The sequence below is a fragment of the Hypanus sabinus genome, chromosome 23 (genome assembly GCF_030144855.1).
Source record: "Hypanus sabinus isolate sHypSab1 chromosome 23, sHypSab1.hap1, whole genome shotgun sequence".
In the NCBI taxonomy this organism is placed as follows: Eukaryota; Metazoa; Chordata; class Chondrichthyes; order Myliobatiformes; family Dasyatidae; genus Hypanus; species Hypanus sabinus.
Window position 1 is genome coordinate 16,955,052 of NC_082728.1, and position 576,716 is coordinate 17,531,767.

Genomic DNA, 576,716 nt, shown 5'->3' on the forward strand with positions numbered 1-576,716 from the left:
GGACAAAATGCCAAAGAAATGGCAAGGTTACCTTGCAGAAAAGCATGGCAACTCAGCAAGTAAAAATAAGATAAAGGTGGAAAGTTGTGGCAACTATCCATTAGCAATGATAATTTTATGTAGATATGGCCATGCTGAACAGTTACTTGTACATTGTGTTTTTTGGGGTTGCTTTTATATTTATGTTTATCGTATTTATTGTATTTTTATGCTTATTGTGCTTTGTAATGCTGCACTGGATCTGGAGAACAATCACTTTGTTCTCCTTTACACGTGTAAACTGAAGATTGGCAACAAACAATCTTGAATCCTGAATATTGTTATTCAATAGACAGACCAGACAGAACTGGGGTTGGTGACTTCTCAACGGTGTGATCAGAGTTGTTCCGAGCTATTTCTCCAATCTTGACAACAAAATGTTTCGGATACTATATATACATTTCAATTAATGTTAAAAATTTGTTTTAAATAAGTGAGTATTAAAACATTTAACTTCCCGTCCCATTTTAACTTGATGTGATTTATGTCTGCTTTATATATCCGGGTTTAGACTCTGCCAAGAATCAATGTGTTTCAATGAACTTAATAGGATGAACAGCCTCAGCTGGGACTTCCTCCTTGGTGCATCTGACAGGTTGCCTTCAAAGTGAGCTGCCCTGGATCAGATTCCATTCCTGAAGGTGGCAACCCCTGCTCAGAATCCCAGAGGAAAAGCCATGGAAAACAGTCAATGTGCTCAATCTGAGAGTCTGCCTTGGAAGACTGATGTAGAAAATGCAGCTCAAATCACAGCATCCTTTCAGAAAAGTAAATAAGATGTCAATATTGGTCGGTCGTCCAGCTGTGTTGTCCATGGAGAGAAATGGACATTCGAAGTCTCAGGTTGTGATCTTTCATCAGTTCACTTTTCTCCATAGATGCTGCCTGATCTGTTGAGTTCTCTGGTGATTTCCTTGTTGCTTCAGTTTCCAGCATTTCTAGTCTCTTGTGTCTCTAGTGGCATTCTGATGGCTTGTGGGGAGGGCGTGGTTGTTCCTTTGAGCCTGAGGCCTAGGTGTCACAAACTTCGGCGTGGACTATGTTGCTAATGGCGAGATGGTTACCTCTATCAGCTAGCAATGGACATCACTCTAATTAGCCATCTCAGAAGCAATTCATCCTCATTTCCAAGAGGCAGCCTAAGAAGATCAATTCAACCTAGTCCAAACTGATGCCTTGCCCACTGTGATTGTCTCCAAAACAGAGAGGAAACCTTGACATTTCTCACCGACCAGCACTGAGCTTGGTTTCATTGCCAGAAGCGAAGTATGAGAAGGCGCTGAGATGGATGAGGACAGATGAGATGGAGGGCAACCCTAGTTTCAAAATTAAAATGAAACAATGGTTTGATTCTGAGTACAAAATCTGGACCAAGAACTTTTGTATCACCTGGCAGGATGCATTACTAATGGTTTGGTGAAAAAAAATACTCAGTGACGTATATAGCGGGTATAAGATGCTATCATTACTCAACATCCCCAATGTTAATTGTTCAAGTAATTAATGTTGTGGATTTCAGAAATAATCATATTTCCACAGCTCTGTCCACACTTTACTCTACCTTCCCAACACTCTTCAACTTTTTAAAGATACCTCAACGTAATTTGCCAAGCTATTGGGTATCTAACCTAAAATCTCTTTGTCAGGCCAGTGCCAACTTATACTTGATAAAATTTTTATAAAGCACAGTGTAATTATGTATGCTATATAAGAATGGCTTTTGGGTGGCTGGGTGGAGATACGTCTCTATCAAAGGAGGTGCAAGGCACTTCTTCCCTTCGCTAGCCTGCAGGTCACCCTTGGGCAAGGTCTAGCACTTGCTTAGCCCTTCAATCAGGGTCACGTGAAGCTATGGAAGCAGGTGGCAGAAGGTCATATGAGCAGCTGCTGCATATCACAAGTCCTAGTTATTCGACTACTGACAATCTCTGAACAGTATTAATAATGGCTGGGGTTACCCTTCTTGTAAAGACACTACCCAGAAGAAAGCAATGACAAACCACTTCAGTAGAAAAACATGCCAAGAAAAATCATGGCCATAGAAAGACCACAATCGTCCATGTCTTACGATGATGATGTAAGAACATTTTACTGATGCTGATGCTCACCGGCCAGAGGTTGATGCATAACCTGCAATGTAACTTGAGCTTGTTCTTAGTAAGCTTCTGTGTCTATTGCACAGTGTAAATGTTGGCAAATTTCAAGTAGGACTACAAAATAAAAACAGGTGTAAGATGAGGTCATTTGGCCTGTTTCTTCATTCAGTGTGATCGTAGTTGATTTGCCCCAGGCCTCAACTCTCATCTGTGACAGATCACCATAGCTCTCAATCTTCTAATCTTGCAAAAATATATCCCTCTCCTCTTTAACTACCCCTAATGAGCCGACCACCACAGCTCTCCGAGGCAGGCACTTCCAAAGTTTCACCACTCTCTTCGAGAGAAAGTACCATCTCCATATCATGGTTTTAAATTAAGACTTGTTTATCTTGAACCCTGCCTCGATATTCATTATCTATTGCACTGTGTTCCAACATATGCCATACACATGACTTACTCCAATCCCTTTTGAATGGTGCAAATTTTATAGAGGCTGTGTGTAAAGCTGGTAATTAATCAAGATCTAAGAAGCAAGTGTAATGTGTTCTCTCTACTTTGAGAACAGCTAGTTCTATCGTAAAGTTAAAAGCAGATGTACATCTTCCGAGCACAAATATTACTCTATCACTTTGTATTTTCTATAAAAGAGGCTTCCAATGATTCTAACCTGGATATTAAGCTAGTTAAGTTATACACACTGAGTGGCCATTTAATTTTTACCTCCTGTTTCTAATGAAGTGGCCACTGGGTGTATATTTGTAACCCTCTGCGGCTGTAGCCCATCCACTTCATGGTTCAATGTGTAGTGCATTCAGAGATGTTTTTCTGCACACCACTGTCGTAACATGTGGTTATTTGAATTACTGTTGCGTTCTTGAACCAGCCTGACCTCTCTCATTAACAAGGTGTTTTTTCCCACTTTACTGACATTAACTGTTTGTTATTTTGTTTTTTGCACCATTCTCTGTAAACTCTAGAGACTGTTGTGCATGAAAATCCCAGGAGATGAGCACTTTCTGGGATACTCAAACCTCCCCATCTGGCACCAACAATTATTCCATGGCCAAAGTCATATAGATCAAATTTTTCCCCACTCTGATGTTTGGTCTGATCAACAGCTGAACTTTTTGAAAGTGCCTGCATGCTTTTATGCTTTGAGTTGCTGCCACATAATTGGTTGACTAGGCATCTGCATTAAGAAAAGGGTGTACTTAATAAAGTGGCCACTGAGTGTAGGTGACCAAGTTTCTTTGAACAATATACTTACCAGAATTTCTATTCTTTGGCCTTTGTCTATTGATAAACCTTCGATGAATACTGATGAATCAACGCGCCTTTGGGTATCTTGCAAAGCCATACTTAGAGCTGAACATTGTAGGTAATATGAATCGTGCCAGAGAGATGGACTGTAGAGGCATTTCTCTTGGTCACAGGATGCAAGTATCTCAGGCGATCCAATTCTTTAGCTCTAAGAGGGAGACATGCATGGTGCAGTAGATTTGATCTAATATTAATCTGCCAATTATCCAAGAGAAATAGGTCACCAATCAGGGGATTCTGGGTTTGATAAACACCCTCAGTCACATAGATGCACTGTGAAAATATTTGTATTTTGTACTCCACCTTGGAAAGTTGTTGCCTTTAGCTTTCGTGGCCACAGATCTCATCAGAAAGAAACAGAAGGAGTAGGCCAACAATGTTCAATGAGATCACGGCTGATGTTTAAAGTTCAAAGTAATTTTATTATCAAAGTGCATATATGTCACTATATACAACCACGATTTTCATTTTCTTGTGGGCATTCTCAGTAAACACAATAGAATCAACGAAAGACCACACCCAATAGGACTGACAAACAAGTATGTGAAAGGCAACATACTGTGCAAATACTATATAAATAAACAAAGAATAATAAACTCATAAAATAAATCATACCTTACTATAAATATAGGTCTGATCAAGCTTTAGAGTTGAATACCACAAATTATATTATGACCTATCAGTTATTACAGATAGGACAATCCAAAATAACTGTGCAGATATAATAATACAGGATAAACAAGCAAGAACAACTTATTTAATACATATAGCCATTCTAAACACACATAATTTACAGAAACCAGTAATTGAAAAACACCAGATATGCTGAATTCAAAGAGGAAATTGAAAGACTATGGAACATGAACAGGGTGTACATCGTCCTGACAGTAATATCTATAACTGTTATCATCCCAAAGACACTACACAATAGCATTAAACAATTAGGCCGGCAAAGCAATATTTATGTAAATCTTCAGAAAGCTACATTACTAAACACCGCCAAAATAGTTTGAAATTTCCTAGCAATTGAGAAATAAGCATGCTTGCAATGCCCATACCTCAGGTTTTACCGGCTTGAGCTGAGAAAAAATAAATAAAAATAATTATTCATAAGCAAAAAGTAGTGAGAACACAAGATGAAGAGTCCTTGAAAGTGAATCCATAGGTTGTGGAAACAGTTGAGTGATGGGGCAAGTGAAGTTGATAAAAGATACCCTCTGGTTACAGAGCCTGATGGTTGAGGGGTAATAACTGTTGCTGAACCTGGTCATGCGAGTCCTGAGGCTCCTGCGCCTCCTTCCCAATGGCAGGAGTGAGAAGAGAGCACGACCTGGGTGGTGAGTATCCCTGATGATGGATACTGCTTTCCTGCAACAATGCTTCATGTAGATGTGCTCAAAGGTGTGGAGGGCTTTACACATGATGGACTGGGCTGTACCCACTATTTTTTGTAGGATTTTACATGCAAGGACGTTAGTGTTTCCATAGCAGGCTATGGTGCAGTCGATCAATATACTCTCCACCTCACATCCATAGAAGTTTGTCAAAGTTTTAGTTGTCATACTGAATCTTCACAAATTTTTAAGAAAGCAGATAGAAACAGGTTTTAAGAAACAGGTAGAAGACAGGCAGCCAGACAGACAAATAGTTGGACACACACACACACACACACACACACTGTACTGAAAGTACTATAATTTGCAAATCAGTAAACAGGAACAGAAACAGGTACTCCATGCTTTCTTCATAATGACGTTTTTCTGACCCAGGACAGACCTTCTGAGATGGTAACACCGAGGAATTTAAAGTTGCTGACCCTCTCCACCTCTCATCTCCTGATGAGGACTTGCTCATAGACTTTTGGTTTCGTCCTCTTGAAGACAATAATTAGCTCGTTAAGTGAGAAGTTGTTGTTGTGGCACCTCTCAGGCAGAATTTCAATCTCCCTCCTATATGTTGATTTGTCATCACTTTTGATTTGGCCGACAGCAGTGTCGTGAGCAAACCTAAATATGGTATTGGGGCTGTGCATAACCTCGCAGATCTAAGTGTTGAAGCACCCTGGCTTCCTTGGCTGCGTAAGTCTAGGGGAGACAACCTTCGGCCTCACCAAACTCATGAGATGGAGGCGTGAGCCCACCCCAAATCCCGGTTTGTGTGGACGCTGTGTCATTTGCTACCCTTTAATGCCGTGAAATAAGAGACAGTACACTGCATACGATTAAAGGAGTTACATGAATCTTAACTGAAGGGTTAGTAAAGCATAACAAAAAGAAAAGGGCCCATTCTAATGAAACAGTCAAATGTGCACAAGTTGGAGCTCATCTTGAATTTCTCTGTCACTCACACTCTGGGCCCTCGGTCCATGTAACAAAAGGAATTGAGTATAGGAGTAAAGAGGTCCTTCTGCAGCTGCACAGGGCCCTGGTGAGACCCCACCTGGAGTATTGTCTGCAGTTTTGGTCTCCAAATTTGAGGAAGGACATTCTTGCTATTGAGGGAGTGCACCGTAGGTTCACAAGGTTAATTCCCGGAATGGCGGGATTGTCATATGTTAAAAGATTGGAGTGACTGGGCTTGTATACACTGGAATTTAGAAGGATGAGAGGGGATCTGATTGAAACATATAAGATTATTAAGGGATTGGACACGCTGGAGGCAGGAAGCATGTTCCCGCTGATGGGTGAGTCCAGAACTAGAGGCCACAGTTTAAGAATAAGGGGTAGGCCATTTAGAACTGAGATGCGGAAAAACTTCTTCACCCAGAGAGCGGTGGATATGTGGAATGCTCTGCCCCAGAAGGCAGTGGAGGCCAAGTCTCTGGATGCATTCAAGAGAGAGTTAGATAGAGCTCTTATAGATAGCGGGGTCAAGGGAGAGGGCAGGAACGGGGTACTGATTGTGTATGATCAGCCATGATCACAGTGAATGGCGGTGCTGGCTAAAAGGGCCGAATGGCCTACTCCTGCACCTACTGTCTATTGTCTATTAAAGGCACACACCAACTTCCGAACGTCGCTCGCAATCCATCTCGAACAATGATATGCTAAAACCTGTTCTCTCCAGCGCCTCCTCTCTTCATCTCCTCTCGAACAAAAGCTGCTAAATGAAATACTTACAGCGTAACAGTAAAGACGTGAACCAGGGCATTACAGTATAAAGCAAGTAGGACAGGGGGCTAAGTACACAGCCTTGAGGTGCACCTGTGCTGATGGTGATTGTAGAGGTGATGAGTTGCCAATCTGAACTGACTGGCGTCTGCAAGTGAGGAAATTGAGGATTCAATTGTACAGAAGATGTAATGAGATCAAGATCATTAAGCTTCCTGATTAATTTTGAATGGATGATAGTATTGAGTGCTGATCTGTAGTCAATGAAGAGCATCCTGACTGTCCATATATTCCAGGGTTGAGTGACGGCCAATGAAATCGTATTTGCTGTTAACCTGCTGTGATGGGAGGCAAATTGGACGTGATCTCAGTCACCGCTCAAGCAGATGTTGATATGTTTCATCACCAACCCCCCAAAAACACTTTATCAAACTAGGTGTAAGAGCTACTGAATTATAGATATTCCGACAGGTAACCACATTTTTCTTCGGCAATGGTAAAATTGAAGCAATTAGGCACTTCAGACTGCCAAAGTGAAAGGTTAAAAGATTTGGTGAACACTCCAGCCAGCTGATCGGCACAGGTCTTTACTGTTCATATTTCTGAGCCTAATACAGAGGCTGAGCATGGGTTCACCCTCTGAAATCACAGTCTCATCACTTGCTGTAGGAGTCCGTGAAGGTGCCTCTATACTTTGATGGTCAAAGTGTGTACGAGAGGCATTGAGCTCACGTGGGGGTGAAACCTTGCTGTCACTTGGTTTCACTCCGTCGGAGTGATAGCATTTAAACTCTGCCATAGCTGTTGAGCACTTTCCAAGTTTGCTCCGGAATTGCCAGTTTGCTTGTGTGATGACCTTCCAGAGATCAGACCCGGACCTCTTTTACTTGGCTGCCAGGCATGAACAGCACTGATCTGGCCCTGACCAGAGTGGAGATTACACGGTTCATCCATGGCTTCTGGTGAGGTTAGACTGAATGATTTTATGGGGACACACTCGTCTAGGACGGTTTTTATAAATCGGTGACAACTCGCTTTTATTTATTCAGATCCTCTGAGTCCCTGGGCACGGCCCAGTCCACTGACTTGAAGCAATCCCATAGCTTCTCCTCGGCCTCCTGTGACCACCTCTTTGTTGTCCTTACTTCAGGGGCCTTGCACTTTAGCTTCTGCCCATATGCAGGTAGAGGAACATCAGATCCCTCATCATATTTTTCCCTTATCCAGAAATCTAGTAATCTTTGTTATAAATGAGTACAATATCTGAGTCTTTTAAAGCAAAGAGTTATAGAGAATCACTACCCTGAGTGAAGACATTTCTTCTCATCTCAGTCCTAAGGAATTCTTTATTCTGCAGCACAAGATGTTGGAATCTGGAGAGGAAACACAGTCTGGATGAAGAGTCTCCACACAATATGTTCAGTTCTCTCCACAGATGCTAGCTGAACCATTAAGTTCATCCAACTGTTGTTTTTGTTTGCTCTTTGTTCTGTGTCAATGACCCCAACTTCTCAGTTCCTCAGTGGGAGAATGCTCCACTCTACAGAATCAGAATCCAGTTTAGCATCACCAGCATAATGTATGTCATGAAATTTGTTGTTATGGGGCAGCAGTACTTTGCAATACATAATAATAAAAACTGTAACTTACAGTAAGAAGTATATATATATTTAAAGTTAAGTAAAATAATTAGTGCAAAAAGAGATAAAAAGAAAAGGTACTGAGGTGGTGTTCGTGAATTCAACGTCCTTTCCTAAATCTGAAGGCAGAGGGGAAGAATCTATTCCTGAATCATTGAGTGTGTGCCTTCATGCTCCCGTACCTCTTCCCTGATGAGAAGAAGACAAGTCCTGGGTAAAAGGGGTCCTTACTGATAGATGTCGCCTTTCTGCGGCATCGCTCCCTAAAGCCAGTGCCAATGATCGAGCCGACTGAGTTCACAATGTTTTGCGGCTTGTTCCGACCCCGCGCGGTGCCCTCCCCCCACACCAGATGGTGATGCAGCCAGTTATAGCCTGTACCCAACCTGTTCGGCCCAGAAAGAAATTTTAAGTTCCAATACATTGCCATTTTTCTTCTTTAATGTCTGTGATCCACGACAAATTTCTAATCCATGATTATAAATATGCTGCCGCATTTTGTGACTTTAACGTTAAACATGTTTAGTAGCATGTCTCAGTTGAGATAGCTATGTCAGATTGTCTTAGCTACTCAACCTGAACACCAGTGATGTGGACGGGTGATGGAGGATATCCCTAAGTGTCAGTCTGTCTCACATCAATGTGCCACAGGAATGAATGTCTGTGTGAGCAGGAGGCATGAGAGCTGATAAGTTGGCAACTCTGGAGTTCAATCCTGGAGATTGGAGTCCCGTCATCGGCTAGACCAAGGGTCAATACTGAAGATCGATTGGAAGTTGGGACATTGAAGCCTGGAGACTGGAGACTCAAGAGCTGTCCTGGAGTTGGAGGTCTGTCCCTGTGTGTGAGTGGGTGGGAGTGAAGAAAGGGGCTGGTTTTGCTTTTGTTGTGTTCTGTTTCCTTGTTCTGTGTTGTTCTACTGAGCGTCGAGGGCACACAGTGCTGGCACCGGAATGTGTGATGGCACTCACAAAATGCCATTAGAACACAGCAGGCAAGGCAGCATCTATAGGAAGAAGTATAGTCAACGTTTTGGGCCGAGACCCTTCGTCAGGTCTCGGCCCGAAACGCCGACTGTACTTCTTCCTACAGATGCTGCCTGGCCTGCTGCGTTCCACCAGCGTTTTGTGTGTGTGGCTTGAATTTCCAGCATCTGCAGGGATGTGTGTGTGTGTGTGTGTGTGTGTGTGTGTGTGTGTGTGTGTGTGTGTGTGTGTGTGTGTGTGTGTGTGTGTGTGTGTGTGTGTGTGTGTGTGTGTGTGTTGGCACTAGCGGGCAGACCCCAGTTTATCCTCAGCTGTTAACACAAATGACACATTTCACTGTGTATTTCCCAGTACATACGATAAATAAATCTGAATCAATCAGTTCATTATGATGCTTAGGCGAGAAATGTGTCATCCTTACTCTTCCTGCCCCATACATGACTCCATCCCCAAAGCCGATAAAAACATATGAATCTTAATTTGCAACTTAGCTGTCAGACTGATTTGGGACTGAATGATATTGCTGAGTATACAACCAACTTACATTAAGCACATAATATTTCTGAAAGTAGAACGTTCCCCATTTACTCTATACCAAGTCTATTCCTCTGAGTGTCTGATAAATCTGCTTTCTTTCCTGCTCTGTGTATCAATTTCCATTCTGTGCACCCTCTCTCACCCAACACTAATCTGGAAAGTGTTTGTTTTGCCAGTGTAAACATTAAATTTATGCTCTTTAAGCACTTCTAAACTCTCCAGCATGGTAAATATAAAGATGCATTGTTCCAAATAAACTCCAGTGAGCAATTCATTAAAGACCCTTAAAGCTACAGCGCTCCATATTTTTAAACATTCCACTCACAAGCAAAGTGAGGATTAAAAATTTCTAAAATTAAAATAACTTTTAATATTGTTTTTAAATTTGAAGCTGAATATTACAATCCAACGCAAAGCTCCATCTCTGACCACTATGCTTAAGGGTACCTTCTGTGATTCAGGCAGGAATCTGTGGGGTGGGTCTCAGGGTAGAGATTGGTGAAATTAGTATGCATACAGCATCCTTTCTGACGGTCATGTCTGTCGAGAACAAATTAACATTCTGGATTGGGATTAAACTTCAGACGCTGTTTGTTCACCAACCAGCTCCTCCAGCCTGCAGTTATGTGAGTATGTGTTGAAGGATATTTAAAGGCAGGCTGGGGATTCCCCGTCTACAAATACACAGTACACGGAGAAAGCCATTACTGCAACTATTTCATTCTTTGTAGTAACGGCTCAGACATCGGCCACTTTCAATACAAATTACGTCAAGCCTCCGGTGATGCTGAATGAGCACTACTTTTGTCCAAGGACATCTCGACTTGAAGAGCCGATTGTCCAATTCCCTCCGCAGATGCTGTCAGATTCACTGAATTCCTCCAGTACTTTGCACTTACTTTTGATATTACTTGGAAATGAGGGCCTTGTTGCAGGAAAATGGGGGGGAAGGGGTGTAGGGAGAAGAAGGGGCAGTAGGGGCAGTTATAGCTGTCTCCTAGCGTCGGGAAAATGGTGAAGGAGTGAATTGTAGGATAGGGAGGGCAGACCTGAGGGGTTTGAGAACCCCAGGCTGGGAACCCCTGGGCAAGAGTTTGTATCCATGGCAATGGAGAAACAAAGTAAACCTGTTCAGTTACATTCATGACAGTGTAAATTAATAAACTGATGAATTGATAAGTAGGTTTATTATTGTCACACGTACTGAGATACCATGAGGAATTTTGATTTGTAAACCATCAAACCATGGAGATCATTTCATCACAACAGCACGCTGCAGTAGCATAAGGGAAAACCAGAATGAAGTGTAGTGGAGGTGGACAATGAGGAGCAAGATCATAACGAGGTAGATTATGAGATCAAGAGTCCATTTTATAGTAATGGGGGGAGCATTCAGTAGTCCTATGTACAATTCCATTACAAAAGTAGCCAATTATCAAATTTCAAGCATGTTGAAAATTTTAACAGTATATTTTAACATGTGTGGATTGCTTATAGCTTGGACAAGTTTGTTACTTCTCATAAAAGAGCTAAAAGGTGAAGGTCACTTTAAAAAAGCATGTATAACATAAGTGACAAAAATGAACTTTGATAATAAATTTATTTTGATGTTTGAACTTTGTTATGCAATAGGTCCTCCTTCTCTATCTGTCCTTGGCCATACCATCTCTCACAGAAGTAGAAACAGACTGCTGTTTCCATAGCAGCTCTGTTTGACAAGTCATTGACAAGCCCTGAGCAGAACCACTGAATCTGGTGGACTGATGTGCCACTCTTAGTCTGACCTCTACCCTTTGACCTGTTTGGCATGGGTGAGTCCAGCAAGAGCCAAAGCATAAATCCTGACTCCAGCCTGCATAACTCTCCAGGTCATTGAGGCCCACAAGCCTCCACACCACAACAAAGTTACGGTCCTTTTGGAGGCAGAGTCAGGTATTGACCAAAATAATTAATCCTTGGGCAAATGTCAGGTTCAAATTTGCCATAGCCAGGTAGGAAAATGGTCAGGTTTTAATCTTAAAAGTTAGATGAATATATCTTGAAGAGGGACGATGTTATTGTATTCAGCAAAGAGATTAAACATTGGAGGGTCGTGTGGGGATGGTGTGGAAATGCTGCAGATTCAAGATAACGTCATTTCCAGTACACACGCGTAAAGGAGAATGAAATCATTGTTACTCTGGATCCGATACAGCACAAAAATCTCAGAAAGATAAAGAACACAATAATTAAAACACAATAAATATAAATACATCTATGGAAAAAAGTACAGTCGACGTTTTGGGCTGCAATCCTTTGCCAGGACACATTGCCAGTCCTGCTGAAGGGTTTTGACCTGAAATGTCAACTGTACTTTTCCCATAGTTGCTGCTTTCCCTGCTGAGCTCTGTACATTGCACAGATTTCCGGCATCTTCAGATTTTATCTTGTCTGTAGCTTATATATATATATATATATATATTGATTGCATATCCATAAAGAGACACTAGGCACAGGCGTGTCTGTACACGAGATGACTCTCTCAGGAGATGATAGCGATGGTTGGGGATGTGGAGGAGTTGATCAGATTTACTCCAAAGGAAGAGTAACTGTTTTGAGTCTGGTGGTCCTGGCATGAAGGCGGCATAGCCTGACGGGAGTGGGACAAACAGTCCATGAGCAGGGTGGGTGGGATCCTTTATGATATTGCCATCCTTTTTCCGGTATTTTGCAGTATATATGTCCTTGATAGTGGCTAGGCTGGACCTCAGTAAAAAAAGTGACATGAACTGCTGGAGGGACACACACAGAGTGCTGGTAGAATTCAGCAAGTCAGGTAGCTTCTATGGAAAGGAATGAAACAGTCAATGTTCCAGGTCGAGACCCTTCATCAGGACTGGGAAGGAAAGGGGCAGAAGGCAGAATAAGAAACTGAGGGCGGGGAGGGGTGGAGTAGAAGTTGGTAGGTATTGGGTGAGACAAGATGAGGGAGAAGGTTGGTGGGTGGGGGAAGGGGAAAGAAATAAGCAGCGGGGTGGGGCTAGGTGGAAGAGATAAAGGTGGGGGGGGGCAAAGAATTAATCTAATAAAAGAAGACAGTGTCCGTGGGAAAAAGGGAAGGAGGAAGAAGAAGAGAACAGGTGAAGAGAAGGGATGAGCGGGTAGCCAGAATGGGGAATGGGAAAAAAAAGAGAGCCTGAAAACATACTCTCAGTATTATAGGAACAGCTTCTTCCTCTCAGCTATCACATTTCTGAACGGTCTCTTTAGCACTACTTACTTCATATGTAATTTATATCAATTTTTAACGTATTTATATGGTACCGCAAAACGATGAACTTCACAAAATATATCAGTGATAACAAAAGCCGATTCTGAGAACACGTTCGCATGTTTTCGGAGCCAATCAGCCAATCGTGTGGGTCCGTCGTTGTTAATAGCGTCTTGCTGCCAGTAGATGGCGCTGTTCGCCAAGAAATGGCAAAGAGACCGCGAATCTGACTGTTCCAGTGTTATTTCCAAACTTGTGGTAATGTTGTTGGCTGGTGGTAACGCAGTTGAATGGAGCCAGCTTTGCAAATCTGTGCCAGCAGCTATGAGGACGAGGAAGCTTTCTCCTCTAAATGCTGCTGATTACTTTTTCTCTGGATTGTAGTAAGCAAGCTCTTTCACTCTCGTTGTGCACTACCAGCAAGTACTGGAATCAGACAGCAAAAGCGCGGGTTACAGCAGAGCCCGAGCCCACTCTGACAGCTTGCTTAAAACCCAGCATGTCAATTATTCTCTCTCCCTCCCAGCAAAACTGATTGCAATGTTATATTGGCCTTCATACATACGTCAGGGCATTGAGACAGAATTTGGAGCACTGTGTTTGATTCTGGTACCCTACCTGCAGGAACTATATCAATAAACCTGAAGGAGTACAGAGAAAATTTACAAGGATGTTGCCTGGACTTGAAGACATGAATTGTAGGGAAAGGTTGAACTGGTTAGGATTTTATTAACTGGAGTGAGGGAGAATGAGGGGAGACCTAATGGCGGAATACAAAATGATCAATGGTGAATGCTTGCACCTCTGGCTGAGACTAGAACTAGAGGTTATAGGTTAAGGGTGAAAGGTGAAATAATCAAGGGGAAACTTCTTAACTGAGTGGGTGGTGCGAACGTGGAACCGACTGCCAGTGGAAGTGGCAAATGCGGGTTTACTTGTAACGTTTAAGAGAAGTTCGGATGGGTACACAGATGAGAAGGGTTTGGAGGGCTATGGTCTGGATACAGGTAGATGGGATGAGGCAGAAGACCAGGTTGGCATTGACTGGATGGGCTGAACAGCCTATTTTTGTGTCATAATGCTCTATGGCTCGATAACTGGAGTCATGGTCAAATTATCATTATAGTTAAGTTAAATTAAGAGACCATTCCCCAGATGAAAACTAGCTTTAGGAAAGACTTCACTTGCAGGAGCTAGTAGCTAGGCCTCCTTAGTGACATTGGTAATAAATATATAGTATACATTAAATGTTACTGGCAACAAGACAACATTAACAATGTATATACAATATACATTGGTTTGAAAATATTACAAATGCAAAGAAAACCATACTGATTTTGCTATATTTCTGTGTGTATTTATATAAACAAAACATTATTTTTGCAATAAAAGGAAGCTAGGGCTAAAAGGGTCGAGCAGCAATTCCACATGAGAATTAACACGATATGAGGCCACTCACTCCATCATGCCTATGCTAGCTCATTAAAAGAACTACTCAGTTGGCCCTTCTCTGCGATCCCTTCCTCATAACCTTCTAATTTTGTTTTTCCTCCAATTATTTAAATAGTTCCCTTTTTAAAAAGTTACTACTGGATTACTTTCGACCTTTAAGTAGCTTTATTTTCCTTCACAAGAACCCATTGTAGATCAATACTCATTGCATTAAAATCGTTCCCTTGCAGATCCAAAGTGACCTGACATACTTGGACTAAAGACAGTTGGGGGCACAAAAGAGCTTTCGATAAAAGAGCCAGAGATAATCCCAGATTCTCTGGACTGAAAGCGTCATGAACCCTGTTGCTTGCCATACAGCATTGGGCTTCTAGGTGTTTCGCGCACTAGTATTTACTAACTTTTGTCTTAACGAAAGTGGTTAAACCCTTGTGCTTTCTGATCAATCCAGTCAAGTTAGTTGTGACTGGCACAAGTTTCTGACATTCTATCATTATTTAAAGGGGACTCTTGTTGAGCACTTGAGCAGAGTATGTTTGTGCGTACATATGTAAATGTAGAATGATCTGTTGGTATTCCTGTGTGTCACCTTTTGCTTCTGCCTCTGCATGGAGTCTGCCGTTCCCCCGCACTTAGGTCCAGTCCTGCCAGAAGGAGCAAAGAATCAGGACTTGGGAGTATTGGTCACCACAAGCCATAGGAGCAGAATTAGGCCATTTGGCACATCATGGCTGAATCATTACCCCTCTCAAATCCATTCTGCTGCCTTCTCCCCATATCTAATCAAGAACCTATCAACCTCTGCTTTAAATGCACTCAGTGAATTGGCCTCCACAGCCGCCTGTGGGCTGACTCATCATCCTCTGCCTAAAGAAATTCCTCCACATCTCTCTTCTAAAGGGAGGTCTTTGTATTGTGAGGTTGTGTAAGCCTCATGCAAGCACTGACTCTTGGATTTCAGAGACGGTCTGTAACAAGTGTCAGTGACTGGGGGACAGCTGGGGAGTCTTGCTGGGCCGCTCTGAAACAGTTGTATAACATTTTCCAAAGCCTCTTTAACTTTTCTGACTCCCATCCAAATTCTATAAATAAACACAGCAGCTATTGGGAACTGCGCAAAGCTATGGGAATAATTTTTAATGGAGCACTTGAGTTATCGATTGTGTATGCACACCACCGTGAACATAACTCGACAGTCTGAAGTGTGTTACTCATGCCACTAACACTTAGAGTGTCTTTAGCACTTTCCATAACTGTGCTGCTGGGCTGAGGAAATCGACCTTTAAAGACTGGTTGGTTTACTTTTCTCTTGCCGACTTCTGACAAGTGTTCACTGGAGCTGAAGGGCTGGGTGAAAGGTCAGTGACCGGCCTGTCTTTAAGGGCGGCCACTCTCCCGCCCACTGGGCTCCTGAGACCTGCCCGCAAGACCACCCCCTCGCTCCGACGTGCTTCTTTTCTGTTCTGCACTTCATCCTCCCTCCCGGATACGATTCCACCTATCACCTTTGCAGCCTCTAACTCAGAACTCCTCACTCTCGTCCCTTCCCTACCTCACTCCATCTACCCTTCAATCCCCCCTTATCTGGGTCCACTTATCACCTTCACAGCCTCTAACTCAAAACTCCTCACTCTCGTCCCTTCCCTACCTCACTCCATCTACCCTTCAATCCCCCCTTATCTGGGTCCACTTATCACCTTCACAGCCTCTAACTCAAAACTCCTCACTCTCATCCCTTCCCTACCTCACTCCATCTACCCTTCAATCCCCCCTTATCTGGGTCCAACTATCACCTTCCAGCCTCCATCACCCTCCTCTCTCTCACTTCTACACCTTCCCTCTAAAGTCTCAGTCCAGAGGCAGGGACTCGATCCAAAATGACACCCAGCACTTTACCTCCACAGATGCTGCCTGACCTGCTGAGTCCTTCCAGCAATTTACTTTTCGCTGCAGATTCAGTATCTGCAGCCTCTTGTGTCGCCGGCCTGACGTGATCAGTGTCTCCAGTGTTTATCGTCTTTATTACAGGCTTCCAGCGTCTGTAGTTTTGATTCTGATTTTCCTTTCTGCTGGGCTGTGAAGTCGCTTGGCTGTGAGGGACATACTCACAGATACATATTTTAATATTAGAGACCCTGCGATGCTTCCTTCCCCGTCTAGAACTAGGGGTATATTCCTCAGACTTAGCCTTCCCTCAAAGGAACGTGAAGTGCAGGAATCCTCTATCTTTGAGAGCTGTGGAGTGTCAGTCATTGAACGTGTTTGAGGCGAAGGTCAATGGATTTTTAGGTTCAATGGAATCAAGGGTTACTTTACTTCAGCAGTCTTATCACAGTTGGAAAGAGCTGTCCCCAAATCTGGCTGTATGATTCTTCAAGCTCCTGAGCCTTCTCCCAGAGGGAAGAGGGACAAAAAGTGTGTTGGCTGGGTGGGTCGTGTCCTTGATTATCCTGGCAGCACTGCTCCGACAGCGTGCGGTGTAAAGTGAGTCCAAGGATGGAAGATTGGTTTGTGTGGTGTGCTGGGCTATGTTCACTATCTTCTGCAGCTTCTTCTGGTCTTGGACAGGACCACTTTGAGGTGAGGTGACTTACAGACACCGCTGTAATTATATTGAGCAGTGGATTCCACATGATTCCATCATGATCACAACACTTGCTACCATCAAGGACACTTTTCCCAACACAATGCCTCAAGAGGGCAGCATCTACCATTAAGGACCCTCACCATCTGGAATGTGGCCTCTTCTCATTACTACTATCAGGGAGAAGGTACAGGAGCCTGACAACCAACACTCAGTATTTTAGGTACAACTGCTTTCTGAATGGCTCATGAGCTCAAGAATACTATCTCCCATTTCCTTTTATTTACTTTATTGCAACTGTTAGTAAAGTTTTCTGTCTTGCATTGTACGGCTACTACAAAACAACAAATTTTTGCGATATGTGTTAATGGAAATAAACCTGGTTCTGATTCCTGATAGAATTCCTCATACACCAATGGTTCACTCACAAAGAAAATCCACTGCTAACCTATTTCTTGCTTTATGCTCTCATGGAGATGTAGGTGTTAAACAGTGGGTGATGTATAATAATGTATATCTTTTATCAAAAATGTAGAAAGTGGCATCTCTCCACCGATGTAAGAGTTCTGTGTAATACAATTAAGGTAGAACAACAGAATAAGAGATGACAGATAGTCAATGTGAAGTAAATGGTGAAGATTCCACTGGCATCCCTTTGACATCCATAAGGAAAAGAGTGCAGGGTGGGTCCTATAATGTTACCGGGTTATAACTGAAAGGATACTTGATTAAGCCACAGCTGGTGTTTGCCTTTGTGCCCGAGTGTAGAGAAATACAGGTCCAATACTGTGCAAAAGAATTCTGTAAAGTGAAGGTGCTTTTAAGATAATGAAATGAAAAGTTTCTAAATATCAAAAAAAAATACTATAAAGAGAAGTAAACAGTAAAAAACTAAGTCTAATCAATATTTGGTGTGATCACCCTTTGCCTTCAAAACAGCATCAGTTCTCTTAGGTACACTGTCATGCAGTTTTATAAGAAAACCATCTGGTAGGTTGTTTCAAGCATCTTGGAGAACTTGCCACAGTTCTTCTGCAGACTCTAGCTTCCATCTCTTCAGGTAATCCCAGACAGCCTCGATGATGTTGAGATCGGGGCTGTATGGTGGCCAAACCATTCTGAAACCATATAAAGGATCTAGGGTGCTGGAGACTTTTGCACAGTACTGCGTAGTGGAAAACTTGCTTACAGCAGCATTTCGGGCACATACGTCAACACAGGGAATATAACTTACATGTAAATTGTGCAAGATAGTGAAATGGGACAGGAACAAAAAAGGCAAAAGCAAGACCTCGGTGCAAAATAAGAGAAATGACTAGCGAGAAATCCGAGAGGTCCCTATGCTGAGGCTCGAGCTGCTTCTGTTAGATGTGTTAGCACAACCAGGCAATTGTATTTGGTTCCTTTTATTTACTGGGATTGAAATGGAGGACAGCAGGTAAATAATGCTTTAGAAATGCGGTGGGATTTCTTTCTCTGTACCTTCAGGATGGAATATGAACTGGCCTCTCTCACTCCTGATTTTTCACCCTCCAACATCCTGCCTCACCTCACAGTTCGCAGAGCCCCCACTGAGGCTGGGGTGCTGGTTTGCCTGGGGCTCTGCACTGTCCCCTGCTCTCTCTGGCATTTCTCTTCTTTGTGCGGGTCTGGAGCACGACCACCGGGCCGACGGTAATGAGCTTCGGCACAAGGTGGCGAAAGTGCTTCCCGTTCCTGGTTCCAGTTTAGAAAAGGTTGGGATTGGTTGACATCACTGTTTTGCTTAATGGATCACACGTGCTCACTCCTCACTCTTTCAGCAGGCCACTGTTTACAAAGTCACTCAACCTGTCAACCGCTACTATTTTGACAGTAGACCAGACTGTTGAAAACCAGCTTCCAACACTTTTCCTCAGATTGTTATTAACTCTTCTTTGACCTTTTCCTTCCCCTCTCTGCTGGTGGGGCCCCGTTCACTTAATGCAGTAATTTTGAAATCTCTATTTTCCCCCTTTTTCCCAGACTCATCTGTCCTTCGTGACAGATGTCAATTGTGATTGGAAAACACCTCTACTGCAGGATGAGTACTGGAGTTTTCCCTTTGGATTTTCCACATTATTCTTTATTTTGTCTGACAGTGATGGTATCTATCAGCGCTTTGACGATATTGACCACAGCGTAGATACTTGACCTTGGTCACCTGTGCTAAATGGCCAATTTTATATAGCATCTGTTTGTCATTACAGGTAAAGCCCTGCATTACAGGGAGTTGCGTTCCTAGAAAACAGGTGATTTTCGGTCGCATAAAGCTGCATCTTCTGTGAATGCATCAAGAAACGCAAGCTGAAAAAAAATATTTTTGCGTAGCTTTATTTACTTCTTCACTTAAATTCTGTGAGACTAAATTTTATTCCACTTCTCAAATTTTTGAGAATAGATTTATGAATTCCATAAAGGTGAATATTCATAATTCAAATGGTTGTAATGTGAGCACCATCTGTGCTTCTAAAGTTCAGTGATATTACAAAGTCCTACAGCACAAAAACAGAACCTTTGGTTCATTGAGTCTGCACTGACTGTCAAGCATTCATTTACACTTATCCTTTACTATTCCTGTTTTATTCGGCCCACATTCCCCACTGTGTTCCCCAGATTCTACACATGCAGGGCAATTTACAGTGCGCGGTGACCCTAGCAATGCACACCGATCTGACCTGTGGGAGGAAACCAGAGCACCCGGGAAACCCAAGAGAAGACAGACAGCGCCGGAGGGCAGGATTGAACCCAGGCCATTGGGGTTATGAGATGATTCTACCGGCCATTATAGTATCATCAGTAGAATGAAGTTGTGAAGGGGGAGTTCAAGGTGCATTAAGTCATCGGGATACAGGCAGCAGAAGATAAATTTCCAAAAGGCATGCCTTTATGCAATATATAATATGAATAATCTTTATCGAATTAATGACAAGGAAGTATGATATTGTAGTCTGCAGCAATTAAATATGATCCTTGATTTAAAACATAGTAAAAGCAGAAGCTAGTTTAATGACGTCTGCACCCTACTGTGCAATATCACACAACCAATACTGATGTGATCTTGTCAATAGCTACATTTCCATCTTTCCCCAGCTCCTGATTGCCCTACAGACCAAAGACCTGTCTGTCACTTACATTTTCAATGATTCTGCCAAGTGAATTTTGGAGGCTTATTGATCACCTGATAGAGAGAAATTCTTTCTCCTGCCATTCAAATGCCTGACCACACATATTAAGATTTTGTCAATATGAAATACTATTTTGTAACTTTCTCCACAGATGGTGACTGATCTGAGATTTCAGAACCGTAGAGTTATAAAGTCATAAAGGACATAGGCAGGACCCTTGTCCAAACTGGTCCTTGCTCACCAAGATTTCCAGCTTTATATGGAGTTCCACTTGCCTGTGCTTGTCCCTCTAAACCTTTCCTATCCGTGTACCTTATAAATGTTGTTAATGTACCTGCCCCAATCACTTCCTCTCATGCTTTGGGAGAAAAAGCTGCACCTCAGATTCCAATTTCCAGTATTTTCTGTTTAATTTTAGACTTTCAGCTTCTAAAGTACTTTTTCTTTGCATTAGCTTTTTGAAGTTGCTAGTTAGTGCCTTCAAACAGTATTCCAAGGCCAAGGTCGGTCATTGGTGTCTAGGCCCAAAATGATCCTTTGTGCCCACAGTTTTCCCAGTGCGTGGGGTTCTATGTCTGATATCAAATGAGCACTAAATAAAGATCCCAGCAAACAATAGGCAGAGTTGAGCTTCAATAGGTTGCACACCAATCTTCTTCGTCACCAAACTGTACAGCACTTTAAGGTAAACTGGTTGATGAAATAGATTCAAGATTCAAGTTCGCTTAATGTCATTTCCAGTAAACAAGTAATGGTTACTCTGGATTCGAGGCAGCACAGGAAAAAAACTAAATAAGATGCGGAATGCAATCGTAATAAAAATAAAAATAAGATAGAAATATGTAAGATGGGTTATATAGATAGATTGATTTACATCCATAAGAAAACGCTAGGCACAGGAGAGCCAGTACATAGGTGGTTGGGGGTGTGGAGGGGTGGGTTAGTGGGTGGGGATGTTGATCTGCCGAACTGCTTGGAGAAAATAACTGCTGAAGTGGATCTGAAGTGACTGCTATTAAGCCTCCTCCGTGAGGGGAATGGGACAAACAGTTCATGAGCAGGGTGGGTGGGATCCTTCCTGATGTTGCTGGCCCTTTCCCAGCAACTTTCTGTGTATATATCTATCTATCTCCTTGTTGGTGAGGAGGCTGGTGCCAGTGACGCACTGAGCAATGTTGACCTCCTGTTGCAGAGCTCCGCTGTCCTCCGTAGTTCAATTTCCATACTATGCAGTGATTCAGCTTATTAGAATGCTCTTTACTGCAGATCTGTAGAATGGCATGAGTTTGGATGTGCATAGTCCAGCTCTCTTCACCCTACTCAGAGAGCAGGGGTGTTGCTGACGCCATGAGGCTCCCGGTCCAGCTGCAATGCTGAACTGGCTCCCTGGCTGTGGATTCACTTTCGGGGACTTGACGGTTCACGTTCTCTGTGTCACTCGTTTAATTTTTTTATTGTTTGCACCATTTATTCTTTTCTTTTGGCACGTTGGGACTTGATGGTCTTTGTTGTGTGGGCCTTTTTAATAGCGTTTCTTTGTTTTGTGGCTGCCTGCAAGGAGACGGGACTCAAGGTTGTATATGGTAAGATTATTAGATAATAACTGTATTTTGAACTTTGATTGTGTAGGACGTGCTCTGGAACCATGCCAGCTTGTGTAAGATGTGCACTCCCAGGAGTTTCCACTGCTGTGCCACTGATATAAAAGGGGGTATATGGGTGGTGAGTGGTGGGCACTCCAGCACAGGAACAAGCCCTTTGGCCAATGTTGTTGAACCAAACTAATTAAGCTAATGACCCTAATCCCTTCTGCCTGCACGTGATCCATACCTCACCGTTCTCTGAATGTTCACGCGCCTACCTCAGATCCTTTTAGATGCCTCTGTCTGCCTTCACTACTACAGCTGACAGCGCACCCTGGGCACCTACAAATGTGCGTGGAAAAACAAACTTGCCTCGCACACTTGCTTTGAACTTTCACCCTCTCACCTTAAATCCCAGCCCTCTGGTGTTTTGACCCTAGGGAGAAGAGGCTAGCTGTCTACTCTGTCCATGACACTTACTGCTTTTAAGCTTCGATCAGGTCTCCTTCAGCCTCCACCGTGCAGTTTATTCAGCCTCTCCTCATGACACCTCCAGGCAGAATCCTTGTAAACCTTTTCTGCACCCTTTCCATAGCCCCCAAAATCTTCCTGTACTGAGGTGACATGAACTGAATGATGCCACCAGCTGCTTCTGGGAATTCTGAGACCTGGGCCCTAATGGCTTGGACTTCACAGTAAGAAAAACTCAGTTCTATATTCATGCCCAAGAGGCTTTCTGATGGGGAGAAGTCCTGTAAAATATGGGGAATGTTGGTTTGCCTATTAATATCCAGATGTGGTGACTCAAAGGATATGACTCTTTGCACCTCAGAGGCTGAACAGGGTCTAAGCAGCTATGAGGCTTTAGGTGGTGAGCCATGGTCCAGTCTTTCAATGGTATCCAGCTGTTTGCCATTGCCAAAGACTTCTGGGTTGCTTTTGATGCCTCTAACATCGAGAGGCACATTGAAAAGGCCTTCAACCTGATGTAAGTCATTAATATATAAAAAAAGAAAACACTATTGAAAATGTAGTAAGGTGCTAAAAGATAAAAAGGTTTACAATAAAGTAAGACAACTGTTACCTTTTTTCCGTGGGGTCAGAGATCCCAGAGTCAGTCACGTTATGGTAGCTATCCTTGTGTATAGCTTCATGTCTGGAGTGTCTGTCATGGCTGAGCACAGCAGGAGGCCAGATGTGCAACTCCAGCTAGTCTTGGATCTTCTTGTCCTTCTAAGCCAAAAGACTTTGGCCTTGGAAACTGATGGCTTATGGTTCCCACAGCTCCACGGCGGTTATACCTCTTTAATCTTAAAGATCGCTTAAAGAGCTTTCAATTACTATAGGTTTTAATTCTCATTATGAAATTTAACAAAAGCTAAAGTAGAAACAGAAAGTACCCAAGATGCACAGCAGGTCAGGATACGTCTGTGTGGAGAGGAAGAGGTAGATCAGATTGAAGGCTGAGTAAACTTGGCCTTTTCTCCTTGAAGTGACAGAGGGTGAGAGGTGACCCAATAGAGGTGTATAAGATGATGAGAGGCATTGATCGTGTGGATAGCCAGAGGCTTTTTCCCAGGGGTGAAAAGGCTAACATGAGGGGGCACAGTTTTAAGATGATTGGAAAGAGGGTATGAGGGGGATGTCAGAGGTAAGTTTTTCACACAGAGAGTGGTGAGTGTATGGAATGCACTGCCAGCAAAGGTGGTAGAGGCAGATACAATGGGGTCTTAGATAGGTAAATGGAGCTTAGAAAAATAGAGGGCTATGCAGTAGGAAAATTCTAGACTGTTTCTAGAGTAGCTTACATGGTCAACACAACATAGTGGGCCAAAGGGCCTGTAATGTACTGTAAATTTCTATGTTTCTATTCAGATTTATGTATCACATGTACATCAAAACATACAGTGAAATGTGTCATTTGCGTTAACAACCAACACAACCAAAGGATGTGCTGGGGGCAGCCCACAAGTGTCAATACACATTCCAGCACCAACATATCACACCCACAATGCATGGCAGAACAACACAGAACATAACATTCAACAAAACAACAACAGAAAAACAAGCCCCTCCCTTTCCTCTCTATCCCCACTTCTCCTCCCTCCCATCCACCCACTCAAGACAGTCCTCCAACTCCAGGGTAGGAATCCAGCCTCCTGGAGTTCCAGTCATCCAATTGACCTTTGGTATTGACCCCAGACTAGCCGATGATGGGACCTGAACTCTGGGCACACTGACTGACTGGCCCTATTGCCTCATGATTAATGTTTCATGTTGATGAACTTTCATCTGATGCTAACTCTCTTTCTCTCTCGGCAGATACTGCCTGACATCCTGGGTATTCCCATTTTCAGATTTTATTTCAGTACCTTCTGTTAGCTGATAGAATGGAGGGAAATATCTGCATCTGGAATCAGTTCGTCTGGGGTAGCTACCAAAACTTGGAGCATGAGGGTCAACTGGAAGTCCAGGAGGCTAGAGTACTGTTCATGCGTGTAAGTGGTTGGGGTGGAGGAAAAGGAATTGCTTTATCATTGCTTTTTTTTTGCTTGTTGGGTTCCGTGTTTGGCTAGTTGCAATACAGTCTGGCTGTTTGCAAAACAATTACCTCACGAAAGGCGATGGAATGCGTCTCCATCTCACGGTAGGATTTTCTTTCGCATTTGGTGTTAATTCATTCTGCTGAAGTAATTATTAATATTAAAAAGCAAAAAAAGAAACACCAGATGCTGAAATTGAAGCAGAAATGTTGGAAATACTCAGAACGTCAGCCAGCTTCTGTCCAGAGCGAACCAGGTAAAAGTTCATCGACGTGGAGCATTAGCTCTATTTCGCTCTGCACAGAAGCTTCCTGACCTACTGACTATCTTCAGTATTTTATGCTGTTATTCTACTTGTTATTAAAAATCATAATAGGAATTAAAATTTAGAATTATCATAGAATAAAGCTATTTCAGATAATCTTTAAGGTTTAGAGGTATAACCACCAAAGGGCTGATAATGCTGCAAAAATTCACTTGGACAAGTCCTATGAAGTGGAAGAAGGTGTCGGGAATAGACAGTGGCAGAAGGTTGACATCTACTGAGCTTGTTATTGATTCTCATGGTTAAGATGAGCCCTTTGTGGCCCTGTGGGATTGAGCTGCTTTGAAATGGAGACGGCTGGATTACATACCGCAGTGCCCTCTTTGGGTGCTGGTGTTATTCATTTATTATCTAATCAGCACAGTTTAATTAAAATTCTTTGAATATCTGTATATAACCCGGTCAGGCTAAATGAAGCAGGGTTCAGGAGTATGTCCCAAGGCTTAGGTCATAAACCTCTCACTGTGACATGAAAAACACAATTCAGGGTGTTATACTGCTTCTTATGGAACCAATCATAGGAGTTGTTTCTCTGTTAAACGCTCTCATAACACTGAAGCAGATGGAAGAGATTATGAGATACTCCAATGTTGTTACATTAAATAACAGAAGAAAAATACAATTACAGCTAAGCAAAAACATACCACAAAGGATTAATGAGGGATGTGCAATTCAGTTCAAACTGGTTAACACTTTCATATCCAAATGAAGACAACAGACAGACTTCTGCTAGGGAAGAAGTCTAAGAACAAGGCATTGACTTATTGAAGAAGTACTCAAATATCTTATGGCCGAATCTTTCCATTCTTGATAGTAAGATATCAAGATTCTTGATGTTTATTCCTCACATAATTTTCCACTCAAACCCCTTTGCCTAATCTCAGCACCAATGTTTTGAAATGAACAGTCACACCTCAAAATTGGACCACAGACTAAAGATTTAACAAGAAATTGAAAGACAATTCTTTTAATGCAAAGTGTACGATGGCACAATAGCGTAGTGATTAGCACAACACTTTACAGTACAGGTGAATCAGGTTCAATTCCCGACGCTGCCGTAAGGAGTTTGAATGCCCCCCCCGTGACCACATGGGTTTCCTCTGGGTTCACCAGTTTCCCCCCTCAGTCCAAAGATCTACCAGTTAGTACGTTAATTAGTCATGGTAAATTGTCCCATGATTAGGTTTGGATTAAAAATCGGGGGATTGCTGGGTGGCATTGCTCAAAGGGTCAGAATCAGGTTTATTATCACCAGCAAGGGTTATGAAATTTGTTAACTTATCAACAGCAGTTGAATGCAATACATAATATAGAAAGAAAAATAATTAAAAAGTAAATCAATCACAGTAAGTATAAATATATGTATATTGAATAGATTAAAAATAGTACAAAAATAGAAATAATATATATATTAAAAAAGGTAGTTGTGGTAGTGTTCATTGGTTCAACGTCCATTGAGGAATTGGATGGCAGAGGGGAAGAACCCTATGTACCGTCAAGCTTCTGTATTACCTCCCTGATGGTAACAATGAGAAAAGGGGAGGCTCTGGGTGATGGCGGTCTTTAATAATGGACGTCACCTCTCTGAGCTTATACCGCACTGTATCCCAATGAACAAAAATAAAATTGCAGAATGAACAGCCCCTCAAATTCCAACCCTACGTCCTCGTTGTGAGAGCTGGAAACGGGTAAAGCCGGCCAACAGGGCTCTGGTGAAATTGTACAAGCCAATCCTCTGTACAGTGGATACAATGGATTACAGAAACATTGATTAACTCCAACCATCCCATTGACATCAGAGGATGATGAGGATGGGAAGTCATCGAAGGCCTAGGCTCTATTGGGAGCTAAGGCCCCAATACATAATATGTGCAATGAGCTGCGAGAGGAACTGGCTGAGGCAGGTATAATGACAACTTTTAAAAGACAATTGGACAGGTACATTGATTGCAGAAGTTCAGAACGTTACAGGCCAAACATTGGCAAACGGGTCTTACATGCAATGAGACACCTTGGCTGGCATGGGTCAGTTAGGCCATAAGGCCTGTTTCCTTGCTGTACAACTCAATCACCCCATAAGCAAATGGAACTACATGATGCAATTTCAACTTTATCCAGCTTAAACTCCACTTGTGACTTTTCCTGGTTGAAATGCTTAGTTATTTTATTTAGGAGGTAAAGCAGGGTATTAGGCCCTTCCAGTCAAATGAGTCTGTGCTGCTCATGTGACCAATTAGCCCAACCATCTTTAAAATGTGGGAGGAAACATGAGCATAAAGAGGAAACCCACAGAGTCACGGAAAGAACATACAAGCTCCTTATACTGTTGTTGCTTTCTCTAAAACTCGACTAGACACCTCTGATTGCCACCTATGCAAGGAGACCTGAGAATTTTCCTGGTGATATCTGAACACTATATCTTTGGTATCCATGTTCACCTGTTAAGTTAAAGCTTGTCCTGAGCCTTTAGGCTCATCAGGCCAGTGCTTTTGTACCCAGGTATATTTGAATTCACAGCTCCACGCTACAAATATTGTGGATCAATCTCACTCGAACGATGGGAACATTGTGCCCGTTTGTTGCTCTCCTCATCACATAAATGTGCTGAAGTCAAGAGACATGACCGAACATCTGTAGACCTGACTGCAGGCTACTCAAACACCTCCCACAATGAAAGTACTTTGTGCTACACCCGTAGAAAGTGCTTTCTGCAGCGTTTAGCTACTGAGAGTTTCTCAGAATTACTCAGCACTCACAAAATGCTGCAGGAACTCAGCAGGTCACAGAAGAAAATGGACTCTTTGACCCTTTGGACTAAGACCCTTCACGAGGACACTGACTTTCTGAGTTCATCCGGGATTTTGTGTGTGTTGATCCAGAATAGTTTTTTTGCAGCGATTCATCACTGGTCCTATAAATATGGATGTACCTTTAGGTGATTTAGAGAAACAGGAAAAGAAGGCTGATTCCTTGCCTTCATAGAACATAGTAGGCCTCTGTTAGTTGGGAACTATGGATGTTGCATCACCACTGTCGACATTGTGAAAACACAAGCCAGGGCAGTAGGATATGGAGAGCAAGCTGTTGCCCATCCAATAGGCTTCCCCTCTCCGCGCAGCTGATGAATCAAAAGGAATGAGAGAGACCCATACATTTGGCCACCAATGGCATCACAAGAGTTAAAAGATAATAATAAACTCAACATAGGACTACCTTAGGGACTCCAGCTCCAGATTTTCCCTCACCGTTTACTCCAGAAGCTTTCACCACGAGTGGATAGAGGCGCAAAGCCGCGGAGATTTGTGATCGGAGTCTTCCTTCTCCTAGATGAGCTGCCAACCGAGGTAAACGAGCCCCATCTGCCTGGTGTGTTAGTAACCCACCTTTGCCCTTTCCCTTGTCAGTAGATATGACTCCACTAAGCTGTAAATAAAATTGAATGAGTACAGAGAAAATTTACAAGGATGTTGCTGGTTCTTGAGGACCTGAGGTATAGGGAAAGGTTGAATAGGTTAGGACTTTATTCCCTGGAGTGTAGGAAAATGAGAGGAGATTTGATAGAGCTATGAAAAATTATGATGGGTAAATGCAAGCAGGAATTTTTCCACTGATGTTTACTGAGACTAGAGCTGGAGGTCATAGCTTTTCTAATTCTTTTTCATTTACAGGATGTGGGTGTCACCAGCTAAATCAGAATATATTACCCATCCCTAGTTTGAGAAGGTGGTCATGAGCTGCTACTTGAACCACTGCAGTCCCTTAGGTCTGGGTACACCCACAGAGCTGTTAGGGAGGGAATTGCATGATATTTGACCTAGTGACAATGAAGGACCGGTGATATATTTCCATGTCAGGATGGTGAGATATGTGGAGGGGGATTTCCAATTGGTGGTGTTCCCAGGTATCTGCTCTTCTCGGCCTTCTAGGTGGTAGTGGTCGTGGGTCTGGAAGGTGCTGCCTTAGGAACTTTGGTGTGTTGTTGCAGTGCATCTTGCAGATAGTACACACTCTTGCAAATATTTGTGGATGGTTAAGAGTGAAAGGTCAAATATTTAAGGGGAACATTAGGGGGAATGTCTTCATGTGGTGGATGTGGGTTTGGTTTCAACATTTGAAAGATGTTTAGGGAAGTAGATTAATGGGGGAGTATGGAGAGCTATGGTCCAGGTGCACGTTGATGGAACGATGCAAAATAACAGTTCAGCATGGACTAGCTGGGCTGAGGAGCCGGTTTTTAAACTGTGGTGCTCTATTGTTCAGTGAGTCTAAATGCTCTATACCTGTCCATGACGTGTGAAGGCAGGTAAGCAAGCTGTGAAAGTGAAAGCAATAATACTGCATAATTCAGGAGAACAAAGTGGAAACTAACCACAGAAGTTCTAGAATGCCATTTGCCGGGCGATTATGGTTAACCTTCTCTCAGAAATGCACACCCTGGCAATCAATACTATAACATTCATTGATGAATGAAGTCCATGGTCTTTATACATCATAATCCCACTGTACGTTAACTGCTTCTCTCCCTTCAGGTGCTGACTGACCTGCTGAGAGTTTTCCACTTGCATTTGTAGTACTTTGCTTTGGCTCCTTCGATTCTTGCTACTGTGATCCCATTTCAAGAACAAAATCTTTCTGGTCACATCTGTTGAATCATCTAATCCACACCCAAGGCCCTTCAGCCATTGGCACAAAGTACAGAATGGCCGTAATGGTAGAAAGACTACATGCACAGCCACAAATGCAAACTTTACAGCTGAGATATTTTCAGCTCAGGTTTAGTTAATAAACTTGAGTACCACCACTGACTGTAGATTGTCAAACACAGGAAGAAATAGAAATATAACACAATCAATTCAAAAAGATGGCAGGCCATATTTAAAGCAGCTGTTTGTCAGAATTACCCCTGTTATGGTGACACTCGCTGTGCACAATCCTGTGGATGAGTTCTGATTAGATTCCAGCTGTTGTTGCCTCCACAGTTCCTGTTTGTGGACATATATTGGTTTTGTGGGCAGTTATATCCTAATTAATACCAGACTCATCATAGCCTATCTAGACAGTCAAGAGGCACATTTGATGCCAACCCCTTGACAAAGGTCAGAGTCATTTAGATTAGGAATGGCAGACATGACAAGAAGACTTCATTTGTTGTGTAAGAAATGCATGTGCAAGTTTCCTCCTTGTGCTTTATTTTATGACCTTACTTCCTGAACTTGCTGTAGTTTTATCTTTTTATATTGTAACAGCCTTCCGCAAACATACGTTTACGTGTTGTGTTCTCTTTTGAACATTGTGCTCACAAATGAAATCTCCGCTTTAACTTAATTAGAAGATCTACTTTTGTTGTATGGACGAGACAGACAGGATCCAATTTATGTGTCACCACAACCAACCACCTCAAATAAGACGCAACATGAGGATCCAGGACTATTAACATCGAATCTTACTACTATTTAATTTTACAGAAGGGCATGTTGCAAGGCTGTGGCTCCCCCTGATTCACCTTGCTAATAAATCAATTTGAATTAGGGCCTAAAACATAAACAGATTGTGTTGGAGATATTCAGAGGTCGAGCAACATCTGTGAACAAAGAAGACTGACATGGGCTCAAATTCTCAAATGTCACTCATCAGAAGTTTTGTAAATTCACTCTGACTTTGAGGCGGTGGAGGGTGAGAGTGGAGGAACTGAATTACTGAAGTGTGAGAATGTTGACATCCTTGCCAAGTAGGGTGGAGGGGAAACCATACTCGTGGGAAAAGGAAGACTATGTTGGACAGACTTGCAGCATAAGAACGGAAGAGAAGGAGACAGACAAATTGGGTGAATGGAATGGAATCCTTACAAGAACGAAGGAGGAAGGAAATGTGACCACAGAACAGTGGGAGTCTGTGGGCTTGCAAAAATATATGTTTTACATATTTGAGAAAGAGCAATATTTGCCTATCTGCAATGCCTTCTCACGGTATCCAGAGACACAACCTATTCATCCAGAAATGTGAGCGCGTGTTTTCCCAGATGTACCAAGACATGTCATTAGCAATGATTCAGATTCAGATTCATTTACTTATCACACGAACATGCAGTGAGATGCATCATCTGTGTTAACAACCATCAAAGAATGTGCTGGGGGAACCCTAAAGTGATGCCACATATTTCAGTGCCAGCAGAGCATGGACACAATGCCCAGCAGAACTACGCAAACAGCAACAGCAAAAACAAGTCCTTTTCCCATTCTCCCACCCACCCACTCACGCACACAGACAAGCCTCCAATCCCAGGAGGGGCTGCCTCTGATCTCCAATCCTTAACCCAGACTTGCAGAGACACAGACATCAGCCCTCCAGCTTTTGGACATGCTAACCCAGGAGCTTTGACTTTTGGCTTCTGACCTTTGAACTTGCGAGGACCTCCAACCCAGCACTCATCTACCTGGGGGGAAGGAAATCACTAGCCTTCATCTTCAGGGAATCACTGATTTTGTCACCCGTGCCTGGTGATCCAATTCCTGGGGTTTGCTGGCCTTTGACTGTGGAGAGCTCTAACCACCGGCTGCTTCTCCAACTCTTTATTTCCTAACCTGACCTCTAACTCCCCCTCATCCCTGTCCCCTACACCCCACACTCCAGAGAGAGAGCTTAATGGGGATATCTGGTTTCCCCTTATTAGGAACCTTTGTATTATTTGCAAACTTGGCAACAAAGCCATCTATTCCATTACCTATACAGCATAAAAAGAATCGGGCCTACACCACCCTCTGCAGAAAACCACTAGTCACTGGTAGACAACCAAGAAAAGGATCCACTCACTGCCTCCTACCAATCAGCCAATGCTCTAACTATGCCAGTACCTTTCCTGTAATACCATGGACTTTTAACTTGGTAAGCAGCCTTATGTGTGGCACCTTGTCAAATGTCTTCTGAAAGTTCAAATATACAACATCCTCTTTATCTGTCTACTTGCAATTTCTTCCAAGAATTCCAACAGGTTCAACAGGCAAGATTTTCCCTTAAGGAAAGCATGCTGACTTTGTCCTATCATGGCCTGCCTCACCAAGTAATCCATAACTTCATCATTAACCTCATCCCACTGAGGTCAGGCTAACTGGTCTTGCCTTACTAGTTTCTTAAAGAGTAGAATGGCATTTGCAATTTTCCAGTCCACTGGCAATATGCCAGAGTCCAATGATTTTTTTGAAAGATCATTACTAATGCCTCCACGATCTCTACCACAACCTCTTTCAGAACCCTAGGGTGCAGTTCTCCTGGCCCGGGTGACTTATGGACCCTTAGGTCTTTCAGCTTTTTGAGCACTCACTTCTCCTTCCTCACAGCCTTCAACATCTGGCACACTGCTTATATTTTCCACAGTGAAGACTGATGCAAAATACTCATTTAGTTCACCTGCCATCTCCTTGTCTCCTGTTTTTATTTTCCCGGCCCTGTTTTATAGCAGAGCTATATTCACTCTCATCTCACTTTTATTTTTTGCCTACTTGAAAAAGCTTTTACTATCCACTTCGATATAGTTTGCTAGCTTGCTTTCTTGTTTCATCTTTTCTCTCCTAAAGATTCCTTTACTTGCTCTCTGTAACTTTTTGAAAGCTTCTCAGTCCTCTGTCTTCACAATGATTTTTGCTTTGTTGTGTGCCATCTCTTTTGCCTGTACAGTCGCTTTGACTTCCCTTATCAGCCACAGTTGTACTATTGAAATTATCTACAAACTTTCTACATGAGGGGCTGCCTCAAGAAGACAACATCTAACATCAAAAAGCCCTGCTTTCCAGGCCATGTCTTCTCACAGCTACGATCTGGCAGGAGGAAGAGAAGTTCGAGAACAGTTATTTCACTTCAATCATCTGGCTTTTGAGCAAACCCAAATCACCACCTCAGTATAGCAAAACTATAACCACTGTGACCACGCTTTGCACAATAGATCTATTTTGGATCATTCAAGTTGTGATGTGGCTCAGATATATATCTCCCAATGAAAAAGAAGGCAGCATGAGTGATGATATTTCATGAGGAGTTTGAGGAGATTTGGCATGTCACCAAAGAGTCTTGCAAATTTATACAGTTGTGCCACGGAGAACAATCTAACTGGTTACATTGCCATCCAATATGGAGGGGCTACTGCACAGGATCGGAAAATGCTAAAGAGTCTTGAAAACTCTGTCAGATCCATCATGGGCACTAGTCTCCCTACTATCAAAGACACCTTAAATATCAATGCCTCAAAACGATGATATCCATATATCCATCTGTGTGTATAATATACTATCTATAGAAAATTATAGTATATTTTATGTATAACTCTGTACTGCTGTTGCAAAAAAAAAAACAAATTTCACAACATATGTTAATGATAATAAACCTGAATCTGATTCAATGATCCAGAATCTCACTGCTTAATCTTTAACTTGGACTCCTTGCTATTGTGCCTAGAAGTTTCTTAACTTCAACACAATTGTCAGGCACTATTGAAGTCAGCACCTTCTGTAGTTAAAATGTAGCTGCTCCTAATCCCAGTGACTGTTTTCTGTTATGAATATAGTTATTCAAATGGGTGATGTTGTTTAAAAGAAATCTACAACTAACAGAGCTGGAAGCAAGGTACTGGGGACTCTATCTCAGCTAACAGCATATTGAATCTGAGACAGTTGGATGCAACTGGAAAATGTCTCAAACTGTGGAGTCATAACACTCAATATAATGTTTTGAGCTACCTGTCAAAATAATGTAACAAAATTTAGTATGTATATTACATTGAAACCATGTAAAACTAATTAAAACCATATAAAATCATTTAACCTGAGGGCAAAAGTAATATTAGCCCATTGTATATACAGTATATATGTGTAATTTTCCTGACAATATGGGTAGAAATAAAGCAATGAGTTTTAAAATCAACAGTGAAAGTGCAATAGCATATGTCTTTAAGTAAGAGGTTTAAAGATTTGAAGCAATCACAAGGGCAATACCTCTCACAGAATGTGAACTTCACTCATCTCCCTCTACACAACACTGGGAAATCTTAGCTAGACTGGACCTTCATTTGGATCTAGGAATGAATTACAATGATAGAGGTGACATGTTCTGTCAATCAATAAATTTCAGATTTTCATCTTGAGCAGCAGATATATGGAAGTCCAGTAGTCGCTGAAACTATCAATGGCTTGAAACCAGTGGTTCTTTTGGAACTGCTGATTCTAGTCAACAAAATTTGCTCTATTGTCTTGTGTGGGTGGTATCAAATCCATGGGTCATACATAGAAACTAGGTGCAGGAGTAGGCCATCCGGCCCTTTGAGCCTGCACCGCCATTCAGTATGATCATGGCTGATCATCATCATCATCCAACACAAAACCCTGTACCTACATACAGTTAATCAGAACCCATTGGTCTATCCCAACCATAACCTAACATCAACTACCTATAACTTTCAAACTAGGCACTTAGTCAATAGCTTTCTTTGCCTTGGAGTTCCGGGTACTTCACTGTACACCCGCCAACATTGCTCAGTGTGTGGAAGGTCACGTCTAACCAAACTTACAGAGTTTTTTGAAAAATTTACCAAGAAGGTTAACGAAGGCAAGGCAGTGTATGTTGACGAGTGCCCACATAGGAGGTTGGTAGAGTAGGTTCAGGCACTTGCCATTCGAGATGATGTACTAAATTGGATTTGACTTTGGCTTTGTAGGAAAAGCCAGGAAGTGATATTGGATCGTTGTATCTTTGACTGATGGCCTGTGACTAGTGATGTGCCACAGGGATTGGTGCTGGGTCTGTTGTTGTTTGGCATCTACACTTAGTGGCCACAATATTAGTGTCCCTTGTTAATGCAAATAACTCACATGTGGCAGCAGCCCAATGCAGAAAATCATGCAGACATGGTCAAGAGGTTCTGTTGTTGTTCAGGGCAAACATCTGAATGGTGAAGAGATCTGATCTGATCTAAATGAATTTGACCGTGGAATGATTGTTGGTGCCAGAGGGGGTGGTTTGACCATCTCAGAAACTGCTGATCTCCTGGGATTTTACACACAAGTCTCTAGAGCTCTGTGAGCTGCAGTTCTGTGGGCAAAATCAGCTTGTTAATGAGAGAGATCAGGGAAGGGATAGTAACTCAAACAACCAGGAGTCATAACAGTGGTGTGTAGAGAAGTATCTCTGAACGCAGAAAATGTCAACCTTGAAGTGGATGAGCTACAGCTGCAGAAAAACACACACAAAATGCTGGTGGAACACAGCAGGCCAGGCAGCATCTGTAAGGAGAAGCATTGTCGATGTTTCGGGCTGAGACCCTTTGTCAGGACTAACTGAAAGGGAAAGATAGTAAGAGATTTGAAAGTAGTGGGGGGAGGGGGAAATGCAAAGTGATAGGAGAAGACCGGAGGGAGTGGGATGAAGCTCAGAGCTGGAAAGGTGATTGGGAAAAGTGATACAGAGCTGGAGAAGGGAAAGGATCATGGGACGGGAGGCCTCGGGAGAAAGGAAGGGGACGGGGGGGAAAACCGGAGGGAGATGGAGAACAGGTAGAGTGATGGGCAGAGAGAGAGAGAAAAAAAACAAACAACTAAATATGTCAGGGATGGGGTAAGAAGGGGAGGAGGGGCATTAATAGAAGTTAGAGAAGTCAATGTTCATGCCATCAGGTTGGAGGCTACCCAGCCGGTATATAAGGTGTTGTTCCTCCAACCTGAGTGTGGCTTCATCTTGACAGTAGAGGAGGCCATGGATAGACATAGCAGAATGGGAATGGGACATGGAATTAAAATGTTTGGCCACTGGGAGATCCTGCTTTCTCTGGCGGATCGAGCATAGGTGTTCAGCGAAACGGTCTCCCAGTCTGCGTCGGGAAGAGATTGAACAAGGGGGGACAAACCTGCCTTTCCAGGTAGACCTATTGTCTCAGCTTGCTCCTGCCCCACCCACCTCATTTCTGCATACCTTGACACTGTTTTATCCCCCCTTGTTCAATCTCTTCTCATCTATGTTCATGACACTTCTCACGCTTTGAATTTTTCAATGATTTTAAGTTCCCTGGCCCCCACTGCCTTATTTTCACCATGGACATCCAGTCCCTATATACCTATATCCCCCACCTGGACAGTCTCAAAGCTCTTCGCTTCTTTTTGGATTCTAGACCTAACCAATTCCCCTCTACTACCACTCTCCTCTGTCTAGCGGAATTAGTTCTTACTCTCAATAATTTCTCCTTTGTCTCCTCCCACTTCCTCCAAACCAAAGGTGTAGCCATGGACACCCACGTGGGTCCCAATTATGCCTGCCTTTATGTTGGCTTTGTGGAACAGTCCATGTTCCAAGTCTATATGGGTATCCATCCCCCTCTTTTCCTTCGCTACATTGACGACTGCACTGGCACTGCCTCCTGCGCACATGCTGAGCTCGTTAAATTTGCCTCCAATTTTCACCCTGCCCTCAAATTTACCTGGTCCATTTCCGACACCTCCCTTTCCTTTCTTGATCTTTCTGTCTCCATCTCTGGAGACGGCTTATCTACTGATATCTACTATAAGCCTACAGACTCTCACAGCTACCTGGACTATTCCTCTTCCCACCCTGTCTCTTGCAAAAATGCTATCCCCTTCTTACAATTCCTCCGTATCCACCGCATCTGTTCTCAGGATGAGGCTTTTCATTCCAGGACGAAGGAGATGTCTTCCTTTTTTAAACAAAGAGGCTTCCCTTCTTCTATCATCAACTCTGCTCTCAAACGCATCTCTCCCATTTTCCGCACATCTGCCCTCACCCCATCCGCCCGCCACCCTACTCGGGACAGGGTTCCCCTTGTTCTCACCTATCACCCCACCAGCCTCCAGGTCCAACGTATAATTCTCTGTAACTTCCGCCACTTTCAACGGGATCCCACTACCAAGCACATCTTTCCCTCCCCCCCTTTCTGCTTTCCACAGGGATCGCTCCCTACGCGACTCCCTTGTCCACTCGTCCTCCCCATCCCTTCCCACCGATCTCCCTCCTGACACTTATCCTTGTAAGCGGAACAAGTGCTACACCTGCCCTTACACTTCCTCCCTCAGCACCATTCAGGGCCCCAGACAGTCCTTCCAGGTGAGGCGACACTTCACCTGTGAGTCGGCTGGTATGATATACTGCGTCCGGTGCTCCCGGTGTGGCATTGTATGTATTGGTGAGACCCAACGCAGACTGGGAGACCATTTCGCTGAACACCTACGCTCAGTCTGCCAGAGAAAGCAGGATCTCCCAGTGGCCACACATTTTAATTCCATGTCCCATTGCCATTCTGATATGTCTATCCATGGCCTTCTCTACTGTCAAGAAGAATCCACACTCAGGTTGGAGGAACAACATCTTATATACCCGCTGGGTAGCCTCCAATCTGATGGCGTGAACATTGACTTCTCTAACTTCAGTTAATGCCCCTCCTCCCCTTCTTACCCCATCCCTGACATATTTAGCTGTTTGTTTTTTTTTCTCTCTCTGCCCATCACTCTGCTTGTTCTCCATCTCCCTCCGGTGCTCCCTCCCCCACCTTTCTTTCTCCCGAGGCCTCCCGTCCCATGATCCTTTCTCTTCTCCAGCTCCGTATCACTTTCGCCAATCAACTTTCCATCGCATAGCTTCATCCCACCCCCTCCGGTCTTCTCCTATCATTTTGCATTTCCCCTCCCCCCACTACTTTCAAATCTCTTAGTATCTTTCCTTTCAGTTAGTCCTGACAAAGGGTCTCAGCCGAAACATCGACAGTGCTTCTCCCTACAGATGCTGCCTGGCCTGCTGTGTTCTACCAGCGTTTTGTGTGTGTTGTTTGAATTTCCAGCATCTGAAAATTTCCTCACCGTAGCTGCAGAAGAACTCAATGTGCACTCAGTGGCCACTGGGTATATATCAACAATCTGGATAACATTGTAATAAACTGGACCTGCAATTTAGCGGATGACACCAAGGTTGGTGGCATACTGGACGGTGAGGAAGGCTGCAGTGGAATCTGGACTGTGCTAGAAAAATGTGCTGAAAAATAGAAGATAGAATTTAATGCAGACTATTATAAGGTGTGGCACTTTGGACAGGGACAAGCTGGGGTAGGACTTACATGGTGAGAGGTACTCCTCTGAAAAATGCAATAGAACAGAGGGATCTGGGAAACAGGTTCATAATCATTCAAAGCAACATCACAGGTAGATAGACTTTTAAAGAAAACTATTGGCATATTGGTCTTCATAATTGAAAGTTGGGAAGTTATGTTGAAGCTCTATAAGGGAGTTGGGAAGTTATGTTGAAGCTCTATAAGGTACAGGTGACACCGAATTTGGTGTGTTGTCTGCAGTTTTGCTCACCTACCCTGCAGAACAGGTGTCACTAAGATTGAAAGAGAGCAGTAAATGTACAATGATATTGCCAGGACTTGAGGACCTGAGTTATAGGGAAAGGTTGAATAAGTTAAGACTTTGTTTTTCCCCTAGAGTGTAGGAGAATGAAAAGAGATTTGACAGAGGTATTTCAAATCATGAGGCTCTTTCAATTAACATTGTGTGAGACTAGAAATGGGTGTCATGGATTAAGGGTGAAAGGTGGAATGTTTAAGGGGAACATGAGGAGGAACCTCTTCACTCAGTGTGTGAAGAGGAGCCTCTTCACTCAGAGGATGGTGCGAGTGTGGAATGATCTGCAAGCAGAAGTGATAGATGCGGGGTTGGACTTCAGCATTTCAAATAAATTTGTGTAGGTGCATGGATTTGTGGTCATACAGGGGTATGGTCCAGTGCAGTTCAATGGGACTAGGTAGATTAATAGGTTGGCATGGACTAGATGGGCCAAAGGATCTATTTTTGTATTGCTATGTTCTTTGACTCTATGACTTTGTAAATGTTAAACTCAAGTGACTTTTCAGATGCTAGAAATCCTGTGGAACAACTGCAAAATTCTGGAGGAACTCAGCAGGTCTGGAAGTATCTATGGGGAGAAATAAATAGTCAACTTTTTGGACCAAGAGAATCAACCTCCATCACCATCTCAGGCTATTGATTCCAGATCCCACTTGCATTTATTGTCCAACCCCGTCTGCCCTGGAACTGCAAAGGTAGTGGATAATTAATAAAGTCAGTGGGTCTAAGATCCCATATAAATTTTTACCAGTATTTTAAGCCACAATTAATGCTTAATAAATTAAGTGGCCCTGTCAACCTAGTTTTATATGGTTTATAATTGGTTTCAAATAATGAAATTTAAAAATAAGTATTTTTTGATTTATTCAAGATATTTCAACTTCAAACAGAATGAAATTTGCACAATCCAATTTTCATTTAATACTCTGCATAGAATTGTTGAAAATTTCATTAAAAATTATGTCCTTTTCTTCTTGGCTTATTTATTGTCCAGGGAATCCTTTAATGTGATTGTGTACTCCAGTTATAACATTAGTGCAGGGTACCTGAGATCCTCTTGATATAAAAGCTGATAATAATAGGTATTGAAAGAGGTTATGAACCTCAACAACTTGTGGTCAGTCTCTTTTTCAGAGTCAATGTAATTATTTCACTCCTGACAAAATACATTCTAGATCTCTGTCACACTAAAGTGCCATTTCCAGATAATTAGATGAGACATGGAAGGCAACTATTGCCTTTAAAATTTGAGCAAATAGGGTAGGAGTAAAGAAGGTGTTGACTTAGAGCAAGTTACACTGTAACCCATCTTGCACCCAACTGGAAGGTCTGGATGGAGTGGACATGGAGAGGGTGCTTCCATTAGTAGGAGAGTCTAAGATCTCAGGGGACAGCCGCAGAATAAAGGGATATTCCTTTAAAACTGAGATAAAGAGGAATTTCTTCCAGCAGACGGTGGTGAATCTGGAATTCATTATTATGGAAGGCTGTGAAGGCCAAGTCATTGGGTGTATTTAAGACAGAGATTGCTACTTTCTTAACTATGGAGAAGGCCAGAAGTTGGGGATGGGTATGAAAGTGATTGAAGAGTGAAGCAGACTTAAAGGGCTAAATGGCTTCATTTTGCTCTTATATCTTGTGTTCTTGTGGTCTTAGTGTGACATCTCAAAGGAATTCAGCATGTGAAGGGTTACTGATCACCTGTAGGTACAGCAGCAATTAGCCCATCAGGGGTCAAATTCCTGTTGTCAAGCAGTGATTGAATTGTGAATTGTGTTTTGACCACTTCCTTCAGTGAGCACTTCATGGTGTCAACAGACATATGTTGATATATAACAATGCAGTCGAACCCTGCGTCAGAGAGGCATATTAATTACTGAGGCCTGCATAAGATTTAAATTCATTATGAGGTGAAACAAATGTTTTCAGGAGTAACCAATTGGGTCTTTCCACCAGAGACTCATTACACAATGTATACCCCACTTGAATTTCAACTTTCACCAATGGGAGCATGTTCTGCCACTAAAAGATGCAGTTGCTCTGCCTGTAGCCTGTCAGAATGTCACAACAAACTACGAACCAGCATAACACACTATGTATAATCAAGGAGCAGGGTGTTGGCAGAATCTTCTCTGCTTATTGTCCAAGTCCGCAACGTCTGGTTGTTTTGAGGTATGGAGTGTAAATCTGAACTATAAACCTTCACCAGGGTCTCTGTTTTAAAAATGAGAATTTATGTTTTGTTTTTACATTAATACAAATTAAAAAATTAATGGAAGCTGTAGCTGAACAAGAAGGGTTAATGTGCATGGATTGGGTCATCTGGAGTATGGACAAAATTGCTTGGGTATGTCTTCAGGTACCAACTCAGCCAAAGCTTTGTTTGCCACATTAAGGCTGGGGCACCAGTGCAGTTTACAGGGAGTGCTGCCCCGTCTGAAGTGCTCTCTCTCAGATAAGAGCAGATGGTGCGATTGTCTTTCTTCTTTTCGGATGAACATTAAAGTCCCCATGGCCCAATTCAAAGAGCAGAGCTGGACAAGATTTAGCTGTGGAGCTTGCTGCAGGTGTTTCTACATCATAACAGCACACAAGCTCCCTAAGTATAGGCTGCCTCTGGGCATTGAATGGGTTCCATATTTCTGGACATTTTAACTTGACTTTGTCTATTAGTCAGAAAACATACAGATTTGTTCAGTATGATAACCATACCTCCACAAAATTGTAATGCATGGCATCAAAAACACAAACAACTAGGGAGGGGGAGGGGGAGGGGGAGGGGGAGGCAGAGGGAGAGGGAAAGGGAGAGGGAGAGGGAGCAAAGACAGATGATCAAAGTTAGCGATATCAGAATTAGCGCAGTAGGCAAAACAAGCGAAAGAAGTGTTGTGGAATTAATGATATAAGCAGTCAACTAAACATATCTAAACCATGCTAAGTCTCTGGATAACTAAAGCACAAAAGATGAATATGCGACTATACTGATTACTTCTACCACACCCCAACCCATGTGACAAATTACCATAACCTGTAATCAAACATGCAACACAATATACAGAAAATAGATACATGTCTCCTGCAAAATTTATGTATGTACTTTGAATTTTAAAGTTTAATAATTTAATTGTAGGTCATTTGGATGTTGAACTATTGAGGATGATGTGTGTGTGTGTGTGTGTGTGTGTGTGTGTGTGTGTGTGTGTGTGTGTGTGAGTTAGCAGTAATCACTGTAAAATACACTGATGACTTAAGTGGTGATTTATGAATTTTGTAAGGAAAAATTTCTGTTAACACAGGGAATACCTGTACATCATATAAAATGCTACAAATGTTAATGTGCACGATTGGATAGTCATCACAGGACATAATTTATCGCAGCACTGATTTGCATTTTGCAAAGTTTAAAGTACTGCATGGCCAAATCCACGTAGATCATCAAAGCCATTATTCTGGCATTTAACCGATGTATTTGCATGTAGAGCGGAGTCCAAATACAGTGTTGACACAAAAGTTCCACAGAACAGCTGGTACAAAAGTAAAATATAATCGTTCAGTGTGATATAAACCATCGCTTCCACCAGACTATCTGATTTAACTCTCACTTTCTGCTCTCACTAGCAAACAAACCTTGAGTTTATCTATAAACAATTACCTCAGATATGCTGAAAGACTGCTTGGTGCTACAAGCACTTGATAATTAAACAACTCCTACCTCAGACATAAACAATTACCTCATAAATTCAAAACACCCTCTCTTCTGCTAGCACCTGACACACCAATTATATCAAACCAGCAGAGTTGCCCTATCTTTACGTTCCTTCTCTGAAACACCTAAGAAAGATTTCAGCTGATGTTGGCAAGAGAAACAAAATTTGGCAAAATAAATGGATGTAGTTTTTCACCTTTAATGATTGAAGATGACATTGCCATCACCCTTTACTGGCACAGTGGATTGCACACCTCTTGCAGATTTTATTCCAGAATCATAGGAACTAATTGAATGGAAGGAGGCCATTATCTATAGTAGCGAATAAAGTGGAGGTCAAACTTCTGGTCAGGTTACTATGGCAACTGATGAAACATTATCTACTTACCCAGCAATGTTTTAAATATCATGTGGGTTTCTGTTTCCATTAACATTCAGGTAGCGAGTTGAAGATGCCCACCCATTGGTTCCATTTAACTTCTCATTAATGTTAAATCTATGCCCCCCAGTTACTAACTTCTCTAATCTTGGAAATAGGTCACTCTTCTAAGTCTCTTGGGATTTAAATCACCTCACATTCCCCCTCAGCATCCTCTACTCTGAAGAACACGATTTCAATCCTTTCATCATAATTTAACCAGTGGGTGACAAATCTGTGGAATTCATTGCCACAGACAGTTATGGAGGCCAAGTGATTGGATATACAAACGCATTTAAATCAGATGTTGATAGGTTCTTAACTAATAAGGGCATCAAAATTTACGGGGATAAAGCAGGAGAATGGAATTATAAGGGATAATAAATCAGCCATGATGGAATGGAGGAGAAGACTTGATGGGCTGAATGGCCTAATTCTGCTCCTAAGCATTATTGTCTTTTAGTTAAAAGCTCTATTCCATTAAGATCTATGCTATGAACCTTGGCTGCTCCCTTTGTTTAATGTAGTGAGACCTGCTGCCAGCATTGACCAGAGTATAGCCATCTATGTGGTTTGGATGTAGCCTTCCTATGTCTATTGCTCTTCCTCATGTACTGTATTTTTATTCACTTTTATTCCTCCATTTTCTCTCCACTGAATCCAATGGGAGGCAATTGAGACAAGCTCTGGCTGTATCTGTTCTTGTGCTAATTTCTCAATGGTCTGTACAGGACTCAGACCAACAACCTGAATCTTTCCTTCAGCAAACAGGGTCATTCTAAAAAACTATTGATTGAATATTGGTGCCCAGAAATCAAACCCATTTCTTTCTATGTTTCATGCAACAGTTGCACATGCAAAACAATATTCACCCATTTCAAAGTGTCTGCACCCATTTCCAGTGTTGTCCTTGCTCATTGGGAAATTGGAATGGAACTCGCTGGGGATCATCACCCTGACATTGTTGAAATTCCTGGATGATGTCATTAGCGACCATGGTTCTCTTCAAATATTTAACAATGGAATGTTCAGCAAAGTCATAAGCTTTCAAATTTTGTAAGGAGGGGAATTGCCAAGCTCATTCATCAGGACATGTCTCTCAGAGGTCTTTTAATATGCTCCTCTCTGCACATGTATTGAAAAGGCAGATCTCTATCACATAGATGCATACTCATAATAATAACTTTTTTTCTACTCCACTTCAGGCTAATAAGAATAATCAGAAAGAAAAAAAGAAAAAAGTGTTAGTTTTATTTGTCACATGCACATCAAAGCATCAAAACATACAGTGACGTGTCATTTCGGTCAAATCAAATCAGTGAGGATGTGCTGGCCAAGTGTTGCCATGCTTTTGGCTGACATAGCATATCCTATCATATCATTATGCAGTTGAATTGAAAGATTCTTATTGGAAGTCCATTTAAGACCCAAGTCTTTGATAATGATTAAATGTATTTGTTTAATAAAATGGTTCAGGATTGAAAACAAATCTTGAAAAGGATGGACCAGAGTTAAGGCCGAACGAAGGCAAAATGGAGTGGGCAGCAGGCAGGAGTCCAAGAGAGGATCATGGGAATAGCAAGTCATACGAATACTGATGATCTAAGAGGAACAATGTTGAACCACAACTCCAGAGGTGTACCCTGTATCTTGATGGGCTTCACTCCCATCTCCAGAACTAGACAAAGCAGGACTGGCACCTGCCCAGCACTCTGGGGAAGCCCGGGTTCTGAAAGCAGGCACTATGTGCTCTTGCTAATATGTGCAATAGACCTGACATCTGCTTGAAGCTGAATGAATTGCTTTCTACTTCCTGAGTGGTTGAATATTATAGGACCAAACAACAAAAGCGTCTGAAAACTATTTGATGATAAAGAATTCTAATTATTTAACAGATTTATGAAAAGACTTGGACAAATTCAAGCAATGGGTAGCTTGACATTCTGCAGTTTTTTTTCTTTGAAGTCATCATACATTCAGAGGTTCTGATGCTAGGTCTGAAAATATAAGCTAAATATTAGGGGTGTGTGACTGTCTGTGTAATCTTGTCATACTGCAGACAATGAATTGGTGCATAAATGATAGAACAGTAACACAATTTTGGCTCCCTTTTAAAGAAAATAAAAATCACCTCCTTGAATCTTTGATCCGGCCAGCAAGGGTTCCAGGCAAGATTAGAGCCACATGCCTAAAAATATAAACACCATGTTTAAGCAATGATTGATGACCGAGTGGATTTGGACTTGTCCACAGCACCACAGGGCTTGGGGCACTGCAATTTATCATTGTTCTGCGAAGAAAAACAAAATAACTGACACCATTGCAGACTGTTCGAATAAGATTTACTTTAACATAATCGGCATTGGAAACAAACGTCCAAAATGACACCATCTGCTGAAAGGGGAGAATCCGGTTGGGGGCAAAACTACCTTCCGGCTGACTATGATCGAAGTTACCAGGATTTGAGTGAGATCACTGCGAAATCATAATACAGCATTTAACCTCACATGATAGTTGACCCCACTCTTCACATCACCTGTAAAGCTAGGAATCATATGGACAATAATGTTGAATCCCAGACCATACTTCAGCATGGCTGGCCTCTGCATTTGCAGCTCCTTACTGGCCATCAAGAAAATGGAGGATCTATATTTACCTAGTCCCTTCACAACGTTCCAGATTTTTTTACATTGTAATCTCTGCAGGCACACAGCAAATCATTAGATCCTTGGCTTGTGACAAATTTGGATCAGAATCAGAATCAGAATCAGGTTTATTATCACCGGCTTGTGCCGTGAAATTTGTTAACTTAGCAGCAGCAGTTCAATTCAATACATAATATAGAAGAGAAAAAAAAATAAATTAATAATAATAATAATAAACAAGTAAATCAATTACATATATTGAATAGATTTTAAAAATTGCCGAAAACAGAAATACTGTATATTAAAAAAAAAGTGAGGTGGTGTCCAAGGATTCAAGGTCCATTTAGAAATTGGATCGCAGAGGGGAAGAAGCTGTTCCTGAATTGCTGAGTATGTGCCTTCAGGCTTCTGTACTTCCTACCTGATGGTAACAGTGAAAAAAGGGCATGCCCTGAGTGCTGGAGGTCCTTAATAATGGATGCTGCCTTTCTGAGACACCGCTCCCTGAAGATGTCCTGGGTACTTTGTAGGCTAGTACCTAAGATGGAGCTGACTAGATTTACAACCCTTTGTTGTTTCTTTCGGTCCTGTGCCAGACAGTGATACAGCCTGTCAGAATGCTCTCCACGGCACAACTATAGAAGTTTTTGAGTGTATTTGTTGACATGCCAAATTGCTTCAAACTCCTAATGAAGTATAGCCGCTCTCTTGCTTTCTTTATGCCTACATCTATGATATCTACAGCTATGACCATTCATCCATACATGAAGCAGGTAGCTTAATGGTTAGCACAATGCTTTACAATAACAGTGACTTGGGTTCAATTCCTACCACTGCCTGTAAGGAGTTTGTACATTATCCTTGTGACCACGTGGTTTTCCTTCGGGTTTCTCCCACAGTCCAGAGATGTACCAGTTGGTAGATTAATTGGTCATTGTAAGCTGTCCTCTGCTTAATCCTATTCACTTTATTTTTTGTGAGGAACTTCGTTAGGCTGGGATTAAATCAGGGCCAGAAGGATCTACCCTGTATCTAAATAAATAAATAAATAAGCTAACCTGTGGCTTGTTTGAAGACACACGTTTTATCAAAGAAAACCTTGAAAATCTGAAATCTGAATATTGTGTCATTGCTATTCTTTTTCCATAGCTCTGTAGTTCTGGGTCAATAGGATGTGAAAATATCCATTGCATTAACTATTCAATTAAATTTTTACTATTGTTTAAAGGCATGTTGGTGCATTGGATTTTTTGAAATGTGAAAATCAGACCGAGGAAGAGCTTATATTAATGCCCAAAGACATCATCATATATAGGACATTTAGAAAATGAGATATCTCCAAAGAAATATGGCTGACCATCTTACAAGAGGAGATCTGGACTTCAAATAGGGAACAAGATATGCACTGAAATAAGGGATTCTTCAGATACTGAGGTTGTTGTGAAGATTGGGCCCTCATGACGCAGGATTGCTTGTTGCATCTGCCCAGTGAAGGAGACGCTGGAGCCGGTATGGGAGAGGCTGGAGCCTGTGCTGGCTTGGGGTGGGGGGGTGGGGTCTGGCCCCTCCTATCGGTGCTACCTTCCAGCGTCTGCTCATTTGAAGACAAGTTAGATTGCATTTGTCTGTGGCTGCACTAGCACGTGATGAGGACTGCTGTGTGCTTGCTCCAGGACTACATCCCATGCACCATCAACCTACAGGCCATGACACTCAGGGACTAGGGCTATATATTTTTTTGTGACTATAGTTTTTTTTACTATACGTATACGTACTGTATTTATTGTGCGACTGTTGATACTATTTTTTGCAGAATTGCCCCAGAGGAGCACAGTTACATTTGGCTGCATTCATGTGTTTGGTTGAATGACAATAAAACTTGAACCTGATTGACTTGAATTTTTGAACAACACATACAAAATGCTGGAGGAAATAATGTCATGTAGCATCTATGGAGGGCAAGAAACAGTCGATGTTTTGGATTGAGACTCTGAATTAGGACATGAAGGACGTTGACAGTTTATTCCCCTCCATAGGTGCTGCCTAATTTGTTGAGTTCCTCCAGCATTTTGTGTACTTTGAGCATGTGATACCCAGTATATTCTAGGATTGGAAGTTCTTCAAAGTTAGATGAGCAAAGTTGGATTTTCTGCATCTTTATCACCTTGTGATCTTAAATAAATACAATAAAAATGACCTCTTTATCTTACGTTCTACCTCATCGTAACACGTTCGCTTTGTCTATCTGCACTCAACATTCTTTTAGTTATAACATTATATTTGGCACTGGTTTTTTTTCTCCTTTTGTACTGTCTCAGTATATTTCTGTATGGAATAATCTATCTGGATGCCACACAAACAAAAGCTTTTCACTGGGTGTTTGTACATCTGATAATAATAAACCAAATATCAATAGCATTAGGTGACTGAAAGATGCCACACATAGAAACTGGATCCATGCTCTCTTTGCCAGCATAAGTAGTATACAATACTAATGCTTTATTAAGTGATGCAGATCTTTTAATGATGCCATATTCGTTGCCATATTTTTCCAGTGAATGTGGAATGTGCTTGATTTAAAAAAGGAAAACTCTGTTGAGTAGAAAGGCACAAATAGCCAGTAAGATTTTGTTCATTTTGACATTTAAATTCTTCCCAAAGTTAGGTTTTCCTTTAAGTTTTATTTACATTGTCAATATGCACAGAACAAAGGTCTGAATGGCCAAAATATTAACTGTAGAAGCTCACCTTTAGTCTTTCAGCAGTTAGTTCTTAATTGTCTGAGGGCCAAAAGCAGTAAACAGTTAAAATATTTAACAGTGATTAGAGTTCTTTATTACTAAAATCTAGAGAAAATATACTCTAAAACAAAATGCAGATGTGTGGAAACTGGATCCGCTTGCATCTGTTATTTTTCATGTGTGACTTTTCATTAGTGGTTATCACAACGCTTGACAGAACCAACGGCGGGGTTTAATTCCTGCCGTAAGGAGTTGGCACACTCTCTCCGTGATGGCATGAGTTTCCTCTGGGTGCTCTGGTTTCCTCCCACCATCCAAAGGCATACCTGTTGGTAGGTTAATTGGTCATTGTAAATTGACTCATGATTAGGCTAGGATTAAATCGGGGATTTGTTGTGTGATGAGTCTTGAAGGTCCGGAAGGGCATATTCCACGCTGTATCTCAATAAATAAATATAAATAAATAAATATGCACATAAATGCAGCAAATAAAGGTCAGGATTGAACCTGTGTCACAGCAGCAGTGTTCGTCTGCCTGAGAGTGCACACAATATATCTATTGACACGATTTCAAAGGAGGAGCAGGAAATTATAAACACACAGAGTTCTGCAATGCTGAAAATCTTGAGCAATACACACAAAATGGCAGAGAAACTCAGGACGTTTGGCAGCATCTGTGGAGGGGAATAAACAGCTGACATTTCAACTCAAAACCCTTCATCAGGACTGAAAGGAAAAGAGCTGAAGCCAGAAGAAGGTATGGGGGAGGGGAAGGAGCACAAGTTGGCAGGTGATAGTTAAAACCAGGTGAGGAGAAAAGTAGTTTGTGGGGTGACAGAGGATGTAAGAAGATGGGAGGGGATAGGTGGAAGAGGTAATGTGGATGAAGGAAAGCTTTGGTAATAAATATACTTTGAACATTGAATTGAATATTTAATAGGAACTATGAAATCCAATAGGAAATTATCTTGGTGCTTTGATCAATATTTCTCAATCACCAGGACTGAAATAAATATTATTTACAATTTATGTGAACTTGTGTTATTGTATTTCTCCATTGAATTCTATAGATTCTGTGTTTTAAATTTTGTGTTTTTCACTCTTTTTTGTTGCCATTTCAGCTATTTGGGTTTTTTTGTGTGCGGGGGGCGATTTGTTTGATGTTTTTTCTTTGAACAAATTCCATGGTTTTCTTTGTTTCGTGTCTGTCTGTGGGGAAGACAAACTTCAGAGTTGTATATTGTGGACATATTTTGATAATAAATGTACTTTGAATCTTGGACCTATATCAGGAGGCACTTCATTGGCAAGAGAGAGCTCTGGAAACTCATGCATGGCTCCATATAATGAAAGGTTTTTTTCTTCGCTGTTGGTGTAAAAGTGGATGAAGATGAGAGACTCATAAGATGTAGAAGAGTACTTCACTGGAACAGGCCTTGAGGCCCACATAGTGTGTACTGACCATGATGCCAATCCAAGCGAATCTCATTAGCCTGTGTATGGTCTATATTGCTCCTTTCCCTGCTTGTCCTTGTCCATATCTAACTGCTTGATAGACATGGTCATTGTATCTGCTTCCACCACGTCCCCTAGCAATGCCTTCCACGCACCTACCATTGCCTTGTAAATCTCCTTTAAACTACCTCTCTCACCTTAAAGCTATGCTCTGTGATATGTGATATTTCCACCCAGGGGAAAAGACTCAACTACCTTCCCCATTGATATCACTGTTAAATTTAGAGATTTCTATCAGGTATTCCCTCCAACTCTGACTCAGCATGACAATAATTGGTGGGAAATGCATGTCCTGGCTAGGAGTCATAAAGCAGGCATTTAGCTTGTGTTAAATACACCCAATGTCCACTTTATTAGATACCTCCTGTACCTTCATCAGCTGTAGCCCATCCACTTCAAGGTTCAATGTGTTGTGTTTTCTGTAATGTTCTTCACACCATTGTTGCATCATGTGTTCATCTTCCTGTCAGCTTGAACAAATCTAGCCATTTTCCTCTGACCTTTCTTATTGACAAGGCATTTTCTTCTACAGAACTCCTACTCACAGGATTTTTTTTTTGTTTTTCACGCCATTCTCTATAAACTCTAGAAGTAGTTGTGTGTAAAAATCCCAGGAAACCTACAATTTCTGAGATACTCACACCACCCTATCTGGCACCAACAATCATTCCATGGTCAAAGTCACTTAGATCATCTTTCTTCCCCATTCTGATGTTTGGTCTGAACAACAGCTGAACCTCTTGACCTTGTCTGCATGCTTTAATGCATTAAGTTTCTGCCACATGAGTGGCTGATTGGATATTTGCATTAATGAACAGGTGTACAGGTGTACCTGATAAAGTGGCCACTGAGTGTTTCATATTGTGCATACAGTACCTATTTGAGGAGCTTTTTAGTAATTTGGCTCCTGACAAGATACCAGGTCTATGATACTTGACTTCCTTAAGTGGAGACCACAGATACAATCTGAAGGCAAACATTTGTGAATCCTTAAACATGGCAATGAGGTCTCTGGCCATGAGCATGGGATCAAAAATCAGTTTCTTGCTACGTTCATTTTATTCTCAAGATGCCACCAATAACTTGCAACTCCTTGCTTACAACTTTGATAGGAGTCATCAAATATTCACACTGAGGACTACTACAGTTGGTCCACAGTATCCTTGTCACAGACAAGGGTACATCAGTAAGCAACATTGTTTTAAGGTGTTTATAAAGATCTATTGATTCTCAAAGTAGATTGACTGCAGACCAGCCACAAGTGCAGTTCCCCTTTAAGAAAACAGAACATGGAAGGTGTGCTGATCCACAGGTAAGATTGAAATGCAGAGGCCTTAAATCACCACTCCCCACCACCACCACCATTCCCAACTATCCATTTGGCAAGCTCATAGTCTCTGGAAAATAAAACTGAAGACCTCAGAGCAAGACTGATGTACCAGAGGGACATCAGGGACTGTTGTGCACTTTGCTTCACAGAAACATTGCTCATGATCACTATTTCAGACACAGCCCTCCAGCACGAGGGCTTCATGGTTCTCCATGAAGACAGGTAGAGGAGGTTGAGTATGCTTTATGATTAATTCATCATGGTGCATAGACGTGCTGGTTCCATCTCAATCCTGCTCACCTGACTTGGAGCGAAGTATCATCGATTTTATCTGCAAAGGAAATTTTCAGCTATCATCCCAGTAGTGATGTTCATTCCAACTCAGGGCACATCAGGCAAGCTCTAGAGGCGCTGAGCCCCATGATCAGCAGTCTCAATACAGCTGCCTTCCCTATCATTGAGGGGGATTCCAATCAGGCCAGCTTGAAAGAGTGTCTGAACAACTACCACCCACACATCTCATCTGTGGAATCAAAAGGGCCTATACACTTGACCACTCTTATACCACTATCAAGAAGCTTACCATGCCATCCTATGCCCACTCTTTGGAAAGTCTGATCACTTGCCTGTACTTCAAAGTTTCAAAGGTTTATCTTATCATCAAAGTATGAATGTATAACTCAACTCTGATATTTATCTAATTGGAAAGGTTTGCTATCTGGAAGATGCCGCCCAAGGAATCGTTGTCGGCTGGTGCCATTTTGACCGGAATAGCACTTCTACTCCCCGTGAAGAAGCAGACACTAAAGATCACAGCACCGGTGGTGAAGACCAAGAAGGTATGATCAAAGGAGTGGAGGTGTGCGTACAGGACTGCTTTGAGTCAGAGGACTGGACAATGTGCAGGGATTTATGTTCAATCTGAAAGAAATGTGCCACAGTTGCTACCTATACGAGAAATCCAGGTATGACCTACCAAAGACTACTTTAAGTGAGTTAAAGCAAATCCAGTTGAAGCTAGGGATGAAGTCAGATGCACGTCACCTGGGCCAGGGTTCTCAGGCCGTTACTTCCAACAGATCAAAACAAAATCATAAATGGCCGTGATGCTTCACTCCCTGGTGAGTTTAATGTATTTTACGCAAGCTGTGAAAGGGAGAATTAAACTACATATGTACGAATCACTGCAACATTGGGCGACACTGTGAGTTATGTCTCAGAGACTGATGTCAGAACATTTTTTTCAAGAGGGTGAACCCTCACAAGGTGTCAGGTCCTGATGGTGTATCTGGTAGGGGACCGAAAACCTGTGCCAACCTACTAGCAGGCGTATTCAAGGAGATCTTCAATCTCTCACTGCTGCAGTTGAAGGTTCCTACCTGCTTCAAAAGAGTGGCAATCATACCAGTGCCCATGAAGAGCATGGTGAGCAGCCACAATAACTGTCGCCCAGTTGCACTCACATCTACCATGATGAAGTGTTTTGAAAGGTTCATTATGGCCACAACCAACTCCTGCCTAAGCAAATACCCACACCTGCTGCAATTTGCCTATCATCACAATAGGTCTACAGAAGATGCAATCTCACTGGCTCTCCCATCAGCCTTGGATCACCTGGACAATAGCAGTACCCATGTTAGGCTTTTGTTTATTGATTACATCTCAGTGTTCAAACCATCATACCCTCAGTACTAATGAGCAAGGTCCAAAACCTGGGCCGCTGTATCTTGCTCTGACTTCCTCATAGGGAGACCATAGTCTCTGCGGATGTGAAATAATATCTCCTCCTTACTGACAATCATCTCTGGCACACTTTAAGGATCTGTGCTTAACCTGCTGCTCTACTCTCCCTATACTCATGGCTGGGTGGGTAGGCATAGATCAAATGGCATCTATAAATTTGCCAAAGACTCACTGCTGTTGGCAAAGTTTCAGTTGGCGTTGAGATGGCATACAGGAGTGAGATAAATCAGCTAGTTAAGTGGTGCCACAGCAAAAACATTGCATTCAACGTCAGTAAGACCAAGTGAGTGTGGACTTCAGGAAGGAGAAGTCCATGGAACACATAATAGTCCTCATCAAGGGATTAGCATTGGAAAGGGCGAACATCTCTGAAGATTGATCCTGGGCTCAATTTATTGATGCACTTACAAAGAAGGCAGCTATATTTCATTAGGAGTTTGAGGAGATTTGGTATGTCACCAGGCTCCCATAAATTCCTACAGATGTACCATCGAGACATTTCTACCTGATTGGATCACGATCTGGTGTGAAAGGGCCACTGCACAGGATCGTAAAAAGCTGCAGAAAGTTGTGTACTCAGTCAGCTTTATCATGGGCACTAGTATCTCCAGCACTGAGGATACCTGGATACCTTCAAAAGGCGATGCCTTAAAAGGGCAGCATCCATCATTAAGGATTCCCATCACCCAAGACTTGCTCTCTTCTGATTGCTAGTGTCACGGAGGAGGTACATGAGCCTGAAGACACACACTCAATTTTTCAGGAACAGCTTCTTCCCATCCACCATCACATTTTTGAATGGACAAAGAACATATGAACACTACCTCACCATATTTTCTCTCTTTTTGCACTACTTATTTAATTTGATTATTTAATGTACATTTTATTGTAATTTATAGTTTTTATGTTACTATATTGCCAGTGATATTAAACCTGACTCATTGAAGAGGAAGCCTGCAGCTGTACAGGTGACCCGTAACCTGCATTTTTTACTTGAGGTCAGATCTGGCACGGCCAGGTCAGTTTAACACGGCTGAAAGTTTTGAGGAATTGCTGAAACAGCAGCGTAAGAGTGATTTACAGCTGTCCAGAAATTGGTCACAGCTTAAACAATAGTGGCACAGTTAGGTATTTCCGAAGGGGGCCGCAATTATTGAGTACTTTCTCGTTAAGAGAAGTCTGGAGATACACTCCTCAGCAACCAGTGCCTTCCAAAAAAAGTAAACGATTTTTGGCAAGCTGCAATATTTTGCAAGGTGAGGAAATTATACTTTCCCATGAGCCAGTCTGAAATATTGCCTTCCAACTCTAAGCAAAATCTCTAGCAAAATATAACAAATAGGGGATCAGCTGCCCCTTTAAACACTTCTGGACAGGTTTCCTTTACAAAGCTTACTGCAACAGTCGTGGGACTCATTAATTCAGTCCATCATTTTTCCTCATGACTTATCCTATTGATTGAATTTGTTTTGACAACTTCTTGCTGTAGACAGAGTTCACACCCATAGCTCAAAGCTCCAGATCCTGATGTCTTACAAACAAATGTAATATATTCAGTTGAAGCTTTATTACATTTAAATTAGAAAGTTGGCTTGACTTCACATTTGCCCTTGATTCTTCTTTATGTTAGTTGTTTATTCAGATCAAACGTGCCAGACGCATAATAATACAACCTTGTTGTTAGTTGATATCTTTATAAAAGTAAAACATATCTCTTTTTCTTTATAAAGCTGACACTGTGCAGAGCAAGAGAGGTAAAGTTTGTTTGGAGGTAACTTTTAACAAAGGTATTGAGGGATAAAATAGAGGCAGTGACAGACTTAGAGAGGCTATTCTAGAACATGAGGAGAAAACCGGCTATCATTGGATACAGAAAACTCTTATACACAAAGAGAAATTTGAGGAGAAATGAAGCAATCTCAGATATTAACCTTCAAATTCCATTTGATTGAGTCCAGATTCTTGAAACGTTTTATCAAACAGTATTTTTAGACTGCCTTCGCCATGTGGACTGCAGTAGTTCAAGATGATAACTCACATTTCAAAAGCAGTGGATGTTAGCTCTGACAGTGGTGTCCACATCTTGTTAGTGAATAAAAGTAAATACACACTCAATAGGCACTTTAGTACATCTGTACACCTGCTTATTAGTGCAAATATCTAATCAGCCAATCTTATGCCAGCAACTCAATACATAAAAGCACGCAGACATTGTCAAGAGCTTCAGTTGCTGTTCAGACCAAACATCAGGATGTGGATCTAAGTGCCTTTGATTGTGGAATAAGTTGTTGGTGCCAGGCGAGGTGGTTCTCAGAAAATGCTGATCTCCTAAAATTTTCACACACAACAGTCTCTAGAGCAATGGTTCCCAACCTTTTTAGTCCGTGGACCCCTACCATTAATCAAGGGGTCCATGGAACCACTGCTAGAGTTTACAGACAATGGAGTGTTAAACAACAAAAAAAGAATAATCCTATGAGTGGCAGTTCGGTGAGCAAAAATGCTTTGAAAATGAGAAAGATCAAAGGAAAATGGCCAGACTGGTTCAGTCTGACAGGAAGGTGACAGTATCTCAAATAAACATGTGTTAGAACAATATTTTACAGAAGAACATCTCTGTACACACATCACATCAAACCGTGAAGTGGATGGATTACAGAAGGAGAAGACCACAAACTTACATTCAGTGGCGACGGTATTTGGTACAGGATGTATCTAATTTAAAATCTAACCTGCTTAGCAAGAGCCATGCTTATGACTTCAATCTTAGACGTTGAGTTCAGGTATGTCATCAGTTATCTTAAATCAACAGGGAAGATTTAGGATACAAGGTTCACAAAAAGGATTAGGCCAAGTTAATGCTCTTGGAATGCAAAAGTACTATGAATGAATTTATATTGCAATAAAGTTTGAGCTTGTTGGCTTTTGATTTCAAGCACTGCCATAGATAGATAGATAGATACTATATTGATCCCAAAGTGTCACAGTAGCATTACAAGTGCACAGATATAAATATTAGAAAAGAAGTAGAAAGAATGAAATAAAGTTAACACAAACAGTCTAACAGGGGGGGTGTCATCAGTTCCACAGCTATGGGTTGACTCATTATAAAGCCTAATGGCCAAGGGTAAGAATGACCTCATATAGCACTCTTTGGAGCAGTGCAGTTGTCTTAGTCTATTACTATAAGTGCTCCTCTGTGCAGCCAAGGTGGCCTGCAGAGGGTGAGAAACATTGTCCAGTATTGCCAGGATTTTCCATCCGGTTCTTTGTTCTACTCCTGTATGTCCAGTTTGGTTCCTATAACAGAGCTAGCCTTCCTGATCAGTTGGCATCACCCACATCGATGACATTGTCCCAGCACAGCCACCACATAGAAGATTAATGGATGTATTACGTCACAAACAATTGAAAATCTGCTGATGCTAGTGTTACGTCTGTGCCCCCCCCTCCTTTTTGAGAATCGCAAGATCGCTATTAAGTCAGGTCAGGAGACCCAGGAGATGAGAGAGAAACGTTTGGAATGTCCTGGCCCCCAGCGATACAAAGCCACGGAAAAGGTCATTGTCTCTTGGAGACGGAATTGTGTATTGAGTACTATGCTTCGTGGAAGCCCTCAGGCAACGTGGGCTGGTTGGGGGATGGCATCATTCCACCCTGAGTGACATCTGAGACCCCGTGAGTGGGGATAAAAGAGGGTCTGGGGAACAACCCCTTTAGACGCACCAGAAGAAATGCTAGAACTCCTGTAACAGCGTAATAGCGAAAGCCGGTGGAAAAGCCCACGTGCGTCCTTTTCCATTTGCCTCGGAATTGGTGGGTCTTGCCATGGAAGCACGGCTTAAGCTAACACAAAGGAGAAATCAGCCCCCACTGACTCTCGATGGATTGACATCATAAAAGGAGTGGGCAAGTTTAAACTCTCTCTCTTGACTCCAACCAAAGGCTGCATCCTGCAGTTTGAATGAACTTGAGTGACTTTTATATTTCCATCAGACAATACATTATCCCCTAGACAATGATAGAGCTATTTCTTATTGATTATTATTATACCTGCACTTTTAGATTTAGTATTGACGACGTATATTATCTGTATGTTTGCATTGATATTATTTTTGTGTATTTCATCAATAAATACTGTTAAAAATAGTACCATCGGACTTCAACGGACCTCTCTATCTTTGCTGGTAAGTGACCCAGTTACGGGGTACATAACACTAGAAATCCCCGTGACACACACACAGTGCTGGAGGAACTCAGCAGGCCAGGCAGCATCTATGGAAAAAAAAAGTAAACAGTCAACGTTTCAGGCTAAGACCCTTCATCAGGACTGGAGAAGAAAGGTGAGAAGGTAGAGGGAGGGGAGGAAGAAACACAAGGTAGTAGGTGATAGGTGAAATCACAAGGGGGAAGAGTGAAGTAAGCAGCTGGGAAGCCAATTGGGAAGAGATAAAGAGCTGGAGAAGGGAATCTGCTTGGAGAGGACAGAAGGCCATGGAAGAAAGGGAAGGGGGAGGAGAACCAGAGGGAGGTGATGGGCAGGAAAGGAGATAAGATGAAAGAGGGAAATGTGAATGGGGAATGGTGAAGGAATGGGGTGGGGGGCATGGCCGAAAGTTCGAGAAATCAATGCTCATGCCATCATTCCACTTTGCGCACTTCAGTTTCAGAATTATGGAGATATCTTCCTTCTTCATGGAAAGGAGCTTCCCTTCCTCCACCATCAACACTGCCTTCACCTGCAGCTCTTCCATTTCGTGTATGTCTGCCCTCACCTCATCTTTACAACGCCCTGTCAAGGATACGGTTCATGTCCACACCTACCACACCACCAGCCTCCATGTTCAGCACATAACCTTCCCCATCTCCAATGGGATCCGCTGCCAAGCACATCTTTCCCTTCCCCCCACTTCTCCTTTCTGCAGGGGTGACTCCCTACATGACTCCCTTGTCCATTTGTCCCTCCTCATTGATCTACCTCCTGGCAGTTATCTTTGCAAGCGGAACAAGTGCTATACCTGCCCCTACACCTCCTCCCTCGCTACCATTCAGGACCCCAAACTGTCTTTCCAGGTGAGGTGACACTTCACCTGTGAGTTTGCTGGGGTCATCTACTCCATCCGGTGCTTCCAAGGTGTCCTTCTGTATGTTGAAGAGACCCGATGTAGATTGTGAAACCGCTTTGCCGAGGCCCTACACTCATTGTTCTCCTAGTGGTCACCCATTTTAATTCCACTTCCCATTGTCATTCCAATATGTCTGTCCATGGCCTCCTCTATTGCTGTGATGAAGCCACTCTCAGGTTGGAGGAGCAACACTTTATATTCTGTCTAGGTAGCCTCCAACATAACGGCATTGACACTGATTTCTTGAACTTCAAGTCATGCCGCCCACCCCTTTTCCTTCACCATTCCCTATCCACTTTTCCCTCTCTCAACTTATCTCCTTACCTGCCCATCGCCTCCCTCTGGTTCTCCTCCCCCTTCCCTTCCTTCCATGGCCTTCTGTCCTCTCCTTTCAGCTTCCCATTTCTGTAGCCTTTTATCTCTTTCACCAATCAGCTTCCCAGCTCTTTACTTCACCTCTCCCCTCTTCCAGTTTCACCTATCACCTACCACCTTGTGTTTTTTCCTCCCTTCCCCACCACTTTCTTACTCTGACTTCTCGTCTTTTTTCTCCAACCGGAAACGAGACCCTTCATCAGGAGTGTAGAAGCCTGACTGTTTACTCCTTTCCAGAGATGCTGCCTGGCCTGTTGGGTATGTATTTTGTGATATTTTAGTAAATATTGTTTACAACATATGCCCTATAAATGGACACATTTTTCTGTGAAGATGCTCCAGCCTTATCTTTATCGTAAGTAAACCCAAATTTTCTAAATTTGTATGCAAAATGTTAAATAATGTTTATTAAACCTTTGGCAATGAAAGAGCTTAGATTATCCAGCTAGCACACCTACACAGATCTAGAGTCATGTTTCTCATCGAGCACCTGCCACTGCATGCGTGTGCATGTGCAGAAGCACACACACACACACACCACACACACACAACACATATGCACACACACACAACACACACACACGCAGACACACACACACACACACCACACACTCACATTCACACTCTAAGTAGTGGGAAAATAATGAACTCTGCAACAAAGAGCATGTGATCAGGACACATGTCAAATTCTTCTATACCTAAGTGAAGTCAACACTGATAACTAACAAGTACGTGGTGTTTGACGATTCAATTGGAGTTCATTGAGACTGTTACTGCTGGAGTAGATGAAGGGAAAACCATGGATGAATTGCTTTTATTTTTCAGAAGACTTTTAATAATGTCGTATAGAATACGTGGTGAACAAGGTCAGTGTTCTTGAATTAGAGATTATAGTTAAGAGTTGGTTAACAGGAAGGAAACAAAGAGTGGAAATAACCAGCATTTTGTGTGTGGTGTTGTTGGAAATAACCCGGTGTTTCTCAGGATGCCAGACTACGACTAGTGGGAAACACAGTTATTAGTGCTAATTGTCATGCTAACAGAGAGTTCATCCAACTCTCTTATACACTCACACACACACACACACACACACACACACACACACACAGAGCAAAGCAAAGTATTGGAAAAAGGGTGTGATGTCAGTTCACATGAGCACATGCACCACATATATATAACAGGCAAGTGAAAATATGCTTCAGTGCTAAGAATGTGAAAATATTTCAAGAGGAGGATATATGCAACCTCAACCTCAATAAGTCACTACAACATGGAAGATGAAGTTCAAATTGGGGAAATATGAGATTATCCTCTTTAGTAGAAAAAAAAAGAGATGTACAGTATTTCTTAAATGGTGAATGAGTGGGAAATGTTAACCTTCCAGGACCTTGAGGGTGTCACAGTTTCAAACGAGGGTTTGCTCATTTTGGGTTGAAATTAAAATAAAATCTTCTTACCAGTGAGTGGGATTTTCTGTTCCAGAGGGTTGCGCAGAATCGGTTTATGACTGTATTCAAAATTGCAATAGATGAATTTATAGATATTATGGGAATCAACAGACATGGGGATTTGGCACAAATTGCTAAGGTAGAAGACAAAGCCATGGTTTAGGTGCGTCACAGAGAGGCTCAATAAGCCAAATGGCTGACTTCTGCTGCAGATTTTTATGTGCTTATGTTCTTTTGCACGCATCAAAGAAACCTCTTGCTCATCCCCCAAAGTCATTGGCTTTCTGGCGATCACTTCCTGTTATGCTTATCTATATCACCTTCAGGTTAATTAGCATTATCTCCATTTTTATTGCACAAGTAATTCAAAATTTCAAGCTCTATTTCTACAGAGGATTTCCTTACCCTTTCAGAGATATCAGCTACAGTATTATATATTCACTTCCATAGATACTGTCTGACCTGTTGAGTTCCTCCAGCATTTTGTGTGCATTGCTTTGGATTTCCAGCATCTGCAGACTTCCTCATGTTTATTATATTTTCATGGCGTTTTGACAAATAATTTTAGATTGGATTACTTGTGTGATTAAGGAGCAGTGAAAGAATAGCAAAATGTATCCCATAAACAGGCTGAGGAAATCCAGAGACCCAGAAAGACTGGGTGATTCCTGTTTGGAAAGGAGTAAATTAGGAATGGTAGTCATTTGAGCCACGTTGTAAACCAAATAATAGTGTTTCCATCAATTTCAGATACATTAATAACACATGGTCACTGAAGTGTATTCATTTCGAATTTGCTGAACTGTCATCAGCAGTGGCTGCACAGTTCTTTTATTTAGTTACTTTACTACCTAGCTCCTTACAGTTCTGTTCAATTTATTATTTACTCTAGAAATATAATTAATTAGATGTTATTTAAAAGCTTTCTTGACGTTTGTTAGTTGTGACAGGCCGTAATAAAATGTACGCTGCATGAGCAGTCTGGTTTACAATTGTGACAGATTTATTCTGAGCATATGCTGCTCGTGACTTCCACGTGAGAAGAAAACATACTTGAGGCATCTGCTTCCTCTGGATGGGGTATAGGTGGCATTTAAAGTCTCGGCTGCCATCTCCCTCTGCAGCTCATCAATAAGACATCGGAGCAGAATTATGCCATTCAGCCCATTGAGTCTAGACTGTCATTTCATCATGGCTGATTTAATTTCCCTCCCCCACCATTCCCCTGCTTTCTCCCTTTAACCTTTGCCACGCTGACTAATCAAGAAACTGTCAACCTCTGCTTTAAATATACTCAATGACCCGGCCTCCACAGTCATCTGTGGCAATGAATTCCACAGATTCATCACCCTTTGGCTAAAGAAATTCCTCCTCATCTCTGTTCTAAAGGAACATCCTTCTATTCTGAGGCTGTGCCCTTTGGTCCTAGACTCGCCCACTACAGGAAATATCCTCTCCACATCCACTCTAATATTCAATATTCAGTAGGTTTCAATGAGATCCTCCCCACCCCTTCATTCTTCTAAGCTCTAGCGGGTACAGGCCCAGAGCCATCAAATGCTCATCATGCACTAACCCTTTAATTCCTGTGATAATTCTCATGAACCATCTTTGGGCCCTCTCAAATACCAGCACATCCTTCCTTAGAAAAGGGGCCCAAAACTGCTCATAATGCTCCAATTGCAGTCTGACCAATGCCATATAAAACTTCAGTAAAACAGAAGTGAAATATTGCACAGGTTAGAAATCTATATTTTAACAACAAATGCTGGAAATACTCTGCACATCAGGTTGTTGAATGTTTCCTGGCTGAAGAGAACTTTGGATGTCTTGAAAGGATTAGACGTTGATGCCAGCCAAGAATTGGTCATGCCTTTTCCAGATATACCTGAGCAAGTGTTAAACCTCCGAAGAACTTTGAAGACTTCTCTCTAACCCTAGCCCTAACCCTAACCGTCTCTATAGGACATTCAAGAGACTGTGGAAGCTGGAATCTGGAGCCACTGCTAAGATGTTGGAAGAACTCAATGGTTCAGGCAGCATCTGTTGAAGAAAATGGACGATCAATGTTCCAGGTTGAGTCCCTATGGAAGCTGCCTAACTGTGGTGAACTACATATACCTGTCTGGACACACCCCCTGCTGACTGCTCCTATGGCTCCTCCCACTGACCCCCAGTATAAAGGCGATTGGAGCCACAGACCCTTCCTCAGTCTCCAGGATGTCGTGTGATGGTCACTTGTTGCTTGTGCTTTCTTCCAGCCAATAAAAGCCTACCTTAACCCACGTCTCAGAGTTATTGATGGTGCATCACTAACCCAAAGAGTTCTTGCAACAACTTATGTGCTGCTGCCTCCAATACTTATTCAAAATCATTTAAAATCAATTAACTAATTGCCTTAGAGTAACAAAAACTAAAAATTATAAAGTGTTTTATATTATTGAAATTATTTAAGAAAGCTCAATTAATTCAGAAAAGAATCACATAAATTACCTTCTCATATTATCATATTCAGAAGGAAGATACGACCAGAAAGTTCAGCAAGTTCACGTACAGGGAGCCTGGATACAGAGCCACTTACATAACAAATGCTAGAAGATCAGTATGGAATTCTGATATCCATATAGGAGAGAGTTAGATTCACTGGTTGACTGCTCTCATAACAACGTTGCACCCAGCATCAGTCTGACCAAGGAATTGATTGTGAACCTCAGCAAGGGGAAGTCAAGGGAACACACACCAGGAGTTCTCAGGAGTGGAAAGGGTGAATGGTTTCAAAATCCTGGTTTTCATCATCTCTGAGAATCTGTCTGGGCCTGACATATTGATGCAATTATGAGAAAGGCCCACCAGTGACTATATTTCACTAGGGGTTTTAGCAGATCTGTCGCGTCAACAAAGACTCTGGAAAATTTCTACAGATGTACTGTGGAGAGCATTCTAACCGGTTGCATCACTGTCTGGTATGGAGAGGCCATTGCACAACTTTGGGAAAAGCAGCAGAGGGTTGTAAACTCAGCCAGCTCCATCATGGCCACTAGTCTCCCCATCATCAGGGACATCTTCAAAAAGATGGTATCCATTATTAAAGACCCCCACCACCCAGGACATACCCTCTTTTCTTTACCACCATCAGGGAGGAGGTACAGAAGCTTGAAAGCATACGATCAATATTTTAGGAGTTGATTTTCCCCTCTGCCATCAGATTTCTGATCATTCCATGAACACTACCTCACTATTTTCTTTCCTTTTGCACTGCATATATTTTATATTTCCTATTGTAAATTATAGAATTTTAATGCATTGCACTACTGCCACAAAACAAATTTCACAATGTATGTCAGTGATGATAAGGCTGAGTCTGATTCTAATTCTATTTTCCGGCAGGATTCAGCCCAATGAAAAGATCTTAGATCAGAAGCCATTTTCATTGTTACTTTTTGTAACTTCAAAACATTAAATGAATTCAAACAAAAACAAACAAAAAAAATAGATATATACAAGATTACTCAAATGTTATTGAAATATTAAATACACAACAGTCAAACTGAAGAATACCAGTAGCGAGCTTTCCTACAAGCAGGTCCAATGACAATACAATTCAGTAATTGTAGGTTAACCCAATGAGAGGCTAAGTAGATAACATTTTTTTTCAGTGGAACCACTCTTTGACAAACCATCTGGAGAGGCACTAAGAGAAGTAGCTTAGAAGAATGAAAGCCATTCAGGACTTTGCATATTCTGCACCCTGCTATCTATCCACATTACAGCCTGTGATATACAACCACGTGTTTATGGTTATATATGTCTATTGCTTTAGAACTCTTTACAATATACAACTAGAAAAACAGTAAATTTTCCCTGGTTTCCTTCAGAATTGGAACAATGTTCTCTGCTAAGGGAGATAACATTTTGTTTTGATTTTCAGAGAAAATGTTCTCAAGTGAACTTTGTCTTTAATAAATTGTGGTAATGGTGCTCAACAATTTTTTTTTCCAGAATAACTGGATTTATAGTACATATCCCTTTTAAGGGCCGCTCTCAAGCAAATGTTTCATTTTGCACAAGCTATCCACAAGGATACATTTATGCACGTCTTTCCTTTAATTGTTGATTATATGGTGGCAGGAGTGTAGTTGCAGATGCACAGTTCTACCCATTTCATCAGCTATGCCCTGCCATATGTGTGGACTTCCTATACCTAATAAAGGGGCCACTGAGTTTATGCTCATGGCCTTCTGCTGCAGTAGCCCATCCACTTCAAAGTTTTTATATGTTGTGTGTTCAGAGAGGCTCTTCTGCACACCACTGCTCTAACATATGGTACTCAGTTACTGTCACCTTGAATCAGTCTGGCCATTCTCCTCTGACCTCTCTTATTAACAAGGTGTTTTCACACATAGAACTGCTGCTCATTGGATGATTTTGCTTTTTCATACAGTTCTCGATAAACTCCCGATCCCCAGCAGTAGGTTAACATTGTGTCCAACATCGAATGAGTCCTGGGAGCATGAGCAAACAAAGGGGAGTAGAGTCAAGAATGCAGCTCTTTCTACTGGTTGTGCCGAATGTTATGACAAGGTGTTTACCTCAGAGTTTGAGCAGTCCTAAGGATCCCCTAGAGCTGTTGACTCATCTATGGGTGGAGTGACAAGTACCTGTGAGCAGGCAACTGGAAAGGAAATGTCAGTCACAATGTTTCTGGAAAGGCAGGTGCTCAGGTGCCCCACTGACTCATCCCACAGACACCACGGCACCAAGAAGAAAGTGCCTCTGGCCTACTTAAATGCTACATTCTGCACATTTTAATTCTATTGGTAAGACTCATCCTTAAAGACACCTAGAACTAGAAGGTCTAGTACAAAGCAAATGTCTGTTGTCATCCTGCTGATGCCAACACAAGCAGGACCAATCTCCCCAATCTTGCCTGGCTGGTGGTGAGAGGGTACCTCCCAGTCAGATTCTTCTTGCATGCCTGGAGCACCGCTTTCTTTGCGCAAAGAGGCTGTAAGGAATGATGCAAGGGCTTGTGCTGAGCAGCTGTGTGACAGAGATCTCTCTGATCTAGGGACCGTTCCCAGGGAGCACACATGAAGGTGAACATCAAGTGCTGCTGGCAAGTTATCAACTTGGCGAAAGATGCCGTTGGGTCTGCCTGCACCTCAAGATGCCATGGAGGGATGCTGATGATTGGCACATTCCAGACTGCAGGAGTATTTGCTGATGGAAGCCTGAGCTCGGTGGGGAAGGACTACATTATGGCATTCTTCTGCCACTGGAGAGGGAGTGGCTGGTTTGAATGAGGAAGCCCCTTAAAGATTGTAGTAGTGTACTACCCCGGGGGGGGGGGGGCTGCCTGATTGGCAGCAGTGTGTAGGAATGTACTGGAGAACAGGGCTGGAAGCATTGACTATGAGTGTCAAGAATGAAAATTCACCGTGTGGTTTATTTCTGTGAATATCCATTTGTCTATCCATTTATCTATCTATATATCTATCTATCCATCTCTCTATTTATCTATCTATCTATCTATCTATCTATCTATCTATCTATCTATCTATCTATCTATCTATCTATCTATTTATTTATTTATTTATTTATTTGCTTGCTTGCTTGCTTGCTTGTTTGTTTGTTTATTTATTTATTTATCTATCTATCTATTTATCTATTTATCTATCTATCTATCTATCTATCTATCTATCTATCTATCTATTTATTTGTTTGTTTACATTATTATTTATTTAGAGATAGATCGTGGAACAGGCCCACCTGGCCCAATGAGCCACACCGCCCAGCGGCTGACCTCGCCGAATCACAGGACAATTTACCAATTAACCTCCTTAGTTGTACGCCTTTGGACTGTGGGAGGAAACTGGAACACCCGGAGGAAACCCACGTGGTTCACAGAAGGAACATACAAACCTCTTACAGAAGGAATGGAAACGGTCTCTGAACTGTAATAGTGTCACGCTAACTGCTAAGCCACATGGCATCATAAAAATAATCATTTTTTATTATGAACAAAGTTTGTTTTGGTATATATAAAATCTTGTCCATAACTGAGATGAATTTATCTGTAACTTATTTCAGCCAACTCATTTCACACATTGACCACACTGTTGACAGTCAATGATGCACATATTCTGACAGTGAACATGGATGTGTGAGTCATCAGAAAGTAAATATCTTGCCTCACAGTGACCGTGATGGAAATAAGTGGAAGTGTCCTATAAAAAAGTTCCTTTGTTTCAACCTTCAGAATGGGTAATAATTTAATTTCCTGTGTGGTTTTAGTTATAAAGCTATCATTAACGAATGTAAAGAAACAAACAACCATTTCAATTGAAATTGTTGCTTAATTTAGGAGCGCTAAAGGGTGTAGACATGGTCCAATCTATACTGTTTCTTACATTGTTCCTGATTTCGTTATTAATGAGTATGTAGATACTTGAACTCCTGTTTTCTATTGAAGACATTGCCTATTTCAATGTATTAAGACAAAATTAAATGTTTAGAAAATTACTTTTGTGAGTTGTACTCAATGGTGGGGAAATCCCTCTTCATCATTGAGCACATTAGCGAGGAGCGCTACCACAAGGAAGCTGCATCCATCACCAAGGACCCTCACTATCCGGGCCATGTTCTCTACTCAGTGCTGCCGTTGGGAAGGAGGTACAAAAGCCTTCAATCCCACACCACCAGGTTCATGAACAGATATTACATTTCAACCATCATGCTCCTGAACAAGCGTGGATAACTTCACTCACCTCAACATTGCATTATTCCACAACCTAAGGACTCACTTTCAAGGGCTGTGCAAGTCATATTGTCATTACTAATTTATTTACTTAGAGATACAGCACAGAATAGGCCCTTCTGGTCCTTTGAACTACATTACCCAGCAACCCCTGACAACTCCCTATTTAACCCTAACCTAATTATGGGACATTTTCAATGACTACCATGTATGGCCCTGTGGCTCAGAAGGGTAGGAAATGGAAAAGGAAGACAGCAGTGATAGGGGACTCCATAGTCAGGGGGTCAGACAGGCAATTCTGTGGATGCAGTAAAGAAACATGGATGGTGTTTGCCTCCCAGGTACCAGGGACTGGGATGTTTCTCATCGTGTCCACGATATCCTGAAGTGGGAAGGTGAATAGGCAGAGGTTGTGGTACATATTGGTACCAACGACTTAGGTAGGAAAAGGGAGGAGGTCCTGAAAACAGACTACACGGAGTTAGGAAGGAAGTTGAGAAGCAGGACCTCAAAGGCGGTAATCTTGGGATTACTGCCTGTGCCACGCAGCAGTGAGTAAAGGAATAGAGTGAGGTGGAGGATAAATGTGTGGCTGAGGGATTGGAGCAGGGGCAGGGATCATTGGGATCTCTTTTGGGGCAGGTGTGACCTGTACAAAAAGGACGAGTTGCACTTGAATCCAAGGAGAACCAATATCCTGGCAGGGAGGTTTGCTAAGGCCATTGGGGAGAGTTTAAACTAGAATTCCTGGGGGGTGGGAACCAAACTGAAGAGACGAGGAAGGGATGGTTGGCACACAAATAAGGAAAGCTTGTAGGTAGTGCAAAAGGGAGGACAGGCAGGTGATAGAGAAGGGTGGTGCTCAGACTGATGGTTTGTGATGCATCTATTTGTGATCTGTTTGTGATGCAAGGAGTATCATGAACAAAGTGGATGAGCTTAGAGTGTGAATCAGTACTTGGAGCTATGATGTTGTGGCCATTACAGAGACAGATGGCTCAGAGGCAAAAATAGTTACTTAGAGTGCCAGGCTTTAGATGTTTCACAAAGGACAGGGAGGGAGGCAAAAGAGGTGGTGGAGTGGCACTGCTGATCAGAGATAGTGTCATGGCTACAGAAAAGGTAGACACCATGGAGGGATTGTCTACCAAGTCTCTGTGGTGGAAGTTAAGAACAGGAAGGGGACAATAACTCTACTGGGTGTTTTTATAGAACACCCAATAGTAACAGGGACATCGAAGAGCAGATAGGGAGACAGATTCTGGAAAGATGTAATAAAACAGGTTTTGTGTGGTGAGGGATTTTAATTTCCTAAATATTGATTGGCATCTCCCTAGAGCAAGGGGTTCAGATGGGATAGAGTTTGTTAGGCGTGTTCAGGAAAGTTTCCTGACACAATATGTAGGTATGCCTACAAGAGGAGAGACTGTACTTGATCTGGTATTGGGAAATGGACCTATTCAGGTGTCAGATCTCTCAGCGGGAGAGTATTTTGGAGATAGTGATAACAATGCTATCTCCTTTACCATAGTATTGGAGGGGGTAGGGTCAGACAAGTTAGGAAAGTGCTAAATTGGCATAAGGGGAAATATGAAGGTACCAGGCAAGAACTTGGAAGCATAAATTGGGAGCAGATCGGAAATGTATGGTGGAAATTTGGCAAATGTTCAGGGGATATTTGCGTGGCATTCTATGTTGGTATGTTCCAATGAGACAGGGAAAGAATGGTAGGGCACAGGAACTGTGGTGTACGAAGGCTGTTGAAAAACTAGTGAAGAAGAAAAGAAGAGCTTATGAAAGGTTCAAAAAATTAGGTAATGATAGAGATCTAGAAGGTCATAAGGCTAGCAGGAAGGAGCTTAAGAATGAAATTAGGAGAGCCAGAGATGCCATGAGAAGACCTTGGTGAGCAGGATTAAGGAGAACCTCAAGGCGTTCTTGAACTATGTGAAGAGCAAGGCAATAAGACATGAGAGAATAGGACCAATCAAGTGTGACAGTGGAAAAGTGTGTATAGAACCGAAGGAGATAGCAGACGTACTTAATGAATGCTTTGCTTCAGTAGTCACTACAGAAAAGGATCTTGGCAATTGTAGGGATGAGTTGCAGCGGACTGAAAAGCTTGAGCATATAGACATTAAAAAAAGAATGTGCTTTTGGAAATCATCAAATTGGTAAGTCACTGGGACTAAGCAAGATGTACCCTAGGCTACTGTGGGAGGTGAGAGAGGAAATTGCTGAGCCTCTGGCGATGATCTTTGCATCATAAATGGGGATGGGAGAGGTTCCAGAGGATTGAAGGGTTGCAAATGTTGTTCCCTTATTCGAGAAAGGGAGTAGAGATAGCCCAGGAAATTATAGAGCAGTGAGTCTTTCTTCAGTGGTTGGTAAATTGATGGAGAAGATCCTGAGAGGCAGGATTTATTAATATTTGGAGAGGCATAATAGGATAGGAATAGTCAGCATGGATTTGCCAAATGCAGGTCGTGCCTTACGAGCCTGATTGAATTTTTTGAGGATGTGACTAAACACTATGATGAAGCTAGAGCAGTAGATATAGGGCATATGTATTTCAGCAAGGCATTTGATAATGTACCCCATGCAAGGCTTATTGAGACAGTAAGGAGGCATGGGATCCAAAGGGAAATTGCTTTGTGGATCCAGAACTGGCTTGCCCACAGAAGGCAAAGAGTGGTTGCAGACGGGTCATATTCTGCATGGAGGTCTGTGACCAGAGGTGTGCCTCAGGGGTCTGTTCTGGGACTCCTTCTCTTCATGATTTTTATAAATGACCCGGATGAGGAAGTAAAGAGATGGGTTAATAAATTTGCTGATGACACAAAGCATGGGGGTATCGTGGATAGTGTAGAGGGCTGTCAGGGCTTACAGTGGGACATCGATAGAATGCAAAATTGTGCTGAGAAGTGGCAGATGGAGTTCAACTGAGATAAGTGTGAGGTGGTTCATTTTGGTAGGTCAAATATGACAATGGTATTAATGGTAAGACTCTTGAAATGTGGAGGATCAGAGGGATTTTGGGGTCTGAGTCCATAGGGCGCTCAAGGCTGCTACGCAGGTTGACTCTGTGGTTAAGAAGGCACAGAGTGTATTGACCTTCGTCAATTGTGGGATTGAGTTTAAGAGCCGAGAGGTAATGTTACAGCTGTATAGAACCCTGATCAGACCCCACTTGGAGTACTGTGCTCATTTCTGGTCTCCTCACTACTGGAAGGATGGGGAAACTATAGAAAGGATCCACAGGAGATTTACAAGGATGTTGCCTGAATTAGAGAGTATACCTTATGAGAATAGGTTGAGTGAACTCGGCCTTTTCTCCTTGGAGTGACGGAGGATGAGAGCTGACCTGATAGACGTGTATAAGATGATGAGAGGCTTTTTCCCAGGGCTAAAATGGCTGACGCGAGAAGGCACAGTTTTGAGGTGCTTAGAAATTGGTACAGAGGAGATGTCAGGGGTAAGTTTTTTACGCAGAGTGTTGTGAGTGTGTGAAATGTACTGTCAGTGACAGTGGTGGAGGTTGATACAATAGGATCTTTTAAGAGTCTCCTTGTTAGGTACATGAAGCTTAGAAAAATAGAGGGCTATGGGTAACCCTAAGTAGTTTCTAAAGTAAGTACATATTCAGCAAAGCATTGTGGACTGAAGGGCTTGTATTGTGCTGTAGGTTTTCTTTGTTTCTATGTTTCTATGACTAAGTTAACATATTAATCAATGTTCCCTGTAATTTGTAATGACCTGTGTGTCAGAAGTCTTGCGCTGTGCAATTTTTTGCCCAGTGACAATAACATGTGTGCGCTGAATATTTCTTCAATAAAAATGGTATAAGTAAGGTAGTTCTAAAATATGCAGACAAATTATCACAAACTCCATGTTGTCAACACTATTCCCGTCAGAGGCTGGAAAAGGAAATGTGATTGTGTACGATTGTGAAATATGCTTAACATACCAATGACGTAGAGGCTGACAACCTTCTAGCAGTTTAAATTCCTTTGTGCACTAGTAGGAAAAGATGTGTACGTTTGCTCACCCTAGAGGGAACATTGCTAGAAATCACTGCGTCTTTTTACTGTGGGAGGAAACCAGAGCACCTGGAGTAAACCCACATATTCCACGGGAAAGACACACTGACTCATTACAGGGTATGCTGATATTAATCTTTAAACTCTGACACCCCAAGCATTAACGGCATCATGCTAACCACTTATTATGGTGGCACCCATAATAATTTATATAATTTATTATTACTATTATTACTTGTTTGTAATTGCAGTATGTCTTTTGCACCTTGATCGTTTGTTCATCTTTGTTTGTATGTATTGTTGGGAGGACTGGAAGATTGGATCAGCCTATGATTGAATGGTAAAGCAGGCTTGATGGGCTGAATGGCCTACTTCTACACCTATATCTTACGGTCTTATGTTTCTTTTTATCTACTGTGAATGCCTGCAATAACATGAATCTGAGGGTAGTACAGTTTATGGTGACATATACAAAGTTTGATTATAAACTTATTTTGAACTTTGAGTTTGAACTTTGTGTTGTCGATACTGATATACAATGCAACTATGATGTCAGTAATGGGGACTCATTGTAGGTGAAAGGTGGAACCTGTTGCCAAATTGCAGTAGCTTCATGAAGTATGACTGAGCTGGAATGGATTGACAGCAGGTGCTTAAAGCAAGCAGAACTGACATTGTTCTGTTTTACAGGAATTGCAAGGCTTTGAATAGTCCAATTGTCTTCAGCTTCCTAATTCAGATCAGAAGCAGATTGAAATAGAAGTTTATAAACTGTGGAAATGTGGCTTTCAAGGTGATGAATGTTTTAGCCTCAGATTGTGTTTGAAATTTTGAAATTTTGAGGGCCAAGCTAGCATTAGATGAATTAGTGCAGTCATAACAATTTGTAGATTGCTCCAGAAACTGTAACATGCCACCGACACAATCAGAATCAGGTTTATTATCACTGACATACATCGTCATAAAATTTGTTACTTTGCTGCAAAAACACAGTGTAAAACATAAAGGGGTTCATGGACTATTCAGAAATCTGATAGTGGAGCAGAGGAAGCTGTTCCATCAATGTTGAGTGTGTCTTCAGGATTTTGTACTTCCTTCTGGATGGTAGTAATGAGTCGTGGAGGTCCTTAATCATGAATAGATGATAACTATCCTTTCATACTGTAATGGTGTAGGAATGCTTCATTGTCAGAAAAGTTATGGGGTGGATATTAATGAATTGATATGAGCTTTCACTTATCCCAGATCCATACTCAATTTTATTAGTCAATATCCATTTACAGCTGCTTTGACACTGCAATAATCTGGGCTGGTATCTTTGCATTTGCCTGGAATATTAATAGGACAATAATTAAACAGCCTTGGTCAATATGGATTGTACTATAAATTATTTAAATACCTAACAAAAACAGGACAGAGTCCACCCCATCAAACCTATCACCAGTCACCTTTCCATCTTTCCCTGTTCTCCAAAGGAGCTCTATTAAGTTCTGTGTAGATTTAAAACAATGTATTTTGTCTACATTAAAGTTCTTCCCACTGCAGTCACTTCTATCAGCTTCTCATTAGTAGAGCTCCTCTTTTTCCGTTTAATTTACATGTCTCAACTGTTAAAAGCTTATTGCCTATTTAATAAGGTGGGCACCACCCATGTGAGACAAGGAGAACCTTTGTTACTCAGGACGCAGTCTTTGTCCCAGAGGAATAAAAAACTCATTACATCCTTCTGATCTTCCGAACTGCTTTTATAAATGTACCAATGACTTTCTACATGTTTTCATCTCAGCTTTGTATTCTTTGGTACCTTCTCAGCCTTGACTCAGAAGGTTAGGGCTTACTCTAGAGGCTGGTCCATAATATCTCTCCCAACAAATCCATTCTAATACTGTAGGGTTGCTGCCTCATAGAAGATATTGTATTATTTGATGTGGCGGTGTTTGCTGAATTTGGCAATTAGCTCGCAGACGTTTCAACACCAGTTAGGGCGAGAACCTCATTGCACAGTTGTTTGTGTCTCTCTCTGGGAGACCTCACATTTATACAGTTCCCCATTTGCTTGCCTTGGTGTTGATGGGCTACCCCTTCAGTTGACCTTTGAATTCTACTGGCTTCCATTTCTCTGGCTCTCAGGAGTTCATAGATAGCATTTATTTTGATACCTTCATCATCCTTTACTGTATTATGGTGGAAATATTTGTTCTGATGGGTGTGTATAAAAGGCCATTGGCATTGCACTGGGAAAAGCAAAAGAGTTATTCCCATTGCTTGACTAATAGTTAATCCTTCAGACAATATTATTATAATTGATTATCTCATCACCTTTATGTCAATGCTTACGGAAGCTTGCGTTTCTCAACTTGGTTGATGTATTTTGTACAGTTCAACATGTCTGTATACTTTCTTGGGTATTTTGAAGTAAAGGGTCAGAACTTGATGCCAGCTAAAGGTCAGTCACATTTTTTCCAGATCTGCCTTGTTAAACCTCCAAAGAAAAGTGAAACTATTCATTATTATCAACAATGTTAAAAATACAAACTCTTAAAATATCTTTTTATAAAAAGTGAGAAGATGCGTTTAAGTCATCTAAATTGATTCAGAAAAATCTAATTTGCTTTCTGTATTTAGAATATTTCTATTCAATGAACAAAGGAGAGACCATTGTGACTAAAACAGCCTTGTTGCACACTGGACTAATGAAAACATGGTTTTGTAAAAGTTGGTATGGCTTTCCTGTGTGTTTTAGGTGAGGTAGATACAAAGGAAAGCATTTAAATCTTGCCATACCAAGTGTACGGAGTAAAATTGTATATTGGAAATTCAGTATTCATATACTTTATAACATAGACCTTTAAAGGCCTACAAGGAGCACTACTACCAGAGAGCAGCATCTAACTCCAAGGACCCCCAACATCCAGGCCATGACCTTTTCTCACTGCCGTGTAAATGTGACTGAGCACGTTTCTCTGGGGACATATGTTCAGACACTGAACAGATCTGTGAGGTGCTTTTATACATCCTTCTTACGTGTGGCACAGATAACAGTTCTCTGCCAGTGCAAATGTCCTCCAGTATGCTACAAAAATGCAGGAGCCGATAAATAATTGATTGGTTGCCCTCCCAACAGTTATGGAAGACAGTGTTAATTCTCATCCTCTATGCTCTTGAAGTGTGGTGAATTGTATTGAGTTGTGTGACAGAATCAGTACTGAAGTAAAATAAACCATCAGCTAATAGCATGGATACAATGTTAGCTTTGGACTTGCTTTTCAAATGGACATAAAGAAAGGTACTGTGATGGAAAATATAAGATGTTTTCAGTAATAGATGCAGCTGTTACAATGAGGTTGTGCCAGACCACCTATTCTGCCTTAATAACTGGGAATTGAGGTGATTAGCAATTTATTAGTAATTTAACTAAATGATTGTGTTTAGACACTGAAAAATGGACCCTTGATTGCGCAGGTGTCTAAATCTTAAAAATGTTAATGAAACAATTTTGTAAGTATTCTGGTCAGTGCTTTGGCTGTGGGTTTCTATGATTTTTACTAGTCAGTTCATGCACTTTCTCCAAACTATCCAAAATATTTATCAGAAGCGCTGCATATGCAGGGCCCTTAGCATTGTCAATGATCCCTCCCATCTGGCCAACAATCTTTTGAACCTCCTACCATCAGGCTAAAGATACCGTGGCATTCGGACAGGGACTTAATACTTTTTCCCCAGGACACGAGACTACTGATCCCCCTGCCGCCATCCAGGTCTGATCACGTATGAAGTGCCTGTAGAGTATACTGTTTATTGTTGTTTGACGTGTCATAAGTGCATCTTATTATTTGTGGTAATACTATCTTTATGTTGAATGTGAGTTATACAGTACATACTCTGTTGTGCACCTTGGTCCAGAGGAATGTTGTTTCGTTTGATGGTATACATATTAACGGCTGAATGGCAATAAGCTTGAACTTGACTTGCCTTCAACTTGACAATGTAACATTTCTTTATTGAAAGGCAATCACAGGCATGAGATAGAATTGATTCTATGTAATTTCACCAGTAAAGGCTGGCAAAATACGGGTTAGATATAGTGGTCCACATGTCTCCCCCTACTCTGTCACAGTGATCCTTCACCGAGCACCTCTTCAAACATTGACACTAGTCCAGGTACACTTCTCTCCATGTTGAAGAACTCAATGAAGTCGAAGTCCCCCCACGATGGTTCAGGCTGGACTGCCTCCTGAGGAACTTCTTGGTCAGCTTCTGATGCAGGAACCGTAGGTTCTCTGCTTAGGCAGCAGAATCACATTCTACACCTTCTTTAAGGGTTTCGGATTGCTTCCTCCATGTATTTGCCTGTCTTGGGTTCTCCAATAGCACTTTATCATCAAAGCCTGTCAGCTTTAATTGTTTCTGGTTAACTAGTGAAAAATTCTGATTGACCAGCAGAAACTATTCTGGTTCCTCTTCAGTTTAGGAATCACATCACCTCCACTCACCAAAATCACATTTGCCATCTCTCCACTCTCTCCTAAAGCACTTTTCCTTACACAGTAGTCTCATTCTCTTTCTTCTCTAGTATCTCTGTCTTGTCTTTGTTACTCCCATCCCGATCAAAGATTCTTGTTGTTATTATACACCCACACCCATTCTCCACTGGCAACCCAGTCCATAATTATTTTCATTCTCTTTATTTTCCAATGGACTTCTGTGTTGTCAAGTATTGGAGATAGTGATCTCTTGACAGGCTCCACCAAAGCCTTGGCACAGAGGACAGGGTACAACATCCAGGTTTTCTTCCTTTCTCATGGATCTGCAGTTCTTTGCTTGAGAACTGTTTTCTCCAAATCTGAAGCATAGTTCTTTTTAATTCCATCCAGTGGCGAACTCTTGCTAGAAATGGGATAAAAGGATGTATGCCATTCTTCAGGGTCCCAGATACCTTTACTGTCATAGTTTTGTAAAATACATGACAAGTCTGTGCTTTGCATATGGGTGCTCTTTGATTTCTAGCAGGTTTTCCTTGAAATATCTATATGTTTCTTCATGCCACGCATTTTTATTGTATCGTTCAAGGATCTTGTTCTTCAATCCATTTTGTTTATCTATGCCACCACCTAGGATCAACAGCTGCCTCTGATGCTCTGCTAGGAACCCAAGCTTAACAGCCAGTTTAGCAGTGATTTCCTTCACACTGCCCAGTTCTCTGTTGAATACTTCTGAATGTTTCTTCAATCCATCTTGTGGACCAGTGCTCCCACCAATCAAATGCCCTTCATGCCAGTTGAGTTTGAGCTGCTCGAACTATGAGTGGCCCAGAAGCACTCGATGACTTCCTTTAGCAACGCACAGTGGAGGTTTCTTTCTCTGTTCGTTAAACTCCACTGGAACATGTTCTACACCCCTCACTTAAAAACCTCACCAGTGTAGGTCATTCAAGTCAACCTTTCCCCCTCTGGGGTGAGATTCTGCAATTTCTCCTCATTAGCAGTCTCTGATGCCAGCGATGCTACCACAAATGTGTCCACTTGCATCCTCATTATGGCCCCATCCAGCCACGGGGTCATCCAATAGCCATCTTTGAGTCCTGAAACAGATTAAACATGCAAACCTTCTTCAACCACAGAGTGAGAGTCACTCAGTCCATTCTCAATATACTCCATCTTGTTCACATGTTTCTTTTTGTTTTTCTGAAAGTCATTTTTCTTTATTACAGTGTTTTTGGTTGACAGTGCCCTTTTACAGGCACACTCAATATGTCCTTTTTTGCCACTAGGTCCTTATTCCAGTATACTTTTGCTGAATGGCCAGTTTTGCCAAAATGGTAACATTGATTGCAATTCCTAAAGTCAGCAGAAGCTTTATGAACTTGGGAAGATGCACTTAATATCTGTGCTTCTTTAGCTGCCATCTCCACAGATGTACTATTCTCAATTGTCTTCTGTAATGTTAGTCTGTCTTCTGTAAGCAAACACTTCTGAACATCCCCCCATGCAGACTACATACAAGTCTATCCTGCAATGTGTCATTCAATGACTGCCCAAAATCACAGATTTCAGATAATTGTTTCAGCGGCGCCACAAACTGTGAATTAGCTTCACCTTCCTCTTGATATCCTTTATGAAATATAAACTTCTCAGCAATAATCAATGATGTAGGTGAGTAGTCATCCTTTATGACTTGAACTATGCCCTCATAAGGCTTATTGCCAAGCTTAACAGGTTGCACCACACTGCATAATAAATTGAATATGTTTGCACCCATCACAGTCAGAAAAGTTGGAACATACATTTGACTTGCCATTGCAAACTATTCAAATATTTCAGTATATGAACTCCATTGTTCTGTTGTTTCATCATTTGTCCTCATACTTCCAAATGCCGCTATTTTCAAACACAATCGAATTCCAGAAGGGTGAACTAGTATTACCTGTCTCTCTCTCTCCCTCTCTCTTATTTGTTATGTTTAACCATCCTATTCTCATTCTCTCCCCTCCGATTCTTCACTCAGCAAACTTTCTGCAGCCACTTTCTTTTTGCTCCCCCACATAGCAGAGCAGTACACTGCCAGCATCGCACACAGAAGACCTTTTTTTTGCCATAGGGAACAAAACAGTAAATATCACGTGAGGACTTGTTGCCTTGTCACCAGTGGTAACGTTTGTGGTACGGGGTAGCCAGATAGCCATGAATAACACACAAGAGATGGAGAGGTGATGAACAAATGTGCTATTGTTTATTTTACTTGTAAGTCATCTACCCAGAATGCCCTCTCATATTATGTTCAGTACATAACACACAACGAAGCTCAACTGGAACCCATAAGGTAAACATATATATGAATACATATAAATTCTTGCGTTCAAATCTTTGATATAAGAAAAATTTAATTGTATTCTTTTGTTAACTACTTTTTTTTCCAAATTCCATCAGCATACTTCTCCAAGAATTCCAAAACAGCGAAAGGTGCACAAACAGTGGTGTGGAGAACCTGTCAATCAAATTTCATAAAAGATCTCCTGGCTACGTATCAAGTCTTTAGTACTTGTTGTGACATCTGTTGCTTTCACAAATGTATTATCCCTTGGGTATAATCTTTGTATTGTAGTGATTTTGTTTGAAGAGAGACATAGGACAGAATGCTCATGAAATAGTTCAAGAGAGACAGTTCATGGTCATGCATAAAATGCCTGGGAAATAGTTTAAATTTGGCATTTATCTTCTTTTCACTTTTGTTATTGAATGAGAAGCTTTGGGAATCACTTTAATATCCTGCCTGTGTCTGATGGATTACAATTCATTTTTATGAATTCTGCACTGCTGTGATGTAATGCATAGATCATTTATTAGTGACTGTATGACTGAAGTCCTCAGAATGAATGGGTTTAATTGGGTCTGAGTACAGAGGACATTTCTCCCAGCAGGGTTTTCTAAACTAGTGGTCATAATTAGGAGCTGGAAGAATGATTTTAAGAGAAAAAAAAATACGTGAGTGAAAAAAATCAGACAACATGTAGACAATACAAAGTTGTGGACGGAAACATTGCAGGAAGGGATGTGTACTGAAGTAGGTACGTTCACATGTCTGTAATTATGAAGTAAGTGCATGTGTGTGTGCTATGCACGTTTCTGTGTGCATGAATGTGTATACACATCTGCGCATGCACGTTAGTATTGTGTATTTAATATTTCAGTAATATTTGGGTAATATAGTAAATATATTGTTTGATTAAGCATTCTTTGTTTTTACATATTTCATTACACGTTATAAAGTAAAAGTACATGGATGGCATATGTTATTACGCCATCACATCATATGTGAGCTCCTCATTCAAAGTAGAATTAAAGTAGACATGTTTTTCTTTTGATTAGTTTACAAAACTTAACAGTGACGATGAGTAAGATCTAAAATGAACCCGAGACAACTACCTATCTGTTGAAGTGCAGTGAGACATTCGAGTTGAAAAAAAATGCAACACATACTTTTTTCCTTTGGCAGGGCGAGAGAAAAATGGTGGTGTTAAAAAAAAAGCAGCATGTTCTTTTCTTCAGAAGGGGAGAAGTGGTCAAGTTAAAAAAAGCAAAAAATGGATGAAATTCATGGGTTCATGAACAGTGAATACAATGCTCTGTATAAAAATCAGCAGAAATGGCTGGATACATTGAAAAGATAGATGTGTTCAATTGCACATCAGATAACTGGATCATGTACACTGAACAAATTGAGCAGTATTTTGAAGCAAACAAAACAGCCAATGAAAAGCGAGTGACAGTGCTATTGAGTGCAATAGGTGGAAAGGATAATTGTTTGCTTAGAAGTTTAATTACTCCAACCAACACAGCTGAAATGAGCCTTGTGGTTATCATGAACATTCAGAACTGAAACCTTTGTTGACTGCAGAGGTTTAGGCTTCCTAAGTGGAACCAAAAGAAAGGGGAGCTCATTTCAGCTCATGTGGCTGAATTGAAGAGGTTGTCAGTTCATTCATGGTCATAATGATGCACTGAGAAATTGTTTACTTTGTGGAATCTTACAAAAAAAGAATTCAAAATTTGCTCCTAACTGAAGCACAATTCACATTTAAAAGAGTTGTTGTAATCACTGTATCAATGGAAACAGCAGACAGAGATGCAATGGAGTTGCAGTCGGGAATGAAACTGAACGTGAACAAAATTGAAACATCTAAACAGAAAATGGCCTGGTTGAACAAATTGTGTTATCATTGTCGCAGGGGTTCACATATACCAGGTCAATGAACGTTTAAAGGTGAAACTAGCAGAAAATGCAACAAAATAGGACACCTTCAAAGAGTGTGTCAGACAGTCAAAAATAAATGGACTGCACAGGGAGAGAAAAAATAAAATGTCCAGTTGCAGTTTCAAAAGAGCACTAATCTGCATGTGCATGGTAGCATAGCATTAGCACAATGCATTACCGTACCTGTGACCCAGGTTCAATTCTCATCACTGCCTGTAAGGAGTTTGTATGTTCTTCCGGTGACCACATGGGTTTCCTCCAGGTGCTCCAGTTTCATCCCACAGTCCAAAGACATACCATTAGGTGGGTTAAATAGTCATTGTTAATTGCACTGCGATTAGGCAATGGTTAAATCAGGGGAATGCTGGATGGCATGGCTCAAAGGGCCAGAAGGGCCTATTCTGCACCGTATATCAATAAATAAATAAATAAACAAACAAAACATGAGAGTGACACAGGACTGAGTAGCTTTGAGATGCACAATGTGAAAACTAAAAATAGACAAGCAGAATGGCTTAAGCCAGAATGAATGGCAAATTAAATAAAATTGAAGGCATATGAATGTTTATGAGGGGTGATTGATAAGTTCATGGCCTAAGGTAGAAGGAGATGAGTTATTAACTTCAAACTTTCTGCATAATCACTCAGAGTTGACCTGTACGTGCATGTAACAAGAGCTGTATAACTCATCTCCTTCTTCCTTAGCCCACGAATTTATCAATCACTCCTGCTGTGGACACATTTTGGAAATCCAAGATCTGTACATTCCACAACCGCTGGACTAAGTGTGTAAATGTAGGAGGGGACTATGTTGAAAAATAAATGTGCTAGATTTTCTAAAATTGACTCCTTCTACCTTAGGCCACAAACTTATCAGTCACCCCTCATATTTCAGGAAAATAATAGATTCTTAATTAGTCAGGGCATGAAGGGATACGAGGAGAAGATGGGAGATTGGGACTGAGAGGAAAATTGGATCAGCCATGATGAAATGGTGGAGCAACCTTAATGGGACAAATGGCCTAATTCTGCTCCTATATCTTAAGGTCTTATGAGAAATAAGAAAATGGCTGTTTCAGCCATGTCACAAAATCAGTTTGAGTGGCATTTCAAAGATTCTGGTCTGAAGCCTACAAATAACCAACCAAAAAGTTATACTGGTGGAAAGATAAATCAGTGGGATTGACATTTATAATTGTGAAATACAACAATCAGTAAGTCACATTGGGCTTGTATGTGGTAAAAACAGGAGGGCCAGTATTGTAGAGCCATGATAGGCTGAGACAACTATAACTTGATTGGAGGTCCATCCACTATTTGCATGCCACGTTTTCTGCAATAGAATCAAGAAAATTAAGAAAGGTATTAAATGATTCCACAGCAGTGTTCAAGAATGGCATTAGAAAACTCAAATATATCAAGGGTTTGAAGAAAATGCCACATTCAAGTTTTACAAAACCCATCCAGCGCCCTATTCTATTTGTGATAACATAGCCAATGAGCTAAATTGCATGGAGGCTAATGAAATTCTTTCCAAGGTTGAGTGATGTCATGAGCAAGTCTAGTGGTCCCAGTAGCCAACCAGAATGTGTCTGTCAGGATGTGTAGTGATTTTCAGGTTACCATCAACCTAATACTGAAAATAGATCAATACCCTCTGCTTAGGATAGAGGATCTTTGCAAAACTTTCTGAAGGGAAACACTTCAGCAAAGTTGACTTAGCTGAGGCCTATCTATGGATGAAGATGGAAAAAGAGTCCTAAGTGTTTCTTACTATAAACACGCACAAAGGGCTTTATCGCTATAATATGTTTTCCTAGATGACATCAGCGTTACTAGTGAGGATGACAAGGAGCATCTCCAAAATCCCAAGATAGTGTAAAAGAGATTAAAAGATTATGGGCTCAGAACATGATGCAACAAATGTGAATTCTTTAATCCAAGCATCACCTACTATAGACAGACCATTGGTGCACAAGGATTACACAAATATGCTGAGAAAATTCAAGCAATGGTATTGGCCCCAAGGCCAAAGGATGTGTCACAATTGTGGTCATTTAAAGGATTTGTCAATTATGGTAACAGGTCCTTGCCAAACCTGGCTACTGTGCTCCATACCTTGAACTCATTACTACAGAGCAGGAAGAAATAACAATGAATAAAACAGTGTCAGGCTGCGTTACAAAAGACATGGGAAATGGTGAAATCAGACACTGTACTTACACATTCTGATCCACATCATCTAGCAAAGCCTGCTTGTGATGCCTTGCCTTATGGTACAGGTGCAGTCAAGACATATGTAACGAGTGATGGAAGTGAATGTCCCATAGCCTTTGCATCATGCTTCCTTACTGCTGCAAAGATTAACAGAGAGGCCTTGAGTCTCGTTTGGGATGTAAAACATTTTAACCATTACTTGTATGGGAGAGAGTTTACTTTTATAACTGTTCATTAACCACTAACCATTAAACATTTTCAATCCACAGAAAGCTGTTCCACTGACAGCAGCAGTATGAATGCAGAGATGGGCTCTTCTTGGAGGACACAATTACAAGATTCAAGAGGACATCTAATCATGAAAATGCTGATAAACTATCCCTTTTATCCTTGGAAAAGGAAATACCTGAAAACAATTACAAAAAAAACACTTCACTTGACATTTTCTTTATAATGGAAATTGAAAGTCTCCCTATTACAGCAAAGATGATCCAAGGAGAAGCCAGAGAAGACCCACACTATCTTCAATTTACATGGGAATCCAAAATGGCTTGAATGTGCAGCATAAAGTTCAGTTACCCCAATTTTACCAGTACCGGGATGAAGCTGGCCATGACGAGGGTTGCCTTCTCTGAGAATTGAGAATTGTACTATCCAAGCTGAGAGCTGAAGTGTTGGAGGAGCTACATGGCAGTTATCTAGGCATGGTCAAAATAAAAGCATTGGCTATAGGATTTATCTGGTGGCCTGGGATAGATCAGCAGATTGAGCAGCTGGCCATGCACTGTTTGGAATGTCAACACATCCAGAAGATGTCAAAAGCAGCACCTGTCCATCTCAGGGAACGTTCTGCATTAACCTGACAGCGATTTGCCAGACCGTTCATGCGCACAAATCTCTTGGTAGTGGTAGATGCAGGTGCAAAATGGCCAGAAATGATCCCAATAGCCTCCACTAGAGCCTCACACAACTACTGACGTGTTGACATGCCCCTTCTCAAGGACTGGTGTTCCAGAACATTCAGTCAGTTACAATGGACAACTGTTCACTGCAGAATAGTTTCAGTCGTTCCTGAAAATGAATGGAATAAGACATATTACAACTACACTGTACCACCCAGCTACAGATGGCTTGTTGAAGAGGCTTGTCCAAGGTCTAAAGAACATACTGCGAGCAAAGTTAGCAGAGCACACTACACTAACACTGAGTCAGAAGCTCACCAATTTCCTCATTGCATATTGTAATCTATCACACTCCACAACCAACAATTCAGCAGGTTCTTCGGTCATTCACTGCACTCAGCTTTGGATTTGCTCAGACCCAGTCTCAGAAGGATTGTGCAGGACAAACAGCTGAGACAAATGGAGGGCTCCTTAAACAAGGATGTTTCACTCCTGGACAAGCAGTCCCGGTGAGGAACTACAGAAGTGATCAAAAGCGGGTACTCGGAAAGATTAAGGACAAAACTCGACCACTCTCCTACACAGTGCTGAACGTATCTGATGTCATCTGGAGATGACACATTGATCATTTGAGGAGAGCAGTCAGTTGTTAGAGAAGTAATGTGGCCAAAGCTGTCCGAGCAACTTCCTACAGTCCCAGAGTCAACTCCTGCAACCACCATGGAGGAGGCCTGAGAACCTGAAATGGTTTCATAGCCACAAGTCTCTCCTGCCAAGTAAAGTGACCCTCCCTTGTCAGGGGTGCACACGTATGTACATCCACTATGTGTATGTATATGAATATCAGTGCATGTACATATACAGTATGTGCATTTGTCACTGTCCAAACATCACTAAAAGTAAACATTAGCAGGGGTGGTTGGATCCATGTTCCCTCAGGAACCCTTCTAACCCCTTCCGCAGACTTCTTGCACACTCTTGTCAATGAGTGGGAGATGAGTTACGTGCAGCACAGACATGATCGGAGAGCAGTTGTGTATATGTGCTATTTCTGTGCTGTAAAATATTACCTGGCAGCTTGACTACAGGTTCGACGTATAACAGTCTACATACTAGGCAGGCAGTCAGGGTAAGGGGTCCCAAATTTCCTTGTTGTGCTACAGTTACTTTGTTTCAAATTAGTTACCTTCTTACATGCCAAGTCCTCCTTGGAACAAAACTGTTCCGAGAATAACCCAGACAATATGGGTTTAACCTGAAATGTGCCAAAAGAAACACTAAATAGCAGGAAGGGTAAGGGGAGGGGGTGGGTGGGTGCACTACATCATGTTCACTATGCAAAATGAAAAGGATTTCAATCCAGACACGACTTCATACTGACTAGTTTAGTATCTTGCAAACAGTTTTAATATTGACATAAGGATCATTATTATTATTATTTTGCTTAGGGCATTTGTTTATTAATTGGAAAATTCTAGTTTTCTGCAACCTTCTGCACTTTGTCATTCACTGCAGATGTAAGAGAGAAAATAGATGCTGTTGGAACGCAGTCCTGTATCACTAGAGTGGTTCAAAATAGTCAAACTTTAATGAGTAATGAGAAAAAAAAGACTCAAGTTACAAAGAAAATGGTGGTGACGAAAATAAATTTGGTGAAACAGTCACACCTTTGTGCTATTTTTAGTACTTTCCCCTGCACATAAACTACAGTCGACCAGGCTTAAGTGTGATGGGAATATTGCATTAACTATGCTTTTGACTGGACCATTGTGTAACATAATTAACATGAAATAACCAAGTTAACCAAGTGAGCCAAGGAAGCAGAAGTGGATGAAAGGAAATATCAGGTCATTTTTCACTGATCTACAATCTCAGCAGTCATAGAATTTTTTTTAAATGTGGAAGGTTTTGGATAGAAAAAGAAACTTGAAATTCTTCTATGCATGAATGGCATGATAAATCGATGCTGTAGAGTAGACCAGAAACTGCACCCCATCCCCTAAAAACCCAGAGCTACAGAAGTGCCAACAAAAGCTCCAAGGACCTCATTGCTGGGAGAGGAAGGATCTTCGCCGAGAAGGTATATAAAGTTATGTGGCAAAAACTGCTGTGTATTTAATATTTCAGTAATATTTGAGTATTCTTGTGTGTGTGTGTGTATAGTTTCATTAAGAATTTTTGTTCGTTTAAATAATTAATTGCCAGTTATGTATAAAATATGTTAATTACATATGTCATCACGCTACCACATGTTCTGTGTGCACCTTGATTAAAGTAAACTCGAAATTTAGACCCACACTTCAGACCCCCGTGTCTTCCTTTGAATTAGTTTAATGTTTTGAAGTTGCAAAACTTAACAAAATTGGAGGCCACGGGGCCGATCAACCTTTGGCCCAGGACTGAAGGACTGAAGGCCCAAGACTCATGGCCTATGCCCCAGTAGGGGTAATGGGCTTAATAATAATAATAATAATAATAAGAAGAAGAAGAAGAAGAAGAAGAAGAAGAAAAAGAAGAAGAAGAGATGTATCACACACTGTGATATGGCGAACAATGGAGCAGGTCCAGGCAGAGATCTCCTCTCAGACAGGTTAGCTGGGACCACATCAAGGACACCAAACTGTGGTTCATCAGTTATAAATTAAAGGGAAAAATAAACTAAAGTGGGAAGGCCTCATGTGGAGCTCAGACACTGGCATTAATCTGGGTCAATCTGCTTTATGGTCAAGGACCCGAAGGTGGTTGGGGAGGGGAGGGTGTGGTCGGAAACATGGAGCAACTTTAACTTTGTCATTGTTATCATTTCACAGGACCTTTCCTGGGCCCATCATGTATATGCAATTATGAAGAAAACATGGCAGCTCCTATTTCCTTAGGAGTTCGTGAAGATTCAGCATGACATCTAAAACAGTGACTAACTCCTATAGGTGTGTGGTGGAGAGTATATTGACTGACTGCATCATGGCCTGGTATGGAAACACTAATGCCCTTGAATGGAAAATCCTCCAAAAAGTAATGAATTCGGCCCAGACCATCACAAATAAAGTTCTTCCCACCACTGAGCCCATCCACGTGGAGCACTGTGGCAGGAAAGCAACTTCCATCATCAGGGACCCCACCACTCACGTCACACTCTCTTTTCAGTGCTGCAATCAGGAAGAAAGTACAAGAGTCTCAGGGCCTGCACCATCAGGTTCAATAACAGTTATTATCCCTCAGCCATCAGGCTCCTGAACCAAAGAGGATAACTTCACTCAACTTCGCTCACCCCAACACTAAACGGTTCCCACAACTATGGACTTAATTTCAAGGATTCTTCGTCTCATGTTCTCAATATTTATTGCTTATTTATTTTTATTATTATTAATATTACTACTTTTTTCTCTTTCTTTTTGTCTTTGTACAGTTTGTTGTTTTTGTCTTATTGCAAGTTGGTTGTTTTCTGCCCTGTTGGGTGAAGTCTTTCATTGTGTCTCTTGTATTTACAGAGATTTCCCTCAAGAAAACAAATCTCAGGAGTGCATGTGGTGACATATATGTACTTTGATAATATATTTACTTTGAGCTTTCTGCCCAGTGAGAAAGGGGAGAGATGAAAATGGACATTGGAGGTTGACTTTGTTATTGATGGCCAGATTCTGGGAATAAGTTCCTGACCGAGAGAAAGGTGGGAATAGATTCACGAACAAATTCCCAAATTTATATGCTTGGGAAGGAAGAATCAACAGGGCAATTGTAAAAGAGAAATAATTGAAAAGTACTGCGGGACAGGGCAGGAAAATTGCGTTCAGTGACATGCTTTGCTGAGTGACTCAGTGAAATATGCTGAATGTAATCAGGTTAACCAGCTTTGTAATTTTAGAAGATAAAATTGTTGAATTAAGAGATTGATGTATAATTTATGTATGTAAACTTGGAAAAAAAATCAGGTTGCTTACCTTGACTGATTCAAAAGCATCTTTACAATAGAAGAACACAAGAAAACAGGAGCAGAATTAGGCCAGCAGATCCTCAAATCTACTCTATCAATGTGTAGCGGTGTGCTATATGCAGCGCTAAAATTACGACACGGAGTCGGTAACTGCAGTCGAAGGAAAAAACTTTATTCAAAATCCTCAGCCTCACTTTTAAGCCTCCCTCAACCTGCCCCCCGTGGTGCAGAGGCTCCAAAGCTCTGTGCTCGCAAACCTCCGTAGGCTATCTAATTGTGAGTCGGTTCGGATGTGCCAGGAAATGGGTCGCCACATAACCCCCACCCAGAACCGGCGATACACCCCCCAATGTCCACAGTCTGGGCCGGAACCTGCTTGGGAGGTCAGCCTCTGCGCCGAGGTGCCGGAAACTCGGCCGGTTGTGCCAGGTCCACATGGGCCGGTTTGAGTCGGTCCACCGTGAAAACCTCCTCTTTCCCCCCAACGTCCAGCACGAACGTGGACCCGTTGTTCCGGAGCACCATAAATGGCCCCTCGTAAGGCCGCTGTAGCGGTGGCCGATGCCCGCCCCTTCGTACAAACACAAACTTACAGTTCTGCAGGCCTTTGGGTACACATGTTGGGTTCTGCCCGTGCTGTGAAGTGGGTATGGGGGCCAGGTTACCGAGCTTCTCGCGTAGACTGCCCAGGACTGCTGCAGGATCTTCCTCTTGCCCCCGTGGGGCTGGTAGGAACTCCCCGGGGACGACCAGGGGCGCGCTGTATACCAACTCGGCCGACGAGGCGTGCAGGTCGTCCTTGGGCGCTGTGCGGATGCCAAGTAGGACCCAGGGAAGCTCGTCCGCCCAGTTGGCTCCTCGCAGGCGGGCCATGAGGGCCGACTTCAGGTGACGGTGGAAACGCTCCACTAGCCCGTTCGACTGCGGGTGGTAGGCAGTTGTGTGGTGCAGCTGAGTCCCCAAAAGGCTGGCCATAGCTGACCACAGGCTGGAGGTGAACTGAGCGCCTCTGTCGGAGGTAATGTGGGCCAGTACACCAAAGCGAGATATCCAGGTGGTAATCAGGGCTCGTGCGCAAGATTCGGAGGTGGTGTCGGTGAGCGGGACCGCCTCTGGCCATCTTGTGAACTGGTCCACGATAGTCAGGAGGTGCCGCGCTCTGCGCAACACTGGCAGGGGGCCCACGATATCCACATGAATGTGGTCGAAATGCCGGTGGGCGTGATGGAACTGCTGCGGTGGGGCTTTGGTGTGCCGCTGCACCTTGGCCGTCTGGCAGTGCATGCACGTTTTGGCCCATTCACTGACCTGTTTGCGGAGTCCGTGCCAAACGAACCTGCTGGAAACCATCCGGACAGTCGTCCAGATGGAGGGATGCGCCAAGTTATGAATGGAGTCGAAAACACGGCGCCGCCAGGCTGTCGGGACGACGGGACGGGGCTGGCCGGTGGCGACGTCGCAGAGTAGGGTCCTCACACCCGGGCCTACGGGGAGGTCCTGGAGCTGCAAACCGGAGACTGTGGTTCTGTAACTCAGAATCTCCTCATCTGCCTGCTGTGCCTCTGCCAGTGCCTCAAAGTCTACCCCTTGGGAAAGGGCATGAACGGTAGGGTGAGAGAGCGCATCCGCCACGACATTGTCCTTACCCGAGACGTGCCGGACATCCGTCGTGTATTCAGAGATGTAGGACAGGTGGCATTGCTGGCGGGACGACCAGGGGTCGGACGCTTTCGTAAACGCAAAGGTAAGCGGTTTGTGGTCTGTGAAAGCGGTGAAGGGCCGACCTTCTAGGAAGTACCTGAAATGCCGGATTGCCAGGTAGAGCGCCAACAGTTCCCGGTCGAAAGCACTGTACTTGAGCTCGGGTGGCCGCAGGTGTTTGCTGAAAAACGCCAGGGGTTGCCAGCGACCTGCGATGAGTTGCTCCAGCACCCCACCGACTGCCGTGATAGATGCGTCCACTGTGAGGGCGGTAGGGGCGTCCATTCTGGGATGTACTAGCATTGCGGCGTTCGCCAAAGCTTCCTTCGTTTGAACGAAAGCGGTGGCGGACTCCTCGGCCCAGGTAATGTCCTTGCTTGGACCCGACATCAGGGCGAACAGGGGGCGCATGATCCAGGCAGCTGAAGGGAGGAAGCGGTGGTAGAAATTGACCATACCTATGAATTCCTGAAGGCCTTTGATCGTGGTGAGTCGGGGGAAGTGGCGGACCGCATCTACCTTAGCAGGCAGAGGGGTTGCCCCGTCTTTAGTAATCCTGTGGCCCAGGAAGTCAATGGTATCGAGTCCGAACTGGCATTTGGCGGGGTTGATTGTAAGACCGTACTCACTCAGTCGGGCGCAGAGTTGATGGAGGTGGGACAGATGCTCCTGACGACTGCTGCTGGCTATGACGATGTCGTCCAAATAGATGAAAGCGAAGTCCAGGTCCCGTCCCACCGCGTCCATTAACCGCTGGACCATCTGTGCGGCATTCTTCAGGCCGAACGGCATGTGCAGGAACTCGAAAAGGCCAAACAGGGTGATGAGAGCCATTTTGGGGACGTCGTCAGGATGCATCGGGATTTGATGGTACCCTCAGACGAGGTCTACCTTGGAGAAGATCCGTGCGCCGTGCAGGTTTGCTGCAAAGTCCTGAATGTCTGGTCCGGTGTGGTAGCCTCGTTCAGCCTGTGGTAGTCGCCGCAAGGTCTCCAGCCCCCTGTCTCTTTGGGCACCATGTGCAGGGGGGAGGCCCATGGGCTGTCAGACCGCCGGATGATCCCCAATTCCTCCATCCTCTGGAACTCCTCCTTCGCCAGTCGGAGCTTGTCCGGGGGAAGCCGCCGAGCGCGGGCGTGGAGGGGTGGTCCCTGGGTTGGGATGTGGTGCTGTACACCGTGTCGGGGCATGGCCGCTGTGAACTGCGGTGCCAGAACCGATGGGAAATCCGCCAGGACCCTGGTGAAGTCGTTGTCGGACAGCGTGATGGAGCCGAGGTGAGGGGCTGGCAACTGGGCTGCACCCAGGGAGAACCTCTGAAAGGTCTCAGCGTGTACCAGTCCCTTCCTGAGCAGGTCAACCAGTAGGCTGTGAGCCCGCAAAAAATCCGCACCCAGAAGCGGTTGGGCTACGGTGGCCAGTGTAAAGTCCCACGTGAACTGGCTGGAGCCAAACTGTAGCTGCACCTGACGGGTGCCATAGGTCCTTACTGTGCTGCCATTCACGGCCCTCAGGGGGGGCCCCGGTGCCCTGCTGCTGGTGTCGTAACTCGTCGGAGGTAAAACGCTGATTTCGGCACCAGTATCGACCAAAAACCTGCGTCCCGACCTTCTGTCCCACACGTACAGGAGGCTATCCCGATGGCCAGCTGCCGTAGCCATCAGCGGCGGCTGGCCCTGGCATTTCCCGGGAACTTGCAGGGCGGGCGACAACGGCAGGCTTCTGCGCCCCACCGCTGGTGGTAGAAGCACCAGTGTTCATTGGGCCAGGGGTTGGCGGGCTCTGCGGCCGGGCCTGGACTGGTTTGCTGCTGGGAGCGTGGCTGGGAGATCTGTGCGATGGACGCCCCGCTCACCTTTTTGGCGTTCCACAGCAAGTCTGCCCGGGCTGCCACCTTCCGGGGGTCACTGAAATCCGCGTCGGACAGCAGCAGACGTGTGTCCTCGGGCAGCTGCTCCAGGAATGCCTGCTCAAACATGAGGCAGGGTGTGTGTCCGTCGGCCAGAGACAACACCTCATTCATTAAAGCCGAAGGAGGTCTGTCGCCCAAGCCATCCAGGTGCAGTAAACGGGCAGCCCGCTCGCGCCGTGAGAGTCCGAAAGTCCTCAGGAGCAGTGCTTTGAATTCCGTGTACTTGCCGTCTGCCGGGGGCGACTGTACGAACTCCGTGACCTGGGCCGCTGTGTCCTGGTCGAGGGAGCTCACCACGTAGTAGTACCGGGTGTCTTCTGAGGTAATCTAGCGAACGTGGAATTGGGCTTCGGCTTGCTGGAACCATAGGTTCGGTCGCTGTGTCCAGAAACCCAGCAGTTTCAACGAAACCGCATGAACAGAGGCGGCGTCGGTCATTTCTGGTCCAAAAATCGTTTGGACCGTCGGGGTCACCAATTGTAGCGGTGTGCTACAAGCAGTGCTAAAACTACGACACGGAGTCGGTAACTGCAGTCGAAGGAAAAAACTTTATTCGAAATCCTCGGCCACACTTTTAAGCCTCCCTCAACCTGCCCCCCATGGCACAGAGGCTCCAAAGCTCTGTGCTCGCAAACCCCTGTAGGCTATCTAATTGTGAGCCGGTTCGGATGTGCCAGGAAATGGGTGGCCACAATATAACATGGTCATGGCTGATATATGCTGGCCTCAATTCCTCCTCTGTAACAGTTCCTCCCGACCCTTCATTCCTCAGTCTTTCAAATATTTATCCATCTCACCTTGTGTGTCCTCCATCACTTTCAGGGCAAAGAATCCAGGACACTCAACCACCTCTGAGAGAGTAAATTTCTAGACACAAAAAAAGACTGCTGGAAACCTGGAGCAACATGCAAAATGATGGAGCAACTCAATAGGTCAAGCAGCATCTATGGAGGGAAGTGGACAAGTGACGCTTTAGATGAAGAGCCTTCATCATGACTCAATAAATTTCTGTGCAGCTCAGTTTTAAATAACCAGCTCCTTATTTTGCAGTTTTGCTTCCTTGTTCTTCTTGTAGTTTAATGGAAGTTGGCAGACCAACATAAGCTACATTATTGCCACCAACTGCAGAGAGCAGAGAGGCAGGAAGTATACCCATTAAATTCCCTCTTCCCGAAGCTTCAACAGATGTTGTCCAATCTCAGGATGAATGTCTGGTCTACAATTTGAAATACCTATTTCAATGGATGTCAAAACCTTGAATGAATCATTGCACTGAAGTTCACCATCAGGACATACTTTTTTGACCTATTCAAAAACTAAAATGATAGCAACTATAACTATATAACCATATACCTATTACAGCACGGAAACAGGCCATCTCGGCCCTTCTAGTCCATGCAGAATGCTTACTCACACCTAGTCCCACCAACCTGCACTCAGCCCATAACCCTCCATTCCTTTCCTGTCCATATACCTATCCAATTTTACTTTAAATGACAATAACGAACCTGCCTCTACCATTTCTACTGGAAGCTCGTTCCACACAGCTACCATTCTCTGAGTAAAGAAGTTCCCCCTCGTGCTACCCCTAAACTTTTGCCCCTTAACTCTCAACTCATATCCTCTTATTTGAATCTCCCCTACTCTCAATGGAAAAAGCCTATCCACGTCAACTCTACCTATCCCCCTCATAATTTTAAATACCTCTATCAAGTCCCCCCTCAACCTTTTACACTCTAAAGAATAAAGACCTAACTTGTTCAACCTTTGTAACGTAGGTGCTGAAATCCAGATAATATTCTAGTAAATCTCCTCTGTACTTTCTCTATTTTGTTGACATCTTTCCTGTAATTCGGTGACTAGAACTGTACACAATACTCCAAATTTGGCCTCACCAATGCCTTGTACAATTTTAACATTACATCCCAACTCCTATACTCAATGCTCTGGTTTATAAAGGCCAGCATACCAAAAGCTTTCTTCACCACCCTATCCACATGAGCTTCCGCCTTCAGGGAACTATGCACCATTGTTCCTAGATCCTTTCCAGATTCCTTTACCAAAACTATTAGAAAATGTCACGTTTTTGAAAAGCTGATATAACCATATAACCATATCTCAGAAGTGAATACTGATACTTTGTCTAATCGTCTTTACTTAATATTCACCTGAAACTTTGGAACATAAACCTGAATGACTTGTCACTGGACCTTTTGTACCATCTGTATAGATATGAAGAAGCCATAATATCTGTCCTGCACATATTGTTGAATTATCTGTGCCACTGATATGCATCATTCTTCATCTTGGTCTTTTCCTGAAGGCCCAGATCAACCACAGGTAAAGGCACACACCATGGAGGAGGAGTGACTGAAAGGGGAGAAACTGGGACCCTATTCCACATTAACCTTTCCAAGATGCTGTACTCAATCATTTTCCATCCACCCAAAAATGCAGACATTATGGATACAGTGTTCCCAACACTCTAGTGATGTTGCAAATATTGGATGACCAACTTTAATGTTAACTCAATAAACCAAAGCTAACTATAAGGAGTGTAGATGCAAAGGTACTTCACCTATTTCTACCAGTAATGCTGAAATTGGGGATGATTTAATAGCACCACAACATAATCTCAATGCTTGAGCTTGAACTTTATCTCTGGGCTTTAAGACCATTGGTGACCTGTAAGTAACAGCTGCATAATAAAAACAGATCTGTTAAAGAAATATACATTTGTTTAAGTGACCTCCTAACTTGCAGTTCAATCACACTCAACTGAGCACTTGGGCACAAGAAGAGTTTTTTTATGCTTCTCAAATTTTATTCACATGCACCTTCCATCCACATACCTAGGAACTTTACCACTGACTCCTGTTTAAGAGATTTACCATATAACCTGAGATCAATTGTAGGGGTGATTCCTTTTCTCTCTTTGCAACAGAAAATCTAAAACTACACTGATATCCCCATTCCTCTACTTCATAAATAGCTGCTTGCATTTACCTAACTATAATTTATATTCCTGCCTCTTCCATTCTTTATCTTGTCATCTTGTATGCCCTAGAGAATGTTGTTCCCTCCCTAACTTGTTTCTGCCTGTCACATGAAGAATCTTGAATCCACTTGAACATTCTACCACCTATTTCCATCGTTTCAAGTTTAAGCAGCCCCTCCTTCCCCCTCTTGCTTTCATCCTGCCACTCTGCACACATTGGCAATGCTCAGCAGGTAAGGTGGCATTTGTGGAATAAAAAACATCTTGAACATGTAATGTACCAGATGTCACATGACATTGGGATCAACGCATCTTTAAAGCATAATGCAAATCACAAATTACTGCACGTGCTCAAGTCAGGTACCATTTATAGCAAAAGAACGAATACTAATGTTTCAAAGTCAGTAGCCATTGCAAAGGCTGTGAAAAGAAGATTTTCTGATGTGGGGTGTGAATAGTGGTGTCTACTTTTGCAAGTAGTACTGACATCTCAATCTTATCAATACTGAATGTTGGTAATTTTATTCTCCACAATTTCCGACTGATTCGGCAAACAATTTCCAGTTATTTTTACTTACTGGTAACTTATTTGTGATTTTGTCACAACTGTAGTCCACCTTTAAATCTTGACTACATTGTACAATATAATTAACTGGATGAAATTTCTACATGACTTCATCAGCTTTTCAAAAACGTGACATTTTCTAATAGTTTTGGTAAAGGGCACTGGAAAGGCTGCCGAGGAGATTTACAGAGAAGCTGCCAGCATTGAAGATTATAGTTATAAGCAGAGACTAGTTAGGCTGGGGCTGTTTTCTTTGGAACAGAGGAGACTGAGGGAAGATTTAATTTTAAATTTATTAAAGGCCAAGCCAGGGTGAACAGGAAGTGCACTTGGCTTGGCAGTGCAGATCATTTGATTTCCATAAATTGGCCACATAAATTTAAGTTAATTGGCAGAAATTCTCTATTTGTTCGTTTAATTAGTTATTTATTGAGATATAGTGTGAAATAACCCTTCAATGCATACTGTCCAGCAATCCCTGATTTAACCCTACTCTAATCACGGGACAGTTCACAATGACTGATTAACCTACCAACCTGTACGCCTTTGGACTGTGGGAGGAAGCTGGAGCATGTGGAAGAAACTCACACCGTCATGGGTACTAACTCCTTATAGACAGCAGCAGGAATTGAACCTGGGTTTGCTGGTACTGTAAAGTGTTGTGCTTACCATTACATTTTGAGGAGATTTGAGAGAAAGTTACTTCACACAGTGAGTAGCAGTGGAAGTAAAGATAGTGTTTGAATGGTTTTCGGCAAAAGTAATGTATGCTATATTTAAGAAGTGAGGAAATGCAGCCTTAGATACCAAGAGTTGTGAAGTAGAACTAACTAAATTGCCATTTTTACAAGAATACACATGATGGGCTAATTGTCCTTGAAATGTGAAGCATTAGTTTACTTGTTAGTCACAAGCAGCTTTTGCGATGCCAATTATGATTTGGCCCATTTGAAGGATGAAGCAATTGTTTTCCATTGGTTGCCTTGTGTGCCAAGGCACCGGAATCCAGTTTCAAGCACCTCACGGGCTTTCCTTTGCCTACAGGCATGCATCTGCACACTGAAGTTGCAACTAGTGCTGAAGAACCATTGGGAAAGTATGCTGCAGTTATAGGAGGAACCACGTGCACATGTAGCTAAGTATCTTTTGATTGAATATTTAGTCTTGTAGTTGTATAACTTGGGGAGAATTAATGAGGTAACTGTTGAGCTTGAAGTATTACTGAATGTTTAGAATCTTAGCTTGTGTAACATAGTGTGGCTTAGATGCTTGGTTGAATGTTTGTCTGTAAATAAATGGCTAATGTGTTTATTCACAATCAGCGTCTTTTGTCTCACTTACTAAACCCATGAACCTGCTTCCTTATGACTATCCTCCTCTGTATATTTCAACAATCCTACAACAGTATAAAATTCTATTCATTTACAGTTTATGGTTAAGAAGGTGTGTAGTTTGTTGGCATTCATTAGTCAGAGGAGTGAGTTCAAGAGCTGCAAGGTAACCAGTTATAGGAAAAGGGAAGAAACCTAATGTTTCAAAGCCAATGCCCATTGCAAGTTTGCATAAAAGCGGATTTTCTGATGTGGGCTGGGGTGCGGTGGGGTGTGAATAGTGGTGCCTACATTTGCAAAGAAGAGCACTGGCACCAAAATGTGATCATTACTGAGCTTTGGTAATTTTATTCTCCACAATGGTCAGACCAGACTTGGAGTATTGAGTTCAGTTGTGGTACCTCATAGTTGAAAGAACGTAGAGACTTTAGACAGGGTGTAAAGGAGATTTATAAAGATAATGCCAGGATTAGAGAGCATGCCTTATGAGGAAAAGTTGGCACATACAACAAGCTGGAGGAACTCAACAGGTCAGACAGCATCCGTGGAAACGAGCAGTCAACGTTTCGGGCCGAGAGTCTTCGTCAGGAAGAAAAATGGAGGAAGCTATGGCTTTTCTTTACTGTGTGAAGGAGGATGAGATATGGCTTGATGGAAGTGTATAAGATGAAAATGGGCATAGACAGACTGGATAATCCATGTCTGTTTTATTTTCCCCAGTGGAGAAATGGTTAATATGAGAGGGTATAATCTGAAGGTGATTGGGGGAAGTATAGGGGGATGTCAGGGGTATATTTTTATTGGAAAATGGTGGGTGCATGAAACCATCTGCCAGGTTTGCTGGTAGAGGCAGATACAGTACAGTACATTAGGAACATTTAAGTGGCTCTTAGATAAGGACATGGATGATAGAAAAAGTGAAAGGCTCTGTGGAGGAAAGCATTAGATTGATCTTGGAGTGGGTTATAAAAGATTGGCACATTAGCCTGTGCTGTGCTGTAATGTTCTATTTTCTATATTTTATGTTCTAAATAGCCCTGTCAAATCTCTATAGAGTAATAGAAATAGTTCCTTTTTAACCATCTAATCCTTGCTGAACTGTTAATCAGGGGTTGGCAACCCATGGCTCCGGAGCCGCATGCGTCTCTTTCATCTCTGTGCTGCGGCTCCCTGTGGCTTTGGAAAATAAATGGTCAGTATTTAATTAAAATGTATTTTATGTTAGTTTGTTAGTTTTTGAAATGTAATTCTAAATTTGAAGATTATGGTGATCTTGTACAATCTAAATAAAACGTTGTGGCGACCCCATTTCCTGGCACATCCGAACCGGCTCACAATTAGCCACCGTTCCGGCTAAGGGAGATAGCCTATGGGGGTTTGTGAGTACGTGTCTTTTGGAGCATCCGCGCCCACGGGGGATGGGTTGAGGGAGGCTTTAAAGCAAGGCTGTTTAGTTCGAATAAAGTTATCTTTGACTGCAGTGTGGTTATTTTAGCGCTGCGTGTAGCACACCGCTACAACGTGTTTTTTATCGCTATTAATATATGTCACCACTGCCAATGCCTGACACCCGCCAGTGCGTGATTTCTTTTAATTTTTCGATCCAAGGTAGGCTAACTATGGAGTAACCTTCAACCCAACGTCTTTTTTTCGGAGTTCAAAATGTTTTTGTTGCATGCAGAAATGTAATTTTGTTTTCTCTGCAGGAGTTCATCAATTTCATAAATGCAACACATTATAGTTTGTTTATACATAGCATAAAAGCAAAAAAAAACGTTGTATGCAGTGTTATTTCATTTTAAATGTCAAACGGGTTTTGTGCCTCCCAGTGTTTTCTTTTCAGTGGGAAATGGGTCCATATGGCTCTTTCATTGGTAAAGGTTGCCGACCCCTGGCCTAGTCCATTGGGCTGCACCTGGACAATACCCTTCGCATCTAGGTACCTATCCAAATTTCTCTTAAGTGTAACAACTGAACCCACATGCATCACTTCTGCTGGCATCTTGTTCCACACTTGCATCAGCATCAGAATGAAGAAGTTCCCCTACAGATTTCTCTTAAATATTTCACCTTTTACTCTAAACTTGTGACCTTTAGTTCTAGTTTCACCCAACATGGGGGGGGGGGGGGGGAGCCTGCATTAATATTGATCTACACCTGTCGTAATTTTGTATACTTCTGTGACTTTGAGGCTAGGTATAGCTCAAAAGCCATATTTAAGTTTGCTGACAGCACTTTTGGCTGAAGCAGCATGTACTAGGCGGACTAAAAATCTAGCTTATTGGTGACACAACGACACACTCTTGCTCAATGTCAGTGGAACCAAAGAGCTGATTATTGACTACAGGAGGAGGAGACTGGAGGTTTACGATCCAGTCCTCAACAGAACTGGAGAGCATCAGTAACTAAATAATATTTTGGTCATTTCAGGTGTTCCCTCTTTGGTCCAGCATGTAAAAGCCATCACAAAGAGGACACAGCAGCATCTACATTTTCAGAATCAGGTTTATTATCACCGGCATGTGACATGAAATTTGTTAACTTAGCAGCAGCAGTTCAATGCAATACATAATCTATAAGAGAAAAAAATAAATAAAATTGAAATAATGATAAATAAGCAAGTAAATCAATTATAGTATAGGTATGTTGAATAGATTAAAAATGTGCAAAAAACAGAAATATGGTATATGAAGAAAAAGTGAGGTAGTGTCCAAGGGTTCAATGCCCATTTTGGAATCAGATGGCAAAGGTGAAGAAGCTGTTCCTGAATTGCTGAGTGTGTGCCTTTAGGTTTCTGAATCTCCTACCTGATGGTAACAGTGAGAAAAGGGCATGCCCTGGGTGCTGAAGGACCTTAATAATGGATGCTACCTCTCTGAGACACTTCTCCTTGAAGATGTTCTGGGTACTTTGTAGGCTAGTACCCAAGATGGAGCCGACAAAATTTACAACCCTCTACAACTTCTTTCGGTCCTGTGCAGTAACCCCCCCCCCCCACCCCTCACTAGACAGTGATGCACCCTGTCAGAATGTTCTCCACGGTACAATTATCGAAGTTTTTGAGTGCATTTGTTGACATGCCAAATTTCTTCAAACTCCTAACGAACTATTGCCACTGTCTTGCCTTTTTTATAACTACATTGATACGTTGGGACCAGCGTAGATCCTCAGAGATCTTGACACCCAGGAGCTTGAAGCTGCTCATTCTCTCCACTTCTGATCCCTCTATGAGGATTGGTACGTGTTCCTTTGTCTTACCCTTCCTGAAGTCCACAATCAGCTCTATCATCTTACGGACATTGAGTGCCAAGTTGTTGCTGTGGCACCACTCCACTAGTTGGCATATCTCATTCATGTACGCCCTCTCATCACCATCTGAGATTCTACCAACAATGATTGCATCATCAGCAAACTTATAGATGGTATTTGAGCTATGCCTTGCCACACAGTCATGTGTATATAGAGAATAGTGCACATATCCCTGAGGTGTGCCAGTGTTGATTGTCAGCGAGGAGAATACGTTATCACCAATCCGCACAGATTGTGGTCTTCTGGTTAGGAAGTCGAGGACCCAATTGCAGAGGGAGGTACAGAGGCCCAGGTTCTGCAACATCTCAGTCAGGATTGTGGGAACGATGGTATTAAATGTTGAGCTACAGTCAATGAACAGCATCCTGCCATAGGTGTTTTGTGTTGTCCAGGTGGTCTAAAGCCATTTGGAGAGCCTTTGAGATTGCATTTGCTGGTGACCTATTGTGGTGATAGGCAAATTTCAATGGGTCCAGGTCCTTGCTGAGGCAGGAGTTCAGTCTAGTCATGATCTACCTCTCAAAGCACTTCATCACTGTCGATGTGAGTGCTACCAGGCGATAGTCATTTAGGCAGCCCACATTATTCTTCTTATGCACTGCTATAATTATTGCCTTTTTGAAGCAAGTGGGAACTTCGACCCATAGCAGTGAGAGGTTGAAAATGTCCTTGAGTACTCCCGCTAGTTGGTTGGCATAGGTTTTCAAAGCCTTACCATGTACTCCATCAGGACCTTCCGCCTTGCGAGGGTTCACTCTCTTGAAAGATAGCTTAACAGCGGCCTCTGAGATAATGATCACAGGGTTGTCAGGTGCAGCAGGGATCTTCACAGCTGTAGTTGTGTTCTCCCTTTCAAAGCGGGCATAGAAGGCGTTGAGTTCACCTGGTGGTGAAGTATTGCTGCCATTTATGCTATTGAGTTTTGTTTCTTAGAATTGAGCACAGATTTGGCATGTCCACTAAAACCCTAACAAACTTCTATGGATACACAGTGGAGAATATCTTGACTGGTTGAAATATAACCTGGTGTGGAAGCATCAATATCCAAGAATGGAGAAGCCAACAAGAAGAGGTGGATACAGCCCAGTCCTTCACCAGCAGAGCCCTTCTCTCCATTGAGAATGCTTACTACAGTTGTTGCCACAAGAAAGCAGCATCCATCATCAAGGACCACTCCATCCTATCCATGGTCTCTTCTCACTGCTGTGATTGCGAAGGAGCTACAGGAGTACTAAGGTCCACACCACCAGATTCAGGAACAGTCACTGCACATTAACCATCAGGCTCCTGAACCAGTGTGGTTAACTTCACTCACCTCAACTCTGAACTGATTCCACAACCTAAAGACTCATTTTCAAGGACTCTTCAACTCATCTTCTCAGTATTATTTACTCCTTCATTTCAATATTTATTTGCACAATTTGTTTTCTTTTGCACATTGGTTGTTTGTTAGTCTTTGTGTGTAGTTTTTCATTGATTCTATGTATTCCTCTTTCATACTGTGAATGTCTGCAAGAAAATGAATCTCACCTTGGCATATATGTACCTTGATCACAAATTTACTTAAACATGAACTCCTTTGCTACAGAGTTCCAATAGGAGCCTTGCTGGACCTATAGCTCATAGCTCATCCTCCTGACTTGAATACAAGAGTGATACCTTGAGCACTATAGCCAAAATCTGTGATATTCTGGGATATGATGCACAGAAATCTATAGTGCAAACACCACTGTTTATTCCATCTGGCAGCCCCTTTCTAACATCAAACCTGAATGTTGGGAGGGGTTTTGCAGTGCTTGAACATGGAAAACTCAATCCTCAAACAAGTATGTGATGAGCTAAAGCCATTAAATCTCTTGTACTTGGAGAAAATAGAACACATTCTGTTCATTTTCCATAGCTAATTCTGATCTCACCTTGTCCTCCACTTCAAAATGAGTGTCTGGGTTTTCAATGAATCACGTTTCCTCTGGTTTATCATAGTGTTTATTTGTACAAGGGAAAAGACAAATTACCATTTCTGAAAAATCTGACTTGCAGTCAGTTAAAATAAGGAAGAGAATAAATGAAACTGAGTAGCAATTTCCTGCCCTACTTTAGCCATTACTCATTGTGTGTGTGTGTGTGTGTGTGTGTGGATTGGCTAAAGCAAACTGAAAACAAGACAGAAACAGTGTAATACTCACACACCCTGCTCAGATTAACCAAAAACATAGAGGAGTTCTCATTTACAAAATTTGTATCAATCACGGGTGCAAATGGTAAATTTTAGCAAGAAGAAATAATCAACTATTTGCTGCATTGACTCAGAAGATCTAGACAGTAGCTGAACTGAATGCACAATCACTGTATCAGTTCTTTAAATTAAAAAAATGGAATCTAATTGATTCTGACCTCTCTGGGAATACAATTTCAGTTTTCTACCAGGACTGAAGTTCCAAATAATCAGGTTTCTCTCTGAACTTAAATCGAGCAATTGTGAAAACAGCCCTTGGCAGACCAGTGAGTCTACAGATTGGTTGCTATGGGCGGAGCTGTTAGTCATCAATCACAGTAAAATAAGTGGATATGAAGGACTCACTTGCACCTCCTGGTGGCAAGACCACAACAACATGGTGGTAATGAAAGGGGCCCCAATAGGATTGTCTGGTGGACCTGGTTGAACATTGCTATTCATTAACCACCCATCCAACTCCTCCAAAGCCCAAAGCCTTTTAGCAAGGTTGGTTCCCTGAAGGGAATGAAGAGGCGAGGAAGTTACTCAAGGTTGAGGGAGAAAGTATAAATTTACAGCTCCCGAAGTTAAGTTTAAATCAAAAATATGGAATGTTTATGTTAGGTCATGAAATATAAATGTACTTATGACTTGTGCGTGTTGCAGCTAAATTTTAATCACTTCAGTGGTGACATGTCTGTAGCTGAGGGAATTTATTTCAACGTTATGGCTATAGAAACTGGTAACTCTTTCCCACAAATCAGTTGGCAGAGAGGAATACTAAAAGTATCCAAGTTGCAGAAGATCTTGAATGTTGAAAGAACTTCTCTTCGGCAGTGGATCCAAATATGAAGATTGATAGTTTGATTCCAATTCAAGAATGTGCTGTGGGTTCTTCTGAACTTGTTTCTGGTGGAGAATATCATCGATACGTATTCTCACACCAAGATGAGGAGCACAATATTAAATGGTGGCAGTTGGTTTTCAACTGAACTGCAATCTTGCAACAATAACATAAAGAGATAAAACAGCATGACAAGCTAGTTGTAATGCACAAGCATTTTCTCTGGAAGTTAATAGACAAACAACGTGTAGCAGTTAGTGTAACACTATTACAGGGCTAGCTGTAAGATCAAGGTTCAATTCCTGCCACTGTCTGCAAGGTGTCTGTGTATTCTCCCCATAACCAGATAGGTTTCCTCCAGGTGCTTCAGTTTCCTCCCACATTCCAAAATCATAGGGGTTAGGGTTAGTGAGTTCTGGGCACACTATTTTGGTGCTGGAGGCATGGCGACACTTGCTGGTTGCCTAGCAGAATCCTTGCTGATTTGATTTGTCACAAATGACACATCTCACTGTCTGTTTTGGTGTGTGCACGACAGATAAAGCTAACGTTTAATCTTTAATCACAATAATGACTATATTACATGGATCAAAGAGCCAAAGATGACCAAAGATGCTGAAGGGTCTTCCTTTCAAAAAAGGGATTGGGTGAATACTCTCTGGAGGTTAGAAGAATTTGTGGTGACATTATTGAAATACCTATAATTCTGAGGGGTCCTGTCAGGATAGATGCTGTGAGGAATCTAGAATTAGCATAATCTCATAATAAGGGATAGCTCACGAAAACAAAATGAGTAAAAGAAAATCATCTATTTGGAAACTGAATCTTTGTCTTTACTCCAGAGGGCCACTGATTGTAATTCATTTGGAGTATACAAATTTGAGATGGATTTTTCATATCAGTCTTGGAAGAGTTAAGGATTATTAAGGCAGGAAATAGAAACTGAAGTCAAAAAGGAAATCAACTATATTGTCATGGATAGGTAATGGGAGTCGGCAGTTTAAATGGTTTCAGCATGGACTAGATGGAATGAAGGACCTGTTTCTGTGCTGTACTTCTCTATGATTCTATGACTCTACTAGTAGAGTTGGCTTGAGAGGCATTCTCATTGACTTCTGCTTGTACTTCAGTTCTGCTAGCCTTGCAAAACTTCTACCTGAGACACTAAATGAGCAGGGCTGAGAATTGTCATAGCTGAGATGAAGTTTCAATGCCTTCAACATTATTAAGTTTTAGTGTTGTTTAATTTTCCATTCCACTTTGAATAATACAAGATAGCAAGACAAATTATGAAGTTAATAGGGCCACCTTTGGTATTGGATCAGCTACAGGCTATTGTATTCATTGGAATGATGAGAAACTACAGTGGACACATGCTGTTTGCTTGAAAGACCATTGTGTTGGAGAACTGTTGTAGGTTCTCTTCACTCCTTCCCCTTCTTACTGAGTTACTCTTTGATACAAACTAAAACATTTGGTTTTCCACTCCATGTCATTAGAGTCTTCACAATACCAAAAAATAATATTCTCAGTCTCTTCAAATTGTTGGGCCAAGTGGTCCAATTGGCTTCTAAAACCAAGTAGAGATGCTGCTCATGTTTACAACAGGAAATACAGGCAATAATAGGACAAATGACTCTTCAGGAACAGTTATTACTTGATGACCATCAGGCTCCTGAATCAGCAAGGGTAATTCTCAGCCGTGCCTATTAACTCACTTTTACAGACTTTTTTTTATTTAAGGTTATTTTTTGCACAAATTGTCTTCTTCTGCATATTGGTTGCCCGTAAGTCTTTGTTTTATATATTTTTATCCATTATATTTCTTTAATTTCCTGTAAATGCCTGCAAGAAAATGAATCTCAATGTCGTATATGGTGTCATGTCTGTACTTTGATAATAAATTTACTTTGACTTTGACTTTGAAGCCTGCTCCAGAATGCAACAAGATCAGGGCTGATGTGAATTTGGCCTCAACCCCAATTTCCTGCCCAATTCCCATAAACCTCAATTCACCAGAGGTCAAAATCCATCTATCTTAATGTGAAAACTTACAGTTTTGAAGTGAGAAATCAGAGCAGTGTTGGTATGGTTACAGTTTGGAGCTGACTACTAATTACAACTGATGTATATTACATTTACACCTCTAAGTTTGATCTTAGTTTCTACACCTTCTCACTTTTGAAGAGAACACGTTCAAAAATTTATTTTTTGGATGAAATGCTAAACCCCTTTCCTGTCAATTGCCTCTAAGATTTAAAGTTGGCCCTAAAGAACAAATTGCATTCATCGTTAAAGACAGAGCATCCAACAGACAAACACTTCATCAACCAGCACGACCAGAGTCAATGAGCTGATCTTTGCATTTTGCAAGTGATGCCATGGATGAAGTGACTGCTGATTTTGGCTGCATTATGTGTCCCTCCAAATGCAGCCAAGTTACAAAAAAAGCAAGTCACAGGAATAGTGTTGGATTACAGTAGGGGAACAGGATGTTAAACTCAGCTGGCCCTTTCTGCTACATATACTGAACTCCACCCTTGTCATACTCTTCTCTTACTCAAACCCTAATGCATCTTATCTCCAGTTTTTTGACTCTAATACACATAGAACGCCCTTCCTGGTTAGTAGCACTATATACACAATACAGCAATGAAAGCAAAATGTTCTCTGCCACTGAACATTTGTTCCATTGCAATAACTGCACAAAATACATTGAGCTGCTGATCAGGATGAATTGCTAAGAGGCAATAACTCAATACTTGCTTAAACATTTTAAAGATAGAATGACCAAAGGTTTGATGAATGAGCTGCATTTTAGGGAGGGTTTCATTGACTGGACAAGTTTTTGTATGACGTGTTTTAGTGTTAAGCTGCTCTCCACTTCCAGTAAGGGCCGTTGTGCTGAAAATGATTTTGTTGAGCTGTTCATTCAATGTAATTCCAATCTTGCCTTTTACTGACGAGTGCCTGATGATACAAGTGACTCCAAAGATCTGTATTCTCCCTAATTAGTGGGTTGGCCTAACCAACGTCTTTCCTGGAGGTTTTACCAGCTTTCTGACAAATTTTTAGGGGAAGACAACAGGAATCACCAGAAAGCTTTCAGAGTGAATGGAAAATTAGATAAGGATGAACACTGAGCATAGGTACACCTTGGCAAAGAGAACAAGGAGCAATTATATACATTTAAGAGCCATCGTTTTGTGGTGTGGAGAAAGAGTGGGCCTGGGTATAGGTGTTCACAAAACCTTATAAGTGGAAGAGTGTACTAAGAGAATGAAGGGTAAGCAATGCATATGATATTTTGAGATGTATACATGGGGAATGTATAGGAAAGCAGAGAGATAAACGTAAACCAATATAAAACACAAGGTAACACACAAAAATGCTGGGGGAGCTCAACAAGTCAGGCAGCATCTGGGGAAAGGAATAAACAGTCAACATTTTGAGCTGAGGCATTTCATCAGAATTGGAAAGATCCTGGCTTCTAGCCCCCCCCCCCCCCACCACCCCCGTCGCAAGGTGCAGCAAAATCATGATTACAAAATCCTTTGATAATTTTGCAACAACAGATTGAGGTAACTGTGGAAGAAGTGTCTGGAGTCTTGTTCAAGTTATTCGGCAAACCTCTCTTCACCATGTTAATCTAGAACTCAGTTTTACATTGAAAGGAGTGTTTGGGTTTATTAGCTGGTGGTCAGTAAAAAAAATGCTCTTTTTATATTCTTGTGAAAACTATATTTAAAAATTGTCATCACCCATTCATGCTCCACCCTCCCCAACCCCAAGGGTAAATGAAATGAAGAATTAATGGATTCAGGTTGATTATTATGTTTGGAAATAATAGGTCTTCAGAAAGGTTCATTAAAGTGTGGCTGGAAAAGCCAGTTTAAAAATAACGCTGTCTGGTTCCTATTTAAATAAAGCCATAAAAACACAGCAGGGTAATTTGGATGGGCGTGTAAAGAAAAATAAAAAAAATAGCTTGAGCAACTGTCTTCATAAAATACCTAAAAATACAAGTTACAATTTTATACATGCATGCTAACATTACAGGAATTTCTAACATATCTACCTCCTTTTGAAGTGTCTTTACATTAAGTACTTGCATCTATAAGCTTTGTGCTGTCTGGGGTATCATGAAGGTTAGGTGTACTGAGGAATGTATGTATTGTGAGGTTCATAGTAGGCTCCTAAATCATAATGGTTTTCTTATCATCGGACACTAGGATACTCTTAAATAAAATTTTAATCAGGTACAATTTCTTCAGGCTGCTTCTATCGTGAAGCTTTTTATAAATGTTGATGAGAGGAGGGCATCAGTGACCAAGGTAGGATTTGTTAAACTACCAGTAATAGCCCCTGAAATAAATGGCTTGCAAGGTCATTTCAGAGGCAGATAAGAGTCATTGCCTTAGGTCTCCAATCACAGAGAGACCAGAAAGAGCTGTAATATCAGATTTCTTCCTTAAGGTACTTAGAAGAGACATCTCTTTTTACAAAGATCAGTTTCAAGGTCACTATCACCAATTCCAGTTTATTTTCATCAAATTTATTTATTTCACAAATTTAAATGCCTCAGCTGGCATGATGGATTTGAACCACTGAATCATAAATCTAGTTCTACAGATTACTAAACTGGGATTAAATGCTTTGACTTTTATGAATGATGTGGCTCACAACCTTATTCAGCAGAACACATTAGAATTAATCACTAAAATGTGATTTCTGGATTATTGCAGTAATATTTAAAACTACATTTCACTGAAGGACACTTTTGGTCTTTTGACTAGTCAGGAATGAGGTGGCAATACAAAACAAGTTTTTTTTTGTCGAGAAACAAAGGCTTCTGGATCTCCTGTGCTTCATTGGGTGAACACAGCAAGAGTGCTGGTGCCTGGCTGTTCATACTGGGTGCCAAGTTTGATCCCTGCTCTGTGTGATTAGTTAATAAATCTCAGGATGTGGGTGGAGCATTGAAACCACTACAGTTGGCTTCAGTGTAGCCAGTCTAAAGAGGAGAAAAAATATAGGCAGCTTTCCCATTCCTGATTATTATTCCCTGACTCACGCTGCAAATCACTTGTGGATGAATGCCTGGGTCAGGTTCTGCTGGATGGATGAAGGGTGGAACCACATTACTTGCCTGGATGAGTTTGAACCACCCACACTCTCTGCCTCCACTCTTTCCACCCCTCACCCCAACCCACGCCCTCCTGTCCAACCTGTGAATCATAGAACATTACAGCACAGTACAGACCCTTCAGCCCACAATCTTGTGCCTACCTTTTAACCCACACTAAGACCAGTCTAGCCCCTCCCTCCTAATATCTCACTATTTTTCTATCATGCATGTGCCTATCTAAGAGTTTCTCAAATGTTCCTAATGTATTTGTCTCAGGCAGAACGTTCCATGCACCCACCTCTCTCTGTATAAAAAAATTATCTGACATCTTCTGACATCTTCTCCAATGGTGTGAATATTTCCCAGCTGTTGATTGAACACATGTAACAAAGAACTAACTGAGTCAAGACAGTGAAGATCATTCAAAGTTCAAAAGTCAAAATAAATTTATTATCAAAGTACATATAATCTTACTGTATACTATCATGGGATTCATTTTTGCAGGCATTTATGGGAAAAATAAAGATATACATTATAATATACAAAAATGCATATATAAACAAAGACTGACAAACAACCAATATGCAAAAGAATACTTTTTATACCTGTATTATATATTAATAATTGGAAGTAACCCCTATGTAATTCTGTTCACAGAACAAAGAGGAAGATTCTAGATGTTCTGCTGCTACTCTAGACCTGGGATTCAACAACTCCGTTTACAATTCAATCCTTGACTTCCTGACTGGCAAACCACAATCAGTAGGTACAGGCAGCAACACCATTGTTAAAATTGCCCTCAACACTGGGTGTGGTGAACTACATATACCTGTCTGGACACATCCCTGCTGACTGCTCCTGTGGCTCCTCCCACAGACCCCTGTATAAAGGCGATCGAGGCCTGAGCCCAGCCTCTCAGTCTCCAGGATGTAGTATGGTGGTCACTCACTGCTTGTTCCTTCTTCCAGTCAATAAAAGCCGATATCTCGCCTTACGTCTCAGAGTGAGTTATTGATGGTGCATCACTGGGTCCCCATAAAGTTGTGTCCTTAGCATTCTGCATGACGCCCTGTACACTCAACTGGGTGGCCAGGTTCTGCTCTAACTCCTTCTACAAGTTTGCAGATGACCCTATCAACACGGGCTAAATCTGAAACGACAATGATTCAGAGTACAGGGAGAAAAAGTCTTGGTGACATGGCAACAGTCTCTCCCTTACTGTCAGCAAAACAAAAGAGCAGGTCATTGGATTCAGGAGCGCTGCTATTGACATCACTGATAATGAGGTTGAGAGGTTTGAGAGTTTCAGTTTCCGAGGAGTGAACATCATTAGTAGCCTGTCCTGGTCTAACCATTGCCAAGAAAATGCACCAGCACCTCAACTTCCTCAGGTGGATAAAGAAATTTGGTGTGTCGCAATCAACCCTCACCAATGCACCATAGAAGGTATACTATCTGGATGAATTAAATCTTTGAATGGCAACTGTGACCACGTGTGGCCACATCTTGGGACATCACAGAAACCAACCACCCCTCCATAGACTTGGTCTACACTTACTTGCTGCCTCAGTGAAGCAGTCAATGTAATCAAAGACACCATCCACCATAGATATTCTCTCGTCTCCCCCCACCCATCAGGAAAAAGATACAAAACCTGAAAGAACATACTTCCAAGCTCAAGGGCAGTTTGCATCTACTGAACAATCTCCTTGAAAGGTAAGTTGGACACTTGGCCTCATAATCTACTACATTATAGCCTCACATTCTATGGTCTTTCTACACTTCACTGTCTCTGTAAATATAACAATTATTCTGCCTTATATTATCCCATGTGCTAAGTGCACAGTTGTATCAAAATAATCTGAATGGATGGTGTGCAGAACACAATTTTTCACTGTACACGTGGCAATAATAAAACAATTTACTGATTTATAGGTCAACTTTTATTCTGCGTTGGAGTGGGGCAGGAATCTGAAGGTATAGCATGGATTAACTCTTCATTTTGAGTTTCTTGATGGATATGACTACTGCAATGAAAAACAAAATTAGGAGTTGGGACAGAAAACATCTACAAAACCGTCCATTAATTCCACACGTTACGGATGAAGACATCTCCACTTCTGCATTGACCACTTGTACAGAAGGCAGGAGGAGTGTACACAGGTATGGAAGCTTAGAAAACCTTTCCTGCAGGAGTGAAGGTCAGACTTGCTGTGTAATAATAAATGTATGATGGATTGTGTGTATACAGTACCTTGCACTCATAAATATTTTGAAATATGGAACCTCCACATATGGAGCAGTGGTAGGAAAGAGGATAAGTCAGCCAGATTAGTTGTGAATTAACCCTAGTGACCAGAGGGGTGATAAGTCCCATAGCCAGGTAGCATATGGACCTGTGGAATGAAATAATGCACAGAATGTTATACTAAAGATCTTAAATGTAGCCATGTAAGCGGGGCATACCAAAAATCTAGATGGTGTCCTTATGCATTCTGGTAAAGGAAACTTACATTTGATGTCCACAGTTCAGGTTGGTATATCAAACATCTGATCATCATTGGAGACATAAGATACCGTAGATGCTGGAAAGTGGAGCAACACCAGTCTGCTGGAGGAACTCAGCTGACTGAGGGGGAAGAGGAATTGTCAACATTTCAGGTTGGAACCAAACGTCAAAGTTCAAACTAAATTCTTTTTGAAGTGTGTATATGTCCCCATACAGTAGCTTGAGGTTCATTTTCTTGCAAGCATTCATAGCAAAATAAAGAAATAGAATAGAATCAATGAAAAACTACACACAAACTAAGACAGACAAACAACCAATGTGCAAGAGAAGACAAACGGTGCAAATTAAAAATAAATAAATAAATTCTTAAGTTTAGTAACTTCAAAGGAAAACATGGGGATTTGAAACGTGAGTCTAACTTTGCGTTTCATTTTAAGCGAAGTGCGCATGTATCACATGGCAGCATCATGACTAATGTTCCCTTTAATTTGTAATGACCAGCCTGCAACAAAATCTTGAGCTGTGCAATTTTTTTTTTGTGCAGTGGCAACAGCATGTGTGCACTGAAACATTTCATCGTTAAAAACAGCATAAATAAGCCAGTACTAAAATCTGCAGACAAATCATCACAAACTCCCCGTCATCATCACTGTCCGCATCAGAAACCGGAAACAAAATGTCATTGTGTATGATTGTGAAATATACTTAACATGCCCGCGAGGTAGAGCGTGACAACCTTTAGTAGCAAAAACGTGTATGTGCGCATACGTACGCACCTTTGGAGGGAACATTGTTCATGACATAGGCAATTCACGCATTTATACTCATAATGAATTACTTAACCAAGCAAGAATGTTTAATCAACCTATAGATATATATACAAGATTATTCAAATATTACTTCAGTATAAAATACACAACACCAGTAAATAAATATTACTGAGAATATGAGTTACAGAATCCTTAAAAGTGAGTCAATAGGTTGTGGAATCAGTTTATAGTTGAGGTGAGTGAAGTTATCCAAGCTAGTTCAGGACCCCGATGGTTGAAGGGTAATATCTGTTCCTGAAACTGGTGTTGTAGGACTTAAGCCTCCTGTACCCCCTTGATTGGCAGTAGTGAGAAGAAAGCATGGCCTGGATGGTGGAAGTCCTTGAATATCAATTTCATGTTGAAACTCAGGATGCAGTGTTTCAATATGAAACTGCGACAATTCCTTTTCTTCCCCTTCAGGTGCTGTTTGACCCGTTGAGTTCCCCTAGCAGATTGTTGGATGATCTGAACAGAAGCCTTATAAAACACGATTTGCACAATTTCCGTATGCTGAATTTTTTAATGCTATGATTTGGGCTTCAGTTTAACAACAGTGGAACAACATCGTGATCGTATGCACATCTTTGAGGATTCTGGCAAAAAATAATTTGCCACCACCTTGCAACCGACAATGAGAGCAATAATATTAAAATTAGAGAGTGAGTGCATAATTAGAGTTTTAAAAACAACAGGACCCGTGCCTTTAAATATGAAGCAGACTAATTAGCTTTAATTGGTTTTATAAACTGATTGGCTGCTTTGAATTTAAAAGTTAGGAAAGCGGCCCCAAGATACTTGTCTACTGTGCTTAAGAGGCTGTGTTGTTGGTCATGCCTGAGATATGTTCTGGAATGACCAGCCAACTGTTCTAACCATGAAAATAAACATAGTTTGAGATAAAGCAGACTAGAAAAAACAGTTTAATGAAAAAAAGTTGGAACGAGTTGCAGGTTAAATGGCTTGTGCTAATATAAATCCCAATATGACATTAGGGGTGGGGGGAGGACGATGGGGTGAAGTATTTATTGTGTTTTCTGGAATATATTTCAGTCTAGTTTCAACCACAGAGCAGTTGTGCATTAAAATAACCTTTGCTTTGAATGATGGAATCCCCATTAAACTTCTGCTGCTTGATATGCACTAATTCACAATCATTTAAAATTCAGCACTGTAATGTCACATTGGGTTCTTACTAATCGTTTTGTAAAAGTCTTTTGCAGCTTGAAGATGGGTTGCTAAGAAGTAACAAACTTCCCAGCCCTACTTTGCTGGCTAGTTACCTCTTTATTTGGGTGTCTATCTCAATAATGCACTGATTCCACTTCAAGTACAATGGACCAAATCTTGTACCATTGACAAAACACTTTTTTCTATCACTCCAGGGATTCCCAACCTTTTTACGCCCTGGACCAACACTATTAAGCAAGGGGTTGGAAATCCAGATTGGAAATCCCTGTGTCACACAGTGGCCAAAAGGGACATAACGGGGAGTCACTTCCCTTGAAGGTAGTAAACTGTGGGGAAGTATTGATTCTCAAGTTTGTTTTTCTTTCCAGGTTTTAAGAATCAAAGCAACGTTTAAAGACATTTATATTCATTTGGCAAAATGCACCTCATGAAGGGTTATGAGTGGAAAGGGCAGGTAGAAAAATGAACTCTTTATTAAACGTTATATAATTTATAAACTTTAAAATTCGATCTATCAAAAATTATGGAAGTCCTGATGAAGGCTTTCAGTCCAAAAGGTCAGCAGTTTATTCCTTTCCATAGATGTTGCCTGACCTGCTGAATTCCTTACGCATTTTGTGTGTGTTATTCTAGATTGCCAGCATCTGCAGAATCTCTTGTGTTTGAGAATAATGAGCATTAGGAATTAAAATTGAGAGTATTTTTAAAGGAATTGGGTGTAACTGGAGTATACTTGAAACTGAATCCTTTGCTTCAGTACAGCTTTCACCTTCTGAGTTTACTCAACAATAGATTTACTTTGGAATGGTTTACATAGCCTTTTTCATCACCACCATAAGTGGTTGTACTCATGGGGATTTCTGAGCATGCTCAAAGCCATGTTTTTGTAAGAACACTAGGTGCCCTGTAGAGAAACAAGAGAACTGTGCTCAAGAGTGTAGCCCGTGAGCATCGGAGCATGCGTGAATCTTGTTCAGCAGCTGTCGGAGACTGAAAGGAATAAACAACTGGAACCTCCTTTATCATAGTTTGGAATCCACGATGAAAACTTTCCTTCTGCCAAGCACCTGTAGGCCTGGTTACATCATGACAAGAAAACGAGCCTCTGGTGTTACTCAGCTGCCCTGTGGGACACAGAGTCTTGAAGGCACTAATTAAAATACACGCAGCAACTGAGCAGCCACAGAGACATGTTGAGGGCTCAGCAGTCGCTTCCTCCCTCTCCTGCTGTCCACCATCGCTCCGACCTTATCGCCTACTGGCAGTAATTACTTGGGCAGCTGTGGGTCAAGCTTCTGATCTCACATTCATATGGGAAGAGAGCTGCTCATCTCCCTACTGGGGCTGGGCTAGTAGCTTGTTTGTACAGTACTGAAAGGCAAGCAAAATAATGAGAAAGTTATTAGCTGAACCATTGCAGGAAATGTCTCTAAAACAAGGTTTCCCAACCTGGGATCCACAGACCCTTGCTTAATGGTATTGGTCCTTGACAAATTAATTGCTTTGAAGGCTCTGACTGGTGCATTGACATTTTAGGATTATGGACATCTTTTCCTACATAAGTATGGAATTAGGAACAAAGATTTCAGCTGAACGGTTAAAACTCAGTATGAAAACAAAGGAGACTATAGATCCTGGAATCTGGAATAACTATCAGGATGCCAGAAGATCAGAATGCGTCAAACATCAGCTGTGGAGGCAAAAGGTGAAAGTCTATGTTTCAAGTTGAGACCCAGCACCAGGACTAAGCAAGTAGAGGGAAGGTTGCCAACATACAGCAGTATGAAAGGGATGGGCGAGAGGCTGGTTCGTGATATGTGGAGCCAGTTGGGCAAGGGTATAATTGGTAGCTAGAATCAGATTGGGGAGGGGAGGGGAGAAGAAAACTAGGTAGACAAGTAAGTATGTGTGGAAGGAAAGCACTAGAGGTGTGTGTTACCTGAAATTGGTAAATTCAGTGGTTATATCATTGGGTGTAAGCTCCTCAAACAGGGCATGAGTTTATATATATATAAAAAAGGCGTATGGTGTGTCAGAGAGGGGTAGCACCTCTGGCGGGGGAACATATCGCATCCTTCTCAGGTGGTTTGTCTACCTTTGGTCCCCACCTGGCACTCAGCTCTCACCTGTAGCTCCCTGTAGCTGTTTGCACGCGACAGCAACCACACCCCGGGCAATGGCCTCGACAGGCTGGCTAAACCAGATGAGGGTAGCCAACGGGTCTTAAACCCTTGGTGAGCTAGGGAGTTGTCTATCCCAGCATGTGGAGACTGATGCAGGCGGATTGAGCCGGATGAGACCAAGGGTCGAGAAGGTGGTCTCTGCAAGCGTCGTGGAATGCGTAGAACACGACAAGACACAGAAGATGTCCTGGTCATCCGTTGCACCTAGTCCCATCTCCAGCCATTTCGACTTTACTCTTGCCACTGGATCCAGATGGGGATTGGGAAGAGAAAGTGAGGCTGACGCTGCACAACTCTCCCTCACTTAAATCCAAATCAAGCATTAATCTTGACACCAATGGTGTTGAGGTCTTCATCGATGACAATGGACAAACCTTAACAGTATGCATATATGTTTAGCATTGTTGAAATGAGAAGGCCAAGAACTGATGAATAGGGATTAGGAAGGAGAGTTAAAATGACACACAACCACAAGCTCAAGAGAGATATTTGTGGACAGAGCACAGTTCCTCAACAAAACACCTGCTTAGTCTAGAGTTAGTTCACCAGTATAGACAATGACATCACATGTATCACATGGAGTGGACCAGGGATCGGAAGAGGTGGAGTTAAACCTTTGCCTCCCCCAGAAGGGCTGGTGAGGACTCTGGATGGTGATGAGGGACAAGGTGAAGACATAAGTGTTACACTTCCTTCAGCTATAGGGGAAAGTGCCAGGTAGTCAGAGGGATGAGGGAGGAGAACGATTCCTGAGGTCAAAAATGAGGGAGAGGCGAGAAAAAATGCAACTGGTGGTGAGAGCACATTGCAGAGGGCTGCGTGGCTGAGTCTAATATTTGTTATTTAAACTCCTATGCAGGAAACCAGAAGCAGTTTAATAATTTTAATTTATAACTAAAACAATAAGAAATCAGTCATCATTCGTAATTATCCACTAGCAGTGCCAGGTGAATGAATTCAAAAACGAGAGTTTACTTTGGATTATTTTATTGAGAGCAGCAATGATTTTAGCAAAACACCATTGTCCATTTGGCTGGGTCAAGAGGCAGTTATTTTTATTACCGAATGGAAATCGAGTCTACTCTGACATAACATTGATAAAGGATGTATCCTGGTTTCTAATGTATTCAGTCATCCTGTAAGGTCTATGTCTCTAAGTTTCACTCATGACCAGTGGTAATCTTTATACCTGATGGTAAATTAATGTCCCTGTAAACCAGGTATTGGTCCATGGCGTAAGAAAGGTTGGGAACTCCTGCTATAAATTGACACTCTACTATTTAAGTCTGTCCTTGAAGTGGTAAATCATTGTGAAAATTACTAATTGATTTATTACTGTCATCTGTACTGAGATACAGTGAAAAGCCTTTGTTAACTTTCCATCCAAACAGATGATTCTATACCAAAATACAACACAATGGAGCAAAATGAAAAGAGAATACAGAATGTACAGTAGTGTTATAGTTACAAAAAAGTGTAGTGCAGGTAAGCTATTAAACTTCAAGGGCTAGATCAATTGAGAAATCAAGAGTTCATCTTTATCATAGAAGAAGTCTGTTCAAGAGTTCTCTAACAGTGGGGTTGAAACTGTCCTTGAGTCCGGTGGTACATGTCCGCAAGCTTCTGTATCTTCTGCCTGATGGGACAGAGTAGAGAAAGTGACCAGGATATGAGATTATGTTGTCTGCTTTCCTGAGGCAGCAGTGAGTCAATAGAGGGGAGGCTGGTTTGCACAATAGACTGGCCTGTGTTCAAAGATAGATTATAATTAGAGTTCAGTTTTATTTGTCGCAGGCACATTGAAACACTGCACCATACAGTGAATTACGCTGTTTGCACCAATGACCTACACAGTCTGAGGATGTGCTGGGGGCACATAGCATCTCCACCCTATCCCGCAAATGTTCGGAATGTGAGGGGAAACCGAAGCATCCGGGGAAAACCGCAGAGTCATGGGGAGAACGTACGAACTCCTTACAGACAGCAGCAGCGGGAATTAATTTATTTAGAGATACCGTGTGGAATAGGCCCTTCCCGCTCTTTGAGCTGCACCACATAGCAGCCGCCGACAACCCCGATATAACCCTAACCTAATCGCGGGATAATTTACAGTGACCAATTAACCTACTAATTGATACATCTTTGGCCTGTAGGAGGAAACTGGAGAACCTGGGGACATCCCCTTACATTCCACAGGTAGGATATACAAACTCCTTACAGAGGACACAAGGATTGAACTCCAGACTCCAACACCCTGAGCTGGAATAGTGTTGTGTTAACTGCTATGCTACTGTGGCGCCCTCATTTCCTGATTGTTGGCAGTGTAATGCGTTACGATACCACTACGTGTCTCAGAATGATGTCCCACAACTCTCTCTCACGAATTTCTTACAGATTCAAATGCTATAAAATTGAAATGGAAGAATGCACTCTGTTACTCCCACTTCCCCAGTCCATGAGCTGGCTGAGTACTCTGTTACTGACCCTGTTCTGGGAGATGAACCACCATTCCCCAGACTATTAGTTAATGGAGGAGAGCAGTTCACACTCTGTCTGTTGCTATCTTGGACCTAACAGTGTGTTTTTTTTTCTCTTTGCTAAGCACTTACACATTCAAAGTCCACTGTTCTGAATCCTTAATCCCCACATGAAAATGTTTCTTTGGAAAACAGCCTTTACACATGTCCTTGGTTGTATCAGCCCTCTGGATAAATCTCTGTCGTTGTCTCTATAACTATTTTAAATTTCCAGTAGAAGCTTGGGTTGTATCTTCAAACATTTATGAATTTCCGCTGCATATCAGAAGCATAACCACAAATTATACTGTATACTTATCTGTTATTAAACATTGTCTAAGGCGAACCTTTGATATTTGAATAAGATTCCTCCAGGGCCCATTATCTGTTTTTGTGATCAGCAGTAACTCTCACCCACAGAAAATCAGATGCTAGCAAAATCCTGCCAGGGATGATTAAAAGTCTGGAGGACAGGAACAGAGGGGAGTGGGGATGGGAAGTCAGGGCTCAAGGGATGGGAAAGCATGGAAAAAAAAACTAAGATAAAAAGGAAAGGAGATCAGAGTGCCAGAGCTGCCAAGTTGAGCAAGACTGCAAGACAAGTGGGAGAGAGAGGAAGGTCAGCTGTAGAAAAATGCACGAAGGCAGAAATATTTAGTGGAGTCCATGGAAACAAGAAATTAGAAAGGCTCTGGGTAAACAGGAAGCAAAAGGAGACTTTCAATTTTGAGTCACAGGAGGACTTGAATGTGTGGAGAACTGCACAGAAAGATTGGTAACGGGACTTAAAGACTGGTAAAGCAAGAAATGAAAATCAGAACGATAAGCTATCCAGTACAAATTGAACAGAACTTGGTGCTGTGTGCAAGTGCAGGTCATGGCTCTGTCACATTGGCCAAATATTTGATTTATCTCAACCCTACCGAAAAGCTTCACAATATAGCTTGATTCTTCTTTTTGTCATCCTCCCCTCAATGCCTCCACTCCGGATTTTGCCACACTGTCGCCATTCACTTAGCAGCCCTGTATCTCATTCCATGGGGCGTGTAAGTAAACACTTATTCTATTTATTCATTTTGTATGGACACAGATTGTTTGGTAAAATTCTTTGGTAGGGCAGACAGAGTACCTGCTTCTATTAACAAATGAGTCAAGGACAAAGTGACTTGGGGAAAAAGTGAAGGAAAACAAATCTTCAAGAGAGATAAAGCACAAAGACATAAGACATAGGAGCAGAATTAGGCCATTCAGCCCATCAAGTCTCTCTGCTGTTCTACCATGGCTGACTAATTATACCTCTCAATCCCATTCTCCTGCCTTCTCCCCTTACTAATCAAGCACCTATGAATCCTTGCCTCAAATATACTGAGTGACCTGGCCTCCACAGCTGCCTGTGGCAATAAATTCCACAGACTCACCACCGTCTATGTAAGGAAATGCCTACTCATCACTGCTCTAAAGTGACATGCTTCTATTCTGAGGCTGTGCACTCTGGTCCTAGACTCTTCCACTGTAGGAAATATCTTCTCCCCATCTATTCTATCCAGTCCTTTCAATGTTCAATAGGCTTCAATGAGATCTCCATTTATTCTTCTGAACCCCAGGTCTGGACTATCAAACACTCCTGATATGATAATCCTTCTGTTTCTGGGATCATTCTTGTGAACCTCCTCTGGACCCTTTCCAAAGCCAAGTGATGCAAGGAAAAAGACTACTTTATGCAGAGACTGACAATGTTTTCCAACTCTTTTCCTGAAGGAGTCAGTGAAATCAACTTTCAAAAGGAATAAGATAAAGACAAATAAACTTTTCACAGGCTTCCCACCGGGTACAAGTATTGATTATAACTGAATTTTCGATGTCGAACTCTGCCAACTCCTTCATTCCTGGTCATGTCTGGTCGGATGGTATTTATACTCCAATAGTCCATCCCTCCTGAATGGTTAGTCCTCATCCAATCAGGATTCTGCTTTCCCACCTTGTTTACAATGGAGTTCCAGTTCTTACTTAGAGTGAGACCTTCATCTTTGTTAAAATTCTTTCCCTCCAGTTATATTTCAATGCCTTCCTTTACCAGGTGGTCCCAAAAGCCATTGGTGCGGCACAATAGTTTTGTGCCATCGAAGTCTATCCTATGGCTATTGTGAATGCAGTGTGTGGCTACCACCAATTTCTCCAGGTAACCCAAATCGATGCACTTCCTGTGCTCTTTAATGTGGGTTTTGGGACCACCTGGCAAAGGAAGTCTTTGAAATAAAACTGGAGGGAAAGAATTTTAACAAAGATGATGGTCTCGCTCTAATTAAGGACTGGAATTCCATTGTAAACACGTTGGGAAAGTGGAAACCTGATTGGATGAGGACTAACCAATCAGGAGAGTTGGACTATTGGGGGCATAAATACCACTGTACTAGACAAGTCCAGTCATCATTCCTGAAGAAGCTGCCAGAGTTTGCCATCGAAACATTGGTTATAGTTGATACCCAAACCCAGCTGGAGGTCTGAGGAAAGTTTATTCATCATATACAACAGGAAAGCACTAGATTCTGAATAAAGATTAGAGGGAAAATAATTTACAAGGCCACAAAAAAGCAAGATAAACATAGGATTGACTAGATTGCTCTTTTAGGTGTTTGTATAAAGACAATGGGCCAAATCCTCTTACTACCAGGCGGCAATGTTATGCTTCTTAGGAAGAACTTTGTTGGGAGTAGGTTTAGGATACATGACGTGAAAGCATGATTAAGGAAAATATTTTTATTGATAAAGGTACAGATGATCTTTCAGAGATGTCCATTAAATGTTTTAAATTTATAATCAGTTCCTCTTGAGTTTAGAGAACTCTACCCAAAATTATACTTTAATGTTAAATGCTATGTCCAATCATTATGCATAAAGTGGTTTCTGTATCCACGATGACTTGATTGAGGTTGCGAAAATTTAAGCAGTAGGGGATGAAGATAAGATCGGTTAGTATTACTCCACAATTAGGAGATGGTTCTTTAGGATAATGCCTTTGGTTAGGCACTATGCCTGAAGCTTTTACATTCTGCTGAAATTCATGAGCTTCAAGTGAGAGACAAGCAACTGTCTAGTTTTGGCGTATCAATCACTTCTCTAGAATACTGGAGTGATTGTTCTTCTGGAGTCATAGAGCACTACAGCACTGAATCAGGCCTTCTAGCCTAGTCCCATCAGTGTACACCCGGCCCCCAACCTCCTCCCATCCATGCACTTATCCAAATTTCTCTTAAATATTGAAATTGAACCAATATCAATGTGATGAACTACATATACCTGTCTGGACACGCCCCTCTGCTGACTGCTCCTCCCACAGACCCCACAGGTATAAAGGCGATTGGAGGGACTGCTCCTCTCTCAGTCTCCAGGATGTTGTGTGGTCATTTCTTGCAGCTAATAAAAGCCTATCTTTTGCCTCCCGTCTCCGAGAGTTATTGATGGTGCATCAATTTTATTAGCTGCAAGAAACAACCATGTCTGCTGGCAGCTTTTTCCACACTGAGTGAAGAAGTCCCCTTAAGTATTTCACACTTCACTCAACCTATGACCGCTCATTCCAGTCTCACCCAACCTCAAGGGAAAAAGTTTACTTGTGTTTACCCTATCTATACCCCTCACAATTTTATATACTTTTATAAAATCTCCCCTCATTCTTCGACACTACAGGGAATAAAGCCCTAACTTATTCAACCTTTCCCGTTATCTCAGGTCCTCAAGTCCCAACTTTGTCTTTGTAATTTTCATTTGGACGTTTTCAATCTTGTTGATAACTTTCCTGTAGGTAGGTGAACAGAACTGCATAAAATATTCAAAATTAGGCCACGTCAGTTAGGTCATACAAATTCAACATAACATCCCAACTCCTGTACTCAATACTTTGATGTATGAAGTTCAATGTGAAAATGGGCCCTTTCCCAGCCCTCTCTATCTGTAAACCCTCTTTCAAGGAATTATGAATAATTGTAAGGCAGCAAATTATATGAGAGGAAAGTACCATTCGCATTCCTTTACTGCCGCTGGGTCTACAATCCTGAATTCCCTACCCACTAGTATGTTCATTGGAAAGACTACAATACCTCATTAAGATGGCTTAACAAGGGCAATTAGGATAAGTGCCGAGCTCACCACCGACGGCCACATCGCACGAGTGAAAAACTGGAAGGAAGTGGTGGTGGTGAAGTGGAGGTAAAAATCTATTTCCTCAATGAGTGGTGAAGATTTTTTTACACAATGGATATAGATGCAATCGTAACCTTAGTAAGAAGATATGGTGAATACATGTAGGAGAAAAACTATTTCAGTGATTCAGGGAAGGATTGGCACGAACAATTGGTCATACTGTATACAACAAGTCAACACAGAAACAGACCATGATGTTGCACTGAACTAATTAAGATGGCACCTAATCCCTTCTGCCTACATGTGATCCATATCTTTCCATTCTCTGCATATCCACATACCCTTCTAAGAGCTTCTTGAAAGCATTTATATATTTTCAGATTACTATATTCTTGCAAAAATCTCTTCTATTCTGTAATATTCAATACTATTTAATGATATTTAAATTTCCATCTGCTTTAATTAGCACATAATAGCCAAGGGTAAAAAAGGATTTTGGAATCTCTCCCTTTTGATCCCTTGGCTCCCCACTCTTTTTCTGCTACTTGAACTTGTTTAATTTCCTGGTTCCTGTTATCCAAAAAGTTACTGTTGGTTCTCTCCACACAGATATTGCCTGACCTCAGTACCTGAGGTATCTCAGGACTTGCATCGTCCTGGGGAAGGGTCTCAGCCCAAAATGTTTACTCCTTATTCATTTCCATAGACAATGCCCGTCCTGCTGAGTTCCACCAGCATCTTCTGCATTGATTTCCAGCATCTGCAGAATCTCTCATGTTTGTGAGGTACTTTGTGTTTTGAGTTTTGGAGCCAGACTAAAGCCATCGAACATCTCCAGGGTTTTACTGCTTCGATCAGTCCATCACAGGAAAAGCCCTCCCCACCATTGAGCATGTCTATGTGGAGCACTGGCACATGAAATCAGCATTCACCACCAACCAGGCCTTGCTCTCTTCTCTCTGCTGCCATTAGGAAGGAGGTACGGGAGCTTTAGATCCCATACCTCCAGGTTCAGGAACAGTTATTACCCTGCAACCATCAGAGCTCTGAACCAGTATGGACTACTTTACTCACCTCAGCACCGAACTGATCCCACTTGGCCTCAATTTTAAGGACTCTACAACTCATGCTCTCAGTATTATTTATTTACTTATCTATTATTATTGTTAATATTATTTTTTTTTGTATTTGCACAGTCTGTCCTCTTTTCAGCATTGGTTGTTTGCCAGTCTTTGTGCGTAGTTTTCCGTTGATTCTATTGTATGCCATTGTTCTACTGTGAATGCCTAGAAGAAAATGAATCTCACAGTATGGTGGCACACACATACTTTGCTAATACGTTTACTTTGAACTTTGAACTTTGAAAGCTTATCTGTATCTCAACTGTTCATTCCAGGTTTGTACTGAAGACCCACCGACCCGGATCTTGAAAACTCCATTTCTCTTCACAAAGGGTTAGGCTACGTCCACACTACGCCGGATAAATCCGTAACCAAAGCTTTTTCTCTTCGTTTTTACCCTCCGTCCACACTAGAGCGGCATTTTCGCCCCCCAAAACCAGAGCTTTTCAGAAACGTTTTCTAGGGTATGTTTTTTTTAAAAACAGTGTGGACTGGGTAACCGGAGAAATCTGAAAACGCTGTCAGACGGCAGCGCGCCATTTCATTGTTTTCTTGAACGCAACCTAACAATTTCAGAACAGACGGCAATGAGACTGAAGCCAGAAGAGTTATAAATGTACTCACCAAATACTTTGACCCATAACTTACTGAATAAACAGGTATACGCACTTTGCCCTGTTTTCTGTCCTTGCATGCATGAAGGTGGTTTACCTATTTATGCAAGTACTTCTCTGACAATAGCTGTCTAACAGCCAAATGTAACATTGTATGGAAATACAAAATAACACTGATGCAGACATGTTTTATACATTTAACAAGGTGCTTTATTAATGCAACAGAGTTAGTCAGTTTTTCAATGTTCGTTGTCAGCCAGGTCATACTGCCCGTGAACTCCCTGTCGGTTGCCTCCATACGCTTCAGTGTTTGTTTTTTTTACTTTTAAATCCACCTGCGCGAGAGCCAACAGCCACCCGTCATTTAAGTTTTTCTAGTCTGTAACTGAACAAGCACGCACTGTCTTTCACAGCGAGATTCAACACCAAACATGTCGCTTGTTTTTGGTAGATGTGTCCTGCGCATGCGCGGTAGGAGGAGATTCGCCAAAATCTCCATTTCAATGTGGACAGAGATATTTTGAAAAATGCATAGTGTGGACGCCTATTGTTTTTACACGAAACCGGTGTTTTCAAAATTATCCGGTCTAGTGTGGATGTAGCCTTAATGTATAGGCTTTGAGTTAATATGTTAACAGCACCATCTAGGAGTGAAGATCTCATGTTACCAGTACTGGCAGCTGACAATCTGCCAATCCATCTACCTCATAGTCCAGTCATTGGTGATCTCCTTGGCTGGGAGCCTGATGTACCAGCTGTGGAGTTTCATGTGCCTGCGGGAGCGTGGCCCCTGAATATTAACCATCAGCATGGTACTGTCCATTTATTTATCTAAACCTTTAACAACCATAGAGGGTTTGGACAAATAACAGATTTTGGTGCATTAAATTCCCCAGAGTATGCACATGATTAGTGGACGTATCCAAAGACAGATACTCATTGGCTCTGTCATAAATCTGTCAGCTGGCAATGACTTCCTGAATTTATGGTGAGTGCTGATGTTGTCATCTACTACCTCACTGACACTCTACAGCCCATAACCGCTCATCAATTCACTCCCCGCATGAGCTGACATTAGGAGAGAATCTGACACATAATTGTTTTTAAATTGCTCCTCAGTGGGATATTGATTTGTGGATGGGAGAATATACAAAACAGTACCAAAGATATTTGCATCTTGCAATAGTAATTATACACCTTAGAGATCTGTTAATCTAATGTGTATGCAAATTAGAAAAAGTGGTGCTACAATTTATAAAAGATAGATCACCCAAAGTTTGGTGATTTTATCTAAAGGTTGCATTCTCATTCTAAAGAATGACAAAAAATCCCCTGGCACAGGTATGAAAATAGCCCCCACAATGGATTGTTACTTCTCTATTTCTTATGAATCTCCTACAACTCTGGGGTGCCTGCACTCCTCCAGTTCTGACACATTGTCAAAATAAACACTCTCGGCTTGCTGCTGTTCAGCACCGGGAAGCATTCCATCAGGAGTCCAGGAGGCAGGCTACAGAATTCCCTACTAGATCTATCTACCATTTGGTCATTGTTGAGAACTTACTGCTTAGATCAAGATCACCTTTCCTATTATCTAGCATACCATCTGTCTTTCAAGATGGCAGTGAGTCATTGCAAGCTGATATCCGCAAACCTATTCATTACTTCCATTGCTTTTATTATATTCTAGTCTTTTAAATCTAAATTCTAAAATGTTTTTTTTCTTGTACTATGTCAATGTACCAATACAAATCAAACCTTCTCGCCACACCACAGTTCACGTGACAAAAATAAATCAAAAACACAAGAGGTTCTGCGGATGCTCAAAATCCAGAGCAAGGCATACTCAACTTGCTGGAAAAACTCAATAGGTCAGGTAGCATCTATAGAAATGAATAAACAGTCAACATTTTGGGCTGACTCCGTGCCTCAAGACTGGAAAGAAAGGGGGAAACCTCAGAATAAAAAGGAGGGGGGAAGAAGAAGGAAGACGAACTGGAAAGTGACAGGTGAAGCCAGGTGGGTGGGAAAGATAGACAGATACTTCATTGATCTCAGAGGAAATTACAGTGTGACAGTAGCACTACAACTGCACAGATATACACATAAGCAAATATTAGATAAGTAAGAAGGAATAAAAAATAAATCACTTCAAACAGTCTAACAGGAGGATGTCATCACTTCCTCAGCTATAGGTTTATTCATTATAGGGCTTAATTGCCGAGAGTAAGAATGACCTCATATCATGCACTTTGAAGAGCGTTGTTGTCTTTGTCTATTACAAAAAGTGCTCCTCTGTGCAACTAACGCGGCCTGCACAGTGTGAGAAACGTCCAGAATTGCCAAAATTTTCTGTAGGGTACTTTGTTCTACCACAGCCAGTGTGTCCATTTTGACTCCTATAACAGAGCTAGCCTCTCTAATCAGTTTATTGAGCCTGTTGGCATCACCCGTGTTGATGACATTGACCCTAGCACACCACCACATAGAAGATTTTATGGCTAACGCAAGGGGACATAGTTTTAAGGTGCTTTGAAGTAGATACAAAGGGGTTGTCAGAGTGAAGTTTTTCACTCAGGGAGTGGGTGTTGTGTGGAATGCACTGCCAGCGAAGGTGGTAGAGGCAGATACAATAGGGTCTCTTAAGAGTCTCTTGGGTAGGTATATGGAGCTTAGAAAAATAGAGGGATATGTGGTAGGGAAATTCTAGGCAGCTTCTAGTGTAGGTTATATGGTTGGCACAACATTGTGGGCTGAAGGGCCTGTAATGTGCTATAGTTTTTCCATGTTCTATTTTCTATAAAGGGCTGGAGAAGAAGGAATTTGATAGGAAAGGAGAGTGGACCATAGGAGAAAGGGCAGAAGGTGGGGCACCAGGGGAGGTGACAAACAAATGAGAAGAAGAAGTAAGAGGTCAGGGAGAGGAATAGAAGGGAAAAAAATTGCAGGAATTAGTTGATGCCTTCAGTTTGGAGGCCACCTAGATGGAATTTGAAGTGTTGCTTCTCCACATTGAGAGCATCCTCATCATGGCAAAACAGGAAACCAAAGACCAACATATCGAAATGGGAATAGGGATAGGAATTAATATAGCTGGCCACTGGGAAATTCTGCTTTTGGCAGATAGAGCAAAGGCGTTCAACAAGGTAGTCCCCTAACTTACAATGGTTCTTGACTGATGTAGAGGAGGTTGCAAGAGGGGCACCGCATATAATAGACGATCAACCCCAACAGATTCTCAGGTGAAATGCTGCCTCACCTAGAAGGACCTTGGTGCCCTGAATGGAGGTAAGGGAGGAGGGGAATGGGCAGGTGTAGCATTTTTATGTGTAGAGAGATGAATGGACAGCGGTATCATGGAGCGAGTTATCGCTGCAGAAAGTGGAGAGTGGGAGTAGGTGGTAAAAATGTGTTTGGTGGGAGGATCCAATGAAGATGGCAGAAGTTGCAGAGGATGATGTATTGGATGCAGAGGCTCATGGGGCGCTGATAATAAACCAATTTACCAATTCAATGACAGTTTTTGCTCTTCTAGTACTTCTGTTACCTATTTTAAGTATTTTGCAGAGGAAAGATTTTTTTTTAATGCGTTAGTTGTCATACTGTCAAGCCTGGCTCTCACAGATGAAATTTCATCTTTCCTCTCATACCTTGAGTGTACTCTGTTCATCCTGAAGTAAGTATTCAACTTCCCACTGGACCACTAACAAATGCCTGAAACAGCATTATGGTACAAACGTTTGTAAAAAATTTGGCTTAAAATTTAATCAACCCAATGCAACTCCAAACTTATGTTTCTGACCTGCAGGTTTGTTGTTACTGCTTTAAAAAATAAATAAAGTTGCTGACAATTCTGCTTTGATTCTTTCTGCAGCCCAAGATACAAATAACCTGAAAAATAATGTGAAGATATATTGCAAACAAGATAGTTTGTCTTTTAATTCCATTAGTTTATTTGTTATTTAATATTTAAGGATTAAGGATTGGAGAGTCAGTAATATAATTCCTTGAGCCTGCTGCGCCACTCCACAAGATCAGGTCTGAGCTTGTGCCTCTGGTCAATTTTGTCTTACAATGGTCATATCCATTGATTCCCCATGTGTCCAAAAATCTTGCAATTTCAGCCTTAAGAATGCTGCACAATTGGCAGCTGAGATTGAAAGTAAGAATATTAAGCACATCGAAGGGGCATACCCCCATTAGAAACTTGATGGTAATTTTATATAGAGAATAACAGATTCCAAATAATTTCTCAGTCATTTTTCCCATTATGTGCTGCTGATGTGACATACTTCAAACAGACTCGACTCACTAAATCCTCCTTTACAGGAGTAAAGTTTCTTGACATATTTTTTATTATTTTATTTATTTATTGAGGTATAATATGGACCAGGTCCTTCTGACCCTTTAAGCCATGCCCAGCAATCCCCAATTTAACCCTAGCCTAATCACAGAACAATTTACAATGACTAATTAATTTACCAGCTAGTATGCCTTAGATCTGTGGGAGCAAACCCATGCAATCATAGGGAGAACTTACAAACTCCTTACAGGCAATGGCAGGATACATTTTGAATTATTTATTCATTTCTGCCATTTTGATATTATACCATTTCTTGAGAGGGATACTGTTAATATTGGTTGTCACAAACTAAATTTATTTGTGATTTCCAGATCCAGATACAAATTTCATATACAGATATGTTTATCACAAGCACATCAAACATACAGTGAAATGTATTAGCAACCCACAAACCAAAGGATGCCTGGGGGCAGCCCGGAAGTGTTGCCACACATTCTGCCGCCAACATAGCCTTCTCACAACGCTAGGTGGAACAACACAGAAAATAACAGAACATAACACAACAACAGCAGCAAAACAAGTCCCATACCTCCCTCCCACCCACCCATGCACCTGATAGTTACCTATGGAATAATGGAATTGATTTTTAGTGATTCAGAGAGAGCACAGTTCTTTCAAAATATACTTTTGCCAGTCGAATTTGACTCATGGAAAGGCTTCTCATTATGCTACAGAATTCACTAACTCAATGACTAAGGTGGATATATAGGTCGAATTATAGCAGAGTCCATGGCACACAGATGGTTCCAAGATGTTACGAGAATGCGTCACAATTTCCACTATGTTACTTTGATAGCAAGCAGTCCATAGACTGAAGAAGAAATTATTGGGGCATGTGGATGAGTCATTTGGGTAAAATAAGTCTAAGGAAAAACTTGAAAACCACTGACAGTGGAAAGTAAACATACTATTCCTAAAGATAGCCCCACTTGAGCACAAAGGGACGTTCTGAAATGTAACACGTTCCATTTCAACTTTGTACCTATATATTATGTGTGTGTGTGTGTGTGTGTGTGTGTGTGTATGTATATATATATATATTTATTTATTGTTAGCACAAAAGAAGATTGTTTGGCTCTTTGAGTGTGCTTCACATTTGAATAAGTATCTTAACATATTAAAGTTCTAAGTTGCACAAGAAATTGTATCTCACATGATGACAATCCTCCATGTTTGTACTCAAGTGACGTTTTCTTTCTGAATATGTTGAAAGAACTTCTAAAATACTAACTTGGATTTCTGCACTTAGAAGGATTCAGTGCTCGTCAAAGTTTTTGTAATCAAGAGACAACATGTTTTTCTTGTTATAAACTTTGAATGAATTTTTCAAAACAAATTTTGGATTTCTGCATGTTGAAGGTTTCAGTGTTCTTCAAAGTGTTCCGATGTTCCCTTTGCAAGTCTTCAGTGCGTTGTTCTGAAGATCAAATGCAAAGATCCAGCTCCAGTTTTTATCAGCAGACCCATCGGTCTCAGAGGGTCCCAGGCAGCATGAAGTTTGATTGAATAACCCAATAAAATAACAAACAGTACAGCTGATAAGAGCTGGAAGAATTTAAGGTCCAGTCCAAGCTGGGAGAGTATGAAGCTGTCACCATTTCAGCATAATTCAGACAGTTTAAATAAACAGCTCAAAGTACATTTAATGCAGCTTCATAGTAAGGTCAAGTATTTTGTTAGGTTTAACTGGTTGGCCTACACAAGTGGTGTTAGATCTTAAAAACTCCTGACTGACATCAGCATAATTCATGCCAGCACTATAGATAGGATTTTAAAACCAATAAACTTAGTAATATAAACACTGCCTGTTTCAAATCTTGAGGGCTGAAGTTCTGGTTTTAGTCTACTTGAGAATGCGATTGACACCCGATGATTAAACGAGTGTATATATTTAGGAAACATAAAAACCTTTGCGGCTAAAACACAAGTAAATTTTCTGAAGTTTAGAAACAAGCACAGGATCACTGTGCTTCTGCACAGGATTGAAATAAGCGGCAGAAAAATGTAAAGTCAGTCAGTTCCATCCCAGGCAATAGCCTTCCCCATACCCAGGACATCTTCAAGAAGCGATGCCTCAAAAAGGTGGAATCTGTCATTAAGGACCCTCATCACCCAGCTCATGCTTTGTTCTCATTGCTACCATCAGGGAGAAGGTAAAGGAGCTTGAAGACACACACTCAACAATATAAGAATTGCTTCTTCCCCTCTGCCATCAGATTTTTTCTGAATGGATATTGAAACTATGAACACAACCTCACTGCTTTTTCTCAGTTTTGCACGACTTATTTAATTTAACTTTTTAAATATATGTGTATATATATAAAACTAGAATTAGGGGGGAAATCACATTGAAACCTATTGAATGTTGATAGGCCTACAGAGAGTGGATGTGGAGCAGATGTTTCCTTTCATGGGGGAGTCTAGGACCAGACAGCACAGCCTCAGAATAGAAGGACATCCCTTTAGAACAGTTATGAGGAGGGATTTCATTAGCCAGAAGGTGGTCAACTTGTGGAATTCATTGCCACAGACGGATGTGGAGGCCAAGTCATTGGGTATAGTTAAAGAGGAGATTGATAAGTTCTTAATTAGTAGCATCAAAGGTTAAGGGGAGAAGGTAGGAGAATAGGGTTGGGATAGATAATAAAACAGCCATGATATAATGGTGGAGCAAACCAGTGGAATGACCTGGTTCTGTTCCTATCTCTTTTGGTCTTACAGAGGCTTACCTAAAAAATATGGCAATTGCATTTTCCAAGTCTTTTCCTGTGCTGCAACTCCCAGAGCATTTTCTGTGCAGTATAACTATTAGTATCTCCTGACACCTCCTCCCTACAGTGGACCTGTTGCATCTGCTGATACTTTCCATGTACACCATAGCCGCTTATGTTACTGAATGTAAGTGGATCACAAAATGAATTTAATGTGTTCCAAACTGAAATCCTCTTTTTAATCTGCATATAAATTACAATAACATATTTAGAGCCATAGAGAGATGCACCATGGTCAACAGGCCCTTTGGGCCAATGAGACTATGCTGATCAGCAACTACCCATTTTTACACTAATTGAATGCTAACCAATTCTTGCCACATTCCCATCAGCACCCCCCCAGGCTTCACCTCTCTTATGAGGGACAATTGGTGTGGCCATTTCCTGCAAGAAATTGAGGAGAAATTGAGTCACCTCCGACTGTGCACACTAGAATCATATAAAATTATGAAAGGGATAGATAAGGTAGAGGCAGAAAAGTTGCTTCCACTGGTAGGTAAGACTACAGCTAGGGGACATAGCCTCAAGATTCAGATTTAGGATGGAGATAAAGATGAAATGCTTTTCCCATAGAGTAGTGAATCTGTGAATTCTCTGCTGAACTAAACAGTGGAGGCTACCTCAGTAAATATATTTAAGACAAGGTTGGATAGATTTTTGCATAGTGTTGGAAATTAAGGGTTATGGGGAAAAGGCAGGTAGGTGGAGGTGAGTCCATGGCCAGATCAGCCATGATATTATTGAATGGCAGAGCAGTCTTGATGGGCCAGATGGCCTACAACTGCTCCTATTTCTTATTTTCTTGTGTTCTTATTTAAACAAAGAGCCCACATATGTTTTGAACGTGGGAGAAATCAGAGCACCAGGAGGAACCCAATGTGGTCACAAGAACACATTCAGACTTCACATGGGTAGCATTGCAGGTCATATTTGAACCTGGATCACTGGAGCTGTCAGGCAGCAGTTCTTCTAGCTGCACCATCCTGCCACTTTTACATTTTATTTTCCATTCACTGAAAAATAAAACACTGTTATGAAATTTTGCCATAGAAAAGTAGCATCCATCATCAGAGATCAGGTAGAAGGTACAAGAGCCTTAGGATTCGCACCACCAGGTTCAAGAACAATTACTACCCCTTCAACCGTCAGGCTCTTGAACAAAAGGGGATAACTACACTCACTTGCCCATCCATTCAAATGTTTCCACATCCAATTATCTCACTTTATCTTGTTATTTCATGTTCTTGCTATTTGATATTTATCTATAGTTGCATTTACAAAGTTTGTTGTCCTCTGCAGTCTACTTGATCTTTCATTGGTACTATTTACTGTTCTATAGATTTGCTGAGCATGCCTGCAGGAAAATGAATTTCAGGGTTATATATGGTGTCAGACAGTATATGTACTCTGATAATAAAATTTACTTGAACTTTTACTTTACTTGGAACTTTGAGCTATTTAGTTAAACAAGGAACGTTCTCGTTGTGCTAAAATTATTTCCCCTAAAAGCAATAATTTAATGTCCATGGGACATGAACCAGCCCATTGAGGAAGGAGTGGAGGCTGCCCACGAGTGGAAGAAGCTGAATGTCCTTCTATTCTGACTATGGAGGCAGGAATCCAAGGCATCGTCGGTACTTCAATGACACAGTCACTTCAGGACATGGCAGTGACTGGAGCAAGGCTCAGGAGGGCCACTAGAGAGTTGGCTGAAGAGGCAGAAAAGGGTAGCTTTTGGGTCAGGAAGGTCAGATATTGGGGGACTGACTAACCCCATTGAAAGCTGCAGGGGTTAGCAAGGAGTTGTCCCTACCACTACATTACAACCAGAAGATGTATCAGGGCTAAGGGACTGAATCGTCAGTGAGCGGAGGTCCCTGGATGATGATCCTGCAGATGGAGGTGCATCAGACAGCAATGTCAAGAAGGAAACCTCTTTCTGTAAGTCTCGCAGTTAAGCATATTTGCTTTCCAATCAAAAAAATGAAATAAAGGGAAGCTAATAATAGATTTGTTAGGTTGCTATGTTATTTAGACAGGTTAATTTCATTCTGCACTTAATAACTTTTGGCAACATACCCATAAGTTAAATTATCTCTAATATTATTACTCTTCTATTGTACAGAACTGCTTCAAGAAAATAAAACATTGTCTGATTGCTTTAGCTTTGATTACATTAAATGAAAGCATATAAAATGATTTATAGAACAGCAAACTCAATATTGCAATCATAGTAATGGTTATCAATATAACATAAAGTTACTTTATGACACTTTCAGTCTCTGCACATTGTGCGATTAAATGTCCAACCCAGAGACCATTGTCCAATTTTTTCCAACACAAGTTGTTCTACAACAATATCTTGGTAAAAAAAATTCAGTACTAACATCCATAAAAGCTTATGAAATTATGGACCTTTGCCAATAATTCCCCAATAAGTATGATAGGAAAAATTAGGTCTCGTCTATTCAGATACAAGCGATAAAAATCTTAATTGTTTTTGAGTAACCCGTCCAACCCAGAAAATATTAATTTACAGTGCAGATTTTGTAATTTCCAACTCCTTTGTAATTTTGTTATTTCTGGATATTTACAAAACACTGCTCTTTAACATTTACCTTTTTTTTTCTTTTTGCTTCCCTCTATCTTCCATTTTTCATTTTGCACATGGTTTCTACATTAAATTAAATATTCTGATTTATATTTCCAGGTTTAACCACCATGTGACACAACAAATAATCTTCAGTCTGATTGATAGAAGAGAAATTTTGCTCATGAATGTGGCAATGTGCTATGGAATGTACATGTTGCAGGCTCCTCAATGTGTTTTCTGGTTTTGCATGGAAGACTCGCATGTCAATTTGTATGATGGCAATGCACTGAGTTTACAATAATCTTTTATTTCAAAGCAATTTCTACTTTCCACCAGTAGAGTCCTTTAAAATAACACAGGACTTAATTTTGTTATGGTTGTTGCCTTTTATTGAAATAGAAGGATGTGAATTAACATGCAAAATCGGTGATTATTCCTGAGCTAGACTTTTTAGTTCCATTGAAACTAAAGCGGTTGAACAATTTTGTTGTGTTGATGTTAAAAAGATCAAATCATCTCTGCTTTGATCGTTATCTCAATTCCACATTCTTGCCTGAGACCTATAACCATACAACCAATTTTCTCCCCCCAGAACTGAGGAATCAAGAACTCAAGGGCACACGTTTAAGGCCCCTTTTCAAAGGACTGTGAGAGGTAGCTTTCACACAGAACATAGTCTGTATATGGAATGAACTGCCAGAGGAAGTAGTTGAGCCAGCTACATTAAGAATATTTTTTAAAACTCTAGGGAAGGTACATGGATATGGGTCATAAAGAGGCAAAAGGGACTAGCTCTGATGTGCATCTTGATTGACATGGGTAAGTTGGGCCAAAGGGCCTGTTTCCATGCTATACATCTCTATGACTTGATGCCTTGAGGTCCGACATTTAATATCCTTAATGACTCAGCAATAGGGAATTCTAAAGATTTCAGGTCAAAGAAACCCCTCTTCAGCCAAGTCTTAAATAACCTACCCTGACTTTGAATGAATAGTGTCAGAAATAGGTAAAACTCATACCACAACTAGGGAGTTAAGAAATTATCACTTCACCTGTGACTCTGCTAGGGCCATCTATTGTGTTCAATGCTCCTGATGCAGCATGATCTACATTAGTGAGACCTTTGGTAAATTGGGGTGTCCGCTTCATTGAGCTCTTCCTCTCCATCTGCCAAAAGCGGAACTCCCCAGTGACAAAACATTTTAATTCATATCCCCATTCCCATTATGACCTGTTGGCCCATGGCCTTCTCTTGTGCCATGATGAGGCCACCCTCAGGGTGGAGGAGCAATCCCTTATATTCCATCCAGGTAGCTTCCAACTTGATGGCATGAATATTGATTTCTCCTTCCAGTAAAAAAAAATACCTTCCCTCTCCCCTCTTCTTCTTTTCTGCACTCTGGCCTCCTGTCACCCTAGGTGATAGGACCATTTCTCCTTCCCTTCCTCCTGTTATCCACTCTCCTCTCCAGCCTTTTAACTTTCTCACCTACCTGGCTCCACCTATCACCTTCTAGATATCCTTCTTCCCCTCCTCCCAACTTTTTATTGGGGCATCTTCCCCCTTTCTTTCCAGTCTGGATGAAGAGTCACTGTCCAAAATGTCAACTGTTTATTAATATATTTATTAATTTATTTATATTTATTAGTATAATTTATTATAGATACTGCCTGACTTGATGAATTCCTCCAGCAAATTTCTATGGCTTTGGTTTTCCAACATCCTCAGAATTTCTCGTAACTATGATTGGTGTTGTGTAATCTGTATTTATATTCACCTCTGACACAGTCATGTCTTGAATGTTACTTGGTACTTATAGTCTCATGTCTTAGTATTATCTTGATTATCCTATCCAGAAGATTGCATGCACTATGCCACGTCAAAATTAGATTTCCAGAAGAAAAGTCTAAGTCCGAAATGTCTTTTCCATAGATGTTGTTTGGCCTGCTGAGTTCCTCCATTTTGTGTGTGTTGTAGTGGACTTAAAGAGCTAAAATAGTTCAAGTAAACATTTTCATCTCTCTGTAGCTTAAATTATTTTGTTCTTGTGTTCTAAACAAACAGAAATTAGTTAACATTTTAAGTTCATACAGTATTTCACAATATTAAATGCAATAATACTTATCCTCCTCTATTTCACATATCCTAATCCTTATTTCCTTTTCTTGCATTAACCAGTATTTTTTTTGCATAGAGTTGTCTCACAGATCATCCCTATATGGTAGCACTAAACATATTATTATTTCGACCTGTCAGTGTGGTCTGCCTCCCCTCTTGGCATTCAAAGTATAGGAGTGAACAGAAAGAATTTTGGAGGCAGAATTATCACACTGATGTCACTACATTGCATGTAAGGGATGAATTTCTATACAAGTATTTTAAATGTTAAACAGCTCATAAATGAAAGCTCCTGTAGCTAGCTATTCCGATATCTGTGTAGACTCTCTTCATCAATGTCTAAAAACAATGTTACTTTCCTGTTCAGTCAAAATAATTCATACTTACCTGACTTGTGGGCACCTAGTGAAACAGTTTATAAATTTAATCAGTCACATTTTGTCAGGTAATGTAACTTTAAAATTTACTACCTTTTATTACATCACAATTGGCAGCAAATGTTGCAAAAATGTCAGAGAAGGTGGTTTTTATAATGACATTAATTTGACCACAGGGGAATGAGCTTTTAAAACATTATTGGCTTATTAACAGGAAATGCGCAATCCATCAGTTTAACAACTGTGTTTGCAGTATGGTGCTATTTATGATGCATTGTCAATGTGGATGTGTGTGGGGGTGTTGGACTGGGGAACATAGCTTTAAAGAATTCCATAAAGTTGGCGGGACAACATAGTTCAGAATGCACGTTGAACAGGGCTGTCTGCTGCATGCATTCATTACTTTCTGATTTCACATGAACAATATTTCATTCCAGACATGGCATGAAGTCAACAATTAATAAAGTGTTGCCTTAAAGCAAAAACCACTGTTTAATGATGGGCCACACAGAAGGTGAAGTTACACTTTGACGACTAGCTCTGGCTAACTAGCTCAGAATTAGAATCACAATCAGAATGGGGTTTATTATCACTGATATTTGTTTCAATATAGGTTATAATTAGCAATTTATTAATAAATAAATAAGCAATGAAAAAAGAGAACAAAATGTTAAGATAGAGTTCATGGTTTATTGCCTGTTCAGATATCTGATGGTGGAAGGGAAGAAGCTGTTCCTAAAATATTGAGTGTGTGTCTTCAGGTTCCTGTATCTCCTCTCTGGTGGTAGTAATGAGAAGAGGGCATGTCCTGAGTGGTCGGGGTTCATTAATGATGGATGTCACCTTTTTGAGGCATTGCCTTTTGAAGATGTCCTGGATGGTGGGGAGGCTGGTGACAATGATCGAGCTGGCTGAGTTTACAACCTTCTGCAGCTTTTTCCAATCTGTGGCGACTCCATACCAGACAGTAATGCAACCAGTTAGAATGCTCTCCACAGTACACCTGTAGAAACATGCTAAAGTTGGTGACATACCAAGCCTCTTTAAACTCTGAATAAGATATTGCATATTTGGATTCAGGTGCCATGCATCATCTACAAAACTGGCCTGAGTCCAAGCAGCAACCAAACATGGTGATACATTAGCTTTGCTGATGTACTCGTTGTCCTGCAGCCCTAGAGATTCTTGAGCACTTTTGGAGTTAGTGTGAGCCTGAACTGCTAAAGATGTTGGCACAAATGCCTACTTAGCTGAAGAGTGTGAAAAAGCTATTGAAAACATTATGTCTAATTCTGCACCAGTGTTAACTCAAATTGTTCTTCCTCCTTTCTCATTATAAGGTTGTCCTGACCTGTGTCTCCAGGACACCTGTCTATCAGTACATGTTGAATATTGATTGGCATTGGAAACAATATGTTCAATATGGATTGATAGATAAGTGGTCTTAAAAAGAAAATATACTGATGTAGCAGAACAATAACATAACAAAACATCACCACATTATCTGGACTACAGAAGATCTGGAGCCACCATTATATTCCCTGCATTATGCCCTGTCTCTCACAACTAGGCCTGGCAATTCCAACCATTGATTTGACATGTCTCACAAAATGACGTCATAGTAGCATTGCTTAGTGCAAGGGATTGTGGGAGTTCAATTTGGTTTGAAGTGAATCACTTTTGGATTAAGGTGGCTGACCATGGGTCAAATAAAACTATTTTACATGGACTGAACAAGTTCTCTGTGCTAATCTGAACCATAATATTGATATAGAACAGGGAACATACATTTATCACAGCTTCAGCCCACAATGTTATGCCAACCTGTTAACCTACTCCACAATCAAGCTACTTCTTCCCTCTTACAAAGCTCAAGTCTTCATTTATCTCTCATCAATGTGCCTATCTAAGAGTCTCTTAAATGTCCTGAATGTATCAGCCTCTACCACAACCTCTGGAAAGACATTCCAGGCACTTAACACTATGTGTGAAAGAAAGTTCAAAGTTCAAAGTAAAATTTATTATCAGAGTACATACGCGCCTCCACGTACAGCCCTGATTTTCATTTTCCTGCGGGTATAATCAGCAAATCTACAGAATAGTAACTATAAACAGGATCAACGAAAGAGCAAGTGGAACATACCTTGTGGAAGACAACAAACTGTGCAAATGCAAATATTATTAAATAGCAACAAATAACAAGAGCGGGAAATAACAAAATAAAGAGTCCTTAAAGTGAGATCATTTGTTGTGGGAACATCTCAATAGATGAGTGTAGTTTTTGTTCAAGAGCCTGATGGTTGAGGGGTATTAATTGTTCTTGAACCTGGTTGTGTAAGTCCTGAAGCATGTGTACCTCCTACTTGATGGCAACAGTGAGAAAAGAGCATGGCCTGGGTGTTGAGGATCTTTGATGATGGATACTGCATTCCAATGACAGTGTTTCATGTAGATGTGCTCAATGGTTGGGAGGGATTTACCCATGATGGACTGGGCAGTACCTTAGGATTTTCCATTCATTGGTGTTCCTACCTCTGACAAGTCCCCTAACCTTCCTGCCACTCACCTTAAAAGAACACTGCTAGCACGCAGTAATTATTACTAAGAAGATGATAAAGAAGAAAGGCAGCATAGAGCATATTACTAAATGAGGTCTCCTTCAATTAAAAACCTGATCAGGTCATCACTTATAAAGGTTGGAATCCCCAATTTGTAGCCCTCTCACTGGCTGTTGTTAACTTTACTTATTATTAATGTTGTTGGAGTCTGAGAGGAGGTGAATTTATGGAATAGCAATGTTGCAGGTCCTTACGGTGGGATTTATTTGCTTGCCCTGTGGTATCCTTCAGCAGCTGCACTAAAATGCTTGCTGAGCCACTAATTGCTTCTATTCTTCATTCTGAGTCACATTTTTTTCTGCAGATAATGTAATTTATCTTTTATCCATCAGAGGCAGATTCAAGTATGAGTGAAAACAAATAATATTTTCAATTTATTTTGGAATTAATAGGGCAATTACTTTCAATGTTGAACCTGAGAAATTGAACATTGACCCACATTAAACTCCTGGGAAATGAGAGGCGAGGATTTTCCATGTGAACTTGCTTTCTTACAGGATGTCTGCAATGTTTTATTCCTTGCCAGACATACAGGCTTTCTTTTACTCAAGGTGTTTGTCTAATCTAGGGTTTGATGAATGCCTTTTTTTCTCTCTACTGGAGCCATCAACCTTCTCCTTAATTCTGCAAATAGACTTCAAATAATTTGAGGCCTGTGACAACAACCTGGCACCCCATTAATGAAGTACCCTTCAGCTAAGTAAGTAGTCCATCCTAGATCTAGCTTCAGACAAGCAGAATGTTATCTATTCTCTTGTCACCTCAAGGACTCTTGGACATGCCTCTCATTCCAAGAACACAATGGCCCTCACCACTTTCACACACTATTCAGGCACAGTGGGAGGACCAGTGGCTGCACCTTCCACCTGAAGTGCCTTAGTTATAGATTAAATTTAGTGGCCTCAGTGAAGAGAGAAAGAGAGAGAAATACAACATTGTGCTTGAAATCATTTAATATTTTACTTCTCTGGATAAAAGTCTTACCTGCAACTATTCCTCCAGCTGTAGCTAGACAGAACATTTGCTGGGACTGTGGTCTGTAACTGAGTTCACCAATTATTCTTGCTTGATGATATACAGTGTTACAAGGCCCAGTAGGCTGTGAAAATTTTTGAAGCACCTTTCTTTCACCCATAATTTCAGTATGTACTGCACTCATTTCAATGACCTGGAAATCAGCCCAAGTATATCTGTCTTTCAGATGAGATGTCAAATGGACTCCCAAGTGCTTTCTCAGGTGGAAACAAAAGATGTTCTGGTGCTACTTTAAAGATGAATTCCTTTCCATATCCTGATCAATATTTATCCCTCATGATGCACCATCAATAACTCTAGGAGACTCTAGTGAACGATGGGCTTTTATTAACAGCGAAAAAGGGACCACGACTATGTCGAGACTGAGGGAGGAGCAGTGCCCCCAATCACCTTTATACAGGGGTCTGTGGGAGGAACCACAGCAGCAGTCAGCAGAGGGGCATGTCCAGACAGGTATACATAGTTTACCACATTCACCCCTCCTTTGTTTTGAAAGAGAGTCCCCACGGGGTGAAGTTTCTGACAAATATATTTACCGACATTTCTGACAAGCATTTTCACAGGTCGAGTCTATCAGGCAGCCGAGTCCGTTGCTGCGATTTATGTAGCACCAGTGGTGATTGCATCGGTGACGGTGGTTGTGCTGGCCACGGCCTGACTGGAGGTGCCAGCCCGTTAGGCATCAGTAACCCCTCAAGTGTGTGCATGGCACCCGGTATGGGAGTGTCGGGAGGAGTGTAGGGCTGGGTTTGCACGGTGTCTCAGGGGTATATACATCGGTGGGTACGGGGTCCATAGTCACCATGGAGCGTTCAGGGTAGGGGTCTGGTGCTTTTGCGGGCGCCAGGTTGCGGATGGAGACCGTGTTCTCCCGCCCATCAGGTAAGATCATGTAGCCATACTGGGGGTTCGCATGTAGTAAGTGAACCCTCTCGACCATTGGGGAGTATTTATTGCTCCTCGCATATTTCCAGAGCAGCACTGGCCCTGGAGACATCAGCCAAACCGGTAGGGTGGTCCCAGTGGCAGACTTCCGGGGAAAAGAAAAGAGTCGCTCATGAGGGGTGGCATTGGTGGACGTACATAACAGGGAGTGGATGGAGTGGAGTGCCTTGGGGAGGACCTCCTGCCAGCGAGAGACCAGCAATCCCTTTGACTTGAGGGCTAAGAGTGCGGCCTTCCACACTGTGGCATTCTCCCTCTCCACCTGTCCATTTCCCCGGGGATTATAGCTCATGGTCCTACTAGTAGCAATACCTCTAACCAGCAGGTACTGGCGCAGCTCGTCACTCATAAACGAGGACCCTCTATCACCGTGGATATAGCAGGGATACCCGAACAGAGTGAAGAGCTGGCGCAGGGCTTTTATGATGGACGTGGCGGTGGTATCGGGGCAGGGGATGGCAAAGGGGACGCGCAGGAAGTGATAAAGCCTGTCGCCTGCCTCGAAGGAGGTGTAGGGGTGGCCCTCCGTGTGGATGGGGAGCTGATGGTAAGCGGATTTTAGGTCTATGGTCGTGTACACCTTGTACTGAGCTATCTGGTTGACCATATCCGCGATGTGGGGTAGGGGGTACGCGTCAAGCTGTGTGAACCAATTGATGGTCTGGCTATAGTCCACGACCATCCTATTTTTCTGTCCGTTCTGAACAACAAGCACCTGGGCCCTCCAAGGACTTGTGCTTGGCTCAATGATCCCTTCCCTGAGCAGCCACTGCACCTCTGACTGAATGAAGGCCCTGTCCCCCGCGCTGTACCTCCTGCATTTAGTTCCCACAGGTTTACAGTCGGGGGTCAGGTTAGCGAATAGTGGTGGGGGAGGGAGCTTGAGGGTGGAGAGGCTGCAAGTGGTGTCCGTGGCGTGGCTGTTGGCATTACGTTGGGTGGGATGTGCGGGTCAGTGTGTGTGTGGTCAGTAGCAGGGGATTTCTGACGGTGATTGGTGGCAGGGGCCCATCATACTCCACTGTCACGCTTTTCAGGTGGCTCTGGAAGTCGAGCCCCAATAGCACGGGGGCACACAGTTGAGGCATGACCAGTAGCACAAAGTCCCGATATTCTGTGCCCTGCACCATCAATGTTGCTACACAACCCACCCGGATGTCTGTGGAATGCGACCCAGAAGCCATGGTGACCCTCTGGCTTACCGGCTGTGTCACGAGTCCGCAGCGTTGCACTGTGTCCGGGTGAATAAAACTCTCAGTGCTGCCCGTGTCAAACAGGCAGCTAGTCCTGTGCCCCTCCACCAGAATATCCATCATTGACCTTGCAAGCTGGTGTGGGCGCTTTGGTCAAGGGTCACGGAGGCCAGAGTTGCATCGCCGTCTTGGTGCCCGGTAAGCACCCATGGGTCAGAGGCGGGACAAGGTGGCGCTGGCCAAGATGGCCGCCCCCATTCCTCGCACGCGACGGGCAGGCAAGATGGCGACCCCCATGCCCTGCATGCAACACTGTTCGACCCTGCTCGTGGTTTGGACTTACAGGCCTTGGCGAAGTGGCCCTTCTTTTCGCAGCTGGAGCAGGAAGTTTCTCGGGCCGGGCAGCGTTTTTGGGGGTGCTTTTCGAGTCTGCAGAAGTAACACTGTGCAGACTTGCGACTGGCAGCAGCCATGGTCGATTCGCCATCAGGTTGCGGGGACTTCACGGACTCGCGACTGGCAGCAGCCAAGGTCGATTCGCCAGCGGGTTGCGGGGTCTGCAGCGTCCACAGGGCTGGCGGGAGATTGCGCGCCTGGACAGCATCAGCGTTGTGCAGAGCGGCTTCCATCGTGTTGGCCAGCTCGATCGCCCAATGTAAGGTAAGATCGGTGTGTTCCAGCAGCTGCTGGCACACATACACTGACCTGAATCCCGTAACAAAAGTGTCTCTTACCAGCAGCTCCGCATGCTGTTCCGCTGTCAGCCCCCTGCAGTCACAGGCCCGCACGAGTGTCTGTAGGGCCCGGACAAACTTAGCGCTTGACTCTCCGGCCTACTGCCGCCGTGTTGCTAAGCGATGTCTTGCGTAGATGGTGTTTTACTGGCCACAAGTACTGTTTTTTGAGGGCGTCCAGTGCCCCTTGGTAGGTCGACAGGGCCCTGATCAGGGAGTACACCCGCGGACTGACCCTGGAGAGGAGTACTCTGTGCATCGTGGCAGCCTCGGTCACTCGAATCTCCTCCAAGTACGATTCGAAGCATGCAAGCCAGAGTTCAAAAGCAATGCTGGCTTCGGGAGATTGAGGGTCAATATCCTACCTGTCGGGTCGTAAAATTCGTTCCATGTTTTAAATTCACTGTTAATAAAATTGATGCACCATCAATAACTCTGGGAGACTCTAGTGAACGATGGGCTTTTATTAACAGCAAAAAAGGGACCACGACCATGTCGAGACTGAGGGAGGAGCAGTGCCCCCAATCGCCTTTATACAGGGGTCTGTGGGAGGAGCCACAGGAGCAGTCAGCAGGGGGCGTGTCCAGACAGGTATATGTAGTTCACCACACCTCAACGCCTATCATAAAAACTATACATAAACAAACACCGACAAAGAATCATTATGCAAAAGAAGACCGATTATGCAATTTAAAAAAAAGTAAATAAATAGCACCATGAATCAAGTTGACAGTGTTGTTAAGAAGGCGTATGGTGTGTTGGAATTCATCAACTGTGGGATTGCGTTCAAGAGCTGTGAGGTAATTTTACAGCTATATTAGACCTTGGTCAGACCCCACTTGGAGTACTGTGTTCAGTTCTGGTCAACTCACTACAGGAAGGATGTGGAAACTATAGAGAGACTGCAGAGGAGATTTACAAGGATGGTGCCTTAATTGGAGGGCGTACCTTATGAGAATTGATTGAGTGAACTCGGCCTTTTCTCCTTGGAGCGACGGAGGGTGAGAGGTGACCTGATAGAGGTGTATAAGATGATGAGGCGCATCAATCACGTGGATAGTCAGAGGTTTTCTCCCAGGGCTGAAATGGCTAACACGAAGGGGTATAGTCAAGTCAATTTCGACCATAAACTGCTGGTACAGTTCACTGTAAAAATGAAACAACATTCCTCTAGGACCCTGGTGCTATATGAAACAACACAAAACTACACTAGACTATGTGTAGCACAAGGCTACACTAGACTATGTAAAACAACATAAAAACTGCACTAGACTACAGACCTGCACAGGACTACATAAAGTGCACAAAACAGTGCAGAGCAGTACAATAATTAATAAACCCGACAATAGGCACAGTGGAGGACAAATTACAATATAATAATAAATGATATAGATGTCAGTCTAGGCTCTGAGTATTGAGGAGTCTGATGGCCTGTTGCACAGTCTGGTTGTGAGAGCCCAAATGCTTTGGTACCTTTGCCAGATGGCAGGAGGGAGAAGAGTTTGTGTGAGGGGTGCGTGGGGTCCTTCACAATACTTCAAATTCAGATTCAGATTCAGTTTATTATCATTTAGAAATCACAAATGCAATGCAGTTAAAAAATGAGACAACGTTCCTCCAGAATGATATTACAAAAGCATATGACAAAACAGACTACACCAGAAAATCCACGTAACATTTGGCAATCCCCAATCCAAAGTCCGGAGAGGCTGCTGTGTATTAATATCGCGCTACCGTCTTAGTGCGTTCCCCAGAAAGGAGCTCCAAATCCACCAGACAAAACAAGACCAAAAACTAAAGCTACAAGACCTGCACAAAACCACATAATTACAACAGTGCAAACAATAGCATAAATGATAAAAAACAGACTATGGGCACAGTAAAAATAGTCCAAGATGTTAAAGGACTGTGAGTTCAAAAGAAATCACCACAGTTTCCACAAGTCCCCAGGGTCCTGACAGACTTGCCATCCCACGCCGGCAGCAGAAGGGAGTACCCCCGCTATGGACTTCCAAGGTGCCGCCCGACTCAGCCTCGCAGATGCAGCACACACCGAAAGCGACCTGAGTCTGTTGAACCTCCGAGCCGACGACCATCCCCTCCGGCACAGCTTCTCTGAGCACCATCCTCTGCCGAGCGGATTAAGATGGCCCCGCCAATGGCCATCGGCAATGCAACCCCGAGGACTGGTAGCCTGTTCTTCCCAGCAGATACCCGGACCTCACAGCAGCAGCAGCAACAACGAAGGTCTTCTTGGAATTTCCCGATGTTTCTCCGTGCTTCCACATCCATTCTCAATCAATTATGATTGCGCACAGCACCCCACTTCACAAATAACAGATAATCAGTTCCGTAGTGACTGCTGCAAGCTGTGTCACGCCGCCATCTTGGATCTAGCTTTGCAGGTGCAACATGTGGTGTAAGTGTCTGTAATGGCAGGAAGAGAGACCCCGATGATCTTCTCAGCTGACCTCATTATCCACTGCAGGGGCTTGCGATCTGAGATGGTGCAATTCCTGAACCAGGCAGTGATGCAGCTGTTTAGGATGCTCTCGATACATCCTCTGCAGAATGTGGTGAGGATAGTTATAAGGTGCTTGGAAATAGGTACTGAGGGGATGTCAGGGGTAAGTTTTTCCACACAGAGAGTGGTGGGTGCTTAGAAAAAATAGAGGCCTATGTGCTAGGGAAATTCTAGGCAGTTTCTAGAGTAGGTTACATGGTCAGCAAAACGTTGTGGGCCGAAGGGCCTGTAATGTGCTGTGGATGTCTATGTTCTATGTTGATGACATGAATTGCAGAGTCCTTGAAAATGAGTCTGTAGGTTGTGTAGTCAGTTTCAGTGTTGTGGAGATTTGGTTTAGAAACCTGATGAATGAAGGGTAATAACTGTTCCTGAACCTGGTGGGATGAGACCTAAGGCTCTGTAACTCCTGCCCGATAGCAGTGGCAAGGATGCAGCATGGCCTGGATAGTGAGGGTCCTTGATGATGCATTCTGCTTTCTTCAGGCAGTATTTGATAAGGTCCCTCATGGTAGGTTAACACAGAAGATAAAGATGCATGGGATCAAATATTAAATGCAATTTTGGATTCAGAACTGGTTTGCCCATGGGAGACAGAGAATTGGGGTGGAATGCAAATTTTGTCTGGAGGTCTATGACCGGTGCTGTTCTGCAAGCATTGCCATACAGGTAATAATGTTTAGAACACTCAACTTAATGATAGACATAGAGTAGCACGTATACAATACTGGAGGAACTTAACAGGTCAGGCAGCGTCTCTGGAAAGGAATAAACAGCCGATGTTTAGGCCGACCGTCTATTCATTTCCATAGATGCTGCCTGACCTGCTGAGTTCGTCCAGCATTTTGTGTGTGTTACACAACACATTGAACCTTGAAAAGGATGGGCTACAGTAGCAGAAGACCATGAACATACACTCAGTGGCTTCTTTATTATGTACCTGAGTGTATAATACAGCATCCTAAAACAAACTGTAGACATTAGACATTCTACAAATATAGCTCTTTTGCCCCTGCTATTGCCACAGATGGCCTTGTCACCCTTGTTCTTTTAAATGACAACGATGTTTGCATTTCTCCATTGCCGTGGGATGTTCTCATCAGTCCAGGCCTTGGTGATGTACTAGTAAAAGGTGTGCATACACATGTACCCTCCGTTCTTCAGTATCTCAGCAGGGATATTGTCAGTGCTGGGGGACTTATTGTTCTTAAGGGAATGGACAGCTGATAGAACCTCCTGGAAGGTTGGTGGTAGACTGAGGTCGTGGATAGGAGGAAGTTCAGGCAGTTCGTCCAGGATGGTGGGGTCTGCGTCATAATCCTGATTAAGCAGGGTGTTAAAATGCTCAGCCCACCTCAGCAGAATGGCATTCTTATTCTTCAGAAATGTTTGACCATCTGCTGTTTTCAGGGGAGTAATGCATCGATTTATTGGGCCATAGATGATTTTGACAGCATTGTAAAAATTATGCATGTGGGTGTCAAGTACTCTGTGTCACCTCCCTCTTTTATAGCTGTGAAGCTTGGACTCGAAGGGGTTTTTAAGAGTCTCTTGGACAGGCAAATGGAGTGTTATGGGGTAGTGTGGGTTTAGTACTCTTTTTAAGGATTATATGGGTCAGCACAACATGGAAGGCTGAAGGGCCTGTACTGTGCTGTAGTGTTCTATGGTTCTATGGTTCTATGGTTAACCTACACTCGTCACATCAAGTCCTTGGAGCGCTTCCACATAAGCTGCCTTCAGCACATCCTGGGAATTACCTGGTGTGAGCGGGTGCCTCACACTGAAATACTTGTAAAGACCAACTGCAGAAGTATTGAGGCCATGATTACGCAGTATCAGTTGCAGTGGCTGGGGCATGTGATAAGGATGCCCCCATGCTGGCTACCCCGCAGAGTGTTATACAGCCAGCTACATCATGGTTGACTGAGGACTGGAGACTGGAGGACTGAAGAAGCACTTTTAGGATCAGATGAAGAATGCCTTAAGGAAGTGCAAGATCAGACCTGAGGACTTGAAGGATGCTGCTGCTGACCATAACACTTGGCGACAACTGTGTTCGGTTCGTATTCTGGAGGTGGAAAGTACAACCAGAAGACAGCAGAAGAGAGCCAGGAGAAATGCAGCCATGGTTGCCATCACTACCAGCACCTCTACCACATATACATGTACCACCGCAATAGAACTTGTGGGTCCAGAATAGGGCTGTATTGTCATCAAAGATCTCACCATTAAAGGAGCGGATGTCGTCATCGGATTCCGATGGACAACCGAAGAAGGAGATAGCTTTTTTTCCTTCAGTAGTTATATCTTAGATTCTCAGAATCTTCTAAAGGAATCCAATGAAGGAGAAATATCAGGGGAGTTGTACTAACTGAATTTCTCCTTGAAGGAACTATTACACACACACTGAAATGAGTTATCCACTGCAGCGCTGGGTTATTCTAGAATGCCATATTGGTTAAATATTTGAAGAAATCCTACTTAAATGTAAATTAAAATTTACGGCTAATATAGCTTTTCCTGTCCCAATGCCCATAAACTTTCTGTAATCTAATTCTCAATTTAGCATTAATTATTCATGATGTGCAGTCTTTATTTGAATGCATTCCAAAGGAATGATTTTGGCCTGATACTGCCACATTTCTAGTAAAAGGACCTCTTGTGCCTGAAACTCTGTCAAAAATGTGTATGGAGGTGGCAGAACATAACTGTCAAAACATCTCAGTATGTGAAAAGATCTAAAGTAGTGATTTGTTCATGCTAGTTCGATTCACACCGTCATTGAAGTGCAATCATAATATGCTTCTCAAAGTTTTAATGGTAAATGCTATCTTTTTGCCAAAATGCTCAACGATGTCACCAGAAAGCTTGTTCCTATGGAGATCTCCCCACTTGTTCGAGACTCCAGAGAGGTTTGCAAATGAAAGAGAAAACTTCTCACCTTCTGAGAGGAAGCTATCACTACACATGTACACGAAGGTGATCTGAGCTTGTGTCCCTATCACTGTGACTCCTTGCTCCTCATCCCAGAGTGACTGTTTCTTCAAACTTCATGCTTCAATGGCAAATTATCATTATTACTATAGGCAAGATCCTGGAACCCCATGGCACCTCTTAGTGTTTGGAGAATACAGAGAGAACATATTTTTTTATTTTCTGGAGAACATTTCTCTTGGTAAATGTGATACTACTTCTAAATAGGTTGTATAAGCAAGTTATAATGTCATATTTATGGGCGTATGGTGGGATGAGGCAGCTGGCGAAAGGAGTCTATGCAGTTAAACATGTGTTGACACTTACACCTTGGTGCTATAAAAATTGAAAAGTTAATTGTGGCTTTCAGGGAGGGGAAGTCAGGAGAAAACACACCAGTCCTCTTTGATGAGCCTGCAGTGTGCAGTTTTAAATTCCTGGGCGTCAGAATCTCTAAGGATCTCTGATCTCACCATAATGGATAAAGGCATGCCAGGGGCTATACTTTGTTAGGTGCTTGTGGATATTTGTAATGTCATCAAAGACCCTTTAAAATTTCTACAGATGCACCATGGAGGGCATTCTGACTGGTTGCATCAACGTCTGGTATTGAGGCACCAGAGCATAGGGTCGGAAAAGGCTTCACCAGGTTGTAAGCTCAGTCAGACCCATCGTGGGCACAAGCCTTCCCACTATTGAGGACATCTTTAAAAGGCAGTGTCTCAAGAAGGCAGCATCCATCGTTAAGGACCCTCACTACCTAGGGCATGAACTCTTCTCATTACTACCATCAGGGAGGAGGTACGGGAACCTGAAAGCACACACTCGGAGTTTTAGGAATATTTTGTCTCCTCTGCCATCAGATTTCTGAATGGTTCCTGAACACCGCCTTGATATTCCTCTTTTGCATTATTTATCCATCTGTCTATCTATCTATTTATCGACTTAGTATTGCAAATTACTGAACTGTAATTTGTTGCGTCAACACTGTACTGCTGCCACAAAACAACAAATTTCACAACTAATGTCCATGACAATAATCTGAACTCTGATTCTATTAGAATCAGAATCAAGTTCAATATCACTGGCATATGTTGTGAAATTTGTTGTTTTGTGGCAGCAGAACACTGCAATGCATGATAATAAAAACGTATAAATTAAAATAAGAAAAATATTTTAAATAGATTAAATAAGTACAAAGTACAAAAGATCAAAGTATATTGACTACTTATCTACAGATATGTCACCATATACAATCCTGAGATTCATTTTCTTGAGGAGATACTCAATAATTCCAATAACCGTAATAGAATCATTGAAAAACAGCACCAACAGGACGGACAACCAGTGATGAAAGACCACCAGCTCTGCAAATGCAAAAAAGAAAGAAAACAAAAAACAACAATAATATTAATAAATAAATAAGCTATAAATATTGAGAACGTGAGATGAAGAGTCCTTGAAATTAATCTAAGGTTTGTGAGAACTGTTCAGTGACGGGATAAGTGAAGTTGAGTGAAGTTGTAATAATAAGCACTGCAAAAAAAGAACAAAAATAAAGAAGCAATAATGAGATAGTGTACATGGGTTCACTGTCCATTCATAACTCTGATGGTGGATGGGATGAAGCTTTCCTGTACCAAGCCAGCCAGGCAAATGTGTTGGTTTCTCTGGTTCCACAGGTAATGTGTTGTTTGTAGTTGTTCAGAGACTTCTTCAAGCTGGCCTGGTTGGCATGGTCATTGTTATTGTCATAGAAACATTGTAAAACATTGCATTTGGAATGCAGCAAGCCAGGCAGCACCTACTGGAAGAAGTACAGTCGACGTTTCGGGCCGATAAATTTCAGGCGGATAAATAAGTGTCCTGATGAAGGGTCTCGGCCGGAAGCATCAACTGTATTTCTTCCTATAGATGCTGCCTGGCCTGTTGCGTTACACTGGCATTTTGTGCGTGTTGCTTGAATTTCCAGCATCTGCAGATTTCCTCCTGTTTGTGTTTTTAAAAACATTGCATTTCACTGCATGCTTCGATGTTTTGATGTAAATGTGACAAATAAAATTAATCTTTATACTATTCTGTTCAGTGAGGCTGTCATCTTTCTCATTGAATGATGTTATGACTGCTCTTTGACCAACCTTGAAATTTTCCTCAGTCCCTGTTTGCTGACTAAATAAGCAATTTTATTGTTAAACTTCATTTCAGTTAGCTTTTGCAAACCAGAATTCCAAATTTCTCCCACCTCTTGCATGTGTTTTCGAACTTGATTCCTGAAGGGCCTACTTGGAACTTGCTCATTAAAATCTTTAATTGTTTTTGTACAGAATTCTATGGTAAGAATTCTAGGGGTCCAGCTTTAAACATTCAGATGAAGATGGAGTGGGTGAATGCAAGGGTGTTGCATGGTGTTAAGATTGGGAAATCCAACTTGAATAGTTTCACTCAGCCACTTTTTAATCCAAACCTATTGCCCCCAGGTTCATCAACTTTGCCAATCTACTTCCCTGGCAGAAGCAGCATCTATTCTTCATCTGTGGTTTTTAACAACATATCCCTTCCCCCCTTCCCTGCTATAAGTCTCCAATGTTTTTTTTTCCTTTCCAGGCTGTAAAGTCCATGTTCAAGGTAGTTGAATGATGAAGACTTTTTTAACCCGTGAGTAACCTTTACTTAACGTTAGTGAGCTGGGGCACATGGTAACATAAATACTTGATTTGCTTTTCTTAGACATGAATGAACTAAGTGGCTACCTCTGATATCATATTCTGATGGTTTTAGCACAAGTCACATAAACAATTCCCAGTTACCCCAATTTTTCAAAAAAAAACAATAGCACAAATCCCACATCATTTAATCACATGAAAAATTACAATTCTAATTCCAAATTTGTCATAAAGCATCACTCTAAAATGCCAATTATTTCAAAAATATAAGCAAAGACTTCCTGATCATTTATAAATGCTCTCTCCCACCTCCTCATAGGGTGCTTTATGATCTTTGAGTTTCCTTGTGTCTCACTCTCTTTCTGTCCAATAAGACAGGGAAATACATGCTGTGTAAATCATGCTCTTTTGTACAGGAAATGCTTTTCAGAATCTATTGTTCTGCCTTTTTAAAGAAATGTGGCACTGCAAGTAAGTATTTACGTGGAATTTCAAATACAGCAATTACTGGTAAACTGTTCATTCATCAAATAATTCTTGGAGAGGGGAGTGATGTTTATTCACTGTGGGTGAAAAGTTACAATGATAGAACTGACCTGATTGTTCTTGGGAAGGATCTTGTTACTAATAACTTGGAGTGAGATTATTAATCAACAGCATGAAATACTTCTGGACCAGAATTGAAAGATACATTTTTCAAAGTTTAAAAGATGTGCATATTATGTATCTGGCAAATATTTTCAGGTAAATTCAGATCAGAATTAGGTTTATGTCTTAGGCACAAATATAGCAAGGGTGGCTAAGACTTTTTGCACAGTGCTGTAATAATTTCATATATTACATAATACAGCTGCTGCAAAAAATCATGACCATATGTGAGTGATGATAAACCTGATTCTGATATGGATCTCTATTATGGACTGAGGGTGAGAAGGGGGGCAGGGAGAGAGGAATCGTGGTTGGGGAAATGAAGGGAGAGGTGAGGGAGTGGGAAGAACCAGAGAGACATTCTGTAATGATCAATAAACCAATTGTTTGGACCCAAATGACCTTGATTGGTGTCTCAGGGCTGGGTGCGTCTGCATACGCACCACTCCCCTCCTCCCCTCCACCCTCCTGACTCTGGTACTCCTTCTCTGCCTGAGACTTTTGCACAGTACTGTTACCTTCTATATATGGAGGTGCAGATTCTAGGTGATTAACTATGATCCTTAGCTTTGCATCACACATGAACTGGCAAGGGATTTCAATCCTTACTGGTTTTCACGGGAGTCTGTTAAACACTTATGTGATATCTGCATGTTCGTAAAGGGATCAATAGCCAATGGGGATGGTTTGACCCAGGTGGTTGTCCCACCACACTCCTCTCCCTCCATTTGTGTACACCCCTGCTTTGCTTTTCATAGAGTTAGGAAGCCAAACAACATGGGAGGATATTACTCAACACTTGGCGCCATGCTTAGCTAATGAAAGAGCAAGACCTTCAACCCACTCCTCCCCAAAATCCTGCGAATGTCCCATTGCCAGTATTAATCCTGCTTCCCTTTAAAGATTACAGCTAATTTGTTTCCAACATTCTGTTAAGGTGTGCATTCAAAATTGCATCTTTAGACCATAGGATAAAGAAACCATTAATGACCCATCAACCTCACCTTAAATAATCCCAGTGATTTGGCCTCCAAAGCTGTATGTGACAATGAATTCCACAAATTCACCACCCTCTAGCTAAAGAACTTCCTCATAGCTTCTGATCTAAAGGGACATCCTTTTATTCTGAGGCTCTGCCCTCTGATCCTAAGCTCTTCCACTGTAAGAAACATCCTTTTGAAGTCCACTCTGTAGGTCTTTCAATATTCAATAGGATTCAATGAAAGTTCTATTCACCTTCAGTGAGTACAGACCCAAAGCCATCAAATGCTCCTCCTTTCTGGCATACAATGTTTACCTGTGCAAGTCTATCATGAATTGCAATTCACCGAGTGACCGTAATGAAGCTTACGTGCTATTGAGGTAGAACTAGGTGTAATCAGTCCAAGTATTCGCTACTGAACCAAGTCCAACCATCTGGAACTGTGTGCAACAGTAATTTAACTGAAGCATTTTAACATCTGACACTTTTATAGGAAGCCGGGGATGCATATAAAACCGCACTCTGCCTTTTAATCATCAACACATCTAAATCTAAACCTTCATATTTTGTCACAGAAAACTGCTCCATTGTGCTTTTCTCCTTCCGTTTTAAATATTCTATCTACATTTGATGATATTTCAATAAAATGATCAAAAAATATACTGTTTTACTGAGTTTTGTGGCTGATACTGAAATAAGAAGTAGAATTAGATGAAGTTGCCTTGATGACTTCCGTCCTTGCACTTCCTGTGTACAACAGTTTTAAGTAACTGCTTTGATGCTAGACAAATGAGACTGCAAATCTAATGTTTGTTATGTTTGACTCAAGGTCTGTGCAGTGCAAATGAAGACCATGATGTAAGTCAGGCTATATGAAGGAAAGCATCACAACTTTTATTTTTGCGTCGCTTTTAAGGCAGTAGTCATGCTTGAAGGCATTTCCGAAGAGTTTTTTAAGAGAAAATTTTTGCTGAGCTATGTAAGGAATTATTGATCTGAAGAGATTGTCAACGTGGCTTAAAGTTTAAAGAAAATATTAAAGGAAGAAAGAATAAGAGGCAGAGAAGTTTAGGAACTCCAAAATTTGGGGATCAGCAATTTCAAGATTCTAGATTCATGTTTATTTATTATGTGTACATGTTGGGGACAACCCACAAGTGTCACCACACATTCTGGCACCAGATAGGATACTCACAATGCACAGCAAAACAACACACATCACAACAAGCATCAGATGCAAAAACAGCAAAACAAGCCCCTATTCCTCCCTCCAACCACGCACGTATACAGTCCTCCAACCCCAAGATATTTCAGTGATATTTGAGTAATATTATAAATATATAGTTTGATTAAGCATTCTTTGTTGTTTACACAATTCATTATGGGTTATATGTAAAAGTACGTGAATGGCATACGTTATAACACCACCAAGTCACATGTGCATGCCTCGCTAAAAGTAAAAGTGAAGAGTATACATTTCTCTTTGTCTCCGCATGTCTTTCTTTCAATTAGATTTATATTTTGGAGTTACAAAACATAACTGTGATGATCTCGGCACGGACTAGAAGGGCCGAGATGGCCTGTTTCTGCGCTGTACTTGTTATATGGTTATATGATGAGGAAGTTTTAAATGAACCTGAGACAAATACCCAGCTGTTTAAGTGCAGCAAGATGGTCAGTTAAAGAAAGGGCAGATAACGGATGTATCCTGGAGTTCATGCATTGAGCCTTCATCTACATCAGTGAGTAACAGGGGTACACAGACCCATAGCTCCAGGCAACAAGTTTCAACTATTGGACTTCCAGTTCAACCCTTGGGCCTCAATCATTGGAGGGATAGATAGAATTTGCACATATTTGGGTGCTACAGAGTTGGGAAATACTTTGGAAATGAATGGAAGACTACCAAGTATGGAACTGAAAATGAAGATGAAAGTTGTAATATCTAGTTGTCGCTTAATCAGTATTTGGTGTCGGACAAGAAGCACAGTGAAGAATGAATCTAGACTGACACTGGATCTGATGGGGTTCAGTGGTGGGGGGGCTAAGCATTCTAGTTATACCCTCACCCCTTCTATCTATTACCTCTGTCACTGCATTGCATTGTAAGATCTTTAAACTGTTTTTTATAATGCTGTTTGCACTGTGAAATATATGCTGGTATTTATGTTGTTATGCATATTGTATTCCATATCTAATTGGTTAACTGGCTTCATTCTAACTGGCTGCATCACCATCAAGTATGGGTAAGGGGGGCTATTGAACAGGATAACAGTAAGCTGCAGAGATTTGAATATTTAGTCAGCTCCATCATGGGCACTACCATCTGGAGTATCCAGCACATCTTCAAAGAGGCGGCGTCCATCATCAAGGACCCCAATCACCCTGATCAGGAAGGAGGTACAGAAGCAGGAAGACAAACACACAATGATTCAGATACAGCTTCTTCCCCTCTGCCATCTGTTTTCTGAATGGACATTGAATCCATGAACACTACCGCACTATATTTTCATTTCTATTTTTTTGCACTACTTATTCAATTTAACTAATATATCCATCTATCTATCTATCTATCTATATATACTTATATATATATATATATATATATATATATATACATATTGTAATTCCAATTTTTGTTCTTCATTATCAAGTATTGCACTGTACTGTTGCCGCAAAGTCAACAAATTTCACAACATATGCTGGTGATATTAAACGTGATTCTGGTTCCATACTTCAACTTTATTGTTTATATAATTCTTTATTCTTTATGATTGTTGAATGTTGATTTTTTTTGCATGTCATAACCTGACCAACATAACATTACAAATTCCAATACATGATATGTGCCATGCGAATAAAGTCAATCATTGATCTTAGATCCTTGATCTACTCGCCTGATTGCCCTGAGTTTGCTACCTGTGCTCATCACCTACATTGTTCATTCCTCTTTTAGATCCAGAAGATTAACTGTATGATCTCAGTGGTTCCAGAAGAGCCTCAAACAAAATGATGCAGAGATGTGGCCCGACCGGTTTAAACCCGGTTCTAAAATAAGTCTTTTGGAAGCTTTAGGCTTTAGGCAGTTTTGGCAGCTACAAAAGTTATTATATGTTTCTGTATGTTAACTGTTATCAATGTAATAATTTTGATAATAGAAGTTTTATAAAAATATTAAACTCTCAATTTTAACCACAAAGTATAATTTCAATAATTGAGAATATTAAAAACAGAGGTAATTAAAAAGTGCAGCATGCTTATCCTTTCCTTTCCTCTCTTTACAATGTCAGTTCATATAAATAAAATCCCAAGTTAAACCTCGGACCTGGGGCGGCTTACCCAGTATAGGTGCTTGAGAATCTCAGCGTCTACAAAGAGTGCTGCCATAAGAAGGTAGTATAAAGATCCCTCACCATCCAGGCCATGCTCTCTTCTTGCTGCTGCCATTGGGAAGGAGGTACAGGAACCTTAGGTCCCAGGCTCAAGAACAGTTATTACCATTCAACTATCAGGCTCCTGAATAAGCGTGGCTAACTTCACTCACCTCAACACTGAACTGATTCCATAATCTATGGACTCACTTTCAAGCATCTACAACTCATGCTCTCTGTATTATTTATTTATTATTTATTATCATTATTATTTGTTTTTCTTTGTATTTGTGCAGTTTGCCTTCTCTTGCATATTGGTTGCTTGCAATCTTTATTTCTGTGTAGTTCTTTTTATTAATTCTATTGTATTTCTTTGTTCTAATGTGAATGCCTGAAAGAAAATGATTCTCAGGCCAGTGCGTGGTGACTTACACATACATTGGTAATGAATTCACTTTGAACTTTGAGCTAGGCTGTGCCACTGTATACCAGGTGTGAAACGCAGCCAAGAAGTGGCCAGCATTAACTTTGCCACTGAGTTTGGGATATTCACAATTGTGTGAGAAGCTTAGCAGCACTTCCAGTGAAAATTTCCATCAGACCTGCATGGAAACTTGGCAAATCTAAGTCATTATTTCACCACTCAAAGAAAAACTGCTGGATATCTTAGTATTTAATCATTTTCAGCATCTGCAAATCTATTTAGAATTGCAATGTTCAATGGTTCTGTAGATTGTGTTGCTTGAATGTGATTCTATGTAGGAACATGTTCTTACATGTGATATAGGACCTCCACCAGCCAGAATAGGCTCTGTTCTAATTGCTACCTTCAAGGAAAATGTACAGCAGCCTGAAATGACCACTCAATGTTTCAGGAACACCTTCTTTCCCTCCACCATCAGATTTCTGAACAGTCCATAAACTCATGAGCACAATCTCACTATTTTGTTCTCTTTTCCACTACTTACACATACTTCTTGTTTATATACTTCTTATTGTATCTTACAGTTTTTTTTTGTGTATTGCAATGCGCTGTCTAGCTAAATCATTATGTGGTACGGAAGCTGCAAGGCACTGGACGACAAGTTTGTACAGAGGATAGTAAAAACCAATGAGATCACTGGTGTTTCCATTCCCACTGGTTGTGACGTTTATCAGCGGCATTGTATGCAAAGGGCTCAAAGCATTGTTGAGGATCTCCACCACCAATCCCACTATCTCTTTGACCGACTACCATCAGTAAGGAACATCAAGACTAGGACTGCCAGACTGGGTAACAGCTTCTTCCCTCAGGTTGTGAGATCAATGACTACCCTGCCATCATTGAGATCTCATCACTAGGACAGTGAGCTGTTTACTGTTCACTGCTTACAAGCAATGCATGTACTTTGAATTATACTTTATTAACTTACTTGTGGTAATATTTTGTTTTATGTGTTGTGTGACATATGTTTTGTTGGTGCACCTTGGCTGAGAGGAATGTTGTTTTACTTAGTTGTATATCTGTAGGATCAGATGACAATAATCTTGAATTTGAGCTGAAACTTGAACTGCTGATGCCAGAAAACAACAAATGTAATGATATACATCAGTGATATTAAACCTGATTCTGATTCTGAATCAGTAAGGAGCATGGCCTGGGTCGTAAAGATCTTTGATGATGCATTTCTATGACGATGTTTCATGGAGATACGCTCAGAGGTTGGGAGAGTTTTACTCGTGATGTGCTGGGCCTAATCCACTACCTTTGGTATGATTTTCCACGGTGTTCCTGTACCAGGACACAGTGCAGCCAGTCAATACACTTTCTGCCACACATCTATAAAAGTCTGGCACAGTTTTCGATGACACGCTGAATCTCCGCAGACTCCTGAGGAAGTAGAAGTCCTGTTTTTCTTTCTTTGCGATTATAGTTATATGATGGGTCCAAGACAGGCTGTCTGAGATAGTGACAGCCAGGACTTTAAAGTTACTGACTCTCTCCAACTCTGATCCTCCGGTGATTGCTGGCTTATGGACCTCTGGTTTCCCTCTCCTCAAATTTACAATCACTTCCTTGGTCTTACTGACATTGAGTGAGGGGTTGTTGCTGTTACACCGCTCAGCCAAATGTTCAATCTCTCTCCTGTGTGCTGATTCATCACCACCTTTGATATGGCCTGCAACAGTGGAGTCATCAGTAAGCTTGTATATGGTGTTGGAGCTGTACTTAGCCACACAGTCATTGGTGTAAAGCATATATCCTCAGATTGACAACTCAAGCAGCAGCTTCAGATCTGTCAGAAAGGAACTCCATTCATAAACTGGGCATGCTCCCGGATCAAACTAATCATCATGCCAATTGTCACTGAGTGTTCTTTAAGAAGCAATATGGTGGTATAGCAGTTATGTTACTGGACTAATAATCCAGAAGCCTGGTATAACAATCTAGAGACCTGGTTTCAAATCCTTATGTGACATCTGGGAAGTTTAAATTCAGTTATTTAAATAAACCTGCAATTAAAAATCTAAATCCAATAATGGTAAATGTGATGTAAGGAAATCCATCTGGTTAAAAAATATATTGCTGGAGGAAGTCGGTAGGACGGGCACTATCTACAGAAGCAGAGGTCAATGTTTTGTGCTGAAACCCTGCATCAGGATTTGACTATGCCTATGCCTCCACAGATAGTTCATAGTTCATGTTTAATTGTCAATCATCCAAACATGATTGAAGTGTTACTCCAGGGCCAGGTTGCAAAACATAGTACTACCAGTTACACACTGCACAAGGCACATAAAGCGCATATAAGATAGCAGACACCTATAAAACACCAGTAAAATACAATCGCACAAAAAATATAGTCCAAAACCCCAAGTCCATGAACGTTGCAGAAATCTGCGGTCAAACACAATATGGCTTGTCTTCTGCAGAGTGAAAAATGGGGTGCAGCACAGTCTCCAGCTTGGATGCCATGTGACACTGCCTCCAATGGAGCTCACTAAATCTGATTCCTCGCTCTTGGGTGTCTGTAAACAGGCAACACTGCGGATTGAGGCCCAATCCTCACTGTGACCAAAGCCACGCAATTCCTCCGCTGTCTGCCTCTGCTGTCTCCCAATAAATCGGACTTACAGCACTCCACATTAACAATGTTCAACAGGGGCTTGCGATCACAGGCAAAGAGACTAATTAAATTGAATTGACTTTATTTCTTACATCCTTCACATACATGAGAAGTAAATATCTTAATGTTACATCTCCATCTAAATGTGCAATCAGAGTGATTTATAATAAATAGAACAGTCAATGTAACATAGAAATACACTCAAATCAGTGTGAGTTAACCTGTCTGATGGCCTGGTGGAAGAAGCTGTCCTGGAGCCTGTTAGTCCTGGTTTTTATGCTGTGGTACTGTTTTCCCAATGGTAGCAAGGAATAGATTGTGGTTGGGGTGACGGATCCCCAATGATCTTTCAGGCACTTTTTTCACACCTGTCTTTGTAGACTCAGACAAACACTTGCTGTTCAACTGCATACCCCCTTATCGTAATGCCACCTCTTGGATTCACACAGCAGCACGATCCTCACCCATCCAGCTCCTTCAGCTTCCTCACTGATAGGTTAGACCTGCAGTACTTTAAGTTCTTAACGTCCAGCAGGGTTTTGCAATTGTAAAAAAATGCATTTCAAAAGAACAGTAACTTCTTTGGTTGACCCTGTAGAAACCACAGCAATGAAACATACCACCATCTTACAGGAAGCTGCTTGATACACAGCATTCCTCTAGCAGTTTGTTTTTTTTATTCCAGATTCCAGCATTTGAACTCTTGTTTCTACATCTGTTTTAGTTAGGCTGAAAAGGGAAGGAAGTCTGTTGTCCTAATGTGGATTGGCCCCTATGTAGTTGACTTTGAAATGGTTTAACAATACAACTAAATCATAGAGAATTTGCACAGACCAATAAAGTCTGTGTTTTGCAGTGAAAATAACATTTGATGGATAAAAGTATGGTTTAAAAAATGTTGAGAACCCTTGAGGAGGCTTCTTAAATTTTCATTCTCACCCCTATTAAGAAGTTTTCTAAATATTAGAAATATTTACGTTGTTTAAAAAAAAGGGATGGTGAATCCCAATGAGACTACTAAACACTATAGTCAAGTCCTTTCCAGTGATTTAAAAATCAGATTTCTCACTGTAGTGCATTGGGCACTTTTATCTAAGTTTTTTTTTCAAAAGGCTCATTTACAACTACATTTGTATGTTAATAAAGCTATTCGAAGTTATCTCTTCTAAATGCATGAAGGATTTTTTTAAAATGGAGCTGATAAGTAAATAAATACATTCTGAAATGTTGGAAGATTTTATGTTTCGGGCAAGTAAATAGGAGAGGAATCTTCAACAAAGAAGTTAATCTTATAATCCTGCCCAATTTTTGGTCCAGCATTTGCTTGGATGACTGATAGCATCAAAACTAGGCTTAAAACTGTAATGGATTACAAAGTGAATTTGAGTTCTATTCAAATGCATTTGTATTATTGTGAAGATCATGACTCTTTTTGTTTTTCTTGATATGTTCTTTGCTCCAAGGGTACTGACATTGCAAACAGCTGTAAACACCTGGTGAAATGCAGGGTCAAAGTGGAAAAGGACATGAGAAAGAAGACACAATATCCAGATGCCAATGCACCTATTGTGCAAATCCTGTTTTGTGTCTGATGGCTTTGTTCAGAAGGTCATCTCAGGTAAAATGTCCCTCAGGATTTTTTTTGCTTTCCAGCTTAAAAAAAAGCCAAATCAATATTTAAACATACTTCGTAACACACACAAATGCTGGAGGAACTTAGCAGACTAGGCAGCATCTATGAAAAAGAATACACAGTCAACATTTCAGGATGAAACCCTTCAGCAGGTCCTGATGAAGGGTTTCTGTTCGAAACATCGAATATTCACTCTTTTCTGTAGGTTCTGCCTAGCCTGCTGAGTTCCTCCAGAATTTTGTGTATATTATTTTGATTTCCAGCATCTGCAGATTTTCTCTTTTTTTAAAATATTTAGTTGGAAATGCACAATTCCCTTAAAATTCATTCTTGAAGTTAAATGCTTTGACATTCATTCAAAGGCATAGCTACTAACAATATTGTCTTCGTGCCCGATGCTTAATATAGGATGACTATTGAATATTACATTAGCAATGATTAAAAGATTAAAGCTTGATTGTCATCGAAAGCAGCGTCCTTTAGGGCATTAATGCTGACAAAAGTCCGGAATTGCATTATTTCCTCTTTAAGTGAATGAGAACGAATTGCTCTCCAGAGTAACAGAGAAACTCATTGAGATGATGAAATTGGATATTATTCATTAATTATACTTGCTTTTTAACTTCACTTTCTGCACCAGAATAGAACACAGACTTCGCTGATCAAAATTTCCCTCTTGGCCTTTATGGTATTTTCCATTATTAAATTGTGTGGCTCTGCAGTGTTCTGTCGAAATGTTAAATTCACTGATGGCCATCATTTATGTTCCTTGGATCTGAATGTTCACAAATGCAAATTTGACAATAAGTCCATGAGAAGGTTGGGCAATTGTGTGGACAATTAATCACTATATTTCATGTTACCTGACAAAAGTCTATTCAAATGATTTAAACCCTTGTATCTGCATTATACATTACTACTCCACAGTGCTGCACTGTACTTGTGGCATTTCTTAGACTATGTTAGTCATATCACTGTAAGGCCCAATCAGATTTTAACTTTGGTCCATTCTGTATCATCCACGAAGATTGCCGTAACAATGGAGTGACAGACCGTTTTCCTTAAGAATTTCTGAATTTTGTTTGAATCTTATCCCACTTGATTTACTGATGTGGACACATTATCATAACCAAAGTGAAATTGTGCCCATTGCTAGTTGTTTTGAGGTTGAGGATCACAAGATCAAAGTCGTAGGGGAAAGACTCATTGGGAATATGAGGAGAATTCTTCCTTATATATATTATTATTAGATAGAAGCTTCCTTCACTGCGCTATCAGAATTTGGAACAGCCTTCCATTGCTGTGGTTGGAAACATCTGCGATGATGGGGTCCAAGCCTTCAAGAGTCGAATGCACAAACACCTATCATCCCTGGGAGGGAAGTCACATGCCCTTCATAAACTATCATGGAGGGGACCAGAATGGCAATACTTGGTCATTGGCAGGTAAGGTTAATACCTGACTTTCAAGAGCACCTGTGAGTTATGTTCCAGCTGGACTTAGTCCTTAAACTGCTGGAGAACAGTGCGGAAAGATCAGGTGCTGGTTTCTCCTGGTAGGGATTAGTTTTTAGTTCCAAGTGCTCCTGTCACGTTTTGTCACCCTGTAACCTTATCCTTCAACCTCTCTGAATTATGGAGGACAGAATGTGGATAAATGGCTCTCTCCTGCAAACTTCATCATAATTAGCATGACTCCAATATTTCTACTATTTTTTAATGTTTCTTAATTGTACATATTTTTTTAATGTTCTGTCGCTGAGCAGCAGTTCTGATTGGCCTATCAGAGTTCTCTTTGGGAACTAGTTGACTTGATCAGCATTTCTGATCCGGCTATTGTTTACGATTGCACTTAATAAAAAACAGAGTCACTAAAAAAATTGAGGACCATATTCTTCACCCCAACAATCCTGCAGGGCTTGAGAAGTGACCTTTCAGTCTATAGTATTTAGTATACACACTCAGTGGCCACTTTATTAGATACCTCCTGTACTTAATGACATGGCAACTGAATGTATGTACATGGTCTTCTGCTGTTTTTTTTTTGTTTTTTGCACCATTCTCTCTAAATTCTAGAGAGTGTCGTGTGGGAAAATCTTAGGAGATGAGCAGTTTCTGAGATATTCAAACCGCCCCATCTGACACCAACAATTATTCCATGGTCAATATCACTTGGATTAAACTTCTTCATCATTCTGATGTTTGGTCTGAACAACCACTGAACCTCTTGACTATGTCTGCATGCTTTTGTGCATTGAGTTGCTGCAACATGATTGGCTGATTTGATATTTGCATTGATGAGCATGCGTATAGGTGTACCTAATAAAGTGGCCACTAAGTGTAATTTCAATAGTGTATAGTATGCAATCTCTTGTTCAAAGAATGAGGTCCAGCCTTTGAGCATTTTACCCAAGATTTCTACTCTGAAAATTGTGAAAATAACCCAGCCTATAGCAACTGGTCTGTCATGTCTAGTTTGTGATTCCTGATGTGTAGAATTTGTTAAATTATGTCTGGTCTATGGAATATAGTTTAAACTTCAGGGTCTGATGTATGTGATTTAGTGTGGAGAGTGTGGTTTTTTAAGATGTCATCCAGCCGATAAACTTTAATATATTATTTGAAGTTCATAAACTTATGTGTATGACCTTGAGTCCATTAGATACCCTCATGGTATAATCTCAAGTCTATAGGGTTTGATATATGATCTCCCATTGTTGGTATTGGGGTATATATTATTTAATTCACATATGATCTTGGGTTCCCAACCTAGGATCCATGGACCCCTCAGTAAATGGTAGGGGTCCATGGCATCAAAAAGGTTGGGAACATCTGATTTGTAGGATAAGCATAAGATCTCTGATTAGGATTTGGAATATGTTTTAATCTTCTGGATTTGAAATATGATCTGTAATTGATAGGGTTTGATACATTATCTCATTTATTTGGCTACAGGGCTTGGCGTTCGACCTCTAGGCAGTAAGATAAAATTTATTATCTCCAGTCTTTATGGTTTGTTATATGGCTTTCAGTCTATAGCGTTTTGCAGGTGATCTCTAATTAATAGAATTTATTTTATGATCTCAGTTATACATTGAATTTTGTAAGTCAATATTCCAAAGTTTGTTCTTTAGACCTCATACAATGTGACTGAACAGAAGTCCTTTCAGCAGCTAACGAATAATATTACTGTTATTTTTACTACAAAAACAAAACGTAGAAGTTAAAATCCATTCAGTTTACTCATATAATTGATGAATAGGATCTGGTTTCATCATTTCAATGAGTTTCTCAGGTCCTCTGGAGAGCAACTCATTCCCACTCATTTATCCAGGAAGTAATAAAAGTTGAATTATCGTCAGCATTAATGCGCCAATGGGTGAGGCCTTTGATGAAAAGTGAATATCAGCCATAAATTTTAATCGCTGTTAAAGTAATAGTCAGCAATTACACCATATAAGGAGAGAACAATGATAAAATATATAAATAATTGACATGCAACCAGCATCTGTAAATCAACATTGGCCATTTTACTTCAGTTTCAAAGGTTCTGGTTGTGCAGTAATGCGTAGGTTTTCCTGCATCTCTTGGTGTTTCAGGGTGGATTAGGCAGAGTGATATCTTTTATCCCAAAAACAGATGTCGTTGGCTGATGTAATGAGCAGTCTAGAGAGCTAGCCTGGCTCGAGAAAGCATAAGAAGTGAATTTTCAGATGAAAGCAAATATTGGCCTGGCAGATTGGAGGTCGCACTGCGCCAAGTACTTCAGAGTGAAACAAGGCAATCACCAAGGTGAAAAATTATAGTGTTAGCTGCATGGAAGAAGAATGGGTTTGAGGCAAAGCATTGGCACAGTTACTGTATGTGAAATATTATCTGCTTAAAGGGCAAAAAAAAGGCCTTGTAGGCCTGAATGTAGGTCTCTTGGTCACTTTGATGCAACAAAGATCCCTTTTTGGTGCTCAAGGTAGCCAGCCAATTAAAAATCTGCGGGATAAAGTCTTTACCCAATGGAATAGACAGGATTTGTTTTAAAGTTGAACGTGTAGACTGAAGTGTGGGACCACTGGCGACAGGAATGCAATTTTATTTTATGGAAAGGGAGAAGAATATTCAGAAGCCTATCCTTCCAGCCTTTGTAAAAGCGTAGGTAGGATTCCATTAGCAGTTACTTAACAGTTCTCCATAGATCTCTTGACTGACTGACAGCCATTAATATTCTCCTCAGCACCAGTTTTTAATCTAATGGTGTGTGGAAGTCTGAAGTAGAACTACTCAAATTGCTGTTATTTCCTGTTTTGGCAACAGGAAAGCTGGTTCAATCCTGCAGACTTTCTATTCAATTGACTTGCTTCCAGCAGATGACACATAATATGATTTAGACAATTTTCAACAGGTATTTTAGCCAATTTTATTGACAATGCAAGCAATTTACGTACGACTCTGGCAATATACCTCTGATTTTTGTTGCTCTTAAAGGATAATTGTATATACACAAGTCAGTTGTGAAAATATATTGCTCTCAATGTTTTCAAAATGACAGAAAGTTGTCACCATTGTCTTGTTTATGAACAATTACATTTGCAGCATTTACTGGGCATGTGGTTTATTTTGTAGAAGATATTTCACAGAAATAGAAAGTGATGTAACATGCCTCCACACAACTAAACCCAGATAGATGATGGAGAACACAGCTGTGCGTGGGCTGTGAAAGTCATGGAAGCACAATAAAATCAGTCTGGGAAATTCTGTAGCATTTCACCTGTTCTGATGACACCAGCAACTGGAAGTGTTTGAGGTTCCTGTAGAGGAGATTAAGCAGTTGGAGCAGTGATCTCCAGCCATCGGTTACTCAATCTTCCCCAGAGACTTAAATTGACTTCATGATGTGATAGAGATAAGTGAGATCCCATAGAATGCCCAGTTATTACCCTTCAACACAGCTATTATCATTCAACCATCAGGCTCCTGAACCTACATGGATAGCTTCACTCTGCACCACACTATACTGATCACTGAATACACCCTATGAATTCACTTTCAAAGAACCTACTACTCATATTCTCAGTTTTATTTGTCTGCTTATTTGTTTATTTATGTAAATTTATTTATTTGCAAGTTTGTCTTCTTTTTCTTATCAGTCTTTGTGTGTAGTTATTGCGTTTCATTGTTCTACTGTGGATGCCTGCAAGAACTGAATCTCAGGGTAGCATTTGTGACATACAGTATACGTACTCTGATAATAAATGTACTTTAAACTTTGGAAAGCTTCCCACGATCTTCTGCCCCAATGCCAATTCATATCGGAATTTCTAACGATTGTATTCAAACAAAGCTGAGAGTTATTTATATAGAGCATAATTACATGGAATTATAAAGATGCAACCAGATACATCTTGAATGTTTGAGGGAAACAGAGATGTCCAAAAGCTTTTAAGAAGTATCTGGATATCATTGTCATCATTATGTGCTGTGACGTTTGATGTAGGCAATCATAGTCAATGACCATGGTTGTTCTTGGCAAATATTTCTACAGAAGTGGTTTTCCATTGCCTTTCTCGGCAACATCTTTACAAGATGGGTTTCTTAAGGTCATTATAGCCAGGGGTGCTAATGGGGACAAGTAGATGGTGTGTGGCTCTAACAGCCTCTGACAACCAAGTCCAGCTCCTGGTCTTTACATGTGGCTTAGCTACTAAACCCAGTGGAAACATTTCTACTGACAGGAAAAGCAACAAAAGCAGATTCCTGGCTCCTTATAATCAGTTGCTTCGGGCAGATGCTTTGTTAGCCATGGTTGGCAGCTCATCAAGAAGTAGGAAAACTCTGGTCTCAAACCTCCACTGCCTTGTGCCTATACTCACTCATGAGAAAGGCTTCGGGAGTAAACCCAGAGGGTAAGTTCCAGAGCTGGAGTGCCTAAGCAGATCTACATTGAGTTCCATGCTGACTGGAAGCTCCTGAGATGCCGTTTGTACCAAACTGTATCAGTCTCTCACATTCTTTTGGGTTCATCAGATGTGTGGGGAGGAGAAGCTTGCTACGTGGACAACAGCTTCTCCATATTGTACTGCCCAGGCTTGCATATCTACACAGCAAAGACAAAACATCCATGATTGACTCTGACTGTTGGAGACCTCGCTCACTCACACTTTATAAGATGAGTGACCCCAGCCCTTATCAATACTCTTCAGAGATTGTCTGCCTGGTATCAGTGATCACATAACCAGGACTTGTGATATGCTCCAACTGCTCAATCAGCCATCTACCTGCTCCCATGACTTTGCACGATCTTGACTGGTAGGTCAAACAGATGTTATATCTTGCACAAATGTGACCTACAGACTAGAGGAGGGAAGGAGCGCCTTCCTATGCTGGAGCGAGCCTATGCTGCCCCTCCCTACCACCCAGAGTAGTTGGACAAACTGAGAAACTGACAAGGTATTAAAGACACCAAGTATTTCACAGTCAGAATGTATTATGAAGATGGAGGATGTAGAAAGTTAGAGTGGGAGGTCTTGCTTCTCCAGGAATCAATTCCTAACTGCCTGCAATCCTTCCTGCACTGTTATTTTCTGTGGCTTCTTCATCACGTGGCTTTGTTTTGGGCAGATCTTTTCAAGCATTCACTTTTCTACTTCCCCTTCGTCAGGGTCTAGTACAGGGCTCAGTTATCATCATACTCTCCCTCGGACATCAGAACTGGTGTCTGCTTGCGTGAGATTGTAAATGGGCTTTTCCCTTTACTGGTGCCCTCCGCTCGTTTTCAGCCTTCCCCCTCTGCACTGGAATGAAAAGTGATTCTGCATTTGCCACGTGTGTCATTTCTTCCCATAAGCTTGGCACTTCTCCTTTTGCCTGACTGCATGGACTGAATTGTGCTGTCTGCTAGTCAACTCATTAACTTTGACTACTGACAGCTCGGAGACCGTTTAGAATTTGACACATTTTCCAGGACTCAGTTTGTTTTCTCAAAAGGCGGTCGCTCAAGCAAACACCTCAGATTCTGCATACAATCCTGCCGCAAATCAATGAGTCCCTGAAACCTCTGCAATTACAACTTAGTGCCAGTGTCTTCAATCAAGTATGTGTCAAATAACCTCCCAGTTCTCCTGAATTCTTCAAAGCACTTGGACTTGTCCTCCAACATACTGGATGGAAAGTCGCAGTCATTCTCAAAGTCTCTCAGTAACTCTTCCAGCATACCAATGATGGGTATAAATGTTTAAATCTTCTGCAGAATTGCTGGCAAGGAGATAAAATGACAACTTCACTTCAGGTTTTCCTTTTTTATAACTGTTATCTTCTTGATAAAGAAAGAAAAAAAACTCTTTTTCCACGGCAGTTACTTATTAGGAAAGTTGAATGCCTCAAATCCAATTGCTGAGATACCTTTATCAACTTTGTCCTCCAAACCTGGGATCGTCATCAGCACTATGTGTCATGTTGTATGACGTAGGCGATCATAGTCTCATGGCCATGATTGTTCTTGGCAAATATTTTCTACAGAAGTGGTTTGCCTTTTTCTTCTTCTGGGCAGTGTCTTTACAAGATGGGTGAACCCATCCATTATTAATACTCTTCAGAGATTGTCTGCCTGGCGTCAGTGGTTGCATAACCAGGTGATAAGCACCAGCTGCTCGTATGACCATCTGCTACCTGCTCCCCTGGCTTTATGTGACCCTGATCATTGCAGGGTGAGAGTAAGCAGCTGCTACACCTTACCCAGGGGTGAGCTGCAGGCTAGCGGAGGGAAGGAGCACCTTACACCTCCTTTAGTAGAGACGTATCTCCACCCCGCCACCCAGAAAACTGGGGTTAATGGAAGAAAACTAGTCAAATCCTACCTTGTACTGTGTCAACAGTATTATATACGGTCTATCTATCTCACATCCAGTTATGTGGTTGTCAAAACCATTCTAGCAAGTGCATCCAAGGTATGTTCTTTTAACCTTCAATACTTCACCTGCTTTCTCCCACTGTCATCTATTTAGCATTTTAATTAAAAGTAAGTCAGTTTACTTAAATTTCAGTTAAAGCCACCAGGGTCTTGATCTGAAATGTTGACTGTCCATTTCTCCCCATTGCTGCTTCTTGACGGTTGAGATTCTCCAGCTTTTTGTGTGCTGCCCTAACAAACTCAAACCATTTTCTCACATTGTGCTATTTCTAATGATTTAAGTATTGCTTTAATTGCTTTACTTAAAGTAATTGCTTTAAGTAGCATCATCGTTTACCACATTCTTGGATCTTTTGTTGAGTCAATGCTATAAGAATATTCCTGAGCTATTCACAAAATTTGCGTGGCAGAGCAACGGTTAGTGTAGCACTTTACAGCAGCAGTGACCTGGGATCAATAGCCGCCACCGTCTGTAAGGTTTTTGTAAATTTTCCCCATGGCTGCGTGGGTTTCCTCTGAGTGCGCTGGTTTTCTCCCACGTCCCAAAGACCCTAGGGTTTAAGATTAATAAGTGCGGGCATGCTATGTTGGTGCTGGACGCGTGGCAATACTTACAGATGTCTCCAGCACGTCCTCATTCTCCATTGGTCATTGATGCAAATGGAGCATTTCACTAGCCATTTCAGTATTCCAACATGCATGTGCCAAATAAAGCTAAGCTTGTCTTAACTTGAGTTGCCAAACAGACCTGCTTCAATTTTGCAATGCCTTCTGACCCAGAAGAGTTTGCTGCTGACTTTGTTCCGCCATAATATAGCGCAGGCTGTTGCTACACCTCTCCCGAAGGAGCTGGCTTCGTTTTCATCATGCATGAAATATCACTTGTCCCCTTTTTAACTCTGCTTTTAAAATTTCACCCAGGGGAGATCTTGTTTCTTAAATTATATGGAGGATTCAGGGTTAACAAAATGAAAGGACAACACAACAGTAACTACTAACCTAATGGAGCTTTGGAGCAATGGACCTGAAGCTAATAGGAGGAGAATGTAGAAAGGAAATCTGAGGAATATAAATGTTCCATTTTCTGAGTCAGAATTAGTAAAAGGTTCCTGATTGACACATGGACCAAGATATATATAGTGAAAAGCTTTTGCTTGTATGCCATCCGGATAGATTATTTCATGTTTAAGTATATTGAGGTTGTGGAAAGGGAAAAATCAACAGATTGCTTCAGACACAGAGGAGGTGCAGTGCAGATAGGCAAGCAAAATGCAAGGGCCATCTATGACTGTCATGTATTTAACATTTCAGTAATATTTGAATGATCTTGAATATGTATTGTTTGTGTAACCCCCTGGGTCGCCTCAGGCTCACTCAGCTCGTTCTCGTCTGGGGGAGCAGCCTTCGGCCCCGCCAAACTGGGTAATCAGCTGGTGTGGATGCTGTGTGATGTCCCCGCCTCGCCCGAAAACAGACAGTACACCATATGTGATTAAATGATTACAATTTATAAAGATTACTATAACTAAGTGATTAATAACGATACTGTATACATGAAGGAAAAGAAAATAAAGAAAAGGCTTCAAATTTATCAAAGTCCAAACCACTTCGTGCACAACCATTGGAGCTCAATTACTGAAGTCTTCTGGCCACCATTCGATCCCCTCCAAACTCCTCGACTCGCAGCTCAGGACCACCCGAAGTGGCCAACCAAGCACATCTATCGTCGTCTCCTCTCCTCGGGGTACCTCCTGGCCTTGGACCACCCCCCCCCACCCCTTGGGGTCCATTCCTCGCTCAGTTTACAGCATCACGTCTTCTCTCTCTCACCCCCTCGCGCCGATCTCCCCAAAAGTTCGCCAACAATAGCTTACAGACTCAGAAGAAAGAACAACATTAATCCCAATTGGTTAACAAAGGAATACAATTCTCATTATCAGTAAATTTTAACCCAAACAAGCTTCCAGCACTCTCTCGCAACAAAGAAGCATTCCTACTTTTAACAAAACAAAGAAACAATTTTGATTAACATACACAGTAACAATGAAAAAGAAGAAACCCCCTTTACATTTGATTAAGCATTCTTGTCCTTTTAAAATAATTTATTACAGGTTATATGTAAAAATACATGAATTGGACACATCTTCATGCTACCACTTGATATGTGCATGACTCACTTAAAGTAAAGAAAGTCTCTCTACTTTCTTGCTTGTCCTTTGAGTTTAATGTTTTGAGTTACAAAACAGAACAATGATGAAGTAGCTCGAGAGATGAAGAGTTCATCTTTATCGTATGAGAGACCCTATCAAGAGTCTTATAACAGCTGGGTAGAATCTGTCCTTGTCCCCGGAGGTACATGTTCTCAATCTTTTGAACCTTCCTCTATGGATGAAGTAGAAGAAAGTATTTCCAGGGTGGGAAGGGCCATTGATTATGTTGGTTGTTTTTTGAGACAGTAGAATATGTAGGTGGAGACAATGAAGGGAAGGCTAGAGGAGGTGCATGGAGCCACCACTCTCCGCTGAACTTCGACGGCTCCTGGGTAGAGAATGTTAAGAGCACCAAATGTCTTGGGGTTCACCTGGCGGAGAATCTCTGGTCCCTCAACACCAGCTCCATAGCAAAGAAAGCCCAGCAGCGTCTCTACTCTCTGCGTAGGCTGAGGAAAGTCCATCTCCCAACCCCCCATCCTCACCACATTCTACATTCATTGTATTGAGAGCATCCTGAGCAGCTGCTTCACTGCCTGGTTTGGAAATTGCACCATCTCGGATTGCAAAACCCTGCAGCGAGTAGTGAGGCCAGCTGAGAAGATCATTGGGGCCTCTCTTCCCGCCATTACAGACACTTACTTCCCACGCTGCAACTGCAAAGCAAACAGCATTATGAAGGACCCCATGCACCCCTCAGACAAACTCCTCTCCCTCCTGCCATCTGGGCAAAGGCTCCGAAGCATTTGGGCTGTCACGACCAGACTATGTAACAGTTTCTTCTCCCAAGCCATCAGACTCCTCAATACCCAGAGTCTGGACTGACATCAATTTACTGCCCTCTACTGTGCCTATTGTCTTGTTTATTATTTATTGAAATGCCTGCACTGTTTTGTGCACTTCATGCAGTCCTGGATAGCTCTGTAGTCTAGTGTAGTTTTTTTGGTGTTGTTTTATGTAGTTCAGTCTAGTTTTAGTATTGTTTCATGTAGCACCAAGGTCCTGAAAAAAGTTGTCTCATTTTTACTGTGTACTGTACCAGCAGTTATGGTCGAAATGACAATAAAAAGTGATTTAACTTGACTTGACTTGACTCATGTTGGGCTAATTTAATAACCCTCTACAATTTCTTGCTGTCTTGGACAAGATAATTGCCGTACCAAGCTATGATGCATCCAGTTAGGATGCCTTCTATGATACATCTGTTAAAAGAAAAGTAAGTTTTAAGCTTTGCTCCAGAGACTTAAGTATCTAGCCCTTTGTTGTATTAAAGTGTTACATTGTTGGAGATGGTATGTTTCAACCCCAAATTTGTTCTTAGGTTACAGAATAGATCTCGTGTAAGTGACAAAGTTTAGAAGCAGATTAATATAAAACATAGTTTGGAGTAATGGGAGAACTCCAATCAAGATTGGTAATTAACATAATATTGAAGAATGTTGTATATTCAGAATAGGCAAGAAAAAGCTGAGAGAACAGTTTAAAATATCAAGAATTGAAGGGGGCTTATCCTTGAGAGTGAAGTAATAATAGAGATATTTAACAATAAAAAGTCTTTCTCTTTGTAATGAGAGGCACAAGAATAATAGATCAGATAGATAGATATGCAAACACGAGAAAATCTGCAGATGCTGGAAATTCAAGCAACACACACAAAATGCTGGTGGAACGCAGCAGGCCGGGCAGCATCTATAGGGAGAAGCACTGTCGACGTTTCCGGTCGAGACGCTAACCCTAATGTAGGCCTGAAGGAGGGTCTCGACCCGAAACATCAACTATACTTCTTCCTATAGATGCTGCCTGGCCTGCTGCGTTCCACCAGCATTTTGTGTGTATAGATAAATACTTTATTGCTCTCAAAGGAAGTTACAGATTAGGGAAGATGTGACAGTCAGCATCAGCCTTCAAACAAGTCAGAGAATGAATAGAAGAAGCCTTAGAAGGAATGTAGATAAGAACTGGGAGTACATTTTTGCATAGATTGTTGAAATTCTGTGCTGAGGTGCCATGTAGAAAATAGTCACAAGGAAAAGGTGAACATAGCTAAGGTCAAAATCTGTGCTCTATAATGGACTCCAAATGAATTATCTTCTAATGGAGCTCAACTGGGATGGAATTAATAAAAATCAACGGGACTAAATATTGAATCAATACATTCATAAAATGAAAACACATGTGCAACAATGAGGCATATTTTTTGAGATGTGCTTTTATTGTTCTCGTTATATGTTCTAGTTAGTTCTAAGTTTAATAGTGATTAACTTTTTTGATTTATATCTTTTTCATTGGTTTAGTGTTATAATATCACAATTACTAACAAAAGCAAAGGCATCAATCAAACTGGTATAATTGGTGGTAATTTTAATCATGTTAAGGTTTTATAAAAATCTTTCTGTATTTCAGAGAAGGGAGCCCTGTCATCACTGATGCAGATCGGAAAATATATGTATTGTTAGCAGTGCCACATTTTAAAGATCTAATCATGACATTGTTATAGCGCTTGTTTTAATTGATGTCATAAGTACCCTCCGACATGATGTCACCTTCTGGAAAACATCCGAAGCACATATTCATTTACAGGTCATTTGGGACCACTACATGACTAGCAAACCCCTTTTTCCATCAGTAATGCCATTCCCACATTTTCCACCAAGTTAGTTGAATTCAGGCCAGCATCTCTTTTTGATTCATACCATTCACACATGAACAATAGTCACAGTATAGCAAATTTCATTGCAGGTCCTAGGAACCAATGCATGGGTCACAATGGGATTGCAAAGGTGATTTGAAGTGCGCAGTGAGTTTTATTTGACAATTCTTCATGGCAGTGAATAGAATCTTTGGACTTGATTTATTGAATTTTTTTTCTGCAAGGAATGAATTTCTTCGCAACAACCATTGTGTGATATAACTTTGTCAGGCATGCTTTTGGCACTTGGAGTTTCGTGATCCCGGTGATTTTCTCTCTATTAGAAAGTGCAGAAATTTTACTGTTCAGAAGTCCCTCGTGTCTCTGTGGACTTCGGGCTTATGTAAAGAATGTTGCATAGTTACAGTGTTTTTATTTGTGGGAGCATTTGTTTTCTTGCTTTGAACGTCAGAATTTTCCATTCCTGATCATCCAATGTCCTGCCCCAAGTGTTCTGGTTTGCAGCCATTGAATGCTGACAGTTTGTATGACTCTAAACTGCTGGCCAATTTAGCCCTTCCCATGAGCTGATGATGAGAATGCAGCAGACGTCTGGTATTTGTGTTGCTTTTGATTTAAGCAATGACCTCTCCTGATTATCAGGATTACCTCGGTAACAGTAGTCCTCAGCAATCATTTTACCTCAGGAAATGCATTCTCCCACAATACTCCCTGCCTTTCCCTACTTTTTCTCTAACATGCTCCCTTTGTTGTTTGTGATCAAAGTCTAGAGCCACATTTATTTATTTTATATAGAGGTTAAGGTTGTGAAATCATCTTTTAAAGAGAGAGAGTTCAGACGTTACCAGCCTCTGACAGATCCACTTTCCATTAATGCTGCCGTGACACTTTGAGTTGCTATTGTCAGCAGTAGCTAACATGTGGATTAGGTTTCTGTAGTGCTGACAAGTCCTTTCTTTCGACTCAGACAGTTGTCAAGGATATGCACCCACCAGTGTGTTTCTAGTTCTGAGCATCTGAAAATCTATGCATAATGTTGAGTGCATGTCTTCCTCTCCATTCAACACTGGGTCGCCTCGGGAGTTCAGGCCAAAGCATAAGGAGCTTTCATTTAATGCAGGGCTACCGGTTAGTTTAACTATTTGAAGTTTTCTAGCCTACCAGCGTGGACCTGAGGTGAAATTTCTCTTGCTCAACTGGTCCAGTTTATGGATTTACTTGGAGCTAGGAGTTAAAGAACAATGTATAAATTTACTCTTTGCTTTCCACTGATGAGCTTAGCCAGCCACTAAATCATCAAATTATTCAAAACCCTTATCTCCAACAAAGGACTTAAAAGAAGTCACAGGTAAGGAAATATATTTCGTTAAACTTAATTTATCTATCTAACCAAAGCTGTATTGACTGAACTGCTTGCTACCCTCCAACCTTTCATCTTTTTATTAAAGCAACTATGAAAATCCTGTCAGGCCTGCACTGGCAGACACCTCCCAGTCTACACCCAGCTGATAGGAGTCACCTGCCACTCATTCCAAAACATCACCTGCAGCCTATTTAAACCCAGCTGTCATACACAGTCCTTTATTCACCCATTGAACCACCTAACCTTAATCAGTTGCTCCTAGCCTTCAATTACCTTGACACAGTCATGACAGTTTGACCCAGCTGAAGCAGAGATCGACCCTCAACCCATCATTGCATCCTTGTCTCCGACTGTCTGGGATCTTAAGAAACAGATCTGCCAAGCCCTACAGCACAAGCCTGCTCCTGCCAACATACCTAACAACCGCATGTGTGTGCCCCTAGTCATGAGCTCTGAGAAACTCCATTGGGCCCACTCCTTACCCCGCTCTGGCCATACAGGTACATGATGGACTAAGAATTTTCTGCAACACCATTTCTGGTGGCTCATTATAATTGCAGATGTATATCAGTTCATGACTGCCAGCTCTCAATGTGCTCAGTCCAATTCTTACAACCAATGGCCCTCTGGGCTCCTGTCACCCCTACCAGTCCCCTGATGCCTGTGGTCGCACATCACCATGGATTTCATCATGGGTTTACCACCTTTGGATGGTGCCACTGTGATCATGACTCTGTTGAACTGGTTCTCGGAAGTGACACACTTCATTGCCCCCCGCCAATTTCCTTTGGCTGCTGAGACAGAAAACGTGGTTCTTCAACATGTAGGTCTCCTCCACAGTTTCCCTCAGGATGTTCTGTTGGATTGAGACCCACAATTTGTCTCCTACGTCTGGTGAGCCTTATGCTCCCTCCTCTACTCCTCAGTGAGTTTGACCTCTGGCTATCATCCATAGACCAATGGTCAATCCAAAAAAGCCAATCAGCACGTGGAGAAGTTGAATGCATCACAGCCTCTATCCCTTTCACATGGAAGAAGTTTCCACTCTGGGCCAAACTAGCCCACAATTTACACGCTTCTTCTGCCACAGGTGTGTCACCCTTAGAACTGTTTCATGACAATCAACATCCGTTGTTCGCTACGGAGAAGCCAGCGGTGGAGATGCCATCTTCCAGACCCCTGGTTTACTGAAGCTGGAAATGCTTGGATTAGGACAGAGGGCCATCCTAGATGCCAACCATGTCTACAACTGCTAGACTACACAGGCCTGTGGATCATATCTGTCTGTCTACCCAAGATCTGATCCTGCCACATTCCCAGAAGCTCTCAACCCAGTTCATTGTTCCCTTTAAGACTACCCATCATATCAACCCAGTCACTTACCACCTCTATCTACCACCATCATCATTCAGGATCACACCCACCTTCTACATGTCTTGCCTCAAGCTGGTTGTGCATGGACCACTCAACCCAACTGAGCCTGGATGGTGGAAGGTGACCCATTGTATACAGCTAATAAGTTGATGGATTCACATTGTCTTTATTGGAATATGTAGTACCTGGTTGACTGGGATAGGTATGACCCATAAGAGAGGTCTTGGCCACCGTCCAATCTTATTTTAGATCCATCACTCATCAAGGATTTCTACTGGACCCATCTGGATTGTCCTGGGCTGTCGGATGCAGGGTGTTGAAGATGGAGTCCAATCAGGCCTCCACAGGCAGGTACCTCCAAGTGTCCACACAGCTAACAGGCATCTCCTGCCACTTGCTCCAACTCATCACCCGCAGCTTATTTAAACCCATCTCTCATCCATGTCCTCGTTCACTCATCAAACCAGCCAGCCTCAGCCAATTGCTCCTAGCCTTCAATTACCTTGCTGATTTACTGTGCTACATGTCAGTTTTATCTCCCTCGCGGCTTCTTGTTTTGCATTTTATTAGTAAAATATTGATTACTGCAAAATAATCTCTGTTGCTCTGCATTTGGGTTAATCTTTCTGTACAGTTCCTGACAGATGTTTAATGAGTGATGACTGTCCTAAATTAGACTCTTAGTAGATCATGTCCCTTGTCCTAAAAAACAGAGAAAATAGAAGTAGGATGTGGCCCCATGGGGCATCTCTACATATAACCATATAACAATTATAGCACGGAAACAGGCTATCTTGGCCCTTCTAGTCCATGCCAAATGCTTACTTTCACCTAGTCCCACCTACCTGCACTCAGCACATAACCCTCCATTCCTTTCCTGTCCATATACCTATCCAATTTTTTTTAAAATGACAAAATCGACCCTGCCTCTACCACTTCTACTGGAAGCTTGTTCTACACAGCTAACACTCTCTGAGTAAAGAAGTTCCCCCTTGTGTTACCCCTAAACTTTTGCGCCTTAACTCTCAACTCATGACCTCTTGTTTGAATCTCTCCTACTCTCCATGGAAAAATCCTATCCACGTCAACTCTATCTATCCCCCTCATAATTTTAAATACCTCTATCAAGTCCCCCCTCAACCTTCTACTCTCCAAAGAATAAAGATCTAACTTGTTCAACCTTTCTCTGTAACTTAGGTGCTGAAACCCAGGTAACATCCTAGTAAATCTCCTCTGTACTCTCTCTATTTTGTTGACATCTTTCCTATAATTTGGTGACTGGAACGGTACACAATATTCCAAATTTGGCCTCAACAATGCCTTGTACCATTTTAACATTACATCCCAACCCCTATACTCAATGCTCTGATTTATAAAGGCCAGTGTACCAAAAGCTTTCTTCACCACCCTATCCACATGAGATTGCACCTTCAGGGAACTATGCACCATTATTCTTAGGTCACTCTGTTCTACTGCATTCCTCAATGCCCTACCATGTATGTCCTATTTTGATTAGTCCTACCAAAATGTAGCACCTCACACTTTTCAGCATTAAACTCCATCTGCCATCTTTCAGCCCACACTTCTAACTGGCCTAAATCTCTCTGCAAGCTTTGAAAACCTACTTCATTATCCACAATGGCACCTATCTTAGCATCATCTGCATGCTTACTAATCCAATTTACCACCCCATCATCCAGATAATTAATTATATGACAAACAACATTGGACCCAGCACAGATCCCTGAGGCACACCACTAGTCACTGGCCTCCGACCTGACAAACAGTTATCCACAACTACTCTCCGGCATCTCCCATCCAGCCACTGTTGAATCCATTTTACTACTTCAATATTAATACCTAACGATTGAACCTTCCTAACTAACCTTCCGTGCAGAACCTTGTCAAAGGCCTTACTGAAGTCCATATAGACAACATCCACTGCTTTACCCTCATCAACTTTCCTAGTAACCTCTTCAAAAAATTCAATAAGATTTGTCAAACATGACCTTCCATGCACAAATCCATGCTGACTGTTCCTAATCAGACCCTGTCTATCCAGATAATTTTATATACCATCTCTAAGAATACTTTCCATTAACGTACCCACCGCTGCTGTCAAACGTACAGGCCTACAATTGCTAGGTTTACTCTTAGAACCCTTTCTTACATCTGAACTGACCCTGGCGAATGGATTTAATGCACAGCATTAAGACTTTGTGCTTTGGGTTAATGAAGTCCATTTGGGAATCATTTTGCCTTTCTTAGATTCAAAATTTGTACAGCATGGGAATAGACCCTTTGGCCCAACTCATTCATGCCGACAAAGATGCCTATTTCTACTAATCCCATTTGCCTAGACTTGGCTCATACACCTCTAAATCTTTTCTACCATGTAGCTATCCAAATATATTTTTTTAGAAGTGATAATTGTACCAAGTCTATTTGATCCCTTCTTTAACAATAAACTGTCAGCCATGACAATGCTGAACATCCAAACAACTTCAGCAGGGCATAGCAATAAATCACAATCAACTGAGAGAGAGAAAAAAATCTTTTCCATCTTGATTGCGCATAGTTGACAGTTTATCTTGAGATTCATGTCACCAATTAGAAGATGACCCTGCAGACAATGAGTCCACAGTGACCATCAGAGAAAATAAAGATTTAAAGGTTAGTTTTATTTGTCACAAGTACATTGAAACATCCAGGGAAATGCATCATTTTGCATCTACAGCCAACTGCCTAATGCTTTGCTGGGGGCAGCCCGCAAGTGTCACCATGTTTCTGGTGCCAAGATGCCCACAGTGCACAATGCACAATGCCCAATGCCTACTACTCACTAACCCCAACAATATGTCTTTAACATATGGGAGGAAACTGGAGCACCCAGAGGAAACCCACACAGTCATTGGGAGAACATGCAAACTCCTTACAGACAGAAGTGGGAATCAAACCCCAATCCGTGCTCACTGGCATTTAGCAGTGATTGTGCTAACCGCTTACCTACTGTGTTGCTCATTTACACAAATTTGCACCAATCTCAGTTTATGCTACCCACATTCCTATCAACTTACCCACAGATTCTGTCCTTAACTGAACACTTCAGGCAACTTGTAGTGTCCAGTTAACCCATCAGCTCATGTTTTGGGATTCTGGACACCTCAGCAAAGGCCAGCAACTTATTAACAATTTTGTTAAAAGCCTCAACAATATTAAATGCTGACATGTAATGTTTTTTGTCCTAACTTGGATATTCCGTCCCTCCATTTCTCCAAAGTCTCGTGGATCTTCTATCTCAAGTTTCTTTCATACTAGACATCAACCTCTTAGCTCTTTGCACAATTTACAAGAGCTTCATCTTCTCCCACAGCTTGTTGACAGCTGGAGCAGAATACATTACTGGTGACATTGATGTGCTAAGTTTGACACACATAGAATTGCCGCCAGCTTTCTTTCTCATACTTTCACAATGCAGCTCAGATTTCTGTGTAAGGTAACACCCAACCTCGTGGTATGATGTCCAATGAAGATGCCTGTCTATGAAGATGACTTGGATCAACTGAAGAAGTGGGCAAAGGAGGACCCCAGCTTCATCCGTAACAGGCAGGATTTCCTTGTGGCCAACTATTTTAATTCCAATTCACATTCCCATTCCGATATGTCGGTCCATGGCCTCCTGTACTGCCACAAAGAGGTCATTTTCAGGTTGGCAGAAAAACACCTCAAATTTCATCTGGCTAGCCTTCAACCTGATGGTATGAAGATTGATTTCTCTAATTTCCAGTAATTTTTCCCTTCCTTCTTCTTCCATTCCCCAATTCCACTGGCCTCTTACCTCTTTTCTTCTCCTCAGCTGCCTATTACATTCCCTGGTGGCTCTTCTGCTTCCTTTTCTCCAACAGTCCACTTCCCCCTCCCATTAGATTCCTTCTTCTTCAGCCCTTTACATTTCCACCCTTCACCTCCCAGCTTATCAGATCACTCCCACCACCCCCCCTTTCCCCACCCACCTACCTTCCCCCTTAACTGGCTTCTCCTATCACCTGCAAACTTGTACTCCTTTCCATCTTCCCACCACCTTCTTACTCTGGCTTCTTCCCCATTCCTTTCTAGTCATCTTGAAGTATCTTGGCCTGAGATGTTGACTGAGATGCCGCTTGACCTTTTGAATTCCTCCTTTGTTTTGTATGTGTTACTCTTGATTTGTCACATCTGAGAATCTTTCATGTTTATCTGGCAAATGGAATTTAACTCTGTAAAGTAATGCATTTTGGGAAGTTAAACCAGGCTAGGACATCATTTTATACTTGTCTAAACTGCTGATAAGTTGTACTTGGAGTATTTTGTGCAGTTCTTATCACCGCACTATAGCAGGGTGTGATTAAGCTCGAGAGGATGTGGAAGAGATTCACAGGAATGTTGCTGGGATTGGAGGATTTAAGTGATGAAGAGAGATTGGAATGACTTGTACTGCTTTCTCTGGAGAGAAGGAGGCTTACGCATGACCTTATGAATGTTTATAAATTATGACGGGCACAGAGATCATTGGCAGTCGCAGTGTTTTAGCCCAAAGTAAGGGGGTCTGAAACTCAGGAGCATAGTTTAAGTTGAGAAGGAAAAGATTTAAAGGGGACCTGAGAGGCAAGTTTTTTACATAGCTTGTGATGGGTACATGGAATTGGCTGCCAAAGGAAGTGTTCATCACAGATACAATTATAATGTTTTAAATATATTTGGACAGGTAGATGGACAGGAACTATTTGGAGGTTTCTGAACCAAATGGAGGCAAATAGCATTAGTGTGAAAGGGCATCTTGTCAGCATGAATAAGTTGGGTCGAAAGGCCTACTTCCATCTTGTAGAGCTTTAACAAAGGCAAAACGATTCCCAAATAGTCTTCATGAATCCAAAATCAATACAATGCTGTTGTTAAATCCATTCAGCATCATTAAACTCAAAGTTCAAATTAAATTTATTATCAAAATATCCATACTGTACTGTGCAAAAGTTTTAGGCTTATTTATATAAATAGAATACCTAAGACTTTTGCATAGTACTTTATATTCTTTAAAATAGGAAGGTGGTAGGGAAACAGAAATAAGAGCACTTAGCTTTGTAATATTAAGCTCAGTCGTATTAAGTGTTATTTGGTAACTGGAAGGATATAATATATTGTGTAAAAGTCCTTGGTACCCTAGCTGCATATATGTGCCTAAGGCTTTTGCACAGTACTGTATGTTACCATATACTACCCTGAGATTCTTTTTTCTAGCAGGTATTTACAGGAATAAAAGAAATACAACAAAATTTTAAGAAAAACTATACATAAACAGTTTGTTGCCAGTGCTAGGGAGTGTTCTGGCGTTATGTGAATAGTGCAGATATTAATTCACACACAAACCAGTCTTAAATTCTTGAAGTTAATTGTAAATTGCAAGTAGTAAGTTGAAGTTAAAAGCACACCTTTGTAAAAAAAAAACAACACTGTGTGTGGAGCACAGGCGAACCCATAGACTAAGGTTACGTCCACACTAGATCGGATAATTTTGAAAATGCTGGTTTCGCATAAAAACAATAGGCGTCCACACCAAGCATTTTTGAAAATACCTCTGTCCACATTAAAATGGGTATTTAGGCGAATATTCTCCTACTGGGCATGTGCAGGACACATCCACAGAAAACAAGCGACATGTTTGGTGTCGAATCTCGCAGTGAAAGTGCGTGTTTGTATAGTTACAGACTAGGAAAACTTAAAAGAAAATTGCCAAATGATGGATAGCTGTTGGCTGTTGCGCAGGAGGACTTAAAACTAAAAGAAACAATCACTGGAGCGTATGGAGGCAACTGACAGGGAGTTCACTGACAGTATGACTCGGCTGTCGATGAACATTGAAAAACTGACTAACTCTGTTGCATTAATAAAGCACCTTGTTAAATATATAAAACATGTCTGCATCAGTGTTATTTTGTATTTCCATACACTGTTACAGTAGGCTGTTACACATCTATTGTCAGAGAAGCACCTGCATAAAAAGGTAAACCACCTTCATACAAGTAAGGCCAGAAAACAGGGCAAAGTGAGTATACTTATTTATTCAATAAGTTATGAGTCAAAGTATTTGGTGAGTACATTTCTAACTATTCTGGCTTCAGTCTCATTGCCGTCTCTTCTGAAATTGTTAGGTTGTGTGGGGGTTGCATTCAAGAAAACAATGAAATGCCGCACTGCCGCCATAATCTGTTCCGGCACATCATGACAGCATTTCTAGAAATCTCCAGTTACCTCGTCCACATTACTCTGTCCAAGCGGTGTTTTCAAATTTACACACTCTGGAGGGCGTTTTAGAAAAACTCCTTTCTTGGGGGAGGAAGACACTGTTTTAGTGTGGACGGAGGGTTAAAACAAAGAGAAAAAAACTTTGGTTACAGATTTATCCGGTCTAGTGTGGACGTAGCATAAGAGATATATTATGCAAAATGGTGACCATGAGACTTTTGCATATGAATCAGCCAAACGTTAAGACAATGGGGTTATGTCAATTGGCCTGCATCACTGCAGGCAACTATGGGTTTTGTAAGTTAAGTAATTTGCATCATTGTAAGCACGTTGAAGGAAGTTTGCAGACCAGATTGATACCATCACTTAGCACATCAATGAGCTGATTTATCAATAGCTGTTGTCTGGCTCTCTGTCCTCAGAGAGTTTTAACAATATCTGTGTTAATTAGTTTCTTCCAGCAAAGGTATTTGAATATTCAGAGTTGTCTCCCACTGCTGAAATGTATTAGCATTCTAAGGTATTGAAATAAATGATATTATTGTACCTGTTGAAATTGTATTGTATCACCAGCTGTTTAATGTACTTCTTAGGTTAGAGGATCTATTGAGATGATCACCAATAGAATGTCCGTCATAATGAATAAAGACATTCATACCCACAACTTCTTCTCCAATGACTTAGTCACAACAGTAAGTATTATTTTTATTTGTACAGTTTGTCCTCTTTTGCATATTGATTGTAGGTCAAACAACAACCATCGTACAAAAGACAAAATGCAAATAAAAAAATACCGAGGACAAGATTTTTAACAAGTCCTTGAAAGTGAGTCTGTAGGTTGTAGAATCAGTTCAAGAGTAATAGTGAGTGAAGTTATCCACACCAGTTCCTGGAAGAGGTACCGGAGCCTGAAGATATGCACTCAATGTTTTAGGAACAACTTATTTCTCTCCACTATCATATCTCTGAACAGATGATAAACCAACCTATGAACATTACCTCACTATATTTTTGCATTGCTATTGCAACTTTCAAATGGACTAGTGTAGAAACGGAAGCAGAAATACTGCCGAGATATGGAGGAAGAGTGTGAAAGTGAATTGTGTTTTAAAACTGCCTGGTATGTTTGCAATGAGTTCACTATTTGGTCAGTCATTCAACAATGGAAAATCAGTACTTCGCTGACTGATGGTAAACCATCACTCAAATGGTAAACCATCATGTCACAGTTCCCAATTTCTGCTACTTGGAGAATCTTCTGACACAATGTAACCTGACAACTAACAAATATAGCGTCACTGTGCAACGTCAACATGCACCCTGTGGGATCCATCCCAGGATGGGCTCTCACTACTCTTGGGTTCTGTACAACACTACTCTCAATATGACTCTCAGAGTCTTAAGCCACAGGTCAGTGACTGGGAAAATGTGGTTGATGCTGGCCACATGTGGTTGACTTGCCATTTTTGTTTATACTAATCCTGGTTCAATAAGCAAGCTGCTACAGATATCCTTTTGTTAGTAGCTATGCTTGGTATAATTTATGGGAGTGAAAGTTTAACTTCCAATGGGAAATCTGAATTTCCTGCAATTAAGATACAATTGTTCTTAATGCAAATATAATCACCATAAACAACTTAAATATTACTGCATGCATCCACAGAGTGTTTTGAAGTACACTGTACTTTAGAGCCCTGTGAGCACTCTAAAATCCCGAGACTCCAAGAGAAACATTACACTACAGGATGACCTTCACTTCAATGTGTAGCCCCTCCCCAAAAGATTGTCTTAGAACATAGCACATAGAAAAGTACAGCACAGAATCATGCCCTTTACTTCATAACTAAGCTAATGAAATAATTAATCAAATGATTAATTATTTAACTTCATTAAATGAATCTCTTCTCCCTGCACATGGTCCACATTCATTCATTCACGTGCCTATATGAGCCTTATAAATGTCTCTCATATCTGCCTGCACTACCACCCCAGCAATGCATTCCTGGCAGCTAATGTTCATGTGTAATAAAAACACTTGCCCCACACATTTCCTTTGAACTTTCCCCCTTTCATCTTAAATGCATTCCCTCTAGTATAAAACATTTCAGTTCTGGGAGAAAGACACTAGCTGAATTAATCCCAGGGCTCTATGCTTCCCATAATTTCATGGACTTCTGTCTGGTCTCCTCTCAACCTCTGCAGCTCCAGAGAAAACAGCCTTAGTTTGTCCATCCTCTTCTTAATTGCAAATGCCATCTAATCCAGGCAGCATCTTGATAAACCTCTACTGCACCATCTACAAAGCTCCCACCTCCTCCCTATAATGGAGTGACCAGAAGTGAATGTGCCTAACCAAGGTTTTGTAAAAGCTACAATATAACTGCTTCACTCTTGAACTCAGCACTTCAGTGAATAAAGGCAAGAATGACGTTGGTCTTCTTTACCATCCTATAGACTTGTGTGGCCATTTCAGGAAGGTAGGGACCTGGATCTCAGCTTCTCTTGGAGAGATGTGTGTGGATAATAAATGCTGCCTTCATCCAGTAGATAAGTAAGAAGACAGGATACATGAATAGGAGTGGACTGAATGACCAGTTGACCTGTTTTTGATTGTTCAGGGGTATATTTTTAGAGAACTTTTGTCTTTAAACCACTGTAGAATCTAAGATACTAAGACAAATGATGACTCATTATCTCAAATCAGCACCACAGACAATGCTGCACTCCCTCAGTTTATGTACAATAACCCACAATATCCGTAGGCTATGTGAAGGGTTAATTCAAAGAAAAGGAAGATGATTCATGTCAGAGTCAGAATCAGAATCAGCTTTATTATCACTGAAATATGTTGTGAAATGTTTTGTGTTGTGGCAACAAGAAAGTGCAAGACATAAAAATTTGCTGTAAGTAAATAAATAGACAAACAAATAGATAAATAAATAGATTAATAAATAGACAAATAGATAAATAGTGTGAAACACAATTAGTGAGGTATTGTTCATGAGTTCTTGGATCATTTGGAAATCTGATGGCAGAAGGGAAGAAGCTGTTCCTGAAACTTTCAGTGAGTGTCTTCAGGCTTCTGTACCCTCTCCCTGATTGTAATAATAAGAAGAGAGCATGTCCTGGATCGTAAGGATACTTAATAATGCATGATGTTTTCTGGTCATAATGAGAATGGACCGATGTGAATTAGAGAGCACAGTGGTGTCTCTGGTGGAGGCTGCTGCCTCATAGCATCAGTAGCCCAGACACAGCTCTGATCTCTGCTGTATCGGGATTGAATCTGGGTTATTCAGTCAGGATTGCAAAATTCTCCTTCATGGTGGCCGTGACTTGGAAACCATTGGGAGCGTGTTACAAGTAACTTAGATGTTTCTTCTGGTATACAAAGAAAGGAGTACCTTCCACTTGTCCAGTTGTTTCACTCACCTCAACACTGAACTAATTCCACTATCAAAGTGGACTCACTTTCAAAGACCCTACAACTCACGTTCTTAGTGCTATTTATTTATTTATCTATCTATGCATTCATCCATCCATCTATTTATTTATTTATTTATCTATCTATCTATCTACGCATTCATTCATTCATCCATCTATTTATCTATCTATGCATTCATCCACCCATTTATTTATTTATCTATCTATCTACGTATTCATTCATCCATTTATCTATGTATTTATTTATTTATTTATCTATGTATTTAACATTTATTTATTTATTTTTGTTTTTGCACCGTTTCTCTTCTTTTTCATATTGATTGGTTGTCAGTCTTTGTGTGTAGTTTTTCATTGATTCTGTTGTATTTCTTTGTTCCACTGTGAATGCCTGCAGGAAAGATTAATCTTTGGGTAGTATATCATGACATATACTGTAGGTACTTTGATAATATACTTTGAAATTTGAGTTTTAAACTTGCACGGCATGAATCTCTGACCTAACCCCACAGTCTCCTCCTCAACATTTGCAACCATTGAAACCTCCTTCCACTAACTCTCTGTACCACTATGGCCAGAATTTCTCCCTCTCCTCCACAATCCTCAAGGATCTCACATCCATCTTGATACATCCTTCCTGCTCCTCTGTGCTGTGCAGAGCTCAGCCCACCCCTTACACTGATCACTGACAACCCTCACGCCAATTCTGGATCCTCGATGCTTGTTTATCCACTATGGTGAAACACATGAATGCAGGACAAGTCATTGGATGGCGAGAAGAACCATAGTAACTTCTCCCTTCCTGCATCCAAATGAATTATACTCTTCATGCTTAATCAATGCCCAACATCTTACTAGCATATTTTATGTCAACTGTGTGTCAGTGCATAGGGCAAGCATCAGGGCAGTCAATAAATCTTAAGGGAAAGCCTAGGTGTTTATAGTGATGATGGATCTTGGTTTCTCGGATGCAAGTCCTCTGTGCATTTCATTGCATGAGGAAAATGTCTGAGTTTGGGAACAGCCGGGATCTATACCTGTTCAGATGGGATAAAACCAATTCATATGTTATTGTTATTGCTTGTGCTGCCCCCAGCACATCCCTAGGTTGAGTTGGTTGTTAACGCAAGTACGCATTTCACTGTATGTTTCAATGTGGATGTGATAAATGAATGAACATGAATCTGAATGGCAAATATAGAATTACAGTCATAGAAACAACACAGAAGCAAGCCCTTTTGCTTGACCTCGTTTATGCCAACTGTGATGACAATCTAAGCTAATCCCATTGGCCTGCATTAGGTCCAATTCATTCAGTGTCATTTCTCTCCACGTTCCTTGCAAATGCCTTTTAAATACTGTAATAGTATCTGCCTCTGCCACCCCCTCTGGCTGCTCATTCCAAATATTCACCATCCTCTGTGTGAAAAACCTATCCAAATTTTTCCATTTGCACCTTAAATATGTGCCCTCTAAATATAGACTACCCTCCCCTTATAGTTTTATGAGCCTCAATAAGATCTCACCTGGACTGCACACACTGGCTATGTGGCTAATAAAGCACAACAGCATCTCTTCCACCTCAGGCAACTGAAGAAGTTTGGGATAAGCCCCCATATCCTCAAGACCTTCTACAGGGGCACAATTGAGGGCATCTTGACTGGATTTATCAGCACCTGGTACAGGAACTGCACCAACTTTGACTGCTGGGCATTGCAGAAAGTGGTACGGACAGCCCAGCAGATCTGTGGACGTGAACATCCCTCCAGTGAGGACATTTATAGCAGCAGGTGCAGAAAGAATGCCTGGAAGATCATAGGGGACACCAGTCACCCCAATCATAAACTGTTTCAGCAGCTTCCATCTGGCAAGCAATACCACAGCATTAAAGCCAGGACGCACGGGCAATGGGACAGCTTCTTTCTACAAAACATTACACTTATAAATTCACATGTCTGTACATTGCGATGGAGTCATAATGCAAAGGTTTTTACTCCCTCACGTTGTGGGATGGATGTAAGATTTAAATAAATTCAAATTCAAATGAATCCTTCAGCCTCCTATGTTGCAGTGAGAATAAACTCATCCTAGCCAATATTTCCTTATAACTACAGTCCTTTGTTCCAAGCAACATCTTTTGTTACATTGGTAGTTGGGTTATTATTGCCACACACACTGAGATAGGGTGACAGTATCTGTTTTGCATGCCAGAGCGACCCAACTGTTGTATTCAATGTCTTGCCTATGAAGGCAAGTGAACTAAATGTCTCTTCACTCCCCTAGCAGTGGAGCCTGCGCCTTTTAGGAAGCTTCAGGCATCCTTCTAAAGCCTATCTGTACATCAAAAGTCCTAAAATGTCTACCATTTTCTGTACTTGTCTTACAAGAATTTGGTTTCCCAAAGTGTAGTATTGTGCACTTCCCTGAAATAAATTCCATCTGCCATGCTCTGCTAAATGTTCCAGTTGATTTTCATCCCATTTTATCATGAAACAACCTTTTTCACTATCTATAATTCCATTAATTTTTGTGTTGTCTGCAAACTAATTAATCATTTTATCCACATTCACATCAAAGGCCCCAGCACCAACTCCTATTGTACTTTACTTGTTATTGATTTCCAGTCAGTAAAACACCCATCCACTCTTCTCTCTGTCCTTTCTCACCCTAACAATTTTGAATCCAGTTGGCAACATGCCTTGGATCCCTTGTGCTTTGAACTTCTGGACCAACTTACCCCATGGGACCATGTCAGAAACCTTTCTAAAGTCCACATAAACCATATCTATTACTCTGGCTTCATTTTCTTAGTTGCCTCCTTAAAAAGAACTCATTCAGAGAAACATTATCTGCCCTGCAAAAAAAAACATACTTAAACTTCATGGTCTGACTGCCTCTCCAAGTAAATATAAATTGCGTACTATGAATCTTCACCAACAACTTTCTTACCACTGATGTAAGGCTCACTGGTCTGACATTTCCAGGCTTATTCTACTGTCCCCTTTAAACAGGGGAACAGCACTAGCTCTTTTGCAGTCTTCCAGTACCTCACTCAAGGTGACAAAGATACAAAATCTCCATCAGGGCTATAGCTATCTCCTATCATGCTTCCTTTTGCATCCCAGAAGTGGTTATCATCCTGTTGCGGGTCCTTTTGGCCATTTAATTCCAAACAATGTAACCCACAGGTTTCCCACAGTGATGCATCATCAATAACTCTCTCTGAGACGTAAAGGCGAGATATCGGCTTTTATTGACTGGAAGAAGGAACAAGCAGTGGTCGACCACCATACTACATCCTGGAGATTGAGAGGCCGGGCTCAGGTCTCAGTCGCCTTTATCCCGGGGTCTGTGGGAGGAGCCACAGGAGCAGTCAGCAGGGGGCGTGTCCAGACAGGTATATGTAGTTCACCACACACAGGAAGTCTGACACTAGACTTTATTCAGGCTGAACTTTACTGAACTGAACCTGGATTTATAACATTCCAGAAATTACATTGCAGCTTCCATTTGCTTCACTCACCTTGTTTCAAACTGAGAATTATGAATGAAAACAAAATGTAATCAGAGTACTATATGTATGAAAAGCATTAGAACCTTGCTTTAGATATCTTAGCTCTGCATCACAAGAGAACGCTATAATCAGACAGAAAAATTGTGTCTCCTTTTGCCTGAAAGCTTACATGAGCTACTTGCCTTTTATTTTACTTTTTCAAATTAGGGGAGACATGGGTCACTTAATCTCACTCTTTATGTCAGTGCCATAATATTGTGAAGTTCCTGGTATAACTTCACCAGTGCTGGTTATAGTTTATGAACTAGTAATGAGCTTGATTGGAAGCAGCAACGATCCGTGTTCCTATCCAAAACCTGCCGGGTGGCATTTCATTGGAGCAGGTGAGAGACACTTTGCACTTGTCATTCCCCACGCTGAGTAAAGCCTGACGGTCAAGCCCATGGGACCGTGGAATTCCTGACACTGAAGGAAATGGCATGTCCCATTAACACAGACCATCAATCCACTCTAAATGACAGACCTTTTACCCAGGGGATCCCATGCCGACATTTCTCGTGCTTACTCATCCTTCTCTGGATTTATGTGTCAGGAAAAACATACAAAGCAGAATGAGATTTACTTTCGCAAGCGTCTAGTGCTCATGATTGATCATCTCTGCGAGCCCTCATAGAAAGGACTGTCTGCGCTATGTGGGATCTTGACGACGGTACTGCCTCTTCTGATTTAAGATGAACATTTAGCTGAGGACACAAAAGAACCTACTTCAGTCCATTGTTGTTGCTAGTTGACCTGTAATTATTTCAAATTTAGTCCATCTGATTGTGAAGAGAAAAATAATACGTTACTTTATGTAATTGATATGAGATTGTGTTCAAGTTGAACTCCTGGCTAACTGAAGGCTTCCTTGTTTCTTGGTAGATCACCTCCTGACGCAGGAATTTCTTTGTAATTTTCCATTTTGCTCCACAAACAGAAGACTGATTTCTTAGAAACATATTAGAGTTGTTTGCTTAATACTTCATACCATAAGGTAAAAAATGATTAGAGCAGGGGTTCCCAACCTGGGGTCCACTGACCTCTCAGTTAATGGTAGGAGTCCAAGGCATAATAAATGTTGGGAACGCTTGGCTTAGATCAATTAATCGCAGCACCAAAAAACTTAAGAAGCAGGGGGCCCCAATCTTTCTTAGGCCATGGACCAATGCCATTAAGCAAAGGGACCATGGACATCAGGTTGTGAACTCCTGACTTAAAATTGGTTTGACGCAAGATTGTTTTGTTAGGTATGAATATATAGAACCAAAATATGTGAAAGAAGTTACCAGATTTGCTATTATGGGCAGAATAAATTTGAATAGTCTTTTCCTATGTACCTTTCAATATCTCCCATGAGCAGCAACGAGATAGCTTTCAATGAAGATAGTCAATTTTTATGTAGTGTTGAACGAGGGGCAAGGGAAACATTGTAGTCTCTCCATGCCCAATTATGACTTTACAAGGCAGCCCAAATGAGTGCTGCCGTATTAGCATTCTGTTTGCACCTTTTAAAGTTTAGTGATTCTAATAATTAAATTTTTGATGACTTGTGTGAAGTTTCATCTTTATAGTCTGGAGCTGTTGCATCCTCTGCTTTACTCTGTTCTCAGTCCTGAAGAAGGATCTTAGCCCAAAAAACTTAAGAAGCAGGATGCCCCAATCTTTCTTAGGCCATGGACCAATATCATTAAGCAAAGGGACCATGGACATCAGGTTGTGAACTCCTGACTTAAAATTAGTTTGACACAAGATTGTTTTGTTAGGTATGAATATATAGAACCAAAATATGTGAAAGAAGTTAACAGATTTGCTATGATGGGCAGAAAAAAGGGCTATAGAGGGCCCAGAACATTGACTATCTATTCACTTCCATGGCTGCTGCCTCACCTGCTGATTTCCTCCAGCATTTTCTGTGTGCTGCTTTGGATTTCCAGAATCAGTAGGTTTCTTAGTGTTATTCCCTGTAAGCAAATTTGTACATTCCTTTTCGTCAGTGTGTGGGTTTCTTCCGGGTGGTCCGGTTTCCTCCCACAGCCCAAAGACATATCAGTTTGTGGGCTAATTGGCCATGGTAAATTATCCCATGACTGGGCTACGGTGAAGTCGATGGGTTGCTGGGTGGTGTGGTTTGAAGAACCAAAAGGGTCTGTTCCGCACAGTATCTCTAAATAAAATAAAAATACATCAAAATTAAATTCCATTCTGATGAGATTTACCCTCACTTGACCTCGTTTTTCGCGATCAGAATTGAGTAGATGACTTTTTTCACAAAATAAAGTTAATTGAAAAGGACGTTTTTACGTAATCACAAAATACTGGACTTGCACATATTTCCATTACAGCATCACAACATTATTTTAATAGATTACTAATCTAGTTACATTCTTGTTTCAAATATCATAAGGCAATTTGTTTTCATTTGCCTCTTATGAGTGATTTTGATTTAAACAAGCTGTCACTCACTTCACAAGTATGCACTGGTGTAACACATATAAAACACTGAAGGAAATTAACAAGTCAGGTAGCATCTACGGAAGGGAATAAGCAGTTGACGTTTCAGGCCCAGATCTTTTGGTCATTTGATGGCCCTGGGCCTCTATTCAGTGGAATTCAGAGGGATGAAGGGTGATCTCATTGAAACCTATTGAATGGTGAATGGCCTTGATAGAGTAGATGCGAAGAGGATGTTTCCTATGGTGGGAGTGTCTAAGACCAGAGGATATAGCCTCACAATAGAGGGGCATCCTTTTAGAATGGAGATGAGGAGGAACTTCTTTAACCAGAGAGTAATGAATCTGTGGAATTTGTTGCCAAAGGCAGCTGTGCAGGCCAAGTCTTCATATATATTTAAGGAAGTTGTTGATAGATTCTTGATTGGTCACGGCATGAAGGGATATGGGGAGAAGGCAGGAGAATGAGGCTTGAGGAAAATTGGATCAGCCATGGTGAAATGGTGGAGCAGGCTGATGGACCAAATGGCCTAATTCTGCTCCAATATCTTATGGTCTGATGTCTTACAGTTTTTCGTGTGATGTTCCAAAGAACGGTCTCGGCCTGAAGCATAAACTGTTTATCTGATGATCGGTCTTGGCCCAAAATGTTGACTGTTTATTCCTCTTCATAGGCACTGTCTTACCTGCTGAGTTACTCTGCATTTCCCGTATCAGCAGTATCTCTTGCGTTTACACATATATGCTGGTGAGATTGAGGATCCACAGATTGTTCATGTTCTCTTCCTCCATTCTGCTAACTAGACATCAAGAAATGAGGTGTATGGGAGGAGAATTGCTTTCCTTTTATTGGTAAATGGGAATGCAATCATCTCCTCTCTAAAGAAAGCCAGATTTGTGCTGTGGCAGCCAGCAGAACCTTACTCATTTTAAAAGCAGTGAACCCCATCCTTTGAACAGCTGAATGAATTTTCATGATGCACACATAAAATCAATTGATGCAAATATTTACTTTGCCATTTACGACCATCACTTCCTTCTACTGTACTGTAGCACCAAAGGCTCTGGAAAATATATTATTGGAGAAAGGTGGTAACAGATTTATTGAATCCCAAAGCCCCACTGAAGTCAGGTATCAGATGATCACTAATGTGAGCAAATACAAATGGAGATGCATTTAGACACATCAGACATCCTTCGAAAAAGAGAATGATTTTTAAAATTCAAATGTCATCTCAATCACTGAGTATCCATAAGTAAAGAAGTAAAAATGTTTAATTTCCCACAGACTAAATGCCTGTGCATCAAGAACTTTATAGCTTTCAAGCTTACCATATCAGAATAAGATTTATTATCACTGACGTATCACATGTGTATTTTTGAGGCAGCAGTACAGTCCAGTCATAAAAAATACTGTAAGTTACAATAAGAAATATTTATCCTTGAAATAAATATGTAGTGCAAAACGAGAGCAAAATATTGAGGTTGTGTTCATGGACTTACGGGCCGTTCAGAAATATGATGGCAGAAGGGAAGAAGATGTTCTTAAAATGTAGAGTGTGTGTCTTCAGGCTTCTGTACCTCATCCCTGATGGCAGCAATTATAAGGGGGCACATCCTGGGTGATGGTGGGTCCTTAATAATGAATGTTGCCTTTCTGAGGCATCGCCATTTGAAGATATCCTCGATGGCGGGGAGTCCAGTGCCTATGATGGAGCTGGCTGGGTTTATAACTTTCTGCAGCTTTTTTCCAAACATGTGCAGTGGCACCTCCATAGCAGGCGGAGATGCAACCTGTTAGAATGTTGTCCACAGTGCATCTTTCAGAATTTGCTGGAGTCTTTGGCGACATGCCAAATCACCTCAAACCCATATTAACAGGGGTACCCTGGAGTGAAAGCATAAGGAAGTGCAGCACCACAACATTTTTGCTCATGATGAAAATGTTACTGACTCTTTTCAGTTTGGAATAAATAAACTGGGTCTTACCATAAGCTTTTGAAAAGCATTATTCTTAACTATTGTGGAATTCTTGAACATTTTGTCATAATTCTAAAAGAGACAAAAACAAATATAATTTTTCATCGACAGTGCTTCTCCCTATAGATGCTGCCTGACCTGCTGCGTTCCAACAGCATTTTGTATGTGTTGCTATAATTTTCAGTGCTCAGGTAATGTAAAAGCTATGCTGGTCACAAGAAAAGTGAACGAGGTCATTTCCAGCTGAAGGAAACATTAGCCCTTCACCTCCGCATCTCCACATTTCATATCATTATTTGAAACAATATGCTAAATATGTATGGATTTTCAGTGTAACACTTATGCCCCAATCATTCTTTTTAAAAACATTTAAAATGGCATTGTTGGAAGCTTGGTAGCAGTTTATCATCAAACACATATGGTATATAGGCAGGGGAGCACTTGAGGCTAAAATAATAGGCATGAGGGAATCTAAGGCTATAAATACATGTTTACACGAGAATTTGAATTATCTGAATGCTCTCTTACGGGTTAGGATATATTGAGCAATTGTATATACAATTAAATTAAGTAAACAGTTGGTAGGTAGCCTTCTGTCATTAGAAGCAGGTTTAATGAACTGAGAGGTTTTTCATCTTTAGCATTCAAACATTACTATTGGGCTTAAGTTTCACTTTAGCGTCACTCATCACCTGAAGTTTAACGTGATCCAGGCATGTAAGCGCAACCTGCCTTATTAACGAAGGAGTCATGACTAGAACTGAATGATGTATTATTGTCAGTAAATGCTCCTACTTTTCCTGAAACCTGAATTTCTGAAGAAGCTATTCCTGAATCATTGAGTGCATGTCTTCTCCTCTGCCATCAGAATGGATATTGTACCCATGAACACTACACCACTACTTTTTTTTGTCTTTTTTACACTGCTTACTTCATTTAACTTTCTCTCTCTCTCTCTCTCTCTCTATATATATATATATATATATACTATAATTCACAATTTTTTATTATATATTGTAATGTACTGCTGCCACAAAACAACAGATTCCATAACATATGCCAGTAATATTAAACCTCTTTCCCATTCTGATACTTTGAGCTTTGGTATGGGGGGGGAGTCAAATCACTGATGAAATATTTGAAGATTTTTGGGTCATGGGCACCATGGGACTCCGGAAGTCATGCCCTGTGGCAAAGACGATCAGTCTCCCACAGTTGCAGGTTTTATGCTTCATCACTAGGGATTGCCGTTGATTTCAAATTTGCCAGGGTGTTCCATAACACATTAAGTGGATAGATTTTAACCTTCATGTCGATTGTTAAATGGGCACAAAGGTATCATATCAGTTAGCAAGATGCTATTACTGCTTGGGGCGTTCCGGAGTACAGTGCAATTCAGGCACCATTCTCTAAATAGTCTCTGTATGTCCTCCCTGTGGAACGTGTGCGTTTTCTCCAGGTGCTCCGGTTTCCTCCCACAGCCCAAGGATGTATCAGTCAGGTTAATGGGTCATTGTAAGTTGCCCTATGATAAGTTTAGGGTAAACTTGGGGTTGTTGGGGAGTGCTGATGTAGCGTGGCTTGAAGGCCAGAAAGGCTTACTCTGCACTGTGCTGCTAAACAAACAAACAAATAAATAAATGTGGCAAAGAGCCATTGATAACAGAATCCTACAAAGCATTTGTACAGAGAGAGAATCCAGTCAATTTTCTAAATACTTACTGACAAGAACTATACACCAGTGACCAGGTTTTTACAGTGAATATGGGTATCACAGAATAGCATTAAAACATTTCTTTTGATATTTTGCAAGGTAATGATGGTTGTTTAATTGATCTAATAAAAGATTATGGTAAGTGCATACCTCAGTGACTGGCAGAAGTTACTTGCCGGTATTGAAAGGAAACTTGACAGTATGTATATGTCGTTGACAAGGAGCTGTATAACTGATTGTAATGTTGTTTTTGAAACAATTTCCTAACATTTACTAAAATATTTTTGGTTAGTATTGATTGACACTTGCACAAAATGAATACAGTTTAAATCCATCTGAAATACAAACATTAAAATTATTGGCCCTGAAAGAAATGTAGGCTTAAACTAAAAGAAAAGCTTGCATTTGTGTGGCTTCTTTCATGCTGTTACAAAACACCAACATTACCCTGAATTTTTCATTGCAAGCTCCCACAAGTAGTGATGTGAAATTGAACAAGGCCACTTGTTGGAAGAGGTTAATATTGCCTTTCTTCCCTTTTGCAGTTTGTCCATTTTTTGATTTTTTTTATTTGTCTAGCAAAATTGTGACATACCCTGTGTAGCTTCTGAGTCCAGTATTTCCCAATTCCTTCGTTAGCAATTTCCCAAAAATAACAGAAGAAATTAGGCCATACAAATAATCAGCTTTCAAACTGGTCAAAATTCTTAAGAGGCAAGTAGAACATGCAAATAGATGTAGAGAAAAAGAAAAGGATTTAATATCTATTATCATCATAAACAATGCTCATAAAACCATACAACACAAAAACATACTACAGAACATAGAACATAACAACACATTACAGAACCTTTGGTCCACATTGTTGCTTCAACCTTTTAACCTGCTTTAAGATCAAGCTAACCCTTCTCTCCTATATAGATCACCACCACCCCCCCATTTTTCTATCATCCATGTATTTATCTAAAAGTCTCTTAAATGCCACAATGTATCTGCTTCTACCACCACACCTGCCATGACCCACTATTCTCTGTGCAAAAATTTACATCTAACGTCTCTATAATTTCCTGCAATTACCTTAAAATTATGGCCCTCCACAATTGCCATTTCTGTTCTATCAAAACCTATCCACTTGAAACATAGCAACACGCACAAAATGCTGGAGAAACTCAGCAGGCTTGAAACATACCCTTCAACCTATCTTTGCCAACCAAGATTGAGTCTAAGCTAGTCCTAATTACTTATACTCCTCTGAACCATCTGTATCTATTAATTGGCTGAATGTTATTAATGTATCTGACTCAGCCAATTTATCTAGCAACATATACCATCTACTGACCAAGTATGAAAAAATTGCCCCTCAGATTCCTATTAAGCCTCTCCTCTCTCACCTTAAAAGTATGCCCTTTCGTTCTTGACTCACCAAACCTGGGAGAAAAATATGCATTTACCCTATGATTTTATACACCTCTATACCTTTATGATTTTATTCACCTCTATAACATTCCCGCTCCTTCTTCAATGCTGCAACGAAGATCTCAATCTTTCTCCCCATAATTAGTCCCTCAAGTCCTGGCAACATAAATCTCTGCAGTCTTTCTTGCTTAAAAATATTTTACCTGCACATTTTGATCTCTTTGTCTATCTAACCTTTCTCTTGAGAGTAAAACATCTAAAGACTATGGGATGATTCCTGAGACTCCTGTAGTGAAGTTTTTCTTTGTTCTGAATTATACCACTTCCCATGTATACTTCTGATGAGTATGAAAGAAAGTGACTTGGAATTTCTGGAACATAAATAATCTATTCAGCTATGAATGCACAATATTTGCAAGCATTATATGACTATAAGACCATAAGATAAAGGATCAGAATTAGACCAACTGGCCCATCAATTCTGTTCCACCATGTCATCATGGCTGATCCAATTTTCTTCTTAGCTGATCTCCTGCCTTCTCTCCTTGGCACTTCATGCCCTGATGAATCAAAAACCCATCAGCCTCTGACTTAAGTATACATAAAGACTTGGCTTCCACAGCTGCCTGTAGCAAAGAATTCCATAGATTCACCACCCTCTGTCTAAAGAAACTCCTCCTCTTCCCCATTCTAAAAGAATGTCCCTCTATTCTGAGGCTGTGTCCTCTGGTCTTAGGTTCTCCTATCATAGGAAACCCTCTTCACATCCATTCTATGAAAGCCTTTCACCGTTCAATAGGTTTCAATGAGGTCATCCCTCATTCTTTCAGGCCCAGAGCCTTCAAATGCTCTTCATATGTAATGCATTCAATCCTGGAATCATTTTCGTGAACCTCCTTTGAACCTTCTCCAGTTTCAGCACACCCTTTCTAAGATAAGGGGCCCAAAGCTACTCATGATACTCCAAGTGAGGCCTCACAAATGCTTCATATAATCTCAACACTAAGCTAACACTTCTCCTAAGCTCTGGGACCTGGGTCTTAGCACTCAGACCTGCAGCTGGATCTTCAACTTCCTCACAGACAGGACCCAGGCTGTAAAAATAGGGGACAAGCTCTCCTCTACAATCACTCTGAGCACCGGTGCCCCACAAGACTGTGTACTCAGCCCCCTGCTGTCCTCACTGTACACCCATGATTGTGTAGCCAAGTTTCCATCAAACTCAATATATAAGTTTGCTGATGACACCACAATTGTAGGCTTTATCTTGGGTAGTGATGAGTCTGAGTACAGAGAGGAAATTAAGAACCTGGTGGCATGGTGCAAAGACAATAACCTATCCCTCAATGTCAGCAAGACGAAAGAATCGGTTGTTGACTTCAGAAGGAATAGCGGACCACACAACCCCATCTATATCGGTGATGCACAGGTGGAACAGGTCAAAAGCTTTAAGTTCCTCGGGGTGAATATCACAAATGACCTGAATTGATCTAACCAGGCAGAGTCCACTGCCAAGAAGGCCCACTAGCGCCTTTACTTCTTGAGAAAGCTGAAGAAATTTGGCCTGTCCCCTAAAACCCTCACTAATTTTTATAGGTGTACTATAGAAAGCATATCTTCTAGGATGCATCACAACCTGGTATGGAAGTTGTCCTGTCCAAGACTGGAAGAAGCTGCAGAAGATAGTGAACTTAGCCCAACACATCACACAAACCAATCTTCCATCCTTGGACTCACTTTACACCACATGCTGTTGGAGCAGTGCTGACAGGATAATCAAGGACAAGACCCACCCAGCCAAGACACTTTTTGTCCCACTTCCCTCTGGGAGAAGGCACAGGACCATGAAGAATCATACGGCCAGATTTGGGAACAGCTTCTTTCCAACTGTGATAAGACTGCTGAATGGATCCTGACCCGGATCTGGGCTGTACCTTCCAAATATCCAGACCTGACTTGCACTACTTTACTTTCCCTTTTCTATTTTCTAATTATGATTTATAATTTGAATTTTTATTATATTTATTTTGATTTGTACTTCAGGGAGCGCGAAGTGCAGAAACAAATATCACTGTGATGATTGTACACTCTAGTATCAATTGTTTGGTGACAATAAAGTAAAGTATCTAAGTATCTAATGCACTACATCCTTGATTTTATATTCTAGTCCTTTTGAAATGAATGCTAACATTACATTTGCCTTCCTCACCCCAGACTCAACCTGTAAATTAACCTTTAGAGAATCCTGCACAATGCCTCTCAAGTGCCCTTGCTTATTTTTTTTTTGGTATTTTCTCTCCATTTAGAAAATAGTCAACACTTTCATTTCTTCTACCACAGTGCATGACCATAAACTTCCTGACACTGTACTCCACCTACCATTTATTTACCCATTCTCTTAATCTAAGTCCTATTGTAGCCTCTACACTTCCTCAAAGCTACTTGCCCCTCCACCTATCTTCATATCATCTGCAAACACTCCAACCAAGCCATCAATCGCATCATCCAAATCACTGTCAAATACGGTAACATAAAAAGAATCAGTCCAAGTGCAGACCACTGTGGAATACCACTAGTCACCAATAGTCAATCAGAAAAGGCTCCCTTTATTCCCACTCTTTGCTCCTTGCCAATCAGCCACTGCTTTAACCATGCTAGGATATTTCCTGTAATACCATGGGCTTGTAACTTGTTAAGCAGCCTCATGTGTGGCACCTTGTCGATAGTCTTCTGAAATCCAAGTACACCACATCAACCAATTCTCCTTTGTCTATACTGCTTGTTATTTCTTCAAAGAATTCCAACAGATTTGTCAGGCAAGATTTTCCCTTGAGGAAACCATCCTGACCACAGCCTATTTTATCGTGTGCCTCCAAGTGTCCTTAATAATCAACCAAAATCTTCCCGACTATTGATTTCAGACTAACTAGCCTATAGTGTTCTTTCTTCTGCTTCTCTCTCTTCCTGAAGATTGGAGTGACATTTGCAATTTTCCAGTCTTCTGGAATTATTCCAGAATCTCCTAATTCTTGAAAGATCATGATTAATGCCTCCACAGTCTCTTCAGCCACCACTTTTAGAACTCTCGGGTGTACACCATCTGGTCCAGGTGACTTATCTACCTTCAGACCTTTCAGTTTCCCAAGAACCTTCTCTCTAGTTACGGTAACTTCACCCATTTCATGCCCCCTGACACGTTGAACTTCCACCATACTGCTAGTGTCCTCCACAGAGAAGGCTGATGCAAAATACATATTCTGTTTGTCTGCTATTTCATTGTCCCTCTTTACTACCTCATTTTCCAGTGGTCTGATATTCACTCTTACCTCTCTTTTACACTTTATGTAACTGAAGAGTTGTTTGCTATCGTCTTTAATATAATTGGCTAGCTTATTCCATCTTTACCTTCTTAATGACTTTTTTAGTTGCCTTCTGTTTGTTTTTAAAAACTTCCCAATCCTTTAATTTCCTGCTTATTTTTGCTCTATGATATGCCCTCTCTTTTGCTTTTATGTTGCTCTTGACTTCTCTTGTTAGCCACAGGTATGTCATCTTTTCTTGAGAATACTTCTTCCTCTTTGGGATGTATATATCCCGTGCCTTCCGAATTGCTTCCAGAAATTCGAGCCATTGCTGTTCTGCCATCATCCCTGCTAGTGCTTTCTTCCAATCAATTCTGGCCAACTCCTCTCTCATGGCACTGTAATTCCCTTCACTTTACATTTTATTAAAGAATCAACAGAAACAATAATACATATGGTATAAACTGAAAGTGTGCTGTGTAAATATTCTAATTAATTTCACCAGAACTAATTCCTCTGAATTTGTCACTTAAAGTAACACCAAACTCTGAAAGATATGCAGCCAAGCTGTATCTGAAAATAATCACAGGGGATTATTTTACATCATTGTATCTACAACATTGACATTTAATTTTGCTCAGTGGCTACTTTATTATGTACACCAGTAGCCCAGCTTGTCAATGCAAATGTCTAATCTGCCAATCATAAAACATGCAGGCATGATCAAGAGCCAAAGGAGAATGGCCAGACCGGTTCAAGCTGACAGGAAGGTGACAGTAACTAAAATAACAATGCATTACAATAGTGGTGTGCAGAAGAGCATCCCTGAATGCATAACACGTTGAACCTTAAAGTGGATGAGCTACAGCAACAGAAGACCATAATGGGTTCCACTACTTTGGCCATTGTATTAGCGACACTCCTGCACTTAATAAAGTGGCCATTGAGTGCATTTGGATATGATCCTTGGTTTCTCATTAATGGAAAATGAAGAGATGTGTTTCTCTTAATTAAAATTGTAGGTTCCTTTTCTTTACACCACTAAAGCATCATCAAAGTACATGTCATCAAAAGGTCTGAACTTTCTATGAGTGACAAGCTACTTGCAATAGTTGGGTGAAGCTCAGTTGAGTCCACAATTATTTTATCTGGTGTACAGATTGCTTACTCAATATTCTCACTGACACACTGAGTTTCCGTTCATGGAGGTTACAGTATGAAAACAGATGGCTCAAACTAACAGCTGGTGTTTATCCCATGCAATCACTTCAGATCACAATCTACCTTCATAAATAGCAACACGTACAACAAGCTGGAGGAACTCAGCAGGTTGGGTAGCATCTGTGGAAATGAGCATCAACGTTTCGGGCTGAGACCCTTTGTCAGGACTGAAGATGGAGGGGACAGGAGCCCTATAAAGAAGGTGGGGGGAGAGGGGGAAGGAGAAGGCTGGTAAGATCAAGGGGTGGGGGAGGGGATATACAAGAAAGGTGAAGAAGGAATATAAAGGGAAAGCACATATAAGGGGAAGAAGGCAGAATCATAAGAGAGGTGATAGGCAGCTGGAGGAGGAGGCAGAGTAAAACTGGGATGGGGGAAGGGAGAGGGAGGGAATTACCGGAATTTGGTGAATTTAATGTTCATGCCAAGGGGCTGGAGACTACCCAGACGCCATATGAGGTGTTGCTCCTCCAACCTGAGTTTGGTCTCATCGTGGCAGTAGAGGAGGCCACGTATGGACATATCCGAATGGGACTGTGAAGCAGAGTTGAAGTGGGTGGCAACCGGGAGATCCTGTCTGTTGCTGACTGCTTGTTTCCACGTTTGCTGCCCAACCTGCTGAGTTCCTCCAGCTTGTTGTATGTGTTGTTTTGACCCCAGCATCTGCAGTGTACTTTGTGTTTACCTTCATATATAATTTGTGTAAAAGGTCATCTCAATATGGTCTCATGTGCCTCCTCCTCATTTCAATCACCAACCATCAAAGTGCAATCTTTGGTATTAGTATTGTTTTCTTGTCTCAATCATTCAGTCAGACAGTACATTCCACAGCCTGATACTCTTTGCAGTTTTATTGCATCTACTTGGGTAATGACAGGACAGAACAGAGATGGTTGTTAATATGACATGAGTAAACCAAGTCAAGGATAAAAGGGAAAAGTTAAATGAAACTAATTTTATGCACAAAATTTCAGAATAATGTAGATGAACCAATGGCACAAGTGGTGAAAAAATGGTTTTGATAGTGTTGGATTGGGGTGTAGAATTGCTAACATCAGTCCATCGTCAGTCTTGATGAAGGGTCTCAGCCGAAAATGTTAACTGTTTATTCACTTCTGTAGATACTGCCTGAACTGCTGAGTTCCTCCAGCATTCTGTGTGTGTTGAATTGTTATTTTTCTTGTAGTTTCGCACTTTGATGGTTGGTGATTGAAATGAGGAGGAGGCACATGAGACCATATTGAGATGACCTTTTACACTTTCCTATACTTGCTTGCATTTTTGTATGATTACTTATGTACATGTAATTGTTCAACGTATTTTCTGGTAATTGTGGTACAGTTACCTCTGTGTTCTTCTAGAACAGGGGTTCCCAACCTTTTTTATGCCATGAACCAATACCGTTAAGCAAGGGGTCTGTGGAGTCCAGGTTGGGAACCCCTGTTCTAGAAACTTCTTAGTTTCTGTAGCAAGTGTCACACTATTTGAATTTGGCTTTTTCGCTGGGTAATTGTTATCAATAGATTTTCTGTTATCGCTAATCAGGCTGAGAAGACAATTGGTTTTTATTCTGGTCTTTTCTTTATTTTCTCGATGCTTCTTTTTCTCTTCTTCTTTTGCTCTTGTAACACTTAGTAATAAGCAACACATTTTATGTCTCTTTCTCGACTTCCGAAGTTCCTTTGAATTGCAAACACATCAGGATCCAACAATCGGTTAACTATTTCACATGATTAGAAAAACCTGACAGAATGGAAAAGAATGAGTGGGTGAAAAGGGGCTGGGGAGGAGTGCAGAGTGTAACACTAAACATGACGGATGATGTCAGAGCAATACCAAGGACTGATCTTGGCCCAGAAGTCAGAAAGCAGAATAGGGAAAGTGTAATTAAGAGATGACAAAGGACAAAACATTTTCACAAGACCACTGCCAGTGAGAGGATTAATGAAGAAATATAAAGAGCTGGTAACAAAATAAATGCAATAATCAGGCAGTACTCTAATTTTAATGAATCAAAATGGGAATGTCATGTGATGTATGAGTTCAGAGAATACTTTCTGAACAGCTTTTGAAAACAACACACCATGGAACAAAATTTAAAAAAAACTGGTGAAATCCTTCTCCTGTTTAAAAATAAGCTGACGTGGGACTGCGCCTTCTTAAGTGAGATTAATTAGATCATGAAAGTACTTCTTCTTTCATTGACTATAGTAATTATACCATAGTAGCAAATTGCTGGAAATAATTTCATGCAAAATTCAGAAATTCGTGTGCTGAGCTGTACCTCATTTTTCAAATGTAGGACAGAATGCAAATAGCAATGATTTAATTAACACAACCTGAATTATTGATAACAAGGGAAAATGTTCCATTCTCTACCACCCTCCAGCAGGCATTGCTTACAAGGCTCTTCAGCCAGGCTCCAAGAAACAGTCTAATAGTCTATTCTTTATTCCAACCAAGTAAGTTATTGCTAAGAAGTAACAGCAAAAAAAATTAAAAAGGTAATATTCACTGCATCCAGTTGGTTTGTTTCACTCCTAGATCGTCAGACCCTGACCTGTAAAAAGTGCTTGCAATGCACTGCATCTACACAATAAATAACTCTGCTCCAAGGTAACCTGATGTCAAACCAGTGCTTTGTTACATTGAACTGTCTTAAAGCCAACGACACTAAGGATTTGAAACTTGTCTGTTAAAGTCTTAATTGGATCTATGTTGAGTTGCAATAAAAATGCTCACAAGCCTAAATAAGTTTAATTAGTCTGAATAATATATTTTTTTAATCAAAAACAGTTGATATACAAGGGTGGCTGTAAGCTTTGCATAAATTCTATCATTGGGTTCAAGCTATTTACCAAGTGTCTCAGTAACCTAGGATAAATTATTAAACAACAATCTTTTCGGAGCAACTTCCAAATTTGCAGGAGCTGATCAGAAATTCAGAATAAATTTAACAATCAAGGGAACAATAATTGAGATCTTATCTGAGTTTAGGATGTGCACAAACTTTTATAGTTTATCCTCTTTCTTCAAACGCTTAATGACTTACAACTTGTTTTAGAGATTCTGTTTAAAAAGATTTTTCTATAAAATCTTTTGGGTATTAACCTACAAATAAATTAGATGAACCAGCCAGGAATTGATAGTGTTTCAAAGGAATGCAGAAGATCATGGAATTTAGTAAGTTGACTTGTGGGAACCTGGTACATTACCAAATGAAGCTGAGGGTATATAAGCGTGTTCGTATGAAATTCTGCCATCTATCTTTTTTAAACCGTTATTGCTTCTCCTAGACTCTGGTAGTTTCACATGATTGAACCTTTCAGCTATATTTATTTATTTATTGAGATGCAGCGTGGAAAGGCTCTTTGAGCCACACCTCTCAGCAACCTCCCTGTTGAACCCTAGTCTAATCATGGGACATTTTACAATGGACACTTAGCCTACTAACTGGTATGTTTTGGACTGGGTGAAAACAGGAGCATCCAGAGGAAACCCATCCTGTCTCCAGGGTGTGGAGGGGGAATGTACAAACTCCTTATAGGCCACGGGGGGGGGGGGGGGGGGTCAGTGTGTGTAGGGACCCGTGTCACCTGTACTGTAAAATGTAGCTAACCACCGCACTATCATGCCACCCTACACACTGTGCTGCTATAGAACAACAGTAACAAATAAACCCTTAATATAGTCTTGTGGAGAACACATCTTGTCTTGATTATATTTCTTCTTAATTCTAGTCTGTTCAAGCATAAAACATAGAGCAATATCAGCCCTTTAGCCCATGATATTGCACCAGCCTTTATAAACCTATACCATGATCAATCTAATCCTTTCTTCCTAAACAGCCCATAATCCTCCATTCTTCTTACATCCATGTGCATATCTAAAGATATCCTAAATGGCCCTATTGTGTCACCCTCTGTCACCATCACCACCAGCACCTTCCAACACCCACTACTCTCTGCGTAAAATAAACTTGCCCTGCACATCTCCATTGAACTTACCTCCTCTCTCCTTGAATGCACGCTGTCTTCTTACCTCTTGGGCCCTGATATACTGTAGCTGAAGCTTGAGCTTTTGTTAAATCAGTCTTCATCCTATCCCTGTGAGGTGTATGGCCAATGAATGGGCATCGGGTGATGATGGCTGCCAGCCTGGTAACACGAGAGTGAGTAAGCAATGTTGCATCTACCAGTCCCCTGTCTGTGATGGAGTTGTCTGTCTGAACCAATCGGATTTATTGGCACAGTGCCTGGCATCAGTAGTCCCCTCTGTGGCATTATGGACTATTTGAAGTTGAGGGATAGTCAAGTACTTTGAACAATTAAGCCATTTATTGAGAAATCCAAGTGTGAAGCCAGTTTGATGATTTGAGCAGCCAATGATGGCTTGAAAGCTGCTGTAATCATGTGTAACCAAACTGTCATTTGCACATTTGATAGTAAGACTATGAAACATCAAAACAGAATTAGGCCATTCAGCTCATTGAGTCGGCTCTGCTACTCAATAGTAGCTGATTTCCCTCTCAACCCACTCTCCTGCATTCTCCCCATAAGCTTTGACACCTTATTAAAGTACTAATTAACACTAAATAGGTACTTATCAACCTCTGCTTTAAAAGTACCCAATAACTTGTCCTTCACAGCCATCTGTGGCAATGAATTCAACATCCTCTGGCTAAAGAAATTGCTCATCTTTGTTCTAAAGGAATATGTTTCCTTTCTGAGGTCAGATTGGAAAAGTCTGGGTGTTGAGGATGGGCCAGTTCAGCCTGCTGCTCTGTGAGGTTTACTTGTCTCCAAACTGAACAGACACTGTGGCATGCTCCTGAATCAGCTGCAGTGATGCTTGGCTTTGTGTATGTGAACTTAATTTCCTGAAATTCAGTTCTGAATGCTAGTGGCTTACTTTTATTATTTGCATGATTTGTTTTTTTTATCTGCATGTTGTTTTTTTTTTCTAAACTTAGGCTTTGCCTAAGTGAACTAGAATAATTTTCTGTCAGTGGAGAACTGGAATATAATATTAAATGAGTTGTGGGATAAAATGTTTCTGCCAAAGAGTGGTACCAATGTGGAACACATTGAGAAAATGAATAGTGCATGATGCACTGTGACCTGCAAGATAATAAACCACATGGGAATAGGTGATCTTTTGGGCTTGAATGGGGGTGATGAACCAGCTGCTCTTTCTTGTGTTGCAATATTCCAGAGTTTTATGGAAGAAGGTTTCTCTTGTTCACTTGCATTACCTTTGGGATTTTCATGTTACAAGTTGATAAAATAGTTAAGAACCCATGCTGTTTGTTGGCCTTCATCACTTGAGGGATTAAATCCAAGTGTCACGAGGTAAAGTTGCAGCTCTATAAAACCCTGGTTAGACCACATATGGAATATTATCTTCTGGCTGTCTCCTTATAGGAAGGATTTGGAAGCATTAGAAAGTGTGTAGAGGAGAGCTACTAGGATCTAACTGGATTAGAAAGCCTGTTGTATGAGAATATGTTGAACAAGCAAACACTAACTCTGAAGAGAATGAAGATGACAAGTGACTTGATAGAGTTGTACAAGGTGATAATGGATAGACAAAGGCTTTTTCCCAGACCAAGATGGAAATGGCTAGTATGAGAGAGCATAATTTTAAGGTGATTGGAAGAAATTATGGTGGGGAGAATGTCAAATATTTTTATAAAGAGTGATGAATGTAACACCCTGCCTGGAGTGGTGGTAGACAGATATATTAGGAACATTTAGGAAACCTGGGATAGAAGATTTCCTATCTAATATGGATGATAGTAAAATGTTTGAGATCTAAGGGTTAGATTTATGCTAGAGTAGGTTGAAAGATTGGCATAACATTGTGATCTGAAGGGCCTGTACTGTGCTGTAATGCTATCTGTTATCAACCTGATCTTACAAAAACAGTGTGCACTGAGCTATTGTGTTAGTCTTGCCCTCTGGGTAGTGTGATGGATCGGTTTGATTTAATGTCGAATGGCTGTCATTCCTCATTGCTAGAGTCTCCTGCTGCAAAGACAAAACTCATGTGGAGACAGCCTGCTTGGCAGAGTCAACCAGTGAGGCACCATTCACTAAAGGCCAGCCATATAATCACTTGCAGTTTCAGATGTGCTCTGTCACACTTTCCATTCTGTGAATAATGCAGAGAAAACTCAAGGTTTTCAGGTAATGCTAGCTAATATTGCACTGGAGACCGTGCAACAAAATGATGAATGGCCGGGCACCAGGCAAAACCCAGCTTGAACTTGTGTGGTTTAGAACTGGCAAAGGGAGAGTATTTCAAATAGGGCTTATTGGTATTGGGGCCAAGTTCCACCTTTCCATCTATTAGTGTTTATAGAAGCATAGTAAGCCTCAAAGATCAGGATCAACCATGGATGTTGCATCCTAGCTCTCTAGATATGCAAGCCAGGGCAGAACAATATGAAGAACAATTTGTTGTCCATGTAGCAAGCCATCCCTCTCCACACATCTGATGAATCCAAAGGAATGGTAGAGACTGATGCAGTTTGGCACCCGCATCATCGCAGGAGTTACCAGTCTACGTTGAAATAAATATAGGACTGCCTTAAGGACTCCAGTTCCAAATTTTCCTCCCAAAGCCTTCCCCGTGAGTGGGTATAGCCACAAGACAGTGGAGGTTTGAGATCAGAGTTTTCCCTCTAGATGAGTTGCCAACCACGGCTATCTACCTGAAATGACTAAACTATAAATGGTAGATGATGTCAAACATCAAATGAAAATGGTGAAACCTTTACCGCTTGCATCTTGGCACACATTTCATTACTAAAGGCACATAAATTGTAAAAACAAAGGTGCAGAGTGATGGCCCAACAACAGCAGTTCCATAGTGTAATGCCTTTACTGCAGGTGTACTGTGGAAAGAATTCTAACTGGTTGCACACCGTCTGGTATAGAGGGACCACTGCACAGGATCGGAAAAGATCAGGAAACTCAGCCAGCTCCATCATGGGCACCTGCCTCCAGGAAACCTTCGAAAGGCAATGCCTCAAAATAGCAGCATTCATCACGTGAGGGTCTCCATCACCCAGGATATGCCCTCTTCTACTTTCTAACATCAAGGAGGTAGAGGAGTCTGAAGATACACAATTAACATTTTAGGAACAGATTCTTCCCCTCCACCATCAGATTTCTGAATGGACAATGAACCCATGTACACCAGCTCATTTTTTTCTTCTTTTTTTTTCCTCTCCTTCTGCACTGCTTATTTAATTGTACGGTTGCCTGGATTGGGGAGAATGCCTTATGATAATCGTTTGAGTGAACTTAGCCTTTTCTCCTTGGAGTGACGGAGGATGAGAGGTGACCTGATAGAGGTGTATAAGATGATGAGAGGCATTGATCGTGTGGATAGTCAGAGACTTTCCCCAGGGCTGAAATGGCTAGCACAAGAGGGCACAGTTTTAACGTGCTTGGAAGTAGGTACAGAGGAGATGTCAGGGGTAGGTTTTTACGCAGAGTGGTGAGTGCGTGGAATGGGCTGTCGGCGGCAGTGGTGGAGGCAGATGTGATAGGGTCTTTTGAGAGACTCCTGGATGGCTACATGGAACTTAGAAAAATAGAGGGCTATGGGTAAACCTAGGTAGTTCTAAGGTAAGGTCATGTTTGGGGCAAAGAGCCTGTATTGTGCTGTAGTTTTTCTATGTTTCTATGGGTGTGGGTATAAAATAATTTTGTAGTTAATTATTTTTAAAAAAATCTATAATCTATTGCAATGTACTGCTGCTGCCAAAGAACAGATTTCATGATTTAGGCCTGCCATATTGATTCTGATTCTAATCCGTTCTGCGTTCTGATGTTTGATCAGATTAACAACTGAACCTCTTGTCCATGTCTGTATACATTGAGTTGCTGTCATGATTAGCTATTTGTATTAATGAGCAGATGTACAGGTGTGCCTAATAAAGTCACCACTGAGTGTAAATGAGAGGTCATTTGCATCTAGGATTAGTCAATTTCTACAACAATAGGATTGTAAAGGCACGAAAATATCTAATGGTAGGAGAAATGTTGTGCCAAAATTATGCTCATGAAGATTACATGACAGTTTGGATGAAGTATAGAAGGTTTCATTAAAACATTTATTGAATTATATTGCACAGAAGAAACCCATTGTCAAGGTATTTGGTGCCACTCACCCTACTTTTATTGTTACCTTGCAAATTTTTCTTTTGAGAAATCCTACAAATTCATTTCTTAAAGTTACAATTAAATCCACTGCTGGCATCCATTGAGGTTGTGCCTGTACATGCTATGTCTGTTTGAAATCACTGGCATAATTGATAATTACCTTAATTCTTAACTTCCATCTGGCACAATTGACAGTTACTTTAGATCTTGGGCTTCTGAATGCTCATCCTTTGGCCACTGGAAAATCTTTATTTTTAAGCACACCACATGAAACTCCTCTTAATCTTCTCTGTGTTACGGAGAACAATCCTGCAAAAACTGGTAAAATTAGTCAGCTCTATCATGGGTACCACCCTCTGTAGTATCCAAGGCATCTTCAAGGTGCAGTGCGTAGGAAGGTAGCCTCCATAATTAAGGATCCCACCACCCAGGACATGGCCTCTTCACATCCTTACTGTCAGGAAGGAGGTACAGAAGCCTGAAGGCAGACATGCAATGATTCAGGAACAGCTTCTTCCCCTCTGCAATCTGATTTCTAAATGGACATTGAACCCATGAGCACACCCTCACTTCGTTTTTATTTATATTATTTTGCACTACTTATTTTAACTGAACTTTTTAAATATATATTTACTTAATGTAATAAAGCTTTTTCTTCATATCCATTTCTCACGCATTTCATTGTACTGCTGCCTGTAAAGTTAACAAATTTCACAACTTATGCCAGTGATATTAAATCTGACTCTGATTCAATTTTTCAAACCAGCTAAAGTTCCTTATCCCTGATATTATTCTGTTGAGTCTCCTCTGCAGTCTTATACTTTTGTGGAAACCTGTGCCATGTTATTGTTACTTGCAAAGGAAGCTCTTTATTAAACAGCCAAATGTTAAATGCACAGTTTAACTCAAAACTGCAGCAACATCTAATGTACTCTTTACAAAAGGTCAACCTGTCTTGAACTAAATGAAGAATATAGTCCAAAAGTTACTGTATGTTATGACATTGTAAATAGAGAAACAAATTTTATGTGGCTATTTCTAGTGGAACTGTAACTGTTCTTTCAGTGGTCACTTCCAATTAATCTCAAGCAGCTTGCTTTGAAATCTTTCCAATAGTTTCATGGTATTGCTCTTAATGGCAGTCAGAGAACCTTTTCTCCTGTGGGATTTTTGTTTTCAGTCATGCTTTATCCAAGTTTCTATGGTAGAAATACAATCATGAAGCCTACTGATATCTTCTATACTGGATAGTCAGCAATTGTTCAGATTGATTTAGTGAATTTCGCTTCACTGTGTTGTTTCTCAACCATCTTAAAGTGATAGCATTTCCAATAACAAGAGCTTGGCCACCAGATAGAAAGGTGAACGGACATGATTTCAAAGCATGGAATATGGTTTGTATGAATCTATAATGGCAGTTGTGGTTGCGAAAGACATGTAGGAACAGTGATTCTTTTCATGCTTACATTTTTGTAGGTTTGGGGATTATGGGCTATGGGGATCTGGCAGGGAGAAACAGTTGAGGCCTGGGATAAGTCAGTCCTGATCATATCAAATGGCAGGATAGGCTTGAGGAGTTCAATGGCTGAATCCTGCTCCTACTTTCTTGTGTTCTTGAAATGGCCCATTTAATTCTGAGCTGACAGAGTAGGATTAGAGATGGTCTGGTAGGCAGGCTGGTTATTCTTCACTGAGTATGGACAGCACAGTCAATGGATTTGAAACGGGGGAAGCATATTGAGTGCTGAAGGGATATCAACTGAACTTTTGGTGAGTGCAATAAATTCCAATGAGCTGAAGTGCTGAATAATTATGGATCAAATTCATAACCTAATATCTGCTTTAGAGTGGCAAGGATGCGAGCAACAATGGTGCTGAACATCAATAACTGTTTCCAAGTGACCATAGTCATGTTTCCTTCCTCCTCCGCACAGGCTAGCATAGAGCTAGACTACCTGTGGCATTAGCAGTGCTGCACAAAATGGACCCAATGCCATATAAACACAGATGGATGTTTGGGTATGTTTATCCATGCATCTAAACCTATCTCTAACAAATGAATATTTAAAACATAAGGCCATAATGCAGAGGTGTAAAATCACACCATTTGGATCATCAAGTCTCCTCTATTAACCCAATTCTCCTACCTTCTCCCCACAACCCTTAACACCCATACTAATCAAGAATTTATCAAACCCTACTTTAAAGATTAATTATTAGCTTTATTTGTCACATGTATGTCAAAACCTACAGCAAAATGTGTTGTTTTGCGTCACTGACCACCACAGTCTGAGGATGTGCTAGGGGCAGCCACAAGAGATGCCAAGCCTCCAGACCAACAATCCATGTTCAAAGGTCAAGGGTTCATTTATCATCAAAGCACCTACTCATATATAATTCTGAAATTTGTATTTTTCAGATAGCCATGAAGCAAATAAAGAACATAAAATTCATTCAGAGAGACCTCTGCTTACTAAGCAGTACATCTTTTTGGAATATGGGAGAAAATCAGAGCACCCAGAGGAAGTTCACAGCAGTGAGAATTGAACCCCAGTCACTGGCGCTGCATAGCATTGCGCTAACTGTTATGCTATTGAACCATCCTACATACTTTCTGCAGAAGGAAAAAACTAAGCTAATTGTGGACAGTTAATTATTCTGAATAAAATAGCCAAACCATTCACTAGTATTCTCAGGAGCCATATGGGGTTTGTTTCAATCCATGTGACATTGTATTTTTCCAGTCCTGTAGCTTGGTTTGACACAAAGACCCCAGTGGAGGATGTTGGCTGCTTACTGACCTTCTTCCTCCCACAACGAATTCAGTAAGGCACATTGGTTGTCTTGTATATTGAAACTGACTGAAACCCATGACCATGAACTTGTATGGTAGTAATGTCAAAATCTGTCTCTGGTGCCAACAGATTACTGTTAGTAATTAATACATATCCAATTGACCTCATGATAAAGGTTAATTACTACCAATTAACCTCTCCAGCACTAGAAAAAACATAAAAATATATAACCTCATTCTATCAGATTGTGAATATTTTCTGGTGAATTTTTAAGGATGTCATATTCTGAATTTAATTATATTTCTCTTCTTTACCTGCTTTTAATCCAATTATTTTGTTTCTTCTTGAACCTAATGTAGAATTGCTAACTCGTATAATTTTAAAAAAAAATTGTTTTCTTTAAGTTGCCATCTATTTCTCAATTCATAAGAGGATGCTCGTGTTTATCAGAACCTGGGCTGCCTTCCTCACTACATCTTAACCAGCCTGCACTTTCCATAAGCTAGTGGGTAAAACACGTTTTGAAATAAAGGGCTCAGGGAAGGGTGGATTTCTAACTAGTAACAGAAACTGTTAGCTGCAAATTTTGGGGAATTCTTTTTGTTATACTCTTAATTAGCGTCTGCAGTATTTTCCCCTCTCATAGGCAAGTTGCAGGAAGCTGGGACTAAAGTCACATACAGAATAAATTGGAACGGGATAGGATTAAAATCCTTCAAATGTTGACGCAGACTCTGGGTGCTTGGTGAAGCTTAATGGGCACCAGCATCAGAGATATAATATATTTTAGGGGCAGACCATGGAAATGTGTTCTGACACACCAGAGCCATTATGATAGATTAAGACAGTCAGAAAGGACTTGTCACAAAGCCAAAGCCTGGGACGGGCTTGAATATAGGAAACTTCCACTCATTCCTACATTGACTGCAGTATACCCCCTAAGCCCCTTGAGAACCTGTCTCTAGACACACATATGCTGAAAATTGGTCGCAGGCTCCAAGAAGTGTAGTAGGAACAATTTTCAGCTTAATTGGAAACTGCAAATAGGTTGGCGGGGTAGCAAACAGTCTGAAAATCAGCCCCTTTGTTTTATGTATTTTTTTATTCTTCTATCTGTAAAAAGATCTGAGAACTGAGCCAAAATCTGTGTTAGTCTGCGGATTCAAGTCAAGGGGCAATACAAAGACGTTTCTGTCTAAAAACAACTGTTGTGCAGCCAAGTCCATTAGTTTATGATTGAGGGTACAGGTATTTAGGGTTTTTTTTTAAACTTCCCTTTTCTTTTCTGGAAAAAGGAAAACTCCTTTCAATCTCCTGGAACTGTGAATCTTTTCCTCTGGAGTCTGTGGAAGTGGAGTTTGTGATTGCATTATGTGATAATCTGTATCCTGAGAACAATACCCTGAATCAGGCCATCAGTGGTTGTCTGTGGTCTTCCTAAAACCACAACACAGGGAATAAAACTGAACTTGATCTGTATTCAAGAAGTGTCAATGCTACATTCTGTTGTGTATCTCCAGTCAAACTCTGTGATCTGGAACAATGGTACATTATACAGGCACAGAACAACTTCTTAAGGGCCCAATTTGGCTAGAGCGAACAATGGTGCTCCACTACAGCCGTTTTGCTAATCGCCAAAAAATTGTGAGCACAATCGACCCCTGAGACCATGCATTGGATATACAAAGGGTATGGCATCTGCACGAGGCCCCGAAGTTCCAGTTTGATGTGCCTTGAGGAGAACTAGATATCCTTTCAACACCACATGTGACCTCCAAGGGGCTAGTGCTTTGCTGATGGCAATATGTTGAGTGCCTTAAATCAATTCACCTCAATGTGGAGAGAAGTAATATCCATCATCAGGGACCTCACCACCCAAGTCATGCTCTCTTCTCACTGCTGCCATCAGGAAGAAGGTACAGGGACCTCAGGACTCACTCTAATAGGTTCAAGAACAGTTATTAGCCCTTAACCATCAGGCTCTTGAACCTATGGGGAAAACCTCATCCAACTTCACTTGCCCCATCACCGAACTGTTCCCACAACCTATGGATTCAGTTTCAAAAACTCTTCATCTCATATTCTCAATATTTATTGCTTATATATTTACGTTTTTCTCTTTTGTATTTGCACTGTTTGTTGTCTTTTGCACCTTGGCTGTTAGCCCACCCATTGATTCTAATACGGTTTCTCGACTTACTGAGTATGTCCGCAGGAAAACAAATCTCAGGGATGGTGACATATATGTACTTTGATAATAAATTTACTTTGAACTTTGAAGAGAGAGGGTTCTTCTGATTCCAAAATCAAACATTACAGGCTTCTGCCTGCTATTTTCCTTTACTAACATCCGTCCAAGTCAACACTTCATTTCTTCACACTTGCTATTTGCCCAGTTTACTGATAGCACCTGCGACACAAACTTCAACTGGACTTTGCAATGAGTAGCCTACTGTCTCACTGGCTTAATGGAAGTGAGACCCCAGATCCAAGAACAGTATACATTACCCTACCACATAGCCCTCTTCCACTTTTTTTCTATTATCCATCTGCCTATCTAAAAGTCTCTTAAATGTCTCTAACAATGTCTGGCTCTACCACCAAACCTGGTAGTGTGTTCCACATACCCACCACTCTATGTGTAAAAGGCTCACCTCTGACATCTCCACTGTAGCTATAGGACTGAATGCTGACTCTGTCCTCAGATTTGGCAAGAAATTACACCTCAGAACACAGATTGTTGCTTTCCAATCAGAATTTTACTATTTATGCTTTTTAATTCAGAAGTCCATCATCAGGAGTTTTAAAATCCATCACAATGGACCCCCACCATCCAGGACGTGCTCTGTTCTCACTGCTGCCAGCAAGAAGAAAGCACAGGAGCCTCAGAATTCAACCACCTGGTTCAGGAACAGTTACTTTCCCTCTACTACCAGGCTCTGGAACCAAAGGAGATCATTTCACTCAACTTCACCTGACCCATCATTGGAATGTTCCCACAACCTATGGACTCACTTTCAAGGACTCTTCATATTCTTGATATTTATTGCTTATTTAATATTATTATTATTATTATTATTATTATTAGTAGTAGTAGTAGTAGTAGTATTTTATTTTTATATTTTTTCAGTTTGTTGTCTTTAGCACACTGCTTGAATGTCCAAGTTGGTGTGGCATTTCATTGATTCTGTTATGGTTATTATTCTATAGATTTATTGAGGATGCCCACAAGAAAGTGAATCTTAGGATTGTACATGGTGACATATATTTACTACAATAAAAAACTTACTTCGAATGTTTTGATTACCTAATGCTGTGCTAATTCTGCAGCCCCACTGGGATTTTATTACCACTTCCATCACAAGTAGTATTATTGTTGGTGTTGAGTACTGCAGAGTAAGGGGACTGCAGCTCCTTGATTGAATTTGTGTTATGTTTCTCTCATCCTTGGAGATACAAAAGACTGCAGGTACAGCAATCTAATGCAACAGACATCTGCTGAAGGAACTCAGTAGGTCAAAAGTGGGAATATTTGCTGATAATTGCATTGTTTTCTATCCCTTTGTAACTTCCAGATAACTAGTCCATACTTAGAGCAGGTCAAAGTTAACATGGCAGAAAGGGCTGATAAATGGCATGTCATAATTCTGCAATAAAAATATGAAGTGATAACAGGTGAGAGGTACGGCAGATGCTGGAATCTGGAGAGAGAAAAAACAAATTGTTAGAGGAACTGAGTAGGTCAAGCAGCACCTGTGGAGGGTGGAGGCTGTGATGGAGAGAGGTTCAAAGTTCAAAGGTAAATATCATATCAAAGCACATATATGTCACCATATACAAACCTGAGATTCACTTTCTTGCAGGCATTCACAGTAGAGCAACGAAATACAATAAAATCAATAAAAAATAAATACAAAGACTGACAAGCAAACAATGTGTAAAAGAAGACAAATTGTGCAAATACAAAAACACACAAATTATAATAATAATAATAAATGACCCCTGGGGGATTTTCTGTTCCCCATTAGGTGTGTCCCCAGGTGGCAGATAGGGAATGATCTGCAGAAATGCAGGGCAGGTGGGAAATAAAATACCCTCCGTGGGCCAAATCTGAGACAAATCCAGACATGTCTGTATCCAGAATAGGTGGTGATCTGGTCTGTTCTCCATGTTAATAGCCTGAAACCAAAACCTGGCTGTAGGTATAAAGAGCCATACCCTTTCCACTCAGAAATAGAGAGATGTCCACAGAATAGAATAACATGGTTGCTGCCTGGGGATTACTAGGCCATACCTGGAACTAGCGCTGGGTGTGATAGTAAACAAACTGCTGGTCTTGCACTGCTGCATAGGCAGGCAAGCACCGAGAAACCCGTAAACGATGCTGCCAGCATTCAAAGTAGCCCACCAACACCACAGGCTGCAACTGCTGCTGGTGTTTCTCAGGGGAGCAGTCTACTTAGCACGGACACCGCTCAAGCAGTTGAGAGAAGAAAGACCCAAATGAGCTGGTCTTTAGAAGAAAGTGCATTCATAATGTGTGTGCATTAAACGAGTAACAGAACTAGAGACTGGCGTGACAGCATACAGGGACAAAGTTCATCAACAGTTTATGCCACAATATCCCTTGATGCAAGTCAATGCACAACGAATAACAGATCAATGTAGTATGGGAGCAAAAAATAGCTTAATCTCTATAAACATGTTATGCAAAGTAAGACATGAAGAAGCACAAGGGTTTGAAAGAAAGCAACTTAATACGCATAACAATGCTATACAAGAAAATAATGAAGATGTTACCACCCCATGACCCCAAGATACTGATGAAAATAGAATTAATTCAACAAGTGTTTCACAACTTGCTGATAGTAGCGACAACACAGATGAAGAGCCTCTGCGGAATGCCAATGACGAAGCTGAGCTCACGGACAAAATTATCCTAATGGTTAACATTACACTAACAAAGTACATGGGCACTAACCCAAAAAAAAGCTCCTACGTACCAAAACAAAACACATCATCAGACTTTGCAAACATTGTTAATATCCTCAACAATATTATATTTCCACAATATTTAGGGAAATTTGAAACATTTGAAGAACCACATTAACAGCAGTGCAGTGCCAATGGCTCCAGAATTGAGGCATGCATGAATGGAAACCCAAAAGTGAGTCATGAAATGAGAACATCAAAATGGAAGAAGAGATTGAAACCTTAAGAGCAGAAAGAGCCTGCCTAATGGACTATAAAACGGATTACATGAGCAAGAAAATTAGGAGAAAAACTAAGGAAATATACTAAGGTCCACATAAGATATCATCAACATAACAAAAGCTTTGTAGGATTTATAAATACACTATTATGAAGTTTTGTGTAATCAAAACCAGACTAAATAGATACATAATATATATTATTTAATTAAGTAAGTAGTAAAAATTAAGCGAAGAGAGCAAAAATAGTGCCGAAATGTTCACGGGTTGGGTCTCATGGACCGTTCAGAAATCTGATGGCGGTGGGGAATATGCTGTTCTGAAAACATTGAGTGTGCTAATGTTGCAAAATTTTGTGAATGTAATGCTGTTGAACATCAAAGGAAAGTGACTGGACTCCATTGGTGGAAATGTTGACTACCTGCCACAACTATAAGAATGTAAAATATCATTCAAGAATTTTTTGTGGTTTCATGGGCAACAGTTAACCCTCACTCAACAACTAAAATGAATCATTTAATCATTTAGTTCATTATGGCTTCCGGGAACTTGCTGTCAACCGTTGGCAATCTTGCTTCCTTACACTGCAATGGTGACTTAATTTCCAAAATACTTCCCTTGTTGTAAGGTTTATTGGAGAACCCCAGCATTATGAAAGGCACCTTTTCATTGTTGTTCTTTGAATGTAATTTACAAGCTGAAACTTCCTTTTTTGCTTGGTCTCAGAGCTGGTACTTAAGGTACTGTGACACAGCTTCTGGATCTTTTTAGAAACTAAAGACAAAGATTAACTTCACTTTTCACATGTAGATCAAAACAGCAAAACATACAGTACTGTGGCTTCCCAGTTACCAAATAACACTTAATACTACCGAGCTAATGCAAAGCTAAGTACTCTCATTTCTGTTTCCCAATCACCTTCCCATTTTAACCAATATACAATACTGTGCAAAAGTCTTGGGCACTCCAGCTATATATATATATGCCTCTAAGACTTTTGCACAGTACCATACAGTGAAATACATTGTTTGTGGCAATGGCCAACACAGTCTAAGTGTAATGGCTTTTCTGTAATGTTAACTGCTGAGGTAATGGTTTCTCTGTAGCAGCAATGTTTGGGTCATAACTAGAGACAATGTGCGGCTATCCAATGGGAGAAACGTTATTCTTTCTTATGTGGCTGGGAGCTGGGTTTTTCGTCAAGGAGAGGAGAAGAGGAAGGACGCGTGTGAAGAGCAATGGTAGACCACCAGACAGCCTACACTGGAATCCAGGGGTCGGTGACGTTCTGTGGAGATCGATGGTGGAGGAATGCCTGCTGAGTGAGCTCCAACTGATACTGGGACTTTAATTTTGGGCCTTTTTTTTTGTTTATTTTCATACTAACCCTATGTTCAGATTAAGATTCATGAAGTCTATCATTTAATTGCACATGGTGTACTGTCTGATATTTTGCATTGTGGGTTTGTGATCGGGGATACATTACACAGCATCCACCCAAACGTGAATACCCAGTTTGGCGGGGCTGAAAGCTGATACCCCAGACAAAAGTGAGGGGCGAGCCTGACGGTTACACAGGGATTGTGTTGGGGGCAGCCTGTAAGTGCCATCTCACTTCCTGCACCAATATAGTATACCTACACAACTAACCCTAACCTATATATCTTTAAAATGTAGGAAGAAACCTGAGGAAACCCACACGGTCATGGGGAGAACATATAATCTCTTTACATACACTGGCAGGAATTGAACTCTGATTACTATCACTGATGTTATGCTTGTTGCCACACTGCCTTGAGCCATCTAACTACAATCCCTGCTGGTTCAGAATAAAACTAATATGTAGCTGAGTAAGCAGCAAGAGATTCTGCAGATGCTGGAAATCTTGAGGAACACACTAGAACCACTGAAGGAACTCAGCAAGTCAGGCAGCATCTCTGAAGGGGAGTAAACTTGTGACGATTCAAGCCAGTTCCTTCGTTAGGACTGGAAATGAAGGGGTAGGAGCCAGACAAAGAAGTGGGGGAGGGAAGGAGTACAAGCTGGCAGGTGCGATGGGTGAGATCAGCTGAGAGGGAAGATGGGGGAGGGCAGATAAACTAAGAAGCTGGGAGGTGTAGGCTGAAAAAGAAGGAATCCAATAGGAGAGGTCAGTACACCATGAAATAAAGGGAAAGAGGAGTGAAATAAGAGGAAGGTTATGAGCACTTGAGAAGAGAAGTGGTAAGATGGTAACCAAAATGGAAAATGGGAAAAGAGAGTAGAAGGGAGGGGGGAAATTACCAGATGACGGAGGGGTCAATATTCATGACATCAGGATGGAGGAGCAGCACCCAATATACTACTTGAGTTGTCAAACACTGAGATCCTCCAATGTTTTGTGTATACAGCTTAGTAAGCCTAAATTTGGTGTCAGTTATCTATTTTTGACAAACTCTTTCTTATTGTGTAATGTCAAAGGTACCTGGGTGTCCTTGACCGGTGGTCAAAATGCAGGTGAAGCAAACACTTAGGAAGTCAAATGGTGTTTTGGCCTTTATCTCTAAAGGAGTGAATATGCCTTACTGCAACAATATAGGGTCTTTATAAGACCTTAGCAGGGACATTGTGTACAGTTTTGGTCTCCTTACCAAAACTAAAGCATATACTTGTAGCTGAGGTTGTCCAGCAAAGATGCTCCAGACTAGGTTCAAGGACGGAGGGTTTCCCATGTGAGAAGAGAATGAATAGATTCATTTATTCTCTGGAGTTTATAAAAAAAAGAGACAAAATATCATGGAATCGTTTTTTACATTGACAGTGCTTGACAGGCTGAATGTAGGGAAGATGTTTCCTCTGGTTGGGAGAGCTCAGAAACAGGAACCAGAGTTTCAGAATAAGGGACAGGCTGAGTTGAAGAGATATTTCATTACACTGAGGGTTTGGAAAGCCCTGATTTGGAGGTCTGCAGGGGCTCAGATTTTTTTAAATTTAAAACAAAGATTGATAGATTTCTGGATATTCATGAATCCGGGTATAAAGGAACAGTGGAGGGAAACCGTTGTAACGAAAGCACAAATATAACCTTAGTGAACCTCAGAACACACATGATGGGCAAAATTACTATTTCTGTTCCTTTAGATTACACAAATTCATTACCTTTAATTACTACCTTCAAGGCATCTTTCAGGGTTGTCTATTTTAGTAATAAGGTAGCTCTTGGAATAGTTTCAAATGATATGTCCCACTCCACTGGATTTATTATTTCCTTATGGATGTTTGATTTTGCAAAGTGAACTCATAATATCATTCAGCAAACCTTCATTTCTAGCTGGCAACCATAATAGTCTGCACAGTTTTAAAATTTGGAATTCTCTGATGTATTTAGTGGATCTTTTTTGGGAACAAGTTTAGGATTACATATAAATGTTGCAATGAAGCATCTGTACTTGGATTTGTACCAACAAATTTGCTTTAGGCAGATCAGCATAATTATAAAGTTATGTGTCTGGCAATGGTAGTGTTTCATTGATTTTTAAATATAACTCTTGCAGATGCCTGAGGACAACATAAAAGAACTCTGACTTTGGTGAAAGGTCAATGTTCCCAATGTTGAAACAGACCAATTGTCAAGGGAAGATTTCACGAGATTTGAACTCTGAGGGGCACAGAATAACAAATGACTATCACTCATCTATTGTCCACACAATTCACAACAATGAGTACGATGGAAAAAATGCAACAATGGAAAATTGCAAAAATGCAAGCAATGCAAAAATAGAAATCATGTCTGATTGGAGGTTATCTACCACTTGGCTTCATTAGACAACATTTTTTTTATATGAAGATACCTTTTTTGAAATATGCATCATTCCCATGGGCAACTGGAATCTGCAAATCACTTACTGCAACATCTGTCAGGCTTATTCTGCCAAACTATTCCTTGGCTCTCCTCTGTTTTGATAGCCATTAAAGATCTTAATTTGTCCAGGGTACATATTGACCAGGTGTCAAAAGTCACTGTCACTCTTTTGTTTAGGTTCGGTGTCTGTGAGACATTTGTGTCAAATGAATTTTAATGTTGCTTCTTCGAGCTTTGCAGGCCAGAAGCACAGTGCTTTAAACCTCTTAAGAACCACAGTTCATACAGAAGCCCACAGGAAATGCCCTATGCTTGTGTGGTGATGTAACTGTCAAATCAACACAGGAACATTTCTGTTGATATTAGACTGGCTAATCATTTAACTAATTGGACAGCCATTTGAGCCTCAATACAAAGACAGATCAGTTTTCACTTTAACTGCTTACACAGATGATGTTTGACTTGAATGTAATACTTTAGATCAACAGACAGAAATGACTGTAAAAATAATACCACATGTGCTGATGCCAGCCTCTAATATGTGTCTTCCTCAATTTTCTGTGCAGTATTAGACACTTCAACATAAGTCCTAATTGCTGGAATTGTTTCAGCACTCGATGTACACTGCTGATGAATTGGCCTTGGGAAGTCATTGGCATTATTATTTATCTTAAGTTCCTCAGACAGAAGATTACAAAGATTTTGAAAACAAAATAAAAATGTAGAGTGGGAAAAACGTGCAAAGATCCAACTACAATGAAGGTTAATCTTGCTGTCTATTTTTATTGCTCCCACTACGGATTTCAAAGATCTATAGTATTTCAATGCATTTTAAAGAAGCAATGTTAGTTCCATCAAATAATTTACTTGATGGTTTGCACAGTGTGACACACATAAAGCAATGTACTTCAAAAGAACACATAATAATTAGGAAGCAAAGCTATCAAGATACACTTGCAAAATTTTCTCCCGATAATGTTGTGAGGACTCTACAAAAGATCAGAATAGCAGTTCCTTGCCTTTTGCCTGCCACTATACTTTCTATCCGTTGGGAATGAGGGTGTCAACAAAGACTTACAATATTTCATTCTGGTTCCTAAGCTACCCGAGTATCCATATCACATGAGGTAGCACAGTGAAGTAAAATTGGCATTACAACTGTCATTACATTATAGTTTATCCAATACAAAGTCTGTTTACTAGCTTTGATTTTGTTTAAGCTAGGCATAATGGTTCATTTGATGTTGGGGTTTTTGCCGAGCTTGGGAATTAACTTGCAGATGTTTTATCACCGGTCAAGGTGACATCCACAGTGTGCAGTTGTTGGTATTTCTCTCTGGGACTGTTTGCATTTATATGGGCCCCTGACTGCTTGCCTCAACCTTGATTGGCAACATTGACTGCCTCAACCAAGCTACAAACATTCACCACCACCATCCTAGGCCAATCAGGACCAAGGTACGCAAACAGGAGCCTATATAAATGCAAGCATTTTCAAAAGTAAGCTGTAAGATAATACTGCGCACCAGTCTTTCTTCATCCCTTTCTAACATGTAAAAAATCAACCAGAAATTATTACGCAGATATCCTCTTCTTTCTCAGAACATCCAGGCATTAAGTGAATTATTAGTAATCCCCTTTTCTGTGTGAAATTGTAGAGGCATTTCTTCAATTTGGGAAAAATCATATGAGCATGCAGAAGCCTTGAATTAGCTAGCAGCAGTTTGCTAACATTTTCACCACACCCATCAAGCAATAGAACCTAAAACTACAACAAAATTGGAACTGGGGAGCAAAGTTAGGTCCACAGCAGAGAGTTTTTTTTTCAGTGGCTTCAGTGGAGAAGAATGGTTTGAGGACAAAGGTATAGAAACACACACAAACTGCTGGAGGAACTCAGCGGTCATGCATATCTATGGTTATGAGTAAGCAGTTGATCTTTTGGTCTGAGAACCTTCCTCAGGATTGGTAATGAAAGGGAAAGACACCAGAATAAAGGGAAGGGGGGAGGAAAGGAGGATTACTGGAAGGCAATAGGTGAAGTTAGGTAGACAGGAAAAGTTAATGGGTGGAGAGGAGGGAATCTGATAGGACAGGAGAGTGAGAGGAGAGTGGACCAGAGGAGAAAGGGAAGCAGCAAAGCAGCTATGGATGGCGGGGTTGGGGGGGAGGAGTGGTGACAGGCAGATGAGAAGGAGTAAGAGGCTAGAGTGGGGAGTAGAGGAAGGGAGAGCGGGGGAATTTTTTTTAACCAGGAAGAGAAATTGGTATTCATGCCATCAGCTTGGAGACTATCCAGAAGGCAGAAAAGGTGTTGCTTGTCATCCCTGAAGGTGACCTCATTGTGGCACAAAAAGGAGACCGTGGACCAACATGTCGGAATGGGAATGGCAATTGGAATTAAAATGTTTCGTCACTGGGAAATTCAGCTTTTGGAGGTTGGAGCAGAGGAGCTTGATGAAGTGGTCCCCCAATCTACAACAGGTCTCTCCAAGGTAGAGCATGCCTCACTGGGAGCACTGGATGCAACGGATGACCCCAGCAGATTCACATTTGAAGTGATTCCTCAACTGGAAGGACTGCTAGGGCCCTGACTGGAGGCGAAGGAGGAGGTGAATGGGCAGGTGTAGCACTTTGTCTACTTGCAGGGATAAGTGCTGGGAGGGAGATTAATGGGGAGGAATGAATGGACAAGGGATGTACCTTTATGCAATGCCCATAAAAAGTATTCATCCCCCTGGCAGTTTTCTTGTTTTATTAGTTTACAACATTGAATCACAGTGGATTTTATTTGGCTTTTTTTGATACTGATCAACAGAAAAAAGACTCTTTCACGTGAAAGTGAAAACAGATCTCCATAACCCAGGCAACCTGTTCATATTTTGTACCTTCACAGTATGGTCCTGGTCAATTCTGATCCAGCCCAAGAATCCCCTCATACCAAGTGTCTATACCAAATTTTGAACCACAGATCTATTTAGAATGTATAAATAGCCTATCTGACATTAATAAATAGATGATTAATCCTTAATTAATGTTTCAGAGATCTCAAATCCATTTCAATAGATATGGGTCAAATTTGACCCAGATCAGCCTCAATGTATATTAATCCTAAATTAATGTTTCAGAGATCTAAAATTTATTTCAATAGATACAGGTCAACTTTGACCCAGAACAGCCTCAATGTACAAACATTTCTCACACCTGTACAAAAATAAAAAAATTTTAAATATTTTCATGTTTGCGCATTTTGGGTCACTTTAGGAAAAGTCATCAAATTTCAGCTAAAAAGTGGCATTTAGGGTGTTTTTACTGCTGTCAAAAGTCAAAACAGGTCAAATTTGACCCAAACAGGGATAAAGTAATCTAAATTATTGACAAATATAAAACACAAAATAATGGTGTAGCCAACTGGTTTTAAAAGTCACGTATTTGGTTAAATGGACATCTGTTTTTGGAGACCTTTGTGCACAAGGTGCTTCAATTGATTATAGTAAAAATACTCCTGCATCTGGAAGGTCCACCTGCTGGTGAGTCAGTATCCTGGCAGAAGCTACACCACGAAGACAAAAGAACACTCCAATTCCCTCCACAAAAAGGTTATTAAAAGGCATGTCAGGAGATGGATACAAGAAGTTTTATGGAAGAGTGGCAAAGAGGAAGCTACTGTTGAAAAAAAAACTCAAATGAAATCTCTGCTAGAGTTTGCCAGAAGGCAAGTAGGGGACTCTGAAGTCAGCTGGAATTGAGCTTTTTGGCAATCTGACTATGCTATGTTTGGCATAAGCCGAGCACCGCACATCATCAAAAACACACCATCCCTACCATGAAGCATGGTAGTGGCTGCATCATGCTGTGGGGTTGATTCACAGCAGCAGGTCCTGGAAGGCTTGTGAAGGTAAAGGGTAAAATTAATGCAGCAAAGTGTAGGGAAATCGTGGAGGAAAACCTGGTGCAGTCTGCAAGAGAACTGTGACTTGGGAGAAGATTTGTTTTCCAGCAAGACAATAATCCCAAGCATAAAGCCAAAGCTACACAGGGATGGCTTAAAAACAACAAAGTTAATGTACTGGAGTGGCCAAGTCAGAGTCCAGAGCTCAATCCAATAAAACATTTGTGGCGGGACTTGAAAAGAGCTGTTTACTCATGATCCCCATGCAATCTGACAGAGCTTGAGTAGGTTTGTAAAGAATAATGGGGAAAATTGCAGTGTCCAGATGTGCAAAGCTGATAGAGACCTATCCACACAGACTCAAGGCTGTAATTGTTGCCAAAGGTGCATCTATTAAAAACTGGCTCGAAGAGAGTGAATACTTATGCAATCAATTATTTTGTGTTTTATATTTGTAATTAATTTACATCACTTTGTAGAGATCTGTTTTCACTTTGCCATGAAAGAGCCTTTTTGCTGTTGAAAAATGTTAGAAAAGCCAGACTAAATCCACTGTGATTCAATATTGTAAAACAATAAAACATGAAAACTTCCAAAGGGTGTGAATACATTTTCTAGGCACTGTATATTAAGTGGAGGTGGATAGGTTCTTGATTAGTAAGTGCATCAAATGTTATGGACCGTTGGCAGGAGAATGAGGTTAAGAGGAATAATAAAGTAGCAATGGCTTAATTCTACTCCTGTGTCTAGTAGTATTATGACTGAATGGTCTTCAGTGTTTTAAAGTGTTTTGTTTTTTAATAATATTTTAATTCTCTAACAGTTTGATAAAATTTTAATAGGTTTGGAATACATTGAATGTTTATGAACATTAGAAACAGTTAGCACCATTCAAAATGACTTCCCATCTTTGACAGCTGGGTAAGTGGAGTTGCTTTCACCCTCTGTCATGGCTTTCCCAGTAGTTTTGTGCACAAGATTTACTTTATCTCCTCTATGCCTACCTACATGGGCTCCAGCCACTGAGGCTGGAGACAGCTTTGTCCAGGAAGTTCTTGAAGTGGATGTGAGGAAGTTAAGATGGCTAGGTCAGTAGTGAATTGTCAGATTGCTTCTGAAGATATAGTCCATGAATCAGAGACTATAAAGCAAATTCTGTCTTCAGCGTAAAAAAAGATGGAATTGATTTAGCTGCTTTCTGGACATCTCTCTCCACTTTTAGTTTCAATAACTTCAGTGGAAATGAAAATGAGACTTAATGGATAGTTGAATCAATGTCCCCTGTTTGCACTCTTGTTCAAAGCCAAAATAACTCGCAAAAACTCAGTGTTCTAATCTCCAGGGCTGGGCAATAAGTTTTATCGTCAATAAGTGAGCCTACTGTTCCTTCTAGCCTACAACAGAGAATTCCTGAAGCACCAGCCAAAATTCTGTCCAAAAGCATAACGCTCCATTGACTGAGATGTTGATTAGTTGGGCCAATTTTTGATCTCCTCTTCCTGGAATGGAGGCAGTAGCATGGCAGGACTAACCCAGTTTACCACTCGACCGGAATTTCCTCAGTCTATGGGGTATTGCTGATAGCTTCTTTGTACAAAGCAAGGGCTTTAAGACAGAAGAGTGCTTAGCTCCTTAAAGCAGAACTGGACACTCTTCTGTCTTATATGTTACCAGTGAATGCAAATATCTAATCCCCAGGCAATGGGCACAATGCCTTCATTTTAAGTTAACTAGTGCCAGGTTAGTTTGAAGGCAAATCCTGAATAAGCTCCATGTAAGAAGTCTTTCCGTATATTTCCCATGTTTAGTTTTGCTCCAGTTACAGTACTATGCAATAGTCTTAGGCACATGTATATAGCCAGGGTGTCTAAATCGTTTGCACAGCACTGTTGTAATTTTATATTGCACTGTATTGCTGCTGCAAAAATCAAATTTCATGAGATATGTGAGTGATGATAAACCTAGCTCTGATATATGTCTATTGTGACTGAGAGTGGGAAGGGGGCAAGGAGAGGGAAGTCATGGTTGGGAAAAGTGAAAAGAGAAGGGAGGAAGTGGGAAGCTCCAGAGAAACATTTTGTAATGATAAATAACCAATTGTTTGGAATCAAATAATCTTGCCTGGTGTCTCGGTGCCGTGTGTGTCTGTACCTGTGCCATCACCCACCCCTGGCACTCCTTCTCTGCCACCCCTTCCACGCCATCCCACCCTCACCATTCTTAACATCCTTTGCTCCCACCAGATTTACAGACTCACTCTGTGCTCCATGTTGACAAATACAGTACCATGCAGAAGTCTTAGGCAACCTAGCCATACTGTATATATGTGCCCAAGAGGTTAGCACATCATAGTCTAATCATAGTCTGTTTTCTCCAATTTAACCGGGCAGTGTTATGCCCCATCTCTTGCAGGATATTTTCCTTAGTTAGCTATAATTTTCAGTGATTTCAATCTACTGCTCCCTCACAGTGTGCTGTTAGAGATGGGTGACCCTGACAGGCTGATTTGTTAGGACTGTACAGCCAACCCTAACCTTGCCCTGGTCAGAAACCCATGTGTATACAGTTATACCCAGAGAATGTGAAAATCAAACACCTATGATGGATTGACCCCTGGGTCAAGAGGGTGTTTCTATATATAAAAAAAAGTAATTGTCTGTAATCAGTGGAGTCTAGAAGAATGAGAGATGAATTCACTAATACATTTAAAATTGATAGGGTAGGTGCCAAGAGACATTTCCCCATCTGGAGGCATTTTATCATGCTAAAAAGTGGACCATAGTGCTGACATTTCCCATTGCCTTAGAAAAGCAGCCAACACAAGATTACCTTTATTTGTCATATAGACATTGAAGCATGCAGTGAAATGCCTTCTTTTGCTTCAAGAACCAACTTAGTTCGAGGATGTGCTGGAGCAGCTCACAAAGGTTGCCACACACCTGGTGCCAAAGTAGCAGACCCGCAAGTTACAAACCCTAACCCATACATCTTTGGAATGCGGGAGAAGACTGATGTACTGGAGGAAATCCATGCAGCACGAGGAAAACGCACAAACTCGTCGAGAGTAGCAGGAATTAAACCCCGACTGATTATCACTGGTGCTGTAAAGCTTTACTCAAGTGCTGCACACATTCAATAATCTCTAACACCTAAATCATTCCCTCTTAACCCTCTCCCACTGGGCAGAAGATATAAACGCTTTAGAACATATACTACCAGGCTGAAGGACAACTTCTATCCCACTCGTATAAGTAAGACTCTTGAATGGGACTTATACAAGAAAGAAAAGTGCTTGATCTCTTAATCTACATCACCATGCTCCCTGTAGTTCAGTTGTCTACCTATGCTGCAATTGTAATATCATATTCTGCATTTTGTTTTTACTTTTATGTACCTATGAATGGGGTGACCTGTCTAGATGGCAAGCTAAAGCTTTTCATTGTATCTTGGTGCAGGTGACTTTAATAAACCAATTACTGATTACTAAATCTGTTCATGCTAAAGGTTGACAATTACTGATTTCTCTACCTTGAAAGGTCTGGAACCTCGGGTGTTGAATATATTCAATGCTGAGACCAATAACTTTCTGGACCCTAAGGAGTCAGAGGATATGGTGATCTAGTGGATAATGAACCAGAATACAACATGATCGTACACTCAGTGACCACTTTATTAGGTACCTTCGGTAACCAAGCAACAATTGAACCTCTTGATCATGTCTGCAAACGTTTATGCATTGGTATCTCCCGTACCTAATAAAGTGGCTACTAAGTGTACATTCGTAGATTTTTGCTGCTGTAGACTTCTAGGTTTGGCATATTGTGCATTCAGAAATGTTTTTCTGCCCACCACTGTTGTAAGGTGTAGTTATTTAAGTTACTGTCACCTTCTTGTCATCTTGAACCAGTCTGGCCATTCTGCTCTGATCTCTCTCATTAAAAAGACATTTTTGCCCATAGGCTCCTGCTTACTGGATTTTTTTTTGTTGTTCTTTGCACCATTCTTTGTAAACTCTAAAAACCTGTTGTGTATGAAAATCCCAGGAGATCAACAGTTTCAGAGTTACTCAAACCATCCTGTCTGGCACCAACAATCATTCCACAGTCAAAGTCCCTCAGATCACATTTCATTCCAATTTGGATGTTTGGTCTGAACAACAATTTGAACCTCTTGACCATGTCTGCATGCTCTTATGCATCAAGTTACCTCCACATGATTGGCTGATTGGATATTTACATTAATAAGCAGGTGTGGGGTGGAGATAGATTTCTACCAAAGAAGGTGTACGGTGCTCCTTCACTCCGCTAGCCTCCTGGTCACCCCAGGACAAGGAGCAGATTCTGCTTAGACCCCTGATCGGGGTCACATGAAGCTTTGGGAGCAGGTGGTGGATGGTTGTGGGAACAGCTGGTGCATATCACAAGTTCTGGTTTTGTGACTACTAATGCCAGGCAGACAATTTCCAAGGAGTATTATGACTGGGGTCAACTGCCTTGTAAAGACACTCCCCAGAAGAAGGCAATGGCAAACTACTTCTGTAAAGAAAAATTGCCAAGAACAATCATGGTCATATTTAGAGAAAAGAACAAGCTCAGATTAAAGGTAGATGGAAGACTTTGTTCATCCATGTCATACGACATGGCACATAATGATGAAGCAGGTATAGAGGTATACTTAATAAAGTGGTCACTGAGTGTATTCTGAATGTTACAACAGATACAAGACACAAAAATTGATTTCTGCCAAGGACCGCAGGGAGATAGAGTAAGTATTATGGATTTTCTTTTGATGTGGTGCTGAATTAGGATAAATATCATGAGGTATTAATTAATTTTAATAATTCAAAGTCAGATAGTATTTATGGAAAGAAACAATCAGTCGACGTTTTGGGCCAAGCCAATTCACCAGGAATGAAAAAGAAGTGGGAAGATTCCAGAATATGAAAGATGAGGGGAGGGGATGGTAGATGGTAGGTGAAGCTGGTGGGTGGGGGAGAGGGATGAATTAAGAAGCTGAGAGGTGATAGGTGGAGAATGTAAAGACATGGAGAAAAAGAGTCTGATATGAAAGGTGACAGAACTATGAGAGAAAGGGAAGAAGGGGACTCTAAGGGAGGTGATAGGCAGGTGAGAAGAAGAGGCAGGGGGAGGAGACAGAGTAGAGAATTGAAAAAGAGGGAAGGGAGAAGGGGAAAAATTAGCAGAAGTTGGAGAATTTGATGTTCATGCCATCAGACGGTTAGTTCTGTCCTTTTGTTAGACAGTCACCTATCACAGAGAAAGTTTGGATATTTTTTATAAAGGGAATTTCAAGCTCCAGTTACTTTGAGTCAAAATGGAAAATATATTAATCTTAAAAATATCCATCAACTATCATCTGTGTACCAATTGATGACATCGTGGAGACTGTTTCTAAAACCAGAGATACTACTTTGCTGCTCAAATACACATATAAAATATGTTCAGGATTTCAAAAGATGAAAATTATAAACATTAATGAATCAAACCATTAATACATGCATTAACCACCGTTGAACCTTACATATCATTATCACTGTATATGTTTAGCAGTACACGTGTGTTATTTTAGACAAATTTAATTTTGTTAAATATAGAGGAATGAACTGAAAAGAATTGCATCTTGCAGAGTATAGCAAGGTCCATGTGACAACATTATGGTCCTTTTATGGACCAGCAATAATAGCAAATTTATAAGCATTCATGTCTGTGTCCACTTGATCTAGCACTAAGGCCCAGAAGGACCTTTGTTAAAGAAGTTCTTTTCTTCAAGTGGACTTCATTATAAAACTGGACTACTCTTATCTTAAATGATGGTCAAAATTGAAAAAAAAGGAAACAAACAGAGAGAAGAGAATTTAGACCGCAGCACAAGAGAGTGATGCTCAATTTATGACACAATTATTTGAAATGTTTTTCAGAGCAGGTGGGAGCTGAGGTGGTCTCAGCCAAGTAATAATTCATTTGGATTCACAATTGTACTTGCATTATAGATCATAGAAAGTTATTATGTACTTGGAGATCAGGTTTGCAAAAAAATGGAAGAAGAGGATCTGATGAAAGAGATATATAGCTCAGTTTTACACATGCATATGACTTCTTCTAGCTTTTGCTTTGAGAAGAATGTTACCCTTGTTAATAAGTGAAAGGATCTATAACTTCAGGCTTTCTGACGAAGGACTGCAGCCCAAAATATTGACTTTTTATTCCTTTCCGTAGATGCTGTCTGATCTGCTGAATTCCTCCTGCATTTTGTCTGTGTTGTTCTAGATTTCCAGCATCTGCATATTCTCTTGTGTTTTTAATTCATGATTTTGTTTAATTCTCATCTCCCTCCCTCCCACCGACCCAAATCGATATCCTGATTCAAGATCGTATCTTTCAAAGTTCATTAAGCTGTCGATCACTGGATGTCACCCATTTTCGTGGCTCACTGAGTGATCTTGGGCCCAAATGTTTGCCATGTGGTTATGGTAGATTCAGATTTAATTTCACCACTGATGGTGGTGAAATGGCAGTGGAGGTAACTGGAAATTGTATCAACAGCAGAGGTGGACAATGTCTCAGCAACACTCCTGGCATGACTACAGAGATTGCGAAGCCTCCCAGCAGGAAGCTGAACATTCTGTGCTCCATGGATCCTTCTGCCCCTGGGTTCAGCTTTTGTCCACAGTTCTCCTGCCCTCCAACCGTGCTGTTGGCCACTTCACTTGAGTACCTTCCACTCTGCGTGCTGGATTCATGTGGTGTCTTTGCAGAGGCTGCGTGCAAAGGATTAACATCTAATTTAAATCTAAATGATGTTCACAGGAGACAGGAATTTTGAATCAGCCTTTGTGAAGATTGGAAGTGTTTCATTTTCAATTTAAACAAGCGATGGAAATGCAGCTTGCCACGATGTTAGGAAAGTGTGGACCTTGGTCACAACTGAGTAAAACAGAGCCTGAAGAATTCTAATAATCTGGGAAAGTCATTTGTTTGACAGCAGTCTGCTGCCTGGCTCACACCTTGTCAGACTTTCCTCCTGTTTTGCCCTACGCTCCCTGCATCCTGCAGGGGGCAGTGACACCTCATAATATCCTTGCAGTGGGAGTACCCTGATCCAATACAATATTCCTGCTTGCATATATTTCTTCCAACAATGGCTTTAAACCCCAGTGGGAATTCTGTTCTAACACGTCCAGCTCAGGAAAAAGAAGATCATTATACATAATTAAAGAGTATTGACACCATATGTACCTCACCTCCCCTGTTGGTGTTTATGATTAATGGAAAAATTGCAATGCTCGTGGGGTTACAGGCAAACTGAAAGGAACAAATGCCTTAACCATTAAGTTGCCACTTGGTCAATAATTTAACAAGGCCATACTTTCACCTCAGTCTCCTGACGTCCGAGATATCTTTAGTCCAGAAGAGGTCAGTGATTTATTTTGAGTGAGTGCCACAAAGCGACTCAAACTTTGCATAAGGCTGGGCCTTATTAACAGAGGCAAAACTCATGATAGCCTTGCCAATGAGAGAGTGAGATTAATATGAAAGGAGGCGGGGAGAGTCAAGAAATGGAATAACAGTATTGTGATTTTGTTAATGCTTAATAGCATTTTGGATATTTGAATCTGAAGTGCTAAGATTTCAGAAGGAGCTCGACATCTTTCTAAGTTCCCTCATTACAATATAATCCTGCTCAGAAAACCTGGAGATTGAGTTGGAGGCCCATAAGTTTTGATGATGATGTCAACATAATGCTTAATCAGAAAGTATAGATTGATAAGCAGAAACATATTGCAAACTGGATGCTTGTTTGTGAATACCACAGGCCAACTAGAAGAATACTTGTCTCTTCATATGTAGAGCCCTTTATCGTACCTGCTGTAATGAAAACAAATTTTTGAACGTAAATCTTTAGCAGGGGTTTGAGCCCCCTATCCTAAAAAAAATGTGCTGACATTGGAGAGAAGGCTCATGAGAATGATCCCAGGAGTGAAAGGGTTATCATATGAGGAGCTCTGCTGGCTCTGGACTGTATTAGTTGGAGTTTAGTAAATTAAGGGGTGGGGGATCTCATTGCAACCTATCAAATATTGAAAGGTCTAAGTAGAGTGGACGTGGGGAGAATGTTGCTTTTTGCGGGGAGACTATGATTAAAGGGCACAGCCTCGGGATATAAGGACATCCCTTTAGAGCAGAGATGAGGAGGAATTTCTCAAGCCAGAGGTAGTGAATCTGTGCCAAACTATGGAGACCAAGCCATTAGGTATATTTAAAACGGAGGTTGCTAGGTTATTGAATATTAAGGGCATCGAAGATAGTGGTGAGAAGGCAAGAGAATGGGGCTGAGAGGGATAATAAGTCAGCAATGGTAGAATGGCAGATCAATCTCAATGGACTGAAAGGCCTAATTCTGCTCTTATGTGTTATGATCTAAGTTATTTACAAAACACTGGACGAAAAGATATGCAGGTAGAATCAAGACTTTGAAAAGTAAACTTAATGGGACATAACTTTAGATTGTTTTGGCACAAGAGACCATTCAGCCTTGAGTGTTTGCTAGTTTCTAGCGGACAAAACCCATCAGTCCCAGACCCCTTCTCTCTGCTGAGATCAGTGTAGGATTGCATCCGGAATGAGCCCCTGTTTAAGTTGGATAATTCTAGAAAAAAAATGTTTATTTCTCCATAGAAGGGAATGCTTTTTATGGGAAAACTATCTGGTTATCCCTTTGCAAATTACAAGAGAATTATTGCACCTATTTCTAAAATAATATGACTGCCAAGAACCTGAAGTCTGCCTTTAATGTGCCATTCCCATTGTGCTCTATGGAAGGATGACTAATGATTAAAAATAAATAAATAAATAAATAAATAAATAAATACACGTATTGATAATAAATTTACTTTAAACTTTGAGCTTTAAAAGTAACATCAGCATGAATGCTGTTTTACCAAGTTTGGGGAGGTTTTTGGTGACAGATTTTGCCTTAACTTAAATTGATAAAAATCTCTCTGCTTTCTCTTATTTGTTTGAGCCAATGAAAAAATCAAGCCCGCTTCACTAAAATTACAATTACAATAAAGCCCTCGGTTAATTTATGGCTAATTCATAGACAAATCCACTTGATGGATGACCACAAATGAAGAAGCCTAATGAAACTGTGCAGCAAAGCCAAGCGAGTCACGTTAAGCTTTGTCCTTCGAGGTCACTGAGTTTGTGTTCTGAATCACCACTTGCATGTAACGTACACCATTGTGAAAGACAACTGGTGACTTGGGATCAACAAGAAAAAAAAAACATCTCCTGTTGCAAAAGCTTTCTTTTAATTTGCACGCTAAGGCAATTTCTAAAATGCTGCTGTCAAAACCCTTCCAGAATTTTGAAAAAGAACCAGAAGCTGTCATTTAGTATTTGAATTGTAAATTCCCACTGACAGGGGGTTAAGTGCTATCAGGAAGTACCACGGCGTCTGCTGATGTCACTGTCACCTCCTGGGAAAATGAGGTCACTCAGCCAGTTTCCAGGACGATAAGGCTCCTGCAGAGTAAACAGAACCATGGCATATGACTAGAGTTTGTGGAGGGATGGTTTGACTCTCCTTCTAACAATGCAGTAGGTGCCCTCTCAACTAAATTGTAATGGTGACAGCAACAACTCTGATCACACAAACAATTTAATCTAGTCTTCCTTATAGGTGCCATGCTCCACCCCTTATTTGCCTATGATTTACTTTTATTTCAGTTTACTTTGAAAATATTATGTCTGAACCAAGCCCCTAACATATCCGTGCAACTAAAATGAAAGAGAAAGATACCATAACTTAAAATGAAAGAGAAGATTGGTAGCTTGGGTTGGCTTTTTGTTTGTAGGGTTGTTAGCTGAGCCTGGAGGTTAGGTCACAACCATTTCGTCACCAGTCGAGGTGACATCAGCAGTGCGCAATTCAGTATTGTCTCTGCAAACAACACTTAATTGTGCAATGATGATGTCATCTTGACTGATGATGAAATATTTCTGACCTAACCTCCAAACTAAGTGAACAACCCTACAAACAACCTTAATTTAATATTCTTATAACAGCTTTGAAGACATTTTCCCCATGCTTTACTTGCTGCGAGCTTGTTCCTGCAAAACCTAACTTCAGAACAACAACACATACACCATCAATCTTCGGACCACGTCACACAAAGACTTTTGCAATTTTTTGTTGTTGACTGTATGCGCTATTGTAAATGCATGCACTGTCTGTGACTGTATATGCTGTGTTTTTCAGCTTGGCACCAAGGTGTTTTGTTTAGATGTATATATGTGTATAGTTTAATGATAATTAAACTTGTACTTGAATTGGACTTGATTTTACAACCCAAGGTAGATGCTGGTGCAGAAAAAGCTCCCACAAGTATGTGATAACAGACAGACGACCCATTCTGGTGACATTGATTGATGGGTTGATATCAGTGGGCCTCTGGGGAATATACCCACGATCTTCTTCTGAACTTGAACATTCATTACTGGGAGGTAAAAGTCCAATAAACTGTCTCAAAGATGACAATGTGTTATCATCGACCATCAAGGTGCAATTGGTGCTGTTGGCAATAACCTCTCTCATTAATTTCATCAAATCAGCTGTGATGTTATAAAAACAAATATAGGACAAGGTCAGACAGGTAATATGATTAAAGTGCCTGGCAATTCCAAAATAAACACCCAATATCCTGACAACACTTCAAGGCACTTGGCCTGAACTGCAGCCTGCTCATACGCCTCTACCTCCATTGCTCCTGCTTGTAGATATTGTTTGCATGAAAAGGGGCTGGTGTTAGATTTAACCATAGCTGCCCTGACCCCTCTGTATAAGTGTCAGCAATGCCTACAAAATTTCCCCCAGGGGAACATAGTTCTTTGATTTGCCATATACTTTATCCAAATTGGGACTCAAATTTTCTAGATGGCAGTGAGTGACAGCATGATAAACAGGGAATTGATTCCAGCAGGAATTGCTTAGCATGCTTTTCCTAGATTTAGCTCATCTTTGGGTACTACAGGGGTCTGTGTTGGGACCAATATTTTTACTTTATATGTCAATGATTTGGATGATGGAATTGATGGCTTTGTTGCAAAGTTTGTAGATGATTCGCAGATAGTTGGAGGGGTAGGTAGTTTTGAGGAAGTAGAGAGGCTGCAGAAGGACAGATTAGGAGAATAGGCAAAGGGGCAGATGGAATATAGTGTCAGGAAGTTTAAGCTTATGCACTCTGGTAGAAGAAATGAAAGGGTTGACTATTTCTAAATAGAGAGAAAATACAAAAACATGAGGTGCAAAGTGACTTGGTAGTCCAAATGCAGGATTCCCTGAAGGTCAATTTGGAGGTTGATTCTGTGATGTTAGCATTTGCTTGAAAAGGACTAGAATATAAAAGCAAGGATATAATGTTGAGACATTGTAAAGCCTTGGTGAGGCTTCAGTTGGAGTATTGTTAGCAGTTTTGGGCCCCTTATCTTAGAAAGGATGTGCTGTAACTGGAGAAGGTTCAAAAGAGATTCACGAAAATGATTCCAGGACTGAATGGTTTGTCATAGCTTGTGATGGCTCTAGGCCTGTATTCACTAGAATTTAGAAGAATGAGGGGTGACCTAATTGAAACCTATTGAATGATGTATGGCCTTGATAGCATGGACATGAAGAGGATGTTTTCAATGGTGGGTGTGTCTAAGACCAGAGGATACAGCCTCAGAATAGAGTGGTGTCCTTTTGGAACAGAGATGAGGAGGAATTTTGTTAGCCAGAGAGTGCTGAATCTGTGAAATCAGATCTTCAGTTCTCTGCTAATAATCAGAAACTCCCTGGTCCACAAAACTGACTGAGTATCTTCTTCAATCCTTGACCACAGGAAGCAAGTTAGTTGAGTGCTTACAGGGTCCACAGCAAGGCACGGAAACCTAATTATTTCTTCAGGACTAATAAAGATCAATGTAGGGTTGCACTGAGGCAATGACTTGTCAATTCTGAACTGAGCTGATCAATTTGAGAGTTGGCAGACTCAAGGAGAGAGAGATCTTAGGGAGGCACTAGCCTACCCACAACGGAATACATACTGAAAGGTACCAGAAAAAGGCTGACAGCCTCGTGAATGATCCCATCCATCCTGCTCATGGACTTGTTGTCCAACTCCCATCAGGGAGTAGGCTATATAACATCCACACCAGGGTGACCAGACTCAAATGCGGTTGTTTTCCCCAAGCAATAATGAAGCTTAGTACCTCCACCCACTAACTCACACCACCACATATACCCCACCACTGCTACTTTATCATGTCCTGTTGGGGTCACCTTATATTACAAACATTTCTGTACAAAGCTACACTTTATGTAGATACAATCAATGTATATAAGCTATCTTATGTATTTATATATTTATTGGGACTTTTATTTACCTGTGTTTTCTGGTGCTTAATTGGATTGAGAGTAACAATTATTTCATTCTCTTTTACTTTTACTTGCGTACTGGGAAAAAAAACATTAAACAATCTTGAATCTATTGTCACCTTGCAAGGTATTCAAACTTTTGCAGTTACACAGGCATACACTAAGGCAAGGGTTATGCACTGATGGCCTGAGTGCAAAAGGAAAACATAGACACAAGAAATTCTGCAGAAGCCAGGGTAGCACATGCTATGAAGGAATAAACAGTCGACATATCAGGCAAGGACCTTTCAACAGTGAAAACATATTCCCATTCTCAGTTCAGCTGCTTATTGTTTTTAGCATTGCTTTCGCATAAGAAGTATAACCTTAACAACCAGATATTTAAGAATATGCTCCATAATTCACACTTCTGTAATCGCACTTTCCTGTCAGACCTTGTCCTTTAGATTACACTTCGCAATTTTCTCACTGAGCTTTGAAGCAGAGGCAGACACAGCTGTTACCACAGCTGTCTGGAGATGGCAGTTCTTGGCTGAATGTAAGCTGACAACACCTCAAAATCCCAGTTCACTCTCTCTTTAGCAATCGAACAGCGAAAGAACCAATTATCAGTGCCTCATTATTGAATGCAGCTGTGCCAACCAATCTTAAGAACCGACCCGTTCTGTCGAATGTGATTTTGCACTGATTGTGTTTCCACTTCCCTGTCTTGGTACCAGTTTGAGTTCTAACAACCAACTCAGGTGCAAAGTCGTCGTCAGCAAGCCTCCATTCCTGGAAGTAAGCATTTGCAGGTGTGTGTGAGAGCAGAGAAGGCAGGCTTATGATGCAGCAAGAGAAAGGTGGCTGACTTCTGTTGAGGCAGTGACTGTGGGATGAAGGGACAATTAGTGGCTGTGAGCAGCTGGAAGTCATTCTAAAATCATGTGTAGTAAACCACTGTTTTCAATCTATTCAGTGTGCTGCCAACAATTTAACTCCCACACACTTCAAACTTGCTGAGATTATTTGACCAAACAATTGAACCCAATCTTAGACATATTATTTCACGGCTTTTAATAAAACAGTCATGCTGCCTATTAGACAAAAAATAGATATCCTTAAGTTCAACTTAAATTAAAATAATATTTATTGCTTTTCCTGGAATAAAGAATTACTACAATAGTGTCAGTCATTATTCTCCCTGTTTGTCCATGCATTTATAGATTATTGCCACATTTAGCTTGATTGCACAAAGGCATTCTTCTCCTTCTCAGGCACTTTGACCTCATCTTAAGGTAAAGGTTCAGAGTTCAGAAGCTCACTGTCAGACATTTGGCTTAAGATGCTTGACAGTTCTGAAGAATCCAGCACTAATTTGACTATTTTAAGACTCAGTCAGGATTAATTCAAGGAATGAATATCTGAAGCCCAAAGCAGGAACAGCTGCTATTGACTCCGCCCCATTTCCACAAATTTTTTCACCCAGTAATCTCTTACTAACACAGCAGTTTGTCAAAATGTGCCTGATGCCACCAGCACTGATATAATCTTGCCTGTGAAGATTCAAGTATTTTAGTTAAAATGACCCACTTTCCCTTGCCTGAATTGCAGCTAATCCTGAAGATTATTTATGCTTCATTGTGCGCAAACTGACCCAAAATAAAAAGGTTAATTGAATACTTCAAGCAAAAGGGGTGTTATAGCTAGAAAATTATCTTTAGCTGATGGCACTAAATCTGTATTTTGGTATTGGCTCCATGTTGTACTTTGCATTTGAATTTCAGTTCCATTCAAACCAAAGTACAATTCTGGAGCATTTAATATAAAACTCTAATTTTATCATCTTATGTGTGATTGACTGAAGGAAGAAAATTTCAGACAATTGGAGAGAATGGTTACCTGTCAATCCCAGACATATTCATGTACAGCTGAACAGATCTGGACTTGAAGGTGCTTAGACAGGAGGTGCCCTTACAGACCTTGCACTAGCACACCTCAGGGTTGAGGTCACTCCCCTGAGGAGATTAGGGAAAGGCAATTTAACTGAGCACTTTTGAACTTACTTCTGAAACCCTCTCATGGATGGTGTGTGATGCATCAGGAAGAAAAAGACATTGATACAATGTTCTGACAATAATTATGAGAAGGCCTTTACGTGTTTTAACAAAAAACATCAGAATATGATCTTCTGTATATCTTCATGAACATTGGATAGATGAATGTAAATTTGCAACATTATTATTCAGGTTCTGCTGAAAAATTCTGATGTTTTTCAGCTTATAAAACAATTCTGTGAAGTTTCTACACTTATGTATTTGATGAAGTTTTTACACTTATATACAGATGCAGGGCCTGCCTCTGTAGTATCCAGAGCATCTTCAAGTAGTGATGCCTCAAAACCATGGCAGCCTTCATTAAGGCCCGCATCACCCAGGATATGCCTTTTTCTCATTGCTATCATCAGGAAAGAGATATACGAGCCTGAACGCACACAATCAATGATTCAGGAACAGCTTCTTCCCTTCTGCGATTCAACATCCCAAAGATGGTGCTGATGTACATCTCCGACTCTCTGTGGGCTGCAGGAAATTGTACCAGTTTCCTTCTTAAACTTTTGCTATACTACTTTTGCTGTAATCTGCAGCATGTAAATTTCCTCTTCACAGCGGACTACGAAATTGGATCACTGATCTTTGGATCTCAAGTTTGATGGTTAAATGCAGAGCAGTTAAGCGCAGCCAAGGCTGAAAACATAGCAGGGCAGGCAGAATTCAAACCAGCCTGAAGTGTTGAGGTATGAGATCTCCCTTGTCTAGCATCTTGTTGGCAAATGTATAGTCACTGGAAAATAAGACTGACGATCTCAGGGCAAGGCTGCTGCGTCAGAGACAGGTGAGGCAAGTCTCCATTGTTTGTTGCGCTGAAACTTGGTTAACTGCAGATACTCTGGATTCAGTGATATGACCGGAAGGTTTTACAATTTTCAGAATGGATTGAACTGTAAACTCTGGTAAAGAAAGAGGTGGCAGCATATGCTTTATCATCAATTCTCGTTGGTGCACGGACATTGGGGTTATGTCAACTTCTTGTTCCCCGGACCTAGACCACGCTATTTGCCTCGAGAGTTTTCATCCATGATCCTGACTGCTGATTACATACCACCAGTGGCCAATTAAAGGCAGGCACTCGTGAAACTGCACAATGTTGTCTGTGCAAACAAGAAACAGCCCATCCCAATGCATTTCAATTTACAGCTGGTGACCTTAACCAGGCCTGTTTGAAAAAAAACCCTGCCCAAATATCATTAGCATGTGACCAGTTGCACCTGAAGTTCTGGCACACTAGACTACACTACGATAAGGAGTGCCTATCGTTCCTTTCCGTGACCGTATTTTGGCAAGTTGGATCATTTAGCTGTACTCTTACTACCTGTGTACAGACAGAGCCTAAACAGCAAGGTTCAAGAGGTCAAGGCAGTTAAGAGGTGGTGGCCTTAAAGCTGAGGAACTGTTAGAGCATTGCCTTGAGTCAGTGGACTGGGTAGTGACCAGGAACTCATCTGAGGACCTGAATGACCACACCATTATAGAGTTTATTAAAAAAGCTGTGGATGAGTGTGTTCCTATGAAATTGTTTTGGGTTTTCCCCAATCAGAAGGCTGGATAAACAATGAAATCTGGAATCTGCTGAGAGCCAAATCGGGAATGCTCTGAGGTGCAAGTATGTCCCTGGAAAGCCATCTCTCAGGCGAAGCGGTGATTCCAGACTAAACTAGAATCAACGAGGGATTCTCGACAGCTGAGGCAGGGTTTGTATGCCATAGCCTCCTACAAAGTTGCGATGTAGGGGACAGCAGGGCTTTGCTTCCAGACGAGCTCAATGCCTTTTTCTGCTCACTATGATCACCAGAACAGGGAGGAACCACCATGTGCCCCCATGTTTCCCGATGATCCTTTGGTCTCAGTATTGGAAGATGACATGTGGGCTGGCTTCAAGAGAGTGAATCCAAGGAGAGCATCTGGTCTGGATGGAGTACCTGGCCAAGTACTGAAGACCTGTGCTAACCAACTGGCGGGTGTATTCCTGGATATCTCCAGCCTCTCGCTCTGGCGGTGCGGGGTACCCACCTGCTTCAAGCAGGTTTTCAATCATACCGGGGCCCAAGGAGAGAGTGGTAACCTTCCTAAATGACTATCACCCAGCAGCACTTGCATCCACAGTGATGAAGTGTTTAGAAAGGCTGGTGCTAAGCTTATCAGCTTCTGTCTGATTGGCTCCAATTCAGCTACTGAAACAATATACAGCAGATGCTATCTCATTGGCTTTTCATACAACCCTAGAACATCTGGACAGCAAAGGTGTATACACCAGGATGCTCTTATTTGATTACAGCTCAGCATTTAACACCATCATCCCCTCAGAACTAATCAGTAAACTCCATGCCTCTGGGCCTCAATACCCACTTTTGCAATTGGATCCTGCATTTCCATACTTGTAGACTCCAGTCAGTTTGGAATTGCAGAAACATCTCCTCCACAATCTCCATCAGCACAGGAGCACTGCAGAGATGTGTACTTAGCCCCCTGCTATACTTGCTTTACACCCATGACTGTGTGGCTAAGTACTACTTCAACACCATATGCAAGTTTGCTGATGACACCACTATATCTATGGGGCTGATGAATCAACCTACAGGAGGGAGATTGAAAACTTGGCTGAGTGTTGTAATAACAACAACTTCTCACTCAATGTCAATAAGACTGAGTAACTGATGTAGACTTCAGGAGAGAGAAACCAGAGGTCAATGAAGAAGAATCATTGGAGCATCAGTAGAGAGTGTCAGTAACTTTAAATTCCTGCATGTCGCTATCTCAGTGGACCTGTCCTGGATCTATCATATAAATATAATTATGAAGAAAGCACAATAGTGCCTCTGGTTCCTCAGGAGACTGCAGATATCTGGCATGTCATCAAAAGCCTTGCAAACTTCTATAGACTGTAGTGGAAAGTGTGCTGACTGGCTGCATTATGGCCTGGTATGGGAACACCAATGCCTTTGAGCTGAAAATCCTACAAGAGGTAATGGATTTCGCCTAGTACATCATGGGTAAAACCCTTCCAACCATTGAGCGTATTTACATGAAACATCGCCGTAGAAAAGCAGCATCCATCATCAAAGATCGTCACCACCCAGACAATGCTATTTCTGCCCTCAAATATCAGACTCTTGAACATAAAGGGGTAACTACACTCATTTAAGGACTTTTTTATCTTGCATTATTTATTGCAATGTATTTATTATCTGCATTTGCAGTTTGTTTACTGTTTACTCTTCCTGATGTTTACAGTGCTGTTCTATAGGTTTGCTAAGTATACCCACAGAAAGAAGAATTTCAGTGTTGTATGTGGTGACATGTATATACTCTGTTAGTAAATATTGCTGTGAACTTTTAACTTGAACCTTGAACAGCCTCTTCCCCTCTGCCATCCGATATCTGAATGGACATTGAACCTATGAACACTACCTCATTACTTCATTATTTTTATTTTTTGTACTAATTTAATTTAACTATTTAATTTATATATATACTTACTATAATTCACATTTTTCTCTATTATTATGTATTGCAATGTACTGCTGCTACAAAGACAACAAATTTCACGACATATGCCAGTGATATTAAACTTGATTTACCAAATAATGTACTCAGTCCATATTGTGCATGTTAACCCATCAATTGGCATGTCCTTAGGAGACATCATATTGGACTTGAGTGATTGCAGTACTGTTTAAGAGGTACTAGAAATGATATTTAAATCATCTAAATGGAACAATTACCTTGGTCAGCAGGAACAAGTAGGGCTGAAGGTTCTATTTCTGTGCTACGTTATTCTATTCATTATTTATTAATTCACGTATAATAATTAATCATTATCCTGGTTAGCTGAAGCAGAGTCCAGGTTTGTATTTGGAGTTTTATATAAACAATATTCTGCAGAAAATGCCAGAAATACCCACCACCCTCAGAGTTATTGTTTGTTATTCACCACCTCTTTCAAGTGGTGACTTCATCACTTGCATCATCCAATCCAACTTGCCTTCCAAGCTGTCACAGATACAATCAGAGACTTTTATCACATGGACCCAGTCCCTTTGGCCCATCATTTATATCAATACTAACCCCAGTTGTCTGCATTAACTCAGTTTCCGTTAATGCCTTGTTCAATCAGATATTTGTCTAGGTGCCTCTTAAATATTGTGACTGTCCCTGCCTCCACCACCTCTTCTGGCAACTTATTCCAGATACCAAATACTTGCCTTCCAGACTCCCTTAAATCTTCTCTGCCTCAACTTCAAACTACGTCTTCTAGTTTTAAACACCACTAGTATGAGAAGCAGACTTGGCTATCTATCTTATGTATGCCTCTCATAATTTTATATACCTCAATCACATCACCTCCCAGCCTCCACTATTCCATGGAAAAATGACCCATCCTATCCAAATCTCTCCGTATAGTTCAATCCCCACAATCCATAGTAACATTCTCATGAATCATCTGTATTTTTTTTTTAGCTTAATCATGTTCTTCATGCAGTATACCAACCTGAACCTCACACAATACTCCACTGTTGATCTAACAAACGTTTTGTACAAATGTAACCTGACTTTGCAAGTCTTCTGTTCAGTGCCCTGGCCCATGAATGAAAACACGCATAGACCTTGTTCACTGCCCTGCCTACCTGTGTTGCCACTTTCAACTGTTTGAGTTAAGTCCCATTTGTCATTCATTTGGCCACTCTCCCTACTGATTAAATCTTGCTGTAATCTTGGGTAATCTTCTTCGCTGTCCACCATGCCACTAATATCAAGCCTGTTCCATCATTTCACCATGGCTGATCCAATTTTCCTCTCAGCCCCTGTCTCCTGCCTTCTCTGTGTACCCCTTCATGCCCTGACCAATCAAGAATCTGTCAACCTCTGCCTTAAGCATACATAAGTTGCCTGTGGAAATGAATTCCACAGATTCACCATCCTCTGGCTAAAGAAATTCATCCTCATCTCTATTCTAAAAGGATGCATCTCTATTCCGAAGCTGTGTCCTCTGGTTCTAGGATCTCTCACTTCATCTGCGTACTTTTGAAAACAGGAGCAATTTGTGGCCTTTCTCAAATCAATGGTGGTTGGTGATTCTTTGATATATACAGTATGTTCAGTATGTACTGCCAGTTACCAACAAATCTGTTGCTTTGGACTTCAAGTTGTACTGCATGATGGAAGTGCATACTTTAACACCTTGGTATAGATGTATTTTCAGTCTTAATGTGAAATATTTTAGTGCAGCTCATTGGTGCAATAAGCTCTAATCTAGATTGTTATTGTATTGATTAAGAGATTTACTTGCCCCAATAATACCCTTGACTTTCTATGGAACTTGGATGCAAATATTTCATGTAAGTTAAAAGGCAGCTCTTCCAGTCCTTTCACTAAATTGGTAGATTTGATTCTGCCTGATATTAGCTTATTTTGGCTTTCCTACAATTATTCAATTTAGAGTTCAAACTGGAGCCAGTTCCCGCTTACCAGGGAGATCTGCCTTGAGTTAATTGGGCTATGGTCCGTCAGATAGATTGGAACTTATTCGATATAAACGTATCCAGGATTCTTTCTTATTAAAATTGTTGATCAGGAGTTGTCCTGCCACATTTGCTTCAGAGATTAGTAGATGTTTATTCTCATTTGCTTCTGTTAAACACACAATTAAATAGAGATTGTATGTTCACATTATTTATTTAGTATTAAGTATGGAGTAGGCCCTTCCAGTTCTCTGAGCCAGGCTGCCCCAGCAACCCCCAACAAACCCAATTGACCCTAATCTAATAACAGGACAACTTCCAATGTCTAATTAACCTACCTGGTACATCTTTGTATTATGTTATCATGCAATACTAGTAGTGACAGGCTGTTGGACTGACGGCAAACGATATCTGGTAGTTTAGGGAGATTTTAAATGTTTGAAATTTTGTAAGCTGGCTCTTATTTATGTTGTCTGTTCATCTGAGATGAGCACAGAAGGCCAACTAAGGAGCGCAGGGAAGATTTATGAGGATGCTGCCAGCCGCCAGGCCTCAAGGGCTTGAGTTGTGGTGTGAGATAATGAAGGCGAGGAATGTAGGATATTGAGGGATGACCTTTTGGAGGTGAATGAAATCATGATGGGTGAATACACATAGACATTTTCTCAGGGGAAGGAGTTCCAAAAAGTTGAGGACATATGTTTAACATGACAGGCCAAAAATTTAAAAGGAATGTAAGGGGCAAATTTTTTTTTACAAGTATGGTGGAGAGGATACCGAATGACCTTCTAGTGCATATGGTTTCCCAACCTTTCTTATGCTGTGGACCATAAAGCAAGGGGTCCGTGGACAGCAGGTTTGGAACCCCCGTTCCAGGAAGTTGTTGAGAGGTGAATACAGTAATAGCATTTAAAACACACTTGGATAAATTCCTAGATATAAAGTGTTTAGAAGGACATGGGCCAGTTGGACTAATTTAGTGGGCAGTTTTGTTGGTGTGAATAATTTGGGTGAAAAAGCCTGCTTCCATGATGCACTTGTGACTTTAATACTGCATATTGCCAGCTAAGGGAAGATATTACCACATACGCTCAATGGCTACTTTATTAAGTACAACTGTACGCCTGCTAATTGATGCAAATATCTAATAAGCAAATCATGTGGTCGCTATTCAATGCATAGCAGCATGCAGACATGGTCAAGAGGTTCCATTGTCGTTCAGACTAAACATCAGAATAAGGAAGAAATGTGATCTAAATGCCTTTGAATGATTGTTGGTGCCAGACAAGGTTATTTGAGTATCAAAGAAACTGCTGATCTCTTGGAACTTTCACTCAAATCAGTCTCCATAACTTACAGAGATTAGTGCAAAAGTTAAACAAAAAAAAATCTACTGAGCAGCAGTTCTGTGGGTGAAAATACCTTGTTAATGAGAGAGGTAAGAGAAGAATGGCCAGACTTGTTCAAGCTGACAGGAAGACGACAGTAACTAAATAACTGCATGTTACAACAGTGGTGTGCAGAAGGGCATCTCTGCATGCACAACACGCCAAAACTTGAAGTGGATGGGCTACAGCCATGGAAGACCATGAACAAACACTCAGTGGAGATAATGTGAGAGAACCAAACTGACATGTCAAATAGCAGTTTAGCACAAGTCATCAGGATCTGGAAACCTTTGGATCATATGGAGAAAGGCTCAATTATGACTTTGAAAGGCAATTGAGCAGCATGAATTTTCAGGGCTATGGGAGATGATCAGTGTGGGAGGTAGAGAGAGAAGGTGTGATTGGACACCATCCTGATTGCTCTTGTAAACAGCCAGAATAAAGTTGAAGGGCCATGTGTTCTCCTCATGTGCTGTAACTTCTCTGTGAATACAAAATGGAGGTAATGTGAAAACTATACACAGGCCTTAAGCCCAGAAACGGAGATTGATCAGGTGCTATTCCCTCTCTCGTTCACCATAGGCCCCTCACACGGAGTCTAAACACAGGCATTCACTATATTCCACTTAATGCTGGTTCTACCCTAAACGACATCCATGGACTTGCACATAAATCAGAAAAGGAAACATTTCGAAGGGACATATAGGGTTCTGACTTTCTGGGCACGAGTCCCATTTTCGAAACTTTAAGCGCTGATAGTTAGCTGTCTGTGTTCAGATGAAATGTAAATAAAAATAGAGACTTGTTAATAAAGACTTGCTAGGTGATGACAAGACTGCATAACCAATATTCCATATGCAATACTCATGGAATTATTTTTTCCCTTTATCCCAGGAACCGGTAGATATATAAATCATTGTGGGGAACAGCTAACTTATTCACCACCACAAGTTTCACAATTTTATAGCTCCCTTTCCATCAGAAATGATTAGGAATAATTCTAAATGTGTTCTATTTTCCTTCAGAGTGGCTTTTTACTTTCAGTCAATGGAAATATTTCACAAAAGTCTTTGATTTTGCTCTTTTTTTTCCCCCCTCTGGCAAATGCATTGGCGCTGATGCATAGACAGTGTCAGCTAATCTCCTGTACTTCTGTGCCTATAGACATGAAGAACATTATTTGTTCCTGAACATACCACAATGAATGTACAGCAAACAGCCTACTGGGACAGATAGTGGTATGATCAGGCAGAAACTTTTTAATACTCAAAACGGTATAGGAAATTCCCACCAGTAACAATCCTTTCGGACTTAGCAGTTGATGATTAGTGCCTTGTCATTGGTCTGTGCAAACTAAGTTCTGAATCTCTCACTTTCAAAAACACATGTTCACTGGAAGCACACTTTACCATGTGATACAGCACCTGAGCAGGATAAATACAACATCGAGCGGGATTTCCGGTAATATGGAGGGACTTACTGGATGCTTGTCACCTAGAACATACAGTAGAGCAGTATAGTGCAGGAACAGACCTTATATAGCTCACTATGTTGAGACAAACCAATTAAAATAGCAATCAAGCAACACACACAAAATGACGAACGGTCTTGGCCCGAAACGTCGACAGTGCTTCTTCCTGTAGATGCTGCCTGGCCTGCTGCATTCCACCAACATTTTGTGTGTGTTGTTTGAATTTCCAGCATCTGCAGATCTCCTCGTGTTTGTGGTTGTAAAATAGCAATCAAATGGCCAAATAAACTAATATCTTCTGCCCACACAAAGTCATCCACATCATTCCATTTTCCTCACATTCATGTGCCTATCTAAACATTTCTTAAAAGTCCCAAATGTATCTGCCTCTACCACAAGGTACAGAGAATAACAACAACAATAGGCCTGATGGGTCTAGATGGGCCTGTTTCAGGGCTGTACTTCTATATGACTCAATGACTCTAACTCTTTGCTCATGAACTCTGTTAAGGGCCTTGCCCTCAACAGTATACTGTCTCTTTACATTTGACCTCCCAAGGTGCAAAACTTTACATTTGGTTGGGTTGAACACAAACAGCATATTTCACTGTATGCTTCAATGTACATGCAATAAATAAGATTGAATCTTGAAACAACTAATTTATTCCTATTTTATCTTTTGTAGTTGTTGTTTTGTAACTATAAAACATAAAACTAATTGAAATCAAAATGAGGAGATCCTAGGACAACTTGTCATGCTTTCCTTTTTACTTAAGTGAGACATGCACGTATGACATGGTGATATAATACATATGGCTCCACATACTTTACATATAACCCATAATGAATTATGGAAACACCAAAGAATGCTTAATCAAATAGTATATTGACATTACTTAAATATTGCTGAAGTATTAAATATGCAACAATTGTTCTTGTTTAGCTATAAACTCTAACTCAATGTAGAATGCATCTCAACTATATACTCAGTACACTATAGAATACAACTACTAAATTGACATCCACAGCATCCTGGTTTGTTGCATTTTCTGCAAGTTTTGCCCTTAAACCTGCATACATGAGCCCATGCCAGAATGGTAACATAATTAGTTGGGCCTGGCAGATGTTTAGATGTCGCAATTTCATTCACTCTCACTTTCATTTCTGACCAAAACTCAGATGTATCTCTGCCTTCTGTTTCTATTGATACAGCTTTTTAACTACTCTTTTAGATGTAAGTTGTGCTTCACTTAGGAGCCATTTTTGAATGCTTTTTTGAAAGATTCCACAAACTGAGCGGTCTCTCAGTGCATCACTGAACTGAGAATGCTCAGACAATTTCTTCAGTTTGGCCACATAAGCTGCAATTGACTGCTCTTTCTTGTGATTCTGCTTATGAAACCTAAAACTTTATGCAATCAAGAATGGTTTTGGTTCTAAATGTTCCTGCATTGCTTTCACAATATCAGAAAAGCTTATTTTAGCTGTTTGGTTGGAGAAGTTAAGCTTCTAAGCAAGTTGAATACCTTTTAAACACATTGAACTCAGCAAAATTAGTTATTTCATTTGATTTAATATACAGTTCAATTTGCTCAGTGTACAGTATCTAGTTATCTCTTGTGCAGTCAAATACATCTATCTTTCTGAAGTAGCAAGCCATTTCAGCTTTTTTAAATTTATGATTATTATCACCTGGCATTCATTGTTTATGAACCCGTGAATTTGATCTGTTTTCTGAATTTTTTAACTTGATGTCTCTTGTTTTGAAGAACAGGTGATGTACAGCCTTTTAAAAACTTGAACGTCTTGCTAGGTAGTCATCTGGGGCTCTTTTAAAACTTCCTCATCAGCACCGTTAGGCTTTGTAACTCCAAAACATAAAATTAATTGAAAACAAAAAGACTCAGCAGAATGTTTCATTTTAACATTAAGCGAGGCATGCATATATGACATGTTGGCATAATGATGTATGCCATTTACTTACTTTACATATAACCTTAATGAATTACTTAAATGAACAAAGACTGCTTAATTAAACAATTTATTTAAGGTATTACACAAATTTTACTGAAATATTAAATACACAACAGTAGTAAAATAGACTTTTGTATACTGTATGTATACAATAGATTTTGTACAAAATAGTCATATTTGTAAACAGAGTTTGTTTCTGATATAAAAACATAATACAATAGAGGCTAGCAATGTAATACAAACAAAAATAAGCTGGAATTATTCAACAATTCAGAGATAAACTTCGAGTCAGTGATCTTGCATTCAAACAAGTATACCACAGAATTTTTCAAATGTGGGGAAATGAAGAATAAAAGATTAATAAAAAGGGAAATTTTGTAATAGAGTGGAAACTAAGAGAGATTGATTGAATAAAATGGAAGATGAAAGCTTCATAATAGAACTAATCAATAAGCTTCAAGACTTTGGCCTAATTATCTCCTTGTGCAATTGGAACCTCAGTTTTTCTCACCTGCAGACCTCAGTCATTTCAGATTGGCAACAACAACTCCTCCACAATCTCCCTCAGCATAGGAACACCACTAGGCTGGGTGATTAACCATCTGTTCTACTTGCTTTACACTTATGACTGTGTGGCTAAGCACAACTCCAATGCCAAATTTAAGTTTGCTGATGACATCACTGTCATAGATAAAATCAAAGGTAGTGATAAATCAACATATAGAAGGAAGCTTAAAATCTGGCTGAGTGGCGCCATAACAACAACCTCCTACTTAATATCAGCAAGACCAAGGAGCTGATCATTGACTTGAAGAGCAGGACCCAGAGGTTCATGAGCTGGTCTTGATTGGAAGCCAAAGGTGGGATGGGTCAGCAACTTTAAATTCTTCAGTGTTATTAGTGGAGATGACCTGTAATTATGAAGAAATAATGGCTGTGTCTCGACTTCTTTAGGAGTTTGCAAAGATTTTGCATAACATCTAAAAAGTTGATAACGTGTATAGATGTGTAGTGGTATGGAAGCACCAAAGCCCTTGAATAGAAAATCCTCCAACAAATAGTGGATACAGCCCAGTTCATCACAGGCAAAGCCCTCCCCACTATTACACACATCTACATGAGATGTTGTCAAAGGAAAGTAGCATCCATCATCAGGGAACTGCTATCAAAAGGAAGGTTCAGGAGCCTCAGGACTCACACCACCAGGTTCAGAAACAGTTCTGACCACTCAACCGTCAAGGTCTTGAACCAGAAAGGATAATTTCACATGTTCCATAATTGAACTGTTCCCACAATCTATGGACTCACTTTCAAGGACTCTTCATCTGATGTTCTCAATAGTTATTGTTTATTTATTCATTATAATTATTTCCTTCTTTTTGTATTTGCACAGTTTGTTGTCTTTTTCACACTAGTTGAACACCCAAGTTGATGCAGTCTTCAAATAAATCTATTATGGTCAGTACTCTGTTATGGATTTATTGAGAATGGCCACAAGAAAATGAATCTCAGGGCTGTATATGGTGACATATGAATTTTGATAATAAATTTACTTTGAAATTTAAAAATCATGCATTACCTGAAACTTTCCTCTCTCCCTCAGAGTCATACCTCTTCACTGAAATAAAAGGGTCACACGAGTGTGTCCAAATCCTGATCTTGGCTCAGCACCAAATTTCCTGGAAAAACGTCAGGAAGCTGATCCTCTGCCACTGGCCTTCCCGAGCAATCCAGTAATGTTAGACTACCCAGGTGCAGGTGGAAGGGAGTAGGCAGTTGAAATGTTTTGGCACGGACTGGATGGGCCAAAGGGCCTGTTTCTGTGCAGTGTTTTTCTATGACTCTATCAGATTGACAGCCGTGAGGATCTCTCAAGAAGCCTGGTCTTGTATTTCTCATGTGTTTCAAATTATTAATTTAATCCTCCTGAGATAAATAAAGAGTTAGACGCTTATCAGTCATGAATGGGTAAAGAATTTAGAGGAGAAATGGGCTACCTCTTTTGTTTATAGTTCATTGTGCAATCTCCCAATATTCATTATTAACACAACCTTGCTTCACAGTTTACACTGTTGGACTGTTTTGTTGTCACTTCAGGTTACAATCACTCATCTGGTAACCCCAGCATACCTTGGACGAAAGGTTTCCCTCTTGTTTTTGGTTAATCACACACAATGGATAATTTTAAAACTTGCCGATTTTTTAAGGCAGATGTAAATTCACTTTATGGGAAAGCGTAGGTGATCTGAGACTAATTTTGTTTCTTTTTCCCATCAGTGTGCAATTTAATAGGGGTCCTGAAGCAAAATAAGATGGATGCATACTCAGATTTATAGCCCTCAGAAGATTAGTGTTCCGCTTAACTTGGCAATCTAACACTCACAGAACCTTAGTGTTAGTAGGCATGTTTTAGTCAAATAATTATCAAGCTGCTGTTTTTACACAGTGTTTGTTGAGTGTTTACCATCCAATTTGAGATGTAGCTCAATTAGTGTATTAATTATAGTGTTTCCTATAGAGCAGAAGTTCTCAACCAGAGGTCCATGGACTCCGTGGTTAATGGTAGGGGCCCATGGCATAAGAAAGGTTGAGAACTCCTGCTATAGAGTTTGAAACGATAGCAGAATCTATGTATTAATTTTTTTATTCAGTAATTTATTGATATACCATAGCATGAGAAAATCTGAAGATGCTGGAAATCCAAAGCTGCACACACAAAGTGCTGGACGAACTCAGCAGGCCAGGCAGCATTCATGGAAAAGGGTAAACAGTCGACATTTTAGACTGAAACCCTTCATCAGTCCTGATGAAGATCCTCAGCCCTAAATGTTGACTTTTTTGAGAGCAGTTTTATTCCTGCCAAGAGCCCAGCATAAAGTGGACATGCATTATTGATAACTGGACTTTTATGGAATGTTTCTATATTCCAGGCTCGAATAGCATTGAGTACTATTCATGGCATGGCTTTGACACTGGCAGATGGGACACAAGAACTTGCAGATGGTTGCTGATCTTTAAAAGCATTTATTTCTCACAACTTTGATCAGACTGCACTGAGAGATCCACACAACATTATCCTTCCTTTTGTTAAATGGATTGGGAGGTAGAGCAGAACTTGCATGAAAATGAGTTATAAAATTTATACCCGAACTATGTGGCTTCAATTACAAAAGGAGACTAAACATTGTTAGGGATCTTTGGTCCAGGACTGCACAACTATTTAAACTTATTAAGGAATATTTGGCAGCGTATAGAAAATATATCAATTTTTAGGATAACTCAAATCCAGGTGCAGGAAATACAATATAGACACTAATAAATCCAATATGCAATTCATAGGAAATGTCTGATTAATTAGACTAGAGTTTAAGGTGATGTAGTTGTTTCAGGTGAAGAGGGAAGAAGAGAAGGGAAGGATATGATGAAGTAGGGAGATTCACGCAGGTAGCTGAAACATCAGCTGATTGTTTTTTGACTAGGCTATTAAATTGTATACAATTATTAGTGCAGACATTTGACAGCTTAAGAGGGAAATGCCTTTATTCTGCAAATCACTACTTGTACCTTATGGTGCCAACATTGATGCAAAATTGGATCTTTTACATCTTCTCCAAGTTTGGACAGGGATTGGTGGAAAGTTATTGCAGTGTCTGCTTTGGGGGAAGAGACACCCTCTGTATCCCTCTGAAAATGGTAGGAAGTTCATTGGTGAACTTTATTTTATTTTAATTAGAGATACAGTGCAGGGTATGTTCTTCTGGCTCTTTGAGCCATACCACCCCAGTAACCCCTGGCAAACCAGATTTAACCCTAATTTAATCTTGAGACAATTTATAATGATTGATCAACCTACCTGGTATTGTATGTCTTTGGGCTGTAGGAGGAAACCAGAGCACCCAGAATAATTCTATGCATTCAACGAGGAGGACATCCAGAGACTTTTTACATTGGGTGTTGGAATTGAACTCTGAACTTTGATGCCCCGAGCTGTGATAGTATTGTGCACTACCATGGCATTGTCCTACCATAAGATGTGCTGGGCATTGGGCATGCACATGCAACCTATAGTCAAATCTTCTGAAGAGGATTTAGGTATTTAATTAGGAGCTAACTGCCTCTGACTGAAATTCACTGTTCTTACATAATACCTATTTGATATGCACTGGAGACTTAGGGTTACTGTGATTTCCAAGAGAGAAGGAGAGATCATTAAACTTGTTCTGAAGATTGACTGGAAAACATCATTAGATGCAGTGCCATCACGGCCGCTTTGGACCATTTCACTTTTCTCAAGTAGTGCTATCAATCCATGCTGATAAACAGTAATAACGTTTTTATTGATTGAATCAATTTTTAGGAGTTTGTCAGCGTTTATAGCCCACACCTTATTGCCCTTGAGAAGGTTCGCTAGGCTATTTCAGAGAGCTTTTAATAGTCAACCATACCGGTTGGTCTCGAGCGAACACAGACAAAGTGGACAGGGTCCCTGAAGCCCATAATAAAGCAGATGATTTTTTTTTGACAACAAGGGTGATGATCATTACTCATTTCTCAGTTTTTTTTAAATAACAGGTTATACTTAGTATGGTGGTGTTGACTAACATACTTGCTGCTCATTACACCACTGGTGTTTAGGGCAGCAATGAAGGTTCTCCATCTCTGGTGGTTTGCAGGGCTTCCTTTGTCATGTCAGTAGCTTCCTCTCAGTTTTCACTACTGTCAATCATGCAAGTCCCAGGTGGAGACTCAGGAATACCGTCACACTCAGAAATAGAAGGATGCTTCATTGCTGTTTCCATAACAATTTTGTTTTAACAGTCAGGGTTGTTATCCCTGAGCTGAACCCTTGAACCTGGAGGACCAGTGGACCACTCTTAGTCTGGCCTCCACCCTTTGACCTGTGGGTGACCCTACCAAGACCCAATGCATAAAGCCTTGACTCTAGCCAACATAGCTCTCTGGGTCATTGAGGCACGCAAGCCTCCAAATAAAACAATAAGGTTGTGGCCCTCTAGACACCCAATAAATAAGATCACAACTCCTTCTACTGGATCACAATCCCAGTGAGGATTTCATATTTTATTTGAGAGCTTCCAAATTCATTCTCAGCTCACTAGAGGTAGGTACAGTGGATAGTTAAGGACATGTAAAGGTACTTCCAGCACAAAAATCATCCAATTCTACCTCAGAACAATAATGAACATTTCAGTTTTAGGTACTTTATATCTTGCTAATATATATTTGATGTTCCTTATTATTGTTCTGCACGATTCCTGTTGAAACTTGATTTTGGATAAAAAGATTAAACAGTTTCAGGCTTTTGCATTCACTAATCATATCAAAAATGTAGTTTCATCACTTTGGGAGAAGGTTCACTGTGTTACATTGTCATGTTTTCTTCATTGACAATTTTTTAGCTAGTGTATTAGAAATGGAGCTTTCACTACTGCAAATGAGCCCCAAGATACAATGGGAATGCCACTTTGGTTGTAAGGCATGCCAAGGATTGCCTGTGGATTAAAGAGATAACATTGATGGAAAAGAATTTTGTGGAGTTTGTCAAAAATATGTCGACACAGCCCAGACAGGATAACCACAACCTTCAAAATAAACTAGGTGGAAACGTCAAGATCATACTTTCCATACCACACACAGACTATTTTATATCTAATGTCAAAAGGAATTCTAGAATTTGTGGCATTGTTCCCAAATGTATTGTATACATTTCTCTTTTGGGACCCTTGCCTGGTGCTGTAGTGCCATAAAAATGAAAGCATTTCATCTTGGCTATATAAAGTTTGGTTCCTCTACAGAGTATTCAGATGCCATGACCTTTATCAGATACAATAAAAACACCAAGGTTCTTGTTTCTAAAATACTTTAAATTTTTATTTTAGATTTCTTACCATTGTTTACAAAACCATCTATGGACTCCCATTTCTCTGCCCCTGCATCTCCTCCAGCCGCACATCTGTCTGAAAGATATCCAACCTCTAGCATCTTGGTAATTTTAGAATGCAATTTCTCCACCTAAGGTTTTACGATTTGCAATTCCACCCTATCTGATTCTTTAGGATGTTCTAAAATACCTATTTCTTTGATGAAGTTTTACTTTTTAATATCTTCTCATGTGCTTCAGTGCAGGATATTTCTGCGAGCAGCCTAGTTAATAATAGCTCTGTTGATCAACCAGAAATTTCAGAGCTTCAGAAGAAAGTTGCATTTGGGTTTGGCTGAAAGTGAGACCAGCTTTATTGGTGGCCTGGTCCCTGGAACATGCCATTCCTTCCAGCACAATCCCAGCTCATTCTTCTGCTGGAAGACTTTTACTCATTGGCGGAGCCCGTACCTGACTAATTAATCTGCTGCTTTGACAGAAGCACTTCCATGGCTCGCGAAGTCCTAGGTGCAAAGCTGCAATTGAATTATTGATTTCAACTAACATTCAAAAGCATATAAAAAAGACATGTTAAACCCAAATTATTCAGGAACAGGCAAAGGATTGAGAGAAAAAAAAAACACACACACAGGCACTTGGCTTCTCTCGTTCCTTTCAGTTTGCTTGCAATAATTCAGAGTTACCGGACCAATAACTGGGATGCCGAGGCTTCCTTACAAAGAAGTACAAAAACATGAGAGGAAATTTGACTATAACACCCAAGATCCTGAGGATTTTTGACTGGATGGATGGGGCAAGGATGTCTCTGCTGAGGTAGAAACTAGAACTGTCACTATTTAAAGATAAAAGGTTGCCCTTTTAAGGCAGTGAGGAGGTGATTTTTCTTTCTCTCGAAGAAGATTGTGAATCTGCGGAACTCTTTAACTTAAGGAGTAGTGGAAGTAGAACTTTCCTATATTCTTAAGGCAGAGATAGAAAAGCAAGGCTTTGAAATGCCAAACCCTATAAATGTGAAAGTAGTGCTCAGTTTACCATAGCAACCATAATCTCCTGAAATGGTAGAAGAGTCTTGAGGGACCAAGCAACCTACTTCAGCACCTAATTCATACCTGTATATGGAACACTCATAAATCTTTGCTGCACAGCTCCACACAAGCACACTAAAGAGTTACCAGTTTCTATAGTTCTTACCACTAGGAGCTCATGAGAAAGGGGACAACCCTCAGAGGTGCACAATAGAATCAGAATATACGTAATTACCTTGCGCAGAGTGAAACATAGAGAGCCTCAGCACTTTCTGGAAAAATCACACTGTTCCATTTGTGAGCCCTGATGGTGATATTTAGTTTTTAATTGTTCTCTCCTGACCTACAACCGACGTGTAAAGAAACTATTAATTTTCTCAACAATCTCGCCAGAGGACTGTTGATGAAAATATCTCCCTTGCTAATAGAAAAATCTGTTCCCAAAGAGTCAAATAACTTTTAAGTGGGGTGAAGTCACACGTCCCTGGGGCTAACTTCCTTGCAACCGTTTTCAGCAATTTATTATAAATGGCTTGGTTATTTCGACAGTGGAAAAATGTGTGACAATATGATATAATTTGAGGGCCCATCAGAAGTTTTCATTTGGAGAGTGAAAAATGCTGAAGTTAATCCAGTCATGAGATGTAAGCTGTGTCAACATATGTTGTCTATCTTTAATTTTTCTCCTCACTGAGGAGGCTTTTAGAAGACAAACTCATTATTGAGTCTTGGGTCACCTGTGGGCCTTCAGGGCATGAATGCACCCACTGTTTTTATTTTATGAGTATTCAGTAATTTCATAGTCACCATTATTGATAATTCTTCCGAGAAGACCACAACCTTGTAATTCGGAAGCTTTCATGCCTGAATGACCCAGAGAGATATGTTGGCTGGAGTCGGGGCTTTATGCTCTGGCTCTTGGTAGGGTCACCCATGCCAAACAGGTCAAAGAGTATAGGATAGACTAGGAGTGGTCCACCGGTCCTCCAGGCTCAGCAGGTCAGCTCAAGGCTAAAAACCCTGATTAATCAAACAAAATTGTTATGGAACCAGCAATAAAGAATCGTTCTACATCTGACTGCAACAGTGTTCCTGGGCCTTGCATGACTAATAGTAGTGAACACCGAGAGGAACCTATTGCTATGATGAAGGAAGCCATGAACACCACCAGAGATGGAGGACCTTCATTGCTGCCCTAAACACCAGCGGTGTAACAAGCAGCGTGGTATTGGCATTGATGAGTCTGGAGAAACCTATGGGTCTCCAGGACATAAAAGCACCAGATGTTTCTTTATTTTATGACTACTCAGTAATTTCATAGTCATCTTTATTGATATTTGTGATTTATTCCATGTTTACTTATTCCCACAACTATTTAGTCATTCTTAAATTCACTGGCCACCATGGTGGAGATTGAACATAGGAGACAGAGGAGCAGAATTAGGCCATTTAGCCCATCGAGTCTGCTCCGCCATTCAATCATGGCTGAATGTCTTTGAAGCAGTGGTAGAGACGCTGAGATGGTAGTTCAATATCCTAACCTCTTTGCTGCTGTACACATTGGATTATTTTATAATGCTTTCTGTTAAAGTTCTAACATTTTATTCTTGATTGTATATCTTCTGTTTCCTTGGAAGCTCCTTCACCTCACCTCCAAGGTGTCAATGCAACCTCCTCTGGCCCTGCAACACTCCAGAATTACATCCTTCGAGCTCGTGCCTCACTATTGCCAGCCATTCTTTCAGTCATTCAGACCTCATACTGTTCAGTTATTTCTCTACACTCCTTGACCTCTCCCTGCAGACTTAAGGTACTCTTTAACCAGTTCCAGAATCTTCTTATATATTCAATAATCTATGCCCTGAGCACTGGGTACGCCATGGTCATGTGCATTATTGTTGAAGTTATGTTGATCATTCACTGCTTTAGTTACTAACCCCACTGCAATACTGAGTCTTCTTCGGCCCTTAGCTCCCACTGAGCATCAGCCATTGATTACTTCCCTTCTCCATTGTCCAAGTCGATGGGATGGTTGGATTTCACCAATGTTTCTGTAATCCATTGTATCCACTGTACAAGGGATTGGCCTATAAAGTTTCATTGGAGCCCTGTTGGCCGGTCTTACTCATTTCTACCTCTCACAGTGGGGTCATTGGGGTGGACTTCAAGAAGCAATACTGGGTATTTTAAGTTAACTTCGTTGTCACACAGAATTCTGAAAACAAAAATAGAGATAAAATTTCTATTTCAGGAAGTAAGGGTATCGTGTAGGTTTACAGTATCATAGTTGGGAGATTTTGCATGCAGCAGAGCAAGTGGACTGCGTACTTTAGAATGTCATTCTTTATATTTTCCATCAGCCGGCTTCAACTGTAATGTAGTATTTAGATAACACAAAAGTTTGAGAAAGTTCCTTGAACTTTCAAGGAATTCTATTACACATTAACAAAATTGTCTATTTTGTAAAACATGCTTAATTTTATACAGCAGACAGTATTTCTCAATTATCAGCACTTAGCACAACACTTTACAGTGCCATGTATCTGTCACCCAAGTTCAATTCTGCTATTGTCTGTAAGGAGTTTGCATGTTTTTGCCATAACCATGTGGGATTTCTCTGGGTGCTCCAGTTCCGTTTCACATGCCAAAGATGTACGAGTTAGGGTTAATATGTTGTGGACATTCTAATTTGGAACCAGAAGCATGGTGACCCTTGTGGGCTGCCACCAGCACATCCTTGGACTCCATTTGTTGCTGTTACACACGACACATGTGACAAATAAAGCTTACCTTTAATCTTTCAACAGGTCATATAGTCAGGCTATAACTACCAGCTGGTAATATTGGTCTGAGCTAAACTGGAGGAACTGTGCAGTCATTAACTGAAGATCTCATAACAAGCAGGAAAAGATGTTCAATCTTTGCAATTCCCTCCATTATTCAGGGCAAATTTCATTGGAAAATCTAGCCCTTTGAAATTATCTATTACCCTAATTATGGAGGGAGCAATCTGCTGAGGTCAGGAGCATATCCATGTGAAATACTACATCAGATCTCTCCGATTCTCAAAGGTTTAAAGGTTCATTTATTATCGAATTATATAACTCTGAAATTCTTCTTCTCCAGATAGCCACAAAACTAAGAAGGAAAAGAACAGTAGCATGATCATCAAGCCCCGAATCCCCACTCCCTGCACAAAAAATAAACAAAAACGGAACAGGGACGGGGACATTGATCCCCAAATCAAAACGACCACCCCCACCAACAAAAAAAAGAGAAATATGAGGTGCAAAAACATAGAATATAAAAAACTATAAGACTGAAAAAAGTCCATAGTCCAAGTCCATACCCAAAATGCAGAAAACCTGGGTAACATTCTCCGGGCATGGTGGGAGGCCACAAGGTCTTTGCTCTCCAGCAGCAGAGAGATCCCACCAGCAATTAAGGGCAGTTTCCCCTCTCTGGTAGCAGAGCGATCCCACCAGCAATTAAAGGCAGTTTCCCCTCTCTGGTAGCAGAGCGATCCCACCAGCAATTAAAGGCAGTTTCCCCTCTCTGGTAGCAGAGCGATCCCACCAGCAATTAAAGGCAGTTTCCCCTCTCTGGTAGCAGAGCGATCCCACCAGCAATTAAAGGCAGTTTCCCCTCTCTGGTAGCAGAGCGATCCCACCAGCAATTAAAGGCAGTTTCCCCTCTCTGGTAGCAGAGCGATCCCACCAGCAATTAAAGGCAGTTTCCCCCCTCTGGTAGCAGAGCGATCCCACCAGCAATTAAAGGCAGTTTCCCCTCTTGGTAGCAGAGTGATCCCACCAGTGATCAAAAGGCAGTTTCCCCTCTCTGGTAGCAGAGTGATCCCACCAGTGATCAAAAGGCAGGCAGCCAGCACTGATCCTTCACATTCGCTTCCATGTTTCAAACTCGCTCGTGGCTTTAATCAGTGAACGATGGAAGCTTTGACTGGCGATGGGGAGTTGAACATCGGCTCATGCCCCATCCCACAGCCTTCTTGCCTCAAGGTTTGCACTCACTGCTTCAACCTCCCGAAATCCTCTCGGAGGCTATGGAGCGCTGGAACACCCGAACAATCTCCAAAGTGAAAATCACAGGCTCCAACTGCACAGAATCACATTCTGGAAGAGAAACAGACATAAAAGACACAAAAGAAGTAAAATAGATGGTTTCATGGTCTATCCTGAAGATGTCGACGGTGGGAGTGTTATATGCAGTCTCCATCTTGACCCAAAATTGACTCGAAGCCACAGGTCCAAAATGTCCTCTGAGCTTCTTGTCTTCTGTGGTTGCTCCTCTGTTAAACCAGCACTGACCTAAAGCAGGTCCTAAGGTGGGACATGTCAGAGTTGATCAGCAAGATTGTGAACAGCACAGTGCCTCGCCAGCTGAGACTCTTGTGAGAAGTGGTTAAACCACGCCCTTAGGCAGTACTGATTGCCAACACCTTCAAAGAGCCTGAACCTTATTACCATTCACAAGTGCTCAAAACCATTCAAGGGCAAATAAGAAATTAAGGAATATTTGGAACAATATAAAAACATTAAAAGAAAATTAAAGCACTTATAATCAATAAAATGCATTTAAGTTAACTCTATTAAATTAATATTAGTAAATTGCCTTATTCTTTCCCTTCCTACTTGCAGCTTCTTGTCTCCATCCCAATGAATAGGCCTGCTGTTTCTGAGCCAGGTCTAACCTGGGGCAAGTTCAACTGGCCAATTACTGACATGAGGACCGGGATCTCTATCAGCTCTGTACTTCGCTGCTGCACTCCAGCAAATCCCACATAATCAACCATGCAGAAGTACATGGCTCCCATGATCAGTGTTATTACAGAGCGCAAGGGTGACATTTAGAGGAGATTTTGGGGCCATCTTCTCAAAACATCATTCTCATTGTTATGCGAGATTGTCTACAAACCAACATCCTGTTAGACCCTATCATGTAATCAATGAGCTTGCTGTGAACATAGCACCAGCTACTGTTACTTACTCCAAGTTTACTGCAGCACACACAATCTCTTTCTGGATTTAGGTCTTATTTCTCCTTTAAAATTTTGCCTGATTCCTGACCTGCAATGCCTCAAACTTCCAACATCACTGTACTCTGAATCCTGTTCTGGCAACACCTCAGATTCAGAATTCTCATCCAAGCTGTCACAACCGTCCATGAACTCACCTGTTCCATTTCAGTAACCTCCTCCTGCCCTCACTACCCCCATTTTCTTGTGCATCCCCTTATACCCTCTTTGTGCCTTATTGCATACACCCATTTGAAAGTACTGTATAAGAATAAATCTAAGGAATTAAAATAGAGAATGCTGGAGATACTCAGCAGACCAGTCAGCACCAATGGAGAGAAAAGCAGAGTTAATGTTTCAGATAAACACACACAAACTGCTGGAGGAACTTAATAGGTCAGGCAGCATCTATGAAAAGGAATAGAGAGTCAACTTTTCAAGCTGAGACCCTTCATCAGGACTTGATAAAGGGTCTCAACCAGAAACGTTGACTGTTTATACCTCTGCATAGATATTGTCTGACCTATTGAGTTCCTTCAGCATTTTATGTGTGTATTACTCTGGATTTCCAGCATCTGCAGAATCTCTTGTGTTAATATTCCAGATTTCTAAGCTTTTACCAGAACTGTGAATAGTTGGAAATAGCTGAACTTAAGGAAGAAGTTGTTCTAACCCATCTAATGGTTTAACAAACTCTTGACATCTCGTACAACTTAACAACTCTCAGCTTTGCCAGAACATCTTTTAGCTATATATCAAAAGGGATTTTCTAGTGGGAGGTAAAGGACATAAACTAAAATTAGAAAAGTTTAAAATCTAAACTCAGAAAACATTCAAATAATGAAAATATGAGCCTAAGCAGCCAATAACTGTAAGAATAAATACCACAGCAAAAACAGAAAGTGGCACATTATAATTTAAAAACAGGCCACAGGTGATTTAGACATCCAACAGTAATGAAAATATAAAGGGTATAAATTACTAAAGTCTGTTCAGTTGTTATTACAGAGAAATATGTTTGAAACCTTCCTCTTTAAATTTAAGGACCCTCATGCTCAGTCACTTAGATTTAGCAACAGGAGGTCCAAGTAACTACGTCAATGAGGAACTATACTTCTACAGCTGTTTAAATTTATGTAAGCCCTGAGTGACTCGCATATATCATTCTAATTTCATTCTGGACAAATGATAAATTGGTCAATTGTTAAAAAAAACAGCAGAGCGGACTGACTGGCTGAAGCAGCTAATCCTTCAAGTTCCTAATTTTATTTGCTACCTTGAAACATAATTATGAAGTAACTCCAATGATCTGTAAGAATAAAGATGGATTCTAATTACCTGTGACTTGCTATGAAAACCCACGAGACTTGTAGGGTTTGCAGCCGCCTCAGAGGCCTTTATTGTTCTGCATTTAAATTACCCCAGACATTGACTCAGCAGGAAAAAGCAGTGGTGCACTCAACAATGCTTCCACCTCTCCAATCTGTCTGCCTGATCATTCTCATCTCGCACTGTCCTTCCCTGACGCATGCACTGCAGAACAGAAGTGCGATGCGCAATAACGTGCAGTCAGCAGAAATCATTTCAATTGTCTATTTTTTAAAGTGTGGTAGTCGGAACCCCAGCAATCAAGATTAATGTAAATATTTTATTTACTAGTGGGTGTATTTCTCTCCTGCTGCAATTAACCGAGAGAGTGAGGTTTGCCCCGTGGTGAGGGAACGGTTAACATTCCCATAATAAGTGAACATTGCCTCATTTTCTGCAGAGTTTGGGGACCTGTTTTATTTTTAGGAACAGTATTTTTGGGTGTCCAGCCAACTTTTCAGTTTATTCGTTGAAGGATTGTTCCCATGGCAGGGAGATTGCTTTGCTGTATGGCATAGTTATTCACCAAACAGCTCACCAGCTTTCTCATACCTCATCTCCTTCAATCCTGTCAAAATTTACGCTGCTGGCTCTTTAAAGGGAAGCTGGTTTTGGTTCGGGATGTTGATGGGTGTGAACAGTTCAGGGAACAGCACGGGGGCTAATTGTCTCCATGTGACACCAGCATTACTGTATCCGACTGATGAAGTATAGGCAGCAATTAAGCTCTGATTTAACAGGCCACTTAAGTCACAGCTTGTTACGTCCTGCATTTTTAATATATGTTCCTTTCATTCCATTCTTCATTAAGGCTGCCTTACCTATTATGCATCCTCAGACTGCCAAGGAAAAGGCCCAGTGGATGAGGAATGTGAATATCCCTAGTTTAACTGTGCTTCCAGCCACTTACTTCAGGCAGAGACTCAATCCCCATTTTAACACTGAGCTTCCCATGAGCTGAAATGCCATTTGTATGTGTAATGAAAAACTTCTATCGATGCACAATGAAGAATATCCTCACTGGATGCTTCACAGCCTGGTATGGAAACAACAATTCCCAGGAAGAGAAAAAACGACAGTAAGTGATGGATACAGCCCAGTCCATTACAGGAAAAGCTCTCCCCACCACTGAGCGCATCTAGATGGAACGCTGCCACAAGAAAGCAGCATCCATCAACAAGGATCCCCAGCTGGTATCTCCTGTTGCCATTGGGAAGGAGGTACAGGAGCCTTAGATTCCACACCCACTAGGGACGTGGAAGCCATAGAAAGGGTGCAGAGGAGATTTACAAGGATGTTTCCTGGATTGGGGAGTATACCCTATGAGAATAGGTTGATTGAACTCAACCTTTCCTCCTTGGAGTGAAGGAGGATGAGAGGTGACCCTGATAGAGATGTATTAGAAGATGAGAGGCAGTGATCATGTGGATAGTCAGAGGCTTTTTCCCAGGGCTGAAATGGTTGCCACAAGAGGACATGGGTTTAAGGTGCTGGGGAGTAGGCACAGAGGAGATGTCAGGGGTAATTTTTTACTCAGAGAGTGGTGAGCGCGTGGAATGGGCTGCCAGCAATGGTGGTGGAGGCGGATATGATAGGTTCTTTTAAGAGGCTTTTAGATAGGTACATGGAGGTTAGTAAAATAGAGGGCTAAAGGTAAGCCTAGAAATTTCTAAGGTAGGGACATGTTCCACACAACTTTGTGGGCCGAAGGGCCTGTATTGTGCTGTAGGCTTTCTATGTTTCTATGTTCAGGAACAGCTAATACACTTCAACCTTCAGGCTCCTGAAGAAGCATGGATAACTTCACTCATCTCACACTGAAGTGATTCAACAACCTACAGACTCACTTTCAAGCACGCTACAAGTCACGGTCTCAGTATTATTTATTTATTCAGCTAGTTATTTATTTAGTCTTTTCAATTTTTTTGCACATTGGTTGTTTATCAGTCTTTGTTTGTGTGTAGGTTTTCATTGATTTTACTGTATTTCTTTGTTCTACTGAGAGTGCCCGCAAGAAAATTAATCTCAGGATAGTGTATGATGACATATACTATACTTTGATAATACATTGAACTTTGAAGTTTAATACAAGAGCCTTGCTTATCAACACAGATCTAGGTTTGATGAGATAATTAGGATCCCAATGGCATTCTGAAGACAGTTCATGTAGTTCATTCTAAGGCAAGCAGTATAAGAGGAAAGCCTCAAAAAGATAACACAAGGAAGCACAGGAATATATGGCAATTACTCTTAATCACATGTACTCTTGTGCCTATTGACAATGCTGTAGAGGAAAGGAATTAATTTACGCACCAGAGATCCAAAAATATCATACATGGTCCCTTTGGATGCGCCAATATATTATTCAAGAGAAGACCTTGTGTTATTTGACCTCATTGCATAAAGAGAGGCTATTTGTACCAGCCACTCCACAGACAGAAAAGGCTTTCCAATTTCAGTTCATAAGAAGCCTTATTATTCTTTGCTGGTTTTACCGGAATGCCAAGTGATTTATGGCGATTTGTGGTTGCAGATTCCAGCGATGCTTGTTCCATTTTGCCAATAAAAAGCAAAGGATTCCAGAAATATGGGTAGACTTCACCAACTGGAAATGATGCCGAGCTGTTTTTACAGTAATTATTCGATGGTACAGTGCGACCACTGTAGTAATCCCCACCGCCTATTGGTTCAGCTTCAATTAAACCATTCTTGGCGGCAAAATATTACTAAACCACAGTCCAAGATCTTTGTTGGGTTCCACCACAGATTATTAAGTTTTTATAATGCTGAACAACTGTGGGTATCTAGCCAGTTCTGTGAGCTCAACTATCCCATGAGTCTCATCATAATGAAGAGTTACTGTAACCTCCAACTCCTTCCCAGAGAACATCATTTCTGACTCTGCCAGGTGTTCAACATTTATCAGCCTTGACTGCACTGCTTCTCACATCTGTAAATGTTGTCCAGCTGCAGCAGAGTCTTAATCATCCTTGATGCATGGTAAGTGTCTCCTGATTTCCTCAAATATTTCCTCTGGAACTCCACAGTGCATTTATGTGCATTTCCCTGAAGATAAAAAGTATATAAATGTCAGGAAATCTTGGATAAGATTATCTGTAATGCACAGAGCTGCACTATCATCTGAAACGTAGAACATTCAGGGGCTGTTTAACAGCGTAAAAAATAAATTTTGTGAGCCTAAAAGATACCTGGCTGAGTTAGCAAGAAGCTCTTTACTAGCCACTAAGAATACACTATTAAGGATCAAAGTTCAAGTTAAGTTTATCAAAGTTTGTATATGATGCCATACCCTGAGTTTCATTTTCTTGCAGGCATTCACAGTAGAACAAAGAAATACAACGGAATCAATGAATTCAAAGAGTGCTGAACAATCAATGTGAAAAAAGGAATTCAAACTGCGCAAATGCAAAACAAAACAAATAATAATAAATATAAAAAATAATACCGAGAGCATGAGTTGTAGAATCCTTGAAAGTGAGTCCATAGGTTGTGGAATCAGTTCAGTGTTGAGGTGAGTGAAGTCCTCCATGTTGGTTCAGAAGCCTAATGACTCTAGAGTAATATCTGTTCCCGGACCTAATGGTATGGGACCTAAGGTTCCTGTATCTCCTTCTTGATGGCAGAAATGAGAACAGAGCATGGTCTGGATGGTGAATTATATCAAACTATCATAAACAAATGATAGTGATGATTAATGATTATCAAATTAATCATACAATTATTTGCTGGTATTTAGACTGTCTCTGTAATGGTATAACAGCCAGTACATTCTAAAACTCCATTCAGAAATTGAAAGGTGATGATATCTGAAATTGTAGCATCCATTTGGGATCAATCTCCAACCGTGCTTACAAGCAGCTAAAGTGGTTACTTGGATATAAATGTAACTTCAGAGCAAAGGCATCATATAGAGAGGATGACATAATTAATTTGCAAAGCAAAATTCAAACATCTTCATTTCCTATTATAAAGTTTAATAAAACTGTCTCCAGCTCAAGATATCAGCCTGATGGAATTTCTCCGTAAGTCTTCTTATTGAAAGAATTGTTATTATATTACATAGCAGCTCCTGCACTTACTTAACCTAGATCCCTGTGATTACAGAGATCTCAGCAAGGATGGTGGCCCATTCTGTCTATGTTGGAATGAGCTGCACATTGCATCACCGAGTTTAATCCTCCTCCCCCCCCCCCCCATTCATACTGTACGTATCTTGTTTCTTCCAAATGTTTATGCAATTCCTTGTGCTTTGTTCTCTGTCTCCCATGAAAATGTGGAGCCATGATTTACAGTACTAACAAATCAAGCCTTTGCTGGGCATATCCAAAACCAATCTCACTCACTTCTGTCTCCTCATGATTCTATAGCTCCCTAATTTTTTAATAGCAACCTACCATTTCCTTTAAAAGGTGTAGGGACAGTCCTATCATTTCCTCATGGTAAAGCACTCCAAATTATATGCTTTCTACAACAAGAATTTTGTTTTTATTTGGTGAAATGGCATGGAGTGGGTCCCTCTGGCTCCACCACAGCAATCCACAACAATGCTGATTTAACCCTAACCTAATCATGGGAAAATTTACAATGACCAATTAACCAACCTGCTATGCTCCAGAAGCTGGAGGTACCAGGGAAAACCCACGCATTCCCCAGGGAGTACAGAGCACGCTAGGATTGAATTCCAATTCCCAGGGCTGTAATAACATTGTTCCACCCATTGCACTACTGTGGCACCAATTTTTTTTACGGCTGTGTCTCATCACCATTGATAGAATAAAGATAAATATTACAAACATGAGAAATCCAGTGGGACACACACAAAATGTGCTGGATGAACTCAGCAGGCCAGGCAGCATCTATGGAAAAGGGCAAACAGCTGACGTTTCGGGTCGAGACTCTTCATCAGGCCTGGAAAGAAAGATGAAAAGTCAGATTAAGAAGGTGAGGGGAGGTGAGGAAGAAGCACAAGATGCTTTGTTTGTCATTTGTGCATCAAAATATCGAAAGGTATAGTGAAATGGGTCATTTGTGTCAAGGATGTGCTGTGGTGCCCTACAACGCTATGACTATAAGCATTGACAAGACAAGTTGTTTCATTTTTACTGTGTACTGTACCAGCAGTTATGGTCGAAATGACAATAAAAAGTGACTTGACTTGACTTGACAAGTGTATGCTTGCAACACGACAGTATAGAAACAGACCTTTCAGCCCATCTAGCTTTTGCCAAACTATTATTCTCCCTAGTCTCATTGACTTGCGCCAGGGACCATAGACTTCCATAGCCCTCCCATCCATGTATTCATCCAAGTATCTCTTCAATGTTGAAATCAAGCCTATATCACTTCCGCTGGCAGCTTGTTCTACACTCATAACACGCTCCGAGTAACAAAGTTCTCACTTCCAGCCAAGATAATATGCCCACAATTTACTAAACATAACATGCATGTCTTTGGAATGTGGGAGGAAACCTATGCAGTCATGGGGAGTACGTACAAATTCCTTACAGACAACTGGGAATTGAACCCCAATCTTCCAGCTGGCACTGTAAAGCATTTCTCAAGCCACTACACCACCATGCTGCCCTTAGCACTTTTACCATATTTTAGCCTGGAGAACTTATGGCAGGAAGGAGACAAATTCCTGAGGTTTAGCCAATATAGGCCACCAAGGTGCTTTGAGATATGTACTTGGAATTATTAATAAACTTACAGGGTAAACCAGTCTTGCACAGAAATTCAAATAAGAATTAGGCCCTTTAATTAAAAATGGGCCATATTGCACTCATGAAATCCAAATGGTTTGAAAGTGCTGATGACTCAAGATTGAGGGCTGCCCATGTTCATTTCAAATCAGAGATATACTGTTCTTGAGGAATTCATGTGAGATAATTTCCAACCATTAACTTTCTGGAAGATAATATTGCCATTGGTTGACTAGGATAGAAGAAACTACTTGCCCCCCTCTACAAATTGAGTGGCATAACAGAAAATAGACTGCGCATTCCCAGTTTAGACTGCTGTCTGTCAGGAATTAAACACTCTCTCATTTGGTCAAGCAAAGGATGATAGAAATGAGTCATATCCTTTCAGCAAGATATTAAAGGCATAACATGCAGGAGATTTTCAGTAGGCCAGGCATCACCCATATTCATGGGGGGGTGAGGTGGGGGAGGGGGAACAAAAGTGAAATTTTTGGCCAGCAACCTTTCATCAAGTCGAGATGCTTGATCCGTACAAGATCAAAGTGTATATTGCTGTATCAGTGGATAGGATCAATTGACAACTGAGCATGGAAATATTTCGGATAAGTGCTCCTCCCTTTACAGGTTAGTACAGTGACCACTCAGAATGGAAGAAAAGGAGCATCCGAGGAGTCTCCATGACAGGAGCATGTGGAGGCTCTGCCTGCTGTGGCGGTGTCTACACAGCTTGTGTAGAATCTTTGATCCCACTCCGAACCAGCAAGCCATGTCTTTGGCTGGTTTGGAGTGGAAGCAAGTCATCCCTGACAGCTTACAAATAAGAATATTAGAATGATTATATATGAGTCATAGACCTGTACAGCACAGAAACCAGACTATCAGCTTACCATATACATACCTATCTACACTAATTGTATTTGCCTGCATTAAGACTGTAGCTTTCTGAGCCTAAAATCGGTTATATTTAAGGCAGAGGTTGATAGATTCTTGATTGATCAGGGCATGAAGGGATACGGGGAGAAGGCAGGAAATTGGGGCTGGGAGGAAAAATGGATCAGTCATGATGAAATGACGAAGCAGGCTCAATGTGCAAAATGGCCTAGTTCTGCTCCTATACCTTATGGTCTTACGGTCTTAAAATAATTGAAGTAACATCTATTTCCCATAACGTTTCCTGGAAAAAAACTGTACATTTTGTGCAAGACACCGTAGTGTCAAAATAAATCAATTCTATTTGATTTTTTTGTGTTTTTGTATTGTAGTTTTGTTCATTTGCTACACAAAGAATGGAATTTCTAGCATGGCAGATGTAGTGATGTCATTGATAAATGGAATGCTGTAACTTCTTGATCTTAAACTCATCTGATTAATCTTCAAGTCATCCATTTTATGCGAATGTTGGTTCAGATACATTTCACCCAGGGCAAAGTCTAATGGTAGGTCAGTTAGAACAGCACCAGGAAAGCTACCCCGCAACCATTTTAAAGAAAAAGCAATTTAGTCTGTCATTTTGGATTACAGCTTTTAATTCCATACATGGAGTATTATTTTTAATTCTGATCATTTGACCTACTGTACATAAAAGTGAAGGCTGTCAATGAAAATCTTTGTGTAGCTAAAAATAATTTAAACTGGAGGGAATGGTGTGGAGGGCACTTTTCACTTCAAGCGCAAGCCATTTATTAAACCAGCTAGAGACATGGTTGTTTGAACAATTGTGGCCTAAAGTAGGCTTCATCATAAAACACCCTTCAATGATATATATATTGCTGCCAAATGCTTCCTTGATTGCTTGCTAAAGAACATAAAACAAACCAAAAGCAGTAACCCAGGTTTTTTGTCTATGGGGAAATATCTCAATGATTTCCTGAGTGTAATAAGCTTTTGTTGGAACATTTTTGTCCACATCTTTAATTATTTCCTTAGGAAAACAAGGCTGGAGATCTAGTATAGCTTAGGAAACAACAGAGGAAGAACAGTGTTTTCTGAAGCTCATGCACCATGTGGCTCTTGCTTGCCTTTGTCTAGCAGGCTTCCGTTTTTCTTATGAAAGTTTCCGTTTCCTAATCAGTTTGGCCAAAAAAGCAGTGACCAGTTCAATCCAAATGAACCTCTCACACCTCTCATTACCTACTTGTTATTCAATGTGTCACCAACCCAACGAACAGCTGCTCACGTGCAAAGCTATCATGTTCTGTGTTCTCTCAAAGGTCAAGAGGTACTATTGCAATCCTATACTGTACCATTTTCTTTTTAAAACTCATTGAAACTGAACTATAGTAACCACACTGCCATGCTTTGCATAGAGCAATGTGAATGAATACTGTGCTTCTGAATTATGACAAGTTTTACATATAAACTTTTTAAAACTGGTGTTGACTCAACTACAATTTATCCTCAATGATTCTCTGGCGCTTTGGCTGATCTCGGTGCATCATCGTCTCTTAATGTTATGATAACTGATGGAGTTGCAAAATACTATCTACACTGAATGAAGATGAAATTGAGATTCTCATCACTATTTCAATCAAAACCTAATTAAGAACTCAACAGTACAGGAAATAAGGAATGAAATTTGCAGAGCCGTTATGTTATTGTACTTAAGGACACTTTTCCTTTTAATAATGCAGCGTATAACTACAAGCTCTTGCAGTTGACTGCATGGGAATAAAGAAGCAACAATATGTGTATCTCATCACCAACGCAAGATCTAAACCCTACTGCAATGTTAAGATCATGCACTATGGATAGATTCACTGTCTTATTATGTTATGTGCAGTATGTCTTTTAGATCTTGTTTCCAATATATTTTTTAAAACTCCTATGAAAATACCTAGGTTGCCCAATAGTTTTTGGCATGCAGCAAATAATTATTCCTAATCACCTGTTCATGTAAAACAGTTTCCTTGCCGGTTTATTTGAAACGAACCTAGCACTCGTTTTAACAAAAGCATAAAACATTTAACTAGAAACTAATCCAATATACACAATGGATGCTTGAATGTAAGTCCAGTAACAACAAATGCATTAGATCACTGTTGCATGGGGCATTAGTACATGGCTTTAGTGCAGTAATTGCTTAAAGGCCAGCTGGGGAGAATCCAGGGCCAATGTGTTCCTGTGAGGAAGGTTTTCCTTGGGTGTTCAGAAAACCATTGATCTCAATCTTGAGCCTACTCTGTGATTGAGCTGAGATAAAGAATTCCAAAGATTCTATGATCCTTGAAATGTCTCTATTTTAGACCTAAACCCTCCTATCATCTGAAAAATATAGACCCTGTTTCTACACTTTCAGTACAACTGCAACAGCATCTTAATACCTACCCTATCATGAGCTCAAAGGACTTCATATCTTTCAGTGAGTTCTCCTTTCAGCCTCTGAAACTTCAGCCAAAATTGCCACATTCCATTCATTCTGTCGCTAAGAGAAACACTCTCTTCTCAGGAATAAATGTAGCCAATTTTCATAGCAAGCCTCAATATGATTTTTTAGATAACTCTGCAGATGGTGTAGAAACATAGAAACATAGAAAACCTACAGCACAATACAGGCCCTTCGGCCCACAAAGCAGTGCCGAACTTGTCCCTACCTTAGAACTACCTAGGCTTACCCATTGCCCTCTATTTTTCTAAGCTCCATGCATCAATCCAAGAGTCTCTTAAAAGACCCTATCGTATCCGCCTCCACCACTGTCACCGGCAGCCCATTCCACGCACTCACCACTCTGCATAAAAAACTTACCCCTGACATCTCCTCTGTACTTACTGTCCAAAATGTTTCTCAATAATAATTGTAATTACTTTTCCTGAACCATGTATTGCAAGCACTAAAGGTAACATGAGTTTTACTTCCAAAGTTGCTTTCTGTATTTGCATATTTATTTTTGGTGATATCTGCACATGGCCACTCAAATCCCTTTGCATATCAACATATGCTGGTTATTTGCCTTTAAGACTATTCTGTTTTCTCATTCTTTATATTAAACAGTATGGATTCATATTCCTCCACATTATATTTCAACTGCTACCTCTTGCCCAATGACTTACCTATGATGTTTAACAAGCTGTTTATATCCTCCATAACATTAATTCTCTATATAACCATCACTTAACAGGAAACTTATAGTTATATAAGTTATTGACATTGATTGTAAAAAGCCAAGACCTATGGTAGGCCAGGATGCAGTCAGCGGCTGATTTGATCCAGCTGGATATTGACTGCCGCCCATTGCAGCTAAATGGCAAGCAAGATGATTGTAGAGTGATAGAGCACTAAAGCATAGAAAGAGGCTCTTCAGCCCATCTAGTCCATGCCTAACTATTATTCTGCCTCGTCCCATCGACTTACAGCTGGACCATAGCATTCCAAACCCCCTCCATCCATGTACTAATCCAAACTTCTCTTAGTTGTTGATATTGAACCCATATCCACCACTTCCGCTGGAAGCTCACTCCACACTCTCACCAAAATCTGAGAAAAGAAGCCCCCTTCATGATACCCCAAAATATTTCATCTTTCACCCTTAACCTCTAGTTCTAGTCTCAATCAACCCTCGTGGAAAAAGCCTGCTTGCATTTACCCTATCTGTATCTCTCATAATTTTGTATACCTCTATCAAATCTCCATCTATCCTCCTACACTTCAGGGAATGAAGTTCTAACCAATAGATCCTTTTCCTATATCTCAGGTTCTCAGGTCCCAACAATATCCTTGTACATTTTCTCTGTACTCTTTCAATATTATTCATATCTTTCTCATAGGTAAATGACATGACTAGAACTACACACAAACTCCACATTAGGCCTCATCAATGTCTTCTGCAATTTCAAAATAACACCCCACCGACTGTACTCAGTACATTGATTTATGAAGGCCAATGTGTAAAAAGCTTTCTTTAAAATCCTATGTACCTAATCTATCTAATAATTATACATTATTACAGGCTGGAATAGAGATCACCGAATATGCCAAGTATGAACCCGTGACAATCTTGTGAACCCTTTTCTTGCTCTTTCCAGTACTAGAGCAATTTCTTAAGATATTTTGTGTTGTAATATTTTTTCAGCAGCGTCACCAGAGGTGCTTCATACCAAATGAGCTGACCTAAACTTTATTTCCTCTCTTCCAGGGATGGGTCCTTTACAGAATATTGTTGGCTGGATTGCACACGCTAACAAAATAAAAAATATTTTCCCCATGATATACTATTATCAATATTCTACCTGTAGTCTCATTGACGTTCTCATGATATTTTATCTGGGACATAATGATGGAGTTAGGAATCATAATAATTCATTGCCCCCAACATTATTATTCCCTGCATAATAGGCTGAATTATAGCTCTTTTACCTTTGTTGGACAAACATTACCTTATTGTCCATTAGCCAATTAGGGAATTATCTGTTGCATGAAAAGAGCATGGATAATTTTTGAGATAAGTGGAAAGAGTGGAAAATAGACACCATCATATTTAAGGTGGTTGAAATAGCTGGTCTTTTTTGTAACTCAATTAGGTATTACAAATAGGAAACATTATAATCCCTTAGTGAGTACAACCCCTGATCACCATTCATTATCCACTTTGATTCAAATGAAAAAGATTAGAGGCATAATGCATTCAGATGGGGGTTTATACTGAGTATTAGCATCAAGTATGTTAACATGTTCAAATGCCACTATAATGTCCCATTTTGTCAAGAAAATGTTAACCTATTTAATGAGTGTTAATAATTTACATTAAATGAACTTCATGGAATGTCACAATATATTTGCTACTAATATTAGAGACAGATTTCAACCACCAAAGGTTTTCCTTACACTTCAGCTAATTTGTCAGGACTGGATCAAGGACTTCTGTTACTTAGAGGTGGCAATTAAGGCAACTAATATTCAATTTGACCTTAAAACAATAAGGTTGGAAATAATATCGGATTATTAGCATGTGGTAGGGAAGGGTAACACATTGCTCTTGATGTAAGATTTCAACAAAACAGGACCTACTTATCAATAGAATTTCCCCATGAAATGCTACAGCCAATTTTTACCTTTTTTTTAAACACACTGATGGATATATTTGTGTTAATTTATCATTCTGAGTTCATATTTCTTGCATTTTCTTCCTGGGATACTCATGCACATAATTTGTTCTGGTTCCTCACTTCCTATGAAGAGCCCCAGACCTGAAACATTAACAGATGCTAAGTGACCTGCAGAGTGTTTCCAGCATTTTTTGTGTTTATTTCTGATTTTATGCATCACGAGTTATATCAGGTGTTCATGCATTGCTGCAAAATGCAGTCGAAAGGGCAGAGGTTTTGCCTTTTCATAAGTTCTCTTGACTTCAGCTCATAATAAGAAAATTTGCAGTCAAATTTTCAGTTCTTTCAAAATTAGTATTTTTTCACTGCTTTATATGAGGTGAAACTTGTTGCTATGTGGCAGCAATGGGGTGTAAAATCAGAAAACATTGCTATAAATGACACAATGAAATAATATGAGAAAAAGACTAGTAAGATAATCTTCATTGGCTCATGGACCATTCAGAAATCTGATGGCAGAAAAGAAGCTGTTCGTAAATCATCAAGTGTGTGCCTTCACACTCCTGTACCTTCTCCCCAAAGGTAGTATCAAGAAGAGGGTGTACCCTGGATAGTGAGATGCCTTAGTAATAGATGTTGTCTTCTTGAAGTATCACCTCCTGACGATGTCCTCGATGGTAATAAGGGTTGTACGCATGATTGAAATGGCTGAGTCTACCACCATCTGCAGCTTCTTGTGGTCATATGCATTGGACCATCCACACCAGCCTGTGATGCAACCAGGCAAAATGCTCTCCACCATATACCGTATCTATAGAAATTTGCAAGAGTATTTGTTGACATACCAAATCTCTTCAAGCTCCTAATGGAGTAGAGCTGCTTGTATGCTGTCATCATGATTCCATCAACATGTTGGGCCCAGGATAGATCCTTTGAACTGTTGAAGCCCAGGAACTTGAAGCTGCTTCCCCTTTTCCACCACTGCCTCCTCAATGAGGACTTGAGGGTGGGTGTGTTTTCTCTTTACTTCCCCTGAGATTTTACCAACAACAGTCATGTAATTTTTGACACACAGGAACTTGAAACTGCTCACTCTTTCCACTGCTGATCCCTTAATAAGGATTGGTGTGTGTGTTCCCTTGAGTTTCCCTTCCTGAAGTCTACAAACTGTTCTTTAGTCATAATAACATTGAGTGCAAGGTTGTTCTTGCCACACCACTCAACCAGCTGATCGATTTTACTGCTGTATGCCTCCTCGTCGCCAACAATAGTTGTGCAGGCGGCAAATTTATATATAACATTTGAGTTGTGCCTAGGTACACAATTGTGGGTGTAGAAATAGTAGAGAGTGGGCTAAACATGCATCGTTGAGCTGTCCCTGTGTTGATTTTCACCATGGAGGAGATGTTATTTCCAATCCACACTGATTCTGGTCTCCCAGTGAGCAAGTCAAGGATCCAGTTGCAGAGGGAGGTACAGAAGCCCAAGTTTTGGATTTTGTTGATAAATACTGAGGGTATGATGGTGCTGAACACTGAGCTGAAATCAATAAACAGCAGCTGGACTTAGGCATTGCTACTTTGTCCAGGCGGTCCAAGACCAAGTGGAAAGCCAGTGAGATTGCATTCACACTAGACCTAATGTGACGATCAGCAAATTGCAGCAGGTCCAGATCCTTGCTTAGGCAGGAGCTGATTCTGACCATGACCAACCTCTCAAAAGCTCTTCATTACAGTAGATGTGATTATACAGTCAGTGCAATCTCCCTTTTAGTCGAGGCAGTGGATGAAATGGTCATGATTTTTTGGGAGCTTCCAGCAAAAGGTGATACAAATCATCTGTTTCTATCATTGGACAAAGCACAGCAGTGCTTCACAACCACTGTTTAGTCTACTTTCCTGCTATTTAACTCTGACTCCAGATTCACTAAGTATTGGAATAAATAACTGTTCATCCAAATCCGTTTATTAAGAAATTCCAGAGCATAATGTTCAGGTAAGAAATCAATTAGGATTATTTGAAAAACCTAGCATTGCATCAAAACTACTGGATTGCACTGTACCCCTGTAGGAATCATATTTCACAGAAACAGATTACTGAACAAGAACAACTATGCAGAAGTCTTAAACACATATGTACATTGTTAGGTGCCTTAGACTTGTGCACAGTATTGTATGTGTCAACATGGAGTGGAGAGAGTTTGTAAGTCTAGTGGGAGCAAAAGATGTTGGGAATGCTGAGGGTGGAGGGCCATGGGAGGGGTGTGGGAAAGGTGGCAGGAAGGAGTGCAAGGCACAGGAGTGGGGGTGACTTGGGTGTAGACACAACTAGCCCCCTGAGACACCAGGCAAGGGCATTTGATTCCAAACAATTGGTTTAATGATCATTACAGAATGTGTCCCTTGTGCTTTCCCATTTTCCTAACCACGATTCCCCTCTTCCTGGCCCCTATCCTCACTCAGTCCACAACAGAAATCTGAGTGGGAAGATTTGTTAATGCTTCACAGTGGGGTTTAAGCTAAAGTTGCAGGGGGAACGGGAACCAGAGTGCCAGAACAATTAGTGATGAAGTTGTGGAGGCAGATGTTGGTAAGACTTCAGACAAAGTTAGGAATCAAAAGGTTAAGCATGGTGTGACTAGTATCCTAAGCTGCGTATATTTCAAAGCAAGAACTTTCATAGGAAAGGCCGAAGATAGTGCTGAAGATGAGGAAGCTGGTTTACAAACAGAAGCAATGTGTAGTGAGGAGAGGCTGTTGATGGGGCAAAATTGTAGACAACAGGACGAGTTCCAGCAGAAAAACCAGACAAACTGAAAAGGCATGAATACAGGAGTGAAGGTGTTATATTTAAACACACGCAGTATATGGAATAAGATAGATGAACTTGTAGCACAGTTACAGATTGCCATGTATATTGGTGTAGGCATCATTGAATCACAGCTGAAAGAAGATTATAGCTGTCAACTTAATATCCAAGGATACATATTGTATTGAAAAGACAGACAGGAAGGTAGAGGGGGCAGCATTGCTCCTTTGATAAAAATTGAAACCAGATCATTAGAAAGAAGTGACACAGTGTTGGATGGTGTTGAATCATAGTGTATAAAGCCAAGGAACTGCAAGAGTATAAGACTCCGATGGATATTATATACAGGCCCCCAAACAGTAGTGAAGATTGGTCTACAAATTACATGGGGGATTTTAATATGCTGGTAAATTGGGAATATCAGTCTGGTGCTGAATTCCAGGAGGGGGTATTTCTAGAGTGCCTATGAGATGACTTTTTAGAACAGTTTGTGGATGACCCAGTAGGGAATCAGCTATTCTGAATTGTGTGTAGTTCAATGAACCAGAATTGATTAGAGAGCTGAAGGTAAAAGAACCCTTCAGGGGAAAGAGATTATAATATGATCAAATTCACCCCTGAAATTTGAGAAGGAGAAGCTAAGGTTGGTAAAGGACACAGGCAGGGATTACAGCAGAAGAGCAAGGGCTGGAATTTCTGGATGCAATTTGGAAATCGGAGAATAGGTACATCCCAATGAGGAATAAACATTCTAAAAGCAAGGTGACTCTTTGTAGATAACAAGAGAAATCAAAGCCAACATAAAGACTAAAAAGAGGGCATACAATAGAGCAAAAATTACTGAGAAGTTAAGGGATTGAGAAGCTTTTAAACACCAACAAAAGGCAACTAAAAAGTCAGCAAGAACATAAAGATGGAATACGAAAGTAAGCTAGCGAATAATATTAAAAGAGGATACCGGAAGTTTCTTCAGATACATAAAGTGCAAAAGAGAAGTGAGTCAATATCAGACCACTAGAAAATGATGCAGGAGAGGTAGTAATGGGGGGGGGGGCAAAGAAATGGCAGACAAGGTGAATAAGTATTTTCCATTAGTCTTCACTGTGGAAGACACTAGCAGATGGTGAAAGTTCCAGGTGTCGGGGTCATGAAGTGTGTGAAGTTACCATTACTAGAGAGAAGGTTCTTGGGAAAATGAAAGGTCTGAAGGTAGATAAGTCATCTGGACCACACGGTGTACAACCCTGGGTTCTAAAATAAGTGGCTGAAGAGATTGTGGAGGCATCAGTAATGATATTTCAAGAATCACTAGATTCTGCAATAGTTTTGGAAGACTGCAAAATTGCAAAGGCCACTCAACTCTTCAAGAAGGGAGAGAGGCAGAATAAAGGAATCAATAGGCCAATTAGTCTGACATCGGTGGTGAGGAAGATGTAGGATTTGATTACAAAAGATGAGGTCTCAGGGTAGTTGGAGGCACCTGATAAAATAGACTGTAGTCAGCAAGGTTTCCTCAAGGGAAAATCTTGCCTGACAAATCTGTTCAATTTTTTTTGAAGACATAACAAACAGGATAGACAAAGGAGAATCAGTTGATGCTGTGTACTTGGGTTTTCAGAAGACCCTTGATAAGGTGCCACACATGAGGCTGCTTAACAAGCTTCAAACCCAAGATATTACAGAAAGATTCTAGCATAGAAAAAGCAGTGGCTGATAGGCAGGAGGCAAAGAGTGGGAATAAAAGGAGCCTTTTCTGGTTGGCTACCAATGACTAGTAAACTTTCACAGGGGTCTGTGTTGGGGCTGATTCTTTTTATGTTATATGTCCATGGCTTGGATGATGGAATTGATGGCTTTGTTGCTAAGTTTGCAGACAATATGAAGATATGGAGGGGCAAGTAGTTTTGAGGAAGTTGAGAGGCTACAGAGGGACTCGGACAGATTAGAGGAATGGGCAAAGAAATGGCAGATGGAATACAGTGTTGGGAGGTGTATGGTTATGCATTTTAGTGGAATAAATGAAAAGTTTGACTATTTTCTAAATGGAGAGAAAATACAAAATACAGGTGCAAAGGGACTTCAGAATCCCTGTTGCGGGGATTCACTAAAAATTAATTTCCAGTAATGTTCTATCTAATTTCTAATGACCAGTGTGCACAATAATCTTGTGTTGTGCAATTATTTTATCCAGTGACAACAACAGTGCGCAGTGAATAATTTCTTCAGTAAAAACAGTATAAATAAGCCAGTTCTAAAATCTGCAGGCAAGTCATTGCAAAGTCCATGTTGTCAACACCATCCACATCAGAAACCAGAAAAGGAAATGTGATGATCTTTTGTGCACAGTTTAAATTCCTTTGCGTGTTAGTAGCAATAGATGAGTGCATGCACATACCTTAGAGGGAACATTGATTTGCTGGTTGAGTCTGTAGTGAGGGAGGCCAAAGTGATGTTAGGACTAGAGTATAAAAGGAAGGATGTAATGTTGAAAGTTTAAGCACTGGTGAGATCTTACTTGGAGGACTGTGAGCAGTTTTGGTTCACTGTCCTAGAAAGGATGTACTGACATTGGAGAGGGTTCAAAGGAGGTTCATGAAAATGATTCCACTCATTTTAATTCCACTTCTCACTCCCATTCTGATATGTCTATCCATGGCCTCCTCCTCTGCTGTCACGATGAGGACAGATTCATGTTGGAGGAACAACACCTTATGTTCCTTCTGGGCAGTCTCCAACCTGATGGCATGAACATCGAGTTCTCGAACTTCCGAAAATGCCCAGCCCTCCTTCGCTATTCCCCATCCCCCTTTCCCTCTCTCACCTTGTCTCCCTGCCTGCACATCGCCTCTCTAGTGCTCCTCCCGCCTTCTTCTTTCTTCCATGGCCTTCTGTCTCTTTCACGAATCAACTTCTCAGCTCTTTACTTTATCCCTCCCCCTCCCAATTTTCACCTATCTCCTGGTGTTTCTCTCACCTTTTAAGTCTATTCCTCACCTTTTTTGCTCCAGTCCTGCTGAAAGGTTTAGGCCCAAAACGTCGGCTGTACTTTTTCCACAGGTGCATTCTGGCCTGTTGAGTTCTTCCAGCATTTTGTGTGTGCTACAGCTTTATGCAAGTTCAGAGACCAGTGTTAATCAGGAACATGTCAAGATAAGAAGCAGCTTATTCAGCCTCTTAAGTTGCCGCAACATAGAATTAAGACATAGATTTGGTACCTCAAATCCAACTTATTCTTTTTATACTATTACCCATCACTGGATGATAGAAAAAATTTGTGTTGAAAATCTCGCATCCACTACATTTGGAATAGATGAGGACCAATGATCTCTCCACCAGTTTATGATCTTAACAACAAGGAAGAACGAGAGTGCATCACCTGTACATTTTCCCCTAAATTGTACTTCATCCCAGTATTGAATTACATTGGTATTCTTTCATCATCACTGGGTCTGAATCTTGTAACATTCTCCTCAACACCATTTGGGAGATCATCCAGCAAAAAAGCTGCAGCCATTTAACAAGGCTTACCAAGGGCAATTTGGCATGGGCAGTAAATGTTGGTCTTTTCAACAATTTTATTTATTTCGATGTACAGAATGGTAACAGAATCTTCCTGACTAACGAGCCAATGCTATTCAATTGCACCTATGTGAACAATTAACCTGATAATCTGTTCAACTTTGGAATGTGGGAGGAAACAAGAGCATATGGAGGAAACCACACACGGTCATGGGGAGAACATGCAAATTCCAAGCAGGCAGCAACGGAAATTGAACTCAGGGGTTGTAATAGCATTGCTATGCTACCTTGCTGCCCCACAGTGCTTCCATCCAGTACCGTCGGATAGTGGTGAGCACAACGCTTTACAGAACCAGTGACCTGGGTTCAACTCTCACTGCTGTCTGCCAGGAGTTTGCACGTTTTCTCCGTGACCACATGGGTTTCCTCTGGGTGCTTCAGTTTCCTACCGCAGTCTAAAGACATATTAGTTGGTAGGTTAATTGGTCATTGTAAATTATCCTGTGATTAGGCTAGGATTAAATCGGGTGATTGCTAGGTGGAGCAACTCAAAGGGCCTATTTTGCACTGTATCGTAATAAAAATAAATAAATTATATAATTTATATTCTTCATTTATGTAATGGTATATTACATATATAAATTAAGTTGTGCAAAAAGAGAGCAAAAATTCTGAGAGGGATGGTTTGGTTCAGATATATATAAATAAAAAGAACATGTACCTGAATATATCTGATGATGGGTTCTGAATATATCTGATGATGGGTTAGGGTTAGCCAGTAGAAATTAAAGCTGTGGAATGCCTGGGGCTTCATTTAGGAGTGTCAGTGACCCAAGGGGAGCTCAGATTCTGAGGTTCTATGCACAAATTGGACAAACAAAATTGCAGCTTGTGCTCTCGATCTGTTAACTGCCCCAATACGTGGAGAAAGAAAACATCCCCACTGTCACTGATCCCTACTCATAGTCTGCACTGAAACCTACATTCTGCACGGCTCTGTAAATCACAAAGGCTGACAGAGTATAATTTATTCATTGCATAATTCACTCATTCATTTAACAAGATGGTATTTTTCCTCGAAACAAGGTAGAGTATTTAGGCAATCAAGTCTGTTATACCCAAGTGAAAACAGCAGAACAGATTTATGCCTCTGCCCTCATTTTATTTCTTCACAAGCAGCTTTTTTTTTGTTGCTCGTGCAATCCATGTACTCATTTACAAGACTTTAATACTCCCTGACATCAAATTAACTAAACACGACAACATGCAGAATGTAATAATAGCGAAGTATATAATGCATGAGTTTATGAGACAACAAGAAGTAGTTTATATGGGCAGAGGCCATCTGCTTATCCATTCACACTGTTAACCTAAGGGACTACACTAAATAATATCAGATTGTCAGTGATGCAACATATGCCCGAGTACTCGGAGATCCACTGGTGTGTATCAGATTGAAGCGTGCAGTGAATCAAATGCCGTTCGTTCAGAGCTTCAATGAGTTTTCCATTTCTCAAAGTGCATAATTCCCCTTGTAAAGCTCTGCTTCCAAACAACATTAAATACCTTAATAAATGGTATCTAATAGATTTCAGTTTTAACTAAAATGGCAGGCAATCCACTTGACTCCTTATTCGCTTTTTGTTCCCATGTCATACGGCACACAATATAAATAAATAACTGATACATTTTTGTAATGATTGCAGAGTGTAAAAAAATCTGTTGACTAATTGGAGGTCATAGCAAAGGTCTGAAATCTTCTCCACATCTGTGACTGGTATTTTTTCCCTCTCACTCAATGAACCATTTCACAGTCGCTGACCTTCCAGTGGCGTATGGTACCAGCTTACAATAACAGCATGGGAACGAGCCTGCCTCCCCTAAAGGAAACGCATTTCCCATAGACCGCAAGCCACTTATTTATACTTTGCTTCTGCACACACCAGTAGAAGATCAAGCAACATAAGTGAGTTGATGCAATTTGAATTCTATCACTTCTGTATGTTTTCCCCTTATTTCTTTTTCCTCTTTTGTTTCTCTTCTTCCCACACTGAACCTGGTTTATCTTTTTTTTCTATTTTGCACAGCCAGACCAAATGCAGCTCATGCTGAAAACCTGAAAAAGAGAGGGACAGCTCTGGAAACACCCAAAACCAATTCATTTCCCCATTCTATTTCTATTGATGGATTTTTGACCAGAAGCGTAAACTCTATTTCTCTGTTCGTGGGGGGTATAATTTTAAGGAGAATAGAAGAAAGTAGAGGAAATGTTGGGGACAAGTTTTTTACACAGAGAGTGATGAGTGCCTGCTAGGGGTGGTGGTAGAGTCAGATATATTAGAGGCATTTAAGAAACTCTTAGATAGGCAACTGCGTTCAGGGGAAAGAGGCCATACCCCAGTACACTGCTTTGACAGGTGGGCTAAGTCAGGTGATGATAGCCTGGAACCTCCAACCCCGGTGAGGTAGGGATATGCCTACCACAGCATGCGGAGCCAGCTACAGCTGACCGGGAGAATGAGATCAACTACAGGATCCAACAGCCAGACGTCAGTACTGCAAGGCTTCGTGGAGAGTGAAGGACATGACAAGGGAAGGAAGACCTCATGGCTATCCATCACAGCCAAGGGAGTCTTCAGTCGTGACAATTTTTCATATCATTGGACCAAGATTTTTGAGGCCAGTTGAATGAAACTGCCCCAGTGCATTGGCTTTTTCACTATAAAACTCCTCCCACACAGATTTTTCTCTGGGCAGCTCTTTACCTAGTACAAGTCCTGCAGTGATGGGAGAGAGGCGGAATGAGAGGTGGAGGTAAATGCTGGCTCTCCTGGCTTCATGCTGTCTGGGTACTTGGATCGTCCGTCTCTGACCCTGGGGCAACGGGGTAGATCGCCATGTCCCAGTTGACTCAGGATCAGCACTGTATTGGGCTGAGCATCGGCTGCTTCGATCATTTCTTACAATACGCCTTGCTCCTAAACGCCTCAAGAAACCAAAGGCCATTTGGCAGTCATTCAATATCAGGAAGCCGAACCACCCCTGGCATTGGGAGCAATTCGCAGGCAATCTGGATGACAAGTTGATATTACACAGCTCCCTCACTGAAAATCGCACAGAGAAATGGGAGGACTACAAAGCCCTGGCAAAAGAGTCAGCTACATCTGTTCTGCGGTCTAGAAAGCTGAACCACCAAGACTGGTTTGGTGAAAATGACGAAAGCATCATCAAGATCTTGCAACAAAAGCAGGAAGTATTAATTGTATGGCAGAGTGACTTGTCCTGTGTTTCGAAGCTTGATCAGTTTAAGCACTTCGGAGACAAGCAGAGAGAGTACAGCGCAAAATGCAGGATGCATGGTGGGAGCGAAAAGCAGAAGTTCAGTGCTAGGCTGACACAAAAGGCTGGAAGATGTTCTTCAGGGCCACCGAAGCAGTCTATGAACCGTGCACTGAATCACGCACTCATCTTATCAGCTGACGGTGAATCCCTGAAACCTAGAAGTCCTCGAAAGAGCAGAGAGCACAAGCTTTGAAGCAATGATCCTGCAAGCCCATCTTTGCTGTTATACGCGTAGGGGATTCCCGAATACCCAAACAGTTGCTAAACAGAGAGGGGGCATCCTCGTAAGAGGATTAAGGGAGGTGTGAAAGCCAACCTTGCACACGCTGACACTGCACCTAAGCAGCTCAGGCGGAGTGCTCAGGACCGAACTGGATGGTGTGCCCTAGAGAGGCGGGCCTCCGACAACTTCGAGAATAGTCACCATGTAGATCTGGTCGATGCTTGAGAGAGGAGAAAAATGGCCACATCAGCTGCTCCCACAGGGGCCAGTTGGTATACCTGCCTTTTCAATGTTCCACGTCTTTCTAGAATTGGATGGCAGAGCCACCTCAGAACGCACGATTGATAAGCTGCACAGAAAAAAGTCAAACATCATTGTTGGAAACAACGGACAGCCAACAAGATAGGCACATGGATGATACAACAATGGAGAGGTATGTAGGAGGAAAGGGTCAGTTTGATCTTGGAGTAATTTATAAAGCTGGCACAACACCTTGGGGCGATATCCTGAATTGTGGTGTTGTGTTCAATATTCAATGCAATACTCCCAAATCTACTACGTATCTCTAACAATTTCTGTTTTTATTTCAGATTATCATCATCTGCACCTTTTACTGATTTTCATGATCTTGTACAAAAAGAGCTGTCCAATCAGCTCTCAGCCTTCTTTGTTCTTTGGAGAGTAACTCCAGCTTCCCAGTCTCTGCTCACAATGGGAATGATTCACCCAGTTCGTTCCAGTTTAAGATGGCGCCGCTGAAGGCAAGCAAACACACAATGAACAATGAAGAGATGAGCGAAGACACGGCTGACTCGAGGGTTGAGGCGTGTGGGTTCGATGCGAGATCAAGGCACGTTCAATGAGAAGTTGGAGTTGGAGCAAGTAGAGCGGAGGAAAGTTGGAGCGGAGTTTTGGAGCTGACCGCCTAAACCGAGAGCGAGGATTGATCAATCTCAGCATCGGGCCGATTTGGAAAAGTCAGGTACGAGCCAGAATGTGCTTGCAGGATCCAAGCCCAGAGCATGTCAATGCGACAGGGCCCAGGCCCTAGAGTGAGGTGTGACCCAGTGTTTGGATAATTTAAACGACAGGTCGGATGGATTGAAAAGGCAGGGTGTCGGGACCAAAAGCAAGGGTTGGGCCAGTTCTGCTCAGTGCTCTGTGACGTTGGCTCCGAACTCCATTGCTCTGAGGCTGAGGCTGTGGGCCTACTCTGGCTGCTCCAGGCTTCATGTCTGAGGGCTCTGTGATGCTTTGCTCCACTGTGTGATGAACTGAGGCTGAGACGGTGGGCCTGCTCTGGCTGAACCAGACTTCGTGTCTGAGGACTCACTTTCACTCTGAATGTAGTTTGCATGATTTTTCTCTCTCTCTTGCACATTGGAGTTTGTTGGATTTTTCCTTAATGGGTTCTTTAGAGTTTCTTGCTTTGTGTGGCTGTCTGTAAGGAGACGAATCTGAAGGTTGTGTAATGTATACACACTTTGATAAAAATGTATTTTGAACATTGAACTATGTATTGCGGTCAATTATAACTTTTGTTTGGAGAGACAATCCTCTCAGCTTCATGGCTTTACCAGGCTGATAATTTCCACTTTTCATTTTCTCATAATCTAATATTTTTGATGGAAGTGTCCTGCTAGTTAGATTTTGTATCAGCAAACAATCCTACTAATAATCTATCTTGTCAGAGCTGTCTACACGAGGAGTACCCTGGTGGCTCTTCCACCACCAGAGGATATAAGGAAGATGAATTAGGAGGCACCTGTCCCCAGCACATTCCATTTAAAACAGTAGGATTCCAATCAATCACTGCGATCATGTATTACCTGGTATTAGTCCTGTAGAGACAAGTTTGGATACTATTCCTCTGAGCAGGGTGCATATTAGTATTGCATATGTTGAATTTAACAGGTGGGTGTATTAATGCTGCTCACACGAGCTAACATACAATACAGCGAGGTTTCATAATTCATTTCTACTCAGTCCTCAAGGACTCACCCTAAGTTTGAAATCCCTTCGCAGTGCTATAGCCTGCAGTGTAACCCAAAAGGAAAAGTTCTTCCTTACAGGCCTTTGACCTAGCAGTCTGTATGTTCTTTGAATCATTCGTCACTGTGGTCTTGGGGATAAATTCCACGCATTCTTGCTGCTCTGTGGGAGAAATTACATTATTTGATTTGTTGCCTGATTTCATGCTGTTGTTTCCTCATGAAAAACACAAATGCCATGTTAGGCAGTGCACTTGAACCACATTAGTTTTAATTTGCTCCCTATTCAAGGCATTAATTTTCATTTAAGCTTCAGTGAAGTGACTACAAAAATGGAAGCATAATGTACTCAGAAACATAGAAGAACTAAACCAGCGATCTGTCATAAATTTGTTGAGATACTGCACTCAAAGTACATTTACAAATTACTTCAAGTGATTGCAATAGATTAATTTGCCACATTTAAGAGATTAATTTAAGGCACAATATGTTAATAGCACAGGGCAGAGAAATTCCATCTGCAGATTGCAAATGGAGTTTCTGGGGGAGCTTCAAAGAGAGAAAAGGGAAGACATTGAAATAAACACAGAATAAAAAGACGTTTTTGACTCAGGAAGGCCTTTTATCCCATTTGTTTCTAACCTTCCTAAATACTAACACCATCATATTCTCATTTTTAACTATCTGTCTGATTCAAACACATGGTTTAAACAACTCTTCCTACAGGTATATCTGCAGTCCATGTGGCCATCTGGGAAATGTGAAGTATTTTTAGCACAAGTATCTTGTCTGGATTCATAAATTCACTGTTTATAAGATTATCTTTTTCACATTGCAACTACAATGTTTAATATATCAGTGCAAAGCTTAGCTTAGTGGTTTTGAAAATGTTTTGGTACTTTGATCTCCACAGTATCAGAATCAGAAACATGAGGAAATCTGCAGATGCTGGAAATTCAAACAACACACACAAAATGCTGGTGGAACACAGCAGGCCAGGCAGCATGTTCTCTACTCATTGCTACTATCAAGGAAGATGTACAGGAGCTTGAAGACACAGACTCAACGTTCTATAAATAACTTCTTCCCCTCTGCTATCACATTTCTGCATGGACAGTGAACCTGTGTACATGATCTCACATTTTTTCCCCTCTTCTTACTGTTTTTCTGCACTACTTATTTAATCTTTTTATATTTCTCACTGTAATCGCAATGTACTGCTGCCACAATACAACAAATTCCATAACAGACACCAGTGATAATAAACCCGATTCTGCTTCTGATAACATACACAAAATGCTGGTGGAACACAGCAGACCAGGCAGCATCTGTAGGAAGAAGCAATGTCAACGTTTCGGGCCGATATTTGGTGTTGGAAGATGACACTAAACTGGGTGACAGATACGCCGGGACAAATTGCCTCCTCCACATCATAAATTTTGCTGAGACAGGAGTTGATTCTGGCCATGACCAACCTCTCAAAGCACTTCAGCACATTTGATGTGAGTACAACTGGACAAAAACCATTGAGGCAGCTCACCCTGCTCTTCATGGGCGCTGGTATGATTGTCACCCTTTTGAGGCAGCTGGGAAGCTCTGATTCCAGCAGTAAGAGATTGAAGATGGTCTTGAACTCTCCCACCAGTTCTTTATCCAGGATACATTGAAAGTATTTGCATCGGACAACAGATGAACTGCCAGCATCATTAGTGGGATTAAAGAGAATGAAGGAAGCCTAGTGGGATTAAAGAAATGAAGTTTTCCAATTAGTCCAGAGCAGAAAATGTGCAAAAAATGTACAGACTCCTTGGCTTTGGCTTGAAGTTGCTTGTGGATGACTTTAAAAGGAACTTATGATGCAATTCTTCTTGTTAATCAAAACACTTATGAAAGAATGTGCTGATTGTTAACCTGTGGTTTGGAAAAGGCAAAGAAAGGGAGAATTGATATGGTATTTATTTACTTATTTATTTAGTGATACAGTGCAGAATAGGCCATTCTGGCCCTTTGAGCCACACTGGTCAGCCATCCCCAACAACCCCTGATTTAACCCTAGTCTAATCATAGGCCAATTTTCAGTGACCAACTAACCTACTAACTGGTATGGGGAGGAAACCGGACCACCTATCGAAAACCCACGTATTCCAAAGGGAGAATGCACAGGGAACACCGGGATTGAATGCCAAACTCCAACGGCCTGAGCTGTAATTACGTTGTATTAACTGCTACGCTACCATGGCACACGTGGTATTTAGATTTAGCTATCCAGAAGCAGAATGCAGTCGAAGAAATTGTGCAGAATCACATACCTACACTTCCATATTTCTTTTCTCTGTCCAGTTCATATTTCAGCAAGCTTCAACTTAATATTGTCATTTTTATTTACAGATCTCTTGAAAATAAAAGGTACATGCTACATAGTATTCTCTTAGACTTTCCAATCTTGCACATTTTTGGGCTTAGAAGGCTGAAAAAAATGACTAATATTGATGCAGCACAATTCACAGCCTCAGGAAAGTGCAGACATAATGAAGCCTATTATTTTATCTGTGGTGCCTGTTTTAATATGTGAAATTAGGTGAATGTTTGGATTTCCATAGGTCAAATAGCTGAAATCCTTTAAAGCGGCACGGGTCATTAATGTTTCAAGAACTCATCACTTCAGCTGACAAAATTCCAGAAATTTCCTTGGAGACATGGAGTCATGATACAACATTCAAATAGGACTTTGGGCCACTGAGTCCATTATGTCCATCAAGAACCCACTGGCAGTAATTCATAAATTAAACTCATTTTATTCTCCCTGCATGCACATTAGGTTCCCTTCCCCAGATTTTAAAACATATTTACAGACTAGGAGGAATCTGCAGTAGCCAATTAACCCTCCATCCTCATGGTTTTGGGATGTGGGTGGAAACCAAAGCACTAGGAGGAAATCCACACAGTCAAAGGGAGAATTTGCAAGCTCCACATGGATAGTACTGAATAGAACTGAGGTCATCAGCTGCACTACTGTGTTTTACTGGAATTCCTTTACCAGAAATATAATGGAGGTCTATTTGCAAATTTCGAGAAACCCAAGTCTTCACTTCCACGCTTCCACGTCTTCCATACCTTTGTTTCCAAAACTGAATTAAAGTCACTCTGGAAATTTTATTTTGTACTTAATTCTCACTCAGGTAGAGTTGTAACGAGAATAAGATTTGTCTGCAGAGTCCATTCCCACCAATCTCCCTCCTGGCACTTATTCCTACAAGCAGTGGTATACCTTCCCATTCCGTTTCTTCTTCACCTCCATTCAGAGCCCCAAACTGTCCTTTTAGGTGAGGCAACACTTCACCTGTGAATCTGTTAGGGTCATCTACTGTATCCTCTATATTGGTGAGACCCAACCTGGATTGGGGTACTACTCTGTCGAGCACCTTGATTCCATCTTCTCTGGTTGGCAATCAATTTAGAGCAGAGTGCTGCTGGTGTTAGTGCTGGGCCCACACTTCTCACAAGGTACGTTAGTGATTCAGAAGGGACAGATTAGAGTGTACCTAAGTTTACTGACAATACCAAATGAAGTAGGGAAGTAATTGTGCAGAGGAGGTGGAGAGTCTGCAGCGAGATATTGATAGGGTAACTGAATGGGGAAGAGTCTGGCAGATGGAGTACAATATTGATAAATGCAAGGTCACCTAATCTGGCAGGAAAAACAGAAGATCAGGTTGCTATGTAAATAGTTAAATATTACAACGTGCTGTTGTGCAGAGGGACTTGAGAGTGCCTGAGAATGAATTGTAGAAGCTTGATTTGCAGGTGTAACAGGCTATCAAGGAAGTAAATGGAATGTTGGCCTTCGCCACCAGGGGGATTAATTTAAGAGCAGAGAGGTTATGCTTCAACTGTACAAGAGTACTGGTACGACTGCACCTGAAGTACTGGGTGCAGTTGTAGTTCCTTTATCTGAGAAAAGATATACTGGTTTTGGAAGTGGTGAAGAGATTTACCAGACTAACTCAGAGAAGAGGGGGTTAGCCTATGAGAAGAGACCGTGATGCGTGGGTCTGTACTCATTGGAATTCAGAAGAATGAGACAGGATCTTATGGAAACATATAAAATTATGAATGGTGTAGATAAGAGAGGAAGTAGTTTCCACTGGTAGGCGAGACTGGAACTAGGGACATAGCCTTAAGTTTTGGGGGACTAGGTTTAGGATGGAGATGAGGAGGAGATGTTTTTTCCAAAAAGTAATGAATTTATGGAATTCACCGCTCAGAACAGCAGCGGAGTGTACCTTATTAAATATATTTGTGACACAATTAGACAGATTGTAACATAGTGAGAGAATTAAGAGTTAATGGGGAAAAGGCAGGTTGTTGGAGCTGAGTCCATTTCCAGATCAACCATGATCTTATTAAATGGCAGAGCAGGCTCGAAGGGCTGGATGGCTGACACCTGTTGCTATATCTTATGTTTTCAGAAACTATTAATCCAGATTTAATGATCTGATGGTCTCACTGTGTTGTATGGTCATTAAGAACTTTAGCAATACGTTATCCGACTGAGGGGCAGAGACTTTGTTCCTGTGTTTGAATTATAAAACAACAAAGTAGCAAGCAAATAAAGATATATTTATTTGGAAAATCATTTGTTGTCTGAGGTATTAAATGGCAGCAGTACCACATTAGACTCTGCCGCTGCAATTCCAGTTTGCTCTCGAACTGCATATCAGATCCAGATAGCAATACCCTGAAACTACTGTATAGTGTGTTTAATACATTTGTTTGGGGATGAAATTATGCCCCAAGCCTACCAGAGTTCTGTATGTTTTTGTTTAAAATGGATTACTGTTGTTCATATTTTGGTCCAATCATTTGTGAATGACACTACATAGATTGTTTGATTTTGTCTGCATACAGATCCCATAAAAATACCAAGAAGATTGTTTGAAAAAAATTATCCTTCACATTAAATGATCTGTAACTGGCACGGTGAGTTACATTAAAAACTTACAATATTCTGCATAACCTCATGAGTAGACGAAGGATGCATGCAGGCACAGAAATGGATGCAGAATGTGACCATTTAAGATGCACTCCCTCTTCATACTTAATATTTTGTACAACTGTTACGAATGAGCAAAGGTTGAAATAGTATCAAAGACTTGGATATCTGATCTCGAATAGCAATCTTGAGCCTCTCCGAGAAGCACACGCACACACGAGCACATACGCACCCGCACGCACACAGCATGCACGTCCACGCCCATCGACAGGCACACTCGCTCACAGCATCTGCTCTCTCAGGTAGCGATCGGTTCTGCAGAGCACTGGTGAGCCAACAGTAAACAGATAAAACCTCAGGGCTGGCGCTGCCCAGCTGAGCACACATACTTCACTTCCCACCTGGCAGTTGTTGAGTCTCTCTCACCATCTGCGTGGAGAGCACTGCCATGAAAAACACCACAGCCATCTGGTGGGCATGTCATGAAGCAAGCCCACCCTTCCCTGTCCACCACAGTTTCGTTATTCTACAGAGCACCGCCACTAGAACTAACAGAAGCCCACATATTTCACACACAGTTGGTTTTGAAACTTTGTGGTATACTGATCACGAGTGCTAATTTCTTAGACAGGATTGGACTTGTGTTAGATTAAGAGGTCGACGTTCCCTTCTTTGTGTTTGACTGCAGATGAGGAGACTCCCCTGAGACTGCACTCTCATTCCCACCCACATTTCCTGTATATGCTAACCTCAGATGACTCATTGCGTCCAGACGTAGGAACAGGAACAGGAATCGGCTGGTTATTATGATAGGCAACACAGAGCAATATGAAGCCAAACACTGGGGCAAAATTTCCTGTAAGGAATCTGCCTATGGCACCAAAAGAAAACTCCAGGAACATACCTCATCAAAACGAGAATCGATTTTATTATCACGGACACATGTCATGAAACATATTGATTCGTGGAAGCAGCACACTGCAATACATAAAACACACAATAAATAATAAGAAATATATACATTAAATAACAAGTAGTTCAAAAAGAGAGTGAAATATTGAGGTAGTGTTTATGGGCTCATGGACCATTCGGAAATCCTGCTTTGATAATGTACAGTTTAGGAGAACATGAGCCTGTTGTGCCAATACATATTGGAAACGGAAAGAACGAAAGGGATGCTGATTGAAAAAAAGAAGTTTCTGAGGGAGCTTGAGCAGATAAATGCTTTGAAGATGTTCCTCTTTTGAGAGAATCTAGAACGGAGAGGCATGATTTCAACATAAGGAACCGCTCATTTATGATAGAGGTAAGAGGGCTTTTCTTCACTCAAATGGGCCGTGAATTTCTGAATCCTGCCTTAGAAACCAGTGGAGACTGAGTCATGGAATTCATTCAGGGCTGAAGTAGACAGATTTTTGGACTATATGGGAGTCAGCAGTGGTTGGAAACATGTAGGAAAGTGGCCAAGATCAGAATAGCCAAGATCTTATAAGCTGGAGAGAGTCTCTGTCCTAATCCTGCCCCTGTACTTCTTTAAAATACTTCTATTCTTAATTTATTAATTTGATAAATAAAAAAATATAGGAAGCAACCATCTCCCTGAGGAATTCCAACGGGTCGAGCAGCATTTATCTGGGGAAAGGACTCACTTTCTAGGTTCCATGTTGAAGTAATAGGAAATCTATCCACTCAGTGTTAGTTGTTGTCACTCTGGGTTTCAATAACCTGCAACTGTTCAGAGTCCAAGCTTAATGTACAGAATGTCCACTCAGGTGGAGTGTGGAGGATGTTAGTGATATGACCTGTTGTCTTCCAAAGAGGAGATAGTAGAAAATTGTTGTTACTCACAGCTCCTGTGACCAGGATTTAGCCCTGACCTCTAATGCTATCTGAATACAGAACATTGAACAGTACGGCAATAAGTCCACCAAGTCTGTGCCAATCATGATGCCAATCTAACATCCCATTGGCCTGTGCATGGGATATCATTCTATTCCCTGCCTGTTCACTTGCCATTCTGAATGACTCTATATGGAGTTTGCATTGCTTCCTGTGGCCCCAGTGTGTTTCCTCCGGGTTCTCTGGATCCCAAAGACATTTTGGTAGGTAGGTGAATTGACCATTGTGGAATGCAAGGATTCCCAAACTTTTTAATGCCATGAACCCCTACCATTAACCGAAGGGTCCTTTGGACCCCAGGCTGGGAACCCCTGCTCTAGTGTATCAAAGACAGAACCAAAGAGAGTTAACAGAAATGTGTACAGAATAAAAGTTCAAACTTCAAAGTAAATTTATTATTGATGCTTTATATTATATGTCACTATATACAATATTAGCCTACGATTCACTTCCTTGCAGACATTCACAGCAGAAGCAAAGAAACACAATGAAGTCTATAAAAAACTACAAGCAAACGAAGGCAGACAAGCGCCTAAGGTGCATAAGACAATCTGTACAATGACAAAATAAATAAATATTAAGGACATGAAATGTAGCTTAAGTTGCAGAGACCTTGAAATTGAGTCCATAGTTTGTGGAATAATTCAGTGTCAAAGTTATTCATGCTGGTTCAGGAACCTGATAGTTGAAGGGCAATAACTATTCCTGAAGTTGGTGGTGTGGGACCTAAGGCTCCTATATCTCCTTCCTGATTGCAGCATTGAGAAGACAGCATAGCATGGATGGTGTGGTCTTTGATGTTGGTTTCCTGCAACAGTGTCCCTTGTAGTTGTGCCCAATGATGGGAAGGACTTTGCCTGTGATGGGCTGGACTGTATACATTACTTTTCATAGATTTATCCATTCATGGGTATTAGTGTGGGGAAATTGAGATGAGGGAAGGATGAATGTAAATCAGTGTTTAATAGCTGGTTGTACTCTGTTAACCAATGAACCTGTTTTATTGTTGTACATTTCAGTTTCTCCATGACTATAATTTCATGCAGTAAAGGGAAGAGGTACCAGTTATTGCTTGGAATGTGTGCTGGATGTACCATGGAGACTGCTGCTGTTTCTTGACACTACAGTATTTAATTTTAGCTTTTACTTCTCTTCAATATTTGACCTGAACAATTATCTGAACTTCTTCACTAAGGGAAAAGTGACAAGAAAGAAGTGGTCAGGTGGGGGGATGTGACAACTGCTCTGGGTCAGCTACTATTCATTGGACAAGTTTAGTACCAAAGGGAGTAGCTCCTTTAATGGCACACAAGTGCTAGATAATTGATGACATTTAAAAAAAAATCAATAACATTATAAATATTGAATCATAGAAAATTTATAATGTGGAGGAGGCAATTTGTCCCGGAGTATCCGTCACCCAGTTTAATGTCATCTTCCAACACCAAATATCATGACGCGTGCTCGCAGGACTGGACCCAAATTTGGAAGAATGGCAGACTCTCAATGCCACAGTGGTCACAGGTACTGACTCTACCAAGGAGTAGAGGAATGAAGGCTCCTCTTGAAGAGACGGAAACAAGAGGCTCGACATAGAAATACCAACAGAGCATCGGAGGCAGGATCGAGTGACACCATGACACAAATCATTCTCCAACAGGTAGCAGAACTCTGCTAACAGAGCACAATGAGAGTCCCCTTTAAATACTCATAGGGAGCAGGAAACGCATGCCAGTGACAATGAACTTGACAAGATAAACCAAAAGCACCTGGGTTTAGCAGCTCTAACAATGAATAAATGCAGGTGTTTGAGAACCCAGAAGCCCAATGCCAAGCCACAGAGGGTGGTAGGGCTAATAACACCAAGTCTGTAAGTGACAATGTTGTCACAAATATTAACAAATCCCCTCTGCATCCTTCAAGTATACATCTGAAGACTATTTAAGCATGCTGAGGGTCCTGTCTTCACCACCCTTTCAAGCTATGAGCTCCCAGACTCCCACCACCCTGTGAGTAGAAGTATTTTCCTCAGCTCCCCTCTAACCCTTCTGCCAATTATACTAATTTTGTGCCCCTTGATTTTTGACCCCTCCACTAAGGGAAACAGTTTCTTTCATTTTATTCCATTGAGGCTCCTCATCATTTTATACATTTCAAATATGTCTCCCCTCAATTTCCTCTGTTCTAAAGAAAACAACCATAGCTTATCCAATCTTTCCTTAAAGCTGCAATTTTCCTGTCCTGACAACTTCCTCACAAACCTGCTCTTCACATTTTCCACTTGCATTGACATTGTTCCTGCAATGTATTGATAGACACATTACTGATAGTGTTAAGGCCTGCTAACATACCACACCAAACACACAGCTTAAGTGCATGGTGTTATAGCACAGGATCTGGCCTTGCAGACTCCCGAGCCAGCACTAGCCTTCAAACACAAATCCTTCATTAATCATACATTGCCATCAACTCTGCTGAGAATTTCCCTCTCATCTGCACACAAATGGCAACTTTCAGCTGTCAATTAACCTACCAACCCATAAGCCTTTGGGCTGTGGGAGGAAACACCCTGAAGAAACTCCAAGTAGCCAAAACACAAGTTCAGGATTGAACTCAGTTCTCAGGTGCTGTGAGGCAGCCATGCTCCCAACTAACTGCTGTTTTTAATCGTATTTCTTTTTCAGCAGATGATCAATATTCTTTGCTTTTAGAAATCTCTATCACTTCTACTTTGGGGTCGTTCAGCTTAACACAGACACCTGTCAGATGGTGCCAATGTCTGAGCGGCTATTGTTTCTCTAAAAATGCACTGCAAGTTCTAGGCCATTGTTTCAAACTGGAATAAGACTGCTTCCAACTCTGAACTGCTAGTTATACTGATTCCTCTCCCTGCACCAACTTATTCTGAATTTTTCTCCATTTGTTTACAGCCCTGTTTGAATGGTCTAGGCCAGAAATATCAACTGCTTATTCCCCACTATAGATGCTGCCTGACCTTCTGAGTTTGTGCAGCATCTTGTGTGTGTTGTTCCAGTGATGGGTGGAGGAGCATCCCTGAATGCACAACACGTTGAACCTTGCAGTGGATAGGCTCTGGAAGCAGACAAGGAGACCATAGACATAAACTCAGTGGCCACTTTATTAGGTACATGAGATACCTAACAAAGTGGTGCCTGAGAGTATCTATGTGCAAAGTGCCATTGCCAACAAATAATTCAAAATCTATGCCTTTTTGAAATAATGAAAATTCTTTTACTTACTGATCTAATTTCTATTTATCTTCGTTCATGTATTTATTCTATTTAGATATTTAGCTTTCCATTTATCTTCATCATTCTGTGCAAAATATTTGGAGCTGGGTCAAAAAATGAATTGTTTACTTGCTCCTTACCAGCTGTCTCAGATCATTTGTTAATAAGTTAAATTGCACAGATATAGAATGCCAAGGGTCCCACATATCAGGAAGAAGAATGCCACAGATTAATTAATAATTATTTGACTGCATCTTATCAGATCACCAGCTTTGTTCCTTTGCTGCTGAATGCAAATTCTGGTCAACAAAATGGTGTGAAATCAAGTAATTTCCGATATCTTTAATATTTCACTTTGGCAGTCTGAGGTATTCACCTGCTTCAAAGCCATCATCCAAATCATTGACATATAACTTCAAAAGAATCAGTCCCAGCACAGACCCTGTGGAGCACCACTAGTCACCGACAGCCAACCAGAAAAGGCTCCCTTTATTCCCACTCTTTGCCTCCTGCCACTCAGCCACTGCTTTACCATGCTAGAATCTTTCCTTTAATGCCATGGGCTCATAGCTTATTAAGCAGCCTAATGTGTGGCACTTTGTTAAAAGCCTTTCCCCTAATTTTTGGTCTTTTTTTGGCATTTATGTTGGCTTTGACTTCTCTTGTTAGCCATGATTGTGTTATCTTTCCTTTAGAAAACTTCTTCCTATTCGAGACACATATCCTGTGCCATCCAAATGGCTTCCTGATATGATGTGAATAATCATTTGATGTTTTGGGCTGAGACTCTTCATCAAGACTGGAAAGGAAGGGGACAGAAGGCAGAATAAGAAAGTGGAAAGAGGGGGAAGTAGTATAAACTGTTAAGTGATAGATGACAGGGGGACGTGGATGGATGGAGGAAGAAATGAAGTGAGAAGCTGGGAGGTTTTAGCTGGAAGAGGTAAAAGGCTGAAGAAGAAGGAACTTGACAGGATGATGGTGAACTCCAGATCATTTGGGAGACGTGGTATATAGGACAAATAAAAAGCTAGTCATTCCCAATGTGCAGGACACATGGTGATGGTCAGGAAGAGGAAAGGAGTTAAACAGCCAGTGCAGAGTACCCTGTGGTTATCACCCTCAACAACAGGTATACCACTTTGGATACCGTTGAGGGGATGACATAGCAGAGGAAAGTCATCAGAGTGATCAGGTGACTGAGTCCTGCTCTGTGCCTCAGAATGGAAGGGGAGAGAAGAGGCAAGCTATGGTTATATGAGATTCATTAGTTAGGGGAACAGAAAGGAGATTCTGTGGATAAGAGTGAGATTCCTGGATGGTACATTGCCTCCCAGGTGCTAGAGTCTGGGACATCTCAGATCAAGTCGTCAGCATTCTTAAGTGGGAGGGTGAGCAGACAGATGTCGTGGTCCATGAAGTCACCAATGACATAGGTAGGAAGGGTGATGAGGTTCTACAAACTGAGTTCAGGGAGTTAGATGCTAAGTTAAAGGACGAGACCTCCAGGGTTGTGCTCACAGAATTGCTATCCATGCTATGTGCTGGTAGTGATGTCAGAAAGAAGAAGATCATAGAGTTTATCATGTGGCTAAGGAGTTGGAGAAGGAGAGAGGGCATCAGAATTTCAGATCATTGGGCTCTCATCCATGAAGATGGGACCTGAACAGAAGAGATGGTTTGCACTTGAACAGGAGAGGGAATAATATCCTGCACAAAAGTTTACTAGTGCTGTGGTGGTGGAGGGGATGGGAACCAAAGTGCCAGAGCAGATATTGGAGAGGTTATGGAAACAGATGTTAAGACCTCAGACAAAGTCAGGAGTCAAAAGATCGAGCATAATGCAACTAATGCTCTGAGCTGTGTGTATTTCAATGCAAGAAGTATCTTTGGAAAGGCAGATGAGCTCAGAACATATAGTTGCAGGAGGAGAAGGACTGGGAGCTCAATATTCTGGGGTTCCGTTGTTTTAGATGTGATACGATGGGATGGATTAAAGGGGGAGGGGTAGAGGTACTATTTAGGGGAACTGTCAGTGTAGTGCTCAGTGTGGACAAACTGGGGAACTCATCTAAAGAGGTTGTTTGGGTGGAGCCAAGGAATAAAAAAGGTATGACCATGTTAATGGGGCAACTTGATAGACCACCCAACAGTCCGAATGATTTAGAGGATCAAATTCATAGAGAGAGATTGTAGACTGGTTGGAGGGCAGGGCAAAGTCAAGATGCTGCTAAACGGTGACTCCTTTGTTTGCATCTTCAGAAACAGCTCTTTTTCTATCTTTGCTATCTCTTTCCTTTTTTTTCCTTTTCTGGGTTCTTTGAAAGACCCTGACCTGGAGTTACACTCTGACTTTGGTTCTCTGCGGGAATGGGACCTGCTCTCAGGGCCTCACAACCGGCCGCTTTTTGATACCCCAAGGACGTGGCCTGGAAGGTGACCATGCCTCCAGAGTGACAGATCTTCGTGGCTCTGGAGACGGGTTGGTTCTAAGCCGGTGCCCCTGACTGAAGCATCGCAGGAGAACACGGAACATCAGGGAGCTATGGGGTAGCTGCCGGCAGTGTGTCCAGAGACTTGAGCCCTGGGGCGGATTCTCTGGGTGCAGGGCTCAGAACAAGTGATGCATCATAAACATCTTAACATCATAAATCAGCAAGTTATTTGTTATGTTTCCCCTGTCACTGTGAAAGGGACTCTCTCCTTAATAGGGAGAGAGAGAGTCTGTGGTATGTCAAGTTACCGGGAGAATGAGTAGTCTTCGGGGTATTGCAAGTCAGTGTCTTTACTGATGCTGTGCTGCACACTGGAGTGCTCGGTGGGGAGCACTGATGCTATTTTTTTGCTGGGGCGGGCGTTGGGGGGAGAGTTTGTTGCCTTGCTGCTGATTCTGCATGGGAGGGGGGAGGCGGTTAGCAATCTGAAGCATTAGTTTCAAAGTAAACATGGAAAAATATAGGTCTCTTTGGCGGGTAGAGATTCTGAACTGGAGAAATGCCAATCTTGATGGTATCAGAAAGGATCTAGCAATTGTGAATTGTGACAGGATCTGGCAAAGGTGTACTTGGTAAGTGGGAGGCCTTCAAAAGTGAAATTTTGAGAGCATGAAGCTTGTAAGTGCCTGTCAGAATAAAAAGTAAAGATAACAAGTTTAGGGAATCTTGACGTTCAGGAGATCTCGAGGCCCTGATTAAGAAATAAAAGGAGCCGCATTGCAGGTATAGGCAGGTAGGAACAAATGAGGTGCTTATGGAGTATAAGAAATGCAAGAGAATGTTTAAGAAAGAAATTAGGAGGGCTGAAAGAAAACATGAAGCTCCCCAGCAGACAAGGTGAAGGAGAATTCCAAGGATTTCTGCTGATATTTTAAGATCAGAGGGATTACAAGGTACAAAATAGGTCTTCTGGAAATCAGTATGCTAATCTATGCATGGAGCCAAAGGAGATGGGGGAGATCTTAAGCTGATTTTTTGCATCTGTATTTACTCAGGAGATGGACACAGAATCTATAGAAGTGAGGCAAAGCGGCAGTAAGGTCATGGTCCCTATACAGATTACAGAGGACAATGCTGTCTTGGGGCAACGTAGCGTGGATACACCCCCAGAGCCTGACAAGGAGTTGCCTTGGACCCTATGGGAGGCAAGTGCAGAAATTGCAGGGACCCTAGCAGAGATTTTTAAATCATCCTTATCAAAAGGTGAGATGCTGGAAAGTTGGAGGATTCCCAATGGTGTTCTTCCGTTTAAGAAAGGCTCTAAAAAAAGAACAAAAGAAATTATAGGCCGGTGAGTCTAACATCAGTAGTAGGAAACTTAATAGAAGGTATTCTAAGAGACCGATATATGAATATTTCAAAAGACAGGGTCTGATTAGGGATAGTCAGCATGGCTTTGTGCATTGTAGGTCATGTCTAGCCAAAGTTTTTCGAGGAACTTACCAGGAGGGTTGAAGGCAACACAGTGGGTGCTGTCTGCATGGACTTTAGCAAAGCATTTGACGAAGTTCCGCATGGGAATTTGGTCAAGAAAGTTCTTTTGCTTGACATTCAAGATGAAGTAGTAAATTGCAACAAACATTGGCTTTGTGGGAGAAACCAAAGAGTTGTAGCCGATGTTTCCCTCTCTGACTGGAGGCCTGTGACTAGTAGGGTGCCACAGGGATCAATGCTGGGTCTGTTGTTGTTTGTCATCTGTATCAAAGATCTGGATGATAATGTGGTTGACTTGATCAGCAAATTTGTGGATAACTCTAAGATTGGGAGTGTAAAGGACATTGAAGAAGACTATAATTTCCAGCTAGGATCTGGCCTAGCTGGAAAAATGGATTGAAAAATGTCAGATGGAATTTAATGCAGGCAAGTGCGAAGTGTTGCACTTGTAGGAACAATCAGCTTAGGTAGTACACAGTGAACGGTAGGGTAGTGAGGAGTGTGGTAGAAGAAAGGGATCTGAGAATATAGGTCTATAATTCATTGAAAGTTGTGGCATACACAGATAGCTTTGTAAAGAAAGCTTTTGGCACATGTTACGTTGAATTATGTACAAGATGTTGGTGAGGCCTGATTGGAGTATTGTGTGCAATTTTGGTCAACTACCTACAGAAAAGACATAAATAAGTTTAAAAGTGTACCGAGAAATTCTTCAAGGATATTGCCAGGAATGGAGGACCTGATTTAAAGATTGAATAGGTTAGGATTTTATTCCTTGTAACGTAGAAGATTGAGTGGAGATTTTTGATAGAGGTATACAGAATTGTGAGGGGTATATATAGGATAAATGCAAGTAGGCTTCTCTACTGAAGTTGGGTGGGATAGCAACTAGAGGTCATGGGTTAAGGGTGAAAGGCAAAATGTTTAAGGGCAAAAGGAGGGGAAACTTCTTCAGAGGGTTGTGAGAGTGTGGAAAGAGCTGTCAGTGCAAGTGGCGCATGTGAGCTAAGTTTCAGTGTTTAAAAGAAATTTGGATAGGTACATTGACTGCAGGAGTATGGAGAGATATTGGGATAGGTACATTGATGGCAGGAGTATGGAGAGATGTTGGGATAGTTACATTGACGGCAGGAGTATGGAGAGATGTTGGGATAGGTACATTGATGGCAGGAGTATGGAGAGATGTTGGGATAGGTACATTGACGGCAGGGGTATGGAGAGATGTTGGGATAGGTACATTGACGGCAGGAGTATGGAGAGATGTTGGGATAGTTACATTGACGGCAGGGTATGGAGAGATGTTGGGATAGGTACATTGACGGCAGGGGTATGGAGAGATGTTGGGATAGGTACATTGACAGCAGGAGTACGGAGAGATGTTGGGATAGGTACATTGACGGCAGGGGTATGGAGAGATGTTGGGATAGGTACATTGACGGCAGGAGTATGGAGAGATGTTGGGATGGGTACATTGACGGCAGGAGTATGGAGAGATGTTGGGATAGTTACATTGACGGCAGGAGTATGGAGAGATGTTGGGATAGTTACATTGACGGCAGGGGTATGGAGAGATGTTGGGATAGGTACATTGACAGCAGGAGTACGGAGAGATGTTGGGATAGGTACATTGACGGCAGGAGTATGGAGAGATGTTGGGATAGTTACATTGACGGCAGGAGTATGGAGAGATGTTGGGATGGGTACATTGACGGCAGGATTATGGAGAGATGTTGGGATAGGTACATTGACGGCAGGGGTATGGAGAGATGTTGGGATAGGTACATTGACGGCAGGGGTATGGAGAGATGTTGGGATAGGTACATTGACGGCAGGAGTATGGAGAGATGTTGGGATGGGTACATTGACGGCAGGGGTATGGAGAGATGTTGGGATAGGTACATTGACGGCAGGAGTATGGAGAGATGTTGGGATGGGTACATTGACGGCAGGATTATGGAGAGATGTTGGGATGGGTACATTGACGGCAGGGGTATGGAGAGATGTTGGGATAGGTACATTGACGGCAGGAGTATGGAGAGATGTTGGGATGGGTACATTGACGGCAGGGGTATGGAGAGATGTTGGGATGGGTACCTTGACGGCAGGGGTATGGAGAGATGTTGGGATAGGTACCTTGACGGCAGGGGTATGGAGAGATGTTGGGATGGGTACATTGACGGCAGGGGTATGGAGAGATGTTGGGATGGGTACCTTGACGGCAGGGGTATGGAGAGATGTTGGGATAGGTACCTTGACGGCAGGGGTATGGAGAGATGTTGGGATAGGTACCTTGACGGCAGGGGTATGGAGAGATGTTGGGATAGGTACATTGACGGCAGGAGTATGGAGAGATGTTGGGATAGGTACCTTGACGGCAGGAGTATGGAGAGATGTTGGGATAGGTACATTGACGGCAGGGGTATGGAGAGATGTTGGGATAGGTACATTGATGGCAGGAGTATGGAGAGATGTTGGGATAGGTACATTGATGGCAGGAGTATGGAGAGATGTTGGGATAGGTACATTGATGGCAGGAGTATGGAGAGATGTTGGGATAGGTACATTGATGGCAGGGGTGGAGGTTGATGGGACGAGGCAGTTTAAATGGTTTTGGCATGGACTAAAATGGGCTGAACAGCCTGTTTCTGTGCTCCATTTTTCTATGTCTCTATGTCACAGGTTGTTTGTCCGTATTGTTGAGTGCAGTCATTCTTTAATTCTGTTGTGTTTCTTGGATTTACTGTTAATGCCTGAAAGAAAATGAATCTCAGGGTTGTATATGGTGCCATTAATGTACTTCGATAATAAATTTACTTTGAACTTTGAACTCGATTATTGTTGATAGTTATGCACAATAACTACACAGACTTGTTTGCATTGCAATGGAAAGAAGAAGTACAACAGCTTACTTTGTGCTATTTTCTGTGCTTTTTCTGACAACTGCTGAGCTATAGAGATGGACTTGCCTGGAGTCTTTACTATGAAAACATTAACTCATTTCATTCACTCAAGTTACATTTAAACTTCCCAAAATATTATATACATAGATGCTAGACGTAGATTTCCAGTTGGTTGTAAGTCATTATTTTAGCATTTCAATTCTAAAAGATGTTGAGATTATTAGTCAATGCATGTTCTTTTATGACCTCTGTGTGTAAGAAGATAGATATTATCTCAGTACTATTTTATACAAATCTGATTTATAAAATGTGTCCAAAAAAACTTTGTTTCCTTTCAAAGTCTCTTCATCTTACCACTTATTTTCCTGCTTTTAAATGACTCTATACTTTTCTTCTTGACTATGCTTTCACCCCACCCTCATTTCCTATTTCCTCTAGTTCACTCTTATTCCCCACTGTAACACACTGTTGCATTGTTTCCTCCTGCTATATCACTGCAACTCAGCACTGTTGAAGATAGAGGCACCCTCTGCAGCCAAGTGTGATTTATTCACAAACTAATACTGTAGATAATCTAAATAGCAGGCAAAATAATGTTTTTCACTGTAACTCGGCACTTGTGACAATAATAAACTAATTCCAATTTCAAATTTAGGTATATTCTTCCCGATCACTCCAAGAAACTTTCCAAACATGCCCAATGAGCACTGCAGTGGGCTTAATGAACAAAAATAGGAACCTGTTATAACAGCAAATTAAGATAATTGTTTAATCAGAGGTATTCTGTCAAGAAATCTGCAAAATGACTCTACATTTCTAATGAATCAGTATTACGTAAAATACCTTGAATGGAGTTTGAGGAAAGACCAGGTGCACACATGGCAATAATTAAATTTAATTACAAAACAAAAACAAATACTACTTTAAAAACACTGGTTAGCTCTTTATTTGAAGGCGTCTAGCTGGCTGTTTTTGTAGTATTTTCTTACTAGTTATATAAACTCAGCTTTACTGTTTTCTTATGACACCAAAGCCAGGTACTACGTCAGGAATGCATTTAATAAAGGAATGCATCCATTGGCATCCTGGACTGATGCAGGGCACGGGTTAACATTAACAGAAGAAAACAGCAAGTGCAGCGGACTGAGCTAAGGTGATGCAGGGTAGGACATACCAATAGAAATAACAGATTGAGCTTCATGAGAATAAGTTTGGAGAGTATTTAAGGCAAGTGACAAAAGATGATGTACGAACAACCTTTATGACTATTCTGCCATTCTGTGAGATCATGTGTCCTCTTCATACACCAGTCCTTATGCCATGATGTCCAATGATGCTTCAGCAAAAATCTTCCGATGACTCATTCATGATTAACAACTAGCCCAATCCTGTGACTTGTGGAAGTTCACTGCAAATTTCCTCCATGCTCCCTATATAGAAATGTTTCCTAAAATCATTCTTGGAAGATGTGGTTTTCAGTTTTAAGTCCCTGCATTGCCCAGAGGCTCTTCTGTGTTACTGTTTGCAAAGCATAAAAAACATAAGTAGAATTTTATTGAACATGGTGAACTCTTTATCTAACAGCAGTGTATAGAGGTGCAATGTGTCAACATTGTACTATGTGGTAACTCAGTTCTTAAAGATAATATTACCATATATACATTATCTATTCATTTATGCACAATTGAGAGCATCCTGACTGGCTGCATCACTGCCTGGTATGGGAACTGTATCTCCCTTAATCGCAGGACTCTGCAGAGAGTGGTGCGGACAGCCCAGCGCATCTGTAGTTGTGAACTTCTCATGATTCAGGATATTTACAAGGACAGGTGTGTAAAAAGGGCCTGTAGGTTCATTGAGGACCCAAGTCATCCCAACCACAATTTATTCCAGCTGCTGCCATCCGGGAAGTGGTACCGCAGCATAAAAGCCAGGACTAATAGTCTCCGGGACAGCTTCTTCCACCAGGCCATCAGACTGATGTACTCATGCTGATTTGAGTGTACTCTATATTACATTGACTGCCCTATTTATTATAAATTATTATAAATTACTATGATTGCACATGGCACGTTTAGATGGAGATGCAACAGGAAGATTTTTACTCCTTGTGTATGTGAAGGATGTAAGAAATAAAGTCTATTCGGTTCAATTCAATATTATATTAAAGAATACAATATTAATTGATAGAACAGACTGTAGAACAACACAACACAGAACTGGCTCTTCAGCCCATGGTGTTGTGCCCACCCTTTAACATACTCCAATATCTAACTCCTCCCTCCCACATAGCCCTCCATGTTTCTTTCATTGATATGCTATCCAAGAATGCTGGCTGTCCATTCCATCTATGTGTGTCTGTATTTCTGAAGTGTATTTATGATTCCTGTTAGGTGTGTACAGTCATCAATTTGATTGTATGCAAATGGAAGATCATATTCTGATTCCATTGTATGGGTTATAATTTACTCTCCCCATACTGTGGCATCACACAACAGCTATAATGGCTTCCAAAACTTAGAAGATAAAGGGAAGATTTACAATTAAGGTTTGCTCTACATAGGTAATTTGGCCCACCACGCCACACTGCCTCCCCTCACCTCAGACCCTAGGCTTTCAATAGTGCAATAATGAAAGAAGGAGATGCAGTATGTCCAAACTCAGCACAAGCTTCAAGTAATACTAAGGAATCTTGAGGGTGAGCCTCCCCAGCATACGGGACATCTTCAAGGAGCAATGCCTCAAAAAGGTGGCTTCTAACATTAAGGACCACAGCATCAAGAACGTGCTCTCTTCTCATTGCTACCATCAAAAAGGAGTTACAGATGCCTGGAGGCACACGCTTAACAATTCAGAAATAGCTTCTTCCATTCTGCATCAGATTAATGAATGGACATTGAGCCCATGAACACCACCTCACGACTTCTTTTTCTCTTTTTGCACTACATATTTAATTTAACTTTTAAAAACATATTTATATATACTTATTGTAAATTAGGGTTTTTATTATTACGTATGCTGCTGTATAACAACAAATTTCACCACATGTGGTGATGATATTAAACCTGATTCTAATTCTGAATGGAGAAATTTCATTTAGTCAGCTTTTCTATACCCAACACAGACAAAAAGCCTTCTCGGACATGTGTCTTGCCACTATTACCAATTCTGAATTCTCTATCATCATCGAAAGTGTATGAATTTTTGTTTACCAGACATTGAGCTTCAGTAACCTGCTGAGTGTCTTGACTGGAACTTCATATTTTGTTATTCAGTCTTTATGGTGATGTTGTTATTAGCCTGGTTACTGATATAGTTGCATACTTTATACCATTTTGTCCCTTTCACCAGAGGCCAATCCAGACATTGGAAATTTTGAGAGGGGAGGACTTCAATCAGGTCCACTGCCTGAGTACAAAAGGCAGGATGCTATTGTGACCAGCAACCAGGTGGTGTATGGGAATGATTAGCAAGAGCAAATTGAAAGAAGACAGGGACTATCACAGCAGATGGATTCAGAGTGGTGATCTTGAGGCTTTATCTGTTCCAGGCTTCTGTGAAGAGAGGCTTCAGTCAGAGAAAGCAAAGGAAAGAAAACCTCTAGATTAAGTTTTCTCTTTCTTCCTTTCTTTATATCTGCTCAGCTAGGACAGTAGAGATGCCAGGTAGGATAGCTGAATTCTCCTCTTGCGGGATGTGAGAAGGCAGGGAGACCTCCAGTGCCCCTGATGACTACAAATGTGAGAACTGCAGCTTCTAACAATCTGTGTTAAGGAGTTAGAGCCAAAACTGGATAAATTCTGGATCATTTGGGGTGCTAATGGGGTGATAGATATAACATACAGAGAGGTAGTTACACCCAAGGTGCAGGATGCAGGAGACTAGCTATCAGTTAGTAAGGGGAAAGTTGTGGCCGTCCCACTCAACAACAGGTATACCACTTTGGATGTGGTCAGTGGGATGACCTAATCAAGAAAAGTCACAGTGGTCAGATCTCTGGCACCGAGTCAGCCTCTGTGACTCAGAAAGGAAGGGAGGAGAAGAGGCATGCTGTGGCACTAGGGATTTGTTAGTTAGGGAAATGGACAGGAGGTTCCATAGGCATAAACAAAATTCCCAGATGGAATGTTGCCTCCCAGGTGCCCCGATCTGGGATATCTTGGATCCAGTCCTCAGCATTCTTAAGTGGGAAGGTGAACAGCCAGAAGTCGTGGTCCATATATGTACCTAATGACATGGGTAGAGTGAGTGATGAGGTTCTGTATAGGGAGTTCAGGGAGATAGGTGCGAAGTTAAAGGGCAGAACCTCCAAGGTTGTGATCTCAGGATAGCTACCTGTGCCCCGTGCTAATGAGGCCAGAACCAGGAGGATTATGCAGTTTAATACATGGCTAAGAAGTTGGTGTATGAGCGAAGACATAAGATTGGGTCATTGGGCTCTCTTCCAGGGAAGGTGGGACCTGTACTGAAAGGACGGTTTACACCTGAATTGGAAGGGGACTAATGTTTGTTAACGTTGCACGGTGGGGTTTAAACTGGAGTTGCAGGGGAATGGGAACCAGTGCCAGAACAGTTAGTGGAGAGGTTGTGGAGGCAGATATTGGTAAGACCTCGGACAAAGTTAGAAATAAAAGGTTGAGCAGGTGTGACTAGTATCCTGAGTCGCATCTATTTCAATGCAAGAAGAATCATGGGAAAGATGGATGATAGTGCTGAAAATGAGCGAGCTGGTTTACAAACAGAGGCAATGTGTAGTGAGGAAAGGCTGTTGATAGGGCAAAATGGGAGTCAACAGGATGAGTTCCAATGTAAAAAGCGGTTAAAATCGAAAAGGGTGAATACAGGACTGAAGGTGTTATATTTGAATGTGCACAGTATATGAAATAAGCTAGATGAGCTTGCAGCACAGTTTTAGATTGGCGGGTACAAAGTTGCAGGCATCACTGAATCATGGCTGAAAGAAGATTATAGTTAGGATCTTCAACACGTACAAGCAAGCTGGATGAACAGCAGGTTGGACAGCATCCGTAGAAATGAGCAGTCAACGTTTCGGGCTGAGAGCCTTTGTCAGGACTGAAGAAGGAGGGGGCAGGGACCCCAGAAAGATGGTGGGAGGAGGGCGGAAAACCAATCAGAGGAAAGATCAAGGGGTGGGGGAGGGGAAGCAGGGAGGGGATAAGCAGGAGAGGTGAAGAAGGAATCTAAGCACTATGGGTAGTAGAAGAAGGCAGAATCATGAGAGAGGTGATAGGCAGCTAGAAGATGAGACAGAGTGAAAGTGGGATGGGGGAAGGGAGAGGGAGGGAATTACCGGAAATTGGAGAGTTCGATGTTTATACCAAAGGGCTGGAGATTACCCAGACGGTATATGAGGTGTTGTTCCTCCAACCTGAGTTTGGCCTCATCATACAGGAGGCCATGTATGGACATATCCAAATGGGAATGTGAAGCAGAGTTAAAGTGAGTTGTAATCGGGAGATCCTGTCTATTGTGGTGGATGGAGCGGAGATGTTCGACGAAGTGGTCCCCCAATCTGCGTCGGGTCTCGCCGATGTAGAGGAGGCCTCACCGGGAGCACCAGACGCAATAGATTACCCCAACAGACTCACAGGTGAAGTGTTGCCTCACCTGGGAGGACTGTTTGGGGCCCCGAGTGGTAGTAAGAGAGGAGGAGTAGGGACAGGTGTTACACTTATGCCTGCATTTATCCCTGCAGGTAAGATTGAGTTCATATCAGGGCATCTGTAACTTAGTCTTACTTGTGAATATGCTTGGCTTGTTCCATATAAGACTTCCAACACCCATTCAGCATTATTATGTGAGAATCAAGCTTTGAGATATTGTTTTGGACCCAACCATTTTGAATGAACGAAGGAAATGTCTGTAAAATACTGAGGGATATACATTCTTGGACATCCACTGGTACACTTATCAAATCATATACAAAGAGTAAAAAAAAACAGATTAGAAGTAGACACATAGTCTAAAAATTAACTGGAGGACAATTCTTATCTGGCACTCCTCTAGTTTTCTAATCTTTGTTGTCTGTTTTATTCTACTTCATTTGCTGCCTAAACTCTAAGCTGATAAAAGTGGTCAGATAACCAGTTGTGGAATGACAGTTCTGGCTGTACAGCTCTGTAATTTGAAAGCAATCATCTTCCCACGCGTGTGGAAATTATATTGTGAATTTAGTTGAGAATACTTGAAATTCCTCGTCACTCCTTTTTACTGTTACTGTAAGTCCTGGGAATGATTTGGGGCCGGAGACTGCATCTTATCACAGAAGATTCATTTTGATGTATTATCCCATCGATAACAATCATTCTGGATGTACTTCTGCACTGCACAAAGGCATGAGGTTGGGGGAAAGAACTTAATTCAGATGCCTGAGTTCTGCCTCCTGCATTATTTTAAAAGATGCTACCTGACAAGGATGTGCGGTTATGGCCCAAGTGCAGAGAGAGAGACACTGAAGCAGATTGAACAGTTTACTGAATTTTATAAGATCATAAGACATAGGAGCAGAATTAGGCCATTCAGCCTATTGAGTCTGCTCTGCCATCTCATCATGATTGATCCCAGATTCCACTCAATCCTATACACCTGTCTTCTCGCCATATCCTTTGACGCTCTGACGGATCAGGAAAAGATGAACTTTCACCTTAAATATATGCACAGATTTGGCCTTTACTGCATTTTGAGGCAGAGCATTCCACAGCTATATTACTCTCTGGCTAAAAAAAAATCCGCCTCACCTCTGTTCCAAAGGGTTGCCCCTCAATTTTTAGACTGTTCCCTCTAGTTCTGGATCTCCCCACCACAGGAAACATCCTCTCCACATCCACCCTGTCAAGTCCTGGTTCTTAAGATCAGTGCAGTACAAATGGAAAATAATAAGTGCTACTCTAAAGGGCGGTTAATTAAAATTCTCAAACTGAAAGCAGTAATTTAATACTAAATAAATTCCACTTCTTTACAATCTTCTTTCCCGGAATGAGGACAAGTATAAGCAGGGAACACTGCCATTGCTGTGATTGGTCAAGACTCAATAATATTGAAATAAAAGGAAGGAAATTAATTAAATACAACCACGAGGAAACACTAGTTGGCTGGAACGTACATACTCAAGAGCATAATTATGACCCTATTCAGAAGTCTGCCTGCAAGAGTGCCCAGAATCCGTGGCCGAGTCTGTGATTGAGATATGACCCCTCCCCACTCCCCTCCCTAGGGCAGCCCCTGAAGAGCCAGGGACCTGTGTCTGCTGGGAGTCCCAGATGAGAAACTTGTCCAGTTTTTTATAAGCCGGAACACAAGAATATTCTTCAGGATAAAATCCTGACCCAATCCAGGATATATTGGACCCTGCCCTACATCTGGTGAGATGCCAGGAGGCACCACATAAAATAGACCAGGACCCAAATGCCAAGCGAGGAGGGGGAGGGGGGACTGGAGCAAGGGTAGAGGAAGTCATCAGTTTGAGTTGGGAAACATAGAACACTGGGTGAATCTTCATTGATGATGTTAGGCATAATTTACATGGGACCTTTTTAATAGCTGTCTCCGCTACAAATGTCCCCCCCCATAGCTAAAAGAGTAACTCAGGAGCTGGTGACAACTCTGTAGTGCATTGTACCTTCTATCCCAGAACATGACATCCTGTCAGAGCTCTCCATTTTCAAATGACGTTCTCAAGATGCCAATCAGATTATTTCCCCTGGCCCTAGAGGTCTCACCTGTCAGTGGAGCATTATGTTTCTGAGTGAGCAACAGGGAAGCCCTGGCCACCTCCACGTGTGCTTGTAGTTTTGGACCAAGAACTCCCATGTTAAACTTTTGGACAGGGTAGTCTGTTGTCTGCAAACCCTTTTGGCATTCAAAGGGGGTCATGCCAGTGCAGAATGACTGGAAGTTATTGTGGGCATCTCTGCCCAAACTAGTTGGGAAGCTCCAGGTTGTGGGGTTGGAAGATACAAAGTAGAGCAGGGTTTTCTCCAGCTCGTGATTCACACTCAGTCTGGCCATTAGATTGGGGGTGGAAACCTGATGAGATGCTGGCTATGGTTCTCAAAAGAGAACAGAAAGCCTTCCGAAAACTGTGGATCTTGATCTTGATTATATCCTGAAGGAAGCCGTTCAGCCGGAACCCACACTGAACCATGAAGGTGGTAGTCTCAGGAGCCAATGCTAGGGGAATGAGGCAGACCAGTGAAGAAATCCACCGAGAGGTGGGACCAGGTGCAATGAGGCACAGGCAGCAGGGCTCTGACACAAATCTTGAGCTTGGCACAAGGAGGACGAGCAGAGATGAAGTTGTGAGCATCCTGGGACATAGATAGTCACAAAAATTATCGCTTTATAAATTGCATGGTCCATTGTGGTCCTGGAGGTCCAATCAGATGGGAAGAGTGACCCTACTCCAACATTTTGGGGCATACAGCACTGGGGACAAACAGCTAGTTGGGAGGTACCCTACCTGGGGCTGGATCAGACCATTGGGCAGCCTTCACCTCTGACTCAATACCCCAAATCACCAGAGAGCAATGCACGAGTAAGGAAGGATGGGCTCCAGGTTGGAATTCAAAACTGAAAGCACATTTATTATCAAAATACATATACGATATACAACCTTGAGATTCATCTTCTTGCAGGCAGCCCCAAAACAGATGCAATAAAATTTACGAAAAACCCTAATGAAACAGCAAAAAGAGTTTGCAAATACCATGAACTTTACTGCATAGTCTCTCTCCTTCTCCTTCCCTTGGCGCAGGTCCAGAAGTTGATGGGCAGCCTCCTGACCCCATACTGGAAAATCAAATACTCCCTTGAAGTCAACTGCAAATCGCTGGAAAGACTGGGCTTCTTCTCATAGAGCATTAAACAGGCTGAATGGGGGTCCGTCTAAGATAGTCATCATGTAGACCAGTTTTCACAGATCATCACCAAACTGATCTGGCATGGCTTAGAAAACCAGTTCACACTGGGTAATGGATTTCTGCAGCCGTCACCATCACTGGACTACCTGGCTGGTGGAGGAATACTCGGTCCTGGTCCGGATGCTGACATGGGAATTGAGGCATTAGTAGCAGAAGCTGATATGACTGTTAAAGAGGAGAGCGGGGGATATGCTGGGAACGGGACTGCCCTGCCTGAAGACGACTGAATTGCAGAGGTGAGGGCAGGAATAGCTGCCACCTAATTCTGGCTGTTGGTAGTGAGATGCTGAACCATGACAGTGGGAGCAGTAATAGCTATGACTTGATTCTGGCTATCTGTGGAGCTTTGCTGAACTGTTGCTGCAAGAGTTGAGACTTGTTCTCCCTGCTTAGACTGGGCTTGCCACACAGTGTAGGATACTTCTGCCAACCCAGTCTCTACTGACTTTAACCTCTCCACGAATCTTGGTTTGGGCTGGGCTTGTCATTCAGCGAGTGGCTGCCGCACTGTGTGAGCCACCTCTGCCAATGCAGCCTCCAGTGTCTTTAACTTTTCTCCTCCCTGACCAATGAATGTTAGGGCCATGGCCGGCTGTACTCTCTCCACTGGGTCCATTTTGGTGGGTTGAATCTTGCTGACAAGCATGTGCAGTTATGGTCCAAGCTCAGAAGAAGTAACAATACTAAATAAATACCGCTCCTTTTACAGCGTCAGTCTAAACCGTAGTCTTCTTTCTCACAGTAAGACTAAGGTAAGCAGGGAGCATTACCGTTGCTTTAGCTAAGACTCAATAAAACTGAAATAAAAGAAAGGTAATTCAATGCAACCACAATTAATCATTAATTGTCTGTAACGTACATATTAATGAGCACGATTGCCAACCTCCATCAGCTGCCTGTCTGCTTGGGAACCCAGACTCCGCAGCAGAATCCATGGTTGTGACACTACCTCTCAACGAAGTGGCTCCTAACATTATTGTCTTGTAAACACAAAATACTCTGCAGATGCTGGGGTGAAAGCAACACGTACAACATGCTGGTGGAACTCAGCAGGTCAGGCAGCATCTGTGGAAATGAACAGTTAACGTTTCAGGTCAAGACCTGACGAAGGGTCTCGGCCTGAAACATTGACTGTTCATTTCCACGGATGCTGCCTGACCTGCTGAGTTCCTCCAGCGTGTTGTGCATTATTGTCTTGTAATTTGTTGGTTGCTATAGTGTTGTTTGTTATGGAATTGTCCTGTGCTTTATGCTTGGCACTGAACAACAATCATTTCTGGTATGTTTCACATACTGGCAATAAAGAACTTCTGATTCCATTTCTGATTCTGATGTTGAATGCATCTGTCATCCATACAAACACTGCTGACATTCTTAACTGCACCTATCTTCTACAAAGTTTCTCCTCTGTTGTACTAATCAGTAAGATTTTCTGTGTGACATTTCTTCCTGTCCTGCACCACTACTAGCAGAATCCATCGAGGATCCAACTATGTCTCCTCTTCCTCCTCAATAATATGCTGCCTGTTAGTGATGTTCGGCCCTACGCTATTTCTCTCGGCATGCACACTATATGCCAAACGAAGTCCTAGGTACAGCATAGTTAAATTTCTCAGCTGATATATGATTCCAGTTTTAAGGTCAGTTTATTGGTTCAGTGTATCAGTATAACAAATGAGTCATGATGGGATCATTACTTGTATTATTCCAGGGAAGTATGTTACTGTGAAAAGTGGCTGCTTTATGTCCTAGTACGCTTGTGTAAATACAACCCCGAATGAACTGCTACTTTCAATGTTGATTATTAATTCCTGCTTCAATTAAAAAGGAGGGTTATGTACAATGAAGGTCTAGATTGATCTGAGAATAGGTTAAAAGGATGGCACATCATCATGAGCTGAAGGTAATTTTCTATGTTTTTTGCTCTATGTAACTCAGGCTTGACCATATGTGGGAGCAACATCTTGACCCAAAACCGATCAGACTTCAGAATGAACATACTCATTGTATTTCTGAATATTGCCTGGTGATCTTACTTCAAACTTGAGTCCTAAATTAGGCAAACTCTGTCCATCTCTGCTAGCATTTGCTTCCTGCTTACTTTGTCGGATTGTACCAGGGACTTAAGTGGTTCAGGAAACTGGGATCAAAAGATGTCCATCCAACCCTTTGAGCCTGCTCCATCACTTGTTAAAATAATGGTTGCCCTTAACATTTTTGCATAATCCCTCTGTCCCTTAATGTACAGAAAACTATTGGCCTTTGTTTTGAAAGCACGTGACTGAATCTACAAGGTCCTCTTTGGAAGAGTCATTATCCTTGGAGTAAATATATTTTCTCCTTATCTCAGAGCTAACAGCTGCTCCTTATTTTCTGACTGTCACTTTTTTATTGGGACCAGAGGAAGTAAAGGTACTCATCTGAGTCCCACAAAGTGAAGGATTAGCAATACGGCTTTGTTCCAGGAGTTAGATGGCAGCCACAGTCTTTCTCACCCTTACCACTCTTGCCAAAGTATCCATTGCTTGAGCATGATAAATAACTGAGTGGTACAGCATGGAAACAGCTCTTCAGCCCAACTGTCCACGCCACCCAAGGTGCTCATCTAAGGTTGTTCCGTTTTGTCTGCATTTCTGGATGGCTGAGTGATCTCTCACTTCTTAATCTGACAGATAGTCAATATAAAGAGGTGAAAGGGAGTGGTGTGACAAAGTGATAGGCGAAACCAAGTAGGAAGGGGGATGATGAGCAGATCGAGATAGGTCAGTGTAATGAGAGCCTCAGTGCTGGTATAACATTGGTCTGAAGGAATCAGTGAGAATGGATCAGCTCTCCCAGAGTGTATTTCGAAGGCAGTGCCAAGGGATTGCAGCAGACCTGAGACTGAATATAAGAATTTCCTGATGAGAAGGGTATGGAGGGCTATGTTCCAGGTGCAAGCCAACAGAACAGTGCAGAATTCAGCTCAGACTAGTTGGACTGAAGGGCCTGTTTTGCTCCACGACTCCATGCAGTTGCCCAGCTCAGCTGGGAGCAACGTTTGAATTTAATTACTGAGAAACAATGCTTCTATCCCAAAGAGGAAATAGATACATCATCAAATCTGAGTTACTAAAGACCATTTCCTGACCAGGTTCCAGAGTTCTGATTCACCACACATAAATATGCTTGAAGTGCATTTGAATCAGTGAGTAGAACATGTACTGATATTGAGAATAGCTGGAACTGCTTTGGGGCACAGAGAGAAGGGCATATCAGTGAGATAAGGACATTATGTTTTTATACCTTAGGTGAAAAGACTTTGGGCTAGTGATTAACTCTCCACACCTTATGTATTTGATCAAGAATCTGAAGTCTGAAGGGCATGATTCAATTGGGTTTTGAACCGACATTACGTATCAGTGAGGTTTTCAAAAGGTGTCATCTTTCAACTGATATGTTGAATCATTGCAGTATCCTGATGTTTCACAGTTTCTAGTCTTAATCTATTCATGACCATGCAGGTCTGCTACAGTTAATTTCTGCCCACCCCAGTAGTCCCGTACTTTTCATTATCTCTGCCTGGCAGTGCTGACGTTATGCCGACAGAGTGCACACGTGAGGCTAACACACAGCACGGCCACTCTTGTTTGTAGTTGCACACTCCAGGACAGTGGAATTCTTTGACATGTCCTGTTTGTCTTTGCTCCCAGTTTCAGGGAGGAGACCTGACCGATGGATGGGGTGTCTTAACAAAGGCGTCTATTTGTGGTGGTGTGGTGAACAACATATACTATCTGGACACGCCCCCCCCCCCCCCCCCCCCCCCTGCTGTCTGCTCCTGTGGCTCCTTCCACGGACCCTGGTATAAAGGCGATTGGAGACACAGCCCCGGCCTCAGTCTCCAGGATGTAGTGTGGTGGTCAATTGCTGCTTGTTCTTTCTTCTAGCCAATAAAAGCCTATATCTTGCCTCACATCTCCGAGAGTTATTGATGGTGCATCAATTTTATTGGCTGGAAGTTTTAAAACATGGAAAGTATTTTACGTCCAGAAAAATTAGACTTGGACCCCCAAGCTCCAGAAGCAGCTCTTGCCTTTGAACTCTGGCTTGCATGCTTCCAATCATACTTGGAACAGATTCCAGTGACTGAGCCTGCCACAATGTACAAAATCCTCCTATCCAGAGTAAGTCTGAAAGTATTCTCCCTTATCAGAGACCTGCCAACCTACCAAGGGGTACCGGACGCTCTTAAAAGACAGTACCTAAGGCCGGTGAACACCGTCTACGCAAGACATCGCTTAGCGACGTGGCGACAGCGAACCGGCAAGTCGAGTGGGGAGTTTCTCCGAGACCTACAGACACTCGTGCGGGCCTGTGACTGCAGGGGACTGACGGCGGAACAACATGCGGACCTGCTAGTACGAGACGCCTTTGTTACGGGGATCAGGTCAGTGTACGTGCGCCAGCGGCTGCTGGAAAATGCCGATCTTACCTTATGCTCGGCGATCGAGACGGCCGACACACTGGAGGGTGCTCTGCACAATGCTGACGCTGTCCAGCTGCGCGATTCCCCGCTGGTTCTGTGGACACTGCAGACCCCAACACCTGCGAGCGAATCCACCACCGCTGCTGCCAGTCGCAAGTCCGCGCAGTGTTACTTCTGCGGACTCAAAAAGCACTCCTGAAAATGCTGCCCGGCCCGAGGAGCGACCTGTTCCAGCTGCGGGAAGAAGGGCCATTTCGCCAAGGTCTGTAAGTCGGAATCACGAGCGGGGTCGGGCAGCGCCTCGTGCGAGACAGGGGGGCGGCCGTCTTGCCTGCCCGCCTCCTGCGAGGCATGGGGGCCGCCGTCTTGCCTGCCCGACTCGTGCGAGGCATGGGGGCTGCCATCTTGCCTGCCCGCCTCGTGCGAGACATGGGGGCAGCCATCTTTGTCGGCGCCACCTCGCCCCGCCCCCGACCCACTGGTGCTTACCGGGCACCAAGACGGCAGTTCAACTCTGGCCTCCATAACTCTCGACCAAAGTGCCCCACACCAGCTTGCAAGGTCAATGATGGACATCCTGGTGGAGGGGCACAGGACTAGCTGCCTGTTTGACACGGGCAGCACTGAGAGTTTTATTGACCCGGACACAGAGCAACGCTGCGGACTCGTGACATGGCCGGTAAGCCAGAGGATCACCTTGGCTTCTGGGTCGTATTCCACAGACATCCGGGTGGGTTGTGTAGCGACATTGGTGGTGGAGGGCACAGAATATCGGAACTTTGTGCTACTGGTCATGCCTCAACTGTGCGCCCCCGTGCTATTGGGGCTGGACTTCCAGAGCCACCTCAAAAGTGTGACTATGGCATATGACGGGCCCCTCCCACCACTCACTGTCAGGAATCCTCAGTTTCGTGGAACTTCTTCATATACCCCGCTACTGACCACACACACACCGACCCACACATCCCACCCAGCACCATGCTGACAGCTGCTTTACTGACACCACTTGCAGCCTCTCCACCCTCAAGATCCCTCCCCCACCGCTGTTTGCCAACCTGACCCCCAAATGTAAACTTGTGGCAACTAAAAGCAGGAGGTACAGCGCGGGGGACAGGGCCTTCGTTCAGTCAGAGGTGCAGCGACTGCTCAGGGAGGGGTTCATTGAGCCAAGCACATGTCCTTGGAGGGCCCAGGTGGTTGTTGTTCGGAACAAATAGAAAAATAGGATGGTCGTGGACTACAGCCAGACCATCAATAGGTTCACACAGCTTGACGCGTACCCCCTACCCCGCATCGCGGATATGGTCAACAAGATAGCTCAGTACAAGGTGTACTTGACAATAGATCTGAAATCCGCTTATCTCCAGCTCCCCATCCACCCAGAGGGCTGCCCCTACACTGCCTTCGAGGCGGGCGGCAGGCTCTATCACTTCCTGTGCGTCCCCTTCGGTGTCACAAATGGTGTCTCTGTCTTCCAGAGGGAAATGGACCGGATGGTGGACCAGTGCCAACTGAAGGCCACATTTCCCTATCTGGATAACATCATCATCTGTGGTCACGACTGGTGGGATCACAACGCCAACCTCCAATGATTTTTTTCAAGTGGCCAAAGCCCTGAACCTTACTTATAATAGAGACAAGTGTGTGTTCAGAACCACCCGACTCGCTATCCTTGGGTATGTCGTGGAGAACGGGGTCATTGGCCCTGATCCCGACCGTATGCGCCCCCTGTTAGAACTCCCTCTTCCCACCACCCTGAGAGCCCTCCGACCTGGGCTTCTTTTCCTATTACGCCCAATGGGTCCCCCATTACACAGACAAGGCCCGCCCCCTGGTCAAGTCTACCACATTTCCCCTCTCTGCCGAGGCCTGCGCGGCCTTCAGCCGCATTAAAGGGGACATTGCCAAAGCAACGATGCATGCGGTGGACGAGACCATTCCCTTCCAAGTAGAGAGTGATGCCTCCGATTTCGTGCTTGTTGCTACCCTCAATCAGGCAGGCAGGCCAGTAGCATTCTTTTCTCATACCCTTCAAGGCCCTGAAATTTGGCACTCCGCGGTGGAGAAAGAAGCCCAGGCCATAGTGGAAGCTATTGGGCACTGGAGGCACTATCTCGCCGGCAAAAGGTTCACCTTGCTGACCAACCAGCGCTCAGTTGCGTTCATGTTCAGCAACCAACAGCGGGGCAAAATCAAAAATGATAAAATTTTGCGGTGGAGAATAGAACTCTCCACCTACAACTACGATATCTTGTACCGGCCTGGAAGGCTCAATGAGCCCCCTGATGCCCTATCCCGGGGAGTGTGTGCCAGAGCACAGCTCCACCAGCTATACGCCCTCCATGCACATCTTTGCCACCCGGGGGTCATCCGATTTTACCATTTCGTGAAAGCCCGGAACCTGCCGTACTCCCTTGAGGACATCAGGACGATGACCAGGGACTGCCAAGTCTGTGCTGAGTGCAAACCGCACTTCTACCGTCCTGAAAAGGCACAACTTATCAAGGCCATCCACCCCTTTGAGCGACTGAGTGTTCACTTTAAGGGCCCCCTCCCCTCCACCGACCGCAATGTCTACTTTCTCAACATTATCGATGAGTATTCGCGGTTCCCCTTTGCCATCCCCTGCCCTGACACCACTGCCACGTCTGTCATAAAAGCCCTGCGCCAGCTCTTCACTCTGTTCAGATATCCCTGCAATATCCACAGTGATAGAGGGTCCTCCTTTATGAGTGACGAGCTGCGCCAGTACCTGCTAGCTAGGGGCATTGCTACTATACCATGAGCTATAATCCCCGGGGAAATGGACAGGTGGAGAGGGAGAATGCCACAGTGTGGAAGGCCACACTTTTAGTCCTTAAGTCAGAAGGGTTGCCGGTCTCTCAATGGCAGGAGGTCCTCCCCGAGGCACTCCACTCTATCCACTCCCTGTTATGTACATCCACCAATGCCACCCCTCACGAGCACCTATTCTCTTTTCCCAGGAAGTCTGCCACTGGGACCACCCTACCGGCTTGGCTGACATCCACAGGGTCAGTGCTGCTCCAGAAACATGCGAGGAGCAATAAATACTCCCTGTTGGTTGAGAGGGTTCACCTTCTACATGCGAACCCCCAGTATGCCTATGTGGTCTTACCTGATGGGCGGGAGGACACGGTCTCCGTCTGCGACCTGGTGCCCGCAGGAACAGCAGACCACTACCCCGAACACTCCACGGTAACTATGAACCCTGTACCCGAGGTGACACCGCGCACACCGAGCCCTATACAGACTCCTCACAACACTCCTATACCGGGCGCCTCGTACGTGCATACACCAGGCGCCTCGCACACGCGTGAGGGATCACTGACGTCTAGTGGGCTGACACCTCCGGTCAGGCTGGAACCAGCACAATCTCCATCTCTGGTGCAATCACCACCGGCACCTGTACAATCACAGCCGGTGCTACGTAGATCGCAGCGACAGATTCGACCACCTGATAGACTTAACCTGTAAATATACTTGTAAGAAACTTTGCCCCATGGGGACTCTCTTTTAAAACAAAGTGGGGGTGAATGTGGTGAACTACATATACCTGTCTGGACATGCCCCCCCCCCCCCCACTGACTGCTCCTGTGGCTCCTCCCACTGACTGTGGCTCCTCCCACAGACCGTGGCTCCTCCCACAGAGCCCTGTATAAAGGCGTTTGGAGCCTGAGCCCCGGCCTCACTCTCCAGGATGTAGTGTGGTGGTCAATTGCTGCTCCAGCCAATAAAAGCCTATATCCCGCCTCACGTCTCCGAGAGTTATTGATGGTGCATCAGATGGCACATACTAGGTGTGGGCTCACGAGAAGAGATCATTTTGGGGGATGGGAAAAAGTGACGGCCCCTGGAAAATGGTTATTTGTTGACTGAGCTTGTTGTATAATATCATTGTGACCTTACTGTGCTGAATCTATTTGTGGACATTTGCAATTGTAAAGGATGTGTTTTGGCTTTGCGTAATTGTTCAGGTTCATGGTAACAATCCCACCCCCATCCTCGACTTTTCTCCCTTTTCTCCTTGAGTAAGGAGATCCTTACTTAAAGGTTTATTTTGATGTAAGCGGGGAAGGGAGAGGGAATGTGGTAAGGTGAAGTGTATTACTTCAGACTGATGTTTTGGAGCTGTAGTCCTAAAGGTCTGATGGCATACACCTGCACTTCCTGCCTTTGTCATTTTTGCTATTTTACCATTTTGTTTTGTACTGTAAATATTTTTTGCACTTTTTCTCCTAAAAATGTTCCCTATCTGACAAACAATAATCCACTTTGCACTGAATATGCTATTATAGCCTGCAGTCTGATTTCTAAAGTCCACACTTCCATAAGAGTACGCGACCCTCCCCAAAAACCAGCTGTCTGACACTACTTCCTGACCACAGTTTGTGTACTGGTTTAATCCTTCACCAACCTGAATATGGCAAGTACATGTTGGATCAGGGGTCCTAATAAATTGCGAGGAAGTTTTCTTTTCACAAGGGTTCTGACAATGTCCCTGAAAAGTTTTCACCGCCCAAGAAATTTCTCTTATGAAACTTCCCTTGTGCTGACGGAGCTTATTTTGGGAGTGCGGTGTCAGGCATACAGGCGATTGTGGTTCACCCGCCTGGGATGTTGACTGAGCTCACAGCCAGTGCTGGGGGTGTTGGCTTGGAAGAGGATGCTGGCTGTGGTTCATGTATCCAAGGCTAACATAGCACACAAAAGAATTTTTCACAAAGATATGTTACCAGAGGGAAATTAATCCCTATGTTGTTTAATAATCTCTGAAATGGACCCTGACAGTTTTAATAGCCGTCATTATGCATTACCAGTGAACAATGTAATAGCTTGTCAGTTCTGCTAACATGCAGAACATTGCTATGCTACCCAGATTACAAGTTACAAACAGATTTTTGGTTTGCATTGATAAGAATTCACTAATGATCCAGACAATTGCAAAAATCTGAAGGAATAGCAAATCTGCTAATCAGAGATTGCTGATAACATCTGAATTCTCATCCATCATTAATTTATAGCGCTATAATTTTTATTGTTATTCCTTGGTGCAAATTACTTTCAAAATGTACTTTGCAAATCAGACTATCGCAGGTGCTCTGGAACTTGTGTGATTTACAGTCAGCAGGATTTAAATACTGTTGGGCCTCATGTAGCTGTCTATCCAAACTGGATCTGCACTGGGTGCAGATAAGTCTAGTGGGAAGTGTGTGAGATACCACCTTAGTAAAGGGACCTGTGCGGGGCCAGTGAACAGCTGGCTGCAGCATGCAGTACAAGCGACCAATGGGATTCATCATAGCATGCAGACCCTGCAGACCAGCCAATGGCCTTGTTTAACACTGGACAACTGAATGCTCGGGTGTTCAAACTGAAGAACTCCCTGCCAACTCCATTTAACGTGATCTTGTTGTCCATAGGTTTGTTGCTGGAATATTTCTTCTGGCTGCTGATGCAACTGTGTGTGTTTTTGGACTTTAGCAACGCTTGGCTGAAGTTTGACTCATCTACGGGGATTGGTCAGACTGGCGCTGAAGTATTTTCCTGTTCATTTCAAAGTTCAAGCTGAATTAAGTTGCTTTCAGACATGTGTAGCCTGGTAGGCCTTCCTCTGGGATTCTGCACACTCTGCATAAAAGGCAGTGCTGGCTAACACCAACTCATGAAAAAGAAGAGATTGCAGGGTGAATGAAAGGTGGAAGGCAGAAGTACTGGGGTTCCAGGTACCTTCTCGCACCTCTTGTGGTCATAAATTCAAGGTTTAAGGTTCACAACTGCTTATTGCCGTTCTTCAGTACACAGACATAAAAGAGAGCAAAATAGATTTGATGCAGCATTAGAAAACACAATAAATACAAGTATAAAACCAATGCTATAACATACAATGTACAAGTAGCTGTTGAGTATGGCTCTACTAGGCAGATTGTACGTACATAAAGGATCTGAAGATAGGTGCCTGGCTCAAAATGACAAAGTGACAAAGTGACCTTTGGCAAGTAGCAGCAGGGCATCTGAAAACATAGTAATACAGTGACTGTGTCAGTGACTTCCCAAATATTTGACTCTGTTATCTTTTTTGCCTCCAGCTATGGGCCAGCTTTTTCCACAAAAGAACAGGTCTCCCAGGATTGACTTGTATGTAGTTGTCACCTGTGTGTGAAAAGAATAAATATTAGTTTTATTTGTCAACTGTACATTGAAACATCAAAGTACACAGTGAAATGTATCTTTTGAGTAAAATCAAATCAGTAAGGATTGTGCTGGGCAGATTCCAGTGCTCACAACTCACTAACCCTAACCGTACATCTTTGGAATGTGGCAGGAAGCTGGAGCCCCCAGAGGAAAACCATGCAATCACAGGGAGAACGTACAAACCCCGATCTTACAGCTGGTGTGTAAAGTGATTGCACTATTCACCATGCTACTGCGCTGCCCCGAAGGGTGCAGGGTTTGTCAGAGTATCGGGTAGAATAAAGCATGCAGAAAGCAGAAATGAACATTGATTGATGAAGGTTATGAGTAGGTTGAACCCGTCAAAGGATAAGGCCTACTCATCCAGATGTGATACCTCAAGCCAAACTCATTCACCTCGCACACCTACGCTCTGTCCGCCAGAGAAAGCAAGAACACCCAGTGGTTACACATTTTAATTCCACGTCCCATTCCCATTCTGATATGTCTATCCATGACCTCCTCTACGGTCAAGATGAAGCCACACTCAGGTTGGAGGAACAACACCTTATATTCCATCCAGATAGCCTCCGACCTGATAGCATGAACATTGATTTCTCTAACTTCCGTTAATGCCCCCCTCCCTCCCCTTCTTACCCCATCCCTAATATATTTATTTATTTGCGTATATATGTATGTATGTATGTATGCATGTATTTATTTATTTCCCTTTTTTCTCTTTTCTCTCTCTTTTTTCTCTCACTATCCCTCTCACGATCACTCCTTGCCTGCTCTCCATCTCCCTCTGGTGCTCCCCTCCCCCTTTCTTTCTCCCTAGATCTCCTGTCCCATGATCCTTTCCCTTCTCCAGCTGTGTATCTCTTTTGCCAATCACCTTTCCAGCTCTTAGCCTCATCTCTCCCCCTCCCACTTTCAAATCTCTTACTATCTCTTCTTTCAGTTAGTCCTGACAAAGGGTCTCGGCCGGAAGCGTTGACTGTACTTCTTCCTATGGATGTTGCCTGTCCTGCTGCATTCCACCAGCATTTTGTGCGTGCACCTTGCACTAAGTCCATGTTTTTGTAACAAAACACTCAGGATTCACTCCACCCACTATTAGTTGCTTTAATTGTCACACTTATATCATGAATTGTGGATAACAAATATCCTTTCTTTCAACTTCTTATATTTAACTCTCAAATGCACCATGCATTTTTTTCTATTCCTTGATGCATCACGAATCAGACTGATTTTCAAAAACGTCCTTCCTATTTTCTGCACTCACAATGCACCTTCCCTTTAATTGGAGCAGGCTGCCTTTAAGAGCCTGAGGCATTAATGGTTCAGTGAACCTTGCCAAAGTGTGTTGTCAATAAACAGGATGGGTAGCATTGTCACCGCTCAGAAGTTCATATAAAGAGCTTAATTTTAATATGATGCCAGCAAGCACAGAGAAGAAGTGTGAGATAATTATGCATCACTGTCTAGCACAATGAGTCAAGGTGAGTGAGTTCAGCTCATGATTTCAGTTTAACCCCATGGTATTTATTGAAGCGTTCTCTTGACCAATATTTAATTTGAAACTCTAGTCAGCAAAATAATTTAAATTACGTCCCAATAGCCACTCTAATCAGTAGTTATTTAATGTTCTGGTCTTGAAACCGCCCAGTGAACACATCCTTTGCCCGATGTGGTTGCCAAAGTGTGAGTTGTTTCCTTGGGCTGGAGTACTTTAAAGGCCACACTTCCTAATCATCATAAATCACAATCACCCAGCTGCCTTTGTACAGTAATAGAACACTGTATCCAACTCATGGGTCAGATTCAAAAATCACAGCTCCAATAGTCAGCAAGAATAAACCTTCAACACCAGTGCCTGAAGTTGCTTCTTTGGTACATTATTCTTCAATGCTTTACAATCCCCAGTTTTATAAATCAACTTTACCAATCTTCTCTTTTTATCTCTCTGGAACTAAATCGTTTTGCCTACTCTATCACTATAGTTGCATTGGACTTTCTGTTTTCCCACCCGTTTCTATGTTCCTTAACTCTCTCTTCATATTCCAATGATTTAATTGGTGCTGAACAGAAAGGCATAAATAAGAAAACGTAAGGGAGCACTTGGCTTTAAAATAGATGTATGTTCAACTCTAAATGCACAGTCTTTTCTGGGTCATAGTTGACTTCTTCCAACTTGAATGGAAAATAATGACTGACATAATATATTTTGATTGTGTCACAAGGAGTATCTGAAATGGCCAATGATTTCACATTTCTTTTCAATTTTCGGCCCATCCAGTCCTTGCCAGCTCACAGAGCAGTCCCACACTTGTGTTAGTTTCCCATTGACCTATTCTTTGCACATTATTTTCAATTCCCCATGAATCTCCACTCCTTTATATACCTGGGGCAACCTACAGTTCACCATTTATGTACATGGGTATGGTCAGAGGGAGAACATGCAAACGCCACACATGCAGTGCCAGAGGTTAGCTTTGAACCCAGGAGAGTACTTTACTGGTGGCATCAGTCAGCCACCCTCATCTGGACTCACCCATCACTTGCCAGCTTGTCTACCTCCTCGTACCACCTTTTTTTAAAATTCTGGCTTCTGTTCCTTTACTTCCCTCTCCTGCTGAAGGGTCTCGGCTCAAAACATCAACATACATGTTGCCTGAGCTGACATTTGTGGGTGTTGCTCAAGATTTCCAGTATCTGCAGAATCTCCTCGATCAATGACTCCGTTTCCAAACTGCAAAAAAAAAATAAGGCCAAAGAGAGTGAATATCGGTTTTACAAATGGCCACAGTTCCTTTAATGGACCAAATTAAAATCTAAAATATGTGAAATAGTCAAAGTGCCTCCATGCCGTCATAAGCCACCATAGCATTAATATAAGGAAATCAAAGTGAATGACTCTGTTATAGATTATATTCAGGCCGGCTGATACCTGAGACAAGGTATGACCATGTTAATGGGATTATATTATAGACCACCCAACAGTCTGTGAGATTTAGAGGAGCAAATTTGTCGAGAGATCACAGACTGTTGCAAGATGCATAAGGTTGTGATAGTAGGTAATTTTAACTGTTCACATATTGACTGGGACTACCATACTGCAAAAGGGCTGGATGGGAAGGAGTTGGTCAAATGCATTCAGGAAAGTTTCCTTCATCAGTACATGGAATTCCCAACTAGAGATACTAGATCTCCCAGTGGGGAATGAGATAGGGCAGGGGACAGAAGTTTGTGTAGGGGAGCTCTTTACATCTAGCGATCATAATGTCATGAATTTCAAGGTAACTATGGAAAAGGATAGGTCTCACCCTCAGGCTGAGATTCTAAATTAGAGAAAGGCCAATTTCAATGGTATCAGAAAGGATCTGGCAAATGTGGATAAGAACAGTTTGTTTTCTGGCAAAGGTGTACCTGATAAATGTGAGGCCTACAAAAGTGAAATTTTGAGAGTAGAGTTTGTATGTTCCTGTCAGAATAAAAGGCAAGGATAACAGGTTTAGAGAACCTTGGTTTTCAGAGGTATTGAGGCTATGGATGTGAGGCAAAACAACAGTGACTCTATACAGATTACAGAGGAGGAAGTGTTTGCTCCCTAGAGGCAAATTAGGATAGATAAATCTTCAGGGACTGACAATGTCTTCCCTCAGACCCTGTGGGACTCTAGTCCAGAAATTGCAGGGGCCCTAACAGAGATATTTAAAGCATCCTTAGCCACGGGTGAGGTGCAGGGGGGTTGGAGATTAGCTAATGTTACTCTGTAGTTTAAGAAACGCTCTAAGAAAAAGTTGCAGGCCAGTGAGCCTGACATCAATTGTACGTAAGTTATGGGAGGGTATTCTAAGGGAACAGCTATATAAGTATTTGGATAGACAGGGACTGATTACGGCTAGTCAACCTGACTTGGTGCATGGTATAACCAGAGTTTTTCGAGGAAGTTACCAGGAAAGAACATGAAGGCAAGGCAGTGAATGTTGGGTACATGGACTTCAGCAAAGCCAATGGCAAAGTCCCCTATGGAAGGTGAGTCAAGAAAGTTCAGTTGCTTGGCATTCAAGATGAGATAGTAAATTGGATTGCATATTGACCTCGCGGAAGAAGCCAGAGTGGTTGTAGATTGTTACCCCTCTGACTGGAGGTCGGAGACTAGTGAAGTATCACTGGGAGCAGTGCTGGGCCTGCTGCTGTTTATCATCTAGTACAATGATCTGAATGATAATGTAGTGAACACTTATCAGCGAACTGTCGATGACAGCAAGATTGGGAGTATAGTGGACAACAAGGAGTACTATCAAAGCTTGCAGTGGGATCTGGAAAGCTGGAAAAATGGGTGGTAAAATAGCTGATGGAATTTAATGCAGACAAGTGTGAGCTGTTGCACTTTGAGAGGACCAGCCAAGTTGAGTCTTACACATTGAGCAGCAGGGCACTGAGGAGTTTGGTAGAGCAGAGGGATCTGGGAATACAGATTCATAATTTCTTGAAAGTAGCATCACAGGTATATAGGGTTGCAAAGAAAGCTTTTTACACATTGGCTTTCATAAGTCAATCTATTGAGTTGTGAAGTTATGTTGAAGTTGTATGAGGTGTTGGTGAGGCCTAATCTGGTGTATTGTGTGCAGTTTTGGTCACCTACTTAAATGAAAGATGTAAGTAACATGCAGGGACAAAATTCTAAAGCACGTTGCTGGGACTTGAGCATTCGAGCAATAAGGAAGGGTTGAACAGGTTAGGACTTCATTTCCTAGAATATAGAAGATTGAGAGGAAATTTGATAGAGGTATACAAAATTATAATAGATAGGGTAACAGCAAGCAGTCTTTTTTCCACCTAGGCTGGGTGAGACTACAACTAGAGGTCATGGATTAAAGGTGAAAAGGTGAAAGGTGAAATGTTTAAGGGAAACGTGAGGGGGAACTTCTCTCAGAGGATGTGAAAGTGTGGAACGAGCTGTTTGCTGAACTGGTGGATGCAGAGTTGATTGCGAATTTTAAGAGAAATTTGGATAGGTATATGGACAGAAGGTGCATGGAATGCTATAGTTCAGGTGCAGGTCAATGGGACTAGTAACAGACTAGATGGAACAAAGGGCCTGCTTTATGACTCTATGATAATTGCAGATTATTGCTGTCAATATCAACAATTGCCTCCAAGAAGACTGACTCAAGCCTTAAGATGTGAAATATAATGGCTATTATGGGGGGGTGTGGTTGGTCAAATTTAAATTAACTACAATCCACAGTTGTTTCTGAAGGAATTAAAATGAATCAGTATAGGATAATATACCGATGGTGAGACCCGACGCAGACTGGGAGACCGTTTCGCGGAACACCTACGCCCGGACCGCCAGAGAAAGCATGATCTCCCAGTGGCCACACCTTTTAATTCCACATCCCATTCCCATTCTGATATGTCTATCCATGGCCTCCTCTATTGTCAAAATGAATCCAAACTCAGGTTGGAGGAACAACACCTTATATACCGGCTGGGTAGCCTCCAACCTGATGGCATGAACATTGACTTCTCTAACTTCCGTTACTGCCCCTCCTCCCCTTCTTACCCCATCCCTGACATATTTAGTTGTTTGCCTGTTCTCCATCTCCCTCTGGTGCTCCTCCCCCCCCCTTTCTTTCTCCTGAGGCCTCCCGTCCCATGATCCTTTCCCTTCTCCAGCTCTGTATCACTTTCGCCAATCACCTTTCCAGCTCTTAGCTTCATCCCACCCACCCCCTCGGGTCTTCTCCTATTATTTCGCATTTCCCCCTCCCCATACTACTTTCAAATCTCTTACTATCTTTCCTTTCAGTTAGTCAGTTAGTCCTGACGAAGGGTCTCGGCCCGAAATGTCGACAGTGCTTCCCCCTATAGATGCTGCCTAGCTTGCTGTGTTCTACCAGCATTTTGTGTGTGTTGTTGTTAGGATAAGATACCATGCTTTTTTGGGGGGATTTGAAATTGGAGTTGGTTAATTATTGTCACATGTACAGTGACTATATCATATATAGTCTACCTATCAACCAATTCATTATGTAGTATATCAAAGTGGTAAAATATAAATCAATGAGAAAATGCATAATGAAGTCCAACAGCTACAGAGAAAGTGTAAAGTATTTGAAGATCCTAAGGATGGAAGAAAAATTTGCTCTAAGTTAAAGAATCACACTGTTTAATATTACAGCCATTACAATTATGTACTGCTTTTTCATAATATACAGCTACATTTAGTCAGTAACTTCATGATTTTTGATTATTTTGGTCTTGTGGATAACATTCATCCTTGCATTCATCCACTGGATTTTTCCTTAGCTGCAGATGTATCACATTTTAACCGGAATCATCGTTGTTAACCCAACTTTTCCATATCTTTTACTCCTGGAAGCTGCGAGCTTCAGTTCCTAATTGCCTGAAAAGCTCAGCATTTCTTTCCGTCATTCCTCATAACTCAAGCCTCTTGACAAAACAGATCAGCCTTGTCGCAATTGTCAAATTTCAGAAGGGTGGAGTTTTGCACAATCAGTGTGAATCGTTTTTGGAATTAGAGCTACCAAGTCAGCAGGAACTGAGAGCACTCTGCTTAATTTAAGCCTGATTGGCACTGATTGGGAAACGAGAATCAGCAGGACCACCAGGATGGTTCTGTCTGAGTTGTGTATAGTATGGCTGGCATCAACTATACTATACACAACTGATTTCAGACCACGGCAAATGTCAAAGAGCTGAAAGTTGATGACTTGAACAGATGTGAAAGATGTTTCAGTGTCCTTCGGTGCCATTGCCATAATTTCAATTCAACAAGCCATGTGTAGTTAAAGGTTATTAAAGAATAATGCTTTAGAATAAGGGGCAAATAAAAGCGAAATTGAAAATAGGCTAATGTGACCGGAGCAGCACAGTAGCAGAACGTTTTATAACAACAGTAACCTAGAATCCCGCCACTATCTGTACGTACTTTATACGTTCTCCCAGGACCACGTGGATTTCATCTGAGTGCGCCAGTCTCCTCTTGCAATCCAAAGACATAGGGTAAGTGGTCACATGGGTGTAATTGGGTGGCACGGGCTCGTTGACTGAGAAGGGCCCATTACTGTGCTGTATCTCTAAATAAAATAATTAACTAAAAGTAGTATTAATCAGCCATGAGCAAAATCTGTTCAATAAATGTAGTTAAAGAGAATAAGTTAAATATTTTAGTAATCCATTTTATTAACCAATCAATAAGAATCATATTTGAATATAATATCAGCTCACCCTTCAGTGGTCTGCAGCTAGCTTTCCCCAATGGTGGGGATCTTACGCTTCCTAACAGATGCTATTGAACGGGTACGGAAGTGATTTTAGAGGGTTAGGAATGGGTAGGTGATGTGGAAGAAAAGCAAAGAAAATTGGCAAAAAAAAAAGGAACAGTTAACATGTCCATGTAGATGGCGCTGTGACATCAGTATTTATTCAGCACTCAGAGAGTAGACCTCCGAAATTTACAGTGGGATGCGTCTGTGGTGGAATGGATGAGATGGTGAGCGGTGGGTGCAGGGTGTGTATTCTTCTGCAGAATTGTTTCATGGGCTGGGATATGTGGAAGGTGATAGACTCGTAGTAGCTGGTCCAGTATCTGAAAAAATGCTTGAAATGTGATTGAATAAGTGGGTGTCTTTGTGCTGAATGGAGGGAACATGAATTCTCACAATTCCGAATCAAATGAAATGTGCTGCATCCTGTATACTATATGTCTGAAACCATATAAACCGAGCAATGACTGGGAAGACTAGGCTCTTCTTCCTGTCTCCTTTGGATGGAGTTCTTGAACTCCTTGTGAATTGTTAATGAAAAATAAAAATTGCAAGTCTTTAAGAAATGTTTAGCTGCAATCTGATGAGAGGCATAATGCAAAAAGTGCTGGAAGCACCCAGCACATCAGGCGTCATCTGTTGAAAGAGAAACGTTTAGTATTTCAGATCCAGGATCGTTCATCAAAACTAGTCAAAGTCAAAGCAAATTTATTATCAGAGTATGTGTACGTCATCATATACCACCTCGTGATTAATTTTCTTGCAGGTGTTTTCAGGAAAAGAAATGCAATAGAATTTATGAAAAGCTATACATAAGCTGAAACTGACGAACAACCAATGAGAAAAAGAAGATAAATAGTACAAATAATAATAAAAACCCAGGTAAATAAATAATACTGAGAGCATGAGTTGTCGGGTCCTTGAAATTTTAATATTATGGGGACATATCCTCCCTGATTGTACTGAGGGCAAGTTGTAAAGAAAGGGAAAATAGTGTAGGTTGCTATTTTTGTATCCATCATATATTTTAGTGACTTGAAAATATGAATGAATAGTTCTAACCTGATTCTTGGAGCTCAAGCGGCATAGGGGTGGAACAATACTCCAGAACTTCATAGTCCCTGGCTAAACTGAGGAGATTTCCCATGTTTGAAAAATTTTGGAAGAGAGGCAACCTGACTCAAATTGTTTTGCTAATTCTTAACCAGACAGAATGTTAATGGAATAGAGTAAGGATAGATATTTAAGCGAGCTCCCTTCCCCTTTACGTGTATTGACCTTATTACCCGACAACTTGTGCTCCTCCCCCTCCCCTTACCCCTTCCTTTTCAGTCTGAACGAATGGTCCTGACCAAACTGTGAACTGTTCAATTCTCTCCACAGATGCTAATTTACCTGCTGAAATTCTTCAGCATTTTGTGTACGTTGCTCGAAATTTCCAACATCTGCAGAATATATACTTAAGCAATATTTCCCACAAAGGAAGCTAATTAAATCTGTTTATTTTCTCCAAAGGCCTCTGTCTTAATGAATTATATGTTATCAGTCACCTTCCTAATACTTTGGGAATGAGTCTAGAGTGAGAAACACTTCATCCCCTCTTTTTAGTCCCCCACAGACTGGAATTTACTGCCAGGGGTGGTGGTAGAAGCAGGTACAAGAAAGACATTTAAGAGGCACTTAGGTGGGCTCATGAATAAGCAGAGAATGAAGGGATATCAACCATGTGCAGGCAGAAAGGATGAATTTTATTACATGTTATTAGCTTAATTAGTTCCTCACAACATCATGGACCAAATGACCTGTTCCAGTGTTTTACTGTTCTATGTTCTAAACTCGTTTTCCTTGACTAAAGAAACTGAGTTCATCCAACCATGTAACCGAAGTCTGCAGTGAGGAGCAATATGGAGGGCCAAGCGGTGCTTGACCTGCCCCGGGTCTTGTGGTAGTCTCCGCGTGTCATCCCTGCAACTGCATTTTTCGTTGGCTGGTAGCTTGAACTCAGGCTGTCAGTGCCAATGCTGTCCATGAGAGGGAGCTGTCAGCGAGGGACAACTAGGCCTCAGATGATACAACGTGGGGCCTTGCCCCCAGTTGTCCTGATGGCTTTTAGACAGTTTGTGCTGTCTTATTAATTAATTCCAAGGATCTCTGATTGTGGTAAACTATGTGTACCTGTCTGGACACGGCCCTCTGCTGACTGCTCCTGTGGCTCCTCCCACAGACCCCTGTATAAAGGCAATTGGAGGCATTGATCCTCCTTCAGTCTCCAGGGTGTAGTGGTCTCGTTTGCTGCTAATAAAAGCCTATTGTTCGCCTCTCGTCTCTGAGAGTTATTGATGGTGCATCACTGATAAATATTATAAATAGACTTTTTTTTTAATTGCAGGTTATCTAAACATGATAAATAATCATAAATTTATTTTAAAACAGGCCCTGATGGAAAATAAATAAGTATCAGTGTTCACTCACCTTCAATTGCATTTGCCATTTGGGTCAGCAACCACATTCAAACAAATGGGACTGTACGAGATGCACCAGGAAGAAAGCTGAAGGTCATGCAACACTGAAGCACAAAATGAAGCACCTCGTTCAACACTAGCATCCAATTTCCAGATCAGGGATCAGGGACATCTCTAAAATTACACTAGATGCATTGAAGCTTCTCCTCAGAATGGGCACAAAGGTCATAGAAACCTGGGATTCTGCAGATGCTGTAAATACTTTGATTATTAACTATTGCCACTGATGCCTTTTGCATCACTTATTCAGATAGTAATTTACTTTTTTTGGATATATAAGGTGCATAATTTAAAGTACTCTCCCACTCTGTATCCATCTGTTTATCTATTTATCTGTCTACTCTCACTATCTGTCTTTCTCTGTCTCCCCTCTCTTTCAGTTTGTTGTTCTTCCTTTCTCACTCTCCTCCTCTCTCTCTTTCTGTCTCCCTCTCTCTTTCTGAATGCCTTTTTTCCTTTCTCTCTCCCTAACTCGCTATCTTTTTCTACTCCCGCTTTCTTTCTCTGCCCCTTTTCCTTCTTCGCTCTCTCTCTCTCTGCATGTCTATCTGTCTCCCTATCTTTCTTTGTTTTTTTCTTCTGCCCCCTCCCCACCCCTGCCCTTCCTCCCAAAATTTATTTTCCTTTATTTATTTCACTTCCATTGCTTGAGTTGCTATTGAAGGTCAGACTGCTGTATTACAAACCTATGAAGAAAGAAGGTGAGGATTGCAAGTTTATCAGGGAGGCTAAGGCAAAGGCATGTTATAACAGAAAGGGAGTTTGATAGTCGCAACAAAGGACACCTCCCAAAATTCCATAACTGCACTTTCTTTTCTCAGATGGACAGAAGAACTTGGGCCCCAAGGTCCTGCATAAACACTCGAGATAATCTTTAGCCTGTGAAAATTCACCAGACATTCTCTGATCCTTTAAGATGCAGTGGTGACAGGCGTTAGCTCATCACATGATCAATTAGCGCTGTCATCGGTTCAGAATTAAGATGCTCAGATCTCACGTTTGACGAACGTTTCCACATGCTCCTGTGGTTATTTTCCGCAGATGAAGTATGCCTCCTGCTCGTACAGCATAACTTGTAGATCTTTCAAACAGCAAGGTAACTGCTGAAAATGCAATGTGAATTGTGCTTTGGAGCTACTGTAGCGTAGCAGTTAGCATGGCACTGGAGTTCAGAGTTCAATTCTGAAAAGGGTAAAGTCCGGCAGAGCAGCAGTGGTAGGAGACTCAATATTTAAGGGAACAGACAGGGGATTCTGTGGTCGCAAAAATGTCACCAGAACGGTGAGTTGCCTCCCTGCCTCAAGGGTGTCTCAGAGAGGCTGCAGAATATTTTTGAAAGGGAAGGTGAGCAGCCAGAAGTCGTTTTGCACATTGCTACCAATGATATAGATTGAAAAGGAGAAGGGGCCTTGTGCAGTCAGTATAGGGATTTAGGGAAGAGGCTGAAGAGCAGGACCACCATGGTCATAATCCTTGGATTACTTCTAGGGCCACATGGTAGTCAGGGCAGGAACAGGATGATAGTACAGATAAATGAGTGGCTGAAGAATTGGTGCAATGAGGCAGGGTTTCAGAATCCCACTGGGTCAATGGGATGACCTGGACAAAAAAAGACAGGTTATATCTGAACCTGTGGGTGAACAATACCTTTGCCAGCAAGTTTGCTAGAGCTTGTGGAGAGGGTTTAAATACATTTGGCAGGGGATGGATGCGAGAGTAATAGGGCTGAATGTGGGGCAGTCAGTATACAAGTAAATGCAGTGTGTAATGAGACTGTGAGGAAGGGCAGGCAGATTATCAGGCAGATTTGCAAGTCAGTGTAATATGGAGGCAGAATTGAAAAGGGTGACGAAGATAAGACTGAAGGTGTTATATTTGAATGCACACAATATATGAAATAAGGTAGGTCATCTTGCAGTGGAGTTAGAGATTGGCAGATACGATGTGGGCATCACTGAGTCCTGGCTGAAAGAAGGTCTTAGCTGGAAGATTAACATCCAAGGACACAGATTGTACCAAAAGGACATGCTGGTAGGCAGAGGGGGTGGTTCTGTTGTAAAAACATGAAATAAAATCTTTAGAAAGAGGTTACATAGGATCAGAAGATGTAGAATCCTATCACAAACAAGAGAGAATCTGCAGATGCTGGAAATCCAAGCAACACACAAAAATTGCTGGAGGAAGAAGCCTCTGACTATCTATAAGATCAATGCCTCTCATTATCTTATACACCTCTATCAAGTCACCTCTCATCCTCTGTCACTCCAAGGAGAAAAGGCCAAGTTCACTCAACCTATCCTCATAAGGCACGCTCCCCAATCCGGGCAACATTCTTGTAAATCTCTCTGTGGTATCCATATCCTTCCTGTGGAGGTGACCAGAATAATGAACATATTAGAATGAGAATGGGAAGTGGAATTAAAAAGGGTGGTCACTGGGAGATCCGGCATCTTCTGGCAGATGGAGCGTAGGTGCTCGGCGAAGGGATCTCCCAGTCTACGTCGGGGTCCTTGTGGTTAGAGTTAAGAAACTGCAAAGGTAGAAAGACCCTGATGGGAATTATATACAGGCTTCAGAATAGTAGTCAGTGTGTGGGATATGAATTACAATGGAGGATAGAAAGAGCATGTAACAAGGATAGTGTTACAATAGTCATGGGGGATTTCAATATTCAGAAAATTAGGTTAATACTGGATTCCAAGAGAAGGAATTTGTAGAATACCTACGTGATGGCTTTATATAGCAGATTGCGGTTGAGCCCACTAGGGAAAAGGCAATTCTGGACTGGGTGTTGTGTAATGACCCAGGTTTATTAGGGAGCTTCAAATAAAAGAACCCTGAGAAGACAGTGATCATAATATGATAGAATTCACCTTGCAGTTTTAGAGAGAGAAGAAAATGTCAGATGTATCAGTATTACGGTGAAATAAAGAGAATTACACAGACAAGAGAGAGGAGCTTCCAAAGTTGATGGGAAGGGGACACGAGCAGGGATGATGGAAGAACACAAATGGCTGGAGTATCTGGGGGAAATTCAGAAGCTGCAGGATAGATGGTTCTCAAAGATGAAGTATTCTAAAGGGAGGATGAGGCAACTGTGACTGGCAAGGGAAGACAAAGACAGCAAAAAAAAGGAAAAGGCAGGCCAGAGAATATATCAAAAATTAATGGGAAGTTAGAGGATAGGGAAGCTTTCAAAAACCAAAGAAGGCAAAAACAAAAAGCCATTAGGAGGTGAATCAGAATCAAAATCAGGTTTAATATCATTGGCATATATCCTGAAATTTGTTGCTATTTGGCAGGAGTAAATTGCAATACATAATAATAAGTGGTAAATTACATTAGAAGTTTATATAGATATTTAAAATTTGAATTAACTAAGTAGTGTTAAAAGAGAAAAAAATAGTGAGATACTGTTCATGGCTACAATGTCCATTCAGACATTGAAATATGAAGGTAAGCTAGCCAATAATATAAAAGAGGATAGTAAAAGTTTTTTTTTCAGATATATAAAGAGTAAATGAAAGGTGAGTGTGGACATCAGACTGCTAGATAATTGAAGCTCTCTCACCAGGTTTCGTATACAAATTAGGCTCATTATCTAACTCCGCTGACAGCCACATGACCCAGCTTTAAGAAGGCCACCTTAAATGAGCAAAATGTGTCTAGTGTTGGTATGATTCGGGGTTCAACCAAACCCAAAGTTTGGGATGTTCCAATTAAGGAAAGTTGATTGTAACAACTGTTGTGTAAATACAGCCCATACAAAATTAGTGGTTGCCAAGAAATGACAGATCATACACCAGTATAAGATTACTAAGAGAGTATATTTACCAATGTTCAACTTTATCAAACAATTAGTAGGAAAAGAAACAGAAAAATTAAAATGCCCATTACAGTTAACCAGTCTAAACGTGCACATAAACATTGGAGCTCATTTCTGTAGCAGCCTGATGTATCGCTTTACTCACAGTGCTGCAAGCCACAGGTAAAACTTCCCTTATTTGGAATCCTTCATCTCACAAAGCACTCCTTGCATTAGGGTCTCCGCTCCAGATGGGATCCTCCAGGTGTCTTCCCTGGTGTTCTTGTCTCTGCACCTCTCTCCAAAAGACTCCAAACCAGGCTACTATCCTTCAGAAATCTCTTCCCACCCAGCTCTCTAGAATTGTGTCTGGCAGTGTACTGGGCAGAAGGTTACAGCACGTACATGGACAGTCCTGATCGGCTGATACAACATTCAGGTATTCAACTGATACAACAGGTTATCAGTAGAAATCTTACCCTGGACATTACATAATGATGCTGGAGTGGTTGTAATAGGGGATAAAGAAACTGCAAACAAAATTAATAATTATATCATGTCGTTCTTCACTGTGGAAGACATCAGCAGTAAGGCACAAATTCAAGAGTGTCAGGAGGCAAAAGTGTAATTGCTTTTACTAAGGGAAAGGTACTTCGGAAGCTGAAAGGATGGAAGATAAATAAGTCACCTAGACCAGATAGTTTAAACCCTATGGTTCTGAAAGAGGTAGCTGAAGAGATTGTAGAGGCAGTTGTAATGATCTTTCAAGAATCACCAGCCTCTGGAATGGTTCCAGAGGAATGGTAAATACCTGACTCCACTCTTTAAGAAGTGAGGGAGGCATAAGAAAGGAAATTATAGGCCTGATTTCAGTGGTTGGAAATTTGTTGGATTCCTTAATTAAGGATGAGGTTTCAGGGTTCTTGGAGGCATGTGATAAAATAGGCCAATGCCAGCATGGTTTTCCAAAGGGAAAACTTTGCCTGATAAATGTGTTGGAATTCTTTGAGAAGAAACAAGGATAGACAAAGAAGAGTTCATGGCTGTTGTTTACTTTGATTTTCAGAATGCCTTTGACAAGGTGCTATACTTGAGGCTGCTAAACAAGATAAGAGAGCACTTTAATACAGGAAAGATACTAGCATGGATATAGGAGATTGGTGACTGCCGGGAGGTAAGGAGTGGGAATATAGGGAGCCTTTTCTGACTGGCTGCCCGTGACTAGTAGTATTCCACAAGGGTTGATATTGGGACTACTTCTTTTCTCATTATGTGTCTATGATTTGGATGACAGAAACTTTATGGACCGGTTTGTGGATGATACGAAGATAGGTAGATGGTAGGTAGAGTTGAGAAAAGTGGGAATCTGCAGAAGGACTTAGACAGACAGGGAGTATGAGCAATGATATGGCAGATGGAATATAGTTCATGTATTTTGGTAAAAGGAATAAAGGTATAGACTAGTTTCCAGGTGTACTTTGGTAAAAGGAATAAAGGCATAGATTATTTCCAAGGGTGTGAAGAAAATTCAAAAATCATAGGTAAAAGGGACGTGGGAGTTTTTGTGCAGGATTCCCTACAGGTTAACTTTCAGGTTGAGTTGGTGGCAAGGAAGTCAACTCAAAGTTAATGTTCATTTTCAAAGGACTGTATTATAATAGCAAGGCTGCAATGCTGAGGCTTTGAAAGGTATTGGTCAGATCACACTTGAATATTGTGAGCAGTTTTGGGCCCTTATCTAAGAAAATATGTCCTGGCAATAGAGAGGGTCCAGACGGGATTCACAAGAATGATTTTGGGAATGAAAGAGTTAAAGTATGAAGCACATTTGATAGGTTTGGACCTGTACTCGCTAGAGTTTAGATGAGCGAGGGAAGATCTCATTGAAACCTATCAAATATCGAAAGACCTAGATAGAGTGGATGTGGAGAGGATGTTTCCTATAGTGGGTGAGTCAAGACCAGAGTGCACAGCCTCAAAATAGAAGAACGTCCAGTTAGAAACGAGATGCAGAGGAATTTCTTTAGCTAGAGCGCAGTGAATCCATGGAACTCAGTGCCACAGACTGATGTGGAGGCCATGTAATTGAGAATATTTAATGTGGAGGTTGATCGGTTCTTGATTAGTCAGGGTGTCAAAGGCTACAGAGTAAAGGCAGGGGAATGGAGTTGAGAGGGATAATGAATCAGCCATGATTGAATGGGAGAACAGAATTGATGGGCCGAATGGCTTAATTCTGTTCCTGTGTCTTATGGTCTTCACCAACCACCACATTCATTGGATCATTCTTTGCAATTTCAGACAGCTTCTGCCACTAGACATGTCATCCCCTCCCCTTTCATCATTTCAAAGATGATACTTCTTGTGTATCTGTGGTCCACTGTTCCACAGAGTCATGAAGGGAGTGGTCCCACCAGCCATTCCCCCATTTTATAACACTTCCCTATATAACATGCGTTTCCTTTACCATCATGTAAACAGACTTTTCAAATCAAGCAGCGATTTACCTGTACCCCCTCCAATCTAGCATAATGCATTCAATGTGCTGCCCTCCATGTTTTATCCAGAGGGTAACCCTGGATTCCTGTCTTTTTAATTTTCCATAACTATGTTACTCTAATCTATTGGTCTGCAGATTGATAATGAGGCTCATTAAAAGCTTCAGCAGAAGTATTAGCACATATTTATATCAGATGTGCTCTAACACTATCAACTCATATTCAATTCTACAGCTTCATGTAACTCTCTTCCACTGTCTGTTTCAGAACTGGGCCAATTTTCCTTTTAGTTATCCACCTATGATATTAACTAATTTTTCTGTCTTCTTCAGCCAACCTGACCTGCTAGGAATATAAAATGCAGAGCTGTCAAACAATTTTTAACTGCCCTTTGTTTTTCTTCTCATTTTCTAACTGTCCTATCTACATAGTTTTAATTTTTATTACTCTCTCTAGCCAACTTCTCATGAGACACTACAAAGATCTACTTTCTGCAGTAAAGAAGAGGAAACTGAGATGGTATCTTCTCCACAGGACAAGATCAAGTGGACTCTCAAAGACCACTCTTCAGGGAACAATGCAGGGGAAAAGAAAAAGGGGTAGACAGAGGAAGAAATGGGCAGACAACATTGCAGAGTGGACTTGAGAGAGCTTTGTAGCCACCCAAGCATTCTCCCACAACCATGAGAGATGAGACAGTGGGGGCAGCGTAATCTGTACAGTGCCCCATGACCCAGGAAACTTGCGGGATCCGTAACTCCAACCGCTAACTTCTCCCATTAATTCTTCAATCAGATGATCCCTACAATTTATTATCATGGCAACCTTGGTGGCCACACCCTATCAGCGATACAGTATTCCTCTTTACAGTATCGACCCCTTTCCCCACCTTCTCTGCAACTCAGACATATTTTCCCAGTTCTGACAAAGGATATTCAACATGAAATGTTTACTCTTTTCTGCTTTCCATAAATGCTGCCTGAGTTGTTGAGTATTCCCAACATTTCTTGTTGTTCCATTAATCTTTGATTTGATTAACCAACATCAACTAATATAGAACTGCTCTACATTGTCTCAAATAAGCAACCTGGAAGGATATCATGTTCAGCATAGTTTCTCACCTCAGTCAAGCAGGTGTACATACCCTGCTTGTGTAAATGGAATAGCTCCCACACCAGTTACCTGCACATTCCTGCCCTCCTCTGCTTCAATAGCAGTGACCCTTTCAGACCTGTTATGTTGCTGTCTGTTAGTTTCTTACTTGGAACCCACAACCTCCCACTTCCTTTGTTGCTTTCGGCAGTTTCATTAAGTTACTGAACAAACTTCATGTCTTCTTTTCCTTTTTTTCTCAGTATTCACTATCCAGGAAAAAATCTAAAAGCTGAGGACCTTCCTAAAAGTGTTTGTACTGCTATATCTATACATTTCACTAGGCTTTTAATTACATGGCACTGGAGGGGTGGGGGGAGCAACCACCTTTAAAATTGACACATCATCATGGAGATGTATGTATTTCTGTTCTTTTACCATCACTAGGTTGAAATGTTGGAATTCCTTCACAACCAGCACTGTGCGGGCATAACACACCAGAAAGACCATGACAGTCCAAGAAAGCCATTCTCCACAGCTTCCCAAAGCCAACATTGACCAACATGGAACAAAATGAATATAAAGTATATAAACAGAAGCCCTGAATCATTAATTGTCCCTTTCCTCAGATATTGCCTAACCTGTTGGATGTCTCCAGCATTTTGAATGTTTATTTCAGATTTACTGCATCTGAAGCTTGTTTTGTTTTCAATTTTAAGAAAAGGAATAAATGAATAATAATCCAAAAGTGATAAATATTTTGAAGAAGCTGCAACACATTTTCAACTCCTGTTACATTTTTTAGGCTTTAGCTCTTCCTAATTTCAATGTTTCCTGCAATTCTTATAGAGGATGCTTCCACTTTAATTCAATACCTGCCAAGTAATTTGACCAGCTGTAACAAGTCCAATCACCTGCGTTTAGGTCAACTTTCCAGAGTTTGGAAGGCAACCGCGTTAACACTTAATACTTGGTGTAAAGGCAGTGCAGATTTATTGAATGGTAAATGGATCAGTGGGCAAAAATGGGAGAAATTAATCTTTGGCTGCCAGCTCTAAATACGTGTTGGCCACCATTTGTACCCACAGCCAGATTTCCTATCCAAAGCAGTCAAAGACCTGTTAAGTATCAACCTATCCTTCCCTATAAAGGAGAAAGGAAAATTGCTGGATTAAACCACAGTGTGAACAGGGGCTGACACAAAGGATCAATTTTAAGCCACGATGAAGAGTGACTACAATTCAAAAACATCTCATTGGCAACAAAAGAGGTTAAAGTATTCCAAAAGGTGCTACCTCAGTGAAATAAAAACAGTTCTGATGAATAGCTAATTGTTTCTCTTTCTAATAATGGTGCCTAACCTGTAGTACATGTCTAGTATATAATATTTTTATTTCAGATTTCCAGTGTCTATATTTTATTTTACTTTATAATATCTAAATAGGACTGTTCCTTAAAGTTAGCACTAACATGAAGCAACACATAGATAGTTATAACGGTTATAGGGAGAAGACAGTAGAAAAGGGTTGAGAGGGATAATAACTCATCCATGATTGAATGGTGGCATAGACTCGATGGCTGAATGGACTAATTCTGTTCCTATTTCTCACAGTCTTATAAGCAGAAGAGATTCTGCAGAAGCTGGAAATCCAAAGCAACACACACATAATGTTGGAGGAACTCAGCAGGTCTGGCAACACCTATGGAAGGGAATAAGCAGTCAACATTTTGGGTCGAGACCCTTCATCAAGACTGGAAAGGAAGGGGAAAGAAGCCAGAAGAAGGTGGTGGGAGGGGAAGGAGTACGGGCTGGTGAGACCAGGTGAGGGGAAGGGTGACTGGACATAGATGGTCAAGTATGGATACGGGCAAATACTGAGATCGGACTTGGACTCCCCAGCAGACAGACTGGAGAAATGGACATAGCACACAAGAATATAGTGCGAATGTGAGTTGTATGTAGTGTTGCTCTCTGTGAATGTTATTTGCAGAAACACAGCAACCAAATTGGGACACCATGGTAGCATAGCAGTTAGCGTGGTTCTATTACAGCTCAGGATATCAGGATTTGGAGCTTATTCCCGGCATCCTCTATGGTATGCATGGCTTTTCTGCAGGTGCTCTGATTTCCACCAGCAGTCCAAAAACGTACCGGGTAGGTTAATTAGTCATTGTAAATTGTCCTGTGATTAGGTTAGAGTTAAACTGGGGTTGTCAGTGGTTGCTGGACAAGTGCAGCTTGAAAGGCCAGAAGGGGCTATTCCACTCTGCATTTCTAAATAAAATAAAGTGCATCTGATGGGCATGAAAAAAAAGACAAGATAAATCCAATAATCTCATATCAGGTTTACAGCTTTGTCATCTGTTTAGTCAGCCCTTAGCAATCACTCATCTTATGAATGGCTTTAAAATTAACTCCAGATCACTGCTGGTAGCCTCCAATCATTCAGTAATAACTCATGTGTGTGTCCTGTCAATTTATCTTCTCGCTGGTGTGAATTATCACTTTAATGGATTTTAAAAATCACATTCCCTCCCATTTCGAACTAACAGATCGCTCTGAATCCAGGGATTTTGTGAATAATTATGACAGCACCTTGGATCTCTCCATCTGGCTCAAAAAAATGTATTTTGATCATGGCATATACATTTTTCAACATGAAATGTGTATTTTGTCAAAGCTTTAAGTGAAAAAGAAGGATTAATGTTTTTTTAAAGGGAAAAAAAAAAGCATTTGCTGGCCAAGAAAGTCTCTTTGAGTAAGCTCCAAGTCTGCTGGCCTGGTTCGAAACAGAATGATGGCACTGACAACAAGGACATGAATAATGGCTGCTAATTTGCCCTAAATAAAGAAAACATCTGTTAGATAGACGTTGTAGTGGCAGGAAGGTGATGTCACTGAACCACTGCGATTCGCAACTGAAAGTTCTGCCATGCAATGATGTCACTTGTTGGCAAACAGTGATGTCACTGAGTCATATCGGCAACAGTGCACGTGGGAGTGCAGATAACACAGTAAGGCTGATGTCACTGATCTATCAGTATCAAACCCCGATGTAGAACAGGAAATTGATTGATAATGCTTAATCTAAACACCAGAATTTAGTGTCAGCATGGAGCTTGTAGTAATTTGAGTTCATTATAATTAAGATTTCAGCCTGGTGCAGAAAAGAAAATTTGGATTAGATTGGTTCTGGCCCATCTCAACTCCAGACAACCTGGTTTGAAAGCTTGAACAATTAATGGCACTGCTGATGGGTGGAGAAGCCACACAGCACTGCCAAGAAATCTGTGGGGATCATTTTCTCTGCTTACTATGAGTCTGAACATTAGAATCAAATGTTGAAAAGTCATCCGCCAGTGAGTGAGACCATAAACATAACTGAGAAAAACACATTTGTTAAGATGTTTTTCATAATTTGATTTGATTTTTCCCAGCCAAACAATAGCATTCTAGTTAGCCAAGTACAGAGCTGAACGTTCTATTAGATCTGGTCAGCTGACACTCACCCACTTTATGAGTTGTGATTTAGTCAGCAGTGCTGTTGTAAGGGACTCTAGGGTGGATTGGGGCAGGGGGGTATTTCATCGAGCGCCTCGCTGGATTTCCCGTTGGCCACCTATTTCAATTCAACATCCCATTCCCATTCCTACATGTCAGTCCATGGCCTCTTCGATGAAGCCACTCTCAGGTTGGAGGAGCAACACCTCATATTCCATCAGGGTAACCTCCAAACTGATGGCAAGAACATTGATTTCTCTAACTGCCAGCAATTTCTCCCCCTCTACTCCTTCTCTCATTTCTCTTCACAATGCTGGCTCCCTCGTATCTCTTCTTTTCTCCTTACCTGCCTATGACTTCCCTCTGGTGCCCCTCCTCCTTCCCTTTCTCCCATAATCCACTGTCCTCTCCCATCAAATCCCTTCTTCTTCAGCCCTTTACCTTTTCCACCTACCTCCTCCCCGCTTCTTAATTCTTCCCCTCTTCCCCCACACCTGCCAGACTGTACTCCTTCCCCTCCCTTATCTTCTTATTCTGGCTTCTTCCCACTCCCTTTCCATTCCTGATGAAGGGTCTCCGCCAGAAATGTCGACTCTTTATTCCTTTCCACGGATGCTGCCTGACCTGCTGAGTTCCTCCAGCATTTTGTGTGTGTTACTCTGGATTTCCAGCATCTGAAGAATCCCTTGTGCACAGAGGAATCACCTAAAATTATAGGAAGGGTCTACTTTTATGGGATGGCAATTGGAAACCATTGGATGGCAATTGGTTGGCAATTGGAAACCAGATGTACTAGCATTCTGATTTATTGAAAATAGAAAGAACAAATCTAGAAGTATTTTAACAAGACCACCAGCAACACTGAGAAAAATTATCACAATGTCAGCAAGCATAAGTTAGTCTGTTCATTGGCATTTATATCTATTTATTAGAGCATGTACGTGTGCATGAATATATATGTATGTGAATAAGCCTGTGTGAATGTATTCTGATGAGCCAAAGTACTGGAAAAACGAGCATAAAAATTGGCCTTGGTCTCATGCAGCCATGCAGGTTGTTTTCACTTCTGGAAAATCACTTCCATTGCCTTTTAATGTCATGAATAACTGAGAGAAGTTGCACTTCAAATAAACACTAAGAGTTCAACCAATCCACCATCAAATGGTATTTGTCCTCCTTCAATACTCACTTGCACCGTGGTCAATGCAGTCTACCCTTTATCATTCATCTCTCTCTAACATCTGTTATTAAGGACGTACCCTTATTAGGTGCAGGAGAGGGACACAGGTGATCTTCTGCTGCTGGAGCCCATCCAGTTCAAGGTTCAATGTGCTCGACATTCAGAGATGCTCTTCTGCAAACCACTGTTGTAATGTAGGGTTATTTGTGTAACTGTTCCCCTCCTGTCAGTTTGAACCATTCTGGTCATTCTCTTCTGACCTCACAAAGTGCTGACTAGATGTTTGTTTCTTTTTTTCACCAGTCTCTGTAAACTTCAGAGACTGTAGTGTGTGAAGATGCCAGGAGATCAGTAGTTTCTGATATAGTCAAACCACCCCATCTGTACCAACAATCATTCCACGGTCAAAGTCACTTAGATCACATTTTTTCCCCATTCTGATGTTTGCTCTAAACAACAACTGAACCTCCTGACCATGAGGTTGCTTTTGTGCATTGGTCTGCTGCCACATGATTGGCTGATAAGATATTTGCATTAACAAACAGGTGTACAGGTGAACCTAATAAAATGGCCGTTGAATGTATATATTTTACCTCAACCTTATTCATTCAGACATACCTCTAACCTCAGTCCAACTGCACAGGCGTGATATTCAATCATTCATCATCCTGTACATCACACACCTCCCATTTACAAATATTAAGGCATTAACTGAAATTGAGGCTCCACAATTTTCTTTGACTCCTCAGGAAATGAAAAATAGCAAAGCTGTAAATCTGAAATAAATACTGATTGAGGGAGGGAAAGAGAGAGACAGAAAGAGAGAGAGTGGGAGAGAAAGTGAGAGAGTTCAAGGTAAGGTTATTATCAAAGTATATATATGTCACCATATACCACCCTGAAATTAATTTATCTTCAGCCATGCTCAGTAGATCTATAGAATAATAACAAACAGTGGAAAGGATGTTTCCTATGGTGGTGGAATTTAAGACCAGAGAAACACACACAAAATGCTGCTGGAACTCAGCAGGTCAGGCAACATCTATGGAGTGGAACAAATAGCCGCTGGTTTGGACCGAGATTAGAAGGGCAGGAAAAAAGGAGGTGGGAGGAAGGGGAAAGAATACAAGCTCCTCCCACCTTCATTCCTGCCTTCTTCCCCTTCCTGTCCTGTTGAAGGCTCTCAGCTTGAAACATTGACTGTTTATTCCTCTCCATAGATGCTACCTGTCCTGCTTTTCCTCCAACATTTTCTATGCGTGCGTTGCACTGGATTTACAGCATCTGCAGAATCTCTCATGTTTACAATTAAGATAAGGCCATGGGCTGATTTAGAGATTTGAAGCAATTGCTTATAAAATATGCTCTTCCCTGAGCCTAAGTCCAGCAGTAGGAATAATATGCCTTCTTCAGTTAAAATAATGCAACTTGATCTTCTGCTTCCACCCAAGGGAGAAATTGGGCTTGGGTTTATTATGTAATCTGACAGTAGAGCATTCTGAAAGTACTGGAGTCCAAACCCTAATTACATGACTGAGACTTCAGTGTGAAATAAAGTACGGCAACATTTTAATAGAGAGATGAGAGGGTGTCATCTATATTCTGATATTCCAAGGAAGAATTACAGTCTAAACATCAGATGTAAAAATCCTTCTCAAACTTAACCATCAAAAAGGTTTCTGATAAAGGACCTCAGCCTGAAACCTCAACCTAATCTCAGGAACAATTAGGAGACAACTTAACAAAATGCAGTTTACGTGATGAAGGAAGTCAAATAAATTCAAGCAGTGTAGTGAGTTTTACAGCCACTGGTTATGCTACCCTTAGGCCAGACAAGGTCCATGCCAACAGAAATCTCTAACAGGGGGATTTCTAATGTGACTTCTGGGTCAATAAGAGAAAGATCAACAAATTGTAAATGAAATGTACAGCTGACAAGTAGTGACAGACAAGTGCTGTTGCAGATAGAAGTTGATGTACATAACTGCATAGGGTCAAGTTTCATTTCAAGGAATAATTGAGTGTGGAACAGAGTGCAGTCTGGCCATGTAGCATTTAAGACACTCACTTAACACTCCTGTAATCACAGGCTCGAGTCCCAATGCTGCATCACAGCTGAACGGGTGATGTGTTTTGTCAGTTCTCAGCTGGGCTGCTGCGTATCTGAGTGTTTTGCCTGCAGGAAGGGGTCCTGACGTTGCCTGTCTCCAGCCACATACTACTGGTCTAGGTGCCAATGACTTGATAATAAAAAGCTCTAACTACCAGAGAGACGTTAATAAAAACAGGCATCTTGCAGTCATGAAGCTAAATTAAACTCTTTGGATGGGGCCAGGGGATGGGGGGGAGGACTATTTTAATTTTGAGAGATAATATGGAACTTGTAGATATATCAGCCAACACTACTCACTAGTTTTTTATTCCCATTGTCTGTGTATATCTTAACCACAAACACTCTTCATGCTTTGCCTTACAAATCCTTTCTGAAGACATAATATTGAATTAGTGAAACTGAATCTTCAAGCCAGAGCATGGTATAAATTTTCAGCTATATACGCATGATGAAGGCATGGAACTGAGGGTAAACATTTACCTCAGAACCCACTCCCTTCAGCCTTCTTCTCTTCCATTGTGTCATCGCTGGATTATTAAAAAAATAATAGAAACATTCTCCCTACAAGTTTGTATAATTCCACTGCCAAACAGTTACACATCTCAGAATTAGCTGTATTATCAAGTCAAGTAAATTTATTATCAAAGAATGTATAAATTAAGCAACCTTGAAATTTGATTGCTCTTATTTCTGACATAAGTCATGAAATGTGTTGCTTTTGAGGCAGCAGTATAGTGAAATAAAAAAACCCCACAAGTTTTACTAAATAAATAAATTGTGAAAATGTTGATTATCAAGGTAATGTTCCTGGGTTCTTTAGAGAAAATTTTATTCACTTTATTCACTTGAATATTATCATTTGTTCATGGAAAGGCTCTCACGTTTTTGTGCCTTCTGCACATTAACATGAAAAGATGATTATTATTTTTGTATTTTCTTTAGCCACACATTTCCTATTGATTTAGATTGAACATCTGAACACAATATGATTACAAGCTGTTACATTTTTTGCAAAAGAAACGTTTTGCCCCATCTTAACCAAGCAATTTATAATGACATATAAAAGGGTACTTGGCCATTCTGATCCATGCCAGTTTCCAGGGGAGCTATACCATTCATCTCGCTCCCGCTTTCTTTACTCAGTGATACCCTTCTATCTTATTCTCGCTCACACAGAGCATAGAACATAGACAGTACTGTGCAGAAACAGGCCCTCCTGCTCTGAATGTCTGACCCAAGCATGATACCAATTTAGAATATTTCTCTTCTGCTTCCGCATGATACACACCCCTCCATTCCTCACATAGTAATTGCCTATCTAAAAGCTCCTTCAATACCACTATCACTCCCCACAGGGCATTCTAGACCCTTTCCACACACTGTGTAAAAAATCTTGCACGGCACATTCCCTTTAAACTTCCACCTTCAAATGTAATTCCTCAAAGCTTTCTAGTATTCAACAGTTCTATCCTGGGAAAGGTTTTGATTGCCTACTATATCTAAGCCTCTTATAATTTTATAAACTATCAGATCTCCCCTCAGCCTCCGATGCTCCAGAGGGAGCAATCCAAGTTTGCACAATCAACGTCTCCTTTATAGTTAATACTCTCTAAACCAGGCAGCATCCTGATACTACTCTTCTGAATCTTCTTCAAAGCCTCCTCATCCCCTGTAACATGTTCGTTGGATCTTCTTTGATTTGTCTTTCCATTAGTCTATGCAGTAGGATAATCTACAGCAGATATATAAGAACATAATTGTAATGTCGCTTTGGACAGATGGGGCTCATCAGCCATGGTCGGCAGCTCATCTAGGAGAAAGAAAACTCTGATCTCAAACCTCTACTGCCTCATAAGTATATCCACTCATGGGGAAGGCTTCAGGAGTAAACCCAAAGGGAAAAGTCTGGAGCTGGAAACCCTAAGGCAGCCCTACATCGATTTCAATGCTGACTGGCAACTCCTGTAACGCTGCTGGTACCAATTTGTATCTGTCTGTGTTGTTTCTTTGGGTTCATCAAATGCATTGGGGGGGGGGGGGGCAACAGCTTTCACTCCATATTGTACCGCACAGGCTTACATATCTAAACAGCTAGGACACCATGTCCATGGTCAACCGTGAGGAATTGGGATGTAAAAAGAAATCAGAGCACTCTGAGGAAAGCCGAGCTCTCACAAACTCTACAGAGACTCTCTCTAAGGTCACGTTCACTTGGTCACTGAAGCTGGGAGGCAGAAAACATGATAGTGCTTGGTGAGCGAGGATATTGAAGACAGAGGTTTAGATGATCTTATGCCTACAGATAGTGAAACAAGAGAGACTGACTGACAGTACAATGTAATGTTTAAGCCATCTGGTAACCAGGGAATAGTTGATTTGCTCCTTAGTGTGTCTGCTGAGGCTCCGGCAGAACCAGCAATGTTATAGATGTGCAAATAGCAAGGTATGAAATGGCACAGGACACAGTCAGGTGGTCGGTCATCCCCCCAGGGTCAAGTATTCTTGTTCATGTAAATTGTTAATTACAGGTTATATGAAAAAAATACATTAATTCCATATGTCATCACGCTACCATGTGATACATGTGCGTCTCATTTAAAGTAAACTCGTAATTACACCTGCATTCTTCAAACTCCTCACATCTTTCCTTGAATTAATTTAAAGTTTTGAAGTTACAAAAGAGAACAAATTCTTTCTGCTGTCTGTGTGAAGGTTGTGCATCCTCCCACAACCGCATGGGTTTCCTCCAAGTGCTCCTGTTTCCTCTCACATTCTAAAGGTAGTCGACGGCACTGGTGCCAGGCTGTATGGGTCCTAATGCCCTTCCCTTGGACAACATCGGTGGCATGGAGAGTGGAGACTTGCAGCTTGGGCAACTGCCGGTCTCCCATAAAAAAAAACCTTGCCCAGGCTTGTGCCCTGGAAACTTTCCAAGACGTAAATCCATGGTCTATCGAGACTAACGGAGGCCTACACTACTACTACTACTAGGGGTAGTAAGTTGTGAACATGCTATGTTGGTGTCAGAAACGTAACAACTAGTGTGGACTGCCCATAGCACACTCGGACTGTGTTATTCGTTGATGCAAATAACATATTCCACTGTATGATTCAATGCTTCAATGTACATGTGACAAAGTAAGCTAATCTTCTTCTTTTTTCTACAGTCAGCAGAGAAAGGAGGTTAACCAATGACTGGGAAGTAAGTGACAAGAACCCAAAGCAATTACCTTCAGACTCCCCAATATTTCATCGGAGAAAGTTTCTGCTCATCCAGTAAAATGCATGGGATGTACTGACTGATTGAAGCACAGAGTTCCAGAGACAAGGGGTATGGATTTGGGAAACAACTTAATGTGACTTAAAGAGAAAATCTGTGCTAAGTTATCATTCTTCAAATGCCAGTCGAGTTAAGTTAATAAAAAGAGAACTAAAGAAAGAATGCTTGTTTGGAAAGCAGCTTTCAAAACTTCAGGTCGTCCAAATGCATTCTGCAACTAATGAAATGCTACTGGAGATTTATTCAGCAGCCTAACTATACAGCTAATTAATATTCAGCAAGGTGACACAAATAGGAGTCTAATAATGGCAAGATTATCAGTATTTCTATGATAATGTTCACACTCTGTACTCAATTTTTATCAAGAACACTGAATGCATTCAGATTGATTGAATATAAGTCACTGATTGCATTCAACTTGATTACAAGTAACTAAACAGTTTTGGGAGTTGTTAACAGTTTAGTTTTGTAACTCCCTACCACCCTCCTCATTCACCCCATTCTACCCTTTCCATAAACAATGAGGATTCTAATAGTTTTCTCTTCAGTTTAAATACTTCAGGAGCCATTCAGGTTAAAAACAGCACTGAGACTAACACTCTACTGCCCAGACTTCAAGACCCAATGCCTGATTCTCTCTCCTCTGTCAATAACCTAAAGTTTTGTTTCAATTTAGGAAATCTATTTAATAATTTCATCGTGATGTCACTTTTAATTTTGGATCGAAGGAATCAATCCAGCTGGAAAGCAAACTCGAGAACTTTGAATAAGAAATGATGTAAATGCAAGTCTCCTGTTGAAACGTCCTTTGTTCCCATTTGCATTGAGGGAGCATGTTAATATCACTCAATGATTGTGGGAGATTATAGCTGCCATAATTTGGTTTGTGTATTTTCTCTCCTCATCCTGTCAGAGTCAATTTTATATCCAGAAGAGCTCCAGTGAATCAGGCTTTGTTGGCTCTGCTGATCCCAATCTGTGAGCACAGCATCATTGGCTACTTGATCTCTATGGTGACCAAACTGTTGACGCCTTGTCTCTGTTTTCATTGGCACATAATCAAAGTGAGCTTGGATGTGTCGGATTTGGAGCAGGCTAGGTGATATGTGGCGTCTTGAGATAACAGGAGTCCAGCTTTCCTCCTACACAAGGGAGGGAAAGAGGGGGTTCTGTTGCTAAGAACAGTGCAGGTTTTCACTGCCTACTTGTCATCGTCTTACTAAGTTTACCTAATTCCCTCAGTTTCATCTGAGCCATTTTAACTCTCCGCAGTTCACAGCCACTTTCTCCATTAACTCTTTCACTGGAATAAATCTATTTCTAAAAGTAGCTTGAAGTAATGAAAACCAGAGCCGTGGCTGTGGTTAACTGGAAGGACAGTTACTTCTAATTAACCCTTGGCGTGCGGGTCAGCATTGATTGTTCACCCCTGCTTACTCTCCAGAAGCTGAAAGCTGATCCCTTTTCTGAAGCTGCTGTAGGCTTATGGTGAAGGGATAGGGCTGTTGGAGAAGAGAGTTCAGGACTTCGATCCAATGGTGATGAAGGAGTGACGATACTAGCCCTGAAGATACTTCAAAGATTACATGCAACTTCAGAATCAGAATTAAATTTATTATCACTGCCATATGTTATGAAATGTGTAGTTTGGTGGCAGCAATGCATGAAGTAGGCAATCAATCGCATTAGAAATGTAATATTAAACTGTGTATAAAAGGGACAGAGCAAAAATGGTGAGATTGTGCTCATGGGTTCATTGTCTATTCAGAAATCTGATGGCAGAGGGGAAGAAATCATACAAAAAATTGAGTGTGCATTGTCATTCCCCTGTTGTAACGTAAACAAAGTCACTAGAGAGATGCGGCTGGTAGATATGAACCGGCCTTTTATTTGACAAAATGAGACACAGCAGGCATCATCCTGAGACCCTTTTGGAGGAAAAGGCCTGTTTGACTCAAAATTGCATGACGCTTTATATGCAAAAGATCATAGGACAATTCTATATTTACAATGTATCTACAATGCTTCCTTTGAGTTACATATAACTTTCACACCTCCTTCTTTGCACCCACACTCCAGATGCCCAAAGTGAATGTTAATCAACATTGCCTTGCTTTTCAGTTAACTACAGTTCACAGTTCAGAGTTGCATTTTAAATTTAATCTACAGTCCATTTTCACGTCTTGAGGTTGGGTGCTGAAATTAGTTGCTAAGTTAATATTTTTCCTTTATAACCTAACTCCAGAATGCTCTCTAACAATCCTTCTTCTTGGACATCCTGGTCAAAAATAAATTTGCTCCAGGAAAGGCCCCCCTTAAGGGGGATCTACTCAAATAGGGGAGCAGGAATGGCCTGCTTTGGAACCTTCCCAATTACTCGATATGCATCTACAGTACATCTACACTATTGTCCCTAATGGCTACCTTCAGGATGCTAAGCAGAGAGTTGTTCCAGCAATTTGACCAAAAGTCTTTAAAATGCACTTTTGACATTCGTATGCTGGTTGCCTCCTTTTCTGCTGTCCAGTTGCAGTTTAATCACTCTCTCTCCAGGGACACCAGCAAGATGAATCTATTAGGCTCACAGGCCCTCTCAACGATATACAGGAGAGGTTGGAGTGGTCTCTATTTGAATGACTGCAAGGACCTCACCCAAGTGGCACCCGTTCTGGACTGTCCGTTCGATTGCTGGCCCAACCACTGAAAGGGCATAGCTCATTTGTATTCATTCTCTATTCAGGCTGTCGTGACTACCTTCAGATGCTGTGTGCAATTTCTTTCCTTTCTCAGTCTGTCATGCAATTGAAGTTGTGGAACCTGATGTCTCTGCTGTAACTCGGTTCCCTTCCCATCTATTTCCCCCAACACTTTTTTTCTGTTCTACACTGTTGAACTGATCATCTGCCACAGCAACCAGCCTTTTGTTATGGAGTACTGTTATTATTTATTCTTTAACATGCTAGTCACGGCTTGCTACCATGTTCTCTGCCTTCACGTTTGCTGTGCGTCTGCTTCCGTCAGGTGTAGTCAGCCAACTGGTGTTCATCACTTGGGTTCTCTGCAATGACACTCATACTGGGCACACTTGATGTTCCGCTCTGTCTGTGAGGACAACAAGAAATGATTCACACGATTTAACCTGTGTCCAGTGTTTCCACTGGCAGCCTCACTGTGTCGGCACACAGACACTATGTGTCATGAGTCAAAAATTACCATGTGTGGTCTGTGGTCCATCTGTGCTCCTATCCATCTGGGAGCAAACCCCGCCTTTTCAGACAACACCCATGACCTTGACTTGGTCACCACAGCTGTGGGAGGATTATCTCCTTTCCCTTCGGCTCTCTCTGATCAGCAATATGTTGTTGCTGCTTTGCTCAATTGCTCAATGTGTTACCCTGGTTACAGTGGTCCTACACATCTCCATGTAATCTTGTAATTTCTTGTAATTCCTGTTGCTGCTTGTTCTTCTGTTGCCCTCCTCGCATGGACATCGGCCTCTTATTATCCCCTTTCTGGTGAGCCTTTACTTTAGTCACTGTTACATCCATGAGCAACTTCAAAACTTCTAACAGCTCCTGACTGCATTTGGCTCCTTCCTTTGGGACCTCCTGGCCTGATTCCCATACGTCGCCTCTCTTCTTCTCCCTGCTTGGGGATGCTGTCTTTCTGTGACCATGTTAGCTGCTCTGTGAGTGACGCACCTTTGCTGTTCCTGTCTTGTCCTTATTTCTCCTTTTCCTGAATTTATGGTCATACCTGCCTTACTGAGTACATCTGTTCCCAGGATAGCACCTTCATTGTTTGGGCACGCCCAAAAATCTACAGGAAGCAGCACTCCCTCCATCTCAAGTACCTGGGTCCGACTTCTCTCCGGTCTCATTGTCTCACCTCCTGCACTGGTAATGTAAGTCATCTTTCCAGTCATGGGCAAGGGTAAATCAGTTTCTGATCCTAACGATCCTGTGTCTACTCACATTTCACTGTCCCTCTAATAAACCTCTTGTGTACATCTGTGGATGACCTCCACTGGCAACAGGGGCAGCCTTTAGCCGTTAATCTGACCTCACCAGCTCTATTATTTGGTCAGCAGCCAAATCAGAAAGAAAAGGTGCTACTGTGGATTCTGCCTGCTTTGGTGAGTGATTTTCACACTTCCCTCTGATTTTAGGACACTGCCTGCACCCATGGCCAGAGAAGCCACAGCTGTAACAACTCATCTCCTTTACCATCCCTCATCTATTCCAGCAGGGCCTTGCTACCCCAGCTGCAGGCAAAGAAGGCAAATTGTCTGTGACAACATAGCCTATGATCACGATGGCTACTTAACAACTTTTCTTCCTCCTCCTGTGGTCTATCTCATTGAGCAGTAGATTTATTCCAACCCTATCCCCACATCTAAAACTTCCTTCAGCATTTTCAGTAAGACTGGGTTATTCCTCCTTGGATTATCCATCTTTGAATACTCCTAATATATTCTGCATAATCCATTACTGGCCCATCAGCTCTCGGAATCACTGCCGTTATTGTTCCCCAGTTACTCTCACCTCCCTCCTCCCATCACTGCTTCACTTCTGCTTTAAAAAAACAATCTCTCTCTTCATTGCTGGCATCCCCGGTAGATGCCCACATACCACCCTATACTCCCTGGGCTTCCTGTTCTATACATTCACTTTGCTTTTACCAACACGTGTATATCTTGGGGGTGCATCTGGTGAATTCCTACCATTTCCTCAAGCTTGCACCAGAATTTTGAATTCTCATATGCGACACTAAGCGAGGGCAACTCTGACAAAATGCCCTGCTTCTCCGCGAGGGTGAAGGGCTTACGAGTGGTTGCAGTCTTGGTCGAGGGGTGGCTTGGGTCATCAGGGTTCTTGATCTTGTGCTTCTAAGCAGTGTTATCAAAGAGGCCCTGGTTAGTTGGTACAGTGTGTTTAGCAAGTGCAACACAGTGCTGGAGCAAGGAGAAGACAGTTCAGCTGGAATGCCAATCAAGCTGAAGGTTGAACTTCATGACTACCTTAAAAGATGCATTCCTCCGTGTCAGTGGGGAATGTCCTTTCACACAGCTGACTTTTGCCTTGGAGAGAGTGAAAAGCTTTGGCATATTAGGCATTGAGACTACAGGAACATACTCAAACTATGACTTGCTCTTGTGCTACAGGAGTTCAGTAGCTGGTCCAATTGATCCTTTGGTAATCTGCTGGATATTTAAGGTTAGCATTCTAGCTGTGGTAATACCCTTGAATGTTCATGGGTAGATTATCTGATAATGGAAAAGGCTTTTGCCTGGTACTTACGTGACATGAATATTATTTGGCGTATATCAGAATTTATCTAAATTTTTTGGGTCAATTTCTATGCATCCATCACTTGGCTTCACTATCTAATGATTACCTTACTTTCTTGCTGCCCATTATGCTGCTACACTATGGTGCCAAGCTGTATTTGGTCTCCCACGTTTGCTCTGCCTTCAGGGGTCCAGTAACATACTGTCTTGATAATGGAGTTGGCCCTTCTTCTCATCACATCAGATTTCAGGTCTTCCTTCAGCATGACAGTAGCTTCCTCTTGGATTTCACTACTGTTAGCCATGCAAGTCCCGTGTGGAGACTCAGGGATGCCATTGCACTCAGACGTGGAAGGATCGTTGCTGTTTTCGTTACAGTTTTGGTTGACCAGTCAGGGTCATTAGCCCTGAGTTGAACCCCCAAAACCAGACGACTGGCAGACCACTCAGTCTGGTTTCTACCCTTTGACCTCTTCAGCATGGTGGCCCTACCAAGAGCCAAAGCATAAGGTTCTGACTCCTTATGGTTATTGAGCACACAAACCTCCAAGTCAAAACAAGGTTGTGGTCCTCTTGGAAGATAATATAAGGAGCTGCAATGAAAAGAGTGCATCTTGAATACAAGGGTACTTCTGTATTTTTGATCTCTTGAGGGTGAGCAGGTGACCATGCACCTGACAATCATTGGACATCACCATGAAAAACTCTTGAAGCAATAACCTAGGGCAGAGATTGTAGATCTTTCTCAAATGCAGCCACTTTCCTTTGAATGTCTATCCTCTGGCTCCCACAGCTGTTACTTTTACTACAGACACTTGATGTCACATGCGAATTTAGCATTAGTGTCAAGCTGATCAATATTAGCATAACAGAAGTAGAGGGAAAGATGAAATTTAATTGTCACACATGCATTAGAACATCAAAACATACGGTGAAATGCTATGTTTGGCATCAACAACCAGCATAGTCCAATAATTGTGCTGGGGGCAGCCGGCAAGTGTTTCAGCACCAATATAGCTTGCTCACAATTCAATAGCCCTATCCCGTACATCTCTGGAATGTGGAAGGAAAGCAAAGAACTGGAATGAAACCCATACAATCACAGGGATAACATAATTTCTTTCAGGTGGTGGGAATCAAACCTCAGTCGGTGATCACTGACACTATAAAGTGATTGCTCTAACGCTATGTTACCATGGCACCCTGACTTCCAAAACAATATGACAGTTGCTTAGATTCAAATGATGCCTGCTGAAGAGCGACCTTCTGCATAGATCGATGTATATTTCACCAGCGGCAGGAACACTGTACCACCCGCAGTGATGACCTCGAATAACATAAATATGTTTGAGGGCCAGCTACAGAGCTCAAAGGAGTAAGAAAGAAATTCTGTTTTATTTGTTTATAGGATGTTGGTATCACTGCCAATGACAGCATCTGTAAGTGATGTGGTGGATGGGAGTGGTAAAATACAGCGAGAGGAAGCTTGGCTGGGGCATAAATAGTACTAAGGACGTGTTAGGTCAAGGGCTGCATCTATGCTGTGATATTCTAAACACTATTCTTTTTCTTATTCAGCTTCTCTGATTAAGGATTACTTACCTTCGCTCAGTTTTATTGATCCTAGAACACAGAACAGAGAATATTACATTACTTTGTCCCATGATAGTTTTAACTTAATCTAAGATCAATCTAACTCTTCCCTTTTCGATACTCTTGCATTTTCCTATTATACATGTTCCTATCTAAGAGTTTCTTAAATGTCCTTAATATATTTGCCTCTACCACCACCCCTGGAAAAATATTCCATGTACCTATCACCATTTTTGTAAAAAAAAAACTTACTTTTGACATCCCCCTTATACTTTCCTCCAATCCTTATGATCCCTATAATTTTCCAACCTGGGAATAATTCTCTGGCTGTCCACTTTATCTCTGCCTCTCATCAACTTGGGCACCTCACTCAAGTCGCATTTCACTCTGCTTCACCCCAAAGAGAAAAACTCTAGGTTCTGAAGCAGCTTATGGAGCCAATGTAAGAAGCACTGAAACTTCCAATATCGGAGAGTTTGAGGTTCATTATTGACTGAGTAGTTCGTTTTTAAGGTAGTCTATTCCTTCTACTGCTTACATAGACTCTCTTTGCATTATAACCATATAACCATATAATATTATTGTACCTTGAACTCCAGTTTCTCAGCACTGCTGAATACTTTTTCCCTACTTTCAGTGGCCACAGGCGAGATATTCTAAGGAATCAGTGGGGTCATTGTATTTCTTCAAAAATGCCTTGATTACATTTTTGAACCCATTTCTTTGTACCCTGGTAATCTTTCTTATGGTTCAGAATTGAATCAGGTGTTGGGCATTGATTGGCATGCCCAATGGAGTCATCTAGGCATCTAGCACTTCAATGTTGGAAATGTTGGTCCAAGAGAAGACTGTGGCTTTGGTTCATTTGTACTTCTAGTGAATTTGGAGGATTTTCTAGAGAAGCAGAGATGATGGTCTTCAGTACCATGGGAAGCATGTTGTACGTAGTCCAGTTTTCAGAGACATATTGAAGGAGGGTGGGGATGTGGAACAGGGATCACTACTGTCTAGTAGGCTGAGATTTGGGTCAAGTCTATTATCTTGATCTTCAATACACTTCTCAACTGATCAAAGGCTGTGTAAACAGTTAACGAACTTCATTATTCATAAGCACACACAAAATGCTGGAGGAAGTTGACAGGTCAGACAGCATCTACAAAGAAAATTGAACAGTTGATATTTTGGGCCAAGATCCAGACCTTGTCTTGAAATACCGACAACTCATTTCTCTTCATAGATGCTTTCTGATCTGCTGAGTAACAGACACAAAATGCTGGACAATATCAGCAGGTCAGTTAGCATCTATGGAAACAAATTAACAGTCAACGTTTCTGGCCGAGGCCCTTCTTTTTATTTTATTTTATCTATGTTGCTCAAAATTTCCAGCATTTGCAGAATTTCTTGTCTTTTTAATTGATGTCTGTCTTCACAGTGAGCTGTCTCTCAACACATGGGAAGTAGCCTCGGTTTTCATCATTTGAATCTTTATTATTGAAGACATGTTGGTCAGGGGCCACTGTCTTCCATATAGTGGACGTAGGGCCCATGCTTTGTGTGCTTTTGTGAAATGGCTTGGAAATCAAGCTCTGAGACTGCACAAATGCTAGTATTTTATCTGTTCTGCAACTCTGCTGCTCAGATTTGTGTAATCTGGTTTCTGGAGTGTAGTCGCAGGAGGATGAACAGCTTTCCATTAATTCTGAAGGTTATCCCCATTTCTGTGGGAAGTTTGTGAGAGGGGAAATGCAACATTGCAGTCAAAAAGACAGAGACACTGATGCAGTCTCTTCTGTTGTAGACCTGTTGCTTAATCTCACTGTTTCCACACTTTTGAGAGCAGGTGTCAGACAGAGATAAATTTCTGTGGATTGCTGTATTAATCAGTACAATGACAAATCACAAAGAGAAGATTCCAATGGCTTCTTGAAGGGCAAGTGGCCCTCACCATCAGATTTTCCTTTCTGCATTCTTCCTACGTGATGACACATTCTAAAACTATAATGTCTAAAACCTACCACAATTCCTTTTTGTCCATTTTAATGTATAATCTAACTGTTTTCTGCCAAAGTAGACTTTGTCATATTTGTTTTTACTTGAATGTTGGGTTAGAAGCTGAATTTATAAAATGACACCAGATATAAGGAAGGAAACCCACCATTTCTTCTCGTCTCGTAAATTTTTATTCCCTGCCATTCCCATGGCTGAGTGACTGACCGACTTAAGCCTCCTGAGTTCCCAGTTCATTTATTCCCTGCCAAGAATTCTGGGTCATATCAAACTGCCAAAGAACAATGGGCTCACTGAATTTGGTCTAAGCCACTGCTCAATCTCCCGTTTGCCTGTGTATGTAAAAGTGGAAAACGTACAATACACAAAGAGAGAAAGTTCATTGAAACATATAAGATCAATGTCACCAACTCTGAACCCTTGAGGAGAGCCGCCAAAATGACCTGCACCTTGGTCATCTCACAGGTTGAAGTAAGTAGGTGTTTCCAAGGAGTGGACAGTAGCAAGGCTGCAGGACCAGATGGCATCCCACGGCGAGTATTCAGGATGTGCATGGCCCAACTGGCAGATGTGTTTACAGACATTTTTAATCTCTCCCTCTCCCAGTGTAGAGTGCCCTCCTGCTTCAAAACATCCACCATTGTCCCTGTACCTAAAAAGACCAAGGGAACATGTCTGAACAACTGGTGTCCTGTCACACTCACTTCAATAATAAGCAAATGCTTTGAGAGACTGGTCAAGGACTACATCTACCATCCGTACTGGATCCCCTGCAATTCGCCGACCGACACAACTGATCGACAGATGACGCAATAGCCACAGATCTACACACCGTCCTTACGCACCTGGATAAGAGGGATGCTTATGTGAGACTGCTGTTCTTGGACTACAGTTTAGCATTCAACACCTTAATTCCCTCCAGTCTTAACAAGAAGCTCAGAGACCTCGGCCTTCACCCTGGCTTCTGCACCTGGATCCTGGACTTCCTGTCAGGTCGCCAGCAGGTGGTAAGAGTGGGCTCTCTCACATCTACTCCTCTGACCCTGGACACAGAAGCCCAACAGGCTGTGTCCTAAGCCTCCACCTTTACTCTCTGTATACCCATGACTAAGTCGCCGCCCACAGTTCCAATCTGCTAATCAAATTTGCTGACAATACTACATTGATTAGCCTTATCTCAAATAATAATGAGGCAGCCTACAGAGAAGAAGTCATCACCCTGACAGTGGTGTCAAAAAAACAACCTCTCCTTCAATGTCACAAAAACAAAGGAGCTGGTTGTGGATTACAGAGGGAATGGAGAGAGGCTAACCCCTATTGACATCAATAGATCTGGGGTAGAGAGGGTGAACACCTTTAAGTTGATTAAGACTGATTAATTCTTGCTGATACAATTTTATTTCTATTCTATATTGACTGTTCTGTTGTACATACTATTTATTACAAATTATTATTAATTGCACATTCAGACAGCGACGTAATGTAAAGAATTTTACTCCTCGTGTATGTGAAGGATGTAAGAACTAAAGTCAATTCAAATTCGAATTCAATTCCAACGAGGGGTTTTGGCAGAGTAGGTGTTGAGGAGATGTTCTCCGTTGTGTAAACAATGAAGAATCATCCATTTCAGATGGAATAAGACTTTTTTTTTAGACTGTCGTGAATCTTTGTAACCATTCACCAAAGAGCAGTGGAATCTGCGTATTTGAATGTCTTCATAACAATGATGTCTAGGTTCTCTGAAAGTAAGCGGATGAACAGCCATTTTGAGCAGGCAGAAGTGCAGAGGTTGCAGTCAGATCAGCCAGAATGTTATTGAATGGCAGAGCAGACTTGAGAGATTGAATAGAAGACTTCTCCTATTCTTAGTTCATTTATTCACTTAGTGACCTCTTTATTAGGTATACCTGTACACCAGCTTATTAATATTATTATCTATTCAGCCAATCACACGGCAGAAACGCAGTGCATAAAAATAATGCAGCCATGGTCAAGAGGTTCAGTTGTTGTTCAGACCAAACATCAGAATGGGGAAAAAATAAGTGATCTAAGTGACTTTGGCTGTGAATGGTGGTTGGTGGCATACGGGGTGGCTTGAATATCTGAGAAGCTGCTGAACTCATAAGATTTTCACGCACAGCAGTCCCTAGAGTTTACAAAGAATGGTGTGATAAACAAAACAACATTTAGTGCTTGGCAGTTCTGTGGGCAAAAGTGCTTTGTTAATGAAAGAGTTCAGAGGAAGATGATCAAACCGGTTCAAGCTGACAGGAAGGTGGCAGTAATTCAGATAACTACGCTACAGTGGTAGTGAGTATCTCTGAATGCACAACATGTCGAACCTTAAAGTGGATGGGCTACAGCAGTGGAGGACCACACCGTGTTCTACTCCTGTACCTAATAATGTGGCCATTGAGTGTATATTGTAATTCTCTCATCTCTATCTGATACCTTTATCTTGATGATTTTCATTTCATATCACATATAATTTCTTTATCAACCTCTCTTGCCCTCTGTCACTTTAGACTACCTTTTGTCCATTGTTTCTTTGCCTACGCTAACAGAAAACACTTTATAGTCTCTAAAAGATGTGAAAATTGTCAGCAATGATAAAGTCCTTCTATTCTAATATCTGTGTGTGTGTGTGTGTGTGTGTGTGTGTGTGTGTGTGTGTGTGTGCGTGCGTGCATGCGCATGTTCGCACCCCTTTTTTGATGAAGTTAATTTCCACAATTTCCATTACGATCATAGATGTTTGCTCAGATGTCCCTGTTTTCCACTGTACTTGTTAGCCTGTGAGCTTTCCTGTACTTCTTATTCCCAACTTTCTACTGATCTTTGAACTTCCTGTGTGAGAGTGTAAAAGGATGACTGTGATTCTAAGACTGCTCTCTTGATAAATACTCTGTTAGATTATCAACTTTTCCCATGTTGTACCGATTGTCTGCAGATGTTTTCTGAACCAGTCTGAAGAGGTCCTTGGAATAACCAGTCACACAGTGCTGAGCTCTTGAGCTTCTTCCATTCCTCACACACATGGTTTTCAAGGAGGTGGAACAAAATATTTGTCTCTATTTCCTCCTCAGTGCTTCCACTTGTTTCCCCAGGAGCAGCTGGAGAGAGATCATTGATGCCCATAGCTGCAGCGTCCTTCCTTAAACACTCTCAGGTATGGTGGCGATGCAGTGATTACATTAACTGATTAGTAATCCGGAGGTCTGGAGTAAAACCCCAATTTATATCAAACCATGTTAGTTGTGGAACTTGAAATCTGTTAGTAAACTGGAATTTGGAGTATTGGCTCTGGACCTGTTTAAAAGAATGGCAGAGGGGGATCTCACTGAAACCTACTAAATACTGAAAGGTCTAGATACAGTGGATGTGGAGAAGATGTTTCCTATAGTTTAGGAGTCTAGAACCAGAGGGCACAGCCTCAGAATATGAGGACGCCCTGTTAGAACAGAAAGGAGGAGAATTTTTTTTTAGCCAGATGGTAGAGAATCTGTGGAATTCATTGCCACAAATGGCTGTGGAGGCGAAATCATTGGGTAAATTTAAAGCAGAGTTTGATAGGTTCTTGATTAGTCAGCACATCAAGATTACGGGAACAAGCCAGGAGAATGGCGTTGAGAGGGATAATAAATCAGCCATGTTGGATTGGTGGACCAGACTCAATGGGCTGAATGGCTTAACTATGCTCCTGTGTTTTATGGTCTTATGCCTTCAGAAACTACCAGGGTAATGACATTAAAAGACGTTTTTAACAAGATACTGATTATTAACGAAATAAAAATTTAAACTCGGATGTTTGAATTACTGATCTGGTAACTTAATCACTGTGACACTAGCCTATCATCTGAACTGAATGGCTTGGACACACAAATCTGGGCAGGGAAGCATGGCAAGTTCCCTTTCCTGAAGGGTATTAATGAACCAGACTGATTGTTTTAACAACAGTCCAGTCAGTTCATGGTCACCGATACTGATGTTAGCTTTTCATTCAACATTTATTTATTTAAATTTTAATTCCCCAGCTGCTAATGTAAAATTCAAACTTACGTATGTCTCTGGATCAACAGACCAAGTTAATGTATATTGGTTCAGAGTAATGCACACAAAGTGCTGGACGAACTCAGCAGACCAGGCAGCATTTATAGAGGGCAATGAACAGTCAGCGTTTTGGACCGAGACCCTTCATCAGGATATGAGACTTGATGAAGAATCTCTACCTCAAATGTGAACTTCTATCTCCCTCTATGGAGTGAGTGAGTGAGTGAGTGTGTGTGTGTGTGTGTGTGTGTGTGTGTGTGTGTGTGTGTGTGTGTGTGTGTGTGTGTGTGTGTGTGTGTGAGACAGACAGACAGACTCTGGATTTTTGGTATCTGCAGAATATCTTGTCTATATTGATTCAGTAACTTAACCACTTTGCCTGTATAGCCTAACTTAAAGTCATTCCGCCTTACTCTTGTCACCCCAATTGGAGGAAAGAGTATCTGCCTTGTCGTCTCCTTTAATTAGCTTAAAAACCTTAATTAGATCACTCTGCAATCTTCCACACTCACACGATGGTAAATCTGCTCTCCACACCCCAGAGTCCATTGTATAGGCAATCAAATAATATTTTGCACTGATGGACCCCAGCTCCATAAACAGGCCTCAGACCACCAGCAAGAGGAGTCAGACATAACCTATTGATGCAGAGAGAGAGCAGATGCTGGAACCTAGAGCAATGAACAGGATTCTGCAAGAAACCAGTAGCTGAGTTCGTTCACCATCTCCAACAGGTTCCTACTCCCAAGCTCATCTTTCCCTCCCCACTACTTTCTGCTTTCCATAGGGATCGCTCCATTTGTGACTCCCTTGTCCATTTGTCCCTCCCCACTGATCTCTCTTAGCACTTATCCTTGCAAGCGGAGCAAATGCTGCACCTGCTCCTACATCTCCTCCCTCACTACCATTCAGGGCCCCAAATAGTCCTTCTAGGTGAGGCAACACTTCACACATGAGTCTGTTGGGGTCATATACTGTGTCTGGTACTCCTGTTATGGCATCCTATATATTGGTGAGACCCGACGTAGATTGGGAGACCATTTCGCCGTTCACCTACGCTCTGTCCGCCAGAAAAAGAGGTATCTCCCAGTGGCCACACATTTCAATTCCACTTCCCATTCCCATTCCAAAATGTCTATCCATAGCCTCATCCACTGTCGTGATGAGGCCACACTTAGGTTAGAGTAACAACACCACATCTTCTGTCTGGATAGCTTCCAACCTGATGGTATGAACATCGATTTCCCAAATTTCCAGTAGTGCCCCCCTTTGCCATTTCCCATCCCCTTTTCCCTCTCTCATTTTATCTCCTTGCCCACCCATTGCCTCTGTCTAGTGCTCCTTCCCCCTTTTCTTTCTTCCATGGCCTTCTGTTCTCTTCTATCAGACTCCCTCTTCTCCAGCCCTGTCTCTCCTTCACCAATCAACTTTCCAACTCTTTACTTCATCCCTCCCCCTTCAGGTTTCACCTATCACCTTGTGTTTCTCTTCCCCCCCCCCACCTTTTTAATCTACTGATCAGCTTTTCTTCTCCAGTCCTGCCAAATGGTCTCGGTCCGAAATGTCGACTATACTATTTTCCATAGATGCTGCCTGGCCTGCTGAGTTCCTCCAGCATTTTGTGTGTGTTACCACCTTGCCTGTTGCTTACAACCTATTGCCAGTTCCTCAGAACCAAGGAAATTATAGCAAACTGCTCCCATTGTAGATTAAAACATGGTTCAGACATACTGAATCACAATTCGTATTCTGGAGATTCATTTTGCATAAGACATAGGTGCAGATCCTCTGGATACTATGTTACAGCCAGAACTTTGTTACAGTGGAAGATAATTTATATTTAAATGACCTTAAGGGAGCTATAAAAATTAGCTATGCTGTGAATCTGTCCAGTAAGGATATATTTTTAAAAACTTGCTTATTTTAACTTTTTAATATATATATACTTCTTACTGCAGATTGCAGTTTTTAAAGCTTTCAAAGGTACATTTAATGACAGAGAAATATATACAATATACATCCTGAAATTCTTTTTCTTGCAAACATCCACAAAACAGAGGAGTGCCCTAAAGAATGAATGACTGTTATATGTTAAAACCCCCCCACCTATTCACTCAAGTGTACAGCAAAGCATCAATAAAGACACAGACATGCAGTACCCAAAGACTACTCGCTCACCTGGGAATTCAACATACCCACAGGCTCTCTCTCTCCCTAATAATGGAAAAAGAGGTGTTTTAGTATTATTATTTGCAATGTACTGCTGCAGCATAACAACAAATTTCTCAATATATGCCAGTGATATTGAACCTGACACCAATTCTGATTCTGATTCTTTGAGATTATAATTCTCAGGGCGTCAGCTTGATTCCGATTCCGCACCCTGAGAAGCACCTAGCCAGGAATATCCTTTAATGATTACCGTCAGAATAGTTGCCCATTTAGTTGCATTTGGGGGCGAGAGGGCTTCTGTCATTATCTCAAATAACAAACCTCCAACTGCAAAATTGTACTCAGCAGCTAGCCCATTAATCAAGGACCTGACGTTTCCACAGGCAAGCCTGATTAATATGTAATGTCAAATTGTTACACATGTAATCACACTGTTTTGACATTTTGTCCACAAGTGCTGACAGCAGTGTGTAGAAATTGCCCTGGCTTTCTCTGAACACTGAGATACCTCAGGTACTAAAAGAAAATGAAATCAAATTTGTGTGTTCTCCCAAGAAAAATAATCTAAAGGATTTTTGGTAGTGATGTATAGAAACCATTACTGAAAACCACTTTTCCAAAAAATACAAACAGCTCCAAAAAGTTTGTAGTCATGACAGAAATGTTTGAAAGGGTTTCTGGCACTTTTGGGATGCATTACCTTATCTTTCCATGGAAGAGTTTAGCATCAGCAGGCAGAGCTAAAATATAATCAAAGACACAGAAGGTATTCAAACAAGTCCGTGAGGATGAAGAGTTTGTTTTCAAGCGTCAGCACTGACCCTGTTGTAGGTAACTTTATTTAAAGTTCAAAGTAGATTTACTATCAAAGTATGTGCGCCATATGTTACCCTGAGATTAATTTTCTTGCAGGCATTCACAATAGATACAAAGGAGCACAATAAAGTCAATAAAAGATGACCAAGCGACCAATGTGCAAACTGCGCAAATACAGAAAAGGCTCTCTGAGTCTGAGGCCTCTGTCGGTCAAAACTAACCATGGATATTACACCCTAGCTCTCTAGATATGCAAGTCTGGGCAGTGAAATATAGAGAACAAGCTGTTGCCTTTGTCGCAAGCTCTCCCCCCCCCCCCACGTAATTGATGAACCCAAAGTAACGGCAGAGATTGATACCGTTCAGTACCAGAAGAGTCACAAGAATTGCCAGTCAGCATGGAACTCAGTGTAGGACTGCCTTAGGGACTCCAGCTCTGGATTTTTCTCTCTGGTTTTACTCCTGAAACCTTTCCTATGAATGGGTTTAGCCTCAAGGCCGCTGAGGTTTGAGATCAGAGCTTTCCTTCTTTTAGATGAGCTGCCAACTACGACGGACGAGCCCCATCTTCCCAAAGCTGCTGGGCTTAAGGTGCCAGTAACCTGCCTTTGACCCTTCTTCTATCAATAGGAATGATTCCACCGGGCTCAGTAGCTAAGCCTCACATGAAGACCAGGAGCTGGACTTGGCTATTTGAGGCGCACGTCATTGAGAGCTTTTAATAGGTAATGGGACCTTGTCCCCATTACCACCTTGGCTATAACACCCTTAAGGAACCACAGAAAAAAGTATTAATTAATTAATACATACATACATACATACATACCTAATATTGAGAACATGTCCTTTAAATCGGAAGGATGAATTCACAAGGTAGAGTGTACCATAAGAGCAATTGAAGAGTAAGAAGCTAGCTTTCCCCTTGTTGCTATTCAATGAGACATTACCTTCTTGTCCTAAAGTATATAAAGTTATTGAGAATCTATCAATCTCATACTTAAAATTAAGAATTGTGAGTGTCAATTTCTCAAAGAGAATTTCTTCCATAAACTTTTTCTTGTTTCCAAACCCGTCTGCTCCAAAGGCTGGCTCTAATCTGTGAATATGCCTCTCAGTTCCAGGCTCTCTTACCAGCAGAAATAATGTCTCTCAGAAGATCTCCATTGAAATCTTCAATCAGATCTTTCCTCGACTGTTTAGGTTTAAGAGAGGGCAATTCAAGTTTGTATGATCTCTCTGACTTTGCAGATGCTGGAACCCTTTGGTGCAAGCTACAACCTGTAACTTCAACCTTTCCTTCCACAGATACTGCTTGATCCATTCATTCCTTCCAGGAGATTGTTGGTAATCCCTTCTTCTGATCAAGCATATATAATGGTGACAGTTAAGAAGTAGTTCGACAGACACATGAGTATGTAAAGAATAGAGCAAGGGTTTCCAACCTTTTTTATACCATGGACCCCTACCATTAACTGAGGGGGTGCATGGACCCCAGGTTGGGAAGCCCTGGAGTAGAGGAATAAGGACTTTATGCAGTAGGATAAGATTTATTTAGAAAGGTATCAAACAGCAAAGTTCAAAGTAAATTTATATTAAAGTATGTATATGTCACCACATATTACCTCTAGATTCATTTTCTTACAGATATTCACAGCAGAACAGAGAAATAATGTTTTGGCATTGTACATTTTGTATCAACATCATTTCCTCCATGGGTTAATTTGGATATTATTTCGAAGCACATGGTGGAAAGACATCTATCTTCATCCCCATTTTGTTTGGCCTTGAAGCAACAATATCTTTTCACAAGTAAGATCTCATTAAAAATTCTGAAGAATGCTTCCACCGCAGGTGATTTTTGAGAAGGTGTTTAACTCACAGCATTGCTTTGTATATCCACACTGCGAGAGTAGTAAAACATAATAGAATCAATGAAAAACTACACACAAAGCCTGGCAAACAACCAACGTGCAATAGAAGACAAACTGCAAATAGATAAATAATACTGAAAACAGGAGTTGCAGGGTACTTGAAAGTGAGTCCATTCAGAGTTGAGGTGAGTGAAGCTATCCACACTGGTTCAGAGGTTTGATGGTTGAAGGGTAATAACTGTTCTTGAACCTTGTTGTATGGGGTCTGAGGTTCCTGTACCTCTATCCATACAGAGAGCAGGTCCTGGATGATGGGCGTCCTTGATGATAGATGCTGCTTTCTTGTACACAAATCATAGGTTAAGATGCCCATTCCTGTGCTACACTATTCTATGTCTGATGTGCTATTTAACCCATAGAGACCGCGTGAGGCTATTGCACCGGCAATTCAAAGTTCCTAAAACTGATCGCAAAACCTCTGCAGTTGAATGGAACAGTTGTGCCTAGGAGACTGTATTCAATTGATGAATCACTTCAGGTGGCTAATGTAAACTGTGGGAACACTCCCTGGACTAGACACAAATCAGGGAGTTAGCCAGGGATTGGTAATCCTTGTCATATTGATAGACCTTGGATAAAGAAAGCAACCAACTGAGCAAACACTTCCCTTTCAGAAGCATTGGATCAGTCACTAATGGGGCTGCATAAACAACCGCTACGTGCCCTGCTTACAGCTGCACTTTAAATCATGGCCTCGGTTGTAATGCAGGAAATGTGACATCTGAATTCAACACCTCATTTAAGAGGAGGAACAGACAGGTCTGAAGAAGTTCCCACTATTTCAGGTCAATTTATAACATTTATCAGGTTGGCTAAATTGGATAGAGTTCACCTATCTACAGCTCCATTACATCATTGCAAGGTTGAGCAGTATTTATAGAGAGAGAAAACCAAAGTTAACATTTCAAGGCAATGACCTTCATCAAAACTTTTCTGTTTGCATCTCCATCTGTTTCCATAGAGATGTTGGGAAATATTCCACAGTAGCACACATAAAATGCTGGAGGAACTTAGCAGGTCAGAAGTAAGAGAGAAATAAGAAATTGATGCTTTGGGTCAAGACCCTTCATCAGGACCATCCTAGACTGAGATGTTGACTGTTTATTCCTCTCCATAGATGCTGTCTGACCTGCTGAGTTCCTAAAGTGTTTTGTGTTTGTTATTGGATTTCCAGCATTTTCAGAACCTCATTTGCTTATGATGTGCAACATTCCCTCTTCAATCTCAAAGATATTTTAGGCTGTGTGTATCAGTGAAGTAGCCCGGAAAAAAGCATTGGATAAAACCAAAGTGGCCAGAATAAACATCAAATTTTTAACCCTGCTGAAGATCAGCAAATCTGCCTGATTGTGACCTTCGATAGAAAACAGGAGAATCTTCAGTTCTAATGCAAATAAAATTTGGTCCCTATGGATATTTGATGTATGACAGCTATATAAAGATTCTTATAAGATATTATTACCAAAGACCATAATTAAATTGTACACCTTCTTGCAACAGCTTTCATCTAGTTATGATCTTCTATGGAAGCTATGAAAATCTCCTGTTTTGACACTAATAAAATGTGGCCTCCCGGATACTCCTAGAAGATGTTACTACCAAGCACCCAAAGTCAAATTGTCCACGTCATTATGACACCTTTCTTCTACACACCCTTATGGAAACATACTCATTCTCTTTAAGGTAATGTAATTGTTTCCCTAAACCAAATATGTAGGAGAAGAAACAAGCAGATCACAGGTTCAACAGGCACTGGTCAGGAAGGCAAGTACATATTACCCTTTAATACCAGAGGGTCATAATTTTGAAATAGGGCAGCATTGTTTGAACTGGATATACCTAGGTTATTGAGTACAAGTTTCATCCACTTAGTTAAGATAGGATGTGTAGGAGATTTCATGAAGGTAATCCATGGAATGATAGGATTGTCCTATCTGAAGAGAGATCTATATTGTTTGGTTTTTGGAGAATGAGAGAATTGGAAGCTTTGGCGCTTGCTTGAAGATAGAATGGAAATGTTGCATTTAACTGAATCACGCTCATCAGTATGAACTGCAGCATTTATTGAAAGATGTACTTGCCTGTTAAGATTCCCATCCACAGTTTAATAATCCACGCATTCAAAAATATGGTTTACATTCTTAATTCATATTGGAATTGGGTTTGAGGTTCTAAAATCTTAATCTCATTAACCAGCAGACTATATCTGCCTTTGTGAGTGAGCTATAGAACTCTATGGTCATGTTCTGCTGCTGTGTAACAGTTCTCTAATTCAGTAGTCGACCCTGGGGTTCTGGATAGTGTCATCATGATTAGGTTAGTAAAAATGTATTGCAGAAGCTTAGGTAACTGATTGTTGGCATGAGTTCAAATCACAAATGGGGAATTTAAAATCCATCAATTAAAAAATGTGGAATTAAAAGATAGATGCCTAGAAATTGAAAGGAAACATGCATTGTTGGTCGGTTGTGAGGATGGAGAGGAAATAAATACTCAGGGAGGAATTGCTTTTGGCCTGGGAGGTGAATCCAATGTCTAAGATCGAAGCCTGGAGCCCACTGTCAGAAGATATGGCCTACATTAATATTCATTAATGTCTGTGGATTATGCAATGGGGATGTGTTTGTGTTGGATATATTGGAAATAATCTTCAGGATATAGGTTCTGGATGTAGGTTTATGGAGGGAAGCTTTTAGCTGGTCTGCATTTGGTAGGGACACATCAAAGAATATATATATATATCCCTAGTTTGATTAACAAGGTATCCTCCAGTATCTTACAGAATAACAGAAGTACGGGTTCAGACCAGAAAGCTGTTCTTGCAGGTGCCTTCAGTGTCAGACTCCTTAGGTTAAACTGGCATTAGGCAGGAGCAGGCAAGACAAATTTAAAATTTACACTTTAAAGCAAAATTCCATGAAGCCAGCACTCTGTAGCTCTGCTACAACAGCAGATTTTCCATACGCTTGTCATTTTCAATATCTTAGACGTTACACAGTATATGATTGTCCAGAGCACATGGTAAGTTTTAAAGGGATTGTGGGAAGCAAGGGCCAGTAACATTGCAAGGGGTTGTGGGAAACAAGGCCCAATATCATTCCGAGAAGCACAAGAGCCGGGACCCTGGGGCGCTGGTGTGTTAAAGGAAGAAATGCAATCAGGGCCCCCATGGGTGAAAGAGAATATCCAAGGCATCACCTGATCAACAGTCACTGAACCATCAGGATTTCTGAATGGGATTATCGGAGTTTTACTGCATTTATAATCGGGTCTGGAGTAACAGGTGTGCTTAGGACTTGGAGTGAGGCCTTGGAAAGCAGAGTTCTAGAAACCTCTCACATCAAGCCACAAGGAGTTTGGCCCAGTGTTTGATTTTCCATGTTCTTCCTACCTAACTAAGACTAAACCCTATTTGTGAGGGGCAATCAAATAGAAATCTGCTAAATCTGGTTCTTACTGACAATGTTTGTTTTACACAAATGTTAGAAGCCAGAACCTGGTCACTAATTTGTTACACAACAGTTAAAGATGTTCACCTAACCCTTCTAATTATTCAAAAAACTCCACCGGCTGGATAGAAAAATAAACAAAGCCTGTGGAACGTCCAATCAATTTCTTCCCGGCTTTAAAGTGAATTTTCAGACTCCTGAGTCGGAAATAACAACCACCCATGGCAGTGGTCTTTCCTGACTGCACGTCACCCTTCAAACAGTTCTTCCATCTTATGCCCAGCTGGGTCAAAGTTCAGGAGCCTTAGCATTCCAATCTAACTAATGCTGCAGACTTAAGTTCGATCGGAAGCCCTCCAGCAAAGCGTAAGGAAATGTTTAAAGGAAGTTTGTCATTCCAATAACGTCCTGGTTGTGTTTGTTTACAAAGTTCTATATTTGGTGAGTGCAGAGCTGCTGTTGATTAGCATGGGGCAAAAAGTGTATCTGTTAACCTCTGGAGTCTTTCGAGGTTTCCTGCATCAGACAGCCCCATAAGGTTACTAATTGTAATTTGGAAAGTTCACAAACAAAATTGTTTGTCATTAAGGGCTTGAGCTGACTAAACCACAAGAAGATAAATCAATCATCTCTGATTTAGGAAATTTTACCTGCTGCAAAGACCACAGAGGGATGAGATACAAGAGCCAAGGCATAGAAATGATACCAATGTCAGTTCTCTCCTCAAAAACTCTGAAACAAAAGCCAAGAATGCTGCAAATACTCATCTGACCAGACAGCATCTGTCATAAAAAATAAATGGTTACTGCTTCCAGTTAAATATTTATTTCACCCAATTAACTGCCTGTGCATCAAGTTCTTCAGTACCTGATTTACCTGGGTGGTGTGGTAGTGTAGTGCTTAGTGTAATGCTTTACAGGGCCAACTGTAAGATCTGGGTTCAATTCCCTCCACTGTCTGTAAGAATTTATAACAACCTCTCTGCGACTGCATGGGCTTCCTCTGGGTGTTCTGATTTCCTCTCACATTCCAAAGGTGTACGGTTAGGATTAGTAAGTTGTGGACATTCTATGTTGATGCCAGAAGCTGGCGACACTTGTGGACTCCGTCAGTACACCTTCAGACCTTGTTGGCATTTTACTGTACGTTTCAGTGTACATGTTACAAGTAAAACTAATACTTAACTAATCCTTAAGCAGCAAACCTTTCGAGATGGAAAGTCAAACCCATGAACAAGGTGTTTCCATTCCATTGTAGGATGAGTGTGGCATCAGATATATTTGAACTTTGCAGGAAGCTCTCCAACAAACCACAGCTGTCATTCAATCTTAAAGAACTACAGCACGGAGATAGGCCATTCTGCCCAGCTTTTATATGGTGCCTGAACCGTATGAGACTGAGTACAAGGACGTGGCAAGTGCACATGAGGCCAATTGATCGTGGCTCACTTTCTCAATGTGGGCTTGGTTTTCACCTTGGTGGACCAAGTTCACCTCTCCCGCGTGGTACTCTAGCCAACATGACTCATTGAAATAGTTTAATTCTACTGCTCCATTGTTATTTTAGCTCCGGCACCCACCTCCAAGCAGTCCCTAATCGCCCATGTTTGGCTCATATCCCTCCAGACACCTCCTATCCATATCCTTCTCCCTGTCCAATTAATAAGTGGAAATAGGGCACCTTGAGCTTGATTCTGACCAGGCTTCAGGGTTAAACGAGGGATATTCTCACATATCACTGGCTTTACTCTTTGTCCTGCTGTAAAAGTTGGAAGCACTGGGCAGAAATTTGTCCTCAGTCACATTGAGGATTGAACAATACACGACAGGAATATTGTGATCTGAAAGATCTGTTCCTGTACTGTATTGTTCCATATTCAAGGGAGATCTCTGCCCAGAGCTTCAACTTTGTATAGTGTAACAAAGGATAAAGCCAATGACATAGAACCATAGAAATCTACATCACATTACAGGCCCTTCAGCCCACAATGTTGTGCAGACCTTGTAACCTACTCCAGAAACGGCCTAGAATTTCCCTACCGCGTAGCCCTCTATTTTTCCAAGACATTCATGAAGGCGACTGATTTACTATTCCACGTTTAGCCCTGAAGTGCGTGCTAAGCACAACCATACAATTGCAGAAGTTTAGTGTATACCGCTTGTTAAATTTAAATCTTGAAGCACAGGTGGCATTTGGTGCTTATAGGAGCTTGAAGACACACACTCAACAATTCTGGAACAGCTTCTTCCCCTCTGCCATCCTATGAACATTCCTTCAGTACTTTTTTTTGCACTGCTTGTTTAATTATATATAATATATCTATCTCTACTTAATGTAATTCAGTTTTTATTATTATGCATTGCAATGTACAGATGCCACGTAACAACAATTTCATGACATAACGCTGGTGATATTAAACCTGATGTTGAGGCTGATTCTGTTTAATGTAAACCATCATATGTGAGCATCAAAAGGAAATTTGACACATGATACCAGTGGCCTGTAATCTCAAATGATCTCAGATAGTTACACTTGGAATCAGCAGCCTTTATAGATTTAGGCCCACACATGGTGGAAATAGAACTAAATTTATATACTACTGACTTTGTATCACCTCTTGTATTACCAGTTTAAAATCTGACACAAATATAAGAGTTCATTATAATTAAAAGACAGGCTTTCTGGTAAAATAAGGGAGATAAATATTTTTTAAAGAAACTCACAACTTGAGATAAAGATACTCTGAATGTTTCCTTGGGTATAAATTCTTAAATTACTGACCGCTGTATGACTTGCCACAAAGTATGTGACCTCATGACGACCTTCCATCAACTGAAGTGGCGATTATGAGGTCTGATTTTGAAAATTAGACTCTTTGTGTGGCAACATACGCAATCAGTGAGGTTATCCCAATGTGGCAAACATTTTGCTATTTCAACTCATTCCTGTCGAGTAATTCCGTGACCAGAGGGAAGCTTGTGCCTGGCCCTGCAGGATTTGCCACACATGGAGTCGTTCCCTTCTCTTCATGAGTATGACTCAGATTTATCCGCAGATCCACCCTCAATCACACCAGGCCTAACCAGTAACTTTTCACCAGTTTGTTAGTTACTTAAGACGAGGACTGCTCACCCCCTTTGTTAAAACTTGCCTGCTTTTTTTCTTTGTTTTTTCCTCCATCTCCTCATATTGGTATGTCACCTGGGTGAATGGCTTTAGAACCGTAGAGTCACAGAGTCATAGAGCATGGAAATGTTCCATGCAGACTAGGATTTCCAACCAAGCTGGTCCCATTTACCTGCACTTGGCTTATAACCTTTTCAACCTTTCCTATCCAAGTACTTAAACAGAATAAAACCTGCAGATGCTGGAAATCCAAAGCAGCATTCACAAAACGCAGGAGGAACTCAGCAGGACAGGCAGCATCAATGGAAGTGAATGCATAGTTGACATTTCAGGCCAAGACCTTTCTTCGGGTCTGAGAAGGAAGGGGGAAAGTGTCAGAATAAAAAGGAGTGGGGAGGAGAAGGAGGCTAGCTGGAAGGTGATAGGTGAAGCCAGATGGATGGAAAAGCTCAAGGGCTGGAGAAGAAGGAATCTAATATGAGAAGATGGTGGACCACAGGAAAAAGGGAAGGAGGAGGGACACAGGTGGAACTAACAGTCAGGTAAGAAGAGGTAAAAGGTCAGAGTGAAAGGTAGGGGGATTTATTTATCAGAAGGCAAAATCGATATTCATGCCATCAGGTTAGAGGCTAAGCCGATGGAATATAAGGTACTGCTCCTCCACCTTGAGGGTGGCCTCATCTTGACACCAGAGGAGGCCATGAGCCAACATATCAGAATGGGAATGGGTATCAGGATCAGAATGTTTGGTCATGGGAAGTCCTACTTGTGGAGGATGGTGTGGAGGTGCTTGACAAAGCGGTCACTCAATTTATGACAGGTTTCACCAATGTAGAGGAGGCCGCATCAGGAGCACCGGACACAATAGACAACACCAGCAGATTCACAGGTGAAGTGCTGCCTCACCTGTAGGGCCCTGAATGGCAGGAGGGAGGAGGTGTATGGGAAGGTGTAGCACTGAAGTAACCTGCAGGGATAACTGCCAGGAGGGAGATTAGTCAGGAGGCACGAATGGACAAGGGAATCATGGAAGGAGTAATCCCTGAGGAAAGCAAAGAGGGAATTGGAGGTAAAGATATGTTTAGTGGTAGGATCTCTTTGGAAATGGCAGAAATTGCGGTGGATGATGCATTAGATGTGGAGGCTGAGGGGGGTGTTAGATAACGATAAGAAGAACTCTAGTATCATTAAGGAGGCGGGAAGTTGGGGTGAGTGTGGATGTATGGTAAAAGTATGGGAAATTTCTTGGAATGTAAGCTGCATCCTTGGAGCAGATATGTCAAAGGATGAACTGAGAAAAGGGAATAGCATTTTTACAGGGGATAGGGTGGAAAGAGATATAGTCCAGATAACCTTGGGAATCAGTAGGTTCATAAAAGATATCGATTGACAGTTTGTCTCCGGAGATGGAGACAGAGAGATCAAGAAAGTGGAGGGAGGTGTCAGGAATGGCCAAGTGAATTTAAGGGCAGAGTGGAAGTTAGAGGCAAAATTGATAAAATTGACGAGCTCAGCATGGGTGCATGAAGCAGCACCAATGCAGTTGTCAATGTAGCAGAGGAAGAGATGGGGAGTATAACCGGGAAAAGCTTTGAACTTGGACTGTTCTAAGTAGCCAATGAAGAGGTGGACATAGCCCGTGGCTACCCCTTGAGTTTGGAGAAAGTGAGAGGCGCCAAAGCAAAAATTGATCAGTGTGAGGACCAGTTCTGGCAGACAGAGGAGGATAGTGCTGGAGGGGATCAGGTACCTGGATATGCACATGCCCCACAAACTTTTAGATGCTGTTAATGGACCTGCCCCAACTCGCTCATACCACATACTGGCCAACCTCTGGGTGAAAAAGTTGCCCTCAGGTCCCGAATAAATCTTTTCCATCTCACATTAAACCTATGCCTCCCACTTCTTGTTTCCCCTAACCAGGAAAATGACTGTCCACATTCACCCTATCAATGCTCGCCATTATTGTATGCGGCTTGGTATGAGCACCCCTCATTCTAGCACATTCCATTGAAAGTAGTATCAACATGCCGACTTCTCTTCATAACTCAGTCTGAGTCCTCGAAACATCCTCCTAAATCTCCTCCACATTATAGCCATCATTTAGTCTGAGACCAGATGACACAACTTCAAAATAGAGGGGCAACTTTTTAGAAAAAAGATGTGGATGAATTTCTTTAGCCAGAGTGGTCAATTTGTGGAATTCTTGGTAATCTGTGGAATGGCCAAATTCTTCTCCTATATCTCGTGGTCTTATGGTCTTAATGATATCTTTCCTTTAGCAGGGTGACAAAAACAGAATATTTGAAAAGCAGCCTCACCACATACTGCCATTTCTGTTGAATGATTCACATAAATAATTTCTTCCCAAACAGCTTTGGTCCAAGCAATAATTCTGTCACTTTGTTGATCGCCAAATGGGGGAATGATGCTGAGAATGCACTGGGAAGATTACTTACGGTTGCTGTAAACAGGGTTAGCACTATGACGTTTAGTATAATTTGAAACAAGAGAAAATCTACAGATGCTGGAAATCCAAGCAACACACACAAAATGCTGGAGAAACTCAGCAGGCCAGGTAGCATCTATGAGAAAGAGTAAACAGTTGGGATTTCAGGCCGAGACACTTCACCAATCCTGATGAAGGGTCTTAGCCTACAACGTCTATTATTTACTCCTTACCTTAGATGCTGCCTGGCCTGCTGAGTTACTCCAGAATTTTGTGTCTGTCATTTAGTATAATCTGCTTTAGTTATTCCCTTCCACAGATAAAAGATGGAGTCATTGTCAAGTAAGGTTGGGTTGTGCTGATGCACAGAGTTTCAGATGTCAGTCTACACCAGTCATGAAAACAAACATGACTGTGTTTTGGCCTTTGTAGCAAGAGGATTTGAGGAAAGGAGTAAGAATGTCTTGCTGTTATTACCTAGGGTCTTCTTAGACATGGAGTATGATATACAGTGTTGCTCTTTTTATGAAATAGATGATGTAATTGTTATGTCATCAAAGATTCATCAGAATGATTTCTGAAATGGTGGGATCACATATAAGAACAGATTAAATTGTTGAAGCTTTTATGCACTTGAGTGTAAAAGAATGAGAAGTGATCTCGTTGGAATTTGCAGACTCTGACTGGCCAAAAGAAATTGGATGTGTCAAGCTTTCTTTGCAAGCCTAGAATGAACAGGTCATAATCTCAGGTGATGGGGTTAGAGATTTAGGACAGAGAGTAAGGGAAAGTCTTCCTTCAAAGGGCAGGGACCTTGTGGAATGCACTCCCATGAAGGACCATAGGGACCAAGTCTCTGAATATTTTTAAGAAGGAGTTTGCCAAAATTTCAAAAGGGCATAATGAGGTTTAGGGAGCACAGCTGGAAAGTATGTTTTGGATAGTTAATTAACCGTGATTGTATTGAATGTAAGAACATGGAGCACTGTCACAGGAAAGCAGCATCCATCATCAAGGACCCCCACAACCCAGGCCATGCTCTCTTCTCACTGTTGCCACAAGGAAGAAGATACAGGAGCCTCAGAGCTCACACCACAAGGTTCAGAAACAGTTATTACCCCTCAACAAATAGACTCTTGAACCAGAGAGGATAACTGCATTCAAATCTACTCACATCTTCAATGACTTGTTCGCGCAAACTCGTGTTTGCATCTCGTGTTCTTGATATGTATTGCTTTTTTTTTGCACTTGCACAGTTTGTTGCCTTTTGCACATTGTTTGTTTGTCCATCCTGCTGGGTGTGGTCTTTCACTGATTCTATTGCATTTCTTGGATTTACTGCTGCCCGCGAGAAAATGAATATCAAGGTTATATGTGGTGAGATATACGAGGGTGATTGATAAGTTTGTGGCCTAAGGTAGAAGGAGATGAGTTATACAGCTTGCCTCACATGCAGGACAACTCTTTCAGTGATTATGCAGAAAGTTTGACAGACAGACAGACAGACATACTTTATTGATCCTGAGGGAAGTTGGGTTTTGTTACAGCCCCACCAACCAAGAATAGTGTAGAAATATAGCAATATAAAACAATAAATAATTAAATAATTATCAGTTAATCATGCCAAGTGTAAATAAGTCCAGGACCAGACTATTGGCTCAGGGTGTCTGACACTCCGAGGGAGGAGTTGTAAAGTTTGATGGCCACAGGTAGGAATGACTTTCTATGATGCTCAATGTTACATCTCGGTGGAATGAGTCTCTGGGTGAATGTACTCCTGTGCCTAACCAGTACATTATGGAGTGGATGGGAATCATTGTCCAAGATGAAGTTAATACATCATCTCTTTCTACCTTAGGCCGCAAATTTATCAATCACCCTGATGAGTTATTAACTTCAAACTTTCTGCATAATCACTCAAAGAGTTGACCTGCATGTGCATGTAATGAGAGCTGTATAACTCATCTCCTTCTACCTTAGGCCACAAACTTAGCAATCACCCCTGCTGTGGACACTTTCTGGAGGTCCAAGATCCGTATGCTCCATGACCGCTGGACTAAGTGTGTAAATATAGGAGGGGACTATGTTGAAAAATAACTGTGCTAGGTTTTCTAAAACTGACTCCTTCTACCTTAGGCCATGAACTTATCAACCTCCCTTCATATGTACTTTAATAATAAATTCATTTTGAACTTTGAACAAGTGGCCTTTCGTACTCATCTGTTATATTTCCATCTCGTCGCTATGTCAGTTACTGTGGACACTTTGGAGAGATCCCCTGTCCTCATATGCTTTTGAAACATGGTAAACACTCTGTGTAACCTCCCCAGCTTATCTCCATGTACCAATCTCTACCCTTCCTCTTTCACTTAGAACCTGCATTCCCCTTCAGTCACTCTTCCACCTCCCCTTTGATGAATTCCCTCTCTGCCACCACTTATTGCTAAAGCACTAATCTCTTACCATTGGCTCTCCTGATGCTCTCATTTGCATTAGCATGTAGAGAAAATGATTCTCTTGCCATCTCTTGCAAAGCTGCTAACTTGGTAAGAAAGCCCATGGACAATGATCCCTTGCAATGTAACAAACTAGAGAACTCTTCCTTATCGCAGAGTGGTTCAAAGTTCATAGTGTGAGGTTCGTGTCACAGTCAGTATAGAAGACAGTGCTGTGCTGAGATAAAGACCAACTCATTTTGTTACATCAGTGTGTCTGAACTCTGACCCTTCCAAGGCCATGTGCAAGGTCACTTGCAGACATCTAAATTAATATCTCTTGTCCATACTTGAGTGGCACTACCTCGAGAACGGGAAATAGGAGACCACACCTGAATCTTAGGTTGACTCCAAATAGCACTTGAATATAGACAGAGTAAAGGAAAGTTTGCCAAGTCACAGACTATTCCACTTGGAATTACTGCTTAAGGCTACTAGATTTTTTTCCAGAAAACTGGAACACTGCTTTTACTGTACATGGCTAAATTTACACACGCAGTCTGAAAATAAAACAAAACCACAATCCAAGTTCTTTTTAATTTTTTTCTCATCATAAGTCATTTTTCTTGGACAGATTGCCTCAGTCCTGTATAGGTTACCTATAATTTACAACTTACCTGCATTAACAGTACAGTTTTATAATTTAACTGGGAATCTGTTCAATAAGAATGAGCAAAACCCAAATCAAATTAACATAAAATGAATAGGCCCCTGTAGACTCAACCAATTTCAAGACAATAAACAATGTAGACTTTATTATGTCAAGGTTAATAGTGTTGGCAGAGATTCTGTGCTAAAATTATACATATATTTTCTTATATGGTGGAAATTGTCACTTTATAGTTATGTGTTCTATAGTTTAAGCAGGTAAATTAGACCAGAGCAAGCCTTCTGATGACAATGCAGGAAGGAACAGTCACAATATGCACTAATTGGCTGCAGGAATTATGCTTCGGTTTAATTTAAAACAACTTTATATTAATTTAAGAATATTAGTAATCTCAGTTTTACTTTGACAATAGAAAGCTTATTATAAAGGCATTTAAAATGTATTCAATAGCCCAGTAACTGGGTAGAGTGGGAAAGCATGCAGCAGTGACTGTCAATGCAATTTTTTTCCCCTAATATATAGTACTGTGTCGAAGTCTTAGGTATATATATACACAAATCGATATAGTGCCTAAGACTTCTGCACAGTTCTGTATTTGTCAATGTCAATTTCAAAAGGAGAGCGAATTCGCAGGACTAAAGGACATTGGGAATGGTGAGTGTGGAGCACCACAGAAGGGGTGTGAGACAGGTGACAGAGAAGGAACGCCAGGGTGCAGACACAACAGTCCTGGCAGACCAGACAAGGTCAGCTTATTCCAAACAATTGGTTTATTGATTATTACGGAACATCTCTGTGGTGCTTGCTGTCCCTTCCCCTTTACAAAAATTCAAAGATTCAAGGTATATTCATTATCAATGTATTAATGCAGTATACACCCTGAAATTCATCTTTCTCACAGGCAGCCATGAAACATTGAAAACCAAAGAACCCGTACAAAGAAAAAATATCAAACCCACCCCCAATGCCTAAAAAAAAACAAATCACACAAATGACAACAAAAAAGCAAGGGTAAAACAGAATACAAAATAACATCAAAAGAGTGCAGACATATTCAGTTCAGCTCAGTGTTCGCTATCTGCAGGCTGCCCCAATTCAGAATTGCCCAGAATAAAGGAGTGACATATTCCCCTCTCCCTGCCCTCTTCCCACTCTCAGTCCATAATAGAGACCCAGATCAGAATCAGGTTTATCATTACTTACATATGTCATGAAATTTGTTTTTTCTGCAGCAGCAGTACAGTACAATATGTAAAATTACTACAGTACTGTGCAAAGGTCTTAGGCACCCTAGCTATATATACGTGTCAAAGTGTTCTGCATAGTACTGTGTGTCAGTTCCTTTCTGTGACTGAATGAAGATTAGCACTTGTTCCATCAGTGAGCAGGAATACTGGTCGGAAATAGGAGAAAATTAGGACTGCATTAGAAATAAACTCAAAACTCATCAGCTAGACACTGCCATTTAAATGGGGACCATCATAAAACTTTCAGTTGTTAAATTGCTTTATTATTGTCAAATTTACTGAGTTACGGTGAAAAACTATTTTGAAAGCCATCCTCCAGATCGGTTTGTCATATTAATACATCAAGGTAGTACAAGGGAAAATCAACAGCAGAAGGGTGTACATTACAGAGAAACGGTGGTTCATGCAAAAATATTAATGAGGTCATGACAAGGTAGACTCTGATGTCAAGAGCCCATCTTATTGTACAAGATATCTATTGAATAGCCTTTTAACAGAATGTCTTTATGGCTAGTCATTAGACAATAGACATTGTCCTTGAGCTTGGTGGTACATATTTCAGGAATTTTTGCCTCCTGCCAATGGGAGGGGGAGAAGAGAGAATATCCAGATTGGGAGGGGTCTTTACTTATGTTGGTTGCTTTACTAAGACAGTCAGATGTATAGACTGAGTCCATGGAGGGGAGGCTGCTTGCCATGATGTGTTGTTCATCATTCAACTGAACCTTGGCTTTCATTTCCTCAGAAATATTCAAGTTCGTCACAGAGCCACATGTCAAAAATACAAAAGATTCGGCAGATGCTGAACGTCTTGAGCAAACCACACACAATGCTGGAAGAACTCTGATACAGATGGTTTTCTCCCTAATCTGGCATTATTTATAAGTTCTAAAATATCCAATATCATACTTAAACCAAAACAATGGGATTGAGGGATCTTTGCTGCACTTTTGCCACTTCTGCTTCTAACTTCAAACATCCCTATCACGTTGGAGACACAAGAAACCTGCAGATGCTGGAGCTCAGAGCAATAAAATGTTTGCTGAAGAGGATAGAGAACATCTGTGTGGGGAAAGGAATTCTTAATATTTCAGGTTGAACCCCTGCATCAGGACTAAGAGTAGACAGCAGAGATTGCCAGTAGAAAGAGGAGACGGCGTGTGGTAGACATGGACCATATCACTTTGATTTATCTTTACTACAGGACAGATACAATGAAATATAGATTAATCTCACTATGTTCCTGCTCCCATATCTTCAGTCCAAGAGCCAACTTCTATTGTCATGATCAATGTAAGGTTTGATAGCCTCATGACAACATAACCAGCCTATTCCATCCATCTAGGTTGCAATGTACTTCACTTGAATCATGTTTACAAAGCCTTTTACTATTTTCCCTATCAGTTTCACACTGCCCTTATTTGAGACTTATTTTGTTTTCAATCAAATGGTTGAGTGCTGTCCCTTGATACCACAATTACCTTAAATGGACTGTTCAGGTCAGTTCTGATTTATCCAGTTCTCATTGTACCCTGCTACAATGGGAATCCTTCCCTTAATCTTTTGAAATCCAATCTTATCATGTTGCTGTCCTGACAATATCAGATACCTGTTTAAAATTCAGTTTCCTTTCATTAAGCGTCTTCTCTTGAGTTTGCCGTTCCACAGACATGCTAACTTGAAACATCTCCTCAAAATCTCTGCTGTGATGACATTTTATAATCTGTCTAACATCTGCAATGATGTCCAAAACACTGTCATCTAGATGACGATTCTGGATTTTAACTGATCAGGTTCAGGGAAGGGGCACTTATGGTTTTCAACTAGCGTATCCAAAAAAAATGGTCTCTTAGTTTAGCTAAGGCAAGGAAATCTTTTCTTCCGAATTGGAACTAGGTCTATTAACATTGACATATGTTGTGAAACTACTTTCATTGCAGCAGCAGTACAATGCATTATATAAAGTAAACAACATAGCACATTTAAAAAAAAATAAATAGTTAAAAAAACAGAAAAATAATGAAGGATTGTGTTCAGAAAATGGTGGAGAGAATTAAGCTGTTCCAAAAACACTGAGTGTTTGCCTTCAAACTCCTGTGCCTCCTCTCTGATGGGATTAATGAGAAGACACTGTCCTTGCACCTCTAACTGACATTAGAATGGGGCTTTCTTCTCTTTTACAATATCATTTACAGTGAAAATTCTCCATCCTCTCGATATACCCTATCTGTGTTACAACTGATCTATTAAGAAATGATAATGAGTGATTCAGGATTCAGATGAACTAACTATGCCAAAAAATAGCTGATGAGATCACAAAAGGCAAAATCAATGAAATTCAGAAGTTCCATTAACCTCCTCTGCCCAATAGCTCAAGAGGGAGAATTCCAAAATCAAAAAAAGGAAACCACCACTGACTCCTGAGAAACAGCCGAGTCAGTCTTTGTTTCATTCGTGCCATCAATTATCATTATTGTTTTTTTTATTCATTCTAAGCATGAAGCAGAAATTATGTAATGTCTGACCTTCTTTGAGAAATCAACAACTGTCTATTATTCAAGAGAAGAATCTATGCTTGTTATTCACGGATAATACCGAAAGAGTAGGATTGCAAAACAGATTATCCTCAGGGTCTTCAGTTATCACAGAAACATTTCCAGGCAGATTTTCTTTTATGTAAGCTGGTGTAGATAATGAGATTGTGGGAGTACTTAGCATAAATTCTCAGCTTTAATTTGGTGAGTTAAATGAAACTCATCATGTGGGGCTGAGATGACACAGAAACTCAGGTGTGACTGGAGGTCCTACTGTATATTTCAGAAAATGGCATAGTGTATATGTGCACTCAAAATGTGTAAAGACTTGGCCAAATAGATGCTTGCATTCTATGCTTCTACTTGTTATAGAGTGGACCATTCCTTCCTCTGAAATTAAAAAAAAAACAAACTGCAGATGCTAGAAATCTATACCAGAGGCAGAAAATGGCCCCCTATCCTTCACCATTCTTCATTCCCATCTTCCCTTCCTCACCTTACCTTCTTACCTGCCCATCAGTTCATTCTGGTGCTCCACCCCCGTTCCTTCTTCCATGGCTTCAGTCCTCTCCTATCAGATTCCCCCTTCTCCAGCCCTGTACCTCTTTCACCAATCAACTTCCCAGTTCTTTATTCACCCCTCCTAGTTTCACATATCACCTTATGTTTCTTCCTTGCCTCCCCTCCCCCAGCCACCACCTTAGTACTCTTTTACCTCCAGTCCTGATGAAGAGACTCAGTCCAAAATGTCAACTGCACTCTCGATGCTGCCTGACCTGCTGAGTTCTTCCAGCTTTCTGGGTATGTTGTTTGGATTTCCAGCATCTGCAGATCTTCTCTAGTTTGTGATTGGACGTATTCAGCAGGTCAGGCTTCTTCTGTGGGAAGTGAGACAAAGTTAATCTTTCAGGTTGGATACCCTTCATCAGAACTTTGACCCAAGTCATTAACTCTTCTTTTTCTGCCTCCTACTATTGATCAAACTGCTGAGCATTTCCAGCATTTTCAGTCCTTCCATTGAAAATTCTGCTGTTCTCTGTATAGAAGGTAAACATCTCTGATGTGCTACTCAATCAGTTTCTCCCCTATCTACAGTATTTCTTATCACATCAAATTCATTGTGATATGAAGGTTTGAAGGTGGCAGTATGTTAAAGTCTACCTTTACAGGAGTACATGAAGTTCATGTGGCTCCAAAGGTAGTCATAGCCGAAGGGTGGTAGTGGGGACGAGTTCCCACTGCTAATCAAATGCTCTTCATGCCGTGCATCTCAAACAGCCTCTGACAACCAAGTCCAACTCCTGGCCTTCACGTGTGGCGTATTTCTTGTGCCCGGTGGAGCTGTTCTCACTGGCAGGAGAAGTGGCAAAGGAGGGCCACTGGCACCTTAAAACCAGTTGCTCTGGGCAGGTGGGGCTCATTAACCACGAATGGTAGCTCATCTAGGAGAAGGAAAACTCCGATTTCAAATCTCCACTGCCTTGCGGCTATACCCACTCAAATAAATCCCAGGGTCATAAATGGTAAATTTACTTTGAACATTTATAACAAAAGAAATGACACATGGCAAGAAATATATCTCATGTTGTCATCACTAGCTGCACCAAGGTTCAAAGTAAATTTATTACTGAAGTCACTATATACTACATTGAGGTTCATTTTCTTGTGGGCATTCATAGTAAGTACAAAAAACACGAACAGAATCGATGGAATCTCGCTCACGAGAGAGATGGACAAACCACCAATGAGCGAAAGACAACAAACTGTTCAAATACAAAAAAAGATAATAATATATCAGCCATAAATGTTGAGAACAATAAACAATAAATATTGCTGTATCCATGCATTATACTTAGCCTCTGTAATTTATCCCATTGACACTTAAACAAGGATACATTTTTAGGTGACCTTTCATAACTGGCATATGCTACCCTTGTTTGCTTTGATGATAGATGGTATGATCTTTGAAGGTGATGTCAGAAGAGGTTTGGTAAGGCATTTTGTAGATAGAAGATAGTACAAATATCGTACTTGATAGAGCAGTGAATGCTTAGGATGGTAGATTGGTGGGTGGGCTCAAGCTTCTTTGTGCTGGTTGGATCCAAGCTTCCTGAGTGTTGTTAGAGCTATGCTCATCCAGACAAGTGCAGAGTGCTCCATGATACCCCACAATTGTGCCTTGAAGGTGGTGGTAAGACTGTGAGGAGATAGAATGTGAGTCAATTGCTTAAAAATACCTAACATCCGATTAGACAAACTGCAGTGGGTAACTTATGTCAAGAGTTGGAAGTAGTCGTTTAGAATGCTGACCAAAACCTTAGTTGAAAAATTGGATATTGAATATCCTGTTGAGGGTCATCAGTGAGAAAATTGGGAAAGGGAGATGATGCACAGAAGTCTTGACACCAGTGATGTGTTGAAGGATTTGGTGTATAATTAGAGGATCAGGCTCAAAGAATTAAACATTGTCATATCATAAGACTATAAGATATGAGCAGAATTAGGCCATTTGGCCTATCGAATCTGCTTCACCATTTCATCAGAGGCAATACAATCTCCTGCCTTCTCGTCATATCCTTCAAGCCCTGAGCAAACAAGAATCAATCAACCTCTACCTTCAATATACATAAAGATTCAACTTACACAGCTGCACGTGACAAAGAATTCCACAGATTCACCACCTTGGTTAAAGAAATTCCTCCTCATCTCCATTCTAAAAGGACGGCCCTCTATTCTGAGGTTGTGTCTTTTGGGCTTAGACTCTCCCACCATAGGAAACATCCACCTCATCCACTCTATCAAGGCCTTTCAACATTCAATAGCTTTTATGAGGTCCCCCCACCCATTCTTCTTACTCCAGTGAGTAGAGACCCAGAGCCATCAAACTTTCCTCATATATTAACCCTTTCATTCCTGGGATCATTTTCATGAACTTCCTTTGGACCCTCTCCTTTTTGATAAGGGGTCCATAACAGCTAATAATACTCTGGTGGTTTGACTAATGCCTTATAGGCCTTAGCTTTCAATTAGGTTTACCCTCGTTCTTCTGAATTCTAGTGAATATGGGCCCAGAGCCATCAAACACTCTTCATATGACAAGCCATTCAATCCTGGAATCATTTTTGTGAACCTCGTTTTAACCCTCTCCTGCTTCAGCACTTGATTTCTAAAATAAGGAGTCCAAAGCTGCTCACAATACTCCAAATGAGGCCTTGCCAGTGCTTTATAAAGTCTCAACATTACAACATTGCTTTTATATTCCAGTCCTCTCAAAATGAATGCCAAATCACTATATTGTCATCAAATTAATAATATTCAGAAAGAACAGAAATTGACTAGAAGTGATCATAAGATTCTGCTTCTAGGTTTTGGAATTTATGTCATTGAGTCATAAGGTATTACAGCACAGAAACACTTTGCCCCAAGGTGTTGAGAGGGATAATAGAATAGCCATGATGAAATTGGAATGGACAGGATGGCCAAATTCATCTCTTAGGCCTTTCATCTCTGTGCCAGCCTGGTCTTCTCCCTAGTCCCATAATACTTTCACCCTGACTATAGGCCTCCATGACTCTCCCATCCATGTACCTATCCAATCTTCTCTTAAATGTTACAGTTGGCCTTGCACCTAGCACTTCCTTTGGTAGCTTGTTCCACACCCATAACCCCCTCTGAGTGAAGAATACTTCATATTCCCCTCATATTTCCACTCATATTTCCCTTCAATATTTTATCTAGTTTAGCCTTTCTTGTTCTATCACATCTTATTTATTCCTTATGGCAATGTAGTGCCTTCTTTAATACTAGTTAAATCACCAGCACAAACGGAAGTGCTCTTTTTTCTGTCAAGACATCTGCAGGATGTGGGGAACTCCGGCATGCAAAAACTGCAGATGCTAGGAATCTGAAATAAGAATAGAAGATGGTGTAAGAACAGAAAGCACAAATGGGAAAAGATACAGGTCAAAGTTTTGAAGACTATACATCGGTACCGGTAAAGTGAGAAAAAAATGTCAGTTTTAAGATGTGGAGAAAGTGTGGGAGGGATGGATAGGACAAAGGGAACGTCTCCGATAGGTTAAAGCCAAGGTTGCCATGGTTGGCTCAGGCTTAATTGCCTTTGATTTTTTTCTCTCTTGTTACTCTGCAGAAAGCCATTTCACACATGTCAAACAAATCGTTTGCTTTATCGTTTCAACACAGTTGGTTTCATTAATATTCATCATAAATGGACAAGACCAGGTCTATCAGAAGTGAACCAGACAGGGTTTTACAATAACTTGTTGGGCAAATGGTCATTGTGACTGATGCTTATTTGATCAACTAATTTTAATGTTTTGGTTCCTAGGCCCAAAACATTGACTGGTTATTCTTCTGCATAGATGCTGCCTGACTTTCTGAGTTCCTCCAGCATTTTGTGTGTTTTGTTATGATTCCCAGCATCTGCAGAATCTCTTGTGTCTCTGAATTATCTGTCCCCTGTGTCACTATACTCAGAATCCCAAGATACATGTTTAACCAGATCAGCTAAATTGAATTGAGTCCAAGACCGGATCAAGGCAAACTCAGCCCAAGGTATAAGGATCCAAAGTTAAACAACCATAGCTAAGAATTATTCTCCTAAATGGCAGTTGATATTTACCATGCTCATTAAAATAAACAATCCCTGCAAAGTAAGGGAAAAGCATTTCTTTCCCTAATTCTCTGGATGTAAAGTTACTGAAGGAAACCATTACTGTGAGTGGCAACTACAGAGTGAGCACAAGCAGGTACAGGGGCCTTTTGGGACAATATTCACATCAGGGATACAGAGAGGAAAAGCTGGTAGGGGCCAGGAACAAATTGGAAGGGGGTCTGAATAAACTAGTAAAGGCGATTGTTAATGTAGGTGTTTGGTGCCTCACACCTATACTCAGCAATACCCGAGGGTCTACCTACCCAACCTAAGTCCTACACTCTCCCAATGTCTACTGTCGTCTCCTATCAGATTCCTTCTTCTTCAGCCCTTTGACTCTTCCACCTATCGCCTCTCAGCTTCTCACATCATTCCCTTTTACCTCTTCCCCACCTACCTACCTTCCACTCCCTCACCCTGTTTCACCCATCACCCATCAGCTTGTGTTCCTTCCTCTGGTGCACTCTTTTTACTCTGGATTCTGCCTCCTTCCTTCCCCGTCCCAATGAAGGGCTTGGCCCAAAATATCAACTGCTCATTTCCCTCTGTCCATGTTGTCGACCTGCTGAGTTCCGCCATCATTGCGTGTGGATTACAAGAGACCCCAGACGTGTTTTTGGTGTTGGGCAGCTCTGGTTAAACATGTAGGGACAGCTAATTATCTAATTCATGAAGATTTACTGTGCCCTGTGTTCTTGATCAAGAGCAACAAAGGGGAAGCAAAGCAAATGCTTCAGGGCTGGTCAAAGGTGAAAGAAGTTATGTACCTTCGAGGTGACGGACAGAAATGCTCGAGGAGCTCAATGGGTCAGGCAGTATGTATGGAAAGGAGTAAATAATCCTAATTTTGGGCTGAGATCCTTCATCAGGACTGCAAGTTAAGGAGGCAGAAGGCAAAATAAGGAGTTATGGGGAGGGAAAGATGCACAAGCTTGCAGGTGATAGTGAGGCCAGGTGAGATGGGTGGTAGGTTGATGAGGGAGGGGGGATGAAGTGAGAAGCTGGGAGGTGATAGTTGGCAAAGGTAAAGGGCTGAAAAAGAAGTAATCTGATAGAAGAGCTGAGTGGACTGTGGGAGAAAAGGATGGAGGAGGGGCACCAGGGAGAGATGATAGGCAGGTGAGAAGAAGAAAAAAATAAGAGGGGAGCAGGCGTGAGAAATGAATGAAGAGGGAAGGGAGAGGGTGAAAATGACTGGATTATCTTTGTGATGATTTACCTTCAGGCTTGGGTTGGGTATAGATCGGCCAAAGATGGGTCCTGTTTCAACTTTGTTGCTACATGTGTGACAACTACAGTATGTGTATACTCAAGAGTGTGGGTAGAGAAGGTGTTTCTACATCCAGAATTCAAGGCCATGGATTAAAAAATGTATAAGAATATATAATTAGTAAATCCTGTGTAAATGTGTAAATTAGTAAATGTGTGTGTGTGTGTGTGTGTGTGTGTGTGTGTCTATCTACCCTCTACCTATCGATTGATTGATTGTGATACGGCTCAGAATAAGCCCTTCTGGATCTTTGAGCTGTGCTGCCCAGCAACTCTGAATATATCCCTAGCCTAATCACAGGACAATTGGCCTACTAATGGGCTTGTCTTTGGATGGTGAGAGGAAACCAGAGCACCCAGAGGAACCCCACATGGTCACGGGACAAATGTGCAAATTCCTCCAGACAGTGGCAGAATTGAACCCGGTTGCAGGTGCTGTAACAGTGTTGCGTAAGTCGTTACATTACCGTGCACCCCGCACTTACCCGGATTGCATGCAAAACAAAGTTTTTCCACTGTCATGTGGCAATGATAAAGCAATTTACCACTTTAACACGAGTAAATCTGCAGATGTTGCAAATTCAAGCAAAAAACACAAAATGCTGGTGGAACGCAGCAGGCCAGGCAGCATCTATAGGGAGAAGGACAGTCGACGTTTCAGGCCGAGACCTTTTTGACAGTCCTGACAAGGGTCTTGGCCTGAAACGTCAACTGTGCTTCTTCCTATAGGTGCTGCCTGGCCTGCTGCGTTCCACTAGCAATTTGTGTGTGTTACCACTTTACTTTTTTCCCCAACAGGGAGCCAGATTGTAGACCTTGCTTTGACAGACCGAGGTTGGTGACAGGGATGTTTTTGAGGGGAAGCAAAGTACATCAGTGAGTGGAAAAGGAACAGAGAAAAGCTGATTGAATGAGTTGGATGAAGAAGGGTCTGATAATAAACAGGACATGAGTCAGCTGGTAAAGTCCCAGGTCTATGCTGTGCATTCTACTTAATTGTAAGTGATATCATAGAGAGCGGCTGGCCAGTTACAGTGACTTTAATCAGTGTCACACAGATTGGCAGGGGCTCAACAGAGGATGTAGCCTGGAACCTGGAATTTGGAAGTTCCTGTCCGCCTGCAGACAATCAGGCTCACTGTGTCAAGATCTTGCAACAAGCAGCTCAGCCTCGCAGGCAGGAGCACAGCAAGAGCCCTGTGTGTAAGGAAATGAGAAGAGAAAGCCCAGAATTTGTCCTTAATAACAAACATAGTATGCATCAATTCGAACGCCGGTCTGGCTTCCTTGCATAAAGCGATGCTCCGAGCATAAGAAGTCTCACTCCTTCATTCTGGGAGGTGCATCAGCTTCCAGCATCTCCTTGCAGTCCATCCACTGTGTCACAGCCTACTGATTTCTACAAAGAACTCCCTGAGTGGCAGCTACTCTGGGTCACTGAAGTCAAGGGTGGCTCAGGCTTTGTCAGTTAGGTTAATTATTTGGGCCCGATCATCTTTCATCTACAAGCTATTTTAATTTTATTTCAGTAACCTATCTTAAGGAGCAGTGTTTCAACTGTTCAATCACTTTCTGTCAAATAAAAGTGACCTAGAACAGTTAGACCACCATGCGTACTGGCTTGCCTTGTGTAATTATGGCTGCCTGGCTTGAATTTCATGTCAGACCATCACTCCGTACTAGGCAGCAAAGAACAGGGCAGGTTTCTGTGGTCCTACTTGTGACAGAGGTGAGCCACTTCAAACTGAAAACCTTGTACTTCTTCCCTCAGCATCTTCTGTGCAACTTGCTCACTTACTTAGGCACTTTATACAAAAATTAGAAGGCTGTCACTATAGTGTAGTGGCTCACGTGGCACAATTACAGCTCAGGACATTGGAGTTCAGAGTTCAATTCCGGCGCTGTCTGTAGGCAGTATGTATGTCCTCCCCATGATCCAAAGATTCAAAGTACATTTATTATCAAAGTATGTATGCAGTATACAACCTTGAGTTCATCTTCCCGCAGACAGCCATCAAAGAAAACCCAAAGAACCCATTCAAATATCAACCCCACGCCATGCGCAGAAAATAACCGAGCGAAAAGCCCAATAAACAAAATACAAAACACAAATTCGAAAGGCTCCAGGCATATTCAGTTCATTATCAGCTCCTGTGTTCTTTATCAGCAGGCTGCCCTGATTCAAAGTCGCCCAAGGTAGCAGCAAAAGGAGGAATGATCAGAAACCAGAAACACAAACGCGAGGAATTCCTCTGGGTGCTCTGGTTTCCATCCACATCCCAAGCCTCCTCCAACCAAGTCCAGCTCCCGGCCTTGACATGTGGCTTAACTACTAAGCACGACAGAACCATTTCTACTAAGGTTACTGGCACCTTAAAACCAGTTGCTTCGGGCAGACGGGGCTTGTCAGCTGATCTAGGAGAAGGAAAACTCTGATCTCAAATTTCCGCTGTCTTGCTCACTCACTCACTATACTCACTCACGGGGAAGGCTTTGGGAGTAAACCCTGAGGGAAAAATCTGGAGCTGGAGACCCTAAGGTGGTCCTACATTGAGTTCCATGCTGGCTGTCAACTCCTGCGATGTTGCTGGCACCAAAATGCATCGGTCTCTGCCTTTCCTTTGGGTTTATCAGGTGCTTGGAGAGAGGGAGCTTGCAACATGAGCAACAGCTTGCTCTCCATATCGTACTGACCAGGCTTGCGTATCTAGGGAGCTGGGATGTATTATCCATGGTCAGCTCTAACCAACAGAGGCCTCAGCAATAAACCAATATTGGTGTCACATCAGTTATTTTCCATCATCCCCAACCTTCAAATCATACGCAGTTTGAAGGTTAGGGATAATGGCTCTTGAGACTCATTGCTTGAGATGAGTTATAAATTGGGAGTTTGAGTTTGAGTGGCAGAAAGGATTCAACAGTGGTGGTCAGCTCATTATAAGAAGGATGTGGAAGCTTTAGAGAGGGTTCAGGAGAGATCTACCAGGATGATGCCTGGATTAAACAATATGACTTATGAAGATTGGCTGAGCGAGCTGGGACTTTTCTCTTTGGTGAAAAGGAGAATGAGAAGAAACTCGATGGCGATGTATTAGATGATTAAAGGTATAGGTAGACTGACAGTCTGAGACATTTTCCCAGGATAGAAGAGGCCAATGTGAAGGCTTGTATTCTAATAGAGCTTAGGGCTAAGGTGTGTGGAGGTCACAGTCTAAAGGTGGAGTAAACCAGCGGTGGGTAAAAGTTTGGTAGGGCTCGTAGAGGGACTTCCAGTCTCAACAGACATGGGATAAGATGAAAGGATGGTGTAAGGAGCAGTGGGAAGGTGTGCTGAGGCAGAGAAGGGGTTTATAGAATCCACAAGTCATTGTGATGTCTAGAGATGCCTTCAGGGCCTATTCAGCTACTGGTCAAATAAACTTTTCAGTTGAACGGGTCCCAGAAGCTCAAACAATATGAACGATATTTTAAAATTGAGGACAAAGTCTGGAGGTGAGCTGGAAAGGTTCGTAACTGGTTTTCCTGAAGACTGATTCTCCCAAGGTCTCGGGATAAACATTGGGTGTCCTATTTCCTAGGCCTTCCTGTCTTTCTCTTAACAGAACATCTCCCCATCCCTGCCTTTCACGAAAAGCCCCATTCCCACCCTGCTGCAAACATCCCCCATGAAATTGAAGCCAAAAGAACAGCAGAGTTATGTTTAGTAACTCAAAAACAAAACAAAAAATCTGAAGAGAAAAGATGGAACCCCAAGGGATGTGAGTCTTAGCTTGTTCCTTAGGTGTGCATGTATCATGGGGCAGTGTCATGACGTATGCAATTTACTTTTCTTTTACATATAATCCATGATGAACAAGAATGCTTAATCAAACAATTTACAATATTACTCAAATACCATTGATAAAATCTTAAATACACAACAAGCAGACACAAGGAACTTGAAATTTAAAAAAAAAATAGAAAATGCGGGAAATATTCAGTAGGTCAAACAGAATCTGTGGATAAGGAATCTGAGTTAGTGTCTGACCTGAAACATTAACTTTCAATAAGTTCAATAGATGCATTTAACGTCAGAGAAATGTATACAATATACATCATGAAATTCTTTTTCTTTGCAAGTATCCATGAAACTAGAGGAGCTCTCCAAACAATGAATGAACTACTGTCCATTCCAACACTTCAGCATTTCATACAGTCTCTCTCGCTTACTAGTGAGGGAACGAGATTTATCTCTCCTGCCACAGTGAGAGGGGAGAGCAACTTCTCGCTGTTTTGATGTTGTAATCTGCTGCATTGCTTGTCCAAGCCTCCCAACTTAAAGACCATCAGGCTCGACTCATCATTGAGAGAGAGGGAGAGAGAGAGCGAGACCACGCTCAAGTGCAGAAGCTTTCTGACAGCTGTGCACACTCCCCTGTGTCCCAATGTTTCAATCTCTCACATCGTTTCAGTCGGCAACATCAGCGGGGAATTTGGGACATAGGCAAGGCTGCACCCAAAGGTGCATGTCTTCCAGGCCACACCTGGAGATAACAAAAATGCCAGCCCGCTCAGCGAGTTCTGCGAGCAAGAACCCACCACCCACGAAGAACCATAGTTTGTGCTGCAGCTGCAGGTCACAGACTCCGACAGGACCCCAGAAAAAAAATGAGCATGCGAAGAGACTTAAACTGTTTCATGGATAAACTGGAAGAAGTCGCTCAGGTCTACAGAAACATCTGGCACCATCTTTAACTCCTCCCACAGGAGACTAGAAACAGGTGTGGGGGCTTCAGGATAGATCCCCTTTGATACAACCCTTCCTGAAAGCAAAATCCAAACCTGGAACAAAGTCTTTGGGAACAGACCACATTTTCAGACTGGCTGAGTAGTAGCCACACGAGTTAGTCTGCTGTTGCCTTTTCTCTGATCCCGATTCCGATTCATTTACTTATCAAAACATCGAGTGAAGTGTGGCATTTGCATTAACAACCAACAGAACCTAAGGCTGTGCTGGGGGTGTGAGGAAAGTGTTTAGAATCAGTGGCCACTTTATTAGGTACACCTGTACACCTGCTCATCAATGCAAATATCTTATCAGCCAATTATGTGGCAGCAACTCAATACATACAGGCATGCAAACATGGTCAAGAGGTTCAGCTGTTGTTCAGACCAAAAATAAGAATGGAGAATAAGTGTGATCTAAGTGACTTTGACTGTAGAATGATCGTTGGTGACTGACAGGGTGGTTTGTGTATCAGAAGCTACTGGTCTCCCGGCATTTTCATGCACATCAAAATGGGGAAGAAATTCAATCTAAGTGATTTTGACCTTGCAATGATTGTTGGTGCCAGATGGAGTGGATTGGGTATCTAAGAACCTGTTGATCTCCTGGGTTTTCTTGCACAACTATCTCTAGAATTTGTGGAGAAAATTCAGTCAGTGGGAATTCTGTGGGGAAAATTGTCTTGTAAGTGAGAAAGGTCAGAGGGGAATGACCAGGGTGATTCAAACTGACATGAAGGTGAGAGTAACTGAAATAACCTTGTACAGAAATGCATCTCTGAATGCACAACCCATTGAACATAGAGGTGGGTGGGCTACAGCAGTAGATGGCCATGAATATACACTCAGTGACACTTTATCAGATCTAGGAGATCACTGAGTATATATTAAGTGTGAATGGAGTAGTCCAAAATGTCCCTCTCTGGTAACCAGGAGAGATGCAAGTAGAAGCTTTATTTCCAGTTTTATATCCAGTTCCTGTGCTGGGTCTTTCTCCTCATACATTATCTGATGTGAGAATAATCAACTTTGTCAAGTCCCGTTAACTGAAAAATGATATCATAACACTGGAAGCAATCTAAATAAAATTCACCAGGATAAGAGGATTGGTCCTTTAGGAGCAGTGAGTCAGGTTAGTCTGTATTTGTTTGAGCTTGGAAGAACAAACTTTTAGAAATCTTATTGAATCTTATTGAAACATTTGAAGTCCTAAGGGCATAACACAGAGTAGATTTGGAGATGCTTTCTCTAATGCAGGCGTTCCCAATGTGGGGTCCACAGACCCCTCGGTTAATGATAGGGACCCATGGCATAAAAAAAGTCGGGACACATTGCTCCAGTGGTAAAGTCTTGATTGAGGGGGCATAGTTTCAAGATAAGTGATCAGTCATTTAAAACAAGATGCATAGAAATTTCTTCCTTTGCTTGGTGGTGATTGTCTGGAATTCACTGTAAATAGATTTTTGAAAGATTGGGGAATAGAGAGCATTTGGATTTGTTGAAGCCAGGGGTACACTTACCATAATAATTCTGAACTAAAGTACAGGCTGTCTTTTCTTCTCCTTTGCTCTGGGGTTCAAACTTCAGGCTTCTGTGTTTCAAAACTTGTGTGTTTTATCTTCATTGTTTGGTGGACAGCATGACTCAGACTGCTGGAGAATATACATATTGAACAGTTTCTGTAGATGGGAAGAAATGATTGAAACCCCCTGAAGTCATGTCCAAATCCTACGTTTTACAATGCAACCATATGGCAATAACATGCTCATTGAAGTGACTGAGTTCCTTTGGGATGAACATTGCGCAGTTTTAGAAAGAAGGCTTTACTCGATGCCTTTCCACTTCTTTGTGAAGCCTTCAGGCAGGGAGCAACTAACGTTTGGGTACATTTTTGATTGCTGGTTCGAGATGATCTCTTGCTCTGCTTTGTAGTGGGAAATCTTATATCATAACAGCTTTGCTGATCACTTCTGTCATCAAGCTATCCTTTGTACATACCTCAAACTCGATGCTGGTCTACTAAAAGCTTCTCCAGACCTCTAAAGATTCACTTGCTACTGGCAAAAGTCTTCTCTTTACCTCATGCTAACACTCCAGTTGACTGACAGGATGACATAGGGGCTTTAATTATTTATTGTTTCAAAAAACACACTGCTTGACTTTCAACATTGTATCTATCATCTGCAGTGTGAGAATCTTTAAATACTGAATTTTAAAGATGTAGGTTTTGGAAAAGAGTCATGCCCCCAAATCACATCAGCATATTGCTATGAAAGATAGCAAACAGAACAAGTCCCAGTTCACAGATGCAGGATTGAATTCTCCTTGAGGGAAGCCAACATGAATCTTGCCACAGGAACATATGGATCATACTGGCATGGTATTTTTGTTTTATATTTCAACTTCTGTATGGTTGAGTGCGTGTCAAAACATTGTTCTAAACCAACCCTTAACATAAAGGGGAAAAATGGCTCGCATGCTATCAGACATTTAAAGGAACACTGCGGAAAAATGTAATCAAACCCAGGCCTTACCCCCATCCAGACCTCCTTCTATCTGGTTACAATATATGGCCAGTGGGGGTGATGGGGGTTGTGGTACAGCAGGCAATAATTTGTTAAGTCTGATGAGCATCCTGCCAAAGGCACAAGATGTCACTTCAACAGGATACAGAATTAGATTCAGTTTACATCCCCTCCAGTAGATCTAAACAGATTTGATCTGCCAATTAAACAGGGCAAAATCTCCTCTGTTGTTTACCAGAAGGAAGTGAAGAAGGTTGCAAACAAAAGAACCTCTGCTTCTTTGCAGTGACAGCAATAATACAGGAGTCACTGACACATAAATAATCCAGAAAGCACCTCATCAAAGCCGGAGAAACTTGGCATATTCCATTGCTGACAACTCAATGTTTGTGTACTGCTGCAATAATGTGATGATTTAGAATTCAGAGTTACCTTCTAGAAGTTGACAGTTTAATACTTATGTGGTGCTTTATGCTGTAAGCAGTCTGGTGTGGCATCACCCTTGGAATAAAGTACTGATGGGATTTTCATCCAAGGCAGTGTGCAATGTTGATCGTCTATGCTTGACTTACCTGGTGGGCATTAATGTTAGGAATTAAGCAAGTGAAGCAACAACAATACAGATATACACAGTTATGAGGGATGCAGATAGGGTAAATGCATCAGGCCTTTTCCGTTGAGGTTGGGTGGGACTACAACTGGAGGTCATGGGTTAAGAGTGAGAAACAGAAAGGTTGAGGGGAACATGAGGGGAACCTTCTTCACCAGAAGGTTGTGAGAGTCTGGAATGAGTTGCCAGTAGAAATGGCACATGCAAGCTTGATTTCAACATTTCAGAGAAGTTTGATAAGGGTAGCCGATGGGCCTCATACCCCAGTGAGATAGGGACGTGCCTGTCCTAACATGCAAAGACAGCTCCAGTGGACAGGGCGGATGAGGTGAACAGTGAGCTAGAAGGCGGATCTGCAATGATTTGTGGAGAACAAAGTGCATAACAAGGCACAAGAGAAGTCGAGGTCATCCACGGCAACAATGGAAAACTTCAATTGTGACAGCTACGTATACCAACTGACCTGGGCTTCTGAAGTTGAGAGAGTGGAACACCCCCACTGTGACTGCTTTTCCACTTTAAATGCTTTCCAACACAGGTTTCACTGTCTTCAGGTATGATGGACAACCTTAATTTAATTAGTTTGGCACAATATTGTGGGCTAAAGAGTGTGCTCTATGGTCCATGATGAGTGGGCAGCATAGTGTAGTTGTGGTAACACTTCTCTCTCTCAGGTGCAGAACTCAGCTTTGATTCTAGCCAAGTTCACCTTGAGACCACTTGGGCTTTCTCCAGGGGAGTTTGATTTCCTCCCTTAAAAAAAAGGTGCCGGTTGCTACATTTATTTAGCCCTGGTGTAGGCGTTTAGGAGAAATGGGGACGGATAGGTGATGGGGATGCAAGAGGAAAAATGGGATTCACGTGAGATGCCAGCGACTGCAGTTGCTGGAATCCAGAGTGACAAACAAACTCGGGAAGGGACTCATTGGGTAGAGCAGGATCTGCCAGAGAAAAAGGAATTGTCAATACCTTGTGTTGAGCAAAAGATCTGGTGGAGAGTCTCCACCTGAGGCATCAGCGAATCCCAAAACCTCACAGATGCTGCTAGACTGCTGAGTTCCTCCAGCAGATTATTTGTTGCATGGCATTAATGGAGATGGGAGCTTGATAGCATGGATACAATGGGCTGAAAGGACTATTTCCATTCTATATGGCCTTATTTTCCTGAATAATGGAATTGGTTTGAGAGGCTATGTTGCCTCCTCCGTCTCCTATAATGTGTTTATGTTATACCTATAGAAAAATGGTAATTAATGACACTTTAACTAAAAGGCTACATAGTTTACACAATCAATATTGTCTATTAATCCTGGACCTCCTAGACTTGGGGTAATAAAAACATAGCATTGTACAGGATTCAATTTTGATTCAGAATGCTGTTGTTGTTCACTTCATTTGTTTCCATGACTTTTTCTTTCTTTCTCTTGCGCATCGAGTGTTGGTCTTTTACTTTTTATTTTTATTGTTTTTCTCTTTAATTGGGTCTTTTTTGAATTTCTTGCTTTGTGGCAACCTGTGAACAAGCAGATAATGCTATACAATTTATCCATTCTTTGATATGAAATTAATCTTGAATTACCAAAGTGAGATCTCATCTTGATTGTTAAAAACAGAATTAAATGCTAACTTTCAGGCATTGATTCTAATGCATCTTCAAAACTTCAAGTTCAAGTACAAGTTTAATTGTCATTCAACCAGTCATGAATACCCATGAGTACAGCCAAATGAAACAGGGTCTGGAATCAAGCTGCGAAACACATTACCAACAGTCATACACAGCACAAAGCACATATCCTACATGTAAGGTAGCAGTAAACATACAGTCACAGAAAAAAACGTTGTATAGCCCGAGTCCCTGAGTGTCATGTCCTGTAGATTTATGGTGCAGGGATGTCGTCGGGAAGAACAAACGCGCAGCAGTCTGCAGATGAACGCAATCCAGCTTGTCTTCCAGCAAGTGAACACTAGAGGGCAGCTGTGCCACACCACCTCAGGCGTCTCCCCTCCAGAGTGACTGCCACAAGCAAGTCTGCAGTGCGAGGCCCAGTCCACACTACAACCAAGGCCACACAGTGCCCCCACCGTTGATTCCTCCATTGAACCAGTGAACCAGACTTGCAGTATTCTACATTACCAATCTCCAGATAAGGTTTTGTGATCACAAGAAAATCTTTCAATTGCTATGGCAGTGACTTCATTTTGCTAGCTAACTACAATGGCAACCAAGTCTGTTTTAAACTCTACTTTGGGGTAGATATATTACGATTTTCGCTCAGCCTTACCTTATAATAAAGATCTAAAACTAACTGAACACAGACTGAGTGTGATATGAAACCTATTTCACATTATATAAAAACCAAAAAAGCTTGTTCTATATGCCGTGATTAAACATAAATGCTTGAAAAAGATTGGGTGGATTGGTAAGCAATCAGAATGAAACTATACAAATTATTAATTCAGGCAATTAAAATGTTGCTAATTTACAAGTTGGCTCATTTGATAGCATTCTTGCCTTGAAATCAGAAGCTGTGGGCTTGGTCCCATATTGGAGAGCTGAGCACAGACATCCAGACTGATTAATCATCTTTTGGATGGTCCCCGAGTGATGAAATAATTAAGATAATGACACTTAATCCCTTCTGGCTGCACATAGTCTATATTCACTCCATTCTCTGCATATTCATTTAACTATCTAGGAGATTGACACTTAGACTGTGCAAAAGTCCTGTGCAGCTGAAGTTTTGGGATTTTGGATAAGAGAACTATTATCTGAACTAACGTAATTTAATTCAATTTCTCATTATTACATTGCCATTTGTGGGAATCTATTGTGGTGCAATTGCATTGCAACAGGCATTATTTCTCAGAAAATCAAACACAAAAAAAGTCTGCAGATGAGACACTGGAAATCCAAAGCAACACAAACAAAATGCTGGAGGAACACAGCAACCCAGGCAGCATCTACGGAAAGGGTCTCAGCCCGAAATGTCAACTGTTTATTCCTTTCCATAAATTCCTAAGAACATGATGGGTATGGAATGTTGGTGTCGGAATGTGTAGCAACCCACAGCACAATCTTGGGAGGAGAGCAATGGTTATTAGTACAAACAACAGATTTCACTGTATATTTTGATGTGCATGTGATAAATAAAGATAAAGCAATGAAGATTAATCTGAATCTGAAGTATTACATTAGCTAAGGGGGATTTAAAGATATTCTGAATATGTTACAAGATCCATTATAAAAATGCAAGGCATTATAGAACTGATCTTCAATTCTGGGGATGTACTTATCACTGACATGCAAATGATAAAATAGTAAGTTATGAGTGAATATAGTTATCAACTTCAACTCACAAAATAAAGAAATGCTAAGGACTCATGCCTATCCTACTTTTCTCTGAGTTTTAACCAAATACTGTCGCTTTGCTCTGAGGCTCCTGGCATTTGTATGTATTTCCTACATCCTGCTTCCTTAATGCAGATGCCTAACATCTGTTATCTATTTGCGAGAATAACGAAACTTCAAGCTGGGCTACTGAAAGGCAAATGGCAGGGTCTTGTTTAATTTGGAGGGGAAAAAAGGAGAGAAAAAACCCCCTCTGTCCTCTGGGATCTTGGGCTTCCCTCAGTTCAAACTGAGTCATTTCTATCTCTTTGTTTATCCAAATGCAGGCAAGGAGCGACACATTGAAGAAACCCATTCACCCTGCTAATGGGAGCTCAGTGTTCCAACTGGTGAGGAAGTCTTGCTGTTAACCTGACCAGTGAGATTCCAGCTAGACAGAAATCAGTGTGGACACCACATGTCCTATTCCATGCAAATACATATTTGGTCTTCCGAAGATTAATTTGAATTATCAGAACAGAAAGGCTTTTAAGATGAAAGAGGATGGTGCTGAGGAATGGGTTCTATTTTGAATATATTAGTTAATTAGTTTCATATGGACTTAACAATGCTTTCTGGGTTGGAAGAGCCATTTCATAACTTCTAGTTATGAAGGGATTGTTATGGCAATGATCTAGAGAATGGTGGATTCTATGATTTTAATTCTCCACATTGAGTGGACTCCACAACATATAGACTCGCTTTCAAGGATTCTACAACTCAAGTTCTCAGTATTATTTATTTATTTTTAAATTAGCATGATTTGCCTTCTTTTGCACATTGATTGTTTATTAGTCTTTAGTTATGTATAGCTTTTTCATGAATTCTATTGTATTCCTTTACTGCAAGAAAAAGAATTTCATGGTGACAAATATGGACTTTGATAATAAATTTATTTTGGCTTTAACATTGAATTTAATGCAGCCCATGTTTCCATTTGGGCTTGACCTGTCTTGATGGGCTAATGTGGTTGAGAGCAACCTGGTAACTGTGCTGGGGAAAATGATATCCAGGTTGAGTTCATTAGATCTAAGTAGCAAAATTTTGTTTGAAGCTTTTCCATATGACCATCACTGCCTTAACTCTTCAATAATATCACAGAAGAGACTGAAAAGACTGGACTGGGGCTTTTTTCCCTTGGGTTGTCGGAAGATATGGGGTGATCATTGAAAGGTACGTACAATCATGCATAGCATAGAGAGGGTGAATGGTCATTTTTTCAAGGTGGAGGAGTCTAAACCTAGAGGGCCTGGATTTAAGATGAATGAGGAACATCTAAAGGAGATCCTTTACACAGATGGGCTGGTGAGTATTTGGAATTAACTGCCAGTGGAAATGATAGAGACAGATACAATTACAGTTTTTAAAAGGCATTTACACAGGTACCCATGGATAAGGTATCATCTAGAAGGATATAACCCAAACACAAGCAAATGGGACTAGCTCAAGTAGAAAATATGGTCAGTGTGCAAAATTTGAGCTGAAGGACCTACTTCCATGTAACTCCATGAATCTATGAATTTATAAGATCAAAAAACAAGACATCCACAGTCCTTTTAACGCAGGGGTTTCCAAACTGGAGCGCATGGGTTCCTTGCTTAATGGCATTGGTCCATGGCATAAAAAAAGGTTGGGAATCCTGCTTTAATGTTGCTGAGGCCCATTCTCAGATGCCAAATGATCATAGCCAGTTATGCCCATGGTTTGACCATATGGCCATGATGCTGGCAATGGGCACAATTAGGATAATGACTGACAAATCACTTTGCTGTTTATTCTGAGGAGAACACTAACTGCAGAAAGAAGAAGAATGTGTATTCACTCTGCACTATAAAAAATGTCAGGACATTCCAAAGTGATTGTCTTATTAAGAGGTCTTTCAAGGTCAAGGATGACTGCAGTTTTGTGGATTCTGAGATGACTGTCATAGGTAGGGAGGTGTCTGAAATATTGTGTGCTCTTTCTGTTGTCCGCATTTGACATCCTCATGCTCAAGCTGTAGAGAATGGTGAAGTTCTGACAAACGATTTCAGAACTGACATTCTAGCTCTTTCTCTTTTCACATCGGCTGCCTTGCCTGTTGAGCATTTTATGATCTCTGGTTGTGGATACTTCACTTACTCAGTCCCTTCCTGAACATTCCTTCTCCAGCTTGAGTGATCATCAGATAGGGATTGGTTCACTTACCTTCATGGAAACTTTTAAATTGTTTCTTTCTATTCTCCTGATAATCACTTATAGTGACAGACCCGAGAGTAGAGTTCCTTTTTCAGAGGCTAATGTTGAACATGAGAGTATTATAGCCCACACAGCAGGGTTGGCTGTGGATAGTCAGTCCTGGCGTTGCTGGTCTGAGAAGGACACTGACATTGTTTCACTTATTCTGCAAGTAGATTTCGGAATCAAATTCTGGTTGATTATCACTGTCATGAAACGTTGTTTACCAGCAGGAGCTCTGTGCAAAGACATAAAATTACTATATATAATAAAATAAAATGAATAGTGCTAAAAAATGGGCATAACGAGATAGTGTTCATGGGTTCATGGATCATTCAGAAACCAAACTGCAGAGGGGAAGGAGCTGTTCCTAAATCATTGAGTGATCTTCAGGCTTCCATACCTCCTCCCCAATGGTAGTAACAAAAAGAGGGTAAGTCCTGGTATGCGAGGGTACTTAATAACGGATACTGTTTTCTTGAGTCATCGAATCTTGAAGGTATCTTCGATGCAGGGGTAGGTTGTGCCTATTATGGAGCTGGCTGAGTCCTTGACCCTCTGCAGCCTTGTGGATTTGACAAATGTTGCCAAGGCAGGTTTGATGTTCCAAACTGGGCAGTAATAGTTTGTATATTATTAAATAAATTAAACTAAGTAAGTAGAACTGCTGGGATGACTTATGCTCAGTAGATCTAAAGCTTTATGCCATGTTTGTAGTCTTGATCTTCTGAGACTGCAATCAGCTGAAAGCTAAGTTGGAGACTGAGGGAAATTTCTTCACTGATACAAACTTTCACTGAAAGCTGTCTCTAAAATTTGGGAATTACCAACATTTTTTTATTATCTAAATTTGTCAGTGAATAAAGAGAGGTTGGTGGAGGAACATGCTCTTTTTTTCCAGGAAATGGCTTACTGATCAACGCTGGTTCAAACTCCTAATCTTTCCGATGAAGCATTCAATGATAAATAGAACTTGGCTGGTACGTTCATATTCACGAGTACTTTACAGGAGCTGCAAATCATGCCAAATAAAAGGTCTCTGCCCAAGCAGCACTCACTACATGGCAAGAGTAGTATATCTGATGTGGACTCATACTCTCATCTCCTATACCTGGGAAAAGAAGAATGTGTTAATAGAACACAGAGATACTGTAACCATTTTTAACAATCTAATTTATGATAGAGGGTCTCTCTGCTGACTGCCATGATGTAATAATCACAAAAGTACTCCATAACAGCCCCTTCCAGTAATTGAATGGCTTTTTCTTAATGATATTTATCAATGAAGCTTGTCAGCCTGGGAAGATAGTCCAACCAAGAGAGGGAAAACTCTGATATCAAACCTCTGCTGCCTTGCGCCCACACCCACTCACGGGAAAGGCTTCGGGAGTAAACCCTGAGGACAAATCTGGAGCTGGAGTCCCTAAGGCAGTTGGACGTTGCCTTCAACCTCGTTCTGGCAACTCCTGCGACATCACTGGTGCCAAGCTGTATCAGCCCTTGACCTTCCCTTGGACAACATCGGTGGCATGAAGAGGGGAGACTTGCTGCTTGGGCAACTGCTGGTCTTCGACCCTGCCCAGGCCTGCGCCCTGGAAACCATTCCAGGCGCGGATCCATGGTCTCACAAGACTAACAGATGCCACCATTCATCAATAGGCACAAAGGAGACAACGATCACTGAATGATAACTTCACAAAAAATGTAGTCAGCAGTGCCAAACACTGTTCATAGGAGTTTTATTTTGTCCTCAGAACAGCTTTCAACCAAGAAGAATTATGGAAAATCATTTCCATTTTTTTCTGCTATTTCATATTTGCTCCCAGTTTACCTCTGTCCCACGATGATATACAAGAAGTATCTCTGAATGATGGTTCCATTGACGGTCCAGTCACATTGCAGACTAGGATAAAGCAACGCAAGGCATGACCCAAGCACTTATTTCAGTCTTTCTTGCTCCAGTACTGAAACTCACCTCCCACAAATTTCCCACTGGAATAGAATCAATCCGAAAAATAAATGGGACTAACTCAAACATTGTTTTTGTTCCACTCCTGAATCCCAAAAACTCCAACCTCAGTCGTGACTTTCCATTCCACAGTGCTTTGCTGGCTGTATATATATATTTGTAATTGCAGACATGGAATCATAGAGTGTTCTGGCACAGAAATAGGTTCTTCAGTCCATCTACTCTGTGCTGAACTGTTATTCTGCCTACTCCCATCAACCTGCACCTAGACCATAGCCCTCCTTACCCCCTCATCAAAGTACCTACCCAAACCTCTGATAAATGTTGCATTTTGGCCCTCACCCACCACTTGCACCACCCTGTGAGTGAAGAAGTTCCCCATCAGGTTCCCCTTAGATATTTCACCTTTCACCCTTTACCTATGACCTCTAGTTCATATTCATTGAATTGAACCTCAACCTCAGTGGAAAAAGCCTATTTTCATTTATCCTATCTATACTTCTTATAAGGAGTTTGGCAGCCTATGAAACTTTCATAAATCTTACAAACAATAATATAATATTAACCAGGTCCAGTTTTATTGAAGATGTTCAATTGATAAGTGTCGGCCAAACTACTGGCAGGTTTGTTCCATTGTTATAGCTTTTTTTTATGTTAGAACATTTGGGTATAGCATGAAACAGGCCCCTTGGCCCTCAATATTGTGCAGAATGTATTAACGCCCACTCTCTTCTACCTAGACATGGTCCATATCACTCTATTCTCTGCATATTCCTGTATCTAGCTAGGATCTCCTTAAACATCTCTGTTGTATCTGCTTCCAGCACACTCCATTCCAGACACACACAACTCTCTTGCCCCACATATCTCCTTTGAAATTTCCCTCTCACCTGAAAAGCATGCCCTCTCATATCAGGCATATCAACCTTTGAAAGTTTATATCAACTGTCTACTCAATCTATACCTCTCATAATTTTATTACTATTGCTCAGACTTCCCCTCCATTACTCCAGAAAAAGTGCTGCACGTCCTCCCCGTGAATGCGTGGGTTTCGATTTCGTCCTGCCTTCCAAAGACATGCCAGTCGGTAAGTTAAATGGTCATTGTAAATTGTCCTGTGATTAGGCTAGGGTTAAATAGGTGGGATGCTGGGCTCTTTGGACTGGAAGGGTTTACTCTGTTCTGTATCTCTAAAATAAAACCTTCATCTGTCCAGTCTCTCCCTATAATATATGTCCTCTAATCCAAGCTTCTGCTACACTCTCTTCACAGCTTCCACATCCTTCCTACAATGGGGTGACCAGAACTAATTCTCCAGGCAGGACTCCTCCTGAGAGAATGTACCCCTGGTTGTCAACTATTCACCTACTGCATTCTCATTTCCTTTACAAACAACAGGACTAAATACATGGTGCTGAATACAGTCAAAGGCTGATCCTTGCACGTGCTTTTGGCAGTAGCAACCAGAGGCAAATTTCCCTTATTACTTTGCTTTTCTTTTTATGATTAATGTGCTCAAGGATTTTTTACAATTTGATGTCCTGCAGTGCCGGAGTGTCAATGTAACGATTGCGAATAAGGTCTTTTTCAGCACAACATAATTCAACAATCAAAACGTAGAATAACTCAGGTCATCACCAGCATAATTTAAAAATAAAGAGAGCATGTAACTGAAAAACCTGCCTGTGCTAAGTTGTGAAATGTCCATAGAAACTTCAGGAGAGCTACTACAGGGAGTTTGTGATAGTTTGGATTTCAAATCAACTCCTTGAGCTTCCCTCCTTGTTCTATCACTGCAAACAACTGCTTCACCAGCTGCTGAATGCATGAACTGCTGCTAGGGGGCCCTCAAGATGAAGTACAGCCTCACTGACAATTGACTTACTTGTCTCATTGGCTGAGTTACCCTCAAGTAGATTGACTGGCAAAAGAAAGGCTGAGGAAAGGTAATATATTGGCATCAACAACACCATATTTCTGTCACCTTCGTTTGTCGACATATATTAACATCTCACCTTCTAATATTTCTTTAGGGGAAAATTCATCAGGTGAAAATCTCATGGGATTGGTCACTTAATTGCCTTCTATTCAATGCCAGGCCCTCGGGCAAATGCATACTTACATTCCGAAGACTCAAAAGAGAGAAACTTAATTTTCCTTGTACACTTCTTTTGAAGGGAATGAAGCACTGCGGGAACAATTTTGTTTCAACTACATAGACAGCAGCTCTTGAAAAGGTCAGTGGTTAGAGAATTCTACGGACTGAACTTAGGTATCTTTTTTTTTGGACATAAACACATGAGATTCTGCAGAAGCTGGATATCCAGAGTAACGCATACAAAATACTGGAGGACCTCAGCAGGTCAGGCAGCGTGTATAGAAAGGAATAAACAGTCAATATTTCAAGCTGATGAATGGTCTCAGACTGGACTGTTGGTTCTTTATTCCTTTCCGTAGACTGCCTAACCTACTGAGTTTCTCAGCATTTTATATGTGTTACTCTTTTTTTTTATATATTTGTCTCTGGGGACAAAGCAAACTTAGAAGCAGTATTGTCCTAATAAAGGGCAGTGTCCATCTTAAATTTTCGATTGATGCTTATCATCCAATCCAGGTCAGGCTAGGCACAGTATTTAATCAAATGGAAATAAAAATCAGATCCATGGGTCAAGATCAAATGGCCATTGACTGAGATGAGCAGAGAGAACCATCTGATAAATGTCTTAACTTCATGGATTCCAGGCAAACATTTCCATCAGATCCCTAAATTATTTTAGGAAATGTAATTCCACACAATAAACCAGGCATGACTTTTCACTGTCAGATCTTATACATCCATTCACAATGTGTTACATGTTAACCCAGGCAATCTGTTCATATTCTGTACTTTATATGAACAGTATGGTCCAGGTCAACTTTGACTCGGCCCAAGGATCCCCTCATAACAAGTGTCCATACCAAATTTTGAGCCACAGATCTATTTAGAATGTATAAATAGCCAATCTGACATTAATAAATGGATGCTTAAACCCTAATTAATGTTTCAGAGATCTAAAATCCATTTCAATAGATATGGGTCAAATTTGACCCCAAACAGCCTCAGTGTACAAAAATTTGTAGCACCTGTACAAAAGTATAAAAGTTTTAAATATTTTCATTTTTGTGCATTTTGGGTTACTTTAGGTAAAGTCATCAAATTTTGGCTAAAAAATGAAATTTAGGATGTTTTTTACTGCTGTCAAATGTTGAAACTGGTCAAATTTGACCAGAACAGTATGTAAGGGTTAAGAGTGTTATAGATGTGGTTTGGTTCAGGAATAAAATATGTTTACTTAAAATATTACTTACAGTCATATTTCTAGGTTTCAGGTTCAAAAATAGGGTTAGGCTGAAGTGGCTTCATGCTCTGCGTTGTTGGTTTTGATAATAATGTTGTCAGTATTTGACAGACCAACTTCTGGAATGATCATGGTGAAACCATTACTTCATTTGAACTGTGTCTTTTCAAAAGATGAGTCTGCGTATTTACAGCTAGAGATCAGTGAAAATTTGTGATGAAATAGAAAATGCTAGATATCTTGCAGAGAGAAAAAGAGTTGATGATCACTTGCTCTGATGAGAAGGTCAAGGTCAAAGCCAAAGTCAAAGTAAACTTTACTATCAAAGCACATATGTGTTACATACACATGATCAAGTCTGCAGATGCTGGAAATCCAAAGCAACATGTGAAAAATGCTGTAGGAACTTAGGAGGTCAGGCAGTGTCTACACAAATGAATAAACAGCCAATGTTTCGGGTCGAGACTCTTCTTCAGGGCCGGAAAGGAAGGAAGAAGATGCCTGAATAAAAAACTGGGGGAGGGGGAAGGAGGATAGCTAGAAGGTGATAGGTGAAGCCATGTGGGTAGGATAGGTAAAAGGCTAAAGAGGAAGGAATCTGATAGGAGAGGAGAGTAGATCATAGGAGAAAGCGAAGGAGGAAAGGACCCAGTAGGAGGAGATAGCCAGGCCAGAAGATGTAAGAGGCCAGGGTGGGGAATAGATGGTCTAGAGTGAGAGGGATTTTTTTAATCGGAGAGAGAAAACAATTCTCATGCCATCAGGTTAGAGGCTACCCAGACAGAATATAAAGTATTGCTCCTCCAGCTTGAGGATGGCCTCATCATGGTGCAATTGGAGGCCATGGACCAACATGTCAGAATGGGAATAGGAATTGGAATTAAAATGTTTGGCCACAGTGAAGTTCCGCTTTTGCCAGATGGAGCAGAGATGCTTCACAAATTGAAGAATGCTTCAATATACTACCTTGAGATTCATTTTCAATTGTTATGCCATCAAAGACTCTTGCCACTACTGAAGACATCATCATGAGGCGGTGCCTCATAAAAGTAGCATCCATCACTAAGAACCCTCATGATGCGGAACATGCTCTCTTCACATTAGTACCATCAGGTAGGAAGTATAGGAGCCTGAAGACACCCATTCAAAGCTTTAGGTACAGTTTCTTCCCCTCTGTTATCAGGTTCCTGAATACTACACGGACCCATGTTATTTGGTTTATTACTTTGTTATTCTTCTTTTTTACTATTTATTTACTTTTGCAACTTATAACAATTTTTATGGCTTGTAGTGCTGCTACAAAATCAATACATTTCATAATATATGTTAGTGATAATAAAACTTAATACTTTTCTCCTTATTCTGAACTGAAGTTTAGAAATAATGGTCTTTTATCAAAATGTTCCTTCTGCACAATTTTGCCCTCGACAATAGAGAACCCTGATAAGAACCTGGCCGACATGAAACACTTCCCTTATACCTAGAGCAACGCCTCAGTGAGAGCAGATAGACGTGACCCACCCTCTCCCCATACTAAGGGGGAGTTGTATCCCTAGTAACTCCAGGAGGACCGGAACTCCAAGTGGTTTGGAGTCTTGGATGCCTCAATGACCTGAAGAACTATGTTGGCTGGAGTCAGGGCTTTATGCTTCAGCTCTTGGTAGGGTCATTCATGCCAAACAGGTTGAAGGGTAGAGAACTCACTTCAGATTCAGGAATTCAGCCCAGGGCTAACAATGCTGACTGGTAAAACAAATTATTTTAAAGAAATAGAAGTGAAGAATCTTTCTATATCTGAGTGTGACAATACTTCTGAATCTCCACCCAGGAATTACATGACTGACAGTAGTAAAAACAAAGAGGAGGCTACTGACATGATGAAGGAAGCCTTGAAAATCGCCACAGAAGGAAGACCTTCACTGCTGCCTTCAAGGCCAGCAACATAGCGGGCAGTAAGCAAATATTCCTAATACGCACTCATTCTTTTTGTAGCATGAAGCCAACCATTTCTCCCATCAAACTTCCACCTGTGGTTAAATTCTTACGTGTTCTGGGGGTCACCTCAGAAACCACACAATAAACCTCCACCTCAGGGGATTGCCAAAGAAGAAAAGAGCCCCCTTATTCATTCATTCATTCATTCGGACCAAGGCTTGTGATCTCACTATAAGTAGCTCCCAAGCATGGCTCATTCATCCTATCGGATGAGTTAAGGTTGAGCATGCCAAAGAGTGCTGTTCTTTTACCATTCTACATCCTGGATATTCCCTAATGTGGCCAAACATAAGGGAGGTTCCCAGAAGCTCCAAGGGTGGCCTCTAATGAGCACGTTGGTTTCCGCATGATTTTTTTTTACTCTTCTGCGTAAATGTGAGCTTCAATATGATGTATCGCACAAATCCTGATGGTGACATGACTCCTCCTCCAACAAATTCCTGAGAGCATCATACTTCATGTATTGTTTTCCTTCTGAGAAATCATATGGAATTCATTTTTCAACAGATCACATTAATGTCAAATTCCTATGCTGATTGTTTGAAATGTGAAATAACGTTTAGGATTACCTTGTAGGCTAATCCTTTAGAAATAGTTGTTTGAATTGATTGTTTTAGTAATTCAGAATTGGCACAAATTTCCAGCATAAATTATATGGAGATATCAAAATTAAAAACACTTCAATTTTCTTAAGTATCGGAAATTACTAATTTCGGTAGGGTGTTGTTACAGACAAATAACAAGGACTGAATGGAAACTCACATCACAGTTCACGTGGTAACTGTCTAAAAACCACAAGCTAGTTTGTACATTTGGGGAGCTACCATTTACAAGCCTGATCTCATTCTAGAAACCCTAATGGATAAGAATTAGACAAGAGTAAGTGCCAGGAAATTAGGTGGCTCAACAATTCTACCAAAATTGATTTTTCTCCAACACATTCAGTATATGAAACATCAGTAAGACAACTTGTTGGATTGGAAATAAATCAAAATAGAATAAAGAATATTAGCCAAACCTTAATTATAGTTAGATAGATTTTAACATATACATTATTGGATGATGCTTGCATTGATATAGCACCATTAATACAGTAAATCCTTCCTTGATGTTAGCACATTTGATAAAAGTAACATATTTCAAATGCTGATCCATAGAAAAAGCCAATAGAATCAATAGGCAAATGACTGACTATTTGTTTTGTGGTTTGATTTTAAGGAGCATACTATGGAAAGGGCCCAGAGAACCTCAGGAAGGGTATTTCTAAGCTTTACTCAGAGCCATGAATGATCAAGCAAAATAATGAACATAGCTCCCAAATATTTTCCCGAACAATTTCTCCCTAGGTACTCTTTCTTGAGAAACCAGAGCGGATGAGACCAAAGAGTTCAAGACATGGCTGGAGATGTGGAGAAAGAAGATCAGGGAAAGATGTAAAAACAATGAAGCAATTATTTCGAAAGTGTTTCTTTTTATGTGGCCTCTTTACTTCAAAAACATTTGTTTTGGTTGGTAATAATCCAACCTTGTAAGTAAGCCGTTCAGTGAAGTAAGCAGTGTTAGCTTCATACTTTGTACCCCAATGTTTGCCCTGGTAGTGATTTCTTATCATTTATATCAGGCTAATCTTCTCTTGACTGAAATTCTTTTCCTCCCACGTATACTGCTCAGCCTATTCAGTTTTTCCAATAGATTGCTTATTGCTCTAGATTTCAACATTTTCAGTCTCTTGTGTCTTACCTTTTCTTTGTTTCCCTGAATTGCATGCAAAGCTTCGTGATCTGTAGTCATTGTTTTGCTCACAGTAGTGATCTTAAGTTAAAAAATTCTATGAAGGTAAAAAAAAGTACATGCAATTGAACAGAAATCTATCTTCCTAACCAATGATCTTTATCAGATACACACCCAGTGACCTCTTTATTAGGTATCTCCTGTATCTGACTGAGTAGCCACCGTGTGTACATACGTTCATGGTCTTCTGGTACCTTAGCCCATCCACTTCAAGGTTTGATATATCGTGCATTCAGAGATGCATTTCTGCATCCCACTGTCGTAACGTGTGGTTATTTGAGTTACTGTTGCCCTCCTGTCAGTTTGAACTAGTCTGGCTATTCTCCTCTGAGCTCTCTCATTAACAGGGCATTTTCACCCACTGGGCTGCTGCTCACTGCATGTTGTTTTGCTTTTCACACCATTCTCCGAAAATTGTAGAGACTGTGTTGTGTGTGAAAACCCCAGGAGATCAGCAGTTTCTGAGATACTCAAACCCACCATGTCCGGCACCAATAATTATTCTACAGTCAAGGTCATTTGGATCATATTCCTTCCCCATTCTGATGTTTAGTCTGAACAGCAGCTGAATCACTTGACCATGCTTTTATGCATTGAATTGCATGGACATTTGCAGCTGTACAGCTGTACCTAATAAAGTGGCCACTGGGTAGTGAAGGACAGGCACGATGAAAAATTCCCTGTGCATTCCCTCATGTTATACTTAGAGGAAATTTTCCACGAAACACAAGTGTTAGTCCTTCGCCTCTTAATTTGTTCATCTCTGTAGATTTTGCATGAAGTACCTCAATCTCCGTTTTAGCCTAGCTTTGTGTCTTCAATAGTTAGCCAACAGGAATCCCTACACACTAGGAGTCAAAAATGGGAAGTTGTTGATGTATTGTTTCTGGATTTCTATTCATTAAAATCCCTAAATGAAAAATTCTAGGAAGTGTTCCATCAATCTTTCCAGGGCACATACTCTGCTGGGTAGTTTGTATATTGCTGACATTCAATCAGATATTGTTGATTTCACCTTATATCTTACCACAGTTTCATTCAGCAGCCTCTGGGACTATCCACTCAGACTGAAATAGATGATATGGAACATTGTGTCTCTGCTCAAGCTAAATCCTATCTATTCATCCTACTTCCAAACAGACTGTTTCATCAACCTTTAGCCCTGACTCTCTTCTTTATAACATGCCTAATCAAAATTGTTTTTCTTTTTTATTGACATGTTAATTCCATAGCTCATTACAAGCAATTGCAATTTTTCTTTATGAAAACATATACCTGCAAAGTCAAGCTGGCTGACATGCCACAATCCAGAGAATATTCAAACTGCTGGGGGAACTCAGCAGATCAGGAAGCATCTATGGAAAGGAATAGACAGTCGATGCTCTGAGCTAAGATCCTTACTCAGGCAGCATCTGAACAGTGAGAAACAAAGTTAAAAATTCACGTTGATGACCTTTCATCAAAACTGGAGAAAGTTAGAGATGCAGCAAGATTTAAGTACTGAAGAGAGTAAGGAGAGAGAAGAAATGTGCAAAAGAGAGGATAGGGGCAAGGAGATTAAATGCTAGAAGGGATAGAAAACATAGCAAACCTACAGCACAATACAGGCCCTTTGGCCCACAATGCTGTGCCAAACATGTACTTACTTTAGAAATTAGCTAGGATTACCCATAGTCCTCAATTTTTCTAAGCTCCATCTAAGAAAAGTTTGAATAGCTACATGGATGGTAAGGATATAGAGAGTTATGGTACCAGTGCAGGTTGATGGGAGTAGGCAGCTTAAATAGTTTAGCATGGACTAGATGGGCCAAAGGGCCTGTTTCTGTGCCGCACTTTTCTATGGCACTATGACTCTATGAGAGAACAAGCCTGGAGAGCTGGATAGAAGGAAGTAGTATCTGGTAATAACCATTCCCAGCAGGCTGTTTTAAAAAAAAAGAAATAGAAATTATGGTTATGATCTAAAACTGCTTTTAAACCAGTGTTGATTCTGAAAAGCAGTAACATGTCTAGCACATTGAGCAGCACAGTAACGTCTGAGTTGTGTGATAGCGTAGTGGTTAATGTGATGCTATTAAGCACCAGCAATTTGGGCTCAAATCTGCCACTGTCTGTAAGGAGTTTGTATGCTTCCCCCCAGATACTCTGGTTTCTTCCCACTTTCCAAAAATGTATGGGTTAATATGTTAATTGGTCACATTAGTGTAACTGAACCACACAGGCTCAATGGGCCGGAAGGGCCTGTTATAGTGCTATAACTCTGAATGAAAAAAAAATATAAGATGAGTTGATGGCTTTTCAGCTTATGTTGAGTTTCTTTAGAATGAAAGAATGAAATAAAGAGCTACAAAGACAAGGGACCAAAAACTTGGAATCACAAAATGGTTGCCATGTCAATGTGAAGGATGGAATGAATGCAGAATAGTAAACTGAAAGAAGTCTAAATAATTTTCTATCTCCTCTAGAAAGCATGTTTGGGAAAGGAGGAGGTAAAGGGTTATGTTTTGCAATGTTGAATCATGGCAGGAAGGCTCTGTGAGATGGGAATAGGAAAGGATCTTGAGGCTGCTGAGCGGTAAGAGAGGACAAGATGAGTAAGAGATAGCATCGTGTTGGATATTCTACATGGATTCAACCACTTTGATCAGTGGGAGTTTGTCATTCCAAAGCCTAGAATCTAGAGCAAAACTGCAAAAACATGCAGTTTTCATTTTTCATTGATTCTATTGTAACTCATTGTTTTAATATGAATGCCTGCAAGAAAATAAATCTCAAAGTAGTATATGATGATTTTGATAACAAATTTACTTTGCCAGTTACATGCCACAAAATTGTTGCTATATCTCACCTTACTTGTTAGATGAAACATTCTCAAAAACTCTTCCTTGACTGCTGGGGTTGCTAGAATGTATAGTACACACCCTCTATTTTCTCATAAAAGGCAAAGACACAGATAAGCATTATTTATCAAGTACTGTACATTGAAACAGACAGTGAAGTCTGTAATTTGCATCCTCATTTTCAATGTGCTTGGGAGGAGCCCAAGACAGTCACCATGCTTCTGTTGCCAACATAGCATGCCCTCAATTCACTAACCCTAACCATATGAAGGAAACCAGAACACCTGGAGGAAACTCATGCGATCATGTGAACATACAAACTCCTTACAGACAATGCTAGGAATTGAAGCCTGATCAATGATTGATGGCACTATAAAGCAATTTGGCTAATCGCTACGCTGAGTACCGACTGTAAAACATTCATTACAATAGTCAATGTATGCACCTCAGTTTGTTATTCATCTGCAGATTTTATCCTTACCTTCATAAGTTATCAGTTGTTATGTGTGCTACTGTGCTCTATGCCCTGGTTCGGAGAAACGTTGTCTCATTTCTATATACGTTATATGGCTATATATGTTATATTCATCAATATAGTTAAATGACAATACACTTGACTTGATGACTTGAAATAAGCACCTCTTTCAAAATTTAATTCTAGCGGATCCCTTAAATTCAGAATCTTATGCTCTCTGGCTAGAACAGGACACTGGAAAGGCCCTCAACAAAGAGCATAAGAGCATAAGGTATAGGAGCAGAAGTAGGCCATTTAGCCCATCGAGTCTGCTCTGCCATTCAATCATGGGTTGATCCAATTCTTCCAGTCATCCCCACTCCCCTGCCTTCTCCCCATACTCTATGATGCCCTGGCTAATCAAGGATCTATCCATCTCTGTCTTAAATACACCCAATGACTTGGCCTCCTCCACTGCTCGTGGCAACAAATTCCACAGATTTACCACCCTCTGACTAAAGTAATTTTTCTGCATATCTGTTCGAAATGGACGTCCTTAAATCATGAAGTCATGCCCTCTTGTCCTAGACTCCCCTACCATGGGGAAAAAAACATTGCCATATCTAATATGTTCAGGCCTTTTAACATTGGAATGTTTCTATGAGATCCCCCCCCTCATTCTCCTCAACTCCAGGGAATACAACCCAACAGCTGCCCGACGTTCCTCATATGGTGACCCTTTCATTCCTGGAATCATTTTCGTGACTCTTCTCTGCACACAATACTCCAAGTGTGGTCTCACGAGTGCCTTATAGAGCCTCAACATTCTATCCTTGCTCTTATATTCTATACTTCTAGAAATGAATGCCAGCATTGCATTCGCCTTCTTCACCATCAGCTCAACCTGGAGGTTAACCTTTAGGGTATCCTGCACAAGGACTCCCAAGTCCCTTTGCATCTCTGCATTTTGATTTCTCTCCTCATCTATATGATAGTCTGTCCATTTATTTCTTCCACCAAGGTGCATGACCATACACTTTCCAACATTGTATTTCATTTACCTCTTCCTTGCCCATTCCCCTAAACTATCTAAGTCTCTCTGCAGACTCTCTGTTTCCTCAACACTACCTGCTCCTCCACCTATCTTTGCATCATCGGCAAATTTAGCCACAAATCCATTAATACCATAGTCCAAATCATTGACATACCTTGTAAAAAGCAGCGGTCCCAATAACGACCCCTGTGGAACTACACTGGTAACTGGCAGCCAGCCAAATAGGGTCCCTTTATTCCCACTCTCTGTTTTCTGCCAATATGCCAATGCTCCACCCGTGCTAGTAACTTCCCTGTAATTCCATGGGCTCTTATCTTGCTAAGCAGCCTCATGTGCAGCACCTTGTCAAAGGCCTTCTGAAAATCCAAGCACACCACATCTACTGCATCTCCTTTGTCTACCCTGCTTCTAATTTCCTCAAAGAATTGCAGTAGGTTTGTCAGGCAGGATTTTCCTTTCAGGAAACCATGCTGGCTTTGGAGCTGCTGGAACTTAATTTTATGTCATCTCCTTGAGTTTCATTGGCTTCCCTAATGACATAAAAAGCAGAAGAACCCTTCATATATTCATAATAATGACATTTAAAAGTATTTTGGGTAAGTACATAGGTAGGAGGGGCTTAGAGGAAAATGAGACTAATTTGGCATGCATAAGTTGGGCCAAAGGGGCTATTTCTACAAGCATTGCTCCACATCTCTATAACACTATAGCCCCTCTGCTTTCCCATCAGTTAAGATCCATTACTTCAAAGCTAATTAATTAATTAGTCAAATTGATCAGTGAATTTATTGAGGAAATTTCTTTTAATAAGGAGGCTGGGAAAAATTGTAGAACTGCCTCCTCCTGGATAGTATTTACTGTTTTCCTTTTCATTTCCAGTGAAGATCCAGAACAACTCAAAGTAATTTCGATGCTACAAGTATTTAAGCAAATATGCTACTTTGAAACAGATTTTATTGCAAGCATAAGGATTTTATACTGTACCTTATGAGTTTGTAATGGGTGCTATAAAGTATGAATTATATAAGTTGTTCAGACTCTCAGGGGTTAAAGAAAACATAGATTTCAATTGAAGTGCAATGGCTCTTTCAAACACTGCCTCAGTAGGCCAATGAAAGTAGATAGTTTTTCTTTATTAGATACTTTGGCTGGAAAAGTTCCATTCTACTGCTTAACAGCAGGGCTGACACTGAGCATTAAACAGCTCAGCCACGTTCATTAACCACTTGTGAATCCCAATCGTGCTGCTCTTTGGCATTGCCTTTCTGTGAGGTGCATATAGAAACTACTATAACCTGCAAAGGAACGTGATGTTTCCCTCTAGGTACGAGACTGTTTGGCAGCCAAGGAGCCAGAACATTGCTTTTGCAAGGAGTATGACTGCTGCAGAGTGCATTGTGCGAGCCAACCTGCAGATGATTATGTTTAATGGATTATGCTCCTCAGTGAGTACCCACTTGTATTTCTTAGACTATGTGGCTGAGAAATATTATGCTAGTGTCAAGACACAAAAGCATAACAAGTGAAACCTTTCAACCTTTTCTGGCTTCCATGCCAAGCGCTGTTCTTCATATTCTATTTTAATGGATTTTCTTTGTAAATATATGGTTCTCTGCATGGCCGCCAATAGATTTTGGAAACGTTTTGGGCCCTCTTCACTCTAAGCTTGCTCAAGTTACCTTCAGTCCAGGTAATATCTTAAACAATTGTTTTAAAACAAGAATCAAATCCTCACTGGTGAGGTATTATGATTGGCACCTGATTTTACTACCCTGCTGTGTAATGGTCCTGATGCCTTGCCCAGTGCACAGACCACCCATTTACTGTTGAAGACTGGATGACATCCACTTTTTCTGCTTCTTTAGATAATGTTCTGGTGAAGTGAGCAGGAGCTTCCTGCCCAACGACAGCAGACAAAAATATTACCATTCCAAATTACTCACCCTACCACACTGTGGGACCTGGCAACAGAATTTCTGAGGGCTCTTTCCAAGAGTAAGCGTCAGGTAAAACAGTTATCAGTTTATTAAAACGTTCATAACAGAAAGTAGTCGTTCAGCCCTCTTGTGCAGGCCAGTAACAAGAACTAGTTAGGAGACATGAGAGATTTTAGATGGTGGAAATCTGGAGCAACACACACACACACACACACAATGCTGGAGGAACTCAACAGGTCAGGTACTATCTATGGAGGGGAACGAACGGATGATGATTTGGGCTGAGATCCTTCATCTGGATTACGTACAGTATCTCCACTTTGTAAGGAATGATTTAAGGTAATCCCACGTAGGATAAAGAACTAAGAAAGTTTGTCCTGGGGTTGGAGGACGTGTGTGTCAGTTTGTGGGTGGGAGGAAGGAACGGAGCTTGTTTTGCTGCTTGTTGTGCTCCGTGTTGTTGTGCTGAACACTGTGGTTTCACTGCGTTGGAGCCATATTGTGTGGCAGTTTAAGGATGCCTCCCAGCTCATCCTTAGATTGTGTTGGTTGTTAATGCTGATGAAACATTTCACTGTATGTTTCAACGCACATATGATAAACAAATGAATCTCAATAAGGTAATCCTGCTTCTTAATTTCTTTAAAGATCTGGCATTTTGATGGCTCAAGCAGCTATGTTACTTGTTTATTTAGCAATATGGTGTAGAGTAGGCCCTTCTAGCCCTTTGAGCTACGCTGCCTTACTGACACTCAACAAACTCAGTTAACACTAACCTAATCATGGGACAGTTTACAATGACCAATAAAGCTATCAGGTATGTAACCTAAGAACCCAAAGAAAACCCATGCATTCTACGGAAAGGGCATACAGAGATTCCTTACAGAATGGCAGTAGAATTGAACTCCAAACTTCGGAATGCCCCAACTCATAAAAGCATCGTGCTAACTGCTACACTACTGTGGTGTCCCTATGTGATAAAGTTCTGCCTCCATTAAATTTTTTTATTCCAACACCAACAATGCTGAGATAATTAAACTATTCTTTAATCCTTCTGACAATTACACTGTGAGGGTAGGTGCCCAGAATACACAGCCAGGGGAGGTCGTGGAAGCAGGTATGATAGCAATTTTTAAGATGTATTTAGACAAGCAGGGAATGGAAGGATATGGACCAAAGGTAGACAAAAGGAATTAGTTTAAGTTGGCATCATGTTTAACACAGAAGAGTGAAGAATGAGGGGGTTTTGGTGAAACCTATCGAATGATGAAAGGCCTCAATTGAGTGAATTTGGAGAGGATGTTTTCTATGGTAAGGGGGTCTAGAACAAGTGGGCACAACCTCAGAATAGAGGGACATCCATTTAGAATGGAGATGAGAAGAATTTGTTTAGCCAGAGAGTAGTGAATCTGTGGAATTCATTGCCACAGGCGGCTGTGGAGGTTAAGTCATTAGATATATTTAAGGCAGAGGATAAAAGGCTCTTCACTAGTCAGAGCATGAAGAGTTACATGGAGAAGGCAGGAGATTGGGACTGAGAGGGAAATGGATCAGCCATGGTGAAATGGTAGAGCAGAATCAATGAGCCAAACGGTCTAATTCTGCTCCTATACCTTATGGTCTTATGGACATTATGAGCCAAAGGGCATGCTCCTGTGTTTCACTGTACTATGTTTTATGTTTTATTTAGAGGTACAGCATAGTAACAGGCCCTTCTAGCCCTACAAGCCTATGCTTCACAATTACACTCATGTAACCAACTAGCCTCAGAAGAGAGGGACTTCCCTTTAGCACAGAGATGAGGAGGAATTTCTTTAGCCAGAACATGAATTCATGAATCCGGAATTCATTGCCGCCATGTCATTGGGTATATTTGAAACAAAGGTTGATAGTTTCATAATTATTAAAGTTGTCAAAGGCTACGGAAATAATAAAGCAAAATGGGATTGAGAGGGAAAATAAATCAGCCATGATTGAATGGTGAAGTAGTCTTGATTGGCCAAATGGCCTGATGCACCATCAATAACTCACTCTGAGACATAAGTTGAGATATCGGCTTTTATTGACTGGAAGAAGGAACAAACAGTGAGTGACCACCATACGACATCCTGGAGACTGAGAGGCCGGGCTCAGGCCTTGATCGCCTTTATACAGGGGTCTGTGGCAGGAGCCACAGGAGCAGTCAGCAGGGGGTGTGTCCAGACAGGTATATGTAGTTCCCCACATGGCCTAAATCTGTTCCTACATTTTATGGTCTTCCCAATGTGTTGTATGTGGATTTTTGCACATTCTCCCTGTGACCACATTTGTTTCCTTGAAATGCTCCAGCTACTTCCTAGTTCCCCAAAACACACAGGCAGATTAATGGTCCACAGTAAATTACCCCTAAATGGAGGTATCTGGAGGAGTTGGTGGAAACGTGGGAAGTAGAACAGAATTAGTGTTAATTGTGCTAGATGGTCAATGCAGATTGAAGTGCCTGTTTCTATGGTCTATGTTTCTATGACTCCTCTGACTCATGGAGGCACAGGAGATGTCAGAAGTTTGCACCTGGAGCAACAAATAATCTGCAAAGAAACTTGATGCGTGAGAAAAGGAATTTTTGACATTTCAGATTGAAACACTGCATCAGGACCTGGACCAGCCCTGATGCAGGGTTTTGACCCAAAATCTTAACAATTCCTTTCCTCCCACAGATGCTACTCAACCCTCTGAGTTCCTCCAGCAGATTGTTTGTTACTCTTATAACTCAATTGAGTTGCATATTACTTTTTTCCTGAAATAATCCCTATGAATTTCAATAAGAGTCCAGATGCAGAGTTCAATTTGTGTCAAGTATGTAAATTAAGTCTGGACTGAATTCTAACTCACATCTTTCCATCTATTATTAATCTTAAATGTGATGTAAGATCCTCCTGGATTCAGTGGACCTACAATTTATCTTCAGATTGAGGCAAAAAGGCAGGTGTTGCTTCTCTTCTGGTTACAATGGAAAGTGCCTTGAGAATGGGAGTAATTATTGGAGGTGAAAGAGCAAAATAGGGAGTTATGGAGGGAATGATGCCTTTCGAAAGCTGGAACGGGAGAGTTGCAAAAGTATCATCTGCCAGTCATAAACAATTTTGTAGAGGTTTGGTCACGATTTTATGATGGAGAGATCCATGTTGCCTGCATATTGTGAGGTTCTCTCCAACAGCATTCCTTTAATAAAAACTTCCTCTAAGTAAGCAGACAATGCCATTTGTACATGTTGCTGTTCTATTATAATCTCCTGAGATACAAATAAGCAGCAATTAATACTCTCAGCATTGTATGCTATTTGCCAAAGGGTTTATAAAGCAAGATACTTTATGAATTTCTGAAAGTCTTGTGGGAAAAGTGAAATGAAACTTTACTGCTTTACATTGGAAAATCGGTAATATTGAAAAAAAATCTAATGGAATTAAATGCTCTCATTTGAGAGGCATTGATGATAATTCCGGCAATGGCCTGCTGTTTTGTTATTCCAATTTAGACAGTTGCTCCACTTCAGTCATCTCATCAAAGCAAACTGCACATGTTGGACCTCGGACAAATGATTTCCTCCTTTTATCTGTGATGTCTCGGCCGGAAGGAGATAAAAGAGTCTGCCAGGGACCACAGCTATTCCGTCTCACGGATGTCTTGGGTCTACAAATAAAACATAAAAGATTTTACAAATAAAGCATGAGGAACAATCAAAAATCACCATTGTACTTATCCAGAGAGTGTTACATCAGTCTGATTTGCAAATGTGCTCAGCAGGGCAGATAAACTAAGAGAGACAAGAGGACTCCAGTGAAAGGAGGTGAAGCATTCCAATAGTTTATTTAGAATCTCATAGCTTTATATTTCTCTGACCAGCGAATGAGGTGGCACAGAAGTCAAGTACCATTAATGGTGACCATGAACCTTTAGATTGTCCTAAGAAAGTCTTTTGGTTCACTGATATCCTTCAGGGAGGAAATCTGCCATCTACAACTAGTCTAGTCTTAGTGTATATAGCCTATCCCTCGTTAACATGATTAACCCATAACAGCTCCATAAATTACTTAGCAACCCAAGATGTAATCGGACACAAATACAAACCTGATCATATTATGAAAAGAATCATGAGAACATAGAGAGTAGGAGCAATGAAAGACGATTCCTGCTTTAGGTGTCCCCACCATTCATCATGATCAAGGTGGATCTCACTCTTCAGTATATCTTTACCCTTTCTCCCCACATGCTTTGATCACTTTAGCATTGAACATATGCCTCAGAACAGGTATATCACCCCACGATGTTGTACCACACTTTTAACCTACTCTAAGATCAATCTTGCCCTTCCCTCACACATAGCCCTCCATTTTTCTATCATCCATGTACCTACCTAAGAATCTCTTAAACATCCCTAATGTATTTGCCTCTGCCACCACCCCGGCAGCATGTTCTACACACTCACTGTTCTGTGTGAAAAAACAGTTACTGCTGACATCACCCCGAGACCTTCCTCCTATTATGTTAATATTATGCACCCTTGTATTAGCCACTTCTGCCCCAGGAAAAAGTATGTGGCTGTCCACTCAATCTTTGCCTTTTGTCATCTTCTACTCCTCTATCAAGTCTCCTCTCATCCTTCTTTTCTCTAGAGAGAAAAGCCAAAGCTCACTCAATCTATTCTCATGAGACAGCTTCTTCCCCTCTGCCATCCGATTCCTAAATGGACATTGAAGCTTTGGACACTACCTCACTTCTTTTTAATATACAGTACTTCTGTTTTTGCACATTAAAAAAAATCTATTCAATATATGTAATTGATTTACTTGTTTATTTATTATTATGTTTTATTTTATTTATTATTGTGACTTTTTTTCTCTCTCTGCTAGATTATGTATTGCATTGAACTGCTGCTGCTAAGTTAACAAATTTCACGTCACATGTCGGTGATAATAAACCTGATTCTGATTCTGATTCCAATCCAGGCAACATCTTCGCAAATCTTCTCTGGACCTTCTCTAAAGCTTCTACCTGCTTCTTTTTATTGAGAAATATGCTGTATATAGCTCCACCTTGAACATTTTTAATGAATTGGATGCTGCTGCATTCTCAGGTAAAGGATTTCACTAGGCTACCACCTTCCATGTGAGGAAATTTCTTCTGCTCTGGGTTCTATATTGCAGACACCATTTTGTCAGGCTGTCGCTCCTCCCCCCCCCCCCCCCCCCCCAACTATAAGGAACATCATTTTTGCATCTAGTCTGTCGAGTACTGTCTTTTGTCTAGAGGTTACTATGAGATATTCCTCTCATTCATCTAAACTCCAGTAATTATAATAAAAGATGACCCAATCTCTCCTCATACAGCAAGCATGCCTTCCCAGGGTTCAGTCTGGTAAATTTTTGATGTACTTCCTCCATTGCAAGGACATCCTTCCTCAGTTAAGGAAACAAAATCTGGACACAAAACTCCTGCTGATATCTCCTCAGGGAAATACAGCTGCAGCAAGAAATCCTTACTGCGGGACTTATTGCAATAAAGGCCAATATGTCACTTTCTTTCTAAACTGCTTTCTGCACCTGTACACTTGCTTTCAAACACTGTTGTACAAAGTTACCCAGGTCCTGGCACGCCTTCACTTTTCCTGAATTTACTATAATAAACTACCCTGAAAAACTCACGGATACAGGAACTCTAAAATTAAAACAGAAAATCCTGCTACTTTTTTACATCAGGTAGCATTTTTGGAAAGAGAAACAATGTTAGTACTTTCAGGTGAAAGATACTTTGCCATAACTTGGGAAGCGTTTAATATACAGAAGAGATGGAGAAGAAATTTTCTCTCTTCCTCAGTTTTGATAAAACTTCTTTGATCTGAAATGTTACATTTGTTCTGGCAGTCCACCTCTCTGTTTTTAATACCTAAGTAGATAATTTTATATTTATCCTTATTAAGCTGCATCTGCTATTCATTTTACAACTCAACTAACTAGTCTAAATCGCATAGGAGACTCTGCTTTTAGTCCCCACAGGCTTGTGTCATTGTCAAAATGGGAGATATTATACTTAGATAGCACAAGAAGGTGCCATTTGATTTATCAAGTCTATGTCAGATGCTAATATAGTAATGCTGTCAGTCTCATTCCCTTGACCCATTCCATTACACCAAGATCGCTTTTTAACTTAAGTGGCTTCTAGATCCTAACTACTCTTAGAATTCTGGTAAGCTCTCGGTCCAAAACACTGATGTTTATTCCTGCCCATAGATGCTGCTTGACCTTCAGACATCCTCCAGTATTTGGTGTCTGTTGCTCTAGATTTCCAGCACCAGCAGAATCCCTTGCGTTATTCTTTGAGTTGAAATGTCTTTACTTGCATCTGTTTTGTATATTTGCTTAGATCTTTAAATCAATCCTTGGCCCATCAATGAAAAGTAATGGCCTCCCTCTATCCACAGTCCAAACCATCTTGATCCTGTTAATCCTGGTCTTCCAGTGACACAGCCTGTAAATGAATGAAGAGAACAGCTCTTATTTGTAGTTTGAGCTTTTCCGCCAGTTGCAAAGTAGATAATGGTAGAGTCATTATTCGTTGGACTAAAGTTCCTGAAGTTCACTTCTTTGCATTTGAGTAGGTGACATGTTTCAGGCACATGTTTAAACAGTGCAATGTATCTAAAGATGCTTTGCCAGACCTATGTAATAGTATTTGCAGGAGAACATTCTAACCAAAGTAATTGTGTGTTTCCTTACATAAAAGCAAGCAGGTCATAGTAATTTGAAGAATAATTCAGAATCAATTTCAGTATCAGATACCTCCTTGGGGCAGTAACACTGTGATTTGAACATTGCCGGTAACACAGTGGAGTCATAGTGTCATAGAGCCATAGTACATAGCCATAGAGCCATAGCCATAGAGCCTTGAAGAATGAATTGGGAGAAATTGTTATGGGAAACAGGGAAATGGCAACAGAATTTAATGCGTACTTTAGATCTGTCTTCACCAGGGAGGACACAAGCAATCTCCCAGATGTATGGATGGGCCAGGGTCATAAGAAATCAGAGGAATTGAGACAGATTGACATTAGGAAAGAAACTGTGATGAGTAGACTGGTAGGACTGAAGGCTAATAAATCCCCGGGTCCAGATGGTCTGCATCCGAGGGTTCTAAAAGAGGTGGCTCAGGAAATTGCTGATGCATTGGTAATCATTTTCCAATGTTCCTTAGATTCAGGATCAGTTCCTGAAGATTGGAGAGTGGCTAATGTTATCCCACTTTTCAAGAAGGGAGGGAAGGAGAAAACGGAGAACTATCGCCCTGTTAGCCTAACATCAGTCGTGGGGAAGATGCTTGAGTCCATTATTAAGGACGAAATAGTGGTACATCTTGATGGCAGTAATAGGATTAGGCCAAGCCAGCATGGATTTACCAAGGGCAAATCATGCTTGACTAATCTGTTGGAGTTTTTTGAGGGTGTAACAAGGATGTTAGACAAGGGTAAGCCAGTGGATGTTGTGTACCTAGATTTTCAGAAGGCATTCGATAAGGTGCCACATAGGAGATTGGTGAGTAAAATCAGAACTCATGGCATTGGGGGCAGGGTTTCAACATGGATAGAAAACTGGTTGGCAGATAGAAAGCAAAGGGTAGCAGTGAATGGGTGTTTCTCGGACTGGCTGGAGGTGACTAGTGGGGTACCACAGGGCTCTCTATTGGGACCACAGCTCTTTACGATTTATGTCAATGATTTAGATGAGGGCATTGAAAACTATATCAGCAAGTTTGCTGATGATACTAAAGTGGGTGGCAGTGTGACATGCGAAGAGGACGTTAGGACAATACAGGGAGACTTGGATAGGCTGGGTGAGTGGGCAGATACTTGGCAGATGTCATTCAATGTGAATAAATGTGAAGATATCCACTTTGGAAGCAGGAACAAGAGGGCAGAGTATTGTCTGAACGGTGTACAGTTAGGTAAGGGAGAAATGCAAAGAGACCTAGGAGTCCTAGTTCATCAGTCAATGAAGGTGAATGAGCAAGTGCAACAGGCAGTGAAGAGGGCAAATGGAATGTTGGCCTTTATTACAAGGGGAATTGAGTACAAGAGCAAGGATGTCCTTTTGCATTTGTACAGGGCCCTGGTGAGACCACACCTGGAATATTGTGTACAGTTTTGGTCTCCAGGTTTAAGGAAGGACATTCTGGCAATTGAGGAAGTGCAGCGTAGATTCACTAGGTTGATTCCTGGGATGGCAGGGCTGTCATACGCAGAGAGATTGGAGAGATTGGGCTTGTACACACTGGAATTGAGGAGATTGAGAGGGGATCTGATTGAAACGTTTAAGATAATTAAAGGATTTGATAGGATTGAGGCAGGAAATATGGTCCAGATGTTGGGAGAGTCCAGTACCAGAGTGCATGGATTGAGAATAAGAGGTCAATTATTTAAAACAGAGTTGAGGAAGAGCTTCTTCTCCCAGAGAGTTGTGGAGGTGTGGAATGCACTGCCTCAGAAGACAGTGGAGGCCAATTCTCTGGATGCTTTCAAGAAGGAGCTAGATAGATATCTGATGGATAGGGGAATCAAGGGATATGGGGGACAAGGCAGGGACTGGGTATTGATAGTGAATGATCAGCCATGATCTCAGAATGGCGGTGCAGACTCGAGGGGCCGAATGGTCTACTTCTGCACCTATTGTCTATTGTCTACACCACAGCACAGAAACAGGGGCTTCAGCACTTCTAGTCATGCTGAACTATTATTCTGCCTTGTCCCATTGCCCTGCACCCAGGTCATAGACCTCCATACCCCTCCCATCAAGTTATCCAAATTTGCATTGTATTGCATGCTATTGTATTTTTTTTTAATTTCTTACATCCAAGGGAGTAACAATTATTATGTTATGTCTATCACAAAATACAAGCAATAAGGAAGGAAAATGTGGAAGGATATTGGCCAAACATTAAGATTGTATACATAATTGTTTTATATACATGTATGTACCATCAGATATACCCTCAGATCAATGTACAGTCAGATATGCAATCAGATCAATGCGTACTGATAAGCCTGATGTCCCGGAGCCTCTTGGTCCTGACCTTAATGCTGTGGTACCGTTTACCAGATGGAAGCCACTGAGTTTTTGATTGGGGTGGCTGGAGTCCCTGATGTTCCTACGGGCCGTTTTTATGCACCTGCTGCTGTAGATGTCCTGAATTGAGCAAAGTTCACATCCACAGAGGCGCTGGGCTGTTTTTCACCACTCTCTGTGGTGGAGGGTAGTACTGTACAGCTCCCGTACCAGACGATGCCACAGCCAGTCAGAATGCTTTCAATGGTGTCCCTGTAGAAGATCCTGAGGATTTGGGGGCTCATGCTGAACTTCTTCAGCCGTCTGAAGTGAACGAGGCACCGTTGTACTTTTTTCACCACACAGGCGAGATCCTCAGTGATGCGTACACCCTGAAATATTGAAATAGGACCCTCATCCACCACTTCTGCTGGCAGCTTGTTCCCCTCCCACCAACCTCTGAGTGAAGAAGTTCCACTTAAACATTTCACCTTTCACCCTTAACCCATGACATCTAGTTCCATTCTCACCCAACCTCAGTGGAAAAAGCCTGCTTGCTTTTAGTCTATCTATACCCCTCATAATTTAGTATATCTCATTCAAATCTCCCCTCATTCTCCTGTTCTCTTGGGAATGAACTCCTAATCTATACCCTATAATTTAGGTCCTGAAGTCCCGGCAAGTGTAGTTCTTTCATTACAGGTAATTCTCTGGTTCAGGAGTCTAGGTGCCCATTCTGCTTTGGTAACTTATACCAATGGTTAGACAGAGTACATTTCAAGAATTTGTTTCTTGACTTTTTGTACTCTATTTCTGCCAGCAAAGAGAAACAAAATCTATAATAGATTCCCCCCCCCACCCCACTCTGTCTCTCTCTCTCTCTCTTTCACTGTCCCACAGAAGGTGGGGAAAGAACACAGTACATAAACATAATTTCAAAGTGTAGCCCAGTCACTCATCCCTAAATCTATTTTGGCATTCGAGTGGCTGCAAGGCCAGAGGTCCGCTTGTATTTTTTAATCTGTGCCAGACATCTTTCCAGCACTTAGATACCAGAGGCAGCTTCCATTCCAAATATCCAGAGATGCTTGTCAAAATAAATCTTAACTTCTGACCGAGCTTCAGGACCAACTGCGGAGTATGGACAGAATTGCACCTGTCAATCATGGGGCAGGGGAACCAGAGTTTGTGTTGTTAAGCCCTATGTTGGTGGTACAGTCATGCGATAACAATTGCTCAGAGCAGGCTCTACCCAAAGCACTCAAATATTCTGAAGCATCAAATATTTTTTTTGTGCTGTCAAGAATTGCCTACTTTCTTGAAAGATGTCAGTTTATTGAATTATTCACTGGGCCAAATCTACAGTTTTCCATCTATTTCAGCTCAAATAAGTCAATCTTTATGAAAATAGAAAAAAAACATTTTTACTTCATAACTCCAGTTAAATTTCATTTGGTGTCCAATTAATTTGGCCTTCTGAAATATTACCGTTCATTAGAATCTGAAGTGAAAATGGGGGTTTAGCAAATTTCATGTAGGTTGAAGGTGAAGTTTTATTCCAGTTAATGACGTGGGAAGGATTTCAAGGGAGTGACTATGCTATCTGAGGAAGAAAACATATGAGACAGAACTCTTTTCATCTTGAAGCTTCCACTAAACAGAGGATGCCTTTTCCCTTAAAGCTAATTACAGTGGACACTTCCATTTGTTATGGTACAGATAATGAAATTATGTCAGACATTTTAGCTGTCAAGCACAAATACAGGAGGTAGTTATGACTGGATCTTTTACAGTTTATTTTAATTTCAGTTGCTGCAAATGACCAGTTAACTAAACATTCAGTTGCCTCTCAGGTGACAGAGAAAGATTGGATTTTTGAACACACTCAATCGTTGGTACTGTTCCTTGGTTGTATGAGAATAGTGTGTTAGAATATGTAATTTTATTTCAGAAATTGAATTATTTTAGAAAAATTAGACCGAACATGTTTGTCCCTTCTTCATACTTCAATTGAATAGCATTATCATAGAACAATAATGACTCATAAATAACACCCTTTGACCAATGTGCTTTGAGGTTCTAGCCCCTGTGATCAGATTATCAATCCTGTAACATAATAACTAAATTACTGGATTAATAATTTGTTTATTGGATGAATGTTGAGCTCCAGTCCCACCATGACATTAAATAAAGTATATTGATTTAAATACATCTGGAATAAAAAGATGAATATTTGAGATGGTCTCCAGATTGTCATAAAAACCAATCTGGTTCACTGATATTCTTCAAAGAAAATATCTGCCATCCTTACTGGGATTAATCTAACTGTGATACTGGACACAGAGAAATGGCTGAGGCAGCTATTAAGCAATTAAAATGAGCAGCAGATATTGGTTTTGTTGGCAAAACCCTCATCCTGTCCAAAAATTATAAAATATTTAAACTAACACTGAGAGCACTGTTTTGTATTTCATATTACAGTAATATTTGAGTAATATTGTAAATATATTGTTTGATTAACCATTCTTTGTTGTATATATAATGTATTGCAAGTTATATGTAAAAGTATTTAAATGGCATACGTCATCATGCCACTACATCATACCTTTACACCTCGATTAAAGTAAAAATGAAACCAAAATGTGTTATTCCCAGCTCCATGTTTTTGCTTTCAATTAGTTTAGTATTCTGAAGCTACAAAATATAGCAGTGGCAATGAGAAAGATTTAAAACAAATCCAAGATGACTAACTATCTACTGAAGTACTGCAAAACATTTGAGTTAAAAAAACACACAGCGTACTTTCTTTGCAAGAGGAGAAGATGTTTGAGTTGAAAAAAGAAAAGCAGGCAATAGATAAAATTCATAAGTACATAAGTAATGAATATTGGGTGATAGTAATCATAAATTAAAGAGGTGAAACCTGGTTATATTGGAAAGATTGATGTGTTCCATTGTACAAGATATGACTAGAATTTGTTTACTGAATGAATTGAGCAGTTCATTGAAGCAAGCAAAATAGCCAATGAGAAGTGTTTGCCATTTTTACTGAGTCCATTGGAGTTAAAGGCATACAGATTGCTTAAAAGTTTGACTGCTCCAACCAAACCATCCAAAATCAGCTTTGCTGATATGATGAAAGTAATGCACAAACATTTAGATTCAAATCCATTGTTGACTGCAGAACACTCTTAGGATTCTGTGGTAAACTATGTATACCTGTCTGGACATGCCCCTCTGCTGACTGCTCCTGTGGCTTTTCCCACAGACCCCTGTATAAAGGCGATTGGGAGACTGCTCCTCCCTCAGTCTCCGTTTTTCATGCTGTCATGCTCCTTTTTGTTGCTATTAAAAGCCTATCGTTCACTTCCAGTCTCCGAGAGTTATTGATGGTGCATCAGATTCATAAACTGAATCTAAAGGATGGGAAGCCAATCTCAATGAACGTGGCAGTATTGAAAAAATTGAGCATTATCTCTTCAGTAATGGGCATGGTGATGCACGGAGAGATTGCTTAGTTTGTGGAAATTTTACAAGAAGTAATTCAAAGACAGCTCCTAACTGAAGCACAACTTATATATAAAAGAACAGTTGAAATAGCTGTATCAGTGGAAATGACAGGCGTAGACACAGTTGAGTTGCAGTCAGGATTGAAAGTGAACATGAACAAAATTGCAGCATCTAAACCAGAGATTTCCATCCTGGGACCCACTGACCCCTTGTTTAATAGTATGTGTCCTTGGCATAAAAAAGTTTGGGAACCTTTTGCCTAAACAGAAACTAGCCTGCCTGAATGAACTCTGTAGCCACTGTGGCAGGGGCTTACATATACCAGACCCATGCAGATTTAAAGGCAATACTTGCAGAAAATGCAACAAAGTAGGACACATACAAAGAACCTGTCAAGCAAACAAAAGTAAATGGACTTCAAAGGGAAGAAAAAAAGATAAAAAGTCGTTGCAGTTTAAAAAAAAAACACTAATCTGCATGTTGTTGATGAAAAATCTGATAATGAAGGACTGTGTAGCCTTGAGATTTACAATGTGGAAACATGGGATTGGCCGAGAAAACAACAACTTGATTAGAGACCTGTCCACCATTTTCATGGGCCATCCCCTACAATGAAACCACCTGAAAATGAATTAAGAAAGATACTGCATAGTATTACAGCAGTGATCAAGAATTACACTGGAAAACTCAAACACATCAAGGGTAAAATAGTATTAACTAAAAATGCCACACCCAAGTTTTACTAAGCCCATTCGGTTCCTTATACCATACGTGATAATCAGTGAGCTAGATCACATGGAGGCTGAAAAAATTCTTTCCAAGTTTGTGTGGAGCCCATGGACAATGTCAGTGGCCCCATTTGCCAAGAAGAATGGGCCTGACAAGATCTGTGGTGATTTTAATGTCACCATTAACCCAGTACTGGAAGTAGATCAATATCCTCTGCCCAAGATTGAAGATACCTTCACAAACCTTTCTGGAGGGAACACTTCAGCAAAGTGGATTTAGCTGAGGCCTACATACAGATGGAGATGGAAAAGAGTCCGAAGTATTTCTCACTATAAGCATGCACAAAGGCTCCATCACTCGAATAGGCTTATTTTTGGTGCAGCATCTGCACTTGCACTCTGGATGAAATCTGTGGACCAAGTGCTGGCTAGGCAGTCAGTGTTACCTAGTTGACAACATTATTACAGTAAGGATGACAGAGAAAATCTTCAAAATTTCAAGACAGTGTTAAAAAGATTAGAAGATTATAGGCTCAAAGGATGATGCAACAATCATGATTTCTTTAAATCAAGCATCACTTCCTGTAATCACACTATTGATGCACAAGGATTACACAAGTATGCTGAGAAAACTCAAGCAATGGTGGATGCCCGAAGGCCAAAGGATTTGTCACGGTTGTGGTCCTTTTTACGATTTGTCAATTACTATAACAGGTTCCTGCCAAAGCTGACTGCAGTGTTCCACCCCTTGAACTGTTTATTACAAATTGGGAAGAAATGCCAATGGACAAAGCAGTGTGAGGTCAGGCACTGTACTCACACATTATGATCCACATCATTCAGTGAAGCTTGCCACACACTGTTTGGGATGCCAACATGTCCAGAAGAAAGGTGTCAGAGTTGTCAAAACCAATTTCTGCAGTTCCAGAGTCAACGCCAACAACCATCACAGAGGAGGCCCCAGAATACCTTGTAAGGAAAGACGTTATCCCACAAGAGGAAGAAGTCCTTCACAGCAAGTAAATCTTTAGAGCTAAATGGGACAAATTAAAATTTATTATGCTGTAAATGTCTGTAGAATAGTTGCTTTAGAAGTATACTTTGTACTTATGTATGTATGTATATATATATATATATATATAAAATGTGTGTATGTGTAGCATATAAGGTGAGATGTATTCAATATTGAGTTGGAGCTTATAGCTCTGCTGGGCTATAAGTATTAATATTGTATCCTAATTGTGTTGTGTATTAATATTTAAGTAATGTTTTTAAATATGTTGTTTGATTAAGCATTCTTTGTTTACATAATGCATTGTGGGTTTTATGTAGAAGTACATACATGGCATACATCATTACACCACCCCCTCATACATGTGTGCCTCACTTAAAGTAAATCAAAGTTAGACTTGCATTGCAGACGTGTTGTTTTTCTTCTAATTAGTTTTATATTTTGGAATTCCAAAATATGGCAAAAACTTTACCACTTGTGCCATCTTTTGGATAAAAAGCTGGCTATTTTTATCCTCTCAAGTAGATATTAAAGATTCTACACTGAAGAAAAGGAATTCTGTTGATATACCAGCCATTATCTGTGCAGGAACTTAAGTTCAATGCAAATACCTGTATTGACACAGAGATATATAGGAAATTAAAGTTATGAATACAACACAGAAATATTAGTTCAATTCAGAAGTATGTATATTAATGTAAAAACATGTACTTATCCAGATAAGTAGATGATTAAGAAACTTTCTTTTTGAAACAATGATCTGTTCACACACTTCAATGTGGTTTATGAACTCATGCTGTGTACAGATTAGCTTCTGCATTTCCTGTGTGGTGCCTAAGAACTTTATTTGAAAGTCTGGTGCTTAAACCCTGATCCCATGAGAAGTGTTATTTTGATTCAAGTTTTTATATATTGTTCCCTTGATATATACGAAAGAATTTGTGAATGGCTTTGGCTATAAGGTTGTACTAGGTATACAAGCTGTACGCTTTCCTTGATAATACATTCAATAATGCAATAGATAATCTAAAGTAGTTGGCCATATTGTTGGATCATTATTAAATTAAACCATTTGCTTATTGTCAACAATGAGATCAATTGTGAAGATATAATTCCTCTCAAAACCTGCTTAACCCATTCATTAAATTTTTGTTCTTCTCAATTATTCTGTTGAATCTCTCAAACTCTCCATCTTGCCCTTTGCCTCTCAAAACCTCATTCTTGTCAGAGGCATCCATTTAGAAATATTTTTTGGCAAGTGCAATATTGATGGGTATAATCAGGAAAACTGAGGCCCCTGAATGGAACAGTGTCAAACTGTTTTCTTGAGGTGAAGTTGTGTTCTACAGTCACCTACAATGAAGTCCTTGTCTTCTACAAAGTCCTTCAATCACTATACCCCCAATACTTTAGCTAAGGAAGGCAAGCAATTTGCCAATGCCTGTGAAAGTCTAGCACTTGGATAAAAACAGGCATAGCTATTGCAGAGGTGGTCTGTCTGCTCTCTTTCTCTGGGACCACCCAGGACTGGATTAAATTCTTTCCACTCTATGGCTGGCAGAGTGAAGTAAGTGAACAGTTCAAATTTGTCATGGCCCCTTTAAGAAAACAATGGAGTTTAAAAATATTTTTGTCAAATTTTTGTTTCTCTAATTCACATTAAAAAAATCAGTGCTCTTATTACAAAGAGCAATAAATATGTGGGACAAATTACCAAACAAATCAAAAGCAATGAAAGGATTAGGGTTATTAAAAAAACTATGCAGTGCAAAGTGCATAAATAGTTCTAAATGAACAGTGTGCTGGTCTCCCAAGTAAGGCTTCTGTTCCATCTGCTTGAATATATGTAGATATAATTAGTTACATGGTTTCATTAAACCAAACTTGGTATACTTTGATAGAATTGTGGTCAATTCCAAACATTCTCTGCATGATATTAATCCCTTCTGATGATCAAGTGCCTTTATATATTCTGAAATTATTATTTGCTCAGGTACTGGGAGTTTTCTTATTTATTGTTGAATTGAGAAATCAAGAAGACTATGGGTTTTGTATTAATTCTGAGAAGTTAGGAAATCGGACTGGTCCCAAAATACCTGAGGACCGTCAGTTTCTATTCGATGATAAACAGTAATTTCTACTTACTCACAGACTTTAGGACTTTATTCCTTAAGGCACAGGAGAATCGTGCAAGACTTGATAGAAATATACAAAATTATGAGTTTTTAGAAAGGGTAAATGCAAGCAGGCTTTTACCACTGAGGTTGGCTGAGGCTAGAACCAGAGGTCATGGGTTAAGGGTGAAAGGTGAAACGTTCAAGGAGAACATGAGGAGGAAGTTCTTCACTCACAGGGTGGTGAGAGCATGAAATGAGCTTCCAGCTGAAGTGGTGGATGTGGGTTTTATTGCAAGGAATAAGAGAAATTTGGATAAGTACATGGATGGGAGGGGTATGGAGGACCATTGCCCAAGTGCAGGTCGATGGGACTATGGACAATAATAGTTTAGCATGTACTAGATGGGCCAAAGGTCTGTATCTGTGCTGCAGTGTTCCATCACTGTATGACAATGAACTCTTATTAACATCACCTTCCTGCTATTTAAAGAGCCAACTTTTGAACTGCGTTCTCTCTTCTCATTGAGGTCGGCAATATACCATGCCTCAAATATATTCTGGTAAATGTACTTTGCTTGTGGAGGTTAGGGTCTCAGTCGCTCTCAATTTCCTAGCCTCAGAATTGATCTCTGCAATATATCAAATTTACTGATCAGTGCTGCAGTGCAAAGTTCATTCTCACGGAGACTCCATCAACGCCTGAAGGCTTGTTCTTCACTAAGATCATGCCTCCTGTGGGTTCAGTTCTTCACCAACCTGTGTAGATCGCTCAACACTGTAAGTATTTTTCCAGAGTCCTCTCATAATTGCAACTTCCTTTCATTAAATGGCAACAGTCTTCAGTAGCAAGAAGTACATTGCTAACACAAGAAATTCTGAAGATGTTGGAAATCCAAAGCAATACACACAACATGCTGGAGGAACTCAGCAGTCAGTCAGCATCCGTGGAAAGAAATAAACAATTGACGATTCAGACAGAGACCATTCTTCGGGACTTCTCCTTTCCTTAATATGAAATATCAGCAATTCATTCCCTCATTCCACAGATGCTGCTCAACCCATTGAGTTCCTCTGGTAGATTGTGCTGTCTTCTTTTAAAGACTAGTTACAATGATTGCAATTACCGGGCAAAACACCACTGCAATAACTGGCAAGATACTAATAAGGAAACAATGCTAAGAGCAAAAATGTCAGTTTCAACATGGAAATATGGAAAGAAACCCAACAGTGTTGTTCTAATTGTTTATGTAACTTCCACAAGCAACATTTATGTGACCATAATGTTTTGTCAAATTCTTCCCTCTTCAGGAACTTCAGTTACGAGGAGTGACTGCATAGGCGGGGACTGTTCTGTCTGGAGAAAAAGAGTGGATGACTTGTTAAAGTTTATAATATAATTAAGGACCTATATAAGATGGATGGCCAGAGTATTTTTTTTTAATCCTAGGGTAGATACACTACACATTCAGCACAAAGCTTGAAGTTGAGTGGAGATAGAAGTTGAACCACAGTCAATAGTGTACAGTGGGTGTATGGCATAAGCTGCCAGAGGAGGTAGTAGAGGTCCATAAAATTAAAGTTTAAAAGGTGCTTAGATAGGTTCATGTGTAGGAGAGTTTTAGATTTAAGCTACAGATATACTATGGTTGCACCAGTGCATGATAAAGAGGGGCCACAGCACAGAATTTGAAAAAGCTGCAGAGGGTTTGTAAACTCAGCCAGCTCTATCACAGGCATCTGCCTCCCTAGACAGTGATGCCTCAAAAAGGATGGTATCCATCATTAAGGACCTCCACCACCCAGGACTTGCCCTTTCCCATTCCTACTATCAGAGAGAGGAGGTTCAGGAGCCTGAAGACTCATCATTTTAGGAACAGCTACTTCCATCTGCCAGCAAGTTTCTGAGTGGTCCATGAACTCATGAACTCTACTTCATTACACCCTTCTATAGCATTGTTTTGTGATTTACAGTAGTTCTATGTCTTTACACTGTATTGCTGTCGTAAAACAACATTTCAGGTCACTGATAACAAACCTGCTTTCGATTCTGAAATCCACTTGCAGAATAGGCTATCACTATATACAATATGTGTGTGTATATATATCATATACAGTATATGCAGTGATTCTGGTTAATTGGAACAAATTGGGACCTGTATATTCTGGCCCAATTAAATGGCTGCCCCAATAAGTGAAAGTTTCATAAAAAAACTGTTTCTAATGGAAATAGTTAAGAAGTTATAAAAATGACAAGCTACAATGAATTATAAAATAATGTATTTAAATGAACTAAAGAACAGATGAAAACACTAGCAATACTACTAGAATACTATACAAATGTGTATTAGTTTCCAAAGGTTATTGATGGAGCAATTCATTCAGTGTACGCTGCTGTTGTCTTTAGATTGACTAAAGATGAACAAATTCAGCACAGATACCCAATGCAGATCATGGACTATCTTCATACAATGCTTTTGATTATTGCATCTTCCAAATCTTCATTTTCATTGTAACGTTCAAGATGATTGTTACTACCTTCAAATGAAGTAGTGAAATCATTTTCATTTTCACTGTCTGTTGTTTCTAGCCTTTCCAAGCCTAAATACTTGAAACCACAATGAGCAGAACAGTTCTAAATTGTCTTACTGCTTATTTCTCATTAACTATCAGTGACAAAAATGGCTGATTTTTGAACACAGGCACATGCAACTGACAATATTTAAAAGTTAAAAACTGACAATATTCCTGCCAAAGAGTCTCGGCCTGAAATGTTGACTGTACTTTTTTCCATAGATGCTGAGTTCCTCCAGCATTTTGTGTGAGTTGCTTGGATTTCTAGCATCTGCAGATTTTTTTCTTGTTTGATATTTAAAAATTGTTCACTGTAAGCACAGTATAGTATCCAATGGCCACACATGTGCACACTACTGACGCTGGTGAGAAACTGTTTGGCAACAGTCTCCCGTCCCAATTAAGTGGCATAGTGTCCCAAATAAATTAGAGGAATCCTGGCTATTCTCGGTTAATGTTTTGTTCTTTTAAAATTGTCCCAAATAAGTGGCTGCCCTGATTAACCAATGGCCCAATTAACCAGAATCCACAATGTATATTTCTGATTGTAATTTATAGTATATTTTATGTTTTGCATTGTACTGCTGCTACAAGGCAACAAACTTCATGACGTGCCAGAAAACCTGATTCTGACTCGGATTCTGATACTGAGCTAAATACAGGGAAATGGGATGAGCTCGGGAAGGCACCTTGGTCAGGGTGGAAACTGGGCTGAAGAATGTGCTTCTGCGATGCTTACAGTACATTTGCACAGTACTGTAGTAATTTTGTGTATTGCACTGTATTACTGCCATAAAAAACAAATTTCATGACGTATATGAATGATGATAAACCTGATTCTCATATGGGTGTCCATTGTGAGCTGAGAGTGGGAAGGGGCAGGGAGAGAGGAATCATGTTTGGGAAAAGGGGAAGGGAGCAGGAAGCACCAGAGAGACATTCTGTAATGATCAATAAACCGATTGTTTGGAATTAATTTGACCTTGCCTGGTGTCTCAGGGCTGGGTGTGTCTGCATCTACGCTACCCCCTCACCCCAGCAATCTTTCTCAGCCACCTGTCCCACAGCCTACCTGGGGTGCTCTAGCCTCACCATTCCTGCCAGATTTACGAACTCGCCCTTTGCTCCACATTGACAAATACAGTACTGTGCAGAAGTCTTACGCACCTTAGTTATGTATATGTGCCTGAGACTTCTGCACAGTACTGTACCGCTGTGGGTCTCTCAGATGATGGGATCTTCTACTTCATCTGCTGCATTCCTTCTGAATGACCATTCTTCAATAATTTGACAATTGCAGAGTTCTTTGAGTCACCGTGCATTGCCAAAGGCCCCATGAAAATGCGAGAGTTTCCTTTTCCATTTTACCTACAGTACATACAGTAACGAGAAAGCGGAAATGAGAGCAGTAACCAGAGCAATTGTGGTTTTATTGAATGACTTACTTCAACTCTCATTTTATTTGTTCTTTTACGTCAGGAATTTAGAAATGATCTTGGAAAGTGGGTATGTAAAAGTACCATGATATTAGGATCTATTTTGGTAGGTAGGACAAATCATTCTTCTGCTGGATTGGGAAGTAGTGCTTATCTGGATGGAACAGAGGTGGAAAATTGAATGGGAAGAAGCAGGGGTGGCAAAACTTTTTGAAAGTGTGACCCCAAATTACCATAACAAAAATTATGGATTTTTTAAAGAAAAAAGCATGAGTTCTGTTGCATAGTTACTTGTATTCATTGCTTTACTATTAATACAAGTATAACAGAGATAGATTGAAATAAACAAAACAATTTAGAAAACCTGTTGAAAAATTACTAATATTAATCTTTTTAAAAGACAATTGAAAAATAAATATTCATGTAGGTACAATGCTACACAGAGTATTTACTGATACTGTCACTGAACATCCAGTGTTTACTCACAAACAACTGAAGGAAATTTATATGTAGAGTGAAGACTTTGCCAACTGGTCCAACCAATTACTGATGCGTACACCAAGTCTATGATGATTTCAAAACATATTATCCAGCAACAGGTATTCTCACAACTGTCCAGCTGGTTCCAAGCTGGCATGGAAAATATTTCATTAATCTTGCATTGCAAAAGAAAATATTCACTGCTTCATTTGGCAGTGAAGATAATCAGTATATATCAACAATATTTAGGGTGGGGTTTAAAGAATTGAGGGGGGGGGGTCTGCATGCTGCATGTCAAAAGAATTTTTTCACATGGCACCTTGGGTACATGTGCCATAAGTTCACCACTGCTGTTCTAGAGACTGTTTGATTTCAACATAGTTAAAAGTGTGACACAGTGGCATAGCTGGTAGATCTGATGCCGCACAGTTCCATCAACTTGGGTTTGATCCTAATCTCTCGTGCTGCCTCCGCAAGGTTTGTACATTCTCCAGCATTCTAAGGACAATGTGGGTGTTAGTAGTTTAATTGGCTACTGTATATTGTCTCTAGTGTGTGTGGAGTGGAGGGGCAGCTGATGGGAGTTGTATATGGAGAATAAAATGGTTGAGGGTAGGAGCAAAATAAATGGGTGCATGATGACTGGCACAGGCTAGGTCGGCCAAAGGGCATGTTTCATCTCTCTATAACTTTATGGCTGAAGAAGAAAACACATAATTTTGTCTTCTGTCTCTGCCAAGATTCTCCATTTCTCAATTCCTTCACTCTCAATGCCAGGACAATCTAATTTGCCTTAACACAGCAGAAGAAAATGTCTTCCCCACTCTGTCTAGGATTTGGTGAAATACTGAAGATGATCTACACCAGTGGTTCCCAGATGTTTCTGGCTTCCTGCCCCCTTGGCTCCCAGGCCACACACTCAGTGCTCCCCTCTTGCTTTCTAGCCATTACATAAAAAGCCCTAAAGAATATTGATTTATGATGCAAAATGAAAGAAAATAGGAACTGTAAATGCAAATTAGTTTCAAATAATTGCAAAAAATATCCAGATCTACTTTAAGCTACACATAAAGTTATTTCTTTATTTAATTGCAGTAGAAACAATTTTCATCAACAATTTTAGAGTGTACATTGGTAGTCCAACTTTTCATTGTGATTTCACCTTTCAATGAGAAGGATGAGCTTGGTGCAGTGATATCAGTTTCTCAATGTTAGGGTGAATGTCACTCAGAAGGAGCCTCAGATCCCCACGTTCAGTAATTCGCAGTCTGTTTCATTGCTTTGTAAGAAGTTGGGTGACTACACTGAAACTGCACTCCACTAAGTACGATGTTGGAAAGGCAATAAAGAACATCTTGACTTTTTTCCACAGTGCGAGATAATGTTCAGAGATTTCTTTCTGTGACCAAAAGACTTCTCATTATTTTTTGAACCTGGGCTTCAGCTCAAAGGCATTTTGTAGTGAGATCAATTTTTCCTTCCTCCTTCTTGTTAATCCCTCATTACAAGTGCTTAGGAATGTATTTATTACCCAATCCGGAATTTGGATTAAGAGAAAATCCTGAAAACTTTTGAACATGTCCTTTTGTAGCTCATCCAGGTGGGCAAAGTATACTTGAAGACCATCATCTGGTATAGTTTCTTCCTCTTCCAACTCAGAGTGAATTGGAAATTGGAAAAGGTCGCGATGACCAATGTTTCACTTAAATAGGTTAACTTGGACAGAAATATGGAGACGATGGATTCAACTTTAATAAGATTCACATCATTTCCTTGCAATTGATGATCATTAAACTTTATGAATAATTTTGACAAATAAGCAATGTCCTGGCTAATCTTCTTGAGTTGATTACTGAATGAAGAATTCGAGTTTTCAAAGAAGTTTATCACAGTTTCAAAAAGCACACAAAAGCATCTCAGGTAGTTTCTTTTGAGAGCCATTTGACTTTTGTGTGTAACAGCAAATGTTCAAACTGTTTATCATTCTCAATACAAAGCTCTCAAAATAGTCAAAAATTGAAAGCATGGGACTTGAAGTTTTGTGAGATGATCTTATCTGTGAATTACACATTATGGTCAATACGTTAGGTACAGTTTTTTTCAAGGAAGTAATAACCCCACAGTGGTGTCCTGTCATTGCTGGTGTCCCATCTGTTGCACAAGCAAGAATGTTGGTGAGCAGAATGTCCTTCTCTTTGAAAAATTGGTCAACCACCCAAAATACTAACTTCTCTTTTGTATCTGTTTCTAGTACCTTTGCAAATAACTATGCTTGAAGCGTGCTTTCATCTTTAATGAAGCAAACATAACCAAAAAGCAAAAAACTATTGCCTGGCAAAATTGACTCATCCAACTGCAGAGCAAATTCTGTTGTCTTGAGTGTGTTACACAATGAGTCTTCCATTTTCACAGATATTTCATCTAATCAGTTTTGAACAGAGTTGTTGCTGAGCAGAGTCACAATAATCATTTGATCTGGTGAGTTAAGCAAAACCATACTCAGAACCTCCCTTACTTCTGGCAGAATCAGTCCATCTCCAATTGTATGGGGCTTTCCAGATTTAGGAATGAGCAACGTAATGCTGTATGAAGTGCACAAACCATCCCTGTTTTGTTGTGAAGTGCTGGCAATGTTTTGGAAGTGTTTTCTTTTTCTGAAAGTTTTCACAAAGTGATTGAAAATAAGAGTGAATTTTACCCCATTGAACAGCATACCCTAATTCACAGGAACTGCGTCACTGTGTGATGAGAGGATAGGAATCATACTAACTATTTCTGTACTACAGCGGTGAATGGCAATAATGTGTGGGCTGGGCCCAGAATAACATAGCAGAAGTGTCACATTGCTTTTCAACAACTACAACACACTTCGAGCAAAGTCTAAGAGAATGGTGGGTTCTCAAGAGATGAGGTGATTACATTATTATTGTACGCAATTATGAGGCACTGAGGAAAACATGCTTATAATATGAAAATACTTTCTTAAATTAAGCCAGTAATTCCTTGTTACAAGTGCCCTTACCCCTACTGCCCCCATTATGTTTATTGCTCCCATTTCCCTGGCAGCATGATAAACCCATTTTGGGAACTGCTGATCTACACTCACTTTGAAGGCAATGAGCTTGCTAAGGCATAGGGGTCTGCAAAACTGTTATACAGTACTAGTAACAACCAATAAAGGCTTGCAGGCAAGGGAAAAAACCTTAACCTCACAAGGCATATTTGTATCATTTCCGCCAAACATGACCGACTCTCATGACCCAACTGTGTATAACCTTGACTTAATGATTGTTCCTAAATTAGCTGTGGTGGAATGCTACTGAGTGCCAAAGTGCACTGTATTAGGGAGATATTATGATATCAATTAATCAGGAGTCCTTCATAGCCCAGTCTAGAAACCCCTGTTTCTAGACTACAAATCCTGTTGTTGAATTGACTGAAGATGAATTATCTGATTAAAGTAAATAACTCAGAAAATGTGTAGCTCGGGTGGTTGATGGTTGGGTTGAGTTGTTCTTCAAACTTGGCAATTTACTTGCAAATGTTTCATCACCATGTGAGGAGACATCATCGGTACTTTTCACTTGTGGTGTGTCCTCTGAGTGCAAGAAGGTCGAAAGGGACACAAATTTGACTGCGCATCAGTGAAAGTCATGGTGCAATCAAACACCCGGTATGCTAGAGAACTCCTAGAAGTGTGTTTTTCTGTAAACGGTTCTGTAAACAGACGAGTAGACCTCAATCTTATTTATAAATTAATGAGAGCAAAAACTCCGGGCAACGCACCAGGCTTCACCATGCAAAGAATCAGCAATGAGGCCCCCTCCCTACACCACAACTGAGTTTCCATAATGACAACTAATTGGTAGGTATATTAAGACCAAGAATTTGGAGGATTCACATGTGAACAACACACTGATGATGTCTTTTCCTATGGTGATGAAATATTTGCAAATAGATTGCCAAGATCAGAGATCAACTCAACCCAGCTATCTGGTTAACACTGCAGGTATCAGCTGAACTGCTCTGTAACGGGGCCTGGGAATTTAGGCTTTCTGGAACTGAGCAAGATAGCTACCAGGCTTGCAGAACCAGAGGGTCAGTGATGTTACAGCATCATTTGGTTAATTGGATCAAGTGTCAGGTCAGCTATAAGACTCATAGAGCCATAGAACCATAGAACACTACAGCACAGTACAGGCCCTTCAGCCCTCCATCTTGTGCCGATTCATATAATCCTTAAAAAAAAGTAATAAACACACACTACCCAATAACCCTCCATTTTTCTTTCATCCATGTGCCTGTCCAAGAGGCTCTTAAATACCCCTAATGTTTTAGCCTCCACCACCATCCCTGGCAAATCATTCCAGGCACTCACAACCCTCTGTGTAAAAAAACTTAAACTTGATGTCTCCACTAAACTTCTCTCCCTTAATTTTGTACATATGCCCTCTGATGTTTGCTATTGGTGCCCTGGGAAACAGGTACTGACTATCCACCCTATCTATGCCTCTCATAATCTTGTAGACCTCTATCAAGTCCTCTCTCATTCTTCAACGCTCCAAAGAGAAAAGTCCCAGCTCTGCTAACTTTGCTTCATATGACGTGTTCTCCAAACCAGGCAACATCCTGGTAAATCCAGGTTCTTTGGCGGAATTATCCTCTCCAAAATCCAGTTCTGGTGTTCCGAATGCAACTAGTGAAGGTAGCTTGGTGGCTAAATTGTTGGACGAAGAATCAGGGGAAGTCCATGACAGTGGGTCTATTTACACATAGCCAGACTAAATAATCTGGAATTAAACAGCTACTATCAGCACTGGTGATCATTAAATTAGTGGGCTGTTGTTAAGAGAAAACATCTGCTTAACTAATGTCCGGCAGGGAAGGAAATCTGCCATCCTCAGCTAGTTGGAACTATATGTGCTAATAGGATCTCTGAATTGGTCTGGGACAAATTCAGTTGCAGAGGCAAATTGGAATGAATATGAATTGCTTCTGATAAGTGACTAAAGTGTAGCCAAGTCATTGGAGTACACAGTTGGATCTGAGAATTTCCTGGTTTGTATTATGGAGCATTCTATTATTTTTTTCAATGCTTGAGTGGCAAACTTAGGTTATAAACTCTAAAGATACCTATCACATTAATAGCTCTTGTGTAGAACATTGTTGCTCCGTGACACCTTTGTATATCATTTGTTTAAGCTTCAGGCGTTGGACATTTTTGGCATTATTCACATTGTGTCGAAGTTTATCTTGCTCAATTCATTAATAGAGATTTAAGCCTGGTTTAAGCCTTCTGTATACATTCTTTGGCACAGTGAATATAAATACATTTTAATATTGGCATTTCAGAAAGTAGTTGAGGGGAGAAGGATTCTGCATCTGGCCCAAAGCAAAGTTGGATCCTGACACTGATAATATTTATGTCTATGGATAATATGTAGACTGCCAAAGTATCATGAGATAAAAATGATAAAATATGCAGCTGTTAGAATGCTGGCTTTGCATTGTGCCTCAGAGCGTATGGCTGGAGATTGTCATTTGTTGATAAGGAGTAATGTGTTGCTATGGATGCACTGCAGTTTTAAATGTGAACAGAGCAAGACTCTTACAGAAGCAATAAATATGCAGAACTAGAGCAAAGGGAAGAGTAGTGGAGATGTGGAACTCCCTCACTCATAATTCAATGAAGTTTGGGAATGATTGAAAGCCAACCAATGGGGAAACACAGTTGCAAAGGAGGTGACCCATTAACATAGCAGTTGGTGTAATGCTATGCTTCACTGTGCCAGCTGTAAGATCAGGGTGCAATATCCTTTGCTGTCTGCAAGGAGTTTCTGCGTTCTCCCCATCACCGTGTGGGTTTCTTCCTGGTACTCCAGTTTCTTCCCACACGCTTTTGGCATGTTGGTCTTCATAACATGTAATATGAATGTAAGCCAATGATTGGGTACAACTGCAGACAAAGAATTAATCCTTACGTACTGTTCATATTCTATACCTTCACAGTATGGTGCAGGTCAATTTTGACCCGACCCAAGAATCCCCTCATAACAAGTGTCTGCACCAAATATTTTCATTTTTGTGCATTTTGGGTCACTTTAGGAAAAGTCATCAAATTTCAGCTAAAAAAATGGCATTTAGGGTGTTTTTACTGCTGTCAAATGTCAAAACGGGTCAAATTTGACCCGAACAGTATGTAAAGGTTAAGTTGCACTAGAGAGGCAAAATTCATAAGGGCAAAGGTGCTGTATTTAAATGCTAGTAGCATTTTGAATATGGTGGACAAAATCATGGCACAATTAGAGATAGGTTGGTATGATGTTGTGGACATCACCGAGTCGTGGCTGAAGGAAGGTCATAGTTGGAAGTTTAACATCAAATGATATAATTTGTATCAAACCAACAGGCAGGAAGGCATAGACAGTGGTGTGGCTCTATTGGTAAGAGATGGACTTACATCTTTAGAAAGAGGTGACATAGGGTCAGAGAATGTAGAATCTTTGTGGGTAAATTTAGGAAACTGCAAAGGTAAAAAAAACATTATGGGAAGCATATATGGGCCTCCAAATAGTAGCCAAGATGTGGGGTAGAGATTGTAAAGGGCATGTAATAAGGGTAATGTCACAATTGTAATAGGGGACTTCAATGTGCAAGGGGATTGGGAAAGTCAGTTTGGTGTTGGATCGCAATAGGGGGAATTCCTTCAGTGCTTACTAGATGGCTTTTTAGAGGATGCTGCACTGGAGCCTACTGGGGAAAGGCTGTCTTAGGTTGTGTGCTGTGTAAAAACCCAGATTTTATTAGTCGGCTTAATGTAAAGTAAGCCTCAGTGTTCATAATATGATTGAATTCATACTGCAATTTGAGAGGGATAAGCATGAGTCACATGTATCAGTATCACAATGGAATAAAAGGAATTGTAGAGGCATGAGGGAGGAGCTTGCTCAGGTGAGTTGGAGGGGAATACCCACAGGGATGACGGCACAAGAGAGGTAGCTGAAAAATTCTCCTTACTTCTGTTCTACAGGTTGCCCCTCAGTTTTGAGGTTGTGCCCTCTAGTTTTGGATACCCCCTCCAGGGGAAACATTTTCTCCACATCCACATTATCTAGTCCTTTCAACATTCAGTAGGTTTCAATGAGATCCCCACATATTTTTCTAAATTCCAATCAGCACAGGCTCAAAGCTGCCAGACCCTCCTCGTATGTTAACCCCTTCATTCCTGGAATCATCCTTGTGAACTTCCTCTGCACTGTCTCCAAAGACAATACCTTTCTGAGACAAGGAGCACAAAATTATTGACAATACTCCAAGTGCAGCCTCATTAGTTCCTTATAAAGCTCCAACATTATCTCCTTGTTTTTAAATTCTATTCCACTTAATAAATGTCAACATAGCATTTGCCTTCTTTACTACAAACTCAACCTGTGAATTAACCTTCTGGGAATCTTGCACGAGGACACCAAAGTCCCTTTGTTTGATTTTTTTCTCTGTTTAGATAATAGTCTGCACTATTGTTCCCATTACCAAAAAGCATTACCATACATTTCTCAACACTATTTCATCAGCCATTTTTCTGTCCATTCTTCCAATTTGTCTAAGTCCTGTTGCAATCACATTGCTTCCTTGGCAATACCTACAACTCCACCTATCTTTGTATCATCTGCAAACTTTGCCACAAAGCCATCAACTCCACTGTCTAGATTATTGACAAACAATGTGAAAAATAGGGGTCCCAGTACTGACACCTGAGGAACACCACTAGTCACTGGTAGCCAACCACGAAAGTCCATACAGATTAAATACTTTAATCATGAGGTGGACATTCAGAGTATCAGCAACTTCAGTCAGACTTTAACTACAGACAGATCAATCAGACTACATTTAGTTTAGCCATTCATTCAGATATTCCATTGCAACGAAAGCAGAGCAATATTCAATGCACCAGCACCCCCTTTCACTTCAGTATCACAGAAGGATAGTCCATTTCTCAGAATTTACACAGGATTGGTGCTTGTTTCATGTTTTTGTCATTAAATAAATGTTGCTGCTATTTTTACTGAAATATCAGTGGATGTTCCTATGGGATAATTCTGACTGCATACTCAGGGATGTTAGACCATAAGAGCATATGACACGGGAGCAGAATGAGGTCCGTTGGTCCATTGAGTGTTCTCCACCATTCCCTCATGGATAATTTATTATCCCTCTCAACACCATTCTCCTGCCTTCTCCCCGTAACTTTTAACAGCCTTAGTAATCAAGAACCTGTCAATCTCCACTTTAAGAATACCCGAAGAATATACCATGTTCATCTATAAATCTTATTTACTTTTTCACAGCTAAGTATAGAGTTCATGTGGTTCATATAGGTAATATACTTCTCTGCTTAGTAAAATAATTTGCAGAAATTTCCTACTTGTCCAGCTTTTCATCATCCTGACAAACCTCAAATGATAAAATGTCACTCTAGATTATTATAATGAAAGCCAGACACTGGAAAATGTTTCTGTGAGGTTCCTAGGCCATCAGTGATACCAGTTGCAGGCAAGGCTCTCGAGATTATTGGCTGCGATTTTTATCTGTGGTTGCTTTCAAGTCCGATATGCACACAGCCAGAATGAAACCAAAGTGTCACTCCGAATCAGGAGCTGCGGGGTGGTGAAATCCAGAAACCTCCCACACAAGACAGGAAATTCCTGAATATGCTTCATTTTCTTTGCATTATTATTGTTCTTAATGCATTCCATAATATTGCAGAATCTGGTGAAAGATTTACTCAGAAGGCTTTGACCTGTGTTGCAACAGCCAATCAAAGTAGATCATCAAATATATTGGACATTTTGGTTTAAATCAGGGAAGACTGTGAGGCATGCACAAGTAGCAAAACTAATTTTTATTGTTTGTAACTTTCTTATTCCCACTAACTCTGTCTGATTCTCTCTCTCACTGTAAGAAAGAGAAAGAACATGAATAAAAATTCATGTTTTCCTTTGTCCATTTAAAAAAAAATTGATCATTCCGTTTTCCTCTTTTGATGTAAATCTTTGTACGCGTGTGTGAGCAGTGATGATGGAACTGGCCTGTACAAGTGCATGACTTTCTCCTTATTGAAGTAACTGATTCAGAAACTGCCCTCTTCAAACGCTTACTGACTGAAGCTCAGAACCAGCATTGGGAAATTCATCCCTGCATCATATCCCTTCACCCATTTGCATACATCTATTCTCTCGTGGTTTGAAGGTTGTAATTCCACCTCGAAATTAGAAGGTTATGGGTTCAACTCCCAATCCAGGTGCTCAAAAAAACTGATAGGGTGCAGCTTCACTGGAAGTTCTGCTATTAAATAAAGATATTTCAAGGTCTGTTCTGTCCCCTTTAATTATGTCCCTTACCAAGAAAACCAGAAATATTACCACGGCACTCTGGTCCATTTTTAACTAAAGTCAAGATTTAGAAATTAGAGCATCTAGTTACGATTATAGAATTTTTAGTGGTAGATTGCTACAAAGATTGCTTTGTTTCTATCATACAACAATGATTGGAAGACAACACGGCATTGATCATTAAGGACCCTATCACACAATTTATATCCTCTTCTCATTGCTAACATTAGAGAGGAGGTATAGGAGACATACACTCAATATTTTCAGAACAGCTTCTCCCCATCCACCATCAGATTTATGAAAGAGAAGAAAAGGAACCCATGAACACTACCTCATTATCTCCATTACAGTGTTGACGAAGGGTCTCGGCACGAAACGTCAACAGTGCTTCTCCCTATAGATGCTGCCTGGACTGCTGTGTTCTACCAGCATTTTGTGTGTGTTGTTGTTCTCATTACCTTCTGCTCTCTTTTGGCACTACTTATCTGTTTTAATCATATACAGTATATGCATATAATACAACAGACTTACAATGGTCACTCTTCTTTCCATGGCGCTGAGGGTATAGAGACTGCCCCAGATGCAGTGCTCCATGCTCACTGATATGGTGAAGTGATCAGTGAGGCTTTGGGCCTACTCTGGGACGCCACAGGACTTGGATTTGAGGGCTCAGTTTGACTTGGAATAATGTTGCTCACTTCAATTGTTTGCATGATTTGTGTTTTGTTTGCTTTCTCATGCACGTTGGGTGTTGGTCTTACTTTTTCCTTTAATTGTTTTCTTATGGGGTTCTTGTTTTGTGGCTACCTGTAAGCAAATGAATCTCAAGGTTGTATAATTTATGCATTCTTTGATAATAAATATCCATTGAATCTTGGATCTTTCAATCTTTGAACCTTGAAATAAATAAGTAAAGACACACATACACACACACACACACACACACACACACACACACACACACACACACACACACACACACACACACACACACACACACACACACACACATATATATTTCATTGTAATTTGTAGTTTTTATATGTATTACACTGTACTGCTGCTGCTACAAAACCACAAATTTCACAACATATGGCAGTGATATTAAACTTGATTTTGATTCAACAGTTTTAAAAGACCGGTGGTCTGGTACCTGTATAGGAAAGGTTTATAGCAGGGGTTCCCAACCTTTTTTATGCCATGCAGCCTTACCATTAACTGTGGAGTCCATAGGTCCCAGGTTGGGGACCTCTGGTTTCAAGGAGATGAGATAAATGTGGGAACATAAGGCAGCTTAGAGTGGATGGACATCTTGATCAGCATGAATCTGTTGGGCCTATTTCCATGCTGTATGACTCTGATTTGATCAGCACTGGGAAATCCTGATGTTGTGAACAGTGCAAATCTTTCATCTCATACTTCATTACAACAGAAACGAGGCCATTCAGCCCATCCAGTCCATGGCAACATCCAGCAAAACCCCATCAATCCCATTCCTGCATGTAATTCCCTTGTGGTGAACTACATATACCTGTCTGGACGCGCCCCCTGCTGACTGCTCCTGTGGCTCCTCCCACAGGCCCCTGTATAAAGGCGATCAAGGCCTGAGCCCAGCCTCTCAGTCTCCAGGACGCAGTATGGTGGTCACTCACTGCTTGTTCCTTCTTCCAGTCAATAAAAGCCGATATCTCGCCTTACGTTTCGGAGTGAGTTATTGATGGTGCATCATCCCTATAACCTGTATCCTCACCTATGCCCATTAATCTCCCTCCTTTCTTCTTCTGCCCAATTCTATCACCACCTGCCTATACCTGGAGTAACTTACAGTAATCAACATAACAACCAGCGCACCTTTGGGATGTGGAAGCAAAATGAAGCATCTGGTGAAACTCATGTGGTTAGGTTTCAGATAGCGCCCAAGGTCAGAATAAAACCAAGGAGTCATGAAGGAGCTGCACTACTTCTGGTGTCTCTTTTTCCTGACGTTAATATATTTTCTTCCAGTTCCTATAATATCTTCCATCTTCCATCCACTTTGTTTATTCTCCAATGCTTTCTTAGTGTTGCTCCAACTTCTTTAATCCCTTCCTCAACTTTCTCTGTCACTGTGTCTCTTTTACCCCTCTTTCTCAACAACCCTGCTTTCTCTGCATCCCTTCTTCACATGTGGACACAGTTGATTTCACTATGGATACACAGCACTGTTGTTGTATTTCAGAAATAACTCAATTGACTTCAGTCCTATTCTGTATACATATAAAACTTTGCTTGTTCTTTGACTAATGTTAAAATAAAGGCCAGTACAAAAGACAAAGCCTAATTCATCTCTGGAGCAGCCATGCACCTCAGGCACATCGAGATATGCCAGTGGAATATTAAGAGTAGTAGAAAGTATTCAAAGCACAGAAATAGGATGTTCACTCCAACAAGTTCTTCCTGATGTTAATGATTCATACTGTAGCTGGAGCCATATGTAAGATAGCTTCTAACATATTCACTTGAGAGTTCAGAAGGATATTCCTCATGCACACTGTGATTCACACAAAGGGTGGTCGAGACAAAAGGCTTAAACACACATGGATGCACCATCAATAACTCACTCTGAGACGTAAAGGCGAGATATCGGCTTTTATTGACTGGAAGAAGGAACCAGCAGTAGTTGACCACCATACTACATCCTGGAGACTGAGAGGCCGGGCTCAGACCTCAATCGCCTTTATACAGGGGTCTGTGGGAGGAGCCACAGGAGCAGTCAGCAGGCGGAGTGTCCAGACAGGCTCATGTAGTTCACCACACACATGAAGGAAAAGGAAGAAAGAAAAAGCAAGCTGGAATTAATGGGTAAAGATAAAGGAAGACGGGAGACGGTTCAGGCAGAACACAACCATTTTTTGGGGCGCCACGGTTGCATGGCAGCTGGTGCAACACTATTACAGATCGGGGCGTCAGAGTTTGGTGTTCACCTCCAGTGCCATCAGTAAGGAGTTTGCACATTCTTCCCATGATGACTTCGGTTTCCTCCAGGTGCTCTGGTTTCCTGCCACAGTCCAAAGACAGTGTTAGTAGGTTAATTGGTCATTGTAAGTTGTCCTGTGATTAGGCATGTGATGCATGGGTTGTTTCGCAACATGGCTTGTTGGGCTGGAAGGGCCTGTTCTGAGCTAAATAAAAATTAAAATTAAAGTAATCATGAACCTTCCCATATGATGTGTGGAGATCGGGTTGGAACTTAACCTAGCATTGCACAAGGTGCTAAAATGTTATGCCTTGCACTGCACTTTTGCTACAAAAAAATTACAACATATGTCAGTGATAACAAGTCTGATTCTGATTCTGAATACTTCAGCCTGAGGCAATGACTAGGTAGGCAGTGAAACCAGTAGCAAAGTTTCTATGGTTGGGATCAAAAACAAAAACTTCAGTCTTTGCTGGTTATGAAGTGGAAAAAATAAACATGGAATCCATTCCTTGTTAATAAAGTTTAACTCAGGAGTGCCACCACTTCTAACCTGGCTGTAGGATCCCTTCATAAAACATGTTGATGCAGCTGATTACCAACCAGAGAACAGTTCTTTGGATTATTAAGAATTGAAGGTAATTTTTTAAATAAAAATTATCTAAAGGGGTTTTGAAGGTGTCCAATTGATCAAAATTGGGTTTATTATCACTGAAGTTTGCAGTTCTGCAGCAGCAGTACAGTGCAATGCATAAATTATATGATAAATTACAATGAAAAATATATATTTAAGCAAAATAATTAAGTAGTGCAAAAAGAGAGCAAAAATAGTAAGTGATCCTGAGTTTGTAATCCATTCGGTAATCTGATGGCAGATGGAAAGAAACTGTTCCTAAAGAACTGGGTTTGTGTCTCCAGGCTCCTGTGCTTCCTCCCTGAGGATAGTGATGAGAAGAGGACATATCTTGGGTGATGAGGGTCCTTCAGGATGGTTGTCACTCTTTTGAGGCTTGCCTTTTGAAGATGGCCTTGAGGCTGGAGAGGCTAGTGCCCATAATGGAGCTGGCTGAGTTTACAAACCTCTGTATTTTTTTTTCCAATTCTGTAGAGTGGCCTCTCCTTACCTGGAGGTGTTGGAACCAGTTAAAATGCCCTCCATATGTCAGCTTATCCCACCCGTACTCATGAATACAGGCCAAACTGAGTGTGAAACAGAGGAACAGAAATAAATCTTTAACATGCTGCGGCCAACCACTTTTAACAATGATGGACATTTGAGCTTTAGTGGACATCACCAAGCCCAGACCTTGTAACACAATGGAGGATCTATTCATTGACAACAAACGACATTTTGAAAATTCTAAAAGCCACATGCATGAGGTGTGAGGATGTAAGTACTTTGTCTGGAAATGCTCCATCTCACCCAATCATCTTGTCTTCTGATCTCAGTTTGTAGAGCCAAGGGATCATGACTCTGTTTTTATAGTGACAGCAGGCACTGCAGAAACCAGCATTACTACGTAGAAAGTTCAAAAGTTCAAAGTAAATTTATTCTCAAAGTACATATATGCAAAGCTGAGATTCATCTTCTTATGGGCAATCCCAGTATACAAGAAACATAAGAGAATCTTTGAAAGACTTCACCCAACAGGGCGGACAACAACCGATGTGCAAACGAAAAGCAACAAACACAAACTGTGCAAATACAATAAAAGAGAAAAAAATATATAATAAGTAAATAAACAATAAATGTTGAGAGCATAAGATGAAGAGTGCTTAAAAGTGAGTCCATAGGTTGTGGGAGCGGTTCAATGATGGGCAAGTGAAGTTGAGTGAGGTTAATCCTCCTGGTTCAAGAGCCTAATGGCTGAGAGATAATATATGTTCCTGAACCTAGTGGCGTGTGTCCTGAGGTTCCTGTACTTTCTCCTTGAGTACACCGAAGAGAAAAAAGCATGACTGGTAGGGGTCCCTGCTGAATGATGCTGTTTTTCTGTGACAATGCTCCGTGTGGATGTGCTAATTGGTACCCATGATGGACTGGGCAATATCCATGTCTTTTTGTTGTCTTTTCCATACAAGGGCATTGGTGTTTCCATACCAGGCCATGATGTAACCTGTCAATATACTATCCACCACACATCTAGAGAAGTTTGTCAAAAAAGATGTTAAATGCTGCAAATGTTTCGTAATGTGCTTGAAGAAGATTTAAGCATACAACATATGCAATGAAGAAACACTCTGTCATTAACAGCATAAAACAAAAAAAGCATATTTTTAAGTTTCCATATTCATTATGATGATTTTAACACCCGTTAAGTCCAAAACGAGAAGCTACTGACCTTTAAACTCCACTTCTGGCAATAACCTATTTATGCACTTTAAGAAAATGGTTTCAGGGCAGCCCTAAGCTATATTTAGGCTGCTATTTTCCTTCTCTCTGTAATATTCACATCTGTGTGGCATTAGACCAATCAAAAACACATGACATGCACTTAATCCAACAGGGGCTCTACTAGAATTATTTAAAGTATTAAAAATAATGATAGGTAGAACTTCAAACATTACTTAAGGGGTTTGGTGCATGTGTGTCACTCCCTCAGTCACTGGTTTGTTACAATTGAGAAGTTAATCAGACAGCACTTCCATGACTTCACCTTCTGATGATTTTGCCTGTTTGATTTGTGTAAGTCTTCTGCGTCACAAGCTATTCTTAGCACCTGACACCTCCACCCAGATCATAAGTCATGATGGAAGCTCATACATCAAATCACTCCCTATTTACCAATATTAAATTAATGGCAGCCAAATCCTCCGTCTGTATGTACAAAGAGAATACAAATGGCCTGTCGGCAATCAACTGATGACATGAGTTATCAAATATAGAACAGCAATGTCTGCTTGGCAGACGTCCACCAATGGTTTGGGAACATTGCATAAGCCCAGGCAATTTACATTTCCATTAAAAAAGTTGTTAAATGTCACCACAGAAGTAATATAAGTTGAGTTCCCTACTCAAATATTTTTAATGGAACACACTATAGATTTAGAAAAGCAATTATGGCTATGTCTCTTCTCTCCAGTTTATCTGGGCAAAACATTATACTTCAATAAATATTTTAGGGACTAGGTCCATTCTAATGCTGCCTGCCAGAGTCTTTCAAGCCAAATCTGGTTTCTGAGAGCAGAAACACAAGTTTCAACCTACCATTTCGATAAATTCAGATGAAGCTTCTGGAAGTGATTTTCTGCATTATTCTTTCCAATAAGTCTGAAATAAAATAAAACTTCCTTGAACAAAACCAGGCTGGACTATTTTTTTTCAGACAACAGATTTGCTCTGGTTGTAACCGAAGCCCAGCTTTATTGGAAACATTCTGTTACTCTTTAAAATTGAACAACAGAACCATCCCCATCACTCCCCATCATCTTCAAGGGGCGGTGCCTACAGAAGGTGGCATCCATCTTTACGGACTCTCTCCATCTGAGACACGTCCTCACCTCCAGGTTCGATGAAACAACCCTATAAAACAAACAACCCACCTGAGCTAGCAATCTTCTCTTTCATTTTACATATGCCCCTTTCATGTTACTAGCATCGGGGTGGAGGTACTGCAACCAGAAGACCCTCACAGAATGATTCAGAAACAGCTTCTTCCCCTCCACCATCATATTTCTGAACAATCCATGAACACTAACTCATTATTCCTTTCTACATTATTTATTATGTATTTATTTTGTAATTTAGAGTACAGACAGACAGACAGAAATACTTTATTGATCCTGAGGGAAATTGGATTTCATTACAGTCACACCAACCAAGAATAGTGTAGAAATATAGCAATATAAAACCATAAATTATAAATAATAGTAGGTAAATCATGCCGAGTGGAAATAAGTCCAGGACCAGCCTGTTGGCCCAGGATGTCTGACACTCCGAGGGAGGAGTTGTAAAGTTTGATGGCCACAGGCAGGAATGACTTCCTATGACGCTCAGTGTTGCATCTCGGTGGAATGAGTCTCTGGCTGAATGAACTCCTGTGCCTAACCAGTACATTATGGAGTGGATGGGAGACATTGTCCAAGATGGCATGCAACCTTGTGCCTTTGCACTGTACTGCTATTGCAAAATAACACACTTTATTTCATATGTCAGTTATGAGAAACCTGATGCTGATTCTGATTCTGAATTGGAGCATGTGGCTTATTTCTTTTCTGAAGCCAATATGTGCTGACAAAGAGGCTGAATTTATTTCAATAATTAATATAATAAATATATATTAACATTTACAAATAAAGTTTACACATGTGGGTGATCATGGTCTCCATAGCCATGATTGTACTTGGCAAATTTTTCTGCTGAAGTGGTTTGCCATTGCCTTCTTCTGGGAACTGTCTTTACAAGACGGGTGACCCCCAGCAATTATCAATACTCTTCAGAGATTGCCTGCCTTGCATTAGTGGTCGCATAACCAGGACTTGTGACGTGCCTCAGCTGCTCATACGACCATCTGCTCTCAGGGCTTCACGTGACCCTGATCAGGGGCTAAGCAGGTAATAAAACTTGCCGAAGGGAGACCTGCAGGCTAGTGGAGAGAAAAAGCCCCTTGCATTTCATTTGATAGAGACATATCTCCACCCAACTACCCTAAATAATTAAAATTGGCCAATATTTACAAATAATGTATTAACCCTTTTCACAAAGGTCAGATCCTTCTTAACATCAATAAAAGCTATTCAGCATATAACACCATGGACAAGACATAGGTTATTTGTATATGTATTACATACTTACACCACCTGCTATGAGGTTTATTTGACTACAGATTTTCAATGACGTACTAATAGTCTACTATGAACAACTTTTATATTTGTACTTATTACTCACATTATTGCACAGGAAAGAGCTTACATGAAAACAGAGTTAGTAATTCCGATTGAAGTCAGCAGGAAATGCTTTATAGACCTCACTCTGCCATCAGCTTCTACATGATGCAACATTTGATCAGTAGCTATGGGACTGTTCAGATACTAACACACTCTCATGTAGCTTTGTGTTCACCAATGGTCAGCATGGATGAGTTGGGTGAAAGGGCCTGTGTCCATGCCAAATTACTCTATGCCTCCATGACACTATTTCTCTATTCAAATCTATAATATGCTGAAATGATCTGTGCTAATAGCAATTGTGTGTCTGGCTTCTTCGCGTTCGAGCGGAAGAGATTTGAAAGAGTGTACAGTTTGCAGTGTATTGTTGGGTAAAGGAAGTCACTGGCTCAGAAACAACATACCATGCCACACCACATCACACCACACCTAACTTTAAAGTACGTTTATTATTAAAGTATGTGTACTTAAATTCCTGGATGTCAAGATCTCTGAGAATCTAATCTGGTCCCAACATATCAATGCAGCTATAAGGAAGGCATGGCAAGGGTTATATTTTAACAGGAGTTTAAGGAGATTTAGTTTGTTACCTAAAACACTCGGAAACTTCTACAGATGTACCATGGAGAGCATTTTGACAGGCTACACCACTGTCTGGGAGAGGGAGGGGGTGCTATTGCACAGGATTGAAAGAAGCTACAGAAACTTGTCAAATTAGTCAGCACCATCTTGGGTATTAACCTCTGTGGTATCGGAGACATCTTCAAGAAGTGGTGACACAGAAAGCTGCATCAATTATTAAGCACCCTCATCACCCAGGACATGCCCTCTTCTCATTGTTACCGTACAGAAGCCTGAAGACACTCATTCAGTGATTCAGAAACAGCTTCTTCCCCTCTGCCTATTAACTATCTTAAATAGTTAATTTAAGTATTTTATATATATATATATATATATATATGTTTACTGTAATTGATTTATTTACATTATTTTTTTCTATATTATCGTGTATGGCATTGTATTGCTGCTGCGAAGTTAACAAATTTCATGACATATGCTGGTGATATTAAACTTGACTCTGATTCTGATACATCATACAACCCTAAGGTTTGTCTGCTTTCAGGCAGCCACAAAACAAGAAACCCAAAAGAGTATATTCAAAAAAATGACCAACAAATATCCAAAGCCAAGAGAGAGAAGTAAAATGTAGAAATAATGCAAACAATAAAAGCAAACAATGGCATTCAGAACAAAAGTGAATCCATAGACATTCTCAATGGTGTATTGGAAGGTTGTGTCAAGTTTGCTCTTTACCAGTAAACAGTAATACTCTCTCTGCTTGCTATATAACTGGGGACAGGGGATCATGAATGTTGCTGACCTGTATTTTCTCAACAGTCATGACGATCACATTTGTCTTCCTGCCGTCTTCACCTACCTCTTGTCACTTACCATCCCATGAGCCTCTGCATCCAGTACATCATTCTCCCACAACTTCCACCATCTTCAATGGGATACTACCGCCAAACACATCCTTACCTCCCATCTCATTCTCTGCTTTCTGCAGGGATTGCTCCATCCATGATTCCCTTCTCCACTCGTTCCACCTCACTAATCTCACTCCTGACACATAACATCTGTAAGCGAAAGAAATGCTACACCTGCCCATTCTTTTCCTCCCTCACCTCCATTCTGGGTCCCAAACAGACCTTTCAGATGAGGCAGCACTTCATCTGTGAGCCTACTGCATCCAGTGCTCCCGAAGTGTGCTCGTCTACATTGGTAAGACCAAACATAAATTGGGAAAACGCTTTGTCGAGCAGCTCCACTCCATCCGCAAAATCTGGAATTTCCTGATGGCCAACTATTTTAATTTCTATCCCCATTCCTATTTCAAGATGTCAGTCCATGGCCTTCTCTTCTGTCACAATGAGTCCAGGGTGGAGGAGCAACAGCTCATATTCTGCTTAGGTAGCCTCCAATCTGATAGCATTGATTTCTCCCTCTGGTAATTTTTTTCCATCCCTCTTCCCTCATCTTTAATTCCCTACTCTGACCTCTTACCTTTTCTGCTCAACTGCCTATCACCTCCTCCTTCCCTTCTCCTCTCCTATCAGATTCCTTCTTCTCCAGCCACCTGCCTTTTCCACTTAGTATCTCTCAGCTTCTTACTTCATCCCCACCCTGAATGGCTTTACCTATCACCTTCTAGCTATCCTCCTTCTTCTCCCCCACTTTTTTGTTCTAGTATCTGCCTGCTTCCTTCCCAGTCCTGATGAAGGGTCTCAGCCTGAAATGTCAACTGCTTATTCCATTCTATAGATGCACTGGATTTCCAGCATCTGCAGAACTTCTTGTGTTTATAATGATCCTTATCGTTGCATTCTGCTGTAGCCACATTGGAAGTGAAGTTGGCAGGTTCCCATTTACAAGTGGCAGCAGTTATATAATGAGAGCCATGTGATCCAAGGACTTTTTAGTTCACCAGATGGACTTTGAATCCTTACAGATCAACTGATCATGCTGATCAGACATAAGAATCCTGGCAAGCTTTCGTTGACCAGATTAGAATATTTAACGGTGAAGTGCTGCCTATTGTGGCTGCAATGTGAATTCACATCATATATCCTGATGGCAGTCTATATCACACACCAGAGGATATGAAGCCTGCAATCAATGCACTATATTCTTGTTTACCAGACTTTCCTTGGGATACACAGAGGCCCTCTTCATCATTGCCAGTGACTTCAACTATGCCAGCATCAAGAGTGTGTCTGCAAAATATTACCAGCCCATCTCCTGTCCCATCAGAGGCCCAAGCTGCCTTGAGAATTGCTACAGAATCATCAGTGATGCTCACAACCCCCACCCTCACTTTGTTAACTCACACCACCAGGCTTGTCTCATTCTCCCTCCGTGCAAACAGAAACTGAAATGGGAAGATCTGGTACAGTGCTGGTTGGTGAAATAGTGGAAGTTCTTCAAGATCATAAGACGTGGGAGCAGAATTAGAGCATTCAGACCATCGAGTCTCCTTGTCATTCCATCATAGCTGATTTATTATCCCTTACAACCCCATTCACTTGCCTTATCCCCATAAGCTTTGACACCCTTACTAATCAAGAACCTATCAACTTTCGCTTTAAATATACCCAATGACTTGGCTTCACAGCCGTATGTGACAATGAATTCTACTAATTCACCACAGTCTGGCTGGGGAAATTCCTCCTCATTTCTTTTTTAAAGGGACATTCTTCTGTTCTGAAGCTGAGCCCTTTGGCCCTCGATTTCCCCACTCTAAGAAACACCCTCTCCATATCCAGTCTATTAGGCCTTTCAACATTCAATAGGTTTTAATGAAATCTCCGGTCATTTTCCTAAACTGGCAGACTGGTCCTGCTGAAGGGTTTCAGCCCAAAATGTTGACTGGACATTTTCCCATAGTTGCTGCCTGGCCTGCCAAGTTCCTATAGTATTTTGTTAGTGTGTTGCTTAGATTTCCAGCATCTTCAGATCTTCTCTTGTTTAAGACCTGTCCATGTTCAAAGACTCAGCAGTCAGTTTGGATGTCAGCACTATCCCGGGCTTCATCAGCAATTATGTACCAAAGAGATTAATTCGGATGTTCCCAAACACAAAACCATGGATGAACTAGGAGACCTGCTCTCTGCTGAATTCAGTGTTCAGATTTGGTTACCCTAATCTATACAAGGAATCAAGACGCAACCTCTGCAAAGCCATCTGGGATATCAACAGGTAATATCAGTCCAAAATTAAGTCCCCGGCCAGAAGTCAGCAGGTGCAGGATTTACATGCAAAGATGAGCTACATGACAAAGTCAAGCTCCATTGCATCCCTCCCCAATGAGTTTAATATATTGTATGTACATTTTGAACAGAAGAGGATTGACTATCCCCACAACCCTTAATGCAGTTAAATTAACAGTCACTAGTGTAGATATCAGATTAGTCTTCCAGAGAACTTAATCTGCTTTAAGAACATCTCTATTATTCAAGTACCTGATGCATTAAAAAATAAAGTAACATACCTTAATAATTAGTGCAATGGTTCTCTGGAGTGGCACAGTAGCACAGTGGTTAGCACAGCGCTTTACATTACAGACAACCTGGGCTCAATTCTCACCACTGCCTGTAAAGATTTTATATGTTCTCCCTGAGAATGAGTGGGTTTCTTCGGGGTGCTCTGGTTTCCTCCCACAGTCCAATGACGTACCAGTTGATAGGTTAATTGGTAATTGTAAATTGTCCTGTGATTAGGCTAGGAGGAGGGGAAGGATAGCTAGAAGGTGATAGGTGAAGCCAGGTAGGTAGGAAAGGTGAAAAACTGAAGAGCAAGCAATCTGATAGCAGAGGGCCACAGGAGAAAGGGAAAGAGAAGGGGAATTGTGATAACAGTGAGAAGAGTTGAGGGGAAGGAGAAATCGATATATATGCCATCAGGTTGGAGATACCCAGATGTTGCTCCTCTACTTCAGCGTGACCTCATTGTGGCACAAGAGGAGGCCATGGTCCAGCATGTGGGAACCGGAATGGGAAATAGAATTAAAATGTTTGGCCACCAGGAAGTTCCACTTCAGGTGGATGGAGTGTAAGTGCTTGACAAAGCGGCCTGCTATTTACGACAGGCCTCATCAATGTAGAGGAGACAACATCGGGAGCACCAGACGTGATAGACGACCCTAGATGATTTACAGACAAAGTGTTCCCTCACCTGGAAGGACAGCTTGGGGTCCTAAGTGGAGGTGAGGGAAGAGGTGAATGGGCAATCTCTGGAACAAAGTAGAAACTTACAAAAGTAGTGGCACAAGCCAGTCCTGTGTTGTACACAGCGGAAGTTATTAACCACAACATCTGGAAAAGACATGTTGATCAGCCTTTGCCCATTTCTGAAGCTACAGAAAACCAACACAAACCGACCAATCCAGATCCATTTGTAGAAATGGGACAGGACTCTGAGACAACGACAGCAGAACCTCCATTAAGATCCATCACCTGTGCCTTCTACTGACAATGCAGTACCCAAGCCAAGGTCTATACAGTACATACACCACCAAGAGATAAAATGACTTTGGTGTCATCCTCAGGTAGCCTCAAAGGAACAGGCACACTCCAGACAGATTGAATCTCTTGCTTAGTAACTAACCCTCAGCACACGGGGCAGTGTAATCCCCAGGGTTATGTCTGGGAATAGAGACAGACAGACAGACATACTTTATTGATCCCAAGGGGAAAGTGGGTTTTGTTACAGCCGCACCATCCAAGAATAGTGAAGAAATATAGCAATTTAAATCAATAAATAATTAAATAATAATAAGTTTATCGTGCCAAGTGGAAATAAGTCCAGGACCAGCCTATTGGCTTAGGGTGTCTGACACTCTGAGGGAGGAGTTGTAAAGTTTAATGGCCACAGGTAGGAATGACTTCCTATGATGCTCAGTGTTACATCTCGGTGGAATGAGTCTCTGGCTAAATGTACTCCTGTGCCTAACCAGTACATTATGTCATTGTCCAGGATGGCATGCAACTTGGACAGCATCCTCTTTTCAGACACCTCTGTCAGAGAGTCCAGTTCCACCCCCACAACATCACTGGCCTTACGAATGAGTTTGTTGATTCTGTTGGTGTCTGCTACCCTCAGCCTGCTGCCCCAGCACACAACAGCAAACATGATAGCACTGGCCACCACAGCCTCGTAGAACATCCTCAGCATTGTCCGGCAGATGTTAAAGGGCCTCAGTCTCCTCAAGAAATAGAGACGGCTCTGACCCTTCTTGTAGACAGCCTCAGTGTCAGTCTACCCTCTTTCCTTAGTTTAGAAAAATATGTGTTTTATTATCAGTTAAATTCGATGATTACTCCATTAAATATTAATAGCTCAATGGGAAGGGGAAAGCCTTTAAAATAAGAGAGCGAGGGGTATGTTATTTATTCATCTATATTTTGATGCATGGGTTGCTACCGAGCTTCTCTTTGTGTTATATACCAAACGTACCGTGAGGGGGAATTCTGGGTAAATGACCTTCAAGTGAAATGAACAGCAGCCTGTTTGTCTCTCACCTTTCTGTCTCTCGTGTGTGTTATTCACAACCACCGGGCATCCCAATACCACAAATAACAACTACACAGTGCATCCAGCTAGAATAAGGTAAAACAACAACAATGCAGAATAAAGACCACCAAAAAAGTGTACTTCAGGTAAATGATAAAGTGAAACATGATAATGAGGTAGATTATGAGGCAAAGAGTCCATTTTATCATAAAAGAGGTCTATTCAGGAGTCTGATTACTGGGATAGGAGCCGTCCTTGACCCTGGTGGTACATGCTTTCAGGCTTTTGTATCTTCTGCCTGAGAAGAGAGAGGAGAAGGGAGAATGCCCAGAGAATATTTTCCATTTGCTTATTGCTTTCTCTTATAATACCACAATGCACTGATATGATTAAATGATCTGGATGGATGGCATGCAAAACAAGGTTGTTCCCTGTACTTTGGTACTTGTGACATTAATAATAAACTAATTTGAACATAAATTTGAATTTTCCACACAATATATGACGCAGCAAGCTATTGGCATCTGCAAAGTTTTTTTTTCCATTGCTCGGACTTCTCCAGATTTGAATGATGTGACTGGCAGATTGGACTGTTGGTAATGTGTGTGGATCTGAGATGTGGCAGTGTGTTTGTAGGAAGGTAAATGTGTGAGGGACCAATGAACCTGTAAGTGCTCAGAGTGAGTGATAGAAATTGTGTTGATGGGGCCATGGTGAATTAAGAAGCAACTGGCTGTGCTGTGTGGGATACATGAATTAGAAAATGCACTGACCTTAATTATTCATGTGAGAACATTGAACTTCTTGTGGTTGTGTGTTCTTGTGAACTTCTTGTGCATTCTGAGGCATGCTTCCTGTACTGAACAGTTTGCTCCCTCTGCTTTCAGAATGTGTGCCCACTTGTAGAAAGCAATTGTTACAACTTTCTTTTCTCCAGCTATAATAAACACTTCCTGTAGACAAGGCCAATTAGCTTTAACGTCAGATGCAGCAGTCAGCCAATCAACAGCATAGTTCCTCCTGGTTATTTGCCGGGGCCATCATAGTCAGCATAAATATCACAAAGAAGAGCTGCTATCTGATTGACTCTGAGTGGGTTTAGGTGAATCACCTATCATGATCCGTGTTGGTGTTTCTGACATTTATTTAAGTCCAAAGTAAATTTATTATCAAAGTACATATATGTCACCACCTACTTCCCTCAGGTTCATTTTCTTGCAGCCATTCACAGTAGACAAAAGAGTACAATGTATTTGAAGTATAACTACACACACAAAGACTGACAAGCAACCAATGTATAAAAGAAAACAAACTGCAAATACACAAAATCATACATACAGGAGTTTCTCAGTTTCCAAGTCCCATCATTATGTTTCAAGAGAGTATTTTAATCTGTGGTTGTAGATAAGAAGCAGACTTCTTCTTTCTATGATTCACATTGTGCCTGCTGCTGGATGTTAGACAACCTATAATCCCAATGAACGGATCCACAGCATAGTAGCTTTGTGTCAAGAAATACTAGCACCTTTTTCTAACTTGCTTGCTGTAGTGCAAGATATTCTTTCATCTTCATCTGACGTCTTGCCTCATTGGGACAAATTGCAAACAAAACATGGGGAGTGGCCCTCTAGAGACAAGGTCACTTGAGCTTCAGTTGATTGTGGTCTGCCAACATCCCTGACATTTGCACACATTCAGAGGCCAAACTCCAAGTTACAGTCAACTCTTTAACTGAAACACATGAAAGAATGGGTCTTACCTGTAACATCCACAAAACAGACGTCCTCTACTATCCTGTCCTCACTGCACAGCACTGATAAATAAAGGTCCTCAGCAAAATTCTTGGGTGCCTGTAGTATTTCCAACATCTCAAAAATTACTCTTTTAATACAGTCGGGGGAAGTACTCATGTATGTATGAGCATTTATTTGCCCATCCCTAAATGCCCTTCCCTCTTGACCTGATGCAGTCTTTCAAGTATGGGTATACTCATTATTTCGTTAGGGAGAAGGTTCTAAGATTTAAAACCTGCAACAGCGAAAAGAATCAAGAAGTTCTGTGGCTTGGTGGGCAACTCCGAGGTTCTAGTGTTCCTATGCTTTTGTTATCCTTGTTCTTCAGCTGGTTGTTGATGTCAAGGATAACAAGCATTGATGCTGAAGTTCACTATCATCTTCGGTGCTCCAACACAGCCTTTGGATGACTGAGGAAAGGAGTGTCCTACGATCAAGATCTCAAACTCAACACAAAGCTAGAGGTCTTCTGGGCAGCAGTGATCCCTATCCTCAGTACATTCCAAGTCATTGGAAGCAGCCAATGCTTAGAAGATGCCACCAATGTTGTTTGCCCAAATTTTTTCAAACCTGCTGGATGGAACAAACCAACATCAGGGTTTCCTCCAGGCTCAACATCTCCAATATTGAGAACCTAATGACATGCTATTGGCTCTCCTGGGCCATTTTGTTTGCATGTTAACTAGCAGGGTCATGAAAGAAAAATGATTCAAAGATTTTCTGAAAGTCTTCTTGAAAACAAGCATACGTCACTCACTAAGTCAGCGTTTACCATCCTTCCCTAATTTCCTGTTATCAGATGTTGATTACTCAACTCTTTGAACTGTCTGGTGATGTCTGAATATGACTTTGTTAGGTGGCAGTCTTGAAACAGCTCAGTTTTTGTTTGAAGAACCAGTAAAATAGGTTGGATTAGTCATCAGACAAGGAGGAATGTTTCAGTGTTTAGGTGAAATAAGACAGGAGAATAGGGAAGTGAGGTATCAGAGAAATATGCCAGTTATCAGCTGTTAGTCAGGTATAGCCACAGGTAGAAAGCAAACCACATCAACCTCAAATAGTGACTAAGTCATAGGGAGGAATCAATGGACCACGATCAGTATTTGTGACAGGAACAAAGAGCATAGACTTCTGGAACTGTTAGAATGTGATCAGATTGCTATGCAGATACCCAAAACATCACAAAATTTGTTTTGTATTTCCTCTTTGAAGACTTTTTATATTTTGATTTCAAAATTTATTCATGACTCTTTAAGCATTATAATCTACAGTCAATAATTAATAATTAGTTCATGTTTATTTTCCCTTAAATCATGATTGGAACAGCTGAATATGAGTAAATGCCTCTCAATGCATAAACCAAAGGAACATTTTTTGAATGTTATGGGTTTTGACTGAACCGTTCGGATACAAAAAGCTGATTCAGAGGGAATGAAGAGCCTTGGCTGGAGGCACAGCTTATTTATGCTAATACTGCCAAAAACTTATACCAATTACATAAACTAACTTCAAACCTTGGAATGGGTTGGAAATGAGGTGGGGTGCAGACAAGGACTGATACAACTTTGCTTTTACTTTAACCAGACATGTAATGATAAATGCGCTTTCGATCTTTTTCTCCTGGAATCATCAAATTCCCGCATTGTTGTAGGTCACCCGTATTTTATCACTAAGCAAGGCCAAACTGACACACTGAGTGTACGTTCATGGTTTTCTGCAGCAGTAACCCATCCGCTTCAAGATTCAACGTGTTGTGCATTCAGAGATGCTCTTCTGCTCACTGCTGCTTTAATACATGGTTACTTGGGTTACTGTTGCCTTCCTGTTAGCTTGAACCAAACTGGCCATTCTCCCCGACCTCTCTCATTAACAAGATATTTTGACTCAGAGAATTGCCACTCACTGCAGGATTTTCTGTTTTTAGCGCCATTCTCTCGAAACTCTGGAGAATACTATGTGTGAAAATGCCAGGTGATCAGCAGTTTCTGAGATACTCAAGCCACCTCATCTGATACCAACAATCATTCCACAGTTAAAGCCACAGAGATCACATTTCTTCCCCATTCTGATGTTTGATTTGACATCAACTAAATCTCTTGAAATGTCTGATTGATTTTATGCACTGAGTTGCTGCCACATGCTTGGCTAATTAGATATTTGCATTAACAAGCAAGTATACAGGTGTCCCTAATAAAATGTCCACTGACAGAATAAAGTGTAAGTGACAGTTCTCAAGATTGGTTCTCTCCACTTAAAGTAGGATTTCCTAACTTTCGATTAGTGCAACACAGATTGATTCCTGGGATAAAGGGATTGAGTTGCAAGGCGAAACAAAATAAGATGAGCTTTGAGAATTCATCGTGTTATATTGTATAAAATTCTTGACCAGACAGACAAGATAAATTTTGGGAAAATGATTCCTGTAAATGCAAGACCTAGAAATAGAGGACAAAATTTCCACAAAAGGGATTAAGGTGGAACTTGTTTTACATAACTGCAGTTCAGAAAACTGTCAGCAATTATAAAAATGGGAAAAGGTGTAAAGATGTCTGCTGATTTTTTTCACCCCTTTTAAAGTAGGCTGCTGATTTGGTCAACCCATTTAAAGGAGACTGCTGATTCGCTGATCCCATTTGAAGGAGGTTACTGATTTGTTCAGTTCATTTAAAGGGGATCACTGATTTGCTTATCCCATTAAAAGGAGGTTGCTGATTTATTCGGTCCATTTAAAGGGGACTGCTGATTGGCTCATACCATTAAAAGGAGACTGTCCTTTCAAGGACAATCACTCATTGTATTAAGAGAATGGTCAAGAAGTCGCAAGGGTAAAAAGACCCTGATGAGAGTGAAATACAGGCCTCCAAACAGTAGCCAGGGCTACAAATCACAATGGGAGATAAAAAAAAAAACTCATGTTAAAAGGGCAAAGTTGCGAGCGTCATGGGGAATTTCAATATGCAGGTAGATTGGGAAAATCAGGTTGGTGCTGGATTCCAAGAGACAGAACTTGTAGGATGGTTTTTTAGAGCAGATGATGGTTGAGCCCACTAGGGAAGGCTATTTGGGATTGGGTGGTGTGTAATGAACCAGATGCGATTGGGGAGCTTACAGTAAAAAAAAATTCAGTGAGTGTGATCAAAGCTAAAGTCAGATGTATCAGGATTACAGTGGAGAAAAGCGGCACAGAGGCATGAGAGAGGAGCTAGCCAAGAGTTGATTGGAAGGGGACACCAGCAGGGATTATGGTAGAACAGCAATAGCTGGAGCTTCTGGGAGCAATTCATCAGTTCGGAAGGCACAGGATAGATGCATCCCAAAGAGGGAGAAGTATTCTAAAAGCAGGATGATGCATCTGGGGTTGACAGGAAAGTCAAAAACAACATAAAAGCAAAAGACAGGGCAAACATTAGTGGGAAATTAGAGGATTGGGAAGTTGTTATAAAACCAACAGAAAGCAACTAAAAGAGCCATAAGGAGAGAAATGATGGAATATAAAGATAAGCCAGCCAATAATATCAACCAGAAAACCAAAGTTATTTTGGATATATAAAGAATAAAAGAGAGGCAAGAGTGGATATTGGATCACAGGAAAATGAGGCTGGAGAGGTAGTAATGTGGGACAAGGGAATGGCAGACAAACTAAATAACTACTTTGCATCTGTCTTCACTGTGGAAGGCACTAGCTGTATGACAGACATTCGAGAATGTCAAGGGTAGAAGTGTGTGCAATTACTATTATTTGGGAGAAGGTGCTTGGGAAGCTGAAATGTCTGAAGGTAGTTCAGTCACCTGGACCAGATAGACTACACTCCAGGACTCTGAAAGAGGTAGCTGACGAGGTTGGGGAGGCATCAGTGATGATCTTTCAAGAATCACTAGATTCTGGAATGATTCTGGAGGACTGGAAAAATGCAAATGTTGTTCCATTCTTTTAGCAAGGAGGGAGGCAGAAGTTAGGAAATTATAGGCCAGTTGACTTGACATCATTGGTTGGAATGAGGTTGGAGTCGATCATTAATGATGTGGTTTCAGATCAAATGAGTTTGATTTCGCTTACAGATTTGATTTCGCTTACAGATTTCGCTTACAGATTTGATTTCGCTTACAGATGTTATGTGTCAGGAGTGAGATTAGTGAGGTGGAACGAGTGGAGAAGGGAATCATGGATGGAGCAATCCATGAATCATGGAGAAAGCAGAGAATGAGATGGGAGGTAAGGATGTGTTTGGCGGTAGTATCCCATTGAAGATGGTGGAAGTTGTGGGAGAATGATGTACTGGATGCAGAGGCTCATGGGATGGTAAGTGACAAGAGGTAGGTGAAGACGGCAGGAAGACAAATGTGATCGTCATGACTGTTGAGAAGATACAGGTCAGCAACATTCATGATCCCCTGTCCCCAGTTATATAGCAAGCAGAGAGAGTATTACTGTTTACTGGTAAAGAGCAAACTTGACACAACCTTCCAATACACCATTGAGAATGTCTATGGATTCACTTTTGTTCTGAATGCCATTGTTTGCTTTTATTGTTTGCATTATTTCTACATTTTACTTCTCTCTCTTGGCTTTGGATATTTGTTGGTCATTTTTTTGAATATACTCTTTTGGGTTTCTTGTTTTGTGGCTGCCTGAAAGCAGACAAACCTTAGGGTTGTATGATGTATCAGAATCAGAGTCAGGTTTAATATCACCAGCATATGTCATGAAATTTGTTAACTTCGCAGCAGCAATACAATGCCATACACGATAATATAGAAAAAAATAATGTAAATAAATCAATTACAGTAAACATATATCAAATAGATCAAAGTCAGCATGGTTTCCTGGAGGGAAAACCTCTCCTGATTAATCTGTTGGAATTCTTTGAAGAAGTAAGAAGCAGGATAGACAAAGAAAAATTGGTGGATGTTTTGCACTTGGATTTTCAGAAGGCCTTTAACAAGTTGGCACACATGAGGTTGCTTAACGAGGTTAGAGCCCATAGTATTACAAGAAAGATACTAGCATGGATAGAGGATTGGCTGATTGGCAGGAGGCATAGAGTGAGAATAATGGGAGTCTTTTCTGGCTGGCTGCCAATGACTAGTGGTGTTCTGCAGGGATCTGTGTTGGGACCACTTCTTTTTACGTTATATGTTAATGATTTGGATGACTGAATTGATGGAAGTTTGCAGATGATACAAAGATAGGATGAGGGGTAGGTATGTGTTGGGGAAGCAGGGAGGCTGTAGAAGGATTTAGACAGATTAGAAGAATTGGCAGATAGAATATAATGTCAGTAAGTGTGTAGTCATGCACTTTGGTAGAAGGAACAAAAGCATACACTATTTTCTAAACAGACAAAATTCAAAAATCTGAGGTGCAAAGGGACTTGGGAATTTCTTAAAGGTTAAGTTGCAGATTGAGTCAGTGGTGAGGAAGGCAAATGCAATGTTAGCATTCATTTCAAGCAGATAAGACTTAAAAGCAAAGATGTAATGGTGAGGCTTCGTAAAGCAATGGTGTGGCCTCACTTGGAGTATTGCATGCAATTTTGGGCCCTCTCCAACGTATACACATTGGAGAGTGTGTAGAGAAGGTTCATGAGAATGATTGAGGGAATTAAAGGGTTATCACATGAGGAGTGTTTGATGGCTCTGGGCCTTTACTTGCTGGAATTTAGAAGATTTGGGGGGGGTGGGGGGGAAATCTCATTGAAACCAATAGAATGTTGAGAGGCCTAGATAGTTGATATGCAGAGGATGTTTCCTATAATGGGGGAGTCTAGGAATGGAAGGCTCGGTCTTAAAAATGAATAACGTCAATTTGGAACAGAAATGAGAAGGAATTGCTTTAACAATGGATGGTGAATCTCTGGAATTCATTGCCACAGAGGCTGTGGAAGCCTGGTCATTATGTGTATTTAAGGTGGAGGTTGATAGGTTCTTGATTTGTCAAGGCATGGAAGGCTATGGGGAGAAGGCAGGGGTCTTGCATCAGCCATGATGAAATGGTAGAGGAGACTCAATGAACTGAATCGCCCCATTCTGCTCCTATCGCTTACGATCTTATGGTCTAAGGCAGCTGATTTTCTCACCCTGTTTAAAGGAGCCTCTGACACTCTCACTCCATTAAAAGGGAGCTGCTAATTCATGCATTCCAGGAAAAGAAGGCTGTATATTTTCTCTTCTCGTTTAAAATGGTGTTTCTGATTCTCTCATTCCTTTCAAAAGAGACTGGTAATTTATGATGCTATATCAAGTAAAATTCTGTTTTGTCATGTATTTTGTCTTTGGGCTTTTGCATTTTTTATCAGGTTGTTTCTTGACTTCAAATTCATTTATTTATCACATGTATAATGAAGCATACTGTGAAATGAAAGAAATGAAATGAATTGTTTGCATTAACAACAAATACAACCTCTGGATGTGCTAGGGGAAGACTCTGGAACACTTGTGTACATTACAATTAGTTATGGCAGAGAACTCATAACCTTCACCTGTAACCTTAACAAGTCCAAATGTCTAAAGCCTGAATGCCTTGCAACAGAAGGTTTCCTGGGACTTTGTGAACTTTCTGCTGAGCTGCATTTTCATTATGTGTACATTAGAGGGCACTGCATTATCAGAGGGTAATGTACTTCATTTCATTCAGGTCAAGATTCTCATTTGGGGTTCATGAGAAGAGCACAGGAACAAAATTCAGATTATCCAACCACCAGAGGTTGTCTTCCCACTTCCAACTCCACTCTGCCTTCATAAAACAATGGAAAGTTGATCTTTAGTAATTTTCCAGTGACTCATCTATAGTCTTCATGTGTGGTGACTGTGAGTACTGAGAGTTAATAGAAGCGATTCATGCAGAGGCTTTGATTCAAGGTCAATTAAAAAATGTCTCTGTTTCTCAATCTTTAACCCATCAAAGGCTTACATGGTTGAAATGTCTTATACCAGGGGGCATGCATTGGAGGTGAAAGGGGGTGGGCTCAAGGGGGATATGAGGGATAAGTTTTTTACTCAGAGAGTCGTGATTGCCTGGAATATGCTGCCTTGTATGGTGTTAGAGGAAAATACATTAGAGGTTTTTTTAAGAGACATTTGGGTAGGCACATGGATGTAAGGAAGATAGACCAATATAGGTATAATGTAGGTAGGAGGAATCGGTATTTGGGTGTTTTTAACTTGCTTCTTAGCTGGTTTATTACAACATTGTGGGCTCAATGGCCTATTCTGTGCTGATTTATTCTATGTTCAATGTTCTTCATTCTAGAGTCATAAATTGCATGGAAATGCAAAATATTCCAGTGCTATTGTCATGCAGCAGAATGAGGAGAATGACTACAATGCAAGGAAATTTCCCTCGTCTCACAGTGAAGCAAAAGACTAGGGGATTCAGTAGACAGAGAGATTAAAATGCATCCTACCACTTCATTATTGCTAATCCCATAATGACATTACTGAGATTGAGAAATCCGCTTTTGAGATACTGAACCTAAATCCTGCTATACTAGGCACGCCTGGTTCAAAACAAATCTACATTTATTTTATGATTACATACTGATAACTAAATAAGTATAATAACTAAACAATGTAAACTGATACTTTACAGTAACTAGCTTCAAGGTAACATTGTGCACCTACTCTTAAAATAATAGAATTAGGTTTCATCCTGCACTTGTACATTCATCTAATCGTGAATGAAGTCTCATGGGTGATAATATGTAGACAACGAAAGCCATAGTTGCTTTCCTTGAGATTAGTTTCTTATAAATCTTAAATTTGAGCAAGGTATTTCTAAGACTTTTAGAGTGTAGAGGTGAATTTGTATGTTATAGGTCTTCAAGAGTCACATCACATCAGTGATTTGTACGTTGTAAAAACAAGTAATGCATGCAGCACATTTATTATGGTGCAACATAAAACAGCATCCCTATTTTGCTTAAGTGTTTACATTCATGTGAACAACCTGGAGTGGAGTTAGACAATCCTGTGGCTGTATTTGTCTCTCCTGAGAGAGGAGCACCGACCTCAGAGGGGTTTAAATACAACCTTGGTCACTGGCACTAAACTCACCCAAACAGTACAGTTGTTCATTCAGTTCCACATCCAGGATATAGTTCCTTTGGAGGCAAATTTCACAAGTGAGAGAGAGCATAGACTCTATATATCCAATTCAGGTGATTAGCGGTGTTCCCGCAAGGGTCGGTGTTGGGATTGCTTCTTTTTACATTGAATATCAGTGAATTGCATGATGGATTTGATGGCTTTGTAGCCAGGTTTGCAGACGATATGAAGAAAGATGGAAAGGCAGGCAGTGTTGAGGAAACAGGGTGTCTGCAGAAGGGGGAATGGGCAAAAAAGTGGCATTAGTCAGAACACAAATGGAAGTAGAGAAGAATAAGCAGGAATTTCATTGCAACCTATTCAAATAATGAAAGGTCCGGATAAAGTGGATGTGGAGAGGATGTTTCCTATCATGGGAGAGTTTGGGACCAGAGGGCGCAGCCTCTGAATTGAGGGATATCCATTTGGAACAGAGATGAAGAAAAATTCCTTTAGCCAGAGGAATTCATTGCCACAGATGGTTGTGCAGGCCAAGTCATTGCGTATGCTTAAGGTGGACATCGATAGATTCCTGTTTAATCAGGGTATCAAAAGTTACGGGGAGAAAGCAGGTGAATGGGATTGAGAGAGATAATAAGTCAGCCACGATGGAATGGCATAATTCTGCTCTTATATCTTACAGTCTTATTAATTTCTACACTATTTATTCTTCCTATAAAATTAATCAGCCTCTTATTCTGAACAACGTTATCTGCTCATATTTCACATAAATAGTGTAAGCTGAAATGTTTTCCCGGAGTGTGAATGAGGATACTTCACTGATTCAATCCTAATGAAATGATACCACACCAGACATCTCCATCTGTAGTCAGGCATTGTGCCTGCCTGTGTGCACTGGAGAGTATTTAACTACAGTATTTTAAAATATTTTAAATCATGGAAAAATATTAAAACTGTAATTTTGTTTTATTTTTGCACACCAATCAGAAATGTTGTAAAAACTTAACAGGTTAGACTGCATCTATGGAAAGAAATCAAGTTAATATTGCAAATTGCTGACCCTTCTTCAGAGAATTTATTTTTATATCTGTAGATTACTCAATGACATTTGTTTTAACATAAACATTGTTTTGCCTTTCCCATTATCTATAATCTTCCTATGTTGAGAAAATAATTACTTAAACAGTCAAAGTTGAAAGTAAATTTATTATAAAAATAGCTATATGTCACCATATGTCACCTTGATTCATTTTCTTGCAGGCATTTACAGAAAAATAAAGAAATACTATAGAATTCATGAAAAAATGTACGTAATCGAAGACTGTCAAACAATTCTAGTAGAATCTGGATTGAAATTAAGAATATAATTTCCCTCATTTATGCATCCATGGGCATCTTCTCAAGTCATATGTATCATCTCAATTAAAAGCCAAGGTGAAAAGCAGGCAAGTTTTTGAATCAGGTTATTCCATTTTCTTCTTACAGTCAATGAGGGCAATTTTTTCCAAAAATCTTGACCTTCTACATCACTGTAAATCCTCCACCCCTGCAGTTGTGCAAGATATCTAAGCTCCTACAATTCTGGATTCTAGCTCAACCCCAGAATTATTTGCTTTTCTGTTGGCTACTCTGCCTTCAGCTGCTGAAGTCTTGAGGTCTGCCAGTTCCTACCTTAATCTTTTTAATCTCTCTAACTCTTCCATTTTTAAGACACACCTCTGACTAAGGTTAAGCTCACCTGCCAGATAATTTCATTTCTTATTGCAGCATGACATTTTTGTTTGTTAATTTTCTTTCAAATTATCTCAAACTATCTTTGCCATGTTAATGAGGCTTCTTTAAGAGGTACCAATCGTTAATGTAAATATCTAATCAGCTAATCATGTGGCAGCAACTCAATGCATAAACGCATGAATACATAGTCCAGGTTCAGTTGTGCAGATCAAACAACAGAATGGGGAAGAAATCTGATCTAATGACTTTGACCGTGGAATGATCGCTGGTGCCAGATGGGGTGGTTTGAGTATCTCATAAACTACAGATCTCCTGGGATTTTCACACACAGCTGTCTCTTGAGCCTACAAAAAATGGTGTGAAAAGCAAAAAGTATCCACTGAGCTTCAGTTCTGTGGGTGAAAATGCTTTGTTAATGAGAGAGGTCAGAAGAGAATGGACAGATTGGTTCAAGCTAACAAGAAAGTGGCAATAACTCGAATAACCACACGTTACAACAGTGGAATGCAGAAGGTGAGGAATTAGGATATAAGAGGGAGATTGAAAATTGGCTTAGTGGTATGATAACCTCTCTCTCAATGTCATCAAGACCAAGGTACTGATTGTAGAGTTCAGGAGAGGGAAACCAGAAGTCTATGAGCCAGTCCTTATTTGAGAATCAGAGGTGGAGAGGGTTAGCAATTTTAAATCCCTGTGTGTTACTATTTCAGACTATCTGTCCTGGGCCCAGCGTGTAAGTGCAATTGTGAAGAAAGCATGGCAGTGCCTCGACTTCCTTAGGAGTGTGTGAAGTTCTGATGTGACATTTAGAACTTTGACAAACTTTAATAGATGTGCAGTAAAGAGTGTATTGATTGGATGCATCATGGCCTGGTATGGAATTGCCAATGTCATTGAACAGAAAATCCTACAAAATATAGTGGATTCAGACCAGTGCATCATGGGTAAAACCCTCCAAAGCATTGAGTACATCTACATGGAATACTGTCATTGGAAAGCAGCATCCATCATCACAGATCCCCGGCGCCTAGACCATGCTCTTTTCTCACTGCTGTCATCAGCTAGAAGATACAAGAGCTTCAGGACTCACACCACCAGGTTCAAGAACAGTAACTACCTCTCAACCATCAGGCTCTTGAACAAAAGGGGATAACTACATTCCCTTGCTCAAACATTGAGATGTTCTCACAGCCAAATATCTCTCTTTAAGGACTCTGTATCTTGTTATCTCATGTTCTAATTATTTATTGCTATTTATTTATATTTGCATTTGCAGAGTTTGTTGTCTTCTGCACCCTGATTGATCTTTCATTGATCATGTTATAGATACCATTCTATAGATTTGCTGAGATTGCCCATATGAAAATAAATCTCAGGGTTGTATTTGATGACATATATATTCTTGGATAATAAATTTACTTTGAACTTTGAAGTCACAATACGTTGAACCTTGATGTAGGAGCAGAATACCACAAAGTACCTAATAAAATGTCCACTGAGTGTATACAATGGAAGTCATTGTTACCCATGATGGTTTGAACCACTAACTAGTAAGTACATCTGCATTGGCTGAGAAGGTGCTGGAGGCAGACTTACAACAGTTGAGAATCATCTAGACAAGCACTTAAATCACCCAGGCTTGAAAGGTTAGATCAAATATGGGTAAATGGAATTAGTGTTGGCACAATGGTAGACATGGACCATGGGCTGAAGGTCCTGTTTCTAAGCTGTGTGAATTCATGACTCAATAGTTCAGTGATTTCAGCCATGTTATGGATCATATGAAGGATACTGAGAAAGGAAAAATATCTTCTTGCAATTGTCTTTTCTTCTCTCAGTTTGGTTGAGACTAGAACCAGAGACCATAGGACTAGGGTGAAAGGTGAAATATTAAAACGATTCTGAGAGAGAATTTCTTCACACGGAGGTCATTGCAAGGTGGAACGAGGTGCCAGTGGAAGTGGAGGATGTAGGTTCAGTTGTGACATTCATGAGGTTTCAATAGGCACGTGGATGAGTGGGGTATACAAGATGATGGTCCAGGTGCAGGTAGGTGGGACTAGGTGGAAAACAGGTTGGCATGGACGAGATGGATCAAAGAATCTGCACCGTGCTACAGTCCTCTATGATCTTCCATAGGACTCATAATGATTACTGTGAGAGTTCTCAGACAACCTCACCTTGAAAACTCTAGAATGTATTCAAGTGGACTTCATTTCTCTTGACGAAGGGTCTTGGCCCGAAACGTCGACAGCGCTTCTCCCTATAGATGCTGCCTGGCCTGCTGAGTTCCACCAGCATTTTGTGTGTATTGCTTGAATTTCCAGCATCTGCAGATTTCCTCGTGTTTGCCTTTCATATCTCTTGGTAAATTTTGGGATCAATATTGCCTAGCTGAAGACAGAATATTTCCATTTGCCTTGACAGTTCTGTATCATTCTGATGTGTCACCCTTTGAGTTGTACAAGAAACAGCAAGACATTAAGACTTCAGTCCAAACGGGAAGGCAAGTAAAAGAAGCTATGTACACAGCTGTGTCGGGAAACGTTGCCACAGTTTCAAGCGTACCTTACAGATTCTGGGCATTCAGCCATCAGGAATTGGTCCAGTAACATTTTTTTTTACTTTAAACACAGGCGCAAGCTGTCAGGCCCAGTTTGGTATGATTTATAGAAAATATCAGCTTCCAGCAAAAACACATCTGCACCCTATGGCGGGTCAGCCACTAGCAGGGTGTATGCCGTGGCTGCCGTGCTACCGTTTCAGGTGACCGGAGAGCGCACGTGCCTCATGCCAGCTGAGTTACAGACCAGTCCTTGGCCCAGGACCACAGGGTGGAGACGCAAGCCTGCAAGTGAAAGAGGCACAATACTCTGGCCATTCTGAGCCAGACTGTGTTCCAAATACACTTGCGGACACCCAGACCACAAGAAGAGCAGACTGGCTGAATACCCATTCAAGTAACTACGATTCTTTAAAGCTGTTTTTACAGCAGTTATCACATTGAACTTTCCGATCGATGGTTAGATCATCCCCTGTAGAGGAACAAAGTTGCACCACTTTCCTGTTTCCATTAACTCCAACAAAGCCATTTTGTTATTGCATGGATGAATTTGGATGGAGAAGGAAGAACTGTAATTTGCAGTTTGCAATTACAATTTGTAATTTGCCCATTGCAATTTGCCTATTGCCATAATAGGTCAACAGCAATCTCAATGGCTCTTCACACGGCTTTAGACCACCTGGACAACACATACAACTATGTTGACTATAGCTCAGCATTTAACACCATCATACCCACAATCCTGATTGAGAAGTTACAGAACCTGGGCCTCTGTACCTCCCTCTGCAATTGGATTCTTGACTTCCTATCTGCAAGACCACTATCTGTGCAGATTGGTGATAACATCTCCTCACTGATCATCAACACTGGTGCACCTCAGGGGTGTGTGCTTCACCCACCACTCTACTCTCTCTATACCCATGACTCTGTGACTAGGCATAGCTCAAATACCATCTATAAATTTGCTGATGATACAATCATTGTTGGTAGAATCTGAGGTGGTGATAAGAGAGTGTACAGGAGTGAGCTATGCCAACTAGTGGAGTGGTGTCACAGCAACAACTTGGCACTCAACGTCAGTAAGATGAAAGAGCTGATTGTGGACTTCAGGAAGGGCAAGGTGAAGGAACACATACCAAACCTCATAGAGGGATCAGAAGTGAAGAAAGTGAGTAGTTTCAAGTACCTGGGTATCAAGATCTCTGAGGGTCTAACCTGCTCCCAACGTATCAATGTAGTCATAAAGAAGGCAAGACAGTGGCTGTACTTTATTATGAGTTTGAAGAGATTTGGTATGTCAACAGATACGCTCAAAAACTTCTATAGATGTACCATGGAGAGCATTCTGACAGGTTGCATCACTGACTGGAATGGGGGCTGGGGGTGGAGGGTTACTGCACAGGACTGAAAGAAGCTACAGGGGATTGTAAATTTAGTCGGCTCCATCTTGGGTAATAGCTTACAAAGTACCCAGGACATCTTTAGGGAGTGGTGTCTCAGAAAGACAGCGTCGTTTATTAAGGACCTCCAGCACCCAGAGCACGCCTTTTTCTCATTGTTGCCATCGGGTAGGAGGTACAGAAGCCTGAAGACACACACTCAGTGATTCAGGAACAGCTTCTTCCCCTCTACCATCTGATTCCTAAATGGACATTGAACCCTTGGACCCTACCTCACTGTTTTAATATATAGTATTTCTGTTTTTTACACAATTTTTAATCTATTCAATATGTATACTGTAATTTATTTATTTATTATTATTATTTTATTTCGTGTTTTTTTCCTCTATATTATCTATTGCATTGAACTGCTGCTGCTAAGTTAATAAATTTCATATCACATGCAGCTGATAATAAACCTGATTCTGATTCTGAATTGAACCCAGTGACACATTTAGCAAAAGCTACATGATCCTGACGGGACAAGGCAAGTTTGGACACTTAGCGTGAAACATCAAGCATCATGACAACCATATCTTGTGCTTTGCTTCTGTAATAGAGTCTAGGGATTTTGTTTTGTGCTTGTCGCAAGTGATAAAGGTTTGAGCCTGCAGTATCTTAACATTAAAGGACTAGAATTTTCATATTTAAGGAAATCTGTTATTTTTTTCAGTGACCAAGAGCATGGTGTCTAGGGAATACTTAATGAATACTTGGGTGAAAATTTGATTGCTTGTTTTTTCCCAAAATCGGAAATGAGCATTTACCTTCATCTAGCTAATATGCCTGGTGACTCAGCAGGCCACAATGGCCAGCAACTTTTTGGAAATATTGATGTATTACAATGACATTCAGTTCAATAAAACAACATAAAGTTTTGAAGTAAGTTTATTATCAAAGTACATACAAGTCATCATAAACAACACTGAAATTCATTTTCTTGCAGGCATACTCAATAAATCCAATATCCATAAGTGAACCAATGAAATACTGCACCAGCAGGTGGACAACCAAAGTGCAAAGGATGACAAACCTCCAGTTTCCTCTTTCTGAAGTGAACAATCATCTCCTTGGTCTTGCTGACTTTCAATGAGAGGTTATTGTTGCGGCACCACTCAGCCAGAATTTCAATCAGACCAGAACATGCAGGTCTTGAGTTGATTTGGTGAATTCCTATCATTTTTTTTCAAAGCCCAACCCAATAACTAAATATAACATGTAAGTGTGGCAAGAATTAGAAAAGTGGGTTTACTCTTGGTTGTGTTGTAACTTGCTGTCTGATGATTAGCGTGGACTTAGTAGGCAGAGGTTTTATTTCCATGTCGTAGAACTGTATGATTCAATTTCTTAGTAAAATTGATTAATTCAAGATGACATCAGACTACTGAATAAATCTTTCCTATTTTGTTACTGCAAAGGTAAAATGAATTTCCATATAATGCACTATCTACAATTAAAGGGGCATGTGAAATAAGAGAAACAGTAGGCTATTCAGCCACTCGAGCCAACTCTGCCATTCAGCAAGTTCACAATTATCCTCTCCCTCCGTCACCAGCAAGCTCCAGCCCATATGCCTCAAACCGCACGCAGCAATCTGTCTCAGTCTCGGATATGTTCGGTGTCTGAGCATCAATAGGCCTCTGGAAAATCCCAAAGATTCACAATAATCAAAGAAATTTCTCCCAGAACCCTTATCTTAAGCGGCTGCTGATGAAGAGCTTATTTACTTCAGAGACACAGCTTGAAATGATGTAAGTGCAGCATTCAGAGCGTCATTCCTCAGGCATCACTGGAGATCAATTAAGAAGGCATTGTTTTTTTGTGATTTGACAAATGCTTCTAAATCATTGGGTTTTCCACAAAATCAGACTAAGCAAACAGGAAATCATCATTTCCTTCTAAGGTTGTTATATTATCACATGATCTCACTTTCACAGATTTCCCTTTTACTAATGATTTCTCTCCCTCACACTCACACTCTTGTTATTTCGATTTATTTAGAGATAAGGCACAGCAAGAGCTCCTTCTAGCCCAATGAACCCATACCACCTAATTACACTCATGTGACCAATTAACCCATAAATCTGTACATCTATGGAGTGTGGGAGGTAACTGGAACACCTGGAGGAAATCTATGCTGTCAGAGAGAGAATGAAGAAATTCATTACAGACAGCAATGGGAAGTGAGCTTGGTTTGTTGGCACTGTAATAGTGTTATTGCTGCACTACTGTGCTGCTCCTTCTCTCCCTACCTTTGTTTTTATGTTGTTTAACTTTTCAATGAATTTTCTGTTATGTAGCTATCACTCTCAATCAAAAGTCTATTAGCTGTAATCTACCATATGCCATCTTTTGACCTAGTACCTTTGTTTGTGCTTGCTCTTCATTGTTCAAAGTCCAAAGTACATTTATTATCAAGGTATGTATACATTAAACAACCTTGAGATTTGTTTCCTCACAGGCAGTCACAAAACAAGAAATCTGAAAGAACCCATTAAAAATAAGACCAACAAACTTCCAACGCATAGAGAGACAAGAAGAAAAAAAGACAAATCATGTAAACAATAAAAAAAAAGCAACAGCATTCAGAACGAAAGTGAGTCCATAGATACGAACCCGGAGCAGCTGGAGAAGGACCTCAGTTCATCGCACAGTGGAGCAAAACGTCGCAGAGCTTGCAGCCCGAAGCAGCCGGACCAGGCCTCAGCCTCAGCCTCAGTTGATCACACAGCAGAATAAAACACTGCTGAGCTCGCAGACTCTAAGTCCAGAGAAGCTGGATCAGACTCATAGCTGCAGCCTCAGAACAGCACAGAGCAAAGTAAACATCACAAAGGAGCGAGCAGAACTGGCCCAAACATCACCTCCTGTCCCGACACCCTGCCATTTCAATCCGTCTGGTCCAGCGTTTCAACTGTCCAAACATTGGGTCTTTCCCTGTACTAGGACCCAGGCCTTGGCGCATCGATACATTCTAGGCCTGGACCCTCCCACCACATTTTGGTCCACACCTGTCCTTCCCAAATCAGCCTAGCTCTTAAAGATCGATCAAGCCTCACTCCTGGTTTAGGTGGACAGGCTCCTCTTAACTGGCTATCTCTTAATATAGCCTTCTCTAAACCCATGTTCTTCACTTGAAATAAACTCCATGTCACTGATTTTGACAATTTCATCCTCCTTTGTTCCATCTCTGCCAGCCATTTTTCTTTGCCAGTTTATAGTGTATGGTTGTGTCAGTGCATACTAGCCTACCACATGATTCAGGGTACATGTTTAATTCAGGCAACCAAGGATCAATTTACAGAGACATGTCTTCAGCTGTTTAAGCCTCTTCTTCTAAAATTCCCTTTTAAACCTCTCCAACTCCTTATTGTTTTAGGCCTTACAACCAACCTCTCTGAACACTCCTTCAGAAACAACATTCTCAGTTTTGTTGTACATTCCATTACAACTCTGTGAAGCAATGGACAATTATCTACATTAAATGTTTCATTAAATATAAAACTATTATTGAAACAATGCATGCTATCTGAAGTGTGACACATTCTAAAAACCTCTATAAAATGGCAGTCAAAAGCATGGTACAAAGTTGGTTGGGGCACTGAGCGATTTCTTTATTGATCTTCATAATAAAATAAACTAATCAGTTTATGGTACGTCAATCTCATGATGTGAAAGTAATTGTGTATCTTTCTTTCTGAAGTGGTCAGTTTAGCTTTTCTTCATTTGTAGTTGTACACCCACAAACATAAATAATTGTCAAAAACAATCTTTGGTTTATGAATTTCAAATGAACAAGATGACTACTTTTGCTGAGCAAAAGCTTTACCCATTGTACATTCTAAGATCAGGTCCAATGTGATTCTTGTTTGAGGCATTTTCCAATTGTTCGGAAATAGTAGCAGAAGAAATATTGCGATCACTTGGGTCGAGTATGATGTTCTCCAGAGGGGCTGGCTATTGGTGGATCCTCAGATGGCTGTAGAAACTGATTGAGAAACCACATTTTCTGGGACTTTAGAATGGATTCTCTTAATGGATTACACCTCTTCATGACTTTGGTTAATGTGGGGAGGCCGATATATGGGTAGTCACCACATGGTTCTTGACAGATCAGGGTCAGAATCCAGTAGCTTGGAATGTAAGACAACTGGGCACCCTTCACTGCTACAGCCTCCCTCCACCTTGATGGACATTGTGATGCATTATCAACTTCTGCCAGCTCCACCACTGAGGTCTTGTTTGGAATGCTCTTTGTCTGGAACCTCCCTCTTGACCTTACCACCATGGATGACCCTACCAAGAGCGAAGCACCAGATGGCTAAACTCCAGACAGCATCAGTCTTGGGACCTCAGGAAATCACAAGCCTGTCCACCATAACATCCTCGAAGAAGTCTCCCGAAATACTTTGTATTGTATCAATCCATGAGGTAAAAATTAAGAAGCATGCCTGCACTGGCACTTGGGATGAGTCTAGTGCAGTTCTCATTCATCACGGCAACAGTCTCCTTAGTTTTCCTCAAAAGCACATGGTTGAAACCATCTACCATCTTCTATAGCACCCTATTTTTTCAGCATAGATACTTAGTCCACATGTACAAAGAGAGGATTAACACATGTAGAATACCACAGAGAATAATCCACTTTCATCTTCTGGTTAACACACCTATCTCTCCCTGGTACCTATCATGTTATCATTCAGAAGTGAATCACCCCTCGTATGTGGCTAAGGAGATGGTGTAGGAGGGAGGAAGTAAGATCTTTGGACAATTGGGCTCTCTTCCAGGAAAGGTGGGAACTGTATAGCAGGTACAGTTTGCATCTGAAATGGATGGGTCTATTATCCTAGCAGGAAGGATTGTTAATACGGCACAGTGGGGTTTAAACTAGAGTTTCAGGGGGATGGGAACCAGAGTATCTCAACAGTAATTTTCAACAATGTTTCTGGTCCTTGTGTTTTATATGTTTGAACTGAAATTCTTCTAGGTAAATATCTGAAAATTCTATGCTACATAAAATTAAGTTCCGTATAATTTTAATATTATTCTTTAAATTTTGTTAAAGGGGGTATTTTAGCCAATATTGTGTGCACATTTTGAACACACTGTATTCAGAAACTTTTAAAAGTTTATGGATAAGCTTTTATCAAACTGTTATTCAGACTCTTGAAAAGACTTTGTGTAGAATAAAATGAAATCTTGTCCTCACAATCGTTGTGACCTTGCACTTTATTGTTTAACTGCTCTGCACTTTATTTTGCACTGTATTTGTTTTATCTTATTCTAGCTCAATACACTGTGTAATGATTTTATCTAAATCAATAGTGAGCATGACGAACCTTTTACTGTTTGCTGGTACACATGACAATAATAAACCAAATGTTTGGTTGTGTCCCTGGTTGGATGGAGATGGAAGTTTTCCACTCAGATTGATTGCTTGGGCTGAAGGAAGACATCACAGTGATTCTTTTGAAGTATTGACAACAGCAGGAGTTATAAAAATGAAGTTCTCCACACAAGATTATTGGTTCCCTATGGCAGCTTCCATCTAGAGAGGCAGTAAACACTGTCGGACTACCTGTCCAAAATATCCCAAGCATTTTTCTTGATCTTACTCCACTGAGGTACTCAGAGTTTACTGCATCAAACACACATTAGGGCAGGGATCCCTAACCTTTCTTATGCCATGGACCCCTACCATTAACTGAGGGATCTGTGGAGCTCGGGTTGGACCTCTGTGGACCTTATGGGGACACTATTGTGCACACCTACAAGGAGCGCAACTGTAAGAAAGCAGTTTCCATCATCAAAGACGTCCACCATCCAGACCATGATCTCTTCTCATTGCTGTCCTCAAAAAAGAGGTACAGGATGCACCAGGTTCAGGAACAGTTATTACTTCTTAACCATCAGGCTCCTGAACTAGCATGGATACCTCAACACTGAACTAATTCCACAACCTATGGACTCACCTTCAAGGACTGTGCAACTCATGTTCCCAGTATTATTCATTTATCCCTCTATTCATTTATTTACACAGTTGATCTTCCTTTGCACATTGGTTTTCTTGTCAATCTTTGAGTGTAGTTTATCTCAGAGTTGTATTCTGTGTACATCCTTTGATAATAAATGTGCTTTGAATCTTTGAATGCTACTGTAAATGACTGCAAGAAGATGAATCTCAAGGTAATACATGGTGATATATGCATATGTAAATAATAAATTTATATCACGTTCTGAATTTTGAACTTAGATATTAAGCTAATAAAGTAGTATCCAAAGGATTATTCATACTTCTGCTGCACAGAGGTTAATTTCTAGTATTGAACAAATCTGTTATCATGACTGTTACAACTACTAACAAAATAATAGCGAATTGATGCTAAAACGCATCTGGTTGACCAAAGTCTTTCAGGAAAAGGAATCTGCTAGCTGAATCAAGCCTGACCTACTCTGACTGCAGAGTCGCAAGCGTGCTTGAAACTTTGCTGTCTTCTCAGTGGAAGGTGCAAACAAGGAGGAGATTGAACACTTGGCTCGTAAGTGATGATTATGTCCCATGAATATTATCACAATAAGGCACTTTATTAACACAAGAAATCTACCCCATTTTACAAAGTTCCTAAAAGCAGAAAAGAAACGTGTGCTCTTTGGGTCTTTTATTGTGAAAGGAACAACATGCAATCTGTGCAACAAATGTGATTGTAAACATTGGAACTGCCATAAAGTTTGCTTACTAAAAAAAATGGTCTCAATAGCAGAAAACCAATGGTTAGAATACACAGGCTTAACAAGTGGAAAGAATCCTAACCCACGGTGATAGTGTGAACCTTTTAAAAAGGTTATTTTCCTTAACTAGGAGTGTAGAATAAAACACCTTCATTGTCTGGAAGTTCTGGTCTATCATCCCAGAGCAGCTGTCTCAAAATATATGTTTGAAAACTAATTCCATAAGACCATAACACATAGAAGCTGAATTAGGTCATTCAGCCCATTGAGTCTGCTCTCTCATTCCATCATGGTTGAGTTATTATCTCTCTCAATTCCATTCTACCGCCTTCTCTCTGTAACCCATGACACCCTGACTAATCAAGAATCTATCAACCTCTGCTTTAAATATATCCTATGACGTGGCCTCCACAGTTGTTGGTGGCAATGAATTACAGGAATTCTGTGCCATCTGGCTAAAGAAATCCTCATCTCTGTACTAATGGAAATCCCTCTATTCTGGGGATGGGCCCTCTGGTCCAATATTCATGCACTATAGGAAACATCCTCCCCACATCCACATGATCTTGTCCATTCAATCTTCAATAGGATTTAATGAGATCATTCTGCATTCTCCTAAACTCCAGTGAGCACAGGCCAAGAGCCATTAAGTGCTCCTCATTTGGTAACTCTTCCATTCCCAGAATCATTCTTGTAAACCTCGTCTGGACCCTCTCCAATGCCAGCACATATTTTCTTAGATAAGAGGCTCAGAACTGCACACAGTACTCTGTGCAGTCTGAACCATGCCTTATAAAACAGCAGCATTATATCCTTGCTCCTATATTCTAGTCCTCTTGAAATGAATGCTACCTTACCATAGTCTCAACCTGAAAGTTAACCTTTAGGGAATCCTGCACGAGAACTCCCAAGTCCCTTTGTACCTCTGATTTTTTGAATTTTCTCCCTGTTTAGAAGATATTCTGTGTTTTTATTTCTGCTACCAAAATGCATGACTATACACTTCCCTACACTATATTCCATCTGCAACTTTTTTAGAATTTAAGTCAAGTAGCAGTTCCAGAGATGCTAACATAAAGGAAAATGATTTGAGGAATTACAATCTGAATATTTCAATTACATTTTTAAGTGCATACAGAAAAAATAAATTGAAGGAATCCAAGAACAATCTGATCTTAATACCTTTTCTAAGCTTTTGGTGGAATATTGGGTGGAATCATTTGTAAACATCTGAAAATTAAAGAAGAAATATTAATATTTCTTTAAACATTAAAAATATTAAGTAATTCTTCTGACAAACAAATTCACCAACATACACAAAATGCTGCTGGAACACAGCAGGCCAGGCAGCATCTATAAGAATAAGCACAGTCGACGTTTTGGGTACTGACGTAGGGTCTCAGCCCAAAACATCGACTGTACTTCTTCCTATAGATGCTGCCTGGCCTACTGCGCTTCACCAGCATTTTGTGTGTGTTGCTTGAATTTCCAGCATCTGCAGATTTCCTCGTGTTTGCGTTTTAAAATTCACCACTCCATCAGTAACACAGTATAAAAATGAAAAAAATTCTGCGCTTTCCAAGATTTTTCAGGATGCCCCAAAATGTTTTGTCACCAATGCAGTGCTTTTGAGAAGTAATCCAATCTAAAAATATTTACAAGAAAAACTGCAAATGTCGGAAATCCAAGCAACACACACAAAATGCTGGAGGAACTCAGCTTCCCAGCCCTTTGCCTCACCCCTCCTGCTCTCCTGGTTTCACCTATCACCAGCCTCCTTGTACTTCCTTCTCCCCTCCCCACTTCTTACAGTGACTTCTCATCTTTTTCTCTAGGCCTGATGAAGAGCCTTAGCCTGAAGCATCAACTGTTTACTCTTTTCCATAGAAGTTGCCTACCCTGTTGAGTTCCTCCAGCATTTTGTGTGTGTTGCCTAAAAATACTTACATTATTTCCTTTGTACACTAAATCAAGTCATCCAGATGCTTCTTCATGGGGCCCATGATCTCATGTGTTGTTACTTTACTGATGGTCTGGGAGACAGCAGAGCCAGTGACACTAGGCTGAGTGGTGGAGGTATAGTCCGTAATACTTTGGCATGTGGTAAGCCATGCAAAGAGAATTAACAGATGAAAACTTGCCGGTCATTGTGTACAATTACAATTTCTTACATGATGTCTTTGTGTGCAAGACAGCTGACAAAGATATTGTACAAGCCTGCTGTGAACAGGGAGTACATAATTTGTGTAATTACCTGTGGGATAAAGGAGCGATTTAAATATAACCCGCTAAAGAGTTTTCATGTTAAGAACTGTGCAGCTGTTCCTGAATTACTTGGAATACTGACAGTAAATTGAACCACTCTCTTAGAAATTATGCAAAGAACAGATAAGATTTTTAATGCTCTTGAGATGAGAGTGAAGACCACATTCATTCCCAACCTTTAATAGCCCATGGACAGTTGGTGCTGAGTGATCACCAGCAACCCATTAGTCCTTAGCAACTTGTATTCTAAGGAAAGGCAATATTGAGTATATTTATTGGACATATTTGAAGCAGACATTGAGATGTTCTTGATTAGTAAGGATGTCAAAGATTGTGGGGAGAAGGCAGGAAAATGTGTTTGAGGGGGATAATAAATCAGTCATGATGGAATGGTGGAGAAAACTCAATGAGCCAAGTGCCCTAATTCTGCTTCTATGTCTAATGGTTTATATGCAAACATGAAAATATTATACATGAAGATCAAATGTGGGCTGCAAGCATTATTTAGTGAAAGTGCAATCAGTTAATCGATCCTTTCTTCAATTCAATTTTAGCTTGTGTTAAAACTTTAGGTTACTTCAGCAAAATATTATTTTGAAATCTGGTATTTTAAGAAATGTTCTGTAAACTCCAGAGATGTGAGGGAAAGTTAGTTAATTGCTTTAAGCAATTGGACCATAATGAACTGATCGAGAGATAGTCTGTAAAGAACAGAAAATGACATCTAGGTGGAATGGAAGTATCTATGTTTTCACTAGCATGACGGCCAAGTTGATTTTGAGAGGATTGTAAGGCTGACATGAAAAACAGGGAAGGGAAAGATTAGCTCATTTTTAATCATTTTCTGTTATTTAAATTAATAACATTTACAGTTTTACTTCTTTAATATTGCAACATGTTTGTTCTGTTTTAATATCTTTAAATTATTTACATTGCTAATGGTGTTTATATGCTTCAGAAGGTCAGAATTTGCTACATTAAAGTTTTGACAGCTGGTAAAGCTAGAGTGGGATTTTATTTTTCCGATTCACAAAGATGTTAGAGGTGCTTCACAATATGACATCTTTTCTGTACCATTTGGGTCCTCATCTCTATCACCTTGCTGGTGGAGTCCAAGACCTTTCCAACCAGCAAAGTAAACATGTATCCAGACCACAATAGCATGAGAGCTGGGTGACTCCAGGTTTCAACTGTGGGCTGCAAGCTTATGTGAGAAAGACCTGACTTATTTTTTTTCCATTTTTGTCTATCGCTTAATTGTGTTCAAAACTTGGGAAATCTGTGCTATCCAACTGCGACTTGTTCTTTTCATCTGGCATTTTAGAAACACACATTCTCTTAAAAATAAACACTGAACCCTTAAAATAATGTTGCGACAAGCTCAAAATCTATCCCAAAGTCAGAATAGAGTCCTTAGATTAGATTAAATCAGGCTTATTTATTAATCACATGTATATTAAAACATACGTATAGTAAAATGCACCACTTGTGTTAACAGCCAAAGCAATCTGAAAGTGTGCTGCCGGCAGCCCGCAAGTATTCCCACGTTCTGATGTCAACATCACAGGTGATGTGTCTCAGTGCATCCTAGGATGTACCTCAGCGTTATGCCTACAATGTTCATCAGAACAACACATAGTCAACATATAACAGGCAACCCCCCTTCCCGTCACCCCACACCCACACATAAACAGGCCTTTAACCATAGGACAGGATTCCTCCTGACCTTTGACCTCCAGACTGTGGTCCTTGATTTGCAGATATTGGACCTCCAACCTCCAGGCTATCTGACCTTGGGACTCGTAGAGATTCAAAGGCCCGGGGCATTGGCCAGTGGGTCTCTACTTCCAGATTTTTCGTTCAATATTCAGGCTTGGATCTTCGGCATCAACCACAGGACGCAATGATATCCAAACACTAGGCCTTGAACACCGGACTTGCAGATACAGAACCCCAAACACTAGGCCTCAAACTCCAGTCCAACTAATTTGCAAACACAAGAGCTCATCGGATTTTATTCCTCCTTTCTGTACCTAACTCCAAAGCTAGGACTGCCCACAATTTGCTGACCCTGGGGTAGCCACTGATTTTCACCCATGCTGGTCAGTTGTCCTGACATCCAGCTGGACATCCCAGCCCGGTCTGTGAATGACCTACATTGTGTCACTGTCTTTCAAACATGGAGACTCAAGACTCTGGCTTACCCACATCCCAGTCCCTATATCCTAACCTCCCTATCTGATCCCAAAACTATTTCCAGCAACCCAAATGTACACTAAAAAACAATTAAAACTGCAGCCCAGTGCCATCTCAAGCTTCTACAAATCAAAGTCAAAATTGAGCTTATTGTCATTTACACAAATGCATGGAAAACCCACTTACAGCAGCTCCACAGGAACACAAGCATTAGCGACACAATATTCACTAGAGAAAACATAGATTATATAAAGTCATGCAAGGAAAAAAAAGCAGAATTAGAACAAAAAGGAACAAAGCATATGGTTCTGCAAAGTAATCAAAGTGGCTGTTTATTCCTCTCCATAGATGCCGAGTTCCTCCAGCATTTTGTGAGTGTTGCTTTGGATTTCCAGCATCTGCAGACTTGCTTGTAGCGTTGATAGAAGAGGTATTGATTAGGTTGTGCAGGTTGTTTCAAGGACAAAATGGTTGAAGGTAAGGAACTGCTCATGAACTTGATGGTGTGGGTCCTCAGGCTTCTGTACCTCCTGCCCACTGGAAGCTGTGAGAAGATGATATGGCCCACATGGTGATGATCTTTCAAGGTTCAAAGTAAAATGTATTATCAGAATTCATACATGTCACCACATACAACCCTGAGATTTCTTTGATCATTGTTGTTGCCATCTTGATGCAGCACCTCATGTAGAAACTTCCAGTGGTGTTGAGGGATGTGCCTGTGATATATTGGGCTGAGGTTAAAGATATAGGAGTGTAGAATATCTCCATAAGTAAACATTTCATTTTCCAAAATAGATGTACCATTTTAATCTTTTCAGGCTCAATTTTCCTTATCGATTTTGTTTTCTGCCTTCTACACATTTTCTTAATAATTACTAATTAATCTATCAACATATTTGTGCTGTGATTGAAAATAAAGGGGTCCTTAATAGAATACGTGCCAGAGACTTTTGGAGTTTTTCAGCGGTCAGTTTTGGGACCACAACTTTTCGTTTTTTTAAGCTAATGATCTGGATGAAGGAAATGATGGTTTTATGGCCAAATTTGCAGGGAAGTAAAAAGATATATGGAGGGACAGGTAGTGTTAAGCAGGCAGTAAGCCTGAAAAAAAGCTTGGGCAGATGAGGAAAGTGGAAAAGAAGTGGCAGATGGAATACAACATAATATTATACACATTGGTAGAAAGAATAAAGATGCAGACTATTTTCTAAATGGTAAGAGAATTCAGAATTTGGAGGCACAAAGGGACTTGGGAATACCATTTTAGGATTCACTTAAGTCAGTATGCAGGTTAAATTGTCAGTAAGGAAGGCAAATAAAATAATTTTAGCATTAATCTAATAAAAACAGGATTTTTTTTTACTAAGGCTTTATAAGGCATTGGTCTGACCACATTTAGAATACCACGAGCAATTTTAGGTTTGAATCTGCTGTCCCTGGAAAGGGTGTAGAGGATGTTCACAAGAATTATCCCAGCAATGAAAGGCTTAATGTATAGGGTGCATTTGATGGCTCTGGGCCCAGACTCAATGGAATGCAGGAGTATCTCATTGAAACCTACTGAATACTGAAAAGCCTGGATAGACTGGACGTGGAGAGGATTTTCCATTGTCAGAGTCTAAGAATCCATCGGCATGGTTTCAGAAGTAAAAGGCACTCTTTTATAAATCTCCACAGATTCACTACCCTCAGGATGAAGGAATTCCTCCTTATCACTGTTATAAAAGTGTCCTTTTCTTCTGAAGCCTGTGCAGGCCAAGTTATCTGGTGTACTTAAGGCAGAGGTTAATAGGTTCTTGATTGGTAATGGTGTTAACGGCTACGGGGAGTGCAGGGTTGAGTAAGAAAAATTAGTCATGATTGAATGGCAGAGCAGACTCGATGGGCTGAATGGCCTAATTCTGCTCCATCTGAATCATATCTTATGGTCTTATGACTGCACGCTAAAATAAGAATGATACAGAAGTCACCCAAGTGACAAAGACTTTGCATCATGCTGCTATTAATTATTCATGTTTAGAAGTCAGTTTTAGATTTGGAATCAAAGACTGATTTTGCTTTCAGTTGAATTGTGCTGGCAAGAATTTTGTCTTCTCTACTCAGAATAAGAAAGAGGAAAACTAGAATGCAGTGATGTGTGCCATCACAGATAATAACAAAGTATGTATGCTTATAACATATTACAGTCATACTTTGCTTTGAAGAACCAAAACTGCAGTAGCTGCAAAGGGTTAATAGCATCCTGCAGTTTCAATATGTTATAATTAAGCTGCAATGAATGCCAAATAGTATAGGAATGACAGGAAAGGGATGAGGTGGTCGGTGGGGCCTCTTGTGGTCAAATCCTGTATGAATCAGCTGATTCTTTTCCAGTTATGTACTGTGGAATTGATCCAAACCACTATCATGACAGGGGAGTCAACCCAAGTTTTCTTTTCAAGCCTTGGCAACTTGCCCACAGTATATTAATTTAGATTACCACAGATTAATATTATACCAATATATTCAATGATATTTACACCTTCAGACAATAAATATGCTTTAGTTAACAATTTTGTCTGTATTTTTGTTGCTTTCTTCGGTCGGTTTTACATCCTCTGCATCTTAAACAAGCTGTCTGTACTGAAACATCATTATTACCAACTGCCTTCAAACAAACCATTCATTATAAAAATGTTCATTGGTCCCAATGGAAGTGCCATTAAATGAGCACCAATCTCCATAAGATGGAACTTCAGATAAAAAAAGATCTTTCTCTGCCAATTTCTGCACATTTAACAAAGACATCTGATTGTAATTTCATTTCTTAGTTGCCATTAAGAATGCAAAAATATGAAAAAAATACTGGCAGGGCTCTCTGTTAGTCTCACATTCTGGGACATCTAAACCAGAAGTGCGATCATTTGAGTCGAGTATGGTGCTCTCCTAAGAGGTTATTCCATAATGAAGAATGCCTATGAGTGACTTAGTTTAACATAGGGAGGCTGTCGAATTGGCAGCTATCATATGGTCCTTGACAAATTGGGATCTTGATCCAATAGCATGGAGTGCAAGATGACTGCAGATTCTTTCACTGCTGCAGCCTTCCTCCGCCTTCATTGCTGCTGTGGTGTGTCATCATCTTCCGCCAGTTCCACCACTGAGGTCTTGATTGGATCGTTCTTTGTCTGGAACCTTCCTCTTGACCTTACCACTATGGGTGACCATAACAGGAGCTAAGCTCCAAGTGGCATCTCTCTTGGGATCTCAGGAACTCACACACCTCTTCACTACAAAGAGGTGCCAATCCTCAAAGAAGAACATCTAAACTGCTAATGTTATCAAATATATATATATATTGCATTAATATAGCACTGTGTGCAGCCATAAGTAGTCCCACATACTTAGTGTTTTTGGAAAGTCGAAACACCAAGCTATTTTTAAGATATTTGGGTGTTTCTATATATACGAGCTACTTCAACTCTTGCTGATGTCAATAACTCATTTAATCTAGACAGGAGCCCTTTGGTAGTTTCTCTAATGTCCCCACTGATTATTGTTACCTGAACCAAAATTATCAAGTGAGGTGCTTATTTGGTGAGATGAAAGGACAAAGTCAACACATTTGAGAAGTTCACACACTAAATCTGGACCTTAATCAATGGATATACCCATAACAAATGGTGAGATATTTGGATACTCCATTCAATGTGCTGTGAGCAGTCTATGTGAAATTACAGATATTGCCCTTAATAATAAAACAAAAAAGACATATGAAGTCTTACTAATAACAAATTTTATATTGTTAAAGCAAGTTGTAAGATGAACACATAATTTTTCAATGGATTCCCAGTACTTGTATGAACTTTAATCCCTGATTATTTGGCTAAACATGCATAATAACCAGTTGTCTCAGAAGGTCATTTGATTATAGTCTACTGAAGAATTTTAGAGGAAGAATTCTCTCCAGACAGGGTAAGGCACTACTAAGGATGAATTCTGAGGTCACACAATATTGGAGAGGGAACCTTATCTTCTCCATTGAACGTTGGGAGCTCACATGTCATTTCAGGAACGCAGATATTTAATTTTGTCCAATCCTTCAATGTTTCACCTGTTGAAGTGGTGCAATATTCCAGAAAATAAGTTCTGTAAGAAGTATTTGAGTCATGGAGAAATTCAGTACAGTAAAAGATCATTTGGCACATTGAGTCTCCATCAACTACCAATCATTTAGTTACGCTAATCCTTCATTCATCCCATTTCATTAATTGTATCCACATTTTCATCAGCTTTCCCCAAGATTACACAACCTTTCTACACACTAGTGGCCAATTAACATTCGATGGGATGTCAGAGGAAAATGGAGAACACAGGGAAACCCATGCAGTTACAAGGAGAACGTGCAAACTCCACACAGACAGCACCTGAAGTCAGTATTGAACCCTGGTATCCAGAGATATGTGGCAGTGGCTCTACCAGCTCTGTTACCGTGCTGTCTGTGTGCAGAATTCCTTCCAATCAGACTCATCTATTTAAGGTTGAGTAAGGGAGTTGTTTTGGTGTTCTGATCAATGTTAATATTCCAAAATTAATGGTGATAACTGGTTTGGTCATAATCTCACTGATGTTAGTACGACTTTGCATGTGGAGATTGGACTTTTTGTTCTCAACAGACACCATATCTTCAGTATTCCTTCTGTGAAATATTTTCAGATCCACCAAAGTAGGTACTCTATATATATATATAAAAGATGGCTACTGAAAACACTATTAGATCAATCCCCAGCTCACAATTCAGCACCAAAGAACGACAGGATATTTGCCTGCTCTTCCACTAAAACCCTGAAACTTTGTACCAGCACTTGCACTTCTTTTCAAGGGCATTTTAGTTTTTTATTTCATTTAGCGATACAGTGCCCTTTGGGCCCTTTGAGCCATGCCACCCCCCAGCTACCCCACAATCCTGCTTAACCCTAACCTAATCACAGGACAATTTACAATAATCAATTAACTTACCCGGTACATCTCTGGACTGTGGGAGGAAACTGGAAGACTCAGGAAAAACCCACACATTCCACAGGGAGGATGTACAAAGACTCCTTACAGAACAGCACTAGAATTGATCTCCAAACTTAGCTGTGCTACTATGGCACCAATGGTAGTCTGAGATGGGACACATAATCTGACCTTGACAGCAACATTCACATTCTGCAAGTTAAAAAACAATAAGTTACTTCTCTTGTACAGATACCCAAAGCAGGGTTTATTTCTGAAGTGAAATATTTTTAGTACAAAGATCAATGCAATTGTATTAAGTTCCCTTTCATTAATGCACTCATAAAGCTGTTTAAAGTAATTGCTTAATGACTGTGTTGAAATAGCACAGGTACCAAGTAACTGTGCTAATTTTAGTACACAGAAGAAAATAAGTTTCAAAGATTGCTGAGTGCAGGAAAGTAGGCAAAGACACAAAGGATATATGTTCTGAGATCTGTTAAAGGACTCGAATTACAAAGAAGCTGAAGGAGATGAAGACCATTTGGCCCAACCTGCTCTTACTGACTTTACTTTCTAAATTTCTCCATCCTGCTCCAATATCCCTTCACTCATCTTCCCTTCATCATACTGTTTAATTCAACTAAATGTCATGGAGTTATGAAACCACACCACATGGACACAAGCCCATCAGTCTCTCAAGTCTGAGGTTGTCACCAAGTACTGACACTTGTTGAAGCCAATTCCACAGGAGTATAACTCCAGAACTAGTTTTAACAGTTTTCTCATTAAGAAGTGCATAGTTATTCCCAATGTTCACCCTAATTTTTTCCCGTACAACCGTATAGTCCAACCATTGCTTGGAGCAGGGAATTTTAACACAGCCTGAAATCTACACAGAGCTTTAAATGTTTTTTTTTCAGTAGTATGCAGATCAAAGAAACACAAACCTCAGCCACAACACAAGTAAATAATGCCAGGCAGTCAAACCAACTGGCAGACACAATGGCAAAAATAAAATGTTTCGACTAGACAGTGTCGGCATTCACAGGCAGGTGGTTTACTAACAATGAACTTCTGACTTCCATTCTGTGTTTATTGCTGCAATTTGTAGCAGTGTTGCAACTTGATGCGCTGACAATGTAAGCACATTGAATCTCTAAAATATTTCAGACTAAAGGTTGTGGTGCATTTATTATTTAGAAAAGTTATGTGTTATATTTATTAAGTCACAATTAATTGCAGGATATTTCACAATTATATTCATATAGATTCTAATATTATATGGACACAATTTCACTATTATATTAGCATAATTTCAAATTTATATTAAAATTATATAAAAGAGAATTCCATGTGCGAGGCAACAAAGGCTATGTGCAGGGAAGCATTTCAAATACCGCATGGTTACGCACCCACACAGCTTAGCGGAACCAATGGTAATTCCTGATAGAAGTTTATAAAATTAGTTACTATAGACAGCTCCAGAGTAAAAATGTCCAATACTAGAGGGCCCCTCCATTTAATTTGAGAAAGGGAAAGTTTAAAAGAGGTATTGGGGGAAAGTTCTTTATACTGTGTAGAGAATAGGTGCCTGAAAATGTCTGTCATGGGTAATGGTGACAGCAGACAGAATAGTGAGATTTAAGAGGATTTTAGACACTTGCGTGTTACAGAGAGATGTGCAGGCAGAAGAGATTTATTTTAATTCAGTATCATGTTTGGCACAGACACCAAGACTGAAGGAACTGTTCCTGTGTTCTACTGTCCTTAGTTGTATATTCTATGTTACTGGAGGAAAATTTAAGGGCAGGGAACCATGAACTGTATTTAGGGGAAAATTATTATGCTGCCTCAAGGGAGGTTCTGATTAGACTGTAGCTGGTATTGTGTGAGTGTTTCTGGACATCACACAGCAGAGAGGAGTTATTGTGCTTATAGAGACTGCATTATAGATTTACTAGATTACTACCCAGATTCCATGAGTCAAATTACATCAAGAAATCACACAAACTAAAGTTGTTTTCCCTAAAACATTAAGGGGTGAATAAAGGGGAAATAAAAAGATTGGCAAGAAGCTAATACTTAGACATAAAGGAAGGAGATTGAAAAACGGTTTGAACAGTGCCACAATAACCTCTCACTCAGCATTAGAAAACAGCAAATAATTTACTGACTAAAGATTTACTTTACTTTATTGTTGCCAAACAATTGAATCTAGAGCATACAATTGGCACAGCAATATTTGATTCTGCGCTCCATGCTCCCTGGAGTACAAATTGATAGTAAGTATAATAAAAATTTAAAAATCTAAATTATAAATCATAATAAAAAATAGAATAGGGAAACTAAGGTAGCGCAAAAAGAAACCGAGAGACAGGTCTGGATATTTGGAAGGTATGGCCCAGATCCGGGTCAGGATCCGTTCAGCAGTCTTATCACAGTTGGAAAGAAGCTGTTCCCAAATTTGGCCGTACGAGTTTTCAAGCTACTGAACCTTCTCCCGGAGGGAAGAGGGACAAAAAGTGTGTTGGCTGGGTGGGTCGTGTCCCTGACTATCCTGGCAGCACTGCTCCGACTGCGTGCAGTGTGAAGTGAGTCCAAGGATGGAAGATTGGTTTGTGTGATGTGCTGGGCTGTGTTCACGATCTTCTGCGGCTTCTTCCAGTCTTGGACAGGACAACTTCCATACCAGGCTGTGATGCACCCTAGGAGGAATACTTTCTACGGTGCACCTATAAAAATTAGTGAGGGTTTCAGGGGGACAGGCCAAACTTCTTCAGCTTTCTCAGGAGTTCTCAGGAGAAATTCTTTCTCAGGAATTTATTCTACATTATCTGAATTTATTATACTGTCTTTGCTTATCTGCTGTGGTGCTTTTGGGTAACAAGTTTACATTGGCTCAGTTATGAAGAGCACCATGAGACAGAAACCCCACAAAGTTAAGTCCCATATTTATCATCTTTCACCCACCTACAGCTTTTTGCCTCTCAGATCGCAGCAGCCAGCAGTACTACCCAAGCACTCTCCTATCTCCTGACCCTATCCTCAGCCTGGAAAAGAATCCATTCGACATTACTTTGCTTGGAATTGAAATTGGTTTATTATTGTCACAAGTACTGAGATACAGTTTCTGCAAACTGTTCAAATAGATCAGATCATTACCCAGTGCATATTGAAGTAGTACATGGTGATCAAAAAACAATGCAACGGTCACAGAGAAAATGCAGTGCATGTGAATAATAAGATGAAAGCTTAATGTTACAGTGTCTAGGGATAAAGCTTCATCACTAAGTAGGGACTTATTAAGTCGCATGTTTAGTCTCTCATCCAAATCATTGATATAAAGATAGTGAACCAATCCCTTAGCCCCCACTGGACAGAGCTGTTCAACCCAACCTTGGCCCATTTATTCTTCCTCTCCGTTTCCTGTCTGTTCACCAGTCCTTAATCCTGATCTGTGAATTGACTTTGATAGAATGAAACTCTGGAGGCAGAGGACAATGGGCAGCCACAATCTTTCTTTCATGTTCCAAGGCTTGGAGACTGTGAGGATATAACATAGAAAAGGAGTTGGTGCTTGGGGTTGATCAGACATGATCATATTGAATGGCAGAGCAAGCTGCTGGAGTAGACTCCAGCCCCTATTTTCCTGTGCTCTTGTATGTTTAATGATGTTGGTGACCTAGGACAAATTTCTACCCCATCTCATTTCAAAACATTGTTATGGATTTTAGTGGGGCCAGTGTGAAACACAAAAGCCCTGCTTGCTTCTAGTAAGACCTCACTTCTTTTCTGATAACCCTTTCACAGTCCCTTCCTCAAGGAGCAATCACAAGCCTATTCTTAGCACTTTATCTGTCTCCACAGAAGCCATAAGTAAGCTACAGCTATCATCAAGGGCCCCCTCTATGCAGGCCATGCTGTTTCCAGCTACTAGCATCAGACAGAAGGTGCTGGAGCCTTGGGTCCAGGAACTGTTATTACCCTGGAACTATCAGGTTTCGGAACTGGTGTGAATAACTTCATTCATCACATCTCTTGAACTTATTCTGTAACTTAGTGACTTACTTTCAAGGATGTTACACTCATGTTCTCAATATTATTTATTATTTACTTGCACAATTTTTCTTCATTCACACAATGGTTGTTTGTCGATCTTTGCTTATGTATAGTTTTTCATACTTTCTATTGTACTTCCTAATTTTCCTGTAAATGCCTCCAAAATGAATTTTGAGGTAGTATGCAATAACATATAGTCTCTTCAGTAATAAATTTACTTTGACTTTGACAACCTTTCTAATCAACCACCCACTCTCCACCTCCACCACCTCCTCCCCCTCCTCCCATCTCTACTCCTCTGGTGGAGTGACAGAAAGCACTTGCTTATGTGCAAGAATTGTTCAGGCTGCAGTATGAGTATTAAATAGCCCATGAAGTCCATTGATCCTATATTATCAACAGTCCAAAGTCATAACATTACAAAAATCATCCCAAAAGCTGATTTATTCACTTTACTGCTTCCCATTTCATGCAGTTAATAACAGTTTCAGAAAGTTTGCAGAAACAGACCTTGCTATATCACTGTCTTTTTCAACCAGCTATGGCCAAACTTGACTTGATTATTTTAGCAAAAGAGAGATCATTGCTGATCCTGTGGTTATGTGGTCTGATGTCACTCAATGATTTATTTTTTCTAGTATTGCTGCGTATATTAGACAGATTTGATTTTTTTATTTTCATCCAAGAGATTTATTTTTACTTTCTCAGAAAATACTTTATTAAATCTTCTGTTTCATTTAAATTTAATGCAGGAGAAACCCACAACGTCAAATCTACATAGCAGTCTAACCCTGGAGTCTCTTTGATGAGGTTGAAATGCTCAGGATTTAAATAAGAAGTTTGGCAAGTAATATTGTAGACAACTCAAACTTTAATTGACTTTAAATTTTGTGGTTCCAGCATAAATTCAAATGCTAAATGTGAAAGACAATCTAACAAGTGAAACTATAGACAAAAATATGAGCCCTACGCTTCTGCAGGTCTTTACTCATATAAATTGTTACAAAATCCCGTGGAGCAAGCACAAAGGGCCGTTTAGAGTTGTTTGCCCTGCCTTGGGAGGGTTTCCCTGGGTCTCCAGTTCTATACTGGTAGACAGACAAATGCAAGAAATTCCAGGTGGCCTTTTTAAAAAAGGAAATTGATTATATCAACTTTGAATATCGAACATTGTAGCTTTCGGCCCGCAGTGCTGTGTTGAATTTTTAACCTAATCTAAAATAAATCTAACCATTCCCTCCTTCATAACCCTCCATTTTTCTATCATCCATATGCCTATCTAAGTGTCCCTGATGTATCAGCCTCTACCACCACCCTGCAGTGTGTTCCATGTACCCAGCACTTCTTACGTAAAAAAAATACCCCTAACATTTCCCCCCTATATTTCCCAACAATCACTTTAAATGTATGCCTCCTGATGAAAGCCATTGGGGATCCTGAGTCACCCCAACCACTAACTGTTCCAGCTGCTACCGGGAAATGGTACAACAGCATAAAAGCCAGGACCAACAGGTACCGAGACAATTCCTTCCACCAGGCCGTCAGACTGCTTAATTCATGCTGACACAACTTATCATATTGACTATCCTGTTGTACATAATAATTATTATAAATTACTATAAGTTGCACATTCCACATTTAGACAGAGACCTATTAAGAAACTATCAACCTCTGCCTTAAATATATTCAATAATTTGGCCTCCACACCTGCCTGTGCCAAAGAATTCCACAGATTCACCACTTTCTGGCTAAAGAAATTCCTCCTCATCTCCATTCTAAAAGAATGCCCCTCTATTCTGAGGCTGTGCCCTCTAGTCCTTGACTCTCCCACCATTGGAAGCACCCTCTCTACATCAACTCTATGAAGGCCTTTTAACGTTCATTTTGGTTTCAATTATGTCACCCCTCATTCTTCAGTTGCAGTGAGAACACATTAAGAGCCATCCAACGCTCTTTGTATGACAAGCTGTTAAACAGGTGGGATGCTGGGCAGTGCGGCTCGTTGGGCTGGAAGGGCCTATTTCACACTGTATCTCTAAATAAAATAAGTAATGTAAAGATTTTTACTCCTCATGTATATGAAGGACGTAAGTAATAAAGTCAATTCAATTCAATTTTGCCCTACAAAGAAATCTCTGGCTGTCCACTCAATCTATGCCTCTTGTTATCTTGTTCACCTCTATCAAACATCTATATACCCTTGATATAGATCTTTTCTATAACATGGACCAATGCCATTAAGCAAGGAGTCCATGGACATCAGGTTGGGAGCGCCTGATCTACATGCAAAGGTGTTATTTTTGGGAGAGGAAAATTTGCATAAATAAGTTGTTAAAGATTATGAAACATTCAATCCCAGAAACATATGTCTACCCAGCTTCCGTGGGCATAATAATTTCTTCTGTTTCTATTGCAGAATTGATCCATGCCCCTTCAGCCCATCTATATATGCTAGCTTTCTTGCTGCTCATGAGCTGTAAACAGAACCTCATGTGTTCATGCAGCTCCATTAACCGCTGCAACCTCTGGGTACTTCTGTACTGTTCCCCCATACCTAACATCACCAAGTTACTTGGCCACTGTACACTGTCTGAGTGAGTAGGTGAGTGGCAGATTCTGTGGAGTCAATTTGAGTATGGGAAGAATAGTTAACAGGGGATATATGATTGTTCTGTGAGCTGGTGTAGACTTCATTGGTGGAAATATCCTCTTTCTATATTAGGCTCAAAGCAGGGTCAAGATGAATAATATGTTGGACATGCCTCATCATGTACTGCTATAACATAAATGATGTCTCATTGTTAGTGTTGAGGTTGAGAGAGATACTCAATAAATGATGACGAAATGGTGGAGCAAACTTTCTGGGCCAAACGGCCTAATTCTGCTCCTAACTCTTATGATCTCACCAAGTATGAGTGACTGTACTTTAGGGGTTTTGTTAATGATTGGGCAATTGATCTGGAGGCACAATGTTATCATCTACAAATAAATCCAGTTCAAATGTATTTATATCCTTCAACTTAAGTATGAAGTGAATGCTAAATTTCCTTCCTGATCTAGTCTAGCTATCTGTAATTACAAACCTTGAGTAATATTTTTGATGCAGGTACATAAGATAATGAGAGACATTGATCATGTGGATAGTCGGAGGCTTTTTCCCGGGGCTGAAATGGTTGCTGCAAGAGGACACAGGTTTAAGGTGCTTGGCAGTAGATTCAGAGGAGATGTCAGGGGTAAGTATTTTAATCAGAGAGTGGTGCGTGCGTGGAATGGGCTGCTGGCAACAGTGGTGGAGGCAGATACAACAGGGTCTTTTAAGAGACTTTTAGATAGGTACGTGGAGCTTAGTAATAAAGAGGGTTATAGGTAAGCCTAGTAATTTCTAAGGTAGGGACATGTTCGGCACAACTTTGTGGGCCAAAGGACCTGCATTGTGCCGTAGGTTTTCTGTTTCTATGTTTAGGGATGGATCAAAAATGTCAACTACTACTTGTGACAAGAAGGTAACAGTAGCTCAAATAATCATACGTTTTACAATGCTGTGCAGAAGAGCATCTCTGAACATACGCCACATCGAACAAAGCGCTCACAGGATGTTTTGTTCTTTCTCACCATTTGCTGTAAACTTGAGAGATTTTGTGCGTGAAAATGCCAGGAGACCAGTAGCTTCTGATACAAAAACTATTCTGTCAGTCACCAACAATCATTCCACAGTCAAAGTCACTTAGATCACATTTATTCCCCATTCTGATGTTTGGTCTGAACAACAACTGAACCCCTTGACCATGTCTGCCTGGCTTTACCCTTTGAGTTGCTGCATGTGATTGACTCATTAGAGATTTGCATTAACGAGTAGGTGTCCAAATGTACCCAATAAAGTGATCACTGGGTGTATATATTCTATTACCTATAGTCTTAAATGTACTATTTGATAATAACATAGGAGGAGGCCATTCAGCCCATCAAGCCTTAGCTCGCGATCAGAGAATTCACATCAATCCCATTTATTTCCCTACAATGCCAGTAATATGGTACCCCGAAGTCTCCCATCAGCCATCTGCATATAGCCAGTTAATCTACTATCTAAACAGAAGAGGTGCTGCAGATGCAGGAAATCTTGAGCAACACATACACAATGTTGGAAGGAATTCAGCAAATCAGGTAGCATCTATGCAGGGGAATGAACAGTTGATATTTTGGGTTGAGACCCCTCATAAGGACTGAAAAGGAAGGGGGCAGAAGCTAGAATAAGAAGTTGTGGGGTGGGGAAGAAATACTGGCTGGCAGGTGATAGATGAGAACAGACAAGTGGATGGGGGGTTGGGGTATGAAGTAAGAAGCTGCATACTCTCTTGTGTGTTTCCATCTCCTCTCTTTCTGATCCCTTCCCCATCCTTTTCTTCCATGGTCCACTGTGCTCTCACATTAAAATCCATATTCTTCAGCCATTTACCTCTTCCACCTATCATTTCTCAGCTTCTTCTTATTATTCTGGCTTCTGCCCCTTCCTTTCCAGTCCTGATGAAAGGACTGTCCCCAAAACTTCAGCTGTTTATTCCCCTGCATTGATTGTGCCTGATTGACTGAGCTCCTCCAGCATACTGTGTGTGTTGCTCCATTCATTGACTAACCAGCACGTCTTTGAAATGGAGGCAGAAACCAGAGCTCTCATCACAGGGAGAAGATGTAAACTTCACATGGACAGCACCAGAATCAAACTTGAGACTGCTAGGGAGGAGCACTTCACACTGTGCCACAGTGCTGCCCTTGCATTTGAATTAGCATCTAGCGTTACAAGCACGAGACAGCTAATCACAGTGACACAACCAATGACTAACGTTTTAATCCCTCATGGCATAATTGGTTCACATTTAATATGATTTTGGTAAATCACACATGCTATTTGGAGAATTGATACTGAAACAAGGATGGCCTCATTTTATTTGTACTTTACCAAAGCTTTGGTTTTACTGAAAGGTAAAATGTCTAATGTGCGGTACTTGGCACAAAATGCTGGAGGAGATCAGCAGGCCAGGCAGCGTCTATGGAAAATAGTTAACAGTCAATGTTTCGGATCGAGACCCTTCATCAGGACTGGAAAAGAAGGGGGAAGGAGTCAGACTGTGAAGTAGGCAGGAGGGGAGGAAGAAGTACAAGGAAGCAGGTGATAGGTGAAACCAGGAGAGGGGGACAGGGTGAAGTAAGGAGCTGGGAGGCTGACTGACAAAAGAGATTAAGGGGTGGAGAAGGGGGATTCTGAGAGGAGAGGATAGGAGACCATGGAACAAAGGGAAGGGGCGGAGCACCGAGGGTGGGGGTAGTGAGCAGTTAAAGTGAGAGAGGGAAACAGGACTGGGGAATGGTGAAGGAGGGGTGAGGGGAGAGGTTGAGAAGTGGATGTTCATGCCATCAGTTTGGAGGCTCCCCAGACAGAATATAAGGTGTAGTTCCTCCAACCAGAGTGTGGCGTCATCATGGCAGTGGAGGAGGTCCAATGTGCACTTTTTAAAAATTGAAAATGAACTCAGCATCATATCTGATTTCTGTAATCTTACTGCAAAGTCGGTTAACTTTGTATATAAATAAAAGTATCATTTATTATTTTAGGTCATACTGACATTGAAAAGGCCCCATTTTAGCAAAGAAATAGTATTTACATTATCAAACAAAGTGACAATCACAATAATGAGCTGATGTACATGGAACAGATGTACAGACTTAAACTCCATGTATTGCTTTTGCATCAGAACTAATTAAAAACCCAAGAAGTTAAAATGATGTGGCAAACTCCATGTAGAAACATATCTGCATCATGTGTGTTTAGCGTAAGAGGAGATCTGATTAAAGAGTGCTGGATGAAAAGATTATCCTCTCAGTTTACCACTTTAATTTTTTGCTGATTAACACTTCTGCTGTTTCATCCTTAATTCAGAGTATAATTGTCACAAGCTCAAGAGACCAAGCCCACTGATGCTCTGTAAACATTAAAAAAAAGGTTTCAGATTACTTATGGCTTTTCACAGGCTCTGTTTCTCTTTCCCCTTGTGCATTCTGGTGATACTGAAGAGCTGGTCCGTTTGTGGAGTTTCACAGAAAACTTCCAAACTCCAGGTGCCTCCTTCGACTCCACTTATCATCTGAAGGAGAAAAAGGAAAGGGCAACTGAGAAGCAAACAATTACAGAAATCATTCACAGTTAATGCTTTGTGAACAATAGACATTTCTCATTTTTGCAGGCACTACTTTGGTTATTTATCAATAATACCAGGACTTGATGTTTATTTATCAATAAACATCAGGTCTCAATCAGGGTTTGTAGTTCTCCTTGTCAATGCCTTTGTAATGTTAATTTTTATGAGACGTTATCTATAATTAGAAGTTCTTAATCTTAGACGACATATTAAATTATTATTTGTCTATCCTCGTAAGTATTTGGAAAAATATTGAAACATTATAAACTATTTAGCTATTATTATCTATCTATCTATATGTCTGATATTTTCTATCTATGTTTCTTTCTATCTGTCTGTCTATCTGCATATCTATCTATAAGTCTGCCTATCTTTCTACTTTCTTTCTATCTGTCTGCATACCTATTTGTCTATCTTAATCTTAGCTAGCTAGCTAGTTATCTTTCTATTATCTATCCATTTATCTGTCTACTGTACCTGTACATTTTTGTTTCTATTTTTCTTTCTGTCTTTTCTCTTGACCGGCATGCTTGCATTACCTTGAGAAAAAATTGTCAGTTGTTAGAAGTGGCCCCCATGATCATACAACCAAAGCTGTTCTACCCTCAAAATGCTGAGGAACAGACTTTTGAGAAGAATGCAAAGGTCCATATTCCTGAAATCAATGGTGGCTGATGCAAAAACTTGATCTGAAAAAGGCACCGGAAGATAGCTGAAGAATACTTAGAGACATTTTCCCTGTGACTCTTACTTGAGATGTTACTTACATGACTGCAGCATTGCAGAACCTTAACAACTGCCATTGCAGTACCAGACTTACTAAGTCTCTTCTTATAGATGTTTTCTTTTTTTTTAGTAACTGTACAGACAGTTTATAGTTTGTTTAGGACATAACCAATTCTCTACTTGAGGTTTTTGAGTTCCAAAAATAAGATATGGTATTTTGTTTCCTTCAGTGTAAATCATAACACTATTGCTTCTGAATCCAAGTGAGAGCAGTAAAGAAAAAGCCATCAGCTATGGAGAGCTATGACTGAATTAACTGGAAGATGGAAAACAGAACTATGTTAATGCAGGCCCCATGGCAGTGCAGCAGTTAGCATGATGCTATTACAGCTTGGGGCATTGGACTTTGGAGTTCAACTTCAGACTCATCTGCAAAGAGTCTGTAGGTCCCCTCCACGGAATGTGTGGGCTTTCTCTGCCTGCTCCATTTTTTTCCCACATTCCAAAGAGATACCAGTTAGTAGGTTAATTGGTTATGGTAAATTGTCCTATGAGTAAGCTAGGATTAAATTGGGAGATGCCGGGCAGTGCAGAAAGGCCTATTCTGCAGTGAACTGCAATAAATAAAATTAAAAATAAATAAATAAATGTTTCAGTAGGGTGAATTATTGATCTGGCCTTTGTTGGTCTCTTGCAGCTGAAGTTCCTGATAGTGGATCCCTTACGGAATAACTGACACCTTTGTGATCAAGTCAGACAACCTCCTGCTTCAGATATGCCAATAGTAAATATTGGTTCTTCACACAATCAGAATGAGGAAAGACCATGGATAGAAGATTGGCTGATAGACAGGAGGTAAAGAGTGGGAATAAAGAGCTTGGTTTCAGGCTGGCTGTTGGTGTGCCGCAGCAGTCAATGTTGGGACGGCTTCTTTACACGTTATATGTCAATGACTTGGATGATAGAATTGGTGGCTTTGTAGCCAAGTTTGCCGGTGATACAAAGATAAGTGGAGGGGCAGGATATGTAGGGGAGGCAGAGAGTCTGCAACACTTTGACATGTTAGGGAGAATGGGCAAAGAAGTGGCAAACAAAACATAGTATGGAAGTGTATGATCATGAACTTTGGTAGAAGGAATAAAGGCATAGAATATTTTCTAAATGAAGAGAAAATTCCCAAATCAAATGTTCAAAAGGATTTTCAATTCCTCATATTGGATTTGTTAAAGGTTAACTTGCAGACAGAATTGGTGGTGAGGAAGGCAAATGAAATAGCATTCATTTCAAGCTGACTAGATTATAAAAGCAAGGAAGCAATGCTGAGCCTTTATAAGGCATATGTCAGACTGCACTTGGAGTATTGTGAGCAATTTTGAGCCTCTTATCTAGGAAAAGATGTGCTGGTATTGGAGAGAGTCCAGAGGAGATCACAACAATGATACCAGGAATGATAGGATTATCATATGAGAAGTGTTAGATGGCTCTCGCCCTGTGCTAGCTGAAGTTTAGAATAATGAGGGGGGGGGTCCCATTGAAATCTATCAAATATTAGAAGGCCTAAATAGTGTGGATGTAGGGAAGATGTTTCTTACAGTGGAGGAGTCAAGGACCAGAAGACACAGCCTTAGAGAAGACTGACATCCATGGAAATGAAGCAGAAGTTCTTCAGCCAGAGGGTGGTGAAACGATGGAATTTGTTGCCACTGATGGCTGTGGAGGCCAAGTCATTGGACATATTTAAAGAGCAAGTTAATAGTCTCTTGATCTGTCAGAGCATCAAAGGTTACAGGGAGAAGGCAGAAGAATGTGGTTAAGAGGAATAATAAATTATCCATGTTGCAATGGTAGAGCAGACACGACTGGTCTAATTCTGTTCCTATGACTTATGATCCCATGGTCTTATTAATTAGTAATGGCATGTCTGAAGTGAGAAGTATCAGTTGCAATCATTATTTAATCATCAAGTTACTGAAAATGAAATGCAGAGAGTGGGAAAATGAAAAGAAAGAAAAGAAAAACATAAATGTTTATTGTTTCTTTTTGTTTCAGCTCCAAAGCTGAAAGAAAATCTGAAAGAAAAATAAAACTTCGCATTTGTGCAAGTAGATTTTCTGTAATAGTGAAGCTGTTCAGTAAAAAGTAAAGACCCAAAGACTGAAAGAGTGCATAGGACTGAAAAGATTTCATTTTTAATCCATATTTGCGAGATAAGGATAGGAACCAAACCTATTCTCAATTAAACTCAGAGAACGCTGGAGGAGCTCAGCAGGTCAGACAGCATCTATGGAAGCAATAAAGTGTCGACATTTCAGTCTGAGACCCTTTATCAGGACTGGGAAATAAGGGGGTAGAAGCCAGGATCAGAAGGTAGGAGGACAGGACGGAGTACAAGCTAGAAGGTGATAGGTGAAGCCAGATTTCACCTATCCTGAGCCTTATCCACCCGTATCTACTGTACATTATACTTCTTCATTCAACAACAGAAGTTAAAGGGAATATCCAGCAAGGTTGGCAGAATAGGTGGAAAGAAACAGAATTACATTTTTTGCTTGGTGACTTCCATTCAGAAGAGGAAAGTGTCATTAATTACATGTTGTTTTTCTCTTCATAAATGCTGTTCTGCCTGGTGAGGATATCCAACATTTTCTGTTTTTATTTTGGTATTTTGTTTTTATTTTAAATGCCAGAAATGTGGTATGTGGCTTTTAGCTGATAAAGAAAATAAACATAATTTTCACTTGCAAATGAAGGCAAAAATTAGATATTTTTTTACATGAATTTAAGATCTAAGAGGATTATTGAGACATGAGCTTATCTCTAGAACTGATTTACAGAATCATTTTGATGTATGATTTCTTCTTTTTCAAAATACCATTATAGGTTAATAATTAAAGATGTATTCTTCCTCGGCTCGTTCTTCTGCCTAGTAATAAAAGACAGTTTATCCAAAGATATTACAAGAGCATATAAGTGGATGAGTTAATTACCTACTTGTACATAGGGGCACCTTTTTTGCTCTTGCTTACGTTTGCATTCTAAAAAAGATCATCAGCCCTCATAAAAACATACTTGACTCTCCACTGCCAGAAGAAATATTTTCCCCACTTCATGTTTGCTCTTTACATTAGCATGGCAAACACCCACCCACGCAAAGCGGTAGAAAATCATCATTTAAATTATTGTGTTAATGCAGTCCAAGGGATAATTTGTCAGTAATCTCAGATACCTTAAGACTAGACAGTTTTCATTGAGAATGTTGTTCCTTCAGAATTCCTGTGGAATCAAGCATGTATTTTACATATTCTTGACTCTATCCATTCCTGTTCATGCAGGATTTATTGAGACATGTACATGCCTCCAACTGCCTCAATCATCTACAACTTAATTTCAGAATAATTTTGTTTATTGTCCTTTTTTAAATATAATTACTGACAAATTTGACATTTAAGCTAGTTCTCCACAAATACACACACTGATCTGGTGTGATTGACTTAATAGCTGCAGATCACCCTTTCCTGTCTACTCCTTACAGCTGGGGCTGCTGTGAAATATTCTGGTGCTAAGGGTCTGATTTACCTCCCTCCCAGAGAATAAGGCTTAGTTTCTAGATCGTGAAAAACAGTGATTATCTGTCCCAAGGCCTTTACTCTTCTATACACTTTCAATCCTACTAATACATTTCTTGATGGTCAAGATTAAGTCTTTTATAATATAAAGTGTTGCAAAACTATGTAATCAATGTTATAAAGAGGCTTTGAATACCTTAGTTAAACAATTTTGCTTGATATAATCATAGGGCTTGAATATATTTTGATTCAGATTGGGGTTGTTTTTTCCTGATTTTTATTAGTGTTCAACAAAACTAAATACTTTCAGGTATAAAGAAAACACGTTAATTTTCGAACTCTGGAAGATAGAATTAGATCAAATTTAGTAATACTGTAACTAATTATCGACTGGATCAGACTTTAACAGAATTGCTTCTTCAGTAAATTGTTTTCTTTCATGGAATTATGGTGGCCATCTTTTCTTCCCTCTCATCTTTGATTTTATCCTTCTGGGCATTTTTTACCAACCCTCCTGCCAACAATCAGCACAACCGACAGATAGGCTTGTCAGGTGTCCCTATGCGAGCATTTTGAAAGTCATGTGCATCATTTTTATAGCAAAAATAAATGAAAATACAATACCTGTATGATAAAAATATACTGCCTGCTTTGAATTTCATCGCTGATGAAGAATTTTTTTCCCCCCATTAATTCTTTGTAGTCTGGATTTTGTTTAAAGTGGATTAATCCAAGCCCTAGAGGGAAAATGTAGAGCAACAGTAATGGTTGAAGGCAACTACTTGCATTTGGGGCTACATCAATGTATCGTTATGATCCTTCATTCATATTTGTGGACTGGGCAGTAAGTTATTATCACCACAGTTTAATGTATTGGACACTAAATACAGCATCTTCCATGTTGTCCATGTTATTAAATCACACCAGACATCAGCAGTTCAGCAATATTGGCCAACAATTGCATGGCCCCAGGGGACTACGCAATATACCCATAAGATCAGGATTCAGGTTTAATATTATTGATATATGTCATAAAACTTGTTGCTTTGTGGCAGCAGCACAGTGTAATACATAAATAATATAAATTGCAATAAGAAATAAATATTAAAAAATAATTAAGTGGTGCAAAATGAGAGCAAAAATAACGAGGTAGAGTTCATGGGTTCATTGTCTGTTCAGAAATCTGATGGCGGAGAGGAAGGACCTTTTCCTAAAATATTGAGGGTGTGTCTTTGGACTCTTGTACCTCTTCCCTGGTGGTAGAAATCAGAAGGTAGCCTGACCAGCGTGATGGGGGTTCTTAACGATAGGTGCCACCTTTTAGAAGCATCGCTTTTGGAAGATGTCCTGAATTCTGAGGAGGCTACTGCCCACGATAGAACTGGCTGAGCTTGCAACCCTCTGTGGCTATTTCTGAAACTATGCAGTGACACCTCCACAACCGACGGTGACGCAACCAGTCAGAATCCTCTCCACGGTGCGTCTGTAGAAATTTTCTAGAGTCTTCGGTGACATACCAAATTTTCTCAAGCTCCAAATGAACTATATCCACTGCTGTGCCATCCCTGTAATTGCATCAATATGCTGGGCACAGGGTCGACCTTCAGACATGTTGTCACCCAGGATTTGAGCAATGGCAATGTTTGTTAGACTTTAAGCTCTCATTATGGTGTAATCTGGTCACTAGGTAATTGGCTGAAGAGCTTGCATTTCTTTTTAGTTTCAGTTCCCTTGCTTATGCCATTCTGAAACACTTCACTGGTAAGAAAGGAGAAATTAATTTGATTTCTAGGCACTGTAATGTCAGTGAAGAAACAGTGCCATTATTTACAGTATACCATATCTACAATTGGTTTTCACCACTTTAGGTTCACAAATAAGCCATGTTTGCAGCTGAGGTTCACGGGATCATGAACATAAGAAACACTGAATAACACATACAAAATGCTGGAGGAACTCAACAGGTCAGGCAGCATCAAGGAGGGATAAAGGGTCAAAATTTCAGGCTGAGACCCATCACTAGGGCTGGAAAGAAAGGAGGATAAAGCCAGAACAAGAAGATGGGAGGGAGGGGAGGAGGTGAAACCGAGTGAGGGGAAGGTGGGTAGGTTGGGGAGAGGGGATGAAGTGAGAAGTTGGGAGGTGATAGATGGAAAAGTTCCAGGGGTGAAGAAATTAGGAGAGGCGAGTGGACCATGGGAGAAAGGGGAGGAGAAGTGTGTGTTAGTCAGTTCTCAAGATGATGATGGATATCTACTCCATGTTTAATATCCCTCTTGTGAATCAGAACCTGCATCAGGTTTGTAGTCATCGCCATATGTTGTGAAATTTAACTTAGCAGCAGCATTACAATGCAATACAAGATAAATACAGAAAGAAACTGTAAGTAAAGCCATTACAATAAGTTTATATTGATATGTATATTAAATAGTTAAATTAAAAATAGTGCAAAAACAGCAATAACAAAAAAGTGAGATAGTGTTCATGGGTCCAATATCCATTTAGAAGTCGGATGGCAAAGGGGAAGAAACTGATCCTGAATTGCTGAGCATGTGCCTTCAGGTAACAATGAGAAGGGGACATGGCCTGGGTGATGAGATCTTAATAATGGACGCTACCTTTCTGAGGTACCACACCTTGAAGTTATCTTGGATACTACAGAAGTTAGTACCCATGAGGGAGCAGACTAATTTTACAACTTTCAGTAGTTTCTTATAATTCTGTGCGGCAGTTCTCCCCCAACTCTCACCCCACACCTTACTGTGCAGCCTGTCAGAATGCTCTCTGTGGTACAACTGTAGAAGTTTTCGAGTGTTTTAAATGACAAACCAAATCTCCTCGAACTCCTAATGAAATATAGCCGCTGTCTTGCCTTCTTTATTGCTGCACCAACATGTTGGGACAAAATTAAATCTTCAGCGATAGTTTCATCCAGGAACTTGAAATTGGTCACTCACTCCACTTCTGATCCCTCCTTGAGAATTGGTTCATGGTCCCACGTGTTGCCTTTCTGAATTCCACAGTCAGCTCTACAGTTTTCCTGACGTTGAATGCATGGTTGTTTCTGTGACACTACTCAACTTGCTGGTATATCTTGCTCCTGTACGTCCTCTCAACTCCATCTGAGATTCCACCTACAATGGTGTATCATCAGCAAATTTATAGATGGCATTTGAGCAATGCTTAGCCACACAGTCATGGGGATAGAGAGGGTAGAGCAGTGGGCTAAGCACACATCCCTGAGGTGCGCCAATATTGATTGTCAGAGAGGAGGAGATATTATTGCAAATCCACATAGATTGTAGCCTTTATTAGGAATTTGAGGATCCAATTGCAGAGGGAGGTGCAGTGGGAGGTCCAGAGGCCCAGGTTCTGCAGTTATCAATCAGGACTATAGGGCTGATGATGTTGTATGCTGAGCAACAGTCAATGAACAGTATCCTGACATACAGTAGGTATATGTATTATCCAGGCAAACTAAGGCCATGTGAAGAGCCATTGAGATTGCACTTGCCATAGACCTGTTTTGCTGATGGGTAAATTGCAGTGGGTCCATGTCCTTGTTGAGGCAGGAGTTAATTCTAGCCATCACCAACCTCTCAAAGCATTTCATCACCATAAATGTGTGTGCAACTGAAAGATTATCATTAAGGCAGCTCATGAGGTGCTGGGGCACAGTACAGTACAAACTGTTATGATCACAGGATTTATTTTATTGCATTCTTCTGAGGGGTAAATATGCCTTAGAAATGTTAGAGAATACCTTCTGTATTGTGCACTGTCTTTTAAGTTAAAGGCTCATACAAGTGAAATAGATTTGACATTGTTAAAATCCATTCCTAACGTTCAGCTCCAAATGCTTTTAGATGAACTGTAGATTAAAGTGGAGAATATTACTAGTAGCAAATGCAGTTCTATTTATTTAGTGGCACACCAAATGATGAATTTATGCTCTATCTCTTCTGAGCAGCATTTCTCATTGAGTATCATTATAGCCATTTCCTTATATTCGTTACCCATACAGGACCATTTGGTTGGAATTGGCAGCTTGGGCTAAATATTATGGATGAAATATCACTTGTTCTCTGAGTTAAAGTAAGGCTTCAAATTTCTCCACAAACTCATTTGTTTAATCTCGCATAAATTGCTGCCATCAGGCAGCGTTTCAGAAAAATCTCTTGCATTAAGCAATATCCCTTGATTTATTTAACAGTGGAAGACTGGAAATGGGATTTTTCATGTAAAATAAATATTCTTTAATAAACAACTAATCCATTAACCATGAATGAGCATGTTTTCAAAAACTGGTGTTATGGGGCACCATTTTGCTCGTTTCATTATTACCCACTCGATTAAAATGATTGAACCAGTTGTTTTAATATTTACATTTAATTGGATTGATAGACCTTCCTTAGTGTGACAAAACCACTCCAAAAACACTTCAGTGGTGCATCAAACCAAATTAATTGGCACCACATCATACAAGAGCAAGAACTATTTGGGCAGATGACCAAAAGGTAATGCAGAAAGATGGATAGGTTAAATAGGCAGGGAGGTTTGAGAAGGGAATTTAAGAGTTTAAAGCCCAGGCAACAGAAGTTGTGGCTCTCTGTGTGAGGCAGTTAACATCAGGGATGTGTGAGTGATCATAAATGGATATTTCACAGTAAATTCTGGGCAGATATTAATTTACCCAGCTCTTCTTTAAAGTCTCACACCACTTTGTAGGTCCCCATTTCAACCACTTGTCCAACAATAGAGTATCCTCTTATTGGCATATCAATCTAACTTTTGTCGTCAAACTTTGTAGTCAGTCTTGAACCTACAACATTCAGAGGCAAGAATGTCACTAACAGTTGAATTACAGAATTAGCACCAAACAAGCTCTTTTACCTTCTGAGTGAATGGTGACCATCAACTACACATTTTTTTAATAATTCAACCCTAACCCATTTTATTCTCCTCACACTTCGATCACCCCACCCCCCCCCCATCAAGATTCCACTACTCACCTACTCTCCATAAGCAGTTCACAGTGTCCAATTAACCGACCAACTCCCCTGTTTATTAGCTTGTGGGAAGAACGTAGGCCACCCATGTGGTCTCAGGGAAAACATGCCACAAAGACAGCAGCAGAGGTCAGGATTGAACCTGGATCACTAGAGCCGTGAGACAGCGGCTCTACCAGCTGCATCACTGCGTTGTCCAATTAAGTTGGTACATGAATCACACCGAGGTACAGTAAATGCTCACTTCTCCATTTTAAGTTTAATCTTTACACTTAAGAAGGATATTCAACAATTTTGTCCCTCACACTCTGTGGCTTCGACCACATTTTAGTGGGACTTTCCATGGTTTGTGGGAGCCACAGGGAGGAAGGATTGAGATTGCTGGTGTTTATTTTACCCTTGCAAAGAGAAAGGTGGAAAAGAATCATCCTGGGTGGGGATGCATGCCCACCCTTCATGTCTTATCCTGAAGGATCTGTGAGAACTTGTCCAGTATGAGTAGGGTCTTTGAACATGTGGATAAGTTGAACATTAATGATCAATATCTATGCATATGCAATTCCCAGTAAGCCATCCCAGGTGGTGCTTACAGGCAGGAATCCTTTCCAAATTTTTTCTTATCTTCTGTCCTTCTCTGGTATCATAGTTTTTATCTGGTTAGAGCAGCTGATTTTCGCATCAGGAGGATGGAATTGTCGACATTCCAGGTAAAATCCTTGCATCAGAAAGCCTGAAACTTTAAGACTTTCTTCCCCCTGCCCCAACAGGTGCTGCTAAACCCATTGAGTTCCTGCAGCAGGATGGGTTTAGCTCTGGATTCCAGTATATGTAATACCTTACGTCTGCTGTTGTCATAATAAGTCATATTTTGTTGCCCTAATATAACTTGCTCCATGTCTGCCCATTCCATTATGTTATCTTGATTTTGCTGTATGGACTGGTTAATTAAGAGTTACAACTAGACAGAACACTCTGCAATCATTAATGAACCCAAATGCTTTTGACCTTATAATGGAAGGGTTGTAATTGATGAAATAGCACAAGATGGCTATGTCTGGTACTGTAGTGATTCCTTGGATTGGGAATGCTAACTCTAACCACTGGTGTGTCTTCCCCTTGATGCCAATTGACTTCAGATTTACCAGTGTGCATTGATGTCTCATTTGGTCCAATGCTGTCTCAATCACAAGATATCATAGAACATAAAATAGAACTGTGTTTACGCTGAACTAGATTTCTTCTGCCTGCACTTGATCCATATCACTCTCTTCTCTGCAGATTCATATGTTTAGCAGCATCTCAAAAGCCACTATCATACTAGCTTCCATCACTCCACTAACAGTAGGATCCAAACACCTACCACCTCTAGGCTAAAACACAAATATGTTGTACACATCTTCTTTAAACTTTTCCTCTCTCCTCTAGTACTTGATATTTCTACACTGGAAAAAGTACTCTGACTGCCTTATGCCACTCTGACATCAGTCCCAACCTCTTGAATTCAGCCCTTTTTTGGTAATACTGTAGGGTGATTTAGATTTGCCCTGTTTTTAATTTTCTAAGCGGTGCATACCTTGATAATCTTCCACATTAGCAGGTTGATGTCAGTGTTGTAATGATACTGGAAGAGTTTGGCTGGACGTGAAGTTAGTCCTGGAGTGCAGACATTCAGTCCTACAACTGAGATGTTGTCTGGTCTTCGACATATGAAAATAGATAAGTTAAGGAGCTACAAGGAAAATATGGAGAAGCTGGATGGGATATCTGGGATTGCATCATCAAAGGCTGATGAAGGACGAAAGGCCTCTTGTGGCAAGAGGTTAAGTGATGACAGAGGTGTGCTGAAGTTGAAAATACTGCCCTCTTTATTTATTTTCTCTGAATCCTCCCCATCAGCAGCTCAGATCACTTGGCAAATAATCCAATTTGAACAAAATGGATCCAGTCTTTTCAGCCATTTCTTGATATCATTTGGAGCGAACTGAGTCGACTAACATCTGGTTTCTCCATGCAAGACAATCAAAGGAGAATGCCAAAATGGACCACCTGTTCTGTAGTGAATGCAGCTGCAAATGTGTCAGTCCTGTCTATCGCCCATTGTGCTCAGCCTCACTGTAAGACATAGGAGAAGAATAAGGCCATTCTACCGATGAGTCTGCTCTGCCATTTCTTCATGATTGATTTATTAGCCCTCTCAACTCATGGTAAGTCTCAGATCAGTCAGCCCTTTAACAAAAAATTAATCTCTTTTACATCACTAGAACAAAACAGGTTGAAACTGTTTTGAGAGTTTGGCTACAGTGGGATATACCTCATTTAGAGATCTGCAACAGACTTAATTTCAAGTTTTTTTTTATCATTTAGCTGTATACATGTATACCAACAAAACGAGACAGTGTTTCTCCAGACCAGGGCATAAAGTAGTATGCCTAACACACAATAACTTAGGAAAGCAAGAATTAAATCGACAAATGAATTACATATAGATAAATAGAGGAGGAGCTGTTCATTTTCAGAGGGAGATGCTAAATCTGGACCTTCCTGAAATCCACAATGATTCCTTTTGTCTTCTCCATGTTCAGACTTAGGTTGTTCTTCTCATACCAATCCAATCCACCAGCCACTCCACTTCCCCTCTGTACTCTGTCTCATCATTATCGTTGGCGAGGCCAATCACTGTTAAATCCGCAAACTTGATGACACAGATTGAGCTGAATCCTGCGACACAGCCATGTCCCAGTGTTCTGACAAGCTGCATCTCCATCTGGTATTGGAGCAGTAGAGCATAGGAGTTAAAGTCCTTACTTGAGAACTGTGAGAACAGCCAAGAGGATTATAGGGTCCTCTCTACCATCTATTAGAAACTTTTATCAGAAGTGCTGCATAATACCCTTAGTATTACCAAGGATCCCACCCATTCATCCGGAATCCTCTTTGACTTTCTACCATCGGACAGGAGACTCTGATGCATAAAACAAGAACAGTCAGGATGGGAAACACTTTCTTCCCTCGGATCACTAGGAGTCTGAACACCCTGCCACATCGTATTGCAAGTGCCACTGGTTAATCTGTTCCAATACAATCTGTTACAATATTTAATTTATGCCATTTAGTTTATTATTTATGCATAATTCATCTGCATGTTTTATCCCTACGTTCATAATTTATTGTGTGTTATATGTACCACTGTGCTTTACACCCTGGTTTGGAGAAACATTGTCACATTATGTGATTATAAGTGTTATTCACATGTAAGTAGTTAAATTACAATAAGCTATATTTGACTTTCTCAATGGTTCTCCTCTGAAATTCAGTTAAAATGGGGGGGGGGGGGGGGAAGGAGCTTTCAGCGCCAGAATTTTAAATTATGCCATGACTGCACTGATCATCTTCTGAAATTGCAAAATCAAGATCTATAGATTGAAACAGTCACTCTGGTAAAGCAACTTCCATTTAGGGTTAGGGAGCAACTTTTCATCTACAACCCTCCATCACTTCTATTTGGGTAGGGATGTCTAATCTCATGTTTGACTCACTAGTTGAGGATGTTGGAGGTACTGTAGCTTCCTCTTTCTATTATTTGTTTAATTGCCTGTCATGAATGATTAGGCCTGCAGAGCTTTGAACTAATCCTTCATGGTGAGATCACTTAGATCTTTCTATTGCGACTCTTTTTCCGCTGCTTGGACCTGTTTTATGTCTTCATTATGCTGACACCTCATTCAATTCAATACATTCCTAATAGGGAAATTTGTAAACATAGAACATGGTATATAGAACATTACAGCACTTCAGCCCAGGATGTTGTGCCAACCTTTGAACCTCCTCTAAGATCAAACTAACCCTTCTCTCCTATGTAGCCCTCCATGTTTCTATCATTTATGTTCTTACCTAAGAGTCTCTTAAATGCCCCTAATGTATCTGCCTCAACCACCACCCCAGCAGGAAATTCCACGCACCCACAACTCTCTGTGTAAAGAACTTACCACTGACATCCCTCCTATAATTTCCTCCAATCACCTCAGAATTATGCGCTCTTTTAGAGTGCTGCATTCTTCAACAACGTGGAAAATTTGATTCTAAATTCCATAGAAAAATAAATGTCAGGGTTGCCGCTCAGAAAAAACATTATTTAAAGGTTAATTTGGAACAGGAGGAGATATACAGTTCAGGCCTGCAGGAACAATGTTCAAAGGGGGAGTTTTCTTGAGCAATGCAAAGTGTTGAAAGTGTGGCAGGGATCCCATCCCTAGCAAATGAAGTGTAGAACACTACATCCTAAATCTCAATGGAAGCTGCAATGTCTGGCCATAGTCAGTGCTCCTTCCACTGGATTGAAACACTGAGATTTAGAAATATTTACCTTATTCCCAAGCTGCACACACCAGCACAGATGTTCCTTGTGAAGCTGTGGTTACTGGCGGAAGCTGGAAAGGACACACATGCAGCAGCCTACTAGGCCCTAACTAGACGCGTGGAGCCTTACATGCTTGTTCATTAGGCTCGGACAGACAGGCTCCCTTTCACCTCCCTGTGTTTATACAAAGAGTAAGTTATCCCACCTCTGAAAATGAAAGCGGGCTGCTCCCAACCACAACCTAATAAAAACCTGACATGAGGCGCAGCTGCCAAGAAAAGCCAACCTGGAACTCATTTACGAAATGATCAGTAACAAGAAAGCAGTTACCTATAAAACTATAGATAACACCACAAGTAATGCTAACTGGAGCCTTTACGTGCCATCGACTGATTTATTTACATTCTGGGAATGATACGCTGCAAAATATATTCACCATGGCGACGCCGGCTGCCCAACCAATGAGGGATTTTAAGAGGAACATACAGTAAATGCAAAACTCTGCAGGACCACAATCCATGCTCATGGAAAGTTTCATGTTGACACTAAAGATTGGCTGTAATCAATAGAAGGAGGAGAGTGAATAGTAATGAATGCTATTACCCAAAAGCAGCAAGTAATTTGTTTAATTGGAGTGAATTACGTGCCTTTTCACCTCATTAGGAGGTTCTTCCATGTGACTTCTGCTCATGCCGCATGCTTTACGGATCTGCTGTTGACACAACTCCTGAATGAAGTGCCCTGTAAACATAATGAGAGTGCACAGACCAGCCCAGAAAGCCATGTCGCCAGTCTGTGAATTTTGGTTTGGTTTGGATACAGATCAGGAGTGGCTTCAGATTCCGTCTGTCGACAGAGCCGCTGGTGGCAGCCAGGAGAGGGTAACGCATTCCCACCGTGGTACACTTCACCCTGTCTGTACTGCTCTGGACTCCAACCTCTACCACCTGGGCAAACAGAGTTGACTCCAGGCCTGCCTTACATTAAACTGGCTCTGCCCAGGGTAAAGAGGATGGAGAAAAGGACGAGCCAATTGTAGAGGCTGAATTACCCATTAGACCTCAAGTCATAAGAGCAGAATTAAGCCATTTGGTTCCTCGAGTCTGCTCCACCCTCACTACACGGCTGATTGATTATCTCTCTCTCAACCTCATTCTCTTGCCTTCTTCCCATAATCTTTGGCACCCTTACTAATCAAGAACCTAGCAAACTCTGTTTCAAACATACCCAATGACTTCGCCTCCACTGCCATCTGTGGCAATGAATTCCACAGAATCACTACCCTTTGGCTTCAGAAATTCCTCCTCATTTCTGTTCTAAGGAGATGTCTTTCTATTCCAAGTCTGTGCCCTTTGGATCTCAACTCTCCGGCTATAGGAAACATCCTCTGTACATCCACTCTATCCACACCTTTCAATATTCAATAGGCTTTAATGAGATTTCCCTCTTTCTTCTAAACTCCAGTGAGTATAGGCCCAGAGCCAGGAACCCTTTCATTGCCAGGAAGAGTAAAGCTAAAGAAGCCCATCCATTTATCATGGATTACTCAATTAATGAGAATAATGCACAACATGTTGCTTGACCATGGCAAGATCACAAACAGAGCACTAGACTCCATTGCACCCAAGGGCATCTTAAAGGAGTGATGCCTCAAAAAGGGGGCGTCCATCATTAAGGACCCCCGTCACCCAGGTTGTGCCTTGTATATATGTATGCATATATACTCAGCTTTTTCTCTGTTATTATGTGCTGCACGGTACTGCTGCCGCAAAGTCATTAAATTTCATGATGTATGTGTGGTGAACTACATATACCAGTCTGGACACCCCCCCCCCCCCCCACTGACTGCTCCTGTGGCTCCTCCCACTGACCCCTGTATAAAGGCGATTGGGATTGGAGGCACTGCTCCTTCCTCAGTCTCCAGGATGTTGTATGGTGGTCTCTTGCTGCTGACTGCTCTCTTCCAGTGAATAAAAGCCTATATCTCGCCTCACATCTCCAAGAGTTATTGATGGTGCATCAGTATGCTAGTTATATTAAATCTGATTCTGGTTCTGACATCATTCTAGGGCAGTGGGAATCCAGAAGGTGTTTGCATGTCTGCCTCTTACTGCAGGTCCCAGTTACTGTGGTGCAGCCCCATTTCACCTTGTCACTTCTTGGGATAATCATGTGCAGGGATGGATTAAGCCCTTCCAGTTGGTCCATTTCTCCTCTGTTCAACTAAGACACTGCTGCATTGCCCAGATGCCAACACTGATTCCATTGCTCATCCTGCCTGTCTCAGATCCTGGGGAGACGTTGCAGCCCCAGTGCAGAAGACTGTAGCAGGAATGTTCAAATCACAAGGCCTGTTTCTGTGCTGTTTCACCCTGTGACAATTGTCCCACAAATTACTTTGCTTTATTTCACCTCCACAGTCAACCATGCAGGGTAGATTTTTTCGAAGCATGTGACTTAATTGCAGCAGCCTGTCAGCTTGTAATATTTAAATTAAATGAAGAAATAAAACTCTCACTTGGGGCTGTCAAGGACATGTTAGGGATTGAAAATTTCGCACTTCAGTCAAACATTAATCCAGATTGAAGCAGACAGCCAGCAGTGAAAAATAAAAGTTAATTTGCGAACGAGTCAAATTTATTTGGTTGTATAACATGCCTGTTTTTTACTTAGCTGGCAAGACCACCAGCTGCAAATTCACTTCCTTGGAAACTACTTAAAGGCACTCATGACAATTAACCAGAGAAAATAGTTGTTCAATGAATTGATCTGCCTTTCACATTCTTCTACCCATTCTATTAGTTTCATTTTTTATTTAAAGCTTTATGTATGTCATTGTAATAATTACTAAATATATACATTACAATACGAGAAATTCTATTATCATATAGACATAATTAGTGCGTGATCCATTTTATTCTGTCCTGTTTAACTCAAAGCCCTTGAGATCTATTTTATTATTGTTCTAAGCATGTGGGAACTGCATGAACATGAGGCCCTAAGGTGTGGGGTATATCGACAAAAAAAGAACATTATCTACGTATTCATTGGATGTACCTAATGCATTACCGGCAAACCTGTTTCTTTTTCCCTTTGCTGACCCAAAGCTTTTCTGTCATGAATCAATTTGCATCTAGTCCCTTTCACCCTCAGTCTTCTTTTGCATGCCTTTCTCTGCCTTGATATTAAGACTGAATTGCTTTTATTTTCTAATCCCATCTCACTCCTGTGCCCCACTACCTCTTTAAATTTCTCCACATCAAATCCTCCAGAATATCTGCCCTCCAGTTCTCCTAAACAGACATTCCCGCCGGAGGCAGCACCATCACAATAAATTTTACAATTCTTTCTCCTATATTTTGTAACTTTAAAACATAAAACTAATTGCAAGAAAACGAAGGGAGCTTGACAGATGACTGTAAACTTCATTTTTACTTTTAGAGAGGCATGCTCTTATGAGCTGGTGGCATCATGATGTATGCCATTTCCATTCTTTTAAATATAACTTGTAATGAATTCTGTAAACAACAAAGAATATTTAATCAAACAATACATTTACAATGTTACTCAAATATCACTGAAATATTAAGTTCAGAACATACTCCTTATATTTTCTAAACTCTATTTACTAATCCCCACCCACAGGAAGCCTTGAAAACTTTCATCTTTATCTAAACTTCTGATTATAATTGTGAGGTATAATATAGGTACAGGTACTGTTTAAGTACTGTGCTGTCGGAGTGCTGACAAAAATTGACACTAGTGTAATTACTTCAAATGTACACAATATTTGCCTCACAAACAAATGGTGATGTTGCATATATATAAAAAAGGAAAACACCACCCCCAAAACAAAATAGCATACAACGTAACACGTAACATACACGGCAAACTTAACCCTTAACAGTCTGAGTGAATTCTGACTAATGAAATTAAGGAGTCCCTACAGTACATGTTGTTGGTGGTACAGATAACTATTCTCAGAAGAAATTTTACAGGCTATTATAACTAAAATTCTCTTTTAAAAACTTCCTTCTCAACTAACTTCCAATGTATCTGCCTTGATACCTACTTATCTGGTATGGTCTCAATTATTATCTTATAACATTTATGTGAAGCTCATTTTCTCTACATTTAAGGTACTGCACAGATACCAGTTTTGTCATTGTTCAGGGATTAGGCAAAGAGCAATGGTTTCACAACTGACTTGTGTCATATGTTGACAATTATTTCTGTTTTCTGGCTGTACCATGTTAAAAGTTGGGTATTTTGGCACTACAGAATTCTTTAATGTCTCTTGTTTTACTTCTAAAATTATTGCTACTGGAGTTTAGAGAGAGATTTCACGTACAGTACAGTATATGTACTACAGAGGCTGACACGAGTTATCCATTTTAATTAATCTGTAACAGTGGGCAGTAACACACACCAAATGCTGGAGGAAATCAGCAAGTCGGGCAGCATCTATAGAGAGGAGTAGTTTGTCAACCTTTTGGGCTGAGACTCTGCAGCACGATTCATTACAAGTACAGCCATCTCCGCCATTGACAACATTTACAGGGAGCACCACCTCTTGCATGCAACTTCTATCATCTAGGATCCCCTCCATTCAGTTCAACCCCTCTTCTCACTGCTAAGATCAGGTAGGATGTACAGAAGCTTGAAGTGCCACACTTCTAGGTTCAAGAACAGCTGCTATCCTACAACGATCAGGCTCCTGAACTGACCAGCACAGCCCTATCCCTGTCTCTACAATGGAACACTATAGACCACCCTTTGCACTATCATAGACTTGTTTCAAATTGTGTAGTTTTTTTTTTTGCACAGCGTTTTTATTCTCTCTCTGGTATAACAGTATACATAATTTCTATTCTATGTATTGTCAGCATCTAGGTGCCTATGTTGAAACTATGCAGTACTCCTTGTACTTTTGCACACAACATTTGACTTGACTTGATACAGGTGAAAGGGACATTTGATCTACCACTCTGCTACTGGACAAATCTTTAGAACAGAACTTATCAGAAGGTATGTCTGCCTCTGCCTCTGTGGAAAAAGCACACAGGAAAAATGCAGCCCTGGCACTCTTTAACTTCTTTTATCATTAAAATACTTTATTAGTTTAAACTACAGGCATTTTTAAAGAGGTGTTCCACAAATGAGATAAAGACTTGCAGAAGCTAATATCACAAGAGGTCCATTCCCATGTTTGACCACATTTGTTTTCTGTCTCCATTTCAATTTTCATCCTTCAACTTTGCTTGATATGCGGTATTTAAATTATAAAATAATATGACAGCAGTTAAATTTCGCAGGAGTTTGAGGAGAATTGGTATGTCATCAAAATAATACTCGTATTAGTGTCTTTTCCAATCAGTTCTGGCCATCTCCTCTCTCGTGTCTCTGTAATTTCCTTTACACTACTGTAATACTGATACTGATAAATTTCTACAGATATACTGTGGAGAGCATTCTTACTGGTTGCATCATGATCTGGTATGGAGGGACCACTGCACAGGATCAGAAAAAGCTGCAGAATGTTGTAAACTCTACCACATCAATCATGGAGATTAGCATCGAGGACATCTTCAAAACTGATGCCTCAAAAAGGCGGCATGCATCATTAAGGACCTCTGTCACCCAAGAATTTCCCTCTTTGCTATCATCAAGGAGAAATTCCAGCCATTGCTGCTCTGCTGTCATCCCTGCCAGTGTCTCTTCCAATCAATTCTGGCCAGCTCCTCACTCATGTCTCTGTAATTTCCTGTACTCCACTGTAATACTGATACATCTGTATTTAGCTTCCCCTTCTCAAATTTCAGGGTGAATTCAATTATATTATGATCACTTTCTCCAAAGGGTTCTTTTGCCTGAAGCTCTCTAATCAATTCTGGTTCATTGCACAACACCCAATGCAGAATAACTGATCGTCTAGTGAGCTGCTCTAAAAAGCCACCTCATAGGCACCCTAGAAACTCCCCATCCTGGAATCCAGCACCAACCTGATTTTCCCAATCTACCTGCATATTGAAATCCCCCACAGCTATTGTAACATTGCACTTTTGGCATGCATTTTCTACCCTCCCCATTGTAAATTGTAGACCATACCCTTACTATTGTTTGGGTGGTCTGTATACAACTCCCATCAAGGTCTTTTTACCCTTGCAGTTCCTTAGCTCTAACCACAATGATTCAACACCTTCAGACCCCATGTCACCTCTTTCTAATGATTTGATTTCATTTTTTTATCAACAGAGCAACACTTCCCCCTCTGCCATCCTGCTTGTCTTTTTCGATACAATGTGTATCCTTGGACATTAAGCTCCCAGCTGTAATCTTCTTTCAGACATGATATGTACTTATTGCAATTTATAGTTTTTATTATTATGCATTGCAATGTACTACTTCCACAAAGCAAGACATTTCATGACATAGGTCAATGATATTAACCCTGGTTCTGAATCTGATTTTGATTCCGAATAAAATAATAAAAATTTTGTACCAATAAATAAATTAATAAATAGATAGATAAATAAACAAACAAACAAACAAATAAATAAATAAGAGTAACAGAAGGTTGATATGAAGGTAATGTTTTTGATTCTTATCCAGTTCCTTTTTGAATAACATAAGTGAATATGCCGAGGACTCTGTATGGCTTTTTAATCACTTTTATCAATTCATCCGTTCAGTTTCAATAGACTCCCAACAGGTACTCCAAGATTTTTCTGTTCTTTATATTGGCCCTTCTTAATTTCCCTACCAAAGTTCAACACTTCATATTAAATTTCAACTGTTAGAAGACTATAATATAGTTCCCTAATACCATAAGGTGGACTCTTGACCTCACAATCTAATCTTGTACCTTAATGTTTACCTGTACTTCATTTTCTCTGTAGCTGTTACACTTTATTCTACATTGTTATTGTTTTACGTCATTCTTCCTTAATGCACTGTGCAATGATTTGGTCTGTTTGAATAGTATGCAAGACAAGCTTTTCACTAAGTCTCGGTGCATGTGACAATAATAAATCAATTCCAATTCCAATTCGCTTGTCACTTATCTGTTCATTCCACTTGCCAATCCATATGTTTTCAAAGTTTCTTAATGAATCCCTCACAGCATTCTCCACATCTCATGGTTCTTGGGTCATCTAAAAATTTTAAATTGTGGCCCATGCACCTCAATACAAATCATTAGTAGGTATTACGAGAAATAATAATCCTCAAACCAATTCCAGGGAACTCTACGATACATCTCCTTGCAGTCCAAAAACACACACTTTTTAAATTATTCTTTGTTTCCTATTATTTGTCTAATTTTCTATCAAAGTGGTTCCTGCATGCTTTATTCCATGGGCTTCAAGCATGATGATAAGCCAATTATCCAACAGGATCTCAATTATTCTTCAGCAGTATATACATATCGTGTTTGTTCGTGGTCTTCTGCTGCTGTAGCCTATTCACCTCAAGATTCAACATGTTATAAATTCAGAGATGCCCTTATGCACTACTGTTTTAATGTGTGTTTATTGTAGATAATGTCAACTTACTGTTCATTCTCCTCTAACCTCTTATTAACAAGGTTTTTTCTCCAACTGAACTACCGTTCACTGGATGTTTTCTTTGTTTTGCTCACAATTCTCCATAAGCTCTAGGAAATGTTGTACATGAAAATCCCAGGAGATTAGCTGTTTCTGAGATACTCGAACCACTTGTTTTGCACTAATGATCATTCTACAGTCAAAGTCACTGAAATAACATTTTCTCCCCACTCTCATGTTTGATGTTTGGTCTGAACAACAGTGGAACCTCTTGACCGTGCCTACATGTTTTAATGCATCCAGTTGCTGCCACATGATTGGATGATTAGATATTTGCATGAACAAGCAGGGGCACAGGTACAGCTACTAAAGTCGACTCTGAGTGCATATCAACTATGTTTTCTTCATTTATTCTGTCTGTTGAGCATACAAGACCTTTATTCGTTAGTGTGTATGACACTGAGAGGTAACCTTAAGAGGTGTAAAACATCACTCGGGTCTCTTTTCTCAGATTTCGGAAACCAAGAACTAGAAGGCTAGGATTAAAGTGAAAATGTAAAGGCTTAATAGGAATTTGAGGAACATTTTGTTTTTACATGAAGGGTGATATCTATGTTGAATAAGCTGTACAACAACAACTTTTAAAAGACGGCAGGACAGGTGCATGGTTTGGAAAGGTTCAGAAGTTTATGAGCCAAACACTGGCAAATTGGTCTAGCCTGACTGAAGCATCTGGGCTGGAATGGACCATTAACATGGAAGGGCCTAATTCTGTGCTGTAAAGCTCAATGACTCTGTGATTAAGAACAGCTATAGAGTTCAACATAACACAAGGGGAAAAGTTATGAGTCGGAGTACATCTTGAAATGTGTCCCTTCATGTCATTATTGACATTAAAATAATCTAAATTCCTGAAAAAGAGCGTTGTTAAATTAATTTATACACTTGTTCAAGCTTTCAGCTTACACTTGAATTCAGCAAAATATGTATTCAGATAGAGCTGGTTCACAGTTTAAACTGGAGTGTCAAAAGCACATGCTGACAAGTGAAGATTAATGTAAATGTACTTCATAAAATAATTTTCATTGTTGAACAGGCACTTCAGCAAGGTCAAGGAGAGGGGATGCAAAATCTTAGGTGATACGGAGAACAGCAGTTAACAGAGGAAGGGACAGCCTAAAAAATCTAGACTTTGTAATTCTTTTTTTCTTCTGTAGTTTATGTCTGTTAAAAGAACATTATTTGGTCAATATGCAAATTTTATGTAGACTGTTATGCTGTTATGAATTACGAAGATGCATAATTTCAAGTATAAATATATATAGAGACTGAGTGATGCAATTACCATTAGGTTGGTGTGTATGTATAGTTCATTGCCATAATTAGTCATAGTTAGTAGCATGTACAGAGTAAATTACCCATACTTGACACATGGATATAATTAAATCATATAATCAAGCACAAGTTTGAGGAAGAAATAGACTTTAATGACATAATTTCTCCTAGATTGAAACACGTATATAGTTAGATAATATAATCACCTACTATTTAAAGCTGAATACTTTTTAATCCATTTTACAGTATTTTTATTAAGAGATTATGCAATTATTAACAGTTTGAGCCATACATGCAGTTCAATGATATAAGTTTTACAATAATGACATACTGGCAAATGGTATAATTATCTGCAGTTAGAATCATGCATATGAAATGGTACGATTAGCTCTTGTTTATAATAGCTCATTTACTTCAAAGCTATAATTTCCAATCATTTGAAGAATGCATGTAGTCAAATTGTAATTTAGGGTCAAATTGTCTAACGAGGTAAAAGTAGAGAGTAATGGTGAACTCGAATGGGCTGGAGGTGGAGAGAAGTATGTAGAGATGTCTCCTAGAAAGCAGTATTAGGAAGGCATAAAGGGAAATGTTTTAAAATCTGATAAACAGGGGGAGAAACAAGAAAACAACCTCTCCCTCAATGTCGCATGAACAAAGGAGCTGGTTGTGGACTACAGGAGGAATGGAGACAGGCTAACCCCATTGACATCACTGGATCTGGGATTGAAAGGAAAAACAGCTTGAAGTTCCTCGGCATCCACATCACATGGTCTGTACACACCAACTATGTGGTGAAAAAGACACAACAGCTCCTCTTTCACCTCAGACAGTTGAGGAAGTTTGGTATGGGCCTCCAAATCTTAAGAACTTTCTACAGGGGCAAAATTGAGAGCATCCTGATCGGCTGCATCACTGCCTGGTATGGGAACTGTCCCTCCCTCAATCGCAGGACTCTGCAGAGAGTGGTGAGGACAGCCCAGTGCATCTGTAGTTGCGAACTTAATATGATTCAGGATATTTACAAAGACAGGTGTGAAAAAAGAACCCGAAGGATCACTGGGGACCCAAGTCATCCCAACCACAATGTACTCCAGCTGCTACCATCCGGGAAACAGTACCACAGCATAAAATCCAGGACCAACTGGCTCTGGGACAGCTTCTTCCACCAGGCCATCAGACTGATTAACTCAAGCTGATTTGAATGTATTTCTATGGTTCATTGACTGTTCTATTTATTATAAATTACTATGATTGCACATTGCACAGTTAAATGAGACATAACATGAAGATTTGCTCCTCATGTGTGTGAAGGTTGTAAGAAATAAAGTCAATTCAATTCACATTTCTTGACTGCAGAAAGCCTGAAGTTATTTACAGAGAAGTACTTTGAGGCAACACAAAGGATATGGGGGCCTGTTTGTGCACAGTTAACTCCCACTATCAGCTACTTAATGCTGACTATTTTGAGGCTAACGTTGGGGCAGCAGGAATGAACTTTACCTTCACAAAGGTTTTCTAAGTTGGAGAAAGTGAAGGACCTCAGCTCCACATTTCATCTGAAGGACTCCAGTCCTGCAATGAACCGTTTCCCTAGTACTACCCTGAAAGGTCAGTCCAGGTGGTTTAGTCCAGCAATAGTGATGAAGTTTGGACTCTCTGAATCAGAGATAAGGACAACCAAGCCAAATCTGAAGCAAAAATAAACTGCCAGAGACTTCAGCATGTCAAGCAACATCTATGGAGGGAAATGGACAGTCAACTTTTCGGGCTGAGACCTTTCACCTTGACTGAAAGAAAAGAGGGGACACACCAGGTGAAGGGAAGGGTGGAACAAGAGCTGGAAAGTGATAGATGGATGGAGATGAGGGAAGCTAATGGGCAGATGGAGAAGGGGAGAGTGGAAACAGAGACACTGAGAGGCTGTAGGTGATAGAAAACCAAGAAATAAAAATGGGGTGAAAATTGGGATCTATGGGGTGGAGGGAAAGGCTCCGCTGAGCCCAATACCCGGGCATTGCACACATGAAATAAGTGGAAGAAGAAAATGAAACAGGGGCTGGGTTTAGCTTTTGGTGTGTGTAAAAGGAAATGGATAGATGAAAAGAAGAGAGAAAAAGTTCAGAGGGGGAGCAGGTTACCTGAAATTAGAGAGTTCAATGTCCGTGCTGCTTGGCTGTGTCTACATGCCAACTCTGAAAAATAAAACAAAATGTTCTGTCGGAGTGGCAGTGAGTGAAATTGGATAGACACATATTGAGCGGACCTCTCCTGTAATTTCCAGCCTGTGAAACAAAAGCCAAGCAATATTCTGGAAGCATTTATAAATATTCCTTTTGATAGGTTTCCTCTAATCAGAGAAAACAACCAAAGACTGGAAAACAAGGTTATCCTGGTTATACAATATTGGCTATCGTTTAGGTTACTTATATATTTAGTCCAGTGTTTATTACTACCACTCATTGCCTTCATGTAGTTTCGAAATGATCCTCTGGCAACTTATCACCAGGTTCAAACAGTTTGAAAAGTTACGAATTCAGAAAGGCCATGTGAAGAAAGTTCAGCTCTTTGACTTTTGCGGCAAGCAGTTTAAATCAGAATTGGCTTAATTGGTTTGCATACTGCTTTATGTTTCAATTATACATTGTTAGGAATTGGTTTAACTTGGGGTTAGTCACGTTAGTGATGATTTATGGGCCATATTGAGACAGTCTTCCTGCTCTGAGTAACCTCTGTGATCCCATTTCTATGTTTGCACGGTTGTGAAGATGTTATTCACTGGGCTTTGGACATTGCTGGCCTGCACTGTACTGGCCTATTCTATTTTATTCATCTTCCATAACAATATGGTTTCACTCTCCCTTGGCTGAAGTGGAAGACTTACAGTTAAATAAAATACCTTTCTTTTCTTTTTACAATATTTTTATTCAGAAGAAAAAAAAAGATTTACAGAGTGCAACACATAGATACATCTCAACATAACTTGTGTGCATTCATATATTGTAATAAAATTTATGAAAATGTTATAGCATAACACATAAAGGTATACCACTCTGTAATCAAAAATTTAAAGATAGATCATACATCATAACAGAAATTTTTTTATGTATAAAAAAAGTCAACCCCCTACCAACTACCAAAGAATAAAATACCTAATCTTTGGATTATTCCACCCCTTCCATGGGCACTCACATTCCATACAACCATCCTACAGCGATACAACTTCAATATGGACCCAATCCCTCAGCGTCTTTTCTCCCCACTCATTGCTCATTTTGTACTGTGGTCATACCACCCTTGTTGAATCCAGCTGCTTTTGCAATCCAGAGGCTATTCGGAAGTTAGGAATGAAGCATACAGTAAAACTTGTTTTATCCTCGATTTCCTCCCTTGCTGACCCCAGTTAGCTTGGATTGGCAGCAACATCTCCTCCACGATCACCGTCAGCACAGGTGCACCACAAGGCTGTGTGCTGAGCCCCCCGCTCCGCTTGCTTTACACCTATGACTGTGAGCCGAAGTTCAGCTCCGAAAGAATACTTAAATTTGCTGACGACACCACTGTTGTGGAAGAAAGGGAAGGGGGGAGGAGCACCAGAGGGAGATGAGGGGCAGAAAGTGAAAGGAAATCTGCAGATGCTGGAAATCCAACATGATGGCAGGAATATTGATTTCTTAAATTTCCAGTAATTGCCCCCTCCCCCATTTCACCATTCCCCATTCCTGTTATCCCGTTTACCTGTCCATCACCTCCCTCTGGTGCACCTCCTTCTTTTCTTTTCTCCATGGTCTTCTATGTTAGTACAGTTGTGAAGATTCCCTCTTCTCCAGCCCTTTATCCCTCTCACCAATTTACTTCCCAGCTTTTTACTGTATCCTTCCCACTCCCCTGGTTTCACCTATCACCTACCAGCTTGTATTTCTTCCTCCCCTCCCTCCACCTTCTTGCTCTGGCTTCCCATTTTTTTTTTCATCCCTAATGAAAGGTCTCAGCCCAAAATATTGGCTGTTTGTTCTTTTCTCTACATGCTGCCTCCTCTACTTTCTTAGAAGTTTGTATAGAGTTGGCATGATGTCACCTAAAACTTTGACAAACTTCTAAAGATGGAAAGTTGTCATTGAGTGGCACTTTTGTGGTGTGCATGTTTTGTGTCTCCTATCATGTCTGAATGTTGTCTCTTTTTTTGTATACAGACATGTATTGCTTCATTTAATGAACAACACCTACACAAAATGCTAGAGGGACAGAGCAGGTCAGGCAGCATCTATGGAGAGGAATAAACAGTTGACAGTTCGAGACCAGGTCCTTCATCAGGTTCTGCAGATTTCCTGCATCAATTTTTCATTTGTCAGTTTAGCAAACGGAGTTAAACATCATGCACACAATCGCAAGCTCCTCCACTTCTGAGCTTATGATAGAAGGTCATGGTTGAAGGTCATAACTGAGTCAAGGAAACTGCTTTGAGAAAGATTGTGCTGTAATGTCGTGGAGTTGGCCTCCAAAATATCATCAGGGTTTTCTCCATACAAGTTGTCATTCTAGCTGTTAGAGTCTTCCGTTGATAAAGATTGACTTCAGTTTTATCAGAGCACTCAATGCCGTACTTTGTCAAATGTGCCTTGATATTAAGGGCAGTTACTCTTACCTCACCTGCAGAATTCAGACTTTGGTCCATGTTTGGACCTAAGTCGTTCTGGCAAAAAAACAAATTATGCATCAGTGAGCATGTTATAGATGAATAAACTTCTCTTGAATAAACTCTTCTTGACTTGGCTTCTTTTTAAAATTTATTGGGAGTAGTTGGTGAATAGTGTAACATGGAATATTTGTAGATAGGGAATTCTACATTGATGACTTGATGCATATGGAATTATTCAAGTGTATCCATAAGCTGGTATCTTACTTTTTATATTACAAACCAAGTGATCCTGCAGATGTGGAAAATCCAGGGAAGCACTCACAAAATGCTGGAGGAAGGCTGCAGGTAAACCAGCATCTATAGAAGGGAACTGGATACCTCCCCCTTTCTTTCAGTCCCGACAAAGCGTCTCAGCCTGAAACGTTGACTGTTTATTCCTTTCCATTGATGCTGCCTGAACTGCTGTTCCTCCAGCATTCTGAGATGTGAGTTATATAACTAAGGTTTTTTCTCACCTGCAGACTATATTACACATTGCAAATATTCACCAGTTAGAAAAAGCCATGATACAGGGATTAATAATACACCTGGGCAATGGTTTGTAACACTGTGTAATTCTCAGCACAGGAAAAGAACTTTCAGCCTGTTAAGTCTAAGTAGGACCCTGGTAGACCAATCCTGTCGCTCCCAGGTCACTGCTCTTTCTCTAGTGCCCTGAAATACTGAATTGAATGAAGTGACAGATTAGCAGGTGTTACAAACTTTCATTTTCATAAACAGATGAGAATAAATGGAGACATATGCTCAGTGGCCACTTTATTAGGTACATCTATTCATCTGCCTGCTAATTCTTTGACAATAGACAGTAGATGCAGGAGTAGGCCATTTGGCCCTTCTAGCCAGCACCACCATTCACTGTGATCATGGCTGATCATACACGATCAGTACCCCGTTCCTGCCCTCTCCCCATATCCCTGGACCCCGCTATCTGTAAGAGCTCTATCTAACTCTCTCTTGAATGCATCCAGAGACTTGGCCTCCACTGCCTTCTGGGGCAGAGCATTCCACATATCCACCACTCTCTGGGTGAAAAAGTTTTTCTGCATCTCTGTTCTAAATGGCCTACCCCTTATTCTTAAACTGTGGCCTCTAGTTCTGGACTCACCCATCAGCTGGAACAAGCTTCCTGCCTCCAGTGTGTCCAATCCCTTAATAATCTTATATGTTTCAATCAGATCCCATCTCATCCTTCTAAATTCCAGTGTCTACAAGCCCAGTTGCTCCAATCTTTCAACATATGACAGTCCCGCCATCCCGGGAATTAACCTTGTGAACCTATGCTGCACTCCCTCAATAGCAAGAATAGCAAGACTATGGAATGATTGCTGGTGCCACTAGTGTACTTAAAATTTCAGTAATATTTGAGGAATATTGGAAAATATATAGTTTGAATGAGCGTTCTTTCTTTGGTTACATCATTCACTATGGGTTATATGTAAGAAGTGCCTGAATGGGAAATACCATTACACCACTACGTCATATGTGAACACCTCACTAAAAAAAAGGAAAGAAAACTAAGTAGGCAAGAATCCCAACCCTTGTGTTTTTTTCTTTTGGTTAATTTTTGGGGCTCCAAAACACAACAGTGACACTTGGGGTGGCTTGAATATCTTATAAACTGCAGATCCCCTGGAATTTTCACACACAACAGTCTCTAGAGTTTATAGAGACTTGTGCAAATAATGAAGAACATCCAGTGAGTGGCAGTTCTGTGGGCAAAAACGTCTTGTTAATGAGAGGTCAGATGAGAATGGTTCAAGCTGCCAAGAAGACAACAGTAGCTCAGATAACCACACATTATAACAATGGTGTGCAGAAGAGCATCTCTGAATGCTCGACACATTGACCGCAGAAGTGAATGGGCCACAGCAGCAGAAGACCACAATGGAGATACACTCCTGTATCTAATAAAGCAGCCACGGAATGAAAATCCTGCCCATCCTTATTGGATTCACGTTCATTATCTAAAACTCTTACTTTGCACATTCCTTTCTTAATGCAACTCTGTTTTGTCCTGGTCCCGGACCAAGTTTTACCTAGCCCTGCTTAATGTTATGCTCAACGTAGCTGCAATTTCTCTCAAAAATATTTCACTGTAAATTAAGAGGTAGCGCTAAATAGTTTATACTGTTGAGTCTGGATAAACACATACCTGATCCAAGGGGAACATTTCATACTAAATTGGTTACGCATTTATCAGGAGTCAACTGTATTTTATCAATCCTTCCACTGTAATCAAAACACACTGAAATGCACTCACAACACAGATTTTAACATGAGCTCCTTTCACATGGCAAAATGTTGGTAAGAAATGGGCCAGTCAATCAACGCCTCAAGCTCACGAAGCATTCTTGGACAACAGTCTTTTGACTCCTTTTCAACATTTGTTTCCTACTGATCCGGGATGCATTTCTCCTTGAAGGTTACGTTGCAAAATGAGAGCCACGTCAAATTAAAAAACAAGGTACAGAACAAAGCCGTCCTTTTTATTTTTTTTTCCATGGTGATTTATTCTACACTGAGATTTCCCTGCGGATTACTGCAAAGAGAAAAAAAAGGAACTAATTTGATATTCTATGATACAGGATCTCTATATTTTATCCGAGGAAATTTAAATGAAATGTGGATTAATGTAATTTTTTCACTAATCTTTATGAATGCCCATCAAATTTGGCACTGTTTTCTTTTGAATTTCTTTCCTTTTTGTTTGAGTTCTTGTGACCGAAGGTTGTAATGGCTTGGACCAAAAGTTAAACCAATGGAAATAATTTTAGTTGATTCTTTATCACATAGTGTTAACTCTTCATGAACACTGCAAAGTTGCCCACACAGTCTCTTAATTTATCTTCACTTCTTTAATAATACAAATGTGCTTTTCCCTGCTGCTTACTCAACAGAAAATAAGTCTATTCTGCTTGTACTATTTTTTGAAATCCCTAAGAGAGAAGAGCCTTTCTTATAATTTGGTGGGAGTTCAGTTATGGTCCATTGATCTACATAGAGTATTACTTGAACATACGAGTCACACTTCAGGAACTTATTTGTTGATTCTTGTATAATGCAGATCAGTTATTTTCATATATAAGGTTCTTTATGCTTGTCGTAGCTGGGGGTATGGTAGTGCAGATAAGCTCCAACTACTAATGAAATGCTCCCAATGCCATACGTCTCAAATAACCTCTGATAACCAAACCCTACTCCTGGTGCTCATGTGTTGCAGAACAGATTCTGCTGACAGGAGAAGGGACAAAGGCAGCTTACAGGTACCTTAAATCCAATCACTTCAGGTAGACAGGGCTCATCTGGCATGTTTGGCAGCTCAACTGGGAGAAAGAAGATCTTTGATCTCAAACCTGTACTGACTTACAACTCTACCCGCTAGTGGGGAAGGCTTCGGGAGTAAACAACAAGGAAAAATCTGGAGCTGGAGTCCCCAGGCCAATGTTGCATTCAATGCTGTCCGGCAACTCCTGTGATGTTGCCGGGGCTAAATTGTATTGGTCTCTGCCGTTTCTTTGGATTCATCAGCTGTGTAGAGTGTGGGACAGCTGCTACAAGGGCAACAGCTTGCTCTCCATATTGTACTGCCCTGGTTTGCATATCACATAAATATCAAGGATGCAATATCCATCAATGATACTGGCCAATGGAGGGTCTCATTGTCATATACACCAGGGTGCAATGAAATTCCTTTCTTGAATGAAACTCACAGGGTAAACAGTGTGCATGATAATACTGCATACAACAGCAGAAGATAAAGATTAGCTTTATTTATTACCTGAGAAACTTTGAAATATACAGTGAAATGCATATTTTGCACCAAATCAAATCAGCAATGATTGTACTGGACAACTCCTTAGTGTTACCGTTCTTCCATCGCCAACATAGAATAGCCACAACTCATGAAACCTTACCATAAATGTTTGGAATGTGGGAGGAAGTTGAAGGAACCAGTGGAAGCCCACATGGGACGAATGTGCAAACTCCTTACAGGCAGAGATGGGAATTAAACCCAAACAGTGATTACTGGCACTGTGAAGCAATACGTTAAGTGCTACACTACTGTAACGTCCTCAATAAAAACAGAGATAAGGTGCAAAGCAACAAAATAGTGTAAAGGACAGCAGGATTGTGAGAAGATAGATGTTTGGGAATTAAACCCAAACAGTGATTACTGGCACTGTGAAGCAATACGTTAAGTGCTACACTACTGTAACGTCCTCAATAAAAACAGAGATAAGGTGCAAAGCAACAAAATAGTGTAAAGGACAGCAGGATTGTGAGAAGATAGATGTTCCATCTGAAGTAGTGCAAAAAGAAACGTTTACGTGCAGATGCTGGAAATCCAAAACAAATACCAAAAATGCTGGAAAGGCATCTCAGCAAGTCAGACAATATTTGTGAAAATTAACATTCATCAGAACCAGAAGACAGTACAGAATAATACACAGTAAAATTCTGAAGATGCTGAAAATCCAGAGCAACACGTACAAAATCCTGGAGGAGATCAACAGGTCAGGCAGCATCGATAGAAATGAATAAACAGTCAACATTTCGTGCTGAGGCCCTTCATCGAGACTGGAAAGGAAAGGGGATGAAGCCAGAATAAGAAGGTGGATGGGTGGGAAGGCACCATATTGCTTAATATACTATAATATAGTTTTACAATATAATAGTGTTTTATCAACTTTCTTTATTTTTAGAGAAAAAATGCAAGCTTCTGGAGGAAATCAAGTGTCCTCTGTGGAGGGAAATGGACAGACAATGTTTTAGGTTGAGACCTTGCATCGTAGTCTCGAAAACTGGAAGTTCTTCAGCAGCTTGTTTTTTTGCTCCAGATCCCCACAAAGTCTTAGGTCTCCATATTTTCTTTTCTGTTTTTATGTCATTCTGGCAGATATTTTCTGCACTCGTGGCTCTCCACTTTGGCCAATTTACTGCACATCCTCCCAGTGCCTGCATCTTTCATCTTAGCTACTTCAAGAACCAAGGGGGCAAAATCTACAGAGGCACTCACTGAGAAGATCAGAACTCAAAACATCTTCAGTGTACAGTTATCTTTGGTGATGGCATTGAGTTCACTATCCACAAAGCCCTGAACTCAAAGGGAGAATTTAAGCCTTATCCGATATAGGCTCCAAGTGCCCTCTCTAAAGGGAGTTTACACTTCATCCACCTACATTTCAAAGACTAGATTACTTCCCTGTCTAGTCTCTTCAGTGAGGGTTGGCTGTCAATATCCACTACTTGAGTGGTGGTGAATGGTGCTTACCAGTGTTGTCTGCTTTCATGCAAGAAAACTGTTCTAAGTTGATTGGACATGGGCACACAAGACCTCACTGTTTATTGTTTACAACAAGAAGGCAAGCATGGAATATTAGGTTAGAAGATTAACTTTGTCAAAAACAGCTCTAGCCCTTTGGAGTGATCATGTTGCTGCAACAGAAAGCTGAGGCTAGCAATAAGCCTCTTGGGCTCCTGGAAAGTGAATATCCATCACACTTCAAAAACATTGCATAATTGTACGGTATGCATTGTTGGTTAGAAACTTTGAAACCTGCAATGTGTTCATCAAGACAAGTGCTTCTCAAACTTAGCAAAACCTTCGGTCCAGGTGGATAATGAGCATTATTTTAAATATTATATTATTTCCTGGTAATAAATGTTTAAAAAGTTGAAGCATTGAAGTGAAAAGAATGTAATGTTGGAAATGTTGAAAAAAATGTTTTTAAAAAAATGGTACAGTAGCGTAATGCTGTTATTGTGTAGGTAACTGGGTTAATTTCCGCCACTGTCTGTAAGGAGCTAATATATTGTAGCCAGGACCGCATGGGTTTCCTCTGGGTGCTCCAGATTCCTCTCACCTTCCAAAGATACACGAATTTGTTTAGTAAGTTGTCGGTGTGCTATGTTGGTGCAGGGAGCATGGCAACACTCGCAGGCTGCCCGTTCGACATCCTCAGACTCCTGATGCAAATGACACATTTAACTGCATGTTTCAATGTGTATGTGTAAAATAAAGCTAAACTTTATCGTTTTTATGTTGTACATGAACTTCATCATCTAGGAAAACATGTATGTGCAAATCACATGATTAATCTTCAAAACAATTTGTAAAATAGATTACTCATCCTGTGACGTCTCTGTTCTGTGTGCTAATTGTCAATTAGCTAATTGCTAATTGTTTGGGCCCCTTGTCTAAGAAAGGATGTGCTGGCATTGGACAAGAGGCTCACAAGAATAATCCTGGGAATGAAAGGATCAACGTATGAGAAGTGTTTGATGGCTCTGGGCTTGCACTCACTGGAGATTAGAAGAATGAGGGGGATATCATTGAAATCTATCACAATTTTAAAGGCCCAGATAGAGTGGACATTGAGAGGATGCTTCCTGTAGTAGGGGACCAGAGGGCACAGCCTCAGAAAAGAAGGTCATCCCTCTAGAACAGAGATGAGGAGTAATTTCTTGACCCAGAGTTTGCAAATCTGTGGAATTCATTGCCTCAGATTGCTGTGGAGTCCAAGTCATTGGGTATATTTAGAGTGAAGATTCATATGTTCTTCACTAGTAAGACATCAAAGGTTATGGGGAGAAATCAGGAGAATGGAATTGAGTGGGATAATAAATCAGCCATGTTGAAATAGTGGAGCAGACTAGAAGGGCCAAATGGTCTAATTCTGCTCCTATGTCTTATAGTCTTAAGGTCAGATGAAATGTTGAACTTTGGAATTAACAATGTGGGAAATAAGTAAAAATTACATTCAATGCTCATGAAGGACTGGGATACTGGCAAACAGAGAGGAATTTCTCCCAGTGACCTAAACTCCCTGTTTATCATGCTTGGTATGATTGTTGGGCTTTGAACCAGATTATGTGTCAGAGCATTGGAAGGACAGTGGAGTGTCTTTTGCAGTAGCCCTCATTACATTTTCCTGTGTCAGTTACATTGATGGCTCATTTACCATTGTTAATAAAGAATTTCAAGAAAATGGTTCTGTACTGAGCAATGAGTTCAAAGGCCCTTTGACCTTGGGATCCATCAGGGAACTAATCCTAAATAATTCTGTGTTATATTGTCCTGTTGTACATACTATTTATTATAAATTACTATAAATTGTGCTTTGCACATTTGGACAGAGACATAACAAAGATTTTTACTCCTCAAGTATATGAAGAATTTAAGTAATAATGTCAATTCAGTTCACCTATGTTTTTGGTCTTGGTGTGCTTTTGATAGTGGGAGTGGACATTGCAGGTGAAAAGATCCATTATCAATGAAGTCTGTAAGACCTTAAGCCAGGATCCAGGTCATTCAACCCACTGAGTTTATTCCACCATTCCTTCATGACCGATTTTTTATCCCTCTCAACCTCAATCTCCTGCCTCATCCCCATAACCTTTGACACCCTGACTACTCAAGAACCTCTGCTTTAAATATATCCAATAACTTGGCCTCTTAGGCCATTTATGACAATGAATTCCACAGATTCACCACCTTCTGGCTAAAGAAATTCCTCCTCATCTCTGTTCTAACGGAGCGTCTTTCTATTCTGAGGCTGTGACAACTGCTCCTAAACGCCCCCACTATAGGTAATATCCTCTACAGGTCCACTCTACTCAGTCTTTCAATATTTTTCTCAACTCCAGTGAGTACAGGTCCAGAGTAATCAAATAATTTTCATATTATTCGACCTGACGAAGGGTCTCGGCTCGAAATGTCGACAGTGCTTCTCCCTATAGATGCTGCCTGGCCTGCTGCGTTCCGCCAGCATTTTGTGTGTGTTGCTGAAATAATTTTCATATGTTAATCCTTTCATTCCCAGGAACCACATCTAGATCGTTTCCATTGCCAGCTCATCCTTTCTTAGATAAGGGGCCTAAAAATGCTCCAAAACCATATGAAGGCAATACAAAATTTGTATTATTGCTCTTCAGCAGATTACCTTTGCAAATTTCAATTTATTCAGGGCTCCCAGTCAGAACTGATTATAATGAACTATCCTTTTTACTTGCAGGATTGAACAACTTAAAATGAGTTTCCTTTGGGAAAGAGAATTGTGTCATTATTTAAATTGAAGTGTAACAGAAATCTGTAGGGAGGTCAACAAAGGCCAATTTAGTTTGAAACAGCCTTTGAATACCAAATGATGACAGAGTTAGGATTAATGTGTTTTTGGAGATGTCTGAATCCATTATTCTTCTTATGAAATAAACCCCTTCTGTTCCTCAGAGAATCAGTTTGTTGTTTTTTTTCTTGAGTTGACCAATCATGGAATGACAACTTTTTGAACCAAAGGGTTAATTTCCCTCCTATTTTCTATTCTTTCAGCCCTTGAGACCATGTTGGTGTAGCAAGAGAACCCAAAGGAACTGTGCGAACAGATGGACAATATTTGAAATTCAAAGTACCTACTGTATTTTTCCACTGCTTCTTTGTTGAAAAAAAAAATCTTTATTAATAACTAGCTCGGGAAGTGGGTGGTGTCAAAAATTCAGGATGAGATAGTGTTACCTCTGAAACGCAATTGGAAAATATGCTTCGGAAGTGCTCCTGTGCAAAAGTGAAGGCAGTGCTCATCAACATCAATTACCTTAATCCAGAGAGACAAAAAGAAATTTGACAATCTTCTTGTCTCATTTCCCCCTCCCTTTAGTGACTTGCTTCAGGGTCATTATCATGGCTCAGCATTTCCTGATAGAGGTCATTAAAGGGAGGATCCTGTTAATAGAACACCCATTAGTTTGATTGCTGATTGGATTATGCCTCATGGCATGAATCATGTTGTCACTGATATCAAATCAGATTCATTTCATTCCTTCACTGAACTCAAGCAACACTGGCACAGCCAACATTCATTGCCCATCTCTAATGCTTATCTAAATTAAAATCTTGCTCATATGATACTTTATTATACAGAAAAGCCAAGGTTCCATTCTTCCTGAAATGCTATTTCCTCTCCCCAATTTAATCGTCTGACTCAGCCTCAATTTAGTATACACTCTGTCTCTTTCTCCTTCTCACTCTCTCTCCCACACACACACTCAATATCAGACATGCACATGCACACGTGTTCTCACACATATTTTACCACTTACTTAATAATATTTCACATTGGTGTTGATTCAGATAATTGCTTATTAAATAATGACTTGGGGGCTCAGGGCTGACTTCCCTTAAAACTCTTCATTGCAATTTGTTCAATTGTAAAATAATTTCCTGGTTTACATTGTATACTGTGTATATAGCAATTCCATTCATAAATCAAAAACAATCTTTCATCAACATAACTAACGCAGCTACATTCCAAATTAAATTTCAGAGGTCCCATAAGTTTATAGTAGATATTCTCCCCAGCACCCACTGGAATTATTGAATATCTAAAGTGATGGCATCACTTTTTTTAATGTATTTACCACTATGCTGTGCACTAATTGCACACCCCAATGGAAGTGGGGTATTGATGTGACGTTTTGATTCACTGCAGTCCTAATGAAAGTTCTCCCAATGTGCTGTAAGGTAGTGAGTTTAAGGACTTAGACCTCATGAAGATGAAAAGACTCAGAGTCCACATTATTAGGTTAACCCGTACACCTGCTTGTTAATTTGAATATCTAATCAGCCAATCATGTGGCAGCAACTCAAAGCATAAAAGCATGCAGACATGGTCAAGAGGTTCAGTTGTTCAGAACAAACGTTAGAATGAGAAAAGAATGTGGTCTAAGTGACTTTTGCTGTGGATTGAATGTTGGCGCCAGGCAGAATCGTTTGAGTATCTTAAAAACTGCTGATCTCCCAAGATTTTCATGCACAACAGTTTCTAGAGTTTACAGGGAATTGTGTGAATATCAAAAAAGAAACATTCAGTGAGAGGCAGCTCAGTGTGGGTGAAAGTGCCTCATTAATGAGAGAGGCCCGAGGAGAATGACTGGAAAGATTCAAGCTGATAGGAAGGTGACGGTAACACAAGCAACCACACACTATAATGGAGGTGTGCATCTCTACACACAACACATTGAGCCTTGAAGTAGATGGACTACAACAGCAGAAAACTACAAACATACCCTCCAGTGGCCACTTTATTAGGGACAGGGTTTCTTGTTTTGTGGCTGCCTGGAAGCAGATGAATCTCAAGGTTATATAAATTATACATACCTTGATAATAAATATACTTTGAAGTTTGCAAGTGATGCTATCTCTGTGATCTTCAATTGCTCCAGGACAACCCACTTTACTCAAGGCAGATGATCCTTGCAGATTAGTATAGTCACAATTATAGTCACCATTGTAAGGTAGGAAAAGCAGTGGCCAACCTATACACAGCAAGCTCCCATCACAATAGCAGAATAAAACTTGATAATGGAGAATTACTAAAAATGGGCACTTGATAGTCGGCATGCTTGGTGAGTTGAATGGCCTGTTACTATACTGGGCAAGTGTATTAACTATACAAATATAATATTTATCAATACTAAGAGTCATTTTACATAAGCCTACTCTTTTATTTTCAATGCAGTGGCATGAACTTTAAAAAAAATTGACGTTCAGAATATTTTCCCCATGGAAGAAATGTCAACTACTAGAGAACGCACTTTTAAGGCAAGTGAGGAAGTTTAAAGACAACATGAGGGGCAAGTATTTTTATGCAGCTTGGTAGGTGCTTGGCATGGGTTACCAGCAGTATTATTCAATGCAGGCAGTTTGGTAGAATTTAAAAGGCTTTTAGTGTGACACATGAATACAAAAGGAATGGAGGAATGTGGACGATACACAGGAAATGGGTACCTATTTATTTTTTTTATTTAGACTGTGATGATATTCTTGTTCTAAACTCAAGTCTTTAGCCCTATTCCATATAAACAGCTCTAGGTACACTCAGTAAAGGGTGGTTATACCTACTCTTCAAAAGCTAATACACTTTCCTTTTATCCTCCACAGTGAGTTTAGTTCTCAATACCAACTGTGGCATGATAGTGTAGTGGCTAGCACAATACTTAACAATACAAATGGCCCGGTTTCACTTCCCACCACTGCCTCCCCATAACTGTATGGGTTTCTTTCAGGTGCATCAGTTTCCTCCAACAGTTCAAAAACATACTGGTTGGTAGGTTAATTGGTGATTGTAAATTGTCCTGTGATTAGGTTAGGGCTAGGTATAAATCGGGGTGTTGCTGGGCAACATGGTTGAAAGGGCTAGAAAGGCCTATTCTGCACTGTATTTCAATCAATCAATCAATAAATAAATAAATAAATAAATAAATAGACAGATGGGTAGATACATAGATACAAAAGAGCTGTGGGTCCTTTCTCTACTAAGTAGAAGAAATTTCTAGCTAGCAAAATAAGTTAAACACAGTTCATTTTTTTAGAGATACACCAAATTCAGACAAAAGTTTTAAAATACATTTAAAACTCACAGAAGATCTTTACTTCTTGATGTTTTTAACTATTCCTTGAAAGCCTGAACTGATCTCTACATATATATATATATATATATATATATATAGTCTTTCTGCCATAATACTTCATATGTATATGGCATTTTTTCAGATCCCTTTTTACACAAATGGTCTCCCAACTTCTGAAAAAAGGTTCCCAGGTACCCACAATCAATGCTGTGAAGCTGACTCTTTGAGCACAAAAACCTTTCAACTCTTAATAGACCAGCTATTTGATATGCTAAGTGATATTATCACTCTGGTCTGCATGCTTTATTGAACTAAGTAACTTAGCTAGCACGTCTGGTTTGAAACAAATCTAATTAAATAACCCCATTGTTTTACACTGCAACTCTTGAGAAGTCAGTCCAGGTGTTGCTCAGCAGCATCCTGTGTTCTATAAGCAATGTGTCAATTTGCAAAGCTCCAACTTAAACTTAAAACTGATTATTGCTTTCCATTTACATTAAAAACTGAAGACCGGCTCCCATTTACAACAAAAAGCTGAATAAACAATATCAGTTAGAAGTTTATCTTAATCAGAAACAAGCCTTTGCTGCCTAGATGTTTCAGTTTCTCTGTTAGAAAGCTGAGATTAGCAAAAAGTAAGAAAGGTCTCTGGGTCTAATGCATGGTAATAATCCTTCCAGCTGAACAAGCACATGCCTCCCAACTTTACCATATGACCAATTACCCCATTAACCCATGTCTTTGAAAGATGGTAGGAAACAGGAACACCTAGGTAATTTCTAAGATAAGGACATGTATGGCACAGCTTTGTGGGCCGAAGAGCCTGTATTGTGCTGTAGGTTTTCTATATGGTCACAGGGTGAACATAGAAACTCCTTCCAGACCTCAGTAGAATTGAACATGGGTCGCTGGCACTTATTAGCATTTTGTACTACACTACCCTGTTGTCCCAATTTAGTATAAATTGACATCATGATCGACAAAATGTCATAGGCTAAGTGCCCTGTCCAGTGTTTCACTGTTGGTCTCTGTTCTATGTTTTATTTATACATTAATGCAGGATACACCTGGATTTAGAGCCATGTGTGCAGCACTCACCATCATTCCATTATTAATCATGTGCATCAGGTTTAAAGTGGAGACTAACACAGTAGCTACACAAAATTCAAATACTCTTCATCTTGACATCCTGCTACGACCCCTGTACCCTTGCTTGTAATAATTTAGTTTTGAGTGCATCTATAGACAGAGGGAAAAATCTATGTTTCCACACAACAAATGAACCATGATTTTTGTAACTGGTAGCCAGCTATGAAATAATTATGGGTTTCATAAACTGGGTCAATTTTGGGCCAAAGAAACACAAGAAAAATGATTTTACTTAATATTTGTCTTGCTTGTACTGGCTATGCAGTTGTAGCATATTTTTATTGGACCTTCAGACCCAGTCTCATAAATGCATGAATTCTTGTATTTCCTGAAACCCGAATCAGAATTCATCTTGCCAGCTACAGTAATGGCAAAATTCACAAATAACTTTAACCCAGATTGGGATGAAATTGCTGGGTTGAGTTGGCTGGTCCTTTTCTCTTAGTTTTATTCATGGGCACCATAGTATTGTAATGATTAGCTTGGGATGTTCCAGAATTTGGTGTTCAATTCCCATGCAGTTCTGGAAAGATTCTCTGTGCATTCTCCCTGTGGAATGTATGGGTTTCCCTTTGGTGCTGCGGTTTCCTCCCAAAGTACAAAGACATAGCAGGTAAGTTAAGTGGTCATTGTAAGTTCTCCCGTGATTAGGTTAGTGTGAATCAGGGTTGTAGGGTTGCTGGGGTTGCAAAGTTCAAACGACCAGAAGGGCCTATGCGATATCGTTAAATATATGAAATCAATAAATTACTGAAGCCTCTAACAACAGGGAAAATTTTACCAACATAAAAAAAACTCTTATCAACTAATCGGTTCATATCTCAAAACAGGATGATGTAAACACAGGCACAGCATTATGGTAAGTTGTCAGGACGTTCAATTCTTATAACTCCAGGATACCCTAAAGACCTTAGCAATCAATAAATTACTTTTCTCCTCGTGCATCTTCTGAACCTTCAGCTCGGAACTGTCAATTCAGAAATTGGATGGCATAGGGGAAGAAGGTGTTCCTGAATTGTTGAGTGTCTACCTTTAGGTTTCTGTACCTCATCTTTGATGGTAGCAATGAGAACAAGGCATGATCTGTGTGATGGGTGTCCTTAATGATAGCTGCTGCCTTCTTGAGGCATGGTTCTTGAAGATATCCTGGATTCTATGGAGGCTGGTGCCCATGATGAAACTGACTAAGTCTACAACTCTGCAGTTTATTTCGATCCTGTGCAGGAGCCTCCCTCCCATTCCAGATGGTGATGCCACCAGTTAGCATGCCCTTCATAGTACATCTGTAGAAAAAATACTGCCGTTGTGCCTTCTTTGTAGCTACATTGAGATATCGGGTCCAGGGTAAACCCTTAGAAATTTGACACCCAGGACCTTGAAAATGCTCATTCTTTCCACTTCCGATCCCTCTACGAGGACTGGCGTGTATCCTCTCGTCTTACCCTTTCTGGAGTCCATGATCAATTCTTTGGTCTGACTGACATTAAGTGCAAGGTTTGATTTTTGTTCTCTAGTGCCTCTATCTGACTAATTCTGAAATGTGGCCAGTTTGAAATATAAAAAATGCAGCAGCTGATTTGTTTCGCACCATTCACGCTCACTCTCTCCTACCACACACATGAATAGTCTTCCAACTCCAGGACTTTCTTCCAGGCCCTCAGGCTTCAGCCATTTGGCTACGACTTCCGGACTTCCAATTAGACATGCGACATAACTCTCTCTCACCCATTAACCTATCCAGTCCTCGAACCCAAAGACAGATCATTTGCTTCAGCCTTAGCAGACTTGGGCAAGCAAAACATTGAGCTTCAATCTTCTCAGCTGACTTGCAAAGATTTGGAGCTGAATACTGCCCATTAATTTTGAACGACCCAGCCACAGTCATTGTATTAACTGACTAAATCTACTAAATGCATCTTCAGGTCAGTATCATGTGAGGTCAATTTCAACATTCAAGAGAAGTTTAGATAGGTACAGTACATGGATAGTAGGGGAATGGGGGGCTTTGGTCCCAGTGTGGGTTGATGGGAGTAGGTGGTTTAAAATGGTTTTGGCATGGACTAGATGGGCCAAAGGGCCTGTTTCTCTGATCTACTTCTCCATGACTCTATGATTGTATGATGCAAAATGACCAGAAGAAGATATATTTGTAAAATCCTGAAGAATATCCTTATAACTGATAACTAATTGTAGCTCTCAAGTTGATTTGCAGCAAGAATCACTATTGCTGCTGTAAACTCAGCTGAAACAACCTCGGCCAAAGTAACAAGGCTTCACAGGTAGTGGGAAGTTGATTCTGCAGTACACACCACTTTGCATTCTCTATGTATAATTTTCAGCTGATTTTTCTACCACTCTCTTCACTGTTGGTTCTTAGAAACTCTTTCATCTAACCTTGTCCTGCATAACCTTGCTTAACATTGCCAGTTCCACCAGACTAACAACCCCATGCATTGTGTGTTGGAAAGCAAGTAGACATGGTTTGTATATTCTTTTTTATTTAGAGACACAGTGTGGAACAGGTCTTTCAAACCTTCCAAGTCATGCCACCAACACCCTACTGATTTAACCTTAGCCTAATCACAGGACTATTAATAATGACCAAATAACCTACCAACCAGTATGTCTTTGAACTGAGGGAGAAAAACAGAGCACCCAGAGGAAACCCACACTTATACAAAAAGAATATAGGAACTTTCTTACAGAGGATGCTGGAACTGAACTCTAAAATACAACACCACGAGCTATAATAGCGTAACATTAACTACTACAACACAATGATGTCAACATGTTAATAATGGTTTGCCATCACTAAGTTCGAGGAACCATTACTTCTTTAAATGCATCTGTTGCCTTGCTGCCTGTCCCATCAAGGTCATCTCACCAGGTTCTGTGATCTGCTTGAGCAACCAGAGGATAACATAGAAGCAAAGAAACATAGAAACATACAGCACAGTACAGGCCCTTCGGCCCACAATGCTGTGCCAAACATGTACTTACTTAGAAATTACCTAAGGTTACCCATAGCCCTCTATTTTTCTGTGCTCCATGTACCTCTCCAGGAGTCTCTTAAAAGACCCTATCCTATCTGCCTCCACCACCATCACCGGCAGCCCATTCCACACACTCACCACTCTCTGTGGAAAAAACTTATCCCTGCCATCTCCCCTGTACCTGCTTCCAAGCACCTTAGAATTGTGCCCTCTCGTGTTAGCCATTTCAGCCCTAGGAAAAAGCCTCTGACTATCCACACAATCGATGCCTTTCATCATCTTATACATATCTATCAGGTCACTTCTCATCCTCCACCACTCCAAGGAAAAATGGCGGAGTTCACTCAGCCTATTCTCATAAAGCATGCCTTCCAAAACATCCTTGTAAATCTCCTCTGCACCCTTTCTATAGTTTCCACATCCTTCCTGTAGTGAGGTGACCAGAACTAAGCATAGTACTCCAAGTGGTGCCTGACCAGGGTCCTATATGGCTGTAACATTATCTCTCAGCTCTTAAACTCAATCCCATGGTTGATAAAGGCCAATGTACTGTATGCTTCCTTAACCTCAGAGTCAACCTGCGCAGCAAACTTGAGAGTCCTGTGGACTTGGACCCCAAGATCCCGCTGCCAAGAGTCTTACTATCAATACTATATTCTGCCATCGTATTTGACCTACCAAATGAACCACCTCACACTTATCTGGGTTGAACTCCATCTGCCACTTCTCAGCCCAGTTTTGCATCCTATCAATGTCCTGCTGTAACCTCTGACAGCCCTCCACACTATCCACAACACCCCCAACCTTTGTGTCATAATAAGGCAGAAGACTGTTAGAACCACCCTTTTCTCTCCTCACTCCAGACACAGTGCGGATGCAATTTGGAAACACATTTTAAACACGGGAAATTCTGCAGATGCTGTAATTCCAAAGCAACATACACAAAATACTGGAAGAATTCAGCAGGTCAGGCAGCGTCTTTGGAAATGAATAAGCAGTCAATGCTTTGGGCTGAGAGCCTTCTTCAGGACTGGAAAGGAAAGGGGAAGATGCCAGAATAAAAAAAAGGTGGTGGGTGGGGAAGGAAAACTTCCTTCTGTGGTCTGCTCTAAATGTGACTTCAGATCTATCTGGGTGGATTATTCTGAACTGTTTCTTCAGTTCAGGAACAATTAGGGATGGATGGTGAACTCCAGCAAAATCCACCTCAATTAAAGGGATAAATTAAAACATAAATATTAGCATATCAGAAAATACAGCACTAGGGCAACACAGTTATGTAGTGGTTACCACAACGCTTTACAATACCAGCAACCCAGGTTCAATTCCCACCGCTGCCTGTAAGAAGTTTGTACGTTCTCCCTGTGACTGCAGTTTCTTCTGGGTGCTCCAGTTTCCTCCCACAGTTCAAATTGCTACCAGTTAGTAGATTATCTGATCATTGCAACTTGTCCTTTGATTAGACTAGGGTTAAATCAGGGTGTATCTCAATGAGTAAATAAAAATTAAGCTGGAGTTTAAACTGGTGGATTTTATTTATGGACAACAGTGACAGTGAAGGTATATTATTCATGTTTACTTTCTTGTTTAGAACCACAACAACGGAGCTGGTGAAAGATGATGACACATCATAATGGTGGAGGAAGGTTACAACAGTGGCGACTATTAGACCATAAGACCATAAGATAATCAAAGCTGAATGGCTAATCCAATTTTCCACTCAGCCCCTAACTCCTGTCTTCTCCCTGTATCCCTCTGTGCCCTGACCATACAAGCAGCTATCAAACTTTTCCTTAAATACACATAAAGTCAAGTCAAGTCAAGTCAACTTTTATTGTCACTTCGACCATAACTGCTAGTACAGTGCATAGTAAAAATGGGACAACGTTTTTCAGGACCATGGTTTGCATGACACAGTACAAAAAACTAGACTGAACTACGTAATTAAAAAAAAACAACACAGAGAAAGTTACACTAGACTACAGACCTACACTGGACTGCATAAAGTGCACAAAAACAGTGCAGGCATTACAATAAATAATAAACAGGACGGTAGGGCAAGGTGTCAGTCCAGGCTTCGGGTATTGAGGAGTCTGATGGCTTGGGGGAAGAAACTGTTATATAGTCTGGTTGTATAAAGACTTGTTCTCCACAGATACTTGTAGCAAACAATTCCACAGATTCTCCACTCTCTGGTTAAAGAAATTCCTCCTCATCTCCAGTCTAAAATTATGCCCTTCTATTCTGAGGCTGTGTCCTCTGGTCTTAGATTCTCTCTCCATAGTAAACTTCCTCTCCATAACCACTCTATCACAACCTTTCATCATTCAATAGGTTTCAATGAGGTCACCCTCATTCTTCTGATTTCTAGTGAATACAGGCGCACAGCATTAAAACACCCTTCATACGACAAGCCATTCAATCCTGGAATCGTTTTTGTAAACCTCCTTTGAACCTTCTCCATTTTCAACATATTCTTTCTAAAGTAAGGGACTCAAAACTGCTCACAATACTCCAAGTGAGGCCTCACCAGTGCTTTATAAAATCTCAATATTACACCTTTCCTTTTATATTCTAGTCTTCTTGAAATGAATGTTAACATCGTATTTGCCTTCCTCACCACAGGTTCAACCTGCAAGTTAACCTTTAGGGAATTCTACTCAGGGACTCCCAAGTCCCATTGTGCCTCAGTTTTTTATATTTTCTCTCCTTTTAGAAAATAGTCAGTCTTTTCATTTCTTCTATCAAAGTGTATTACCATACATTTCCAACACTGTATTCCATTTGCCATTTCTTTGCTCATTCTCCTAATGTGTCTCAGTCCTTCTGTAGCCTCTCTACTTCCTCAAAACTACCTGCTCCTCCACCCATCTGAGATAGTCTGCAAACACAGCATCAAAGCCAACAATTCCATCGTTCAAATCGTTGACATAAAGTATAAAAGGAATCGGTCCCAACACTGACCCCTGTGGAGAACCATTAGTCATCAGCAGCCAGTAGGCAATTTTGGATTGTTTCACAATAGCAAAGTCTTATTTGCTTGAGGAAAAACTCAAATTTTGAGTAGATTGTCCAATTGGAGTCATATGATATGTTGTAAGTAGCTCAGATGTTATAGAATTCATCTCCATAAGAAGAACTATGATTGTTTGTTGAAGAACTGATGACCATTTGAGCCATAAGCTCGGAACTTTGTAGAGAGTGACACCAAAGTGCTTGTAGATTATGGAGCACGTTGTGGGTTTGGGTGAACCCAACCAGCTTCAAGAAGGTTTCAGAACTGAGAAGGGCAGTGTAATGTTCAGGCACCTTTCCCCTGGATTCCACCACACACAGCTGTGCGTACCTGGGGTGGATCAAACCAAGTCCGGGAGCCAGGCATTTCTCTCACTGTCACAGCGCAACTCGAATCATGCATGCAAAAGCAGCCAGCAGGTCACCGATGCAATTAACCAGCAGGTACTAAAACTTCCCAACAGAGTTTCGCATTCATTCTAAAAACCTTAAAGTGAAGTGTTGTTCCTGCGTGAATAATTTGTAGGCAGTAATTTGCTCCAATCTTTCAATATTCATTTTGCTAACTATTAATTTAACATAGTTCACTGTATTACATACTGGACTGCATCCAGCCTAGGTTTCATTGGATACTGTCTGCCTTTCATAATACACCCATGAATGCTGCTCCATTAGCAGTAATGGGTTTTAAAACTGGAGAATAATTCTTCACTCTGACCAGGAAGGTTTCAGCTTCCATTTTTAAACTGGCTGTCACATACAAAGCCCAGAGTAGAATAGGCTCTCCAAATCACCCCATTAGGGTGGAATGAGAGCCCTGCTTATTAGCCATCTCTATACTACAATAACCATTGCAAGTTCACAGCAGGATGGAAGACAGACGACAGCTATTTTTTGACGTCAGCAGGTGTGTTGGGGGACGGGTGAGGCTGAGGGCATGGGTGAGGCACCCTGCACTGTCACTTGTATTTTTAGTTAACTCATCGGGGTGATTGATAAGTTTGTGGCCTAAAGAAGAAGGAGATGAGTTATTTACTTCAAACTTTCTGCAGAATCACTCAGAGTTGACCTGCATGTGCATGTAACGAGAGCTGTGTAACTCATCTCCTTCTACCTTAGGCCATGATCTTATCAATCACCCCTGCTGTGGACACTCTCTGGAGGTCCAAGATCCGTATGCTCCACGGCCGCTGGACTAAATGTGTAAATGTAGGAGGGGACTAGGTTGAAAAATAAATATGCTGGGTTTTCTAAAACTGACTCCTTCTACCTTAAGCCACAAACTTATCAATCACCCCTCATATATAAAGCGGTATGGTCATTAATTAGAGTATCACACACAAAATGCCGGAGGAAGTTAGCAAGTCAGCACAGCATCTATGAAAAGGAATAAAGAATCTATGTATCATCAGCACCTTATTATGTAATAAGCTCTATTTGTGTGCATCTTTCTGAAATTCAACTTATTCATTCCAGGAAGTGTTATGCCCTCTGATCTAAGGGTGAGGCAAGATTTTTTTTTATCTTCAAAAGTCATGTTGACAAGGGACAATAAAAACAGGATAAAATGTTGATATTGATATTTGATTATTGACAGATCATTCAGGAAGACCCAAGAGACTTCACATCATTGTTACTGTCAAAAACAGATCATCTAACCTGCACCGGGCAAGTCCAACAAGCAGCAATCAGATACAATGCTGAGTGAGGGATAAACATTGGCCAAGACTCCAATTTAATATCGCTGCTTTTATCAGAAGTCGCACAATGCTGAGGGCATGTACCCAGCTGTCAGAGCAGGTAGGGCCCCAGCTTAATTTGTTTATTAATTGTTTAAAATTGTATTTATTTATTTGGAGATATAGTGTAGAATAGGCTCTTCTGGCCTTTTGAGCCATAATGTCCAGAGGCCCTTGACAACCCCAATTAACCCTACCCTACTCACAAGACAATTTACAATGACCAATTAAACTACCTGGTAAGTCTTTGGACTGCAGGAGCAAACCGTAGCACCCAGAGAAATCCCACACATTCCACAGGAGGACATACAGACTCCTTACAGAGAACGTCAGGATTCATCTCCAAACTCTGACTCCCCGAGCAGTAGTAGCTGTAAAATGTCACGCTAACTGCTACACTGCTGTGGTGCCTGTTCCACCCTGTCACATCAGACCATCACCCCAGGGGTATTGTGCTCCAGACTCTTGATGTGGGATTTCAACCCTCGACCTGCCGACTCATTGGTAAGAGCCATACATGGAGAACAGAGAGAAGAGGAGTTCAAAAAGCTTAGTGAGGTATAGACCAAGGACCAAAAGACCAATAAAGAACTTTGTAAATCAGGTCAGGCGGCACTTGTGCAGAGAAACAGTTAATATTTATGGCTGAGGACCCTTTGTTATTTCTGACTCTGTTTCTCTTTACACAGACACTTCTTGACCTGCTGAAGATAAAGTTGATTCCTGTTCTTTGATCCATGACCTTCATCCTTAAGTGCTTCCACTAATTTGGTTAAGATGTCTACCACACAAAGACAGGGGTTATAGAAAATAAAAACCACAACACTATGGCCGGCATTTTGAAGAGTGGGTTGACAGTGCATTAAAGTATTGTACACTTCATTGCCTGTATCAGCAAATCAATTCCAATGGCCGAAGATGCCCTGAAGCCAAGGAGCAAAAGCCATGTGGCACCATGGTCTCTCATCAAAGGGAGAGGCCAGAGCAGAAGGAGAACACTGGAAGTGACAGCAAGGACACTCTCCTAGCTTTACCTTCTATCAAACCAGTCAGGATTTGTCAATGCTACGCTGATGTTCAGAAATATTTAAAAATCATTAACAATGGAATGGGCATTTTCAATGTTTAAAAAAGCTCAAACAGTTAAAGCACTTTAAAATAATTAGTAGAGCAAGCACAATTAATTTAAAGTGCCTTTTATGTTTTTGCCCTGCATCCTGACACCTGCAAAGTAACCATTCAGATGAGTCTGTGTTCCCTGAGCCACAGAGAATCTGAGAGCCACATGGTGGCATAGAATCTGGCATAACGCTAAGATTGGAGTTCAGTCCCTGCTAGTCCTCTGGGTTCTGTGGTTTCCTCCTACATTTCACTGACATATGGGTTAGGTTTAGTTAGCTGTGGGCATGTTACTTTGGCACCAGAAGCATGCCGACACTTGCAGGCTGCCCCCAGCACATCTTTGGACTGTGCTGGTCAACGCAAAACACTGCATTTCACTGTATGTTTGATGTTTCAATGTATGTGTGAAAAAGCCAATCTTTCTTTATTTTTAGCTTCTGCTCCACTGCCGGTCTCCATATAGCTTCCAGTCAGGAAAATTCCACTGCAGCTTGGGGTTTCTGCACCTAAACATCCCAGCACGCACACACAAGGGTAATTGCCAATGGTTTAGTGAGGTAGTTGGACAGGTACCTGCTTCAGAAAGACTTAAAAGGATATGGGCTAAGTATGGACGAATGGGCCTAGGTTAGATGGGCAGTCTGTTCAGCATGTACCAGTTGGGCTGAATGGCCTATTTCTGCGCTGTGTGATTGTGTCAATCTGCTGACAGAACTTGGGCCTTTTTTATATATTTTCAAAGAGAATGAGAGATGTAAAATGAACATTAATTTGAAATACTCCAGTTGATGGTGCTGTGTGAAGGAGAGAGGAATGCAAACACTGGGAAAAAGAAGTGACACCACTCAAAAGGCTGATTATCAAAACCGTTCAGTCAGCCTACTGTAGCTTCACAAAAACCGTGATTGTCGAGACTGGGTCCAGTCAGTCTGAAATCCACCTTCTTAGCTTTGATCTGGATAATAAGCTCACTGAATGGGAACTGACTGTCTTTAGGAAGCTCTCTTCAACCTAATTTAGGGAAAAAAAGTCAGCAACCATTGTTTTGCCAGGAAAGCCTTGCATCAGTACAGCCAAGCATGACAGCTTGAGGCAGCAAATTGCCCTGACGCTCCACACTAATAATTAGCTTCTAATTGGTTGATTAATAGCAATAATGGGTGACTGTTCTATCAAGTGATCAATATTAAACCCTGGCTCCCTTGCAACAGGCCCTCAAAGGAATCCCAGTTGAATTCCGTTGTAGCTCTTTTCATTGGTAAAGCTACATCAAAGAGACAACTCCAGGGCCTGAGAGAGTAGTCAGAACAGGTCCAGTGTCAAATAACTGTGAAGGAGCCGATCTTCAATTTACTCTGTGAAATTGATTAGGCATAGGCTGTCACACCAATCTCTCAGTCGTAGTACACACTGATATTGGGGAGAAATATCCAGAAACCCCTCCTCAGGGTCCTTAGGTCAGGCCTATTAGCACATACTGATAAAACAGTATGGGTCAGAGACAGCTCCAGATACCCAGACAGGGACGAGATTGCCTGCTGCTCATTAACTACATTTTCACATTTACATTAAGGAAAGCCTTTTTGCAGTGCCTATTTAGGTAGAGATTGGAATCCAGCAGATCTTTGACAAAGTCTTTCTTTCATCCTCATAAAATTTTTAATTAGTGTAAGAGGTCCACAATTCCTGCCGAGGGAAGGTGAACTGAATGTCACCTCCTTCCCTTCAACTCTGTGACTTTCACTTGTTGACTGGGTTAAGAAGACAAAGCCAAACAGGAACCGAAATGTCCTCCTTTGCAGATTCAGCCGCGTATTTTTGCCCACCTGCCCATGCTCCTAGAAGTAACTGAATGATACGTGAAATTAATTAAAATACTGAAGTTATATTTTAATATAAACATTTTAATAATTCTAACTAGGTGTAAAACATAGACTAATGATTTTTCATTCAAAAGATCAAATCAGCCCAAGCTGAAAAAATTATATCTGGAAGTTTTAGTCCAATGACTACACTCACTTTCCAGAGCAGTATTGCACTCTTTTTTTGATGGAACATTACCATTGTTATGTCTGCATTTCTAGATAGGTGCAAATCACCCTGCTTCAAGGTGTGTATGTCCCGGAGAAGAAGAGTCCATGATGATGGATGCTACCTTTTTGAGGCATCACCACTTAAAGATGTCCTTGGTAGTGGGGAGGTTTGTAGTTGGCTGAATCTACAACCCTTTGTGGCCTCTTTCAATCCTGCACATTGGAGCTTCCATGCAACCAGTCAGGATGCTCTTCACCGTACATCTGTAGAATTTGAAAGAGTGTGTGTGGTGGTGGAATGGTCTGTATGGGTTGCATGCAAGCAAAAGCATTTCACTGTGACTTGGTACTGTTCCAATTCCTGCCTGAAGGTTGACCACGTGCTGGTCACCCTCCCCCATTTTAACAAGACCTGTGGCAGGGGTTCGCGGACCCTTCACTTAATAATATTGGTCTATGGCGTAAATAAGATTGGGAACCCCTGCCTTATGGCCTGGGAAGTAGGCGCTGGTATGCAATTGACTTTCTCCTTTCTCTAACTTCAAAAATGTTATCTTTAAGTAACCCTCACTCTTTCTTTGTTTTGGCTCTGGATATTACATGTATTTCATCTGGTGCCTCTGCTGTGATAGAATCATCATGTGCAGACAATCCATCAAACTATCCCGCTCCTGCAGATCCATAGAGACAGTAGGATTACACAGGCTGACTCAGGAGATTTTCAAGTCTGACGCCACAAATATGAGGTCAGCAAAGCAGCAGACATGCTGATTGTTGGCAGAAAGTCAAGGATGCAGTCTGCTCGGTGAGCAAGATGGTGTCGTGGTGGGAATACTAATCTACTACAGAATTACAAGGGAAAAGTAAGATATTATAGTTGCCTAGCTGAGCAGGCTGTAAGAAGCAGAATAACTGTGTTGGAAGTCTGAGCACCAATTGAGGAATCTTTGGGTCTTTTTCCCGATCCCATGAACTTCCAGCAAAATACAGTAGCAGCTGCAATGAGAGGAAAAAAAGCTTGTTGAAAGGCTTTAGGAGAAGTGGGATATTTTTGTTAACTGTAACCTTGTTGGACGAGAGATTTGAACTGCAAATGCTCACTTGCCATAAAAAAGCTCAAAAGTATGTTAACTTTAGCAGTTCTTTCAGAAAATAAAATTCACTATGTTTGACTTGCATTATTATTATAATGCATTATTATTCAGATAATATTCTGTAATGCAGATTGCAGAAAGGTAGCAGGAAGGAATCACCGTCCTTCCGGTTAGAGATTGGAAGGATTTTCCACTTTCCATCTGTATTTCAAGCTGGTTAAATATGAGTATTATGACAGAGATCTATAATGTAGAGAATGGCTAAGGTAAAAAAAATCACCTGATATGGAGATCACTGTTAAGGAACAGGCTGCTGTAGCGATCAGCTAATATAGGGAGTATCCAAAATGGAGACTTCCCAATACAGTGGACGATTGATATGGAGACCAGCTAATAGAGAGACAAAGGGATCAGCTAACATGGAAACCTATCAGCATAAGAACTATCCAAAGCAGGGACCACCCTGCTCCAGTGAATGAGTCACATTGTACTGAGTTATTTAGTGCTTAAATATCTAACATTGATTTAACCAGAGGTAAGTCACTTTAGTGATCATTTGTGTGGAAAGATTCAGAAACTGCATAGTTGGACCAGTGCTTTTGGTTGCAATTTATGCATTTGTATTTATGCATTCTGCCTATCACTCTGCCTGTTCTCCATCTTCCTCTGGTGCTTCCCTCCCCCTTTCTTTCTCCCGAGGCCTCCCGTCCGATGATCCCTTCCCTTTTCCAGCTCTGTATCCCTTTTGCCAATCACCTTTCCAGCTCTCAGCTTCATCCCACCCCCTCCTGTCTTCTCCTATCATTTTGGATCTCCCCCTCCCACTTTCAAATGTCTTACTACCTCTTCTTTCAGTTAGTCCTGACAAAGGGTCTTGGACTGAAACATCAACTGTACTTCTTCCTATAGATGCTGCCTGGCCTGCTGTGTTCCACCAGCATTTTGTGTGTGTTGCTTCAATATGTTGGGTCCAGGATAGATCCTCAGAGAGGGCCATCCAGGAACTTGAAATTGCTCGCTCTCCCTACTTCACATCTCGCTATGAGGACTGATGTGCGTTCCCTTGCCTTACCCTTTCTGAAGTCCACAACAGAGTTCTTTGGTCTTACAGATGTTGAGTGTAAGTTTGTTGCTGTGACACCACTCAACAGCTGATATGTCTCACTCCTGTACATCCTTTCATCACAATTTGAATTTGTTGGAGTGGTTATTATTGTCACATGCACCGAGTCACAGTGAAAATATTTTGTTTGCGTGCCATCCTGTCAGATTATCCCATACATAAGTAAAACAAGGTTATAAAATGAGAAACAGATGCCGAATATAGTGCTATAACTACAGAAGAAATATAGTACGGGAAATAATACAATGCAGGGGATGAGTGCTGGATTAAATTGTGTGTGTGTGTGTGTGCATTTGCAACTATTGCATACATCTCCAAATATCCCTCTCAAAACACCCATGTTTAAACATCTATTTGAAAACGCTTTCACAGAAAAAGTATCTCCATTGATTTCAACCAAGGCTTCTTTGTCATTGATTGAACTATATATGGCACATGGATAAACACGGCAGTGACGAAGTTTGCCTACATATCCACAAGATGCTGTGACATATTTGTGAAAAAGGAAATACCTAGAGGAGATAAGGAATACTTAAACTGTGAGGCCTCCTTCAAAGAGAGATTACGGAGCTAGAAAGGAAAAATTGGATGCCGGAGAATAATGTTTTTTCATGCATTGTTATCTCTTTATTAACGTGCCTACATCATTGCCTAATCTCACGTAAGAGTTTCCAGTCAACAGGTGATGAGGAAGTCTGTTTACGATGCAGTCGGCCACCAGATGGTGCTCTCACTACCCTGAAACAACTCTGTTTTATCCCCATCCAAGGGTCAGTGTCCCTTTTCTAACGGGCCAGCTAACACCAGGATCCCACTTCAAAAACATCAACAACACGACATTTGTCTCCTCAGGTTCACAGGGCTAAACTCAGAACCAGATTTTTAAAGCAAGGTTTGCATTTATATAGTGCCTTTACGGCCCTTGGATGGTCCAGACATCCTCCACAGCTCGTGAAGTACCTGCACTGTAGGAAATGTGCAATCAATTTCTGCACAGTGAATTGACACTAACGGCAATAATATATTAATTGTCAGACTATTTTAGTGCTGCTTACTGAAGGATAAATATTAACCCAGCAAACTGTTACTTACACATTCTGGAGCCTTGCGATTTTATGTACACTCAAAAGAACTGTTGGGGCCTCAGTCGAATTTTTGAGCTGACAAACTGCATCTCCAGCAGCCCATCCATACTGGGGATAAATTATTGAGTCAGCAGTTAAAATATTGAACTAATAATCTAGAACAACTCAATTTAGTGCAAGAACATAACTTGCTAATAGTAGTGTCACGGGGAGATAAGGAGGTGAAGAAGGCATTCAGCATGCTGGTTGTGGTAACTTCTACTTTCCAAAAGACCACTCGACAACTTGATGGCCAAAAGAGCTTCTTTATCTGGGACGGCAAATGTTATTTACAATACCGGGGCTTCCAGGTACCTCGTGCAGCATGGGTGGAGGAACTATATACAATGCATACTGGGAGTAAAAAGAGCGGAAGTAAAAAACCCCGCCAACCCGGGATCCCGCCTCTCGTTACCAACAGCTTCCCGATTAGTATTAACTTACTTCTAATAATACTCACATTACAACACTGGCCTTCATCAGTTAGGACACTGGATATAGAAGTTGGGAAGTTGTGTTACAGTTATAAAAGACATTAGTGTCTCCACACTTGAAGCAGTGTGTGCAGTTTTGGTCAAGCTGTTACAGGATAAATTTATTAAACTGGAAGGAATGCAGAAAAGATTTGACAAGATGATGACTACATTTGGAGACCCGAGTTATGAGGAGTGATGACATAGACTAGGAATTTATTTTCCGGTAAGATGTGCTTGGACACAGCAGTTTCTACTGGGTCAACCAAAGGCGTTATTATCTTTTTTTAAACATATTTTGTACAATCGCACGACCCTGCTGGATATTGCAAACTTAAAGCACCCTGTCAGTGAGTTGCTCATTGGTGGAGAAACTGAAGGAACTGGACTTGGTGTGGACTGTGATGCTGCCTGCGACAGAGAGGCGTTGGTGAGCGAAGGAGTTGTGCAGTCGAACAGTGAGCGATCACCTTAGATGCTTTTCTTGTGATCCCAAGATCCTTTGGGACATTGGAGGTGTATAATGCTCCAAGTCCAATTCATTGGTTTATTGGTGAACAGTGGGGAAAGATGGCAGGGGAGCTGTGTATCCTTGGTCGTGGCAAGGACTCAGGTCTCAAACCACGGGTGCCACTTATTTGCACGCGCCCAGTGGAAGCTGTCAGATTCAGCACTCCTCTGCAGTGCCAGGGGTAGTGTGACATGACGTCCATATTGGAGTTGGTTCTGTTGCCCAGCATTCGCTCGGGAGAGGACAAGTTGGATCACGTTCGACTGTGTACATCTGCCACATTCATGGTCTCAGGAAATTGGGCTGTATTTTTTGTGAGACTGTATGTTACTGCTATCTTACATAGTGATGCACCATCAATAACTCACTCTGAGACGTATAGGCGAGATATCGGCTTTTATTGACTGGAAGAAGGAACAAGCAGTGGTTGACCACCATACTACATCCTGGAGACAGAGAGGCCGAGCTCAGGCCTCAATCGCCTTTATACAGGGGTCTGTGGGAGGAGCCACAGGAAAAGTCAGCAGGGGGCGTGTCCAGACAGGTATATGTAGTTCACCACACATAGTACGTGCTATACGTGCCTTGTGCTGTGTATGACTGCCAGTTTGCATTTTGCACCTCAGTTACAGTATAACACTGTTTTGTTTGGCTCTATTCATGTATGGTTGAATGGCAATTGAACTTGAACTCAGACGAACCTATTCTTTAGGTACATAGAAGATTGAGGTATATCAGGTAATGAGGGGCATAGACAGGGAGAAAGCATTTATCCCAGTGAGGGAGTGCCAAAAACAAGAGGGCATAGATTTAAAATAAGTGATGAGAGGTTTAATATAGATATCAGACGCAGCTTCTTCAGAGACAGGATAATGTGTATTTGGAATGAGCAGCCAGAAACTGCGGCATATTACCAACATTTAAAAATCCATCCATATTTAAGTAGATGGAGAGGAGAGACGTACAGGCTATGAGCTGAACAGAAGTAAATGAGACCATTGTGATGGACAACATAGTCACCATGGACAATTGAGCCAAAGAGCTGTTTTCACGGTGTATAACTGTATGACTCAATGAGCACATGACACACAGGAAGAACTCAACATGTCAGGCACCAGTGATGGAGTAATATGAATAGTCGACATTTCAGATCGAGTCTCTTCATCCCTGCACCTCAATGGATGCCCCAACACCCTTTGAGTTCCTCCTACATCTCATGCATCGCTCCAGGTTCAAAGTTCAATGTACAAAGTGAATTTTATATTCCAAGTACATATATGTCAGCAATTAGAACCTGAAAATACATCTTCTTGTGGACATAGTCAATAGATCTATAGAATAATAACTGTCATAGGATCAATGAATGATCAACTAGAGTGCAGAAGGCAACAACTTGTGCAAGTGTGAATATAAATAAATAGCAACAAATACCGAGAACATAGGATGAAGAGAAGTTCTTGAAAGTGATTTAGTTGGTTGTGGGAACAGTTCAATGATGGGGCAAGTGAAGATGAATGTATTTACCCCTTCTGTTCAAGAGCTTGTTGGCATTCCTTCATTTGCAATCTTTTGTCTCTCCTAGAAGCCATTATTTAACAATCTAGAAATGGGAGTTTATATGACACCCCAGTGGTGAGGTAATTTAAATTCATTTAATTAAATATCCTGGAATTAAAATAAAAAAGCATACTGTGCCTACAAAAATACAAGATTGCGATAAAGATCCATGTATTCACTAATCCTTTCGGGGCTGAAACATCATGCTTACTCAGAAATCAAAAAACCGTAGTTGTTGGAAATCTGAAATTTAAAAAATAATGATACACACTCCGTAAACACAAGAGATTCTGCTGAAATTCTAAAGTAACACACACAAAATGCGGGAGGATCTCAGAAAGTCAGGCAGCATCTATAGAGAGGAATAAACAGTCAACATTTCTAGCCGAGATCCTTCATCAGTTTCTGCTTGACCTGCTGAGTTCTTTCACTTTGTGCAAGATGCTCAGGTCACATATTTTTAAGTCATACTTGTGACTCAAAACAATTTGATTAACTCTTCATTGACTTTTGAAAGGGTACAGGAAGTTATTCATCCCTGTGCCCTTCATGAACTCCCACAGCCCCCAATGATCTCTATAATCTAATGATTTCAGTCTTTGAGGCCGCGTATGACTGTTCTTCATGAGGGTGAGCCTATGAAAAACACTTACCCAGAAAGGTACCTGGTCAGGCACCAAATGCCTGTGTTAATCACCTGGCTGTGTTCATTGAAACTTTTAACCTCTTGCTTCAGCAGTTTGAAGTATCCACAGACTTCCTTTATACCAGTGCCTGTGAAGAACTTGGGCAATGTGCCTCAATGACTATCATCCAGTAGCACTTACATACACAGTGATGAAGTAGGTTGGTGACAAAACATATCAACCTCTGCCTGAGAAGTGACTTGGATGTACTTCAATTTGCCTACTGGTGCAACAGGTTCACAACAGATGCCATCCTGTTGGCACTTCACTCAACCCTGGAACATTTACACAGCAAAGATGCACACATCAGGCTGCTCTTTATCAACTACAGCTTGGCATTCAATACCATCATCCCTTCAAAACGAATCAATAAGCTTCAAGACTTTGGCCTCAATACCCCCTTGTACAGTTGGATATTCGATTTCCTCACTTGCAGGTGCCAGTCAGTTTGGATTGGCAGCAACATCTCCTCCACAATCTCCATCAGCATAGGAGCACCATAAAGATAACACGGGGAAATCTGCAGATGCTGGAAATCCAAGCAACACACACAAAATGCTGGAGGAACTCAGCACGCATCTAAACGGTCAATGTTTCCAGCTGAGACCCTTAAAGGTCCATTGGTGCTGCTTGGCCTGCTGAGTTCTTCAGCATTTTAAACGCGTTGCACCATAAAATCCTTCAAAAAGTAGTGGTTATGGCCTAGTCCATCACAGTGTAAAGCCCTCCCCACCACTGAGCACACTTACAGACCGCATTGTCGCAGGAAAGCAGCATCCATTATCAGGAACCTCCCACCACACAGGTCATGCTCCCTTCTCTCTGTGGCTATCAGGAAGCAGGTACTGGAGCCTCAGGACTCTGCACCAGGTTCAGGAACAGCTATTAGCCCTCAACAATCAGTCTCTTGAACCAAAGGGGTTAAATTCACTCAACTTCACTTGCCTCATTATTGAATTGTGCCCACAACCTATGGACTCACCTTCAAGAACACTTAATCTCATGTTCTTGATATTTGTTGCTTATTTATGTATTATATTTTTTTGTATTTGCACTATTTGTTGTCTTTAGCACACTGGTTGAATGCCCATTTGATTTGGTCTTTCTTTGATACTTTTACGGTTATTATTCGGTTCTGAATTTGATGGCAAGAAAATGAATCTCAGGATTGTACATGGTGTCATATATGTGCTTCAATAATAAATTTACTTTGAACTTTCATGGAGTCACACAGCATGGAAACAGCCTCTTCAGTCGAACTATTCCATGCCACCCATGTCAGTCCTATTTGCCTCTGCTTGGCCCATATTTGGTTGGAACCCAACTGCAGCATACACAACAGTAGTTCAAGAACCTTTTCATTACCTCTCTCTTAAGAACAATTAGAGATAATAAAAAAATGCTGTCCCTATTAGTAATGCTCACTTCCCAAGAAACAAATTATAGTTGACGTTTCAGCCTAGATTTTCAGGTTGTGCAATCGGAAAATCTTCTGATTGGGAATTAAATGCTATTATTGAAAGAAAGTAGGCTATGCATTTAAATAAATAAATAAGTGAATCACAGGTCATGTGACATTATGATTTGTATGGCACCTTTTTCATGCAGATACTGAAATTGGACTTTATCATGTGTTGAACCTTCAGGTATCCACAACAGTTGGAAGTGAAATTGGAATTGGTTCATTAAAGATTAGCTTAGCTTGTCACATGTATGTTGAAACATCGAACCATACAGTGATATGGGTCACATTGTGTCAATGGCCAGTACAATCTGTGCATTCTGCTAGAGGCAGCCCACAAGGCTGCCATGCTTCAGAAGCCAACACAATCTGCTTGCAGCTCACTAGCCCTAACTATATGTCTTTGGCATGTGGGAGAAAACTGGAGCACCCAGAGGAAAGCCATGCATTCATAAGGAGAATGTACAAACTCCTTGCAGACAGCAGCAAGAATCAAACGTCGATCGGTGATCGCTCGTGATGAAAAGTGATTGTTCAAACTGCTATGCAACTGTACTATCCTGTCTCAAGGAATTATTGTCACAAGTAGGAAGTTACAGCAACAGGCCTTGCCTTACATTCTTCAGATCCATACACTGAGGTATTGCATGTATAAAAGCAGTAAATGAATCCAGAATAGAGTTACAGTCTCAGGAAAAATCCAGTGCAGTTAACAAAGAGGTGTAAGGGCCATAATGAGGTGGATTGTGAGGTTAAGAGTTCATCTTGAATGTACAATTCAACAAAATCAGTCAACTCCATCATGGATACAAGCCTCCATAGTATCCAAGACATCTTCAAAGAACGGTGCCTCAAAAAGTTGGCATCCTTCATTAAGGACCCACACAACACAGGGCATGCCCACTGCTCATTGTTACCATCAGAAAGGGGGTACAGAAGCCTAAAGGCAAATACTCAAATACTGTGTTACAATAGTGGTGTGAGAAGACATGACACATCAAACCTTGAAGCAGAAGAAGGCCATCAACATGCACTCAGTGGTCACTTTACTAGATGCAGGAGGTATCAAATAAAGTGGCCACAGAGTATAAAAGAAATCATAGAGCAATGAAGCCTACAGCAAACGATAGACCATAGACATGAGGAACACATATGCTACACACTGCAGTCATGTCTTTAGCATCCAAGATAAGTTATTTGTTTTTCAGATGGGTTGGGGGAATATTATGAATGACTTTACGCCTCCAGTCATGTTGTCCTAACTGACCTAATATTTAGGTGTCAAAAAAAGACAAATCTGGATCGCGAAGCAAAAAAAAACTTAACATTTCCTACAAGATTTGTTTTATTGATTGAGTGCAGTCACTGGGAACAAATCTTTGTGGCCCACACACAGCTCATAGGATTCAAACCGAGTGCAAAAATAAATCTTGAAAATAGTCAGCCGATGTGTATGTACATGTTCTGTTGGAAAAACATTTGCTTGCTCCACTGATGGTCTGCTGCCTCAGATTCCTGTATGTGCCACCTCCTGCTGTGTTACAGCTTACCTTGGTGGTTGCCGAAGATTGAGACCCTATAGCCAACCCAGCTGTGACCTGGTTCAAGTCTAAACAGTTAGCTGGGGATTGTCAGGCGCTACGCTGTGCAGGACACTTTAAAGAATTACTTCAGATCATGCTTGGTCACAATGATTGGAGGTCAGTCAAAGAGACTCTACAGTTCCACTCACTGCATGCCTGAAGCCTTGGCCTCCTTTGAGAATTCACTGTTTTCTTAACACAGTGTTTGACCTGTTTGCTCACTCTTAAACCCTTAAACCTGAGTGCCAGTATTTGTCTTAAGAGTGCTTTCTGTCTCAGGTGAGGATGTAGAAATAAATATTCTTTACAAAACAATGAGGTTCTGAATGAGCCGTTCTTTTCCTTGTTCATTCTATGTAATTTATCTTCCCCTTTTGTTCTCTTGCCTTCCTAAAAGGGGGTGACCCATACTGGCCTGGGGCTGGGGAGTCAATGCTTTTGATTACCAAATCACTGTGGCCTTCTGCAAGCCTGCTGTTCGGGGCAGTATTTGTTTTTTGTCTAGCCAACAGTTTAAAATGAGCAATCTTAAGTCAGCCTTCGCACTCCGGAGTGAACTCAAGCCAAAAGATCTAGCAGACCACAGGTCTAGTATTGGCTATTCTGTGCAAAGAAGCAAAGTTTAGAATCCTCCAGTTATTGCCATTAGGTGCCTTGTATGGACCCTAGCTATCGAGCTAGGGTATTCTCACCAAACTTTCACTACTAAGTACTAACCAACAGGACAGCAAACATCAGTAGAAGCTCAGGCTCATTTTGGATATGCAGGACCCCCACTCCGTGAGCATTATCTCACCATTCCTTTAATTTTGCATTATTTATTGGGGTAGCACTGCAGCTTAGTGGTTGGTGCAAAACCATTATAGCACCAGCCGCCTGGGTTCAATTCTCGCTGCTGTCTGAAAAGAGTCTTCCCATGACTGCATGGGTTTCCTCCCAGTGTCCTGGTTTCCTCCCATATTCCAAATACATACAGGTTAGTAGGTTAATGGGTCACATAGGTGGAACAGGCTCACTGGTCTGGAAGGATCTGTTACATCCTATATCTCTGAATAAAATTCAGTAAGCAGTGATTTTATGGTTCTACAATGTACTGCTGTCACAAAATTTCACATCTTATAAGACAGTGATAATAAACCTGATTCTGATTCAGATTCAACCACAACTCATATAACCTTGTAGTCATTATGGCACCTGAGGTTCTCCATTCGATTTGAGTAACTGGCTCATATGTACCGAGACGCTTGACTTGTACGGCTCAGCTTCATACTGGGAAGGGTATTACCTACTTATCCCGTGTTAGAATTAACTTATGCAGGTTAAAATTTGCACTCGAATCAACAAATTAATTATCGTAGAGGGTGTTTTATTTTGTGCATACAGTTTGTGTCATGCTCAGCTGATACCATCACCAGCTCTCTAAGTTTAAAACTTGGTGGAATAGTCATGGACCAGCTCTGATGAATTAAACTTCTTCACCAGGCGCATTTGAGGTCACTGCAAAAAAATTTAGTGAGGTACAGAATCTCTGTCCGATTCAAAATGATGGAAAATTGCTCAGTGAAATTGTGGCTGGTTAAATCCTGGTAAAGCCAAAAAACACATCAAGGAAACTGAAGTTTAACTAAACTCCATTCCTATTGGACACACAGGGGTCATTAACTCATTAACTGAATGTGGATTGGGGGTGGTACAGTAGTACAATGGATAGTGTTATGCTATTACATGCCAGCGACACGGGTTCAATTCCCGCTGCTGTCTGTAAGAAGCTTGTCATTTCTCTCCATGGTTTCATCCAGATGCTCTGGTTTCCTCCCACATTCTAAAAATGTACAGGTTACTAGGTTAGTTGGTCACATGCATGTGGGCTCATTGAGTCTGAAGGACCTGTTAGCATGCTGTATCTCGAAATAAAAATGAAATAAATGACTGGCAAGCCCAGTGTTTTCTTGTCCCTCTCTGACTCCTGGACTGAGTGTCAGCTTCAGGGAACAATTAATAGTTAACCACTTTGGTAAATTTAGAATTAGGACAAGATCAGACCCAGTAAAGCCCACAGCTTTCCAGACTTGAAAGAGATTAGTGAACAAGATGGGTTTCAACATTGCGGTTTTATTTATTCTGAGTTTATTTGGTTTCTTGAATTGAAATGACCAGCTGCCACAGTTGGTTTCAAATTCATGGCTCTGGATCAAGATCTGGACCTCCAGGAGTTCCATGGATTGGCAGCTGGGGGTGGGTGGGCTACGCAGTGGAAGTAACCTTGGATTGCCACTAATAATCAGAGGCATCCATTGGAGCCTTAGGGTAAAATACAATTCGGCTTGACTAATAGTGTCAATAATCTTGTCAGCACTAACTGAGAGGACTGCTGACTTTAGCCCTTTGTGTAAAATGGGTAATATCGGGTCAGCTGGATGTTGGAACTTCTGGCTCATTTTCATTCAGTTAACATCCATGTTCTGGTACTCCTTGCTAACACAGCCACAATTGCCAATTTAAATCCTCACTCACACAGGGAAAATTGCTGAACTGCTGCCTTTTTCAAGCGAGGAAGCTGGTTCTGGTTGTGCAGTGAAATCACCTTGAGGAGCATGAAAGGGGTCCAAGGAAATAGGTTTACAACACTAGTGCTTAAAGTTTATATATCAAATTAAGTTTTATTCAAGTAAAGTCACGAGGAATTGTCTCATTAATTCTGTATGTAATTTGGTCCAGCCAGTTACTTGGCACCTCCTTCAACAGGTGAATGGTGGAATTGCAGAGTAATGCTTTTTGATTGGCTGGTGGGAATGAATGGATTTATACTCAAATGCTAATGAAAAACATACATTCTAACATGTTTGATGAGTTGATTTGAAATGAAAATCAGGGAGAAGAAAATAAAACAGTCACATACTATTTTGCTCTCTTTTTACACTACATAGGTCAATGTAACTAGGGGGTTTAAATGGTTTGACGTGGACTAGATGAGCTAAAGGACCTTCTTCAGAATCAGAATCAGGTTTATCACCGGCATGTGTCATAAAATTTGTTTATTTAGCAGCAGCAGTTCAATGCAATACATAGTAATAAATGAAGAAGAAAAATAATATTAATAAATAGTAAATCAATTATAGTATACATATATTGAATAGATTAAAATCATGCAAAAAATAGAAATAATATATTTTTTTAAATTAGGTAGTGTTCATGGGTTCAATGTCCATTTAGAAATCGGATGGTGGAGGGGAAGAAGCTGTCCCTGAATCGCTGAGTGTGGGCCTTCAGGCTTCTGTAAATCCTACCTGATGGTAACAGTGAGAAAAGGGCATGTCCTGGGTGCTGGAGGTTCTTAATAATGGACACTTTCTTTCTGAGACACCATTCCTTGAAGATGTCCTGGGTAGCCAAGATGGAGTTGACTAAATTTACAACCCTCTGCAGCTTCTTTCAGTCCTGTGCAGTAGCTCCCCCATGCGAGAGAGTGATGCAGCATGTCAGAATGCTCTCCACGGTAAATCTATAGAAGTTTTTGAATGTATTTGTTGGCATACCAAATCTCTTCAGACTCCTAATGAAGTATAGTCACTATCTTTCCTCCTTTATAACTGAATCAATATGTTGGGATCAAGTTAGGTCCTTAGAGATCTTGACACACAGGAACTTGAAGCTGCTCACTCTCTCCACTTGAGACCACGCTATGAGGTCTGGTATGTGTTCCCTTGTCTTACCCTTTCTGAAGTCCACAATCAGCTCTTTCATCTTACTGACACTGAGTGCAAGGTCGTTGTTATGACACTACTCCACAAGTTGGCATATCTCGCTCCGGTGTGCCCTCTCATCTATGACTATGACTCTATACATTTCTTACTATAACTTACAGCATCTTTACTGCATTGCACTGCACTGCTGCCACAAAACAACAAAACGCATGATGTATGCTGGTGGTAATTAATCCAATTCTGATTCCCACATACTTTGTCGATGCAAGAGACTACAGATGCTGTAATCTGGAATTTTGAAAAAACAAAATTCTGGAGAAGCACAGTGGGTCGAGCAGCATCTGTGGAGGCAGTGAGAGGGTTGAGATTTTGTGTCAGGAACCTGCAACAATACTGACCTGAAAGGTTGATCATCTACTCCCAGACTTTGCATGAGCCACTGAGTGGATGTTTGAACCATATACACTTGTCTTTGCTGCAGGCCATATAGTCAGTTGGTTCTACTCTAGCACATATCCCAAAGCCCCTTCCAGAATCAGGTTTAATATCACCAGCATACATTGTGAAAGTCTTTGCAGCAGCTGTTCAATGCAATACATAACAACAGAGAAAAAAACTGTGAATTGCAGTAGATATAAAATATAGTTAAGTTAAATTAGTGTGTAAAAATGGAAATAAAAAAGTAATGAAGTAGCATTCATGTGTTAAACGCCCAATCAGAAATCAAATGGCAGATGGGAAGAAGCTGTTCCTGAATCGTTGAGTTTGTGTCTTCAAGCTTCTGTACCTCCTTCCTGATGGTAGCAATGAGAACAAGGCATGACCTGGGAGACTAGGACTAGTGTCCATGATTGAGCTGACTAAATTTTACATCTCTCTGCAACCTGTTTTGATTCTCTGCAGTAGAATCATCCCTCCCCCCCCCCCCATACCAGAGGGTGATTCAACCAGTTAGAATGCTCTTCATGGTACATCTACAGAAGCTTGCAAGTGTTTTAGTTGGCAGACGAAGTCTCCTCAAACTCCTTATGAAATATAATGCTGTCATGTTTTCATTGTAACTGCATCTATATGTTGGGTCCAGGTTAGATCCTCAGAGATACTGAAACCATGATCTTGAAAATGCTCAGTCTTCCATCTCTGCCCCCCAATGATGACTGGTGTGTGTTCTCTCATCGTACCCTTTCTGAAGTACACAATCAGCTCTGTGGTCTTACTGGCGTTGAGCACAAGGCTGTTGCTGTGTCATCACCCAATTTCCCTTGGGATCAATAAAATATGTCTGTCTGTCTGTCTGTCTCAACCAGTTGATATATCTCACTCTTACATTCCCTTTTGTCACCATCTGAAACTCAGCCAACAATGGTTGCATCATCAGCATATTTATACATTGCTTTACAGCTATGCCTAGCCACACAGTTATGGGAGCAGAGAGAGTAGAACTGTGGTCTAAGCAGAAATCCCTGAGATGCACCAGTGTTGATTGTCAGCCAGCAGGACATATTATTTCCGATGTGCACAGATTGTGGTCTTCTGGTCAGGAGATTGAGGATCCATTTGCCGAGGGAGGTACAGAGATCAAGGTTCTGGAGCTTTTCAATCATAACTGTAGGAATGATTGTGCTAAACGCTGAACTGTGGTCAATAAACAGCATCCTGACTTTATTATTTGTATTGTCCAGGTGATCCAAGGCTGTGTGAAGAACAAAGATGATCACATCTGCTGTAGACCTATTATGGCAATAGGCAAATTGCAGTGGCTGCATGACCAGGATCAGGAAGATTACCCATTCCTCTGTTGTTTTCGGCCTTGCACCTTAGCTTATCAATATGCTGCCAGCAATTATTTTGGACAGTGAGTCAAGAAAACTGAGCCGGATACCTTGGAGCAAATTAAGACTCACTTCATTGGGAAAAGCCCGGTTGTATATAAACATACAGTGGGGAACTTGACAGAAGATCACCCAGCCTTCAAGTCTGCTCCACTATCTTGTAAGATCATGATTGACAAGATTGTAACCTCAACTCTGAATTCCCATGTATCTTTCATCCCCTTACTTACCAAGTATCAATCCCTTCCTTAAAAAAGATGGAAAGCTGATCGTCAGAGAAGTGAAGAAGCTTGTTTATTTCAAATGACCTTCCATGAAAGTAGGGATATACTTAAGTTCCATAAGTTCATTTTATAAAGCTTGATGTATAAATCACCATGTATTTAAATATCCCAGGACTCATTTAATTCAGAATTATAGTTGCACAGTTCTGTAGCAGATGCCATTTGTCACAATAGGTCAACTGCAAATGCCATTTCATTTGTTCTTCACTCAACCCTGGAAGATCTGGACAGTGAAGATACCTACATCAGGATGCTCTTCATTGACTACAGTTCCGCATTCAATACCATCATTCCTTCAAAACTAATTAATAACCTTCAAATTTTAGCAGCAGCAACTACTGGTGCAATAGAATCCTCAATTTCTTCACTTACAGACCGCAGTCAGTTCAGATTGGCAGAAACATCTCCTCCACAATCTTCATCAGCACAACCATCCAATAAGGCTCTGAGCTTAGCCCCCTGCTCTACTTGCTTTATAATTATGAAAATAAGGCTCCAATGCTATAGCTAAGCTTGCTAACACGTCTTTTTATCCTGAAGGTTTAAAATTGATCACCAATTCACCTTTGTCCTTCACTGTGTACAGAATCAGAACGTCCACACACATTGATTGGTTTTGATGATCATGAAGTTGATGTTAAATTGTGAAGACATTTTATGTCCCGAAACTGGCTTTCATTCAAATCAGTATCCACTATCCATAATTTCATAACTGCAGAATAATCATTTATATTATATTAACTTTTGCGTGGACGCCGTTGTTCCTGTTAGAACTGTTCGCTGCTATCCCAATAATAAGCCCTGGATCACTAGCCACATCAAAGGCCTCCTAAACCAGAAGACGAGGGCCTTTAAAGATGGCGATCAGTTGGAGCTTAAAAGAGTTCAGAAGGAACTCAGAGTACAGCTCAGGGGGGCAAAGGAGCAGTTTAGGAGGAAGCTAGAACAAAAGCATGAAGGAGGTGTGGGATGGGATGAAGATCATAACTGGATGCGGTGCAAAGCGGGGGGCAAACATAAGTGGAGATGTGGAGAAAGCGAACCAGCTGAATAACTTCTTCAATAGGTTCGATAGCACAATCTCATCCTCACCGCAGAACTATACACCAGGCTTGTCTCTCTACTCGTCCTCCCTCTCAGTTCCCTCACAGGAAAATAGCCACTCACAGGAGACCTTACCCACGCCCAAGATTACGGCTGCACAGGTGAACGGTCAACTGAGCAAGATCTGTACCAGCAAGGCGGCTGGACCGGATGGAGTATCCCCACAATTACTGAGGGCCTGTGCATCTGAGCTGAGAGAACCCCTTCAGCGCATCTTCAACATGAGCCTGGAGCAGAGAAGGGTACCCAGACAGTGGAAAACATCCTGTATTGTCCTGGTACCGAAGAAAACACAACCAAGGGAGATGAATGACTTCAGACCTGTTGCTTTGACGTTGCACGTGATGAAGACCATGGAGCGGCTGATAATACAGAATCTGAGGCCACAAACCAGGCACGCCCGGGATCTTCTTCAGTTTGCGTATCAGGAGAAGGTGGGAGTGGAGGATGCTATCACGTACTTGCTGCACAAATCCCTCTCTCACCTGGACAGGGTCAGTGGTGCTGTGAGGATTACATTCCTGGACTTTTCTAGTGCCTTTAACACCATCCAGCCCAGGATCTTAAGGCACAAACTAACGGAGATGGGAGTAGACTCACACATGGTGGCTTGGATAACGGACTACTTGACAGACAGACCTCAGTATGTGCGGTTGGGAGACTGTAGGTCTGACACGGTGGTCAGCAGCTCAGGAGCGCCGCAGGGGGCCGTGCTCTCTCCGGTCCTGTTCACCCTGTACACATCAGACTTCCAATATAACTCGGAGTCCTGCCATGTGCAGAAGTTCACTGATGACACGGCCATAGTGGGGTGTGTCAGGAATGGTCAGGAGGAAGAGTATAGGAAACTGATACAGGACTTTGTGATATGGTGCAACTCAAACTACCTGCGTCTCAATATCACCAAGACCAAGGAGATGGTGGTGGACTTTAGCAGACCTGGGCCTCATATGGAGCCAGTGATCATTAATGGGGAATGTGTGGAGCAGGTTAAGACATACAAGTATCTGGGAGTGCAGTTAGGCAAGAAGCTAGACTGGACTGCCAACACAGATGTCCTGTGCAGGAAAGCACAGAGTCGACTGTACTTCCTCAGAAGTCTGGCGTCATTCAATGTTTGTAGTGAGATGCTGAAGATGTTCTATCGGTCAGTTGTGGAGAGCGCCCTCTTCTTTGTGGTGGCAAGCTGGGGAGGCAGCATTAAGAAAAGGGACGCCTCACTTCTTAATAAGCTGGTAGGGAAGGTGGACTCTGTTGTGGGCACTGAACTGGAGAGTATGACATCGGAGGCAGAGCGGAGGGCGCTGAGTAGGCTACGTTCAGTCATGGAAAACCCTGAACATCCTCTGCACAGCACCATCCAGAGACAGAGAAGCAGATTCAGCGGCAGGTTGCTGTCAATGCAATGCTCCTCAGACAGGATGAAGAGATCATTACTCCCCAACGCCATTCGGCTCTACAATTCAACCACCAGGGGCAAGACATGTTAAGTGCTGGGGTTAGGACTGAGCTTAAGTTACCACTCAATGCACTTTAGTAAACTATTTAAGAACTTTTTAAAAGCTATTTATTAATGCTTTTTGGGAGGGTGATTTTAGATGCATATCATATTTATACTGAGTTAAATACTGTATGTAATTAGTTTTGCTACAATAAGTGTATGGAACACTGGAAAAATGTTGAATTTCCCCTTGGGGATGAATAAAGTATCTATCTATCTATCATCTATCTAATCCCCAACATTGACTTATTGTCTCACCCAAAGGATATCTCTTCTAACTCTCCAGTGTCTCCATATCATATCTCCGCAGCAGGAGATTGGATTGCCAACATGGATATTGATATACACTAGGAAGCACTAGATCCTTTTTTCATGGATATTTGTGTTCACATCTCCAGACTGAGTCTTGGGCCCACAAGCTTTCTAGATAGATTTGAATGGTTTGCCCGATAAGCCATTGCTGACACACTGAATTGTTGGTCCAAATGCTAACCTGGCAAATGTTCTTTTAACTGCAAGCAATACAGTGAAGTCCAAGAAAGTGTGTTGCAGACTGTACAGATGGGTACACATGAGCTATAAGGAGCTCAAATGAAGTATGAGTTGTTTATTTAAGGATGCTCACAGATTGCTTCTGGAACTTTCCACACACACTGTTGCAACCTAGAGAGCAATTGGTCGCAAAAAGCAAGGAATAGCAGCCCCAAGGCAAAAGTCATAGTTCACAACTCTGGTTGTAGTATATATAATAAATACAGAGTCAGATGTTCTTGAATTAATTAACTAATTTACCACTGCCACTATAATCAATATGCAAAGACTATCAAAATCTGTTGGAGGTTTAGCTGAAATAAGTGTGCTGTGCCTAGGTAAAAGGGACCTAGTCAAAGGTCTGTGCAGGCAGGAAGAATGGGTTCTGATCATCTCTTTGGTGTACAATTTGATGAGACCGGTGTTTGAGATCTAACGCTCAGGTTTCTGCCATCAGCGATTCTGGATTTCGAGGCCTAGTGTTCAGTGACTGGTGTGTTCTGTGATTAATGCTGAGGATCGAGGCAAGAGGACTAATTGGAAATCCAGAAATTAAGACCCATCAGCTGGAGCTGAGTCTGTGAACCTCTGCAAGTCCGCTAGAAGGGTTGAAGCAGGCTTGGGCCTGTGCCTGACGGAGGCTGGAACTGGAAGCCTGTCCTGAGGCTAAAGGACTGTATAGTGGGGCTTGCTTTTTGTTATTGTGGTTTATTGCTTGTTATGTTCTGTTCAGTATTGTGGGCATGCTATATTGGCTCCAGAATGTGTGGTGACACTTGCAGGCTGCCAAGCACACCCTCAAGTATTTTGGTTATTAAAACAATTGACACATTTCACTGTATGTTTCAATAACATGTGACAACTAAACTTGAATCTTAAATCTTGAATCTAATCTGGTCTTTTTAGGAAATGCATATTTTTCCCATAAATAACACTTGCTCATCTTGGTTTGTCAGATCACAGATCACTTCAGACTCTTTGAGGAGCTTCATGCATGTACGTCAAGAATGAAGTGCTTTTAAATAAGGGCCTGAGTGCACCAGATTGAAGTTTTAAGCAAGAAGAGTGGGCTGCTGATCACTGGGTATGATCGTAATTGTGAGAAAGGGCAGCTAGGTTGTCTGCCAAGAACATAGCATGGGAATCTGGCCTCACTGACACAGTGACAGATCATGCTCCCTGTTAATCAGGTCTTGGATCACTTTGGAATTCTCGCCACTGGAATGTGCTGTCCTTTGGGTCTCTACTGAGTGGGAGGTAATTCAAGCCAATTTCACCAAATAAATCTGTCAGATCAATCTCTTTCGTAACTACCACTGTCAGCAAGGGCCAATAAACCAGCAGCTCAGTGAAAGTGCCCAAACCATTAATGGAGCTTTGTTTATTATCACACTTTGGACTGCTTTTCCTCATGAGAAGAACCAGCAATCTGTTACTTCAGTGGTTATTTTAAGGTTCAATCATTCTTCTCCTTCCTATCTAGTCTGATCATCACTATCTGCATTCCCTCAGTCTGCCATAAGTGGCGCAGTGTTCAATGTCAACAGTCAAGTTGTCAGCACCGCTGTCTGCTTTTGTTCTATCAAAGACCACTCCCACCTTATTTTCGACAGAAGATGAACGGCGAGAAGCATATCACCACTTGCAGTTACTCAGGAGGTGACCACTGTGGCAGGTTCTTCAAGATTGTAGCTGTGGAACTAGAGTGAAGAGTAAGCGAGACATGGGTTGATCCCACTTCTATTCCCTTCATTGGCTGGTGTATCTACTTTGTCTTCAGCTCATTAACTCGAGATCTCCATTTGAGCTTGCTAAATATTCTTCAGTGGGATTCAGAAACCACATATGTTCAGAATCAGAATCAGATTTATTATCACTGACAAATGACATGAAATTTGTTGTCTTGCAACAACAATACAGTAAAAAGACATAAAAATCTACAAACTACAGAATTATATATAATGCAAAAATAAAGGAATTTGCTCTTCTTTTCTAAATGGGCAGAACATTCAGAAACCAGATTTGCAAAGGGACTTGGTAGTCCTCATATAGGATTCGCTAAAGGTTAACTTGCAGGCTGAGTCTATGGTAAGGGAGGCAAGTGCAATGTTAGCGTTCTTTTCAAGAGGACTAGAATATAAAAAGCAATGATGTAATGCGAAGGCTTTAATAGGGCGCACTTGGAGTATTGTGAGCGGCTTTGGACCCCTTATCTGAGAAAGGATGTGCAGGCATTGGAGAGGGTCCAGAGGAGGTTAACGAAAATTATCCCTGGAATGAAAGGGTTAATGTATGAGAAGCATTTGATGGCTCTGGCCCTGTACGCCCAGATGTTTTGAAGAACGAGGGGAAGGATCTCATGGAATTCTATAGAACATTGAAAGGTTTCGATAGAGTGGACATGGAGAAGATGCTTCCTATAGTGGGGAAGTGTAGGATCAGAAGACACAGCCTCAAAATAGAAAGTTGTCCTTTTAGCACAGATGTGAGGAAGAATTTCTTTAGCCAGAGGGTAGTGAATCTGTGGAATATATTGCAACAGATGGCTGTGGAAGGCAAGAGTACATTTAATGCAGAGGCAGATAGATCTTGATTAGTTAGGGCATCAAAGGTTACAGGGAGAAGGCAGGAGAAGGGGTATTAAGTCAGCCTGATATAATAGCGGAGCAGACCTCTTGGGCCAAATGGTCTAATTCTGCTCCTTCAATTCATGGGCTTATGGAGTAGCAAGGTAGTGTTTATGGGTTCATGGGTCATTCATAAGGCTGTTCCAAAATCTTTGAGGGTGGAAGAGCTTTATGAATGATTTAATGCTTCCCACTAATGTCAGTTCATTTTTGCATTCTGATACTTGTGGGCATTGCCAAAAGTAGAAAAATCTTCAGAAAATGCTAGGTTCTTGAATATTTTGTGTATTATCCTGGATCTGAACCATGCCATGTAGTACCCTTGGATTAGCCTCGAAACTGTAGTAACCTTTTGCAGCTTCATTGCCCTTCTTCACTAACTACGAGTTTGTAAGTCGGTCACAAGCAGCACAGGATGCGTCCCTAGCCCCAGTCTGCTCTGATAATCTCCATACACCCTGTGCTGTCGTTAAAAACAAGGGATTCTGCAGATGCTGGAAATCCAGAGCACCACCCACCAAATGCAGGAGGAATCAAAATCAAGTTTAATATCACCAGCATATGTCATAACATTTGCTGTCTTTGCAGCAACAGTACAAAACAATGCATAATAATAGAGAAAAACTGTGAATTACAGCAGTATACTTATATATAATTGTTAAATTCAATAAGTAGAACAAACATAGAAATTAAAAAGTAGAGAGGTACTGTTCGTGGATTCATTGCCCTTTCGGAAATCATACGACAGAAGGGAAGAAGCTGTTTCTGAATTGTTGAGGGTGTGTTTCCAGGCTTCTGTATCTCCTTCCTGATGGTAGCGATGATAACGAGGTATGACCAGGGTGATGGGGGTCTTTAATGACGAATGCCACCATCTTGAGACAACGTTCCTTGAAGATGTCCTGGATACTGTGGAGGCTAGTGCACATGATAGAGCTGACTAAGTTTTGAACTCTGCAGCTTATTTCGATCCTGTGCAGTAGCAACCCCCCCCCCCCTGATATCAGACAGTAATGCAGCCAGTCAGAATGCTCTCTCCACTGTATCTGTAGAAATGTGGGTGTATTTTTGGTGATGTACCAGATTTCCTCAAACTCCAAATGAACTATAGCCGCTGTTGTGTGTTCTTTGTAGCTGCATTGATATGTTAGCAAATTAGGTAGCATCTCTGCTGCCTGATTTTATGACCTGCCTATTACCTCCCTCTGGTCCCCGTCTCCTTTCCTCTATTCCATGGTCTGCTATCCTCTCTTATCCAATTGTTTCTTCTTCACCCCTTTACTTCTTCCACATATCACCTCCCAGCTTTTCACATCATTCCCTTTTCTGCCCATCCACCTTCCCTCTCAACTGGTCTCACCTATCACCTGCCAGCTTGTATTCCACCCTTTCCCCCCAACTTCTTGTTCTCCCTTCCAATCCTGTTGAAGGATCTCAACTCAAAACTTTGAACATTCCCCCCCTTCCATAGGTGCTGCCTGATCTGCTGCGTTCACGGTTATTTTTTTTTCACATCATCAAAAGAAACATTGTGGGCTAGAGTCTGAACTATTGAATCAAATCCAAATCTCTCTGGAGGACTTGGGAATTTTTTCATGTAATTCAGTAGAAAAGTATGCAACTCAAAGTAAAAAAAGGTATATTGAAAGGTGACCATAAAATTACTGGATTTTTGTGTAAAACTATTTGGCTGACCGATGTCTATCAGAGAAAGAAATCTTCCATTTATATACATGTGAAAAGAGATCTAGCGCTTTCCCAATGTATATGATGATTAAACTCTTCTCAGGCTTCCAGCCAGGTACAGGTATCAATCATAACCGTAGTTTCTATGCCATCTTCAGGGGGAGGGCATGTCTAATCCAGTAATATTTATACCCCCATGGTCCATCCCTCCTGATTTGTTAGTCCTCATTCAATCAGATTTCTGCTCTCCCTCCTAGTTTACAATTGAATTCCAGTTCCTACCTTTATCTTTGTTAAAATTCTTTTCCTCTAGTTTTATATCAATAACTTCCTTTACCAGGTGGTTACAAAATCCATTGGCGCTGCACACTAGTTCAGTGCTGTCAAATTCATTCCTAAGGCCATTGCGAATGCAGTGCTCTGCTACTGCCGATTTCTCCGGGTAACACAAACTGATTCACCTCCTTGATGCCTTGATTTCCTCCGTGCGTCCCACCTGACCGATATATGCTGCTCT